This window comes from Pelodiscus sinensis, chromosome 1 (genome assembly GCF_052426305.1).
Source record: "Pelodiscus sinensis isolate ZL-2025 chromosome 1, ASM5242630v1, whole genome shotgun sequence".
NCBI classification, from domain to species: domain Eukaryota; kingdom Metazoa; phylum Chordata; order Testudines; family Trionychidae; genus Pelodiscus; species Pelodiscus sinensis.
This window is the reverse complement of record NC_143052.1, coordinates 227,344,289-227,920,688: the sequence shown is the minus strand read 5'-3', so window position 1 is coordinate 227,920,688 and position 576,400 is coordinate 227,344,289. Positions and strand designations below refer to the sequence as shown.

The 576,400-nt window shown below is 42.8% G+C and overlaps 3 protein-coding genes and 2 long non-coding RNA genes across 6 annotated transcripts; 2 read left to right on the top strand and 3 right to left on the bottom strand.

The window, feature by feature from the left end:
- The first annotated feature begins 10,141 nt into the window (after positions 1-10,141).
- Positions 10,142-15,557, top strand: LOC102456991 (uncharacterized). The gene is made up of 3 exons (XR_331282.5): positions 10,142-10,360; positions 10,625-10,850; positions 15,245-15,557. It is a non-coding gene; the product is annotated as an uncharacterized LOC102456991 (long non-coding RNA).
- A 73,043-nt stretch (positions 15,558-88,600) lies between these two features.
- LOC142823986 (uncharacterized) lies at positions 88,601-109,431 on the bottom strand. Its single transcript, XR_012899047.2, has 3 exons — positions 109,185-109,431; positions 94,175-94,291; positions 88,601-89,193 (listed from the first exon to the last, which is right to left on the bottom strand). It is a non-coding gene; the product is annotated as an uncharacterized LOC142823986 (long non-coding RNA).
- Positions 109,432-130,004: 20,573 nt separating this feature from the next.
- Positions 130,005-418,318, bottom strand: DHRSX (dehydrogenase/reductase X-linked). Of its 2 annotated transcripts, XM_075915713.1 has the most exons (8): positions 418,179-418,318; positions 306,478-306,585; positions 288,159-288,227; positions 267,912-267,992; positions 209,207-209,308; positions 189,646-189,853; positions 163,590-163,797; positions 130,005-130,476 (listed from the first exon to the last, which is right to left on the bottom strand). In XM_075915713.1, exons 2-8 carry the CDS (start codon positions 306,491-306,493, stop codon positions 130,279-130,281), a joined length of 882 nt encoding a protein of 293 aa, XP_075771828.1. In that variant the 5' UTR covers positions 306,494-306,585; positions 418,179-418,318; the 3' UTR covers positions 130,005-130,278. The 2 variants fall into 2 exon arrangements, with proteins under 2 accessions (XP_075771828.1, XP_075771822.2); XM_075915707.2 differs by lacking the exons at positions 267,912-267,992; positions 418,179-418,318 and adding an exon at positions 355,704-355,844.
- On the bottom strand, positions 342,190-355,841 carry ZBED1 (zinc finger BED-type containing 1). Its single transcript, XM_075915686.2, has 2 exons — positions 355,704-355,841; positions 342,190-347,340 (listed from the first exon to the last, which is right to left on the bottom strand). Exon 2 carries the CDS (start codon positions 347,288-347,290, stop codon positions 345,203-345,205), a length of 2,088 nt encoding a protein of 695 aa, XP_075771801.1. The 5' UTR covers positions 347,291-347,340; positions 355,704-355,841; the 3' UTR covers positions 342,190-345,202.
- A 101,788-nt stretch (positions 418,319-520,106) lies between the features above and the next one.
- Positions 520,107-569,740, top strand: CD99 (CD99 molecule (Xg blood group)). The gene is made up of 9 exons (XM_006112257.5): positions 520,107-520,336; positions 545,470-545,508; positions 546,862-546,906; positions 552,984-553,025; positions 556,066-556,122; positions 559,133-559,171; positions 562,129-562,239; positions 565,365-565,421; positions 567,161-569,740. The coding sequence occupies exons 1-9, from the start codon at positions 520,276-520,278 to the stop codon at positions 567,184-567,186; spliced, it is 477 nt and encodes a 158-aa protein (XP_006112319.1). The 5' UTR covers positions 520,107-520,275; the 3' UTR covers positions 567,187-569,740.
- Positions 569,741-576,400: the final 6,660 nt, after the last annotated feature.

Sequence of the window (576,400 nt, the reverse complement as noted above, 5' to 3'; positions counted from 1 at the left end):
AGGCTGAAAATATTAGAAAGTTTCTGTTGAAATGGTCTAACCACTTCCAAGAATGAGGCTAATGAAAATTGGATGGATTTAAATTTTCATTTCCTCCAACTATTTCTTCAAGAACTCTGGTGTCTTCATGCTTTGGCATAAAAACTTGAGATGTGGAATGGGAGGGTGCTCCTGGAGTCAGATGGAGGCCTAGTGCTATCTCCATGAAAGAGCACTGCGATCTGACTGAGTCATAAGCTTCTGAAAATTGCCATTTGAACATGCTCAGTAGCATTTGTTAGAGTGCTGCTGAGAATGCTCAAGTCCCACAAAGCTCCCTGTATGCAACCCCACTGGGCATGTACCTAACGTCTGATGAGTTTGCTACAAGCTAGATCTCAGGACAATAAAAGATACTGCCTCCTCCATTTTTCTCCCCATTTGGCTTATAGTATTAATTTGCAGAGCCTGGATACACAGTATCAGAGGCACGAGCAGACCTTTGAATTGTTCTCCAGAGCCTAAGCTTTCATTTCTCAAAGTCCCTAGCCTATGGTTAGGAAAAAACTCATCCAAATGTTAAGGGAATGTAACCAGTGCAGAACACTTGCCTGAGTTTACACTTTGAAATAGTAAAATCTTAACTCTCAGATAGCACTTTTCCCCAGGAGATCTCACAGCACTTTACAAAGGAGTTTGCTACATTATCTCCATTTTACAGAAAAGGAAAATGAGGCATAAGAAGGGGAAGCGATTACCTCAGATCTCCCACCAAGCTAGGAGTTGAACTCAGTGAATTGTGAATTGTCCCATTAATTTCCATTTCATTGGGTACTAACTCGGATGCTCAGATGTAACAACATCAGTATTGTCCAGTTTCATAACATTTGGTGTTTTTCTTAGAGCCCTGACCGTTTGAATCAAGAGATCGTATGGCATTGCTCACCAAAATGCAGGAAAGGGCAAAGAAAATACATAAAGTAGTAACACATAATGAAACTGTGGGGATGATATGGTAGATTTATTTTTCTTGAAGGAGGAGGCTCAGCTTTCAAATGTTTGAGAAACAATGGCCTAAGGTCTGGGTTCTCAATCTGAGCAGATGGCAGGGGGTTGTCAGAGGGGACTCATGACTATTCTCCCATTCCTGTATTTCTAGCTGGCAGGTGGACTCAGATAAATGGAACAGGTTGTGGAGGAGGATCTTAGTGTAGAAAAGAGAGAACCAGTATAATAAGGTTGAGAACCAAATCCCTGATTTAAGATTGAATCCACTGGGTTGGGTTCTTGGTGTAGTCTAAGAGTTATACTAGCGCATCCTCTCACAGGGTGTGTCTACACAGCAAAGTTATTTCGGAATAATAGCCGCTATCCCGACAACTTTGCGAGTGTCTACACAGCTAAACTGCTATTTTGAAATAATTTCAAAATAACAGCTGGCTTACTTCGAGTTCTGTAAACCTCATTCTACGAGGAATAGTGCCTATTCCAAAATAGCTATTTCGGAATAGGGGCTGTGTAGACAGGGAATAGGGGCTATTTCAAAATAGGGGACCTCCAGCCCTTCCCAGTGTGTATTACTGACCACTCTATCCACACACAAGAAAACTTGATTCCTCCCCCCTCCCCACCCCCGTCCCCTGGAGCTCTTAAAGCTGCAGACTCTGTAAACAGGGTTTATGGCTCGCAGCAGGCCTGACAGCCCTAAGCCACTCTGCAGCTGCCCCTGACAGCATTTAGGCCACAACGAGCCACAGTGACGGTGCCACCCAGCCCTCTCCTGCTCCCCGGGAGCATTCACGCAGCTCACAGGAGCCTGCTGGGGCTTCAAGAGAGTGCACCTTCCTGGTCTGGTGTGGAGATCCTGGACCTTATTGAGATTTGGGGGGACGAGCTACAAAGGTCACATCCACACTCAAGAACAGGTGTGGATGAAGGTAAAAGAGCTCTGCCAGGCTTATGCCAGGGCCAAAGAGGGCAACTCTTGATCCGGGGAAGAGCCCCACACTTGCCCTTATTTTAAGGAGGTCAACTGCATCCCGGGGAAGAGCCCTTCCCCCCTGCTAGTTATAGACTCCAGGCTGGAGACACCTGTCATCATCCTCGCTGGGGGGAGAGATGACGGTGAGGAGGAGGAGGAGGACCAGGACCCAGATGAGACCAGCCTCAGCGCGCAGCTGACCCAAAGCCTCCCTGTGGACGTGTCCCAGGCATTGTCCGAGGCTGGGAAAGGTACATCATGTGAGTGCCATCACTTTCTCTTTATACAGAGGATGGAGGGGAGGGCTGGGTGCGAGGGGGGAGCTAGGCGCTACATGCTTGGCCCCTGCTGGCTGTGGATTGCGCAACAACCTGTGCATGGGGGAACATGTGTTGTGCTGCTCCTAGACACATGGCTCCAGGAAGCTGCGACAGAGGACCCATCGATAGCCCACCTGCAGTTGGGGAAGCCCAGAGCGCCAAATCCCTTGATGATGGTGTTCACATCTGTCAGGCAGATGACTCTGCACAGCAGAATGCTGTTGATAAGCCTGACCACCTGCAGAAGGAGAGAAACAAACCAAAAATCACAGGGATGCCAGGACACCTGCTAGTTCCCCCTGCTCCTTCCTCCTAGTCCTCTTCCCTCCCCCTCACTCACCAGGAGCAACCCCCTGCAGTCACATCCACCCCTGGCAGGGCTTTGTGAGGGCAGGAAAGAACAAACCCTCCTGAGAAGGGGGCTTGCACCACCGCCACCCCCCATTTCCCTAGGGAAGCCCATTCCACCCTTCCACTTGCTTCTGGGAGAATAGCTTGAGAATGCCATACCTGCAAGATCAGGGCTCTGATGGTCGTTCTCCCCACACCAAACTGATTCCCCATGGATCGGTAGCTGTCCAGTGTGGAGAGCTTTCAGAGGGCAATGGTGACACTCTTCTGAAGGGGGATGGCAAGCCTCATGTGCATGTCTCGTTGCCTCGGCAGGGGTGAGCCACTCACACAGCTTGAGGAAGGTGCCCTTCTTCAGTTTGACGTTCTGGAGCCATTGTTGGTCTCCCCAGTGCTCCAGAACGATATGGTCCCACCAGTCTGCACTGGTGTCCAGACACCAGATGAGGAGGGGGACGTCATCCAGATGCTGGAGCTGCTCCCCCACACACCCGAGGAGGGTCTACCACAAGGGCTGGGGCCTGGGAGGCTGCATGCAGAAAGCACTGCATGACTTGCAGCAAAAGCTGCAAGAGCTGAAAACTGCTTGGAGGTAGCTCTGGCTCCATAGAGGAGAGTGCTGTGGTGTCCTGAAGCAGGGCAACCAGAGCAAAAAGAGAAAATGCTTTGCTGGCCCTCAGCAAGGTAGGCAAGCAAGCAAGGAAACCTGACACCAGGCTGTCCAGGGGGGTACCTTTAAGCACAGACCTCAGATAGCCTCAAGCTGCAGCTACACAAAGCAACCACTGACCTGATGCCCTGCCTGAACTGGTTCCAGGTGGCCTTAAATGCGATTTAGCGACCAATCAGCATGAACGCATTATTTTGAAATAGCTAAGCACTATTTCAAAAAGCATTTTGTATGTAGACGCGCTATTTCAAAATAAACTATTCTGGAAAAATTGCTTCCGCAATAGCTTAATCTGAAATAATGCTGCTGTGTAGACATAACCACAGTCAGCTGACAATGGAGCACAGACCTGTAAGAAGACAGTGGATGTTTTGTTTAAGGCCCTAAAATGAATTCTATCTTTGTCTCTGCCATGGACTTTCTATATGATGTTAAGCAAGATTCCTTAATGCATACACAAAAGTGGGTCAAATTAGAAATGGAAGGGCAATCTTTATTATAAAATTTACTAATTTTTGAATGCTTGACTGTGGAACCTTAACATTCTTTATCATAGGTTTTTTGGTTTTTTTTAATAGATTTATATATGAGATTATACTGTATTATTTATAAAGCTGCAGCTTTTCAAGTATGGGAAAGTTTCTGGTTTCGATATTACTGAGTTTACAATCATAACTTTTATGTAGAATTTGATATTATTTTTCATCTGCATTATATGATTTAATTATGCTTGTAGAGTCTGATATACAGTTATTATATGATAGGGAAGTATTTTCAATATTAGAAAGAGCTATTTTGTTCAGATTCGTAGGAAAAGAACAAGGTCATTTTCAATCGCTGCTAACAAATTCCCATTTGTGTTAAGATATGTCACGGGAACTGACAGTTGACATCCCAACTTAACCTTACTGTCTTGTGATGTCCCTGCCCCGTTGTACTAAAGATTCATTGCATGTGTTACTTTTTATAGTTCAAATATCCCTTGATGGAGAAGTGCCATTTATTTAATGCTGCTATTCTAGTGGGGGTTTATACTAGTGATTACCTAGATTTTAGAAAATGCTTTACAGGTCACAAATGTGAATTTCAGAATAAAACAAAGTCTTTATATACTATAAATAAATCAAGAATGCTAGTTAAATTAATTTCATATGCCACACAATAGAACTTAAGTACAGGAAACCCCCGCCTTACGATGGCCTGATTTGCGACCCCTCGCACTTACCGCCATTTTTTTAAGTGCAGAAGGGGCCGAAAACCCCTGACTTACATCCTCAGCCCTGTATTCATGACAGAACATGGCGCCTATCATAAATGCAAGTTTGAGTTACATTGCCCCTGACTTGCAATGCTATCCCAGGAACCGATCGCATCACAATTCGGGGGGCAGCCTATATTCTACATGCCACATGAACTTTATTTTTCTAGGCAGTGCAGGAAAATACTGCCTTATTTTTTATGGTGCCAATGAAGTTATTGCTTACAGATGCCATTGTTTAAATATTGGATTTAGTTCATTGTAGTCCATTGTGGTTTAGAATGGAAAATCATATTGCACTGCACTATCTTGATAAAACTTGTCACTGTAGAAGTCACCTCTCTCAAGGTGTTAACAAGATATCTGACCGAGCTGTGATAAGATGTATACATCCTATAAAGCCTCATATTGGCTACACAGTGCTCCACTAACATAGCTTTTGCTGTGATTGCAGATACATCACCTTTGTTATGACTAGGAGAATGGATGACAAACTTAGTCACCAAAAGTTATTCTGGCTGACACCTTGTGGTGTAAATTACCTAGGCACTTTCACAATGTTCTGCTGTGTAAATAACAGAATATCACACATAACTTTAGGGGTTTTTTTCTTAAAATCATATCACTTCTTGGTGAGGGGAAGGAGAGAAGAAAGGGATAATGCAAGGAACTTTCTGTTCTGTTACTTATCTCTCCGTTCCTGTGTAGTCTGGACATGATCACAAATGAAGTGCTTCCAGGAACACAAAGTCAAAAGTAATTTAGTGCCAATCAACTTTCAGAACAAACTATTGCTCCACCCCTTCACCCATTCACCAGCAGGACAGGCATGTTCTCTTCAAACATGGTGCAACTACCTACTCCCTCAGACTACCTCCCTACCATTCCTTACTTCAGTCTGTAGCTTAATGTCACAATTGAACCCTAAGAGTTCCATAGCCTAGCAAACAGCATGAAGACAGGATGCTGTCTCAAGCTTGGTAGAATAATAGAATCACAGAATACTAGGACTGGAAGGGACCTCGAGAGATCATCGAGTCCAGTCCCCTGGCCTCATGGCAGGACAATCATTGGTAGTTCAATGATAAAAGCTTGCAGTGCATATTAGTAGACCTGAAGGATCTCCCTAACTCTAGGTGCTGGTAGGAGAGGAGAGAGGGATGTTGCAGCACCCCACACTTGAAGTGGTTTCCATTATACACAGGATATACAGTTTGGTTCAATGGCTCTCAGCACCTCCAATGAACTGCTCTAGGCCCCCCATTCCTAACATAGGACTGGCAACTGTCTGCACACTTATGACATTTTAAAACAACTTCTCTAATCGAATTAAACAATCTGGGAAAACCTCCAATACACTTTTTTTATTGCACTGATAGCTGATTCCATAGTCTCTTCTATCAGTGGAGCTACACAGATATTCACCTACTGTGACCTAGCCACATAAAACAAAAGGTTGATACTTGTGTCATTAACGATTCAATGCACTTAATGTTTTGCAGGAGTGTCGGCCTCTGAGTACTAGGATATGTTATGAGAGTACTCTGTATATCTCTTCTATATAAAAAGCTGCAGTCAATGAATATTAAGATTGCAAAGTTGAGCACTAAGTTAGGAAAGCCGAGAATTAATGTTGCTCAGTTGTGCATATGCATTATAATACATTCATCAATTACATGATTACATACAATTTTTCCCCAGGTGATCCCTGTTTCATTCAGTGCACCAGACAGTATCATTATGTATATACCCAAGAAGGCTAAAGTGAGATTGCATGAGCAACTTTAATTTTAACATTCCCTAGCTTTTGAGTACTTGACTTTACAAACGAAAATGCCATTAAAAGAATGATCAGATTGTAATTTTTTAGGTTTAAAAAAATCTGGAAAAAATCAGCACGTGGACCCAAAAGGGGTCCCAAAATGGCTCCCTGGCAGGTTTAACCACAGCACAGACCTCTGCCATTTGAGGCAACTGATAAAGGATGACAACATACTTTGGCCATGCAGGTCAGCCACTGGACAGAGATGAGGCTACTTGCTTACAGCACAAGCATGCTAAAATCAGGCATCCTGAAATCTAGTTCTGTTTCTGAGGGGGAAGCTCATCTTATTGGCTTACAGGCAGTCCCTGTCTCCACCTCCAGTTACATCCCTGACCCCTTCTACCTGAGACTTTCTAGAGACTGTCCTCATCTCAGTCCTAGTCCTCTACCATTCTTTTCCCAGTGCTCACTCTCCTTGTCCTGACCTCCCATGCATCTGCTCCAAGCCCAGCCTCTCACCAGTCTCCATTTAAGCCATCTCTGCTTCCTCCCTATCTAGGCACTCCCTGTGCTTAGTTACAGTGTATTGGCACCAGTTCCAGAGAAGGTCCTGAGAGCAGCAGTTCCAGAGAAGGTCCTGCTCAGACCCTGCAGAGGAAAGCTGGAGAATGCTCTGTGCAGATAGCACCTTCAAAAAATTTAGCTGCAAAACTTTAACAAGTTTCTGCTGAGCATTCACCAGCTAAGTTTTTCCATAGAGCTATAACTTGATCAGATTTGAGCATGTGTTATTTTTTTTATCTCAAGAATAGCAAAAGGCACACCCTTGATGCCAAAGAGGTTTGCCTTCCCCAAACCAAATTTCAAGTCCCTGCTCCAAAAACACAGGAAGAAGAATGTTTCAACCATACAGTTTTAAGAATTATTTTTAGTAAGGACAAACTTGTATTTTTCCCATTCTCATTCTGGGGAACATCTGAACCTTCTTGTTGAAAATTGCTAAAAATTTTCCACCTGAATCAGATACCTCGCACAGAGAATTTCAGCTGAAACAGATAAAGTTTTGCTAAGTGATAAGCGAAACTGAAAGTAGAAGTTTTATAGTGGAAAATGTCAGGTAGGAAAACTTAACTAATTATAATGGTGTAAGTAACCACACCTATTGTTAATAGGTCAGCTGTTAATTATATTCTGGAATCAATACAACTTGTTGAAAATGTCTTCCTCTTTCCAGTTCTTAACAGTGGATTACCAACATGGACAATTAAATTCTGTCTGTCCATGCAGTTTTAAGCTAACTTCAGGTCCTGATTGGTTGATAAAATTATAGGTTTGACATAAATACTTAGATTTCTGTAAGGTATTTGACTTGGTAACATGACATTTTGATTAAAAAGCTAGAATAATATAAAATTAATATGGCACTAAGTTGATTGAAAGCTTGCTAACTGATAGTTCTCAAAATGTAAGGCTACATCTACACTGGCATGAATTTCCGAAAATGCTTTTAACGGAAAAGTTTTCCGTTAAAAGCATTTTTGGAAAAGCGCGTCTAGATTGGCAGGATGCTTTTCTGCAAAAGCACTTTCTAGATACGGTTTTCCACAAAAAAGCCCCGATCGCCATTTTCGCGATCGGGGCTTTTTTGTGGAAAACAGTACTATGCTGTCTACACTGGCCCTTTTAGGCAAAAGTATTTCGGAAAGAGACTTTTGCCCAAATGGGAGCAGCCTAGTTTTTTCCAGAAAAGCACTGATGATTTTACATGAGATGGTCAGTGCTTTTCCGGAAATTCAAGTGGCCAGTGTAGACAGCTGGCAAGTTTTTCCGGAAAAGCTGCTGATTTTCCAGAAAAACTTGCCAGTCTAGACACAGCCTAACTGTTTAGGGGGAAATCATAATTGAGTGAGTCTACTTCTAGTGGGATTCCATGGGGAGCAGTTCTTGGCTCTACACTATTTAACATTTATATCAATGACCTGGAAGAAACCATAAAAATATCACTTATAAAGTTTGCAAATGACACAAACATTTGGCAAATAATGTAGGTTAATATTGAAGAGGGCAGGTCACTAATTCAGAGCAAATTGGGGTGTTTGGTAAACTGGATGCAAGCAAAAAATATACATTTTACCAAGTGCTGTGCAACAGCATGATTATCTTTTTCGATTGAACATTGGATAACCTTTATTGAACTTCCACAGTTGTGCAGTAGGCCTGATTGTGCTTCTCCTAATCACAGAAAAAAGAGCATGCTTGACGGTGTGGCCAATAACCATTTTTAGTATTCTGTCAAATCTATCACTTTAAATACAAGGGTGTTTTCTTTTGTATTTCATTTACATTTGGTTTACAAGATCTTATTCTGATACTATTTGAACTAGAGTTAGGCTCAAAATGAAACATTGACTCAAGTGACCATGTAAAGGAGGAGAAAATAATTATAGACCACAGAAGTTATTGTGGGGAAGGGATCATCTCTTCCTTTGGTTTTGTACTTCAGTGAACATGAAAATGTTCCAATGGTGACCAGGGCCTCTGGGGAGTGCTGTAATATAACTATTAAATACTATCTGTCTTAAACCGTAGGTGTGCCTGGGGTGATTTAGAAGTGACCGGGAGCCAGGGCTGAGACCAGATTGAGGCAAGTGGTTATGCCCTTAAAGTGTCTGATATACCTGAGTGCTCATTAGACATTTCAGGGCCTTTTGCTATTTATACCCTGGTTTTATTCAGTTTTATATATTATTCAGCTAGAGACAACTAAAAGAATACAGTAGAATTCTGGGACCCATTTCTGCCATGAAGGCACAGATGAAATTCAGTAACTCCAGTGGAGATCCTGCATGTGTAAGGAGTCTGGACTTCAGGTTTGGACCTTGGAATAATAGCAGAAAATATATACCTTCCCCTTAATTCTCCTCATTCTTCTTCTGGCACTGATTTCAGCAGCACTCATACAAAAACATAAGCCACAGGTGACTCTTTGTCTGAATATTTGTCATCACAGTTTTTATTTCAGTGCTGCCATCTGGATCCTTTGGCAGTTCCACAGGCAATCATGTTGTTGGCTTTAAGGCTGCCTCTGGGACTCTCAAGTGGCTAAGATGCCTTGTCAGCTCAGATGTCATTTATCTCTTGACTTGACTTTGATCTTCAGGAGTTTGTGCAAAATTATCTGATGAAGGAAAAAATGTTTTTGCAACTTTACATTTTGGTATGTGCTCCAAGGATTTTTAAAGGAAAAATGTCCCTCTATCTACATATTATTGTATTGTACATTTTGTATTGCTTGGCATCTGTTTTTAACATATAAATAAGACAACACACCCATCCCCCAGTCTCTGTGTACAAATTTCCAACTCCTTGTTTGTTTCACAGTACAAAATTTTTTATGTTGTTTTGACATTGTCTAACAGGTGCCAAGACTGGCACTGTCCACAAATACTGAAATGTTACACCACTCCTGTTTGTTTTTAATAGGACGTTCACATGTTTCCAATAAGGAGAAAATTGTCTCATTGCCACTCGCAAGCATCTGTGTTTGTGAGATGTCTAATTCTATCTCTAATTTGTTTTTGCAAAACAAACTGAAATTTTCTACTTTATATCTTCAAAGCCATGTGTGAGAATTCAACATGCTCTTCTCTTCCCTTAAAGTTAATGGAAACCATATTGCTAAACACCAATTTTGTACTTTAAGTGTCTCAAAGGCAAAATTAGAGGTTAGGTTTAGGTTAGAACAAACAAAATGACACAATTATCTGTAAGCCAATGTTCAAATTGTATGTATTAATTCTCTTGTCACTTTAGATCACTAGAATGTGTGTGTATATTTGGAGTATGACTAGGGATTTTTTTCTTTTTCTTTTTTTTTAATGATCACAGATACATAGCAGAGTGTAATGGATTTCCATTGGAGCCCATTTTGGTTTTGTATCACACCGTTTTGGGGGGCTATAGTGCATTGAACCATTCTGCTTACCTGTCCCCCTGGATAATTCTACCTGGAACAAAGAGGTTACTGGAAAAGGAGGTACTGTGCATTTTCCCCTAGTTATACTTGTTCCCTTTCTAACATGAAGTAAATGCAAGTGATAGAAACATGCTGAAATTCAAGCTGGTATAGGCGAATGGCTTCTAACCTAAGTTCACTGAAGCAAATCTTCAGCTAGTGGTGTTAAAACAATTTGTGTACTAGGAGTGCTGAAAGCCCTTGAATGAAATTGTAAACCCAACATATGATGGAAATCAACATATTTCTGTTTTCAGCTGAAAACTATTTTTTTTTTATTTTCAGGTGTTTGGTTTTTCAACAAATGCAAATACTCAAAAATTTTCACAGAGAGATGTTCAGATGCAAAGTCAATTGTTCAATGAAAAATAATTTCAATGGTAAATTTTCAACCAGCCCTAATGCTAACTTGGAAGGAACATAGAAATAAATTGCAAGCCATTGAAAAATGGCAAAAATCTCTATAATGTGGATCAGCTACCTGTACATACAAACACATTCACCCATTCAGGTAAGTGTATTCCTCTGCATGTATGTGTAAACTATATATATGTATATAAAGTATAAAGATGAAGCTATGACAACCTCACTATAATTTTTATGCTTTATTATTTGCATACAAAATATGTATTTTAAATTTGGATTGGGATCAATATTGGGAAATCTTTTTTATCCAAAGCACTTTGTACACTTTCTAATTAAAAATTGAGTTAAAACTTAAATATAAAAAAAGAACAAAAACGAAATCTTTCAGAATGTTTGACTTGATTAATGACAGTACTTAAACATCATACCAAAGTGAACTAATTATTTCTCTGGGCAGGGGGAGGGAAGAGAAAAGAGGGACCCTCGCTTAGAGGAGTAATTTGCAAGTCACCTTGGAGTGTTTGATCTCTTCATGTGAAAAGGTTAGCTCTGTGTTAATTTCAAGCAGAGCCGATCACATAATTAATTTTCCCAGCAGGAAAAAAAGGTTCATAGTACAAGTCTGCATAAAGCTGTTAGTGCCAGACAATGACCTCTCACATCTGAATTTACACTGCTATAATTACAGGGGGTCAGCTTAGACACTGTCTGCAATTGCTACATAAAACTTAAAGAGATAGCACTTCATTTTTCCAAGAGCCATTTAAAACAGGTGTTCCTGATCCTAGATGTTCTTCTTTCCATTCAGGCAGTATTTTCATCTGTCACTGAACATACAGCTTTTGCTAGAGCATACATGCTATGGCTTTATAAAAATTGTACAGAATTGTCCCAGAAGTTGGGGTTCTTCTGAGTGCTGCTCAGGGATAAGGAGATGTTTACTTGGGAATTTCAGATGACATAATATAGCGATCTCTACATAGCTATAATATAGCTATAGATATAATATAGCTATCTCTATAGCCCTTTGTCAGGGTTGCAAAATTTTGAGGATTCAGCTAAAAACTAATTGATGGGATATAATCATTCCTTCCCAAATAGCCTCACACCAATGTTCCCTCTAATTTTTCCCATCCATCTGCAGAATAAAGTTTTTATGTGCACTAAAACATGGTGAATGTGCACCACCAATAGAAACAAAAGATCAAGTTGTGCAGCTCTGCTAATTAGTTGGGTGGCATTTGAATCTCTGCAAGGCAGCTGCACAAGTACACAGTTTACAGGGAACACTTCCTCACACCCTCAAAAAAGACTCCCACTTACCTACTGTTGCCTTCTTTTGGTACACCCAGATGCCTATAGTTCTCACACATATAGCATATTTGGGGAGAGGAAACAGGCCTATTATCCTTTCTTCCTTAATTGCACCCCCTTTTCTCCTTGTGTGGTTTTTATTACTAAGAAATCACTTCCCGAAAATTAATTCTGTCCCCATCCTCCCTTCTCCCCAAAGTCCCCACTTATTTAATACAATAACTGCCTTGCTACAGGCAAAAATTCTGAGTATTAATAGGGCTGCTATCCACAGGCTGTGATTCCCACTAGCCGGTTAGGACTCTGCCATAGGTACTCTACTGCTGTCTGCATAATGGACAGAGAATCAGTTGATCTCTCTCTCTCTCTCTCTCTCACTCTCTTTCAGGCCCTAAGATGTCTAGCCCATTTGTCCAAAGATGCCAAACTGGGACTGTTTGTAGCTATGCCCTTGCTGTGGCAATGTTAGATTGGCCATGTCAAATTTCTAGCTAAAGTGGAAAGCTCTCAGTTTTGAGATGGTTTACATGGTCCATAACAGTAGACTCACCAAATGTCACATTATTTTTGGATGCTGTTTTCTGAACAAGAGTTCTTTTTTTTTTTTTTTTTTTGCATTTTCAAACATGTACAGTTTCTTGCCACTTTAACCAGAAAGGACACTCTCTAAGGGTATGTCTACACTACAAAGTTAGTTCGAACTAACGGACGTTAGTTCGAACTAACTTTAATAGGTGCTACACTAGCGCTCCGCTAGTTCGAATTTGAATCGAACTAGCGGAGCGCTTAGTTCGAACTAGGTAAACCTCATTTTACGAGGACTAACGCCTAGTTCGAACTAGCTAGTTCGAACTAAGGGCTGTGTAGCCCTTTAGTTCGAACTAGTGGGAGGCTAGCCCTCCCCAGGTTTCCCTGGTGGCCACTCTGGCCAACACCAGGAAAACTCTATGCCCCCCCTCCCTGCCCCGGACCCCTTAAAGGGGCACGGGCTGGCTACGGTGCCCGTGCCAGGTGCAAGCCTGCCAGCACCCAGCTAGCAGACCCTGCACCTGGCACGGCACAGAGCCACCCACCCGATGCCCCCCAGCCCACCCCCTCTTGCCGGGACCAGGTTGGCGGCTCCCGGGAGCTTGCCCTGGACCGCAAGAGGCGGGCACCTTCCTGGGCTAGTGCGGACATCGTGGACCTCGTCCACGATCTCTGCACTAGGCACAGGAAAGTGGCCGTCTAGGGCAGGAGAGCTGCCAGCCTGGCCACCCAGGACCAGGTGTGCATGAAAATCAAGGGGGTCCACTGAGACCCCCGACACTGAGCCCTGAGCTTACAATGGCCGTCCTGGGTCAGACCAAAGGTCCATCTAGCCCAGTAGCCTGTCTGCCAACAGCGGCCAACCCTAGGGACCCTGGAGGGGATGGACCGAAGACAATGACCAAGCCATTTGTCTCGTGCCATCCCTCTCCAGCCTTCCACAAACTTTGGGCAGGGACACCACTCCTACCCTCTGGCTAATAGGACTCCATGGACCCAACCTCCATGACTTGATCTCACTTCCCTTTAAACTCTGTTCTAGTTGTAGCCTTCACAGCCTCCTGCAGCAAGGAGTTCCACAGGTTAACTATTTGCTTTGTCAAGAACAACTTTCTCTTACTAGTTTCAAGCCTGCTACCCATTCCTTTCCTTTGGTGTCCTCTAGTCCTTCTTTAGGGGAACTCAGGAAGAACTTTTATGAATGCACCCTCTCCACCCAACCCCTGCTTTTAGAGACCTCTATCCTGTCCCCCCTCCATCTCCTCTTTTCTAAGCTGAACAGTCCCAGTCTCTGTAGCCTCTCTTCATCTGGGACCTGTTCCCAACCCCTGATCATGTTAGTTGCCCTCCCCTCTCCCAGCCTTTCTCTTCCCCTCTCCCACCTCCTTTTCCCAGTCTCCCCCAGTTTTTTTCAATAAAGACAGAGTCAATGTTGGAAGAAACATTATCTTTATTTTGTACATCAATAAGAAGGGGGGCTAGGGAAGGGTAAGTGGAAGGAGGTGAGGGAGGAATGGGGTACGAGCCCCCGATGGGGAGGACTGGGCTGGCTCTGCGGGCTTCTGGGGGTGGAAGCTCTCCTGCAGCCCCCCAATTACTCCCTCTCCCCAGATGGCAGCCTGCGGCAAGTGCAGCCGGGCTGATGGCCGAGTGGTGTGATGTGCCCAGTGTGGGCACTCAGGGCACTCCAAGCCAGAACTTCTTTGCAAGCGGGGCACCCCTTAGAACTGTGTGTCCGGGGTGGGGGTCGGGACCCTTTAAGCGCAGCCCTCGGCTAGCCTGAGACAGTATCTCCATGCTCTAAGTCCTCCTTTTATGCCCTGCCGGCACTGCTTCCGGCCATCCTTAAGCCCTGTTCAGAGTCCACTCAATGTGGACTTACTAGTTCGAACTAGCAAAACGCTAGTTCGAACTAGTTTTTAGTTCTAGATGCGTTAGTTCGAACTAGCTTAGTTCGAATTAACTAATTCGAACTAAGTTAGTTCGAACTAGCGCTGTAGTGAAGACATACCCAAAATGACTTAGCCACCTGCATTCTGCTACAAAGACCTTTTACATCTGCACTTGAAAGGGAATCCTCTGAACTGTCATTCATGTTAAAATTCGACACTTTCCAAAAAGGACTCAACAAACATTTGAACTATCTCACCCATTATCAAGACAGCTTCCCCAATTATCACCTGTAATACCATTAACTCACAAACATCCCACTCTCCCTACCTTTAATATCATCAATTCACAGACACTTACCTTCCTTCCTTCCCCTCCCCCCCTCCCCCCCGCATCCCCCTTCTGTTCTGCAATGTGATTTGTCCTTTTCATATTTGTTCATTTTTTTAATTGTATCCTTTGGTATATATGGTTGTGACTACTTTCTTCCACTATTTGATCTGAGGAAGTGGGTCTGGCCCACGAAAGCTCATCATCTAATAAACCATCTTGTTAGTCTTTAAAGTGCTACATTGTCCTGCATTTTGCTTCATGTACATCTGATACTTCTTTGAAGACTGAATCCTTTTCTCACATCCCCAAACCGGCATAAATGTAATGACTACAAAGTGTAAACAGAAAAATAAGTTCAGATGCTTCTCTTCTGAGGAACAAAGTTGGGAGGCAATTCAAGCTGGAGCTTATTACACTTTGTATTCTTGTTCCTGTGCAGACAGATTTCAATTTGTTCTTCTTTATTTGTTTCAGGTTAATCTAAACTGTCAGGGAAAGACCTGTTTTTCTCTAGGGAACACAACACTTAAATAAAATGGGCAGATTTTAACAAGCATTGAGCACTCAGCATCCCGAAGCTTCAGGATCTCTACCAAGCATTTATAAACCTCAACTACCCACCCAGAGAAATAAAAAAGCAAATTGAAAGAGCCAGACGAATACCTAGAAACCATCTACTTCAAGACAGACCCAAGAAAACCAACAATAGAACACCACTTGTCATCACCTACAACCCCCAACTTAAACCTGTCCAACACATTATCAAGAAACTACAGCCTATACTGGAACAGGATACCATACTCAAAGATGCTCTGGGAGACAGACCCATAGTCTCGTATAGACAACCACCTAACCTCAAGATGATTCTTACCAACCACCACAGGACATACCACACTAATACCAACCCTGGTACCTTCCCTTGCAACAAACCCCGTTGCCAGCTTTGTCCACATATTCATTCTGCTGATACCATTATTGGACCTAACCAAGTGAGTTATAAGATCAAGAATACATATTCCTGCGCATCCAGAAATATAATCTATGCTATCATGTGCCGAAAGTGTCCGTCTGCTATGTACATTGGACAAACATCTCAGACACTTCGCCAAAGGATTAATGCCCACAAAACAGATATCAGACAAGATCACAGAGAAAACAGTTTCTTGCCATTTTAACCAGAAAGGACACTCTCTCAATGACTTAGCCACCTGCATTCTGCTACAAAGACCTTTTACATCTGCACTTGAAAGGGAATCCTCTGAACTGTCATTCATGTTAAAATTCGACACTTTCCAAAAAGGACTCAACAAACATTTGAACTATCTCACCCATTATCAAGACAGCTTCCCCAATTATCACCTGTAATACCATTAACTCACAAACATCCCACTCTCCCTACCTTTAATATCATCAATTCACAGACACTTACCTTCCTTCCTTCCCCTCCCCCCCTCCCCCCCGCATCCCCCTTCTGTTCTGCAATGTGATTTGTCCTTTTCATATTTGTTCATTTTTTTAATTGTATCCTTTGGTATATATGGTTGTGACTACTTTCTTCCACTATTTGATCTGAGGAAGTGGGTCTGGCCCACGAAAGCTCATCATCTAATAAACCATCTTGTTAGTCTTTAAAGTGCTACATTGTCCTGCATTTTGCTTCAGCATCCCCCACTGAGAACAATCGGCACCTTTAGGTGCTGGGCACTGATGAATATCTGGCCGCTTCTTTCAAGTATCTAATGGTACATCTGCAGTGAAGCAAAATCTCCACGTAAGTGTGTCTGAGCCTCAGTCAATGGACTTGAGCTCACACTTAGGCTATGTCTAGACTATGGGTTTTTTCCAGGATACTGGAGGTATCCTGTAAAAATTTCACTGTGTCCAGGGAATGCATCTACTCTTCCACTGCTTTTTTTTTTTTTTTTGCAGAAGAGCAGACATGCTCTTTCAGAATCTCTGTCTTCCTCCTCCCGTGAGGAAGAAGGGCTCTTCCGAAAGAGGGTTTTTCTCCAAATTTGGCCCAGTGTAGACAGGCCAAATTTTGGAAAATCCTCTTCCAAAAAAACTATCGGAAAAAGCTCTATAGTGTAGACATAGCCTTAGGGGCGAAAAATAGCTGGAAAGACATTCTCACTTGGGCTGGAACCTGGCCTCTGAGACTGGGCAAGGTGGGATGACCTTGTAGGTCGGTGTGCAGTCTATGCTGCTATTTTTCACCCCTGAGAGCACAAGTACCCCAAGTCTGAGTCAGTTGATCTGGGCTCTGAGTTTTCTATTGACCTTTGGTCCAGGCCTGTAATTGAACCTAAGCTCTTCTGAAAACCTTGCCCAGGTTTTACATCTACCAGTTGTCCACCAGCAACTGGATATTGAGCGAGTTCCTCCAAGATGCTGAACCAACAGACATAGAAAGAGCTATTCGCCCTTCTCCCTAAGACAGCTTCTGTCTCCATTCTACCAAATGGTGAGTGACCACAGGCCTGATGCAAACCCAGTTCAAAGTAATTGTAAATGCTCCCATTGCCTTCAACAGGCTATATATCAGCCTTCAAGTTTTTTAGTTTTATCTCTTACTCTTTGTTGTTTACAAAAGTGTCCACACATATGAAAAAGTGATGGCTACATTTTTTAGATAGAATTTGATTGGAAAAAAGCAGCTGGCATAATGCTGAGTAACTCCTACTTATTAAGTTCTTTTGTTATATTTATATCAAGTGAGTCTAATGGCAGTCTAGAGTTTAGTAGAAGCTGACAAGAATGAAGAAAGTGCCCTTCGTGCGATTCTCTGTTTTCACACTATAGGATATTCTTTTGCTGGAGAATTCCCGTATCTAAGGGTATGTCAACACAGCATATGAATAACTGACGTTATTCTGAAATAATATAGTCCACGTCTACACTACAAGCAGTTATTTCAACATGTCAAAATAATGTCAAGCTGGAGGACTTCTTACTCTGACTCCTGTAACCCTCATTTCGTGAGGAGTAAGGGAAGTCGGAGGAAGACTGCTATTCTTTCAACTTCCTGCTGTGTAGATAGCGCCAAAGCCAAAATAAGCTATTTTGACTTAAGCTACACAATTGACGTAGCTCAAGTTGCATAGCCTATTTCGGCTTTAGCCCCACTGTGTAGACGTGTGACAGTAACAGCAGACAGTGAATAGGGGCACAAGCTTGCCCCTTTAACACAGTGTTGGGAGAAATTACACAGCCTGAAGAAATTCAATCCATGATCGTGTCAATGGTCATTAACTTTGTCCTTTGTGATAGCATTTTTTTGTTCTGTTGGAGAGCTTTGTTCCATATAGATTAGCAGGCTGTGTCAGTGAGCTGGGAAGATGAGACTTCACTGAGATAGCAGCTGCATAAAAATGATGACAAACAGCAGTGACAAGACAGCATTGGTAGCTTAGGGAAGAATAAAATAAAACCTAGTAAGAAAACAGAGTTCATAGAGCAGTTCTTATCAAAGCTACCAGTGCCACAGAACAACGTCACACGTCTGATTTTATACTCTTGAATACAGACACGGGTATGTTGTGTGCTGCAGGCATTAGGCAGGTTCCCATGCTGAATCAAGAAGGTGGTAGGAGAAGAAATAGTGAAGCCTGAGGCAGATTATCATATGTGACACTATCACTGCTACATCTGCAGTCTGATCTCAGGTTCCCAAATATGTTGCTCTATGCTTGCAATGGTGTGATCCAATATTCTATAGTACTGTAGAAATTGTCATTGGCCTCCAACAACCAAACTTCTACCCTTCCCTAAAGCTCCCCACAACTCAGCTGCTGTGTTAGTGGAATTATTTTTAATTTCTCTTTCTTTTTCTCCAACTAAGATACTTTGAAGTGATCATTTTAGTCACATTTAAAAATAAATGACACCATGGATACACCGGTAATACTTCTCCATCAGAGAAAATAAAATGGGAAATGGCACAGACAAACTGTGGAAGAACTGCAGTAGTTGACTGCAGTGTTGCTGTAATTAATAAATGCCTTGCAAAGCCAGGCACAATGATAGATATTAACCCCGGAAAGAAACAGAACTGTCCTGTGAGTAATAGAGTGCTAATTAGGGATCCGCAGACATGTCTGAGATAGCAGTTAGTGGAAGGAGATGGGGGGAGGAGAGGTTTGGATGTAGAAAAGTGCTCTTGTTTTGTTTACTGTATTTATTCTATGTGACTGCATCTAGACTGGCATGATTTTGCGCAAATACTTTTAACGGAAAAGTTTTTCTGTTAAAAGTATTTGCGAATAGAGCGTCTATACTGGCATGTGCCTTTGCACAAAAGCATCCATGCCAGTGTAGACGCTCTCTTGCACAAGAAAGCTCCGATGGCCATTTTAGCCATCGGGCTTTCTTGCGCAAGAAATCAACTTGGCTGTCTACACTGGCCCTCTTGCACAAGAATACTTGGGCAAGATGGCTTATCCCTGAGCGGGAGCGTCGGAGTATTTGTGCAAGAACCACTGATTTTGTACAGTACAAAGTCAGTGTTCTTGCGCAAATACTCGCGGCCATTGTAGACAGGCGGCAAGATTTTGCGCAAAAACGGCCGCTTCTGTGCAAAATCTTGCCAGTCTAGACGCAGCCTGCGTGGTTTACTGTGAATGTTACTGTCTGAAAAGGAGGGATGATTAATGGGGAGGTTTCTGTGTCTTACAGCAAGTCAGGGGTTACAATATTGATGCCCTATGCACAGTTTGTTCAGCAACCGGGTTTACTCACTTTGAATAACTCTTGTGACTGGTACATATTATGTTTTTGTGCAGCCTGCCCTATACTCAGGGTTAAACTGGGCCCTCACAAGGTCCTATACCCTTTAATTCTTTTCTAGTCCGTGGTCTGTAGGTCCTCAAACTTCCCTCAGTATAGCGTAATCTGAATATCTTCCAATAGTGCATGAACTGATCAGAATGGAGCTGGACGGGAAACAGGTATCCCCATCTCATGAATATTTCTAAGAATTTGACATTATTTCCATTCTGAATGAGGAAGAAAAAAATTAATACATTGAAAATATTTGCAAACAAATAAAATGAACAAAAAAAAACGGGAAATGCATTGAATCTAGCTCTTTCTGGCAAACAGATTTGGTTTTGACAAACTGGCATTTTTCAACGAAGAAACAATTCAAAAAGTCCCAACCAACTTTAGCTGTTACTAACATCAACTATGGTATGACATTTTTTTTTAAATCACTCTGCCACAGTGGTATTGCTGTTTTCCATATTCTGTGTGTCATTGATTTTGCATCTCATATTTGTTCCTTATTGTAAGTTAAAAAAAATATGCTAACTGCTAGACCCACAAACTCAGACTGGACTACAAAATTTAGGCTGGGTTCTTCCCAATTCACACATCAGTAAAGGTCAAATTTTGACAGAGACCAAATTGTACCCTCAATCAGCCCTGACAACAGTCCATTGTCTGCAAATTGTGTCATAGGTCCTGTGAAAATCCTCACACAGCTAAGAAGAAGAGGTCTATGTAGGGATTACTGCAGATATGATGTGAAGACAATGCTTGCATACATATAAAAAGGCATAATATGACCTATGCATATGTCAGATGATGTGTGAGAAGGAAAGAACACACCCAGGATGAAGTTATGGAGCTGCCAAGTAGAGAAAAGCATCTTTTTACTTTCAAACTGAGCAAACTGAATAGAAAAATCAGTCAGCTACACAAAGTTGAAGTCTGTACTGAAATTTTCTACTGGAGATGATCAGTATTTAAAAAAACAACAACAAATGGTCTGGTAGCACTTTATAGACTAACAAAACATGTAGATGGTATCATGGTGGGCTTTCGTGGGCACAGCCCACTTCTTCAGATGACTGGAGTTATGAGTTTGGGATATGAAAACTCGAAATAAATAGGAGAGGGGAAGGGGAGGGGAGAGAGAAAGAAAAAGAGAGGGTGGTGAGAGACAGAGCATCATTAATTATCTGGAGAATGGGTACTTAAACCGTGATCACAAATAGGGTCATGTGGCAGCCCAGCAGGGGGGCTGCATGAACTGGGAATCCAGGGCAACACAGCAGCCTAGCAGGGGGCCAGAGCCATAGATGCCAGGGAGCTAGAGCCGAAGCTGGGGCCGTGCAGCAGCCCAGTAGAGGAGCCAGATCCAGAGCCATGACAGTACGACGGGGGACAAGGCTGTGGCAGCTTGTGGGAGGTCGGGGATGGCAGCTCACCAAGCCTGGACCATCATTAAGCAGCCTGGCATGGTCAGCCTGTTAGCAGGGTGACCAGCCAGAACTGAAAGCAGAGATAGCAGCAGACTAGAAAGCCAGCAGCAAGCCACCTCCCCAGTATGGCAAATTCCCTTATTCAAGACCAGTCAGGTCCTGAGGATGCTGAACCAGGGAGGTCCAACCTGTACTAGGCATCTTGATTTTTCTTTGTCAGCAGTGGAAGGCAGCAATAGTGCAGTTAGAGTGTCAGCAGTAAAATAACTGCCCTATTGCAAGACAATTTAATAAACAGCTTGAAAGGGAGGCTGCAGATCTTAATTTCATTTATAAGTTTGGTACCTGCAACAGAGGTCTAAACAAAGACTTTTTGTGGATGGCCCACTTCCTTCCACATCCTAATGACATAAAAAACCAAGCACCCGGTAGTTAAGAGCACCTAGTATCCACTCCATCTGCTTCATTTAGGATGGACACTCTAATTGACAATTCCCTCCTCCCTTTTTTTTCTTCTTTTTCCGTCTATTCTCTCCCGCCCCATTCCCCCATTCCCTTTCTTTCTCTGCTGTTTATCTGGAAACTGGACCCCTTAGCTCCATTCATCTGAAGAAGTGGGTTGTGCCCACGAAAGCTCATGATATCAACATGTTTTGTTAGTCTCTAAGGTGCTGTAAGACTATTCAGTATTTTTAAAGTTTTTTCAGCAGTAAAACAGTTAACTGCAATATTGAATCTTAGCAAAATCATCATAAATCACCCTTCATTCCCTAGACAAAAATACGTCAAACAATGAGAACAAACAAACGCAATACTTGCACAAATTGACAGTTAATAATTGTCATGCCAATGAGCCACATTCTCATCATGGATGCTGCCATCTGTGTCATGCCTCCCTTTGGTTTTAGGAGGAATGTCTGCAGAGAAAAAATGATTTGCTTGAAGGGTGGCATACTGATTTCCAAAAGAAAGCTTATTTGATGCACATTTCCATCAAAATCCCCGGAAAGGATATCAAATGGGAGAGGGTGTCCAAAGCCGTGTCTATATCAGCAGTAAGCTGATGCCTAGCTGCCTTTCTGAACAAGGAAACAGACCTTTCAATATGGGCTTCAGGTATCTCAGGGGACATAGATCAGCTTTCATGTTGAGTTCCCTGTCCATACCCAGCCCAGGCCAGGAAAGCTAATGATCCAACCAATGGACCAAATTCAGTTATGAATCCTGGTCTTAGGGCACCTGAGGCATACTGCATACATGCTAAGAAGAAGTGTGTTATGAAGAAGGTAGGAAAGTACTTTGCATCCAAAATTTCCTGGCCCTGATTTCCTCCAGCTATCAATCTGTCTAAAATACTACCTAGTTATCCCCAATGAAAGCAACTTAGGGAGTCTCCTGTTTAGAAAAGTTAGCACATCGAATCAGAGAGCAGAAATATCATGTGACTTAGGTGGCCAACCATAAAGCCAGCATGTAAATTCCAAATGTTTTAATAAATACATACAATGATCAAAGTATCCACAATTTAACAGACTAATTTATAAACTGTGATATGTGTGCAGATGATTTGAGAACAGGAAAAAAGTTGATAGATTAAATGCATGTAACTAATATGTCTACCATCTTTAAGTAAAAATATTTGTAACTGCACATGAGGAAGTATGTTTAAATCTTGTTGGAACCAATGTTTATTCTGAATTAGTGATGGCAGTAAAAGCTGTAGAATGGCAAGCAGCTTTTTACTCATTGTGGTTGTAGATATAGTAGATTCAATGTAACATAACACTTTGGATTTTGGGAGAAATAATAGCAGGGCAAAACAACAGATCAGGGTAGGTCATTTAATTGTTCAAGCAAAATGGGTTTCTGCAAGGATGGAGCTATAATTGCCAAACTATATGAAAACTCTGCTTTATATTACCAGTTAACAATGGCTGGGAACTGCAGGAAGGTGGCAGTGTAATTAGGACAGGAAAGAACAAAATGAAATGGAAAATAATGTAAGAAGCAGTAAGAAGGCATTGAGATGAGAGAGAGGAAAGAGAAGAGGGTATAAAGAGTTGAAAGTAGAATCAATGACACAAAAGTGATGCTCCTCAATGACTGGCAGAGGAAAGCTAAAACATGGTGGTGTTACAGTAGGAAGGCAGAAAACTTGGGCTTTATTCCTGATTTTGTCACTCACCGTAGCTTCAATCCAGCAAAGCACATAAGGAAGTGGTGAACTTTAAGCATATGAATAGTCCCAAATCTTTTTTAATGTAATGTGTGCCCAACAAAAATACAAGTATTGAGCAGTCCCTGTGCTACTCTTTATGTAGTGGATATTTTATGACTGGCCCTTGCGAAGGAGTTGAAGATTCCCTGTGTCCATCCTTCCTTGTTGTGTGCTCCTGCAAGGACCAGACACAGTCTCTACTAAACCTAACTGAAAAAAAATAGGCACATTTTTTTTCCTATCAGAAAATGTTGTTTTATCAAAAACAAATCTCTTTCATGGAACATGTCTATTTCAACATTTTTTTAAAAAAACGATTGAAACATTTTCATTTGACTTGTTTCAATTAATTCTATTTACTTTGATATTACAATATAATGTTAATATATTACATGTATACATGCTGTTTAACATATAATATATTTCATATTAGAATGTTTGTATATTTTCAAAACAAAACAATTTTATTCAGAGAAAGTCAACAATTCAAATTGTTTTCAAATGTTGTTTTATGTTCTATGGGGAAAAAATGAAATTTGGACTTTTCATTCTGGTTGAATTTGCTGCCAGATAAATTCAAACATATTGAAATGTCATCCTCAATTTTCTGAACAGGTTTACATTATACCTCTGTTAATCAATTTTCAGACCTGTAAAATATGGATTTCCATATTTTTACCTCACTTTGTAAAGTATATTAGCATCTATCTCATAGTATGGTATCCCTACCTCATTCTTATGGCTGTACATTGACTTACTTTGAACCTGATCTTTCATCCACCAGTCAACAGTGAAATGCCTATTGATTTCAGTGAGAGCAAGACCAAGGTCTAAGGCCTCAGTACTACAACTGATAATGTGTGAGCTGACTTTTGTACCCATGAAATACTCCACTAGCTTCAAGAGTTCTCCATTCACACATATTAGTCCACCTATGTGATAGCAATTGCAGAATCCTGATTGTAAGGCTCTCTGTGAGTTCCTTTGGGCAGGGACTTGTCTTCCTCAATTTGTCTATAAAGTGGAATAAACACTATGATTGTACAGAAATAATAATAATGGATTTTAACTAGTATAATCACATTTAGTTTTCCCCTTGTAATAATTATTGCATAAGTAACACGTGCAGGCAAAATCAAACCTGGGTTCTCCAAAGTTTAGTGCATGACCCTCTACCACATGAACTAAAAATCAGCTGGCTGTTAGCTAAGGCCATAGAGCAGACTCATTCTCTTTAGTAGTCTCAGTGCCACTAGATGGGGCAGTACACTACACCCAGAAGGGTGCAGGTTACACATATTTTCATCTGTTATGTATAGCTGAGTTCAAAGTTCTTAGATATATACCAAGGTAGGTCTGTGAATTAGAGTATGTCTACACTTGCACCCTCTTTCGAGAGAGGGATGCAAATGTAGACATTTGAAATTGCAAATGAAGACGGGATTTAAATATCCCATGCTTCATTTGCATATTCACGTTATGGTGCTATTTTGAAATAACAGACACTGTTAAGACATGGTTGTTTCAAGAGAAAACCCTTCTCTCGAAATCACTGGTAAACCTCATTGTATGAGGAATAAGGGTTATTTAGAGAGAAAGGTTTTCTTTCAAAATAACAGCGTCTTAACTGCGCCTGTTATTTCCAAATAACGCTATTTTGAAATAGTGCCATAACGTGAATGTGCAAATGAACTGCAGGATATTTAAATCACAGTTTCATTTGCAATTTTGAATGTCTTCATTTGTATCCCTCTATAGAAAGAGGGTGCAAGTGTAGACATTCCCTTACATGACTCATCTGATGTAAAATTACCTTTGGAAAGTACATACCATAGTGCTATAACATTTTTTAAGCATTCAAATCCCAATGTACAATTCAATTATAATGCACTTGGTGTTAAAGTATTGGCTTACTTCATTGCTATTGTATAATATTGACCAGAAATTGATTTGAGAGTGCTTAGCAATTGCTGTTATTACATGGTTATTTACTCCTTCTGAGTATAGTACATGGTAATTTATTTTAGAATTGGCTATAAAATGACTGCCTTGTTCCAAAATTCGAAGAATTTACTGGATTCAACTTGACTACACAATCAAACTCTACTAGCATCATTTGAATTCACAATAAAGCTTGTCCTACCATCTCTATAGACCACATAGCAGCAGCCACTTTAAAAGGGACTGAATTATTGAAACAATACCTAAATCACTTTCATGCTTGGTCTGAGCCCACACCCACACATTTTTAGATCTGAGTAAAGGAAGAATCCGGATTTTGGCTATTCAGTCAGGCATGTAGATACTAAAATGCACCAGGGTCCATTTTATTCAGCATAAATTGCAGACCTATACCTTCATCTCTGTACAGCAAAAATGGTATCCAGCAACCATTCCAAAGCCTGAGAAAAGTGGTCTCTTAGGGAAGCTGATCTTTCAGTATAGATGGCTGAGTGTTTTACTTGAAAACTAAAAGATTATCGCAATTATCTGATACAAAAATCTGTTAAATCAGAATGACTTTATTTTAATTCTTGCATAAACACTTAAATACTTCATAGATGTTATTGTAGTCTTAAGAATTACTTGAAATCAGTCTTATATGTAATGTAAGTGATATAAAGGTGAGAAATTGATCTATCACTGCTGGCTTGTGTTTCAGTCTATAAATTTAAAACACAGAAATATGCAGAAAAGTACAGGGTTTCTGTGTATGTGTGTACTGCATGTGATTAATGTTGAGCAATCTTTTTCATGTTGGAAAGGTTGTTTAACAATAGAAGTGCTTGGAATGATCACACACGAAATCATTTAAGGCACAAATCTAACAGCCTTAACTCACTTTCACTAGCACTTGCTCCTGTGAGCACTCCACTGCATTTATACATTTACATGAATAAGTATTACTGCAACCCACACTTACATTGAATATCAGGCCCCAAATAAATGTGCTTTATTGCAGATGTTTTTATTAAGTCCTTTTAATGGACATAGATTTTGAGTGAATTGCACTCCCAACCAGGAAGATAACCCCATAAAGAAAGAGTAAAGAAATAAATAATGAGTGATGCCTATTCAGCTACGTATGTTGGTTCATTTTTCGCTTATCTTTCTCTGACACAATTTTGCTAAGAAGAAACTAAACTATGATTGAAATATTTGGCTTTAAATAGTGTCCACAATGCAAGTGTTAATGTTGGCAGTCTCTATATGCTGTTTAATTGTTATTTTGTATCTAGTTTATAGTCTACAAAAGATTTACCTGGCATTGCTTAGGTTCTTAACTCAAATACGTTGTTTTTATTCACTAACTCATTGCTCTGGAGTGTGGCTGGGGATGAGGGGTTCAGTATGCAGACTGTCCCAAGGAGAGAGGGCAGCCCCAGGGAGAGAGGGCAACCCCAGCCCTTTCTCATAGCAGCAGCTCAGGGGCCAGGTGAGAAGCACTTCTACAAGGCTGCTGCACCAGAAACAGCTGGGGGGAAGAGGTTGTCCCCCGTCTGGGGACAGACACACAGACAAAGAGACACAAATAGACTAACTTTCTAAAAGATATAGATAGCTGTCCCTTTCTCCACCTGCGGTCCTAATGCGATTTTAGCTGTCCTGGTCCTCATGCTAACCCCCAGTGATCATTCTGCAGTATAATTGTCCCTCCTATCAGACCCTTCCCATTTTATGAGAAACAATTGAATTCCAGGCACATCCCATTATCCTTGCACAACCAAACTCTGACCTTGCTTTAAGTTATGATAAGAGGAAGCTGCCTACCAAATTTGATGGTCCTAGCTCTTACATGTATCAGAGGGGTAGCCGTGTTAGTCTGAATCTGCAAAAGCGACGAGGAGTCCTGTGGCACCTTATAGACTAACAGAAGTGTAGGAGCATAAGCTTTCGTGGGCAAAGACCCACTTCGTCAGATGCATGCACTAGCTCTTACAGTTTAGGAGGAGTTCTTGAACAAATGGACTCATAGGCAGATGCACTATGAGTAAAATATATATTTTACTATATATTTCTAAAATGTATAGTAAAATATACCGTAAAGCTAAGTAATTATATACTATATATCTAAGTATCTAACAATTATTACTGTGCATGGGGAAACATTGAAAGAGTTTTCAGACATACTTGTTTTAATTTTTAAATGAATTCAGTTTAGCTGTGTTTACACATCTTTTTTATATAAGGTTAATGATGGGAATCTTGGCCAAAAGAGCAAGCTGGAATTAAATATTACAAAATATGGACAGAAAATGAATAAAAAATTTAATCAAGGGAATTCATATCAGAAACCTGCTTCCATAAGTAAGCCCTCTCAGAGAATGACAGAGGCCTGGGCCACTTCAAGTTTAGAGGCCCCAGCCCAGCCACAGCCCCAGCCTCAGCCCCAGCCCCAGCTCCAGACCCCGACGTATCTAACTTCTCATCCACAGGGTTATACTAAATCCAAAAGAATATATGAAAATGAACACTTGAGACACTTATTTATTAACAATTAAGTCATTATACCAATAGCATGTATATTAAAAATGTAACTTTAATTATGAGTTTACACTGCAAGCAAAACTCTTCATTTTAGGAATGTTTTTCTGGCTTTGTTGTGTGCCAACTCATTTATAATGGAAGAAAAATCTAATCTGCATGCAACATCACTGTTAATATTAAGCACTGCGAGCCCATTCAAATGCTCTTGTGCCATTGTGGAATGATGATAGTTCTTTACTTGTTTAAACATGTTGAATGTGCATTCACCTGAAGCCACTGATTCAGGAAGACTGACAAAAATACGTAATGCAATTGTGATATTAGGAAATACAGTCGACAGGCCGAGATTGAATATTTCTTGAAGCAGTTCTTTTGGCTTACAGTCTGATTTAAAGTTGGTGGAATGTGTACATTTCAGGAAGATGATCTCATCACAGAGATCTCTTGAAATTTTTTTGTACTTTTGTTGAAACTGTACAGCCACTGAATAGAAATCTTCATCATTTAGTTCTATGAACTCCCAAAGGAATCCAAAAAGGGTACAAATGTGGTGCAGTGACTCAAATCAACATGTAAGACCAGATTTGATAGAATCAATACAGGCAGTCCCCGGGTTACGTACAAGATAGGGACTGTAGGTTTGTTCTTAAGTTGAATCTGTATGTAAGTCGGAACTGGCGTCCAGATTCAGCCGCTGCTGAAACCGATCAGTTTCAACAGTGGCTGAATCTGGATGCCAGTTCTGACTTACATACAGATTCAACTTAAGAACCCCAGGTATCCCCAAGTCAGCTGCTGCTGAAACTGATCAGCGGCTGATTCCAGGAAGCCCGGGGCAGGGGCTTCCTGTAGTCAGCCACTGGTCAGTTTCAGCAGCAGCTGACTTGGGGACGCCTGGGGCAGAGCAGCTGGGGTGCTGCTGGGTTGGTCCAGTAGCGCCGCCACTGGACCAACCCAGCAGCACCCCAGCTGCTCTGCCCCAGGCGTCATGATTCAGCCGCTGCTGAAACTGACCAGCAGTGGCTGAATCAGGATGCCTGGGGCAGAGCAGCTGGGGTGCTGCCGGGTTTGTCCAGTAGCGCCCAGAGCGGCGCTATGGGACCAACCGGCAGCGCCCCAGCTGCTGTACCACAGGCGTCCGGAGCAAAGCCGCGGAGCACAGGGGCAGCGGAACAGCCTAGACGTGCCGTGGCTGTCCTGCTGCCCTCGGGCTCCGCGGCTTTGCTCTGCTTTACTCCCCATCCCCCTGGTCTGCAGACCAGGGGGACGGGGAGCAAAGCAGAGCAGAGCAAAGCGATTTTGAAATTACCTCAAAATAAGCTACACAGTTTGCAAAGCACAAATTGTGTAGCTTATTTCGAGGTAAGGGTGCAGTGCAGAGGCATCCTATGTGAATAAAACCAGCATTCCTTCACATGGATCTGTTTCCAGGAGGGAATGCATTTCTTCAGCTGTAGAAACCCAGAAATGATGGGATCAATATATTCTGCCATGGGGATGAGTCTGTAGAATGAAGGCTTTATCCTAGATATTCTTTCACTGTTTAGACATGGGTTTTGTTTCCCCCGTGTGGGAGGATGCAGAAATGATAGTGGGAAACATATGCATGTGTCAAATTAGTGAGCTGCAGAGTATTATCTCTTTAAAGGAGAGATGAACATAATAACTTCTGTGATTGTTTCAGGAGAGGGCTGGACACTGCAAGGGAGACTTCTGGGGATCTTGAGAGCTGGTGTTCATTATGTATGTTCCCTGCAATGCAAAGTTTGGACTGGCATATCCTGAAACAAGGCAACCAAGCTTGTGTGTCAGTGAGTTTAGCTACAGCAAAACTCTCACTTGCCAAAGCTGAGGGGGATTGCATATAAACTTGCATTTCTGGAGACCTGAGCAAATTGTGACAAAGACAAGTGATTTGGGAGGAAATTCAAGACTTGTAGGCTACGTCTACACTGGCCCCTTTTCCGGAAGGGGCATGTAAATTTCACGAGTCGTCGTAGGGAAATCCGCGGGGGATTTAAATATCCCCCGCGGCATTTAAATAAAAATGTCCGCCGCTTTTTTCCGGCTTTTAAAAAAGCCGGAAAAGAGCGTCTAGACTGGCCCCGATCCTCCGGAAAAAGTGCCCTTTTCTGGAGGCTCTTATTCTTACTTCAAAGTAAGAATAAGAGCCTCTGGAAAAGGGCACTTTTTCCGGAGGATCGGGGCCAGTCTAGACGCTCTTTTCCGGCTTTTTTAAAAGCCGGAAAAAAGCGGCGGACATTTTTATTTAAATGCCGCGGGGGATATTTAAATCCCCCGCGGATTTCCCTACGACGACTCGTGAAATTTACATGCCCCTTCCGGAAAAGGGGCCAGTGTAGACGTAGCCATAGGGTATTAGGCTGACCTTGCACAGAGTAGCAAAGCATTGTGGAAGCCAAGGTGAGAGCTGAATGCTTTTATGAAGGCTCTTTGCATCAGGGATGAGAGCCACAGACGTATAGTATCTAAAGCACTTCATAGAGTTGCAGGGAAGGCAGTAACACAACCCCTTACAGGTCTGTGTTGAACCCTAAAATAGCACAGAATCTCACAAGGAACTCAGATGTCAACTAGGAGTTGTAAAGGCTTGCAGACAAAGATGTGTTCCTTAAAGTGCTTCTTAAAGAGCTAGTATTGTTCAAGTCAATGGGAGTGTTTATCACTGGGGCTTTCCTGGTTTCATGATCAGGTACTAAATACTTTATTGAAATATTTGTTTCTGTAAAGGTTATGTAAAAAACAGTGCTAATGTTCTAGGACCTAATTCATTGATTCATCATGACCCCTCAAAAGACTATTTCTCCAGCTAGTCCATTTTCCTTCTCAGTCCTGAACCTTCCTCGATATTTGCAACTGTTCTCTGTACTTTCAAAACGTTTGTTAGCAATGATTGTAAAAAGATACATTTTATCCTTCAGTTGCCTTTGACCCATTTTACATTCTCATTGGCACCAATTATTTGTATTTTAACATAAAAAATGTCAAAGGCATTTATAGTTTCAAAAACAGATTTTACTCCACTCTTTCAAAAATGTTCACCAGGTTACAATCTGCTCCCTCACATCTTTCCAAATTCACCCTTTTCTGACATGCTTTTGCAAGCAACAAAGTTGCTTAAAAACAGCCCAAAGATTTGTCATCCTTAATTATTGTAAGTGCTTAGCTGCTGAATAATTCATTTGCCTTCTATAAGCAATGTGAACGCTGATCCTTCCTACTGCTTCAAAGGATTATTTTGGACTGGAAACAGAACCCCAACAGAAAGTATATGCATGGCTGAAGGCTGATAGGCAGTCAAAAAGCTGCTTGCATTTGAGCAGGAAAGCTGGGATCAGTCAGTCAATGAGCCTAGAAAAATCCCCAGACTTGATAATCATGTTCATTGTATTACTGAATGAACATTGATCAGTTACAAAAACAAAGTATGATGAAGTAACATTTTTTCTTGTATTACTTCATGCAATGTATTTATCAAGTTATCATTTGATCAAAATAAGGAAATATATATTTAAAAAAACAGGAATTGCCATATTACAGACTCAGACCAGTGGTCCACTTAATTCAGTTTCCTGTCTCTAGCTATGTCTAGATTGCAAGTTTCAATTGGAAAAAGAAGCACATTTTGTGGTACGCAAATTGCGTATCTTTTTCCACTTTACTGTTGAAAGAGGCTTTTCCAAACTTTGGTGCATCTACACAGCACCAGATTTTGGAAAAAACTATTCTTTTGACACATCCCTTGTTCCTCGTAGAACGAGGTTTACAGGGATGGCAAAAAGAGCACGTCCGCTTTTAAAAAAAAAAATCGGAAAAGCAGCGGTGTTCCTTGGATGCAGCATTGCTTTTCTGCGATATGTCCAGTATCCCAGAAAAGCAATGCAATTTAGACGTAGCCTCTGACAGTGAGGCTGTCAACCCAGAGGGCTGCTGCAGAGCCTGCAGGTTAGGATAATTTGATGGGAATGTAACCACCACCAGGCGGATTTGAAGCTGGAACCTTTAGAGCTTAGTGTAGGAGCCTCTACCGCCTGAGTTAAAAGCCAGCTGGCTCGCAGCTTAGGCTGTAGAGCTCCATTGTTCTTATCTCTCACTGTAAGTGGTCTAGGTGTGCGAGTTACAGGTTGAAAGGCTTTTCTATGTCTATATCTAGCTCTAAGCAAAGCTCTGGGTGAATTTAGCACATGCAGGGCTCGGTTCCTCATGGGCGGTGGCCCTGTTTGGGAAGTCTTGGCCTTTCCTAGGGATGTGCTACATGGAGGGATTATGGAGGAGCATCAGGGCTGGTGGTGGGTGAAGGGGCAAAATGGGGGAAAGGACCGCGAGGAGGGAAACATGAAAAGGTCTGGTAAGTGGGCAGCAGAGATGACATGTTGGGCAATCACATGACCTCCGACCTTTAAATTGTGCCCCCTTTATCAAGTCACCAATAGCAAAAAGGACTTTGCTCACAAAATGTGGTGTCAGTACAGTATGAAATTTAGATAAGCACATCATTAGAGCTAGATCATCCTTAGGGCTAGTTCAGAGACCTGAAATAAGATCACTGCACAGTCACACCACATGAAAGGGGGTTTATGGAGGGGATTGTACCTTCAGCCTGGATTGCAATGTTTCCAGGGTTTTCACCGCTACTTCCCTACATTCAGCAATTCATGTCCTTTTCCTGCAGCCAACAGCCTCAAATGAGCAGACCTGCTCCTTTTTATATCCGTGTAGCTGGAGCATGCCCAGTAAGGTAGAAGGGGTGTGGCTTTCTCAGTCCTCAGTGTAAGGTTAACCTCTTGCCCAGCGTGCTCTATCACAGAATGACATTCCTTTCTCCCTGCATTCACATAGGGACTAGGACCAATCTGGTCATTGCTGTAGCAGCAATATTTTCAACTAATTGCCTTTTTCATACAAGGTATCCACCACTAAATATATGTAAGTTCAGCACCTGCACATACAATACCAAAGCACCGTTAACACCTATTCACTCTTCTCCTATAATTGCAATCATGTGGGACTGACTCTGTTAGTCTTATTCATTTTGAGTCACATCTCACTATGTGAGAGTCCCTTTGAACGTCCATAATGCATTGCATGTATATTGATACTGAGTCTATAAACAACCTGTTTAAATCAATCACAGTCAGGATCTGGGGTTTGTCGCAAGTATATCCAGTAAACAGGTTAGTAAATTTAGCTTTAGTCCTTTCATGACCGTTAGCAACATAAGAGCAAAAGGAGAACTCGAGCAATCCCAGATGGTACAGTGTGCACAGAGGTAATATGAGTTGCAGTGATCATGGAAGTACTGTAAAATGTCACATGGCCTTTTTCATTAACTACTGGGCAGCTCCATTGGAAGCAATGGTGACTTGACAAATACTTTCTGTCACCACTGTAGGTCAGGTGTCTACTTAGTTTTCGTTCATGAAAGAGAACAGAAACATCATTATAAACTTCACAGAACCATTCATCTCCATTATCTGTCTGTCTGTCCGTCCGTCTGTGAATCCATTTGTTCAAGAACCCCTCCTAAACTGTAGGAGGTAGGGCCACCAAATTTGGTCTGCAGCTTCCTCTTCTCCTGACTTAAAACAAGGTCAAGGTTTGGCTGTACCATGACAATCAGGAGCTCTGGGAAAGGGACAGTTTTCTATAACATGCAAATGGAGGGGCTACTTTTGAAGGGACGTGATATGAGAGTTGCCTCTTGAAGCAGCGAACTCCCAGGAAAGAGCTATCCTTCAGAGTGGTCACGAGGGGGCAGCTGTATCACCAAGGGAGCAGCCAGCAGGCCTGGGGCTCTGCCATCTTGCCTGCCAGCACACTGAATAAGTAGCCCCCTGACCCAAACCTTTTCACCCCTTCCCAGCCCTTAGCTGCAGCTCTGGTGAGGAGGGAAAGAATAGGCCCCTGGGAACTGGTCTGGTAGGGAGAGAACAGGCCCCTGGTGCGTTGCGGGGGATGGCAGGTAGCCTGAGCTGGGAGAGAACAGGCCTGGGGCAGCTGGGAGGAGATCTAGGGATGGGGAGAGATTGTGGGAGGATATAGCTCCCAGCCTCCTGCATATCCCCTCACAATCCCAAGGCCCTACCCTGAAGGCAACATCAGGTAAGTCTGCTACTTCATTAATATGCTGCACTATTGCCACTTCTTCAATCTACCAAAAATATCCTGAACAGTACTTTGTAAAATAACTGTGTGATCAGGACTTTCACCAAATGTTGTTAAATTAGTTATTGGGCATAATTAAACTGATTAAAAGTTGGAAAGAAGCAAAGCATTCCCTGAATGTAAGCCTGCTAATTACCAAGTACACAACAAAGGCTATGGTGGATAAATAAGGGTATGTCTACACTTGCACCCTCTTTCAAGAGAGGGATACAAATGTAGACATTCAAAATTGCAAAAGAAGCCGGGATTTAAATATCCCGTGCTTTATTTACATATTCACTTTATGGCGATATTTTGAAATAGCGCTATTTCAAAAAATAAAATGCTGTCTAGACGCAGTTATTTCAAAAGAAAACCCTTCTTCTGACATAACTGGTAAACCTCATTGTAGAAGGAATAAGGGTTATTTCAGAAGATGGGTTTTCTTTTGAAATAACCACGTCTAGACAGTGTTTCTTTTTTCGAAATAGCACTATTTCAGAATAGCGCCATAACGCTAATATGCAAATGAAATGCAGGATATTTAAATCCTGGTTTCATTTGCAATTTTGAATGTTTATATTTGCATCCCTCTCTCGAAAGAGGGTGCAAGTGTAGACATACCCTAAGAGTTTGGGTATTAACAGACATAACAAAGCAATTTTTATTCTTCCCTAGCTTCCTGGATTTATTGAAAAAAAAATTACAGGATTATTTTTTGTAGGCCTTATTGCATTCTGTATTTCATTCATGCAACTATGAAATTAGTGAATAATTTTAGTGCCACTTCCTTTAAAGTGATGGTATAGGGTGATTTTAAACATGCATATTCTGATCTGAGTTAACAGAACTAATACAGAAATATTAGACACATATAATCGATGCTGCCAGCTGACAAGATGTCTACTTCGCCCTTAGCATGAGTTCTGTTTTCCCAGGGGAAAGCTGGGAATGAACCTCTAATCTATCACATACTTTGTGGTCTGAATTATGAGCATGGCTTATCATTTTTCTACTGCTTACCATGCTCTTCTGAGCGGCCAACTTTGGAGATATAATCTTGACCCTATTGTAATCAGTGGGGGTATGTCTACACTACCCCGCTAGTTCGAACTAGCGGGGTAATGTAGGCATACTGCACTTGCAAATGAAGCCCGGGATTTGAATTTCCCGGGCTTCATTTGCATAAGCAGGGAGCCGCCATTTTTAAAACCCTGCTGGTTCGAACCCTGTGCAGTGCGGCTACACGGGGCACGAACTAGGTAGTTCGAACTAGGCTTCCTAGTTCGAACTACCGTTACTCCTCATTTCACGAAGAGTAACGGTAGTTCGAACTAGGAAGCCTAGTTTGAACTACCTAGTTCATGCCCCGTGTAGCCGCGCTGTACGGGGTTCGAACCAGCGGGGTTTTAAAAATGGCGGCTCCCCGCTTATGCAAATGAAGCCTGGGAAATTCAAATCCCGGGCTTCATTTGCAAGTGCGGTATGCCTACATTACCCTCCTAGTTCGAACTAGGAGGGTAGTGTAGACATACCCTGGGAGTTTTTGCACTGACTTCAACAGAGCAAGGATTTTACCTCAAAGATTTAAAGAATGTTCCTGGAATGGGAGCAGAACTGAGGGACAGCAGGATCTGAACATTTTTGGTTCTAGAATGTAAAAGAAAGGCAAAAAATACTTTCCCCCAAAAATAATTTTGAATTGTGGGTTTTTTTCAGTTTGTTATAGGACTTGTGATCTCTCAGTGTTGCTCTGTGGAGAATTTGGGTGTGGATCATCTGAAAAACAAGCTACTTCAATTAGAAAGCTTTTTTCTTTCCCCATTCACTCTCTGCCACTGAGCTTCTGCTGACAATGAGTTACTACTGTCCTGTAGCAATTCTGAGTCCCTTCTCTAACATAATATCCTGCAACTTGGTTACCATAAGGAAGTGAAATCTTTGATTTTCCTACTTTGCAAAGGTTGTGCTTAGGTAGTCACTTCCGAGAGGGAACACTTCACAGATTCTAAGGCCAGAAAGAACCATAGTGATCCTCTATGCCAGTAATTCTCAAACTGTGGGTCGTTTGCTGTGGCTGATGCTAGATTTACTATAGTCCAGGCCTAAAGTCTAATCCCAAACCCTACTGCCCAGGGCCAAAGCTGTAGCTTGAATCCTACTGCCGAGGGTCAAGGACTTCAGTCCTGGGTGTCAAGGCTCAGGCTACAGCCCCTCTCCCTATCCACCCACACTCCTGAGGCTGACGCCCTTGAACTGCAGTTCTGGTCCCCTCCCCCTAGACAGTGAGGTTAGGGCTTTGGCTTCCCTGCCCAGAGCAGTGGGGCTCTGGCTTCAGCTTTGGACCTCTCACCCTGGGTGATGGGTTTCAGATTTTGGCTTTGTCTCTTCCACCAGGGTAGTGGGAGTCAGGTGGGCTTGAGTGTTGGTTCCCCCTTTCCCCACACCCCGATTCATGTAGTAATTTTTGTCATCAGAAGGTGGTCTCATTGCAATAAAGTCTGAAAATCCCATGTCTAGTCTGAACTCCTATAAAACAAAGTTCATAGAACTTCCTCAAAATATCCTAGAACTCAATTTTCAAATGTCATAGACAGAAAATCTATCCGGGTACGTCTACACTACAGCGCTAGTTCGAACTAACTTAGTTCGAATTAGTTAATTCGAACTAAGCTAGTTCGAACTAACGCATCTAGAACTAAAAACTAGTTCGAACTAGCGTTTTGCTAGTTCGAACTAGTAAGTCCACATTGAGTGGACTCTGAACAGGGCTTAAGGATGGCCGGAAGCAGTGCCGGCAGGGCATAAAAGGAGGACTTAGAGCATGGAGATACTGTCTCAGGCTAGCCGAGGGCTGCGCTTAAAGGGTCCCGACCCCCACCCCGGACACACAGTTCTAAGGGGTGCCCCGCTTGCAAAGAAGTTCTGGCTTGGAGTGCCCTGAGTGCCCACACTGGGCACATCACACCACTCGGCCATCAGCCCGGCTGCACTTGCCGCAGGCTGCCATCTGGGGAGAGGGAGTAATTGGGGGGCTGCAGGAGAGCTTCCACCCCCAGAAGCCCGCAGAGCCAGCCCAGTCCTCCCCATCGGGGGCTCGTACCCCATTCCTCTCTCACCTCCTTCCACTTGCCCTTCCCTAGCCCCCCTTCTTATTGATGTACAAAATAAAGATAACGTTTCTTCCAACATTGACTCTGTCTTTATTGAAAAAAACTGGGGGAGACTGGGAAAAGGAGGTGGGAGAGGGGAAGAGAAAGGCTGGGAGAGGGGAGGGCAACTAACATGATCAGGGGTTGGGAACAGGTCCCAGATGAAGAGAGGCTACAGAGACTGGGACTGTTCAGCTTAGAAAAGAGGAGACGGAGGGGGGACAGGATAGAGGTCTCTAAAAGCAGGGGTTGGGTGGAGAGGGTGCATTCAGAAAAGTTCTTCCTGAGTTCCCATAAAGAAGGACTAGAGGACACCAAAGGAAAGGAATGGGTAGCAGGCTTGAAACTAGTAAGAGAAAGTTGTTGTTCTTGACAAAGCAAATAGTTAACCTGTGGAACTCCTTGCTGCAGGAGGCTGTGAAGGCTACAACTAGAACAGAGTTTAAAGGGAAGTGAGATAAAGTGATGGAGGTTGGGTCCATGGAGTCCTATTAGCCAGAGGGTAGGAGTGATGTCCCTGCCCAAAGTTTGTGGAAGGCTGGAGAGGGATGGCACGAGACAAATGGCTTGGTCATTGTCTTCGGTCCATCCCCTCCAGGGTCCCTAGGGTTGGCCGCTGTTGGCAGACAGGCTACTGGGCTAGATGGACCTTTGGTCTGACCCAGTACGGCCATTGTAAGCTCAGGGCTCAGTGTCGGGGGTCTCAGTGGACCCCCTTGATTTTCATGCACACCTGCTCCTGGGTGGCCAGGCTGGCAGCTCTCCTGCCCTAGACGGCCACTTTCCTGTGCCTAGTGCGGAGATCGTGGACGAGGTCCACGATGTCCGCACTAGCCCAGGAAGGTGCCCGCCTCTTGCGGTCCAGGGCAAACTCCCGGGAGCCGCCAGCCTGGTCCCGGCAAGAGGGGGTGGGCTGGGGGGCATCGGGTGGGTGGCTCTGTGCCGTGCCAGGTGCAGGGTCTGCTAGCTGGGTGCTGGCAGGCTTGCACCTGGCACGGGCACCGTAGCCAGCCCGTGCCCCTTTAAGGGGTCCGGGGCCGGGAGGGGGGCATAGAGTTTCCCTGGTGTTGGCCAGAGTGGCCACCAGGGAAACCTGGGGAGGGCTAGCCTCCCACTAGTTCGAACTAAAGGGCTACACAGCCCTTAGTTCGAACTAGCTAGTTCGAACTAGGCGTTAGTCCTCGTAAAATGAGGTTTACCTAGTTCGAACTAAGCGCTCCGCTAGTTCGATTCAAATTCGAACTAGCGGAGCGCTAGTGTAGCGCATAGGAAAGTTAGTTCGAACTAACGTCCGTTAGTTCGAACTAACTTTCTAGTGTAGACATACCCTCACACCCCTAGGTAAGTTATTTCAATGGTATCTTGTTGCATGATATCACGACCCACCTTTATTGGAATAGAAAGGATCTTCTCATTGTGTTGCATCTCATAGCTTCTTCACGCTCTATCAGTTAGATATTCTTATAGCGGGAGAGTCAGTTGGGTGGTATGTTTAAAATCAACAGTTCTGAAAAACATTTTTTTAAATGAAATATTCTTAAAAATGAAATTTGGTTAAAAAAGTGACAACATATCCAGCCCAGAACACTTCAAAAGAGACAAGATATGGAAACTATAGTTCTAAACTTAAATCAAAGCTTTTGAAGGATAAATTCTATACCATATACCACTTAAAATCTCACCATATGATAGGCACATGTTTCTGAAATCCATAACTTTCACTGGAAAGACTAGTGTGTGGCCATAGATATATTCATCTAGTCACATATTTTCATGTTGGAATGCCTGTTACTCTAATTTATCTTTTTTCCCCCAGCGCCCATGGACAGTACAATAATTTTGACCCTTACCACAAATACAAGACTTTGAAGTATCCATCCACTCAAAATAGCATGATGGATGCAGAAACACTGTTGCTTTTTTCACAAGCTTAGATTAATTACTTTGTTCCTGCTTATTGTTCGTGTGTGAGTTCAGGTAAAAGGCACCTTTAGAGTGTGCCAGATAAGTACATCACTTTTGAAAACTCATCATTAATGCTGAACAAAATTTTGAGTTGCAGTCAACTTTACATAAAGGCCCAGATCATCAATCCTGTCAGAGCTATGCTCAGCGCACTGAGGAGGAAGAAAGGCTCAACAATGGTTTTAAAAACATTACTGGTAAAACTAACTTTTACTGTCATGTGCAGAAGTCATTAGACTGTCAGAATCACCAGCATTATGACATGCCCTTCCAAACTCTCTCCTTCCCCCAAATGTTCCCTATTCCAAGAGAAGTGTTTTAAGGGGAATAATTCCCCTAAAGAAGGGGAGTCCCCAGATGTCCCTTTAAGGATATGTTTAGGGTCCATTAGCACCACAGCACCAAGAAGCAACATCTGGCCCAGGCATTTTTCTTAGTGTTCTCTCTTTCCTCAGATTTTTATATCTTGCTTCTGAGGAATCATTCTGGTGACTGAAACATCCAGGTCTATAAATGATAACACTTTGCATTCACTTGACTCCTTGCCATTGCATGTACCGGTAACTGAATTTTTTATGTGCACAGTAGTTTAGAATTCACCATTTTCTCCGATCATCTGATTCATATTTGAAATGGCTGAAGAGAGGAAGATATGAAATACCATTCAGTCAGGAATTTCCATATTAAACAAGTCTTGACTGCAAGATACTTTCATTACTTTGGCTTTACTAGTGAACTGTTCTATTAAAAATGTAGCATATTTGGTCCAAGTGTCAATATTCTAGGGCAATAGCAAAAACAAATGAAAACCAACAACAAACAAACAAGCCCTTCTAGCAACTGGCTTTGTTTGTTCCCACTGACACATAGTATATGTTCACAAAGGAACTCCAGAAGAAAACTGCAAGGTGACTATGCCCATCTCCAATATACCATATTACAAGGCCTGGAAATCTGTAGCTTAAATCAACAATTGGCCTGGCTTTGGATGAAGAACTGAAGAGCAGGAAAAATAGAAATCATATGGATGTTGACCAGGTGCAAGCAAAAACTTTACTGCCTATGGTACACTAATGAGACCATTCACAAGCTGTTGTATTGTTTCTGCTTCTGGAGCTGTACCAAATGGCCATCCCAGTAAATAGGATCTTTATTTTTAACTCTCTTGCTTTTGGATCCTGACATGGAAAGTCATTTTCCATCGAAATAAGGCAAATTCTCAAAACGCTGAATATGTAGATAAGAGCAAATAAGTGTTTGGAATGCAGTAGAAAGATGCAAACAGATGTTAGGCCATCTAGCTAGGGAGCCCTACTAGTTACACTGGTCAAAACAGAGATGTTGAAATCATAACACATTCTGCTCCTCTCATATGTAACCAGCTGTTCCCTTGCTGTACAAACTTTAGAATGGCAAATAACAGATTTGGCAGGTCTCAGAGAATTGGTTTGAACTCAAAACAGCCACCATGTCGTGTGGTGGTGAAACAACAAATGCTGCATAGGAATAGTATTTCTCATTGAAATAGCTGTTCAGGTAATGGATAAATACATAAAGCAATACTGTAGTACAGGTTACACATCCCTAAACCGGCACTCTCTGGTCTGTCAGGACCACGGATGTTCCTGGATCAGAGAGCCCCAGTGGCCAAGACTCAGGCAACAGGAGGGCGACAGCAGGGCGGGCCTGAGTGGACCTCTCCCCCGTCTCTCCTGCCCACTTGAAAGCCCGGTGGTGTTAGCAGCAGCCAGTAAGGGGCTGGCAGGAGAGCCAGGGCTGTGGATAAGTGGCAGCCCAGCAGGAGAGACAAGGTCATGTGGCAGCCTGGCACTCCTTGGCCAGCACGGACCAGAAAGGGAGGGGATCCCAGTCTAGCGCTTGGGGAGGCCCTACCCAGAGATTAGGAGGAAGAAGGGCCAGCCCAGGGCTGGGAGTTGTCCCATGGCTGGGAGTTTGGGGGTGAAGCCTGATTTAGGACCGGGGGTTGAGGCCACTCAAGCCTCCCGCACTGGTGCACTCTGGGTGAGGGGGGGCAGGAAAGAGGGGGAAGAGGTCCCCTGGCCGGAGGAGCAGCAGGGATGGGGATAGCCAGAGGGTCGGGAGAAGGGGAGGAATACAGGACCCCTGTTAAAATTCTAGTCTTCACAATGTCCTCTGTCAAGGAGTTCCACAGGTTTCCTGTGCATTGCTATGAAGAAATACTTCCTTTTGATTGTTTTAAACCTGCTACCTATTGATTTCATTTGGAGGCACCAATGGCTGTGTTAACGATATCCCAAGATGTCCCAGAGACTGTAGGAACGAGACCAGTGGTGTAGAATGATACTGGAGCCGCCAGTAGTGAGTGAATGATGCAGCGTGAATGGTGCAGCAGCTGAGGCATTACTTCCTGCCTTTCTACCCCCAAAATGGGAGGCCAGCTCATACAAACACACCCCTGAACTCTGGGACAACAAGTGTGAAGGGGATGTGGTAGAGAGAGGGGGTAGTTAAAGGGACATTTGTTCATCAGATTTTCACATCACAAGGTGAGAGACCAAGGAAAGGGACACTGTTTAATGTACTATGGGGTCTACTCATGGTCATATGTTTCTCAATCATGATTGTGGTGATTCCCCAAGTTAATTTTTTTCCTTTCCCCCTTTATTATATTTCATTAAAATGTATTTTCCAGACACGGACACAGTGCTTGCAAGTGGGGAAATATTGTCTCTGAGGTGCCTAACGATGGTACGTAGTTTTCCCAGATTATTGGATGTGGACTCAAATTTGAGTCTACACCCAATAATCTGGGGAAACTACACATATTATTGGGTTGTGTTGTCAAAATAAACCCCTAGTTCCGAGGTGGCCAACACACTAGCCACTAGACACATGTGGCCATTTGGCCATTTAAGTGTGGCTAGTTGGTTTGAAAATGTGGCTATTTGGCTAGTTGAGTGTGACTAGTTCACCACAGCAATAGCCACTACAGTGTCTATTGCTTCAGAACTGGTTGGATACCATGGCCCTAGATCTTGCACCAGACCCTCCTTGCTGGTGGCAGACCAGGTTATATTAATTATATGGTATAGAAAAAATAAAAATATTATTGATAATCCTATGTACAAGGCACAACATAGACAAAATCTAGAAGACACAAACTAATAATGAATAGGGGGGCCTTTGCACTGTGCGGGGCCCTAAGCAATTGCCCTAGTGCTGACTCTGCCCCCCGCTCATGAAGAGGAGGAATGAAAGTTAATTCCTCCCATCAGCTAAATGTATAACTTGAAACATAAGGAGATAAGGAATTAAAAAACCTTAGCAAGCAGGAAGTGTATCTTTTATGCTACTTGGATTCTGAGCAGCAAGGATTACAAAACATAAGAAAAAGATTCTCATGCTTAGCCTCGAAGTACATACAGTGCTTGCCCTATTTCATTTTGAAACAAAATTTGGAACTGATTTGTATGTATGTTCATTTATCTGCTTTATCTTTATAAATAGCTCCCTTGTTTCCTTTTCCCATATAATAAACCTTTAAATAAAGGGCAGTTCATGGAATTGTACATGCCATGTGGTATTTTTCTGCTACCAGAGAACTAAGCATCATCTGGTAAAATGGTGTTGCCCCTTTTTGACCCAAACAGCTATTCAAAGTTTGGAGCTCTGTGCATGTTCCAATTGGGAGTCACAACTGATAGTAACAAGGCATTTCTTTGATGCAATCTTGTTTATTTAAAGGAATGTAAAAAATCCTGTGCCTGAATTGAGAAGGAGCCAAGAACAAAAAGGATCAGTTTCTTAGCTTAACTGCAATGGCAGCATCTACACTAAGGGTATGTCTAAACTACATGGCTCCATCAACTGAACCATGTAGATGAGTTTACTAGACATATGAAAATGAAGCAGCGATTTAAATAATCGCTGCTTCATTTACATCAAAATGGCCACTGCGCTGTGACGATCAGCTGTTTGGTGGCAAAGCAGGGCAGTCGGGACGCGCCGTGGTCAAAAAGGGAAGCCTTTGTCGACCGCTCTGGTAAACCTCATTTCGCAAGGCATAATGGAGCGGTCGACAAAGGCTTCTCATGTCGACCGTAGCACGTCCAGACTGCCCCGCTGTGCCGCCAAACAGCTGATCAGCACAGCACGGCGGTCATTTTGATGTAAATGAAGCGGCGATGATTTAAATCGCCGCTTCATTTTCCTATGTCTAGTAAACTCATCTACATGGCTCCGTCGACGGAGCCATATAGTCTAGACATACCCTAAGTGCTACAGTAATGCAGCTGCAGTGCTGTATGTGCTGTCATGTCCTCAGTATTTATATATTCTTTCAAACTCCCACACCTCTGAGTATACTCAGCCCAAAAGGTCCTGAGTGGATTCACACATACCTTTTGTCTTGGTGGGGCTTATGCTTAGCTTTCCAACCCTCTCCAGACATCCCAGCTGGTCTTTGGATCAAGAAGGCCCTGAGTCAGTTTAAACTTCTTAAAGTCCTTTCCTTTTCTATTGGTAAGTGAATTTGATAATCAGCCCCCACTGGTCATAGCTCCTTCCCCATGGACTTACATAAAATCCCTGGCTCATATTGGTACATTAACTTTAACTTAATTCAGTAAGGTTCGTCCAGAGTATTGCAGGAAATTGACATATCTGTCACAAATACCACAAAGTTTCAGTTGGCAATATCATTTCATACTAGGTAGTTTTACCATTGACTTGAGTGGGTTTTGAATCAGGCTCTTTATCCTAGGAGAACAAAGGCTGCATTTTTGGCGAGCCCCTAATCAGGCACTGACTGCAATCTGGCCCACAGTGTGATGTTCTCCCAAACTGGCTGTTTCTGTTTTAATTTAAACTGTTTTGCATTAGAGACATGTTTAATGTTGTATACTCTAGTTACTCTAGTTGAAATTTTGCTGAGCACCGTATGAGGCTTATTATTTTAATTGTGTTACGCTCCATTCAGAAGTTAAATTGTACACAGTTATCATGAGCTATTTATCTCTCAGATTCAATTCCCCCCACCCTATAGAAGGATGAAAAGTTGTAATGAGGAAAATGCTGCAGTTGTAATGAGGAGAACTATCAGGGTACGTCTACACTACAAAGTTAATTCGAACTAACAGCACTTAGTTCGAATTAATTTTAATAGGGACTACACATACAAACTGCTACTTCTAATTTAAATCGAACTAGCGGAGCACTTAATTCGAACTAGGTAAACCTCATTCTATGAGGACTAACGCCTAGTTCAAATGAAGTAGTTTGAATTAAGGGCTGTGTAGCCACTTAATTTGAACTAGTGGGAGGCTAGCCCTTCCCAGGTTGCCCTGGTGGCCACTCTGGGCCAAACCAGAGAAACTCTTTTGCCCCCCTCCTGGCCCCAGAGTCCTTAAAGGGGCACGGGCTGGCTACAGTGCTTGTGCCAGTTGCAAGCCTGCCAGCACCCAGCCAGCAAACCCTGCACCTGGCACAGCATGAGCCAGTCACCCGCTGCCACCCAGCCCTCCGCCTCTTCCCAGGACCAAGCTGGCAGCTCCCAGGAGCTTGCCCGGGGCCGCAGGAGGCGGGCGCCCGCCTGGTCTAGTGTGGAGATCGTGGACCTCATCGAGAGTTGGGGAGGGGCCTCCAACGTCCACGACCTCTGCACTAGGCACAGGAAAGCGGCCGTCTAGGGAAGGATAGCTGCCAGCCTGGTCACCAAAGGCCACATGCGAACCCAGGAGCAGGTTTGCATGAAAAACAAGTTGGTCCAGTGAAACTCCCAACCCTGAGCCCTGAGCGTAGAATATAACATAAGAATGGCCGTACTGGGTCAGACCAAAGGTCCATCTAGTCCAGTAGCCTGTCTGCCGACAGTGGCCAACACCGTGTACCCCGGAGGGGATGGACCTAAGGCAACGACCAAGCGATTTGTCTCGTGCCATCCATCTCCACCCTTCCACAAACAGAGGCCAGGGACACCATTCCTACGCCCTGGCTAATAGCACTCCATGGACCCAACCTCCATGAATTTATCTAACTTCTCTTTAAACTCTGTTATAGTTCTAGCCTTCACAGCCTCCTGTGCCGAGGAGTTCCACAGGTTGACACATGCTCTGTGTAAAGAACTTTCTTTTATTTGTTTTACACCTGCTACCCATTAATTTCATTTGGTGTCCTCTAGTCCTTATATTATGGGAACTAATGAAGAACTTTTCTTTATGCACCCTCTCCACACCACTCATGATTTTATAGACCTCTATCATATCCCCCCTCAGTTTCCTCTTTCCTAAGCTGAAAAGTCCCAGTCTCTTTAGCCTCTCTTCATATGGGACCTGTTCCAAACCCCTGATCATTATAGTTGCCCTTTTCTGAACACTTTACAAGGCCAGAATATCTTTTTTGAGGTGAGGAGACCCCATCTGTACACAGTACTGAAGATATGGCGTACCGTAGTTTTATACTTCCCATCCTCCTTCTTCCCCTGGCTTCCCCCTTCCAGCTCCCTCCTCCCAGGTTTCCTCCTCCCCTCTTCCACCCTCTCTCTTCCCCTCTCCCACCTCCTTTTCCCAGTATCCCCAGTGGTTAATCCCCCTCCTCCAGTTTTGTTAAATACAGAGAGTTTCTGTTTTTGAACACGTGTCCTTTGTTTTTTACATCAGGAAGGGGGGCTAGGGAGGGGTAAGTGGAAGGAGGTGAGGGAGGAATGGGGTACGAGCCCCCGATGGGGAGGGCTGGGGTGGCTCTGCAGGCTCCTCAGGGAGGAAGCTCTCCTGCAGGGCCTCCTGGATCCTGACGGCCCCCGATTGACGCCCCCCCCCCCCGGATGGCAGCCTGCGGCAAGTGCAGCCAGGCTGATGGCCGAGTGCTGTGATGTGCCGAGTGTGGGCATTCAGGGCACTCCAAGACAGGACTGCTTTGCTGTCCCTCATCGAGTTAGACAAGCAAGTGGGGAACCCTGAGAACTGTCTGTCCGGGGTGGGGGTTGGGTCCCTTTAAGCACAGAGCTCAGCTAGCCTGAGGCAGCAGCTCCACACTCTAAGTCCTAACCTGATGCCCTGCCGGCACTGCTTCTGGCCATCCTTAACCTCGGTTCAGGGTCCACTCAATGTGGACATGCTATGTTGAATTAGCAAAACGCTAATTCGAATTAGTTTTTAAGTCTAGATGCTGTTTATCTTTACCAGTGAGTTTGCCTGAAGTGTCTGGCAAATGGTTCATGTTTACAAAGACCAGTGTATGTCCACTTTCCACTAAAGAAGCGGTGACACAATTAATACATTTGCATTGTTTTTCTTGGGCAGTACATGATAATATAATGCTGAGGTACAAGACTGAGGGCTGAGGAGGATCTGTCTAGTGTTTTTCTCTGCTTATGGTTTATGGGTAGCCCTGGGAGCATTCATGAAATCTGGGCATGGGGCTCTACATGCTGCTGTGCTGAGGGATCACAGCAGCTGGAAGAGTTTGCTGCTTGTCACTAGAAAAGCATTGTGAGAGACAGTCAAAAGCTGGAGAATTCAAGGGACACAGCAGTCCCACACTTCCATGCTGCACCCCAGAGATCCTGTCACACTACCTTGCTGTAGTTAATAAACCTGTTTTATTGTTTTATCTAAACCAGTGTATTTGGATTGAAGTGTTTGGGAAACTCCATTTGAGATAAGAGGGTAAATGCCTATCATTTTCTATTAAAATGACAGCTTTTATATGAGCTTATGTTGTTTTGCTAGACAAAACAAAATGCACATTTCTGGGGGGAAGTCTGGGATTTTGCTGATATTCCTCTACCGTGTTATTCAGGAGTGGCTGGCTATATTACTCATCCAATACACCTGGGAGTGATTTACATTCTGGAGGCCATGTGAGTGTATACCACGAGTGGTCGCTTTCACAGCAAAACAGTGTAAAAAGCACCTCAGTTTGGAGAATTGAGGAGACATGATTGTTTAAAAGTCCAGATTGTACCCTGGGGGATATCACACGTATCCATAGAACAACTTAGTGGGTGAAACAAGACAATCACTATGCTCTTGAGTTGCAACTCACTTCATCAGATGCACAAAGTGAAAGAAAAAAAAACAGTAGGGAAACAGAGCTGGGAGTGTTACACCAGTAAATTCCATCAAGTGTGCATGTAGATAATAAGGTGAGAATACCTAAAGTGGAAGAGCAGCTGCTTTTGTGGAAAACTTTGCCAGCTGTCTACACTGGCCGCTTGAATTTCTGCAGGAACACTGACGATCTCATGTAAGAAATCAGTGCTTCTTGTGGAAATACTATGCTGCTCCTGTTCGGGCAAAAGTCTTTTTGCGCAAAAGCTTTTGCGCAAAAGGACCAGTGTAGACAGCTCAGATTTGTTTTGCGCAAAAAAGCCCCTATTGCGAAAATGGCGATTGGGGCTTTTTTGCACAAAAGCACGTCTAGATTGGCACAAACGCTTTTCCGCAAAAAGTGCTTTTGCGGAAAAGCATCCGTGCCAATCTAGACGCTCTTTTCCGCAAATGCTTTTAACGGAAAACTTTTGCGTTAAAAGCATTTGCGGAAAATCATGCCAGTCTAGACGTAGCCATAGTCTTTTACACCAGTGTATGAGTGTGATATAAATTAACTCACTAGATATGAGTCAACAGTGTGCCCTTGTAGCCAAGAAAGCTAATGGCATATTAGGATGCATTAAGAGGAGCATTGCCAGCAGATCCAGAGATGTCATTATTCCCCTTTATTCGGCTTTGGTGAGGCCACATCTGGAGTATTGTGTCCAGTTCTGGGCCCCCCACTACAAAAAGGATGCGGAAGCATTGGAGAGGGTCCAGCGGAGGGCAACCAAAATGATTAGGGGGCTGGAGCATATGACCTACGAGGAGAGGCTGAGGGACTTGGGTCTGTTTCGTCTGCAGAAGCGAAGAGTGAGGGGGGATTTGATAGCAGCCTTCAACTTCCTGAAGGGAGGTTCCAAAGAGGATGGAGAGAGGCTGTTCTCAGTAGTGACAGATGGCAGAACAAGGAGCAATGGTCTCAAGTTGTGGTGGGAGAGGTCCAGATTGGATATTAGGAAAAACTATTTTACTAGAAGGATAGTGAAGCATTGGAATGGGTTACCTAGGGAAGTAGTGGAGTCTCCATCCCTAGAGGTATTTAAGTCTCAGCTTGACAAAGCCCTGGCCGGGTTGATTTAGATGGGATTGGTCCTGCCTAGAGCGGGGGGCTGGAGTTGACGACCTTCTGGGGTCTCTTCCAGTTCTATGATTCTATGATAAGGGGATGGTTGGATGAAATAACATGATCTTGGTAACTAATTGACCATTCATTATCAGTTGGAAATAGGTCAATGGAGGGATGATAGGAGTTGCTATAGGGAACTTTCTGGGTGTCTGGCTGGTGAGTCTTGCCCACATGCTCAGGGTTTAGCTGATCGCCATATTTGGGGTCGGGAAGGAATTTTCCTCCAGGGTAGATTGGCAGAGGCCCTGGAGGTTTTTCGCCTTCCTCTGTAGCACTGGGAACAGATTACAACTGAAGGACTCTCTGCATGTTGGGTCCTTCAAAGTATTTGAATGCTTCAATATCTTTGATATAGGTCAGAGGATTATTCTAAGAGGGGTGGTTGAGATTCTGTGGCCTGCACTGTGCAGGGGGTCAGACTAGATGATCATAATGGTCCCTTCTGACCTTAAAGTCTATGAGTCTATGAACTCCTAATTTGAAACTAACTGAAAAACTAAAGAATGGTAAACTTTATCTACAAGTTGCTTATCTACAAGTTTCTAAGGTGACAGGAATAGTAAAATTAGATAAAACAATGGTCTTCAGAATTTTGAGATGTCACCTGACAGTCACAATATTAGATCATTACACAATAAAAGCTTAGTTAGCTGACATATTGGTGGAATGGGGAGGGGGGTGATGGTTAGTCAAATATTCTGGTTAACTAAGAGTTCAGAGTCGGGGAGGAGGGTCCAGCCCGCAGAGGTGGATTTAGTGTGGGTGGGAATAGGTGCTCTGGGCTGTGGGTGCAGGTTTCTTGGTTGGGGTTCAGACTGTGGGAGGGGAATCTGCGCTGGATCAAGGGATTGAGTGTGCATGGGGATGAGGAAGCTGTGAGGAGCTAGGTAGGGAGCCTACCAGCCCTATACTAACCAGACTATCAGTCAAACTTTCAATGAAGATCAGAAATGCTGGTTTACAGCGCTTTCCGGATGGTAAAGAGGCAGATAGCACAGATTTCACTGTAGTGACCAGATACAAAATTTGTTTTAAACCAGAACTTCAATGGAAATATTTATGACTATAGCAAACTTGCATGGCAAAGATATTTAATGCAAAACAATAAAGCCAGAGATCTGTGAATTGTAAGGGTCAAGGTAGCTTTGGCAAACTTTCAGTAACAAATCTTTAATATCTGACTATTTATTATTTTATTTTTGCTTTTGCTATGATATCCACACCCGTTGGCTAGTTTCTACGATGATCTTAGTGACAAAATTGGTGACAACCTTTTAAGACTTTTCAAAAGAAGGTTTTAAAGCATGGCAGTCAACACAGCAAAATGAGGATCCCCAGGAGCTTTAAAAAACAGGGTCATTTAGCCTCTTAATGACTGTCATTAAGAAACTAGGACACTCATTCAAAACTAGTATGCTTAGCCACCTTACTCAAGACTTTTGTCAATTAATTAAGTCAATCTGAAAAAGCAAACAGGCAGTCTTAAATAGGATGCACTTTACAATTATTGCAGGCATTGATAATTTAGCAAACCCTTCTTTTCTGGTACAGATTTTCAAAGTGATGCACACACTTGCACTTCCTAATTCATGCATGCACATACCTGCATTCATACACGATTATATGTTTACCTAAGCACATGTCCAGCATCATGCATGTGATAAATTAGGCACTTGTGGCAAAACAGACACTTCTGGGTCAAGCGTCTTGAGAGAACAGGTTGGTTCCCTTGTACAAGTGCTTTTGTTAAGACGGACGGGGTGGATTTGCTGAGTCTGGCTGTACTAAGAAACCTGGTGCACCTGTGGTCTGGCTGAACTATACCTCTAGCCTCATGAGGAGGGGAATTTTTAAGTCAGGAAAGAGGTATTTCTGAATGACCTTTATCAGAGTTTTCTTCTCCAGGTGCTTGTTGTGGAAGAGCCTAGCTGTGAGAGCCAAAGGAAGACTGCATCCAGAAAAGTAAGATTAGATTTTTGGAGATGGAGACTTACATTTCAGCCCAGGAATGACAGCAGTCATAAATCACACCCCAAAATAAAGCATCACTACGGTGCTGCACATAAAGGAGCATAACACTGATTCATGATGCACAGCATGAGATATAACCACACAAAGGTGGCTGTCCTTATCCCAAGCAGCAGGCTCAAGGTGAGTCAGAGAGGCTGGAAGATGACTTAGGTGATCGTTCACACTACATATAACAAGGAGTCAAAGTGAACTGTTTATGGATAAGACATTAGGGACTGAAAGTTGTTTGTCCAGAAAGTTTGGATCTTTGTCACTCTATGTCTCAAATTTGGGGTCTAACAGGTTAAGAGGTCTTGTGGGACAGCATCTGTTAACAACGGGATTAGGAATCAAGAGAAAATGCAGATGGCTGTCTATTTAATATATTAGATTGAAAAGCGCATAGTGGGTTTCATATTCCCTGACACCCCCTGGACCTTGTACAATAATTTGCTATCTCTCACTATTTTCAGTTTTAATGCCATGAATACCGAGCAGAGTGCCATGTACAGTATTTTAAATAAATATTTTACAATCCTGGGAATTTGTTGAGAAAGCCCTGTGTTCTCAAAATATGACTAACTTGTGTCTTTGCTGTGAGAAGATTTGGCATCAAGGACAACATGACTGTGAGTTAGTACTCACAACATTAAGAAAAATCTTCTCTTAAAAGGCAGAGTAGAGAAATGTGTCACCCTTCCAGTCTGGTAATGAAAAGGTCTTTATTGCTCATTTAATTTAAGGGGAACATTATGGAACAACACAGAGTGGCTTGAACCTGCATGTTTTCTAGTGCCACTGTAGCATGACATTTCTAATTAAAAGACACTGGCTCTGATAAGATAATGCAATGCACATTAGTTGGTGCACTTTGCAAAAATGAAGCTTTGTTGCTGGAGTACTTATTAATTTTCTTTTTAGTCTGCTTAATATGTCAGTCTAGGAAGAGAAGATACTAGAAAAGAACCAAAAGACTTTTGTAAATTATCAGGAGTAAACCATGGGAGGGTAATAATGATTTAAAAACAACCAACCATACACACACACAAACCTATGAGCCTACATACAAGATGTGGGTTTTTTACACCAAACGTTAACCTGGATTTTATGTAAGCATCAATTGTCTCAGTTCTAGGCTATGGCTTATCAGTGTCTGCTGCAAATTCTGTACAGCATGGAGCCTGCAATAAAGAGCAGTTAGTGCTGCTTCACCAGCTCCTGGCAACTGTTCATATTCTGACTTTAGAAACATGCAATTTAAGGGACAAAACCTAATCTTTTATTTTTTTGTTGTCCATTGCAAACATAGGTTAGCACAATGTCCAAACTAATTTTAATCACTGAGAATCATATCTGAATGTACTGATATATAAAGAAGTATCTTGTTGGCTTTTGACTGACCTTCTATTTTTTGTTCCCATTTAAATTCACACAGCAGCATTAGCTCAAAGGTTATTCTAATGTTCATCTTTTGTATTTGTCAACTGGAACAATTTGTTCATATCCATTGTATGAAAATCAGACTCAATTTTCCCTGAAGAACTCCTTCTACCATACGACTGAGCAAGACATAATGTTGGCTTCAACTTATGTCCTATTCAAAATATAGATATGGTATAATAATCCATACCTTACTAACCTGACTGAGAACAAAAAGTCATGGAAAACTGAGACATTATTTACATGGTTGTAATTCTGAGTGGACCAGAGAAGATAATACTCTTGGGGCAGAGCCTCAGCTGGTATACATTACTTGATAAAAATTTACACCAGCTGATGAGGAAGAGGAAGACAAGTTTTACAAAAGGGAAAGGATATAATTTACTTTCCCATCAGCTATCTATTAAAGTGCAAAAAAGAGGAAAAAAAGAGCCATGTTTTGGCAACCACCCAAAGTATCTTCAAGAGAGAAAATTCAGCTTCAGTAAAAGATTTACGCTGGCAACATATAATACAGGAATTAATGTGGTAATTTTCTTCAAAATGTCAGAAAATGGATTCTTCTACTTAGTTTGGTAATGATGCATAAAAATGCATCAGTTGTGTCATTTTGTGCTCTTAATGGAGCTAAAAGCAATAAGCAAGGCTAGTGTTTTCCTCCAGGTCTTTTTTGTCCTAAGAGAAGAGCCATAGTGCCTTTGTTCTGCAATACAGAAGGAACTGACTTCGCTATCCAAATAATCTATGAATTCTATATCCTAGAGTTTCTCTTAATTTGTCTATATGTTGATCAAAAAAGTAGATTCAGCATAGCCTATGTATTTTATGTGTCCCAGATTTCACAAGGCAAATTGTGTGCCGTGCCTGTATCTCTCAGATCAGGACTTAGTCTCAGCTGCCAAAGAAAGTTCTGACCCTGGCTATCGTATTTGCCCCCTTCTCTTCTTGCTTCAGTTCCTTCCGTAAACTTGAAATAGTCTCTTGTTTCTTTAGTGCTCTCTCATGAGTGGAACAGATATTCCAGTCAATTTGACACTAGAAAATAAAATCTACTGCAAATTACTTTATTAAAATAGTTTTCTTAAAGAAAAAAAAACCCAGCAGTATGAGGCCCATTGAAAGGCTTAAGCTAAGTGTTGGTTGAGGAATATTAATCAGTGAGAAAAATAAATCTTGGTCAAAAAACAAAAATCAGCCAACCACAAAATCCCACCAAAGAAAAATAAATAAAATAATGTCTGTAAGGATACATCTAAACTGCAAGCTTATTTTGGAAAAAGCTATTCTGGAAGGTACCTTCAGCTACGTTTAGACTACATGGCTCCAACAATGGAGCCATGTAAAATAGTTTAGTTTATTCAGCATAGTCAAAGAAGCAGGGATTTAAATCATCCCCACTTCATTAAAATAAAAATGGCCGCCGTACTATCCCGATGATCGTCTGATCCGGCACAGCGTGGCAGTCTAGACGCAGCACGGCCGACAAAGGCTTCCTTTGTTGACCGTGCCACATCTAGACTGCCGCACTATGCTGGATCAGCTGATCGTTGGCAGTAGTGCGGTGGCCATTTTTATTTTAATGAAGCAGGGATGATTTAAATTGACTATGCCAAATAAACTATTTTACATGGCTTCATCGATGGAGCCATGTAGTCTAGACATAGCTTTTCAGAATAACTTATTTCAAAATACAGTGTCCATACTACAGAGAAGCTTCCAAATTCGTCCAAGGCAGGCTCCCCAAATGTGGACGTGTTATCTCGATTTAGAGCCCCAGAAGGCACTGGGGAGGAATAACTTTAGAATGGCCCTGGTGAAGAGCTATTTCGACATACAGTGGAGCATCCACACACACCCTCTTCCGAAAGAGCATTTTTGGAAGAGGCGTTATTCCTCGTGGAATGAGGATTACCAACGTTGGAAAAAGCCCTCCGTTATTTTGATTTTTTTTTCAAAATAATGCAATTGCTGTGTGAACGCTAGTATTGTTTTTCCGGCATAATGGCCGTTATTCCGAAAAAAATGATGCAGTGTAGTAGCACCCTCAGTAATTTTCTCCTGAATTTTGAACAGCCAATTTTTTTATTTAAATGAAAATATTTCTGGCTTAAAAGTACTTTAAAGTGATTTTATGTTTGCAGTCACAGATGTTAGTCTTGCAGTAGTGCAGATTAAAATACACAGAGATAAACCATTCTTTTAAATTACCATCTACACAGTCTATGCATCATGCATAAATAATGTCATCTTACTCTTTCTGCCGCAGACTAGCCAGGATTTATGTGCTATGATCAAGTCTTTCAAAAATGACTAGTGATTTTAGGTGTCTTAGTTTTGGGGGACTCAAACTGAGACATTGTAAAAGGGACAAATTTTCAGTGTAAGGGAACTCAGGATTTTCTGAAAACCAGGCACCTTTTTACTGTCTGGAAACTGAAGCACCTAAGGCCAAGCCTACACTAGGGCCTTAGACTGAAATTAGTTCCCTGAGGTAAAATCTGTAAGTGATGCATCCACACTACCATGCCCATTATTCTGGAAGAAGGAGCCATAGAATTCAAACTCTGTAGGCCTGCTTTTCACAGGGAATAATGCTATTCCTGAACTTGTACATCTGAAAAAACGTTACTGTGGATGCTCCGGTACCACTAATTTGATCTAATTGGCCTCCAAGAGGCCTCCTGCAGCTCCTGTGCTTGCTAGGGCTCTGAGTCCAAGGTAGTATTTCCACATTAACAGAGCCTTCCTCAGACTACATTCAATTCTTCCCTGTAATGAGGACACAGGACTTTTAATTTGTAAAATCGGGTGGCCAGAAGTTGAATGTAATAAATTCGAAATAATCTCCTCGGGTAGACATGGGCAAAGAGAGCTACTTATAATCACATTGAAAACAAAATTTAGCTAGGATATGTTTGGCTTCCCAAGAATGTCCCCAAAGTATTCTCTTCCTTGGTATATAGTAATCTTTTAACAGCCACCAATGCTTTTTGGTCACTCCTAACAGAATTAAGGGCTACCTGGTAGCAACATCATACACTCTTGTCAGAAACTAATGGGGAAGCATATTGTGATTCATAGTCATTATTTGCCTTTCAAACCCTCTCCCCTGCCCGTTTTGGGGAATAGGGGATGCACCCTTTGCCATCTCTATCCCTGGGGGTGTATACACCCCCAGCAACGTAGCTGCATTGACCCACACCTGAGGGCAGTTCACAGACTCCATCCATTCCCTACATCCTTTCTATTCACATGTGTGGGAAAAGACATAGTGGATCCTATGGATGCTCTTCCCTCCATGCTGATATGGGTAGCTATCTAATATGTTTAATAGGGGCAGATTAGGCTCTCTCATGGGACCTATCCAGGAACTGAAATGTTTGCTTTAGGGAAATTTCAGCATTTCAACATTTCTTCCATTCCAAAACAAGAGAAAAATGAAATTCCCTCTGAAGAGAGAAAGTAAAACCTAAAATTCCAAACAGATTTTAGTTTGATTGAAATGTTCCATGTTGACAAATTGTCAGCGTGTCATTCTGATTTTGACGTGTTTTATTTTATAGTATATACATCAGATACATTTTAAAAAACGGAAAGAAAAAATGTTTTGAAATTGAAAATAAAAATGTTCCATTCCTGAAAGTCAAACAGAAAATTTCAACTTTATCAAAATGTTTTTTAAAAACTTTTCTTTCTACCACAATTTTCTCTGAGAATGACATGGTTCCACAAATTATTTCATTATTGATGCATCAGCATTTTCTAATGGAAAAATGTTCCCTCAGAAAATTTCAACTTTATCAAAATGTTTTTTAAAAACTTTTCTTTCTACCACAATTTTCTCTGAGAATGACATGGTTCCACAACTTATTTCATTATTGATGCATCAGCATTTTCTAATGGAAAAATGTTCCCTCAGAAAGTCTCTAACGGTATGTCTACAATAGCCCCCTAGTTTAAATATCCCAGGCTTCATTTGCATGTTCCCGGGAGGGCACCATTTTTAAATCCCCTTAGTTCGAACTCACTGCCCGCGGCTACACGCGGCAGTCGGAAATTAATCCGAACTAAGTCCTGAGTTCTGATTAACTGTTACTCCTCCTGCAATGAGGTGTAACAGTTAATCCAAACTAAGGACTTAGTTTGGCCTAACTTCTGACTGCCGCAGGCAGTCAGTTCGAACTAAGGGGATTTAAAAATGGCGCCCGCCCAGGAACACGCAAATGAAGCCTGGGATATTTAAATCCCGGGCTTCCTTTGTAAGTTCGAATGCCTACATTAGCCACCCTAGTTTGAACTAGGGGGCTAGTGTAGATATACCCTAACAGATTCTATGCCTTGTTCTCTTATATGGGCAAAAGAGAATGTGGCACAATCTAGCTTGCAACTTGGAGATGGTGCTGGACAGGAGCTCAGTCAACTAGGCAAAATACCCAGTCAATACCACAATGTTCAAATAGTACCCACAATTCAACCGAAACAGCTGAGTTCAACTGCACTTTGTGTAAAATGTTATGTCCAAAGTGGGGACCTTACATTTTGAAAAATTTAAAGGGGCCTGATATGTTTCAAAGTATAACCAGCAGCACTTTTCTGAAAATGGGTTTTAGGTACACCCAAAATTGAGGCCCATACAAACCTCTAGTCACTTCTGAAAATGTAGCTTGTATGTTTTGTAATGAGTCTATTAACTCTATGTACTAAAATCCTGTGGTGGAAAACCTGCAACAAAGCTATTGTACTGTATAGCAATTAATTAACAAGTCAACATATAATTACTACTCCTCCCCTGCTTTTCTGGCCTTGTTTTCAACTACTGTGATGCAATCTAGTAATATACTGATTAAGCAATTAATGTTGGAAGAGAAATACTGAGAGATGTGCTGAGAAACTAAACCACAGAAGAGCCTCCTGGAGTTTTATTTCTGCACTGCTGCTCAGTCATTTTTACTGCAAAAGTTGCATAATCAAAAGATGACTCCGAGGGGTACTAAGGAACACTGTCAGTGCTCTAAACCCAACTTTTTTACTCTCTTTTTAAATGTGCATTATAAAACCTTAGACACTGTGCATGGTTTATGTGGAGATAATTTATATTGTGAGCACTCTGGGCCAGATACCAACCACTGGCTCAGTTCTATATGTGCCACTCTGGTAGTCCATAGGCAATAAAGAGCTACACCAATGAGAAAACTGGGAATTCTACTGAAATGAGGGGAGTCCCTGGCTGGCCACTCATTTCTTGCCACCTATTTTATGACATAGGAAATTTGGTAGGCATGACAAATGAAGCCAAAATGTAATATGCTCCAGCGATCCTCACTGCTAGCAGGATTGTATGAAGAAAGCAGTTTTCAACCCCAAAAGTGACTTTCATCATTGAAACTATTTGGGCAAACAGCCACACATTTTACACTCGATTTCCCAGTTTTGCGTTGGGTATGAATAATTTATCCCAATTCTGCTGTAAGGTTTGTTTGCCTGCCTTTCAAATATCTAAAAAAACTGACAAGAAACATTATAAGGAGGAGGGAGAAAAATTGTTTTCTTTGGCCTCTGAGGATAGAACAAGAAGCAATGGGCTTAAATTGTAGCAAAGGAGGTTTAGAATGGATACCAGGAAAAACTTCCTGCCTGTCAGGGTGGCTAAACACTAGAATAAATTGCCTAGAGGGGGCTGTGGAATCTCCATCACTGGAGATATTTAAGAGCAGGTTGGACAGACACTTGTCAGGGATGATTTAGATGGTGTTTGGTCCTGCCGTGGGGGCAGGAGACTGGACTCGATGACCTCTTGAGGTCCCTTCCAGTTCTAGTGTTCTATGAGTCTATGATTCTATATTCATTTTCGGTGGTAAACTGTCTGGTAATTGTGACCCTCATCCACCACAGCAAAGTACATCCTTAACTTTAAGCATATGAGAAGTGCCATTAACATAAAAAATGGGACTTCGGTAGGAAATCTCATATGCTTAAAGTTAAGGATGTGCTTAAGTGAATTTCTGCTTTTGGAGTAGAGATTACAAAATTCATTTTCTCCATTTTATAGTTTTCCCCAGAAATCTGGTCTTTGTTTCATTCTGTCAAACTAAACATGGTGTATCATAAGAGATGGACTCTTCCTGCAAGCCAAAACAGCAATGAGAAAGCTATGTAAAATGCTCAAAAGGATCTAGGCATTTTGCAGTCCAGGGATTTTGGAAACTCAAATGGAACAATTGAAATAACAGTATAAGGTAGCAAAAAAAAGTGTTTTTATAAATGTCAGATAGAATATGGTTCAAAGTCTTTACTGTATCACATGGCATCAGCTTCCTTGGTGTTATATAAGTCCATAGCACCATGCACAAGGCGATATTTCATTATATGTAAGATGATACCTCACCATTTGCATCAGACTTTTAAATATATATATATATATATATATATATATATATATATATATATATATATATATATATATATATATATATATATATATTATCATTCCCAAACCTTTCCTAAAAATGCTGAAATGTCATTATTAGCTATATGAAGAGGAGCAAGTCAGATATCACAGGCCTAGAAAGCAATGGCATTTTCATATTAATCTGTTCCCAAGGAATAACATTTATTTCATCTACACAAACCCTAAGTAATACATTTAATGTAGGTGAAGTGGAAGGAAATCCTCCTGTGAACCCAACACCACAGCTGCCACCCAGCAACTACTGCAACCCAAAAACTGTGCCTCCAATTCCATTTATGGACTGCTAAAGCCAAAGGAAATCATAATTCCATCTCCGATGCCATCTCCTCCGAACATCACCCTCTATGCTGGTGTACAGGGCAGTGCAGACACCTCTTCATGGGACATCTAACACGTGAGACACATAGAATCCTCTGCAGGCAGCCCACCCCCCTTCATTGTCCTCCCCCCCCCCCCCACACACACATACTACCTTAAAGCCTGAGTCATTTTAAGGATTTAATTAGTAGATGTGGACAAAAACATTTGCAGGAGTTCTTTGGGGTGTTGTTCTGTTCTGTTTTTGCAGGGAGGATAGAGAGTGGAGGAAGAGAAGATAAAACAATTTTTTGTGGAAAATTATTTTGGAAATAAAATCTTTTTTTTGTAAAAATATAGCAGTCGTTTAAAACAATGGAAACACAAACCCCATGATTTTGCAGTGCCTAAAAATAATAAAACAGACATTTTTGCTTTCAGAATTTTGGGGAGTTTTGACCAAAAAAAAAAAGATCCCCAACAGCACCCTAGACCTGATGAAGAGCTCTGCAAAGCTCTGTGATTCTTGCACCTTCCACCAACAAAGTTTGCGCCAATAAAAGATATTTGCTACCTCACCCATCTCATCTAAATAAAACAAAGAAAATACATTTTTATTTCATTTTTGTGGAAACTTTTCATGGGAAGAAAAAAAAAGTTAATTTCCCAACCAACTCTGCTAGAAAAGGCTCTCTAGGTTGGGGTGAATTTCCCATTAGATAAATTAAGTCCTGCAACTTTCTTTCTTTCTTTTTTATTTTTTCTACTTAAAATGAGTTTCTTTTGACAGCAATAGTCCTCAGCTGCAACACTAAATATATAAAGCTTTAATGATGGCAAAATTACTTACAAAGCCACAGGAAATTTCCGATTACCTTGTAGATGTAAGTGTCTCCTGCTGATTAAATGTTCTGTAAACATTCTTAGACAGTTATTCATGCAGACTGATTGTTTTTCTTAGTCCCTCCACCCTGCCCTGGTCCACCTGCTTGGCACAGTAAGACATTTAGGAAACAATTTGAAAACAATAATATAGCTGTTGGGATCTCGGTAGTAATTTTAATGGCAAAGAACAGCTCATTAGGTTGTCTTAGTGGTGTCAGGGGTACTTCCTCCAATATCTAAGCAACATTCTTTTTTGGCGCTGTTTTTTCCTAGAATAATGGCCTTATAACAAGTTCTGAGTGGCTTGCCCTTAAAAGCTGGAGGGTCTAAGGCTAACCAGTCCTGTTTACAAAAGAGCAACACCATGGCTGAATCAGGGAGTCCCAGTATAAAAAGCAGCAGAAAAGTGTAGTGAAGAAGGCTATGAAACAGCCTGAAGAAGGAGATCCAGTAGCAAGCTGTGAAAGGGCAGACTCCTGAACTTCAGGCTGCCCGGGTAATTGTTTTGTGGTTGTTTTCAGGTTTGGATTGCTGCACTGGAAAAGTGAAAAAGAATCACAGCCTAGCCAAAAGGGGAGGGGGGACGGAAACCTTATCAGAAGAACTTGCAAATTGTGTTTGCTATGAATGAAAGGACAGAGCCCTGAAGAGGGAAGGAATTGTTAGCAAGGCTCAGCAGAGGCTCCACTGCCAATGAAAAGGGGTCAATAAATGGCAACCCTACTGCAGTCCCTTCCCCCATTCTGACACAGCTCCATGTTCCAGCGTGAAGGACATTAACTATACTTGTATTGCGAATAACTTTTAGGAACATTTCACTTTTTCTCGTCCTACCTCATCCAATTATCTCACCATCTTGTATAAGTATAAGATGCCTAACAACACGGAAATTAGGCCCCTTGTTATGTGTATCTGTCTCTTGACACAGATCAGGGCAACTGCACTTCTGTTCCTTCTTTGTGTTCCCTTGTGGCCACACACTGTAGGCTGCCTGCTCCTCAGCTATCACCTCTTCTGACCAAGGTTCTTCTAGGCTGCACAGTTCCCTGCCTACCTTGTGACTCTCCTGCAAGTCAGACTGCCTAACCAGTCTGATGTCTGCACTTTGCTTTCTCTCCAGCGGGTTATGAACAGCCTAACTGCCGGTTATAAGTTACCACTCAGCAGTTTATAAGCAAGCCAATGATGGTTAAGGTGAAAGCATTGCTGCAGCAAAGCAATAAGAGATCCTATATACATGGTAGTAAGCTTACCAGTCATCACCCTGACTCCAGCAGCCACTAAGATAGGAGTGAGCCTTTCAAACCCCACCAAGTGGTTTTTCTGTGGTTACAGGTTTGCTACAGCCTTAGCTCTGAACTAGCACACCCATGAATAAGGAAGTCTTTACTTTATGCAGCTTGACCCTTTGGTTCTGAGGCTCTGGGAGCAGGTATTCAGTACAGTAATTCCTTATTTAACACTTAGATACATTTCTGAAAATGTTCATGCTAAGCAAAAATGTGATTTTCCCATTAAAAATAATGGAAAAGGTGGGGGTTGCATTTCAGGTGGTCATGGCAAAGTCAAGTTTTTGTTGAAACAAAATACAGGACTATGTAGCACTTTAAAGACTAACAAGATGGTTTATTAGATGATGAGCTTTCGTGGGCCAGACCAATATATTGTACCAATATATATGGTTGTGACTATTTTCTTCCACTATTTGATCTGAGGAAGTGGGTCTGGCCCACGAAAGCTCATCATCTAATAAACCATCTTGTTAGTCTTTAAAGTGCTACATAGTCCTGTATTTCGTTTCAGCTACCCTAGACTAACACGGCTACATTTCTATCAATTTTTTGCTGGTGTTGGGTCATCAATGTCAGCATTAGATATCAAGCAACACAAGTCGCTGAGGCTTCTTAAAACACAAAGATAAACACGTGAGTGAGCAGAGGAGAGCTGTGACCACATGTATTCATCTGCTCATGCGTATTACCACTGTTTTCACCAACTTATAATACTTCATGAAGTAGTCCACCACTTGATTATTTTCATGTTATTTTGGGGACAGTCATGTTATTCAAAAAATGTTCCCCAAAAAATCGTGCTATTGCGAAAACATGGTAAGCGGGCATGTGTTAAACAAGTAATTACTGTAGACGATAGCTTCCTTCCCCAGGGCATAGTGTCAAATAGCTGGGTTTCTGCATACGTGAAGGTGGGTACTTTGCATTCATCTCCACTAGAGATTCAACAGGCCAATTATTTGACGCTGTTTGTCTAAAAAATTAATTCTTGTCTGGAACATTGCTCAGTATAGGCCTCTGAAGTTCAGAGTACTTCCTCGGGTTGACATCCCATCTACCCCTAAAGAGAGAGACTACTCAGATAATACAATGGACTCCAGACATGTTTAAACTTAAATCACTAAGGCCACTCAAGGATATTGCAGGAAATTGCCTTATCTGTCACAGTTATATTTTCAACAGAACTAACTGTGGCTGTCTTCATTTTTGGGTGACCATCTTGGGAAAACTAGTTAATCATCCCTGTCCAGCCTTACAGAGGCCAAGAAGTTCCTCCCACATGTAACATCACTGATGTAGAGGCATAAATCTCAAGGCAGGTCTCAAATCTGCATCTCTGGTCTGGCACCTCCAATGAGCTTACAATAATCTTCTAAAAATCTCAACTTTTTGTCATTAAAAATAATTGAATTGTTCAGCCAGAGCTTACTTTTGATCACTTACTCTGACTCTGCTACCCTTTCCCCCTTGTCCTCAAGCTAACCTTAGGGTGTTATATAGCTAGACTATTGCATAGATTAGTGCACTTGGCTCTTTTATGATTCATGAAGATGTACTGGTCCATTAACATCAGTAAGGAGAAAATCCACTTTTCTTTAATTTAAATAAATCTCTCATGTCTGTATGACTGCATCAGTCTGACAACTTTAATGTTGATGTACTTTACCTAAGTACATGCAATACCAAAGCCAAGGCATATTTACAAGGACATAATGTACAGTACAAATAAAGAACTCTATAATTCCCCTGATTGCAGACTAGCAAAATAAACCATCATCATCATCTGGGTACACTTGAGATCCCAAGTCTGAAATTCCAAATCTGAAGTTCAGTTGAAAAAAGTAATAGTTAATGTAATATACTTGGATTTCCGTAAGGTATGCCACTTGGTACTGCATAACATTTTGATTCAGAAATCAGAATAATGCAAAATAACCTCAACATAAATTAAATGGTTTAAAAACTGACTAAGTGATAGGTTCCAAAATGTAATTGTAAATGGGGAGTAATCACTGGATTGGTATGCTTCTTCTGGAGTCTCACAGAGCCTGGTTCTTGGCTCTATGCTATTTAACATTTTTATCAATTATTTGGAAGAAAATAAAATCAATATGGATAAACTTTGGAAGCAGCAAAAGATTAGAATACTGATAAATAACAAAGAAGACAGATCGTTGATACAGAGTTACCTGGATTGCTTGTTTAGCTGAGCACAAACAATATACATTTTGAATATACAATTGGAGCTTGTCCACACAGCATGACAAAGCACTCTAGAGAGATGTGATCTGTAAAGCACTTCCACTTGTTATGCTCCAACTGTCCCTGGTGGGACCTTGCTGGGGTTTGTGTTAATATAGTCCATGAAAAGTACATACCTTTAAGGGCTTGCCAGCGTGTTAGAGTGCTTTACAAATAATCTGGTAGTGCTTTTTTTGGTACACAAACCCTAGGAAGAAAGAATGCAGGCCATCATTACAGGATGGGACACCTTGTCCAGGGAATCAATATCTCTGAAAAAGACTTGAGGGTCATGATGGATTATTAGCTTAACATGAGCTCCCAGTGCAACATTGTACCAAAAGAGCAAATACTTGGATGTATAAACAGCAGAATATCAAGTAGGAGTTATATCCTTCACTATTCGGCACTGGTATGATCATTTTAGAATACTGTGTCTAGTTATCCTGCCCAAAATTCAAGGATGTTGCAAATTTGGCCCTGTCTACATTACAGAGTTAAGAACACTAAGATTTGCTAACAAATATAAACCACTGTAAGTACATTCCTTGGGCATCTTCATACACCGCTCCTTGTGCTGACAGAGTGTGTCCACATTTGATGTTCTGGCATCAACAGGGAGAACGACATAAGCAAGTGCAGTGCCCTGCCCATATCATATCACAGAAAGCTCTATGTTCCTTGCTGTGATGGCTGTATTATGTTGGCATTGCAGGAGAGTTAAATTGGGCAGAGTAGCATTGTAGTGTATTCACCTCCACTGTTTGATCATTAAAAATATACTTAATAATGTAAGTGTATATTGTTGTATACACTACACAGTTTTGCTTCATGAAAAAGCAAAAGTGATTCCTTTGGGGGAGTTCAAATACTCATTTGCCAGAGCCCATATTGGAAACAGTTGGTGTGATCTCTGGTAAGCTTATTAGTATGTATGTAGGCTCTTTTATTGCTTTAATATGTTTTTTCCTGTAATGAGTTTACCCTCAGAATAAATATGCTTGCATAGGATGTTCTATGTGGTCTTTATAATTGTTGGTAATTACTGTGTTATCAGTCTCTGAAGAGAAAGCAAACAGACTTGCTTAGGCAGTCCCTCTTTTTTTGGGAATACAGTGAAATCAGGGAACTGGTCAGACTAGAAACACCTTGATCAGGAGGGAGCAAGATGTGAGTCTCCCTCCAAGAACGGTAACAGCTAGAGATCTGGAACCTAACAGTGGATAGCCTGGATGAAACACTGAAGGAAAACACAGGTGCAATTGCAGTATCCTGAAATAGCATTGCAGTGTAGACATAGCCTTAAAGAACATGCACCCACTTTGAAGAATTAGAAATAAGGTCAAAGAATACGTATTGTCTCGAACTTATTCTTAAAAGGGATTTCCGAGGAGTTAAGGTCTAGGAAAATTCCTTGAACAGGAGAATATAAAGGAATGATAACAAAAAGTTTTTTCATCATTTAGACTATTGCTAGTACTTCTGACCTTCCTCTCATCATTGAACTTTCAAGAGAGTAAAGGAATCAGCCCTTGGAGAGCTCCAGCCAAGTAGAAAATATTTAGAGGCCAGAATCTATTTGTGTACAACCCTTTATATAGGCAGATTGGCTTATTCTTAGCACAAGGCTAAAGTTTGTGGGTTATGTAAATGATGATTCACTGTTCTTGAGCTTTGCAGTTCTGTGTGGCTGAATTATAGATTGGTTAGTGCTGTTGCTATGAAATTCCTCGATGGTACCCACAGGTAAATGAAAAGTAGACTTAGATGTACCTGGTGTGAGGAAAGGCAAGTGGGCTGCATAAATAGCCCACCTGGTTAATTGAGAATGCAGTCAAAAATATCCACAAGTAGAAAGATGTCCGGATTTGCCCAGCACTTGGAATAGTGCAGGGTGGATGTTTAATAATTAATACCTACCTTACATGAAAATGACTGCCTTAGGAAAATGCAGTTTTGATGTAACTTATCGGTACCCTTCCCACAAAGAACATGAATAAAAATACCACAAACCCATCAGAGGTCCAATGGTATCTCAAGTGGGAATGCCTACATGAGTAAAAGTTCACTGGTGTGAGCAGCAATGGAACAATCAAGTTATAAAGTAGAGGAGTATAATGGCAGCAATGAGAAGAATATATTTCCATGTCACAGAGCTATGGGCTCTCTTCTTGAACTCCTTTCCAGACTTCCTTCCTAACTTTATTTTTGCTTCTCTTTCTTTTAACTTTTCTGTGCATTTACTGCTTGGGGAAGGTGCACAACCTTGGTGACCTTTTCTCCACAGACGTAAGCACCATTAGTGCAAACTTCCTCAGACCATCAGGTTACTGCCCAAGCTTCAAGTTGGGACAACAACATCTAGGGATCTGAACAAGATTTATTCTCCATTCCATTTAACATAGGGCTCTCTGCTGAGACTGCCAACCATGACCTAATTAGTTCGCATTGTGGTATTGTTGACATTTGTGCACTAAAAACTAGTCTGAAACTTTCAGGTTTGTTTTTAATTGATCACTGAGCATCCATTAGCAAAATGTTCAGTTGCTGTCAGCCAGGGTTAGATTTGAACTAATAACTTAGAAATCAAATAAGCTGTCCTAAGTCAACCAAGTAACATATTGCTTGATATGTGCATGGATCTCTGATGGTAAAAGACATGCAGAATGGCTATTCATATCTTACAGGTGTTTATTTAAAATTAGGTAAATACTAAGCTATCATGAAGATATTTTCATTGGATGCTCGAGAAAAGAACTCAGATGTTTCACAGGAAGGGAACAAGAAAGACCTTCAAAACCAATTAATCAGTGTCATCAACCAAACTGTTTCTGCCCCCATCCCATTAGTTTCATCCTCTGAGATGTAAATTAGGGATGTGTGAGTGGTTTGCGTAAAATAAGGATGAATTGATCCAACCCTTTGTGTATCATTCAAACCAATCAAAAAACCAGCCATATTTTTAAAAGCTCTATAATAGTTTGTGTTACTTTTCCTATGCCCCCATTTTGCATGGGTTTGAGAGGACTTAGAACTTAATTGTTCGCATATTGAAAACTTTTTTGCTTGTGTGATTTCTGGCTCAGTTAGTGACAGATCAGCATCCAAACATTTGGATTTTCACAAGAGATGACAAACATCTGAACCCTGGGTAATTATAGATTTAGTCATCTCTTGTGAAAATTGAAGGGACAGATGTTTAAACTTGATAAAAAAATCAAGATACATCATTTAAAAAAGAGATTTTTCCTGGATGGTTTTGCCACCTTTTGAAGAAATAAGAAGCATCATAATACTCAAAAAATGGCTTAATCCCTGTCCCTGCTGTCCATCTCTGGCTGGAGATCCTTCTTGTGGCATCAGTGTCAATAATGCTATTTTAATACTCTCTTTTCAACTCCATCTTTTTCAAGGATCATGACCCACAGAATGAGATGTTCCAGGCTTGGAAGTTAAAAAACAGATTAAAGGGAGAGAGTGATGTGAAACTGAGCCCATATGGTGTCAGTTCTGTAAATGTGATATAGTTAACCCATGGATTAATATTTATACTGGGTTTTCATACATTTCACTGATTCATCTCCAGAATAAAATAACATGGGTAGCCATTATATACAAAATAATAACTAACAAGCTTATATTTTAAATTATTTTAAGTTATGGTTCTACAGTTATAGAACATCCAGTTCTCATCTGAGATACACTCCAGAGCACCCACTGCCTGTATCATAACTTTATTGGCAAAAGAACTGAAAACATAGCACTTATGTTTTACATCTGCATACCTCTTATATAAACTGAAATTAAGCTTGTAAGAGTTTCACAGCAAGGAGACACATGTTGACAGGTAAAATTACTAGATTTATAACTAAGCCATTGTTTCTCATTTTACGGCTCTAAAACAATGGAATAAGCTTATGTAACTTTAATGCAAGTCACATAGCATATAATAATTAACTACCTTTCAGGAGGAAATGTGAGGTTTGTACCACTGTCACTTAGAATTATAGACAGAAAATATTATCCTATTTTAAGTTGATTGCTATAGGATTTTTTCTTAATTGAAAACTACAAATTAAATTATCTAAAAGTGAACTTACCTTATGTGCAAAGTTAAATGGACAAAGAGTACCAAAATTGTGGTGTTTCCATATGATATATGTGAGTTGATAAACTTTATGTGGACCACAGAACAAATATGTCCTCGATTCTATAAATGTTTACACATCTGCTTAAATTTAACCACAAGTAATCCCACATCTAAATGTTGAATTCTGTTTGTTTATTGTTAGATGAGTAGGCTCAATCTCTAATGTGAACTTCTTCAGATTTACATCGAGGTCACATCTACATGAAAGGGGAAGGTCGATTTAAGATACACAACTCTGGTTACAATAATTATGTAGCTGGAGTCAATAACAATGTATCTTAAATCACTGCCCATACAGCGGGAGGTTGATGGGAGCAAATGCTCCTATTGACTTCCCTTACTCCTCATGAGGAGCAGGAGTTCTGGCACCATGGGGGCACCCTCTCAGTTCAAATTAGCAGGTCTTCCCTAGAATTGCTAAATCAAATCCCGGAAGGTCGACTGCAGCAGCATCGATCTTCTGCATAGTGTAGACATAGATTTATACTGTTGTCTTCATGTAAAGTAATTGGCTCAACACAAATATTTATATAATGTCAGACTGCAGTTATGTAGAGCAAAAATAACTGCTTTCTACTGTTTGACCTGCCCTAGTCATATGTTGATTTATTAGGCTCTCCTGCATTTCTATTATGTACTGAGATCTAACTTACTTGCCCTTACCAAAATTGTTGTAGGTCTGTTCTGATCCCTTTTATAAGGAAAACTTATTTAAAAGATGTTAACTCCACTCCTAATTGACAAAGATCCATGGAATGGAAATAACTACTACAACCGATAGCAATTTTGACAACTTTGTGGGTAACATCAGCAGGAGGACTGAACTGAATTGATCATGGAGACTCACTACTCTCTTGACACTATGCTATTATTACACTTGTGTGAGTACCTGAGTACTGAAATATTCTCACAATACTGAGGGCTAAGAATCCACATATGCTGTGCTGGAAATGGGTTTAGCGCTATGTACACTTGCAGTTGCATAACCCTGTTCACACTGCAGAGGTAGGTACATGATATTAGTGCTACCATTTCAGGAGTGGTATCCTAGGGTTCTGTGCTTCACAGGGAGATATTCACCACTTAGCTGTGTTTGTTAATACTGTCTCCTGTCTTCACTCTTTTGCTGAATGCAGTTCTGGATCATTTTGTCTTTCATTATTACTTCCTGCAATACTGACTTATTAAAAAATAACATTTCCTTTTGGGACTGATACATGGAGTGGGTGCTGTGGAGTGTATCTCAGATGAGCACTAGATGGAGATGAAAAGGAGAAAAGAATTTTCTTCTAGGCCAGGTCTATGCTATGGGATAAATTCGAATGAAGATAAGCAACTCCAGCTACATTAATTACATAGCTGGAGTCCAAGTATCTTAAATCACAATTTGGAGCCATTCACACAGACCCGCTAATTAGAGCCCCAGAAGACTGTGAAAGATCAATGCTGCCACAGTCAATCTTCTGTGTAGTGTAGACATGGCCCTAAAGGCCTCAAGTAACATCAGAGGAGCCATTCTTCAGAGCTGACTGAAGTGGAATGGCTTGGAAAAGTCTCTGCACACCATCTTACAACCTGTGATGATTTAAGAATCTGTAGAACTGGTTATTTTAGAGTCAGATTCTGAACTCACTGATTGTATTTCTGTCAAACTCCATTTTGAATATGGGGGCTCAGAGCTTTCTCTGTGGTTTCTGTGCTTCTATGTTCGACATAAATTCCAAGATGTGGGCTCACAGCAGAGGGTCATTAACTCAAAAAAACCCACAAACAGATGATACAATAGAGAGGCTTCCACCCAAAAGAAATGTTTTGTCAGGGGAGTGGTTGCCTGCCAACAAATTCACCTGGTAGGTGTCCTGGATCATCTGAGGAGGCTGAGAATTACCTGATAGAAAAACTGGACTGGCTGGAGGCTTAAAGCATACAGGATCCATTGGCTGAGTCACCTCACTGCACTCTCAGTGGTTAGGTGGGAGTACTTGATTAGACTTACGACCTAGTCCGCACCTCCATGTGATGAATACCCACAGATGTTAGCTTAGGTCTACTATTTAAGCCTTCCAGGCCCACATTAACTTTCCTTCTAGCTAATCATTAGGATCCTCTTGAGATATTGTCACAGAAAGCATAATTACTTAATTATATTATCTTCTACCTCCAATTCGCTGATATCCAGTAGACTTTACCTTCTGCTTTGGATAGCTATTTCTTTTTACTGTGATCTTTAATGCTGTTCACATGAGCTAGAGCAGCATTATATTACAAGAATAGCTGTGAAAACACAGCTCCCCTTAATACAGTTATTGTACAGATACATATAGGGAAGTGCATGTTTCTCGCTAAAGCCTTGGTACTAAGCAAAGTTTGAGTACTAAGGACAACCATTCTGTATAAAAGTCCTTCCTTAGAGATAGTGATGCTACATTAGAGACACATATGCCTCCTCACACTTGATTACACCTCTGTCACATCAGAACTGCTGGATGTTGGAGGAAAGGATGACACACCAGAATGCCAGGCTGTATTCCAATGGATGCCCAGAATATCTGTTAAGACTGAAGAGAGTGTTGAAACATATTGCATCTGACATAGAAATGCTGCCTAGAGGCATTGCACAGGCAAGCCCATGGCAGTTCAGCAGCAGGAGGCCAGCCCAGTTTGAAAGGTGCAGAGTCTCCACCAGTCCTTCAAAAGGTGGTAGGAGCCCCAACAGGTGGTAGGAACCCCAACAGGAGACTCCTATTGTCTCCACTTTCCTATGGTGTGAGCGGGGAGGACAGGAGGCAAAATATAAAGACTATATATAATATATATATTTATAACCAATATACAGGCATTGGTTCTGAATAAAGCAATGTATGTACTTTCTATTTGTGTGCATGTATCTTTCTTGTATGTAAAGGTAGAGATATAAAGTGTAAACCTGTTTATTAGTCTAGGTCTTCTAGTGAAAGCCATTAGTGGTACCCCCTGAATCCTCACCCTCGGCCAGCCCAGGGAGAAGCTGCGAGGAAGCCTGAATGGCCCTGGCATCCCTGAGGTCTTGTGCAAGAGCGCATCCATACTTCCATGTGCTTTTGCGCAAGAGATGTGATTTTGTGCAAGAGCGTCCATGGTAGTGTGGACGCTCTTTTGCGCAAGAAAGCTTTGATGGCCATTTTAGCCATAGGGATTTTTTTGCACAAGAAACCCCTGTTACCCGTCCACACTGCCTTCTTACGCAAAAAGACCTCTCTTCTGATTCTTTACTGTAAATTCACTTTCGCGATAATTCATGTGCAGTGTAGATGCTCTGCAAGTTTTGGCGCAAGAACAGCCGTTCTTATGCAAAAAGCCTGCAATGTAGACGTAGCCTAGTTGCGAAACCAAATTTTCCATAGAAGGAATATCCATGTTCCAGGCAGCTCTGGTTCAGCTTTGAACTAACTGGTTTTCAAAAGACTACAAAGAGTTGCTTTTTTAAAAAAGGAATTTTGCAGTTTTGCCTACCATCATTCAGCAGTAAACTGGTTAACAGGTTTAAAATTTGAAAGCGTACACTGTTATAAGGCTACGTCTACACTGCAGGCTTCTTGCGCAAGAACTGTTTTATGCAAGAGTTCTTGTGCAAAAATTCTTGCGCAAGAGCGTGTCCACACTGCCATGTGCTTTTGCTCAAGAGAGGTGCTTTTGCACAAGAGCGTCCATGGTAATGTGGATGCTCTTTTGTTCAAGAAAGTTCTGATGGCCGTTTTAGCCATAAGGGTTTCTTGCTCAAGAAACCCCTGTTGTCTGTCCACATTGCCCTCTTGCGCAAGAACTCTTTGTTTTTGTACAAGAACGGCCATTCTTGCGCAAAAAGCTTGCAGTGTAGACATAGTCCTATTGGACTCCCAGTGCAGTTAATGGCAAAACACCCATTGGCTTTCAAGGGAACAGCATCAGGCCCTTGATAATTAGATTGCTAGTTAACATTCCTCCAAGGCAAGTTTGAGAAATTAATTCTTTTTAGTATTCCTGGTTAAATTTGTCAGGATGCAGACTCAACAGAAGTGCTTACATTTTGCATTGTCATGGTGAATTTTGAATGTGGAAGAGCTGAAAACTTTGCTTTGCAAACTTAGAGAGTTCAGAAAACTATGCAGAAATATGGGGAGATCTCAGCTTCCATGGTTTTTTGTTCAGCACAGATTTCTTCTATATTTGGCTGTGAGTTGAAGATGCATATGCAAACTAAACTCTATATACATTATTTTTTAGTATTTTTGTAGCATCATTTCAGTAAAATCAAATTGCAGAGTTGAGATTGGTGCTGAAATGAGATATGAAAATCTAATCTGAGTTACTGCAATGCACACGTTTTCCCCTGCATTCATTAGCTCTGTGGCACAAAAGCCTTCTTGTCCCTAACATTATAAGAGCATCAAAACGAAGACATATTATCAAAAGGCTAGTATAAAGCAGCTGTCTCAAAGTTAAGTTGTTTGTTTAATTTGACATTAAAATCCACTGTTTACCTCTTTATGTTCAATCAGTTTAATGAGAGCAATTTCAAACCCCTTCTTTAAGATCAACCACATAAGCAGTTGGACACATTTCATCCCTGCATTCTTCTAGAGATTTGTGTGCTGACAAAAATCCCTCAGCTTTTTTAGATTATTTTAGCTTTCTTTTTTACTGAAACAATTTAAAATCCATTCTTGCCATTTGACCTCATGATGAAACTCTAAGGCTATGTCTAGACTGCAGGCTTCTTTCGAAAGAGGCTCTTTCGAAAGCATCTTTCGAAAGAGCCTCTTTCGAAAGATCGCGTCTAGACTGCAGGCGGATCTTTCGAAAGAGCAATCCGCTTTTTCGAAAGAGAGCACCCAGCGAGTCTGGATGCTCTCTTTCGAGGAAGCCCTATTTACATTGAAGAACGCCTTCTTTCGAAAGAGGAACTTTCGAAAGAAGGCGTTCTTCCTCGTGAAACGAGGTTTACCGCCATCGAAAGAAAAGCCGCGTTCTTTCGAAATAATTTCGAAAGAACGCGGCTTGAGTCTGGACACAGGGGAAGTTTTTTCGGGAAAAGGCTACTTTTCCCGAAAAAACCCCTGAGTCTGGACACAGCCTCAATGTTGTGGGTTTTTATTGTATTGTATTGTACTGTATTTTTCAGAGTTGACAGGGAGCTCCTACCCATGAACACTTTTAATTGGAGTGTGATCAAAGCATGAGAACAATATTAAATATTCGAGATTACCCTCTTTGTGATTTGAATGAAATATCTGAATGTGTTAGAGTGCCTAGGACAATAGGTCACTGCTGGTTCCTGAGGCCTTTTGGTGATATTGCAATATTATTACTAAATAGTTAATATTCCTAATTCTGCCATGCTTTATTATGGGGTTCAAAAGACCTCAAAAAGATCCCCAAAGAAAATGATCAGAACTGTAGCTGGGTATAAAAAATTATTGCAAAAGTATATACACTTAGTCTAATATCATGTGACTCTTTGTGTACAATTACCATGCTGGTAACATTTATTCCAGTGTGTGTCAGTCAAAAGTAACATTTATTCCAGTGTGTGTCAGTCTAAAGCCCACAAAAACAAAAGCACATGGCAATCCACTTTAAAGTAAATGAACAATCAAGATGTGTACACTCATTAAATGAGGAATTTCATGATTTTATTATAATCCACTTTGTCTACCTCCTCCTACTTTATTGATTGCCCCCTCTTTGTTTTGGCACATCTGTATGTAAGCCCTCATTCTTAAAATGCACCCACATTTGTAAATTTATACTTTTCAGTCATTCCATTGACTTCAATGACACAATTTATAGTCCTAAATTTAAGAATGTGCATAAGTAATTAAAAAGTTAAGAGTCTATGCTTGAAAGGTATTCAGGGACATGGCGCATCTGTCCTTGTATGTTTGTGAAGCATCTAGTCCATTTCAGGGAGCATAATAGTAAGTAAAATGTCAAAATCAAGGGATAGCCAAATTAAATAAAAATACTCCCAGTGGTGTCAATATCAGCAGTTTTTTTAACTAGCCAAATATTTCCAAACTATTAACAGATATTTGAAAGGCTACATATCAAAATGTAGTTGGGGATTAAAGGAAGGTTACCAAGTCTCAGGAGGTTATATCAGTTAATCGGTGACTTGATTATAACTATTAGGCATATGTGTTATAGTATGGGATAGCTATTTTGCAGCCACCCTTTGCTTGCTTTGAATGCTGTAGGGGATTAAATCAATTTGGTGTTCCTAGTCTAACATTCCTGAGTTTTTAGAATGAGAGCAGAAGATGCCTGAACTGTCAATATGATCTCTGTCACTTAAAGCTTTGCAAACCCTGGTTAATTCACAGGAGAAATGACGTTTCCAAAAAAAAAAAAAAAAAGAAAAGAAAAGAAAAAAGGAAAGTAAACAAGTGTTATCTAAGAAGTTGCTACAAGTTCACATTCTACCCATCTAGATTTTTCTAGATCTTAGAAAGAAGACTGCACATATGTTTAAAACATGTTTACTTTGTGATACAGTAAAACTGTCCTTAATTTATTTGCATTAAGAGAGTATGCCTAATTCTCCAGTCAATTCAAAACTCAACAGGTGCTTGTGTCTTCTGAATTAGTTGGGATGCATAGTATAATGCAAGAGATTATCAAGTACAATCTGAGATTTAGAAACTTCATTTTAGGCTATCCCTAGGCATATACAAAATATGCAGCTGCCTAGGGCACCTGAAAATTTGGGGCACCAATTTTCCAGGTGTTTCTACACAGCTTTTTGTGCTTATATGCCTAAGTATGACCCTATTCCCTTCCTGCCTGCCTGGTTACATTCCCCCTACTCCTGCCAGGGAAGGCCCCAAGCCCAGGAAGAAGCCACATGGAGGGAGGGAGAGATGCAGGGAGGGAAGCCCTGAGCCCTAGGCTCCTGGCAGAAGTCACGCAAGAGAGAAGTCCTTATTCCAAGGCCCATGGCAGAAGCCACATGGGGGGGGGGGGGGGGGGTGAGGGAAGCCCTGAATCCCAAGAGTCTGGCAGAAGCCATGCTGGGTGGGGGAGGGAAGCATAGAGCCCCAGGTCCCCAGCAGAAGCTGCTCTGCAGGGAGTGGAGGAAGGAGAGAGGAACGCTGAGCCCCATTAAGAAGACACACAGACGACCTGTGGGGGAGAAGGGAAGGAAGCTCCAGGCACTCTGGGAGAAGCCATATGGGGGAAGGGCAGCATCCGTTGTATAGGGACCCATACAGTATAAGGATGGCCTTACGTAACAGGGGGTACGTCTACACTACAGCGCTAGTTCGAACTAACTTAGTTCGAATTAGTTAATTCGAACTAAGCTAGTTCGAACTAACGCATCTAGAACTAAAAACTAGTTCGAACTAGCGTTTTGCTAGTTCGAACTAGTAAGTCCACATTGAGTGGACTCTGAACAGGGCTTAATGATGGCCGGAAGCAGTGCCGGCAGGGCATAAAAGGAGGACTTAGAGCATGGAGATGCTGTCTCAGGCTAGCCGAGGGCTGCGCTTAAAGGGTCCCGACCCCCACCCCGGACACACAGTTCTAAGGGGTGCCCCGCTTGCAAAGAAGTTCTGGCTTGGAGTGCCCTGAGTGCCCACACTGGGCACATCACACCACTCGGCCATCAGCCCGGCTGCACTTGCCGCAGGCTGCCATCTGGGGAGAGGGGGCAATCGGGGGGCTGCAGGAGAGCTTCCACCCCCAGAAGCCCGCAGAGCCAGCCCAGTCCTCCCCATCGGGGGCTCGTACCCCATTCCTCCCTCATCTCCTTCCACTTACCCTTCCCTAGCCCCCCTTCTTATTGATGTACAAAATAAAGATAACGTTTCTTCCAACATTGACTCTGTCTTTATTGAAAAAAACTCGGGGAGACTGGGAAAAGGAGGTGGGAGAGGGGAAGAGAAAGGCTGGGAGAGGGGAGGGCAACTAACACGATCAGGGGTTGGGAACAGGTCCCAGATGAAGAAAGGCTACAGAGACTGGGACTGTTCAGCTTAGAAAAGAGGAGACGGAGGGGGGACAGGATAGAGGTCTCTAAAAGCAGGGGTTGGGTGGAGAGGGTGCATTCAGAAAAGTTCTTCCTGAGTTCCCATAAAGAAGGACTAGAGGACACCAAAGGAAAGGAATGGGTAGCAGGCTTCAAACTAGTAAGAGAAAGTTGTTCTTGACAAAGCAAATAGTCAACCTGTGGAACTCCTTGCTGCAGGAGGCTGTGAAGGCTAGAACTAGAACAGAGTTTAAAGGGAAGTGAGATACAGTGATGGAGGTTGGGTCCATGGAGTCCTATTAGCCAGAGGGTAGGAGTGGTGTCCCTGCCCAAAGTTTGTGGAAGGCTGGAGAGGGATGGCACGAGACAAATGGCTTGGTCATTGTCTTCGGTCCATCCCCTCCAGGGTCCCTAGGGTTGGCCGCTGTTGGCAGACAGGCTACTGGGCTAGATGGACCTTTGGTCTGACCCAGTACGGCCATTGTAAGCTCAGGGCTCAGTGTCGGGGGTCTCAGTGGACCCCCTTGATTTTCATGCACACCTGCTCCTGGGTGGCCAGGCTGGCAGCTCTCCTGCCCTAGCCGGCCACTTTCCTGTGCCTAGTGCGGAGATCGTGGACGAGGTCCACGATGTCCGCACTAGCCCAGGAAGGTGCCCGCCTCTTGCGGTCCAGGGCAAGCTCCCGGGAGCCGCCAGCCTGGTCCCGGCAAGAGGGGGTGGGCTGGGGGGCATCGGGTGGGTGGCTCTGTGCCGTACCAGGTGCAGGGTCTGCTAGCTGGGTGCTGGCAGGCTTGCACCTGGCACGGGCACCGTAGCCAGCCCGTGCCCCTTTAAGGGGTCCGGGGCCGGGAGGGGGGCATAGAGTTTCCCTGGTGTTGGCCAGAGTGGCCACCAGGGAAACCTGGGGAGGGCTAGCCTCCCACTAGTTCGAACTAAAGGGCTACACAGCCCTTAGTTCGAACTAGCTAGTTCGAACTAGGCGTTAGTCCTCGTAAAATGAGGTTTACCTAGTTCGAACTAAGCGCTCCGCTAGTTCGATTCAAATTCGAACTAGCGGAGCGCTAGTGTAGCACCTATTAAAGTTAGTTCGAACTAACGTCCGTTAGTTCGAACTAACTTTGTAGTGTAGACATACCCTGAGTCAGAAGTAACATATAATATAGACTGACTAAGAGGGGTGATGACTCATGTGGGCTGATGGAGCCTGCACTCCAGGGCTACATCTACACTGGCATGAATTTCCGGAACTGCTTAAAACGGAATACTATTCCGTTTTAAGTTTTTCCGGAAAAGGAGCGTCTACATTGGCAGGCTGCTTTTCCAGAAAAGCCCTTTTCCGGAAAAGCATCCATGGCCAATGTAGACGCGCTTTTCCGGAAAAGAGCCCCGAGCGTCATTTTCACGATCGGGGCTTTTTTCCAGAAAAGACTACTGGGCTGTCTACACTGGCCCTTTTCCGGAACAGTGTTCCAGAATAAGGACTTATGCCCGAGCAGGAGCAGAATAGTTTTTCCGGAATAGCGGCTGATTTTGTACAGTAGAGCATCGTTGCTTTTCCGGAAATTCAAGGGCCAGTATAGACAGCTCGCAGCTTATTCCGGAAAAACAGCTGATTTTCCAGAATAAGTGGCCCAGTGTAGACACAGCCCAGGAATATTTCAAGCCCAGAGACCCAGCTCCACAAAATTTCAGGGCCAGATCTTTCCCCCAGTATCCCCTGCTACTCTGCACTCTTCCCTTGGTGCATCCCCCAACCCCACCTGCCACCCCTGGGAAATTTAAAAAGGCCCCACCACCGCCATTGACAAGAGTGGCTAGAGTGGCTTCCTGCTCATATGTCTCTATGGCCAATGGGAGATGCAGGGCTGATGCGGTGGGCAGCATCATGCAGTGGCCCCCCACACTCCCTGCCCCTACCTAGTAGCCTCTGCCAGAGGGGGGTGCCAAAGGTAAGCTCCACACTTCCCTTCTTCCTTCCCACATCTCTTCCTGCACCCCCACCCTTTACCGCCACCCTCAAATTCCCTCCCAGAGCCTTCACCTTCTTGCACCCCAACTCCCTGTCCCAGCCCAGAGCCTGGACTCAGCATCCAAATTCCCTCCCAGAGTCTGCACCCCAGACTTCCACCCACACCCAAATTCCTTTCCAGAGCTAACACCCCTCCTGCAGTCAAGCTACTTCCCAGAGCTTTAGGCAGGCACAGGAGGACTTGGACCCCTTCTGGGCACCACCCCTTCTGCCACTCCTGCTGACTAACTTGCAGTTTGGACAATGATTCACCGGCAGTGACTGGAATGTAAATAGGATAATCAATTCCAAACATAACGTTTCATCCTGCACTGAAAAGTGTCATTTGGCTGATCATGTATATTCAGAATAATACAGTAATTCAGCAAGTTAAGTCATTCACATCTCTCTGAACTTTCCAATACTGTTACAGTGGCAGAGCCATAAAATGTGAAGCATTGTGAAGCACTACACCAGAACTATGTTAATAATTCCCCCCTTTTTTACATTATTTATGTCCTCTTGTTCTTAGTCCCATCACTCGCCATACTTCCTCTGCTTCTCGTTTCATTTCCCATACCCTTTTCTCTGTGATGTCCCTTCTCATGCAGTGTCTTTTATTGTGTCCCTTTTATTTTATTCATTTCTTGTCTCAGTCCCATCTCTCTGTCCATCTCCTAATCCTCTCAACCTCTCATTCCCTAATCAAGTGTGATTTCTTCAACCCCCCCTCTCCCCCACGCCCCCGCCCCCAGACCTTCTTCTCATTTTCTGACTGATGCTTTGTTCTTCTGCTCTTACCACACAGGCAATGTTGAGCAGAATATCTGTCAGAGTAGCCAAAATCTGTGAGTGGCAAGGAAGCAGTTTGAGGAGCATTCCCACATTGTGATATAAAGGCAGCAATAAGAGAGCAACCAAACCAGCTTGAACTACCCTGATTTTTACCACCCTCCCACATGGATGTATTCTAAGGAAAAGGAGCAGAGACAGAGAAAGGAAGAAGAGGTGATTTCTATGGCAACATGGCCCAAAAGAGCTCCGTCATTGGCTAGTCTGGACTCTGGCTCAACTTTTGCTTCTCTGTGCTGATCTAAGATCTTTCAGATTCTGTAGGCCAAAGGACTGAAAACTTACCTTATTTTGAAAGGCTACCTTTTTTGCAGATGCTGACTGAGAGCACTATGCCCTGAAGGTGAAGGAACAAGATTCTCCCAGGAATCTGGCGTGGCTAAGTAGCCATACACCGAAAGCAGGGGTCAGTTGCAACCAAGGCCTAGGTCTGTAGGTGTGAAGGCCCTGGGCCTTCCCCTTCAGAACTGTTTATATTCTTGGAGTCAGGCATTTAAAGGGACTGGTTCATTACAGACTATGGTGTAGATCAGATTCTGTGAATCCATGACAATAGCAAGGGCATATTTCTTCCAAATGGACTTGGGGCAGGTGGGCATGTATCCCCTACACGAGCCCTTCCACAGTCTGTGTCTATGAAGTCAATTCTCCAGCTCTAGCACACATTGTTTCCTGAAAGTAGACACAGTTATTTTTGCAACCTGTTGCAAAAGGAGACAGCAATATCTATTTTAGCATGCTTCAGTTCCAGAAATGTCTAGGTAGATTCGCATAGGCACAGTGGCAGCTATTATGAGTACCTCAAGGGATGTTCCTGGAGCCATAAGTAGGCAGGTTCAGAGAACTCTGAGAGCAACCTGGTTGTTGGATTTCACCTTCCATTGGACTTAATGCCCTGGAATTCGGGTGACACAAGATTGCTGCCTATGCTAAGAAGCGTTCAACTGGTTACTCTCGCTGGGTTTGAATTCCTGAAAGTTATTGAAAGCCTCTTCTAACTTTTCCAGTCCCTCTCATCTGCCAGCACTGGCCTTACAGAATAAGGAAGTTCTCAAAACTGCTCAAGCATGTATGTTTTGGCAGGAGTATTTAAGTCATGCTTTGGCAGTAGCCAGACAGAGGTGGACATAGAAGCTGTTGACAGGATTGATGTTCTGTGTTTTATGGAGTATTTCCTTTCCTTTTTGTGGGAGAGGGGCTTCTTCCCCAATAAATCCATCCCCTTTACTATTTTGCATTAGGAGGCATGAGTGCATATATGCCGACAAGTTTAATGACTTGTGTGTATTGTATATTGCTACAGGTTGGACTTCCTTGGTCTGGAAGGTCACCTCCGGGACCTGGCCAGTCCCTATTGAGAGAATTCACCACACTAGGGCTATGTCTAGACTGCAAGCCTCTTTCGAAAGAGCCTCTTTCGAAAGAGAGCGTCTAGACTGCACGCGGAACTTTCGAAAGAGCAAGCCGCTTTTTCAAAAGAAAGCACCCAGTGAGTCTGGATGCTCTCTTTCGAAGAAGCCCTATTTACATTCAAGAACACCTTCTTTCGAAAGAAGCACTTTCGAAAGAAGGCGTTCTTCCTCCTGAAATGAGGTTTACCGCCGTCGAAAGAAAAGCCGCGTTCTTTCGATTTAATTTCGAAAGAACGCGGCTGCAGTCTAGACGCAGGTGAAGTTTTTTCGGAAAAAGGCTACTTTTCCCGAAAAACCCCCTGAGTCTGGACACAGCCTAGGGGAGGTCATCTGCCACTAGCTCCCAAGGCTGGCCCAGCAGGCACCCTGCCTCCCTTCTCCACTCCCCACACCTATTGTGGATGGAAGAGCAGATGACCATTTTATTTTGAGGAGTTAGTGAATCTTCCCAGTTCTCATGTCTGCAAACTAGAAAACAGGTTTTGTCTTGCTGTTAGCAAGAAAAAATCCCAGCTAACTCGCTTGTTAGAGAGATAGGCCATGCCCAGTGTGGTTGAGCTCACCGCATAGTTTAGATAAGCTTTGGGGTAAAGAAGCCTGTCTGTGAGAATCTTTTCACAGAGGCAGGTGTTTGTTTTTGTTTTTTTCCTCTGCACATAGTTAGTTGTTGCTTCTAGTATGTTGTGTGCAGGCTATATATAGTTTACTGTTGCCAACGCCCTTTGGACTTCTTGAAGCACCTGGAACTGAACAGAGATGCCTTTCGGACCTGGCCCAGGACCATCCTTTGCTGAATCAGAGTCCCCAGCAAGCCAAAGGGATGTTGTAAGCCTTCTCTTGCCTTTTATTTTTATATCACCTGTAATATCTAATAAACCTTGCATTTAGTTGCATTAAGCAATTTGTGTCTTCTTGGTTATCCTCTGAACCTGAGAGCAGAATCTGGCTGGCCCAGCCTCTGAAGTAAGACAACACCCAACATGGCTGGGCTACTTCCCCAGCTGCTGCTGGCTCCCTGGGCAGCACAGGTTCTAACTTGTGTGACAGGGCTCCAGCCCCACACATCCAGAGGCAGCCACGGGGCTCTGGTCCCAGCCCTGCACTCCAGAGGGCTGCCACAGGGCTCTAGGGCTGCCGTGGGGCTCTAGCCCAGTTCTAACCTGTGCTGCTGGGGGGCTCCTGCATGGCCCCGTGCTGCTGCGGGTTGCTGAACGCTGCCATGGGGCTCTGGCCCCAGTCTCGTGCTGCCCCTAGCGGGGCTGTCAAACTTGTTGCCCCAGCCCTGGCTGGCCTTCCTGCCCTTAGGCTCCGGGGCACTCTGAACCAAGAGCATCCATGGTCCTGCCGGACGATAGATGTTGCCAGACCAGAGAGTACCTGTTTTTGGAGGTACTACCTGTACTATTCTCGGAGGTAGGTGAAACTCATTGCTTACACATTGGAGTTTCTGACACCACTGGCTCATGACCTCTGTGCCACCTCCTATTAAGTGACAAAGCCATCAACCAGATCAATAGCTTGCTTGATTTCTGAAGTCAGGTCCTTCATGCACACTCGGCTAGACTTCCCTAGAGGGTAGAGATTATAACTATAATGACCATTAATGAGTTTCTGCAACAAAGTGCTACAATCTGGATGACCCATATAAATATTGCAAGTGGCAGTTTGAATAATGAATGATGAAGAAATTAAGCCAACCTGTTCTTGGCAGTTTGGCCTTTCAATATCTTAAAATGCTTGCCAACAACCGTTTCATCTAGCAAAGATTTAGCATGTCAGGAGAAAATTAGACAGAGAAGGTCAAGAATACTAGTTGAATATGCAGGGTACTGTTTTTTGAAAACAGTCTCTCTCTTTTTCATACCCTATTTTTTCCCTTTAACACTGCTATGTACATCTTGCATTTAAAGAAAGAAAAGAAAAAAAGATGCTCCCTTAAATTCCTGCACACATTTGAATATCACACTTAACATGTTTGTGGAATAAATTTCACACACTACACTAAGCTAGCATGTTCCTGGGTGTTTGTTGATTCTCAATAGCTAAAGTGTGGCTGTGAAATTTTTGGTTCTATGCTGAAAATTATCCAGTAGCATGAACAGAAAATGGTTTTAGCATCTAATTGTAAGACAAAGCAACAAGACCCAAGTTCTAAGAAAAAAATTATAAAACCATAGTGAGAAGTTTTGTACCTCAAGTTATTCAGCACTGGATACATTTTTTTTCAGAACATAACGCCTGTTGTGTCCTTTTAATAAGGCCAATTCTACGTTCCCATAAAGATATAGATAAGAAACAGCTGTGTTTTTAATGGGTCAGTAGCAGAGCTGATTGACTTTGTTTTTCATGAATATTTTTTTCACTGAAAAATGGGATTCTGGCCACAGTTAAATTTATTCACCAAAAACATTAATTGAAAATACATGCTTTCATGTGACATTTCAAAACAAACAATTTAAAAGAGAAAGTAGGATTTTTTCCCACCAAAATGACATACAAATATTCAAAAGAAAAATTTCAAATTAAATTACTTTTTCCCATTTTTATGGGACTTTCAACAAACTGTGGTAAATATTCTGGTAAGATAGGGTTATCAACAAGTAAGTACACAGGTGATTATATATGTCAGGAATACACAATAATGTATTTTAGTCATGCCATTGTTATGTTCAAGAAACAACACAGGTATTTGGTGCAACATCATTTTATTCAAGTATATGTGCAGGCGTTCAGTGCAGTATTGTTATGCATCAATAATCAATAACACAGAAGTTCTCAAACTACAGCCTGTGCTTCTTTGCAGATTCTAAAAGGAGTCATTTTCAGAACCCATACAGTGAAGAGGATGGAGGATTGGGAGGGGAGTTGATTCCAAAAGGATAGATCAACAAAGGGAATTGGGTGCATAGTTGCCACGTTAGGCAACTAAGTTAAACATGCTTAGCTACTGCCTAATTTTTTAGAGGCCCAAATTCCCTGGTGCCTAATGTTTCCACCTATAAATAAGGCTCCATATCTGTCACTAAGGTCATAGAAGTCACGGATTTGGTGTCTTGCTATGACTTGTGCAGGGGCCAGTGTGGCTGACCCCGGGGCTGCTCAAAGAGCTGGGACAGCCATACCAGCCACTGCTCCTGCTCAGGAAGGCCAGCTAGAGTGACCATGATCTACAGCCCTTGACAGCTGATAGCACAGACCTCAGATTTTCCCCTGCATTGTCTCCCTAAATACCCCTCCTGCCCTCTGAAACAGCTCCCCTCATGTTCCCCAGCACCCACCAAGACTGAATCACAGGTTAGTATAAATCACAGACAGATCATGGGGCATTAATTTTTGTTTATTGCCTATGAACTGTCCATCACTTTCACAAAAAATATCTGTGACTAAATCATAGCCTTAGCTTTGAGCCTTGACCAAAATATCAAGAGGGTGATACTATTCTATAGCTTTCAGAGAGGTAGCTATGTTAGTCTGTTTCAGCAAAAACAACAAGGAGTTCGGTGACATGTTCAAGACTAATAAATTTATTAGAGCATTAGAATGCCTCCATTCTGATGTAATTAGCACTGATGTCACAGTCCCATCTCCGTATCTTTGTTTGTCTTTCTTTCTTTTTCTCTTCAGCATCTAAACAAGTGAGTTGTAGCTCACAAAAGCTTATGCTCTAATACCCTAATAAATGTGATAGAGATGTAGCCGTGTTAGTCTGGTGTAGCTGAAACAAAATACAGGACTATGTAGCACTTTAAAGACTAACAAGATGGTTTATTAGATGATGAGCTTTCGTGGGCCAGACCCACTTCCTCAGATCAAATAATGGAAGAAAATAGTCACAACCATATATACCAAAGGATACAATTTAAAAAAAATGAACACACATGAAAAGGACAAATCACATTACAGAACAGAAGGGGGATGTGGGGGGGCGGGGGAGGAAGGAAGGAAGGTGAATGCCTGTGAGTTAATGATATTAGAGGTGGGGAAGGGGAAATGTCTGTGAGTTAATAGTATTAGAGGTGATAATTGGGGAAGCTATCTTTGTAATGGGTGAGATAATTGGAGTCTTTGTTAATTCCCCTGCGGAGAGTGTCGAATTTTAGCATGAATGCCAGTTCAGAGGATTCCCTTTCAAGTGCAGATTTGAATGTCTTCTGAAGTAGGATGCAGGTTAGCAGGTCATTCAGACAGTGTCCTTTCTGGTTGAAATGACAAGCAACTGTTTTTTCTTTGTGATCCTGTCTAATGTCTGTTTTGTGGGCATTGATTCTTTGGTGATGAAGTGTCTGAGACGTTTGTCCAATGTACATAGCAGACGGACACTTTCGGCACATGATAGCATAGATTATATTTCTGGAGGCGCAGGAATATGTGTTCTTGATCTTATAACTCACTTGGTTAGGCCCAATAATGGTATCAGCAGAGTGAATATGTGGACAAAGCTGGCAGCGGGGTTTGTTGCAAGGGAAAGTACCAGGGTTGGTATTAGTGTGATATGTCCTGTGGTTGTTGGTAAGAATCATCTTGAGGTTAGGTGGTTGTCTATAGGAGACTATGGGTCTGTCTCCCAGAGCTTCTTGGAGTTTAGTGTTCTGTTCCAGTATAGGCTGTAATCTATTGATAACGTGTTGGACAGGTTTAAGTTGGGGGTTGTAGGTGATGACAAGTGGTGTTCTATTGTTGGTTTTCTTGGGTCTGTCTTGTAGTAGATGGTTTCTAGGTATTCGTTTGGCTCTTTCAATTTGCTTTTTTTTATTTCTCCAGGTGGGTAGTTGAGGTTTATAAATGCTTGGTAGAGATCCTGAAGTTTCTGGTTTACTAATAAATGTGTTAGTCTTTAAAGTGCCACTGGCCTCCTAATTTATTCCATTCTATATTTTTTGTAGCCTAGTGGTAAGAGCCCACACCTATGATTTCAGAAACACTGGTGCAAATCCCCACTTTTCCTGAGTTGTAGCAAGGACTTGAGCATAGGTCTTCTATTTCATGGGTGCATGCCCTAGCCACAAAGCAATTGAGTACTTTGGTGCTAGTTTCTCCTATCAAAGTTATTGCACTTTATATAACACACCTAACTATTCCTTGGTGCAAGGACTGGAATTTGGATTAGGATTAGGAGTGGCCTAATAACTAGGCTACAGAGTCAGACTCACTTACTCTCTGGCCCACCAATTCTTCCAATGTATAGGAAGCCTGGGTGCCTAACTTGGGGCTATGAATGCCACTGGATGGCAGAGGATCTAAAGTTAAGCATTGCAATGCTGTGCCTAGGTCCCTATTATGGATTTAGCACCAAAAGGATACTTCACATTTTCATTCTGCAGATGACTTTGAGAGAGAAGAACTCCTGTTTTATGCCAGCTACAGTCCTAAAGCTATTCCTTTTGCCATCAGGGTAAAAGCAATTGACAACAATGAGTTCCAGAAATAAAAATAGAGTGTCCATCAGATGAGAGAGAAATGGAAGGCTCCAGCCATACATGGGGGTTGGGACACAATTATAATGCTGGGTTAAGTTTGCTGGTATCACTTATTCAGAAGCTACACAGGGTGCTTAGGAACTTAACTCTTGCTGGGGATCTGGGGCCGGCTCCTCAGCTGGTATAAATTGGCATTGCACTCTCAGGCTATAAATAAGAAAATGACACCTTTCCAGATGGAGCACTGTGTAATTTACCAAAAGGTCAGTGTTGATTTTCTTTGTTTCTGGCACATGACAAGTATTGTGTTACTGCCTAGGAGCCTAGCACTCCTCCAGCCATTCTTAGGACTGTCCAGTGCAAACTGCGATTTGTTCCTCTTGTCCTGTGCTGCTGTATTTAGAAGCATTGTAATTTTAACTTTTCTACTTTTAAGCATTGGACATGGGGGTGGCAGGGAAGATGGCTTATTACTTATCTTATTAATCACATCCTAGCTATTAGTACTTTAGCACTAGCCTAACACTCTGTTCCTTACCATTGATGTTCATAAATATCTTTGTTGCTTTTCAGATCTGGAGCATGAGTGGTGTTGGAAGTGTCTTCCAGAATATTATGCCCTTGGTTCTTTTATTACACTATTGTTATCATTTCATTTAGTAACATGAACATGCATATGAAAAATTTAAAAAACAACAAATTGTCTAGTAGCACTTTATAGACAAACAAAACATATAGATGGTATCATGAGCTTTCATGGGCACAACCCACTTCTTCAGATGACCAGAGTGTTGGATGTCTAGAATCAAAATAAATAGGGGAGAAGGGAAGGGTGTTGGGGGAGGGAGGTGGAGAAACAAGGTGAGGCAGTGGGTACAAAAATATCAAGGGGAAAGTGGAGCTGAAATGTAACAGGATAAACTAATAGTATATAAGCATCTAAAGACTGGATAGTACTAACTCTTCCTCTCTAATTGCCTTCTAATGGTTCTTACCTAAAAACTGGATAGTCTAAAGAGGCAGATGTTTATAGACTATTTGTTTTTTCTGTTACATTTCAGCTCTGCTTTCCCCTTGATATTTTTATACCCACTGCCTCTTCTTGTCACCCCCCACTCCCATTCTTTTCCTTCTCCCCTCTCCCCCTTCTTCCCTATTTATTTTGGTTCCGGGCATCCAACACTCTGGTCATCTGAAGAAGTGTAATAGAGATGTAGTCATGTTAGTCTGGTCTTGCTGAAACAAAAGACAGGACTGTGCAGCACTTTAAAGACTAACAAGATGGTTTGGCCATGAAAGCTCATCACCTAATAAACCATCTTGTCAGTCTTTGAAGTGATGCATAGTCCTGTCATTTGTTTCATCTGAAGCAGTGGGCTGTGCCCACGAAAGCTCATGATACCATCTACATGTTTTGTTAGTCTTTAAAGTGCTACCAGACTATTGGTTATTTTTTAAGTTTATTCTGTACAGACTAACTCGGCTACCCTCTGAAGCTTATGCATATGAAAGTTTGTCTGCAGGCTGTTTGGGTCCTGGACAGTCTTTTGGTTCTGTGTTTGTACAGCACCTAGCACAATGGGGTCCTGGCCCATGACTAGGACTCTGAGGCATTGCCAAAATGTAAATAAGATGAACACTAGGCATGTGTGACTATGTGCATTTGAGTCTGTGGGTTGGTCCAAGACAACATATGTCTGGTAACCTCTGCAGCAGAGGTTGGAGCTGGCAGTGTTCATTTTGCTGCTGATTGCTGGGGTGTAGAAAAAAAATCATATGAGCAAACAACTTTGTTCAAAGTCGTTTAAACTCAGATTCTCTGTGTCCTGGCAAGGAAGGGGACTGTGCATTTTGTCTGCACAGGAGACAGCCTTAGAGAGCTGCAATTCTGCTTCTCTCCACTTCCTTTAAAAAAAAACAAACAAACATGCCATAAATTCTTTTGTTTTAGTGATGCAAAGGGAATGGCAGGAGGAAAGGCCTTGCTGAGGGTATAGGATGGCTGAAGGCCCACATGTAAATTGAACCTAGCCTCCAAAACCAACACTTCCCACTCCACCCATTTACCAAAAGTGCTCAGAAAAGTATCAGTAAATAGATGGGCTTCCACCAGTCAGGCTCTATCATATCAATGGTAATAATAAAATCCAGTGTCAATGCTCCTCCACTGACAATGTCCTGCTGCCAGGCCCCAGCTAAATGAAACTGCCAGCTGTCAGCTCATCCATGCTTCTGATCTCAACAGCTGTGGTAATAGAAGAGATACCAGCTTTCTAAGCTCTTACCTACAGAGGGATGTGGTTAGTTGTTTCAGAGGGAGGATACTGGCCATAGGTGTAGTCGTACCACTTCAAGACCCCATTGTAATTTGTCTTTTTTACCAGATCAGTTTACTCCTGCTTCATTGGTATAACTACACCAATGGCAAAAAGCTCAGGGTAGCTAAGGTCTAAGATATGCAATACCCAAATGCATAAATATGTTTAGGTTCCTAATTTCCATTCAGAGTAACAGCAGTTAGGAGCCTGAATACATTTGAGGATCTCAGCAAAAGATCTTGCTAGCATGAAACCAATACCTGACATTGCATGTGCAAATGTACCATAGATCAGTGATGCATGAGAAGCAGCAATGTTCTGTACTAGCCAGAGTTTGCTAGGAAGTATGCAGTTTGTAATCAGGAACTGCACACTTGCAATTATTTTGGACCTAGTGGTGACGAAGGGATAGATAAGGAAAAGTAACATTTCCTGTGTTCCACTCTCCTTCAGCTTCATCCCAAGCTAGTCCAGCTGCCTCAGTTTCCCTCTCCCTTCCCTCCCCCCCCCATCAGTAGGGAGGGAAAGAGAAGATCCTGTGATCTTGATCCTACTAAGGCAGAAAACATCCCAGCAATTCAAATGCATTACTCCTAAGGAAATGGAAAGGAGAGCACAAACTTGCTTTTGCTGGGGGTGGAGAAGAGACTTGTGCCTGTTCTCTTTTGCCTTTCTCTAAACAGTGACCCCATCTTTCCAATTTGCTACTTCACCCTATTCTATAGAGCTGCTGCGGGAATCCTTAAAAGACGCCAGAGTGCTTGAATAAGTTTCAGAGCTTTTCCAGGTTTACCTGAGCAAGTGCAAATGTTCGTGGTTTGTAAAATGGGGAGAAGCACAATCAAATTTAAGACATGCCTGGTTTTGGTTCTTGATTTTTTATTGTATACTTTAAACTCAAACCACATTCATTGAATAATTAATTGAGTCACAAATCTTCATGGCAAACTTGGGCCACTTTGCCAAATCCCAGAGCTATTATTCAATTCTCATCCTCCTCGACCTGCCAGACAGTTTTTGCACTGTTGCCTATACTTTTTGTAACCATGTCCTCCTTTGGCTTTTGTATTCCATTCCCTTTTGATTTTCTGTATACCTCTAATCTCTCAAGTGTATCCTGCAGAAGATCCTCCTCACACATACTTCCAGTTTTCTGTAAGGGTTCCACTGGAGCCTCTTCTTGGTCCCCTTCTCTTCTCCCTCTACCAGCATATAACATGGATCTGAACATTGCTAGACTGACAACTCACAGATCTACCTCTATACTCCAGACCAACTGCCTTCTGTTCAAACTAAAATCTCTACCTGCCCGTGTGAAATCTTTTTGTGGACTTGAGCCATCAGCTCAAGCACAACATGGCTAAAACAGAGCTCTTAAGCTTCTCCAACTAACTCTTGTCTTCATCACAACAGATACCATCCTTACAGTCAATTCAGATGAGAGAGATTTTTGACTTAGACATATGTATAAGTTTCCCTCATTCAAAACTATGTCTAAATCTTGTCAGTTCTTTCCTCATGATTTCTCTCAGGGTATGTCTACACTGCCACCCTAGTTCGAACTAGGGTGGCTAATGTAGGCATTCGAAGTTGCAAATGAAGCCCGGGATTTAAATATCCCGGGCTTCATTTGCAACTTCGAATGCCTACATTAGCCATCCTAGTTCGAACTAGGGTGGCAGTGTAGACATACCCTCAGATACAGCTTCTCCTATTCCTCCCCAGAGGTAAAACTCATCCAGAGTCTCATCATCCTACCATCCCAACTACTCTAGCATCCTTTTTCCTAGCTTTGACCCATGCAATCTTGCCCCACTCTTGTCTGTTTAGAATATTGCTGCAGAGATCACTTTCCTAGCTTGTCATTTTGACCCCACCAGACAACTCTTTGAATCTCTCCTACCTCCGCCCCATATAATATTAAACGTAAGTTTCTTTGCTTCACTTTCAAGGCATTTCAGAGCCTCTCTTATTCACTGTCAAGAAGTGGATTCTCTCCTTTAACCGGTTCATGACACTGGCCTCCATTACCCACTGACGAAGTGGGTCTTCGCCCAGGAAAGCTTATGCTCCAATAAATCTGTTAGTCTATAGGACTCCTTGTTGCTTTCACTGGTTTAAAAATTTCCAAAAAGCCTTTGTGCTTTCCCTCATGCTTCACTCCACACGTGGGAGGAGCTGCTTGTAATGTCCACAAAGCTATCTCATTAGCATTCTTCAAATCCTTCATAAAACTCTCCTTTGTTGGGCAGCCTACCAAAAAAAAAAAAAAAAAAAAAAAAAAAAAAAGCAACAAACTTTCCACTTGTGTACTGAGACCATTGCCACTCATGCTAACCAATATTGCCTCATTGTTTTCTTGTACTCCCCCATCTGTCTTTGATTTCCATCTGTTGTTTCTTGTCATATTATGTTTTGACTATAAATGCTCTGGGACAAAGCCTGTCTTTTTGTTTAGTCTTAGTACACATCTACCTATTGTTGTCCTGGCCCATGACAAACTTGTAGGAGCAAAGGTAATACAATCTATAATAAATTATTATTTGGAATTATTAATCAAAATCATTCCAAGCTAAGATTTTACATTGTTGTAATGTGATGCCACTTGATGGCATGTCACATAGAATGGCAACTCCTTTATTAAGTGGCAGGGGAAAACTATTGTCATTAGAGTTTTTAGAATGAGGTAAGACCAATATTGTGGGAATAGCCAAGAACAGTTTGGCAGTTATCATTAATTAATTAAACTTGCATTTATCTTTAACATTACCAAGTACTAACTAATTACCAGTAGATCTTCCTGTGCTTTTAAAAATATCCTTTGATTTTTCTTTGTCTTGCAATGCAGAAACTTGTATCAGGACAAGATCTGTGTAACAATAAACCTTTGCCATGGGCAGAAATCTAGCAGTCACAAGCAATTAGTTCCTTCTGTGAATGGTCCAAGGTTAATTTTAGCCTCCTAAACTGTCTACTGCCAGTTCTGATATGTTTTCTCCTTTAGCTCCAGCTGTCTGGTCCCTGATGGGATTTGGCTACAAGGAAGATGGCATTATCAGCCCATTAACCATCACTAGCAGTGGAATTTTGAGGCTGATGAATATTGATCACCTGTTCCGTGGAGTTATCGGGTGATGCTGAGTGAATCTGACGCTTGGTTGTTTCTGTGGGCAGCTTTTATTTTTTACTAGCTGAGAGCATTTTGCTCTACCTCTGCCCATAGGGGAGGGGAGAGGAGAGGAAAAGAGAGATATAGGGGAATATCTCATTTTGCCATCAAGAAGTATCAGAATGAGAGAAAGAATTTCAAATGGATTCTCCGCCCTCTATGAGGCCAAACTCTAGATACGTATTATGCAGTCTTCTGTCCTCTGTTGCATGGCTTTTTTCATTAGAGAGAAAGAGAGAGACCCAAGCAGTTGAAAAGGATTTGAGAATAGACTGTCAGCAGCCCCCAAAGTTATAAGGTGACAAAACAGCACCATTTGAATCAAACCCAAGAATGGTTTGGACTGCCACAGTTCTCATAATGTATAAGCCCAGTGATGTATCTAGTTCAGAATCTTGTCTATTACAGATACGTGAGAGGAAGGTGTAAATTCCCATATAAAGGCAATTGTGCAAACACAGAGCACATGATTTTCTTTCATGTCCCTGAATATCTTTCTTGGCATTAGAAGGAAAAAAAGTTTGCCAAAAACTACAACAATAAAAGAAACAGGAATAGGAATACTGGGGCCAGGATCAGCTGTGGCCTTATTAGTAATCCAAGTAAAATAACACAATATCTTAAATTAATGTGTCATTTTGGATCAGAGAGCTGTGTGGTTCTACATAGGATGAGCTCATGATATTTATCAGACAAGGTACTAATTGATTCATCTTTACTTAGGATATTAGTTCTTAATCAGTTTTATTGGTCTAACTAACAACTCAGTGCACTCAAGAGGTTTTCTACCTCACAGAAATGAGACATATCCTGGTTTAATTAAATACTAATCTTGTTTGCCCAGAACTGGCATAAATCAAACTACCAAGGGAAATAGAGGAACAAATGGGTCAGAAAAAATACAGGGGGAAATTCTGTTTGAGATTCAAGCTTTTGTTGTTGTTGAACTGCTTGGTTCCCTAATGTAAAAACATTCATTGTAGAGGACTATTGATATGAGCAATGTGATCTTGAGATTCAGAACAAATTAAATTACTGCTTCAAGTGATGTCCCTGTGGATACTCCACTTTACATGTGGGGGCATCCCCCTGCCAGAGGTCAGAGATTTTCGGTAGCAGCACTCAATTGCATTGCGCATGCACAGTGGCATGCAGTGCACATGTGACATCACCCCCTCTGTTCCCTTTCTATCATTCTTGGTAACAGATGGAGTCGGTCTTGCAGTTGATTTTGTTCAACATTTTCATGAATGATCTGGGTGATGGGATGGCTTGCATTCTCAATAAGTTTGCAGATGATACTAAGCCTTGCGGAGAGGTAGATATACTATAGGGTAGAGATAGGGTCCAGAGCAACCTACACAAATGGAAGGATTGGGTCAAAAGAAATCTAATGAGGTTCAACAAGGAAAAGTGTAGAGTCCTTCACTTAGGACTGAAGAATCCCGTGCCCTGCTAGAGGATGGGGACTGACTGGACAGGCAGCACTTATGCAGAAAAGGACCTGGGGATTACAATAGATGAGAAGATAAACAGGAGTCAATGTGCCCTTGTAACCAAGAAGGCTAAATGCATATTGGGTGCATTAGTAGGCTCACTGGCAGCAGATGGAGGGAAGTGATTATTCCCCTCTATTTGCACCTATGAGGCCACATCTTGAGTACTGCATCCAGTTTTGGGCTTCCCACTACAGAAAGGATGTAGACAAATTGGATCTAATCTAGCAGAGGCCAATGATTAAGGAGCTGGGGCATAAAAATTATGAGCAGAGATTTATTTAGTCTTCAGAAGAGAAAAATGAGGGGAAATTTGATAGCAGCCTTCAACTACCTGAAGAGAAGTTCCGAAGAAGATGGAGCCGGGCTATTCTCAGGCTATTCTCAGTGGTGGCAGATGAGGACAAGGAGCAATAGTATCAAGTTTGTGGGGAAGATCTATGTTGGATATTAGGAAAAGCTATTTCATTAGGAGAAGGATGAAGCACTGGAATGGGTTGCTTAGGAAGGTGGTGAAATCTCCATCTTTAGAGGTTTTTAAGGTAAGTCTTGACAAAGCCCTGGCTGGAATGATTTAGCTAGGATTGGTCTTGCTTTGAACAGGGGGTTGGACTAGATGAGCTTCTGAGTTCTCTTCCAACCCTAATCTTCTATGATTTCCCCAAGGAGCTTCATCTCATCTCCCATTTGACAGGGTGCAGCTATTCACATCCAAAACTGGCAAGGTCCTCCATACCATGAAGGACTCTCACACAGCCCTCTGCACCCTGAGCATCTACTCTCTGCCCAACAAGCGATGGCACTTTATCCCATACCAAAGGCCTGTGACACCTCTTTCCATTGTCAAAAATCAATGGCAATTAATTGACAGGTTGAAACAGCACTTCCAGAGATGTATGGTACCACACACCCAATCTGAAGCTTTGGTCAAAGGTCTGAATGACCTCTCCACAGAACTAGCAACACCAACATTCCTTACCCCTATCAGGCCATCGCTTTTGCCTGTTCTACCAAATATGGACCGATATAACTAATGGGCACTAATGATCATACAGTCAGGATACACTGTCTCATTCCTAGGGTGCTCCACTACCCACCTTCTTCACCGTTACTTTGGAGTTGACTTACTGAACTCTCAAGTAGAGATGGAATGGAGGGAGTCACATCGGATGCATGCTGCATGGACACTAGCAGCACTACAAGATGGCTACTGAGACAAAGCATTGTTACCAAAAGTCTCTGATCACTGGCAGAAGGGCACACCGACACCTAAAGTAGAACACCCACATGGAGACAATCTTAAAGAACCATTGTTACTGCACAAGGTGAGTAACGTCTTCAGTTGTCTCTTCTTATTTCAATTTTATCCAGCACCAGTTCCTCCTTAACCTTGAGCAGAATTACATTTTCAGCTCATGGGATTTCTGTCAAGTGACCACTAGATTTAGTATTCGGAAAACAATCTGTTCATCTCTATTTGTTTGTGGTACTATAGATTAGAGCATGGGTGATCATCAAAAAGTTCATAAAAACTTCCTATTTTATTTTTAGTGTGTAATTACTGTTTGTTTTTTCACAGCTGCTTGTCCCAAGGGAAACTATATTCTCCATAATCAGAATGATGGACTCATTTTCTCACTTCAAACAGGAAAACAAATACCCACACGGCTAAATGAGCAGTCAGAATCTAAAGAGAGGAGTAAATTTAATTTTATTGTCTGAGGCTCATAAACTCAGTGTACAGTAGAGTAATGTTGGAAGAAAGCAGCAAGTTAACTGAAAAATGTAAAGTATAGGAGGGAAAGGAATGCCAGGGGAAACAAGGGCTTTTTAAGTTGGAGATCAATTATGTTCTGTTCTTCTTTGATAGTCAAGTTAAATATATTGTATGGACATCTTTGCTGCATAATAGTGCAAACAGAGAATATGTGATGACCTATTAACATGTGTTAACTATTATGATTCAAGATTATATTTATAACCATTTGGGTTACACTGCTTTTAACTCATAAGTGAGCAATGCAAACATGTTTTTCTTTGATTTCTGTCTCCTTACTTTGGCTTAGAGTTTCAGGGTTAAATGGGAAAAAAACTGCAAAAGAGTCAAAATGAAATGCAGGCAAAATGCCAAAGGCAGACAATTATCCAAGACTAATGTTAGTGTGATTTCCATCCAAAATCCTGCTCACTACCTGTTCATCTGCTCAGGAAGGGATTGTCCCTGCACTTGACACGTTCTGTAGCTCTTGATAGGATTTAGAAATCAAACACTGTCTGAAAAATATAAACACTTATACTCGGAGCTTCTGCTAGCACAGAATATCTTTCTTGATTGTTTGCGAAACTCCTACATCATAATAGTAGCTAGGCTAATAAGTAATTGTAACATAATTTACTGTATACGAGCTTATATAAGAAATTGTGTTATATTTTTTCTATTCCCAGTTTATAAGACATCATACATTATACTGTTTGGCAGACAGTTTGAGAGTGAAAACAGGAAAGACCATATTTAAGTACAATGGATGAAAGACAGGTTCTAGACTTATGTGCTAATTTCTGAACTTACCTTAAGGTATTTGTTTTGTTTAAACATGGAATGCACTGTGTATAGTATTATATTCAGATATTTCTATGTTGTACTCCTTCCACAGAGCATGGAAAATAAGCTGGCATTTGTTTATTTCTGAAATAAAAGAAATGTTAGATCAGAGTCTATGCTGTATTTAATTCAGATTCATGTCTATCCCTGTTTACATACTTTAAAAAATGGGATCTTTACACATTGAGCTACAGATTCTTTCATGATAGATTTCATATCCTCCTCTTCTTTTTGTGTTTTCAAAATATTCTCTTTTTGTCCCTGTAGCCAGACACTCCTATAAGGGAAAAGGAGTCTGGACAACTGCAGATGCTGGGCTAACACCAATAACCATCACTGAGGCTTGGATTGTATCCAAGACCGGCAAACCTTATGTTTTATTACAGGAAACTGAGGCAATATCCCTGAACAGTGCTCCAGTGGGATGGATCCCTCCCAGTGCTGGTGTGAATCCGGGAAACCACCATAAACTTTTTGTATATATATACCGCTTGCTGTTGTGCTTGCAACCACTGGTGTTAGTTACAGACTATTGAAATAAGACATGGTACTCCAACTCGCCATGGTCTTCTTCCTCATCCCAACTGCTACTGCTGTACCAAAACATCTTACTTAACTCCTCTACTGGACTGGGAATCGAGTTTGTCCCTCTCAGCCCAAATGACTGGTGAAACAAAGTGACATCTTCCGATGGGGACTGGTATGGTTCAATGACAGCGACTACCGCAATCCTCTAAATAACTCTGGGGGGAGGTCAAGGGGGAGGCAAGGGAAGTGGCAATGAACGGTATGGGATAAGACATGCTGTAACTAAAAATGTAAAGCCTCATGGCTAGATTGTATAGCCCAACACCTAAGTTTACTTTCGTTAACTCCCTTCCTTCACTCTATTGTAAATACTATATTAACCATTTTACTTGTTGTAATTGCTTGCTGCATGCTTCTATGTATTGTTAGGCATTTTGTGTACACTGCTACCTCCTCTGCACAAATCTGGTATATGGCATTGGGAAGCGATCCTAATCAATCCCTTGATCCAAATTATCTGATCAGACCCTGCTGATAGGGCGATTTTAGCTTCCTCCAAGGAGGGCAAAGGGTGCTGGCATCACCGCCATCTTGCGTTCTGGGACATAGTGAGGCGTGTCAAGGGGGTGGAATGTAGCCAGACACAAAACCCCATCTTGTTTTTCCACGAGCCCCATCTTGTTTTTCCCCCCCCCCAGAGAGCAAGAGAAAGGCAGTCAGCCTTTGATGCCCTGGGAACACAGGTTTGCTGCCTGTCCCTGACTCTACCATAAACAGAAACCAGACAGTAAATGGGCTAGCTGATGACCCGGGGCCTCCCGTCGCCCTGATGGCTAGTACCAGTAATTGACACGCCTGCACTGTCCCAGGAGAGGAATCTTCGTCCATCACATACCAGAGGTGCCCATTGTCTGCATTTTCCCAGGTGTAAATTATGCTTTGCACCCTTTGTGGGAAACTTGGCATTCAAAGCCATTTTTCCTTAATGGCCACTTGAGCCCAGGAAGAAGCCTACATGACCCAAGGGGTATAAAAGAGGTTCAGCCGCCCACCCCATTTGAGCTCCAATCATCTATACCTGCTGGCAGGTATTGATTGTCTCCCGAGGTCTGTGGGACGCCCAACCTCGCCCTACTTCTTCCCGAGGGATTGAGAGAAAGACGCTGGCCACGCCAAGTCTGGAACGCAGGGGTGAGAATATATACCTGCTATGTGTCTATTTTGCATGCATTTAAAAAGAGCTCAGAGAACCAAAAGGGTTTCATGGTACCTGTAAGTGACTTATTAGTGTAATTTCTGTCCTGTCCTTTGTAGTGTCTGTGTTATCTGTAACACAGTAGTAGCATTTAACAACTAAGTTTACCCTGTAACAATAAAATAGTAACTGTTTAAGCTTTAACCTGACTCCTTCAGTTGCTGTAACAGAACCAAGCACAATTTAAAAGAACTTCAGCCGGTCATAAGGGACTCACTGCCCTGACCGTCGGCTGACAGTCCCCCTCCCCAAACAAAAGCTTTGTGTTCTGCATGACATGAGATACCTAAATTCTATATTAAACTACTATCTAAAATTTCAAAGAGAATTTTGGATTTTGGTGCAATAGAGCTAATTTTGACCTATTTCTTCTCTTCACTAGGCAGCTAATCATAAGGACTAGGGGAGCCAATTGATCAGAAGTTTGTTTTCAGGCAAACACTCTCTTGAGCTGTTTTGAATGTTGTGTTTGGAGTCTTTGAAGTTGTCTCCAAGATTCTCGCAGAGCCAGGGCTGGCTGCACATACTGACTTTCCCTTGTGTGAATCTTCTTAAGTTTCACATCTATTTAAGGATTTTAAAAGCTTCCAGAAAGCCCAGTAGACACAATTGCTCAGGGCATAGCCATAGAACATGTTCATCAACACTTCACGGCACTTCAAAAAGTAATGATAGCTCAGTGCTACAAAAATAATACCACTGGGTGAAGTAGAAGTACAGTAGTTATAAAGTCGACCTATGCTTCAGACTGACCCCAAGTGTCATTGAAGTCCCTGTTCAACTGAGGATTTAAAAGAAGTATAAAATATAGTGATGAATGTAATGAAAAACAACTATTCTATTTCATGAGAAATGTTTAGGTTTTGAAATCTGTTTTTGTTTTGATAGGTAAATCTGTGTCTCAAGAATGTACCCTAACCACCAGGCTATGGAATCTCTCTTGTCCCAATGAATATTTAATCTTTAATATAAATTCAGCTCCTAAAGGCAGGACTAGATGTATATCCAAGTGGTTAGGGCATACTCCTGAAAAATGGGGTAACCATGTTCAAATCCCTGATCTGGATCATTGACTTGAATTTGGGTTTCCTAGCCAGTGTTGTTGGTTATTCTTGAGCTCATAGGAACACCCAAAGAGCTGGACCTGAGAATTCTTCCTCACAAGTTTTGTTGAAACCAACACATTGTCCAGAAACATTGCCATTTTCATAAAATGACATTTTCTTCAAGTTCCGCCAGAAACATTTCCACCAGCTCTAGTAGGTAGGTGAAGGGCTGGTGAACCCCACAGAGTTACTGGTTTTGCAAAGCTCTCCAAGTATCAGGCAGAACTCACTCAACCTCACGAAGAGGGGTTGCTGCAGTAATGGACAGGAGAGAGCAAGCCAGAGACTACCACTGGAATGGGATGAAATACCATTCCCCCAGCCTATACTATTAGCAATTATGATTTCTTATTTTGGTTATGGTAATACTAGGAGGCCCCAAAGAGAGACAAAGCCCCCATTATACTCGCTGTTGTACATACAGCACATTGAGAAAAGATTTCCCCTGCCCTTTCAAACTGCAAGCCTTGAACTAATAAAGACTTGTATATAATGGAGATTGCCTATCTCCTAGAACTGGAAGGGACCTTGCAAGGTCATCAAGTCCAGTCCCCTGCCTTCACAGCAGGACCAAGTACCACCCCCAACAAACTTTTGCCCCAAATCCCTAAATGGCCTCTGTAAGGATTAAACTCACAATCCTGGGTTTAGCAGGCCAATGCTCAAACCACTGAGCTATCCCTCCCCCCACTCCAATTGCTAATGGCTCATTTGGTCTGACTAAAGCTGCTCCCATCCTCCAGTATAGAAATCAAACAACACCTGTGATTTTTTACTATAATGGTAAATGTTTTTCACTTCCCATGAATACTTGTAATAGCCACCTTTGCAAAGGCCTATGACCTCATCTGGGCTTTCAGTCTCCAATTATATACAATACATAATTGCATCACAATCAGACATCCAAGCCTTCATACCTTTGCTAAACCACTACAAGCCATACAAGGGACATATTAACACTGAATGTAACTGCTGCAGAGTTGCAATTATGCATTTTAGTATGACTAGCTTGCTTCTGATTGAATTAGCTGTAAGCAATTTGCTAAAATTATCCATTATTTGTGCTCAATGTGAAATGTGCTCTATAAGAAATAATAATGCACGTGCCGTATAATTTCTGAAATACTGCAACTTTGAAACATGCAATATATTCATTATACAGATTTGACCGTATCCTTTGCCTGGTACCTTTCATAGGTTAATTGTCTTCCTAGATTTTAGGTTCATCATGGCAGGAATTATGGCTTGTATGAGTTTGTAAATGCCTAGCACAATGGGTCCCAATCTCAGCAGAGGCTTCCAAGCACTACTGCAACATAAATGTGTAAATAAGCATCTTTGATTATAATAATTTGACATCACTTTACAAATCAATAATGGTTTCGGTTTTACAAATTGTAGCTTTTTTAGTGTTGTATGCAACTTCTCCAGTAATTTTAGAACAAACTGCATGGGGAGAACAATATGTCTTCTTAATAAAAGATTAATTATATTTATTGTTGTCACAGAATCTAGATATGACAGGTTCAGTTTCTGGGAACCCCTTGGAACTGTCACTTGATGTGCTGAAATACCACTGAGTCCACCTTCCTGCCCTCATGGCACCCCTCAACTTTGTCTTGCTGCTGTCACATGAGCTTTATAACTGCCCATCTTTAACCTGTGCTCCTCAATTTCATAAACACTCGCAGCTTTTCATAGGCAAGGCTAAATCTAAGCAGATTTACACCACCTGAGGCAACTACACCAAAATAAATGTAAATGCTTCTCAGGTTTGTGTTTTCTCTCCTGTGTAAAGCAGCTATAAATTTGGGATTTGGCAGTTAATGGGGATGTACAGGTGCTTAAGAAGTGTCTCAGAAGATGAATTACTCTCTACCTTTTGTAGAAGTGAGAAAAAAATTGATAGAATAAACTGGCCTGGAGAGACCTAAATTCACAGAAAAGTGCAGGGCAGGACTGTGGTCAGCTCAACCTGTGGAGATGCCAGAGGCAGAGGAAATGGGTCCATTCTGACACAGAATATGCCTCAAGTAGATAAGGATGTCAACCTGTTTTCTCAGAATTACAATAAATAAATAAGTTCTCAGGAAGTTATAAGGCTTCCAAATTATTTGTCTGGCTTTTGTATTTTTAAGCACTCTCCTTACAAATCAGGAAGAATCTAGCAATAGATCAAATATTGAAAGAATATCTGAGAATATCATTGTGATTTCTACCTAGGTCTAATATAGAGCTGGTTGAGAAAAAGCATTTCTTTTCATAGGTGACAGGAACTTTTAGAATGTCACATTTTTCCTGAATGAGAATTGAAAGTCGACATTTACCACTAAATGAAATATATATGTATTTGGGTTTGGAAACAATCAAAACAAAATAGTTGAACAATGTAAAAATGTTTTGTTGAAGTGATAGTCTAAAACTATTTTCAATGATATGCCATTGGAAACTGCAATAAAATTAGTAAGTTCCCATAAAACAGATCAGTGCTGTCAATTCAGCATTTTCCAACATAAAAGTGTTCAATTGAAAAAAAATTCCATCCGTTCTACTGACTGTTAAGATTTAATACCCAAATTATATGGAGTGAGTGAGTTTAAAAATAAACTGGAGGTAGCAGATGGCAGCAAGAGGACTGTCAAGTTCTATTGTCTCCGTGTTTATTCATTAATGCTTTGCTCTCTTGTTCCTTTCTACTTGTCTCCCTTCTGTCAGTCAGAGAACGTGCAAGCTCTGACCCTGAGATGTCTCCGCAATGGCGGGGTTCATTGATAACTCTCACATGTGCCCCAGTATTTCAGTCTTGCCACAAAGCTGAGATTTTTTTTGGTTCTCAAAAAAAACTTTACTTTGAATGTGTGGCTTATTATGGGGACATTTCTATTTTTGGCTGGTCACACAGTATAGTAATCAAGGTGAAGTTCATTCTGCCACTGACTAAGGTGAGATTTGCAAAAGTGCCCAGCACTCTAGAATGCTCACTGCGAGCATTATTCTGCAAAGGCACTTCTGAGTAATAAGCAATTCTGAATGTCTGGCCATTTAATTCAGAGGATTAATTGTGAGCAGCCATGTGCTGAGCTCTCTCTCTCTCTCTCTAGCCTACAGAAAACATTTAGCCTCCTAAAGTACCTGTGTTGGAAAAGTACCTAGAAAAATCTCTGGAACACCACTAGAATCCACAAAGCCTGAATTAGTGCCTAGTCTCCCTGTAGAATACATAGGGAGAAATGGAAAGCTAGAATGGGACCCAGAAAGGCCAGCATGCTAGGTAAGAAGATGCCTAGGCTAGCCTGTAGGAGATGCCAAGGAGAGGAATCCATCCTAGGCCTCCCTCCTTCACACACTTAGAGGCCTATGTCTGGGCAGCAGGGAGGTGCCCATCCCTTTGTTTAATCCATGGTTGGGAACCCCCTCCTTAGGTTTAAGTGTTAATTACAGTGCAATAACAGTTACTATGCCTACTGCTGGGTATCACACTTTAGATATGATCTGTTAGTTCTTGGGTGTTTTTTTTTTCCAGAACCCACCATTATGCTCACTAAGATTCTTGCAGTGCAGGTCTGCAATGGTGAGAAAACAAGATATGACTTGTTAGCCGAGTCATTTCAATTTTAAATTGCAATAGTGGGGCTGACAAAGCTGTCCTTGGGCCTTTTATGCATTTGCCAGCTCAATTGACTATGAATCTGCTTCATTCTAAATTTTAACTGGGGTTCTGAAGAAAATGTAGAAGTAAATGATCATTAAATTATCCCCTGTAAAGGTCTTGTCTTGTTACGAACTTAAAAACAACATTTTCCTGCACGGCACAAAAGAAAATGAAAGGTGACTGACTTTCTTTCCATCCAACTCAGGAATCTTCTTTCTCCCCCTTTGTGCACATTTTAACCTATGCCTTTCTAACAAAAGGTGATATGTGTTATCTCTGCATTGTAATGAGCTTTTGGTTTATTGTGCTGTGATGGCAAGCAAAGCTACTCTCTCATTAGATAGGGCAGCAGCAGAGACACTGTGATTCAGGAAGATGCAATGAGTGCTGAAAAGAGGGGAAAAAAGCCTACTAGTGGTGCGGCTTGCTTTGGACTTGGAACCTTTCTCTTCCCTTGCTCCTTAGTGGTGGATGGGAGTGGGTGGATCTTAAGGAGAGGTATGAGTGGGGACAGTAAGATTTCTGTGGAATACCCCAGAGCATTCTGCTTTACTCCCCGAGTAGAGCCATTGCCCCAAAGCAGCTGCTGTCTAGTTTGGTGAAAGGTGCGCTAGGTGGCAAACAACTCCTTCTATCCCCCTCTGCTTTCAGATGCCAGGTTGTAGTAGGAGTTGCTAAGAGGACTTGTATGATGACGTGAGTAAGGATGGAGTACGGGCTCTCTCAATGTTCCCAGCTCCCACCACTGTGGAGGATGAAGCCTGATAATAATTAGCATCAAAGTGATCTACAATAGTCTGAAGTAATCCAAGTGACCAAGGCTAATGGAAACAGAACTACTGACAATGAAGGCAATAGAACTACCTGTCCAGTGAAGTCTTAAGTGGCAGTAAGGGCTACAGAGTCTGGCCCTTATAAAATAAAACTGAGATAAAGTAAAAAAGGAGGAAAATTGTCATTAATTGAACATCAGTTAAGACAATACCCATCAAGTCACAGAGACATGTAGGTCTTTTATCAGTGTTCCTCCACAATGTCCCCAGACAGAAATTTTTTCTGTCATGAGAAGTTACCCTCATGATAGGTATGCAAATATGTGTACACAGACAAAAGCAAATGAGAAATTGAGAATACAAGAAAATCTCTTCCACAGCACTCACCGTTCTGGGGTGTTTCATTAGAAAGTTCCTTAGTCTCTCATGCTAACAAAGAAGACAAAGCCACTTAAACTAATCAAAATATTTCTGTATCTACAAAATAAAAATCTACCTAAAATTCTACAGGAGCAGACGTTTCCTCTGCCACTTGAAAACTGCTGTAAAGTGCAAGCTTAGAAATTTGTAATGGGCAAAATATGCCGCACGGCACTGCCTCAAACTCTGGCAAATAGTAAATTGAGTATTTAATGAACATGTGTGCAAACAGGTTGTGTGAAGATAGCTGTAAACCATGTATTATTTCATATCTCACGTGGGGATAATAAGACAATGCTCATTTAATGGCTTTGCCATTTACTTGCATTCATAATAATCTACTTTTGCCAGAATGGGAGAGTTCATGATCATTTCTAAACATCGCAGGAAGTGTTCGCAGGATTAGGACTATAGATTATAAACTTCACAATATCTTTGCTTCTGTTTATTGGCTCCTTTTTTATGTTCTTCTTTTCAGGCTTATGAAGAAACGGGAGAACAGTTCATTTCGCAGACCAGAGTAAATGTCAAAGTAATTCCATTTACAACTAACCTTCACAGGGCTAAAAGACAATGAAATTGTCATTTTATATTCTCTTATTGACAACTGTAATAAGATTAGGAACCAAGAGATTCTTCAGAGTATAAAGTGTCATAATCTCACGTAAAAGTAGATTTTTATAGATAACCATTTTGGGTTTTTTAACAAGCACAATGGGTGAAATTTCCTCAGAATGGGTTTTCATGAGACATAAGTTCTACACAGGCCTCACAATGGCTTCTCTGCACCGCAGTGATTTTTGCCTAGTGTTTTTGAACCCCAATACATGGATGTATTTTTGTTCTGCATATTTTATTCATTAACTAAGAGACACACTGAAAGGCTACAGAAATAACATATAATAGATGTTTGCAAGCAGGTTTTCCATTATGACCAGAAGTAAATAGGAATCTTAGAGTCTGTTGTGCTACCCAGACTCACTCCAAGGCATGGTCTACATTTAAAAGTAGATTGACAAAAGTATGTCACTCAGGGATGTGAAAAATTTTGCACCCTGAGCATGGTAGCTAGTTAACCTAATCTCTGATGTCAATCTAGCCACTGCATTTTGGAGGGATGTATTAACTGATGTATTAACATTCATGCACTGAATGAAAAAAACTCTTCCAACAGTATTAGGGCTTATCTAGACAATACTAGAGTGATGAAAGAGGATATGCAAATGCCCACGGAATTTGCATATCTTCTTCTGATCTCACTTTCGAAAGTGGAGCTTTCAAAAGTGAAAGTAATCAAGATTCAGCTTTTTCGGCAAACCTTTCCCCCCTTTGTTGAAAAGCCACGTAAACCTCATTTTTTGAGGAAGAGTAGCTTTTCGACAAAGGGCGGGGTCACCAAAAAGCCTGCATCTTGATTACTTTCCCATGGAATTTGCATATCCTCTTTTGACACTCTAGCATAGTCTAGATAAGCCCGAAGAGTTTTTGCCCTGAGTATTGTATCTTACTCCTCAGGAATTCTCTTACTCTTTAATAATTAAAGGTAACATTCCTGAGGTTTAAGACAGTATCCTCATGGGCCTATTTAGTCCTTTATAAATTCCTCAGCTCTGCCATTCCCATTTGTGGTTTACAATTGATAACTCTGTATTTTTTCTGTAATCTAACAAGACCCGTAGTAAGTACTGTGCCCAGCAGGAAGTTCTTGTAGGATGAAGAACTATATTTCTAAATTTAATAAATGTGTATAGTGTTTCACAGGGGATACTGTTTATTTAAACTACATTGGGTGACTAAGATACAGATCCTAAAGGGCTTGTCTATACTACAAAGAAGACAGAAACTGATACAATTGATTTTCTGGGGTTTGAATTAGTGGGTCTAGTGAATACATGTCAATTCAAACAGAGAGCGCACCTGTTGGAGCCAATAGTTCTGCTCCTCATGAGGAGTAAGCGAAGTTGATGAGAATGTGTCCTCCTATTGACCTTCTGCTGTGTGGCCGGTGCCAAAACATGATTTAAGATACTTTGATTCCAGCCACATATTTAACATAGCTGGAATTGCATATTTTAAGTCAACTTTCCCCTTTAGTGTAGACCTGGCCAAAGTGATCTCAGAGAAATGGTCAGTTGTTTCTTTCTTATAAGAAAATATTAAGGCTCACACAGCATATTTATATACAAATGGGGATTCCTTCTAGTATGGAAAAGTATTTCCTAACTGTAGGCAGCACAGGTAAAATGGATCTAGTTTGCCACTTTCCATGACCCAGAACTGTGTCAGTTCCCTGACTGGCAAGTTCCAGTATTGCACAGTCCACAACTTCAAAAATAAAATAAATTATACATGTCTGATTTCCTACTAAAAGTATACACAAAATCCCAAAATAGTAGATTGCAGCTCTATTGCCATTAGCAAGGTGTCCTGAAAAGAGCAGGAAGTTTACTTGTGCCCTTGCATGTGTTCATTACTTACTTCCCTGCTCCCATTCTCCACATGGTCTCTTGTTATAAAGGTTACTTCCATAATGCCCAGAGGATACTTGGAGATAGCTTCCCCTGCAAAGAACTACCAATCGCATCACTTACGGAGGGTTTGTCTTGTGTTGAATGGACAGAACGTCACAAAGTAAGATGGAAAATTAGTAACTTGTCGCCTATTTAAATAGCGTTTGGAGAGAGCCACAACATGCACCACACACCTTGCACAACCATACAGGTTCTCGAATATTTGGCCAAATGACATAACTATCAAGTGGTTAATAGGTGCTGCACGCATGGATGTCTAAGAAAATAGAACTCAAATGTTAATGATTCTTCATGGAAAACACTGTAATGTATCCTAGTCCAACACACTATAGTAAGCTATAGTTTTTCAAACCACTCCATAAAATCCTACCAACTTTGTGTAACATATGGCAACAAATGAATTCATCCCCCTCTTGTTAAAATCCGTGTCAAGAGACTAAACAAGATGAACTGGGACAATACTAAACTAATTCAGTTTAATGGTTTTGATTATAACAAATGTAGCAAGTGGTACATACATAATCCAATAAAATTAGACTGTAATCTTGTTCTTTCCCCAAATGCTGTGGACTGTTTCAAGGATGCAGACTCACTTGTGCTTCCAAAAGGCCTAAAAAATCAAAATGATTTTCTCTCTCCTTTTTTCTTGGGCCTAAGATGTTTTGTGCTTCCATGCAATATTAATACAATTTTATTTGTAACACCTCTTCTGTACTATTAAATCTTGCTAATGAATTCTAGTGCTGTACAAAACAAAATAGCCATAAAAAAAACCACAATTACAAGCCAACCTCCACAAACTCAAAGAAAGGGACCACATAGCTGCTGTAAAACTGTGCATTTCCTTCAAAATCAATTGGACTTTACTCATTTGAGTGTTCACCCCCTCCCCAAAAAATGTTTAGAACAATAAAAATACAAACCTGAAATGTGAGGGAATGGCTTGATATTTGGAGCTCAACTATACTAAATTTGTAGGTAATTGTTAAAAGAGGAAGGAGAGGGAGAGGGGGGGCTGATATGAATTTTAGAGGCAACAGATTCTACACCCTAACATCTACCAGAAAAAGGTGTGCAAATACTGCCATATATTGTATAAGGTGTATAGGTGGGATCCATCAATGGTGGAACTACAGATCAAGTTATTTCTATCAGAACTTTTTTTTATGTGACAGAAAATAGCTGGATTATTTTGTTTAAGGAAAAAACATTTTTAAATAACTGACTTTTTGTGGCCCCCTCCCCTTATGCTTTCACATACAGGGGGTCCCTACAATAAGCTACCCCAGTATACATCCGTTCTGCACTGAAGTTGTTGCCACTTTTAGGAACTGATGCATAATAAAAGTGGGCAGTGAGAGGACTTAAGTTGGGGTGATGGGGGAACCAAACAATTTGCACAAATGGAAGTCAACTGCAGGGGAAAAAATTCCTGCTTTAAGTTGTTTCACTGTAAGTTCAAGATTCTTGCAATGTATCTTGGACTTATAGCAAGGACAGTCTGTATTTATTTATCTTTTCCAGTTCAGGGGAGAAGAGAAAAAGAAATAAAAGTATGTGAGCAGGAGACAACCCTGAAAACAAAACAAAAATTAGAAAAAAAATCCTTGCCTCCCCAAGAAACCTCAAGTGTCTGTTTCCAATATATCTAATCCAAAATTTAAAAGGTTATACAAATTTTGAAAAAAAAAAAGTATTCATTTTTCTGATTTTCTCCACCAAATGTAATTTACTGCAGGGTGGAGGGAGGGAGAGGAGAACAATTCTAGCTGTATTTTTTCTTACGGCAGATGCTCATCTAGGGTGAAAAGTAATCACTGTAGTTATTTGCATTGCAGCTATGTCTAGAGTCTCAAGTTAGACTGTTGCCCTAGGTACTGTACATACGATTCTAAAGCTATTTAACTTGCAGAGCCAAGAGTAAAAGAAAAAGTTCTTTCTAGATATGACTGGAAGGACATAAGAATGGCAAAGCAGAAGTTTGTAGACAAAGAACTTTGGAAAATAATTCAAGGACAACTTGTTCATGGCCTGATCTAAACATCTTTCCAATTTAAGATCTGTTGAATATTAGGGACCAGTGGTCATTTGTAGTAAATTGTGACAAAAGACTGCCATCAAAGTTCAATATCAAAATTTAAAAGAAAGAGAGGTAATCTTATGATCTGTCATTTTCTAAAAGATCATATCATGCAGAAACAACTTATTGAAATAAGAGATCCTGGAAACAGGTAATTGGTTCTGATTTAACACCCACAGCAAATGGTTGAGTGTCGTCTGTCTGTACATCTTCACACCAGGGCAAAAGTCAAATTAAGCTACGCAAATTGAGCTACGTCAATTCTGTAGCTTAATTTGAAATAGCTTAATTTGGCTTTTGGCGCTGTCTACTCAGCAGGAAGTCAAAGGAAGAACACTCTTCCTTTGATTTCCATTACTCGTCGTAAAATGAGGATTACCATGAGTCAGAGTAAGAAGTCCTCCAGCTCAATATTGTTTCAGAATGAAGGCTTGCAGTGTAGACACACATTTTGTTAATTCGAAATAACGCTGCTGTGTAGATGTACCCTTTGAAAAGAGATTTCTTTCCATTTACTTGCATTAAGCCTGCAGCTTATCTTACAGTTTTATGATAGCTACTTATTTTGATCTTGTCTAGTAAGCATTCCTTAATAGAAAGAATTGTTATGTATTAGTCCAATAGCATCATATGCTCTTCACATATCAGCATTTTTTTTTATAAGTGGCATTATCTGGGTGTTCTCCATTCATGTGTACTAAGTTTTTCACTAAGAGTTAAATACAACAGTAATTTTAAAGGAGGCTTTCTTCATGCCTGTTCTGAGAGTGAAATTCACTGCTATGCAGAAAAACGGTACATGTCTATAAATAACTTTAGTCCCACAAACTTTTTTTTTTTTTGAGGACTTGCATGCAATGTAAATGGTGCACTGGCTTTGTGCTGGCCCTCTCAACAAGGTTTGAATTTACCTTGAGAAAGACTTTTAAAATAACTGATTTTAGCTTCAGGGATATTAGGCAATTCTAAAGCATACAACTACAGTAAATCCTGATACGCTGCATGCCTAGACAGAAGAATCTCTGATCCAGCTCTTCACTCCAAGCAATGGTAATTTGCTGAATAGCCTTATGCACATCAGAGCCTACAACCTTACAAAACACTCTAGTAGCAAATACCACATTATGAACACATTGCTTCTTGAAGACCATACAAAATGATGCATTTTTTCAACTACAAGAAAGAAGTGTTCAGGTGAACAAACTGCACATAATACCCACTATATCACAAAAAAACCCTAAAGAAAAGACACAAATCTGATAGAGTCTGATGACAGGCACTTGTTTTGCAGAAGTTCTGATGAATAAAATCTGGCAGGGTCAGAAACAGATGTGCCAGCTTCTCTTTCTGAATTTGCTCTTTGTATGCAAGTATGCATGTCTGTATAGACAACTCATTGGCATGCCTGCTTCTAGCCTCAAGGAAGTGATACAGGTAGAAATTTCATAATCATCACAAGTGATTTCCTTCTACTGCAAGGGTCTTCAGGGGTTTTTTGAAACCAGAATACTGCCATGAGACCAGCAATTTGCCTTTTCCCCTAGCGATGCACAGTGACAGACTTTTAAACAGAATTAAATCCCCTTACGCAGTTTCCTGTGGGCTGAGGATGGGTAGAACAGTATAGATGAAAGGACACATGACTGGAATTCAGACATAGCTGTACTTGTCTGACATCAGCACAGATAGGTGTTCAGCTTTCTTGACAATGAAAGAGCATAATGTGATCCATGAACTCCCAGTACACTCTGTTTCTAAGGCCAAAAACAGTAGGCTTGATAATGCACTTATAAAAAGGGAAACTGGTTTACAAAAGAAAGTCTGGATACCCCACTATTTCTCAAAGATTGCACTTGCTATTCTTATGAGTTTGGGCCTTTAAGGCAGCTCAACTCTTTCACAAGGCTATTGTTGCTATGTGAGAATGCTCCCATTGTGGGAAACATTTTATCCCATAGCAGTTCTTACACCTGTGCTATGGATTCATAATAGAGACAGAATATAGAAATGTGCCTTTATAAAGCACTTTCAGATAGCAGAGCCTGGTGTCGCACAGCTCCCACAGAATAACACCTAGTGACTCTCTGATGGCCAAGCCAGAAGCAGCTCTCTTTCAAGCACTGACAGGATAAAGGATGGCTCAGATCCTGAAAAACCACGGGTATTCTGTGGAGATCTTTATCCAAAATCATTATGTCTATAGGTAAGAATAACAGTGCAGCTTTTATGTCATGCACCTATTCAAACATTTTTCCCCCACACAGACATGAAGGGGAAAGAAAAAGCTGGGCTGACAAACATATAGAAAAGCCTCTGACATTGTATTATTTATGGAGTACTGAAACTGTTATGTCAAAAGCTTTGTATGTATTAGGCACAGCATGGGGAAAAAATAGGCTGTCAGTCAGACTGGTTTTACACCAGTGTAGCTCCATAGACTTCAGTGGAGTATCTCATCATTTACACAGGTGTAAGCAAGATCAGAATCAAGCCTTCCATCTCTTGCCTCTGAGGAAAAAAAACCTTCTTCAGCTCCTGGACTAGGTTGGGACAAACTCTCTCTGATGCCAGCTAACAAAATTTCAAAGAGATTAGTGAGAAATGCAGCACATGGAAGCCAAAATCAGCCTACCTGACTTACCAGGTGTTCTTGTCATCTCCTCAAAGATTCTCTGTGAAGAAATCTGGATTGTACCCTAGGTGCATACAGAGAAAGATCTGCTGTTGCTCAGAGAATTTATAAATCTTTGTGTGATTAATTTATTTTTCCTTCTTTTAAGAGCTTCAGAATGCATCAGCAGCTTCAGACTGCAAACTTGTTTGCTCTAGCACTGTATTTAAACACAGGACATGTGTTGTATTGCCAGAGGGTGGAGATGTCCCACAGGAATAAAAGCAGGTGGGCAGTTAGGTTCCTGCTGGGATGTCCCACAGGTGTGCAGGATGAAGTAATAAATCAGGACTTAGTAGACACTCAGGTGGATGCTAGCTAGTGCTGAATAAGTAGTTTCCTTAGGAGGATAGGAAAAGGTCTCTCAGAGTAGGTCAAGTCTCACACATGCTATGGCCACATTCTCAAATGGGGTGCCTAAAATTAGGCCCCTAGTATCCATATTGTACATCTGAGAGCTGATTTAAGTCCCTACATATCTATTTAAGTACCTAATTTTAGGTTCCCAAATTAAAAAATGTAAGCCAATAGTTGTTACAGTGTAGTTTGGTTTCATTTGCTGTTTATGCCGAGTAAAATAATGCGGTTTCTTCAGTAAAACCTGTGTGTTCCAAAACCCTCTGGGGCACAGTTGTGGGGAGTAATACTCACTTCATATCTCTGCTTTCAAGTTGATGCTTGAATATCTTCATGGTAACCATCTTTATTTAACACATTTAAACAGAATGAACCCCAAAGGTTAAGAATTATATTTCCAAGACCAGAATAAAGGAAGGAACAATCAGAACCTTTTGCTTCTTCAGTTTGAAAATGACAATAGACAAAATACATCTCTCTCCTGGTTTGGTTTGTGCTTATCATTTACACCACCTTCTTTGCATTTGTTTTTAAATGTTGGCCTGTTTCTGATTTTCCTGCAGCTGTCTTTTCTACAGAATGCCACAACTCATGGTCAGTTTCCTTTCTTCTGTCTGCAATGAGCCTTGTTTCATTTATTTGTTCAGTCTCTTACATTCTCTGTTTGGCACTTGGGTATCCTTTATGAAGCTATCACCTACAACAAGGCTACTGAACATGCAGCCCACAAGCCGCATGCAGCTCACGGCCCATTTGTTTGCAGCTCGTGGTGCGGTTTGGGTTTACACGGGGCTCATCTTGTGACCTGTGGGTGGGATCCTTTGAACATGGCCTCCACTGGGAACACGCTCCACAACAGTGTGGTGAGGTGAGCATTGAAAAATGGAAGCAGACAGACTGGCTGGAACAGACAGATACAAGGTGTTGGCATTTCTAGCCCCCATGGAGGAGGTGCCGGGAATGTTGGGACATTGCGGGAAGTGCTTTCTATTCATGCCCATCAGTGTGAACGAAGCTATTTGCATATATTTGCATATATATTTGCATGTATATGCACCACATTTAAGTTGCATGTGCTGTGAGTATCATTGTGTCCCCCAAGGCTTCAAAAGTTGAGTAGCCCTGAGCTACAGTATTCCTTAGTTTGTTGGTGTCATTCATATTTATTTTCTGTGGCTGTGTTGCTCCATTTTTCTTTTGTGTTCTCCCTCTGTTTCCCATCCACCTGTCAGGCCTGCCAACGGGGGAGGGAGGAAGCAAACAGGGCAATTCCCCTGGGACCCAGTGATTCAAAAGGACCCTGGCTGCTACCTGTGTCACCATTGGAGCATCACCACCATGGTGCACTCTGGATGTTGGTGAGAGCTGGATGCCCTCAGCTCTGTCTCTTCTGTCCCCCCACACCTTGCCTAGGGGCTGTTGGGCCTCCTATATTCTCTTTTATTTCTTCTCTTCCTTATTTTAAGCTGTTTTCCAACCCTCTCCCATTTTTTTCCATATCCCCTATCTCTTTATCTTCTCTTCTTCCTATTGTAAAAAGACTCCATTTCATTTACCTCCAGCGATGGAAACAGCTGCCAAGGATAGCGGAATTGCTGCTACTAAATACACTAAGGGCCAGAGACAAAACCATCACTTAATGATTGTGTTGGGATTAGCTAAATCAATACTACCACAATGTAATGGAAAGGACTGGATCTGAGAATAAATCTTGAACACACCAAAGAACTAGTTCACTAGGGAATGGAGTAAGACATACACAAAATTGCAGTGATAACAGATTATCATCAGTGTTTCATATATGGAGTGGCAGGTTAAAATGAGTAGATCCCATGTTTGTAAAACTAAACTGGCAGTTTATTAAGGTAATTGTTTACAGAGATAATGTAACTGCATTCTAGCTATGTGCACACAGACTGACTTCTTGGTGGCCCTTCCAAACTCTTCCTTCCTGCAACTTGTGCTTTTCACATCAAGTTCCATTTGAGGTGCTTCTATCATATCTGGATGCAGTGCTCCAGGACAAACATAGCACTATAATTATTCTATGATAGGATTATATTGTGGCTTTTTTCCATTATAGTTTACACATTGGGCTAGATTCTTCCCTGATCAGTACAAAGAATGGGGAATGGGTTGGCAGCACTAGAAAAATGTATGGTCTCTCATCACATACTATCAGAAAATAATAAGAGATAAGATGGGAAATTCTCACACTAGAAGCCTATATGATTTGAAATTACTTCATACCATGGTAATATAGTCTTGACCAGGCTCTCGTGTATTCTTGAAGGATATTTTTCTCTGCTAACATACTTACTGTGGCCAGTGGAATAGCCAGCATATGAGGTCTGTATAGAGTGGTCAAACTTAAAATTGTCTTTTCCCATTGTCTTTGTAACTAAATATCTTTATATGCAGGAATACTTGTAATATTCTCTAAGCACTATTCGCAGAAAGCACAGGTCTTACTGCAAAGAATGTGGTTACATGATCTAGTTGCGAAGAAAAAAATGGAATGTTTTTAAGGACAATGACTGCACCATTGCCTGCAGGAAACATTCAAGCATTTAACATCTGGGTATTGCAGCACTTCTACATAGGTGCCATCTGTAATTACAGTTGTCTCGTATGCCTTTGGAGGAAGAGGAGGAGCAAAGGCTGCTAAAAGAGCAGGATTAACATTGTCAGCAACAGCAGAAGACACTAATGCCTAATCAGGCTTTCATATTACTCCCCTTTCACTCTTTGCTTGATGATAATATTTCTGCAGCTTTTGAAGTGTTTGGTGGGTGTTGAGCACTCTCTCCTGTGCTCTATGGCTACGTCTAGACTGGCATGATTTTCCGCAAATGCTTTTAACGGAAAAGTTTTTCCGTTAAAAGCATTTGCGGAAAAGAGCATCTAGATTGGCACGGACGCTTTTCCGCAAAAGCACTTTTTGCAGAAAAGCGTCCGTGCCAATCTAGATGCAGTTTTGCACAAGAAATCCCCGATCGCCATTTTTGCGATCGGGGCTTTTTTGCGCAAAACAATACTGTGTTGTCTACACTGGCCCTCTTGCACAAAAGCATTTGCATAAGAGGGCTTTTGCCCGAATGGGAGCAGCATAGCATTTCCGCAAGAACACTGACAATCTTACATGAGATCGTCAGTGTTCTTGTGGAAATTCAAGCGGCCAGTGTAGACAGCTGGCAAGTTTTTCTGCAAAAGCAGCCGCTTTTCCGGAATAAACTGTGAGCTGTCTACACTGGCCGCTTGCTTTTCCGGAAAAGCAATGACGATCTACTGTAAAATTGTCAGTGTTTTTCTGGGAAAACTATGCTGCTCCCGTTCGAGCAAAAGTCCTTTTCCAGAAAAACAGTTCCGGAAAAGGGCTAGTGTAGACAGCACAGTAGTCTTTTCCGCAAAAAAGCCCCGATCGTGAAAATGATGATTCGGGCTTTTTCCGGAAAAGTGCGTCTACATTGGCACGGACGCTTTTCTGGAAAAAGTGCTTTTCCGGAAAAGCATCCTGCCAATGTAGACGCACTTTTTCCTGAAATACTTATAACGGAAAACTGTTGTGTTTTAAGCATTTCCAGAAAAGGGTCCCAGTGTAGACGTAGCCTGTGTGTTTAGGGAATATTGTTGATGAACTGGGATTCCTCAATCAGACCCTCCAACTATAAACAGAGGAGTGACCTGCTGTTTTTCTATAGAGTATGACAAAATTCACTAAGGTCCAAATTCTGACTTCTCCTATAGGGATTTGTGCAGCAGGGACAGGTGGAACCACAGCACAGGCATGTGCACTGAACTGCTTGTGAATATCTCATCTTGCTCACCACAAGCAATAAAAAAAATCCTAAAGGTTGATTCTCTCTGCTCCAGGACTCTCTGGTTTTTGGACCAATAGATGTTGCTGGACCAGAGAACCCTGGACAAGAGAGCCCTGGACAACAGAGCCCCAGTGGCTGTTAGCTGGCAGTTTGGCAAGGGGCCATGGAGCAGCCATTGGGGACCAGGAGGGCAGTCTGGCAAGCCTTGCAGCACCTGGCCAGGAGCCTGGCTGACAGCTGCTGGAGGCCAAGAGCAGGGTGACAGCCAGGAGAGGAAACAGACTTTTTTTTCCCTCCCCAAACATTTTCTAGAATAGTGATAGAAATGTAGCCATGTTAGTCTGGTGTAGCTGAAGCAAAATACAGGACTATGTAGCACTTTAAAGACTAACAAGATGGTTTATTAGATGATGAGCTTTCGTGGGCCAGACCCACTTCCTCAGATCAAATAATGAAAGAAAATAGTCACAATCATATATATCAAAGGATACAATTTAAAAAAACACATATGAAACGGACAAATCAAATTTCAGAACAGAAGGGGAATGCGGGGGGGAGGGGAAAGGTAAATGTCTGTGAGCTAATGACATTAGAGGTGATAATTGGGGAAGCTATCTTTGTAATGGGTAAGATAACTAGAGTCTTTGTTAAGACCCCCACGCAAAGTGTCTAATTTTAGCATGAATAACAGTTCAGAGGATTCCCTTTCAAGTGCAGTTTTAAAAGCCTTTTGAAGCAGGATGCAGGTAATTAAGTCATTGAGACAATGTCCTTTCTGGTTGAAATGGCAAGAAACTGTTTTATCTTTGTGATCCTGTCTAATATCTGTTTTGTGGGCATTGATCCTTTGGCACAGTGTCTGAGATGTTTGTCCAATGTACATAGGAGACGGACACTTCTGGCACATGATAGCATACATTATATTTCTGGATGCACAGGAATATGTGTTTTTGATCTTATAACTCCCTTGGTTAGGTCCAATAATGGTATCAGCAGAGTGAATATGTGGACAAAGCTGGCAACGGGGTTTGTTGCAAGGGAAGGTACCAGGGTTGGTATTAGTGTGGTATGTCCTGTGGTTGTTGGTAAGAATCATCTTGAGGTTAGGTGGCAGACCCATAGTCTCCCATAGACAACCACCTAACCTCAAGATGATTCTTACATTGTCTCAACAACTTAATTACCTGCATCCTGCTTCAAAAGCCTTTTAAAACTGCACTTGAAAGGGAATCCTCTGAACTGTTATTCATGCTAAAATTTGACACTTTGCGTGGGGGTCTTTGCGGGGGGCGTTTTTGATAGGTATGGAGAGGCTGTGTGAAAGGATGGCATGGGACTATGAGCCTCGCCAATGTTCAGGCTTATCGGTTAACAGTGTTCATGGACACATGTTAACATCCCTAGTGCAAAGTATCACACTTTAAAAAAAAAAGGAGTCCTGTGGCACTTAAAGACTAACAAATTTATTAGGACATAAGCTTTTGTGCTAAGGTACTACAGCACTCCTTTTGCTTTTGCTGACTAACATGACTTCCTTTCTAACACTTCTTTTAGTTTTCCTCCATAATAAGAAGCCTCTGTGTTCACATAAAAGTTTGGTGTACCGATTCTTAAGTACTTTTCTTTTTAGGTCTCTCAGGGTGTGTCTACACTGCACCCGTAGCTCGAAATAAGCTACGCAATTTGAGCCAATTTCAAAATAGCTTATTTCCTAATTTGGTGCTGTCTACACAGTACTTATTTAGAAATAAATCACTATTCTGAAACATCCCTTACTCCTCATGCAATGAGGTTTACAGGGATGTCGGAATAGCGAGCCTGTTATATTTCGAAATAAGAGGCATGCTCAAAAGACGCAGAATAGTTATTTCAGGATAACTCTGGTATCCCAAAATAGTGCTGCAGTGTAGCTGTAGCCTTATAAGCCTACACTTCTGTTTGGGTCTATCAATATCAAGATATTGGGTGATTGAGGTGCTCCCAATTTTACAGGTTTATAAGCTTCATATAAAGAATACAGATTTCAAATGAAGTGTTTGTCCTCAACTGCAGTGCTCCAGAGCCAAAGAGAGGAAGAGCTGAATACTAAGAGTAGAACTGAAATATTGCAACAGGACCTAAACTGTAGATAATCTGACGTTCTAAACTGCAGTTTACTTAGCTCGTGCATAAATCGGGCACTGAACAGGCCAGAAAACAAACTGTATCCTGCAAACAGTTCAGCGGGTACTTTACTTTAGGCCTGTGAATAATCTCAGAGCAGTCAATAGGGCTACTCACATACTTAATGCTAAGCATAGGCTTAAGTGTTTGCAGGATCAGTGTCTTAGTGTTAAACTCTTATGGGTGATTGAGGAAAGAATTACTGTTATTGAACTTTGCAAGTGTCTCTTATTAGTAACATCCAAGAATTCATGTAAAAAGGTATAAATGAATCATCTTTATTATAGGGTAAACCAAACCTAACCAAACCAAACCAAACCAAAAAAAACCCCCACAAAAAACAAAAACTCAGCCACCATAGCACTAAAGCATGCAAGATTGCTGTGCACTTTCCCCCATTCTAGCAAGATGTATAATCACACGCTTACGCACACAAAGAATTGTGTTGTCAGTGCGACTACTCGTGTGTTTAACTGTATGCATGTGCTTAAGTGTTTTCTTCCGGGTCAGGCTCCATTGCTTAGTCTATTGCAGCATCAAGTCTGTAGTGCATTTGGGCCAACATATAAGAGCCTTTTTGAATTTTGCTTGACCTCAAGAAATAGCCAAGGCTTCTCAATTCTCCTTAAAATACACAAGCAACTAATGAATATATCTAATAACTTGCACTCGGGGAAATTGGGAAAACTATCTTGGAAATATAACAGGATGAATGTAGTGTTATTTTAATAGAAAATGAAAGTTAAAAGTCAGGCCAGCTGTAAGCAATTAGCATTGAATGCCACTGCTATGCCATTTATAAAAGTGGTAATTTGCAATCAGAAGAGAAAAATGTATCTGTTCTGCCACTGGAGATTCTTGGCAAAGCAGTGATGTTTTTAAAAGAAAAACAAATCTACCTTTTTCTTAAAAAATAGGATTTTACTTCATAGTGTATTCTAAAGGTTCTCTCACTTCAGTCTGAGCATTAATTGCAATAAATCACATTTAGAAAACAAAAATCTTATTAAAATGGAAGAAGAAATAAGAACAAATTAGAAGAAAATCTATTCATGTATCTGAATTCAGAAAATGAGCTCCATTTACAATATATGAAGTCCAAAGAGCCCTGAATTTTATTTCCATTCATGAAAATGAACAGTTTTCTATTGAGATACAGTAATTATAAGCTAATTGTCATCTTGTAAAGTAAATGGGCGTAGATCTTTCAATTTTCTTGTAATACTGTATATAATCAAGTACACGCAAATAACAATCATCAATTTATAATACTCCACCAACAGAAGGCCTTTCCACCACACTCTATGATCTCTATCCTCAGTAAGCTTTTGTGGTGCTAATATATGTTTACTAGGAGAGCAATGCGATTTTAAAAAATACTTCAGTATCCCTGGTGTTTTCAACTGAAAACATGCAGACAGCAAGATTTATTGATAAAACTGCAGCATGTAATTAAGTAACTAGCTGAGGGATAATGTTAAGAAAAAACATCTTTTTGTATTTGTAGTAGCCTTTTTCAACCACTTCAAGGATGTGTGTCTCTCCCAAATGTATGTGCAGATTGGTTGCATCGGTTCTTATTTCTGCTGCATGTTCTACCTTATTGAATATGATCCTATCCTCTGTCAACATTTCTCTAATTCCAGTGCTTGCACTAAGGTCCTGATTCAGCAAAGAGCTTACCTAGATGGTTAGCTTTCAGAATGTCTTTAAAAGTGTTTCACGGAATAGGAATGGTTTCAACCTTGTCCTTAAAGATGAGCACATGCTTAAATACTTTGCTGAACTGGGGCCTTTAAGAAGAGTCTGCATCTGAATGAAATGACCCAGAATGTCTAATACAGTCACTAGAATTAAGTCATGTTGTTTTAAAGAATTTATTTAGTTTGACGAACCAGATCTGTTTCTTGATTTAGGAGAACACAGCATCTGTACAGTGTTGGAGGCTCAAAATATGCATAAAGTCACAGAGTAAGTTATTTGGCTTGAGAGTTTTTTAAATAAAACCAAAATGATGTTCCCTGTATTTGCAAATGAATTAAGCTGATGAAGTTTCTAAAGTCCCAATACTAAGAATCTGATTTTTTTAGCTCTGATGCAGATTACAATCGCTTTGTGTTGCCATTAGAAATGGTGGTTAGAAGAGTGAAGAAAAAAATTAAAAAGTGTATAAGAGAGTCATTTAAGGCACATCCCCTAATAACTGGAAAGATTTCTCATGTTGCTGACAGCAAGTCTTGTGACCTTCAGAGTTATCAAAAGAGGAGGGAATTCCTCTGAGTTTCACAGAGACTGAAGATTGAACACAGCAAGGATGAGACATGCTTGGTCCAATTAGGGTTTGGATCACTACTTTGGCTTTTCTCTATTTACATTGTATACACCGTTTTCCACCACAATAGACCCTGGATTCCCCATATTGTTTTTTCTCCTATGTTTGAGCTGTAGCATTTACAGCAGGCACAAGAGAAAAATAGATATGTAGTAATGAGACAACTATTTACCTCATCATTATCCTTACCATATCTCTGATAGGTTCTAGCAGCAGAAGAGATGAGGCTATGGGTGCATCTGCACTGCACTGTTTTTCCAGAATAATGGCTGTTATTCCGGAAAAACAATACTAGCGTCCACACAGCAATTGCGTTATTTCAAAGTAAACTTGAAGTAACGGAGGGCCTTTTCCAATGTTGGTAAACCTCATTCCATGAGGAATGACGCCTCTTCCAAAAAAGCTCTTTCAGAAGAGGGTATTTGTGGATGCTCCACAGCTATGTCGAAATAGCTCCTCATAGGGGCCATTCTAAAGTTATTCCTCCCCAGTGCCTCCTGGGGCTCTAAATCAAGATAGCATGTCCACATTAGGGGAGCCTGCCTCAGATTAATTTTGAGGTTTCCCTGTAGTGTGGATGTTCTATTTTGAAATAAGCTTGTAGTGTAGACGTACTCATATATGGGATTAACTGTATTGTGGAAGGACTTTGGTGTAATTAATCCTTCCCTCTTTTGAGGGAAAAATCTGCACCAACTAAGAAAAAAAGGTGAAGGCTTTTATTTTCAGAACAGGAATGAAGGATACAGCATTGCCTTTCACTATAGGCTTCAAGTTAGACCTGGTACATTTTGTTTCGGTACAACAGTTTTCCATAGAAAAATGCCATTTCAGCTAGATTTCATTGTTTCATGGAAATGCATCAATTGTGAACAATTTGAATTTAAATGGAATGTTGTTTTGACTTTCACATTTTGCTTTTATGTTTACTTGTAATCAATATCATACAACTATTATAATGTAAAAAATTAAACATATAGCATATAGTCCAATGTTTTGATGTTGTATTATCAAATCAAAATACTTCCAAAATTCTGTTCCATGGTAAATTTCAAATTTTCAATTTGTCATCCTACTTTCAGCTGTAAGGAAGTTTCAGAATGTTGGAATTTCCCTCAGGATGTCAGCTCTACTTTCAGTGCTCTCTGGAGAATAGAGAGGAGCTGAAATATCAGCAAAGCAGCTTTGTGCTGTGTTACCATAATATGGAAAGGCTTCAATTAAGAAGTTCTGTATTTCCTAGATATGGTGGAAAACATAGGACAGAATTGTGTAAAAATAGTTCTCTTCCAAAAGGGAACAGTGGTACTAAAACAGCAAATTTTAGTATCTGAGGAGAGGACCCAAAAGAGCAAGGAGTGAACTCTAGTGTCACGTTGAATGTTGTCATGCCCTACTGCTGTACAATACAACACCTTGTTTCTTTCAATGTCAGGTGCCTCAGGTCTCAAATCCAGACCTGCAGGATTGCTAAGCCAGACGCTTGCCTGCTGCCTTACCACACTGCCAGGTCAGATGAGGAAACTGCATCAATGCCTCACAACCAGAGGTTGCTGACTCAGTAGAACCAATCCATGCAACAAACCTCGGTACCAACTCTGCCCACATATATACACCACCACCACCATTGCAGGGCCTAACCAGATCAGCCATACCGTCACTGGTTCATTCTCCTGCACATCTACTAATGCAATATATGCCATCGTGTGCCAACAAAGCCCCTCTGCTATATACATTGGCCAAAGTGGACAGTCCCTACGTAAAAGAGTAAATGGACACAAATCAGATATTAGGAATGGCAACATACAAAAACCTGTAGAGGAACACTTTGGTCTCCCTAGACACACAATTGCAGATCTAAAAGTAGCCATCCTGCAGCAAAAAAACGTCAAGACCAGACTTCAAAGAGAAACTGCTGAGCTACAGTTCATCTTCAAGTTTGACACAATCAACTCAGGATTAAACAAAGACTGTGAATGGCTAGTTAACTACAAAAGCAGCTTCTCCTCTCTTGGTATTCCCACCTCCAGATCAGCTACTAGAAGTGGGCCTTATCCTCCCTGATTGGATCCACCTTGTCATCTCTAGCCTGATTCCGGCCTGAATATTTATACATGCCTCTGGAAATTTCCACTACATGCATCTGAGGAAGTGGGTCTTTACCCACGAAAGATTATGCTCTAATACTTCAGTTAGTCTATAAGGTGCCACAGGACTCCTCGCCGCTTTTGCAGATTCAGACTAACACGGCTACCCCTCTGATACTCTACATGTTTTGTTAGTCTATAAAGTGCTACCAGACCATTTATTAGTTTTTGTTTTGTTTTGGTTTTTTTTGTACAGACTAACTCGGCTACCCCCTGAAGCTGCAAAAAGTTCAGTTATTTATAAAATTACATTATGGAAATGCTGCTTGTATTTATATTGTTAAGGTTGGCAGGAGTTTTGCAATTAAGGAGGGATTAAAACATTTTGTTATGAGTGAACCACTTTGTTATGCATGAAGAACACAGCATAACTTTCCTGAAACGACACCACTATTTTTTGTTAAGTATAGAATTATTTTTCTGAGAATTTACAAATGAATTAGTTTCAAAGTTAAAATTAGTTTATAAAGAGGTCTGTTAAGAAATTTACCATTATATGTCAAACATGTTTTATTTTGTCCTGAACAATCTCAGTAATTCAATAATAATTCCAACTCTTCAAATTTTACCCTCATTAAAATTCATTGAAAGCTCGTGCAAATGATATTTTTTTTATAAGGAACAAAAAGATTGTTTTTGCTGTTATAAAGAATGACTGAAAGTCATTCAGTGGGAGCTGACAAATAATCTTTTATAGAGAATTGAACGAAGAAATTGCTTTCTTTCTAAAGGGACAAAAGACAGTTGCCTTTTTCCAAATGGCATCTGCCTCTTATTACCCTTAATAGGAATGAAGGTAAATTGACCTCTTTTAATATGGGTGCTCCTAATAGTATAAAGAACTCTGTGACAAACTCATCCCTTGTGCAATGGAAATGCAAGAGAGTAAAATTAGCATTAAATAAAATTACCTAGTATTGGACTGACAAACCACATTATGCCATAGAACAGATCTGGCAGCCCAATCTGAAGCAGCACAGAAGTCACACAGGTCGTTTCCATGGCATAGCTGAACTCAATCCCAAAGAGAATACACCCATTAAACAGCAGTTCTAGGAAAGATCATGATTCCATGATACATGGAAAAAAACTTAATGTGTCTTGCAAAATAAGTTTACTTAACCTAGAACTAGTATGACAAAGCAATAATAATTGTATATTTATGGCATAGTATTATTACAGGGCACAATTAAGGTCATCTGAGCACCTTAACTGGGCATTTCTATACCTTAATGTGTTTAGATTTTTAAAAAACATGTACATAGGTGTGAATTTTTTACATTTGTAATCACTATTTCTAACTGATGTGCTTAGACCACTGCCTATCATGTTGACCAGCATTGGCTTGTTTTTGACTTGTACTTCCCCTACTGTTTGTTAGGGTACGTCTAGACTACATGCCTCTGTCGCCAGAGGCATGTAGATTAGGCTACCCGACAGAGTAAAATGAAGCGGCGATTTAAATAATCGCCGCTTCATTTAAATTTACATGGCTGCCGCGTTGAGCCGACAAACAGCTGATCAGCTGTTTGTCGGCTCAGCGCGATAGTCTGGACGCTCCCCTGCCGACATCAAAGGGAGTTGTCGACAACCCAGGTATGCCTCATCCCAGGAGGCATACCTGGGTTGTCAACAACTCCCTTTGATGTCAGCAGGGGAGCGTCCAGACTCTCGCGCTGAGCCGACAAACAGCTGATCAGCTGTTTGTCGGCTCAACGCGGCAGCCATGTAAATTTAAATGAAGCGGAGATTATTTAAATCGCCGCTTCATTTTACTCTGTCGGATAGCCTAATCTACATGCCTCTGGCGACAGAGGCATGTAGTCTAGACGTACCCATAGACTGTAAGCTCTTTGGGGCAGGGATTTGCCTTTTGTTCTACATTTGTACAGCACCTGGCACAAAGGTGTCCTAGTCCATGCCTGGGACTCTCAGGTTCTGCAATACTACTTTTCTAATAATGATAGATGGTTTGGGAGATTACATCACAGGTATCTGTTTAACCTTAAACTACTGATCTGTGATCTCAACCTTAACTTCACTTTAATAAAGTTGTACTTGTAAATACTGAATAAAGTACTGCTCAGTCAAACCCCTTGACAAGAGTGAGCTCTTTAAGCTGACCCTGACATTTAGCCAAGACTTCGGGCAAATGAAAAGGCTCCTCTGAGTTCTGGTAGGATTGGCCAGCCCACTTGACTGGCTGATGGAAGTAAAGAAAGCCTGTTTTTAAATTCATTGTCTTCACTGACAGCTATGATCACTTCTGTGCCTGCCTTGAGCTCAATCTTATCCCTGTTCTGCTTCAGTCTTGGTGTGCTGTTTACTTATAAGTTTGACTTAAGTTAAGCATGATCCTTGGCTTGGCTTGACTGCTAATTTCCAAGTCTTCCTCTGACCACTGGTTCTGGTTTCTGGCTCTCAACTTCTGCTTCAACCACTAGACCTGTCTCCTGCTCCAGCCATTAGTTGTGATCACCTATGACACCTCTGAACAAAGCTACCATTTTGGTGTATGTATATGATAGCTACTGAGACTGATTCAATACTGCATCACACTAAATGAAGTCTCACCAAAATAAAACTGAAGTAATACAGTGTAGTATCATATTTACTTTGTTCTAATCTATCCTAAATTTCTTTTTATATAGTTTCTTAGGCCATGTCCAGACTCAGGGTTTTTTTTGGGAAAAGTAGCCTTTTCCCGAAAAAACTTCCCCTGCGTCCAGACTCAAGCCGCATTCTTTCGAAATTATTTCGAAAGAACGCGGCTTTTCTTTCGATGGCGGTAAACCTCATTTCACGAGGAAGAACGCCTTCTTTCGAAAGCTCCTCTTTCGAAAGAAGGCGTTCTTCAATGTAAAGAGGCCGTCTTTGAAAGAGAGCATCCAGACTCGCTGGGTGCTCTCTTTCGAAAAAGCGGATTTCTCTTTCGAAAGATCCGCCTGCAGTCTAGACGCGATCTTTCGAAAGAGGCTCTTTCGAAAGATGCTTTCGAAAGAGCCTCTTTCGAAAGAAGCCTGCAGTCTAGACATAGCCTTAGTGGTGCCCATCATTGTAGAAGTTGAATATATTATTTAGACATGTCATGGTAAAGTCACTGCTTTTTTCAATTATCCAGGAGTAGAAATGGACCCTGATGCAGAGATACATACCTGAATCTGCAGACATTCAGAAACAATAACTCTAAGAGGTGTGAACTGATCCATTTATCCAAATAAGTGCCCTGTGGATTCTGCAATTCTATGGCCATGGAATCTGAGTTTTTTTCATGGTATCATGAAATAGAGAATTTTGCCTTGGGATTTGCCATTTTGCTGTAGAATTCCAACATCTTTCTGCCTCCTTGCCCTGCTGAGACTGACCTGGAGTAGTTTCTTGTTCTCTTTCTCTTCAAGAGAGGGGTTACTAGGATGATCAGAAGAATGGAGAAACTACCTTATGGCCATATCTACAATAGTAAACTATTTTGAAATAACTTAATTCAACTTAATAACTCCCGATTTTATAAAATTGAAATAGCATGTCCCCACTACGGTGAAGCCTCAAAATTAGTCTGAGGCAGACTCTGTTAATATGGATGCGCTACCTTGACTTATAGTTCTAGGAAGCACTGGGGAGTAATTAGTTTGAATTACTCTGGTAAGTAGATATTTCGAAATAGCGGCACCGGAGCATCCACACTACCACTATTTTGTTATTCTCCAAGAAAAGGAGCAGTACATATTTCAAATTAAGCGGCTCATTATTTTTTAATAATGGGATTGGTAGCGTGGACACTCTGCTTATAAAGTCAACCTACGAGGGTTATTTTGAAGTAGGCAGCTGCTTTTGCGGAAAAACTTGCCAGCTGTCTACACTGGCCGCTTGAATTTCCGCAAGAACACTGACGATCTCATGTAAGAAATCAGTGCTTCTTGCGGAAATACTATGCTGCTCCCGTTCGGGCAAAAGTCCTTTTGCGCAAAGCTTTTGAACAAAAGGGCCAGTGTAGACAGCTCAGATTTGTTTTGCGCAAAAAAGCCCCAATCGCAAAAATGGCGATCGGGGATTTCTTGTGCAAAACTGCATCTAGATTGGCACGGATGCTTTTCTGCAAAAAGTGCTTTTGTGGAAAAGCATCCGTGCCAATCTAGACGCTCTTTTCCGCAAATGCTTTTAACGGAAAACTTTTCCGTTAAAAGCTTTTGCAGAAAATCATTCCAGGCTAGACATAGCCCTAGTGTAGACCAGGGCTATGAGAGGATATTTAAGGAGCATGGATTGTTTCGACTACCAAAATGAAGGTTATGGGGAAATACAAATGCTCCCTATAAATATATCAGAATGGTAAACACAAGGAAGGGACTTGACCAATGTTAAGGGCCATTGCTGGCACAAAAATAAATGGATATAAACTAGCCATCATCAAGTTTACAGATAAAATTAGACAAAGGTTTATAACCATCAGAGATGTGACATTCTAGAACAGCTTTCCAAAAGAAGCAATGAAGACAAAAAAGCTAATTGGCTTATGGATTTAGAAAATCAGAAGACTGTTTTATCCCAGGCAATGTTGTGAAAGGGAAAGGGTCTCTGAGTATCAGACCTTGGTTTATTCCTAAGCTCATTATTTTTGGGAAAACAGTCATTGCATCCTGTGTCTAAAATAGTATCCGTGTAATGTCCAGATATGCTGCTACCAATCAAGTCAGAGCAATTTCCAGTGTCACAGCTTTATGAAAATTGGCTCATGAATATAAATATGAATAACTCAAAGATGCTTTGCAAAACAGGTCTTGTAATATATTTTTAAAGTTACTCTCTGCTGAATCTGTATATTATTTTTGCGCATGTATCATCCTTGAAAGAAATGTTAGAATGAAGTGTGATTTTGACTTCTAAATGTGCTAATGAGGGCCACTGGTATGAATTTAGAAACTTAATGGCTCAGTACTCAAACCAATGATATGTGAATGCTTTTATTTTTCCTGTGAGACCAAACTGCGGTTGGTACTAGAAAGATATGTGACCATGCCACCTGGTACTGGAATCTATCTTGAATCTGGTATTTGTCTAACTCTGGTCTGAGATAAGAACAACTGTTTAGAGTAAGAATTTTCATGCAATATTTTCTAAATGGATTAGAATTAATAGGCATGTTTTGTTTATTTTGGCTTAGTAACTTATGTTTATCCATTTGTTTTCACTTGCAATCACCTAAATCCTAATTTTTATACTTGATAAAACACTTTTGTTTATTATCAAGCCCAGTGTAAATAAATGTTATGGTTGGAGGAGCAACCACTGTGCATATATCTTTTTCATTGGTAAATATGGCAAACTTATAATCTTGTTCTGCATAAAATTTTTAGACAGAATAAGGTGGATTTATTTGGGAGTTTGGTTCTCTTTTGGGGTCTACGTTCTTGGGAGTTGTCACTGGCCTTACAGCTGAATCTTTCCAGAGCTGAGCTGGTTCAGTGTCAGTGTTATTCTGCAGGGGGACAGTAACCCCTGTTCTCTGGGTTGGCTGGAGAGACCAGAGCTTCTGGTCCAGCCCTCACTGGAGAAAGAACGGGTTAGAAACCATTTAGAAAAGCTAGACATGCACAAATCCATGGGTCCGGATTTAATGCATTTGAGGGTACTGAGGGAGTTGGAAAATGTCATTGCAGAGCCTTTGGCCATTATTTTTGAAAACTCGTGGAGATCGGGAGAGATCCCAGATGATCAGAAAAAGGCAAATGTAGTGCCCATCTTTAAAAAAAGAAGGGGGACAATCCAGGAAACCACAGACCAGTCAGCCTTACTTCAGTCCCCACAAAAATCATGAAGGGGTATGTCTAGACTACAGGCTTCTTTGGGAAGAAGCTTTTTTCGGAAAATATCTTCCAAAAAAACTTCTTCCAAAAGAGAGCATCCATACTGCAGAAGTGCATCGAAAAAGCTATTTGCTTTTTTAAAAGAGAGTATCCAGACTGAATGGATGCTCTCTTACATGTAAGCTGTGATTGCTATGGACAGAATGGCCATCAGGGCACCTGTGCTTTTTCCTCTTCTTCATAAAGAACTCCCTCTTCCCCATCCACACACACCTTTTTGTGAAAGACCTCTCTTACAAAAAGGCTTCTTATCAATGCTGGAAAAAACCCTCTGTTCTTTTGAATTTCTTGCGGAAGAATGCAATTGAAGTGTGGACGTTCCTCAAGTTTTGTCAGAAAAATGGGCATTTTGCCAACAAAACTCTGTAGTGTAGACATACCCATGGATTCACCAAGGGCAAGTCATGCCTCACGAATCTGATTAGTTTCTATGATGAGGTGACTGGCTCTGTGGACATAGAGGAGTCGGTGAATGTTGATATACCTTGACTTTAGCAAAACTTTTTATACTGTTTCCCACAATATTTTTGCCAGCAAATTAAGAAAGTATGGATTGGATAAATGGACTGTAAGGTGGATAGAAAGCTGTCTTGATTGTTGGGCCCAATGGGTTTTGTGAACAATGGCTCAATGTCAGGTTGACGGTTGGTTTCAAACGGCGTGCCCCAAGGATTGGTTCTAAGCCTGTTTTTGTTCAACATCTTTATTTATGAGCTTCCGGGGGAAGCTGAGTTAGTCTGTTACAGAGAAAAACAGCAAGCAAATGGTCTGATAGCACTTTATAGACTAACAAAACATGTAGATGGTATCATGAGCTTTCGTGGGCACAGCCCACTTCTTCAGATGACCGGAGTTATGATTAGATAAGGAAACTGGAAATAAATAGAAAGGAAAGGGGAGGGGGTAAGAAAAATGTTCTGTCACCCACCCCCCTACCTCTATGCATAAAGTATCAGGAGAAAGGGTGCTAAACCTGAATAGATAAAGATCAAAGTCAGGATGGATAAGGCAGGAAGGATACCACTCAGAAAGTAATAATAGATATGTAGTTGTGTTAGTCTGGTCTAGCTGAAACAAAAAACAGGACTATGTAGCACTTTAAAGACTAACAAGATGGTTTATTAGGTGATGAGCTTTCGTGTGCCAGACCCACTTCCTCAGATCAAATTCCACAATTTGATCTGAGGAAGTGGGTCTGGCCCACAAAAGTTCATCACCTAATAATTCATCTTTTTAGTCTTTAAAGTGCTACATAGTCCTGTTTTTGTTTCATTCAGAAAGTAGTTAGCACCTTCATTGATAAAGGTCCCACCACCCCTATTTTGATTAAGTCCATAATTAATTGAATTGAATTTGCATATGTATTGTAATTCCAAGCTTTCCCTGTGGATTTGGCTTGAAGGAACTGGTCTGTGATAAGACCGCTACCTTCAGATCTGTGAGACCTAACCATAATCTCATAATGTAAAAGGGGAAAGAATTCCACTTTAAGATAACTATTCTGAGGTCTCCTGCTCACCATGGGTCAAACTCCTCTGACTTCAGTGGAGTTATAGCAGGGATTATTATGGTCCATTCTGTTTTGTGAACATTCAGGAAGTACTTCTGTAAGCAATGACATTCGGTGAGAACAATATTGCTATATCAAAATGCCGGCTAGCTAACACCCTGCACTGTATTCTCTGCCTGATCTGTGAATAAACAGAGGAATTTAGTTCCCAATGTGTCAGTCTGGCACATTTCACAAGCACTATGTTCCCTTCCAAAAAAAAAAATTAAAAAAATCAGCCAGTGACATACGGAATGTGCTATAGTGAGTGCATGATAGCTTTCCTGCTGCTACCCACTGCAAATAATAAATGAAAACACCCACAGATAGATCACACCACTCACAGCCAAGAGAGAAAATATGATCCCCTTTGGGACAACTGACATTTTTGCCCTCTGCCAATTTTCTTTTCCCATCCTCCTTTGTCTGTCTGACCTTCCCTTGGGACTCACCTTTCTTCTTTCTGTAGTTCTTTTCCTGAAGTAATTCTGAATTCCCTCTGTGACCTACACTCCCACCCCCTTTTCATCCTATCTATTAAAATAATTAGCAATCAAATAGCGGTGACATTTTAAGTGTAATCCTTTTGTTTTTGCAATAAGTCACCAATACGATTAATGAGGTGAGAAAAGGGTGGCGCACCCCCTCTCCCCCCAAAGAGCCAGGATTTAGGCTGTCTATAGATAACACTCAATTCACAATATCATTTTTCTTAAACAAAAATGAACAACTCCCTTCTCCCCATTTGATCGGGATTCTGCTGAATGGATGTATCAGGCAGTCAACATAAATGTACCAAGCATTTACTAACCTCTTGTTAACAAAAATCACTTACCCGGAGTTTGACTGTTGCACTCTCTTGGGTGAGAGAAAGAGGGAATGTCCTAATGTGCAGTGGTAAGTCCACCCACTTAGGAGGTGGCAAACCCTGGGTCCAGTCCCCCTGCTTTAATTGATCACCAACCATTGTTTATCTAGAATGAAACAGCTTCAGCAGGAAAGGCTGACGGCATTCTACATCAGAGTATTCCATAGCCAAGTATTTAGAGCATCACAGAGTTGAGAAACACCTATTCAAATTCTTTCTCCGCTGCAAGTAGGAGTGAATTGAACCTTGGTCTCAAACACCCCTGGCAAGCAATGGTCCCTCAAATTTTTTCCATCCATTTCCAGAATAAATTTTCTTATGTGCACCAAAGCATATGCACCACCAGAAGAAACAATGCTGCTAGCTGTGGACATTCTGCTAATCAGCTGGATGGCATTTGAATCTCTCCTGGGTGGCTGCCCAAATCTCAGTTTATAGGGGACACTATCAGCAGGTGTTCTAACTATAGGGCTAAAAGTTAAAAGGTGGGCACCAAAGGTGGCATCACTAGCCACCTAACTCCACTGGGTTCATGGCTTACTGTGAGGCTTAGGTGGGCAGTAGGAATCCAGATACCTAGAGGGAGAGACAGGCTTAAATTCAGAAACATAGGCACTAAAGGGTAATTTTACTCCAAAAATTTAGGCACTCAGTGTGTTTAGGCACATATAGGATTCAGCAAAAGTGTAGTGGATTGCAGTGGAGCCTAAAACTTGGACTTCGGTATCTCAGTCTGGGGTTTAGCTGTCTAATCCTCTTAGTATTCTTGTGGCTTTTCTCTTACCCCTCTCTGATTTATCAACAATTTTTCTAAGCCTTCCAGTCCACCCTCTTATCTTAAAACTCCTTCTCTCTATGCTTCTGGATTCTACTGAAACCTGTGACATAGGGTGTGGTACCATGCTGTAGTTCCTCTGATGGATACATTATGATTAGCATGAAAGCCAAAAGAATGAATTATGGCAGTGTCACTCATTATAATGTGTTGACAGGATTTAAGTTTAAGGAAAGAAACTCTACATTTTCAGAATTGATAAAAAGTGGATTGAGCTCTATTTGCAAGATTTGGAGGGCTAGTTTTAAGACATAAACAATCATACAAGGGACAGTCTCTTCTTGTTCCATTTCCCCTTTATTTGGCACTGGTGAGGCCACATCTGGAGTATTGCATCCAAATCTGGGCTGCCCATTACAGAAAGGATGTGGATGCATTGGAAGAAGTCCAGCTGAGGACAATGAAAATGATGAGGGGGCTGGAACACATGACTTACGAGGAGAGGCTGAGGGATTTGGGCCTGTTTAGTCTGCATAAAAGAAGACTGAGGGGGGATTTGTTAGCAGCCTTTAACTACCTGAAGGAAGGGACCAAAGAAGATGGAGAGAGGCTGTTCTCAGTAGTTATGGGTGGCAGAATGAGACGCAATGGTCTCAAGTTGCAGTGGGGAAGGTCTAGGTTGGATATTAGAAATAACTATTTCACCAGAAGGGTGGTGAAGCACTGGAATGGGTTATCTAGGGAGGTGACAGAATCTTTTTAAGTCTCAGCTAGACAAAGCCCTGGCTGGGATGATTTAGTTGTGTTGGTCCTGCTTCGGGAAGGGGGTTGGATTCAATGACCTCCTGAAGCTCTTCCAACCCTAGGATTCTATGATTCTATAAAAAAGAAAAAAAAACACACAATTCTGCACAAGGTTAAAGATTTATTTTTAATCACAGACTGAAACATAATGATTACAAAACTAATGGTTAGATTTAAAATCACCCCATACACATTTCTGTGGGAATATTTCCCTGCGACTCCCTAGCAGACTATGGGTTCAAGTGAAAAGCAGTACTGTTCACATTTGCCTTTGGGACTGAACGGTGAACTCCAGGATGATGGTTCATGCTGCAAGGAATCAGGTAAGGATGCTTGCTGGACACATTTCATTCACCCAACTGGATGTGGCTACTTTTAGGGACTTCTGCTACCTATATCAGAAATCCTAGTCATCTTGCAGCTTTCTGTCCAGAGCCGTCGCTGCAGCTCCTCGTCATATGATGCATCAGTAGATTTTGTCCTTTGCTCATTGTAGAGATAGATGCCACCAACTCCTTCTAGCTCTGGTGAGACAGCTGCATAGATGGATGTGGAGGCTCCTTCTTCTGGAGTCTGCAGCCAGTAGAAAACAAAGCTAAATGAGCCAGGTGTATATACATAAAGAACATGGTTCATCACAAGAAACTATCAATATCAAGCAGCTTCCTTGATCTGTATCCAGTTTTGTGACTTTATTCATGCTCTGATGAGAAAGGCCATGCATCCAGCCAGTCCATTACAGGCAGTCCCCGGGTTACGTACAAGATAGGGACTGTAGGTTTGTTCTTAAGTTGAATCTGTATGTAAGTCGGAACTGGCGTCAGCCGCTGCTGAAACTGATCAGTTTCAACTGTGGCTGAATCTAGATGCCAGTTCTGACTTACATACAGATTCAACTTAAGAAACCCAGGCGTCCCCAAGTCAGCTGCTGCTGAAACTGATCAGCGGCTGATTCCTGGAAGCCTGGGGCAGAGCAACTCTGCCTCAGGCTTCCTGTAGTCAGCGCTGGTCAGTTTCAGCAGCGGCTGACTTGGGGTCGCTTGGGGCAGAGTAGCTGGGGTGCTGCTGGGTTGCTCCAGTAGCGCGGCTCCTCGGCGCTACTGGGGCAACCCAGCAGCACCCCAGCTGCTCTGCCCCAGGCATCCTGATTCAGCCGCTGCTGAAACTGACCAGCAGCAGCTGAATCAGGACGCCTGGGGCAGAGCAGCTGGGGTGCTGCTGGGTTGGTCCGGAGCGGCGCTGCGGGACCAACCCGTCAGCCCTCAGCTGCTCTACCCCAGGGGTAGGCAAGAAAAGCCTGGTCTGCTGGTTGGGGGGGCACTAGCTGTAACTTCCCCCCCCCCCCCAGCAGACCAGGGAGATGGGGGTGGCGGGACCTGGGAGACCCGGAGCAAAGCCGCAGAGCATGCGGGCAGTGGGACAGTCCAGGCGCACTTGGGCTGTCCCGTTGCGGGTGTGCTCCAAGGCTTTGCTCCCCGTCTCCCTGCAGACCAGGGAGATGGAGAGCAAACCCGTGGAGCACGCCCGCAGCGGGACAGCCTGGGTGTGCTTGAGCTGTCCCCCTGCGGGCGTGTTCCGTGGCTTTGCTCCTGTCCCCCTGGTCTGATGGGGGGGTCCAGCAAAGCCGCTGGACCCCCCAGCAGACCAGGGGGACAGGAGCAAAGCCACCCAGGTGGGTCCCGCCACCTGGGCAGCTTTGCTCCCGGGCAAACGAGCAAAGCTGCCCAGGCGGCGGGTTTGCTCGGGTGTCCCTGGTCTGCTGGGGGGGTCCAGCGGTTTTGCTGGACCCCCCCAGAAGACCAGGGTGACTAGGAGAAGCTTTTCTCGCCCCGGAGGACACGGGTGGCGACCTGCCGCCCGTGAGCTCCGGGGCGAGAAAAGCCCCGTTCGTAAGTGCGGATCCGACATAAGTCGGATCCGCGTAAGTCGGGGACTGCCTGTAAAACATTGTACTAACATATTATATAGCAACAAAGTAGGTCTTTGTCCTTGAAAGCTTATGCTGCAATACATCTGTTAGTCTATAAGGTGCCACAGGACTCCTTGTTGCTTTTGCAGATCCAGACTAACATGGTTACCCCTCTGATACCTGATACTATATAGCAATACTTTTAAACCACAAAACTCTCACATGGACATGGAATACTTTGAGATATTCAGAGTCCAAACCCATTTTTTCCAGCACACTTTTTTTACTAAAGTGGCACAAGCAAAAGACCATGACAACCACGGCAAAAGACCATGACAACCATGGCAGCAAATGAAAATTCTGGTATTTAATCCAATCAGGTGAGGTAAGCCACAATATTATATTTTGCAAAGAACATAATTAACAGAGTTATCTGCTGTCAGAAAATAAAATGGTAAAAGTTTTGTAACGTTTAGCATGAAACAAATGTTTAAATCAAATTAACCCCTTTCAATCTGAGGGAATCCAAGACACTTTCCAGAGACAGCATACACATCCACCATTGAAATTATGCAGGTTTTCTTGTTTTTTAAACATGCACTGAAGTACAGGTTTATTTTGAATGGTTTGCATTTATTAATGATATAGAGTATGATCATGGCCTCATATATCATAATTATTTTAATCTTTCACAATTTTGCTTCTGCAAGTAATGAATAGTACAGTGATCCTACACAGTGTAGCCTAAAGCTGATTGAATAGCATTTCTCAAAAACTTTATGACAAATTTGATAGCATTTTAAAAATGTTATTGAATGATTATTTTAGAGATAAGCCAAAATGTTAAGGAGCCAGGTCATTGATTTCTATCAAAATATCTGCACCTAATTTCTCTGGGAGTTTTTTTGTGTGTGATTTTTGTCAATAAATAGAAACTTTAAAAAATATATATATTCATTCCACAGCGTTCCCACTGGAGCACAGACTCTGCAGTAATGTTATCTACTTGCAGTGGCAATACTCATAAAGACTTAATAGCACCCATTATACTGTTTGGTTCATTGGACATAAATTGGGAGCTGAGGCCTCACTTCCCCAATAGAAGTGTCAGAGCCATGCTGACTAACGTAGCAAATGGAGACTCATGTGACAGAGTTTGGTAAGCTTGGCTGCTGGCTGACTGTCATACTGCACAGCTCCCTAATGCGGATCTGGCAGCAGCAGAAAGGCACCTGTGGAAAAGCACTATCTTGGGAAGGAGGTTGGAAAAAGGCCTTAAAAGCTGATACCTGCCACTAGGACTGAAGCTAACCCTTGCAGAAAAAACTGTGTGACTTAAGAGCTGTGCAGGACAGGCTGTGCAACCTCTAAGTATATTCTAGGCAACTTTCCTCATAATGTGAATACAGTGAACAGTACAGTGTAATTGGAACAAAGCTCAGCACCACAAGCATTCACCTACCTGAAGAAGAAATTTTATAGTGTTAGAATCTTAGACTGTTGAGGTGTCTACATATGTCTTACTATGAATACTCTGCTCAATTTTTCCACTTCAAGCCTGATTCAAAATACACCAAAGGCAACAAGAAAACTCCCATTTACACCAATTGACTTTGAATCAGGCCATTTGAGGCCTCACAGTTATTTCCTAGTCCAAAAATTGTCTAGTGAAATATTATGGTAATCCTATAACTCAGGGCCTATTTATAGGGTAATATATTACTCAACAGGAGTAAACAAATCTGGCAAGTAATGGTAAATGCTGGTTTTTCAATTAAAACCACTTGAGACTGGGAAGGCAATGGGAACAGTAACAGAAAATAAGGCCCTGATACAGCCAAGATTAATATGCATTAAGGATGTAAAATTTCGATTATTTGGCTAATGGAATAGTCGATGTAATTTGCATCGACTATTAAATTAGTTGATATGGATGCTTCCACCTTTGAAGTGTAGCAGCAGCCATTGCTATGCTTTAAAGGTGAAAGCGCTGTGGAGAGCACGGTGCCAGCAGGGGACTCAAGCAGTCGCCCTTTGGCCCTGTGCTCCCCATGGTGTTTCAAAGCGGTAGCGCTGCAGGGAGCCCAGGGTCAGTGGGCAACTCCCCCACTGACCCTGGTTTCCACACGGCACTGCTGCTTTGACAATGCTGCACACAGCCTGTGCCAGCTGGGGACTCGCAGCTGGCCCCAGGCTGCACACAACCTTTCAAAACGGCAGCTCTGTGTGGAGCCCGGGGTCTGACCCCAGGCTCCACGCGGCGCTGCCACTTTGAAGCACCCTCTGTTTTCCCCCTCACCTTGCTGCCTGTTTCTGATAGAGGAAGCCAACGCAGGGGGGGAAGCAACTAGTCGTTCACATCCCTAATGTGCATGCTAGACTTTATGTACTAACACTGCTTTAAATTAAGCATGCAGAATAAGAGCTTAACTCTTAGCCAGGACTGCCTTGTAAAAGAGGCTCATGTTTCACTTACATTTTCTAGCCTTGAATAAATAATAAATCATCATCCGTAATAGCAACAAATTAAATTTCTTAATCGCAGAAGGACAGCAATTAATTGTAATCATGAATATTTTATGGATATATTTCATCCATCAGAAGGAAAGCATTGAGTCTTAAGGTACTGTCTGTGTTTTAATTATAAATCAAGTGATATACTAAGCCTATAACTCAAGTGATGGTTCACTGGACATCATGTTACTAAATTCAACAGCTCTCTGGGACACACAAGTGTAAAGGAAAAATGTCAGTGACTCATAATTCCCAGCAGTGATAGCTCATGACTAAAATAATTTGTATTATCTTTTTAAATAACCAAAAACAAAGTGCTGCATGGGAGTTCTACAACGTAGGCCTAATCGTGAGAGGTGCTGGCTTCAGGATCTATATGTGCATCTACCTGGCACTTGGGCAGACTTCCATTAACTTCCACAGGGCTCTGAACTGACTCAGAAGTCTGTCTGCATGAATCTTTAGAAGGTGTTATCTCTAGGACTGCCAGGTGGTTTCAACAAAAATACTGGACATACTTGACATTACATCACAATCTACATTGCATCTTATTTAGAAAATACCGGACATTTATATCTTCTCATTTATATTTTCTCAATTTGTTTCCCAAACAGAAAGCTCAAATACTGGACTGTCCGGTTCAAAACCAGACACCTAGCAACCCTAGTTATCTGTTAGTGGTCAAGCTAAGCCTCCCCACCAGGCCTTGTTCTGCAGGACCTGCTTTACATCTTTTCCAAGGTAGCTACAGTGATCTTTAAGTGGCTCAGAGCTTTCTTCCAGCCCCAAAAGTGATCTTTTCAGAAAATTATGACTGATTGAAAACACTCATTTGAAATTTTGAACAGAAAATATCATGTAATCATATTTACATGTACAGTATTAGTAAATAGCTGGGGACTCATAACAATGACAACTTCTATAATCAATACAAAATGTCAGACCCACAAATAGAAAGGACAAAAACCTGTGATACAGCTTTCAAGACAAGAGATGTCCCACTTGATTTAGAAGGCCTTATTCTACCCTTCTCTCCTATGCATCCCTTTCTTCTGCCTTCCATTTTATCTTGTCTAATCCATTACTCCTCTATTTCTACCCCTTTCTTTGCTCTCCCTGAATAGAGACCAAGAGAGATCTGAAGGTGCTTCACAAACTATACTGTTCTCCATAAAGACTTAGCCAATACCACCACATTAATTTCAGACCACTTGAACTTCTAATCCAGAGTAAAGACTTATAGGTTCATTCAATATTAAAACACTTTACATTTCACTTTTTTAAGAGAGAGACAATTAAGAACATGAGACAGAGCTGAAAAGTGCTGCCCTTTCCATGACAATGCTGTAGTGAAGGATAATTTATTTTGGAACTGGAGCGATTACCTTCAATATATATTAAAAGATGCAACACTGTGCTGGACTAATAAAAGTTGTGAATCCGGTTTAAAAAAACAGAAATTGAAGTGATGAAGGCACAGCAAGAGACACATGTGTTTTAACTTGGCTAACTGACACATAATGCTGGCCGAAAGGGGAGGGTAAAAAGAAGCAGGAGAGGTTTGCCTGTAAATTCTACTACATGAAACTGAAAAAGTTTCTGAAGCCTTCTGTTATCTATTCTGTCAGATTCTTGGTTTGCCACTTAAAACAGAAACAAAGCTGAACCGATAAATGAGCAAAGATTTGCTTAGGAGGAAAACGGCCACAGTTCTGAAACCTACTGAAGTCTGTGGGAGTTAGAGATGCTCAGAACCTCTGAAAAATCAAGCTGTTTTTATTTAAGAGCCTAAATATGGATTCAGGCGACTAACTTGAAATCATCAAATTTAAACATTCTGGCCTTAAAGACGGGTTTCAAGAAGTATTTCAGAACTAAAAAATATCAAAAGTTGCATAGTGAAAGTGAGGACATGAGGACCTAGGTATGTAAGTCCCATTGATTTAAATGCATTATTTAAAGGCTGTATGATGCAATGATGGCAAATACGTTTTCAGCACATAGGAATTCTCAGCGTGTTACCAAAGAAGTGTGTATTTCATTTGACTATACAGAACTTTTATCGGAGACTCTCAATGGTACCATTTTTATCTCTCACCTGTATGAGCTGATGGTCATGCTAGATTTTCTGCACAACAAATTTAGGCATGGAGCAGCCCCTGTCCACGGGGACAGAGGCTGCTGCCACCCCATGCTGCTGCCTCTATATCAGAGGCAACAGCGCAGGGTGGCAGGCAGCCGGTCTGCAAGGGGAATTGGTTTTTAAACTGGCCCCCCTAGCCGACTGTCTGCTCTGCCTGCCATCCTGCACTGCTGCCTCTGCTATAGAGGCAGTGGTGCGGGGTGGCAGGAAACTCCCTGGGAGTGGGGCCAAGAGTGCACTGACTGCCAATTCTGCCCCCCCAGGGACTATTGAATAGTTGTGTAATCGCTAGGTTTCATAAGGTTACACAACTATTCAATTACACAATATCTAACATGTCTACCTCAATCCTCAGGTTTCCTGGTGAATGTGTCTATTTAGACTGTGAGAATGGCTGATTTTCACTCCTTCCCTATTAGTACCATCAGAAAGTTTATTAATTGTTTCATCAAGGCTTGTTTCCTCCTTCCACAACACTATACAAACTGAGCCATCATGGTTGATGGTTTCCAACTATGTTTATTCCAGGTGCTAGTCAATCGGGAACATAAACTCCTCTTTCTGGCAGTTTCTTCCCAACTCCACAGATCTGACTGGCAGTATCCCAGGTTATATAACTCATTGGACAGGAGCATTACAAGTTAAAATTATATTTCTGTTCATCAGTATTCTTCTCATAGAGACACAAGGCAATCCGGAGGGAAGTCCCGGTTAAGATGATTTTCAATGTAACAAAATTAACCATAAAGCCAAAAGGCCCACTGCTAAGAAAAAATGCCTACTGTCAAGTGAAACAACTCCCTATAACATTTTAAGAACAATTTGAAATAATAATATTAAGCAGCATAATCTTTATTGAGATGAAAATTTAGTTTAATAAGAATGAAAAGTGCATTGGTTTAGTGTTTAACGTAATATTCCCTTTTTAAACACAAAACATATCAACCACATGAGGATGGAAAGTCTGTATTTTGCAATATGTGCTTAGAAATTTGCAACCATGTACCAGACAAAAGGGGATATTTGTAACTGTTTTAAGTCAAGAAGGAAGTTATGGCTTGTCAACTATCTATCTATCTACACAAGATTGCAAGTGATTGGTTGTATCAGACAGGACCAGGATCAGATTATCAGCGGCTTCAGACTTTGGGTTAGGTATTGTATATGTATTCTTATTATGTGCTACTCTTAAATAATAAAGGCAAATTTATTAATAAAGACAATTAAGTCTGACTAATCCTATCTTTACTGTTTCATTTTTATCAGCTAAGATGGTATCACTAACAACAAAAAGTTAACACAATTTCTTCCATATTATAGTAGAGCTAAGAGGCACCAGCCACAAGAACTGCATCATCCTAAGTACTGGACAAAGGTAAAGTTAGAGTCAGTCCCAGAAGAGCTTACAATCTAAGAATACAAGCATGGAAAGGGAAACAAAAGCGCAGCCAGCCTGTGATTTGTTCATGTCACAGTTCGAGGACAGGAGCAGAACCTAATTCTCCAGGGCCCTAAGTCACCAAGTCCATTAGACCATGCTTGTCCTTCTTCTCTGATTTTTGTAATATAAAATATGTCATTCATTTATTTATAGTCATTTCTATGGCTCTCATTACCATAGCATGTAAGCACCTAATTATAAGGGGGAAAGTACAGATTGTTTTTAACCCTCTCCTCACTCCTAAATGTAAACTGATCTATCCTTAACTAGGAATACTTAATCATAGTTTAGTATTCACACTAGAGACTTTTTATGTGAAGGAGAAATACTGTTATTCCTATTAATTACGCTTTGCCTTAATTCCACAGAGAGTTTTCAGCTATCATGATTATTATCCGAATCATATAACTGACAACATAAGACAGCTCCTCCCTCTACAAACACAACAAAGCTACTTGGAGAAAGCTCCTCTTTGATTTCAAATGCTAGAACATCTGCTTCATCTAATGACTTACATTCCCTTTCCTTTGTAAGGAACCCAATTTAAATATGAAGCAAAGAGTGAATGGATCAAAATTAAAAGAGGAATCAAAGCAACAAACCCCTCCTGAAAGCTTTTAATCTATAATTTGGCCATGCATTGTCTCATAACAATTTATAGTTAATCCCCACATTAGTGAATTCTTTCAATGAATGTCAGGTTCTGGGCAACTATAATAATACACCACAGAAAATCAATAATTGTTATCGGACACTTAACAAGCTAAGACAGTGGTTTTCACACTTGTTTTCTCATGACCCTGTTGAAGAAAATTGTTGATGCCTGTGACCTAACATAATTTAACTTACGTGTGGGCTCCAGGGTGGGGCTAAGGATGAGAGGTTTGGGCCGTAGGTTTTGTGGGGAAGGTCAGGGCTGGGGCACGAGGGGCTTATCTCAAGTGACTCTTGGTCAGTAGTGCAGCAGGGGTGGTAAGGCAGGCTTCCTGCCTCTCCTGGCACCACAGACCATCTTGCACTATAAAAGCAGCCAACAACAGGTGCCCAGCCATTGGTAGTGCTCAGTGCAGTGCAGTGCGTGGAGCACTCCGCAGTCTTTCTCCCTCCCACTCTGTCCTGTCTTCCCAGGACCTGGGCTGTTGCTGGCCACTTCTGGGACACAGAGCAGTCTGCAGTGCCAGAACTTGCAGGAGGCCTGCGTTAGCACCCTCACTGATCACCCTGCAGCAGCGAGACCCAGTGCCTAACATTCCATGACCTAGTACTGGGTCACTACCCATAGTATAAAAACCACTGAGCTAAGATGCTATAGGAACAAGCAATATCCTAACTTATAAAGATTAGATTTGGAATGTATTTTCTTCTTAATTAAATGCATACCAGTGTGATGTACAATATACAATGATGTAAAACAAAGGAATCACTCTATATCTGACCTACCTTTACATCAATAGGAGAGCATCACACATTGGTGTAGTTAATCCACCTCCCTCTGACAGTGCTAGATACATGGAAATTAGGTCAATATAACTATGTTGCTCAGAGGTGTGGATTTTTCACAGCCCTGAGCAACACAGTCAGTTTACCTTTCTATCGTCTTAGTTTCTCCATCTATAAAATAGGATAAAGATACTTTCTCACCTTCTTTACAGGGTAGTTGTGAGGATTAATTAGTTTATATCTATAGGACGCTCAGAACAAGCATAGTACTCTGTAATGTATTAGTGTCGGAAACAGTTCTGTAAACTGTCACAGGTTGATAAAGCATAAGTCTAAAACATGCAGAGCAGTTTATTAAATACTCCAAAGAGATAAAGAATACCAGGTATTTCAAGAGCATTAACACTTCCGAGTGACAGCCGGTGAACACCTAGTGGTGTCATTACTGAACTGAGTAAGCTGTCAGCTGTAAATACCCACAGAGTAAACAAAGAAGTTGAAGTCACTGGGATAACTCTCTTGGATAATAGTGATAGAAATGTAGCCGTGTTAGTCTGGTGTAGCTGAAACAAAATACAGGACTATGTAGCACTTTAAAGACTAACAAGATCGTCTATATATATAAATATATGGTTGTGACAATTTTTTTCCACTATTTGATCTGAGGAAGTGGATCTGGCCCATGAAAGCTCCTCATCTAATAAACCATCTTGTTAGTCTTTAAAGTGCTATATAGTCCTGTCTCTTGGATAAGAAAGACAAATGAGTCTGGCTAGTGTTTCTCAAGATAAGTAAGCTAGTCCCAAATGGCTGCATTGGTGCTATAAGTACATTTAAGGATTCTGAACTTCCATAGCTGCAATAAAGAGGAAAAACATTGGGAAGAGGAAAAAAATCAGAAAGAAAACCATTTAGGACATCAGTGTGGACTCTGCTGGAGTCTTGCTCTATTCATTCCTCCTGACGTATGGAAATTGGCAAGCAACAATGTTCTGCAGATGGATAATCTGGGAACACATATAGCTTGTACATCTGGTGCCCTAGACCGGTGAGATTTTTATGTCTGACAGCCAGCCAGCATTAATTTTTGGACAGCTATCCCATAGCTCAAGCTAAAAAAGGAGAGAGATTAATCCATTAGTACTAATCTTTTCCCTTACGCTCAGGGCTTAAGTCTCAGCCACTCTTTTTCTCCCTTCCACTGACTCTAACTTGTCTTGAGGCAGGAATTGAGACCCGTAACTGTCTAGGGAATTGTGTTGCTGGAATTAAAATACTCAGGCACAGGTAGCACTGTAAAACCCAACACTTCAACCCCCCACTCGATTTACATTTTGCTTATCTCTACAGCACACCTTGGTTTCATACTGTAGCAGTCCACTGACTATGGCCCCAACGTGAGGGGATAAACCTAAAATAAGAGACATTAAAATAGCAATGTCAAGACATTGAAGTCTGGACATAAAGTATGAATTGTTCACTGATTTCTTCGCTTCCTTGAAGTTTCAGCAATTCTGATGTTCTCCAAAGTACTTACAACTTCTCCCAGCTTGGTATCATCTGCAAACTTTATTAGTGAACTCTCTGTGCCATTACCTAAATTGTTGATAAAGATACTGAACAGAACCGGTCCCAAAACAGACCCCTGCGGAACCCCACTTGTTATGCCTTGTCAGCATGATTGTGAACCTTTGATAACTACACTCTGAGAACAGTTATCCAACCAGATACGCATCCATCTATGTTGTATTTTCCGTTTATTGAGAAGAAGGTCATGTGAGACTGTATCCAATGCTTTACTAGAGAACAACAAGAGTGATGGCAAAGGGCCAAACCCTATGATTTAAGGCAGGAAAATGAAAATAAACTGAAAATAAAAGAAGATGGGGAGAAACATACCTTATTTTGTTTGGCACTAAAACCCTTCAACAGTGCATCAATTTTTCAGAAATATTTTTTAGATGAAAATCTTCTCATAAATCCAACCAAATACTTCAGTAGCTCACACACTCCTGCTCATTTTGTTCTCACTAACCTCCCTTACCTATCTTACCCAGGCTTTGCTCCTCCACATCTTCAGGGCACAAACAACTTTTGTCCTCATCCTATAAGGTGGCATTCAGAATAACCTTGAGCTTCTGAGTTTCCAGAACTATCACTGGCCACAATAACAGCTGTGGGAATTAACCTTTTCATTGTATTAAGTGCCCGAGGAAATATTTGGCTATACTTCTATTTGTAGGGGTCTTTAATGAAAAGGTTAGAGTGCTTGTTTAGAATGGGAAATGATCTTGTGAGTATTGTGTGGTTCAATAAACACACACTGTGTGCTCACTATGTGCTTCATTGGGGGATATATTGAGCTTTGCTCTTTAATAATTCAGTTTGGCTCTCCTGTGCCACACATACTTCCCATTGTGATTGAAGTCAATGAGGCTGTTTTCTCATCATACCATGGTGTAATTTGAATGGCTCTAAACTGAGATGGTCCTGAATTATTAAACCTTTACTTGCTGGGGAAATTTCCAATTGAATTCATCAATCAAAATCATTGTGTTTCAGGAAATGTTTTTAACACATAAAAATAAAGGCAGGGACTTGTACGCAGGTTTGAACTCTGATTCTGAATCAGCTGGCACTGTTCTTCAGATACATCCATTGTCTCCCCTGTGCTTACTGGATCATGCTTAAAATTCTGGTCCTCACCTTGAACTCTCTGCACAATTCTGCATCCATTTATTATTTACTATGTACTGTGCAGCAGAACCCAGGGACTCCAATCAGAGCTTCACTGATTCTCTAGTAAAGATACCATGGAAAAAGTTCACATGCTAAATTTTCTTCTCTTTCTCTGCTCACTTGTTATTATAGCCCCCTCTCCCCCATCATCCTTTTGTTCCACCAGAGATGCCAGACTCACCACTCCCTTCATTTCCCTTCTATCCCACCTTCCATGATGCTACCAGACCCTCACTCGTGCCTCGAACAATGCTCCTATTCCAGCACCTCAAGCACCTACTCTCCCTTCCTCATCATATCCCTCTGGAAAGCCCAGTCTTTCCATAAGGTTGACAAATGTTAACTCACTGCCACATAGTCCATTGCCACCCTGATTGTAAAACAAACACCATACTTAAGTTATCACTCTTTTCTGAGTCCTCCAGGACATTGGACAAATACATTCAGTTCAACCCAAATGGTGCAGTGGGATGGGGCTTGAGGTCTCCTCAGTGATTCAGGAACCACTTGGCTTCAATGCTACCCTTTCCTCTGAACACTGTTCTCACCACTGAAACACCTCTGTCAGCTGGGGCAGGATATGTCAGAGACTCACTTCTTCCAGTCCCTGAAGCAGACATGAGAGGCAATTGACATGTGTGACAATGGGGGTTTGGTAGCAGCATTTTGATGTTGAAGGAGTAAGTTCAACAGATGGAGGAATAGATCTATATCAAGTGAATGCAAGTCAGTGGCTTGAGCCAGCCAGCCCTGCAAAATGTGGGGAGAGGTGTTCACAGCTGGCCTTGAAGGCAGCGAGAATGTGCTAGCTGTCATGCATCCTGGTGGGGTCTCCCTAGAACAATGGTTCTCAAACTTTTTGGGCTCCGAAGCCCTTTACATGTGTACAAATTTATGCAGAGCCCCAGCAGTCCACTGATTGTATGTGTTGTACCTATCGATGTTTCCAGTTTGTCAACCTTGTGGAGCCCCTGGAGATGTCTCACAGAGTCCTGGGGCTCCGCGGAGCACAGTTTAAGAAACACTGCCCTAGAAAATGCATGTGGGCCCTATGAAAAGCACAAGCTAGTAGGAGTGGAGGTGAAAGTGACTAACGTGTTATGCCTTTTGTATTCTTAGACTGCTGTTAGCTACCTTGGCTCAGCCTCCAGGGCTGCTCTAATTTCTCAAACACTCCAGAACATCCCACTCTTTCCTCGGGGTGCTCCTGTGTGGGGGCTATAGAAAAAGGTAGCAGAGGGTCATTCTGTTGGCCTACACAGATGTGGTGAGGCAGTCTGGCTTGTTTTCAGGCCCCAAGGGGCATAAAGGAGCCCATATATAATCTGGAGCCAGGCAGTTTTTTGATCTGCACATTTTCATAACAAAATATTTACTTTTCACTAACCTTAGAGCATCTTTAATGAATGAAAGATACCTGACCTTTTATTTTAAGGCTGTGCTTTGTAAAAGAGAATTACAATTATTTATGAACTTTGCAAAGACTGTAACAGACAGGAAAAAAAGTTAAGTTTTATTTGTGTAATCCCTAACAGTCTCTGGCAGACTGCAAGACAAATAGTTTTAATTATTTCCTCCTTGCTAACTCATTATTTTTGTCATTTCATCAGAAAAGTAACATATTGTCTATTACACAGAAATCAGCACAACTGTGATTAAAGGGGAGCCATATACCCTTAGTACCAGCAAATTATATCAACATCAACCTGTGACAAATACATCTCTTTTGCAGCTCTGTCCTGTGATAACATGGCATTTAAAAAAAACAAAGACTGTTACAGTCATTCTGGGATTTGTGGCAATTTAAAATGTTGATTTCTTTTCAATAGTAATGAAATACACCCAAAGAACCCATTCAGCTATTAATAAATACTATACATCCATTACATGTTACTGTAAAATAAGTTACTTATTTTTCTTAATCTGAACTGCTGGTGCATGAAAATAACTAAAGATAATCATTGATAATGACCGTACTTAAAGAGTAGGAGCTTCATTTTGAGAAAAAATTAGCTCCAATTCATAAATAATTACAGAAGCCATGAGGCATGCCAATCTATACTCACAAGAAATATGCACACTATTTAAGATTTCTACTGTAATATTTTCTTTCACGCTTAGAGGGAGATGCATTTTTTCTTTGCTATGATTGTGTGAATATATAACTCGCAACGTTAGTTTGAAACGTAAATGAACCTGATTTGCAGGTCACCATTCCCAATGTCAGGAGTGCTTAAAAGTAACTCTGTGATATTGCGGATTTGGCACTTTGTTGTACTGTTTATTCTGAGGGATCTTTAATGACCACAAAATGGTCACGACTTCAATTTTTACAGGCCTGTTTAATCACTGAAGCCAATGGGGTTACTTCAGTATGAACCTGGAACAACACAGTTTGAGGGAAGTTTTATGGCCTTTGTTATATAGGAGGTCAAATTAGGTGATCACAGTGGACACTTCTGGCTTCAGAATTAATTATTCTATTAACCTGGACCTATGTCCTTTCCTAAAGTCAGGCGTCTCAAAGGGCATTTGGCATTTAAAATGGGTAAAATCCCTTTTTTGTACAAAAACCAAGAACTACACTTGCCAACGACTTTTTGAGGTGAAACTCAAAAGTTTCACCTCCCACAGAAAATCACGTCCACTAGAAGCTTACTGGTGATGTTTTTACAGTGCAAGTGAAGACAAGTTCCCGCTGTTTACAGAGCTTTTAGCCTCTGCAGGATATCCCGCAGTTCATAGGCGACCACTCTGGGAGCAATTCTGCTGCTCTGATGCAAGGTAAATAGACATCTGCTCCTCCCCCTGTAAAGCTCTAGGAATTCTGAAATTCCCTTTCCTGTTTTCCTGACAGATGTTCACTTGTTATCAGGCCAAGTGACAATGGCTGCTCCATGGAGAAAATGATCCTCTTGCCTGCAGCATAGCTACTGGAGCTTATCAGTGTTTGGACAGTGGGGGCTGTGCAGGGGCCCAGGATGCTCTGTGATCGCCTCCCTAACCTCACAAGAAAAATTTTCAAAATGGAGAGAGGTGCACTGTAGGACAGGGATAGAGGCCATTAGGGTTCCACTTTCATCAGCCATGGAAGCGCTGCAAATGTAAACACTCTGATAGGGTATGTCTACACTACCCCGCTAGTTCGAACTAGGGTGGTAATGTAGGCATACTGCACTTGCAAATGAAGCCCGGGATTTGAATTTCCTGGGCTTCATTTGCATAAGCCGGCCGGCACCATTTTTAAATGCCGGCTTGTTCGAACCCCGTGCCGCGCGGCTACACGCGGCACGGGCTAGATAGTTCGAACTAGCAAGCCATTCCGCACTATATGTACGCCTCTATCTGTACGCCTCATTATTTATCTAGCCCGTGCCGCGTGTAGCCGCGCAGTACGGGGTTCGAACAAGCCAGCATTTAAAAATGGCGCCGGCCGGCTTATGCAAATGAAGCCCGGGAAATTCAAATCCCGGGCTTCATTTGCAAGTGCGGTATGCCTACATTACCACCCTAGTTCGAACTAGCGGGGTAGTGTAGACATACCCCATATATACACACAATAGTGCTTTTCTTTTACTGGTTCACAATCGCTGGTGAAACTGACAGTCCCAAAACTCTGCAAATGTAGACAGAGTCTAGCAAAGCAATGTGCCAGATGTACAAGTCCACTGTTTGGAATAGCTTGAACAACACAAAACTGCTGGAGTATCAATGAATCTGGCCCAACGGCTCCTAAGAGCATCCTAGAACAGAGGGTTAGCATTGATTTATTGGAAGATGCTGTGCTACCCTTTGAATCAGCACTGCCATTCCCTAAGGCATAATAGGCCTAAAAACGAGGTAAACTATTCTTCTAGTTTAAAAAAAAATGCTGGAAATACTCTAAAAGTCCATAAGTGATCTAACACGATAATTACGCTCAGAAATTTTAAAATATAACATTTAAATATAAATGTTGGCATTAAATGTTTCTTGAATTAGAAAATAGCTATAGGAATTCACTGTAACTTTTATGATCTTCTCTGTCAATATGATCACATTAGACTTTGAGTTTTAATAATTAGGCAAACATTATCAAATGAAAAATTATCCCTATTCGTTTGCCAACATATACTTTTGAAACACAGGTCTGGTCTACACATAGAAGTTGTACTTACTTACTATTTCTTAATGATAACACATGAAGCAGGCTTGTGGGTATTAATGTGAGAGAAGACTTTTAATAACACGGCAATGCCTCTTTCTTTTTCTTTTTTTTTTTGTTCTTTATTAATTCATCCATAATATGAAGGGCACGAAGCTATTATACTACCACAGAGCACATGTCTGGGCCCATTGCACTGCCTGCTCCCCAAGCTTCTGACTTAATTTAAAGAAAAAGTTATTTTCATCTTTCTTGCTCTAAGTGTTGTTAGCAGACTTGGCAGACACGTTTTATCATTGAGAAGCCCCACTGAAGAGTGAGTGAGTGAGTGTGTGCGCACACGCGCACACTCTTGGAATCAAGGTGAGATGATTGCTTGTCAAATATATCCCACAGATCAGCCTTTTCTTTTGATTTGAAAGCACATTAACTGGAGGATAATTGCAAGGTTTCTGCTCCATGATTTGCACTGACAATGACAAATAGTATGTGGAAGTTAAAGAATTGTGTAAGCTGCCGGCATTCTCAAGGCTTTGTCTTCAGTGCAGTAACTGAGTTTATACTGGAATAGTCTTTAGTTTTTGTAGGTGACTTAAATTATATCTCTCTCTCTCTCTCTCTATATATATCTATATTATTGGCAAAGCCACATTAAAATAAATCACATTCCTATTTAACATAGAGTAAAAATATCAATGATCTGGTTTTCTGACAGTGTAATATATGGAAAATAATAGAATGTAACAGTATAAATTGACTATGAAAAGTACCTAGACTCTATCGATAATTGAGAGGGACCTCCGGAACATGCAGAGTGCCTTACCCTGCTGCATTTTAGATTCATATCTTATTCAGTGCTAATGGCATTGTGTAACTGTTGTAATAAAATGCCTGCAAAGCTCTGTTAATACACATTCACTATCAACAGAGATACATGCTGCTATTGAGAGTAGTAAAGCAAATAGAGAAGTACATCTATTTGTATTCCACTGGGACATCTCATGGCCACCATATGTGAAAATAAGGGATATTTTTATTCACAAAAGACATTTAGATGGACAAAAAATTCCTGGTACAAATGAGTCTGCAATTCAGTTTTGTTTACAACAGGAACTGTAACTCTTTACCTAATACCTTGGAGAACCAATAAGGAAGATGAGTATCTAAGTGACATGATTCATAAATAGATGTTTCCATCACAAATATAAGAAAAAACCTACATGCTGTCGACAGCAATGAAAAGTACATGAGGGATTAGTGAAAACGTAGGGCAGCTTAAAAGACCTATGTTTCAGTCTAGTGCACCATTTATTTCTTGACAGGTCAAATTTTCAATATAATCCAAAGGATTTATCATTTTTAAATTTAGACATGGATTCACATTGGAGGGTAAACACAGCTCAGTAATTCTGTGGACTGTTAACACATCTTTGCTGTCATAACGAATCAGTAGCTAGTGGTTTACCACAGGCCTATAACTTGGGAGTCCAAGGGCCCACTATAGGCCATAAACTCACCCTGCCCCCTTTAAATTACATCGTGTTCTTTAAAAGCACACTAAAAATTACTGAAGCAGCACACTTATTTTTCTATTTCAAAATGCGTCCTTACCAATCCTCCATATATAAATAAAAACTACAGAAGACTCTGTGTTACAAATATCAGTTCAAATGAAAGCAGAGTCACCAAACTCAAATAAGGACAGAGGTTGTTCATACTTGATCTACTGACAGAAGGAGCATGTCCCCATTAGGGGCACCACTATCGACAGCGTGAGCAATGCAGAGGGGGTATGTAGCCCACAGTGCAGTGTTGTGGGATGGCAGAGCTGAGCACTGCATACCTTGGGATTTCCTCCAAGCTCTCCCACAATCTCCTCAGCCGCCAGGAGCGGCATCATAAGAAGCTCTGTGAGCAGGCTCCCATACTATGCGTGCAAAGTTAGAACCATGCATGGGAAGTAAGAACAGGCCAGGAGCAGGGTGGGGATGGGAAGAGGAAAGGTAGGGATGGGTCCCAGGGCAGAGTAGGAGATGTTCTATCCCTCCCCAGGGATAGGAGTGGCCGGGGAAGTGTTGTGCATGGGGCTGTTATGTGGTTGGTTCTCCCTCCCCCCCTCCCCGCCGTGTCCCTCCTTAGTAATCACCTATGTCTATAAGCTCTGTGCTGAGGAATGTCAAAGCAGCACCGCAGTCTGTTTCCCTCCTCCTGACTCCCTGTACCTGTGGAACTGACTGCCCCTGTGTTCCGAGTGTAGACCACAGAAGGTGCATTCCAAAATTTTGCTTTGCTCCCCAAAGGAAGCAGCTCACTCAGCTGTCAGATACTTCCTGGAGCTTTGAAAGGGGAGGGGCGCATGGGCAGCAGAGATCAAAATACTGAGCAGAGTGATCAGGTCAGGCATTGTGAGATACTGGCAGAAGCCAGTTCTGTGGACAAAATAAACAGCAGTGTCTAAACTGTTGACCATAAAGGAGAAAAGAAAAAATGTATCTTAGGGGTGGAAGTTTCTGTTACCAAAGGTGTTTTTCCTGACGAAAGTTACATTGCAGTGTGCACGCTCTCCTTGCTTTGTTGCCAAAACACAGTTTTTGGTGACAAAACATGGCAGTGTAGACAAGGCCGCTGCCTCACATGCAAAAGCCTGGACATAATGACCTCTTCTGTTCTTTGCTCTGGAGGTTAATAAATGCAGGTTTCTTCGGGCCATTGAGAGAAGTGATTCCAGAGTTAAAAACACGAGGCAAACACTTCTCTTTAGTCCTCAGGCATTCAACTCTTCTGACTGTGAGCCTAAGTTCATCCGCTGACCTCAAGTACCATAGCAGGATAGAGGAAGAGCTACAGTCTTTAAGGGTGTGAGAAATTAAACCACATAAGTCTTGAAAGATCAAGATCAGCACATGACCTACACAGGATAATGCATGGGACAGCAAGACAGCCTATGGGGTATGAGGTACTTCCATCATCCTGCAATCAACCCCTCCATTCAACTTGGCCTCTAAATTATGTGCTAGCTTAAGTGTCTGAGGCAGGGAATCCAACAGCCATGACAGGCCCCCAGGCAAGGTGTCGGAGAATACGGGAGCTCCATGCTCCCAGAAGAGGCCCCCCCAATAGCCCTTACACCTGCCCGGAGAGGCTGTGCAGTGCTCTGGTGGCAATTTAAACGATCTGGGGCTCTGGGTACCACCACTGCTGCAGTAGACTTGCTGGACCCCAGAACAATTGCCCCTTTTCCCCCTCCTGTCACCAGGCCTGGTCTAAGGAACCTCCAAGGACTGCCGTATCTCCAGGAGCACAATACAGTAATCCAAATAGGAAGGGGAAAAGACAAAAGCACCTACTACCACCAATCCTCAGTTTACCTAGCCAAATTCATTCTGTGACGCCCATAGCTTCCTTTATGCCTGTCATGAAGAATTAAAGGTCCTGCTTTGGCTAAAAGCTGCTTACTTCACAGTTCTATTCATCTATCCCAGTACTTTCCACTGTGATTTAAAATAAGCACTGCGGGACCCAACTTTTCTGGTCAATAACCAACTGGAAAAACGATTATTCCAAAAGGCACAAAGAGAAGAGACAGGCCAATAAGTAGGACATTTGACCAAAATTTTCAGAAGGAGGAGCTGACTGGCACTCAGAATGTTTGAAAAGCAAGCTACTCATTTAGGTGCCTAAATCTTTATTTTGGGGCTTTACTATAAGGCCCCAAAAGCAACAAGGGAATGGCTGAGAAAACAAGCTGAGCATAGAGGGAAGGATTCCCAGCATGAGAGAAGAAAACAAAACCTATCTTGATTCATGACTTGTCGATAGATACCTTGTGCTTGTTGATACCCCTGCCTATGCTGCATGTTAGGAAGAGACACTTAAAAAGTCAGCACTTGGTGGCAGCTATTACAAAATGGTTCTTAGAATCATAAGTAACTTGCACAGGGTTCTCTTGGTAAATGCTGACTCTTTATGGCAACCATGGTAGCACAGACACAATCTTCCTTTACCACAGTCTCTAAATTCTGATGCATCAGATGCCTTTCAGTATCGAGAGCATGCGCATAATTAGAAAACCACAGTTACACCATCACATATTAGTACAAAAATATACAGAGTATCAAGATCTTTTGTGGGCAAAACCCACTCTCAGACTTTTTAACATATTAGTACAGTGTATAAGTACTGGAGACTCCTCTCTTTTAAGCCCTCTTGTAAAACAAATGTACAGTTAGTGACACGGAGATGAAAAATCCACAAATCTTGCCATAAGCACATTTTATACTCTATGCCTTTTTAAAAAGATGGAATTCTATGATTTCCATATCTGACTTAATGCAGTGCAGACCTCTCAGAAACAGGGTAGACAGTCAAAGCACTGAGAGATGTCTACAGTTATTGTGTGTAGGCCATTACAGCATATGAAAAAGAGGCTCGGCCTGACTGAAGACCAAATGTATGGGTACAACAGCATTTACAGTGAAAATCTATTCAGAAAAGCGATTAGGTAAAACTGCCACCTTCCATCTTACCAGATCTGCTTCCTCCATTTATTTAAATTAGCATGAGCAGTGACAAAAATATGTTTTTATCCTTTTTATTTTCTGTTAGCCCATAGAGCTGGCAATTGTGGCTCAGCCACACAGATGTCAGGCTTAGCCCATTTACCCAGGATAGAACAGATGAATAAAAGGGTCACATGATGCATTACACAGAGTCATACAAATTAGTTCCCAGCGGAGGGCAAGTCTGAAGAGAGCGCAAGAGCTAGCTAGGAAGGTTTGATAAAAGTTTTTTGTTATCTTGAATGTTACATGAATAAACCAGACTCTCAGAGGGGAGAGTTACTGAGAATACACCCATGATGCAAAGTTTTCTTAATTAGGGAAATTAAGACAGTGGCAAGCCCCACAGCCAGACTAGCTAAATATGGTTACTACAAGATCCAAAAGAAAGGTGATTGTGCGTCAAATTCTGCTTTGTTTTGTGCATCATCAAAGGGACTGTTTACATGGGGAAGTTAACTGCCATATCAAAACAACAATTTCTGGTGTGAATGCTCTGTTTCTAAATAAGTCATTTTTATATCAGAATAGAGCATCCGTGATGGGTGTTATTCTGTCATCGTTACAGTAAAAACCCTATTAAGCTACAGTTATGTTGGTCAATTTCCCTCTGTATCTAAGTCCAAGATTGTTTTCAGTAACACCTGTGCAGAGTGAGAAGGCTGAAGTAGCCATGAAAGACATCATCAGAAGACAATAGGGGCTGCAGGAAAGGACACAGTTTAGCTTCCAGAATCTGTGTTCCTGTTAATGATGTGTGAGAAGATAATATCCCGTTTGTTTCAGAATGCAGGCTGGTTTTACAGATCTGGCATCTTTATAATTGGAAAGTGAATATATATGATATGGATAGTAAATATGGCACTCCACCATCTTTACAGTCACTCTTCAGAGCAAAACTATCTTTTAATAGGTCATCTTGTTTCCAATAAATTAAATTCCAAAAATGAATCTCTCGCTCTCCCTCTGCCTTTAATCATCTGGACATAATATGCTACAGGTAATATTGCAGAATTATTTGGGAAAGCAGTGTTTTCCTAAAAGCTCAGCAAAGATATCGAACAAGGTCACATAAGAATCAGAGTAATACCACTTCCCTGAACACATGCACCAATTCTGGCTAAACCATTAGTAAAATAAAGAAAGAATTATAAGGCAAAGGTTGCAAGCTCCATAGCTTGAAAAAGGAAACCAAAAATGTCACAAACGTTTTGGGCAACTCTTAATTTTTAAAAGCATGTATGAAATCTGACCTTGGAAAGATGGCTATATCTCCCTTTAATCCAGTGACAAAGAACTAGCTCCATCTCAAAGGGTAGGTCTAGACTGTACCCCTCTGCCAGCAGAGGGATGCAGATTAGGCAGGTCGAAATTGCTAGTGAAGTGGGGATTCAAATATCCCATGCTTCAAAATGGCAGTCTAGAAGGGGATCTTTTGCTAAGGAAAGCCTTTTCCAATAGATCCCTTATGCCTTGTAAAATGAGGTATACAGGACCTATCAGAAAAGGCTTTCTTTAGCGAAAGATCAGCCTCTAGACTGCTGCTTTTCTCTGACAAAGCTCCGTGCCGAAAAAAAAAGCGGCGGCCATTTTTATGCTAATGAAGCTCAGGATATTTAAAACCCCGCTTCATTAGCAATTTCGACCTGCCTAATCTGCATCCCTCTGCTGGCAGAGAGGTGCAGTGTAGATATGCCCATAGAGCCACAACCAGCATAATTGCAAATTCCATCCCTGGGAAGCTATGCAAGCACATTGTGGTTTTATTGTATGTTGTTTAGGACTCACTCAATTTTTCTAGTGTTTATGATCTGCATTTCCACTAGCACGGCTGGAACATAGCAATAAAATCTCATTTGGGAGCTTACACTTTCAAACACTGAAACTGAGACTGTCAAATGTAACTATTTGTCCTGTGAAGACTTGCAGACTTGATATATTTTGAAGGAAATATTTAAGCTGTGTAATAATATACATAAAGTGATAAGCTAACACGTGCCAGCATGTGTATTCACTACTTGTACCTATGGCATGCCGGGATTATGTTACTCTTGGAAAACACAGCTAGAGCTATTGGGCCAAATTTTGTACTGAGTTATACCAGTGACACTCCACAAGCATCTGTGTTTTTACTGACAACAGAATATGGCTTATTATTTTTCATTTCTTACAATATGTTTTACTCAGCCACCTGCCTGATCTTTCAATACTTTAGTAACCCTTTTGGTTTTTACAGGTTCACAGTGTAAATGCTTTTTGCTTGGGGCTTGCAATAAATCTTCTCTGTGAGTAATTTCTATTATCTTTACTCCAGGGAGAGCCGGTCATATAACTTCCTATGAATATCTTGGTTCATATAACATGTTAGAACTGTTCCTGATTTTTACAAAATTATTTTTTCTATGTAGGTATTCTTTGACTAGTTTATGCATAATATCTCCTCCTTGTTATACATACAGTCCTCCAGATATGTACAGGCATATATCCATATGCCCACCCATACACACACAGGTGAAGGAAATAGCTATGCAATAAACAGTGGAGGCATGTGATAAATTGCAGAGCCTTGTGATGAATTTATTTATATTTATTTACCTTTGATTGCTTCACCTGCAGCAAATATGGCCCCAACACTGTAAGGCCAGACGTAGACACTCTGAATGAATGGAAAAGGAGATTTCTCTGCTTCTTAGTAGGATCCAGCAATTGCTGAGAGAAAGATTTTGAGTTTTGTTTGTTTATAGAAAAGCTATTTTCCATTACATTTAGAATGTTTTCTGTCATGCTCTGAGCCCTGTACAGTTGGATCCATGGTAGCTAAGACCATGGATTTGCACGCACAGAGATCGGGAGGTGGGGGGAGGGAATGGAGGTGGGAAAGAGTGCCAATAACCCTCCAAAACCTGTTTTCTGACAAATCAGTGGCACATGCAGATGGAACAGGTTTTATCAGCATCAGTTTGGCATGGCTGTATTATTTGTCAGTGGCAACATAATAAGTGAGTGATGCAAGTCGTGCCCAAATGAAGGCTCTGTGTCAGCTAGCAGGTGTCTTTCTCTCACCAACAGAACTTGCTTCAATAAAAACTATTACCTCACCTTCCTTGTGTCAGCAAACCTGTGTATCGCACCACACCTACCTGTAGTTTCTCACTATCTGCACACACCCCATCCAAATTATTCCTCTGCATCTTCCCTGCTTTTGATGATGTTGCCTCAGAACTGCTCTTTCTTTCTGGGCATTGTAATAGGATTTTTAGTGAAAAGCCAATGGTTTTCTCCTCTATCTCATAGCTGTGTTTGCTGATGGGTGGAGTGAAGACTCACTTGTACTCTCTCCTCTCCAGCTTGGTTGTTTCATTTAGAGGGATTATTGGGAGGGGAGCACTCTCCTTCTCCACAGGTGGTGTCCTGGGAGCTGTTCTCATGGGAAAGCCTAGGAGCAGCCACTCTCTGCCCTGCAGCCAATATATCAAAATACAAAACACCTTCTATTACCCCTAGGGGCCAGCACTGTCTGTAGCATCCCTGCCTTTGTTAGGCTAGGAAATTGGGAAACTCCTGTTCTGGGGTATGTAGTACTGCATATGTAGCATCCCATCACTATGATTATTTTAATGTTGCTGGGATTTCATTGTACATGCCAGGGCATGTAGGACCTTGCAGGAGTGGTTTTTTTATAGACTTTTAAAATCAGAATATGAAGTCTGCAATTAAGCCACTGAGGAAGCATTCTAATAATGTCTTCATGAAATGGAACTTGTCTGAAAAAGATGGTAGTTCTTTGCTACAGCATGTTGCACTGCAAAATGTTACACACACACACAACTATGAGAACACGGAATTATAGTACTCTTCTCACAACATGTGTTTTTTTTAAAAGAAATAATGTCATAGACCTCTAAAACCTAAGCTGCCCTTACTCTTTTGTTATGGGGAGCAGGGATCACCTACTGAAAAATGAGCTCAGCAGATACAGACTACCTTTTAAGAGGTTCAATTCTTTTGCACCACTTGCTACCAGAGAGAAAAAACATGAAGACATGTGTTCCTTAGGAAAAAAAAGAATTACTTTTAGTAATAGTCATGGATATTCTGTTTCACAGTGTCTTTTTTGTGACTAGATGTTATCCAGATTCATCTCAAATCCTATTCCTTTATCCATGTATACTATATTTGAGTTGGAATTTACAATTCAGCATTTCCACACAATGCTTCTTCAGACTATCAAAGGAAAGTTTAGGCTAGTCTCTTCTAAATGCGAACCATTCAGAATTTTCAGTAAATACAAGTTCTGAATCCTGTCTCTAAGTTAAAACTATATTTGGTCCATTACAAATGATCTTATTCAATTAGCTGTAGTTCCACTTTCATTATCAACTATGGGAGAAGCTTCACTAGTTAGCCTCACATCACTAAAAATGTATGATCAGGAACAATCCTGTGTATTCCAAGGTATCCTGTGAGGATGCAGCTGAGGAAGAAGCAGCCCCTCTGTTGATTGTCTTTCATAGATTTTGTTCCCTATAAATAAGAATTAGACAATTAAATCCAAAGCAAAGAAGAAGCAGAACATAAGTATTCATGAGCAGCATTGATTTGGGATGTTGTGTCAAGTGTTGTCATGGATAGGGACTGTAGCCGTTAGTCAGAGTGATCTATCCCATTTCTTCCAATATTTGAAATAAACTTAATATTAGGGGCTTGTCTGTTTTCTTTATTTTCCTCATTTGTTTCTTTTTCTAAATAATTGTTAAGAAATTTCACAAATGCACAAGTGTTACTGAAAAACAAAATACAAAGAAGCTTGATTTATCTTTCATGCCAGTAGAATTGATGCACAGGACTCAGTACCACATTTGGTAATCAAAATGAGGCATATTTTTCTTATTTATAGGGAACAAAATCTATGAAAGACAATCAACAGAGACAATCAGCCTCTTCCTGAGCTGTATCCTCACAGGATTCCTTGGAGTATACGGGTGGTCTGAGACAGACAAAGCATGAGTAAAGACAAGCTAGAATTAGTTCTAGAGGCAAAGTATCTGAATCCAAACAAATGTACAACAGAGTTTTGGGAATCTTGTCTACCATTAATCGCCATGAAGTCCCATGCAGTGGAACTGTTTTTGAAAATGGTTATTGTGGAGACTTCTCAGTAATTCCATCCAGTGGTGAAGTTAAGTATTCCTTGCTGTAAGGAGTTTTTATTATTTTATAGACCAGGTAATTTGGATTCAGGAAAGACTTTCAAATACAAAAGGGCAAGAGGCAGTTTTAAAGAGGGAAAATGCATCTCCTTCTCTGCTTGAGTTTCAGCCAGAAGTCTTCACTGAAGTTGGTGTGTTAGATCACAGAACTGACTATAGTTCAGTTGGGGATTTGATGAGTGTCCTGGTAACTAGTCAATTATTGTCCTATTAATGTGTTATCTTTTACTGTTTGGAATCTGTATTCTTTGAAACTGAAGTCCATTATCCATTATGGATTCCTAAGGGATAACAGCTGATTGAACTATAAAGATTGTTCTATCAGCCTTTTTCTACTTGAGAGTCATGAGGGTGAAAATCAATTTACATTTAAAAAAAGGAATAGTTGGTTTCTCTTACAGAGTGACAGGACTAATGACCATGCATTGAAACATCCCACAGGGAAAAAATAAACTATAACAGAGACAGGGTATTTATAGAAGAAATTGTACAGTGGAGACTGGCATCTGTGACATACAATGTAAGAGCTGCAAACAATCATCAGCACTTCTGCAGATCAGTCCCTCAGTCACTACTTGGCAATGGACATTTGCCTAGCATTTTTTATAAGATTACAGGAGCTAGTAATACTCACTTATCCATATTTTTAGTGGTGCCCAGCCCTGGATAGTGATTTTTAATAATATTAGGGAGATTTTTTTTTCAGAGCTTTCTTCAGTAATCGGAAGAAAATGTTTATGCTGTAAGCAGCTTAAGTTGTCACTACTCAAAGAAAATGAAATGTACATGCCGTGGCAGGTTTTCACTTGGCTGCTGAAGAGTTAAAATTAGGCACATAAATCCCTGTTTTAGACAGGTCAGGGACAATAGCTGTAAAGTGCTGAGGTCCTCCTCAGAGGTGATGAGTCGCTTAATCTACAAAAGGGATTTCAATGGGAGCTTAGGGCAGTTGGCACCCTCAGGACCTAACCAGTCCTGAATGAGGGAGTTTGTTGGACCAGGGGAGATCAGCACTGGCCCTTCTGCCTCTCCCCCTGACCTGGACTGTCAGCGTTCCTGGCCCCAACAGGTCTCCCAGCTGCCGACCCTCCTGCCATTGGACTCTTGGCTGCTGGGGGTCTCTAGTCTAGGAACATCCGTGCTGGACCATAGATCTTACCAGACCAGAGATACCTGGTTTACAGAGTTTCAACCTGTATTATGTTTACAACATGCTTTGAGATTCTTTAGGATGAAAGACACACCCCAATATTAATAGTGATATCAAATCTCCCCGGACTCGGTGTGGAGTTGCCATGTAACCCTAAACCCACTCAATAATGAAATTCTGAGGGAGAGAAGAAAAAGCCCACAAAGAAATAAACAATATCCACTAGCAATGAATATAACTTAGGAAACTAGTTCTGCCATCATTACTCACATCCCTTTCACAGGAGGAATTCACCCCTAAGCAGAAGATGAGCTGATCTGGCCCACTTGTAATTTATTATGAAGGCTTAAAGTGTTTGTTGGGGTTGTCATGGCTCTCTGTACAGGAGTGCATGCAGTCCCACCGAAGTGAATTGGATTACATGTGGAACAAGCAGCAACGCAATGTGGGAAAGAGTGGCTGATATAAGCCCCAAATAAGTAAACCTGTTGTCAAAAATTAAGCAATAAAATGGAAACGGTAAAGTACGGTACAGTACAGACAGCTAATGAGGGGGAGAGACAAAATCCATAGAGATGGCTTTTATTATTCTGTCTTCTTCCACTTCCGTTGCTTTTCAGGAAAAGTGCAACAATGCTACCAATTAAGTAAATTCTGACTCAAAAAACAACCCCTCAGTTGCTAGATTCTCATTTCAGACTCTGTGAGCATGGCATTTCACTATCTTTCCTTCATCCATTGTTACAAGACAGTTTTTTAAAATGTGTTATTGTAGCCCTGCTGGTCCCAGGATATCAGTAGGGCAAGGTGGGGGAGGAGGGAGCTGATATCTTTTATTGGACTAAATTTTGTTGACGAGAGAGACAAGCTTTTGAGCTTACATAGAGCTCTTCTTCAGGTCTGGGAAACTAACTCAGTGTCACTGCTAAATACAAGTGGAAGAGAGTAGGGGTTCTTTTTTTTAGACTGACTTCTCATATAAGGAATAAGAGCGGATGAAGAACTATAGGAGACATTATTATTGCAGCTGTAGATATCTGATTCACTTTTGTGATAAATCTAAACTCACCATTTGTATGTTCAGTGACATCTGGTTTAGTTTCTAAATATTGTCAGTATACAGGTTAAAACTCTTGTAACTGGGATTCTCTGGTCCAGCAACATCCATGGTCCGGCATGGATCTTGCATGACCAGAGTCCCAGAGGAGGGCCAGCAGTAATGATCCCTGTGGGCTGGCAGGACACGGCAGGACTGCAGGGCTGCCCAGCAGGGCTAGGAGCCCTGGCATGCAGTGAATGGCATGCAGAAGCCCCAGTGCATGGAGCTGCCCAGGGAGTCCTGGTGTGCGACATGTGGGACTGCTCAAGGAGCCCTAGCGCAGAGCACACGGTTGCCTGGCAGAGCCATGGCAGCGATGGTTGCCCAGTGGGTTGGCAGGGCAGCGAGACCAGTAGGAGGTGGGGAGGTGGGGAGCTGGCTCGGAGGCTAGTGGCCAGGCCAGGGGGGGCCTGTGGCAGGGGTCTAAAAATGACCTCTCCTGGTCCAGCAAAATACCTCACCCGGGACCAGTCAGGACCTGAGGCTGCCGGACCCGGGAGGTCCAACCTGTAGCACTGAAATGAGTCCCTTGACACACCACTAAAGCCATGTGGCACAATATTTTATTTCCTTTTTCAGAAAGAGAACTTCTATGGTTTTTTATGGAGTGCTGAGCTGTACTTACACAATCTAAAGAAAATTAATGCTAGTAAGTCAGGTAAATGCAACTAAACCCAACAACACTAGAGTCTGGCACTTGGAAGAGAAATGGCAGGTGAAACATGAACTGGAGCAAAATGAGATTCTCTTTCTTTTACAATGTTGTGTTGCATTTTCATATCAGTATTCCTATTACAATTTTTGCTCTCAGGACACAAGTGAAAAACATGGTACTTAAAAGAATACTATCAAATAGTTCCAAAACATGGTTTTATTTGTTAATAATTTGATTTTAGAGGAATTCTTTCAGACTCCAGGCCCTTTGTAATATTGAAACTAACACTATTTCCATATCAAAGTTTTAAAATGATTTTATTTTGTGGGACTGAGGATCTATTCCTAGCTCATCTAAAGTGGTTAATTTTAGTTTAGAAAACAAACTTTTCCATTGGAATTAGGCTTAATTCACCCTACCCAATCCTCCTTGCAAAGACCCGAATAAGTCACAAGCAGAAAATTCTCTCTTCCCAGCTCTTTTGTTGACATTAGAAAATTTGTACCCATTTAATTAAACCAATTTAAAATTGATGTAGTTACACAAGTTCAAAGTTCTAATAAAGATATGATTTAAGTAACATTGAAACTGATTTAAGTGCATCTTCATTGGGGATTTGCACCAGTGTAACTAGATCGATTATAAATTGATTTATTCACATAGCTGCAACTTTTCCAATATAGAGCAAGCACAGGCTGTTGGAATAAGTTGTATGATAGGGGAGCTGAAAGTCACTGGACCAAATTGTAAACCCTGTTATATAATGGACCACTTCAAGCCAGGAGGTCCTGCACCCCACCCCCTCCGGCACCTCTAGTTCTAGTACCTATGAGCAGGTCTAGAATACAACATGCAGCATTCAAAACAGGCACATCATTTGGAGACTGGGCCACTTTTCACCACTGTTTTTCACTTGCATTGCTGCTCACCACCTCCCACTCTCCTGTACATAACAAATGGGATGTACACTTGCCTAGTGCCATCCAAGATGATGGACACATCACCCAGGCAAGTACAGAGCTTGCCTCTAGTTTTCAGAATGTGATGGGATTTGAAAGATGCTTTATGGGAGTATTTTGAATATTTTCACCTTTGTATTAGCTAGGGATTCCAGCTTACATTAATCTTTTGTTTCTTTGGGTCACTGATAATTAGTATGTACAAATAATCCATATTACTCCCGGGGGAATTCTGCACCACTGTGCAATGCAGAATTCTGTACTTTCCCTGGGGCTGTAGGGCTACTGACCACCATTTAGAGCTGCTGCACACTTCAGAGCCCAGCTCACACTGAGTTGAGTGTTCAGCCTAACAGGGGGAGCACTATGATTGCTCAGAACTCCAGTATATAGAAGAAGAAAAGCTTGTTGAGAGTCTATGGATCAAGTTTAGAGGTGTAAGCAACAGCAGTGATGTTGTGGTTGGTGTCTGCTACAGGCCACCGAATCAGGTGAATGAGTTAAGGGAATGTGGATTGGATAAATGGACAGTAAGATGGATAGAAAGCTGGCTGGAAGGTCGAGCCCAGTGGGTAGTGATCAACGGCTTGATGTCAGGATGGCAGTTGATTTCTAGTGGAGTGCCACAAGGTTCGGTTCTGGGACTGGTTTTGTTCAACATCTTTATTAATGACCTCGATGAGGGGATGGATTGCGCCCTCAGCAAGTTTGCAGATGACACTAAGCTAGGGGGAGAGGTAGACACACTGGAGGGAAGGAATAGAGTCCAGAGTGATTTAGACAAATTGGAGGATTGGGCCACAAGAAATCTGATGAGGTTCAACAAGGACAAGTGCACAGTCCTGCACTTGGAACGGAAGAATCCCAAGCATAGTTACAGGCTGGGGACCAACTGGCTAAGTAGCGGTTCTGTAGAAAAAGACCTGGGGGTTACAGTGGATGAGAAACTGGACAGGAATCAACAGTGTGCCCTAGTAACCAAGAAGGCTAATGGCATGCTAGGTTGCATTAAGAGGAGCATTGCCAGTCGATCCCGAGATGTGATTATTCCTCTTTACTTGGCTCTGGTGAGGCCACATCTGGAGTATTGTGTCCAGTTCTGGGCCCCCAATTACAGGAAGGATGTGGATGCACTGGAGAGGGTCCAGCGGAGGGCAACCAAAATGATTAGGGGTCTGGAACATATGTCCTATGAGGAGAGGCCGAGGGAGTTGCGTCTATTTAGTCTGCAGAAGAGAAGAGTGAGGAGGGATTTGATGGCAGCCTTCAACTTAGATAGGGCCACGATAAGGTGGGTGCATAATTGGCTGGATAACCGTAGTCAGAGAGTTGTTGTTAACAGTGCTAAATTGTGCTGGAAAGGGATAACAAGTGGAGTTCCGCAAGGGTCTGTTTTGGGACCTCTACTGTTCAATATATTCATCAATGATGTAGATATTGGGATAGAGAGTACGCTTATTAAGTTTGCAGATGATACCAAACTGGGTGGGGTTGCAACTTCTTTGGAGGATAGGGACATAATTCAGAATGACCTTAGCAAGTTAGAGAAATGGTCAGAGGTAAACAGGATGAGGTTTAATAAAGAGAAATGCAAAGTGCTCCATTTAGGAAGGAACAATCAGTTCCATACATACAAGATGGGAAGCGACTGTCTAGGAAGGAGCATGGCGGAAAGGGATCTAGGGGTCATAGTGGACCACTAGTTGAATATGAGTCAACAGTGAGATGCTGTTGCAAAAAAAGCAAATATGATTCTAGGTTGTATCAACAGGTGTGTTGTAAGCAAAACTCGTGAAGTCATTCTGCCGCTCTACTCTGCACTAGTTAGGCCTCAGCTGGAGTACTGTGTCCAGTTCTGGGCTCCACATTTCAAAAAAGATGTGGAGAAATTGGAAAGGGTACAGAGAAGAGCGACAAGAATGATTAAATAACATGACCTACGAAGCCAGGCTTCATGAACTGGGTTTGTTTAGTTTGGAAAAAAGAAGATTAAGGGGGGACATGATAGCGGTTTTCAAATATCTAAAGGGTGTCACAAGGAGGAAGGAGAAAATTTGTTCCTCTTGGTTTCTGAGGACAGGACAAGGAGTAATGGGCTTAAAGTGCAGCAAGGGAGGTTTAGATTGGACATTAGGAAAAAAATTCCTAACTGTCAGGGTGGTCAAATATTGGAATAAATTGCCAAGGGAGGTGGTGGAATCTCCCTCTCTGGAGATATTTAAGAACAGGTTAGATAGACATCTGTCAGGGATGGTGTAGACGGAGCTTGGTCCTGCCTTGAGGGCGGGGGGGCTGGACTCGATGACCTCTCGAGGTCCCTTCCAGTCCTATGATTCTATGAACTTCCTGGAGGGAGGTTCCAAACAGGCTGGCGAAAGGCTGTTCACAGTAATGATTGATGGCAGAAAAAGGAGCAGTGGTCTCAAGTTGCAGTGGGAGAGGTCCAGGTTGGATATTAGGAAAAACTATTTCACTAGGAGGGTGGTGAAGCACTGGAATGGGTTACCTAGGGAAGTAGTGGAGTCTCCATCCCTAGAGGTGTTTAAGTCCCAGCTTGACAAAGCTCTGGCTGGGTTGATTTAATTGGGATTGGTTCTGCCTTGGGCAGGGGGCTGGACTTGATGGCCTTCTAAGGTCTCTTCCAGCTCTATGATTCTATGATACTAGGGGGAGAGCTGCATGTTCTGCCTGCCTGGCATGATCCTCATTCCCTTGGGGACTGGAAGGGGCTTAGGAGACCCAGGTCTGATAAAAGTATGAGGGATGGGCTGGACTGCATCATGTCCCACAGTAAGGGTACATCTACACTACCACCCTAGTTCGAACTAGAGTGGTAATGTAGTCAACCGGAGTTGCAAATGAAGCCCGGGATTTGAATTTCCCGGGCTTCATTTGCATGTTGCCGGGCGCTGCCATTTTTAAATGTCCGCTAGTTCGGACTCCGTGCCCCTAGGCTTCCTATTCTGAACTACCTAGTTCGTACCGCGTGTAGCCGTGGGGCACGGAGTCCAAACTAGCAGACATTTAAAAATGGCGGCGCCCGGCAACATGCAAATGAAGCCCGGGAAATTCAAATCCTGGGCTTCATTTGCAACTCTGGTTGACTACATTACCACCCTAGTTCGAACTGAGAGAGTAAAGAAACTGGGGGGAAGGAATAAAGTCTCAGGGGGTTGCAAGTGTCTGCACCAAGGTGGTGCCCACAATGAGAGTTTGGGGGTGTTTGGTTATTTTGGTTCTGGGGTCCTCACACAACCACCTCCAGCAGCCACCAACTGGAACTGGGTTTTCTTTAACTCTTTTTGGGGTGTGTGTGTGTGTGTGTGTGTGTGTGTGTGCTGTTGACATATTTGTTGACACAAGTATTTTGAAATAAATTATCAAGATAACTGAAACTGGTGTGATTATATTGTGTTATTTTGACAAATAAAATATGCAGAATTTAAAAAATATTGGTGCAGAATTCCTCCAGGAGTATCCATATGTATAGCTACAAAGAGATGGTAATGCTTTCCTCTTGATCTCTGTCTTGTCCTTTCTCTATCGTCTATATAGGTTGTCTGAGGCAGAGACTGACTTTATCTGTTCTGTGAACATTATTAGCACTGAAAATATCCTAATCAATAAAACACATGATAAGCCTGAAAGTCTCTGTAGTCCTGCAAAGATTGCAGCCCTAGCAATGTAAAACCACGACACCAAAATCATTAAAATAATCACATACCTTGAAAAATAGCCAGGCTGTCATCCACTTGACCACTTTAGTTGCCCAGCACACATTTCTGTAAAGCTCTGTGTTCACTACTCCAGGGTCTACTACATTAGCAGTCACATGGCTCCCATCTGCTGTCAGGAGATGCTGTAGTCGATAGGTAAACAATACAAGGGCAAGTTTGCTTTGGGCATAGGCTCCATGGGGTGAATAAGAACATCTGCACAGAAAAGAGAAAGAGAGACAGGAAAATAATCAGAAGAAAAATGGCATAGTACCGATATCACATGCATTGCCAGTTTGCTAAATTATGCAGTAAACAGCAACACAGTTAGCAGGCACAGAAAAACTGATCATTTGAAAGCAGATTGCTTCTTGTAGTTCTGGTAACTATTTCACTAGATTCAATAACTGCTTTATGGAAGGTATCTTAGATAAACATACATGTTAGCAGAATCCGTGCTGCAAAAAATTTAGGTATCATTTTCACAGGAAATGCTGAAATATCAAGCCATAGAAAGCCCCTTCTCTCACTCCTACTATTATATATTATATTATTATTATTATTTAATTATTTATTATTTATGATTTATATAGCTGAAGCACCTATTGAGCCCTGATTACCAGTGCATTATATTGCTCCAGATCACCATCTAGGATTATGACAAGCTGAAACAGGTGGCTAAGCAGGCAAAAGTGTGTGATGGTTAGCATAGTGGTAAGCTAATAAAGTTGCACCAGAGAAGTCGTAAAATCTCTGACATTGGAAGACAGCTGGTTAGAACAAAGGTTTAAAATGGAGCCCATGACAAACATCATATGTCACACAAACATACAAATAATAGAATCTATGTCAAAACATTTATATTGAGAACCCTCACGTGTCCCTTATGTGACTCAGAAGTTGGAAATTCTTGTCTTTAAATTCCTCAAAATCAACCTTCTTAGTTAGTAATTGCTGATTAGTCATGTTTCACTTCATTTTTTTTAAAATCTGTCTGCATGAAGAATGCTACTGTCAGGCAAATTAGTAGGTATGTCATTGAAAATACTCCCCCAGATTGGGGTTTCAGCATCACTTCCATGACAACTCTGCTTCTATAATTACTGCAGACCTATCATTTAATCTCTGAGTGTTAGCATAATGCCGACAAAGATTTTTTTCTGTGTTTTTTTGTTATGCACAAAAGAATATGTGATCACTGAATGGTAACTGTGTCTCAGAATTCTGTTTATTCTTTATTTCCCACGTAATGCCTGGCTTTTAGTATTCAGTACACTTAGCTAGTCAGCTTTGAGATGGAAGAGTAGGGGCCTCTAGGAAACATTCTCATTTCTATAACTCCACTGAAGTTATTTAACTATTGGCAGTGCCTGGATGCATACAATGTGGACATTCAGGAACTTTCATAAGCAACAGTGACTCTAATACCTAAGATCCTTTGTTTTCAGTATTTATCAATTTTTCTCAGAAAAATCATTCAGTACTGGAAAAGTTAGTATTTGGACTTTACTATTTTCGAATAAATTTTGTTTTTTGCAGGACCTGGGAATTTTTTGGAGAGAGATGAGAAGCGAACCAGGTCCCAGTAGAAGAGACCAACTAACCTCAGCAGTGACATGCCCTCATGGGCTATGTCAGGGGTTCCCAAACTTTTTGACAAGGGAACCAGTAAATCCATTTACGAGCTTTTAGAGGACCGGTAACATTCATTTGCATATTCATTAAGCAAATGATGAATATGCAAAGAAGTTGTTTCTGGTCCTCCCAAAGCCCCCAGTGTCAGCTTTAGCAAAGCTTTTGATAGGGTCACCCACAATATTCTTGCCAGCAAGTTAAGGGAATATGGATTGGATAAATGGACTGTAAGATGGATAGAAAGCTGGCTAGACCAAGGTTTTCCCAACTTTTTACTTTAATTGGAACCCGTTTTTTAAAGTACTGTTTTTGCAGCCTCAAAATATAAATGCATATAAAAAAAGAATGAAAAATAAATAAATTTTCACTGTTTCACCCGGCTGCATCCTCCGCTCAGCCCGGGCCAGGGCTTGGGGGACCTGGAGCTGCATGGGCACCCCGGGTAGGGTATCTGGCTAGGAGGGAGGGTGCAAGGAGGGGACTTGGGTAGGAATTGGCCCTCCCTGGTCTGGCACCCTCTGGACTTGACTGGTCCCAGATGAGGGATTTTTTGGACCAGGGGAGGTCATTTCAGGGTTCCTGGTTCCCCCCTCCCCAACTAGGCTTCTTTGCACCTCCCTCCCCTGCAACCCAACTGAGCTGCCCACCCCCGCTAGTTCCCTGCACCTCCCTCAAAACCATCCCCCACAATCCAAGGGAGTGCAGCACCCGTTCCCTGCAGCCCTTCACAGCCCATCTGAGCTGCCCTTCTGTTCCCTATGCCTTCCCTCATTCACCTCAGCCCAGTTATGCCCCGCACTGGTTCCCTGCATGCCTCCCCCACAGCACAGCTGAGCCCCGTTTCCCTGCACCTCCTCCCAAGCCCCACAAAACTGCTGAGCCCAGCTCTGATTTCCTGCTCCTCACTCCCCTTGAGTCTAGCCCCAGCTCCTGGCATCTTCCTCCTCCTGAAGCCAAACTGAGCTCTGCACCTCCTCCCCTCCCCCTGAAACCCAGCCCAGCTCAGCCCAGCACCTTGCACCTCTCCACTCCCGCAGCCCAGCTGAGCTCCATTTCCCTGCATCTCTCCCCAAACCACGCAGACATGAGCCCAGTGCTGATTTCCTACTCCTCCCTCCCCTTGAATCCAGTGTTGGGTTCCCGGCACCTCCCTCCTCCTGTAGCCTAGGTGAGCCCAGCGCCCCGCACCTTCTCTCCCCCTGCAGCCCAGCACGGTGCCTCCCTAGCACGGTGCCCGGGGGCAACTGCTTCCCCCCCCTCCCCCGTTCTCCCTTCTCTAAGCCTATGCTGGGAGCCCAGAACATCTGGCTGCATCCTCCACCCAGCTCGGCCAAGGGTTGGGGGACCCGATGCTGCACGGACACTCCGGGAGCCCGGAACACCCCGGCAGCCATGGTATCTTTTTCCCGCGGACTGGTATTGGGCCACGGCCCATAGTTTGGGAAATGCTGGGCTATGTCTACACTACAAAAACTTCTTGTAGAGAATAAGATGGAGAATATCTTATTCTCTTATATAAATCCATGGTACGCCCACATCTTGAATACTGCATACAGATGTGGTCTCCTCATCTCAGAAAAGATATACTGACATTAGAAAAGGTTCAGGGAAGGACAACTAAAATGATGAGGGGTTTGGAACGGGTCCCATATCAGGAGAGATTAAAGAGACTGGGACTTTTCAGCTTGGAAAAGAGGAGACTAAGGGAGGATATGATAGAGGTATATACAATCATGACTGGTGTAGAGAAAGTAAATAAGGAAAAGTTGTTTACTTGTTCCCATAATATAAGAACTAGGAGCCACCAAATGAAACTAATGGGCAGCAGGTTTAAAACAAATAAAAGGAAGTTCTTCTTCATACACCACATAGTCAATCTGTGGAACTCCTTGCCTGAGGAGGTTGTGAAGGCTAGGACTAAAACAGGGTTTAAAAGTGAACTAGATAAATTCATGGAGGTTAAGTCCATAAATGGCTATTAGCCAGTATGTGTGTTCCTAGCCTCTGTTTGTCAGAGGGTGGAGATGGATGGCGGGAGAGAGGTCACTTGATCATTACGTGTTCGATCCACTCCCTCTGGGACACCTGGCATTGACCACTGTCGGCAGACAGGGTACTGGGCTGGATGGACCTATGGTCTGACCCAGTAAGGCCATTCTTACGTTCTTGTGCAACAGCACATCCACACCTAAAAGCACATCACAAAAGCAATGTGCTTTTGCGCAAGAGAGCGTCCACTCTGCATGGACGCTCTTGCGCAAGAAAGCTCTTGTGCTTTTTTCCGGAGGGGTTTCTTGTGCAAGAAAACCCTCTGGAGCATCCATACTTGCCTTCTTGCGCAATAGCTGTAGCACTAAAAGCAGTTATGCCTCAGAAAAGGTTTACCTATGGCGGAAAAAGCCCTCTGTTCTGCCGTTTAATTGCCCATTTAATTGTGCAAGTGCTCATTTGAGGTGTGGACGCTCCGCAGGTTTTTACGCAAAAACACCCGTTTTTGCACAAAAACCTTGTAGTGTAGACATAGCCATGGAGTGAAATTTTACCCCCTATAGGTGCATCCACACTGTACCCGGAGCTCAAAATAAGATACTCAATTTGCAAAGCTTATTTCGAGTTACACAGCACTTATTTTGAAATAAATCAGTATTCTGAAACTTCCCTTACTCCTCATGGAAAGAAGTTTACTAGGATATTAGAAAAGCAAGCCCATTATATTTTGAAATAACACCGCGCTCAAAAGATGTGGAATACCTATTTTGGGATACCTCCAGTATCCCAAAATAGCACTACAATATAGATGTAGCCTATGAGTATTGGGCCCCCTTGCTAGTCAGAACACTGCCCTGATCCCAGGGTCAGGAGAAGAAGAGGGTTCTCTCTAATGGGACTTTCAGTACTCATGGGATACAGCCTTTTGCTTTCTTCCTGATGCCAGCCTTTCAATGTGGCTCCTGTCTGCTTCCTTTGTACAGTGCAAGAAGGGCAGGGAGCCAGTCCACAGCAGCTAAGACCACCTGACTGCTGCAGGAAGCAAAATGCCTCTTTAACTGTCACATGGTAAATAACACTCCCTGTCCTCTCTCCCACACCTCTAGCTCCTGGGAGTTCCATACAACTCTGCCCCCCACCAGATGCACTTCATTTTTAGTTTTGGTTGATTTTTCACCCTTTAAAAAATTAAACACTGAAATTCCAAGGGGAACCTCCCCCCCCCCCCCCCCCCCCCACAAAAAAAACCAACAGAAAGCAGAAGGCCATACTTATATCGCAGTTGAAGGAAGTCAAGAAGGATAATATCAATTCTCCCGTTCATTATTATTAACTATTTCTATGTTGCCACAAAGTCAAGTAGCAACAAAAACAAAATGACAGCACAAGACTGAGACACAGGATGGGTGACAGGATATTTTTTATTCAATCCACTTCTGCAGGTAAGAGTGAGAAACTTTTGAGGTACACAGAGCTCTTCTTCAAGTCTAGGAAATGTACTCCAACTAATGCAGCCAAATACAAGCTGGAACAGATTGTTTAGCATAAGCAGTCAACACATTTTTCAAGGGACCATTCAAAGTAAAGCAGCCCCTTGAAATAGTTCCTTAAAATATGCATTCACTATTGATGCTGAACAAGCTATTTCATCTTTTATTTAGCTGTGAGCTCATATCAAGTCATAACATCAGCTAACTGTCTGAGCTGTAACATAAGAGATAAAAACAACAAGCAGTTCTGTGGCACTTTAGGGCATGTCTAAACTGCAGGGCAAAACACGATAATTGCATAGCAAAAGTATAAAAATAGCTTAATTCAGCTTTTGGTGCTGTCTACACAGTAGAAAGTTGAAAGAAGAACAGTCTTCCTTCAACTTCCCTTACTCCTCATAAAATGAGGGTTGCAGGAGTGGGAGTAAGAAGTCCTTCAGCTCGGTATTATTCCGAAATAACGCTGCTGTGTAGACATACCTTTGGAGACTAAAAAATTTATAGGATCATGAGCTTTTGTGGGTAAAACCCACTTCATCAGATAAGTTGGAGTGGAACTTATAGAATCCAGGATATATATAACAGCAAAAGCAGTTACCTGTCAATTGTAGGACCAGTGTTAATGAAGCTAATTGAGTCAGACTGGATGTGTGCCATTCATAGTTTTTGTTGTGTAAATTTGCATTTTAAAGATACCAGCTGGGTCTAGGAATGGACTAGAACATTTTAATAATGAATGAAAATCACTTTTAAGTGTTACTGCATTGGAATAAAAGTGACTAAAAGTTAATCCAAGTACAGGCAGTCCCCGGGTTACATGGATCCGACTTGCATCGGATCCCTACTTACAAACGGGGTGAGGCAACCCCGCACTAGCTGCTTTTACCCAGCAGACCAGGGAGACGCGAAGCTAGTGCCACCCCCAGCAGACCAGGGAGACGCAGAGTGGCTTTTCTCAGCAGACACCTCAGCTTGAGAATAAAGGACTGAGGGAAGTGAGGTGTGGGAGAATAAAACTGAGCTCTGTAGAAATTTTTGGCTAGAGTTTCCCCTACAATATGTACCAGTTCCGACTTACATACAAATTCAACTTAAGAACAAACCTACAGTCCCTATCTTGTACGTAACCCGAGGACTGCCTGTAATACAGTTATATTTTAGATTTGCTAAGGTCTGCATGTCTCTGAAATCACAGTCTAATTCAAAATACTCAAAATGTCACCTAATCTTCATAAATATTTTAACATTTTAAATAGCTGCACTGAGGGAAAATTGTACTGTAGACCTGTCCTAAGTAACTTCCTTTTTTTGTTTTTTCCAATGGGTTATGAATACCCGTGCAGGGACATCTTCCAGGAAATATATGTCCTAGTCATTTTAGCTGTAGATTGTGTGCATATCTATGTGACCAGTTATAGTAAGTACATATATGTCCATAGTACATACTACCACTGGGCATCAATTAACCTTGGCTCAAAGAAGATCACTCAATGTCACCCTGAGTATGCAAAGGAATCTAACCTTATCACTTTCCACAAGGGAAAATACAAATGGCTAAGTCAACTTCACAGACAAAGAAAGACTAAGTACACCAGTCAGTTGTTACGTTAACTTCGTGATTTAATTTCATGCAATGGTCTGAGCAATTATTTGTCTCAAATTGCTTTCTTTTCATTTAACCAATTTTTATTATTGTTAACTTCTTGATTTGACTAACTTGATTTACTTTGTAACCTCAATCTAAATTTCATTTTGTTCAGAACTTTAGAGCTGAATAATAAATTAGTTACCAAATAGCTGGATTAGTTTTCTCTGATCAAATGTTAATGAGGTACTAACAACCTGAACTAATGGGACTTTAATTAAACACTAATAAAACATTTGACATAAGTCCTGAAACCCTATTATTACTATTAATTCCATTATTTCTTATTTTATTTTTGCTAATTAAAGAAATTCATCTCCCTCCTCATATGTACTCATGTATCATAATTGTATCCCCTATAATCCAGGTAGTACGATATGTATTTAATTCCTTGAATTTAGTCTCAGTGTTATGCTGATAAGAAGCACACAGGATCTTTTTCAGGGGAAAAGGCAGTATGATGCATTCATTGAGAATACGGTAGAAAAAGAGTTAGCATATGCTTTATAAAGACAAGCTCCCACACACACAAATAAACACACACACAAAATCTTGTCACTTAAACAAGACTGTTGCTCACATTAACTCGCTGGCCAGGCAAGGTAAGTGTGAGGGGGAGGAGCGGAAGTTTGACAAGATGAGAGCCAGAGATTCATGCAAGACTTCCCATCTTCTATAGGATTTTTCTCCCATTCAGGTCTATGCATTTTGCTTAGTAAGTTCTTAATCAATCACCATTTTAACATCTGTTTATTTGGAAGTCATTCTTCTTTGCCATCTGACATCAGTATGTTGGTGCCTCCTTTCCAGTGTTATTTCAAGGTTGTCTTGTTTATGAAAGGGGGCTTGCTTCTTAACACTCCAAGGCCGTCCATACGCCCTCTATTAGTCTGCTTTGTATTGGGCCCAATTTATGGTATCTTGATGCCTCTGAGTCTTTCAGCCCTCCACCCATTCCACCATCTGGACTCTGAAACTGCTGGGCCTACAAATTCTCTCTCCAAACAATCACATTCCAAACTCATTCACTCCCCTCCCCAGGAACTCCCCAATCATTTTACATGGGAAAAGGGATACAATTGTTCATTCAAAAGGTATCAAGCTACTTCCAACTATAAAACTTCTGCTAATATAAACTTTTAATTCATTCAGTACGTTTTCCTTATAACACAATTTATTTTCTAATTACTCCTAAGAGCAACAGTGTGATCATGGGGAATGCAGACTATCCCCTCATGCCTTGGCTGATGAAGCCGTACACCAACCACCTGGTCCCAGCAGGGATCAATTTAATGCCCACTTGAACCGGGCCCGGATCCAGATGGAGTGCACCTTTGGCCACCTCATGGCACATTTCTGGTGCCTGCTGACTTGCCTCAACAAGGGGTAGCACAAGGTCCCTGAGGTGGTCATGGCATGTTGTGTCCTCCATAACATTGTAGAGAGAAAGGGGAAGGCCTTCCTCCCAGGCTGGGGGGCAGACGCTGGCTATGAGGGGTGAGTAGGGTTGTCAGATGGTTGAAACAAAAATACCCCCCCCCAAAAAAATAACCCGGGAAAAAATTCTGTTGAGGGGGAAAAAAGGGGGGAGACCAAAGTAGTTGAGTTGCAGGGATAGGAACAGGGGAGCGGTTGAGCACTAAGACCCAGGGGAAAGCATTGCTTCCCCTAGGTCTTTTGGCTGGCAGCCATTTTGTGCTGGCAGCCTTTGGGGAACCAGGTAAGCATGGGGGTTGAGGTCGGGAGGGGCTGGGGGTGTTGGGAGCCAGGGAGGAGGCCGGGCACTGAGTGTTTGTAGTGTTGCCAGGTGCCCGGCATTTTTGCCTCCTGGCTGGGGAAAAATTCAGAAAATACTGGACATTTTAGGTGTCCGGTATTCTCTGAATTTTTTTACCGGACAGAAGCCGAAAATACCAGACTGTCCAGATGAATACCGCACACCTGGCAACCCTAGCAGCAGAGCCTGCTCTGCAAAGCAGCCGCCTGCTACCCAAAGCAGAGAGGCAGACCCCAGGGCAACACAATGGCAGGGCGGAGGGTGAGGCGACCACGGGTAGGAAGGTGACTTCCCCATAGCCAAGTCTTTGGGTGTCCCAGTGGAAAGAAGTGGGAATTCCACCACACTCCGTTTTGTCTGACAGCGCCTAAGCAACCACAAAGCACCTGTGGGCTTCTGTCCCGGACTACGGATCCACACCCTGCTTGAACAACGCTCAGGGACAGGGCTTCTCCTCCTCCCCAAGGCGTCTCTCCTAGGCCAGAAGCAACCAGCTGAAGGCTCCCAGCCCCCGATCATACCCCACCTCCCAGCTACTCTCCCCACCCCCGCAAGGCTTTTGACGCGACCAGAGGCTCCCAGCGGCGATCGCGGCCCCGACTCCCAACCTAGCTGGGAGGCGGGATCACATCAGAAACCTGGCGGGGGCAGGAGGAGTGGCTGGGATACCTAGCCACTCCTCCTGCCTATGTGAGGCTTCTGTCCGGTGCCCAGCCAGAAAAATCAGAAAATACTGGACACTGAACGTGTCCGGTATTGTCTGATTTTTTTTTAACCAGGCAGAGCGCGCAAATACTGTACTGTCCAGTAGGAGACCAGACATCTGGCAACCCTAGGGGTGAGCGTTCGAGCAGCCGACGACAGCTGCCACCCAGCGGGCCCATCAGGCCACGGTGTGCATCTGGGAGGTCCACAGGGAGAGGTTCTCTCAAGGACCCCAGTAACTCTCCCCAGGGCCTCCCCAACAGGGGCTTCTGGCTTGCAACCTTATCCCTTCCCCATTACAATCCCTCCCTTCACTCTTTTCCTGACCTCTCAGTAAACACACCAGTTTGGTTTTCCAAAAAATGAAATCTGCATTTATGAAACAATGTCCAGGCCAGAGTCCACCAAGATGGGTTGGGAAGACGTTTTCCCAACCCCCTAGGATCTGATACAGCTCCTTGTAATAGGGGCAGGTGTAGGGGCCTGCCCCGGAGTGAGAGCTGTGCTCTGTGGCCTGGATATGTCCATGGTGGAGCTCCTTGACTTTACTCCGGACCTGTTCCAAGGTCCGGGGTGGGTGTCCACGTCGGCCATCCATCCATAAATGTCCGCATTTCTGCTTTTGGACCAGAGATCCTGCAAGGTCTTCTCCTCGTCCCAGTTTGAGGAGGGACAGGATCTCCGGGTGGGTCTTGGGACCCTGAGGCTGCTCCCTTTGATGGCTGGGGAGGTTGTAGAGGGCTCGGGGCTCAACCATGGCTGGCAATGCCGGTGGCAGGAGACCATGTGGTGACGTGCTGCTCTGAAGCCAGCTTCCTGCCACAAGACTTGTCCGGGATGCCTGGAGCTTTAAGAGGGGCCAGGAGACAGGAACTATAGAGTTGTGATTACTTTGTATGGAGTGGCCATCAGGGTACCCATGCTATTTCCTGGAGGCCTCTTTTTTCAGAAAAAAATCCCCTCCTCCCCATCCACACACACCTTGTTCTGAAATAATTCTTTCGGAAAAAAGGCTTCTTCCTCATAGAATGAGGATTACCAGCATTGGAAAACCCCCCCTGCTCTTTCAATTTAGTTTAGAAAGAATGTGATTGCAGTGTGGAGACTCCTCAAGTTTTGTTGGAAAAACAGCCGTTTTTCTGACAAAACTCTGTAGTATAGACATACCCATAGTGTCTCTCTCCTTCTGGCTCAATGAATATTGGATTATTTCATTCAAAACAGGACAACTTCAATAGGAGAGATTGAGAAAGACAAACCACTACCAAGACCTCTTCCTCCAGCTATTATTTTGTGAATTCAACCTTTAATTTCCTTTGGTTTTATTAAAAGTACCCAAAGCAAAATGTTTAATTTAAGATCAAATGAAATGTGCTGTTAGACTCAAACCAATTTTTGGAACTACCAGTGAATCTAAAACCACTTTTTTCCCCTCAATTCTAGTTAGAAGAACACATTAAATGTCCTCTCAATGCTGTTTCTAAGATCCTGAAGATTTTTCTCCTCAGCCCCTCTTGCTTAAGAAAAAGCTTCAGAGAGACATGTGAGTATGCTGAGATCACAATATATAGTTCCATTTAATCTCTTTGGTACTGGCAATTAAGATATTCTGACCCTAACCACTGTATTGTTTTACAGGTCAAAACCCAGATGCCTTCTCCCTCTCCCACCATGCCCCCTCAATTCTCACTGTGTTTGACTGGCTACAGGGCACAGTGCCCTAAGATCAAACTGCAGTTCAGCCAGATATCTGTGTCCTCTATCACAACCTGGGAACTGTTACACAATGTGGATAACGTGCTGGGTTTTCAATAAAAGACCAAATGCCTAACTGTAATGCATGCCTTGTGTTGAATATAGCAAAAGCATGCACAATGTATTAAAATGACTGAAGTTGCTTAATTATTAATGTTTTAACCTTGTAATACATCATTGTTGCTTAGTCAAGAATGTAAAAACTATTATTAAACACTGAGAGTGCTATCAGATTTTTAGATTTTGTTCCCCCAGAGAACAGTATATGGGAGTTTAAAGTATTCTCTAAAGGTTTGTTTTCACTACTATGTTAGATTAGCGAAGCTGCATTGATGCAGCAATGCCAATGTAGCACATGTTGGTGAAGATGCGATTGGAGAGCACTCTCCTGTTGATGTACATCTCAGTGTACACCTTGGTTTAAGTTTGGGGGCGGGGACAGTCTTTCATACTCCTGAGCAGTGTAAACTACATTGACTTGGGCAGCAGTGTAGACAAGCCCTAAGAATGTTAAAAGATTAGAGGGGCAGAGTCTCAGAGGGGTAGCCGTGTTAGTCTGTAACTGAAAAAACTGAAAAACAAGTAATGGTCCTGAAGCACCTTAGGGTATGTCTACACTAGCCCCCTAGTTCAAACTAGGGAGCCTAATGTAGGCATTCGAACTTGCAAATGAAGCCCGGGATTTAAATATCCCGGGTTTTATTTGCATCTTCCCGTCCGGGCGCCATTTTAAAATCCCCCTAGTCCGAACTAACTGCCTGCGGCTACACGCAGCAGTCAGACGTTAACTCAAACTAAGTCCTTAGTTCGAGTTAACTGTTACACCATGTGGAATGAGGTGTAACAGTTAACTCGAACTAAGGACTTAGTTCGAGTTAACATTTGACTGCTGCGTGTAGCCGCGGGCAGTTAGTTTGGACTAGGGTGATTTAAAAATGGCGCTCGGACGGGAAGATGCAAATAAAGCCCAGGATATTTAAATCCTGGGCTTCATTTGCAACTTCGAATGCCTACATTAGCCTCCCTAATTCGAACTTTGCTTTGCAGAACCAAGGTGCATCTTTTCTGGCTATTAATTATAAATATTTCATTATCATTTTATGATAAACCAAAGTCAAGAGTTCAAAAGAGTGCTCATTATATTTATGAAGGTTTCTTGTCTGTGTTATAATTTTTACCCTGTATAATGGCTTCTCAGAGACTGGATAGTCATTTTCCATTACTGTTAATAAAGGGAAACACAGACCAACAAAGAGCAGAAGGGGAGGATATATATTCCTGCTGGAAAAAAATATGATGTGAGCAAACAGGAGACAGTCCAAAGGAGAATAAAAAGGGTTAAAAGGCTCTGAAAACATGACTTATTAGGGAAGGCCTATATTTGACATCTCAATGTAGTGTATATATATTAGTCTTGAGGAAAGAAGACTAAGGAGTAAACCCGATAACAGTCTTCTAATTCTTTGCTATATAGACCAGAGGTCAGTGATCATATGTCCTCCATGTCCACTGGAGGTAGCACAAGAAGTAATGTGTTTAATATGTAGCAAGGAGATTTAGGTTACATATTAGGAACATCTTTCTAACTATAAGGGTAATTAAGTTCTGGCATAGGCTTCCAAGAGAGGTTCAGGAAACCCCATCATTTTGGAGGTTTTTAAAAACAGGCTAGACAAACACCTTGTCACCTCACGGCAGGGACCTGGGCTTAATGACCTCCTGAAGTCCCTTCCAGTTCCTTTCTATGATTCCATGATTTAAAATAATGAACTAGAACTAAATTCAAAGGAACTGACACAAAATTACCTAGATTTCATCACCGAGCTGTGTACTGTACCTGTCCTGCTATTGACTACATCTGCCCCAAACATACAATTACACACAGTTATCCATTTTGTATGCATGGGAAATTGGAGGACCCCGCCTACACATTCTTGTGCAAATGCTGTATGCACACTTTATGGATGAGTTTTTTGAAAATGTGATTCCTAAGTTCAGATAACAACATTTGAAAATATTCATGTTAGCTTGCTTAGAGAAGTCAATGGAGCTACATCAATTTATGCCAGCTGAGAACCTAGCCCTGTGTTGGCAGAATTTCTTGAACTGCCAGAGGCAGAGTCTATTTCTTAAATCGCTCTAGCCAGGCCCTTCCTCTGACCTGCAGTAGAAAGAAAGGAAGGGATTAGCTGATCAAGTCTCAGAGCTTCTCCTGCTCTCTGAAATCAGTCACACCATGATTTGTGTTGCTCGGACACACATGAATTCATAATATATGGGAAATGAAGAGTGAATTTCTCTTTCTCTCTCTTTGTAAGCCTGCAGCCTGGAAATAAATGTTCAGGTGCCACATTATAAACAGTATTAATAACAAAACAAATCAGAATGGGCCTTGTCAGCATAGGCACAAGGCCACCAACAGGATGTGAGGAGAGCGAAGGGGGGCAATTGTCCTGGGACATGGCAATTTAAAGGGCCCAGGCCCATTCAATTGCTGCTGGAACCCCCTGAGGATGTGCACTCTGAAGCCCCAGCAGCACTGAAGGGCTGGCTGGGGGAGGCTAGCCCCCAGCCTCACCCCTTCTCTTTGAGCTCTCACCTGTTCTGGGAGTGGGGCCCAGAACCGGCTCCTTCCAGCAACTGGTTAAGACTCTCATCAGCCCTATGTGGGCATCACTCTCCATGCAGGAAAGTGCACATCATTGTTATGTGTCCGACTGCCCCTTCTAAGGCTGTGTCCAGACTCAGGGGTTTTTTCGGGAAAAGTAGCCTTTTTTCGAAAAAACTTCATCTGCGTCTAGACTGCAGCCGCGTTCTTTCGAAATTAAATCGAAAGAACGCGGCTTTTCTTTTGACGGCGGTAAACCTCATTTCACGAGGAAGAACGCCTTCTTTCGAAAGTGCTTCTTTCGAAAGAAGGCATTCTTGAATGTAAATAGGGCTTCTTCGAAAGAGAGCATCCAGACTCACTGGGTGCTTTCTTTCGAAAAAGCGGCTTGCTCTTTCGAAAGTTCCGCGTGCAGTCTAGACGCTCTCTTTTGAAAGAGGCTTGCAGTCTAGACATAGCCAAAGGTACTAAAGTAAGATACTGAGAGACTTCCTCCTACTGTCCCACAGTCATTGGATGAAGTCTGAAGACTTTGCAATTTGATAGCAAAGGCCAGATCCTTCCAAAAGGCAGTAGAAGTGTTGCTTTTACAAAGGAAGGTATGAATGATTGTCATGACTATTCTTTATCTACTTTTGAATACTGATGAGTAGTTCTAGGAGCAAGTACAGGCTGCCCATATTCACAGGAAACAACCCCACATTCAAGTTACTGGCCCAAGTCAGTATTTACAAAATACTCATTTTCTACAAATACAGAAGCTCAGAAGGAATCACTTGAACTATCTGTTACCATGAAGTAGCTTAGTAAGAAATATGAATAGTGCTCATTCGTTCAAATCAAAATCCCACCACCTTTGTGAGGGGCAGCACAGGAGCAGCCCGGGACATTGAGGGTCAAAATCTAGATCCTGATTTCCCCTTTACCTCAAGCTAAGGAACCTGCAGCAGCCCTACTATGTCTGGTACAGACTGCTTCCCCCGACCAAGGCTCTGCCCTCTTCCTACCCACATGAATGGAAGGGAAAACAAAGCCTCTATTAAAGTTCCTCCACACTTCTACAGGGCTGGTTGTGCACCACAGAGCAAAGGAGCAACTCACCAGGGGCAGATGAGGATTTTATGGGGCCCAGGGAAGCACAATTTCGCGGGGCCCCCCCTTTTGACATGGCGCATGCACGGGGCTTCTTGAAGCGCGGGGCCCGGGGCAGCCGCCCCGCTCACCCTGCCCTATATCCGCCACTGCTCCTTACAGTCACTTCATCATAACTAGGGTATAGGGTTATCACCTGGACAGCATTTGACCAACCTGGTAGGGCTTTTTATGGATTTGCCTGATTCACGAAAAAAAAATTAATCTGACGGTTTTTTGGTTTTTTTACATCAATCTAAAGATTTGCATTAGTTTCACAATATGCTAGGATATTTAATGTTAAAAAATTCTGTGTCCAGCTAAAGATACTGTGGTATTCTCGCTTCCACAGATGAAGCAATAAAATATTAAAACTGTTGAAAATACAGCAGTCGGTCAGCTCACTACCAAACCTTTGGATTGACGAGAAGAATTCCCTAGGCTGAATTGGTCAAAAGTGAACTTTGCATTAGATGCAAACTCAAGTATTCCTGTTTGGAATTCTATTATGTAGCCATTAAAAATAAGAAATTGCTGGAAAAGGCAAGATCATGAGGCAAACACAAATTCAAAAAATAGATCCAATAGATCTGCTTTATGTATAAAGTTCCAAAACATTCATATTCAGGTATCTAGTTAAAATACAGACTCAATGCAGTTTGGGAAAAAGTAATCCTAGTGCAGATGGACACAAAGAAAACAGCCTGGGGGAAAAAACCAAGGTGAAAAAATGATGTTAACAGTCCTACTGATGTGTGTTCTCTCTCCAGATACTGTCAGTGGCTGTTGAGAGGGGGCATTGCAGAGTTGCCTTGTGGATGGGGTTGAGGTTGTCACTGGCATATACTGCAGAGAGAGGTGACAGTTATGTTTGCATTTCAAAGATGGTAATCCTACCAGGATAACAACCTAGGCCAATAATAATAAAAACAATACCTAACCTCTTGCTCACTCCTCTAGTTATTTGTAGTGCCTAATATAGATCCTGAACTTCTAATATATTATTTTTTTGCTTTTTGGGATATGGAAGGCAATGGAGATTGGTGATGGCCAATATGTCGTTGCCAATTCAAATCTAGACTGCTTAATGATGACCAAGAGTTACTCCCTTGGATGGCCCCATATGAAATAAGTTGGTCTCAGTCCAGTGTCTTTAGGAGAGGTATCTATATAACATATGTTTTCATCCTGTGAGCTGCTGAGCATCCTGAGCTCTCTCTGACTTAATCAGCAGAGAGGTCAAGACTTGAATGGCATTAAGACTGAATGTCCCTCCACCCACATACCTGCTTCCTAAAAATCACAGCAACTGTTGGCAGGACCGAGAGGAAACACTTGCACCGTCACTGTAGTGATAAAAAAAAATTGGTCTCTAAGGTTAGCACTAAATTTTTAATTGCCAATTTTATTTTTAATTATCTCTATTTTTTCAAACTTTGTTTTTACATACTCAGGGTAAGAATGCAGCTGAGGACTCCCAGAGATACACAGTCACCAAATCTATTAAGCTCATTTAGTTAACAGAGCAGATGAGATAATGGCCAGAGGAGAAAATGATTTACTAAAAAAAAACAAAGAAATTTCATGAAAGCCTCCCTTTCTCTTAGGAGACTGATCGCTGAAGAAGGGAATACAGCTGAAACAGGTACAGACACAATGCAACTGCATGAGATTTTTGGGCTCAAGTACAATCATCCACTTCCCAGATTAAATGCCTTTATGAAGGCCTTAGTTATATAAAGCTGCATGTCGCCAGAGGCCCCCATCCAGCTGTTAGAAAAGATGTGGAATAAAAAATGTATGGAAAATAGGAAATAGCTTGTGCGGAAGGGTTTTATTTGGCATATGCAAAATAGCAAAGTTCAGCAGACAGTTAAAGGAAAAAATAAAATGCTACCCTTTCCTTCTTATTTGGAATGATATTTGATTTGGCTTGCAGTCTTTTCTATCATATAATTTTGGTTTGACCTTAAATTATTTATGGCACACTAAAATTCTCTTCAAACTACATAAGGCCAATAATCCAACCTCACCAAAGTCTTTAAAATGTCATTTAGGATTCATGTGTGTGTCTGGAGAGTCTGGGCCATGCAGTGCTGTTCAGATAATCTGTAACCAGCATTTCAAAAAAACCTGCTACCATAGGAGGGGGAGGGGGAGAAGAATTGTTGTCACCTTCCACCCATCCAGTAGGTTTTAAATTTCCCAAATACTTTGTCACGCTGAATCACAGTAAGCTGATCCCTGCATGATTTGTGATGAAAACCAATTATTTCCAAAAGCAGTGGCAAGGTGGAAAGTGGAGATAGAACATGCAATTACACATGAGTAATTCAATCATGGCCAGGACCGATGAGGTATGTATGAAGTAGGCAGAGTAACTCATCTAACCCTAAAGATGCTTTGAAATAATAGTTTAAAAATTTCTTGGCCAACTCTTGAAAATCAGCATATAGCACAAGTAAGGTTGCCAAATGATTTCAACAAAAATACTGGACACACTTGACATTACATCACAATCTACATTACATCTTATTTAGAAAATATCAGACAGTTATATTTTCTCGATTTGTTTCCCGAACAGAAAGCTCAAATACTGGACTGTCCGGTTCAAAACCGAACACCTGGCAACCCTAAGCACAAGTACCTGGGCTGTGAAACATGACACTCTACAAGTGCTGGGAAGAAAGGACCTTTCTCTTGGGCCATGTAGTCGCTTCACGGCTGCTCCTGCTGCTGTATATCTTTGCAGCTTCAGTAGCCTCCATTGCTCTCTAGCTCATTTTCATGGAAGACAGTGGCTAATCAGGCAACTTAGTCATGGATCCACCGATCTGGGCCTTACTTCTCCCGCCTTCGTTACCAAACCTCTCCACATTAGAGCACCCAAAGAAATTACATGGAATCTCTCTGACCTACTTTCACCTTGATATTCCCAAATCCTTCCCCATTCGCCCTCAATGTACAAATGCTCCTATTCTATTGTGTTTGAGGATCTCACTATTCTAGAGTCAAGATGGGTGGCCAGAATTATTTGTTCCTTTCCAGGGGAAAAAAAAATTACTATACAGCTGGTCAAAATGGGGCTTTTATTGGGAGAAATTTTTGATTTTCAGTGGTAATTTGAAAACTGACATTTTTTAGCTGAAAATCAAAATATATCAATTCAAAAATCAAAACATTTTGAGCTGGAAATGCTGTTGTAGTGTCTCATGGGAACTGTAGTTCCAGTGCTTCAAGGTCCCATTCTGCTCTGTAGGCTGGACTTCTTGGTTGGAAGCTGTCTCCCATGATGAACCAAAATCAACCCTTTTGGGGAGTTGTGGTGGTGCATTATGGGAGATGTACTCTGGCTGGGAGCCCATCCCACACAGGGGAATAGGGACCTGAAGAAGCCAAACTATAATTCACATGTGGCATCGTGGTAATATTTCCAAATAAAATTCTTAGTTTTCAGCTAAAATATCTCATTTTTCAGGTATATTTTCAATACCAATTTTATTGAAGTTTTGTTGAAAACAAATACCTTTTACAAAAATAATGTATTTAGTCAAAAGACCAACACACTTGGCACAGAGAAGTCTCTAACAGTTTTATTTTTTAATTTTAAAAAAATCATTTTGAATAATGTTTAAGCTTAGATAAGTTTTATTTGAACTATTATAATACATAATAGTCCCAGTTATTCTGAGAGGCATAGCCATGGGGTACATCTACACAGCAGCGTTACTTTGAAATAACAAAATGCACGTCTACACAGCAAGCCATTATCTCAAAATAATGTTGAGATGGCAGACTTCTTACTCTGACTTCTGTAACCCTCATCTCATGAAGAGTAAGAGAAGTCGAAGAAAGAGTGTTCTTCCTTCGACTTTCTGCTGGGTAGACAGCACCAAAAGCTGAATTAAGCTATTTCGACTTCAGCTATGCAGTTGATAATTGGGGATGATGGGACTGTTCCTCATTTTAATTTAAAATTTCATTAGCAGATAGTTTGGATAAAATAAGAAATTACTCCCATCTTCCATCTCTACCTTCACCAAATTTTCACTGGTATTTTTTAACTGCATTAAAATCAAACTATTTAAGGTATGAATAAGTTTGATTAATCTTTGACCCATATATTTCCTTTTCTTTAGGGAAGAGAAGGCCAACTATTTTTAAAACTACTTTCATAAGCTGCCATCAGCAAAGACTCCTTTGCAAGGCCCAAGTAGGACTGGCAACAGAATTTATTGTGCCATGGGCAAAGTGTGTGTGTGTGGGGCCCCATCCAGAAGAGGTGGAGCCTCAAGTGGAAGAGGCAAGGGTAGGTGCTAGCCTCTCCCCCACCTAGCCCTCTGTGCTGCCCAGAATGCACGGTGTGAATCTCTGGCAGCAATTTAAAGGGCTCAGGCCTCTGGCCACAGCTGCAGCCACAGTAGCAGTGGTGGCATTCCATAGCCCTGGGCCCTTTTAAACTGCCAGGCCCTGATGCAGCTGCCTCCCTTGCCCCCACTGTCGATGACCCTGAGCCCAACCTCTCACTCTTCTTCATGTCATCCTTATCTAGTGGAAGGCTGGTGCTCTTCTGTCTCCTCTCTGACACCTCTAGGTCTTGAGGCAGAAGAGTCCCTTCTCCAGCTGCCACTGGGTGTTCTCCCAGTTGGCTCTTGCTTCCCACCTCTAAGACTCTTTGGTCCAGCAACAGCCGTGGTCCATTGCCAGACCAGAGAATCCCAGGTTTGGGAGGTTCAACTTGTACCAGTATAACAAATACTTACCTATTAACTTATCCTAAGTGATATGAAACTGAAGATCATGACATATTGAATATAAAAGTTAATTTTTCCTAGATTTGTATTAAAATCTAGTATTAGGTTTATGAACTTAGTATCATGATCACCATACAGATAATTTGCACCCAAGCATCCTGATATATTGGAATTAAAAAAATAATACATTCCATTATTAGAACTCATTAATTAGAACTTTTAAGTTGGGTGTCTTAAATACACTCCTCAAATGCAGAGCTTTACAACTGGATTCAGTAGAAGCCTTTAACAGATCTTTAACACACATGGTTAAAATGTTAATAGACTAAGTGATACGAAACTGAATGTAGCAGAGAAATGTCTGTATTTTAGGGACAGACAAGGGAACTTATCTTCTATTGCAGCAACACATTTGTATTTTAGATTAGTTTACAGCATTTATGATTTGTGTCTTTACCAGAACACAAATTTTTCAGGACAGTAAGTCATTTTATGCAATGAAAGATAATTATTGCAATGTTTGCAACAGAAGAGACAGCAGAAAATTATTTTGCATCCATGTAAAATTATTCTGAAAAAAAAAAGGCTGAAATGTCCTTACCTAGCTCCATCTAACATTTGAATATTTATGTCTGAGAAAAATCATACACCTATGACATGAAAATTTGGAATTAATTGTGTAAAGGTCAGCTTTAATTAAGTAAACCAATGTACCTGGTATTTGATCTTATCAAGGAAATACACTTAACCTTGTTAACAGAAATAAAAATATAAAATAAAACTGTCCTTCACATATTTAAATAGTAGATGTACACACACACTCAATCATTCTTCCCAAATTAAACTGAAATCACAATAATATGGAACTTTTTATCAGACACATCTCTTATAATTAATATTGCTGCCATTTTTCATTCTGTCAAGCATTAATCTTCCAACTTCCTCTACATATTTTACCCCTACAAACTTCTATGGATACGTATGCAGTTTGTGCAGGGCCTGTAAATCCCATTTTGAGGAGGCCTATTTGTGCTAGCTCTAATGGAGCTAGTGTACTAAAAATACAGGTTAGCTGACAGGTTAGCTGTGAGTGGTGGGCAGGTTAGCTCTAATGGAGCTAGTGCACTAAAAATACAGGTTAGCTGTGAGTGGTGGGCAGGGCTAGACATTCCAAGTATGACCACATCTGAAGCACATTCTTGGGGTAGCTGGATATTTTTAGTGTACTGGTTTGACCAGAGCTAATGAGGGTATGCCTACTCAAGCCGGGAATTACACCTCCAGCTTTGAGTGTACATATACCTTGAATCATTTTGACTGACCCAATCTAATGAGATTTTTAGATTATATGTCTGCATTTTTTGTTTTTGTTTTGAGATTTCAATTTTTCATCCCATTTGGGATTGGGGAAAAATATTCAAATTCTCAAAAACTCTCAGGGGACATGAAAGTTGTTTCACACTAACCTCAAGTCACAACTTTGTTTTCTGCATGCAGAGAATATATTCATTGAGTACACTACTCTTTAAAGAGTTTTTATTAAAAATGTAGAAGATGGAATGTGATTCACCTTATGGGTCCACATGTTGGCTCATGTGAGATCCTTTGAAAATGAACTACATCTGAAAGACCACAAAGACATTTGATGCTCTTCAATATGTTCATCAGCAAAAGCATTGTGAGAACAGTCATTGCTTTTGTGAGTTTCCCTTTGCAAGAAAACACATGAAGAAAGCTATGCCCTGTCAAAGTGTAACATACTGTGTCTTGTCTCAGTGTAACCAGCATGCCCTGGTAGTGGGAAATAAACATCCAGAAGAGAGAAATGGGGATGGTGGGTGTAAGAGGATGAGAAGCAAACAGAAAAAAAGGAGGTGAAAATGAGAAGCAGAAGATGCAGACAAGGAAAACAAAGGCAGGGATAGATATAGAAAGGCAGAACCAAAAAGTCCAAGAAGATAGAGAAATAAATATACAAATGAAGAAAAAAGATTAAAATGTAAAACTAGAAATCAAAGGGCTCATCTAGACTACTCTAGAGTGTCGATCTCACTTTCGAAAGTGAAAGTAGTTTAGACGTGGCTTTTTCGGCAACCCCCCCTTTGTCAAAAAGCTGCTCTTCCTCAAAAAATGAGGTTTATGTGGCTTTTCAACAAAGGTGGGGGTTGGCTGAAAAAGCCACGTCTAAACTACTTTCTTTTTCGAAAGCTCTGCTTTCAAAAGTGAGATTGGAAGAAGATATGCAAATTCCCGCAGAATTTGCATATCCTCTTTGAGCACTCTAGTGTAGTCTAGATGAGCACAAATAGATTAAAAAGAGAGAAAATAATGGAGGAAACAATGTAATACAACAAACAAATCAAAAGACAAAGATGCAAAGTAATGTAAGGGAAAGGACAGGAAAGAACTAGAGAAAGACATGGAGAAATCACAGCATTAAAAGCAAAAACATGAGAATGAGAAACATAACAAGGGTCACAGTATATATTTATTGAACTTTATTCCCAGGAAAGAGGCCATTTTAAAATTATTTCTCTTGACGGTATATGGTGTCCAGCATACTCAATGTGGTTTGCAACTTCAAACCAGAATTTTGGGGAGTTGGGACAACAGAACAGAGGTGTAGGGTACATAAAATAGATGAGTATGGCCCCTGCACAAAGATGGCGTGCAAATTCATGAAATGTTCCAATTTTTAAAAAAAGAAACAGAAGAAAAATCCAACAAGAAGTCTGCAGAGTAGGTCATAGGAGAAATTGGGTGAAGCAAAGAGTTTAACACTAGCCAGCACTTTGCTGTTTGTGCACTGAAGTAGTGATGGCTTTCTGACTTTCCCTGGTGTCTCCACTAGAGGAAGAGGTATCCCCTAGGGCCGTGGTCCCCAACCCGGTGCCCGCGGGCGCCATGGCGCCCGCCGGGCTCTTTACATGCGCCCGCGGAGCAATCTGGGCTGGCAGGTGCCAGCCCCAGGCGCATGGCCGGTCCCGGCCCCGGATGCACCGCGCGTGCCCTGGCCCCGGCGCTGGTCCCGGCCTTGGCCCTGCCCCCGGGGGCACCGCACGTGCCCTTGCCGGCTCCGGCGCTGGCCTTGGCCCCGCCCCCGGGGGTGCCGCGCGTGCCCTGGCCCCGGCGCCGGCCCCGGCCTTAGCCCCGCGGCGCTTACGGGGGGGGGGGGGGGGCGCCGGCCCCAGGCGCGTGGGGCTTGCCGGGGGGTGCCGGCCCCGGTCGCGTGGCTATGGGGGGGGCCCCGCCCCCGGGCATGCGGCGGGGGGGGCTGCCCCTGGGCAGGCAAGTGTCCCCGCCCCCTGGCGCCCAGCGGGCGAACGGCCACGCTCCCTGGCGCCCGACAACCTGAAAAGGTTGGGGACCACTGCTCTAGGGCCTACTGTTACTAATAGGTCACCAGGTTGGGTACTACCAATTTAAAGTCTCAGAAATGTCTTCAAACAGATGAGTGTATGATAAACACTTATCCTTGGTTCTATCAACATCTCTTGCAGACTGTCTGAGAGAGCACACACAATAGATGATCACCCTTTGAGTAAATTGCTAAGTCTCCTGATAATATGAGGTATGGTCAGCCAATCAGAAAACCCAACCCAGTATCTCATGACCAATCACAAACAACCATAGCAGCTCAAAATTGCAAAAAAGGTATAGATTTCGCAGTCATAAACAAGGGGGGATTTTAGCACTGTCTCTGGGAAAATGGGTAGTTTTAAAAAAGCACTATGGGGACTCATTCCACATAGGGATAAGTCTAAGACAGTGGCTCTACGTAGTGTGCTATGGCATTTAAGCAGTTCTGTGGCATGAAATCTCCCCAAGAACCATGAATCTTACTACAACATGTAGGCAGAAAAGGGTGAGGTAAGGGTGAAATGACTACTTCAACCTTGATTCCATTGCTTAGGTAGATTTGGGTTATTATGTTACATTAGAAAAGTACCTATACTCTGTTAACATTGGTAGTTTAAAAGCACTTTTAAAAGAAAAAAAATAGGAGAAAATCATTAACATGTTTTAGGAGTAGGCACAATGAATGATAGCATATTGATCAATATGGGATTTCTTTATTATAGCTATGAAAGTTGCTCTACCCTACTCTAAAAAACGTATCTTGAGGTGTGTGGTATAATCAATTTCTGTGTATTTATGATACTGTCACAGTTTTCCACACTGGCATAGGGTCAGGTTTTTTTTCCTCCTTAATCATACTGGTGATATATATATATATATATATCACTCACACACACACACACACACACACACACACACACACACACGGGTATGTAAATACAATAGGTCAGAACTCAATTCAGGCAGAATTCCCATTGGAATAGAAGTGCACACAACTGGCCAGACTCTGACCTCATTTATATCTGTGCATCACCAATACTGCATACTAAAACTCATTGGCATTTTTGCTGCAAGATTTTTCCTGTACACATTAATCCCCAGCTTTTCTAAATTAAACATTTACATCTCTCTGAAAATAGAGTTAATAACAATGAGCAACTGGTAACATGCATCCAAAATGGAAGAGGCACGGTACAAGCTTTCTGGGTAATAAAGGAGGCTGTGGTCTGGAGACATAGCAGAGCTGCATTAAACAGTGTCATCCAGTGCATGCAGATCGCAGGCAATGAATATGTACGTTAAGTGAAGTGTAAGGATAATTTTCTTTGTTTTTTTACAAGTAAGATGAAATTTCTCTGCAGAGATTATGAAAGACACTTGTGATGAAATAGCTAGCCAAGAATAAAATCAGAAATCAGATAGGAAGTCTTGACATGTTTAATGTGATGTTCATATGTGAAATATTCTCAATAAAAGACAAAAGCCTTCTGGCTTTGTTTCATTCCATAACGAAAACTCAGACCAGGTGCTTCAAAATGTTTGTGAAGGTCCTTGTTAAGAGTCACAGACACTGAGATGTGATTTGGTATGGAAGTTATGTGAAATGCTTAGTTTCAGTATGAAACCAGCTGAAACTCTGTGACCTTGAGTAAAAGTATAAATCTATTTGAATTAGTTAAATCATGCTTGAAAACACAGTTCTCTCACAAACTGAACAACTTATAGGCAATTACTTATGGTACAAACAGCAGTATGTCACGTAGCATAAAGGTTTGTATTTTCTTGCACTAAAAAGAAAACAAAATCACACTTTCTGCTGTTTGGAAAAATGCTCCTGTGGAACATCTTTGTCCAGCTTTTAAAAGGCATTAATATACTTCTGAATCCTGTTAAGCCCTTAGTCAGTCAGCATTTTTGGAAAGTTAAGAAGACATGGGGGGAGGGTGACAAAGCAAGGAGGCGGCCAAAGGGGTGTGGCCAGAATGGTGGGGGTTGGGTGGATGGTTGCAGTCAGTCACCAGTGGGTGGATCAGTGAGGCTGCAGCAGGCAGAACAGGGAAGTTTGGCAGTGTGTGGAGGGGAAGGCAGTGGAAAGAGCAGGAGCAGCTGGGCAAAGGCAGGGTAGCCACAGGCATAGTAGGGGGATGTTGTAGGCTAGCTGTGTAGGCAGGGAGCTGGGTTATGGTAACTGAGTACGAAGAATGCCACCTGCAACATGATGCAGCGTCAGCCAGTTGGCAGGGCTTCTGAGGAGAAGCTCAAACGGAGTGCTTCTGGCTACTGTGCCAGCTGGCGGAGTTGCCAAGGAAGGAGAAGCAGACAGTGTGAGGGTGGGGAAGAAGCTAAAACCCAGTCAGCCAGCCAGGCAGGAGTGGCTGGCTTTGGCAGATGACAATGTTTCAGCAGTCCAGAAGCACTGAAACCCTGTCAGCTAAAAATGGCTCTGGCATGCCACAATAGTGGTGCATTATACTGGAGGAGAATGACAATGGGCTCTGGCCCAGCATCTGCCTGTGGACCCAACTGCAGGACAATCACTTGAGTCCAGAGTCTATTAGTATTTATCAACGCCATTTTACAAAGCCTCAGTTGCCTATATACGCCCGCATGCCTTGATTATGAAATCAGTCTAATATCTTTATACCACATTCATCATAATTATATAAGAATCAAAATTGGCCCACAAGTTTTCAAGGCCAGTGTAAAAGAGACTCAAATTATAAACGTGTTTGTATGTTATTTTTCTCTCCTACCCATAACTGAAAGCATTGCACAAGCCAAAAGCTATCACAGCATGATGAAGTTAATGGTATCCACAATTGTTTGAGTCTGTCTTAGGCTATGGCTAGACTGCGTTGCTTTTCTGGGATACCGTTTTTCTGAATTTTTTTTTTCAAAAAAGCAGCTGCACTCTTTTCCCATCCCAGTAAACCTTGTTCTATGAGGAATAAGGGATGTGTCAAAAGAACACTTTTTTCAAAAATTTGGCACATCTACACAGGGCCAAATTTCGGAAAAGCCTCTTTTAAAAGTAAAATGGGAACAGATATGCAATTTGCATACTGCAAATTGTATTTCTTTTTCTGACTTAACATTGCAATGTAGACCTAGCTCTATGAAAATCACAACTAACACTGAATGACAATTTACACTGAGTCTAATCTCTATGCAGCCTTATGGCAGTCCCATGAAAACAGAAAACAAAATATTTGTACCTGCTTTGTAAATCATTAAGGTGCAATCTGCCAACATAATGGGTGGCTGACGAGACGGTGATGACTCTAGCATTGTGACTGTGTGTTCCTGATTGCTTCAATGTTTCCAAGAGAAGGTTAGTCAATAGGAAATGTCCCAAGTAGTTCAAACCAAAGTGCTCCTCAAATCCATCCTCTGTTTTTCTTTCAGGAACCAGCATCACCCCCGCTAAGGAAGAAAGTATACGAAAGTGAGATGACTTCAGAGACCAATGAGGATTCCTGACACAAAAGCAACACAAGACTCCTACTCATCTTACACACGGCTTTTAGCATGTCAGATGATAGGTGATCGCATGTGAACTCTCTAAAACTGATGCTGACTGACCCCCCTGGAGAAATGACAAACTCCACCTCAATTTACCTAACTAGATAATGGGTGGCATCATCCCTCCCTTCCTCCAGCATTGTGAGTTAACTTTGTAAGGAGTTTTGAAAATGTTGGGATCAATTTAATCTTTGGGGTTGCACCAGCTCTCAACACCGTGGACAGTTGACAGTGACAAGTCCATCTGGAGTGCGAATTCAGAAATTCAAAATGTTGCCTGCCATCCTACAAGTGGGTAGGTCAAGGCTAATCTGAAGATGAACTCTTCCAAGGAACTTTTCCAATGAAACCTGGCTGGAGTTTAAAAAGCTACCTCCCCGAGAGGCAAACCCCATTCCCACAGCTATCTTCTTGTGGGGGGAGTGGGAGCAGAAATAAATCTACCTGGTAAGTTCAATAAAAGAGTATAGTTTTATTAGGACACATTAAGGCAATACATACTGTATATATCTACATATACAATTTTAAACTTGAGTGTCTGAAGTAAGGTTGCCAGATGGTTGAAACAAAAATACCGAACACTGCCCCCCCCCCCCCCCCCCCCAAAAAAAAACACCTGGAAAAAATTCTATTGAAGGGGAAAAAAGGGGGGAGGGAGGAGAGATCAAAGTTGTTGAGAAAAAAAAAAGACCCCAAGACTTATTAAGTTAAAAAAAATTAAAATAAAGCAGCATTAAAACAGCATGTTCCCTTTAAGAGTGAGTGAAACAGGAGTGGTTGAGCACTGCTTCCCCTTGGCGGGCAGCCATTTTGTGCCGGCAGCCTTGCAGAACCAGGTAAGCATGGGGGCTGGGGTTTGGGGGTGTTGGGGGTCAGGGGAGATTCGGGGGGGGGTGGGAGGCCAGGTGCTGAATGTTTGTAGGGTTGCCAGGTGTCCGGCATTTTCGCCTCCTGGCCAGGTAAAAAAATCAGAAAATACCGGACATTTTAGGTATTCTCTGAATTTTTTTTACTGGACAGGAGGCGAAAATACCAGACTGTCCGGGTGAATACCAGACACCTCCTGCAATCCTAGTCTGAAGTTAGGCTCCTAAATCCATAGCTAGGCCCCTATGTAAATATTGTCTAAATTTCAAGCAGCTGCAGCTTTTACTTAATTTCTCTGGGAACTGAGGCTGTTCAACACATCAAAAAAATCAACTCAGATTTTCTATATAGGTTTCTAGCTATGGGTTTAAGAGCATAATTTGAAGCCCCCAGCTTTGAAAATGCTACCTGTATCGGGGTGACCTGACCGGGATATGGATAAAAACAAAGGGAAAAAAAGGAATTCAAAATGTATCAGATAATTTTTTTAAATTAGTACACAACTGGATTTTACTATTGAGAGAATCAGAGATGAATGTAGTTCATGTGATTAACAATTCTGAACGTGCTCTGTCTTTTCTCTGAAACACTAAGTACCATTTGAAGGGAAGGTTAACTGTGCTCTCTGACATGAAAGAATATCAGCTTCTTCTCAATGATACTTCACATTTCCACTGGAAAATGCTTTAACAGTCCATTATTAAGTGTCAAACTGATGATGGCATACAAACCTCCCAATCTCACTTGCTCCTACTGGGCTTTTATATAACTGCTTCCTTTTTGGGGTCCAATTGCCAAACAATGTCATTATGCTATGGCGTGCTAGGAAGGAAAGGAGTACTTTTTTTTGGTAAGTAATCCTGTAGCAATTTTTTCTAATGCATATGCAATTCTTACTCCTTAATGGGCCTATATGCTGAAAAATAGGTGGCTGTGTGAGAAAGTAGAGTGGAATGGGGCATGAGCATTCTGTAAGAGGAGAGATAATGCTTGTAACATTTCTATGTACCAGGCTTTGCCATCCCAAACTGCCTGCTGTAGGCATTCTGGGGGCACAGTGTTGCTACTCCAGTGCACACCCACCCTGTGCTCCTAGCCGGGGAGGCTGGAGTCTCCCTTGCTGGTGGTTTGAGGGCTGGGGAGGCAGGAGCCTTGCACCCTCCTCCTTCCCTGGTGCTCCAGGACCAGGGAGGCTGGGGCACAGGCACCACCCCCTCCTGTCTCTTCCCCTCTACCCCAGGGTGGGGGCAGGGCCTCAGCAGAAGGGGTGAGCTACAGGTGGGGCTGGGGACAGCTCCCAACTTAAACTGCTCCAGCACATCATTAACAATCTACAACCTATCCTGGAAAATGACCTCTTACTCTCACAGGCCTTGAGGGAAAAGGCCAATCCTTGCCTACAGACAGCCCCCTAACCTGAAACAAATTCTTTCCAGTGACCATGCAGCACAGCCCCATCATATTCACCCAGGAACCCATCCCCGCAATGAACTTCATTGCCAACTCTGTCCACATATCTATACAAGTGACAGCATCACAGGATGTAACCACATAAGCCAACACATCAGAGGCTCATATAACTGCACATTCTCTAATGTGATATACGCCATCAAGTGCTAGCAATGCCCCTCTACCATGTGTATTGGCCAAACTGGACATTCTCTATGACAAAGGATTATCAGACACAAATCAGATATTCAAAATGGTAATGCAGAAAAACCTTTTTGGGGAATATTTTAACTTGCCGGACATTCACTAATGGATCTAAAAGCGGCCATTCTCTTTCAGAATTACAGGATCCAACTCAAGAGAGAAACTGTGGAACTGCTTTTCATCTTCATAAGCAAACGGTACATTTAGCACACATTTAGTCAGGGACTGAACAAAGACATTTTGTTGGATGGGCTGTTATATTCAACACCCAAATGACATCAAAAGCTAAGTATTGAGCACTTACAGCCCACTGTATTAGCCTCATTTAGCATGGACACTAAGGGTGTGTCTAGACTACAGGGTTTTGTCGACAAAAGTGGACTTTTGTCAACAAAACTATACCTGCGTCCACACTACCGCTGAGGTCTGTCGACATAATATCGACAGAACTCAGCAGTTTTGTTGATGCTGGTAAACCTCATTTTACGAGGCATAACGCCTTCTGTCGATAGAGTTTCTGTCGACAGAAGGTCTTACTGCATGTAAACTGTCATTTGCGTCTACACTACCATGTCGACAAAGCAGCTTGCTTTGTCGACAGAACTCAATGTAGTCTAGATGCTCTTTGTTGACAGAAGTTTTGTCGACAGTATCTGTCGACAAAACTTCTGTCGACAGAAGCCTGTAGTCTAGATGTACCCTAATTGACAGTTTTTTTCCTTCTCCTCTTCTCCCCTCTTTTTCTGCTTTATATTTGTCCCTCTGTGCCTCTTGCTCCACATTTGTCACATTTGTCATCTGAAGAAGTGAGTTGTTCCCACGAAAGCTCATGATTACTATCTATAATTTTTGTTAGTCTCTAGGGGTATGTCTACACTACCCCCTAGTTCGAAGTGTGGGGGGGGGGTAATGTAGTCATACGGAGGCGTACAGCTAGTTTGGATAGGAAGCCTAATCCGAACTAGCTAGTTCGTGCCGCGTGTAGCCGCGCGGCATGCAGTCCGAACTAGCCGGCATTTAAAAATGGCACCGGCCGGCTTCATGCAAATGAAGCCCGGGAAATTCAAATCCCAGGCTTCATTTGCAACTCCGTATGACTACATTACCCCCCCTAGTTCGAACTAGGGGGGTAGTGTAGACATACCCTAAGGTGCTACAGGACCACTCGTTTTTTAAACTTTTTAAAAAATATTTTCTCTATTCTCCTAAAGACAGTCATCTTTCAAGAGATTCACATCCAGGCCAGAGAAAACCCTTCCTGCAGTTTCAGGAAGTGCAGTTTTAATGTGCATAACTATAGGAAAACAGAGCATAAGCACAGCAAACAACTGAACCTACTTGGTTGTCTGACCGCAGGGTAATCCTCACAAAGCATAGCAAGCTCACTTTTTTAAATTATTAACTACCTAACATTCAGTAGTTACTAAAAGCGGCACACTATTGATTTTCTTTTGCCCAGACACATCATCAGCTTTACTCATGGGCACTGAAGGGGTGAACTAAAAGAACAAAAGCCATTTCTATTTTTCACCCTTCAATAGCTGAGAGACTATTTGATACCAAGAACATGCAGCATTTCCATTTTGTAGCCTCACTGCAAACTACCTGGAGCAAGAGAGGGATATTAGTATTCTTCTGATAGGGAAGCCATATAACAATACCTTTCAGACTTGTTTCATTCTAAATTGCCTTGGGATTAGAAATTCTCCCCAGTGTTTTTAGAGTGGCTTTGAAAGTGGATTTAAAGAAGAAATGGCAGCATATTGACCATTAACATTCAGTCTCTGTTTTAACTGTCTACTGTGTTATTCTTTCTTATTCGGCTGGATTGACTCCAACAATCTTTGTTTAAGCAGGCATTACCAATGGAAATATGACATTAGAAAATGAATTAATAAGTAAGCTGCTAATAGGGCTCTTGCTTTGCGATTGGTTAACTATTATTACTGAAGTAGCCAAGCAAAAGGCTGACAGCATACATACTGAGAACTGCATAAAATGCCATGATGTCATGGGATTCTGCACAATATAATATACTGTACTTCATTAACTGCCCTGACCATTCTTGTACAGATACCTATTGTGATGGATTTAATCATAGGGGCCCCCTAGGGGCTACCAGGCAGTGTGCTGCTCATGCTACTGAGTCCACCTATCTGCCTTCTGGAGTGCCCCACCACCCTGTCCTGCTGAGCCAAAAGCTCTGGTCTCCCTCAGCCAAGGCACGGAGTTGGGGTAACAGCTTCCTTCTTCCCCAGCACAGTCACACAGATGTTGAACCAGCTCAGTTCTAGCAGGTCTCAGCTATAAGGCCTTTGATAACAGACAGGAACACAGCCCCAAAGAGGACCAAATCCCCAAATTAATCCATCTAACCCTGTGTAAAAGTTTCACACAAAAAATGCGTGTAAGTTCACCCTCTATCAACGAAAGACAGATATATACACAGCTGTTGCTTCCACCACCCCTCGCCCGTAACAATAATTTACACTGGGATTGATAATATATTTTATTAAATATGAAAATTAAGATGTAAATGATTGCAAGTGAAAATAGATCAAAGTAAGTTACTAAGCCAAAATAAACAAAACATGCCAATTAAGCCTAATATACTAAAAGTAATTATTTCAAAGTGTGTTCCTCACCCCTTGTCATTGGTTCAGGTTAAATCTTTCAAGACAGAATTGTTTCTTGTCTCTATCCTTGGTCTACAGTCTTTTAGAGTCTCCTTGGTTTCAGGTTTCTTCATGTGTATCCTCTTAAACTTGGGAGGCAATTTCAAAAGCTGAAGATAAAAGCCCCAATACCGACTGGCTCCCAGTCCCAGTCTCTTTACCTGAGCTACTCATCCAATCTCATTGTGCCTGAAACTCTGTCCTCATTTCTTTGCTCAGCCTGCCACCTCAATATCCCAGCTTTTCAGTGCTGTCTACTCCCTACTGCTGCACTGGTTTCTCCATCCCAGTCTCCTCTGCCCCCTATGTCAGCTCCCAGTTTCTGTTGCTACCACACCAGCTTCTGCTCACTCAGGGTACATCTACAGCAAAGCTAAAGTCGAATTAAGCTACACAACTCCTGCTACATCAATTGCGTAGCTTAAGTCAAAATAGCTTAATTCTGCTTTTAGCACTGTCTACACGGCGGGAAGTTGAAGGAAGAACACTCTTCCTCCAACTTCCCTTACTCCTCGTGAAATGAGACATGAATTAGAGTAAGAAGTCGTCAGCTCAACATTATTTTGAAATAAAGGCTTGTAGTGTAGACGCTTGTAGTGTAGTGTAGTGCGTCAGTTATTCTGAAATAACGCTGCTGGGTAGATGTAATGAAAATTTCAGCCCAAATATTTTAAGTTTGCCAACATTATAAGCAACTGGAAACAGGGTCTTATAACTGGAAGTTTCAGGAAACCTTAATAATAGTGCTAGCAGTTCTGCCCACAGTAACTGTATCTACACCAGAGAGAATTAAATGTACCTATACAGTTAAAGTGGTACAACTTTCTAGTGGAGACAAGAGTTAAGATTATTAGGTGAAAAAAAAGAGACAAAGCCCAAATGTAACGAACAATAACTGACACTCATTGTGTTTTTGACAAAAGAAAAAGCTTATTCATACAGTAGGCTCCTTAAGGTCAGATTTGATTTTTGACACATCAGCATTCGGCCATGGATACAATAGTGCGTTGATTTATGTGTGTGGTGGAAATATGTATAACTAAACATAGCTTTCTGTAAAACACACCCACACAAAAAAAGTTACAAATTCACATTTAATTGTAATGCATTATTTTACAATGGATTTTTTTTCATTAAAATAAAATAGAACTTTCTGGTTGGGTCTGGATGCAGAAAAACATTTTATTCCTGAACATGTATTCCCTCCAATGCATTATTATTCAAGACAAGCATCAAATCAGAAAACAGATAAGGCAGCCACAGCATCATACTTCAATAAGAAATGCTGCTAGATGGTGAAATTTCTCACTTTGTGATTTGCATTAAAAATATGTAGAAAAAAAATGAAGGGATTGGTAAAAAAACAAATTATGGACCCATTGCTGCTCCCACTCAAGCCAATTGCAAAAGTCCCACAAGCATCAACAGTTTAAGATTAGGCAATACAGCACATCTACATCTGAGTTTTGTATTTATGTGCTATTGATAAAGCTGGCATCATTAATTTGCAGCTGAGACATGAAACCAAAGGTGGGGAACTCACAGCCTGTGGAGATGGAGATATTTACAGTTTTGTAGACTGATGTCATGGAATGAAAAAAAATATATAAATTAATTAGGAAAAATAAGACTGACTTAAACGAAAGTCAGGATTTCTATGTGTGCAGTGTGTATTCTCTCATTGCCAGAACTATCCCAGAGGAGCAAATTGCTATTTTAACTGACTTGTTATTATAATAAACATAGAGACCATTTAGAACAGTTCTGATATGTTATCAGAAGAAGTATGTACATATCATTTCAGTTGCCAACAATACTGCTCAGTAAACCACTAAACAATTCAGCTGCTGGATGCTGATCACCATTGAACATCTGAGCACTTAATTTAAATGACTATATTAGGACCTGCACTTGTCTGAATATCCAAACACTCATGTGGGAGACTAAATGGCAGTGTCAGATGCCGAGTTTATCTGAGAACTTGCTCTCTGTGAATTATTTTACATTTATACACAATTAAGTACAGGCAGTCCCCGGGTTACGTACAAGATAGGGACTGTAGGTTTGTTCTTAAGTTGAATTTGTACGTAAGTCGAGTACCCCAGGTGTCCCCGATTCAGCCGCTGCTGAAACTGACCAGCGGCTGACTACAGGAAGTCTGAGGCAGAGCTGCTTTGCCCCAGGCTTCCTGGAATCAGCCGCTGATCAGTTTCAGCAGCAGCTGACTTGGGGACACCTGGGATAGAGCAGCTGGGGTGCTGCCAGGTTGGTCCCCGCAGCGCCAAGGTGCGGTGCTGTGGGGACCAACCCGGCAGCACCCCAGCTGTTCTGTCCCAGGCGTCCAGATTCAGCCACTGTTGAAACTGATCAGCAGCGGCTGAATCGGACACGCCTGGGCCAGAGCAGCTGGGGTGCTACTGGGATGGTCTGGTAGCGCCGACCCTTGGCGCTGTGGGACCAACCCGGCAGCCCCCCAGCTGCTCTACCCCAGGCATCAGCGAGAAAATCCTGGTCTCCTGGGGGGGGGGGCTGCTGGCCCCCCCCCAGCAGACTAGGGAGACGCGGGCGGCGGGACCGCCGAGACGCACTGCAGTCCCGCCGCCCACGTCCTCCACGGCTTTGCTCCGCGTCTCCCTAGTCTGCTGCTCCTCCCCCCCCCCCCGAAGACCAGGGAGACGCGGAGCAGCTTTTCTCGCCACAGAGGATGTGGGCGGTGGGACCGCCCAGACGCGCCGCAGTCCCGCCGCCCGCGTCCTCTGTGGCTTTGCTCCACGCCTCCCTGGTCTGCTGGTCCCGCCCCCCTCCCCAAGCAGACCAGGGAGACGCGGAGCAGCTTTTCTCACCGCGGAGGACACGGGCGGCGGGACTGCGGCGCATGTGGGAGGTCTCGCCTCCCGCATCCTCCGCGGCGAGAAAAGCCCCGTTCATAAGTAGGGATCCGACGTAAGTCAGATCCACGTAACCCGGGGACTGCCTGTATTACACACAAATATCCTTATGTCTCCTTCATTATTGCCACTAATGCATAAAAGATCCTCTTTGAGCTAATTCAGAAAGTCACTATCTTCTCCTCCTTCAAAGTTCTCCCTTAAGCCCAACTCTGACATGATGACTGTACAAAGCATTGGCTAATTAATTACAAAGGGAATAGTTGTCTCTGAGGCAAAGTGGGTAGTAATAAGGGCATAGGAGATGAGGGGCACTAGACAAATATTTAGACGATCTGGCTTACATTCCTGGTTCAACCATAGATTTCACTCTGCTCATCTGAAGAAGTGGGTTTTGCCTATGAATGCTTATGATACTATGTATTTATAAGTCTCTACGGTGCCACAGGACATAAGAACATAAGAACGGCCATACTGGGTCAGACCAAAGGTCCTTCTAGCCCAGTATCCTGTCTGCCGACAGTGGCCAGCACCAGGTGCCCCAGAGAGGGTGGACTGAAGACAATGATCAAGCGATTTGTCTCCTGTCATCCCTCTCCAGCCTCTGACAGACAGAGGCCAAGGACACCATTTTATCCCCTGGCTAATAGCCTTTTATGGACCTAACCTCCATGAAATTATCTAGCTTCTCTTTAAACTCTGTTATAGTCCTAGCCTTCACAGCCTCCTCTGGCAAGGAGTTCCACAGGTTGACTACACGCTGTGTGAAGAAGAACTTTCTTTTATTAGTTTTAAACCTGCTACCCATTGAGGACAATGAGGACTACTCATTGTTTTTAAAGTTACAGACTAGCACAGCTACTAGAGACTCATAGACTTCTTGGGGCAAAATCTCTTCTCCACTGAAATCTTCTCCATTGAAAATACCTCAATATGATTTAAATGGAGTTAGGATTTCACCTTAAGTTTGTATTCTCATTTGTAAAATAGGGATAACAATACTTCTTTTCTGCCAGCCTGACTATCTTGTGTATTAAGCTCCTAGGGTATGTCTACACTACCCCGCTAGTTCGAACTAGCGGGGTAATGTATGCATACCGAACGTGCAAATGAAGCCCGGGATTTGAATTTCCCGGGCTTTATTTGCATAAGCGGGGAGCCGCCATTTTTAAATCCCCGCTGGTTCGAACCCCGTGTAGCGCGGCTACACGGGGCTCGAACTAGGTAGTTCAGACTAGGTTCCTATTCCGAACTACCGGTACACCTCTACTTCAAAGTAGGAATAAGATCCTCCGGAAAAGGGTGCTTTTTCCGGAGCATCGGGGCCAGTGTAGATGCTCTTTTCCGGCTTTTCTAAAAGCCGGAAAAAAGCGGCGGACATTTTTATTTAAATGCCGCGGGGGATATTTAAATCCCCCGCGGATTTCCCTATTACGATCTCAAAAATTACCATGCCCCTTCCGGAAAAGGGGCCAATGTAGACGTAGCCATACAGGGAGCAGCTCTGTACAAATCACCGGCCTGGTGGCCCCAGCCAGGGAACCCCTGGAAAACCACAGCAGCAGCGGGACTGGGTCGCAGGAGCTGGGAAGACAGTGGCTGGGTAGCCTGGGGCAGAGGACCCTGAGAAACCCTGGAGGTAGCGGGGCAAGCAGCAGCTGAATGGGGCTGGCGACGGCTGGGTGGCCCTAGCTGGTGTACCCCCTGGGAAGCCACAGCAGCAGCGGGCAGCAGCAGGGCAGGGAGCCTCGATCAGGCCAGCATTAGCAGAGCAGCGGCAGGGCAGGGATTCCCAGCCTGGAGATCACCAGGGAGAGGAGCTTGTAGTGGGACAGCCAGTAGGGGAGCACTTATCTCCCCTGGTCCGGCTAATGGTCCAGGACAGCTCAGGTCCTGAGGGTGCGAGACCAGGGAGGTCCAACCTGTACATAAAGTTACTCCTATGAATAACCGTTTGCAAGATCAGGGTCTCAGTGTATATGCATACATATGTGGTACATTACACACAAGTGCACACACATAACTCAGACACACATCTGTGTCTATAATTTTGATCGTACTATACAGCCTTATTCGACAAACAAGTAGGTACACCACTTCTGAAACGTTGCCAAGCCCTGATCTAGCAATTTGTATTCTAATCATCTTTGATGGTATGTGTGGATGTTCTGTTTTCACTAGGAATGTTGTGACATCCTTGTTACGTTTACTGGCCAATGCAATCAATCACCACAGTGAAAGAATAAAATAAAGAAACAGGTGTATTTAAAATATATTGAAAGTATTTTCAGCATACAAGGAAAACAACTGTCTATTTGGTATGGAAAAAAAATCTCTTATTTGGGAAATAATACCTTCTCTTTACTAGAGATTTAATACCACATCACTGCCAGCTTCTAAGCCTTTTTAATATTTTCCTCTTCTACAAGCTGTTACTATTAATTAAACATTTATATTGTGGTAGTGCCCATAATGTACTACACACTTTTCAAACATACACGAGAAGAGCTTACATCCTGATAAGACTGTAGTGTTGATACCTGAGACTGAATTGTACGACTACTGATAAATTTCACTTTTTTTCACCTTTTCTTAGTTAACATTGTAGTAGATTTTTTAAAAAATTCACCCTTCCCTGTTAATGACTTTGTAGACAGGTTTTTTGAGCTATATGATGTTTTTCTATGTTAAAGGCTGAATGGGGAAAAAACATTAGCTCGTGTCATTTGGTTTTTTTATCATTGTTTCAGTAAAATCCAAATGACTTAAAAACTTAAATTGTAGCAATGGAATATTTGCATTTTTTAACATATACCTTCCTTTTGATTGGCTTTAAAAATCAACTGCTAAGCAGGAGCGGCATGGAACAGCAAAGAGGAGCCCAGGAACAAAGGTTTTAGAAGAGCATAGCAATGAAAAGGCTGATATTTATTTGTCAAATGAAATCACGTATTATTTCAACTGGCTTTTTCCCCTTAAATTAAATCCTAAAATTAGGTGATGATAATACTCAGGTTCTCATTTAAACCAATGATAGAAAGGCGAAGAGATTGCCTCACTACCCTTACTTCATCCCATTTTGCTTACGAATGGCTATACTTTTGGCACAAGATTTCCCAAAGTGCCTAAGGGTATGTCTACACTACCCCGCTAGTTAGAACTAGTTAGAACTCCTCATTCCACGAGGAATGTGAATCCCACGAGGAGTAATGGTAGTTCGGACTAGGAAGCCTAGTCCGAACTACCTAGTTCGTGCCACGTGTAGCCGCGTGGCACGGGGTTCGAATGAGCAGGGATTTAAAAATGGCGGCGCCCAGTTTATGCAAATGAAGCCCAGGAAATTCAAATCCCGGGCTTCATTTGCAAGTGCGGTATGCCTACATTACCCTCCTAGTTTGAACTAGGAGGGTAGTGTAGACATACCCTTAGAGAGTTAGTTGGTCAAATCTGACTGAATGTCATTGGGATCTGAGTATCTAATTCCCTTAAGCATCTTTGTAACTCCCAGCTTTGGGGGATTAGATCAAGATTAGATCCATTCAACGGGATGAGTTCTAAATGGCAGGTAACATTTCTAAAGCATCTAAGTGACTTGGCTAGATCCACAAAGGAGAGATAGGTTTATCATTACAACACAACTGTAGATGCTCTGTAGCCTAATGGAATCCACAGCTCCAGATTACATGCCCAGGCCCCCTACACAATGCATGGGGAGAGTCAGGTGCCTAAGAATGGGATTCACATCAGTGACAAAGGTAGGAGTGGAAACGTAGGTGGCTCCCCCAATTTCTGGTGGACAGGCAATGACCAATGGTCTGGCAAACGACAGATGATGTATATTATATTTTGTTGCATATCTGGTTAAGGCTGGCCCTACCCAGCCAGCCAAGGGCATATCAAGCCACACCAATGTCAATGGGAAGCAGCAACCAAAGCTGGGTGGCACAACAGCAGAAACCCTTCTCTGCTGATATAATGGGAGTGGCCAAGCCAAATGTGAGTAGTATCGTGGGGCATGGGATCTTGCTTCCGGTCCTGAGCTCCCTCTCATGTGGAAGATCCTACATAGGTGCTACCTGAGGGAGCAGCAGGACCTTCTGCACCACATCTCAATGCCATTCAAATTTGGCCCAGCTGCCTGGAAGAGGCCCCAACAATACACCCACCAGCTTTGGTTACTGCTTCCCAATTGGAAGCGATGCATCCTAACGTGCCCCCATGACCACAGGTGTCGGGTGTGCATGAAAGGGAGGAGGGAAGGTTGGCTATAATCAGATTGGCTATGAGGGCCAATGGGAAAAGGATATCCGTTTGGGTAGCTTAACAGTGGATCCCCTCCTGTGCGCGAGTGATGGAGAGATGCTTGGGCCAATGAGTGGTGTTGTGACCTAGTGCTAGGTCCACGCTGTTCTTCTTTGACAGGGCACTGACTTCATCCCACAACTCACAACTCTGGTTGCTTCCTCCCTGTAAGAGATGTTGGCCACAGCCTGACTGTGTCTTCTCCCAAGCAATCAGCCACCAGGGAAGCAGTAACCAGAGCTGCTGGAAAGGGTAGAATTGGAGTCTATCCTGATGAGGAAGTAAAGCTGAGTGGCGGAGTTTAGGGCAGCTGCATTAACAGATTGTACCTCTCAATATCCTGGCTCAACTTTGCCATTTTTTTCACATTTGGGTGAGCTTGGGTGCCAGTGGGGTTTCACCAGGGCCCACCAGTAGCTATGTCCCTGGTTCACAGAAACCAGCATATTGAACAGGGATCTGCCTAAACTATACAATGGGACATGCTAAGGAAAGAGGTATGGCCTAAGTCCTGCCTCTCAGCGGCCATAGGGAGGTAACTCCCTCCCTGGAATTAGGCAGCTAAGCCAGTCAGCCTTTTCTTGCTGGAAAAAAGACACAGTGAGAGAGAGAAGTGGAACTGATTTCCCAGTTACCCAAAATTTCTGTAGTAAAAGGACTCACCCAAGAAGTGACAGATTGAGGTTCAATTCCCCCCTTTGCCTGATATGAAGCAGGGACTTGAACCAAGGTCTTCTCCTTCCCAGATAAGTATCCTATCCAGTAGCTTCTGCAGTGGGTCACTCTGAAGCTATTATATTTTGTATAAAATATGTAAATAATCAGAGACTTCACTCTGGCCCATCTCTTAGGGGAATGTTTTTCCTATTCAGCGATATGGTCATTCTAACATCTCTCTGGTGCACTAACTTTGTATTTAAATAGCTAATTTATTAAGTGTTTGTGTAGCTAGACAGACACACACACACACAGAGTACAGTATAAATTGTAATGCATAACCATACATGTACCTCACATAATAAATAAAACTATATCTACATTTTAAATGTTAAATATTTAACATAAAGCATGTATTTCAAGACCTTCTGAGAACAGAATTAATAAAACAAGTAATACTCTGAAATAACTTACTTTGCATTGTATCAGGAGTGGGGAACTTCAGGCCCGGAGGCCGGATGCAGCCTCTGGCTTTCCTGTATCCGGCCCCTGAGGCTCAGCATTGGGGAGCCACCCACCCGCAGGACTGGAGCACACAAAATCTGGGTATGTCTACACTACCCCGCTAGTTCGAACTAGCGGGGTAATGTATGCATACCGAACTTGCTAATGAAGCCCGGGATTTGAATTTCCCGGGCTTCATTAGCATAAAGCCGGCGCCGCCATTTTTAAAAGCCGGCTAGTGCGAACCCCGTGCCGCGCGGCTACACGCGGCACGGGCTAGATAGTTCGAACTAGGTAGCCATTCCGAACTATCTGTACGCCTCGTGGAACAGGACGCCTCGTGGAAATTCAAATCCCGGGCTTCATTAGCAAGTTCGGTATGCATACATTACCCCGCTAGTTCGAACTAGCGGGGTAGTGTAGACATACCCTCTACTAGCCTGGGCTCCCCCAGGCTTTGGTGTGTGAGGGGAATTTGGGGAGTGTCTTTCTTCTTATTCAGGGGCTTCTCACTTTGCTTCTCACTTGTGTGTGGCCCCCAATTGATTTTTCTGTGGGTCAGCGTCCCCTGACCCCAAAAAAGTTCCCCTCCCCTGCATTATATAGAAATAATATTTAATGCAAAATAAATTACTTCAGAGTATTACTCATTCCCAATTTTACAGTCCTTAAACATATAATAAATAGACTGTTCTAAGTGCTCTGCATGCAAAATTCCTATTAAAGTAATTTAAGGCCTGATACAAAGCCCCCTGAGCCTACCCTATGCTTCTCCTCCAAAGCTCAGTTAGAGTCTTCCCATTACTTCCAATGGGCATTGTATTGAAAACGTAAATGTACCAGATTCCATATATGCACAAGGATTTTTCCAATGGAAACTAACGCAAAACTAAAAACATCTGATAATACAGAGACCTCTACAATTTCACAAACGGGTTATTTTTGATATGCACACTAACAAAATTTCCTTGGAAGAAATTAATTTTCCCCAAAATGCCTTAATATCAATGTAAAATGTGTTCAGACAATCAAATATTTTAACAAAGCACATGTTAACTCACACCTTTGTAATCCAGTCAGAACCAGTCCAAAGCAGAATTACAGCAGGCATTACCCTTGTTCTAGTAATAGTATTTTTGTGACTGAACATAGGAAGGGGAAGAACAACATCAGTGTCTCTGTGTGGAAGTCAGAGAATAGGAACAGACTAGTCCCTTATTGCCTTAAAAACTAAAAACGTATCATATTTTATAAAAAACAGTATAAATTATACTGAATGGATTTCCAGTGAAGATAGTGGAATGCAAAAGAAAAAAGGAAAATAAATATCAATTAGCATCAGCGGCTCTATAGGCATAATTATGCACTCAGCACTAATCCAAAGTCAAAGGGTACCTTTCTCTTGGTGTCAAAGGGCTTTGGATCAGACGTTCGCTGTGCTGGAACCTATTGACTTCCCCTTTTATTTCCCCAGCCAAATATTTAATATGTTACTGTAAAGCTAGTGACAAAACAGTAACTCCAGATTATTTACAGGAACTAAATCAGATGCTGAATAGAAAAAGAAACATGTCTCCAGAAGCGGAAGCCTGAGAGAGTCACCATATGATTGTCAGAGGCTAATCTCATTATTATAAGGGAGCCTTTACAGTGGTTCTGGAGATGATTATTCCTGTGATTCTGTTATAGCCTTAGAAAAAGGCTATGTTAAGCCATCCATTTCATTACAGATTCTGAAAGGATTTTCTTAACCAGCTAATTTATCTGGACAATTGGAAGCTCTTAGTTACTGAGCATGAATTAAGTCACATTCCTTTCTTGGGAATGTCATGAAAATGTGAAGTAGTTCAGGCCACTTTATGTAAAGCCTCTTGACAGTTTACATTTTGGACTTAGAGACTTTAATGCGGTATCCTGTTTTTTTATTAAGTCCATTAAAGAGTAACATTTTTAAGATGATGACTTTGCTTTAATAATCAGGCTCCTTGTTTCCTATGCAATGATAGAGCAAAAATGTAACAACTTTTGAAAATCAGGTGTGTGTTATCATCTTTCCAAAACCACTCTTTTAGGGTCTGATCCTGCAAACACTTTATATTATTAGAGAAGTGGTCTTAGGGAAACAGGATGAAGTTTAATAAGGACAAATGCAAAGTGCTCCTCTTAGGAAGGAACAATCAGTTGCACACCTAGGCTATGTCTAGACTGCAAGCCTCTTTCGAAAGATACTTTCGAAAGAGCCTCTTTCGAAAGAGAGCGTCTAGACTGCATGTTGAACTTTCGAAAAAGCGGCTTGCTTTTTCGAAAGAAAGCATCCAGTGAGTCTGGATGCTCTCTTTCGAAGAAGCCCTATTTACATTGAAGAACGCCTTCTTTCGAAAGAGGAACTTTCGAAAGAAGGCGTTCTTCCTCGTGAAATGAGGTTTACCGCCATCGAAAGAAAAGCCGCGTTCTTTCGATTTAATTTCGAAAGAACGCAGCTTGAGTCTGGACGCAGGGGAAGTTTTTTCGGAAAAAGGCTACTTTTCCCGAAAAAACCCCTGAGTCTGGACACAGCCATACAGAATGGGAAGTGATTGTCTAGGAAGGAGTACTGCAGAAAGAGTTCTAGGGGTCACAGTGAACCACAAGCTAAATATGAGTCAACAGTGTGACACTTGCAAAGCAAAACAAAACAAAACAAACAAAACTATGATTCTGGGATGCATTAACAGGAGTGCTGTGAGCAAGACACGAGAAGTCATTCTTCCACTCTCCTCTGCACCAATTAGGTTTCAGTTGGAGTACTGTGTATAGTTCTGGGCACCACATTTCAAGAAAGATGTGGAGAATTTGGAGAAAGTCCAAAGAAGAGCAACAAAAATGATTAAAGGCCTGGAAAACATGAGCTCTGAGGAAAGACTGAACGAACTGGGGTTGTTTAGTTTAGAAAAGAAAAAAACTGAGGGGGTATATGTAGCAGTTTTCAAGTATCTAAAATAATGTTATAAGGAGGAGGGAGAAAAATTGTTCTCCTTGGCCTCTGATGATAGGACAAGAAGCAATGGGCTTAAATAGCAGCAAGGGAGGTTTAGGTTGGAGATGAGGAAAAAGTTCCTAACTGTCGGGGTAGTTAAACACGGGGGCTTTTTCTACACTGCGAGTTTTTGTGGCAGAAAATATGCTAATGAGGGATATGCGATACCATTAGCATATTTTCTGCCGTTTCTTTTTGTGCAAGGGGTTTTTGCACAAAGAGAAGCAGTGTTGCTGCTTCCATTTTGTGCAAGATCCTTATGCCTCTCCCTACCATCAGTGTTCCTTCCTAAACATTGTTTCAGATATCCATGGAGTTTCGTCAGTGGATTATACTCTGGACTATGACTGGAGACCTGGGTTCTAGTCCCAACTGAACCACTGTTAGTTGGGGGACATTAGTCTCCTCCTTATACCTCAGTTTCCCCCTACAAAAAGGAAATAATGATACTCTCTCCTTGGTAGAGCGCTTTGAGATCTAATGATGAAAAATGCTATTGAGGAGCCGCATATGATCTGCTATATATTTTAGAGAGTTTGACCAAGAACTCCTCCTAAGGAGCTAGGACCACCAATTCCATATACAGCTTCCTTTTATCATTACTTAAAGCAGTGTAATGATTTGGTTGTGCTAGGAAAACAGAATTTGTCAGGAATGGAATTGCTTCTCATACAACTAAATAGAAAAGAGACAGAATCTCCAAATCAAATACACTCCTCAAAATTTACAGAATTGAGTGAATACTGAAAGGGACTGAACCAACATGAGCTAGAAAAATAGGATGCTTATGTAAAAGGAGTGCTTCTCAATAAACCTTACAGAAAAAAGATAAAAATGGAGGAATTTGGAGTAGTGCTCTGTTTTGGGATAGCTAATCAATGCTTAAGGTTTGAAAACTAAAAGACAATGTTATTGGAAATCAAACGGCCTATAGTCCTTTTTTGTTAAAAAATAGCAAATGATAAGAGTTTATAGGAATAAAGAAAAATACACTTGATGGAATTCCCATTTAAAAAAACCCACTAAAACTAACAATAAAAATAAGACTGTATTTTTGAAAATGCAATCATTTCAACAAAGCATGTATATTTTCCTATTACTCTCCTTTTTACCTCCCCCAAAATTAATCGAGTTAAGGACCCGAGCAACACCAGATAAATCTGCTAGTTATTAATATGTCTCAGAACAGTTGAATAATTGCAGATTTTATGGCTCAAATGTTCAAACTTAGTTGCATTATTTAGGCATCTGAGTAAAAGCAGCCTGAAATTCAGAATTTCTGAACAACCATAAATCCCTCTGAAGTCAATGAGAGCAGAATGTCCTGGACACTGCTGAAAGGCAGGGAATTTTTGTTCAGATGCCTAAAAAATTACTTAGATGCTTAACTTTAGTCAGCTACATTTTTAAAATTGGGCCTATAATGCTTTTATCCACTCTGACAAGAAAGAATGTATAGTTACAGTATGTAAATGTATGCAGTATGAACAGTATGCAGTCATTTTTACTGCATAGGCTGCAGCTAGGACAGAAGCTAGTTTTTCCAATCAAGACGTCTGAATAGATGATCTAATGGTTCCTTCTAGCCTCGAATTCTATGAATCTATGAAATTTACAATGTTTTTCTCTTAAAAGGTCCCCAAGATCTATTATACCTTAAGAATCCAATCCATTGCAGACAACATTTTGTTCTTGAAGATGATTGGCTGTCTTTATCGACACTTGCAGAATAGAAGAGCTCAGGAGTTAAGATATGGCAGATATTTACATTAATGTCACAGAATAAAACGGCTGAATCTTCATTTCAGTATTCTGAGATCTATAGTTTGCACTATCAAGAGCTGCTATCTATATCATATTTGTGCAGGTAGCAAATAATCTGATGTAATGTAGGTGAAATTATTAGTTTGTTTTGCCCTCAGCAATCCAGGACAGTTGTGTGGGTAAAGGAAACTGTATGGATCCTTTTGGATTTCTTGATTTTATCCTTTGTGTCTTGCTTGAGGTTCATGAAAATAGTTGGGGGGAAAGAAAAAAAACCAGTGTGTGAGTGCTGACGGGTTTAGGCAATAGCCTGTAGTGACTGCAGGGGTTTGGTTTGTTTCTAATTAAATGAATATATGAATAATTCCCGTTATAGCAGAATGGTTAGTATAAAGGGTGTTTTTAAAACAGAAAAAACATATATCTGTCGGCTGGAACCTATGGTCATAAAGCACATTCGATAGTTAGAAGTACCAATCTTAATGTGCACCAAAAAAAAAAAAAAATCAAGAGGCAGTCCCTAAAAATCTCGTGATTAAAAAAATTAAAAAGAAGAAGTCATTTTTCCCCCCTGCCTTTGGATATTTGAACTTTTAAGGTCATATTCTTCATGGTTTTTCTCCACAGCCATAAAGTCTAGAAGAAACTTTTTTAACATGAATGCTGGAATTGTCTTGTAATTCAACGGCTCTGGGAGCTGGGACTTTAATTAAAAAAAAAAACCCTCATGAGCATGATGGAATAGAAATAAAATTAAAAGAGCTGGCAAGCCAGGATGTCTCTTAAAAAGTTACTGAAGTGCTGCAAAGGTTATTGCTATCTTGCTGCTTGGTTCAAATAAAGCATCTGAAATGTGAAGCATTGTAAAGAACCTAATACTGTATGTCAAAATCTTACAGTAAGCATGCAAGAAGATGAAAGAACTCACCATTATTCACCAGAACATGGAGTGGACAATTCCTTGCTTTAAACTGTTGCACAAATTGCCGTATGGACTTCATTGAAGCCAAATCACAGTGTAAAAACTCCACTGGAAAGAAAGAAAGAAACAAACAAAAACACCCAGTGAGGTCAGTTTGCTGTGAAATAAGAGAAAATATAAACTTATACATCACAATCTCATCCACTATACTTCAGCGTGACTTACAAAGAAAGGGACTTTTAAAAAAATTGGACTGTACCCTTTTAAAAATGATTTATAGTGTATTAGGAAGGCCAAAAATATTCCCTTTTACTCAGACTCCTGAATTCTAAGGTCAGAAGTGAGCATCATGATCAACTAGTCTGATCTCCCACACAGAGCAGGCCACAATACTCACCTACCCACTCCTGTAATAGACCCCTAACTCTGGAGGTAAGTCAACACAACTGAAATTTAGAGAAAACTGAATTTTTGTTTTAAGTTTTACAGCACTTTATTATTTTTGTACTTTTTACACCCAACAATTTCATCGCCCGTCCTGCTACAATTAAGTTGTTTAAACAAAGGTGTTGCAATAGTAGAAAAAATGTTGTGTGTCTGAAAACTGTAGGTAATGGGTGTACTTTTACTTTTTTTTTTTTTGAAAAAGGGATATTTTATTTAAAAAAAAAGGTTGAGAAACACTGATTTACACCAAGCAAGCTATGCCCCAAGCTGCAGAGGAAGGCCAAGGATTCCCTCCTCTCAACCAGGATGTGAAGTTATTGGATTTTTGATGTGAACACGTAGATCATTGCTGCAACGACTGTTGTGTGTTTTCCCCAAATTTTGTACAAAGTGGACCAAATGAAGTATCTATTGAAAGCTTATGCTTTGCTGTTTATGCTTATACTACTCATATGCCTGCATGATTTTTGTATGTAAAGTTATGAGTATTGGCGATGTACTGGTATTTCAAATGTTTGCTTCTGGGAGATATAGGCAGGCGTCACCCACCTATTGTGAAAGGGTATTTAGTCAAGTGAACGGCAGTGAGGAGTAACAGTTATTTCGAGAGAAGGGTTTTCTCTCAAAATAATGCTGCTACACGGGGCATTTTATTTCTCAATAATGCAATTTCAAAATGGTGCCCAGACGCAATTATGCTAATTAAGCACGGGATATTTAAATCCCATCCTTCATTAGCAATTTCAGTACACTACATTTGCATCACTATCTCAAGATAGGGAGCAAATGTAGATGTACCCACAGAGAATAGAAACCAGTTCTCCTTTCTCCTATGGATTATTCTTTTAGCCTGAGTAGTAGATTAAACAACTGCATATTAATGATCTACATGATACTACAGGTTGGACATCCTTGGTCTGGCACCCTCAGGACCTGAGGGATTTTTCCAGACCAGGGGAGGTCATTTCTGGCCTTTCCACTGCCACCTCCACCGGACTTCCTGGCTCCTGGCCCCCTCTCCTTTGCAGAGCACCAGGATTCTCTGATCCTGGAACATCCATGATCTTTCTGGATCACGGATGTTGCAGGAGCAAGGATTTCTGATTTATAGAGGTGCAGCCTGTACCAGATTATAACAATTGTAAGTATGGTCAAATTTACTACCTCCATGCATTCTTTAAACTACCCTTTAATGAACCCCAACATTTAGCAACAGAATCATAGAACACTAGAACTGGAAGGGACTTCAAGAGGCCATTGAGTCTAGTCCCCTGTCCTCACGGAAGGACCCAGTACTGTCCAGACGATCCCAGATACATGTCTGTCTAACCTGCTCTTAAATATCTCCAGAGATGGAGATTCCACAACCTCCCTAAGCAATTTATTCCAGTGTTTAACCACCCTGACAGGAAGTTTTTCCTCATGTCCAATCTAAACTGCCCTTGTGCAGTTTAAGCCCATTGCTTCTTGTCAACGGGCAAGAAACAAGACAAATGATTACTGTGGGGAAATGTGCTCTAAAGGAGTTGTACTTTCTAAAGTACACTAATGTGCTGCACATTTATTGGTCCATGTAGAACAGGGGTGGGCATTAATTTATAATAGAGCATTTGGTATGTGGTCAAGGGCCGCACATTTCCATGAGGAAGGTGCAGGATCTGGGATAGAGGTTGGGAGCAGAAGGAAGCTCAGTATAGGGAATTGTAGTGTAGGAGGGAATGTGGGGTCTGGAAGGGAGTTTGGATAAAGGAGGGGGTTGTGATCTGGGGCAGGAGATTCAGGTGAAGGAGGGGTTGGAGGGTCTAGGAGGGGTTATGGGTGCAGGAGTGGGGGTACAGAGGATTTGGGTTACATGGGGGCAGGGGTATAGGAGGGGAAATAGAGGGTTGGGGGACAGGAGGTAGACTCTGCCGGGAAAGGCAGGCTCCCTGCCTGCTCAGTCCCTTCAGGCCACTCAGAGTGGCCAGATGCAGGGGTCATGTGTCCCTCTGATGGGATGGGGTGTGCAGGACTTTGCCTAATGCCTGCCCTGAAAAGAAGCAGCTGCTAATGGCCAATTTCTGGCCAATGGGAGGTGTGAGATTATGCTGGGGCAGCACATGAAGCCTCCCTTCCCAGCTCATAGACCCAGCTCAGAGACTCACAAGCCTCTACCACCGACTGCTCTGAGCAGTGTGTCCTCCGAGGCTTCTGCTGAGCCATGGGTCAAATCTGGCCCACAGGCCAGATTTCTGCCCCGTCATCTGTCTTGTGCAAGTCACTGCATTCAGCTCATTGTTTAATCAAGCTCTAACTTTCCAATAGCTTTACCATCTGAGCAATATAATGAGAAACTACAGCCCATAGAGTTTTCCATGGTCTGGGCAAGAAAGCAAACTTTAGCTATGATGAAATATAAGAAAAGTCAATATTACTCCAAATGAAAGCTGATGCCATTATTAGACAGAATCAGTAGGCAAAAAAATATTTAACCTTCTCAGTTTACCAGTCATTAGGCCTCAAATCATTATGTTGTTATTACTATTGTTAAAAAGTGTAATTTAGCTTATGGTCTAAGTTTATTAGCATATAGGCCACTGAAACTAATCAGTCCTTTGCTTCGCCATGTGGTTTTCAAATTCTCAAACAAAAACAGAGCAAGAACATAGGATTTGGAATCTAAGAGGAGGAATACAAGCAGCTAATGCTACTGACTTATCATCATCCTTTCTAACACTATTTCATTCAGCAGCTGCTTCTACTATTCTTCTTCCACACTCACAGACATTCACTTCTAGAATGACATATGTGCCTGTATTTCTTTCCTCTGTGAGGGCATATCTGTAACTCTGATCTAAGTAATAAAGGAAAGAAATTACACCTTTGTCAGCTGCTAGCTAAAATACACACAGAGAATGAAAAAAAGATATTAGATTATTATTTTTCTGTAATCTAGGGACTCCTGAGTATCAGAAAGTTATTAGCTAATTACCTATACATGAGGCATAATGGAACAAAAAGATGACCAGAATTAATTTTGTGTTTATTTATATCCAAACATATACATCTGATAATATCAATGTTGAAGCTTTGCAAGTGATAAGGTTTTTTAAAAACACATTTATTCTAATGTAGCATTTTACTTAAGCAGCAGAAATGTCACTAATGTATTCCACTGGCTGTACCTCAGCATCATCTCCAGTAGAAGAAATAAATAGTTGACAGAATACATCAAAGAACTACAATGTCTACTTTAAAGCTGCTGCACGTAAAAATCAAACAAAATGACTTAACAGCAACAAACCGCACATTGTACACAGCTGGAGACATAACAGTCATCACAAACCTTGCACAGTCTCACCTGTTTCTGAGCCACATCCATCTTCAAACTTCTATCCAGTACACGTGGCTGCAATATGGGAGGTGAAGAGCTTTGAATTTCCCTCACTCAATATATACAGTCCTAAGGAAACTCTTTGCTCTCCCCCTTTTACAGATCATTAACTAATATAGTGATCCTTGTACAGTCCGACACTCTGAAATGTTTTCTGCCCCGTGGGGGGGGGGGGGGCCAGGAGGAAGAAAAACACAAACTCTCTCAATGGCAAAGTACACCTTTCAGTTGTCATGAGTACAAAGTGTATGTGTAGAAATTGAACTTTCTGACACAATATACGTGGTTAAGGACTTACAGGAGAGCCAACAGGACTTCAGGGCCCCTAATCAATGTAGGGGGGATGGCTTCATGCTCCCAAAAGGGGCAGGGCCTTGGGCAAAAGAGGCAGGGGCAGAGTAGCCAGGCCCTAGTACCACCTGGATGGCACAGAGCCCCAGAGCATGTGACATGGGGTTCTGGTGGCAATTCTAAAGGGCCTGGGGCTCCAGCTCCCACCTCTGCCCCAGTAGCTCATTAGAATCACTGGGCTCTGAGATATTTTATCCCTTTACCTCCCCCTCACCTTCTTGGCAGGCCTGAAGATCAGTAATACTAGCATCCTCCAGCCTATTAACTGCAATGTGACTTTTGTGAGGGGCCCTTTAGGACTATTTAGAAATTCTTGGCTGATAACTATTTCAACATGCTTTTCCCCCCTAGAAATGGTTGAACATTGTCTGTTGAAAAGAAACAATTAAAAAGCATTTTAGAGTGCCACTGCTTAATTGTGTAGCTATTGTACGAAGAGGGAAGGGGGAAAAAACCTTTCAGGATTTACATTTTGGGAGTTACTTTCTTTAATGCACACAAAAAAAGGCTTAGACCGAAAGGAAATTTTCTTTGACTTAGCAACTTTCACCTCCCATGTCTTAACCTGCCTGGTGAGCGTATTAAGGTAAAACTTGGGAGTGGAGAAAAACCAAATGGCATAGTCCATTGACCCTTGTGTGTCAAATTCAACCAACTCTACTGCAATGCTTGGTCCTCAAATAAGAAAAATTGAGAATCAGAGCTCTGCTTTCAAGTTCCATCACTAGCAACTGCTCCACTTACCGCCAAACTAGTGCATCATTATAACAGAATCTCCAGACTGATTCACAGTTCAGTCACCTTTCCAGAGCACGCACCGCAGAGTGGTGGTGCAGAAGGGAAGTTCAGATAAAGGTTGAAAACTATTCATGCGCGATTACCTCAATCTATTTGTATGACAAATTCTGTTCTTTGAAACAAGCTCTCTTTTTTCAAAATGTGTACATTACAGGTTCAGTTATGCATGTGTTTTATAAAAATGTAATATACTGCCTTGCTGTATGCTATTTGCATATGCTTTCAACACAACAGGGGCAAGGCTTGAAAAACTGAGCAGTCACCAGACTTAACACCTACCAGCCAGACACAGATACAAAAGAGGAGAGGAGAAGACAATACTCCAGGGGCAAGCCCCTGGTGAGAAAGCTGGTTAAGAAACCCTGCCTCAGTAGCCTAGAACAGACATGGGTTCTTCTCTAGAGAGGGAATTTTTCCCTGGTTAGTCATAACAGCTTATGACTATTAGATTTATGTACATCTGATGCTCACTGTTAATGTTCCTGGAAAGCAGCCCCCTCCATCCTCGCATTCCAGAGCCTTCTGTACTGATTTCCTTATTACTTGGGTCCCTGACTGCAGTGAAAGGTGGGGGAGGTCTCTGCCATTCTGCCGGACTCCTGCTTACTGAGAGGCCTTTTTCCTGTAGCGCTGGCCCTTAATCAGACTGTTTTATAGGGTCTTCCTCTCTCCTGGCTTCCTTTAGGATCTGCCTATGACCTTTCTGTAACTTAGGCAATACTGACATGTCGGTTTTGCAGCTGTCCAAAAGGTTTGGAATAGCACAAGATGTAACCGTGTCTGTCACTCTACAGATGTGGTTTGGTAAGGGTAGTCGCAGGAGCAGGGGCACCAGAGCTGCCTGTTAGAAGATTCAGGAAGGTAGCCCCGCAGCAGTACATTCTCTTCACAACCCATGAGGGTTAGACACTTCATGCCAGAACTTTGGTCCAACGTAAGTCCCATTTGCATCACAGATGGTACAAAGTGAACTTGGAGGTGCTCTAAAGACAACATTGAGGAGTCCTTTGTCAAAAAAGAATCCCTTGTGGAGAGAAACTGCCCACATTGATTACATGGACTCTCTTTTGCCTATAGCTGGGGAAGCTTTCCTGCTTGAGACAGGTCAGTAGGTTTTTAAAGCACTAAATATGGGCACTTTTCATTCTTATAATTAAGGGAAGTTGCAAAGTGTTTATTTTTCTCCTTCTCCACAGATGGAACTGTCTAATGTGCAGAGGGCCAGAACAAGACCTTGTCTAGACAACACTTACATTCCTTTTATGTCCACAGTACAGGGCTTAATGTGGGGGCATAACTGGTGCACTGTCTGTGCCTCCCTCCTCCTCCCCTGACAAAGGAATAACATTCAGGCTATGCCTAGACTGCAGGCTTCTTTCGGAAGAAGCTTTTCCGGAAGAGATCTTCCGAAAAAACTTCTTCTGAAAGAGAGCGTCTACACACAAAAGTACATCAAAAAAGCGATCTGCTTTTTCGAAAGATAGCATCCACACTGACTGGACACTGTCTCACACTTAAGCTAAGATTACCATGCACAAAGTGGCCACCAAGGCACTTGTGCTTTTTCCTCTTCTCTGTCCACACACGCCTTTTCCCGAAAGAGCTCTTTTGGAAAAAGGCTTCTTCCTTGTAGAAAGAGGATTACCAACACCAGAAAAACCTTTCTGTTCTTTTGATTTACTTTCGGAAGAACGCAATTGCTGTGTAGCTGTAACTCAGGTTTTGTCGGAAAAATGGCCATGTTTCCGACAAAACTCTGTAGCATAGACCTACCCTCGCTTATATGCAGCGCTTTTTTCCCAAGCATGCACAGATATTTTCCCAAGCATTGCACAGATATCAAATACAATACAAAAGAAATAATGAGCCCTGCTGATTCTTGTTAGTTTGTTCTCACGGTGACATAAAATTTAAACCAAATACAATAACCTAAAAGAAGAAGTGGTTATTGTAAATGGAAGATGAATAAAGTATGAGAAATTCTCTTTTGTTTCTTCCCATCAGACATTTAAAGTGATTATAGGTTTCTCCAGCAATGTGCTAAAAGTTTAAAAAACCTGTGGGAAAAATAATGCTTATCTTTACCCCTTGAGAGGTTCAATGGAAAATCAGCATCCTGCTGAGATATATATTATTAAAGATGGTTAAAATCAGCAGGACAGAAGAATGACAAAATAAAAATGTACTTCACAGGACTGACCCAAAACCAGACTGATCAAGTAACAGTGAAGCATAGGCAGACACAGGGCTAAATCCTAGAATGGTGAAAACAGGTGATGTTCCGTGAGTCAATGAGCTGAGCCCCACTATATCAGGTGAGGCTCTCTAGCTGATACCACAGTCTTTCAAATTTCCCAAATTTGCAGTCGCAAATTTGCAGCGCATTCTGGGTGCAAAGCCCAAAAGCTAAGACAATTTAGAATTATAGATCTACTCTGGAGCTGTGGGTGTAATTTGAAGCAAGGGTAGACATACCTGCAATAGTTCTGATTGGCTACATCTCCTGGAAAAAGCTTGGAGAAACACAATTGTTTATCTTCTCAACACCACAGGATAAAAGTGATCTCCTGTGCATATAGGTATTATTGAAATACATCTTTGTATCACCAGCAAAAGCCTCAGAGTTCTGTTATCTCTGAGCTACTAGAAGTAGATTGGTTATAGTTGTACTTTAATACTTGAAAGATCAAAAATTCTCTTGTGGAGGTCAAATAATTTCAGACGAACAATTAAAAATCAATATTTCTTCACTCTAGGAAAGGATATCTTCAGGCACGTACAGAATATTCAGTATGTCTGAGCCCCCATTTGACACTGACAATATAAACAAAGAGACTATTTTCCCTTTAAATTACCTTTAGAAAGTAGAGAGACATGTCAACACAAAACACTGCCGTACTTGAACAAATGAGGATTAGGAAAATCTTTCCTATATAAGAAAAAATATGCTAGGTGATTACTTCATCAACAATATATATTTTTTCCTGGCTGGAAATGCAGGTAATTGCCTTATACCCATAACACATTAGAAACAAGAGTACATGATTTGGGGTAGGAATGGGAGGGGAAGGGGCTCTATTACTTAACAAGAGATTTCAGATAATGTATTACAAAACTCATAAGGTTAAAAAAACCCAGAAGATGTAAAACCAAAAAGAGGTCTTGTCTTTCTGGACATGTGTTCTGATTCTTATGTAACATAGGGTATGTCTACACTACCCCGCTAGTTCGAACTAGCAGGGTAATGTATGCATACCGCACTTGCTAATGAAGCCCGGGATTTGAATTTCCCGGGCTTCATTAGCATAAGCGGGGAGCCGCCATTTTTAAATCCCCGCTGCTTCGAACCCCGTGCAGCGCGGCTACACGGGGCTCGAACTAGGTAGTTCGGACTAGGGTGCCTATTCCGAACTACCGGTACACCTCGTTTCACGAGGAGTCACGGTAGTTCGGAATAGGCACCTAGTCCGAACTACCTAGTTCGAGCCCCGTGTAGCCGCGCTGCACGGGGTTCGAAGCAGCGGGGATTTAAAAATGGCGGCTCCCCGCTTATGCTAATGAAGCCCGGGAAATTCAAATCCCGGGCTTCATTAGCAAGTGCGGTATGCATACATTACCCCGCTAGTTCGAACTAGCGGGGTAGTGTAGACATACCCTGAATCTCTGCGTCTCTCCCACACACACCAACCTTTCTCTCACTTGTATTTCAGGTTAAAGCACACAAGGTGCTATCTGCTCTCTCTCCCTCTTCCTTAATAGGTTATTACTGGATACTGTACATGCAAAGACAATAAAGCAGCCTTGCGACCATAAAATATTTTAACCTAGTTTAAGCTTCCACCCCACAATTAAGCCACACATACATACATGTTGGCTATATTCTGAATGCCTTTTATTCCTCTCTAGTAAGCAGAAGCACTAGGGGACTGATATGCAAACATCAAACCTAATTACTGTAGCCTAGAAATTCCAGAATTTAGTTTTTTGGGGGGAGGTGGGAGCGAGGAGAGGGAGGCCTTCAATTTCCTTCTCCTTCTCCCTGGACAAAGAGAGCATTTATTTCTCCGAGACAGAATAGATGAATTTTTTTAGCCAGTCCAAACAGAAGGAAAATTATCTGTCACTCTCCCCTCCTTCCTCATTACTGTATCTTTATGTATTTAACCTCATAACACAAGCCTAGGAGCTAGGGAAGTACAGGCAGTCCCCGGGTTACGTACAAGATAGGGACTGTAGGTTTGTTCTTAAGTTGAATCTGCATGTAAGTCGGAACTGGCATCCAGATTCAGCCGCTGCTGAAACTGATCAGTTTCAACAGCAGCTGAATCTGGACACCAGTTCTGACTTACATACAGACTCAACTTAAGAACCCCAGGCGTCCCCAAGTCAGTTGCTGCTGAAACTGATCAGCAGCTGATTCCAGGAAGCCCGGGGCAGAGCAACTCTGCCTCGGGCTTCCTGTAGTCAGCCGCTGGTCAGTTTCAGCAGCGGCTGACTTGGGGACGCCTGGGGCAGAGCTGCTCAGGTGCTGCTGGGTTGGTCCAGTAGCGTGGCCGCTCCTCGGCGCTACTGGACCAACCCAGCAACACCCCAGCTGCTCTGCCCCAGGCGTCCTGATTCAGCCGCTGCTGAAACTGATCAGCAGTGGCTGAATCAGGACTCCTGGGGCAGAGCAGCTGGGGTGCTGCCAGGTTGGTCAAGTAGAGCCAAGGAGCGGTGCTGCAGGACCAACCGGCAGTGCCCCACCTGCTCTACCACAGGCCCCGGGCTTTGCACTAGCTGCGTCCCCCCCCAGCAGACCAGGGAGACGCGGAGCAAAGCCGCGGAGGACCCGGGCCGGACCGCGGCACTTCCAGATCAGCGCCGCGGTCCGGCCCGGGTCCTCCGCGGCTTTGCTCAGCGTCTCCCTGGTCTGCAGACCAGGGAGACGCTGAGCAAAGGTGCGGAGGACCCGGGGCCGGACCCGCGGCCGCTTCCAGATCAGCTGGAAGCGCCGCGGGTCCGGCCGGGTGCTCTGCGGCTTTGCTCAGCGTCTCCCTGGTCTGCAGACCAGGGAGACGCCGAGCAAAGCGGCAGAGGACCCGGGTCCAGACCCGCGGCCACTTCCAGATCAGCTGGAAGCGCCGCGGGTCCGGCCCCAGGTCCTCCGCCTCTTTGCTCAACGTCTCCCTGGTCTGTAGACCAGGGAGACGCTGAGCAAAGCCGCGGAGGACCCGGCTGGACCCGCGGTGCTTCCAGCTGATCTGGAAGCGGCCGCGGGTCCGGCCCCGGGTCCTCCGCCGCTTTGCTCCCCGTCTCCCTGGTCTGCTGGCTCCCCCAGCAGACCAGGGAGACGGGGAGCAGCTTTTCTCGCCCCGGAGGAGGCGGGCGGCGGGACCAGACGTCCCGCCGCTCCAGTCCTCCGGGACAAGAAAAATCCCCGTTCGTTACTGCGGATCTGACATAAGTCGGATCCGCATAACTCGGGGACTGCCTGTACTATCATCCATGGGCAACTAAAACACAGAGACAGTGTGCAACTTGCCCAATATCACACAGGAAGCCTTTGCTGGAGCACAAGAGAACTGTACCAGCCTCCCAAGCCCCAGGCTAGTGCGCAAATCGTGGGGCCATCCTTTCTCTCTTTCATTAGGTTATGTCATGTTTACTGCATCCACGGCCTATACATGTGGCCATTCCACAGATCTGTTCATGGACATCACAATCAGCCAACAGTGGGAAAGACTGCTGCTTATTTATGAAGCTACCGCAGCTAGCTACCAGTGAGTGGACAAAGATATTTAAATGAATCATCCCTCTAGACTTCTTTGTTCAAATTTTGGATTAAACACAGTGACAGAATTTGCCATCTGGAGCAGTAAGAAGAATACAATCCCTCCCAAATGCAGGTCATTTTGACCAGCCACTGCCCTAAGAGTTAAGGCAAAAATATAATAATTTTTTCTCTGGAAATACTGTTGTATTAATTTAGATGAAATAAATAAATGGACTAATGGGCTACGTCTAGACTGGCATGATTTTCCACAAATGCTTTTAACGGAAAAGTTTTCCGTTAAAAGCATTTGTGGAAAAAAGCGTCTAGATTGGCACGGATGCTTTTCCACGAAAGCACTTATTGCGGAAAAGCGTCCGTGTCAATCTAGATGCGCTATTCCGCAAAAAAGCCACAATCGCCATTTTCGCGGTCGGGGCTTTTTTGCGCAAAACAAATCTGAGCTGTCTACACTGGCCCTTTTGCACAAAAGCTTTGCGCAAAAGGACTTTTGCCCAAACAGGAGCAGCATAGTATTTCCACAAGAAGCACTGATTTCAGACAGTAGGAAGTCAGTGTTCTTGTGGAAATTCAAGCAGCTGCTTTTCTGGAAAAACTTGCCAGTCTAGACACAGCCATGGTGTTAACATAACCCAGTCACTGTCCAACATTAAACCATGTTAACTAAGATTTGGGGCTTCAGCTTTCTTGGTATCATGGCAAATACATTACTAAAATCCTTTTAACTCTATTCAAGATACAGAAAAAGAAGGAAAACCAAGTAAAGCATTTAAAATATCAAGTAGTTAAGTATGGGTTTCATTTTAATAACATCCTTTGTTCTCTTTCTGTTTAGCTGGAGAGAATTCTAGAAGCAAAAGTCCCTTGGTTTAATAGTCTCTTAGCTGGTAATAAAACTGTCCTTTTGGATAAAAGAGAAGTAATGAGGTTGCGTGAGCTAGAACTGTGGTTCAACTCCAATCCCATTTCATCTCAGGTGTTGCTTGGGATGGCTCTAGAGCTGATAGGGATGGCAATGTCATCTGAATTCCCCTCTCTGACCCAGTGTAGTCAAGACATCTCTTAGGCTCAGGATGATTAGGAAACAAGGGAGGCTGCAAATCACAATGGTGAAGTTTGCTCCAGGAGCTTCTTTCTATTTTTCCTTTCTCTTTAAGTCTCTTGAAGGACCCACAAAGGGAGAGATGAATGGAACAGCCTGTACCCTCATTATTTTGTCCACCAAGTTGGCCTAATATCTAGCACTCCAGTTTTGGTTCATTAGTTTCTGATGCCTCATTTGTTTTCTCTTCACCAAGTATCATTTCACACAGCTCTTGAATCACAGCAGTATGGCCTTTTTTTTTCAGACTAAATTAGCCTCTCTGATTCTTTTGTTCATACCATTCATTACTGAAAGCAACTTGATTCACTCTTCATCAACATTTGTTATTATAGAACACTTGTGAACATCTTATGAACTTTCATATATTTTTTACAATTGAGTTTAAATTGGTAGCCTCAATTCTGACAACACTACAGGTATCTCTACACTGAATACTTCTTTCAGTGACATGTAGAGAACATATGCACCTTGCAGGGGTTAGGTGAGTAAAGACACAAGTCCATATCCTCCACGGTGCTATACTCTCCCCTAAGCCAGGCATCCCTGACTACATGCTATTTTAAGCATTGTAGCGTGCCACTACTGAAGTCTCTCTCTGCCACAGGAAGAGACTCCAACAGCCGGGAAAGGCTCTGGTGGGGAGGCAGCAGCGACAACTTTAGCAGCTCCCTGTTGCCAGAGCCTTTCCCTGACACAGGAAATGTCTCCAGTAGCAGCAACGTAGTGAGGAAAGGCTCTGCCATCTTCCCACTGCTGGAGCCTTTCCCCATGACAGGAAAAGATTTGGCAGCAGGGAAAGACTCTGGCAGGGGGACTCCCCACTGTCTCTTCCTTGCCAGAGCCTTCCTTCAGCACGGTGAAAGGCTCTGGGAGCAGGAGCCGCTGAACTCATTCCCCACTGCCTCCTAAAGTGCCAGAGCATTTGGTCATGTGTAACTAAACACTGCAGTGTGGACATGGCCTGTTTTTCACAGCAGCATGCATGTATTCACATGTATATGACACACTGCTGAACTAGCAGTGACTATCCACTGACCAAATTTCATGGTGGTCCAAGGGCTCTGTATTTCGCTGATTAAGCTGCTGCCAATTGGCAAGTTTCACATTCCATAAGAAGTGTAAGATGTACTATACATGATGATTGCTTTTTTTAAACTAAGAGATGGGGGAAAGCCGATTGGTGTGGAGATGCATGTAAATCAGATGGAGACTTCTCTTAGAGGTGAATCCATTGATAGAGATTCTCTAAGCTGTAGTCAGAGAGGAGAGGAGAGGACAAACCCTGGGCCAGAGCAGACAAACATATAAAGGAATCAAATGCATCAGGGAAGGGCAGACAAATAAGCAGTGGCAAATTTTTAAAGTGCTTCTACACAAATGCTAGGCGTCTGACTAATAAGATGGGTGAACTAGAGTACCTCGTATTAAAGGAGGTGATTGACATAATAGGCATCACTAAAACCTTGTGGAATGAGGAAAATCTGTGGGACACAATCATACCAGGATATAAAATATATCAAAAGGATAGAGCAGGCCAGGTGGGTGGCGGAGTGGCATTGTATGTGAAAGATAATGTAGAATCAAATTAAATAAAAAATTAAACGAATCAACATGTTCAATAGAATCGCTATGGATAGTAATTCCATGCTCCAATAATAAGAAATTAGCAGTAGAGATATATTACCGACCACCTGACCAGGACAGCGATACTGACATTGAAATGCTGAGGGAGATTAGAGAGGCTACCAAAATAAAGAACTCTATAATAATGGGGGATTTTAATTATCCCCACATTGACTGGGTACATGTCACCTCAGGAAGAGAAGCAGAGATAAAATTTCTCAATGGCTTAAATGACTGCTTCTTGGAGCAGCTGGTACAGGAACCCACAAGGGGAGAGGCAATTCTCGATTTAGTCCTGAGTGGAGCGCAGGATCAGATCCAGGAGATAACCGTTACAGGACGGCTTGGGAATAGTGACCATAATATAACAACATTTAACATTCCTGTGGTGGGAAAAACACCTCAGCAATCCAGCACTCTGGCATTTAATTTCAAAAAGGGGACTTACACAAAAATGAGGAGGTTAGTTAAACGGAAATTAAAAGGCACAATGACTAGAGCCAAATCCCTGTAAGCTGCATGGAAACTTTTTAAAGACACCATAAGAGAGGCCCAACTTAAATGTATACCCCAAATTAAAAAACATAGCAAGAGACCTAAAAAAGAGTCACTGTGGCTTAACCACCATGTAAAAGAAGCAGTGAGGGACAAAAAGGCATCTTTTAAGAAGTGGAAGTCCAATCCTAGTGAGATAAATAGAAAGGAACATAAACACTGTCAAAGCAAGTGTAAAAATGTAATAAGAAAAGCAAAAAAAGATTTTGAGGAACAGCTAGCCAAAAACTCAAAAAGAAATAACAAAATGTTTTTTAAGTACATTAGAAGCAGGAAGCCTGCTAAAAAACCTGTGGGTTCCCTAGATGATCGAGATATAAAAGGAGCAATCAAGGACAATAAAGCCATTGTGGATAAACTAAATGATTTCTTTGCTTCAGTCTTCACAGCTGAGGACGTTAGGGAGATTCCCAAATCTGCACCATCCTTTGTGGCTGATGAATCTGAGGAACTGTCCCGGATTGAAGTGTCATTAGAGGAGGTTTTGGAACAAATAGAAAAACTTAATGTTAACAGATCTCCGGGACCAGATGGTATTCATCTAAAGGTTCTAAAAGAACTCAAATGGGAAATTGCTGAACTATTATGTGTGGTTTGTAACCTATTCTTTAAATCGGCTTCCGTACCTAATGACTGCAAGGTAGCCAATGTGACACCAATATTTAAAAAGGGCTCTACAGGAGATCCTGGCAATTACAGAACAGTAAATCTAACTTCAGTACCGGGCAAATCAGTCAAAACAATAGTAAAGAATAAAATTGTGAGGAATGTAGAAGAACATAATTTGTTGGGCAAAAGTCAGCATGGTTTCTGTAAAGGGAAATCATGTCTTACTAATCTATTTGGCTGTGACTAGACTGCATCCCTTTTCCGTAAAAGGGATGCAAATTAGACATATCGCAATTGCAAATGAAGCGGGGATTTAAATCCCCCCCACTACACTAGCATAAAAATGGCTGCCGCTTTTTTCCGGCTCGGAGCTTTGCCGGAAAAAAGCGCCAGCTTAGATGCGGAACTTTCGGAAAATAAATCCTTTCCCAAAAGATCCCTTATCCCTCATTTTAAGAGGGTTTGGAAATCATAGATAAGACTGTCAGTCAGACTTAGTCTAAAACGTATAGACAATAGGAAAGAAATCCTTGCACATTAATATGTACAGCACCATGATGTAGCTTTTAATATTCCAAAGGGATATTTTAAGATGATGGATAAGGGATCTTTCGGAAAAGGCTTTATTTTCCGAAAGATCCGCGTATAGAATAGTGCTTTTTTCTGGCAAAGCTCCGAGCCGGAAAAAAGCAGCAGCCATTTTTATGCTAATGAAGTGGGGGGGGATTAAAATCCCCACTTCAGTTGCAATTGCGATATGTCTAATTTGCATCCCTTTTATGGAAAAGGGATGCAGTCTAGACACAGCCTTAGAGTTCTTTGAAGGGGTTAACAAACATGCAGACAAGGGGGATCCAGTAGATACAGTATACTTAGATTTTCAGAAAGCCTTTGACAAGGTCCCCCAACAAAGGCTCTTGTGTAAATTACATTGCCATGGGATAAGAGGGAAGGCCCTTTCTTGGACTGAGAACTGGTTAAAAGACAGGAAACAAAGGGTAGGAATAAATGGTAAATTTTCAGAATGGAGAGGTGTAACTAGTGGTGTCCCCCAAGGGTCAGTCCTAGAACCAATCCTTTTCAACTTATTCATAAATGATCTGGAGAAAGGGGTAAGCAGTAAGGGTATCTCTACACTACCACCCTAGTTCAAACTAGGGTGGTAATGTAGGCAACCGGAGATGCAAATGAAGCCCGGGATTTGAATTTCCCGGGCTTCATTTGCATATTGCCGGGCGCCGCCATTTTTAAATGTCCACTAGTGTGGACTCCGTGCCCCGCGGCTACATGCAGCACGGACTAGGTAGTTTGGATTAGGCTTCCTATTCCGAAATACCGTTACTCCTCGTGGAGTAAAGTTTGTGGATGATACCAAACTGTTTAGGATAGTCAAGACAGAAGCAGACTATGAGGGACTCCAAAAAGATCTCATCAAACTGAGTGATTGGGTAACAAAATGGCAAATGAAATTTAACGTGGATAAGTGTAAAGTAATGCACATCGGGAAAAATAACCCCAACTATATGTACAATATGATGGGGGCTAATTTGGCTATGACAAATCAGGAAAGAGATCTTGGAGTTATCGTGGATAGTTCTCTGAAAACTTCCACACAGTGTGCAGCGGCGGTCAAAAAGTCAAATAGGATGCTAGGAATTATTAAGAAAGGGATGGAAAATAAGACACAGAATATTTTACTTAAAAAGGGGAATAAGAACAACCCAGGAAACTACAGACCGGTCAGTTTAACGTCTGTCCCAGGGAAGATAATGGAGCAGGTAATTAAGGAAATCATATGCAAACACTTGGAAGGTAATAAAGTGATAGGGAATAGCCAGCATGGGTTTGTGAAGAACAAGTCATGCCAAACTAATTTGATAGCTTTCTTTGATAGGATAACGAGCCTTGTGGATAAGGGAGAAGCGGTGGATGTCATATACCTAGACTTTAGTAAGGCATTTGATACGGTCTCGCATGATATTCTTATTGATAAACTAGGCAAATATAACTTAGGGCCACGATAAGGTGGGTGCATAATTGGCTGGATAACCGTAGTCAGAGAGTTGTTGTTAACAGTGCTAAATCCTGCTGGAAAGGGATAACAAGTGGAGTTCCGCAAAGGTCCGTTTTGGGACCCGTACTGTTCAATATCTTCATCAATAATGTAGATATTGGGATAGAGAGTACGCTTATTAAGTTCGCAGATGATACCAAACTGGGTGGGGTTGCAACTTTGGAGGATAGGGACATAATTCAAAATGACCTTAGCAAGTTAGAGAAATGGTCAGAGGTAAACAGGATGAGGTTTAATAAAGAGAAATGTAAAGTGCTCCAATTAGGAAGGAACAATCTGTTCCATACATACAAGATGGGAAGCGTCTGTCTAGGAAGGAGCATGGCAGAAAGGGATCTAGGGGTCATAGTGGACCACAAGTTGAATATGAGTCAACAGTGTGATGCTGTTGCAAAAAAAGCAAATATGATTCTAGGTTGTATCAACAGGTGTGTTGTAAGCAAAACTCATGAAGTCATCCTGCCGCTCTACTCTGCACTAGTTAGGCCTCAGCTGGAGTACTGTGTCCAGTTCTGGGCGCCACATTTCAAGAAAGATGTGGAGAAATTGGAAAGGATACAGAGAAGAGCGACAAGAATGATTAAAGGTCTAGAGAACATGACCTATGAAGCCAGGCTTCATGAACTGGGCTTGTTTAGTTTGGAAAAAAGAAGATTAAGGGGGGACATGATAGCGGTTTTCAAATATCTAAAAGGGTATCACAAGGAGGAAGGAGAAAATTTGTTCCTCTTGGTTTCTGAGGACAGGACAAGGAGTAATGGGATTAAAGTACAGCAAGGGAGGTTTAGATTGGATATTAGGAAAAAAATTCCTAACTGTCAGGGTGGTTAAATATTGGAATAAATTGCCAAGGGAGGTGGTGGAATCTCCCTCTCTGGAGATATTTAAGAACAGGTTAGACAGACATCTGTCAGGGATGGTGTAGACGGAGCTTGGTCCTGCCTTGAGGGCGGGGGGCTGGACTCGGTGACCTCTCGAGGTCCCTTCCAGTCCTATGATTCTATGATTCTATGACTGCCCCTGTTTAAACTATGATACACCCACATCTTGAATACTGTGTACAGATGTGATCTCCTCACCTCAAAAAAGATATTTTGGCCTTGGAAAGGGTTCAGAAAAGGGCAACTAAAATGATTAGGGGTTTGGAATGGGTCCCATATGAAGAGAGGTTAAAGCGACTGGGACTTTTCAGTTTAGAAAAGAGGAAGCTGAGGGGGGATATGATTGAGGTATATAAAATCATGAGTGGTGTGGAGAGGGCAGATAAAGAAAAGTTATTTATTAGTTTCCATAATAGAAAAACTAGAGGTCACCAAATGAAATTAATGGGTAGCAGGTTTAAAACTAATAAAAGAAAGTTCTTCTTCACACAGCGTGTAGTCAACCTGTGGAACTCCTTGCCAGATGAGGCTATGAAGGCTAGGACTATAAGGCTGTGTCTAGACTACATGCCTCTGTCGGCAGAGGCATGTAGATTAGGGTTGTAGGCAAAGGCAAATGAAGCCGCGATTTAAATGATCGCGGCTTCATTTACATTTACATGGCTGCCGCGCTGAGACGACAAACAGCTGATCAGCTGTTTGTCGGCTCGCCGCTAGTCTGGACGTTCCCCCTGTTGACATCAAAGCCCTTTGTTGGCAGCCCCGTTATTCCTCGTGGAATGAGGTTTACCGGGGCTGCCGACAAAGGGCTTTGATGTCGACAGGGGGAACGTCCAGACTAGCGGCGAGCCGACAAACAGCTGATCAGCTGTTTGTCGGCTCAGCGCGGCAGCCATATAAATGTAAATGAAGCCGCGATCATTTAAATCGCGGCTTCATTTACCTTTGCTGAACAAACAAATCTACATGCCTCTGCCGACAGAGGCATGTAGTGTAGACGTACCCTAACAGAGTTTAAAGAGAAGCTAAATAATTTTCATGGAGGTTAGGTCCATAAAAGGCTATTAGCCAGGGGATAGAAATGGTGTCCCTGGCCTCTGTTTGTCAGAAGCTGGAGAAGGATGGCAGGAGACAAATCACTTGATCATTGTCTTCGGTCCACCCTCTCTGGGGCACCTGGTTCTGGCCACTGTTGGCAGACAGACTACCGGGCTAATGGACCTTTGGTTTGACCCAGTATGGCCATTCTTATGTTCTTCTTATGTTCTTATGTTTATTGCTTAGGAATAATAATTAAAAAAGAACATTTTAAATTTCTTCTGAAAGTACATGGCATTTTTCACAAAAGAAATTTAAACTTTTCCAACAGACTAAGAAAAATTATCATTTAAAATGTTTTGACAAAAAAAATGTGCTTGAAAACTTTCAATCCACTTTAGGCTTTGCAATTGGAACTGGGGGGACTTCAGTCTGGGCTCTAGCTGGGGGTGCAGACTCCAGGGATGGGCCATGGATGAGTAGTTCTGGGTGCAAGAGGGTGTTCTGGGCTAAGACCAAGGGCAGGAGAGGGCTCAGGGTGGAGCGGTGGGGCAAAGAAAGAGGTCAGGAGTGCAGGCTCTGGGTGTCCCTTATCTCGAGCAGCTCCCAGAAGCAGTGGCATGTCCCTCTTCCAACTCCTAGTTGGGTGCACAGCTCTGTGGCTCTGTGTGCTGCCCCATATGCAGGCATCACCCCTGCAGCTTCCTATTGGGAGCTGCAGAGCTGGTATTTGGGGCAGGGGCAGCATGTGGTGCCTCTGCCCCTATCTATAGCAGCTGGAGAAGGGACAAGCCCCCAACCCTGTTCCCAAGTGGGAGCTCAAGGACCTTATTAGGGGGCCTGATGGGCCAAACTCAGCCCTTAGTTTGCCCATCCCAATTTATAGCATTATTCACTTCAGCACTTAATTCAGAAAAACTTTTATGTGAATGTTTTTCGGGACATTTAAGTTGCTGCAGAGCTCTGTGCCAGCAGAACTGCAGGATGGAGGGTTTGGTGTGCTGCACTATTCTACAGGGCCCTGTTAAATTACAAAACCAAGCCGTTTGTTCTTACTTACTGTGGACGCTTCATTATCCTAGATTTAGGACTCTGTAGTAATGTGAGTTGACTGAGAGGGCCTAGGAAGGCTCCTTACTCCTTGTAGGTTCTACTGCATTACCAGTCCTTGTGTGGGATGTGGTGGGGAGAATAGCTGCTCATGGGCTACTATTTCCTCTTCCACACAGCTGAGCAGGGATACACAGTTGGTCTGATGTGGAGATGAAAGTAAACTATGCCCAGAAAGGGCCTGTGCAGCATGCTACCCCCATGGTGCACACTGGAGAAACAGAGATTGAATTGTGGCCCCCTGACAATTCAATGCCTGCTTTGCATATGGGCAGTGCATTTGCCTGCTTGCCTTACTTGTGCTGGATTGGAAAGTGATAATCCATTGCCTTCTCATTTTCTCAGATACTATTTCTGGCATTACAGTTAATCTCACTGGATTATAATAATTCTCAGGATCAACATTAGCACATTTTTAAAAGAAAGGTAGTAGACACTGGAGAGCTTCAAGTTTAACGGTGAATTACATATTTCTGTTAAGTAACTCAGCAGCTCCATCACTTGGACCTTCCAAAATGCCTGAGTGACTGCCATCTACTCTGTGTGAATTACTGTAATCTAATTTCTCTCGTTATTTAGTTTGCTGATCATTCAATTTCCAATGATAGCAGACATTTACTACTTGCCATAAGGTGTCCTGGGATAGGGATTTCATCATCTAGTGGTGGAAATACTAGCAAAAATAATACATTTATTTTCTCTGTAATTTCAATCTTCTTTGATTGCTCTTATGCACTGCTGGGTAATAGCATGCAAAAGATTCTAGCTAATATTCAAATGGAATTTGTTTGTGATTCCCGATATACAAGTGACAACTGGATCCAAGTATCCATTGAATCCAAGTATTGGTTTCACAGCCAATAGATCTCTGCCACTGGATTCCCTCCTCCATCGTACACCTGGTTCACCATCCTGTACCTAGGACTGCATTCTAAATGAAAGGATGTGGTGACATGCTCTTCTGCTTTCAACCTCCAATGTCTTTGAGGAGAGAGGAAGGGTTAAGTCCCAGCTTAGGCTAAATACCAACTAATCACCTTCCACACCCTCATGCAGAAAGAAGAGAACAAGAAAAAGAAAAAGAAAAAAAGAAAGAAGTCTTTAGGCAGGGTTTGTGGCTTAACCCATTTCCTCACTTTAATTTTCTACCACAAGACCAAGAAATATTCCTCCACTGCCTGCTGAAAGAACCCCTTTAGTACTCTGGCGACAGTGATACTGTACTACATCCCACTGTTGATGGTTACAGTGTTTCTTGGTCCCACTGCAGAAGAACTTGGGTGCAGACTACACTTTCTCACAGATCTTCAACTAGAGGATTGTTATATTCTTACCTGACATCATCATCAAAACTTTGTAAAAAATCCAGAAAAGGTGGAACCAAAGCTTCAGATCCTGAAGGAATAGATGTCACAGGGACACACTATTTCTAGCGCATGGCTCCTGGTAAGGGAAGAGCCTTGTCCTAGGTGGGTGTTTCATAGATGTATAGATTTTTAACACACTAATAGTCCATTACAGTCATCTAAACTGACCTGCTGCATAACACAGCACAGAACATTAACCAATAATTCCTGTATTTCTCCTAGGATTTCTGGTTCAGTTCCATCTTTTAGAGACACATCTGCTCCTTGGGAAGTTTTTAGGTTTCCTCATGTACAGGGACTGGGGGAGGGTGGCAGGGAAGCTGGGTTACTCTCCTTCTCTCTCCAGTGGTTAGGATCTTGCGAAAGAAGCCAGTGAATATCTTGTGCAATAGAGAAGGTGCACAGTAGTTCATGACACTAGTAGAGAAAATTGTCTGCACTCCTTATGCTCTTCCTGTCCAATGAGACAGCACTATCGGATCCACAATCAGCCTACGATCTACTCTTGTCCCCTGAGAATGAACACATTGATTTTATTCGTGTGATCTTCAGGTTGCCTGATAGCACCATCATCAACATCAAACATTTTACTATTAGATTTGGCCATCCCTTTGATGGATATTCTCTCTCTCACCTTTGAATAAAGCCTCTCAAGTTAAGAGGCACTTAAGACCAATTCATCCTTCACCTTGCAATATACTATGTTTCAATCTATTAAACTGCAGGTGAAGGATGAAATCCTGCCAAATCTTCCATTGACTTCAATGAGCCAGGATATTAAACTTAATGTTTAAATACGTAACAGGACAGGTTCTTTGATTTCAATGGTTCTGCTATGTTGTCTTTAATATGAAGAGCTTACAACTGTAAATTGGAGGTTTACACAACTGGTTAAATATTGGTGTAACAACATGTTTCCTAAGTTTCAGCACTTTGCACTGAGAAAATTGTCATTTTTTCACTTTGAACAGCCACAGTATTGTGCATCATAAAATATGTTCATCCTATATAGTTTTAAGACTGACTTCCAACAGTACCCATCCATTTCAAAGTAACCATTCTAGTGTGAGAGATAAACTGGAATGACTGCAAGCTTAGTAATCGCCACTCCCTAGTAAGGTGTTCTGAGTGTAATGAAGCAGATGGTAACTAATCACAGATACGTCCCCCATTTTGGAAACAACCACATTCCTCTACCCTCACAGTAAACCTCCTGGCCTCTGTTTCTGGCAAAGAAACAAAAAAAAGTGAGGCCAAATGATGGAAAAAGGTTTTAGACATTTGGACAATGTGGAATATTATGCTGTTTGTGGGCATCATTTCATTTTATTGGTAGTAAAGAACTCATTTGGGTTTGGCAGTGCTTGCCAGGAACTGTACAACTCTCATCATAAAATAAAACTTTAAAATATTTGGCTTATTCGTTCCAAATGATTACATTCTTCAGCTCTGAATTAACTTTTTCTTCGCATTTTTCTTTAACCCTCCACATACACTTTCTATAAGGATCACCTGCTTTTGGAAAATGCACATTACTCTGTCACACTCCTCTATCTTTATACTATTCCAATGTAAGCATGCTAGCAGATGGTTTTTTGAAAAGGGGAGCATTCAAATAAGAATGTCATCAAAGAAGGAAAAAGAACTTGTTTTAAAAGTGAAAGTGAGTCCTCGAATAAAGAAAGAACAAATCTTTACTTTAAATAAAGAATAAGGAAAATAAGGTAAGCAGTAAACCAACATCCTTCCTGGAGTAGCTTGAAGGTATATGGTAAACATACTGTGAGTTACAGTATGGTCTCTTGGGGGAATATCTTTACCTGAGCACTAGAATCAGCCAAACCTGAAAGTGAGCTGATGCACTGAAAAGCCATACTGGAGTAACCTTTTTTGCTGTTGATGTCCTCTCCTATGTCTGTTGCTAGCATTTCTGGAAGCACATTTCATAGTCCTTTGGGCTTCCATAAGATCAGTTGCTCTATTATTCTATCCCAGTGAATTATGGAAGATTTTGACTCTACTTTTGGGTACCTGAGTGGAATGGTGGGAAGGAATTGGAGGACTATCAACATTTGCATGAGTGAGCCTGCATTGCCATTACAAAGCGGGCGGGTTACAAGTTTTAGCCAATAGCTCTACTGGGCCATCTGGCCCAGATTTAAAGCATTATTAAACTCAGGACACAGGGTTTTGTATGTGGATGGGTAGGGAGGTTACATGTAACAGCCAAGTGAGAGCCTGAGGTGACACCTGATAATATTCCTTGGCTTAATAAAACCTAAGCTTTTGTTATGCACTTTTCATTATAAATTGGATCGCTGTGGGATAGATTTTGCTTTTGGATGGAAGAATGGATCTTTCTTACTCTTTTGTTAGGAAAATTGTGGACCTATGAGAACACAAATACTAACAACTTGTTACCTATTTGAATTTCTGATTTCCTTTGAAGAGCATTTAGGGAAGCAAAGAAGTTAAATACAAAATGTGGTCCCTACTTCCCACTTAATACGAAGTTACGTGCGTAACAATAAGAGGCCAGCCACGTTTACCGTACTTTCTAAAGTAACAATTGCCAACATTAGCCAGTAAGTGGTTTATAAGTTTTCAAGAGAACTCTAGGCTATATGTGAAAGAAACTGAAGCTGATGAAAATGGAAGAAAGATGTACGGCAAACAATTCAGAACGCTTCTTCCTAGTGCCAGGAGGTGCAAACTGAAAAAAAATTACTGCTCACTTCTAAATTTCTACAACAAACAAGCAAATCTGTGGAATTAGAGAAAATTCCATTGCATGCATAAAACTACAAATTCAATTACAAAAAGGAAAGAAAAAGTACAATATTATCATGGAGGATAACACAAAACTTTCCACTGAAATAAAGACATATGAAGGTCTCCAATTATGCAAAAAAAAAAACCTTATTTTTATCAACTGATGGACTCAGACCCTGAAGATTTTTCATGACCAATAAATTATTAATGTTATCAATTTGCATAACTTTGCATGCACAAGCATCTTAAAAGCTGCAAAGCTTTGCAAAATCATAATCACATCATAGAAGCTCATTATCTTTAAGACAGGCGTGTGAGAGGCTGGGAGTCATGGTGAAATAAAACTTTAGCCTAGAATTAAAACACAAGGAAGCTTGGTGGAACTCAACAACAACAACAACAACAGACAAAATGTTCTAAACCATATAGACAAACACTTATTTATACTGTTCTACATACTACACACTAAAATGGAAATACAATATTTTTATTCTAATTTATTTATTTTACAATGATATGGTAAACATGAGAAAGTAAGCAATTTATAGTATACTGAGATACTATTTTGTATGCAAGTGTATTTTAACTGAGGCGAAACTTGTGGGGGTAAGACAAATCAAACTTTTCAAAGGGTACAGTAGTCTGGAAAGGTAGAAAGGCACAGTTCTAAACCATTCTCACCTATCCCAGAGCCTTGGGAAGGAAAGTATGTAATATAAAGCACTGCAACAGACCAGATTAGCAAAGTCATGAGACCATTAACAATCCTCACTTCAGTATCCATGCGAGTCAGAAGAAAGAGATGCTCATGACATTTTTCATAGGGTAAAAATATGACACGATTTCAAAAGTAGCAGAAGAAAAATGCTTTTCTAAATATTACTGTGCTGTTATGGTTTAATGGAAAGGCTATCAAGCAAAAAAATCTCTTATTATTTGAAAGGTGAAGTGATTAAAATGACAACAAATATTACATCTATGAGTTATGTGTACACAGCTCTGCATTTCTCAGCATCAATACAGCATATTAACACACACAAGAAGGGATGAGCTTGCAAAGACAAAAACGTAGCCTATAATAATAAACAATGGTGAGACTATCACATTCAAAACAGTGCACAGGATTAAATGATTATGCACTGACTTTGCATCTATATAAACTTTAAATATTTACAAACAAATTGAAGAAAGGGGCAGTTAATACTAATGACTATAATCAGAAGTTAGGAATTACACAAGTGATAAGGGAATCCAGCAGGCACATGAAGAAATCTATGGCCAGCAGTATCAAGGAAAATAAGGAGATTTTATAATATATTAGGAATAAAAAGACTACAGACAATGATATTAGGAATAAAAAGACTCCAGACAACAGTATTCATTACTAGATGGAAATGGTAGAATTATTAATAATAATGCAGAAAAGGCAGATGTGTTCAATAAATATTTCTGTTCTGCATTTAGGGGGAAAACAGATGATAGTCTTATCTGTGGTGATGGTAACATAATTTCCATTCCACAGGTAATTCTGGAGGATGTTAAACAGAAGCTATTAAAGCTAAACATTTTTAAATCAGTGGGTCCTAATAGCTTGCACACAAAAAATTTTCAAAATGTTGGCTGAAAACATTTTGGCCTGTTAACATGGGTTTTTAATAAGTCTTGGAGTACAAGGAAAATTCCAGAAGACTGGAAGAAAGCCACTATTTAAAAAAGGTAAATGGGTGAAAGGGTGAATCCTAAGTAAATATAGGATAATCAGTCTGGCATTGATCCCCAGAAAGATGTGGCACCTCATATGGAAATTGATTAATAAAGAATGAAGGAAGGGTAAGGTAATTAATGCAAATCAACAAGATGTATGGAAAATAGATCCTGTCATATCTTTTTTAATAGATGACATGACTGTTGATAAAGGTTACAGTGTCAATATAATATAATATGACTTGGTACCAAACAACATTTTGATTAAAAAAAATTAGAATGATATAAAATTTACATGTCGCACATTAGATGGATTAAAAACTGGCTAATTGATGGGTTGCCAACATAGGGAATCAACACTGAGTGGGTGCATTTTCAGTGGGATTCCTCAGGAATTGGTTGTTGACCCTAAGCCATTTGACATCTTTATTAATGACCAGGAAGAAAACACAATATCATCACGGACAAAGTTTTCAGATGACACAAAAATTAGGGGATGAGTAAATACATAATTGGTCACTGATGTGAAATAATTTAAATCACTTAGTGAACTGGGCATAAGCAAACAATATGTGTTTTCAGAACATAAGAACCACCATACTGGGTCACACCAAAGGTCCATCTATCCCAGTGGTTCCCAAACTTTTTGCCACGGGGACCAGTAAATCCATTCACGAACTTTGGAGGACCAGTAATATTCATTTGCATATTCATTAATCAAATGATGAATATTCAAATAAGTTGTTTCTGGTCCTCCCAAATCTCCCAGAGCCAGCTTTAGCAAAGCTTTTGATATGGTCACCCACAATATTCTTGCCAGCAAGTTAAGGAATATGGATTGGATAAATGGGCTGTAAGACAGACAGAAAGCTGGTTAGACCAGGGTTTCTCCAAACTTTTTACTTTAGTTGGAACCCTTTTTTTTCAGTTCTGCTTTTTGCAGCCCAAAAATATAAACACATGAAAAACAAACTGAGAAAATACCAGACATATAACATGTCTGGTATTTTCTCAGGAGGTAAGTTGTATTATTACTAGATGTATCAGTTTGTAGTTTCGAACTGCCTAGCTGGTAAATGTGCTCAGGCTGCATGAGTGTGTCTACCAGCCAGATTGTTCGCAACTACTCGAGGGGTTTGTGTGTGTGTGGGGGGGGGGGTGGCTCATGCTTTGTGGATGGGGGGGAAAGAGGAACGGGGTTGGGTCAGTTCCACTCCCTGCAGGCCGATTCATTCCTCCCCACTGCTCTCCTTGCTGCGCCTCTGGCCAGCCCCATTTCCCCCAACCCCCTCCCTGGCAGCCAGTTCTCCCCCGCTTCTCTTCCCAGTCTCCCTTGGCCAGCACCGCTGCCTGCGTCCAGCCCTCCTTCCAGCGGCCACTTCTCTCACCCCGCCCACATCCTCCCCGGCCAGCTCCCTGCCCGCAATCTCGCACCCCGTGGCAGCCCTGCTTCCACCAGCCCCCCAATCTCCTCAGCCTGCCCTGATTCCCCTGTCCAGTTCTGCTTCCGGTGGCCAACTCTCCCCTCCTTCTCACCCCAGAATCCCATAGCACCTGCACCTTTCCTTAGCCCTGCACCCTCCTGGTGCCTCCTTTTCCCCTCTTTTTCCCTAATACCCACCCCCTCACCAGTCTCTGCCCCATTCCCCTCCTGCCCCTCTGTGCCCTCACACACAATTTGTTCCATCCTGACTTTCCTCATGCCCACCCCTTCTTTCAAGCCTTCTCCCAGCACCTCCCCCTCCAATCCCCAGTGCCCTTCCCTTCGCCTCTCCTCTCCCAGCATCACCCTGTCCCCCCTCCCCCTAACACCTCCCCTCCTGCCCTTTCCCTCATGGGCTGCACTTGGCCCCCTGCCATTTGTCTCTCTCTCCCACACCCCTGTCCCTTGGTGCCTTCCTCCTCTCCTTTCCTCGCCGCCGCCGCCACCGCCACACGAGCTGGTTCCCACCTTCTCCTTCCACGCTGCGGGGCCGGGGTCCGTGCTCAGGCCCCGGAGGCCGAACCCGGAGCCAGCCAGGCCCCGCCACATGCCTCCCGTGGGTTTCGAAACCCCGGGCCGTCACATCACGCGCACGGGCGGCAGGCAGCAAGGAGGAGCTGCGCACGGCAGAGACGTCCGGGGCTGAGGGGGTGGGGCGGGAGGACGCGCGGGGGGGGGGGGGGGCGCTCCAGGCAGAGCCGGGGAGAGACCCAGTTCCACATAGCACTGGAGCAGGGCCCGGCTCATCACTCGCCGGCACTTCCGGGTGCAGGGGCGCGGGGCCCGATTCGACCAAATGGGTCGAATTGGCCTACGGGCCAGCAGCCACCAGGCACACTGAGGCCCGGCATTTTTTTTCCGCGGCCCGCTATCGGGCCGCGGACCATAGTTTGGGAAACACTGATCTAGCCCAATATCCTGTCTGCCTGCAGTGTCCAAATGCCAGATGCCCCGGAGGGAGTGAACAGAACAGGCAATCATCAAGTGATCCCTCTCCTGTCATCCATTTCCAGCCTCCGACAAACAGATGCTAGTGATATCATTTCTACTCATCCTGGCTAATAGTCATTGAGGGATCTAACCTCCTTGAATCTATCTAGCTCTTTTCTGAACTCTGTTGAAGTCCTGGTCTCCACAACATCCTCTGGCAAGGAGAATGCTAACTATAAATGCTAACTGTAAATATACAGTACTCATCTATGAACAAAGAATGTAGGCTATAATTAAAGAGAGAGGACTCTACCCTAGGAAGATTTGGGATTTATAGTGGATAATCAACAGACATGAGCTCCCAGTGTGACACTGTGGCCAAAAGAACTTACGTGAATCCTGGGATGTATAAACAGGTGAATCTCACATAGAAGTAGAGAGGTTATTTTACCTCTGTTTTTGGCACCAGCATGATGGCTACTCAAATGCTACGTGTGGTTTGAGAGCCCACAGTTCAAGAAGGTTGTTGATATATTGGAGAGGGTTCAGAAAAAAGCCACATAAATGATTAAAGAGTTAGAAAACATGCTTTAGTGATAGACTCAAACACCTCAGTGTATTTAACCTAACAAAGAAAAGGTTAACAGGTGACTTCTTTGCAGTCTATAATTAACTACATGGGAACAAATACTTAACTATATCTTTGGTGTTGCAGAAAAAAAGATATATGATGATCCAATAGCTGGAAGATGAAACTAGTCAAATTCAGACTGGAAATAAGGCATACATTTTTAATGGCTAAAGTTATTGACCACTGGAATAATTCGCCGTGAGTTGTAATGGAGTCTCCATCAGCAATTTTAAATCAAAATTGGATGTTTTGCTAAAATATATACTCTAAGAATTGAGGGAAGTTCTATAGTGTATGTGTTAATCAGGAGGTCGTGATCACAATCTATGGAACTGGATCTATTGGAATCTATGAATTTATGAATCGGTCAGCCCCTCATGGAACACAAGTAGAACACAAGTGAGTCTCCTTACAGCTTTACTTCCTTACATACATAATCTCACTTATCTGAGCTCTGCTGACTTTCAAACTGAAAACTTTATGCCAGAAAGATTAAAAATGTAAGAAAAAATACAAACAAATGAAAATAGTCCTTTAGAATGGACGTAGGTTGTGCAACTGTAGCTGTATCTGTAGCTACATGTTACACCTATAATAAACATTTTACTGGAAACAATCTGCAACAAATAACTAAAATACTCTTATAGAAGTCAATCACACTCCTATGTCAGTAGCAGAAAACAGAAGTATAAATACATACTCTGATGTAGTGATATATTGCTTCTTCTCTATTTAAACTGGCTAGGGATAAGGAGCATCTACTACTCTGTTTGTACAGTACCTTGTACAATGGGGCCCCAGTCTTAGTTGGTCTCTTGGCAGTAACATGACTGTTAATAATAAAATGTTACTCTAAATATGTACATGGAAAGCAGTGCAAAGAAACTGGAAATTCTAGCAACATAAATCAGTGTAACAGGACTATGTATAAACACTAGCTATGTACAGAGCTATTTTAAAGTTCCCAAGAAGACTTTTTCTGGAGCTCATGTCAGTGAAGCAGGGGAAAGATCATCTCCAGGATTAACATTCTGTAGTTCCTTATTAGCAAACCATACCTTTGCTGAATTTATTGCACTAGGTGGGACTGGAGTCTACTTGAGATAAAAAAATTAACATCAAAACACTGTCTGAACCAAACCGGAAAATTTACCATTAAATTTCTTTAAAGTCTCATCAGATCAACATGGGAAACAAAAATATCAACACTGACAGCCTTGAAAAAGCTCAACGTCAGAGCTGCCCTTTTCCACATGTATGAGGCATAGAGGGTAATCATCTCCATAAATCACGAAGACAGTCTAGCACATTGACCCTCACTCTTCCTGGGTGTTTGCTGAAAGGCAGGAATGTGAGATGTAGGGAGGAGAACATCTGCAGACAGATGTCACTGAACATCTCATACACAGAAAGAATGATTGAAATATGACAAGAATAAAACAAGCAATAGAGTTATACTAAAGTACCCAACAGCAGCAGGATTCATAGAAACTAAGCAGCGGGAGGAGTAGATGGCAGCTAAAATACATGGTTCCAAGCAAGTTTTCTGAAAAATGCCTCAGATGCCATGAAACACATTTAGAATTCATAATGGACATTTGTTTTGTTTCTATCTGCCTACCACAATGGAGTCCTGATCCTTGGCTGAGGCTGCTAGGCCCTACTGGAATACAAATAAAATACATTAAAACTCCGATGGTCTGGCATCTGATGGTCCAGCACTCCTAATGGTCCGGCACCATCAGGAACCCGGAAGTGCTCTGGGCAGCCGGACCATTGGAGCTGCTCTGCCCCCAGCTTCTCCGACTCAGCCACTGCTAATACTGATCAGCGGCTGAATCGGGGAAGCTGGGACAGAGCAGCTGGAGTGCTGCCAGGTAGGTCCTGTAACGCTGCCCCTCGGGGCTGTGGGACCAACTCGGCAGCACCCCAGCTGTCCCCGATCAGCCGCTGCTGAAACTGACCAGCGGCTGACTCCAGGAAGCCCGAGGCAGAGCTGCTCTGCCCCGGCTTCCTAGAATCAGCCACTGATCAGTTTCAGCAGCAGCTGACTTGGGTACATCTGGGACAGAGCAGCTGGGGTGCTGCCGAGTTGGTCCCCTCAGCGCCGAGGTGCAGCGCTGCGGGGACCAACCCGGCAGCGCCCCAGCTGCTCTACCCCAGGCGTCCTGATTCAGCTGCTGTTGAAACTGACCAGCGGCTGACTCCAGGAAGCCCGGGCAGAGCTGCTCTGCCTCGGGCTTCCTGGAGTCAGCCGCTGATCAGTATCAGCAGCGGCTGACTTGGGGACACCTGGGGCAGAGAAGCTGGGGTGCTGCCAGGTTGGTCCAGTAGCGCCGAGGAGCGGCGCTGCGGGACCAACCCGGCAGCACCCCAGCTACTCTGCCCCAGACGTCCCCAAGAGCAGCTGGGCTGCTGCTGGGTTGGTCTCACCGCACCAAGGGTCGGTGCTACCGGACCAACCCGGCAGCACCCCAGCTGCTCTGCTGCAGGTGTCCCCGATTCAGCAGCTGCTGAAATTGACCAGCAGCGGCTGAATCAGGGACCCCTGGGGCAGAGCTGCACTATCAGAAGGGGGGGCTTTGAGGCTTCTGGGGTGACATCCCACCCACCCCACCCCAGACCCTTCATAGCCCCCCCTTCCGATAGTCCAGCAAATCTGATAATCCGGCACCCCCTGGGTCCTAAAGGTGCCGGATTATCGGAAGTTTACTGTATTGCAACTACTACTCAGACTTTGGGATACCTTGCACCACAAAGCTAATCTCTCTGTAAATATTTATGAAGATAGAGTTTAATATTTACATACCTAAAAACTCACAACACTTAGTCTATAAAAGCAAGAACCCTTTATTTTTCACCTGTATTTTAACCGATGAAACCAAAATGTACCACAGAATACGATGTGTTTATAAATGGCCATTACAGTCACACAACATGAGTGCCAACCTCAGGGCAAATTGTTACAGTCATTGTTACACAAACCCCAAAATGGTGGTGTTCTATAATTACTCTATGCAAACAATGCCTGCAGCCTCCTTGCCAGAAGCGCTGAGACATGGAGGGGATGTCTCCTGGGCTCTGCAGCAGCAGCAGATCACTACTCCCCAAGTAGCCACTCTCCGAGTGCCTTTAGTGCATGCTCCATTGGGCAACCTGAATGGAATTCCTAGCGGCAGCAGGACCAGTTGCATTGATCAGACAAAGCGAAACACCTTCAGACCAGATGCAATTAGTGCTATCTAGATGATTAGAACATGCAGCATCTGAACGTACCTGTTCTAATGAGAATAGGCTGTTCTGAGAGTACTGTGTCCTCCTCAGGCTCCACGGTTCCCCAGAACTTGTCCTCCTACCCACTTCTTCTTTGTACTGTGAGCTGAATCCTGCAAAGTGCATAATGCCCGTGGCACTTGCTGATAACACACACAGCCCTGCCAAGAGAAAGCACGCAGCCCAAAGGAGGACGAGTGGTTGGAGGGCTCCTTTGGGAGGGAAGCAACTTTAATTTCCAGAAGGGGTTCAGTCGCAGCCCGGCTGTGGGAAGATGTTGAGAGGCTGTGACAGCTGGAGGCTTCTCCCAGACACAGTTAGCAAGACTAGACCCCAGCCAGCATCAGCCACGTTTGAGTCTGTCTTGGAGACCTGCTGGTGCCCTAGTATAGGAGAGATTGCTGATTCTCTGCCCCACTGCAGCCTCTCCCCCATGGGCTTTCCCTTGATGGTGCTGCAGGTGCCCACATGCTTTATCCTCTAGGATCTCGTAGTTGCAGTTTATGTGACACACTTAACAGAAGAGTCCAGCAAATGCCTATGATCAGGCACTACTAAAAGCTAATTATCAGTGGGCCCAATTGGGGCTCTGGGGGAACCGATTTCGAGATCTAACCAATCCAGTCATTTAAGTTAGGAGATCAGTAGTATCCATGCCAAATTTGGTGTTTCTAGCTCTTACTGTTTTGGAGATCTTCCGGAATTATCATTGGCCCCATTTGGAGCTCTGGGGGAACTAGGAAAACTAATTTCGAGATATAACCAATCCAGTCATTTAAGTTAGGAGATCAGTAGTATCCATACAAAATTTGGTGTTTCTAGCTCTTACCGTTTCGGAGATCTTTTGGGACAAACAAACAAACTTACAGAAATATTTATAAGATTAGTGTTTGTATAAAAATATAATAAGCCTTATACAATGTAATGTGCCTCGATGTGCCCTACCAGCCATCCTTTCTAACTAGCAAAAAGAAATGGCCTAGAACCATTGCTAAAAATGCATCAGTTTGTGTCTCGGAGGGTATGTCTCATTAGTTCGGACTAAGGGCTTTAGTCCAAACTAACGCGTCCCGGCGCGCACTTCCTGGTTCGAATCAGCTGTGATTCGAACTAGCGCGCTGGCGAGATCATGTTAATGGAGCGCGGGATATTTAAATCCCCGCTTCATTAACTACTTCGATTGTCTCCATTTGCATCCCTAGTTCGAACTAGGGATGCAGTGTAGACATACCCTTAGAGATATCAAAGCAAAATAGACCAAAAGGGTCTTTGTAACTCACTATGCCCATAGAATTATTCTTTTTATATAATACTTAAGAATTTACTGTAGAATGTTTTGTAATATTTATTTTTTACTCTTTTCTGTACTGTTTCACAAAAGAAATGATGCAATTCTCGTTTACGTAAGTAAGAAATGGGTGCATAAAAAATAAACCTAAAGGCCAGTGCTGCACCCAAGGGGCCAAGGAAGGGGCCAAAACCTACAAAATGCACCCATTCTACCTAATGACAAAGAAAGGGCAAATTAAAATCCCTAAAGCTAGAGGAACCACTCTCCTGCCTCTCCCAAAAAACAAAATCCAACCAAAACCAAAATGTAACACTCAAAAACATTAAAATGCTAATGCAAAATAACAATGAAAACAATCTTAAAATAATCATTTGTTGCAAAGTAACTAATTACAACATAATGTGGCAGAACTCAAACTTGGACAGGTTCGACCTCCCTCATCTGGCACCCTTGGGATCAGGGGAGATCCCTCCCAACATGGCCCATGCTGTCCTGCTACCCCAGACGAGGGATCTAACCTACCCCCACTGTTGCCTGCCCAGCCGAGGCTGCCGCTGGGGTCACTCCACAGCCGGGATAGAGTTCCACGGCTGGGGCCAGAGCGCTACCGGGGCCAGAGCTCTGCAGCTGCCACTGCTGTCCCCAAGCTCTGGGGCTGCCGTGGCTGTCCCCAAGCTCCGCGGCAAGGGCCAGAGTTCCAAAACTGCTGCTGATGGGCCCCCGCTACTGCCTGGCCACAAGGGCCAGGGCTCCATGCTGTGCTTCCTGCCCCTCCATGCCCTACCTCCTGGCTCCCAGCTGAGTCTCCGCACCTCCTCCTTGCCTTCCTGCCCCTCAGCCCAACCTCCCTGTACCTGGGCTCTGTGGTCCAGAGACATCTGTGGTCCTGATGGACTATGGATGTTGCTGAACCAGAGAGTTCCGATTAAGGGAGGTACAACCTGTATTTAATATATATATATATATATATATCTATGAAAATAGGGTCTCTTGCCATAAGGCTTTGGGTTAGTTTTGTCAAGCAGCAGCCTCAGAGCATCAGAACAGCAACCAATAGAACCTGGCTCCATCCTTGCATCCAACCTAACTAGCCATTAGGTTGGTCTGAGTCTCTGACTGGTAACTATAACATCATTAGGAAAAACTTACTAATTGTCAGGATTGTTAAACATTGGAATAAGTTGCCTAGGGAGGTTGTGGAATCTACATCTCTGGAGATATTTAAGAGCAGGTTAGACAGATACTTGTCAGGGATGATCTAGACAGTGCTTGGTCCTGACATGAGGGCAGGGGATTGGACTTGGTCTCTTGAAGTGCCTTCCAGCTCTAGTGTTCTATGATTAGCAAAACTGTGTGTGTGTGTGTGTACACATATGCAAATTTCCAGGGCTCGCAAGGGGCAGTGAGCTTTGCTCGCCAGCCACACACTACTGCGCGCTGCGCATACGCTGACCGCGCTGCACGGCCATGCTGGGCTAAAATCTACTTGCCCCGGATGAGTAGATTACGTTAATTGTCAAACCCTGCTAATTTCTGTATTATGTCCTCAAAAAATGTGACATATTGCCTTATCTGCTAACAGGGATCCCATGTGCTTCCTATAAGCATAACATTTTTTGTGGACAAATGAGAAAGGGGGATGACATATGCTGAGGTTATTAATGATAATTAAATACTGTAATTATTTGGACATTAATACATTAAACAGATGTGCACACCCCTGCTCATAGGAGTACCGGGTGAAGGAGGAGAATTTGATTCCTCACTCCCCCCATTATCTGTCAAGAGCATCTTTTCACCCTCAGTCATAGTAAATCCAAAAGACAGTAGCAGGTTTAGCAAGTCCAAAACAAAAAGATTGAAGCAGAGTGTCTCCTTTTTAACCCCTTTCAAACAAAAAATAGAGGTAAATTACTTCAATGTAGCCTTATAATAGGTGTGTACAGATCTAAGGTCATAGCGGGATGGAAAAACAAAAGGTGGTTTAGAAGTCCCAACAGCTTACTTTGCAGGTTACTATTTAGGTTTGTACACTCCGGCTACGTCTACACTGGCCCCAAATTCCGGAAAAGGGATGCAAAGCAGGTAAGTCAGAATAGGGAAATCCGCGGGGGATTTAAATATCCCCCGCAGATTTAAATAAACATGTCCGCCGCTTTTTTTCCGGCTTGGGGAAAAGCGTCTAGACTGGCACGATCCTCCAGAATAAAGCCCTTTTCCGGAGGATCTCTTATTCCTACTTTCAGGTAGGTACTTTCAGCGTCTGTGGCCAATGTAGACGCGCTTTTCTGGAAAAGAGCCCTGATAGCCATTTTCGCGATCGGGGCTTTTTTCTGGAAAAGACTACTGGGCTGTCTACGCTGGCCCTTTTCCGGAACAGTGTTCCAGAATAAGGACTTATGCCCAAGCGGGAGCAGAATAGTTTTTCCGGAATAGTGGCTGATTTTGTACAGTAGAGCATCGTTGCTTTTCCGGAAATTCAAGGGCCAGTGTAGACAGCTCGCAGCTTATTCCGGAAAAGCGGCTGATTTTCCGGAATAAGTAGCCCACTGTAGACACAGCCCAGGAGTAAAACCAGCACCCTGAATTATGAAGTAAAAAAAAACTTAAATAAAGTAAAAAGTCAGTTAAATATTTTAAAAATAAAAGTAAAAGGCTAAAACAGAAAAATAGGTTTTTATAAAACAAGCAACATTTTTTTAAAAAAATCAGGTGTTGCAAAAATGGTATTAAAAAACAACCCTAAACAAGGAAGTCTCTCACTGAAAAGGTTTTTTTCCCCAGCCACTGATGCACTTTTTAACTCTTTTCTGCACCTTCTCCAATATTTTGACATCTTATGTGTAAAACGTTTGTTCTCATGAGTCTGATTTCCCAAGTGTTCTTATAACAAAAACACACGATCAAAATTTAAGGCTTGTAATGCAATGTTAATTCAGCCATCGTGCGTTTGACATTGTGTATACATCTTTGTTCTTGCTTTCCCAATCTTAATGTTAAAATAAATCAAAAGCAAATGTTAACGTATCTAATTTTGTTTTTGTTTCTGCAGAACGAAAAGGAACAGTAAAAAGACAATTAATGGGACTTCTTGATTAAAGCACGCTTTCTCTGTGTATCCTAAACCACTCCACTAAATAACTTACTCTATAAGAAACTGTTCTAATGCAAATTTCAAAATATTTATTTGTATGTGCATATTTTCCAAAACAAAGCCAGTTTTCCTTAGCACTTTTTTTTTTGCTTCTTCAATGATTACTATTCAACTGTCCATACGTGAAGTTTCTGTCTAGACCCTTCACGAGCCCCATGAACCCGAACATTTCAATTTAAAACAACTTGAAAGAGTAAATTCTCTCCCTTCCTCCCAACTGTGTAACTCATAAATAGCTGCAACACTATTTGCGTGAACTTTTCAGATTAATTTATCTTGGGCTGAGATGAAGCATACAAATTTCAGCCAAAAAGCCCAAGCAATTTGCTTGAGAGAGATATAAGCAACTGAAAAGTGGAAGTGGAGAGGTGGGTTAAAATGGGAGAGAGAAATCTGCCTTAGCCACAATGAAAGCAGCTTGGGAAAGCTGCAATATATCTCTATTACTGGAAAGACTGGATGTAGCAAACTAGATATAAAATTGGCCTAATATACCCAGATCTGCTCTTGTGATTGGTATTGCAATAGAAATAATTTATTGATGCTTTTCCCCCCCACTGGTATAGGTGCCTGTGTTTGCATGCATATAAAGTGTCCATCCAAATTCCTTTTGCTGAGCTGTGCTCAAGTAGGCTCTGCATTGCTGGGCTTTGTGGTACACGGGGAATGCACAAATTGTTCATGGGCTTTGTAAAACCTGCTCCACATTTTGCACAGCAAAAATATAATGGTTCTGCTGCAACTTGATCCTTTGCTTCTGCAGAGGTGGCAGGGGCAATTATTTGTCTCTATGGCTATGTCTAGACTACATCTCTCTTTTAAAAGAGGGATGTAAATAGGACATATCGAAATTGCAAATGAAGCCAGGATTTAAATTTCCCGTGCTTCATTTGCATAATCGCGTCACAGCGTTATTTTGAAAAATGCTATTTCAAAAGTGACCCTGTAAAGTATTCCAAAGCTGGTCAGATTTTGTCTCTCTTTAAAGGAATTATAAAAGCTTATAAAATGAAGCAAGAACTTAGTTGTGCACTATACTTTCTAGTTTCTAAAACAGTAACCATTATTAGATAGAAGCAAAAATGAAATATTGTTAAATCAGCCACAACTACGAAACTATGTCAGAATTAGCAGTTTAGTAGCATTTTCCTGGCAATCATTATTGAAATTAATTCATAAGACTTGTCACAATATGCTGATAACTGTAATACTTTAAGCTGTTAAGAATTCAAAACATGACAATCAAAACAGCGGCTTCCTTATACGTAACTAAAACATCTATTTGGTTGTTCCATGCAAAATTAAGTTGTACAAACAACCAGCAACTGGGAAGACAGCCAAGCAATAAAACTGACTGATTGCCAAAGTATATACAAATCATATCCACAGCTTTCAAACATTTTATCAAAAGTAAAAAATTGTCTTTTCAAGGTTACCAAAGAACCTGGTCAGACGGGAATCCACTGTTAAACAGATTTATATCCTGTGTGTTAGGTGCAGCTAATGCAATAAGTAGTTTGCTCAAAATAGCATACACATCTATATATGTTGTCTGCTGTTTAAGATAATTAACAGAAATTAAGCAAAATTTTCTCATTCTTAAGAGGTGTCAAATACACAGACCTTTGTTAAGGAAAGTATATCAATTGTATAGCCTAAATTATTTTCTGAATAAAGTGCATGCTTAGACTCTCCGATTTCATTTTACAGTGTTACTGTTTGTTATTGCTACTGCCCTCTGATTACACATCAGTTCAGAACCACAGGTGTTTTTCTCGAGACAGATTAAAATCTAGTTGTGTATTTTTGTTGCTAAACTATTTGCATTTCCCTATTATTCCACATACACAATACAAATAACACTGAAATATGTTATGACTATTTGTTTATCAAAATTAAAAAGATCTTTTGTGTAAAAATACAGAGAAGTATTTGTACATTCATTGATAAACTTTACTCTGAACACTCAGTATTTTCATATTTTAAATGAATACCAGAAGACTCTGACGGAACAAACAGCATAATTTAACACTATTTGTGCATTTGTGAAAAGAATATCTTGAAAAAGAAAATATTTTAATTTAAAAAAATGAACTATTACGTAAGAGGAACCATTACTGAAATAGTTGAAGAGCACTTCTATAGACATTTGAAAAGGTACTGAGTATAATACTCTGGTTGTGATATTGCCAGGTTTATGCCAGGGAAGGTGTCTCTCTAATCCTTGACTTAATGCCACAGTGTTGGTGGTCCAAAATCACATTTGGGTTATTTTTAACTACAGTATGACATTACAAACCCATATCACATTTGTTGTCTGGTATTGCATTATAGTCTTGCCTGGTATTGTTCCTTTTCAGGATTTTCCTTCCCAATGAAGATCAAGTGTTTCAGATTTATTAGCCTGCATTTGGCATTTCTGTAAAACATTTTGCTATTTTGTGTCCTTATTTATAATTTCTATGTCTCTATTTTTTCTCTGATCTCACTGCTGTTCAAAACACTTCCTAACTGAAGCCCTACTTCAGTGAACGACTTAATTTTGGGCTTAACTTTAAGCATATGCTTACGTGTGTTAAGGTTACTTCCCTAGAGAGAGATATTAGGCCCCAGTTCTACAGACTGGTCAACACCTATGTACCCAGTTGAAGTCAAAAGGGCTTAATGAGTCCAAAAGTCTGTCATCGACTCACATGGAGCAAGGCTTAGGCTCTCAGCATTGGTCACTATGAAGATGTTAAACCAGATGAACTTTATCACAAATTCCCCCAGCTTGACTGTTATTGTATTTCTTAATTTTTACACAAAGGATCATTTTAATTTTCATAAAAAAATTGTGGCCTTTGAGTCAGTTTCATTCTATGTGACAGCGTTCAGATTTAAACTAATTTGACATGTTTTGGAGCATCAGCTTTTATGAGAGACACAGAAGTCAACAGAATCTGTTTCCCAACTCACTTAGCCTCCTTTGAAAATCCCAGACATAGGGTGTGTCTAGACTACAGAGTTTTGTCGACAAAAGTGGACTTTTGTCGACAAAACTATACCTGCGTCTACACTACCACTGAGTTCTGTCGACATAACGTCGACAGAACTCAGCAGTTTTGTCGACGCTGGTAAACCTCATTTTATGAGGCATAACGCCTTCTGTCGACAGAGTTCTGTCGACAGAAGGTGTTATTGCATGTAGGGTTGTGTCTAGACTACAGGGTTTTGTCGACAAAGCAGCTTGCTTTGTCAAAAGAACTGAATGTAGTCTAGACGCTCTTTGTCAACAGAAGCTTTGTCGACAGTATCTGTCGACAAAACTTCTGTCGACAAAAGCCTGTAGTCTAGACGTACCCATAGAAGTGCCATTGCCTTCTCAGAAAAAAAACAACATGCTAACAATGCCGGAAAGTTAGAAACATCTTTCACAAAAAAGCTGCTCATGCAACAAAAAGATGCCTTTGCTTAAGATGCAGTAACAAGACCTAGTAGTTGTACACTTAATCTTCAAAGGCCTTTACAAATATTAACTAACTTAAGTTAATTTAGATAAACTCTTACAGGGCTACCTTAAATCTAAGCAGCTGATTCACCAACAGGCCACAACAATCAACCTACCTGCATGTTTGTAAGTACAGTACTGAACGTCACTGTTCTGAAATAGATCGATCCACTTTTGCTAAATATACATATTAAAAAAGAACAGTGAATGACACCTACATAAATCAAATGAACGGTGACTCTCCCACCGTTGCTGAATTGCTGGAGTTGCAACAGTCCTTTTTGGTTTGAAGCACAATAATTTATAATTCAGTTTCTCATATGGTACTAACTAGAGAAACAGCAATAGCACCAACAAGTTTCTAGGCTCTAGGCTATGACAGTACATTTGAGCAATCACCACAGGAGATTGAGTGTTTTCCATATATGAGCCATCTATGTGAAGAAAAGCTACCACATGTTTAAACACGACACTTCAGTTGCAGTCTATTCAGTTCACTTTACATAACAGACTTGCACAGTTCATTAAGATGAATGGACATATTTTAATGAGGCTGAATATGAAAATTAGAATTCAGCTGTCCGCGTTAGGCAGAACCCCTCACCTTCAGAAATAGCATGAGGTTTCAATGCCCCAGGGGAGTTTGGGAAAGAATTTTGCCTCAGTGTTTGGGAAGAGCACACCTGCTACAACACCCCTTCATGGTGCATAAATGATCATCCCCTCCCTATTGGGACAGTCTTACTCCACACTCTGATAGATGATGGGATTGATTCAGTTACCTCACCACCCCTTTTGGTGGGCTACTGGCCAGTAAACAAAAATATAAGAATTAATACAAGATTTCAATGCAGATTTTCAGCTGGCATATATTGTCATTTCTTCACTGACTTCCATGGAATTCTGCTCCTTCACATATTACTTTCTCCTAGTGCTGGTACAATATGATGTGGCTGCCATTACAAAGTCAGCATTGGATTTATCATACCTTGTGGCCTCTCAGGGACCCCAATGTTTCTCCATGCTTGGAACACGAAATACATCCTCTCCCCGACTTACAAACTGGTTACGGACCAAGCAATTTGTCCATTACTCGGTTTGTTTGTAAGTCAGACCCCACAGAGTTACACGCAACCGCGTTGTTCATAAGCGCAGATCGCATTTGTAATTTGGGGTCTGCCATTTACGACAGATTTAGGGACCAGCTGTAACTGCAATATCCCTGATACTACTTTGTGGTCACTCTTGTCCAATAATGACTTTTCCATGGTGACCACTGATCACTTTCATTCCTTCAACTGAAATGATTTTGACACACAGTGACAAATTTTAATTGCGCCTACATCGAGATGCGAGTATACTTGTAAATACCTATATAGAAATGGAGGCAATCATTTCCCAATCGAAAAAACACACCCCAGTTTTTAGATGATTCCACATTCAGGTACGATGGAGGTAATGGGACAGAACTAGAAAGTGGAACATTTTTTTCTGTATTCTCCCCTTCTCATAATGTAATGGGCCTGATTCTCTATTGCCTTTCAACATCTGAAGTGATTTACATTTATAAAAAGCTACCACAATGTGGATGTAAAAATACTGTTATTTTGATCCACTATCATTTTATACCTTCTTTGGAGAAGTGTAAGATCCAAGGGTCAAATCATATCCTGTGGTTAAACAGCTATGGGAGGACACTCTGGTGTTGAAGTTCATTAGTTGAGCAGTTCTGATCTCATCTAATAAAGGACATTGGTCCATGGTGTCCCACCAGTTCTGAAGCAGTGGCCACTATTGTAGCTACTGCTATAGCAAACTAACCACACACATCTAGCCAAATAGCCACATTGTTAAAGCTAGTAGCTAGAATGTTGGGACACCATGATTCTACATACATTACACACATGTTCATTTATCACATGCTCTTCATAGCCAGCTACAGAATAAGTGGCAAATATTGCTAGATATTACAAAGGCCCCTCATTCTCTGTGTCCAAATGACTAAATTGGGCTGCTCACAATTAAATCCTGTCTAGTACAAAAGTAATGGGTAATGAGAGGGTGATAAAAGGTTGGGGGAAGTTGTATGCCAGTGTGGCTACATGCAGAATCAGGCCAGCATTTCAAATGGAAAACTCAGGTTTTTTTCTTTACAAGACTTTGTGACATCGTCACTTGGTTGCCACAACGCTGCCAGCAGTCATTCATATTCTCTCGATGGTTATGACACACAATGATTAATGACAGGGGGAAGGGAAGAAATCATGTACAAAATGAATTCAGATGGGAGAAAATGCTAATAGAAAATGGTTCTGAATGACATTATGAAGTCTACCAACATTACTGAAGAGATTAAATTAGCATTTTTCCGCAGCACTAGGACTCTGTCACAGAATACTGCTCACTGCACAAGCAATTCTCTATATTTTATTCAAATTAGCTCAGGGCTTTTCTTTGCTTTGTAGCTTTACTCTAGTAGAGAATGGTGATATAGCAGCCAGGAATTGTCCAGGTAATATCACTCCCAAGAGGTCTGAACTCCAACAGGCAATCAAAATGGACACTGAATAACTAATCTGGTGTCTGCCATGTGCATTGTCTGGCTCCATACTGCATGGGGTGACATATTTTTTTCTTCTTTATCCTGTCCAACAACATGGAGACTCTTGAGCTGCAGACTCCTGTGGCTTTTTGGGTTTGGCAGCATTTCATCATGCTCTGCAGCAGATGGGATTCCCATAGGCAATTAAAGGGAACCTTTCAAAAACATGCTGATTGAATTCCATGACTAATTTCAGGGCCACAAATTCATGAGCAGTCAGCATAGCAAACTTCACACAAAGCACTTTTGGAGCTTTGCAGATAACAATGGACTCTGCTGGTATTAAAGCTGCAAGTAGTTATGAATAACTGCTTTCATCACTGTCATACAATTATTCTACCCTGTCAGAGCAGACACATATGATACTGCAGAAGCCTTATGTGTATCTATATAGAACATCTCTCTCCACATCCTTAAGCCTAGGTCTTCAAGCAACTCTTCCTGCCTTCTTCACACTGTCAATTATCTCTGTGCTTTCCCTTCCTAAAGTGTTGCCCATTGATTTGGCTTGTTTTTTTTCTCTACTCTTAGATTATAAATTCTTCAGGGAGGAAATGTAAACTATATAAATTGCTGTGTAACTTACAAAGATTATACCTAATTTTTGTTAAAACGTGTGTTACTGTTGATTCTTCTAGAAAAAAATCAGAATCCTCCCCCCCCCAAAACCTTTTGATCAATAGCAGAATATCCCTGCACTCCCAATCTCTTAATGACAGAAGTTACCTCACCCTTCAAAAGAAATGCCACAGGATGGATGGTCTCTCTAACTGATGCAGGTCCAGGTCCCCTATAGCCTGTGCCACTGTGCCATAAGGAGATGAGGCTGCTCCTGAGGTTTTAAGGATCTGAGAGAGACCCACTGACTTAAAATTGGCTGAAATAGCAGTGCCTGCTGCTGCCCTGGGCGGCAGTGAGAGCCTGAGACATAAAAGGGGAACTGAGGATCTGTTTGGTTGTGTCTGAAAAATAAAGCTGCCTAAAAGAAGCTGTGGGTGTGGCACTGAGTCCATAACAAGACGGGGGTCTTGCCTTGTGACACAGGAATGGAAAACGTGGACCCTGTGGTCTGCTTGAGGTGAGAAAGAAGGATTGCTGAGGCCAATGAAAAAGAAAGTTGAAGCTCAAACCTTGATGGACTGACACCACCAAGGCTGCACAGGTCATTATTAGCTTTTCTACAGATCAGTGGGTAGCTCTTAACAATACTAAAGAAAACCAAAACAAATCTATACTCATGCAGATGTCCTGACTCATTGGTGGTCCTGACTTGTTGAAGTTCATGAAGCAGCTCATGTGAGAAAGAGTCCCTATCCATCAAGTGTTAACAAAAAACACAAACAGGCACAAGACTGTGAGCATTAGTTATAGCCAGTGGAGTATGTAGTGCTTGGGCTTGTTTCCACTGAAGTCAATAACAAACATGACTTCAGTGGTATTAAGAAAAACAGGCTCATAGTATTTAGAAATTATATGAAGAAGAAATATCAGGAGCTTGAGCAAATATTCCAATAGCAAGACTATTGCCAATCCTGGGGATGACGTGGAGGAAGGCATAGTCTTCGATGTAGAAAAAATAACAAGTAGCAGCCAAAAGCCTTGTGTGGACCGTACAGAACAGGCAGTTAAGGCTGAATTGACCATCAGTCAAAGAAAGGGGCCAGAGCAGATTCAGTTTTAAGTACAGGGAGATGTAACTGGAAAACAGAGACTGTGATAATAAACTTGGCAGCTGTGATTTGGACTGGCTGTAATTAAGACAAAAAACACAAGACTAAAGCTATGTCTAGACTACATCCCTCTTTCGAAAGAGTGATGTAAATAAGACATCAAAAATCTAAATGAATCCAGGATTTGAATGTCCTGTGCTTCATTTGCATAATCACATCATGGCTTTTTTTTTTTTCAAAAAATGTTATTTTGGAAGTGAAACCGCAGTCTAGACTCAGTTCTTTTGAAAATAAAAGCCTTTTTCGAAAGATCCTGTAAACATTTTTTGAGGAGGACAGGATCTTTTGAAAAAGGCTTTTCTTATCAAAAGAATCATGTCTAGACCGCGGTTTCACTTCTGAAAAAGCATTTTTCAAAAAAACGCTGTAATGCGAATATGCAAATGAAGCACGAGAAATTCAAATCCCAGCTTCATTTGCAATTTCGATATGTCTAATTTACATCCCTCTTTCAAAAGAGGGATGTAGTTTAGATGTACCCTTAGGGACCAGGTTAAAGAGTCTGAGATATCTGTATGTGATGGAAAGCCTGAGCAATGACATTGCCAGCACAAACTGCATATTTAACCCAAGGAGACCAGCATGGATCCCCAAAATCAAATATTTTGCACAATCCTTCCACTAACATCACTGGATGTTGGTTCATGCCCCTGCTTGTATTGAGCAGAAGTAGGGCAGAAAAAAACAACCAGATACAAACGGACACAAGAATAAAATACTAGAACAGAAACACAGAAGCCTCAGGAATGAAGAAGCATCCCCTGAATGAAATGGGACAGAGCATGAAGAAACATCATTAGCCAAAAATGAATATTTGTTCTCTGCAGCTCATCTGTTGCCAGCAACAGCTAATTTTCAGCAGCCAGGTTTGCAATAGACTGTGTAGGGACAGACAAGACATTTTGCCAGCATATCTCAAACACAGGATGAACCTAAATGTCAGGAATTCTATCAATTGGAAGCATGACAAAGAACTAACAAGAGCTTCACAGACAGGAAAAAAAATGAGGTCAAAGGAGTTGAACATCACCACAAGGTACTTCCCTATGTCAGAATTGTAACAGTGGATGAACAGCTACTATGGGGAGACAAGAGCAAAAGAGAGGATCTATTAACACCTCACAGTGAGAAAAAAATGCAGAATGCTATCAAATCAAAACTTGTTTCCAAAAGGGAAAGTGCTACAAGTGAGTGATCAGTCTGAAGTGCATGGTTTCATCAAAAGAAAGTCAACACTGATAACCAGATTGCAATTCTTTTAGCAGGACAGAGCAAACCTACATCTGAGATAGGGAGAGAGATGCTTTTCTGTCTTACAGTGAAGCAGCATGCCATCTGTGTTGCCTTTTTGGAGATTTCAAATACCAACATCTCTAGGAACTGAAAGTTCAAAATTAGGGCTGACCAATTTTCCCCTACCAAAAAAAAAAATGCAGATTTGCATTGACTAAAAAAAATTATTGAATTCGTGTTGAATTGACCAAACTGTCTGAAAAAACCCTCCTAAAGGCAAAGTGTTTTATTTTAACATTTTTAAATACTATGACTTTTTAAGTTGAATATTCATTTTAAAGGGTAAAAAACCCTCTAATTAAATGCAACAGTTTGACTTTTTGATTTGCTGAAGAATTTGAAAAATGTTAACTTCAGTTCGATCTGAAACTATTTTTATCTTCGGTTCACCTACTGAACCGAAAAATTGGTTATTTGCACAGCTCTAGTCAGAATAGGAAGTGACAACATGAACTGACGGTCATGGAAAAGCAGCTGGAGAAAGTCACACAAGTAAAATGTTATTTGACTGTGCCACTCAACTAGATAATGCAGGAGCTATAAACAACAGATATAGAGAAGTCACTGTAAAAAAAGACATAAGGATAATGCAAGCAGCTTTAAAATAAACAGCTGTGGAGCTGCGTTTGGTTGCATACTGTGCATTTGCAATCACAACTGTAAATTGTTTCTGCAGAACAATTCACCAGTAGGTCTGCAAAGAATAATCATTGTTTCAGAGAAAATATGATGGAAAGGGATGAAAAATATGCAGCACTTCACTCCATTTTAGCAAACCCTTAGGAAAATAAGAAGAGAGTTGCACAGATCCTGGGCACAATTAGGCCATTCGGATAGCCCCTTTGCGAACTTGATGAGGTCTGGGCGGGGGGGGGGGGGGGGAGAGGAGTACAGGTTGCACCTCTGAAATCCGGCATTCTCTTCTCCAGCAACACCAGTGGTCCAGCAGGACCTCGGATGCTCCTGAACCAGAGAGTCTGGAGCCTAATGGCAGGAGGGCAAACAGCCCAGCCAGGGCTGGGGGCAGTGGGGTTGGAGGAGCCCCACAGAAGTGCTGGGGTGGCAGTGCAGGGCTGGGGAACCTTGGTTGCCCGCAACAGTGCGGATTTGGGGGCCTGCGGCAGCATGGAGCTAGGGACTAGAGAAGCCTGACAGCACATGGCAGCACCAAGCCAGGGAAACCTGGTCATCTGCAAACAGCACAGGGTTGGGGGGCTGGAGAGCCCTAGTTGACCATGGCAGCAGGAGCTCAGGAAACCCGCCTGTATGCAACAGTGTGAGGCCAGTGCTGGGGCCAGAGAACCCTGACCACCCATGGGAACCTGGAGTCAGGGGCCCATCAGCAGCCCAATGGACAGCCCAGCAGGCAAGGGAGTAGAGGGGGCCAGAAGAGGCGGCCAGCTGGCTCGGGACATGTACCCTGGTTCGGCAAATCCTCTCATTCAGGACTGGTCAGGTCCCGACAGTGCCGGACCAGGCGGTCTAACCTGTATTTTGTTCGCGATAAAGAGCTGTTTTCATCACTGGCTCTAGTATCTTTTGTTACTATGATCTACCGGGTGCTGACTCTTTTTCATCCTAAAGAGACAAGATAGATGCAGTTATCTCTTTTATTGGACCACCTTGGATTGATGAGAGAAAGAAACTTTCAAGTTACACGGGGTATGTCTACACTGCACTTAAAAATTCATGACTTGCCTATGCCAGCAGACTCAGACATGCAGGGTTCAGGGTAAGGGGCTGTTTAATTGCGATGTAGAAGTCTGAGCTTCGTCTGCAGCCTGAACTCTAGGGATGTAAAATCCTGTTTAAATAGTTAACCAGTTTAACTGGGTAACTGATTAAATGGGGGCGGGTGAGGGCTGCTCCCAGGGTAACAATTAATTCGTTACCTGTTGACATCCCTATTGGGATCCTTCACCCTTGCAGGATCCTAAGAACGGTTATTTGGGCAGAGGAGTTGGGGGGGGGGGTGTTTCATAATTTACATTGCTGAGCCAGGAATCATATGTAAAGAAATGTACGGTCTACATCCAATCACTATTCTCTCAAATGAGAACACACAGGAACAAATGATAAAGAGATAAAACACTGTATTTCCTGTGGATGAACACTTTTCACAAAGAGATCACTCAGTCCTCATCCTCAAAGCAAACCTGAACAATGCTTTCAAAAGGTGAGGCTGGGAGATTAAATTTTTAACTTTGCTAGACACTAAAAATCATGCTCTTAATAAAGACCCTGGCATTTATACCTTATTACAACAACTGGTAACTTGCTTACCCCAATTTTTGTGGTATGACTGCAGGGGTGTTAAAGGGCCACTTCACCTTGAATGGTCCCTTACAATGTGTTAACTACAAGTTGGATCTCCATGATCTGGCACCCTTGAGAACTGACTGATCCCAGATGAGGGATTTTGCCAGGTCAGGTGAGGTCATTTCTGGCACCCTGGCTGCTGGCCCTACCAGGCTTCCCAGCTCCCCCAACACAGCCCCACTCCACAGCCCTGCTGAGCAGTGGGTTGGTGTGTACACATGCATGCACACATCATGCCAGGCTCCTGGGCTCCCCATCCCTTGCAGCGCACCTCTCATTCTGGAACATCCGTGGTCCTGCTGAACCACAGATGTTACCAGACCAGAGAGTCCTGGTTTACAGAGGTGCAACCTATACTGATACTGTATTATCTGTTCAGCTTTGTATTTAACTGTGGACCTCTCAATGCCTTTCCCAGACTTGAAGAGCAGCTCTGTGTAGCTCAGAAGCTTGTCTTTCTGACAACAGAAATTGATTCAATAAAAGATGCTATATCTGACTCACCTCATCTCTCTAATCCTGGGACTGCCACTGCCATGACAGTTATGTAAGATGTTAGAGGGCTCCAAGTGGCAGGGCTCTAGCTTCAGTTCCTTCTTATGGGTGGAAAGTTGTTTCTCAGAAGAGTAACCTTTATTCTCCTTTAGAAACTTAGAGCCCTAGTCTACCCACTGGCACTATCATTAAGGGGCACTTTGCTCTATATAAAGTCACTCAATTTAGCCTAAAAACATTGAAAAAATATTTTTAAAACAGAACTGAATCCTGTCTGAATTAATATTTCTGCTTTGATGTTCACACAGGACTCCCATCATCACCAATGTTTTAGACAGAACAAGGGGAGGACAGACTGGGGTATTCAAAGAAGGGCTGCATCCTTAATCTAGTTCCGTATTGAGAATATTTAATGATATTTATTAACTGAATGAATTAACTGAATTGTGCATGTGGAATAGTATAGTTAAAATTAAATGCTTCACACATTATTCAAGGTTGAAGTTTCAATAATATAAAACTGCATATATTGATTAGATCAGGAGAAGGAAAGAAAAGAGCTGGAGTCTTTTGGATGGCAAGAGAGCTCGGACAAATAATCTGCAAGCCATCTATGTCATACAGCCCAAGTAATCCAGGAGCATTCACACAGCTGCAGCCTTAGGGATCTGCTGTACAGCCAGCTGCCACTGTTACTTGGCATCTGAATCCTGAGGCTGGCATTTCTAACAGCAACAAAAAAGGAAGAATGGTGCAATGTGATGATCTGAATAACATCTCAACAACCCATCATTTTTATTTAAAACAAATTGTTACAGAACAAACAACAACAACAAAAAACACAAAAAAACAAAGATTCAGAGAGCACAGACATCTGAGTGCACGTAAGCATTAAACATCCATTTGTTGTGTCTTACCATATATAAAATGTTTCCACTGCCAGATGGCTAGCTAAAACTATCAATCAGCAATGTGTGTGAAATATGGGCTGGTAAAATACTGAACACCAAAAGCAAAAGAGGCATCCTCAAAAGAAGATCTAGAGGCAATACTGGTAGACGAGCAGCTGGGATGGTGTGGGATGAAAATGACCATGACTAAAATTGAGGTCAGAGGGTCAGTAGAGACGCCACATACAAATTGGACATCGTTTAATAGAATGAAATTAAACCAGACTAACCAGTTGTACCTTGGCAGCTGGGTCATGGAAGATGTTGAGATACTCTAGATTGGAGTGTGCTGTAAGAGAGTCGAACGACCTCCCCGAAGTAGCATATGACAAGCATATGCCACTGAGACTAAGAGCTCAACTGCGTAGAACAATGGTGTGTCCTGCAATGTGTGTGGTGCAGAAGCATGGAAAATAAAGAGAAGACAGAATAAACGCCTACAGGTGTTTGAGAGGAGAAGTCTCAGGAGTTATACAGATTTCAAAATGAAAATATTCAGATGGAAGTCAAAGTCCATGATATGAATGACAAAATCCATTTTGCTAAATTGGATACATTCAGAGGATAACTGCAGGGAATCTGGTGAAGATAATATGGAGGAAATGGAGGTAGGAAAGTAAAAGAAGCAGTAGATGGATTACATTGAAGAGGATGGTAGGCAGGGGGACCTTAGTGCCACCTCAGATAGATGAAGGAGCTAGATGCTTGATAGACCTAACCCCAGCTGACGGGATAAGAAGAAAGAGAAATATCGTATATCAATAAGGAGATAAAAGAGGTGAACATTAGAAGCACAAAAGCAGTGCCATTTGACCATATTCTGAATTGCAATTTCTCTAATCTCCACTTTGCCTCCAAGGATTATCCCTCCTAAAGACAACAGTAATTTGTGTAGAAGGGAAAGGGAAGGCATAATTTAAATTGCTGAGCCAGGAGGCATATGTAAACAATGTGTGAATTATGCCTCCTACACAAAGTCCTGCCCCAGAGTTTACTTGTGAATCTAGCCTCAAAAAATCTAGACGTTTCATTTTGGAAATGTCAAAACAAGCCATGTAAACATTTCCAAACTGTGGATTTTTCCCCCTTTTAAATTAAAACAATTAATTTTGAGTGATATGAATTAACAAAATGCTTAAACCAACCTAAAACTGCATTTTGGGGGAAAAATTATCAGCTGAAAAATTTCACCCAGCTCTTAACTGAACGGAGGTATCCGGAGTCTATCCAATGCTCTCTCCACTAGACCACACCGCCCCATGATACACACATTGTCATGTGTTTCTTGTTCAGCAATATAAGTTAGAATCATAGAATCATAGAACTGGAAGAGACCTCAGAAGGTCATCAAGTCCAGAAGTTTGTGGCTTCTGCTTTGGATACATTGGAATATGTATGAATATTACTACCTATTTCCACACAGAGCTAGTGACAAGTTCCTTTTCTTTGGCTAAGATGCTTCATCAGCGCCTTCATTCACCCAGAAGGCTCTATCACCACATGACATGCTCTAAGTCATGAAAGAGAGACATTTCAGATATGAATGACACAAACTCGCAAAAGATATACTAACCATAATTTTACAGAAGCTTCCCTTGGCTACATTCTAATTTTTCACCCTAAGTCATTCCAGAATGCTAGAGAAGATTAAGATTGTTAAAAACACTCATCCAAACAGACATTGCTTGGAGAGAATGTTATAGAAAGCAGTGCATTGTTTCTCTGCACATGTTTCTTATACCAGTTTCTATATTTATTTTAGTGGAAACTAATTGGGGCCAGACTTTTGCCCTGCCTAGTCACAGTGAACAGTCCCTAGGGGATAGACTCTGGACAGAGGTCTGAAGTGGGGTTCCGCAGGGAGCTGTTCTGGATGCGGTATTGTTTAATATCTTTAGTAATGACTTGGAGGTACATATAGAGAGCATACTGATCAAATCTACAGATGACACAAGGCTAGGGAGGTTGCCAACACTTTGGAGGATAGAGTTAAGATTCAGAGCCATCTTCATAAAGTGGAGAACTGGGTTATAGAAAAAGAAATTCACCAAAGACAAATGTAAGGTGCTACACTTAGGGAAGAAAAAACAAATGCACAAATTCAAAACAGGAATAACTGGCTTGGCAGCAGCATTGCTAGAAAGAATCTGGGAATTGTGGAGGATCACAACCTCAACATGAGTCAGCAATGTGATGTTATTGCAAAAAAAGTAAATGCAATTTTAGGTTACATTAACAGAGGCAGAGCATGCAAGTCATGAGAGGTGACAGAACCACTCTACAAGGGTCTGGTTAGGTCTCAGCTCATGTACTGTGTCCAATTTTGATCACCAATTATAGAAAGAATGTGGAGAGACGAGAAAGGCTCTAGAGGTGACCAGCAAAGATGATGACAGGATGGAATGCAAGCCATATGAGCAAAGACTGAAGAAGCTGAGTCTCGTTGTTCAGAAATGAGGAGATTAAGGAGGGGACATAATAGCAGTCTTTAAATACTTGAATATTGACCTAAAAAGATGGAGAAAAGTTGTTCACTCTTTCCACGGAAAGCAGGACAAGAAGTAATGGGTTTAACCTGTAGCATAACAAATATAGCTTAAATCTCAGAAAAAAAGCTTCCTAACTGTAGTAACAATAGGACAATGGAACAGACTGCTGAGGGAGGCTGTGGAAACTCCTTCACTAGGGCTGTGTCCAGACTCAGGGGTTTTTTCGAAAAAAGTAGCCTTTTTTCGAAAAAACCTCACCTGCGTCCAGACTCAAGCCGCGTTCTTTCGAAATTAAATTGAAAGAACACGGCTTTTCTTTCAATGGCGGTAAACCTCATTTCACGAGGAAGAACGCCTTCTTTCGAAAGTTCCTCTTTCGAAAGAAGGCGTTCTTCAATGTAAATAGGGCTTCTTCGAAAGAGAGCATCCAGACTCACTGGATGCTTTCTTTCGAAAAAGCAAGCCGCTTTTTCGAAAGTTCAACGTGCAGTCTAGACGCTCTCTTTCGAAAGAGGCTCTTTCGAAAGTATCTTTCGAAAGAGCCTCTTTTGAAAGAGGCTTGCAGTCTAGACATAGCCTAGAGGTTTTCAAAAGGAGACTGAATGGCCATCTGGCTTGGATAGTTTATCCACAACAAATCCTGCATCTTGAAAGGTGTTTAGACTAGACGACCTTTGCTGTTCCTTCAAGCCCCACGATTCTAGGTGGGTGAGTTCTTACCCATATGAGTGGTCACACAGACTTTTGGTTGGTCCAGTTATTTCAGCTGCTCAGTAGTGCTATTCATGATGGGTAAAGGTGGCAGAATTTGGCCCTTAGACTGAAAGAGGATATAGTGGCATTTCTGCAAACCTCTGGAGTAGACATGATGCATCTATTAAAACAGGGCCTTGTATCAGTACAACTAGCCCTGGTTTCTAACTGGAACTTGTGCAGCAAACCTACAGTAAGATTTGCATGGGTATGTTTATATCCCTACAAATATCCCCAGTATAGACCAAGATTCTGTGGTGAGGGTTATAAATGCTGCAACATAAGCTGAGCCCCAATTTCTGCTCCCAGTCTCACGTACACATTGTCATATGCAACTCAAGAAATGACAAGATTGGCAGTTCCAGAACTGACAGCCGTGTCTAAATTCCATTCAACGTAAATGATGTTGAGAAAGGGGTAAACAGTGAGGTGGCAAAATTTGCAGATGATATTGAACTGCTCAAGATAGTTAAGACCAGAGCAGACTTTGTTTGGTTACAGATTTTAAAGCATAATATCAGAAAGTGTTCATCATTCCTCATATAGTGTTAATGAGCACATTTCTCAATAATATTAATGATCAGTATATTGTACATTTTCAGTTGATACCTGCCAAGGCTTTATAGATAAATAATGTGACAATATAGTGAGTAGTTATATATAATAGTATACGTATGGTGTATTATTATATGTAGTGCATTTGTCGATTCTGATAGGGGTTGCTGTTATTTGACAGTGAACCTTTTACTAGGAGGCTCTGAGAAGCTCTAAGGGCCACAGACCTTCACAGATAAATCAAACAGTCCCTACTCATTCAAATGATGGCTTATTTAGTGCTGAAAGGACCTCAAGCTGGAGTACATTTAGCTACTGCATGAAAGCTTATGTGCAAGCCCTTCAGACACTGCATGAAAGTGGTGGTAGTGGGATGAAAGGAAGGGGACTCCCACCCACATCTGTTCTTTGTCCTATCATCAAGCTAGAGTGCCATGTACCCTGGCAGGGATCGTCATTCAGCTTGTTCAGGTGCTTGACATGCAAACCAGCTGAAGCTGCCTTGTAGGCATCAGAATCAAGACTTGCAAATGGGGTCACATAGGTGTGAGGCAACCAAGTGGCCCAGGAGGATGAGACGTGTCTGAAGCAATATTTGTGGACTCCTTCTGAGCTGACTGACCACATTGTTCATTGTTTGGAAAATGTTCATGGGGAGGGGAGCGGTAATCTCTTGCTCTGAGTTAAGAATTGTTCCAATTAAAACTATGGCTTGTGTTGGAGCTCAAGTGGACCTCTCTAAATTTATGCAGATTCCTACTGACAGTAGGAGAGTAAGAGTGAGGTCGATGTCATTATTTCTCAAGTCGACCTCCCTAAAAGAAACCAAGCATTTAGATACAGAAAGGCTATTAAGCCATGGCAACGGCAGTGAGCTACCAGTAACTAAGAGCAACTATGTGAATGTTCTAGAAAGTGTTACTAGTCCAAAGGGAAGCACCCTCCGCAGGCTATGGTTTGCATTAATCCCAATCTTCAGGAACCTCTTGTGAGAGAAAAGGATGTCTATGTAGAAATAAACACTCTTCATTTAAAGTCCTGTGAAATATTCCTTTCTGTTTAGAGGCCAGATTCTCAATCCCAGAGTAATCATTCTGAATCTTAGCTTTTGCATAAAGACATTGGGGGGATGTCTGTTTTCTTTTCTGGTGTTTGTACCCTTTCTGATGGTAGAAGAACTGGGCTGGCAGTCTAGGTCTGTTATGTCCTCTTGCAAGCTCAAGAGGACCACGCGTGAGTCTTATACTGAGTCTAATGACTCAGCCCTGGTCTACACTAGGAAGTTATTTTGAAATAACCCCTTTTATTTCTAAATAATAAGTGGAGCATCCACACCACCAAGCCCGTTATTTTGAAATAATGAGCTAGTTATTTCAAAATCTGTATTCCTACTTTCTTTGGAGAATAAAGCTTATTTTGAAATTGTTTTCAAAATAGCGGTAGTGTTGATGCTCCACTGCTGCTATTTCGAAATAACTACTCCCCAGAGTCATTCAAAAGTAATTACTCCCCAGTGTTTCCTGTGGCTCTAAGGCAGTGTGTCCACAACAACGGAGCCTGCCTCGGACTAAATTTGAAGCTTCACTGTAGTGTGGACACGCTATTTCAATTATGTTATTTTGGGAGTTATTTTGAATGTAGTTATTCCAAAATAATTTCCTAGTGTAGACATCCCCTCAGAGAATTTTTCCTTTCAAAGAGTAAGTCTTCCACAGTCACTTGTAACCTTTGTGGGGAACCCTGAGAAGTGCAGCCAGCACTCCTGTTGCATCACAATGGCAGATACAACATCTAGATCAATGGTATCAGCTGCTTCTCCTACTGCCTGAAGAGATGGTCTGGCAACCAGCCTACCTTCCTCAATGAGAACCTGAAATTATTCAGTCTTCCTATGTGAGCTTACCTCTAAATTCCAAAAGCTTTGAATAGCTGACAAAATCTAACTTTGGCAGTAACGCTTGATAACTGGCTATTTGGAAGTGCAATTTGACTGGCAAAAATATCTTTCTTCCCAGTGTGATGGACTCCCCCCTCCTCCAATGCTTTATGAAATGGACATGAATATACATAACTCAAAGGTGGTTTGAGTGAGTTATTTCATGTAACACATCAATCTTCATGTCATGATCTGCTGGTTCTGTTTATCTTATTTTGTTGTATGTATCATTTGTGTGTGTAAAATTAGACACATGGAGTGGGGAATAAATACTTTGTGAGTTTCAAACATGTGAATGAGAGACATGGAGGGTGTTACCCCCAACTGTTAAACTACAGTAAAACTCCAATTGTCCGGCATCCAGTGGTCCGGCACTCCCGATAGTCTGGCACCAACTGGAACCTGGAAGTGCTCCAGCCAGTCGGACAATTGGAGCTGCTCTGCGCCACTTCCCCAAGTCCACTGCTGCCGCTGCTGAAACTGACCAGTGACAGACTTGGGAAATAGGCGCAGAGCAGCTGGGGTGCTGCTGGGTTGGTCCTGCAGCTCTGCTCAGGTGAGGGGCGGTGCTGCGGAACCAACCTGGCAGCACCCCAGCTGCTCTGCCCCACCGCTTCCCCAAGTCGCTGCTGCCACTTGCAGCCCCAGCTGGCCTGTCGCCGGCGACTGTGCGGGGCTTTCCCCGCCTCCCTGCAAAATGGCGGAGGGTTCACACCACACCACGCCATTCCCCGCTGACCCTTCCCCCAGATCCCTCACAGCCCACCTTCCGGAGTACCTCCTGATACTCTGGCATATCCGATAATCCGGCACCCTCTCAGTCCCAAAGGTGCCGGATTATCGGAAGTTTACTGTATCTCTTTTGTCCTTCAGTCTGAGCAGTGGTTGGTAGGGAGGGGCCTCAATTCTTTAACAAAAAGAATAGGAAAGAAGAAGCCTGGGTCTTTTGGCTGGCTGCACCTGAAGGAAGAAGCCTGAGACCACAGGGAGGGAAGACAGCCCTGGTTTAGTGAAGTGATAGAAATGTAGCCGTGTTAGTCTGGGGTAGCTGAAGCAAAATGCAGGACAATGTAGCACTTTAAAGACTAACAAGATGGTTTATTAGATGATGAGCTTTCGTGGGCCAGACCCACTTCCTCAGATCAAAAATCAAAAATCAAAATTTTGATCTGAGGAAGTGGGTCTGGCCCACGAAAGCTCATCATCTAATAAACCATCTTGTTAGTCTTTAAAGTGCTACATTGTCCTGCATTTTGCTTCAGCTGGTTTAGTGAGGCAGCTGGAAAAGAGGTTTTAGGGTGAGTTTGATTAAGTTTGTACTGAGGTTTCAGTGTAGAATTAGCCAAGAGTTTTTGTTTCTTTTGATTTGTAACCTATTTTGCTCTGCCTACTTTCTCTTATTACTACTTAAATCCCACTGCTTCAACTTAATAAAACCATTTTTATTTTCTATCAAACCCAGTGTAAGCGATTGTTACCTGAGGGGGGCAACCAGTGTGCACATTCTCCCTTTCATTGCTAAAGGGGGATTACCTAATTCTTTGGGGTTTGACCCCATCTGGGGAGCGATATCCCAGGAGGCTGGGCTCTAAACTGCACTCTCCTTGGACCTGAAGTGGTTCAGTGTCTGTACTGATTCTCGGTGGGGGCAGGGACCTCTGCTCGGGGCCTCGGCTGGGGGAGACCAGCGGAGCTGTCCCAGCAGGACCGGGCGGTGAGGAGCCCCAGAGAGCAGGAAGGCGAGTGACAGTGGTTGTGTCAGCACCCCGGGAAGCACCCTCGAGGGGTCGTCTGTGACCGTACCCCGTCACACCCAGAAAACAAAAACTTCATCTAAGAGTAGGAATTAGGGGAATTAGAGTAGGAATTAGAGGGAGACGTCTATCTAGACTTTAAAGTATGCTTTCCCTGAGTAGAGGAGTCCTTATCTCTATTCTTACTCTTTCCTGTTTCAGAAGCCACAGTGCTAGTAGGTGTGCTTTGCTATGCCTCTGATTGCTGTGCAGTTGGAGCCTTCCTAGCCTGGGTCAGAATGAGTTTTCATCACCCGTTCCATAAGTCATTTTCTGAGCCTCAACTCCCATGGATGGTGACTTTCACTGGGAAAGGAGCAACAGATACTGCTTTTGCCAGAGATGGGTGTTTTTCCTAGGTAGCACATTAATGGTTGTTACTGATCAGGAAGGCTTGTGAGCAGGAGAGTTCTCGACTGTCAATATTTTAGGCAGTCCTTGATCTCCACACTAGAAAGAGTGTGAGGTGCTCCCAAAGGATAATATGACTCCCCAGTTCCTAACTGACCATACTGAAATGATCTAATATGAAAAAAAAACCTCACTATTTACAAATAAGGTTAGAGGAAGAGAACTGAAGATACTGTAGTGTTCCATCTCAGTCCACGTGGCAGTAAAAAAAGATCTGGAGAGGTGGTCCCTCTATTTTTGACTCTCCATTCTTCTCTATGTGCAGCAACTAAGGGATAAAGATCAAGACAATGCACAGACTCTCAAATGCAGGGTCACGCTCTGGCCACCCTGCAGAACTCTGCACTTCAAAGGCTCCATGAATGTTTGTAGGGCAACGTTGGAAAAGTATAGCCGTAACCACTTTCTATTGTGTCTGGGAGGACCCAGAGGACAACTATAGGGAAGCATCATTACTTTTTGCTGTGTAGCTGCATTTGCAAATATTATGCAAGTGGGGCAAAAACCATTTATAAAAGCATAGCTTCTTAGGAGGAAGAGTTCAGTAAGAACCATGGAAGCTTTTCCTGTACTAAAGGATCCAGTAATCAATCCAGAGCTTGGAAACTACATCACCTGCCTCCTCTATAAGCTCCCAAACCACACCTACTGAGCAGTGTTTGTGTAAACACTACTTAGCAAACCTTGTGGATACTTTTGAGCCCGATGCCTGTGTGTTCTGCCCTGGGAAGATATGATATTGCTCTTCAACTTGCATTAATATTGCAAAAACAAGGTCATCAATGTTAGTATGAGAGCCTGCTACTCGACATCAAGATTGTATCAACTCTGAAATGAGTCAATATTCTTTATTCTCCTGCCAGCTCTTAATTTAAAAAGGTAGATAGAAAAGGCGAGGGAAACTGGATTTGAAGTGGTCAAGATTCCCAAAGATAAGCTTTTCATAGAATCATAGAATATTAGAACTGGAAGGGACTTCGAGATCGTCATTGTGTCTAGTCCCCTGGCCTCATGGCAGGACCAAGCACATGTTTTATTGACATGTTGCTGAAGAAATAAAACATGCTTATGAATTTCGTGAACATATTTTGTCAAATAACTGGAGAAAAATCCACAGCCGTAATTAATCTTAGCGTGTGTTCTTTGGTTTATTAAATGAAATGTAGCTTTCAGACACTGTTACAAGAGTAAACCTAAATGTTACAAAAAAGCAAAAAATGCCTTGCATAGGATCGGCATAAGAAAGGGAAAGTCGTTCCTTTCACTTTTAGTGTTTTAACATTTAGATCAGTGGTTTTTAGCCTGTGGTCCATGGACCTTAGAGGCTCCTCAGATTGTCTAAGATTTCCAAAGGGATCTGCATTTCCATTTGAAATTTTTAAGGGTCTGCAAATGAAACAAGGATGAAAATCACTGATTAAGATAGACCAACCTCTCTCAAGCCTACAAGTTGCTCCCAATGTCTCATTCCCCCTTCTCCCCCCCTTGATACTTCCAACAAAATTCATTGCACATGAACATGTCCTTTGGAACCAGCAATTTAAATCAGCTACCTGTGCCTGTAAAAGATGAAGGATGGGTAGACTCTACTTTGCAGATGTCAGCTTGATATATTGTAATCCATGGTGTTAAAACTAGGAGTAATAAAACAAAATTAAAGATGGTAAATTAAAAATTACTGGCAAATAATGATCTTCTTAGGGTTGGATAAGACAAAAGACAAGTGTTAAAGATCTATTGTCTGTGACATTTAAAATCAGTCTGGACAAATCTTGAGAAAATGTATAGTGGACCACAATTCTGAACGGCAGTGTAAATAACCTAAATTATCAAATTTTGTTCATTCTCTAATATGCATATGAACATTTTCAGTCGTGGGTGCATAGAGTTAGATTGTTGCATGTACAGATTGACTCCTAAATAGAAGAGGAGCACAGTTGGTTTCAATGAATTTGTGTGTGCACAGCATTTCTGAAAGTCAGTCCTCTGATATTTAGAAATATACCAATGGCTGTACATCCAGGGATGAAAATTTTCAACTAATGATACTGAAAGGCTTGAGTTGGCAGCATTCAAATTAATTCAAATTTTGCGATTGACTTCAATATCAAGATTAAGGGCCAAGGCCAAGATTTGTAGAAGAAGGAGCCCGTGATTAAAAGCAAAAGTTGATCTGAGGCAGGCACCTTAGGGTTGTGTTGGTTTGTTTATGTGTGTGCTCAATATTCTGTATGCACATAACTAGAAAGTCAGCCCAGGTTTTTAAAGTTTCACTGAATGTCTGGGCCCTTGGGGGAGCCACAGCTGCCTTTCAATCGGCACCTGAGTCTAAGAAAAACTAATGGTGATGTTCATTAGGAACAGTAATTTCCTCTCTCTGCTGCTCCTTCTGAATACCTTGATGCTTCCTTCATACCTAAGGAAGCAGATCACTGCCAAAATTACGAATTATCTGTAAAACAGGCTGAAGAGACAGGCAGGGAAAGCTACCACCACCTTACAAAATGTTCATCCTAGTCAATGCTAGAGAATATTGTCAGGCACACCTGGAGGACAAAAAAAAAAAAAAAAAAAAAAAAGCCAGATAAGTGAGAAAAGCATAGCAGCATAGCAGATAAAACTCAGTGTAGACAAATGCAGAGTATTTCACAATAGAAGGAACAAGTCCATGCCTGCAGTTTGTCTGGCTGCGGCAGAAACTCAGTAGGCCAGATTCGTGGCTGGGGTAAGTCCAATAAAATCATTGGAATTACACCAACAGATATCCTATGGAGAAGAGGTCAGGTGCTTTGGGATGGATGGTTATTTGTAAGCTAACACGGTCACCATTTGCAGAGAGCTGTCCCCCTGTTTCTTGAGCCATTCTCCCTTGTTTTTGGCAATGTTACACAGTATTTTGATATGTAAATAAGATGGTGGAATCATCTGGAACAATTTAGAAACACAAATAATAGGGGTAAGAAGAAGGTGAGAAGTGAGCATTAGAAAGGAGGGGCAGATAATTGGCATGATGACAGACATGAGCAGATAATTAAAGACTGTGGAACAGAAAGCAGAGATAATGGAGAAGATGTTAGGCAGGAATGGAATCTGAACTGGAGAAATAATCCAAAAAGATTGGCCAAATAAGAAAGGAGAACATGCCAGAGAGAGAATTTCATAGGATAAAATCCAATACACTTTAAAGGATATCGTTATATTAAGTTAGTCTGACAAAAATCCATGAACATGACAAGACTTAAGATGGCTCAAGATATAGATAGGAAAAAAATGGAGGCGAGGAAAAGCAAAGGGAAAAAACTAAGCAACATAGTAAATCATTTCCTTCTATTTCAGGCAAAGTTTGTTTCTTTCAGCAATTTGAAGCTGTGATTTTAATTGGGGGTTGCTAGTTTCCAATTAAAACCTAATTGACATTATCTCTGCCTCTTGGCCAACAAGAGCATGACACTCCTTGGCAGGACAAACACATCCTTTGGGCATGATATTTCTCCATAATTTTCTTTTTTTGACAGCTAGAAAATTAACAGATAGACTAGATGCCAAAGCAAAGACTACATGGAAACTGACTCTTCAGCTCTATCCTTTACAACCATAAAAATCCAATGTAAATGATCAAAGAGTCTGGCTTATATATTTATGCCTCCTTTTGAGAATCCAGCTGAACAGAAGCTAACTAAAAACTAAGAAATTGGAACTGACATGCAGAGTGGCAAACTACAGGATTCTCATATCAAAAGAATGTCCAATTTTCTGACCATGAAGTTATGATCAATTTTGCACTGGAAATGAATGAGTGAAATAAAACTACAGGCTGTTCCCAGCAATATTTACTTTATATTAGTATTAAATAGAGACAGAGTCTGAGCAGGTCTGTCTCTTATAAATGTGTTGATGAGTAACCTGCCATCATTTAAAAAATATACAATGCTGCAGTGAGATATGTGGTGGAAAGAAGAGACTGCTCATTCACAGGTAAATAAGAGAAGAATGGACATAATATGATTATGTAAGGGATGCAAAACAACATGGAATTCAGAAAATGCACAGTATATGAAATGGGAGGGCAAAGAGTGGAATTAATGTAGAATAAAATCTAAAATGCTCCCCTGAGGGATTGGTACAGGGCATCAGCCTTGTGCTAGTTCTCTGCAAGAGGTAAAAGTTCAGCCAGCTCATATAAGCATAATTTTAAAAATGTGCACAGTACCTGCTATCTCAAATTGGCCTGCCACCCTCCCCCATGATTCACATGCACACTCCTTGCTTTCTGCTCCTGCAATCACTCCTGGAACAAAACACAATGGACCTCCTCAAATTTCAGAAACTGTGCATGCTAAATTACCTCTTGTGACGGGTGGCCCCGCCCCGCACTCAAGCCCAGGGAAACCACCTGGTGCCGGGGGCGGAGAGGGCCCCACCCACACCGCCCTACTGGACATGCTCCAAGGGGAGCACAGGTATAAAAGGCTGCTGGCCTGCTCAGAAGGGGCAGTCTTCGGCCCGAGCTGGAGCTGGCGCCCACCGGCCAGAGAGGGAGCCGCCACGAGTGCTGAATATGCCGGAGCCGCCGACCGACCCCCCGGGACCCGGGCACCGGACCGGACCCTGCCAACCCCGACGTGGCCGGGGAAATACTAGTACAGCCACCCGACCAACGCTGACAGGGCAGGGGGTAGGAAGCGACCCAGGGCAGGGAGCTGGAAAAGCCCCTGAGGGCTCGGGGCGTTGCGGGGAGGAGCCCCCCTGAGCCAGTGGTGGGAGCCTCCCGCCACTACTAGGGCCCTGGGTCCGGGCCCGGTGGAGAGGGAGGGCCCGGCCCCCCCTACCGCTGTTACCCGAGACCCTGGCGAGTGGGGGCTGGGATAAAAAACTTTGGGACTAGGCCGTGAGGCCGTATTTCCCCAAAAAGGGGGCATCACGCTTCGGGCCGAGGCCCAAACTGGTTGGATGATGCCCCAGAGGAAGGTGGAAACCCCCGTCGAGGGGGGGGTCCCCCGACACCTCTACATATTGGTTATTCACTGTTAAACAGCTATTTGCTCTAACCTCCTCCCTTGGCTCTCCCTCACTGTCTTGCCACCTGCTCTCTCCCCTCAATCCCCATGATCTTTCCTTCCTTCTTTCTCCTTCTCACTGTGTACCAGGCCTCCTCGCTAGTTTCTCTTTTCCCTCTTACCCTCTTCAGTGTCCCCTAGTTTCTCTTTAAGCAGATCATCCCCTCCCCACCTTCCTCATTCCCATATCCTGCTTAAATTTAAAAATACAATCTAAAAATTGGCCAAAGAATGTAGAATTCACAATGTATTTATCACCCCTAATTCTGAGCACTCTGTTTGCATTCTGTGCACCTTTCCTCCCATCTTCAGCCCATTTTGTCTCTTTACATTGTGAACATTTGGGGGCAAGGACCATGGGCCACTCCCTTTGAAATCTGATTCCTTGTCTTCTTTTTTTAAGAGCTCTGGGTGCTACGGGCCCCCAATTCTGACTTTGTGCACTACCAATACAAATTACAAAATACATAAATAACCTAAAATCCATCTACTAATCAAGCAAATAAATGTATAGTATTACAATAAAAAAACTGTCACTTCTTAATGGTGGAAATATATAAACTCTGGAAGCATAACTGATATCCCAAATATACAGGATTCCTTTGACATTATCAAATCATGGGATATCATGCTACAATAATACTTTTAAAGTCACAGTCAACCTGTAATCAAGCTGATCTAAACAATGAATTAGAAGATCTTTCAGGCATAACATCTGCCACTGATCCCCTTCTCAGTTTTAATGGGTTTTCATTATTTTCCTATTTTAAACATTGTTTCCTTCTGCTGCTCCTTGTGAAAGACTGACAGAAGGAACTGATGCAATTCTACAAGCTGTTCAGTGTAGCCAGATGCCAGCCCCTGCTTGGTCCCAAAAAAGTCAATTGAGTTACACCAGGAGAGAATCTCACTAGGGCTATGTCTAGACTGCAGGCTTCTTTCGAAAGAGGCTCTTTCGAAAGCATCTTTCGAAAGAGCCTCTTTCGAAAGATCGCGTCTAGACTGCAGGCGGATCTTTCGAAAGAGCAATCCGCTTTTTCAAAAGAGAGCACCCAGCGAGTCTGGATGCTCTCTTTCGAGGAAGCCCTATTTACATTGAAGAACGCCTTCTTTCGAAAGAGGAACTTTCGAAAGAAGGCGTTCTTCCTCGTGAAACGAGGTTTACCGCCATCGAAAGAAAAGCCGCGTTCTTTCGAAATAATTTCGAAAGAACGCGGCTTGAGTCTGGACGCAGGGGAAGTTTTTTCGGGAAAAGGCTACTTTTCCCGAAAAAACCCCTGAGTCTGGACACAGCCTAAGAGGTGAGTTTTGAACTATTGAAAGGGTGGCTATTTGTCTATAATCCAACAAAGTCAACATTTCTAGAGAACAGCTGTCCTCTAGGTTTGAGTTCCTCCCTATGAAGTGTTCAAATAAGCTGATGTATATCAGTTTTTCGTACGACAGGTTACACCTCCCTAAACCGGGACTATCTGGTCCGGCAACATTGGAGAGCTCCGGTGGTTGGGAGTCAGGAAGCAGGAGGGATGGCTATGGTTGCCAGATGTCCGGTATTCACCCGGACAGTCTGGTATTTTTTACCTCCTGTCTGCTTAAAAAAAAAAAAAAAATCAGAGGATACTGGACACCTGAGATGTCTGGTATTCTCTGAATTTTTCCCCAGTCAGGAGGCGAAAATGCCGGGCACCTGGCAACCCTACAAACACTCAGCGCCCGGCCTACCCCCCCCCCCCGCCCCGAACCCCCACTTGGTCCCCAGCCCCCCGACTCCAGCCCCCATGCTTACCTGATTCCCCAAGGTTGCTGGCAGAAAATGGCTGCCAGACAAAAGACCTAGGGGAAGCAATGTCTTATTTAATTTTTTTTTTCTTTTTGCTCAACAACTTTAGTCTCCCCCCCCCTTTTTTCCCCTTCAACTGAATTTTTCCCCAGTGTTTTTTTTTTTTAGGGGTGGGGACTGGGGGGTGTTCGGTATTTTGTTTCAACCATCTGGCAACCCTAGGGCTGACTGCTGGAAGCCCGTCGGAGCCCAGTGGGGCTAGCAGCAGCACGGCAGGGGGACTGGCAGGGAAGCCAGGGCTGGGGTTGAGCAGCAGCCCAGCACGGGGGCCATATGAACTGGGAAGCCAGGGCAACATGCCAGCCTGGCAGGCGGTCAGAGCTGCGCATGCTGGGGAGCTGGAACCGAAGCTGAGGCTGTGTGACAGCCTGGTAGGGGAGCCAGATCCAGGGTCGTGATAGTGCAGCAGGGGGATTGGGCTGTGGCAGCCTGATGGGAGGGAGACAGGGACAGCAGGCCCAGCACAGGAGCCCACTGAGCCGGGACTATCAGCAGGCAGCCTGGCTGGGGCCATTAGCAGGGTGACCAGCCAGAGCTGAAAGCAGAGCCAGCTGCAGACTAAAAAACTGGAAGCAGGGGACTTCCTCAGGTCTGGCAAATTCCCCATTTGGGACCAGTCAGATCCCAAGGCTGCCAGACCAGAGAGGTCCAACCTGTATTAAGCTGGTTGCATGCTGGACCGCTGTGCCAATAATGCCTAAAGAGCTTCTGAATTTGCCTGGAGAGGCAATAAATGAATGAAGCCAATCTGCAGAATCAAAACAACTTGCATTTTCACTGGCTAGCTGAACAAGGAAATGGTGAAGCTGGCTACAGACAAAGTCAAATGGACAAATTCTAGTTCTAAGCTCCTGCTCACTTCCTACATTATTTTCCTCTCGGACTTCTCTCACCAGATTGAGCCTGAACTCTTCACAGCATGTGCCTTTTATTGTGTACAAAAGGAAATTAATTCCCCAAAGCTGGCTCAGCCCTACTACCTTGCAAGTAACTGGGCTCAGGACAGGCAGTTATACTTCTAACCAAAGGAAGGGAGTTAAGTCACTCCCTGTTAACTTCAAGACATAGTCTACATCAGGGATGGGCAATAAGCAGCTCACACGCTGGATGTGGTTCCCGATGGGCCACCAGACACGTTATTTACCTGCATGTCTGCACGTACGGCTGCTGGCAGCTCCCATTGGTTGCAGTTCACTATTCCAAGGCACTGGGAGCTGTGGGAAGTGGTGTGGGCTGGGCCATTACTTCCTGTAGCTCCCATTGGCCAGGAACAGTGAACTGCAGCCAACGGGAGCTGCCAGCGGCCGTGTAGATAAATAACGCGTCTGGTGGCCCATCAGGTGCTAACCTTGATAAACCACATCTTGTCCATGGGATGCTTATTGCCCACCCCGGTCTATGTGCAACATTATAATTTAAAATTTGAAAGTGATGTTTTGTTTCAAAATATTATCTCCATTTAAGAGACTATATTTTGAATAGAGGCTTTGGAGGCTAGAGTGTCTCACAACTGCAAACATGCGGAATGCATAAAATTGGCACTTACAGACCAGATTCTCACAAATTCAATGGAACTGTGAAGGATGTGGCTGTTATGCATTCAGAGAAGAGGTGTCTCCTGTACACAGGCCACTGATTCAGTACTCTTCCCTAGGCTACAATGATCTCTGATCCACTTACATCAACTCCCCTCTACACTTGTGCAGGGAGAAAGGCCAGAAAATCTTTTCCCCCACCCTAACATTCCCCACTACCTTGGGGAACAGGGAAAACCCCTATACAGTTCTGCAACACAGAGAAGGTGCAGCCCGCCATGAATAGATGTCCTAAATCCTGTATCTATTCCTCTCTAATCTGGGCTATTAGCACCTAAAGGTAAATACTTTTCTGCTCCTTATGTGAGTAAATGACCATTCCAAAACATGAAGCTTAGAGATTTAGTCAAAACAGTCACATTTTCAAACTTGGTAGCATACAAGCACCCCAGTGGAAACCCAGCTTTTATCATTTTATATAATGTCACTGCCTGTGAGATAATTAGCCAGTGTAGGTCTGTGGATGTTAATGCTTAAATTGTTCTCTTTGATAAAGAAAGTCTGATGGGGCATCATAGCCTATAATAGGGTACACAGAGAAAAAGATGTTCAACAGTAACAGTGGGAGAAGCTTTTCTGCCATCTCTCACCTTCCATGTTCCCATTTTATTTGGTTTTAATACACATGGGTTCACAGCACCTGAGAATGGCTTTGAAACTTTGGGTTCAGATACAAAATCTCAAAGGGAACCTCTATCAATCACAGGGTTTTACCTAGTTTTCTTTCAAAACTATGCAAAGCCATGTATTTTCCATGATTTCGATGCAATAGCTATAAAATATGGCCAGATTTGAGGGAAACTGGGCTCAAACTCACGTGAAAGTAGAGCTGTCCAGAGGATAACAATTCCATTTCTCAGTAACTATTTAAAAAGAGCTTTCAAACATGTTTGAGAAAATGGAATTGTGTTGTTATACCCATATCTGGAGCTAAACTTGAGTTTTTCCATTTGGGGAGTTTCTTTGGGGGACAAAAGGGGTCTAGGCCACTCTGGTCAGAGAAAGAGAGAGAGAGACTCTGTAGCTACTGTGATATACGCCCCCGGGTAAAGCCTGAACTGAATTCCTGTGCCCCCTTAGCTCCCCAGCCTGGAATGCCTTTTCCACTGCTTTGCTTATAATCAGCAACCACTCCTGGCTCTAGGCTCACAGCCACCAGCACTCCCAGCTGAGTACATGAATGCTGTGCCAATTATGAATTACATATCAGGCAGCACTGCATATCTCCAGTCCCAACCTTGCCCCCCACAAACATGTGTCTTGTCCTGATCAGTATCTCACTGAACTGTCCAAGATCATAAATAATCCGTCATTCCAACAATGGATACTGCCCAGCTCTGTTCACCTGAGTAGAAATTTCCCAAACACTTCAAACATACTTTTACATAAAACAATAAAATAAAACAAATTATGAACTAGAGAAACTGATTTTAAATGGTCAGGCATAATAGTCAGAATTGGGTAAAAAAAGAAATAAAAGCACAAATACAAACAAGCTAATTCCTAAACTTTATCTGGCTAAATAGACATAAAAGCAAAATGTTTGTTTCACCAGGAGGTGCAATACATTGCACAGTTTCGGTCTTTTTCCACTGTGGAACCACTCCCTCCTTCGTTCAGTTCTGTGCGAGTAGTAGTTCTCATAAGCAGAGAGAAGGAAAGAAGAGAGAGGCATCTTGTGGAGGCCACGATACCTCCCTCTACACCAAGACGTAGATACAACAGTCCCCTGTGCGTGTAAAATTCTCACTGTATCTGGAAGGAAACATAAATGTCTTTTTTACACTCTCACATTGCTGAAGAATGGCTATTTAAGTGATGGCTCACTTGACACCTGTTTGGGGTTACAAGTGTGTCCTTGTATCTGAAAAACTATCTGGCATTACCCAGATCTACAACATATTTCAACAACATTCATATAGCAAAAGCTTATTATTTTACATACAGTGATTTACACACATTTCAACATATAATAATGTATTTAGCAGCTTATGAGTTTTCACACAAGGTGCATTTTGCAGCAAACACATCAAAGCTAGGTTTGACAGGGACAGGTGACCAAAGCCCAGGGGTAAGTGAAGAACATGGAGACTTGGGAGACTGGTCAGAAATGGGAGGTAGTGTGGGCTACAATAGAAGAGAGAAAGGTGGGACAAGGCAGAACTGGGAGGCAAGATCCAATCAGTATCTTAGATGCCTATATACAAATGCAAGAAGTATGGGTAATAAGCAGGAAGAACTGGAAGTGCTAATAAATAAATACAACTATGACATAGTTGGCAGCACAGAGACTTGGTGGGATAATACATGATTGGAATATTGGTATAGAAGGGTACAGATTACTCAGGAAGGACAGGTGGGGAAAAAAGGGAGGAGGTGTTGCCTTATATATTAAAAAGTACACACACAGACTGAGGTGGAGATGGACATAGGAGACGGACGTGTTGAGAGTCTCTCGGTTAGGCTAAAAGGGGTAAAAAACCAAGGGTGATGACATGCTAGAGGTCTACTACAGGCCACCTACCCAGACGGAAGAGGTGGATGAGGCTTTTTTAAACGACTAACAAAATCATCCAAAACACAGGATTTAGTGGTGATGGGGAATTCAATTATGCAGATATATGTTGGGAAACTAACACAGCGGGGCACAGACTATGCAATAAGTTCTTGGACTGCATTAAAGACAACTTTTTATTTCAGAAGGTTGAAAAAGCTACTGGGGGGGGGGGGGAAGTTGTTCTAGATTTGATTTTAACAAATAGGGAGGAACTGGCTGAGAATTTGAAAGTAGAAGGAAGCTTGGCTGAAAGTGATCATGAAATCATAGAGTTTGTAATTCTAAGGTATGGTAGAAGGGAGAATATCAAATTAGAGATGATGGATTTCAGGAAGGCAGATTTTGGTAAGCTCAGAGAGCTGGTAGGTAAGGTCCCATGGGAGGCAAGACTGAAGGGAAAAACAACTGAACAGAGTTGGCAGTTTTTCAAAGGGACGTTATTAAGGGCCCAAAAGCAAGCTATTCCGCTGTGCAGGAAAGATAGAAAATATGGCAAAAGACCGCCTTTGCTTAACCAGGAGATCTTGCATGATCTAAAAATGAAAAAGGAGTCATATAAAAAATGGAATGTAGGACAAATTACAAAGGATGAATATAGGCAAACAACACAGGAATGCAGGGGCAAGATTAGAAAGGCAAAGGCACAAAACGAGCTCAAACTATCTACAGATATAAAGGGAAACAAGAAGACATTCTATAAATATATTAGAAGCAAGAGGAAGACCCAGGACAGTGTAGGCCCATTGCTCAGTGAGGAGGGAGAAACAGTAACAGGAAACTTGGAAATGGTAGAGATGCTTAATGACTTCTTTGTTTCAGTCTTCACCAAAAAGTCTGATGAAGGAATGCCTAACATAGTGAATGCTACTGGGAAGGGGGTATGTTTAGAAGATAAAATTTAAAAAAGAACAAATTAAAAATCACTTAGAAAAGTTAGATGTCTGCAAGTCACCACGGCCTAATGAAATGCATCCAGGTTTTCTCTACTCAAGAAGCTGGTAGAGGAGATATCTGAGCCTTTAGCTATCATCTTTGGAAAATCATGGAAGACAGGAGAGATTCCAGAAGACTGGAAAAGGGCAAATATAGTACCAATCTATAAAAAGGGAAATAAGAACAACCCAGTAAACTACAGATCAGTCAGTTTAACTTCTGTGGCAGGAAAGATAATGGAGCAAGTAACTAAGGAAATCATCTGCAAACACTTGGAGAATGATAGGGAAGGTGATAGGGAACAGCCAGCATGAATTTGTAAAGAACAAATCATGTCAAACCAATCTGATAGCTTTCTTTGGATAAACGAGTTTTGTGGATAAGGGAGAAGCAGTGGCTGTGGTATACCTAGACTTTAGTAAGGCATTTAATACGGTCTCGCATGGTATTCTTATCAATAAACTAGGCAAATACAATTTAGATGGGCCTACTATAAGGTGGGTGCATAACTGTCTCGATAACCATTCTCAGAGTAGTTGTTAACAGTTCACAATCCTGCTGGAAAGGTATAACAAGTGGGGTTCCACAGGAGTCTGTTTTGGGACCGGTTTTGTACAATATCTTCATCAACCAACTATTTAAATATCGGCATAGAAAGTACACTTATTAAGTTTGCAGATGATACCAAGCTGGTAGGGGTTGCAACTGCTTTGGAGGACAGGATCATAATTCAAAATGATCTGGACAAATTGAAGAAATGGTCTGAGGTAAACAGGATGAAGTTTAATAAGGACAAATGCAAAGTGCTCCACTTAGGAAGGAACAATCAGTTTCATGCATATAGAATGGGAAGCGACTGACTAGGAAGGAGTACGGCAGAAAGAGATCTAGGGGTTATAGTGGACCACATGCTCAATAAGAGTCAACAGTGTGACGCTGTTGCAAAAAATGCAAACATGATTCTAGGATGCATTAACAGGTGTGTTGTGAGCAAGACACGAGAAGTCATTCTTCCGCTCTACTCTGTGCTGATTAGGCCTCAGTTGGAGAATTGTGTCCAGTTCTGGGCACCTCATTTCAAGAAAGATGTGGAGAAATTGGAGAAGGTCCAGAGAAGAGCAGCAAGAATGATTAAAGGTCTAGAGAACATGACCTATGAAGAAGACTGAAAGAATTGAGCTTGTTTAATTTGGAAAAGAGAAGATTGAGAGAGGATATGATAGCGGTTTTCAGGTATCTAAAAGGGTGTCACAAGGAGGAGGGAGAAAAATTGTTTTTCCTGGCCTCTGAGGATAGAACAAGAAGCAATGAGCTTCTTGGGACGTTTAGGTTGGACATTAGGAAACAGTTCCTAACTGTCAGGGTGGTCAAACACTGGAATAGATTGCCCAGGGAGGTTGTGGAATCTTCATCTCTGGAGATATTTAAGAGTAGGTTAGATAAATGTCTATCAGGGGATCTAGATAGTACTGGGTCCTGCCATGAGGGCAGGGGACAGGACTCGATAACCTCTTGAGGTCCCTTTCCAGTCCTGATATTCTATGAAAGCCATATAAAAGTTGTCAACATAGGGTACCAAGTATTACATGGAGTACAGGGTGTCCACAGCCTTGGTCTGAATTTCAAGAACATGATAAAACCTGAAGCCAAATGTTGCATGGTGAACATTTCACACAACTGCAGTCCAAAGCCATGCTCTATCTGTGAGTTAACAAGCTAAATCTTTTTACAGAAGAATTGTCCAATGAGAGGAAAAAAAAGGCACGATTTTCTTCTCTTCCTACCCTCACAGAAATGCAGCAGGTTTTCAGATGGGCTATGAAATTATAAGAGAGAAAAGAGGCATAGCACTATTTAAATGAGATCTGTGTTCTAGGAACTTAAGAAATTAAGTATGTGTAAGGCTATGAAATTATAAGAGAGAAAAGAGGCATGGCACTATTTAAATGAGATCTGTGTTCTAGGAACTTAAGAAATTAAGTATGTGTAACCACCACCAAGCGGAACTGACGGGACCTCTGGAGTTTAGTGCATGAGCCTCTACAGCTTGAGCTATAAATCCAGCTGGCTCTTAGCTAAGGCTGTAGAGCAAACTAATTCTCTCTCTCTCTCTCTCCCTGTAAGGCTATGTCTAGACTGCAAGTCTCTTTCAAAAGAGACTTTTTCAAAAGATACTTTCGAAAAAGAGTATCTAGACCTCAACTAGTACTTTTGAAAAAGCAAGCCACTTTTTCGAAAGAGCACCCAGACAGTCTGGATGCTCTCTTTCGGAAAAGCACAGTTTGCATTACACTTTCGAAAAAAATGCGTTCTTCCTCATAAAACGAGGTTTTCCCACAGTCAAAAAAACTGTCCCTTTCTTTCGATTTACTTTCAAAAAACACAGCAGCAGTCTAGACGCAAGGGAAGTTTTTTTTAAAAAGGCCACTTTTTTCAAAAAACCCTGTAGTCTAGACACACCCTGTGTGTTCTTAGTGCCACTACATGACAGTGAATCACACCCAGTAGATGCGTGGGTTACATATGCAAAAAAGCAAGAACATGGGCATGCGAGCAACAGAAGAGGAAACATACACAATCGGAAAATCTGGCCCACAGCCATCTAGGTATCACTCTTATACCAGGCCTATAGATTTTTGTATTAGGGAGATAAAACACTGACAAGGATTGTTTTTCAACTAGGTCACACTAAATGTTTGAAAGATGATTTGATTCATTTTGTCACCTTGAGTCATATCCATTCTGAAGAGCTACTCTTGTCAAGCAGCATGAAATCAATAGTAATCTTGGTTAGAGTACATAGCACTTTATTTAACATTCTGTCTGCCACTGAGACATATATAAAGACTATGAAACCAAAGTAAATCAAGCACTGGTGTTGGTTAACATCAATTCCCCCTTTCCCCGAAACATCACATACTGAAACAGCAAAAGTGCAAATCCAGATATTAGAATTAGGAATCCCATGCAACTCATGTTACATCTCAAGGTTTCTTCTCTTTCATTAAAGTAAATCTCATTAGCAAGATGTTCTTTTCTCAGTGCAATTTTATAGTCGGGGGCTCACAAAACACTGCAAAGTGAAGGCTCAGTCATTACGGATTTCCTGAAACTCCTTAGATAGTTTGAGAGGGATTTAGAAGTGCAAATGAATACCCGACTTTCTATTAGGAATGTAGAACTACAGCAAAGGTTCTGTACTTCATATAACCCTCACCTTTTTCTACTTTTTTGCTTTAAATTTGTCCAACTCTGCTTTCAAGAGCTGTATTATAGACAGAACTTACTATTTATATTGCAGTCTTGCCTAAGACCCCAGTCATGATCCAGGACCTCATAATGCTGTACAAACACAGGATAAAAAGACTGTCCTTGCCCCAAACATCTTACAGTCTAAGAACCTGTATATATAGCCAGGGCTTAAAAAACTCCGTATTCATTGAGACTGAGCGAGAAAGGTGCTATAGCCCAATGGTTAGAGCACTCATGTGGTATGTGGACAAGATTCAAGTCTCTGCTCCAAATGACTTGATGTGATGCAGAACAGTTTCGACAAGAGAAATTGAGAGAGGCTCCAACATACCCACAAGCCTTGTGGTTAAGGGCATTCTCCCAGTGGAACACTGGTTCAACACCCTGCTTTTTTTCCCTTTGTCTTTCAGGACCCTTCAAAGATCACTTACTGAACTGCAGGGCTTGGAGTATCTCACACTGTTATATTGTGAGAGCTTCTGGTGTCTGCAAAAAGAGTGAAATCTAGCCCCGTTTCTATCAGCAGGATGGTTGCCTACCTGACATCAGGCCTCCGGAGATGGAAAAAAGGACCAATATGTGTGAAGGGTGAAACAGAAGAATTCTGAAGTCTTGCAGAGGTGATTTCATTTTTAAATTGCTTTCCCCCTGTCTATCTCTAATAGAACAGTGTGATCGATGAAATTCTAACCTCTGAGGTTTGGGTCCAGTGGAACATTACTAGCCTCTAACAGTGTGTTGCACACACTGTCTCTTCCTTCCGTGCTATAGAGTCTCTAGTTCTCTCTCACAGCCCTGTTATGAGGCTATGGCACCAAGGCTTCCCCTTGGAGGCACTGATTTCTTTAACAGAACAATAGGGGCTCCCCTTAGTACCCCTGGTTGGTGTCCTTTCAGCAGCCATCCCTGGGTTCAGTCTTTAACCAGGCCAACAGGGTCCACTGTTGTACCCCCTGCAAGGAGCGCGCGACACTTCAAAGTGCTGTACACTCGCGTAGGGCAGAGGCAGGGCAGAGGAAGCTTCACGCAGCTCCCCTACCCCCAAGCCCTGATTGGCCTGGGAGTGGGGAGCTTGCAAAGCCTCTTCCCACCCTTCCAGGGACATGGGTGCCTAGTGGGAAGGGGGGGGCAAAGGGACTTCCAGTTTAGGCCCCCTTCTGGTTTAGGCCCTGACCCTTCTGGGGTGGCCTGGGGCCACTTCAAAAATGCTTGAAGTGGCCCCAGGCCAAAAATATTGCCCAGGCAGTCTGGATGCTCTCTTTCGAAAAAGCACAGTTTGCATTACATAGCACCTTTTTTTTCGAAAGAGCACTTTAGAGAAAAGGCGTTATTCCTCATAAAACCAGGTTTTCCGCAGTCAAAAAAAACTGTTGCATTCTTTCGATTTACTTTTGAAAGAACATGGCAGTAGTCTAGATGCAGGGGAAGTTTTTTCAAAAAAAGGCTATTTTTTCGGGAATAAAAACCCCGGTAGTCTAGACACACCCAATGATGTAGAAGAAGAAACTCATTTCTAAATATTTGAAAGAACTTTGTTTCTCTGCCCACAGCTATCACTGTGTTTGATTATCTGGGTTTGTTTTGTTGTTTCCTAGTATCAGGAAAAAACACATAAAAGAAAATCAGGTTTCCTTATAGCACAGCCCGCTAATGAATTCCATTTCATATTTCCAAGGGAAATGGGAATTACAGAAATGGATAGATATAGCTGGTGTCTGCATTATGAATACATTTTACATTTCAAAGATTCTGCCTGTATCTTTTTCTCTATATCTACAGCTCATTTTTTCTCTATAAACCCTCAGTGTAATTCTATTAGTGTTTGAACCGCTGTTCTATTAACATCACATCTCAATTTATAAGATGTTAAGGCTCATAGAAAAAACTGAAAATTCTCAGTTATTTTAAATAGCCTCAAATACTCACTAAAAATCCCTGTGTTTAAAATTAAAAGGCAAACAAACTCATAGAAATAGACATACTTGCTGACTGTGAACATATTTTCATGTTAGCTACTATGTAGAAAGTAGGGAAGGGCAAGAAAATTGATTTGTTTGTCATTCAACCCATCCAACACTGCTATTATCAGAGGTTCTTTCAACTTTACCAGATTCTAAACCCTCATACACTTTTACATACAGCTCCTACAAAGACTTACATACAAGCTTAACCTGTTAGAGATTTTGCTGAGCAGAACATTTCATGGAAGCTAATTAGACAAGTCTGTTAAAGTATTTCCTTGTTTTGTTAATATTAGTAGTCATATTGTTGAAACGTTCTAATGGTTTGAGAATGCAAATGTGTTAATTCATATTTACATACAATTACTAGCACTGAATTATATGGAAGTCTATGTTTACACTTGGAGATAAGGATGGGATTCCCATGGCTCCTAGTGTAGACATAGCCAAAATACACATAGTTGAATGATCGGTGGGCATTTAGAAGTCTTTGGCACAAATTCTGCACTTAGTGATGCCAGCAAAAATGCAGATCAACTCTTCTAACCCAGTTACTCTGGGTTTATATCTGTGTGGATAAAATGGACTTGACCTGTTGAGTACAAAGATACACATGCATTAAACTAATATATAAACATGACCGAAATGTTATTTATGCTCCATTTGTATTCCTGGATGGGGATGGAATTGAAAATTATCAAAAGCTTATGCATAAACATGAATTCTTTTACTAAGTATACTACAAAAGGAAGGCCGTCACAAACACGGTGTGGGACCTGGAGTTATAACAATTAGGCTCAAGAGGAAATATTTCATAGACTTTAAGGTCAGAAGGGACCATTATGATCATCTAGTCTGATCCCCTGCACAATGCAGGCCACAATCTCACCCACCCCCTCCTAGAATAATCCTATTTAAAAGTTAGGGGAGAAATAGGAGTAAAACCACCTTAATCACAAACAGCTTAAAAAGGAGAGGTTTCTGATTAACCTTACCCAACGTTTACTGTGACTACTAATGCAAATTCAAACATTATCATAACACATGGCATACTAAATCCACAGATTTAACTTCTGTTCCACAGATGAACTTCTGTTTGAAATGCAGATTATAAATGAAATGAGTAGCAAGAAAACCACAGCAGAGGTAGAGAAGAGGCACTCTATCACAGACAAACTGCAGTAGTCTGCTAAGTAAGAACCATGCACCAGATTATGTCATCAACAATCAGAGCCACAGCTGGGGCTGGGTGAACAAGCACCACATCAGTGGAAGTTCTGTATCTTCAAGGGCACAATTTTTTTCCCTCTCTCCTTAAGATATTGTGGTCCGCATGTATATGGCCAGCCTCTTCTCTCTGACTTGCGCTCTTAAGCTGCTAGGAGAGCACAGTCTCTGTGGGTGTGCATGATGAGTAGGAGAGACAGGAAAAAGCTCCTAGCTCCCTCCTTATAAAATGCAATTGCCAGAGCCAACTTTTCCCCATATGAATAGATTAGTCTCATGATAAAATTCTGTTTAGGAAAGGAATTTCCACAACTAAGAATTTATTTGATAAATTCCAGTCACATCCCTTACCCATCCCAACTTTGTCCACTATTTCAGAAGGGAGTCCCTTAAAATCTTCTGCTAATATGAGAGAAACATTTCCTAATTCAAATTTGACATCTAGGAAAGCAAAAAAAAGGCATTCATGCATGTTATTGTCTGAAATAACCTACCAGCCTCTGGAGCAGAGACACAGTCTGCCATGCTGTGTTTGTATAGTGCCTATCTTAATGGGCTCTGGTCCATCACAGGTGATCCTAGGCCAGTGGTCCCCAAACTTTTCAGGTTGTCGGGCGCCGGGGGCGTGGCCGTTCGCCCGCTGGGCGCCAGGGGGCGGGGACACTTGCCCGCCCGGGGGCAGACCCCCAGCCACATGCCCAGGGGCGGGGCTCCCCCCATAGCCAAGCGCCCGCGGCCGGCGCCCCCCGGGAAGCGCCGCGGGGCCAAGGCCGGGGCCGGGGCCGGGGCCGGGGCCGGGGCCCCGGGGCCGGGGCCGGGGCTGGGGCTGGGGCACGCGCGGCACCCCCGGGGGCGGGGCTGGGGCCGGTGCCAGGGCCACGGCCAGGGCACGCGCGGCGCACCCAGGGGCGGGGGTCAGGGTCGGCACCGGCATGCGCGGCGCACCCGGGGCTGGGACCGGCCATGCGCCCGGGGCTGGCACCTGCCAGCCCAGATTGCTCCGCGGGCGCATGTAAAGAACCCGGCGGGCGCCATGGCGCCCGCGGGCACCGGGTTGGGGACCACGGTCCTAGGCAATATGAGACTACAAATAATGAATAATAGTAATATCCCCTCATCACAACTTTTACATCATTCTGGCTTCCCAGGAGTCTTCCAGCAAAACTGAAGAAGATTGGACTTGACATTTTTAATATTTCTAACTTGAAAATAATACCATTCTTCATCATGAAGAGAGAGGGGAAAAAAGAACAACCCCAAGAAAACATTTTCAATATATATTTTAAGTTGAAATCCAAACCCAATTGAAGTCAAAGGGCGTTTTACCACTGACTTCACTAGGACCCGGATTTCTCTCTTTCCAGTCATCTTCTCCCCTCGGGATGTTTTCCCCCTCTCCCACCCTTTCCCCAAGAACAGTGTTCTTCTTTTCTTCCCTTGTGAAACAGAGTGACGCATGCATAAAAATCCAAACTCTGTCCTATTTTCTAAATTTAATTTAAGAATTGTCTAGCCTTTACAGATACCGACCCATCAGGATCTATATTTACTGATGTCTCTTAGTCACTAGAGCTGTAACTAAGCCAGTCTTGATATAGCTCATCTTTAGTACTGCCTCATCTTACTGAATGTATGGGTTCTACCAAATACAGGCTGAAAGAAGTTATCATTCAAAAAACGTGTTTCCTTAGTTCAGAGGGTTAGATGAGCCCAAGGTCCTGGGAATGATTTCTTAACTGGGGTAAGAGTAAAAGAGATCTGGATTATTCAACTGAGTGTACATTTACCAACATAACTTACTCAAAATTTGGCCTTTCTCACAAAAGAAACTCCCAATAAAAGTTTTAAAAAGTATAGCAATTACCCTATTGCTTTTAGGATTCTGTTAATTTATTATGCATCCTGAAGCTATGGTGGGTGCCAATTTTTTAAAATCAAAAAAGATAAATCTTAATGAACTATTTGTTGTTCTTTCAATCACCACAACAGTAAATATTAAAGAGTCCCCCAAAGCAGAAGCAACTTTTAACAGAAGCCTTGAAGGTCCTAAATAGGGTGGAGTTCAAGCATTCCAGTATCTGTGCAGCATATTTTGCCAAGGAATTATATACATCAAAGTAGTGATGGTGAGTCACCACAAATTACTTTGGAAGAACTACACCCTGTGATTTCTAAGAGATAAAATGGCCTAGAAAATAAATCACAAACTAGAATTGGCAGGGAACAGTGTTTGCTATATGACTTTTCTTAGAAATAAAGTCACTTTCCTTTTCTCACTGATCACTCATAGAACAGATTGAAAAGTACATGACTAAAGTAATCCTCACAGCTCCATGATGAAGTAGTTGGACTTTTCTTCCAGCTGTAATAAAGCTGTGTCTACACAAAACCAGTCTTCTCTTTCTTAAACAGACAATCGGTCAGACTACATCACAGTCTCCTTTGTGCATGGGAGAACTTAATTCAACCAGTTCATAAAGGTTTGAAAACTCAGACATCTTTTTAAGAGGTTAAAAATTATAATTAGTCAACACAATAACGTTCTACCAGCCAATGAATTAGATTGTGTATTGGAATGTAGAAAAATTGTTTTACTAGTGAGGTTTCAAGGATTCTGACTCATACAGATCATGTACTTTGCATAAAATTGATTTATTATAGGTCAAAAGGCAGTATTAAAGCAACCCAGGATACAAGTAACAAATTCTCTTTTCTTTGACATATCAAGGCATTTTAAAGGCACACTGTTGTTCTCCCAGTGTAGAACTTGCTATTTTTCACTGTATATCCTGGCATTTTTCTTGTTTATCTTGAAAGTTTGTTTTTAAAAGAGAATTCTGTTACCAATTTTGATAAGCTCTAGACGTGTGTCAAATGAGCAGAGCTGGGCAGGAATCCATATATCTTATATTCCTGCACTGTTAGCACTCTTCCCAAACATATCTTTTGCTGGGATTTCCCACACAACAAAAGAAAACACTTTGTCGGTCAGTCTGTCTGTCTCTCACACTCTCTCTCAAACACACACAATTGCTGCAGTCTACAAAGGGCCCCTGCATGCATAAACACACACACACAGACGCACACACAGAGCGAATTACTGCAATCTACACAAGGCCCTTGCAGAACCTACAAGCAGTTCTGTTGTAACATCCAAGCATTACATAGTCAAGCCATTTTCAAAGTGCATCTTTACATAAAATCAGAAACAATGATTAAGGAACTCATTTCCCAAGATGCAACATTTCAAAGACACATGATCACACATACTCATTTGCTTGCACATAAATGCCACAGAAAAGGATTAATCTAAATCAGTAAGAAAAATGCCATGAGGTATAAACAGCAGTTGTTTTACAAATGCATACAGTATGGTACCTTTTTCATTCACAGTTTCTTCTTTTATTTTCCTCGCTGCTTCCCGGCCTTCATTTTCATCATTTCCAGCTGTCATCATCAAGAAAATGCAAAATTAATAATGCAATCAGTTTAAAAACTGTTGAGTACCCTATCATCCCACAAATATAAGTTAACCACAATGTAAAACGCCAAAACTAGAAAGCAAACAACAAGCTTGAAGTGAAAGAGAATTATTTATTGAAATTACACTAACAGAGGTTTCAAAAAGCACCAGGCAAATACATTGCTATTCACACATGACTGGACTATTTTGTCTCTTCTAGTTATTGCATGAGGCCTGGACAGCCACATGCTGGAGCAGCTGCAGCTAAACTAAATCTGGTGACTCAAGTGAAGCATGTTTCAGAAATAGAGTCTCAAGCAGTCATAAAGCAATCAACCTGGACTCCATAGCATTTCTTTTTCCACAAAGAAAAAAGAATTTATGGGATTTCACTGGGTATTTTGATGGGTACTCACTAAAATATCCAGTCTATCTAACTCAATGTATGGGCACAGTTCTTACTGGCACAAATAGAAAAGTGTAGACCACCAAGATAGAGAAGAAGCTCTGTGTTCATGTCACTGAACTACAGTAGACAATCACAGTTAACAGCTGGATAGTATTCATTGTTTGGCAGTTGCTTGTAACAATGTTGTCTTTGGAACAAAAAAGAATACTATGCTTTATAACAGAGTTTTAATTTTGAAAAAGGAATTTGCAATTCTGGCTATTCATCAACAGATAGAGATTTTCTATAGCACCCACCACCGCAATATCTAAGTTCTTACTAAGTTAGATGCCCATGGAGAGTTCCCTAATGAACATACTAAAGGCTTCTGCCCCCTTCAGTTATATAAGGACAGCCTGCATTTTAATAAACCTGGATGGCAAGGAAGGCTTTATTTTTCTTCTGCATTTTTAGTTATTGTTTAGTAGGAATTTGTTTTGTTTAGTCATCTTCCATTTGTGAGTTCCTTTCTCCTGCTTATGTAGCTTTCATAGAGAAGTTTATTGTGGCATGCCCTTTGGATTAGTCTGACTACCTCTGGGAACTTGTTTCATCCTGTCCTCCCTTGAGAGAGAGCATTTCATTTCTGGGCCCTCATTACACTTCATTCTGGATTTTATAAGCCACGTGGTCCAAGAATAAATGGAGAGATAGGACCAGCACACGGGTGATGTCACTCAGGCCACTGAGATGGTAGTCTTATATATTCTGCAGAAGCTAAAGCCTCAGTATTGCTTCCATGTTTAGTCCTAGGTACAGGGATTACAGTTTTTTGTCTGGAGGTGACAAAAGGATGCAATGGAAGGAGAAGATTCACTTTTTATATGAAAGCAGTTGAAACAGGCAAACTTTGCCATTTAAAAAATGTTAATGGGAAGACAGCTTACCTGTAAACACCAACAAATACACTAGTCTATAATGCTATGTACAGTATCTACTGATAGACCAGCTTTTCAGTTCCTTTTGTATACCTTAGATGATCTACTCCTCCTAACCATTTTGAAACAAACCAAAGAAATACACATTTGCAGTGTTTGGGGTTTTTTCTTCAAAATCCAGCTGGGATTTTATGACATATAAACATTCAGCTTGATCCTAATTTCTGGAAATAGATGCAGTGTCAAAGAACAAACCCTACAGTGAAACTGCCATATCCGTGGAACTTTGCACAGAGCAACTATGGGCAAGGAATCAACTCTCCTCACTCTTTCAGCTTAAGTGATTTCCTACAGTGGGGTTTCAAAAATCAATGTTTCACAGTGCTGGATGCAGCTATGCTAGAAACTGACTTCCGTGGCAAACCCTGTGAGGATCCCATCTGATCCTCTTTTCATTCAGAATTTTATTGCACAATGAATGTACATATTAAAGCCTCCAGTGTCTTGATTTAACTCTCAGTATGTTATTTTAATTTATTTTTCAAAGAATGTGTGTTGCACAATACATTTTAATTCACATTATTTTCATTGCCATATTAATGGTTATTCGTTAAAGTGCAGGACCCTCCAAATGAACTCAGTTTATTCTTATTTGCATATATTAATACCCTGGGACAGAGGAATCATTTTACTAAATAGCTGCTTCAACTCTGTTTTCATATTAGCCTCAGAGGTATTTTGAAAATATGAGTCTAGGAGCTAGGAACATCATAAAATTAAAAATCACCTTTACCAAAGCTGTGTGCTAGAAGCTTTTTAAATGAGTTTTGCTTTAGGGACGAATACACAGACTGGATAAGTGACCAAATCTCTACAAAAAGTACAAAGTAAGGTATTGCAAAGAGATACAATAAGATTGTGAAAATAATCTACATCTCCTGATTATTATTTTTTTAAAGAAACGAGTGATTTCTCGATTAGAGGCAAAGCAACATTTATAATCAAAGTTGATAAACACATTCCATTTTAATCCCCTGTTTTAGTTGCTTATACTGTGACAAACCAACCATTTGGTCGAAAATTTTCCATGCTTGATCTCTGCCTTAGGATGAACTTTGTTTTGAAAATCTGAGCAAACACAACTCAATGAAGACTGAGAGTAGTGAAAATGGGTAATTCTGCCACTAGTAAACACACAATGTAGTTCCTTTTTAACTTGGCTGAGGGATTAGTCGTGGTGCCTCTGTATTTTGTTCACCCCAGTAAAATCTGTTCACTTTTGGCTGGATTATATAAACCAGAGAAAAATAAATATTTCCACATGCTGAGCATGTATTTTTTTAGTGTTCTGAATATCCCAGCTATAATGGGCACATTCCCAGCCCACAGTGACCTATTGTCACCAAACAAAGGGCTAGGCAGGAAGAGGCAGTCCTTTGAAAGAAATACTGTTTGGAAGATGCATTGAGATGGAAGCCAGACAATGAATTCTTGTCTTGCTTTTTCCATCGACTACTTTCAATAGTCCACTCACTTATAACCCTCATTATTGAGCAATGTCTCATACTTTTACCTTAACAGACAGTATTTAGGAGTCCTAACTTTCAGACTCCTGCTTTAAACTCTGTACCACACAGTCCCTTTCCAGAGCCGGGAACACAACCCAGTTCCTTGTCTTGTAATGCTGTCTAGCAAATGAGTCTGTAACCCACTAGTAAAGCAGGCTGTGCACATAAAGGAGAACAGCTCTGACTGAGAGCTAATTTTAAAAGGTACAATGTGGTAATACATTGTGATTATTTTTAAAAGTCACCAATCAATATTTAAGAATTATACATATAAATCATCTGTTTTATGTAGGACTCAGACAAAAATACAAAATATGTTGAATCCTCTCACTGCAGACTCTTCAAAGAGGTTACACTCTCAAATCTGAGCGGACTCGTCAGGGATGTTGATACTCAAATAAAGGAAAGATAAAAACATGCAAGCACCATTTGAAATATCTTTACTGAAATGTCTTATAAAATGTAATAAGGATGAAACAAAAAAGGTTTTCTGAATTTTAAAGGGTTCCACATAAATCACAACAAGAAACTATAGACAATAACAGAGTACTTACATTATTTAAATAGAATGTTTAAAACACCCTGTACAATTTTAGAGAAACATGTATGTCTGTAATAGAATATTATTGATTTTAAAAGTCTAGCTAAAAGTTAATCTGCATTAAAATTCTATATGATTGTATATGTATGAGGGCAAGATGCAATATCAATGTTTATTGTTAGTGTCTATTGTCATTAAAACACCATGTTTATTATTAATTATTATTATCATCAGTATTATTATGGTAGAGTCTAAATGGAAATGTATGACTGGAACCCCATAATAGTAGAAACTATACAGTCTCCTGTTAAACAACTGGCACTGCTCTGAAGAGCTTACAGTCTAAATAACTATGACAAAGAATGGGAACCACAGGCACAGAGAGGCAAAGTGACTTATCCAAGATCAGTGACAGAGCTAAAAATCAAGCTGCCACAAAAAGGATAAAAACCAACAAATGCAAAAGATAAAACTATTCTGAACAAAAGCTAAAAAAAAGACTTAGCAGTCTGTGCTTTGTATTAATGAATAAATAAGCTAGAGGCTGATTCAAATGGACTAAATGTTGAACCTCCCAAGTCTGGCACTCTCTGATCTGGCATGATTTTCTTTAGTTGGATGTCCACTTATCATGGGTGTGGCCAAATTTCCCTTAGTCCCATAAAGTTTGCTTACAGCCACCAGTCCTGGCTCCCAGCGCCTGTGCTGTTATTTAGCTCTAATTTACCCCTAGATGTGTTTTAAGAGCCCAGTAAGCCATAGAAGAGTTGGTATGCTGTTAGACAATATTGACGTCCTGTGGGTCAGCGAATTCTCTCCGTCAGGTCCCAAGGGTGCCAGACTAGAGAGGTTCAACCAACATAATTTTTCCAAAGCAATATTTGTCAGTCGCTACAACTATTGAGCCTTTGAGGTAGAAAACTGAGAATTTAAAGCACCCAGCAACAAGGAATTTTTTCAGTAAGTGCCTGATCCTACTTCCATTGCTAGTAATGGTAAAATGCACATGGAACTTCAAAGGGAGCAGCATCTGGCCCTAAATCTATAATGACTATATTTCAGGAGAAATGTGGAAAAACTGGAGATGGTCCAGAGAAGAGCAAGAAAAACAATGAAATGTCTAGAAAACATGACCTATAATGAAAGGCTGAAAGAACTGGGTTGAAGAAGGCTAAGAAGGGATATGACAACAGCTTTTAAGTACCCAAAAGGGTGTTACAAGGAGGAGGGAGAAAAAATGTTCTTCTTAAACTCTGATGACACAGCCCAAAAGCAATGGGCTTAAATTGCACCAAGGGAAGTTTAGGTTAGACATTAGGAAAAACTTCCTAACTATCAATGTGGTTAAACACTGGAATAAATTGCCTAGGGATTTTGTGGAATATTCATCACTGGAGATATTGAAGAGCAGATTAGACAAGCATTTGTCAGAAAAGATCTAGACAGTGCTTGTTCCTGCCATGAGTGCAGGAGACTGGACTTGATGACCTCTCTAGGTTCTTTCCAGTTCTACTCTTCTATTCTATGACTACAGAATGAATCAACATCTACTGTATCTAACTATAAATGGTTACAGAAGGAAGAGAAAGCAGCCATTTAGCAGACATCATACAGATAGCTAGAGTGAAAACGCATGGAAAGATGCTGTTCAAGATTTTGTTTCACTAATCAATCCAAAGCCCTCTGAAGTCAACACAAAGTCTCCCGCTGATTTCAATCAGCTTTGGATCAGGCCTTAAAAAGATGCTGCCTGATGACAAAATTGAGGAAGCAAAGTATATTTATTTTACTAAAAGTCAGGTTATTGAAATCTGAATAGGAGAGAATGATGTAGGTCACAATGTCTGGCACTTAAATTCAAATAGATGCTATTGTATCACCACCATGCTAAAAGACATGTAGTATTCTGAAGTACAGCGGGACATTTAAGACCTGTGAGAGTTTATGGTTTGAGGACTAAATCCAGACATGATACGAGCAGCCACAATATAGTGTTTTAACATGTTTGTAAATGACCTCTTCAGACTTTGTGACTCTCAGTACAGTATCATTCCTGGATCTTTTTCCCATTGATTCTGTGGAATCATGCTCACTGTCACCACTTCTGAATTTAGCCATGGGAATTTGAGGATTAGCTCTCTTCACTTGAGAGGAACTGTCTATCCTGCTTTAAAAAAAAAAGGTAGCAGAGTTTGGCATGTTCATGTCCATAGAAAGACCTTTGAGAAAAGTTGTTCAGAGGAAACAACTGTCTTGGGAACAGAGTAGTGAACTACTTAAATACTTTCCCCACTTTCTCTGTTAAAGGCATAATATTTGGAGGGAATAAAAACATACCGCAGTTATGGAATTATTTATAAAGCTGTTCTGTCCCTTTTCTAACTAATTTCTTCTACTTTGTCCCATGAAAATATTGAAATAAATTAGAGTGAGACTGATTTAGCAATGATACTTCCTGCAATCAAGTCCCAAAGATAAAACTGGTCATGCAAATTTGACTGAATAAATGCATAAAATAAAGCATGACTGAAGTGGGATGAAAAATTCTATTTCTCAGAGAAACACTGAAGCTAATAGTGTATAAAGCAAATAATAAAGCTAGAAAACAAACTCAGTTAAAAATATTCCCCTATTCATTTTTATATATATAAACATATATAAACTGCATTGACAAACCATTTGGTTACATCACCCCATTGGACTTGGGATCAGATTCTGTCATCTTACATTGAGAAGTACCTCACTCCAACCAAAAGAATAAAAGATGATACCTACAGAAGTCTGTGGTGATGGATGATAAGCTCCACAGACAGTTCTTGGAGAACACAGCCATGCAGCTTATTGATCGGACCAGGGCACAGACTCAATATTTTACAGCTGCAGTGCAACAAGCAAACAGAACAACAGAGACAAAGTATGGGGTGGGGGGATGTTTTCGAATTCAATGGGTGCCTCAGAGAAAAGTCATAACTGGAAACAGATCCCCCAGTGGAACATGTGTGCTTACTGTAAAGAAAAATTCCAATAGCACTATGGAGTACACAAGGGATCTGAAAATCTGCAGAGGAAGGGTATTATAGTACCAAAGACACCATCAGTCAAACCATGCATCCACAGATGACCCAATGCCACTGAAGCAGACATCGAAAAGATGCCACTGTCTATTGCCCATGAATGATGACATCTTGTCAGAACTTTCAAGCTCCTGACAATCTGTGATATAAGGAATGGATCTGGTCACAGAAACTTGGACAACACTTTGCAACCATAGATGGCTACACATGCCAATATGAATAAGCTCAGCACCACAGATATTCCAGAGAAGACTCACCCAGAATCACTGCTAGGTGGGTAGTGGTGTTAGCTAACACTCTGAGCAGGGAATGTATATCTAGCAACAGCAAGTATGGCGGAGAACATCAGGAGAACATCGGGACACTGAATCCATAAACATACTGCACTGTCTTCCAGTTTTGACACTGAAACTGATGAAAATAGTCTGTGGAAAAGGATACACAACTACAGGCAGTAAAGTCAGCAATTCTAGCAAAGACAGAACACCAAAGACAAGTACTAGTAGGAGTCGACCTATACTTTCAAATTAAAGATGAGCTGAGAGTGCAGGATGCAATCATATTTTATGGACAAAGAGCTGTTGTCGTCTCCTCATTACATAAGGACTTCGTGAGAAAAATACAGCCTTATACATGGATGTTGACAGTGGTCTTAAATGTGCTCCCAAGAATGTGTTTTCTGGGTAGAAAAAAATACACAGCTCCACTTCTTGATAGATGGGTGTGATGCCTGATGGCCATGTGATAAATGCCAACTGGAAGAGACTCTTGTCACATAAGTGACTGACCTGACCACTGAAAAAAGGTGGGAGCAGATTTATTTACCTTCAGTAAAAAGCAGTAATTGATTACAGTGAACTGGTATTTAAATTTTAGAGATGTGAATTCCCTGCCTGATACAAGAAGCAAACCAAACTGAAGGACCACTTTACAAAACAAGGCATTCTGAACACTATTCAACAGCAACCTCCAATTTGCCTAAAAAAAAATTAAAGAAATTCACATGTGAATGAGAATTTGACTACCCTGCCTCCTCCCCAGTAGTTGACTCAATTGTACAAACAGCCGGAAGTGGGTCATACCCATCTACATGTTTTATTAGTCTTTAAGGTGCTGCTAGACTATTCATTGTTTAAGTTTTTCCAGCTATAAGACTGTTACACAAAGCTGTTTTTTTCTGGTTGAGACCCCTTGTTAACATTTTTGGCACATAAAAACACCCTATCAGAGAGGTCCCAAATCAAGCACTGATGGGACAAATGCTATCAATGAGGGGAGATCTGTTACAACTAGAAGTATGGAGATACCAGTAAGAAGAGATATGTAACAATCACAGAATGTCAAGTATCAGAGGAGTAGCCGTGTTAGTCTGAATCTTCAAAAGTGGTGAGGAGTCCTGTGGCACCTTATAGACTAACTGAAGTGTTGAAGCAGAAGCTTTCGTGGGCAAAGACCCACTTCGTCAGATGCACGTAGTGGAAATTTCCAGAGGCAGGTATAAATATGCAGGCCAGAATCAGGCTGGAGATGACGAGGTGGATCCAATCAGGGAGGATGAGTCCCACTTCCAGATCAGCTAGTAGGCCTCATCCTCCCTGATTGGATCCACCTCGTCATCTCCAGCCTGATTCTGGCCTGCATATTTATACCTGCCTCTGGAAATTTCCACTACATGCATCTGACGAAGTGGGTCTTTGCCCACGAAAGCTTATGCTCCAACACTTCAGTTAGTCTATAAGGTGCCACAGGACTCCTCGCCGCAATCACAGAATGCAGGCATGAGGGTATAACAGGTCAGCAAAGCCCCTACCAGCCCTAAAGACAGGAATCCCTGTGAGAATCCAGCTGTTAAGACATACACCAAAAAGTCTGTTAAGAGATCCTGAGGGAATGCAGTGGCATCAAGTCACTTAAGGTACATAGGGACAAATGATCCAAAGGAACAGGAGACTCTTACAAGCCAGTACACACACACCTAGAGAGAGCGTAGTGAGTTAGCTAGATCATCAAAGAATAGACAACTATTCAGAGACCAGCCCCACAAAGTGGTTGCTTACTGAGGAGACCAAACTATCTCCGGGTATGTCTATACTACAGCACTAATTCGAACTAACTTAATTCGAATTAGTTAATTCGAACTAAGCTAATTCGAATTAGTGCATCTAGACCTAAATACAAGTTCGAATTAGCATTTTGCTAATTCGAACTAGCATGTCCACATTGAAAGGACCCTGAACCGAGGTTAAGGATGGCCGGAAGCAGTGCCGGCAGGGCATCAGATTAGGACTTAGAGCGTGGAGCTGCTGTCTCAGGCTAGCCGAGGGCTGTGCCTAAAGGGACCCGACCCCCACCCCGAACAGACAGTTCTCAGGGGTTCCCCGCTTGCAAAGCAGTCCTGGCTTGGAGTGCCCTGAGTGCCCACACTCGGCACATCACAGCACTCGGCCATCAGCCCAGCTGCACTTGCCGCAGCCTGCCATCCGGGGGGGGGGGGGTCAATCAAGGGGCTTCAGGAGAGCTTCCACCCTGAGGAGCCCGCAGAGCCAGCCCAGTCCTCCCCATTGGGGGCTCGTACCCCATTCCTCCCTCACCTCCTTCCACTTACCCCTTCCTAGCCCCCCTTACTGATGTACAAAATAAAGGACACGTGTGTTCAAAAATAGAAACTCTCTTTATTGAACAAAACTCGGGAGACTGGGAAAAGGAGGTGGGAGAGGGGAAGAGAGAGGGTGGGAGAGGGGAGGGCAACTAAAATGATCAGTGGTTTGGAACAAGTCCCATATGAAGAGAGGTTAAAGAGACGGGGACTTTTCAGCTTAGAAAAGAGGAGACTGAGGGGGGATAGGATAGAGGTCTATAAAAGCATGAGTGGTGTGGAGAGGGTGCATAAAGAAAAGTTCTTCATTAGTTCCCATAATAGAAGGACTAGAGGACACCAAATGAAATGAATGGGTAGCAGGCTTCAAACTAATAACAGAAAGTTCTTCTTCACAAAGCAAATAGTCAACCTGTGGAACTCCTTGCTGCAGGAGGCTGTGAAGGCTAGAACTAGAACAGAGTTTAAAGAGAAGTTAGATAAGGTCATGGAGGTTGGGTCCATGGAGTGGTATTAGCCAGGGGGTAGGAGTGGTGTCCCTGGCCTCTGTTTGTGGAAGGCTGGAGATGGATGGCACGAGACAAATGGCTTGGTCATTGTTTCGGTCCATCCCCTCCAGGGTCCCTAGTGTTGGCCACTGTCGGCAGACAGGCTACTGGGCTAGATGGACCTTTGGTCTGACCCAGTACGGCCATTCTAAGCTCAGGGCTCAGGGTCGGGGGTCTCACTGGACCACCCTGAATTTCATGCAAACCTGCTCCTGGGTGCCAGGCTGGCAGGTCTCCTGCCCTAGACGGCCACTTTCCTGTGCCTAGTGCGGACGTCGTGGATAAGGTCCATGATGTCCGCACTAGACCAGGTGGGCGTCCGCCTCTTACGGACCCGGGCAGGCTCCTGGGAGCTGCCAGCCTGGTCCTGGGAAGAGGCGGAGGGCTGGGTGGCAGCGGGTAGCTGGTTCATGCCGTGCCAGGTGCAGGGTCTGCTGGCTGGGTGCTGGCAGGCTTGCACCTGGCACGGGCACCGTAGCCAGCCTGTGCCCCTTTAAGGGCTCTGGGGCCGAGAGGGGGGCAGACGAGTTTCCCTGGTGGTGCCCAGAGTGGCCACCAGGGAAAGCTGGGGAGGGCTAGCCTCCCACTAGTTCGAATTAAGTGGCTACACGGCCCTTAATTCGAACTGCTTAATTCAAACTAGGTGTTAGTCCTCGTAGAATGAGGTTTACCTAGTTCGAATTAAGCGCTCCGCTAGTTCGAATTAAGTTCGAACTAGTGGTTTGCCTGTGTAGCGCCTATCAAAGTTAATTCGAACTAACGTCTGTTAGTTCGAATTAACTTTGTAGTGTAGACATACCCTCCAAGATTTATGTAAATTACCTGAGTTTGTGGTAGAGATGAAACACCAACTTGGCTTTATGTTAGCGATTTGTTGCCAAAGGAAAATAGATTGGGCTCTGGGCATCAACAGTGCGTTTTAAATATCTATATTAAAATGTTTGTAAATTAAGGATGACATGTCATGATTAGTGGTACTGAAGTCAGAGCAACCATGCCTCTGAATGGACTGTTCGTGACAGGACACCAGTGGACACAGAAAATGTCAGCAAGTTAGGCTGAAAGCAACTCAGCTTCATGAACAGAGCCATGCACAAGGTTTAATAAAGTTCCCCTTCTTCAACCTAACCCACATTCAGCATCACTCTTTGCAAATGAACAGGGCTCTACCAAATTCACAGCCATTAACAACCTGTCACAGACTGAAATCTGGTTTCCCCCATGGGTTTTGTGTGCTATTATCCTATACTGCATTTCTCAAATTGGGGGTCCTGACCCAAAAGGGAACTGCAGGAGGTTATTCTGGAGAGGAGGGAAGGTTGCAGTATTGCCACTCTTCAGAACTGCCTTCAGAGCTGGGTGTCCGAAGAGCACCCTGCTACCGCACAAAAATAAGGGTGTCAATAGCATATCATGCTACTCTTACTTCTGCGCTGCTATCTTCATAGGGCCCAGGTCAGCAGGCAACAATGCAGAAGTAATGTCGAAATATCATTCCATGTCATCCTTATTTTTGCACTGCTGCCGGCAGCAGCTCTGCCTTCACAGATGGACTCCAAGCCAGCAGCTGTAGCTCTACAGTTGCTCAGCTCTGAAGGCAGAGCCGCCACCAGCAGCAGTGCAGAAGTAAGGGTACCAATATTGCAACAGCCCCCCTACAGTAGCCTCGCAACCCTCCCTCCCCTGCAACTCCTTATTAGGAGCTTGGTCCTGCCTTGAGGGCAGGGGGCTGGACTCGATGACCTCTCGAGGTCTCTTCCAGTCCTATGATTCTATGACCCCTACAATTATAACACCGTTAAATTTCAAATTTAAATAGCTGAAATAACTAAATTTACAATTGTAAAAATTGTATGGCCATAAAATGGACCAAACATTTGGTAGATCCCTACAAATGACCAGTTCCTACGAGTTGCAATCTCATGTCTGCATGTATGCTTTTTGAATTTTGTTTTAAATGTATTTGGAATCTCTCTACAAGGATACTTATTTACTGACAGGATTGACATGAAAGATGGAGGCATTTTCTAGCTAGATGTACACTTTGTAAACGTAGAGAATTAATTATTCTCCTGGCTATAGAAAAAGTAACTATAATTAAAAAAAAAAAAATTTAACAGCTCCAACAATAGGAGAAACTATTTCAGGGTGAAAAAGGAAATTTATAGTATTTCAAATATGATGTTATAGCCGTCATGCATGCAATAAAAAAGGAATGTTGTTACCAAAGTTAGCAGGATAGAATATTTTCTGACTACTGTCTTAAAAAATGCAGCAGTGAAATGGAGCCCGGAAATTTTCTAAAAAGTGTATCAGTACACTTAAAATGACTAGAACAGGGCAGTGCAGAAAATACATTCCAGCTCGACTTGTAATACACACAACTGATGATTTTAGACTCAGTACACATTTTGCTCTGTATGACTAGGGACAAAAAAAATAGAGCTATCCTTAGCCAAACAAAGGAATAGGGGCTTTGTTCAAGTTTTATTTTTTAACTGCCTTTAAACAGAGACTAAGCTTGAAAATTCCAGCAAACATGTGAAAGATTTGGAAGACTGTGTGTGTATATAAATAGGTGGCTATAGTTGAACCTGTTGTAGCCTTGGCTGTACTGCAACTGCTAAAGTAAAACATTACTGTGGGGTAATTACTAGACAATACACTGTACATTTTTAGCACTCATAAGAGGATTAGAAAACAACCCCTCGATATGAAATCCTGCTGAACAGTAACTCTCCAGTGTATACCATCCTAACAAAATATGCCTTGTTTAGGAAGAGAAATGTTTTCCTGTGCATATCAGAGCTCAAATATCTCTCAGTAACAATCTAGGGTAAAAGGAGACTAAGTGATGTATATAAATTTTCTGTTATTGAAATTAAATCAAACTACTTTTGAAAATGAATATTTGCACCCTCTGGATAACATTAATTATCCTTTTAAATTTACCTTCGTACTTGTAACCTACTGTATTAGATTGGGCTGATTTAGAGCATAAGGAGTCTAGTTTAAAAATTGGAAACCAGGCAAAACAGAAAGAGATGACAAAGATAATTGCTTTCTTGGTTGTAGCTGGGCTTGATAGGGTTTCAGGGGAGCTGACAGGATTGTAAGGCCCCTATACAATTTGAGGGAGCAGCTCCATGCTTACCGGAGGGGCAGTGTCAGGAGCCAGCTATCAACACCACCAAGACTGTAGTGCACTCTCCCCGCCCCCCCACCAGCAGTACTCAGAGCCACCTGAAGCACTCCACACTATGCTCTTGCAGTACTCCAGCCACCACAACAATAGCAGCAGCCAGAGCCCCAGGCCCTTTTCAATTGTCAGGGCCAGGAACAATTCTTTCTTTACCTCCCCACTTGTCAGCGGGCCTGTATGGTTTCAAATAAGTGCTGGGTTTCTCAGTGGAATGTTATTAATCTGTAACAAAGTTTGAGACTCAAACAGGGTAAGTGTATGTACAGTGCGACTGCTTCCTTTGAAGTGTACAAGATAAGCCTGATTTTCCACTACATTGCATCCTGCATTTTCAGCCGTGTACAGAATACTGCCAAATTGGAATTTTTGTGCTTTATACTCACTTTTCACAGATGGTGCAAAGCTGTGGTGAATAAGAGCTTTTATGTTAGATGTTACCACACAAATCAAAATTTTCCTTTTGCAGCACCAGCAAAACTAGATATTTGAAATTCCAAACTTGAACAGCAAGCCCATATTATGACTACAGGCCTGCAAATCCACAGATATCTGCTTTATATCCATGCCATGGCTCATTATTGTGGATACAGATGCAGATGTGGATACACATTTTCTACCCATGCAGGGCTCTAAGGGTATGTCATGATACCAGCTTCAGAGAAGCACGTGCCACCTATCGGCTAAGTCCAAGCCTGGGTTCAAACTTGCAGCACATTCATCAATTCACTGAACCCAAGCATGGAAAACTTTAGACAAAAAAATTTGCATTAAAAAATTGTAAGCAACAGAAAAAGGGGTTTTAGAATGGAAGTTAGAATTTACCTTTCTGACGGTAGGCACGAGTTACTGAATAACTTCCACAATTAGGGTATGTCTAGAATACATGCCTCTTCCGACAGAGGCATGTAAATTAGACATACCCACATAGTCAATGAAGCGGGGATTTAAATATCCCCCACTTCCTTAGAATAAAAATGGCCACCACATTGTGCTGGCTCAGCTGTTTGTCGGCACACACCAGCAGTCAAGATGGGGATCGGTCAGCAAGGAAAGCCTTTGCCGACCGATCCCTTATGCCTCGTGCAATAACGTTTACAGGATTGGTCGGCAAAGGCTTTCCCTGCCGACCAATCCCCGTCTTGACTGCTGGTGTGTGCCAACGAACAGCTGAGCTGGCACAACGCAGCAGCCATTTTTATTCTAATGAAGTGGGGGATATTTAAATCCCCGCTTCATTGACTATGTGGGTATGTCTAATTTACATGCCTCTGTCGGAAGAGGCATGTATTCTAGACATACCCTAATTGTGGAAGTTATTCAGTAACTCGTGCCTACCGTCAGAAAGGTAAATTCTAACTTCCATTCTAAAACCCCTTTTTCTGTTGCTTACAATTTTTTAATGCAAATTTTTTTGTCTAAAGTTTTCCATGCTTGGGTTCAGTGAATTGATGAATGTGCTGCAAGTTTGAACCCAGGCTTGGACTTAGCCGATAGGTGGCACGTGCTTCTCTGAAGCTGGTATCATGATCTAGAATTTTAGCTTTCATTAAATAAATAGTTAAATTTACAGATGTAATGGTTATGAAGTAAACTTTAAAAAATGGGACTCGGGTAGCTGATGAAGAGATGCTTACAGAAAATCTGAAACAATAACTCTGAGTAGTGTCAACTGCCCAATTCCTCCCAGTAAGGTGCTCTCTCAGAGTCCTATGGATAATTTAAGTGTTATAACTTGTGACTGTCATTCCTCATGTAATATGAGAAAGGGAGGATCACAGCTACATGATTTACTGAATGTGATGCTCTGGCTACATCTACACTACCTCAGCAAGTAGACTTAAGATACTCAAATCCAGCTACATCAGGGGTGGGAACCTCAGGCCCGGGGGCCAGATGCAGCCCTCGGCTTACTTGGATCTGGTCCCCAAGGCGTGGGGGGGCCCCAGCAACTTGGAAGCCTATGCTGGCACTCCAGTTCCCCCACTGCCACCTCCCCGTGGGCTGGAGCACACAATATCTACTAGGCTGGGCCCCCCTAGGCTCTGATGTGTGAAGGTAATTTGGGGAGTGTCTTTCTCCTTCTCACTCAGGCCCACAGTGAGGAGGTTTTTTTTCTGCTTCTCATTTGTGAGTGGCCCCCAACTGATTTTTCTGTGGGACAGTGGCCCCTGACTCAAAATAGATTCCACACCCCTGAGCTACATGAATAATGTAACTAGAGTCAATGTAGCTTAGGTTGACAATCTGTAGTGTATCTCATGAACCAAGCATAGCGCAGACACTCTCCCGTCACCTTATCTTACTCTTCTCTTTCAGGGTGGAGAATCAGGGTTGACTGCAGAGTAATCTGCAGTCAGTTTGGCTGGACTTCACTAACCTGCTAAATCAATCTCTGGTGCATCAATCACTGGAGCATGGATCTGGCTGTAGTATAGACAAAGCCTCATTTAAGAACTACAGAGGTGATGTTTTAGAGTTATTGCTACTTATGCCTGTGGTTTGAAAAAATTTGGTTCAGTTTTATTATGAACTGTAAGTGTGAAAGCATATATGAGTCAGGTGGAAGGATGGGCTGGGGAAGAACACCCAACTGTTCCTCATATATGCTAAATGGATTATTTTTCACATAGGTAACAGCTCAAAATAGAATCACTATGCTAGGCTTGTTTTATTAACTCTACAAGATTTAAAGCGGCCACCTTAAAGTTCTGTTTAAAATCTGAATTTTTAACACACGCACAGCAAAATATACCTTTATTCACTCTAAAGCCGGAACACTAGGGAGAGGGGTGCATGGTGGGTTATAAAGAAGATAGGTGGCTGCTTGAGCTAGCCTCATCCATGTAGGACCCTGGGCACATATTCGAACAGCTGTCACGTGATGAAAGCTAGTTCAAGTATATCAATGCATTCTTCAACCATACCTCCCAATTGCAGAGCAGGCATACCCAGTGTAGTTCTGTCTCCTAGTGTCTGGACCACATGGTGGTTTATGAGCCCATGTAGCCTTTGCACTAACAAAATTGGGTCTTTTAGCTTATGCAGCGGAGGCTCATGCTTTTAGAGCCAGAAATGTAGCTCCTGATGCAGATAACCCTCAGAAGGATGTCATATTACATTATATCGAGTCAGTGGCTACTACTGAGGAGGGACACAAGGGAGACACCAGTCATGTGGCCACCTCCTTGTCCCACCCCTAGCTGAGGGGAGGGACCCACTGCTGCCCTGCCCCTGAACAACTCCTTCTATTCTGTTGAGGTTGTTATATTGTTCCCATCACCATGTTATGTCTGCACACGATGGACCTCACTTGTTACAGTCAATATCAGTCACACACATTTCTGGGAGGGGGGTTCGATTGGTCCTCTAATTCTCTCCCTGGCCATGCACCAGGGATAGAGGCATTGCCCGTTCTTCTCCTGCCTCTGTGCAGAAATCTCACTGCATTACCAAGCAGGGCAAGGCTCACCTGGTGAGTCTGTTGATAGAGCCTCTCTCTTCTACAGGGCTTGCTGGATGCAGAATCCATCCAGGCTGTGATGCTTGGATTGGGCTTGGATCTGGGTTGGGCTCAGCTATTGCACTTCATTGAAATAATTCTCATAATGTCTCCTTTAAATGATGTAAAATTATTTTGAACACAAAACCAAAAAGTGTATTTGTAATTTTCCTAAAGAAAGGGGAAAAATGTCACAGGAACTGTCTTTTTTGAGTCAAGTTTTGGCAGTTCACCTTAAAAATACAAAAAGATACTTGGAGTGCAATAGCAATAATAGTCCCAGGATTACTTAGTATACAGTAGCACCTGGTTGGGTTTTGAGGTGATTTTGATATGACTTTTAAAACATGTACGACTAGGTTCTTCTCTGAATCGTACCTGTGATAAACCAGAGTAATTGTTTTAATGTCAATGAAGTTATTCTGCGTTCCCACCAGCACAACTAAGAACATATTAGTCCACCACTGTTAGTAGCTTTTCACTTTTAATAAAGTCATATTTTCCCATTTGAATAAAGTTACATTTCCAGATTGCTGAAGTATTATTAAACACAAATAGAGTAATCTTGGGGTCACTCTAAATTATGTTCCTATAAATTAAATGCCAGGGGATTAGCAATAGGAAAAGATTAGGTAATAGATAATAGTGTTTTAAAAGTTATATATTTTTTAAATGTTATATATTTTTTAAAACAGTTAAGGTAAGCCCTAGAATTGGAGTGAAAGTTTTCTCAAAATCTTCACTAATTGTTTGTGTGGATAATTCAATGTTTGCATTGTTTAGAACAATTTTTCTGCCTTCTTTTGAGTTTCATTATATGGGACAAAAATATGACTCCCCCCCCCCCAACACCAAAAAATACCTTTAAATTTTTTATAATCTTTCCTCTTACTGTAGAACTGACACCTTAAAATGTGTTACAGTCTCCCACACCCTAAGGAGAGGCCATACCTGCTCATAACACTAGTACTTTAACTAAAAATCACTAAACATAACATTTTAAAGTGTGCCCATTGTACAATTTATTTCATGTTACAGTAAAATCTGTGTTATCCGGCACACCCGGGGATTAGGACGTGCTGGTAACCTAAAAAGGCTGGTTATCGGGGGGGGGGGGGGAGAGCCGTATAGGGCCTATGGGCTGGGAGGGGGGGCATGGGAGCCGTGCAGGGGCCAGGATCTGGTCTGCTAAAGGGGGGGGAACGGGATGTGACCTGGTGGGGGGGGCGGGGTGGAAGCTGGGGGGCGGGAGGTGGAGATGGTGGGGGTGGCCTGTCAGGGAGGGTGAGGGGTGGCCTGCCGGGGGTGCCAGGAGCTGCAGGGGGAGCCAAGATGTTTGCTGCTTGCTTCCGGCTGCCGTTCATGCCACCCCCAGGTATGCTCATCTGAGGAGCGGCCCCCGCACTTAAAGGGCCAGTTTCCTTTTTTGTTGTTGTTATTGTTTTGCTTTTCCTGGCACCAGAAATTTGCCAGTTTCTACAGTTTTCTGGATGCTTAAGTTCCAGATAGTGAGGGTTTTACTGTACTGTGCTCAAGTGTGTGCTTTTATATAGGTATTCACACTGCTTTTAGCACAAAAATGTTCTAGTTCTTAAAAATGCTTGCAACATCAACTATGGTCTAGATATTCCTATGGTCTAAGCATTGGAGCTCCTACTAAAGAGATTTTGAAAGCTCTTTGGAACAGGTATCATCTACCACTTTGTGTTTGTACAGTGCCTAGTATCATGAGGCCCCACTCTCGGTTGGCCCAAGGCATTACCATAATACACATGTTAAATAACAAAGCTTAGCAGGATTTGGCTCTGTAACAATATAATGATGGACGGATATTTCTTGGGGCATAATATACATGCGTATTGACAAAATAATAACAGTACCTATTATGACGTGCATGCCAAGTCTTGCCAAATGCTTCACAGTTTGATAACCAATTCCTTTAGTACCTCCAGTCACTATAGCAACATTTCCATTTTGTGTAGGGAAAACTACATGGAAAGAAAAAAAATAACTCAAGTTAATTCAATACAGATAAAGATATAATGTACATATTATAAAGACGTACATATATTTAATGGACCACTCAACTCTAGCCAATAAACAATGCAACAACAAATCGGGTAGACAATAAAAAGAATATAACACTTACTGTTATTAACCACAGTATAATTTTCTAGCATCAATAATTCACAAAAGATTGAAGTTGATGACATGCAAATGATAGATGTCCAATTAGAAAAATGTAGTCATGTCCATTTGTATGCATTTGTTGTTGCCCTGTAACAATCTGTCCTTTAAGAATTTCAGCTTAGCAATTTCTATTGTCTAAAGACAGTGTGGCAGCTGTTACAAGTCAATTTACAGGCTGTTTATTTAGTGAAACATGCATACAGGAAAATTACAAGAATTTTTCAGTTAGCAGTATGATAACTGGCAGATCCTTTGGGAAGGGGCTGTGTTTGCTTCCCCAGTAATAGGAAGCAAAATCACATATAACAAAAGAAAAGAAAAAAAAATGTAAAAACAAAATTGCTAATGTCCACTTTCCAACATCAATGCACCATAGTCTGACGAATAGAAACAAATATTAAGCCCCTGAGAAAATGTGAGGTTTTATCTTTTTTATTCCACATTTTATTCACACAGAAGAACTGTGTAATCCTTATTTATGTAAGTATGTGAGAATGGCCACACTGGGTCAGACCTTCGTCCATTGTTCACAGCATCCTGTCTCCAATAGAGCTTCGGGGGGAGGGAGGGGAGTGTACACAAGACAATTATGTAGTGATCTACCTCTGTTTTCTACTCTTGGCTTCTGGCAGTTAGGCTTAGGGTCACTCCCAGCATTAATTTCAGACAGTACTTGGCATTAATTAAAGGGACTTTTTATGTGGATAAGGATTACATCAACATGGTTTAAGGATTGCACAATCAAGTCTTACATGAAAAAAGTTCAAAACAACAACAACAGAAAAGGAATTTTGGACAAACAAGAAGAACGGTTGAACAACCCATCACTTCAATTTGTTTTGTGAGCAAAAATAAATCACAAGTCTAAAATAAAATTAAGAGGGTGATCCAGGATATATGATGTCTTTCAGTATATAAAAAAAATGTAGCATTTGTAAACGTTAATCTTTTTTTTTTTTGTTTCTTTTGAGACTAAAATGCTGGATGCTCTGGAAGAGAAATGCTGTTGAATATTTTAGTCTGCAGCAGTACAATGTCCCTAGAGAGTGAAGTAGACACCACACCTCTATTGCCTGTCTTTTCCATTCTCTGTTCTGCCTGTCATTTCTCAATTGCTCAATGCTCACACCTGTGATGACTGCATCCTCTAGCACATTTTCAAACAAATACTTTTGTGCTTTTCCCCAGGCAGCCCCACACAATTGGAACCCCTCCCTCCAATACACACCCACAAAGATACTTTGTTATCCATATTCTAATTCCTCTCCAAAACTCTCCTTTGCTGTCATGTCTACCAAAACCTCAACAATGGATGGTGTGTAAGTATGCCAAGACCACCACATACCATGCTGAGCATTAGAGTCTCACTGTTTAATTGTTTTCCCCTATCTGCCTGTATCCATTTGCTGTCTCCTTTCTTAGTCTTAGCTTGTAAGGCCCTTGCAGAAGGACTTTTTGTTCTGTTTGTACAGAGCCTAGCTTAAGAGCATTCAGTTTCATGACTAGAGCTCCAAGGCCTTAATATATAATATAAAATGTAATATAAAATATAATATAATATAATATAATATAATATAATATAATATAATATAATATAATATAATATATCTCACTTGCTCAAAAAGCAGCAGGTCTTGATCCAGCCAAAGTTTATCTAAATGTATATTATCTATTAAAGGAATCTCTTAGAATCTAGTGACAATCCCATATTTTAAGTAGTCTTTAAACACATCACTTGTGGGGTTCATGTAAGTTCTCTCTTGTACACATCCTGGGTAAACCCTGACTTCACTGAAGTGTATTGCAATGCCCTCGTTAACTTCAGTGGAACCAGGAGTTTCACCCTTATTATCTTAAATTCACAATTTTCCTTGCAACTGAAAGGACATATATTTATATTATCCTCTTTGGGGAGACCTTGCCCTGATTCTTTTTTTTTTTAATAATGATTGGGGTTGTTGTTGTTTTTTTAAGAGAGCCATGAATATACCTGCCCCAGTAAATATATTCTCCAACAAAATAAAACTTCAAAATTATGCCACCGCCTACATTAACCTGGGGGCATGTGGGGAAGGGGAAGAGGAGCAGTTACTCACATGAGTAGACTCACTATCGACCAGAGTAACCGTCCACTCATGTAAATGTAAATGAGACACCCATAATCAGATCCTAAGAGTTAAGGTTAAAATTACAGATCTGAGTAGTCTACTAAATTTTCTATTCCAAAGGCCTTTTCCACTGTTTATTAATTTTTCTAAGCTTTCTACCTTTTTCCAAGCTTGCTCTCTCTAGGAGGGCACTTGGAAAAAAATGTTAAGCAAAAACGACTGCAGTTTTTTAAAATGAAAACAGTGAATAAAAAAAGAGAACGAATTTACAATTTCTAGAATAAATTAACAAACTGCAATTTTTCTATGAACAGTTCTTTTGCCTAAACAAGTCAAAGTAGAAATTTGTAATTTGGCAAAAAATAGCCAGATGCATTCCTTTTGGCCATCCAGCAAAAATTCAGTTTAACTTAGCATTTGGATTCTATTGATGATGGAATAGGACGGTCCATTTGTGTACAGTGATATAATTATATGCATAAACATCCCTAATTAATGGAAACATTTGACTAAGTTAGATAAATAAGAATTCATTAAGTAGAAATATACATTGAAAATAATCCCACAGTAGAAATAAATCTATCCCAAGACAACTTCTATGAAGAGTGATAAGAGCAAGCTACACACATGTAGACTGTTTTTTTCTCCTCATTTTCTTTTTATTCTAGAACAGTCTGTTCAGTATATTCAGGCTTATCCCATTTTCATTCATTCTCTGTTCTGATATTTGCAGTTTCAGCTGCTGTGATTCTCCCTCCTCACCTCCCCCCCCCCCAAAAAAAATCTTTAGATGTGACTGCTTTCCCTCAGCTCTAAATACATTTTTATTGCACCTCTTCTGACCTAACTATGCCTCCTGCTTCCTTCCCCTTCTCACCACATCCTCTTTCAACCTGCCACTTTTTTTTTACATCTTGTATACGCATCCCCATCACTTGTTTCAATGACCTACATCCTTAATTTTGTTCACTGCATTGGCTGTGCTACACTTTAGTAGAAATAGAAGTACTACAGATGCTTGAGGAGATGTCTACAGTGCAGTTAAGCACTGTGGCTGGCCCATACCAGTTGACTCCAACTCACAGGTCTCAGACTATGGGACTTTTAATTGTGACATAGGCAATCAGGTTTGGGCTGTAGCCTGAACTCAAAACATCCTCACTGCAATTAAACAGACCCTTAATCTGAGACCTGAGAGTCTGAGTCACCTGGCACAGGCCAGCCAGGAGCTTTTAATTAGAGTAGAAATACTCTGAGCTGCATAACTCCAACTGGCTTCCCTTTCATGGATGTCTAGCAGAAATAGGTATCTTCCTGCAGCCTGGACTTAGATAGTTACCTCAAAGAGAGAGGAGGAGTACAGCACATACTCCTGTCATTGGTATCTCCAATTGGCTAGCTTAGGCAGGCCTACCATGCTGGCTTTTCTGGACTGCATTATTACCTATTGCTCCACTTCCATCACAAACCTTAGATGGAAGAGCATAGGTCCTGACTAACTACGTCTAGGTAAAATGTACAATGCCTTAGCCCAATTCAGATTTAGAATGAGAAAATCTCAATCTCAACAGCCCACCTTTCTTTTCATTGAAAACCTGGTCTTAGTTTCCATAGTAGATCTGGGCTTAACCTGGGCTCCTTATGGTGTTGCTCCTTCTCAATTTGTTTTGCTATAAAGGAGAGATTCTCCTTGATAGTGTTCACATCTCACTTTCAGCATTTCAAAGCTCTCTCAGATCCTGAAGAGATGAGCCAACTTCTGCTCTCATTTGCAGAGGTGTGAGTCCCAAGTAATTCCATTGACTTCAATTAAGTCACTAATAGAATAATAGAATCATAGAGCTGGAGGAGACCTCAGGAGGTCATCAAGTCCAGCCCTCTGCCCAAGGCAGGACCAATCCCAACTAAATCAACCCACCCAGGGCTTTGTCAAGCCGAGACTTAAAAACCTCTAAGGATGGAGATTCCACCACCTCCCTAGGTAACCCATTCCAGTGCTTCACCATCCTCCTAGTGAAATAGTTTTTCCTAATATCAAACCTAGACCTCACACTGATGTTAACGAGCTCAAAATCTGGCCAAATATCTGTTGCTAATTACCCTTCAGGTTCAAGGATATTCATTATCCCACACCCATTTGGAACTATTTAATAGCTTTAGCCTCTACCCATGGAAGATCTCTCTCAGGCTCATAATTTTTGCTATGAAATATGTAAGGCGAGATCCACATTTTTGCATCATAGGTTATTTTTTTCAATTCTCTTCAAATGTCCTGCTGAAAATATAATACAGAAGTAAACAAGACATTTAGTTGCTTTATAATCCCAACTAATCATTGGCAAATTTTTACTTTTCTGTGTGGAAATAAAAATAGTTAAATAAAAATAATTGCATTAAATTAACTATTTACACTGCAGAGAGTTATTATTTGAATTTAATTATAAAGGAAATAACCCCTAAAATACCAGTCTCAAGAGTGAGGTCCCAGCAATCACATTGACTTTTGACAACTTTTTGAAGCAAAATACTACAAGCTTATCACGGAGCACAAACTGTATCCAATACATCATTTAATTAAGCTTTTGCCCCTAATCCAAATTCTTTCTGAACTGACTTATATTGGAATATTGCAAACCCTACAGATGCTAAACTATAATTCCTTTACTGTTCACTGTTCCACTAAACAATGTTAAAGCCATTAAAGGTTAATAATTTAAATGATTAACCCTAACCTTAAGGTTTTTATTTTTATTTATTTTTTTGATAACTGAATACTGTACATACACATAATGTGTCTGCAGGTAACTGGCAGAGCCACGGAAGAAAGGCCAATATTTAAGCTCGATGACAGGAATCAAGGTCAGAGCTGTTTCCATATAGCAACATTCGGATTGAAAGGAACATGAATAGATGAGTACTGTTGCCAGACACAGTATAATACAATGTGACACAGCACAATCAATGTTTTTCAAATTGCTAAAGGAAAGAAGACATTGAGCTCAGTATTTTATACTCTAGTATTTTTCATCCTAAACATCCAGATACTTTTCCTTAATTTTTATTGATGGGATAAGTTAACAATGCAAAGCTTAAAAGCATTTTCATTAACCTGTAATGGTGTATTACAAAAGAATTTATTTGCACTGCTATTCTTGATTGTAATCACTTGGCTACTGAATAATTCTGTCCAAATGACAATTCTCAGAAAGGAAACTAAGGTAGGCATCTGTTTAGATATGTATAATAAGGTTCCTTGTAGAATGATAGTAAATAGAACCAAGACAAAAAATTATTATTATTTCAATGTTTAGAAAAAACACACTTGCTTGCCAATGGCAATTACAAATCGCTCTATGGCAAATGTGGAGGCTCAAGTCTCAAGTTCCTACGCAATTTAAACTTTCATTAAAAGAAAAATGTAATTTTCCATCCTAAGTCTGCAGACAGTTCTTATACCTCTTTAACCTATCACCATTTTGTCAAGCAGCAACAAAGTAAAGTCCAGAAGATTTGGGGTGGCTTTGCTCCCACTCTTTAGAAACCTGTGGACAACAGTGAGTTGTGAGGGGAGAATGGTGAGCAGCAGAGTTTGGCACTGGAGATTTTTATGGCAGGAGAGACAAACAAATTAAGACTGAGTGTTAGGTAGAGTAGCAAAAAATTTCTCTCTTTCTCTCCCTGGTAGCAAGAGGCTGGGGCAAACAGTGATAGAGATGTGTCCCCCATCCCAAACCCATAACAAGCACAGGTGCTTCTAAAAGAGCAATAACAGCCAGAAAATGCTCAACATGGATGAACTCCCCTCCCCTTCCCATTTCAAATAGTTACAGGGAGTTAGACTTCATATTTATCACTACTACACAAAGGGTGATGCAATAGATGGATTTAGGGATAGGGCCAGTGTAAAAATCTCAGCACCTTGTGCCAGTATAAGTCTTGGGCTTTTCAAAGCCTTGGACGGGGCCCCGAGGGTACCTCCCCGTGTGTGGATGGGAGGGGGATAATCTGGTTCAGAAACTAACTGGAAAAGCATTGCGCTCATAAACAGAGGCCAATCTTCCAACTGCTGAGCACTTCCAATTCCTCTACTGATCCTACTGGGCAAAAAAGAAATGGCACCCATAAAAATGTAGACCTTAATGTGGTAAAACTAGCTAGTCTAAACTAGTGGCTTATGACATCTTCAAATTTGCCAATAAAAATAAATAAATGTGGTATTTCTATAGTATTTCTGTGTGCCCTTCTGATATCTATCCCAGCATGAGTATTAAGAGACAGGTGTTTGTATAGAGCCTAACTGACATGGTGAGGTGCTGGTCCATGAATACAGCTCCATGGCTCTACAGTCATGGCTTGCAGAGTCTCAAGCTACTCATAGGATTAAAATTTTAAAATGTCTCAGTTCCACAGCTTTGGGCAAGTCACTTACCCTGCATTAACAAAGAAATACTTCTCCCTTTCCTCATAAGAACGCGGGGAGAATTTGCAGGGCACTCTGTACAGCATGATATGTGTGATAAGTATTTAGTGTTTATTTTAATTTCATATTAAGATTTTACAAGAGGCCTCCAGATAAAAATCAGATTTAAGATCTTGCCATGTAAAGAGAGCACCATATTAGAAATGATGTGACAAAATTTGTTACAATGGTAATGAGTGATTTAGCTGAGTGAATGAAACATCAGAATATTCTTTGCAAAAGGAATGTATTGATACCATAAATGACAGGTTTTTAGATAAACTTCTCTTGATACTTACCAACATCGATTCTATGATTAGAAGCCAAAGCGGGGGGAGGAACCCTCTCAATTCCATTTATTGCTTAGAAATGTGCTGCCATAGAGACATTCATTTGCATAGGCGACTTACCAACAATTCCCCCACTGACACTTGGGCGGTCACCATCTACTATATATTTGAGAGAGTTTGTCTGTATGTTTGTTCAAGAACTCCCCCAAAACAGTAAGAACTAAGACCACCAAACAGCATCCTCTTATGATAATTTAAAAGCAACCATAAGGGTTTGGTTGTGCCAGGAAAATGGGATGTGTCTAGAAGGGATTGCTTCCCATAAAACCATTCAGAAGAGAGACAGAATCACTAGGCAGATGATGGGGGCTGACTGTGGGTGTGCTACCCCTCCTCCTATTTGGGACTGCCCCAGCCCCTGTACTCTTTGCAAGGGGGGCTGAAACTCCCTACCCCTTCCAGATTCCTACTGGGACATTGCTGACTGTTCACTTTCAGCAGGGAGTGAGGGAAAAGTGCACAGTTTGCTGCATTCTTCACTCTAGCTGGGGAGTGCAGGGGCAGATGAAACTGGGCCTACCCAGCCTAATAGACATGCACCTCTTTCTTGGCTGTGCCTGCTGGAGCTGCAGGCGAAACTGGAGAGGTACTTCTCACCTGGCCCAAGATGCTGCTGCTGTAGTGTGAGGGCTGCAGTAGTCTTTTTCCTGAGCCAGCCCTTGATCCCTAACTCCACCCTACAGCAATGATTTAAATTAAGCATGTACATTTTCATCGTATTTTTCCAAAACCAAAAATTAATTGACTTTAGGACTCAAGCAATGCCAGGTAAATCTTCTAGTAACTAATGTCAGGTACATCTTCTACTAACTATTTATAAACTTGATTTTTGGCGGGACATTCTCACCAGTAGATAGGAAGGAAGTTAGACTATTGTGAAAGTTACCAGAAGAAGGATCTTTTACTGTTTACTTGCATATATATTCTGTTGCTGTGTTTTCCCAACACTATGATCTCCTTGTTTATATGCAGTCTCAGAGGGCAAGTGTGCTTAGTTTTCCTAGATTTCTGAAGGAAGCTTCACTCCAGCTGAGGGTATGTCTACACTACCCCCCTAGTTCGAACTAGCGGGGTAATGTATGCATACCGAACTTGCTAATGAAGCCCGGGATTTGAATTTCCCGGGCTTCATTAGCATAAAGCCGGCGCCGCCATTTTTAAAAGCCGGCTAGTGCGAACCCCGTGCCACGCGGCTACACGCGGCACGGACTAGATAGTTCGGATTAGGCTTCTAATCCGAACTATCTGTATGCCTCGTGGAACCCTAACCCTAGGAAGCCTAATCCGAACTATCTAGTCCATGCCGCGTGTAGCCGCGCGGCACGGGGTTCGCACTAGCCGGCTTTTAAAAATGGCGGCGCCGGCTTTATGCTAATGAAGCCCGGGAAATTCAAATCCCGGGCTTCATTAGCAAGTTCGGTATGCATACATTACCCCCCTAGTTCGAACTAGCGGGGTAGTGTAGACATACCCTGAGATATTTTTAAGAGAGATCATAGCTGTATTAAACCCTGCTCTTTTCACTGCTGTTAACCATCAGACAGAAGTCTTACATAGAAAGATTAGGAGCCCATTTTCTAACAATTTAAATAGGGCCTCCGCATCCCTCTTCATGCTGAGTGGCAAGGCACCGTTTTTCCTGTACTTCTGTAGATTTCCTATGGGCAGGCTGCCTCTCCTTCCCTCATTCTCACTACTATAGAACCACAATGGACTCACTGCAGTCAAGGCCAACAGTAATGGGTCCCAAAAGACACAAAGCCTCTGCCTGCCTGACCACCAAGAGAGGAGACTGAAGGGGCAGTTAAAGAGACTGTCTAAATAATAGAAATTTACATGCACTTTCAGTTTCAGTCTTCCATGACAACAGGATTCAATACTTGATGAAACAATGGTCTGATCCAACGTGGTAAATCCTATCTTTTGAAAATGTAAATCCACATTGACTGATTCAGACTAACCCACTAAAGAAGAGAATTCGGCCCAACAAACATGGAGAGGCCTTGAGAAAAAGGGAGCAACCTAGCAGTTAAGATGTAGTTGTACATGCCTCAAGCCTTCACACCATCTTACTACAACCAATGCTTGTCTGGTGCTAGGAGGTTCTAGCCTCTATGTTTAGAGCTGCCAAAAAGAGAAGCAGAATATACTATTAGATAAATCAGACAAAGAAGAAAAAAATGCTAACAACTCCACAGGATAACAGGTGATCCCAGGCTCATTATTATATAAAACTCTCATGGGTGCCGATATGAGCTTTGCCTGCATGAGTGCTGTAGGAGTAGGCCCTCAGAAATAGTTCCAGAAATAACAGGATATGGGACAAATTAATTTACTTTAATCCTGTGAATGAAGTGAGTGAAGCACTCAACTAGTTTGTGCTAAGGGAGGCTGGCATACGACTCTCTCGGGGTACATCTACACAACAGCATTATTTTGAAATAAATGACGTTATTCTGAAATAACATAATGTATGTCTATACTACAAGCCTTTATTTCAAAATAATGTCGAGCTGGAGGACTTCTTACTCCAGCTCCTGGTAACCCCCATTTCACGGGAGTAAGGGAAGTCAAAGGGAGAGTGTTCTTCATTTGACTTCCTGCTGTGTAAACAGCACCAAAAGCCGCATTAAGCTATTTTGACTTAAGCTACACAGCTGATGTAGCTGAAGTTTCCAAGCTTAATTTGTCTTTAGCCCAGCTGCGTAGATGTGCCCTCAAATAAGGACTGAGGTTTAAGGGATGCTAGCCTGCACTATGCATTCTGCTCATGAGAGATGGCAAATTTTGCTGAACGGTGCAATCGTTTTGTCCCTTGGACAAATGCCAACTAACTCCTCCACACCCGTCAGAGAATGAAGGAATGTGTACCCATGGTTCCAGATGTGACAGGCTTGCAGAGCACAAACTCCACTGCACCATCTTGCTCCTGGGAAGTACCTGAAGATCAATTCTCAGTCTAAAGGGATTCCTGGAGGTATCTGTAGACATAGCTTGGCACAGGAAAAGCACTTGACAAAAAACTAACACCCAGCCTAATGAAATAAGGACAAGAAGTAGGAGGTGTTGCTAGAAGTGTGAAGAAAGCCTGGTAATTACTTACCTCGCATTACAAATCAACACCTTATATGCTAAAGATTTTCAGAAATTTGCTGAAGAGGTGAAGAAAGAAATTTGATACTAACACCAAGAAGTAACCATTCTCTTTGTATGCTTTTATTGAAACAATGCATTTACCAGTCATTTCGCATGCAAGAAAAGAAAATACAATCCGAGGTACATAGAAAGAGATACAGGCTTTATTTGCCTTTTGTGCATTTCCTTGATTACTTTCCATCCTTCCTTTTATGTACCTAGTATATGTACACTCTGTGGGCCTAGTTCTTTTGCCCCTTGCCTTGATGTAAATCGGAAGTAACTTTATTGATATTAGTACTGTTACAACTGCTGTATCTTTGAAGCAGAAAATACCATCTAGTTTTCTCTTGATCATACCGCACTAATGCTCTCTCCCATAACCGGAGCCTTCTGACAAAGTATTGTACAAATTAAGCAAAATTACTTTATGTAAAACTTCTCTCTGCTCTGCAAGTCATGTTCTTTTGTAATTATGTTTTCCCCATTGTAAAAAATAGGAGTTGAGGAGTGGGCTTGGTTCCAGGTGATATAACATGGGATAATGAGATTATCTCTGCATAACAACATGTGCTTAGAAGCCCAGCAATTGCCACGTTTCACGACTCAAACATATCAGACAAAATGTATGATCAATATCAGGAAATACCATCTTGCTCTGAGATCCATGATAATAAAGGGTAGGTCTACACTGCAGCTGGAAGAGTGTCTCCCAGCCTGGGTAGACAGGCATACATTAATTTTGCTTGAGCTAGCACCTTGCAAAGAGCAATGTGAATGTTGGGGCAATGGCACAGCTAGCTATCAGAGTACAGACCCATGGGGTCAGGTGCGGTCTTGTACTCAGGTGGTTGAACTGCACCTCTCCCCAACGCTGCAGTGTCCATATTTCTGTTTTTAGAACACTCGCTCAAACAGAGCTAACATGATGGTGTACTTGAGCTACGAGGCATCCTCCCACATGCAGTGCAGCCATACCGTGATGATACAGTAGGCTGCACTAAGCTAAAATACAATGCTTTCCTAGGTCTTTTTCTCAGAGATCTCATAGTGCTTTGCAAACATTAAGACTTTCAGTATTTTGGAAGTAAAGCCTATCAATGCCATTTTTCAGATATGGAAATTGAGGCAGAGAATGACTTAACTGCTTTCATGACATAAATCCATGATAAATCAGGAATACAGCCATCTGACTATCTTTGCTTTAGCATTACTACTACAGTGATTTAAAACTGAACTGGACGAAACACTATAAATTATACTTTAGTAAATAACCCTACATGAAAGAGCTAATAGAAGCTATACAGGTTTTCTCTGTCTAATTTTCATGACTCCTATTACCACATTTGTAGACTGTTTAAAATATTGTATTACAAACTCTAGATATTCCACAAAGAATTGCCTTTTCAACTGTTTTACTGCCTGTAAGTTTTAACACCTTTCCTTTTTCTGCTTATTTGTTATTAAAATTAAAAAAAGGTTCCAATGATGACTCAATCGTTTCTCACCTCTGAGTGTGGCTGGAGAGATGCACATCACCAACTAGTGCATATGAGAAGTAAGTGTCAAACAAAATGTATACATAAACAGCAGAATGTCAGTAGAGGATGTGTAATTTTAGTGGATGTGTGTCTTTAAAGTTCTGGGTAAAAGCATTTCAATGAGGCTGAGAGGGAGAGAGAGTAATTTGAAGATCTTGCATATGATGAATAATGCCACAAGGTAGATGGGAAGATTTAAGAAAACACCATGCATTCCCATTCAGTCAAACTAACTTTAGTTCCAGAAATTGGTGTGACAGATAAAATTGAATACAAGCTGACTCTAGCTCCCAATAAAGTAACGGAAAGACTCTCATAGGTTTCAACTATACCAGTGCATTTTAATCTTTAGCCTCCCTCCTTTACTTAACAGTATTTCTACAAATTACATACACAATGATTCAAAAGCTTCAGAGGGGTAGCCAAGTTAGTCTATAACAGGAAAGACTTAAAAAACAACAAACAGTCTAGTAGCACCTTAAAGATAAACAAAACATGTAGATGGTATCATGAGCTTTCGTAGAAAAACCCATTTCTTCAGATGACCGGAGTGTTGGAAGTCCAGATCCAAGAATAAATAAGGGGATGAGGGGGAGGAGAAGGAAAAAAAATGGAGATGAGGGGAAAAAAGAGACAGTGAGTAGATAAGCTTCAAAGGGATAGCCAAGTTAGTCTGTAACAGGAAAGACTTAAAAAAACAACAAATAGTCTAGTAGCACCTTAAAGACTAAATAATTACAAGAAGTTGATAAGAACCATTAGTTTGCACTGGGAAAGGAAGATTACACTGGTCTACAATTTTTTAGAAGTAGTCTGCTTCAGAGATAAGATGTGCTATTTATTATGTATTTTGATGTGCTGAATTCAAATATGACAATTAAAACAACTGATTGGCTACTGTTTCCAAGATATTTAAGTTTTTACATTTTACGTCTATGTATATTGTGTAGATAGTAGAGTTTTAATCATAAATTGTAAACCTAGGTCTTTTCATGTGTTTATGGTTGCTTTACATGATAATATTTCATCTGTCCTGTTTATGTAACACTTTAAAAATCAGCAAAAGGGTTATATAAATAAAATTTATTATGAAACAAAAGGCAAAAAACTATTATGTACATAGTTTAGTCCTATTCAGTGTCTACTCGGCGCTTCTTGGCTTGTCTCTTGTATTCATTAAATGGAGCATCTCTTGTCACTGTCCAGCAATAGTCTGCAAGCATTGATGGGCTCCATTTCCCTGATAGCGTTTCTCCATTGTTGCAATGTCCTGGTGAAATCGCTCGCCGTGCTCGTCGCTCACTGGTCCGCAGTTTGGTGGAAAAAAATCTAGAGGAGAGTGCAAAAAATGTATCTTTAGTGACATGTTGCAACCAAGGCTTTTGTATGCCTTGAGGAGGTTTTCCACCAACAACCTGTAGTTGTCTGCCTTGTTGTTTCCGAGAAAATGTATTGCCACTAACTGGAAGGCTTTCTATGCCGTCTTTTCCTTGCCACACAGTGCATGGTCAAATGCGTCATCTCGAAGAAGTTCACGAATCTGAGGACCAACAAAGACACCTTCTTTTATCTTAGCTTCACTTAACCTTGGAAATTTTCCATGGAGGTACTTGAAAGCTGCTTGTGTTTTGTCCATGGCCTTGACAAAGTTCTTCATCAGACCCAGCTTGATGTGCAAGGAAGGTAACAAAATCTTCCTTGATTCAACAAGTGGTGGATGCTGAACACTTTTCCTCCCAGGCTCCAATGACTGTCAGAGTGGCCAATCTATCTTGATGTACTGGGAATCTCTTGCATGACTATCCCATTCACAGATAAAACAGCAGTACTTTGTGTATCCAGTCTGCAGACCAAGCAAGAGAGCAACAACCTTCAAATCGCCACAAAGCTGCCACTGATGTTGGTCATAGTTTATGCACCTCAAAAGTTGTTTCATGTTGTCATAGGTTTCCTTCATATGGACTGCATGATCAACTGGAATTGATGGCAAAACATTGCCATTATGCAGCAAAACAGCTTTAAGACTCGTCTTTGATGAATCAATGAACAGTCTCCACTCATCTGGATCGTGAACGATGTTGAGGGCTGCCATCACACCATCGATGTTGTTGCAGGCTACCAGATCACCTTCCATGAAGAAGAATGGGACAAGATCCTTTTGACAGTCACGGAACATGGAAACCCTAACATCACCTGCCAGGAAAGTTCACTGCTGTAGTCTGGAGCCCAACAGCTCTGCCTTACTCTTGGGTAGTTCCAAATCCCTGACAAGGTCATTCAGTTCACCTTGTGTTATGAGGTGTGGTTCAGAGGAGGAGGATGGGAGAAAATGTGGGTCCTGGGACATTGATGGTTCAGGATCAGAAGTTTCATCCTCTTCCTCTTCCTCGTCTGACTCAAGTGAGAATGATTCTTGTGCATCAGGAACCGGCAGTCCTTCTCCATGGGGTACTGGGCGTATAGCTGATGGAATGTTTGGATAATGCACAGTCCACTTTTTCTTCTTTGACACACCTTTCCCAACTGGAGGCACCATGCAGAAGTAACAATTGCTGGTATGATCTGTTGGCTCTCTCCAAATCATTGGCACTGCAAAAGGCATAGATTTCCGTTTCCTGTTCAATCACTGGCGAAGATTTGTTGCACAAGTGTTGCAGCATGTATGTGGGGCCCACCTCTTGTCCTGATCTCCAATTTTGCAGCCAAAATAAAGGTGATAGCCTTTCTTAACCATAGTGGTTATACTGCGCTTTTGTGATGCAAAAGTCACTTCACCACAAACATAGCAGAAGTTTTCTGCACTGTTCACACAAGTACGAGGCATCTCTGCTCACTTTGGCTAAACAGAAATGTGTCCCTTTGCAAAATCAAACACTGACAAATAAGAGAGCACGAGACTGTATGATTTCTAGAGCTGATATAGGGCAATTTGTTCAGCAGAGTGATGTAAGCTTCGTTATGATTGCATCATCATGACTTCTAGGAATAACATGATGCAGTTCATATCATATATGACGCAATACCAGTTTCAGATTACATCATTCATTGTTTTGCCTAAAAAGCAAGTACTGTCCAAACCCAGTCATAGATTTATTCATCGATCCAGTCAAAGATGTATTTTAGTCATTTCTAGTTTAAATTGAGATCCCTTCCCTTTATAACTCACTTATCCTCCGCCATTCGCAAGTCCAGGGTCGTATATACTGACCCAATAGCATATCTTGAAAACTAGAGCCAATCAACAATTTTAAGCATCATTTTCGTTCTCAGTGACCTAGAATTAGTAAAGTTTTACTACATTTATTTCAGAAGCATTTTGGCTGTAGAGTAGTGTTATCAACACCAGATTCTACACACACATCCAGAACCATTAGCACATTCATTGGTTGGTTGGTTGATAATGTGCGAGTCATCCAATATCAGGATTCATACCCTTTGCATGAGAATTAAATTGTGAATGAAGTTAAGTTCCAATCGTTCTGTGTATTTGGCTTGTGGAATTGGTCTGAAACAAAACAGCATCTTAGAGATGAGTGTCCAGGAAGATTAAAGTGTTTTCCAACAGGTTTTTGTGTGTTGCCTTTCCGGATATCTGATTTGTGTCCATTAATTCTTTCCTGTAGAGATTATCCAGTTTGGCCAGTATACATGGCAGTGGGGCATTGTTGGGATTTAATGGCATAGATCACATTAGTGGATGTGCATTTAAATGAGCCTTTGATTTGGTGGCTGATGTCATTGGATCCAGTGATGAAATCGCTGGTATAGATGTGTGTGCAGAGTTTGCACCAGGGCTGATTGCAGGGGTGGGTTCCTGGATGATTATGATGGAGATGTAGTGCATGGTTACTGGAAAGAATTTGTATGAGGTTAGGGGGTTGTCTGTAAGTAAGAATTGGCCTTTCCCCCAAGGCCTGAGAGTGAGGAGTCATTTTCTAGGGTAGATTGTAGATTGTTGATAATGTGTTGGAGGGGTTTAAGTTGGGGACGGTAGGTGATAAGTGGAATTCTGTTGTGTTCTCTTCTCTGTCTGTCTTGAAGTAATTATGTTCTTCCTACTCTGACAATTCAGTGTAAGTTTTGCCATTTAATTTGACTGAGAACCTGCTTGGATCCAAAGATAAGTGAAAACTAGTTTTTTCTGCAGCTTCCTCAGTTCAGCAAATCCTTTACTGTAATACAGATTTAACTGAATACTTTAAAAATGCCAGAGTCGGAGTTCCTTAATATAAGGAATTGTGCTTGTAGCTGTTTCAAATTCAGAAACCTAAAGGGGTCTGATTCTTATCCTCCTTTGTTTTCACCTATCAGTGGTCTCCACGTAATTTGAATGATAGATCTATATTTGTGGTTATTACTCTAGGGTAACTACACCATGGCTATCAAGGTCATTTAAGTCAATTCTGCAAGGAACTCCAGTACCAAGTACTTAATACTGATTGGTGTAACCCATGACATTGAGAACAAATAACACTGAGATCCTATAACTTCCCTTCTTAAAGTTGTTACACAAAACCTTCCTAGTAGTAAAAGAAGCAATAACCTGCAAAGCCCGTTTCATTAGGAAACTCTGGCTAAAATCCTGTTCCAAATCTGAAAGAACAGTGGGCAAGATTGTTTTAGACCACTGCAAACTGCATCCTCTCTCTTCCCAGGGATGGGGAATTTGCACTTTCATGCTCCATCTGATCGAAGAGCATACTCCACAGGTCACCCTCAAACCTGCTTCTTCTAAAGAGCAAATATTCTGTTATCACTCAAACAGCCTGGTTTGCTTTTGGCAGGTTAAGAGTGAAAGTAAGTTCATTTTTACAAAGTTACAATTTAGGAAACCAACCTTAAGTGGTTGAAAGTTGAAGTACTTCACTTTGCAAGATTGGGGCAATCACTTCTAAACTGAAGTGCATGCTGAAATATACAAAGCTCCAATAATTAGAGTCAGTCTAAGTGGTGCAAAATGACTGAGTATTCTTGGGAAGAGTTAGATAACTGGAAATTTAGTAGAGGAAACAATCAGTATCCAGATGTGAGGGGGAGATATCTGACATCAAATACCCCAGAAGGGTTTTTTTGTGTCATTAAAAGCATCAAAAGACTATTTAATAGTCCAAACTTACACAATGTTCTATACTGTGACAAGACAGATACCAGAAGAGAGATGAAACTGGAATCCTATCACTCCCCCCACCCTGCTTTGGTCCCCTTCCCCATACTCTTTCCATCTAAATAGATAGTGAATCTTATTGCCCTATCCTTCAGATTTGTTTCTGGCTCGCAGATTTAGTTCTCAGGGAAGCATGTGTGAGGTAAAATGTACAAATTGTGCTTTATAACAGTCTCCTGTATTTAACATCTCATTTTATTTAGTAATCAAGTGTCTCTTAGCCAGCAATTGGCAACTTAGGCTAGTGAATGGGCCGCATGGGTGGCTCTCCATCTCAGTAGGCCACAAGATTGTTGTAAGCTAGACAGCTTCCTGGGCTAGGGTGGTTTTCCTAGCTGTGCTTGCATACCTAGAATTTGTGGGGTGTGCCACCTGAACCATAGTGGTGCTTTGACTGGATGCAGAGGGAGCTCATGGCTCTGACAATGTTGTGAGCAATCGACACAGACCCTTCTTCACGAGCCCTTGCTTTATGTGTGTGTCACTTTAGTAATATTGGGACAAAAAATGACAGAAACCAGCAGAATCTGAAAACCCTGTGCATGAGCAATGGTCAACAAAAATGCCCTGCAGGCCACATAGAACCCTGCCGCAGATTGCCTTCCACTACTGTTAGCCTATACACTCGTCCATTGGGTCTCTCTCTCTTATTTGGCTACTCAAACCTTGGATTCAGGTGCACATAAGCAAACAAGCAGTGTGCAAGAAGTCAAGGGATTGTCATGTTAGTTAGACATTGGACTGGGATTTACGAAAACTGTGGCAGAGCCAGAAATTCAATACAGAACTTTTATGGGACCTTCAGAATTTATCAAATCTCTGTATCCAACTCCACCATCTTCAGAACAGAAGTACTATTTTAATCCCTCGGGAGGGGAGAGGAAGGAGGCTGTGAGGATAAATTTGTTAACATTGGTGAGGTGCTCAGTTACCACAATGGACTCCAGATAATCAGACAAGTCGGGGTGAAAGAAAAAAGAACAAAATAATCATAATATAGCTTAGCTAATCATAACTGCATAGAAAAAAAGGGTTAAGAATCCCTCTAACAGTCAATATATTTTAGAAAATAAAATACATTTGTTCATTTCTGTTCACATACAATTTCTACAAGATTTAATTCCCAATCACTTATGGTCTCATCTCTTCACCAAAATGAAAGTTTTATCAGGCTAATCTGAGATTTAGCTTGGGAAAGCTTTCTTTTTCTTTTGTGTATGATAAAATACCAATAAAATGAGTAGAATGAGTGCTTGTTCCTATGTAACAGTGCCTGTTCAAAACTCCTCCCAGAGTCGTCTGTGACTGGAGGCTTTGAATTAACAACACAGCAAGGTTGCCTGGCAGCCCCCCGGGGTTGCTGAGGCTATTTAAAGGGCTCATGGCTCTGGCCCATCAGGGTAGCACCACAGCTGAGAGCCATGAGCCATTTAAATAGGATCCTGCCACCTGAGCCACCTCCTGGAAATTTGGTGGCATGGGCAGTGGGATATAAACAGAAAGTGGCTAGATGCAGTCCCCAGGCCGCATCTTGCCCAGCTCTGGTCTAATGTTTGGTAAATTGTTTAGCTTATACAAACAACTGCTGTGCATACCCTGTAATGCTTTTCATCAGAATTGTAAAAGATTTGTAATGTTTAGAATTACTATGCGGATTTAGAGCTCCTCAGCTGTATCTTGACAAATGGAATCCAAGACCATTCCATATGTCAAAACACAAATGCAAGGGGTGAAACCCTAGCCTCAAAAACCTATTGGAGTTTTGCTTACCAAGAGGCTATGATTTTTCTCAAGGGCCATGTCAACCTTACAGATAAAACTGAAGACGATCGTCTGGGTTCGAATTAGTGGGTCTAGTGAAGACACGCTAATTTGAGCTGAGAAGGTGCTCCCATCGATGCCAGTAGTCCTGCTTCTATGAAGAGTAAGGGAAGTCGAAGGGAGTGTGCTTCCTTCGACTTTCCACAGTGTGGATGGTGACAAAATTCGAGTTAAGATACAGGCAGTCCCCGGGTTACGTACAAGATAGGGACTGTAGGTTTGTTCTTAAGTTGAATCTGTATGTAAGTCGGAACTGATCAGTTTCAACAGCGGCTGAATCTGGACGCCAGTTCTGACTTACATACAGATTCAACTTAAGAACCCCAGGCATCCCCAAGTCATCCGCTGCTGAAACTGATCAGCGGCTGATTCCAGGAAGCCCGGGGCAGGGGCTTCCTGTAGTCAGCCGCTGGTCAGTTTCAGCAGCGGAGGACTTGGGGACGCCTGGGGCAGAGCAGCTGGGGTGCTGCTGGGTTGGTCCAGTAGCGCCGCCGCCGCTCCTCGGCGCTACTGGACCAACCCAGCAGCACCCCAGCTGCTCTGCCCCAGGCATCCTGATTCAGTCGCTGCTGAAACTGACCAGCAGTGGCTGAATCAGGATGCCTGGGGCAGAGCAGCTGGGGTGCTGCCGGGTTGGTCCAGTAGCGCCCAGAGCGGCGCTACGGGACCAACCGGCAGCGCCCCAGCTGCTGTACCACAGGCATCCGGAGCAAAGCCGCAGAGCACGGGGGCAGCGGGACAGCCCAGACGCGCCGTGGCTGTCCTGCTGCCCTCGGGCTCCTTGGCTTTGCTCTGCTTTGCTCTCCCTCTCCCTGGTCTGCAGACCATGGGGACGGGGAGCAAAGCGGCGGAACACGCGGGCAGCGGACAGCCCAGACACGTCTGGGCTGTCCCGCTGCCCCTGTGCTCTGCGGCTTTGCTCCGGACGCCTGTGGTACAGCAGCTGGGGCGATGTCCGCTGCCCGTGTGCTCCGCTGCTTTGCTTCCTCTGCCTGGTCTGCTGGAGACCAGGGAGACGGCCCCGTTCGTAACTGCAGATCCAACATAAGTCGGATCCGCGTAACTCGGGGACTGCCTGTACTTTGACTTCAGCTATACAATTAACGTAGCTGAAGTTGTGTATCTTAATTCAATCTACTGTACTGGTTGAGTATCTTAATTCGAACTAGTGAACTTAATCCCCTAGAACAGGAGCAGATGTCTCTGATTAAACCCATACCAAGTAACTGAAATAGTGCGCTGTGCACATGAAAGTTCATGTTACAGCGACATTTTTTGTTAACTCCAAGGTGCTGCAAAACTATTTGTTATTTTTTAAGTTTCTTCTGTTGTAGGTAATTAAATTTGAAACTATCATTCCTACAGCACAATTTTTACAATACTCTTCTCCATTTAAGGAATGATTTCGAGACTTTTTTGTAGTATGATCTTTGTTTGACCAGAATCAGTCCTTGAAGATCAATTTTTAAAATACAGGCTAATGACCAAGCTCCTATGCAGTCTAGATATCCAAGAACACTGCTCTGAAAGAAGCATGTACAAACCTGATGCACTGCATTCTTGCCTACAATATTTATATTAAAATATACACAACTTCTGTTTGATGCTAAATAATTAGCCTGTTGGAATGAAGCTTTTTGGTAGACAACATAAAGGAATTTAGTTTTATCAAGAAAACAAGTATGATAAAAGCTTGAAGAAAGAAGGTGGAGAGCTTGCACTGGCTTGTACATTGCAGTATCTCACTGCTATTTCCCATATTTCTTTCTTCAGGGCATTTTCCATGGCTACATTTCAAATGTATGCCTTATATCATACATTGAGTTTTCTGATGATTTGAAAGAATGCCTTAGAATCCAGATTTTTTAATTCATTTACAATTCAAACTTTACTTTAATCATTTGCAAAGTGATGCTCAAACAATATTTAATGCAATATTTTATTTGATATCCAGTTGAGAGACATGAACATTTATTACCCTTTAAGGTATTATTTCTCAGCAAGAAAGGCATTTGTAGAGCTCTGGTATAGTAGCACAAAACATGTATTTTCAGGTTGGGAGGAAACTACGCTATAGCAGTAGTTATTAAAATCAATGAAGTAGTACATTTTTGGACCTTCCTCCCTACCTCGCCCTGAATCTGTTCAGGGACAAGTTTTGAAACTTATACAGTGCTTAGAATTTTGAAGAATCTAGAGTACTGCCAATTAGTCAGACTCACATTTTAAATACATAGTGAAAAAAAATCTAAATCATGGGAAGGGAATGAAAGGAGGGAAAGTGTACAGAAGAAAATAAGGAGAGGGCCTGGGCAGGGGTGATATGATGTGAGGAAAGGAGAAGGAAGTTGCAAGAAGATATGGGAGGAATGAAGAGGCATCTTGAGCAGTTTAGTACCATCTGTAAATTTTGCCACCTCACCGTTTACCCTTTTCTTCAGATCATTAATGAATATGTTGAATAGGATTTCTCCCAGTACGGACCCTTAGGGACACCACTAGTGACCTCACTCCATTCTGGAGGAAACTTATCTTCTGCATTTATTAACCTTGTCCCTATTAATTTTAACTAGAGATACGAAGGGGTAACCATGAACCGTTACCCGGGAGCAGACGTCCACCCATGGCCTGCTGCGGGCAGAAGGCTGCTCCAGCTCCATAGAGCTGCTGGCTCCCAGCCTGTGCAGCCTGGGAATCAGCAAGTTTCTGTGGGGTGGTAGCATGGCAGCAGCGGTGGGGGAGGGGCTGCGGCTCCCTCCCTCTGCCCTGCTGCTGCTTCCGTCCTGCGTGAGCTTGCCAACTCAGAGCCCATGAGCTCAAGCAGGCTGGTAGCTGGCAGCCCTCCCTCTCCTGCTGCTGCTTTCATGCCCTCCCCCAACAAAGCTGCCAACTCCCAGCCTGCATGGGCTAGGAGCCAGCAGCCTCGCGGGGCTGGCACGGCCCCTGCCTGTACTGCGGGGTCTACTGTAGCTTGGCATCAGCTAGCTGGAAGCGCTCCTGTTCCCTCCCCATTTAATCAGTTAACCGGTTAAACTTAACATTTAGCGATTAACGAATTAAATCGGATTTTACATCCCTAATTTTAACACTGAATTCATGGAGCTGCTAATTTAATAAATACAATATATGATTGTTACTATTTATCTATCAAAGATTAAGTAAAAGTAAATATGTCAGAGCAGTCAGACTGCTTTTCTTCGTGTAAGGAGCTGACACCAAAACTCCCCATAAGCTAGATGGAAAGAGGGCCCCGAAAACCCAGCTGGTGATCACTCAAAAACAGGGGTGGGCTATAATTTTTGATGGTGGGGCCACTACAAGATGTTGGAAAGTGGTTGAGGGCCACACTCTTCCATGATAGTAATGTGATGGAGGTTGGGTGCAGAAGGGAGCTTGCGGTAAGAGACTGGGGTGCGGGAGGGAGACTGGAGTCTGGGAGGGAGTTGGGATAAAGCAGGCAGTTGTGACCTAGGGCAGGGGACTGGAGTGCAGGGGTTTGGGATGTGACCTAGGGTAGGAGGGGATTGATCTGGGGCAGGAGATTGAAGTGCCAGATCTGAGAGTGGGTATAGATGTAAGAGAGGGACAGAGGGTTTGGGTATGTTGAGTGAGGGGGCAGAGAGTTGAGGGAGGAAAGGGCTGGGGTGCCAGAAGCAGGCTGTGGCCAAGAGACTTACTTGCTAGCTGCCAAATTAGCCAGCCTGCCTGCAGAGCTTAAAATGTTTCCCAGCCAGCCTGCTTGCCTGGCCATGTGCTTCAGGAATAACTGAGCCGAGGGGGAGGTTTTCTTAGCTGCCTATTATTCCAACAAGCAGCTGGGAGCTGGGAGCAGGGAGCGGGGCAGCTTCTAAAACTTCCCCCCTCCCCTCCAGTTTTAAAACAGAAATGGAGCCCTGCAGCCGTGTTTCTGCATGGCGTAAGGGGCTGCGGAGCAAGTTGGCAAGCCTGCCTGGGGCACCCCACTGCCTCCACGGGCTGTATCCAGTGGCTTGGCAGGCCACATCTGGCCAATAGGCCGTAGTTTGCCCAGGCCTGCTCAAAAACATCTCAGATCTCAGGTAACTATATCTAGAATATAATAAACATATAGTGTATGTGTGTATATAAAATCTAATAAATGAAATTTTAAATAAGAGTGCGCTTGCTTAAATCAATCATTTATCAGATGGAAGTGCTATGTTTGCACTGATTTATTCATGATATCATCTGAGGAGAAACAGTTAAATTACCACTGCTTTGGGTTCTCAAAAAAAAAAAGGGTAACATTTGCATATGCTACTTGAAAAAGTTTGCACTCAAATTGTACATATGTTCCACTTTTATTTAGGCAAGGTATAGTAATACTTATCTATATTCTCACACCAAAATGACTACATATTATTTTAACAACTGCAATTGGTTTATAACAGAGAAAACATCCTGATTGGTTAATTAAATCACAGTGTTTTAATATTATATGCTGCAAATAGCCACAGGAGACACATTAAAGTGTCACTTGCATGCTCGGGACCCCCAGTCTTAATGTCACTGAATTATATTTTGATAGAAAGAGAGAGAACATGAAACAATAAATTCATACTACTTGTGGTTCTTTTGAGTAATGCTGATTGGTAATTGGTTCCTGAACCACTCAAGTCTGAGTATGCTCTGCTAATTAGTATGGCTGTCAGGACAGAGTTGAGGGCACTTCAAGATTAGACTGACAGCAAGGATGGAGAGGAAAATCTGATCAGGTTTGTGCAAATCATGGGAACAGAGGTGATTCAGCCAATGCTGAGCAAAGGGAACACTTGGGTGTAGAAGAGAAGATCTAACTGGAAAACATTGCACAAGGACAGCAGCAGCAGCTACAGGAGGAGGAGCCGCGAGGAGGACAGGAGCAGCTTCACATTAGTTTGCCACATTCACTACACTGTACTGTACTGTCTGGCACGGTTGGCTGTGCGTCATCATGCTCCACTGGTACAAGACAAGATAGAACTGAGGCTAAGGCTAGCAATAAAAATAAAGGGTGTAATCCTGAGCTCTGAAATGAATTGATTACAGGCAGTCCCCGGGTTAAGAACAAACCTACAGTCCCTATCTTGTACGTAAGTTGAATCTGTATGTAAGTCGGAACTGGCGTCCAGATTCAGCCACTGCTGAAACTGACCAGCGGCTGACTACAGGAGGTGTACCAGTAATTCGGAATAGGAATCCTAGTTCGAACTACCTAGTTTGAGCCCCGTGTAGCCGCGCTGCACGGGGTTCGAACCAGCGGGGTTTTAAAAATGGCGGCTCCCCACTTATGCAAATGAAGCCCGGGAAATTCAAATCCCGGGCTTCATTTGCAAGTGCAGTATGCCTACATTACCCTCCTAGTTCGAACTAGGAGGGTAGTGTAGACATACCCATACAGATTCAACTTAAGAACCCCAGGGCTGTGTCTACATTGGCCCCTATTCCGTAATAGGGATGCAAATGTAGCACTTTGGAATAGGCAAATCCGTGGGGGATTTAAATATCCCCCGCGGCATTTGCATTAACATGGCTGCCGCTTTTTTCCGGCTTATAGATAAGCCGGAGAAAAGCACCAGTCTGGACGCGATCCTCCAGAAAATAAGCTCCGTGCTCCACGGCTTTGCTCCTCGTCTCCCTGGTCTGGGGAGACGTGGAGCAAAGCCACGGAGCACGCGGGCAGCGGACAGCCCAGACGCGCCGCGGCTGTCCCGCTGCTGGCGTCTCAGAGGCTTTGCTTCCCATCTCCCTGATCCGCTGGTCTCCAGCAGACCAGGGAGATGGGCAGCAAACTCCGTTCGTAACTGCGGATCCGACATAAGTCGGATCCGCGTAACTCGGGGACTGCCTGTATTTAGTTTCACAAGTTCCAATTAAAAACTAGAGTTCCTAACCACTGGCTAAGGCATTCACTACACCTTCCATTTGCATAGATAGCCTTCTGAATAAGCACTTCTGCATTTCCAAAGACAGCAGACAAACCAGGAGAAATAAGGGTTTGAATGTACATTAGGAGCATAGCCAAAGAGTCTACAGAAGAAATGAATCAGTTCCTCTCAAAGGCAGCACACCGGACTGTGGCTGCTCATATACCTTAGAGGCTCTGGGCCCAGGAAGAATTTCATCTCTCACCACTAAACCCTATAATGCAAATCCTTACAAAGCCTAATTTTGCACAAGAAACCAAGAAAACATATGTAAAACTATACAAATAAGAATGTACTCAAGGGTTAGTGAACTTGAATTTTTTTTTTAAGAGTCTTGTTTAAAATGTCAGCAAAGTTTCTGTCTTAATTCCAATGGGGCTAAGTATAGGGGGAGAGATGTTTGGGGGAGGGATTGGGGTTTTTGTTGTTGTTTGTTAAAAAAAGAACTTTCAATTTTTCACCTCTACTGAAGGTTGGATAACTGATCTGACTCACCAAAGGAATTCCTCTTGTATTCTTATGACAGTTCAGATATATTACTTTTTTCTCTCTCAGCATACACCTAAAAACTTATTACAAGAATTGTCAACAGTACATTCATTAGTTGCGCCTGGTAATAAATATCAGTACTACTTCATGCACATTTAGTCAACAAATGTAAAAATCTTTATAAAAGCATATATAGCATATTTGAATTTCTGCCATGTAGACCATGAAAAACTGAGTTATTTTCCTCAGTAGCTACAGGATTTCCATATTGTTTAGTAAGAGTTATGCACATCTCTTTTAGATTGGTCTTTTTAGATACAGTGATTTGGGCTCGAGACTACTATCAGTAGTAAAAACAAGTAATCCTGTGGCACCTTAGAGACAGAGAGAGAGCGATAGAGAGAGTGAGTGTGTTCCGTCTTCAAAAGCTCCCTGGAAGGTTTGCTTCCATAAACCAAAGAGCTAATTACAAATGTACTGTATTTATCTGTTACATTTTTCACCCATAGCATTTTGTTATTTCAAAACAAACTATACTTCTGTTCCACAGAAACTAAATTACAACCCATAACCATCAGCATTAATAAAATGAGGAATATATATAATCATTCATTTGGCACCTTTTGAAATTTCAGAGTGAGATTGAGAAAAATTGGTAATTTAATATTTTCATATAATTCCAGAGTGCCAGTCACAAGAAAAAGAGTAGCAAGAGACAAGATGTAGGCAAATGCATTTTAAACCACCTGATGCAGTACATGACTGACACGAAATACAGTGAAAATAGCCATGGCTCTCACATTTTTCTACCACAAAAGTTTCCAGCGTCATTTCACTGTTTTGATACCATACAACACAGTCAAGCAAATGCATAACATGAAAGTCACTGCCATGACACATGATATGCTGAAAAATACTGCAGCTCATAAATAACAATTTGGTCCATAAATACATATTGTATTGCTAGGTCATAATTACAATATTTAGAAACATCTCAGTTACCCAGGAATGAAAACGTAATCACAGACTATTTTATGGACAGTGTGTGTAACATTCACTATCCAGCACTGAGATAGTGGTCTTCCAGCATAAGCATATATGTATTCTGGACAGAAACATTCCATAGGGTGACAATGTATTTGCAGAAGGGGAAAAATAAGAGAATACAGTTTGCATTTTGCAGTAAGAATATGGCAAAAGAAGGGATAAAGAAGACAGTATTTCAGTAATGAAAGAATCAAAATGTGTTTTAGACGTACTAAAACTCCCTGCAAGCCCAATTTACACAAGTGCGCAAAAATAAACCAGCACTTGTTAATATTCTGTCAGCATACAGCATGATACTTACAAATTGACTGAAATTATTTTTATAAGGAACTCTTCAGAACTCGGAAAAAGAGGTCATGGGATTCCATCCCAAGATAACCTTAAAACCAATCACTACTTAATCAGAAATTTTGATTTAATTCCTCATTTATAACACTTTATATTGTGAAAACTGGAAAAAAATCAAATTTTACTATCAATATTTTTGCTGATTTTTACATTTCACTCAGCTTGCCTCAAAAAATATAGCAAGACAAAATTAAAAAATATTCTGTCCTATTTTCCAACACTTAGGAAATATGTACACATATAAATTCAAACAAAAAAGCCTATAACAACATTTTTAGAATAAAAACAGGACAAATGTGATTTTTTATAATAAAGTGTACCAATCAATGAAATAAAGTGGCAACATGAATTTTTGATTAGACAGTAAATGTTTTCACCAATTACATAATATGAAATTATGTATTTAGATAAAAAGCTGTTTAATTAAATCCATTTTGCAGTCCAGGTAATAATGTTACACATAATAACTAAGATGACATTGTTTGAGTGTGCTACATTTACTGAGGAAATTAAGGAGCTGTAACGTAGCTAGTCATTTTTTTTAATTTACCACAACAGTTACAGATTTCTTTATTTGCTCTCCACTTCAAGAATGCAAATACATTTAGCAGGTTTTACTTTGTGTTTAATGAAAAGTACCTATTCCTGATTCCAAGAGTCACTAAAAGTTAAAAAAGAGACACCTTGGTTTTGAAAATCCTTTGTGTTTTAAAGTCCCTGGTACAACTACAAGCAAAAAACTTTGCAATATCATGTCTCAAAAGAGTAAGTGTCGTGCCACTTAGTGTCTACACTTCAAGTGCCACAGAAAGCTGACTGTGCTCTTGGGGAGCCAGGGAGTGATATTCATGGAAAACCATTCCCCTTCTCCCCCCAGGCCTCTGCTAGAATCAAAGCAATGAAAAGGCCAGGGAAGACACACCTAAACTAATTAAGGAAACACCCTAACCTCATCTGCACTGAAGACAGAACAGAGGGACATCTCATTAGCATACAGAATGGAGATGAGCTCTTCTAAGGCAGGCACCGCAGTGAACTATGGGATACAAAAAGCAGAGAAGCACTGCCTGATGGGAAATCTCTGCTCCAGATGCTAATGAACCCAGGCCTGTTCACACCCAAATTAGTCATTATCAGACCAATTCTAATAACCATCCTACTGACAACCAAAATACTGAAACTGCCCAGTTGCATTGTGAGTTCCTTCAAGGAACATCACCCATAACCAGAAGTGATCAGTCTCTATTGTCTCACCTCTGTTTCTCTTTGAACCATTGTCCTATCCCTATAAAAACTCCTATCCTTGCCCAAGAAAAACTTCTGATACCTGGATTTAAATGGCATCAGTTCCATTGAGACTTCATCTCCTGTCTGATCGTGCTGGGGGCTCTGCTCTGCTTGTCTCCTGCCCTCTGGACCCCCAGCTCCCATCACCATCTGGGAACCCCGATCAGTGCACGTTCCATGGAGTGGTGAGGTCTCTCTCTCTCTCCCCTCACCTCTCTCTAAGCATAGCCTCCTGACTCTTCCCTAGCCAGAAATAAATAACTTTCATTGTTAAGCTGGTTGCTTCTCTCTCTTTTGCTCACTGAAGGGGTGTTGTTTTAGCTTCCCCATTTGCTCTGCAACACTTTTTGTACCCAAGCTAAAGATCCCTGTAGTGCCCAAAATCCTGTGGAGTTGCTCATCGTGTGGTTTACCTGTGAATGACTGTGGTGTGAAAGTGGGGATAGGGAAGTGCTGAACCTGAGGGCATATGAGCATGGCAGCTTAAAATGCTGTTTAATCCAGTCCACTGAGTCCAAAGGCTCATGAGGGTGCAGTGTGGCATTACTGTTAAACCCAGCCTGCTGAGTCCAGGGACATATGAAGGGTCAGCTTGTGAGTGCTGATTACCCAGTCTTCTCAGGCTGCTCTGTTAGTGAGAGTGAGTGTCTGTGTGTGTTGTTAAGGTGGGAAGAACCCCATCCTAAGGAACCTAGTTCCTGCAGGAGAGCTCCAGAGGGAGGGGGAATTGGCAGCAGGGAGAAATCAGCTCCATATGAGAGCATAAGTAAGCACAAGCAGCACACTAGTAGAATTGTTAACCTCCCCCCAGACCCATAAGAGTAACCCTAATAAACAGGGCTCGACAATCTATGTAATCTACTCGCCCGTGGCGAGTAGATTACATCCCGGAAGAGCTGGGTTCGGGCCATCTGCGCATGTGCAGAATGCCGGACAGTGCGGCTGGCAAGCAGGGCTCGCTGCGGCTCGGCAAGCCCTGCTAATAAATGAGCATACCCCAGAGTATTTGGCAAATCTGGTAACATGACTGTCATGTGAAGTACAAAATACCAAATCAATTGTGCAATCACCAAAGTCCTGGATGAGAGACTTCAGCAAGAGGTCAGGCTAACGAGTACTTAAAAGTTATTTTAACAAAAGACTGTCTGAAGAGAAAATTCAGGTTAACATAGTAAAGTTTATGAAATTTTTCACTTGTCTTGTTTCCTACTATCAGTATTGAGTCTGATTCTCCACAAGCTCACACCTTGTTTAGCAATTTGGGCCCAGGACAATGAAGCACTATAGCATGTGTTTATTAATAACGTGGGTGAGATTCTGTGGTGTTTCTTTAAGATGCAAAGCACAGAATTCAGAGCCCTATTGGAGCAGGCATGAAGGAAGATGTACTATTGTGGCTTTAGTCAACACTGCACTCTGCCGCTCCTGTACTCACACCATGGCTGGAGAGGCCCACCATGTAATAAAGCACTGGCAAAGGGAACATTTTGGTAGGAAAGAGTGGCTACCACTGTGCTCACTGAGATGCTGCTTTCTCTTCTTCCCCTTCTCTTCACTATTGGAGTGAGAAGAAAGAGCACAACTTACATCACGTACTTCTCTGCCCCCTCCACGCACCAACTAGGAGTGAGGAATGCACACAAGCTTGCTCCCTAATCGTGAGGGGACGAGGAACAAGAGCAAGCAGCATCCCAATATGTGTGGCTGTAGCTACCCTAACCTGCCCTTCCAAAGTGGCATCCTTGTGCACTTGTTTATAAGGTGAGGTATTACACTCCACTGGGGGTAAGACTGTTGAAGTGCATAACATGTGGGTGTTTGTAGACTCTACATTCTTTGGTGAACTTCTATGTAGTTCACCAAAGAGCACTAATTAAAGTGCACTAGCAGGACCAATCAATGCGCAACACACTAGTGCGCATGAGAAACACCACCACATAGGTTGCTATCTTTAATGTACAAAAAACCCTGGAACATGCAGGATGATCATGAGCCCATGAAACTGGCAGCTGGTACGGTTTCTGATCACCCTTGCACCTCAAAAGCTACATTAAAAGGGGGGGGGGAACCTGGACAGGTGGAAACCTTACTATGGACAGCATGGGGGTTTCAATTACAACAGTGCCACAGTGGTCTACAGCTCTAATTGGAATGTCGATATTATTGCATTTTGCAGCTATGCCCAGACATACCCTCAAGTCCTGCCCCAACAGCAGGGCTTTTGAGAGGATCCTCACAAAAGCCTTTGGTTTCCAGCTGTATTTGTGTCAAGGTAAACCTGCTCAGGCCAGATATGAGGCTTTTAAGGCCCCTTTATACCATATTTTACCTGGCTTAAAGGGATCACAGGAGAGATAAGAATCTCACCCTTTCACTTGAAGCACATGCATATTTCCCCTTGACATGAATGTACTTGAGCACCATTCCCAGACTAAGAATATTTCTTTGCACTCATGCAAAGTGGGTGTAAAATTCTTACTTAATCAGAACAGTGCTGTTTTTGCATCTACTTTGCATAGGTGTCGGTAACTACACAAGATGAAAAGCAGTGCAGATTACAGCTATTAACCTCAATGGAAATAAAAAAGAATTGGAAGGGAGATGGGAAATAAAATACCCAAGGATCTTTGCTAGTCTTCTCAAAGACACAGAAAATAGGCTTGATTATCACATTGAAATGCTACAGAAAGTAGTGTCCTCGTTTCTGAAGACTGACCTTTACATATGACAGTGAGCTAAGATATTACATTCTGAATTGAAACACAGGAACGAGAAGTAGGAATGCAGTGCTCAAAATCATCACTGACATTTTAGACTCTGAATGAACCCTTGCTTGAAAAAAAGTCCTCTTAGTCTCCTATTTTTGTCAACTTATATTGCACCCGCAGTCATTTTTAAAATATGTATTTAAGACTTCAAGATCAATGGAAATACATCAATATTTTTTAATTACAGTGGAAATTTTGTCCCTTGTGTTTAGTAATCCAATCACATGAGCACTGAGAGCCTGACAGTGAGAACTGAAATCAAAAGTAAAGTTGATTTAATTGATTTTTGTTGTCCAAGCTAAAGGAAATGATTACTTATGCCAACTGAAAACAATATAATAAAAATATAAATACTGGAAAAAAATTAAAAATCTAGTTTAAATAATTTAAGGAGTTATTTGTATTCCAGGTAAAGATATGTATTTTCAATACAAAGTATTTAAGATAATAATTTAAAATGTTCACTATTATTTATATTAGAGGAAGAATAATTTTACCTATTTCCATCATACGAAGCAAATTTTAATCTTAGCACAAAAGCAGTAGTCCAGAGTAGGGATGTAAGCAACTAGTTGACTAGTCGACTACCTGATAAGCCTAGGCTTATTGGGTAACCAAGTCACTACTTGACTAGGACCCAGTGCTGGAGGAAGCCAGCTTAAAAACCAGGTCCTCCCAGCACCGTCTCTGCAGAGGGCAGGGGAGGCAGAGGTGTAGCAGGGGGAATGGCAGGAGCCGGCACTAAGCAGTCCTGGCTCCCACCAGGTCCCAGATGCTGTGGCTCTTCTTTTTAAATGTAGTAAGAGCCTGGCGGCTTTTACTACATTTTAAAAGTAGAGCCGCAATGAACCTCCTTTATCAAATTCCATCAACTACTCAATTAGCTTCCTAACTGCTATTTAACATAACTTGTCCAGAAGAAGTATGACAACACAACAAACTGTATCTTAGGTGATCTTTCAAAAACAAACAAAAACCCCACCCCCAAAACCCATGAAAGAGAGCCAGATGCACTGAGTCTTCTCAATCTAACCAAACCCCACCTCCCTCCCAAAAAAACACAAACCACCTCCACCATGCTTGATCTATATGTCTAGCCTTGCAGTTACTTGAAATGCCAGATCCCAATATCTTCAGAAAAGAATGATCCTCTGAAAACATTAACATATAAACAGTAGTAGGGAGGTAGTAAAATGTGTGGAGCTTACATAAGATATCTTTTTCTTTCTAATAAACATTTACTTAACATGTACAGGTACAGCTTAACAAGTGTTTTACTTATTTAAAAAGTGTCTCGCAATATAATGTATTTTAAATCATTTTAAAGAGTCCAACTCGACCTAAAATTTAAGTCTGTAAAGTAAGTACTTTACAAAACAAATTTTTCCACCTTTGTTCTGTTTGTACAGTACCTCAGACAACAGAATCCAGGACCATAAGAGGAGTTCCCTAGGTGTTACAATAATACACATAAATAATAAATTAAATAAATAAATAAATAAATAACAGATGTAAACTTTTATCTGCAAAGCTCATAGCTCTAGTCCAGTGGTCCCCAACCTTTTGAGGATGTCGGGCGCCAGGGGGCGTGGCCGTTCGCCCGCCGGGTGCCAGGGGGCGGGGACACTTGCACGCCCAGGGGCGGCCCCCCCCCATAGCTGCATGCCCGGGGCCGGGGCCCCCCTATAGCCCCGGGGCCGGGGCCCCCTCCAAGGGCTGTGCTCCCGGGGCCGGCGCTCCCCCCCCCGCAAGCGCCACGCGCCCAGGGCCAGCACTCCCCCCCGCAAGCTCCGCGCGCCCGGGGCCGGCGCTCCCCCCCCCACCATGCGCCATGTGCCCGGGGCCAGGCCAGCCCCGAGCACCTGGCGGGCGCATGCAAATGCCCCCGCGGGCGCCATGGCGCCCGCGGGCACCGTGTTGGGGACCACGGCTCTAGTCATTGTATTAATGAACACAAGACGGTTGAAGGAGACATAACAAGTCAAAGGCTATGTCTGCACTACAGCCTACATCAGCATAACATATGTCTCACAAGAGTGTGAATAAACCACCCCCAAACAACACATGTTTCTCCAGCATGTACTATGGCACATCTAGATTACAAGCCTTTTTCAAAAGAGCTCTTTCGAAAAAGCCTCTTTTGAAAGAGATTGTCTAGACATCCACAAAACTTTCAAAAAAGCGGATTGCTTTTTTGAAAGAGCACCCAGGCAATCTGGATGTTCTCTTCCGAAAAAGCCCTGTTTGCGTTCAAGAACGCCTTTTCTTGAAAGAGCTCTTTTGAAAAAAGGCTTTCTTCCTCATAAAATGAGGTTTACCGCTGTTGAAAAAACTGCCTCATTCTTTCGATTTAATTTCGAAAGAACGCAACAGCAGTCTAGACGCAGGTGACGTTTTTTCGAAAAAAGGCTCTTTTTTTTCCGAAAAAACTGTGTAGTCTAGTCATAGCCTAATGTTAGCAGGAAACCTTCTCTCACCGACATAGGTTCTAGAGTTCGTGGAGCTTTTTAATTATGCCGATAGGAAAGCTCTGTCCCACTGTGATAGGATGCTGTCTCTGGACACACTGCATCTGGGCAGCTACACAGGTACAGTTGTAGTCATGCCCTAAGGTGCGGTGGAGGGGGATAAACCAAGAGAATAAAGTAATTCAGAATACTATTTGCTTCAGTTTTTATAACTTAAGATATTAAACACAGAGGTAATGATTTTATGTGGGGGGGTAATATATGGGGCCTGATTCTGATCTCAGTGACATCACTGTAAGTTAGAAATAACTGGGCTGAAATCAATAGAGCTTATTCTCCATTGCTTTGCACTTTAATATTAAAAATGTCTCCATTGCTTTGCACTGTAATATTAAAAATGTAATATTAAAAACGTACCATGTGTTTAAATGTATTATTCAAATTTGGTAACATTTTACAATCACTTTTATCCACGTACAACTAACTACTTCCATCAGACTTCATTTTCAATGGAGAAACGTATAAGAAAACCTCATACTATCGCCTCTTCAGCTGAATAAATGAAAGCACCAGTGAAAGCCATAATATAAACGAGGTTCCACAGCAGAACTATATTTATCACTGGATAAAACTGAACTTTCAGCAGGTTTAACTAATACAATGGTAAAAACAGTGTGCATCACAGTAGCCTTGTCTACATTAAAGTGCTCATCATCTGAACTGATGAGAAATATTTTTTAAGTTTACCTTTGCCAAAGAAACAAGGTACAAGGCAGTAATATTCATGTCCAATAGAATTATCAGTGAAAGTGATATGGTATCATATGGCCTATGAATGGAGTACTTTGTTCTATGGTACTTTATGCATTACTGCAGTATCTGAACATCCTGCTGCAATCTTTAACGTGTTTAGCCTCTCACTACCTCTGAGGAATAGGGAAATACTATTCTCTTCATGTTATAGACTGGAACTGAGGCGCAGAGACTTAAGACCCAGATACTTAAAGGTATTTAGACTGCTAACTATCACGGATATCAATGGAAGTTAGGAGCCTAAATATCTTTGTGGATACAGGTCTAAGTGACTTGCCTGAAGTCATACATCAAGTCTGTTGCAGAGCAAGAAACTGAATCCCTAACCACAAAACTATACTTTTTCTATTTATGTGTTCTCTCTCTCTCTCTTCCTCCCTCCCTCCCTCGAGAGAGATGATGTTATCAGCATCAACAGCTTCTCTCAGCAAAGCAAAAGTGCGGGGGGGGGGGGGGAGAGGGGAGGAGAGGGGGATAGGCAAGCATAGTGAGCAAAGGACATGGCCCCCTAGTATATCCTAAAGATAAGTTAAATATTGTGTAACAACTACTAAATTTAGACTCCTTTTATTAATGTGAACTTTTGTTTTTAATGTACAACATAATAAAGCTAAATAGAAAAATTACAGTGGATGCCCTTAGATCCACTGGCTTGAAAGAATATTTAAATAGTAAGTTTTCTGGGGCAGGGAATATCTCTTACTTTGTTATTGGAGGAGCCCCAATTTTAGTTGAGCCCTCTAAAGCTATTATACAAAATGATAAAACCAATTACAGAAGCGTACCACACTTTCAAAATGACGAATTCCATTGCAGTGGGTCAGACTAGATGATCATAATGGTCCCTTCTGACCTTAAAGTCTATGAATCTATCTTATGTATAGTATTTTTTCTAATCTATGAGTGGGACTTTTAAAAATAACCTATTGTGCTAAAAATGTAAACCTTTTCAACTTGCATGTTCTACATAGTTCCCTTTTATCCTTCTAAGTCTTAGTACATGTTCAAATATAGGTTGTTCCCAAAAGCATTTAAATTATCTGTTTCCTTCTTAATACTACCACAAAGTCTTAATGTTGGGATATTTAGATGTATAATATCAAAATGATTTGTCTTCTATTATAATAAATACAATGTTAAGGACATTTAAAATATTCACATTTTCCAAACAAGAAGCAAAATCCAAAGTTGCATCCCTGCTCGCCACCTCAACGTTTCTTTGTGCGTCAAAAATTATATAAAACCCAAGACTGCAGGTTCACAAAGATTTTAAAAGACATACATTCAAAGTCATGGGCTACAGCACAATTAAGTAACATGTTCTCATCCCACCATTGCAATAATGAACCATGTTTACTCATGCTGTAGCAGCATGCAGGACAGTGTTGCAACTTGGCTCATCCACATAGCAGTTTCTGTACTGTGGCACAGGTCATTGTACTGTTGCTTGAAAACTGAATGTAATTCTTTTCAAAAGACACTGTCTAGAGATTCTCAGAGAGAGGCATTATTGATTTCAACATATTTTAATCCAGATATATTTGTATGGTATACATAAGTAAGTTAAAGGATCAGAATAAAAGGGTCATGGATACTTTGATAAACCTGAAATACCATTTCTCCTTTTTGCTGAAGAGTTCAATGTCAAAGTGCTGAAGAGATGAACACACATCAGACAAATAAATTAGTAGCTAATTTATTTCTCTGGTTATTTAACAATATTCCAAGCTTAGCACATTAAATAAAAACTCACAGACAATGGGTAGAACTAACAATGGTTTTGTCTTAGAACGAGACATGTCAATTGAACCAATTATAATTTTATTTTGGATACCAAAAATTAAAAAACTAGAAGGAGCAGAATAGTGCACTGCACTGGTATTGGTCAAACCGATTTGGGGAGGAAACAAGATGCACTGCATGATAATTTTAGCCTTCAGATGGCCCACATAGGAATGGAGATTACCAAAACAGTACGCTAATACAGTAGCGTAAGAAGATATTCAAGCCTCTGGCATTAACACAGTGCTTAATTTGTAATGAAAGAGGTGCCAGATATCAAATAAATAGGGGGAGCTGGGGCTCAAACCATTTTTTTTTTACATTCATACTTTTTGTGGTAAGCCCTGAGGTGCTGGGGATATGAACTGTCAACCCTAGCAGTGCTGGGACTCAACCTTGACACAAATTAATAACTGGGTTAACAATGTCAGTTCCTTTCGGGGACAAATTCGGCAGGTAACAAACTGGTTAAAATTACTCTGAAAATTGATGTGGTAGGGTAAGCTACATAATCTTGGCATTCAGTGTGCAAAACAACTTACACACTGAAAAAGGTTTAAAAAGAAAATCAACTAAGAGGCTTACTTTAGCATCCTCCCTCCAGTTAGTAGGGATTTGACAGGTTAACCAGTTAACCAATGGGGCTAGCCTGCTACACTTCCAAGCTACACATTTTGCACATTCTCTGGGTCCAATCTCCTATAGCCTTGCACCTTGCATAGTCATATACACCCGTGCAAAGTAGATATACAGTGACACCATATAAGAATGGTGCATTTTACACACACTTTACCAAAGTATAAATAATTATATAAAATGCAGGACAGTGAAGAATTGTGCCATTGAATGCTAAATCTTTACAAGTCACATCACCATTTACATTTATTTTTCATTAACTAAAACCTGCCAATAATTTACACCATTTTATTTGTTTCATAATTCTAATATCCTTCCCCATCTACTGCCAAATGATCATACTGTGCATTAATTGGTGAGAACTGTACAAACAAAATATAAACACACACAGCTTGGTAGTAGTACAAGTGAAACAGAATAAATATCACTGAAAATCTCATTTTTGTGTTATTTTTGACGAGCCCCTTAAAACCAGAACATCTATGATTATCAATTCCAAATATAGCCATACCATAATAATACACTGGACAGTCAGTCTCTGGTTGATCTCTCTCCATACCAGTGTTGCATAAGACAATCACGCACACATATACACCGTGTTAAGTTTTTATACTGCTGTCCATCACCTCAGTCTCTGAGGGCTATATGTACACATGCATTTTATAGGCTAGTCAGTGAGACTAGTACAACAGAGTGAATGTCTCTGATCTCTGCAACAACTGAATGATTTCCAAGAGCTCATGATACACAGAATTTTAGGGGGCATACCACTTATACCTTTAAGCTACACTGCAGAGTAATAAAAATTGTATTCTATTTATTTGGTAAAAGTGATAGTCCCAGAACATTACCAATTGGGAAATAAACAAATGAAAAAACAACAAAAACAACCTTTGCCTAAAATATGGTTGTTCCAAAAGTCCCCTTGTGCATAACAAAAATATGCTGAATGCCTCCTCACTCTCAGCCAAAAAAGAAGAGTAGAGACTTATTTAAGACATGTAGCTCTTCCTAAGAGATGCAATATATTTCATTATTTTATGTTGCTAAATTACTCAAAAAAACTTAAAATGTTTAGGCATAGAGACATAAGGGGAGCTACTACAGTACACATAACGATTAATCAGAACAAGTAATGAGGTGGGCCAGACCAAAGCCCTCTACAAACTGACTCTAAAGGGACACAGGATAAAAGGAAATTTATAAGTGCTGACATGACAGGAAACATTATCAAAGTCTAACAACTTGTGTGAGGATTTTTTTCCCTGATTAAATACATTTACACAAAATTAAAGCTTACTTTTTTGAAAGGCTTTCTACAAATGATCTTTCTAACTCCCTGGACAAAGTCCCAATTCAAATTAGAACAAAGTTGAATGAAAACTAATAAAAACACATTGCACCTATGGTCCTTGCAGTTTTCTAATCTCTCTACTTCTTCCATCCGTCAGGGACCCAATTTTCCGCTTTGCGTGGTCACACAAAGTGAATGTAAAATGCCACAGTTCTGATGTGGTTGTGATTTCCACCTACCTAATACAAATGTAAGAGGTGACATCAGAGCTCACCTACATTAAAAAGTTTTACCACTGTAATAGTGTGATTAAGTGACAAAATATCCCTCAGTGAGGATGCAGGCATACTGGCAAAATAAGGTATATCAGTATAATTACAAATCACACAACCTAATTGATGTAGTTATAATAGTAGAACTCAGAGGAGACTAGACCAAAAGTTATGAGGTAGTGAAAAAAAATCAAGCGCAAAGATATTTATTGTTTGCTCTTTTCCCAATATTTTTGTGAGAGTCTCTGACGATCTGACTTATGGATTTTAAAATCATTTTAGAAATTTAAAACTCTGAAATCCTAACCCATATGTTGCCTTCAAAAGTGGACCTGTACATCTTTAAAACGTCTTTATTTAGGGTCCAGATTGAGAGGGAAAAAAACATTACAGAAAACACTTAAGCACATTCAACTCCCATTTGAAGTAAACAGGAAGGAATTATACATATGCATAAGTGCTTTCCTGGAATTGGGGTCTGAGTCAGGAGTCATGGTCTTTAAAGATTTTTTCCTTGTTCATATCAGTGCTGTATAACCACAAGTCTATCATGTTTTAAAATAGTGGGCAACACATTTACAATGGATGCTTAAACCAAGTTTGTTACATTTGTTCAATATTTACAGTATTCATATAATCAAAACAGAATTATTTTTGGTAACAAGACAAATATCTTTTCTTTGTTATTTAATATACCATAGTACTCCTGTTAAATGAACCCACTGTCTCGGATATTAAAGAAATTGCTGCTTACATTTCCTGTGTCATTTAAATTAAAAATCTGTTCCTGTTCCAAGCCCCACTCGCCTTCATCCTCATCTTCAGGTTCTGCTTCAGATACATTGCGAGTGTTTTCATACAAAAAGATCTGCTCATCAACATGAGCTGGGGCTAACCGGTTTCTCTTAGCACTTACAACATTAGCAGAAGAACCAAAAAGGCGTTCTGGGAAGACTCTTGTGGCCAGAATACACCAATATTTCTGAAGTACCTTTGGTAAAACAGGAAATAATGCTAGTCTGTCAGACCACCACTTAAGTGGGTCTTCATTTAAACCAAGAACCTTTTGCGACTTAAAGTTGCTCAACTCTTCTACAATCTGAGCATGCCACTCCTCTTGGTCTTCCACTCCTCCTGTCTGGCAAAAGATTTCTGCAAGCATGTTATTGATTGCGCTGGTAGGGGGAGGGGTAGAAGAGATTATTATTTTTTTTACAGGTGGCTCTTCTGATACCGTGAAGAACTTTTCTTCAGGTCTGAATGTGTTTTCTTTTACTTTTTCCAAAAGGCCTTTTGCTTCCTCCACCACTCTGTTTTCTACCTGTTGACGTTCAAATGCTGAAAGGAAAGGTAGTTTTTTGTACCTGGGGTCCAGAAAAGTTGCAACATTGAGAAACATGTCTATCTCAGGTGTATGCTGGTATGTTGTTGACAATTCTTTGGCTATCACTTCCTTGGCCATGCTAATTTCTTTCAAATCGTTCTCTTTGATGTTCAACGTGGTATTTAGAAGCATGTGGAGGAGGGGTTTCACCATACTTATTGTTGGATATTTTGAAGCAGACATCATCTCAGCAACTTGTTTAAAGGGCTGAAGTAGGTCCACCAAGCCTTCAATTGTATTCCATTCGCTGGCTTCCAACATGAGATGGTGGTTATTACTGTCCTCCACAAGAACAGCTGCAATTACAAACTGCTGCTCTTTAAGACGCTGCAACATGGCAAGTGTGCTTCCCCACCAGGAAACACGATCACTTACAAGCATGCAGTGAAGAATATTTTGCTGCTTCTGCTTTTCACTTAACATGTACATTGCTACTGAGGACTGCTGAAAATACTCCACCAGTTTTCGGCACCTGGAAAGGAGACTGCACAGTTTTGGAAGCTGAAAAGCTTGTTGTATTCCTGCATTAAAAGTCTGTCCCAAACAAGGCATTTGTACTGGAATATCTAGGAGAGAGCAAGCTTTCACAATGTCTTTGCCATAATCTGTTGTAGCACCGAAGACTTTTGTATTGATCCCCCATTCAATAAAAATTTCATAAAGGACACGTGTAATTGTTTCTGCAGTATTTTCCTCTGGCACTTCGAACGTTTTTAAACACCGGGAGTTAACAGCCAGACAGTTAGAAGGGCTACTGTTGAGAAAATGAACTGCAAGTGTTACATATGATCTATTCTGATTTTCACTTCTCCACATGTCAGTGGAAATGCCACACCATAGAATTTCTGTAAGTTCTTTTAACACAATTTCTCTAATAGCATTGTATTTTTCAGGAATTGCTTTTGTGCAGAAATATTTCCTGCTAGGAAGTTCATATCTAGGATCAGCTGTTCTCAAAAGTGCCTTGAATGTGGGTTCATCAACAATAGAGGAAGGATACATGCCCTCACAAATTAGGCTAATCACAGCAGAAGTCAGTTCTTGATGCTTTTTGTTTTCATAATTGTGGCTGGTCTTCATAATTAAAGTGTCTTGAACAACCTGCTGTGATGATTCTGGCTTCAGTTTTGAAAATGCAGTAGCAAACGCTTCCCTCATTTGCTCAGTGTTACTTTTCACAAATTCGCAGAACTCATCAGGGTGATTTTTCTCAAGGTGGTATGAAAGGTTGGATGTGTTTCCTGAATAGGCAATTTGGGCCATGCAAATGCGGCAATAGATTTTCTTCCACTGTAATATGCATCCTTCTGCATTGGTATCAAATCCAAAGTACTTCCATACTTTACTCTTTGCTCTTGGATGAGCCACTAACTTTAGATCTGATGGCGAGCCGTCTAAGCTTTTATTCTCCATTGCTTCTTGGCCACGTCTCACCTTTTGATCCTTCACTCATTAATGAGTACCTGACAAAGGCAGTAAGATAAAGATACAATGAGAAAGCACACGTCTGATCACACTTAACTATGTGAAATCAGTGCTTCTGTGAATACACCAAGAAACCTATCTTACTAATTAATTTGAAAATTTAAAGATGAGCTTTACAGAAAGTTTGACCTATATGAAGACCCATTAGAACGTAAAAAGTAAAAGTGTTTTAATATGATTTTCAAGCAATGTTGTGAGGGAGCTACAACATCCAAGAAAAACTAAGTTTCTTGAGAGACATGAAAATACTTTCTAGAGAAAGTGTAACAGTCACTGTAGCTTAAGTACATTATTGCCACATACATTAGATCTTTGTTTTAGTAGTTCCCTATCCTGAAATTATACTTGAAGTTGAGTCAACATCCCTTTGCACAAGAGTTACTGAACTCTGCTGTTAACATTTATTTCAGCAGAAAGCTGACAAAATAAATAAAATCTTTGTTCATTGTGTAAGATTTTTTTGGTTGGTTGTTTTGAAACAAATGTTGTTAAATTGGTCTGACTTCATTAGGGATTAATTTTCAAGTTGTACATTACAATGATGGAACTGAACCTGCTCTGCTAATATTGAAGGACATTTTCCAACTGGGATCAGTAGAAGTAGGGTCAGAGCCTTCCTGCAGAGCAACAATATATATTTGAGGTCTTTTTCTGTCCATCTCTATTGTGGAATTAAGGTTTGCAGCTCTTGGCTCCTGGAATATCAGCACCATGTAATTCCAGGAAGAGAGGGAGGGAGTGAAACTTTTATCAATGCAATTAAATGCTGAAATATGTCAGTTTGAACTTTCTTTTTAATTCAAAAAAATAAACCTAAGAGAGTCTTCTACAAAGTGTGCTCTGGAAAATTATACCTACATATTTTTCTGGGGCAAATCATTTTTGCCAGAAAAGTATAATAAAGCCACTCCAGTCTTCCTGCAAGCAACTACCTGCCAGACCTCATTTCTCTGTACCTGTGCACCGTGACATATGGCTGAGATTGCATGTATAGACGTTGCTTTATCTACCTCTACCATGGCTGCAATCTAGCCAGACCATTACCAACAGACCCTCTAAACAACAACCCCATTCTTGAAATGCTTCGTGAGTAACAAGGAGCACTAAGAAGAGGGGAGAGGAGCCATCAAGGAACGCTGGTGCAGCCAAATACAAAAATTTGAGCGAACCTGAGTTGAGAACATGTTCAGGATGCATTCTATTAAGAGTAGGACAATAAGTTGGGGAAAGGGCACATGCCCCAATAAGTTGGGGAAAGGGCACATGCCTCAATCATTCCCTATCTGTGGCATCACCATGCCAGGAAACAGAAAAAGAAAGCTCTGGGTGAATAAGACAGGCTAGGAAGCTTTTCATAGCATTGTTTCATACCCGGGGGGAATGCCTGTCTGTGTTTATCTTTTCAGTGCAGTTGTTCCTATGGCCTTTTTCTATAAAATAAGATACTTCTGTTCCTGTTAACTATTCTAATTATGTAGCAATATTTTTTGGGGGGGGAGAGGGAGGGTGATATAGAATATTAAGACAAAGTATTGAAGGCTAAAGATGAACGGAAGTTGCAGATTTTTTTGTTCGGTTGATTTCTTTAAGTATTTCCATCTGAAAACTCTGCATCAAGAGGTAAAACTGTTCTGTTTTTAAAAAGGTGATCTGAATACTGGTAAGTCCTTTGTATGTCCTTTGCTATGACTAATTGTAGTGACTGAGTCATCAATATGTATTACTGACCCAACATGCTTATGCTGTATCATTCTAAAAATCCATATTAACAACTCCATGTTACGCATTCTCATAATATCACCATATAACTTTGAAAGCAAGGTATATAAAGTAGAATGTTATATATGATGGACTTTAATAGTTTCATATTATGCACTGTCATGATGTACCACAGTACTTGCTATTATTATTGCTTTCAGGTGCATCTATTTTAAGCCATTACAGTTTTTCTGGGACACATACAGACAACTAATTTAATTATAACCCAGAGCCATAGCGTCCAACATGTTAGCCACTGGCCACATGTGGCTATTTGGCAGGTTGAGTATGGCTAGCTCATTATAGCTTCAGAACTGGTTGATACTATGGTCCCAGAGTTTTCCTTACTGTAACATGGAGGTTTCTGGAAGAAAAGAGGAAAGTAGGGAACTACTGAAAAACAAAGGGAACATTTACAAAAAAAAAAAAAAAAGATTTGGTTAGGTAAAGAAACTGTTTCTGTGCTCATTTTATTTAAATTAGGATACACTTGAACCTCTTTAATCTGGGAACCCAGGGAAAAGCCTCCAACCAGAGCACATCACTGCGCTGCCATTTTCCCTGCTGGAGGAAGTGAGAGTGGCAGCAATTAGAGCTGCTTCCACCTGCTAGGGTCCATACCACGGGAGTTCCTGAATTAGGGACACATGGAGTACACAGGGCACAGAGTAGTTAACAATGCTGTTTTGTTCAGAGTTACAAACATTTCAAACTTATGAACAATCTCCATTCCCAAGGTACACCAAACTCTGAGGCTCTACTGTATTATCCAGCTACAAGCTAAGGACAAAGATAGTTCTGCTGCTTGGGTGGCTGAAAGTTAATAGTTAAAACCTTGGCAATAATGCAACTGTATATAAAATGTTTTACTTTTTCTTTTTAAAAATGATAGGAAATTACATACAAAAACTACATTATGAAGATACTTCAGGTATGTCTAGACTATATGCCTCTGCCGACAGAGGCATGTAAAATAGGCTACCCAATATAGTCAATGAAGCAGGGATTTAAATATTCCCGGCTTCATTAAAATAAAAATGGCCGCCGTGCTGTGCCGGCTCAGCTGATCGTCGGCACAGCAGGCGAGTCAAGACGCGGATCGGTCAAGAGGGGAAGCGAAGCCTTTGTCGACCGCTCCTGTAAACCTTGTTTCATGAGGCATGCGGGAGTGGTCGACAATGGCTTCCCCTGTCGACCAATCTGCGTCTTGACTCGCACGCTGTGCTGATGATCAGCTGAGTGGGCACAGCACGGTGGCCATTTTTATTTTAATAAGCCAGAGATATTTAAATCCCCGCTTCATTAACTATGTCAGGTAGCCTATTTTACATGACTTTGTCAGAAGAAGCATGTAGTCTAGACCTACCCTTAGGCTGCAAAGAGAAGAACCTGAAAGATAGCAAATACCAGCTTTAGCATCAACCATACTACCAGAATTCTATTTTGTTGTCCATGTACTGTATATTGTAAATCAGACTCATATAAGGTCCCCTCTCTTTACCTGGACTCCAGTCTTATTCAGCGCACAGAAAATAATATATTTGGCATTTCCTAACTTTTTTGTGCCAAATTTTGCAGTCTACATTGTTCCCTTTTAAAGGAAGTGTTTTTCTGGATATAATTTAATAACATCTATCATGTACAATATACATAGTGGCTTTCATCTTGATAGATCCCAGAGATTATCCCTCTCATATATGTGAATCACTTCACCCACAATAGGCCATCTCTGGAGTGAAATAACTTTAACTTGGAAACCTAATTCTTTAAGCCAAGAAGTAAATCACCTTTAATCTATCATACTTTCTCCATATGAAATAAAAGACATTAATACTTGGTTCAAAACTGAGGAGAGATTCAAGCTCTCCATTATTATCAGTTATGAAGATTTGGAAAATCTATTCAAGTGAAAGCCAGAAGAAAATAATTTCATTTAGATTAATTATAGAGAGAAATCTGGGCAAATGTAACATGTGTATAAGGTTAAAAGTTATTATTAAAAACAAGAATGAGTAATATTACTCCTCGGTTCAAAGTAATTTTCTACATCTCTCAAATACCAAATATAAACATTAATAAGTCTTTTCCAAACGCATAAAACATGTGGCACTATACCTGAAGTCAAATTTGGATCAAATAATTTATGCAATACATCAAATGAAGCACTACCAAAAAACCCCAAAAAAACTTGACATCCCTTCACTGTGATCACAGAAATCCCTACTCTGTGAAACAATTAGTATCAGTGACAGCATGATTTTAAAAAGATTAAAAACAAGGAGATGGCTTTCAATGGGCACAAACCACATTTCCAGTATTAAAGTGTTGGCGTCACAATTAGCTAGCTTATCTTTTGTAAATTCGCTGCTTAGATTTTTTTGTTTTTAAAACATAATTTTCAGGAAAGATCATACCTTACACTAAGGCTAAGTCTACACTGCCACTTTACTGTCCTGCAACTTTCTAGCTCAGGGATGTGAAAAAACATCCCTCCCAAGTGCAGCAATTTAAGCTGCTATAAAACACCAATGTAAACGGGCACCCAGTGCTGTTAACTACTTCCCTTGTGAAGGTTGTTTACACAGCACACTGGCAGAGCTCTCTTCCAGTGCTTGTGCTGGAACTATACTTTCACTTTAAAGTGCTACTGCAACTGCGCTTTAATTTCAGAAGTGTGGAAAAAAGTCAAATACCAGTACGAGTATATATTTTAATTAAAGTTGAGCACTAGAAAAAGAATATGCATGCAGTAGTTTGTATTTGAATAATTCTTTGTACACACAGCACTAACAGATATGTATTTTCCCATACCGATCTCTAATTATACTATATTTATACAATTAGTATTGAGAAATGTTTAAATAAAAATGTATATAATTCCTCTTCCTAACACTGCACTTAATTGTGCAGTCTACGTTAAATTCACAAACGCATTCAATTTATCCTCCCTTGTTAATATTTCTTCCTTCTGTGTTCCAGTTTCAATATCTGAAGCAAACTTCCTCATATTCCTATCCTGGAATGCTGTGAAATTTGCACCTTCATGATACATATTTATACTTGTATTCTCTTTTTACAAATCAAAACAACTAATTCAAGATATTTTGCCCCAAGATCTGCCTCATTTGTACAGTCCAAAATGTCCTTTCTATGCACATCAACCTAAACAGTGCCTTTGAAATTAAACAAATATTAACAGGATATAGGATAGGAGTCAGTTTTTAGAAAGACAAGTTAAGTTGTGAAGCATTAGTACCATATAAACTTGAATAAGTAAGGAAAAGAGGACTAATTTAGTTTAGTTTACTTTAGAATGCAACCCCTGAACTCCTTTCTGTGAAATATTAATAGCACACTTTTTAAAAAAATGAATGCAAATTGTGAAGATATGAGGGCTGCAGCTATGCTCGTACACTTCAGAGCCTTACTTCAACAGACGGCAGACCAAATACTGGATGCTAGCAGATGGCTTTCTCTAACTCAGCTTCTGCTATAGAGCTGTACCTATGGGCTATGTCTACACTGGCATGATTTTCCGAAAATGCTTTTAACGGAAAAGTTTTACGTTAAAAGCATTTTTGGAAAAGCACGTCTAGATTGGCAGGATGCTTTTCCGCAAAAAGTGTTTTTGCGGAAAAGCGTCCATGGCCAATCTAGACGCGGTTTTCCGCAAAAAAGCCCCGATCGCCTTTTTCACGATCAGGGCTTTCTTGCGGAAAACAGTACTATGCTGTCTACACTGGCCCTTTTACGCAAAAGTCTTTCGGAAAAAGACTTTTGCCCGAACGGGAGCAGCATAGTTTTTCCGGAAAAGCACTGATGATTTTACATGAGATCGTCAGTGCTTTTCCAGAAATTCATGCAGCCAGTATAGACAGCTGGCAAGTTTTTCTGCAAAAGCAGATGGTTTTGCGGAAAAACTTTCCAGTCTAGACACAGCCATGCTGATTTTTGGCGATGTGGTTTGTCAGTGTAGCTGCGATCAAATAAGTTAAAAGTCCTTTTCCAAGAGCATTGGGTGTGAAACTACAACTCTTCCACTCTCTCCTTCCCCCCAAAGTTTTCTGTGATGTCTCTCATGATAAGGCAACTGATATTTGATTTATGTATCTTTTTATTACCAAAAATTGTATTTTGAGAATTGAGGATTACAAGGGATAGAAAAAGCTTTCAACTTCTGTATTTCAAAATATTTTTAGTTTACTAACTTCTTCACACAATTATTGATGTATTCCAATAAAAGCAGATCACTTATTTTTGGCTCTGGACATCCAACACTCCAGTCATCTGAAGAAGTGGGCTGTGCCCACGAAAGCTCATGATTTCATGTTTTGTTAGTCTTTAAAATGCTACCAGACTATTTGTTGTTTTTTAAGTTTATCCTGTACAGACTAACTCGATTACCCCTCTGAAGATTAACTATGTCAGTTATAAAATGTACTTAATTATTTTTATATTTTAAAGTGTTGTTTTTATCATATTGTAATCATACTGAAATGTTATCTAGACTAGCCTACTGTCTATAACAAAATATTCTTGTTGACAAATTGTTTTTAAATCAGTGTTTCAAACAAATTCTTTATATTTTCTGATTTATTAATGCTATTAAAGATTAAAATATTATAAATGTTTGGTTCAAACTTTGTCATATTTCTGTTCAGTTTTAAATTATATTAAAAGCATTATTACACACATGAGGCATAATACACAGCTTTAATCTGCCAAGAAAAACTAATGCAAGAAGAATGCTCAGCTGACATAAAACTGTAGGCACAGATCTGTTTTGTTTTTTTTCTTTTTGGCATGCTACATGTTTTTGAGAATGAGAAAGCAAAGCCCAAATTTGCATTAGTATTATTAATATTGAAAAAAAACATTACCCAATGAATCCATAGGTGGAAATCTGTTATGTCCTGTCTTTGCATTAATTTTACAAAAATTAATAGTTATCACAAATTTATTTTCTCTTCTCCACAGTACCTCAACTATATAATCTGTTGATTTGGACCTCATATTTTAAATAATCTCATTGAACTGCATTCATACATCTACATTTTTATTATTCTTGTTAAAACCACCAACACCTCCATAAGAGCCACATTTGAAGCTAGTCAGAGAAAGAAAGTAAACTGAAGCAAACTAGAGCAAAATTTTACAGAGTCTCATGATTCTGTTGCTATTTATATAGTTTTCAGGCCTTCACAAGCTGCAGGGAGCTCTTAGAAGCACCAACAAATTCAGGTGTTTTTAAAAAAATCAATTTGTTTTTAAATTTAAGATACCTATTGCGTTGATATCTGGCCTGAGGGGATTCCCAGATAAATCATTTCTGGAAACCCTAAGCTTCCTTCATAGACACCTAATGTGGGGAAACAGATCATCATTAAGTTTTCAGTTGACCATAAAAATAATTTACAAATGTAACACAAAATTGTCAGAAAAAGAGCTAAGCTAAATCTCTACAGAGCAAACTGAATGCCAACGAATTGTCACCTTATATGCTGGCAATTAATGACAATATATATTCTGAATTCAGAATATGAACACCAACACTCCCACCAATGCCTGGGGAAAAAGAGAAGACTAACTGTCTATGAGAGTCTAATTCAGTGAAGAAATTCACCACTGTCAAATGCTGGAGGCGTAACTTAAGTGGCCAGAAGAGTGCAGGAATAAAGCCACGTGAGCAAGTTTAATGGAGATGGAGGAATTTACTGGAGTGGTAGAATTCAAAAGTAGGGAAGGAGAAACAAGAGGGCTCTAGTCTAGTATCTTGGTGTGGGATGGAGCCTGAGGAAGGGAGCCAGGCAAAGCAGCAGCTTTTAGGTCAGAATGTAGGTACAGCAGCAGAAGTTACTTGGTATTGGTGAAAGGTATTATCATGGTGATAAACCTAGAAGGAATCGCCATTGGAGCACATCACAAACACTAATCAGTTCTCAAAACCTATGGGGGGCCGTGACCTGAGGCACACCCGGATCAAAACCCAGGCCTGATCAAGTCTGGCAGAGCGTCTGGGGCATAGAAGGGAACCGAACCCAGAGCTCAGTCTGCCCAGTAACTTAACCACGATGCTACTTTTCATGGTAGGACCAGCAGCGGGGAGAGAGAGAGATGCAAGAACCTGGCTGGGGGCTACCGCAGCGGCCGGTGCAAGTCCAGTAACGGAGAAAGCGGCGACTGTCTGGGTCTAGCGAAGGAAGCGGGGCCGGCACAGCAGCGAGGGGGCGTGCGCAGGTGTCTCCCCCGGCTGCTGAGCTCGGCCGCAGCCGCCTGGGGAAGGGGGACGAGCAAGCCCAGGAACCGCCTGCAAAGTCACAAGGGGACGGGCCCAGCGGCAGCAGCCCGGGGCAAGGCTGGGGCGCGGCGCGGGGGGAGCAGCGGCCAGGCCCAGGCCCGGCGGTGCAGCAGCCCCGGCAGGGAGCTGTGGCCCGGGGCGCTCACAAGGTCAGGCCACGCGCCTCTTCCCCCTCCCCCAGCCCGCGCGGGGAGGAAGCGGGGCAGGGCGGCCGGGGAGAGCGGGCTGAGTGCCCGCAGCGCTCCCCCTTGCAGCGCCGGGCACGGGCCAGCTGCGCGCTCTCACCTGGCGCGGGGGCCCCGCCGGGGCGCAGGCGGCGCAGCAGCTGGTGCAGGCTGACGGCGAGGCCGGTGCAGTAGAGCCGCAGCGCGGGCAGCGCCCGAGACAATAGCGACATGGCTGCCTCCGGCCCCTGGGCGCGGGGAGTGGAGGGGACGGGGCCCCGGCGCGCCGCCCTGCGCTCGCGTGTCTGTGTCCGCTCCCGGGCCGGGCGGGCGCGGCGCTGCAGAGCCCACACCCAGCGGAAGGGAAAGCGCCGCCGCTGTCACTGGCTGCACCGCCCGGACGCGCCGCCGCTCGCTTCTGGGCATGTGCGCGCCGGGGCGGGGGCAGGGGAAGCGGCCCCGCAGCCCGGTGCCTCCAGAGGCGCCTTGGGCGCCGAGCGGGTGGGTGGCGGAGAAGCGCGGGTCAGACGGGGTCACCCGAGTCGGGGAGAGGTGCTGGCAGGGAGGCAGGAGCCAGCTGGCAGGGAAAGGGCTGTTTGTGTATTTGCTGAGGAGTCAGGCTGGAGAAGCGAGCAGCTGGAAAGTGACGGGATCCTGGGGGTGCCTCCCGAAAGGGAGCTTCGGTCCAGTGGGACCCCACAGCCGTATGAAGGCGGCCAGGCCGGCTGCTCTTGTGTTATACAATGTGCGACAGATAGCTTTGACATCGAGGGCAATGAACCGTGCAAACAAAATTGCTAAGGGTTGTGGTGAAGGATCCATCACAGGCAACTTTTACATTAAGATCGGATTTTTTTTTAAAAAAGCATGTCCTAGGAGTTATACGAGGAAAAGTTTTATGACCAGTGTTACACAGGGAGTCAGACCAGGTGACCACAAGGGCCCCTTCTGTAATTTGACCTGGAGAAACTGAACAATGCTGCCCCCATCACCTTCTTAACCACTCACCTCCCCACTCTACCTCTTCTTTTTTGCCTCTGTTTGTGACCATGTGTTCCATCATGATCTATTATAATGTTGGAGTTTATTATCTTACACATCAGTCTCCTGCAGACAAGATTGTCAAGGACTTCCAAGATCATCTAGTCCATGCACACGGATTTTAGCAGCTGCACTTTAAAGAGATTAGAGATTTCCAGGGACCAGAGTATGGGAGCCCAGAGACAGGGAGGTTATAGTAATAAAGGCAGAAAATTAAGAGGATCTGGACAAGAAGTCTAACTGTGTGGACAGAAAGAGTCACATTGTAGAAGTATCTTGGAGAAAGAAGAGGCAAGAACTGAACACAGTCTGGATTTGTAGGATAAAGGACAGGGAAGCTTCAAAGATGATTCCCACATTATAGATTTCAGTTACAGAGACAACAGCAGTGTTAGCAGTGACAGAGTAAAGAGAGTAGAGAACATTTGGGAGGAAAGAGCAGAGGTTAAATTTTTGCTCTGTTAAATTTAACATCTGTTCTACTCCCAGTCTCACCTAATGGAATTTCTGTAAATCATGTAAGCCTCAGGGCAACATCAGTGACTCACCAGCAGTAGTTGTCAGTATCTGAAATGGAGCTTCCTTTTAGTCAATTCAGTGATGCCATTTTTATATATAGTTTCTGTTACTGTGGAATCTACTGTAAATATCTACCTGGTAGAATAGATGGTCATAGCCTATTCTAAGCTGAACTAACGTGTCAAATCTGCTGTGTCATTATAAAGAGTTAACCAAGTTATTCCACTAGTCTCCAGCTCTGAGACACAAGTTGGTGACTTTTGCCCAATAAAACAAGCTTTGATCGTTTCAGGCAAAATTTGTGGCATCTTGAACACCAGACACCCTTGAGTTATCTTTTTTTATTGCAGCAGCCTGAGTAGAAGTAAAATATACAGAGTAGGAGTAAAATATACAGATTTTAAATTTATTTTGCCTTCTAATTTGAATACCATTTAACTTTAAATCACTATTCACAAGTTTCTACCAAAGCAGACAACTAAATTTCATTTCAGCCATGTGACCAGAATATCTCAATATTTTATAGAAGTAAGCAGCAAGTTATCCTCAGCTTTTGATTTTAAATCTTCAGTTAATTTTTACATGATTGTCACTTGAGACAGAATGGCAAAGCCTGCATTCTTATATGTCATAAGTTGAAGGAAGCAGCTAATCAGAAGTCTTAAATTATTAATAAATAATAATACTTAGCACAGATCTCAAGTGGCTATATAAATATAAATGTCATCTCCAGTTTGCATATCAAGAAATACAATGAGTTAAGATGATGATAATTTCAATAGAGGTAGTCTTTTACCAGTATATTTAACTAAGAATAAATTTTTCTCTCTTTTCTTGTTTTTTTTCTTTCAAGAATGAGATCTTCTGGTCATCATGGCTATTTCTCTGAAAACATCTGTTTCATGAGCATCCGTCAAAAAATAACACAATGTAAGGAATCATTAAGAAAGGGATAGATAATAAGACAGAAAAAATGTCATTATATAAATCAATGTTAAATCCTTGCATCTTAAATACTGCATTCAGTTCTGGTCTAGCCATCTCAAAAAGATATCTTGAAACTGGAAAGAAGTACAGAGAAAGTCAACAAAAATGATTAGAGATATGGAGCAGCCTCTATCTCAATGGAGATTTAAAAGGCTGAGATGGTTCGATTTTAAAAAAGGAGACAACTAAGGGCTTAGCTATACTTCTAGGGCTGCACAAGAGCAGATACAGTGCTTAGTAAAGATGCTACCTGCTCCTTTTGGTGTGGGTACCTCATCTCCCAAAGGTGTAACTGTGACAATAGGGGAAGCCCTTCCATCAATACAGGCAGTCCCAGGGTTACGTACAAGATAGGGACTGTAGGTTTGTTCTTAAGTTGAATCTGTATGTAAGTCAGAATTGGCGTCCAGATTCAGCCGCTGCTGAAACTGACCGCCAGTTCTGACTTACATACAGAATCAACTTAAGAACCCCAGGCGTCCCCAAGTCAGCTGCTGCTGAAACTGATAAGCAGCTGATTCCAGGAAGCCCAGGGCAGAGCAACTCTGCCTGGGGCTTCCTGTAGTCAGCGCTGGTCAGTTTCAGCAGAAGCTGACTTGGGGACGCCTGGGGCAGAGCAGCTGGGGTGCTGCTGGGTTGCTCCAGTAGCGCCGCTCCTCGGTGCTACTGGACCAACCCAGCAGCACCCCATCTGCACTGCCCCAGGCGTCCTGATTCAGCCGCTGCTGAAACTGACCAGCAGTGGCTGAATCAGGACCTGGGGCAGAGCAGCTGGGGTGCTGCCGGGTTGGTCCAGTAGTGCCCAGAGCGGCGCTGCAGGACCAATCGGCAGCGCCCCAGCTGCTCTGCCCCAGGGTCCAAAACAAAAGCCTGGTCTGCTGGGGGGGGGCACACTAGCTGCGCCCCCCCCCCCCCAGCAGACCAGGGACACGGGGAGCAGAGCCGCAGCGGCAGCGGGGTGCCGCGCCTCTGAGGCTTTGCTCTGGCAAAGTCTCAGAGGCGCAGGACCCGCCGCGGCTGCCGCTTCAGTCCCGGTGCCTGTGGTCTGCTGGGGACCGTCCAGGGGCACCGGAGCAGGGGCACCGGAGCAGCTTACGAACGGGGCTTTCTCGCCCTGGAGCTCGCAGGTAGCAATCCGCCACCTCGACCTCCAGGGCGAGAAAGCCCCGTTCGTAAGTGCGGATCCGACGTAAGTCGGGGACTGCCTGTATAGCACTGTCTACACCAGGAGTAAGGTCAGTATAACTGCATTACTAAGGTGCAATACAGTTATATCAACATACATTTGTAGACTGGACCAGGGCTAAGGAGGAATATGTTAGAAGTCTATAAAATCATGAAGGGTGTTGAGAAAGTGAATAAGGAAATATTATTTACCCCTATACATAATACAAAAAACAAGTCATCCAATGAAATTAATAGGCATCACATTTGAAACAAACATAAGGAAGTACTTCACATAAAATAGTCAACGTATAGAACTCTTTGCCACAGGATGTTGTAAAGGCCAAAAGGATAATTGGGTTAAAACGAATTAGATATGTTCATGGAGATTAAGGACATCAGACTTCCAGAAGCTGAGACTGGACAATGGGGGAGGGACCACTCAATATGTAGTGGATTACAGATCACTATGGTTTATAGCTGGAAAATTAGATAAAATGATAATTTAAAACAGAAAAAATAAACACCTGAAAAATCATGATATCAAGGGGATTAACAACTTAAGCTGAGCAAAATAATTGTTGGTGGCTGAACAAAAAAGTCTGCAAAAAAAAAAATTCAAGTTGACCTAAAACAGAATTTTTATTATTTTTCTGCTAATATGAAAAAGTGAATACAGTTTTTTAAATTATTAAATGTATTTATTTATTCATTTTCTTTCATTTATTTTCAGGTGTTTATTGTCCTTTTTCTTTCTTTACATCAGTCTAACTAAATTTCTAAATTAAATGTCATTTTGAAATGAAAGGTAACAGTATTTTATTTTGAAAATGTTAAAACACATGGATTTTTTGTACAAAGTCCTATGATGTTAATATATTAATGTTCTAAATGTGCAGGTTAATGAGCCTTTGATGGTACAGATGGTGTGGTTAGGTCCTGTAATGGTGTCACTTGTATAGGTATGTGGACAGACTGACAATAGGGTTTGTTGCAGGGATGGATTCCTGGGTTAGTGTTTCATAGAATCATAGAACTGGACGGGACCTTGCGAGGTCATCGAGTCCAGTCCCCTGCCCTCATGACAGCACTAAGCACTGTCTAGATCATCCCTGATAGATGTCTATCCAACCTGCTCTTAAATATCTCCAGGGATGGAGATTCCACAACACCACTAGGCAATTTATTCCAGTGTTTAACCACCCTGACAGTTAAGAAGTTTTTCCTAGTGTCCAACCTAAAAAATATAAGACCATTACTTCTTGTCCTATCCTCAGAGTCCAAGGAGAACAATTTTTCTCCCTTCTTCTTGTAGATACTTGAAAGCTGCTATCATGTCCCCCCTCAGTCTTCTCTTTTCCAAACTAAACAAGCCCAGTTCTTTCAGTCTTCCCTCATAGGTACACTGACCATATGTCCCGATTTTTCTGGGGCTGTCCCGAATTTAAATACTCTGTCCCGGTGCCTCATCAAGTAGTGAAAAGTCCTGGAAAGCCTCGCCGGACATTTCACTACTTGATGGGGACACTGACATGGTGCAGTAGCCTCCTCCCCCACACCTCCAGCAGGGCGTGTAGGGCAGCTGGGCCAGCTTCTCCGTCTCTCCCTACCTTCCCTCCCTCCATAGGACTGCTTCTGCTGCGCAAGGTCCTGGTCCGGCAGCACCACCTTCTCCTCCAGGCTGCCCAGGAGTCACATGCACTTGGGCTCAGCAGGTGCTGGGACTGGAGCAGGACCCCCTGTGGTGCTATTTTTAGAACTGAGGTCTGGGTCCCCGCAGGCAGCCCCAGCTCCAGCCACAGTCAAGCAGCAGCCACACCAGAATGCGCCTCATGCACCTGCTACTTGACTTCATCTGAAGCCAGGCAGTCTGTGCGGACAGGACCACGTCACTAAAAATAGAATCATAGAATCCTAGGGCTGGAAGAGACCTCAGGAGATCATGGAGTCCAGCCCCCTGCCCAAAGCAGGACCAATCCCAAATAAATCATCCTAGCCAGGGCTTTGTCAGGCTGAGACTTAAAAACCTCTAGGGATGGAGATTTTACCACCTCCATAGGTAACCTGTTCCAGTGCCTCACCACCCTTCTAGTGAAATAGGTTTTTTTCTACTATCCAACCTAGACCTCCCGCACTGTAGCTTGAGATCATTGCTCCTTGTTCTGCCATCTGTCACTACTGAGAGCAGCCTCTCTCCATCCTCTTTGGAACCTCCCTTCAGGAAGTTGAAGGCTGCTATCAAATCCCCCCTCACTCTTCTCTTCTGCAAACTAAATAAGCCCAAATCCCTCAGCCTCTCCTTGTAGGTCATGTGCTCCAGCCCCCTAATCATTGGATCCTCTCCAATGCGTCCACATCCTTTCTGTAATGGAGGGCACAGAACTGGATGCAATACTCCACATGTGGCTTCACCAGCACCAAATGAAGGGGAATGATCACTTCTCTAGATCTGCTGGCAATGCTCCTCCTAATGTACCCTAATATGTCATTAACCTTCTTGGCTACAAAGGCACACTATTGATTCATATCCAGCTTCACATCCACTGTAATCCCCAGGTCCTTTTCCGCTCAACTGCTACTTAGCCATTCGGTCCCCAGCCTGTAACAATGCTTGGGACTCTTCCATCCCAAGTGCAGGACTCTACACTTGTTCTTGTTGAACCTCATCAGATTTCTTTTGGTCCAATACTCTAATCTGGCTAAGTCACTCTGGACCCTATCCCTGCCCTCCAGCATATCTACCTCTCTCCCTAGCTTAGTGTCATCTGCAAACATGCTGAGGGTGCAATCCATCCCCTCATCCAGATCATTAATAAAGATGATGAACAACACCAGCCCTAGAACCGATTCTTGGGCCAGAAACTGACTGCCAACCTGACATTAAGCCATTGATCACTATCTGTTGGGCCCGACAATCTCGCCAGCTTTCTATTCATCTTACAGTCCATTTATCCGATCCATACTTCCTTAACTTGCTGTCAAGAATATTGTGGGAGACGTTATCAAAAGCTTTGCAAAAGTCAAGGTATATCACATCCACTGACTTTCCCATATCCACAAAGCCAGTTACCTCATCTTAGAAGTTAATCAGATTGGTCTGGCATGACTTTCCCTTGGTGTATCCATGTTGACTATTCCTGATCACATTCCCCTCTTCGAAATGCTTCAAAATGGATTCTTTGAGGATCTCCTCCATGATTTTTCCGGGGACTGAGGTAAAGCTGACTGGTCTGTAGTTCCTTGGATTATCCTTCTTCCTTTTTTTTAAAGATGGGCACTACATTTGCCTTTTTCCAGTCATCTGGGATCTCTCCCGATCTCCACGAGTTTTCAAAGATAATGGCCAAAGTCTCTGCAATGACATTTGCCAACTCCCTCAGTACCCTCAGATGCATTAAATCCAGACCCAAGGATTTGTGTATGTCTAGCTTTTCTAAATAGTTCTTAACTTGTTCTTTCTCCACGGAGGGTTGCCCACCTCCTTCCCATACTGCATTACCTAGTGAGTAGTCTTGGAGCTGACCTTGTCTGTGAAGACAGAGGCAGAAAAAGTATTGAGTACTTCAGCTTTTCCCACATCATCTGTCATTAGTTTACCTTCCTGAACCAGTAAGTGCCTCTCACCCTCTCTGAACACCTTCTTATTGCTAACATGCCTGTAGAAAGCCTTTCTTGTTACACTAGCTGCAATTCCTATTGTGCTTTCACCTTCCTGATTACTCCCCTGCATTCTCAAGCAATATATTTATACTCCTCCCATGTCATCTGTCCAAGTTTCCTCTTCTTGTAAGCTTCCTTTTTGTGTTTAAGATCACCAAGGATTTCCCCAGTAAGCCAATCTTGTCGCCTACCATATTTGCTTTTCTTATTGGACATCGAGATGGTTTCTTCCTGTGCCTTTAATAGCACCACAGGTCGCCTCCACTTCAGTCCCAGCAAGCAGTCCTGCCCCAGGAGCAGATGGGGCTGCGGCTATGGGGGCTTCTGGGGCCAGACCGCAGTCTCCAGCCCCACAAACTGCTTTCTGGAAGGCAGAAGGTGAGGGATAAGGCAGGGAGAGATCTAAGGGGGAGGTTAGGAGAGGAAGGGGCTTGTGCTGAGGGGTTTGAGGGGCAAGGCAGGAGAAGAAAGGGGAATGCTCCAAGAGGCAGAGTGGAGGAGAGACCAATACCAGGGAGGGGGCCAAGAGGAGATAATAAAGGAAAAGGGCAGGGGAGGGAAGGTGTCAGTAGGGGTAGGAGAGGGGAGGTGACAGGCTGATGCTTGGAGAGAGAAGGGGAGGGACAATGGGGGCAAGAGAAAGGAAGAGGAGAGGGGAGGAGTGGATGCCTGGAGAAGAGGGGTTGAAAGGAGGGGTGGGCATGTGGAAGGCAGGAGATGGAGCAAGTCACATGTGAGGGTGCAGAGGAGTGTCTGGAGAACTGGGGTAAAGTGTGGGGAGGGGATGGGCACCAGGGAGAAAGAGGGCAGGGTCAGTCAGGGAAGGCACCAGGAGGATGCCGGGAGTAAGGGAAGGTGCAGGTGCCAGGGGATTGTGGGGGTGAAGCAGAAGGCCAGACATGGGGAGGGGAGAGATAGACACCAGAGGAGAGAGGCAGGGCAGGTGGGTAGAGTGAAGTGTTAGGAGAGGGGATGGAGAGGAGTAGCTACAGATGATCAGAGGGGTCTAGAGGAGGAGTGGACACAGGGGAAGAGAAGGGCTGGTGCAGGGGCAGGATGCAGATCCCCAAAGGACTGAGGGGAGTGAGAAGGGCAGAAGCCAGGACAGCAGAGGAGGGTGGGAGGCAGCAGGCACCAGGGGAGCAGATGGGGTGAGGGGAGGAGACATTGCAACAGAGGGAAAAGGGAGAGGTTTATAAAGTATGTATTAATAACTTGGGTGCCACAGTGGCACATCCAAACAAGCACACATGAACTCAATAGTGGTGCACAAGATAAAATTCACTTTGCTCATGGAAGGAAAATCTTAGAAGGAACACTTCTCCCCCCAAGTTAATGCAATGCAAGTTGGGTTAATGCAATTGCAGGATAGTTGTATGGGGGGTTCTGTGGAGGTCAAACTCATTCCTACTGGTAGGGGGAGGGTGGGAGGCATTCTTGAGGGGTCACATGAAACCCTTTACTTCTAGTCTTGTGTCCATCTTTACCTCAGGAGTACTGCCTCGAGGGGTAAGACTTCTTGTGGCAGGGGGCGTGGCTAATGGGGGTCAGGGAATGTGGCTAATGGGTCCCTAGTTTTGGTTCAGAAAATATGGTCATCATACTCATAGGTCATGTTTTCTAGATCTTTAATCATTTTTGTTGCTCTTCTCTGAACCTTCTCCAATTTCTCCACATTTTTCTTGAAATGTGGTGCCCAGAACTGGACACATTACTCCAATTGGGGTCTAATCAGCACAGAATAGAGCAGAAGAATGACTTCTCGTGTCTTGCTCATAACAGTCCTGTTAATGCATCCCAGAATCATGTTTACTTCTTTTGCAAGTGTCACACTGTTGACTCATATTCAGTTTGTGGTTCACCATGACCTCTAAATCCTTTTCAGCAGTACTCCTTCCTAGACAATCAGTTCCCATTCTGTTTGTGTGAAACTGATTGTTCTTTCCTAACTGGAGTACTTTGCATTTGTCTTTATTAAACTTCATCCTGCTTACCTCAGACCACTTCTCTAGTTTGTCCAAATTATTTTGAATTTTGAACCTATCCTCCAAAGCACTTGTAACTCCTCCCAGTTTGGTATCATCTGCAAACTTAATAATCGTACTCTCTATGCCATCATCTAAATAGTTAATGAAGATATTGAACAGAACCAGTCCCAAAACAGAGCCCTGCGAAACCCCACTTGTTATGACCGTCTAGCATGATTGTGAACCATTAATAACTACTCTGAGAATGGTTATCCAACCAGTTATGCACCAACCTTATAGTAGCCCCATCTAGGTTGTTTTTCCTTATTTCATTGATAAGAAGGTCATATGAGACCGTGTCAAATGCTTTACTAAAGTCTAGGTATACCATGTCCGCCACTTCTCCCTTATCCACAAGGCTTGATATCCTACCAAAGAAAGCTATCAGATTGGTTTTTGTTCTGGGGTTTGGAGTTGATGGTATTTGTTTCAGTTTGGGAGCTGTCTGAAAGTGAGGACTGGCCTGCCTCCCAAGGTCTGTGAAAGTAAGGGATAGACAAGAAAAACTTCAAAAGGAGGCTGCAAAGAGGAAGCTGAGCTGGAATTCATATGCAAATTTGACACTGTGGGAGCCTGAAGAGAAACATGCAATGGCTCTCACATTACAATAGGCAATTTCCCCTTCAGGTACTCTCACCTTCTCATCACTGTTGGAGGTGAGCCACAGCCACCCTGATTTAATTGGAACTGATGTTACACTCCCAGCCCTTTATGCCCACCTTGCTTTCCATTCAAGCATCTGAGGAAGTGAGTTGTAGCTACCTAAAACTTATGCCCTAATAAATGTGTTAGTCTTTAAGTTGTCACTGTACTCCTTGTTGTTATAAGGCAAATGAAATTCGGTGTTGCTTAATTCAAAGTCATGTAAATTGGAGGGAAAAATTTAAACTACTCATATGCTTTACAGAGTTCTATATTAACTATAAAAATTCAGTGTCACTATAGACCAGAGGTGGCCAACCCGTCACAAACAAAGAGCCAAAATACAGCACAAAGGGCCAAGGGAAAAAAGTTGTTGAGCACAAAAAATAACCCCAGCTGCCATTTGGTCGATCAAAAAACAAACAAACAAACCACTGCAGCTGCCCTTTGAAGGCAGCCATTTTGAAGTCTGCAAGCACCACTACGACAGCGGCTCTGTCTCTTTCAGACAGAAACACGCTGCCCCTTTAAGAGCTGCGGGTGCAGGTGTGGGAGCCGCAATTTTTTCTTTGAAGAGCCACATGCGGCTTGTGAACTGCAGGTTGGCCACCCTTGCTATAGATAGCTCTGTGAAGATTCCTGCCAATTATGTGCAGCCGTAGTCATAAAAAGTTAACATATGGAATGTGATGGTAAAAAATACAAATACTATTACAATGCCTTTATATAAATCAGTGGCATATTACCCTCATGAGTAATAATGTCATCCCTTATCCCAGGACAGGTTTAGAGAAAAGTCAAGAGCTAATCAATAACTGTTAGGGTACGTCTACACTGTACGTTTATTTCAGAATAAGCACGTCTACACGGTAAATGCCCATCGAAATAGCACTGAGCTATTTCAAAATAGTGCGTCCACACTCATTGGATGCTGTATCACTTTTATGGCCACTTAGAAGCACTTCAGGCAGGGCATCAGGCAGCAGTCACTTCCCATAGCTTCTGCCTGAGGCTCATGCTTAAAGGGACCCCCCCATGCAGTCATGCCTCAGGCTCCTCTAGTTTGCCTACCTTCTTGAGCTTTTTCACTGTGTGCTCTGGTTGCCCTTGTGGACACCACAACATTCCTGCCATGGAGCCAGAACTGCCTCCGAGTTGTCGACGGCTCTTACATCACATGCTGTACCTCATGCTGAGTTTCTGCAGGCTTCCCTCATGGCTCTGAGGAGGAGAACCCCCAGCTCATGCAGCTCAACCCCACCCACCCTGCCCTGTGCACTGTGCACCGCTGCTTCTGGCAACTGGACACTAGTTTGACTGGTGGGAATGGCTCATCATGGAGTGGTGGGATGACTAGTAGTGGCTCCAGAATTTCTGCATGTGGAAGGCCACCTTCATGGAGCTGTGTGAGTGGTTCGCCCCTGTCCTCATGCGAAGGGACATCCACATGCAACCTGCCATCCCCCTCCAGAAGTGGGTCACTATCTGGAAGCTTGCCACAGCACTCAACTACCGCTCTGGGAGGAACCAGTCCGGCATGGGGAGATCGACCATTGGGGCTGTGATCATGCAGGTATGACTCTCATGCTATTGTCCCTGGGGGGCAGTGAACTGCTGGAATGGGGTACCCTAGAGAAGGGGGGTGCTGATGGTGGGGGTGGAAGCTCCCTCCCCGGGAGGTTTTTCAATCCTACCCTCACAAAGCCATGCCAGGGGATGGGGTGAGTCGGGGTTTCTCCTGGTGTGTGCAGGGGTTGATTCTCTTTGTCATCAACCTGGGCAACACGGATCCCATTGTCACCAGCTTCCCCAACTGTGGGGGAGAGGGGCTATTGATGGCATTCATATCCCCATTTGGGACCCTGACCACCAGGCATCCAAATACATCAACCGCAAGGGGTACTTTTCAATGGTCCTGCAGGTCCTCATGGACCACTACGGCCAGTTCATGGGCATCAATGTTGGGTGGTCAGGGAAGACACACATCTGCAGGTTCAGGAACTCCAGCCTATTCCAGAAGCTGCACGCCAGTACTTTTTCCCCCAAACGCACCATCAGGGTCGAGGATGTGGACAATCCAATGTGCATTGTAGGGGACACAGCCTGCCTTTTGCTCACTTGGCTGATGAAGTTCTACACCGGACACTTGGACCAAAGCTAGTCCCACTTCAATGGCAGGCTCAGCAGGGCCCGCATTGTAGCGAAGGGCACCTTTGGTTTTCTGAAAGGGAACTTCCGTTGCCTCCTCACCTGGCTGGACCTCGGTGACCAGACATCTCCCAAGTGGTGGCTGCGTGCTGTATCCTCCACTACCTTTGTGAACATAAGGGCGAGACATTCCTGCCAGGGTGGGGGGCAGAGGATGAGCGGCTTGCAAGGACCTTTGAGCGGTTGTGCACGGCTGCCATCCGGCAGGCCAATCGGGGCTGTACACATCTGGGAGGCCTTGAGGGAGAGTTTCACCAGGGCCATCTGTGAGACTCTCCTCTAAGCCTCCCTACAAGGGGCCTCTGCAGTGTGCCCTTCCCTGCACCCTCCCCTGCAGACAATAAACCACACTCTTTGTTTTGAAAGAATGAATTGGCTTTATTTAATTGGGATAAATGGAACTGGGTAGGGAATGCAGAAATAACCTGGCCGGGGGGAAGGGGGAGGAGGAGTAGAGTCTCAGGGATGAGGTTATAACTGGCACCTGCCTTGAATGGTCTCACCGCCTCTTGTGCGGGGCCCTTAGTGACCATGGGAGGGAACTAGGGGATTGTGGGACTAAGGGGAGAAGGCGGGGGAGCAGGAGCAGCAGCAGGAGTAGCCACCAAGCAGTTGAGTGCAGCAGTGAAAGCCCCGCATATGGTCCAGTCCTGCTGCTGCACCTCCTTCCAGGTGTTTCGGTGCAGCTCCAGGCCTGCTTCTAGTCTGCGGTCATGCCAGTCCAAGGAGTGCTGCAAGGCATGCAGGCAGGTGATGTGCTCCCACTGCAGTTCTTCCAGGGCTCGCCTTCACCTGCAGATCATGCAGGGTTGGAAAGCTCGTGTGGGAGATATGGTTCGCCCCCCACATGCAGCTGGTCCAGCTGTGGAGAACAAAGAGAAAGGCAGTCATCCCAGGAAACACTGTGCATGAAGCCCAGCACTTATCTTTGAGCCGACACTGAAAGGTTTTGGGTCAGACGAAGGTGATGTGCTTCCAGCATAGCCACCAGAGGCCCGGACAGCAGGCCCTTTTCTGCAGGGACACACATGTCCCAGGGAGGAGCCTCACTACCCTCATACCCCAAGGACAAGCAGGCTTGGGAATGTGCCAGGCATGCCAGGAGCCTGTGGGCCGGGGGTGGCCCTGGGGCAGCTTGGTTTCCTTCTGTGCCATGCACACACCGGGTCCAGCGGTGGTGGTGTCTCACACAGAGGGAGGACTTGTATTCCTGGCCACTGTGTGGGAGAGAGGGGGAGTGTGTGAGCAGCAGACGTCACTTGCAAGAAGGGTGCTCCTGGGATCCCCTCCAGTTCCTTCCCCTCCCAGTGGGCTCCCTGGTAGGAGGTCGGTGTCACTGCGCTGCCTCTGGGAGCAGATGCTGCTCTGAGAGTGCAAGCCTTCCTGAGTCCCGTGTGTGTGTGTGTGTGTCCATGTCTCCAGCCTCCTTATAGTGGTGGCTTGTGGTGGGAGGGTGTGGAGGGTGCCCCACCCTGGTGTCAGGAGTAAGGCAGGCCTCTTCAGACACCCTGTGAGCAGGAGCACAAGGGTTCTCTGTTGCAGCCTCCTGAGACTGGCGCTCCACGTGCACCCACATGCACAGGCTGCTGCACAATCCCCAGTAGCTCCTTGCCACCTCCACCCATGTGCGTCTAGGGAAAGTAATGGCACTCACCTGATGGGCCTTCCCCAGCTTCGAATGAAGCCTGGGAGACATCCTAGGAGGGGGTACCGACTTCAGGGCAAGCATGACCTGGATGGTGGGCATTGAGATGGTGCTGGTCTTGTTCGGCTCTTCCTCCTCCTTCTCCTCTTTCTCCACACCAGCTCTGTCCCCTGGGAGGACAACAATGGGCATCTCCAGCCGGAAGTCCACAATGAGCAGGGGGAAGGGACCGACACCCCCTCTTAGGATGTTACTGGTCATAGTAAGGGCAGGTCTGTGGTGCCGCCCCGGAGTGGAAGCTGCGCTCTCTGGCCTTGGCATAGGCCTGCCTGAGCTCCTTGATCTTCATGCACACCTTCTCCTAGGTGCACATGTGGCCCTTGTGGCCCAGGCTGTCAGCCATCCAGGCACAGACATCCGTATTCCTGTGCCTGGTATGGAGATCCTGGAGGTTTGCCTCCTCTCCCCAGACCTCAGTGAGGTCCAAGATCTCCGCACCAGATGAGGAAGGCGCCTTCCTCTTTCGCTACTGGGCAGGGTCCTGGTAGCTTGCTGCCTGCTTGACTGCAGCTGTGGAGGGCTCAGATGGAGCACAGGGTGGTGTTCATGGCAGGAGGGACAGCTGTGATGGTTGCTGTCATGTGGCGCAGGGCTGTCAGGACCTGCATTTTGCCACAAGCCCTTTCCCCTATGGCTGCAGCTTTAAGGGCTACATGGGGAGAACTATAGAGTTCTGATGAGTATGGACAGAGTGGCCAGCAGGGCACCTGTGGGAAGCCCTGGAGGCCACTTATTTTGAAATAACCACAGCTGTCCTGTCTACACATGCCCTATTCCGAAATAACTATTTTGGAATAGACATTATTCCTCGTAAAATGAGGGTTACAGAATTCGAAACAAGATGCCTGTTATATTGCATTTTTTTTCAAAATAATGGGCTTGCTGTGTAAATGCTCACTTAGTTATTTTGAAATAACACTGCTGTGTAGATGTACCCTTAGAGAACAAGATAATATCTAATGTGGTTTGACACCGCAAAAAATCCCCAGATTCCTTCAGACTTCATTTTGTGTTCCTAGCTTCCCTATCAAATAATGAGCAGTCACTTCATCAACTGAAAGCTGTCAGTTACTTACCATTGGATGTTGTAAGTCACATGAACAGAGCTGAGACTAAAATGGTATATGGCCATGAATCATTTCTGGGTTTAGCATATCCAGTAGTCTGTAAGTTACTACATAAGGTATGCCCAAGAAGCAGGTTAGCTCAGGAACATAGGCAGTAAAGTTGGATGAAGTAATCATGGCTCTGAGGTAAAAACAGTAGCAAGCATGTGCAGAATGAGGGAATTCTTGAAATGAGTGTGTGCAATACAAGGGTAGGGAGAGGTCCAAAAGCTCCATATTGGACTAGTTTGGGACTGCTTTGTCTGATAGTAATGAGCATGTGCAGTAAGCTGGAATGGAGTAATGTTTGAGAGAGAGCATGCTCAGTAGAGCTTTAATAGTATAAACTGTAGACAGCATGCCGTTTTCAGTTAGCAGGCAGTGAGAAGAACTGATGGTGACAGAGGGAATTCCAAGAGGACAGAAGAAGCATCCAGCTGCGGAAGAGGTCTGACCAACCTGATAGCTGAAGAAACAACAGTAACAGCAGCAGCAGACCTGAAGAAGCAGCACCAGTGATGAAAGGGAGTGATAGAGAGAGAAATAGGGGGAGTCCTGTCACTCAAGTAAAATCAATGGACAGACTAAGTAAGCCTATCCATTATTATTTAATTGTAATATTAATATAGAATAGTGCAGTATAGTATTAGTATGTATATGTGCATTATGTGCATGTGTGTTAATATTAATTGTAATTTATTTATGTGAATCTTGGAGTAAAATTTAAGAGCTGTTAGCAATCTCATTTAGACTGGCTATCTGTGATAAAGCGTACCTGCTTAAAATTGTTTAAACTCCACTCCTCCCAGTGCACCAGGCTCATGGCCCAGGGCAACCCCTCTACCCATAGACTCTGCCCCACCTCCTCTCCACTCCAAGCCCTACCCTTGCTCCCCCCTTTGGCCAACGCCCCCTCCCCTGAGCAACACAAGCCAGAGGATTACCAGGGGGAATGCAGAAGGGCCACCACCACCCCCCAGCACTCACTGCAGCAGCCATCTGCTTAGCTCCACCTCCCATCACACTCTGCTCCACTTCTCCATGGCGGCGGGAAGTGAAGTGCCCTGGCCCTGGGTGCTCTGCTTCCTGCTACCACAGTGAAACGTGGTATACCTACACTTTAGTCAGGCATTTGATATGGTCTCGCATGATATTCTTATCAATAACTAGGCAAATACAACTTAGATGGGGCTACTATAAGGTGTGTGCATAACTGGCTGGATAACCGTACTCAGAGAGTAGTTATTAATGGTTCTCAATCTTGCTGGAAAGATTTAACAAGGGGGGTATCCGCAGGGGTCTGTTTTGGGTCCAGCTCTCTTCAATATCTTCATCAACGATTTAGGGTATGTCTACACTACAAAGTTAATTTGAACTAACGGATGTTAGTTTGAATTAACTTTGATAGGCGCTACACAAGCGCTCCGCTAGTTCGAACTTAATTCGAACTAGCGGAGCGCTTAGTTCGAACTAGGTAAACCTCATTCTACGAGGACTAAGCCTAGTTCGAACTTACTGTCCGCTGCCCGCGTGCTCCGTGGCTTTGATCTGCTTTGCTCCCCGTCCCCCTGGTCTGCAGACCAGGGGGACGGGGAGCAAAGCAGCGGAACACGCGGGCAGTGGACAGCCCAGACGCGTCTGGGCTGTCCGCTGCCCGCGTGCTCCGCGGCTTTGCTCTGCTTTGCTCCCCGTCTCCCTGGTCTGCAGACCAGGGGAACGGGGAGCAAAGCCGCGGAGCATGCGGGCAGCTGCTCTGCCCCAGGCATCCCCAAGTCAGCCGCTGCTGAAACTGACCAGTGGCTGACTACAGGAAGCCCCTGCCCCGGGCTTCCTGGAATCAGCCGCTGATCAGTTTCAGCAGCAGCTGACTTGGGGGATGCCTGGGGTTCTTAAGTTGAATCTGTATGTAAGTCAGAACTGGCATCCAGATTCAGCCGCTGTTGAAACTGATCAGTTTCAGTAGCGGCTGAATCTGGACGCCAGTTCCGACTTACATACAGATTCAACTTAAGAACAAACCTACAGTCCCTATCTTGTACGTAACCCGGGGACTGCCTGTATTGTGTCCAGTTCTGGGTACCACATTTCAAGAAAGATGTGGAGAAATTGGAGAGGGTCCAGAAAAGAGTAACAAGAATGATTAAAGGTCTAGAGAACATGACCTATGAAGGAAGGCTGAAAGAATTGGGTTTGTTTAGTTTGGAAAAGAGAAGATTGAGGGGGGACATGATAGTGATTTTCAGATATCTAAAAGGGTGTCATGAGGAAGAGGGAGAAAACTTGTTCATCTTGGCCTCTGAGGATAGAACAAGAAGCAATGGGCTTAAACTGCAGCATGGGAGGTTTAGTTTGGACTCTAGGAAAAAGTTCCTAACTGTCAGGGTGGGTAAGCACTGGAATAAATTGCCCAGGGAGGTTGTGGAATCTCCATCTGTGGATATATTTAAGAGTAGGTTAGATAAATGTCTATCAGGGATGCTCTAGACAGTACTTGGTCCTGCCATGAGGGCAGGGGACTGGACTCGATGACCTCTCGAGGTCACTTCCAGTCCTAATGTTCTATGATTCTATGATTCATTTGCACTTTCCAATTGCTTTATTTGCATCCCTCTGCCGTCAGAGGGATGCAGTCTGGAGGTAGCCTTACAGAGGAAAATCATGTCTATTTGGATATTAAATTGAAGAAAGTCAGAGGCAGTGAGATCTGAACTCGGAACTTAATTAAACTTTTTTTTGCTTGTGGAAGTAACAATACAGTAAGGACATGTCTACATTACAGAGAAGATCGAACCTCCAGAGATTGATATAGCATATGATTCAGTGTGTCTAATATAGACCCCTAACTTGAATGCTAAGGGCAGTCCCCACTGGCATCCGATAGTCCTTGATCTGTGAAGTAAGGGAAGCCGATGGGAGCATGTGTTCCTGTTGGCTTCCCACAGACTGGATGGGGATTTAAGGTATGTCGACTCCAGCTACACAGTTAACATAGTTGGAGTTACATATCTTAGCTTGACCTTCCCCTCTAGTGTAGACCAGGCCTAATAGACAAGGTGGTGATGAAAGAGACAAGATTTTGGCTTACACAGAGCTCTTCTTGTTCTGGGAAAGGTACTCAAGAGTGTCATGCCTAAATAAAAGGTGAAATGGATTTGTTAGCATAAATAGTTAACACAGTCTGAGGGACCCTTCCAGGGGATGTGAACTGTTAACACCTCTGTTGGACTAGGACAAAAATAAGGGGGGGGGATGAGAGCATTACAGATTGTTGTAATAAGACAATTCCAGCATCTTTACTAAGACCTCAATTTTCAGAATCTAGCAACATCATGAATTTAAGCTCCCAGAGTCATTTTTTGAAAGTGTTGCACAAGTTTCCTTTGAGGATGAGGTCTGAGAAGTCAGCGAGGGAGTGATCATTCTGTGGGATATGTTCACCTGAAGGTATTATGGTGTTCTTGTCTTTTATAATTTTTTGTGATGGTTCTTTTGAGAGCATAATGATTGCATGGTTTCATCCACATCGTTATTGTAGCATTCAGCACACTAGATGATGGACACCACCTGTTGTGATAGGCATGTGTCAGAATCGTGGATATTGAAATACATGCTGAACTGGGAGTGTTGATCATTGTAGTAGTGGCAATACATTCTCAGGTTTTGCAACTGTTGTTCTGGCAGGATCTGATGCTGCTTTGATCGGGTTGTTCTGGTCTGTGGTCTATTTCTGAAGATGAGCTTGGAGAGATTAGGGTTTGTTTGAAGGCCAAGAAGAGGGGATTCAGAAAAGATTTATTTCAGGATGGGGTTCCCTATGGATTGTAATTGCTTAATGATACTCTATATAGATTCCAATCTAGACTTGTTGGTGACAACTGGAAAGCTTGTCTCTTTCACTAACAGAAACTGGTGCAATAAAAGACATTACCAATACAAAAAAATAGCACCTTATTGCTCTGATATTCTGAATCCAACACAGCCACAACAATATTGCAAGATACAGTAATAGAGATACAAGAAAAAGAGATATGTGTTTTTAGAGAGGAGCACTGACAGTATGACACACACCCTATTGAACCCTTTCATCACGAGCCTCAAATACAGGAAACGAATGAGCAGCATAAAGAAATTTAACAGGTTTTTCCACTTTAGTCTCCATATACTGTAGTCAAAATTTTACCTTCACTGTGTACATTTGTTTTGGACCTTGTTCTTTTTTTCGTTAAAATTAGTTATGTTGTACAATGGTGACTTATGTTACGTCTACACAGAAACATTATTTCGAAATAACTAGTGTTATTTCAAAATAATGTAGTCTGCGTCTACACAGCAGGCACTTATTTTGAAATAATGTTGAGTTACAGGAGGACTTCTTACTCCAACTCCTGTACCCTCATTGTATGAGGAGTAAGGGAAGTTGGAGGACCAGTGCTCTATTTCAAAATAAGTGCTGTGTAGATGCTCCCAATTTCAATTCCAAAATAAGCTATGCAATTGACGTAGCTCAATTTGGGTAGCTTATTTCCAGTTAAGCCCTGCTGTGTAGATGTACCCTTACTATTTTGGTTCTAGATAAATCTGCTTTAAAGCGTACTCAGACAATGGAGAAAGCATCTTCTGTTTTGGATTTGTGCGATAGTGTTCTGCAGTCTCCAGTTGTAAAGGGGCTTATCTGGAAACAACACCTTTTTTTCCAAAATAGCAAACAGTGAATCATTACAGGATTGCTCATTTGCAACTCTCTAGGCAAAATGACCTACTTTTAAAAAAATGTAATTTTACTTAGAGTTATTGATTAATGTGGACTAAGGCCTGTTTCAATATGAAAAAATATTTGTTATAAAACAGACAGGACTTTTAATATTGAAAAATCTTTATTCACATGTAGTGCCTGTGCTTAGTTTTTATACTATTTTAATATGACATGTCAATGCTTAAAAATACTCAGCAATGCTAAGAAATATGTTTATTGTGTAATTAACCTTACTGTCTCCTATTCAGCTGCTTGAGTGTTGACATCAAATTAAATGTGACTTTGATATTGATGTACACAGCTCTGAAACCAAGGAATTGGTACAGTAGCTTTAATTTACATTTTCTGCCTAGACCACTTGAGCCTGGGCCTGGCTATGTCAGTTGCTATTTACTTCCTATTAGGTGTTGAGTGCCCTCCATTCGCACTACAGCCAGTAGGAATTGAGGATATTATGAGCAGATCAGTTTTACACACTCCCATTACATATTGTACAAACTACTATTTTGAGATTTAAAACAAATGAGCTTTCACTCTTACCACGTCTCTAGGCAGTGGGATGCAATCATGACATTGGATCAGAGTTAAACTTTTGTCTTTTAATAAACAGAAAGCAGTATTCCAGGTTGAATACTTAATAACCAATTTCATCACTGCGCCTTTGAAAAAAATAAAGACAAATATCACACACTTTAACTTGGGTTCAAAAGTCTTTTAAGATCTTAGAGAATCTTGTTCTAATAATAGTCCTGGTTTACTGCCACTTTTCTCCAGTGTTTGCAGCCATTCTTTTTGCATCTATCCAGTGAACTGAATATTCTCCAGTTATTTGTATTGCAAATATTTGAAAGGTCAAACTACGTTTTCTGAACATTTCTTGGTTCCTCACAATCAGGTGCCAGAGGGAAGACATTCATGGTCTGAGTCTTGCTGAAGCTTATTTGCTGTTGTTTTTAAGGCTCTTTAACAGTGTGATCACATTATGTTTTTTCTTTATACTGACAGAAGTAACATGACGAATGATAAAACCAGTGTTCAGAGAGACCTACTTCTCCCTGAGGCCAGGAAACAAGCTACAGATTCTCAGATTTCTTTCCTTTCCACTGTCGTTTCATGTGGTTTTGGCTGGCTGGCCTCCTCTCTCTCAGTTGGCTAAGGGTTTTACACTAAATTGTTTTAATCCAGACATTCTTATTCTATTCATTCATCCTTCAGTTTTATGTTTTTGCTCAGTTGTTTTGCATTTTGTTTATTAATGGAAAGATATAGAAGGCCCCAAATCCAAATCACTAGCTATGTAATCCAAAACATAATCATTCATTAAAGTGATGGGACCTCAAGTTAAGACTTAATTCAAAATTCAATGATAGATAATCTTCTTAGAGAACTGGCAGCCAGATACAATCAGGAGAATGGGGAATCAATTGCTTGTATTCTGATGGAGAGAAACAGGGCTCAGGGCAGTTTGAAGGAAAGGAAGATGAGAATGGCAGAAATGGAGAAAAAGCTGACTGTCCTGGGTCAAAGAGAAGTGACAACAAAGAGACAGTCACAAACATTAAAAAGGCTTCCAAAAATGTTGAAACTTACTAGAAATGAGCCACCAAATTTTATAAGGCCTGTCCATCACTACATCAACATAATTTGCACCAGTTACTATGAGATACTGTAGTAAAGCAGTGAACTGGTGGCTGGGATAAATCTGGAACCAAAGATGAAGGCACTAAAATACATATAATAGACCATGATTGTACTAGAAAGATGCTACAAGAAGGGACAGAGTAAAGCACTACTGAAAAATTATCTGGTCCTGATTTTCACTTCCTCCATCCATGTGTTTTGGGCAGGAATGGAGAAGAGACAAAAGGAAAGTTTAAGCTAGCTATCTTTGGTCAGCCAAGGACCTACCTACCTTTTTTTTTTTTTTTTTTAATAACAGTCTCAGAGCTGCTCTAACTTATGGTCTACCTACGGCTTCCAGAAGGAAAAGTAGCAATAGTGCTGTGCTCTGGCTTTGCCCCCATCATACCTTATGCCAGGGAAGGAAGCAGCATATTTGTAGTGCCCTTATACTGGCTTGTCAGCAGCTAGGGAGATCCCCGGCAGAGGAAGTATTTTGAAGAGGCCAATTCAGCCCCCTTTAATCCTCTTTGCACTATTAGGGTATGTTTAGACTGCACCCCTCTGCTGGCAGAGGGATGTAGATTAGGCTGAGCAAAATTGCTAATGAAGCGGGGATTTAAATATCTTGCACTTCATTAGCATAACAATGGCCGTCACTTTTTTCCGGCACGGAGCTTTGTTGGAGAAAAGTGGCAGTCTAGAGGCTGATCTATCGCTAAAGAAAGCCTTTTCCGATAGATCCCTTACGCCTCGTAAAACGAGGTATACAGGTTCTATCGGAAAAGGCTTTCTTTAGAAATTTCTTTAGGCTTTCTTTCTCTATTTTTAAGCTAATGAAACGTGGTATATTTAAATCCCCGCTTCATTAGCAATTTCACCCAGCCTAATCTGCATCCCTCTGTCGGCAGAGGGGTGCAGTCCAGACATACCGTCAGTGCTGAGCAGCAGGAGGCTTTAATACAACTTAGTATCAGTTCCCCCAAGTTTCTGATCTTAATTAACAATATCCAAGTCACCCATTCGGCAGTCTTCTCCTGCCCAAGCCTCTCCATCTCCAGCATTTGTCACAAGCCAGTTTTATGCCATCTGCACCTCTTCCTTGTTTCTCAATATTTATACTGTGCTTGATTCTGGTCTTGTTTCCTTGTGCTTATTCAATACTTCTCTTTACCTATCATTATGGCTTCATCTCTCATATGTAGCAGCTTTGAGCGAGTGTTTGCACCCTTCCCTGATTTGTTCTGCCTTTGCTCCAAAGCACTCCAGAATGCTTGTCACATTCAAACTTCGGAGCAATTTGACAGCATTCCAAGTAGCTAGGATAGTCTGGGCATGGGTCTGATGGACAGAGGTCAAAAGCTCCATATTAATACTAACTCTAATTTGCAGGTGGAGAAAGAGTAAAGGTGCAAAATAAGGATGGATGAGAAAATGTTTCCTTCATCCTAGACTCATACAGAAATGTGGGGTCACCATTCCTAATCACTGTAGTTTCACTACACCACTGATTAAAATTAATGTATAGTGTTCAGTTAAGGAGGCCTGCTGGTCAATTCAAGCATTGTGCTCTGGTCCTTTGTTATCTTCAAATTGTATTATGAGCCAGAAGAAGCAGCTGGTTTAGTGCTGCTTCAGATCTTAGGTACTGTTCTGAAGCTCCAGCATCCACCAACAACATTTAGATCTCAAAAATATAAATGTGGCAGAATCCTTTGACATCTATTACTAAATCTATAATCCAAATATATACTGCAATACCATATCCGTGTAACTTAATTTTACACTATATATTTTAGAAATGTGCATCTGTCTTCCATCTGTCTGTGATTCACTTTGTTCAAGAACTCCTCCTAAACTGTAAGAGGTAGGACCATCCAATTTGGCATGCAGCTTTCTCTTATCATAACTTAAAGCAAAGTCAGGCTTTGGTTGTGCCAGGATAATGTGATGTGTGTGGAATTCGATTGTTTCTCATAAAATGGAAGGGAGTGTCTGGTAAGAGGGAGTTATACTGCAGAATGACCACAGGGGGGCAGCAAGGATCCAGACTTGAGTGCAGGAGCAGCTATAACCCCACTGGGCCAGCAGGAGTGGAGAAAGGGACAGCTATCTACTATGTATTTCAGAGAGTCTGTGTGTCTCTGTCCCCCAGTTGAGGGATATGCGCTCCTCCCCTAGCTGTGCCAGCTGCAGTGGCCATGGACAGGCACTTCTCACCTAGCCGAAGCTGGTATGGTGAGAGAAGGCGGGGGTAGCCCTTTCTCCCCAGGGCAGTCTACATACTGAACCCCTCATCCCCAGCCCCACCCCAGAGCAACTTGTGCTGCCCCATTGCATGACTTTTAGATCGGCTTTTTATTTCCTTCAATCCAGTGTAGATTAGTTAATATATTTGGAGGGTGCTAATTAACTCTCTGGTAAATGCCATGGTTATCAGCATTTACATCACACTCCTGTCAGTACAAGATCTGCGCTGGGGAAGCTAGTGATCCAACTAGTGGACCAAATCCTGGGCACATGTCACCTAAGGCATGTTTGTGCATATGCTAAAATGAAGTGTTGCAGGTAGTTTGCATTGTATATCTGACACAAGAATATGTATGCTAATTAGCTTATATTTAAAGCCTACTGTATAATGTTTGTTACCATGGAAAACAAACAAAGTTGGGATAGATATAGCTAAATAGTGGCTGGCATAAATAATGTTTCATATATTTTGTATTCCAAAATTTGCCTTAATTCTAGGAAAATTTAATACAGGCTAGGAATACGCTGAAAGGTTTAGTATTAAGTAAATCAGACATTCTTAAACTGTGATCCATGGACTTCTGGTTTCCTTTTTAGTCCCTTCAAAGAGCTCACTAGGCACATAGTATCACAGGTTGGACCTTCCTGGTCTGGTACCCTCAGGACCTGACCAGTCTCAAATGATAGAATTTGCTGGACCAGGGGAGGTCCCCTGCTGCCGGCTTTCTAGTCTGTCACTGGCTCTGCTTTCAGTTCTGGCTGGTCACCCTGCTAATGGCCCCAGCCGGGCTGCCTGCCGATGGTCCCAATTTGGTGAGCTGCTGGGCAGCCCTGGTCCAGTTCCTCTGCCAGGCTGCCGTCCCCCACTCCCTCTTCACTCCCCCGCCCACTAGACCCCCCACTAGACTCCCCCCCACCCCTCTTCCCCAGTACACTGTCATGGCCCTGGATCCGGATCCCCTACTGGGCTGTCACACAGCCCCAGCTTTAACTCCAGCTCTCCAGTGTGCATGGCTCCAGCCCCCTGCCAGCTTGCTGCGTAGCCTTGGCTTCCCAGTTCATGCAGCTCCCTTACCAGGCTGCCACATGTCCCTGTCTCCCCTGCTGAGCTGCTACTAACCCCAGGCCTGGCTCCCCTGCTGGACCCCGGCTCATGCAGCCCCTGTTCCCATTCCGAGCTGCTACTAGCCCCACCAAGCTCCCAAGGGATCCCAGCAGCCAGCTCTCCTGCTGCCTGACTCCTGGCCTCCAGGGCTCTCTGGCCCAGGAACACTCGTGGTTCTGCCGGATCACAGATGTTGCTGGACCAGACAATCCTGGTTTAGGGAGGTGTAACCTATATCTTGCCTCCTTGTTTTCATCTACTAAATCACCTTACAAGAAAGATACACTATAATAAGTATATTCCTAATATTATTTTTCTTGGAAAGAATCTGTTAGCTCTCACTTGGTAGCATGTGTATACTCTTTCCTGCTATCCAGGTAATAGAGGGTGAGGCCAGTCCTGTGATGATTGATAACAGCATGAACAGTATTCCAGATGGAGCCTAACAAGTGCTTTATTTAATATTGCAAAATGGCTTGGATAATATCTGCCATCTGATTAGTAGGAAAAGGCTCTGAACCCATGTTATTTTCTATCCACCCCTTGGGACTACATAGCCTCGTCACACATTACATCATTAGATCACTATCACTAAACATATTTTTCAGTATTTTTTCTACACACTTTTGAATTTCAGATTTATTTATTTTGCCACTTGAGGGGAAGAGAGGTTTTATAATTAATTCCTGATACATTTTAAATGTAAGGGTTGTTGTCAGCCCAGACCTTTCCCCTTTAATTATCTTCCGCTGTTACTTGGAATTTTCAGAGCAGTAGGAGTTTTGTAATAACTTGTTTTGATTTATGGTTATAAAGATTTATTCCTGCTGGGGGAAGGAAACTTGCTGATTATTTTGGTCTTATTTCTGTTGAGTCACTCCACCAGCTGATAATATGCATCTCGATCAATTTTTCTTAAAAAAAAAAAACAACTTAAAAAAAATTAAACATAACATTTGATAAGTACAATGTAGCACACTCCAGGAACTTCATTGTCAGTGAAAAGGCATAGATCTCCTGTGTGTTGAGGCACTCAGTTGAGCTTTTCCTGCAGCACACCCAAAGTACAAGCAGTCCCCGGGTTACATGGATCCGACTTACATCGGATCCATACTTACAAACGGGGTGAGGCAACCCCGTAGTAGCTGCTTCCCCCCAGCAGACTAGGGAGACGTGAAGCTAGCGCCCCCCCAGCAGACCAGGGAGACGCGGAGCGGCTTTTCTCAGCAGACACCTCAGCTTGAGAATAAAGGACTGAGGGAAGTGAGGTGTGGGAGAATAAAACTGAGCTCTGGAGAAATGTTTGGCTAGAGTTTCCCCTACAATATGTACCAGTTCCGACTTACATACAAATTCAACTTAAGAACAAACCTACAGTCCCTATCTTGTACGTAACCCGGGGACTGCCTGTACGACTACTCCTGTGTATTGAGAGGCAAATGCATAGTCTTGTATTCTTGATCACAAAATATCGCTTCTTTATTTTGTATTCTATCCCCTGCTATTGCAACCTACTATCTTGTTTGCCTTTTTATTGCTGCTGTGCACTCAGTTGATGGTTTCAATGACTTTCCCTTAATAGCCTTCAACTCCTTTTCCTGATCAGTGTACTGTATGATAGTACCACTTAGTACATATCTCCTCGCTTAGTCTGGTGTGCTCCCAGACTATTTTCCATTTGTATACACACTGATGTGTGTTTTCCATAGCAACTCCAGTCTAGCCAAATCTTTTTTTTATTTCTTTTGTTGCTTTGTTCCTTATTGAGAGTGAAAGTCACTCCTTAGACTGAGGGTCAGTACTAAAGGTCTAAGTGGGACTATTGTGTATACAGGCCTTTTACACATAGTCTTTATATAAGCTGGTTATACATCAGTAGAACACTATTGTCTGCAATGGAGTTGTATTCCTGATTTACAAATGAGGGGAGAATCCTCATTTCAAATGATCTCAACTGAAGGGTATGCATGTGTTCATTTTAAACAAAATGTTGTCTGGAATGTAGATATGCATAAAGAAGCATGCTGAGGCTCACCACCCTAGCAACAGCCTAGAAAAGGCCAAGGGGAGGGTGGGTGAACTCAACATGTGGAGTGGAGAAGTACAAGCATGTGACAAACAAAGCCATATATGGAAAGGTTGAATCTGATTGGTTTAGAAGTTTGTGTTATGTAACCTGTAACTGCCATGTACTATAAAACAGCAAGGGGAGGGGCTCCTTGCTCGAGGGGCTCTGGTTGATTTTCGTACCAGGGGCTCTCCCTTTGTGCACATTGAATAAAGTCTTGTTGAATTGAATTGAATTGAATTGAATTGAATTGAATTGAAGACCCTTGATTCTGCCCAGCACCTGACTCTCTGGGAACCACAAAATCCCAACACAACTAAGTCTGTATAAAAGTCATCAAGCAAAAAAAACCCGGTTACTTACCTCGTAACTGTTGTTCTTAGAGATGTGTTGTTCATGTTCATTCTAGTTAGGTACGCAGAGCATGCACACCTAACTGGAATGGACATGAGCAAGCACTCAGAGAAGAACCATTTCTATCTATAGCTGATATTTGTTAAGTGGTTTATGTGTAATGAGTTAGTCATCTGAGGCCTGTGACTAAAAGCACATTAGCTAAAATGCTTTCCCCTGTCATGCATATTGCATTTTTTGTCGAAAAAGAAACCACAAATAGCATAAGGATTGCATGAAATATCGCATACATTGCATATGATATACATAGCCTCCCTCAATAAGATTAGCTGTCTTCACTTATGCATACATTAACCCTCTTCAAGACTTTCGCACTACACTGCCAAATATCTTCTCTGTGGAGAATCACTGAAGAGATTGACTAGCTTGGTTTAATAGAATTCCCTTTTCTGTGATTCAGTACAGTTTTTAACATCACCAACCAAACATGAGAGTTTTAAAGTCCACATAAATCATTTTTATAAAGTGTTTCCTTATTTTGATCCTCTAAGCATGTGTTTATCTTTCCTCTATGCCTTGTTTCTTTCACAGAAGTGAGGCCCCTATGGGTATGTCTAGACTACATGCCTCTGCCGACTGAGGCATGTAAATTAGACATACCGACATAGTCAATGAAGCAGGGATTTAAATATCTCCCGCTTCATTAGAATAAAAATGGCTGCCGTGTTGTGCCGGCTCAGCTGTTTGTTGCCACGAAGCAGCAGTCAAGACAGGGATCGGTTGGCAAGGAAAGCCTTTGCCGACCAATCCCTTATGCCTCGTGCATTCCTTGCCGACCTCTCCCTTTCTTGACTGCTGCCTTGTGCCGACAAACAACTGAGCTGGCACAACACAGCAGCCATTTTTATTCTAATGAAGCAGGCGATATTTAAATCCCCGCTTCATTGACTATGTCGGTATGTCTAATTTACATGCCTCGGTCGGGAGAGGCATGTAGTCTAGACATACCCTATGTGTGACACATCCCATAGGAAGATCTGAATTCTAACCAATGGTTTTTCATACAGGGAGTCTGATTTTCCTTCAGGGAAACAGACTCTAAAGAAACATAACTGTCCGAATAAAGAACAGTTTGAATTACCAGCACAGTTCAGGCAATAGCATTTGTTAGTCAAGACAGCAGAGGGAGTCCTCACATTGTTATTTTATGGTATTTTTAGAAGTAGTAAAATTCTGAGCTGTAATGAACTGGCAATATTCCTTTGTTTTCATTTAGTTAAAGTGGTAACTCATTAAAGAGTTCCAAGTACCCATGGTATAAAAGGGTAAGCATCAAAAGGGCATCCACATATACCAACAGCAGGTGACAAAATTCCCATGCACTGCTTTGAAAAGCTCTATATAATAATGAGAAGTGCAAACCAATCGTGCTTCTGGGTTTTTTTCTTTGAGATCCTCCATTTTACCACCTCCTTCTTCTAAATGGATTTCTTCAGCTCTTGACTGTAAAAGGGCTATGTTACAGTCTTCTTCCCTCTGGTCAAAAAGAGCTAGACATAGATCACTGTAGAACCCACCAGTACCAATCTGAATAATAATGCAGCTAGACACCAATGTGAGATGCTCCCCTCTCTCACTCTGTGTGTGTGTGTGTGTGTGTGTGTGGCCATAGAAAGGGCATGTCTACACAGCAGAGTTATTTCGAAATAACTCACATTATTTCAAAATAACACAGTGTGTGTCTCCACAGCAAGCCTGTTATTTCGAAATTATTTTGAAATAACGGGCTTCTTACTCTGACTTCTGTATCCCTCATTTCATGAAGAGTAAGGGAAGTTGAAGGGAGAGTGTTCTTCCTTTGACTTCCTGCAGTGTAGACAGCGCCAAAAGCTGAGTTAAGGTACTTTGACTTCAGCTACGCAATTGACGTAGCTGAAGTTGCATAGCTTAATTCGACTTTGTCCTGTAGTGTAGACATACCCCAAGGGACCAAGACTATAACCATAGTCAGATTCCTTATGGAGTATGTTGAACTGACATAGGAAATAAGGGGCTGAAGATTAAGCTTCAACCTTGCCCAGCATGCTGCCACTCAGTACAACAGTGCCATTTGTAACAAGTAGATAAAGACGGTGAAACTGAACCTTTCCAGTTATTTATTTAGGGTTTTCACCAAAGCTCATTGATACCATAAAAAAAATCCCATGGACTTCAGTGAGCTTCAGATATCTGCAGAGATGTGATTTGAGTAATGATGTTGCTGGTGGGGTTTAGATGGAGATAATTGACCTCCTGTTAGACTCTACTGTGATGAGTGAGGAGATGGAAAACAGGAGAAATGTGATCATATTCCACAGAGGAAACAATATGATTTTCAGAGGAGAAGGGCTGGTCCTGTTTCTCTACATTGGGATTTTGGTTTTGGTAGAGTTGGGAGTTGGGTCTCCTTTCTCCTAAATGGTTATTTTTCCCTATTGTCCCCATGTCTGACTACATCCTCAAGTCAGGTATTATTCTAATAATGGAAAGAACAAAACAAAGGTATTTATGTAGGAATGCTCTTGGAGTCTCTTCTCTCTGAGCTGGGGTTGTTTTGACTGTGGCAGTAAAATACAGCATGAATGTATGTCCCAGATCCATGTCACAATGTATCTATTTAACCATTGCTCTATAGTTAAACTGTGGCTCTATACTGAAAAGCAACTTTGAAAAAATGGCATCATATGGCTCCCTATTGCCACAGGCACCATTACATCCTCAATGACATTGGTACAACTCCATTAGGTACCAATGGGGATAAACAGGTGTAACTGAGGGAATGATTTGGCCTGTGGAATCTTAACTATCAGTGTTGATACAGGAGCTAGGGGGGAAACAATGATCTTCAGAGACCAGATTGAGTTGCTGGGCTGGTAGATAGACCAAAATATCTTTTTATTGATACACTGAGCAGGTTCGTCAGAGGTCATGTCTGTCTCCTTGTGGTGGGGCATTCAGCCCACACCAGCCTTGGAGGAGTTAATCTAGGCAAAAGAGAGACCAATTAGCCATAGGCTGCTCCTGGAGCAGAGATAGGATGCAGGGGGGTGTAACTGGGGATGAAGCTCACCTGGACAGAAACATGCAGGACTTCTGTAAAGCCAAGGAGCTGGCAATAGTGCAGTCATACATCCTGATACCAGTACGGAGAAGAGTAGGTGCCTGTTACAGGTAATGCAGCAAGCAGTGTAGGAAGGAGCTGTAAGGGCTGAGAGAATAAAGACATGTGCTGGATCAAGGTTCTTCAGATTGGAAACTAGCGTTGAACCTGGGTTCCCCTAGAAGCTACTGCATGTGGGGGCAGCCTATTTGGGGACTGCCAGGGACAGTTCGGAAAATATTCTGTAAGTAGAAGAGATCTTAGAGTGAACTGACTAGAGGGACTAACCCACAAAGATGCACTGCAACTCTGGGACAATGAGAAGGGCCATAGAGCTAGTGAATGGGGTAACAAGCTGAGGACCTGCAGGAAGGGGTGCCATGTCATGAGGCAAGCTAATTCCCAGATGGAATGTTACAGAGGCATCAGAGCAGTAGACCAGGCCCAGTTACTCTCCCTAAAACCATTTAGCTGCGACTAGAGAATGCAAATATTTCTAGACACAGAGAGAATACTAAGAACAGAAGCATGTTTTTGAACAGGAAAATATTTCAGGTAACATTCAAACTTTTCCACAAAATAATTTAAACTAATATTGATATAAAAATAAGCCTATCTTATGTAGTCTTCTGACAAGATCACATTTTGTTAATTTTACATTTCTCACAACTACTTTCTCCTTTTGATATCCTATGCTTCCCTAAATATTTTTCTTAAAATAAATATATTCAAATTTTCTTAAATTACATACTTCAAGAAGCACATGAACATGTACATTACATGGTAGGTCCTATAACTAAAGCCACTTTAGAAATATGGCACTGGCAAATAATCACTTTTCATTCATGATTGGCTTTAAAACTCATCCCACAAAACATTGAAGTATCTGATAATTTATTTTAAGGCACATTTGACTCGTGCAGGAGCTATCAGTGAGCAAGTGTAAATAGTAAGTTAAGCAAAAATCTGCACAGTGTGAAATTTAAGCTGGAGAACAACATGCACACCTGGTAAATTGCTGTGTACAGGCTTGCACATGATACCTGTCATTGCTGTAAATGGATTCAGCAATGAAAGTGCCCTTAATCCATTGCTTAGAGTCATTACAATTGCAATAATCAGAAAATAGAATTTCTGTGCTGCAGGAAATGCCAACATTTCAAACTTTGTTATCAGATTCTGAATCAGAAGAAAAAGTTGAGAGTAGAAATTCTGGGGGGAAAAATTCAATTTGGAAACACTGAAATGTGTCAATAATGTAGAACTATTTTGTTTCAATACTATCAAAGTGGTGTAATACAAAATATAATATATAACGATAACAACTGAGGTGATGTGCTCGAGTCACACGGGGCCGTATGCCTCCCCACCCCATATTTCTGTAAGCACTGAGCTGCCCTGGCAGTGCTTGCTCTGCTCCGCTTGCCTTGTGAGAGAAGATTATGTCCTCATGCTGCACCTCTGACTGCAGCATGTTTCTGATTCTCTCAATCCCTCTCTCTCATAGGCAAACCCAGGTGGGAGGTAGGAGGAGTAGTCCAGTGGGCCTGGCCCCCACCTAGCCAGAGGGGCTCCCACTCATATTGGGGGGCCACTCCCACCTGCTCCTATTTAACAGTTAACCGATTAAATGTAACAATTAAACAGTTAACAGATTAAATGGGATTTTACCTCCCTAGAGCGAGCTGCCGCTGCTGCCTTCCAGCTAGGCTCTTGCAGGCATTTGCCATGCTGTACAGAGGCAGTTACCCTAGGTGGCCACCCTCCCCTGGCAGACGTGACTTTGTCCCACCACCTATGTTCCCTGCCACATGCACCCACAGCTCCCATTGAAGCTTTGGAGTCCTAGTACTGCAGCCTGCTGTATTCTTTTTGAGAAATAATGAGCAGAACTGAGAGAGTATTCCAGGAAAAGGTGTTCCATTCATATATATAATGTCATTGTAGTATTTTCAGTATTATCTACATTATTGCTATCTAGAGTGAAATATATCATAAATACAGTATTTTCAAGTATCTACCTAGTGGAAAATCCAATGCTGCTCTGAGCAATGTCAGCAGGAGGTAGCCCAAAATAATCAGCTATAGGAATGATTATATGAGAAACTCTTAATTATAGCACAGTGATGGACTATTCATACAGTAATGAGATAGAGTTCATCTACTGAAATTAAACTAATAAAAAAGGCATTGATTATAATCATATCTTGAGATATGGGTCTGTGACAGCTGGCTAATGTCAAAAGACTTTTCACATGTTAGTTTTTACAACAAACTGACATGGTAAAAAATTCCTGCTCACATTTCCTCCATGTTCATGTCCCCACTCTGAGGATGGTGAAAACAAGTTCCTTGTGATCTTGTGTGACTATTGTCATCTTGACCTACACACCAATTGATTGAAACAGGGCCTGTAGAGCTAAAACTTGAGTCTCTAAACTTGAGTTTCTTGAGCTAAAGAGCTGGGCTTTCAAGCCTGGAGCTTTAACAGATTCATAGTTTTCTGTAGATATGGTAGAGGGAGACACGTAACACATGCTGATCAGTGTAATACACTTGCAAAAAATATCTTGCTCTTCACACCTTTACATTGCCCACTGAGGGTTAACTACTAGGCAGATGTACAGATATATAACTTTTCATATGTAAATCTGCTCATGTGAACTTCTCCGAGCAAATATCATCCCAAGAGTCTATTACATATGAAGATGGAAACATATCTGGATTTTGTGTGCATGGGAGGATGGAGATATTTTATTTAATTTGAGAGATTTTATTTCATTTCTGACTTAGAAAGTCTTAAAATGGGGCCCTGCTCCTGTTGAAATCAATGGGAGCTTTGTCATTGATTTCAATGATAGTTGAAGCGAAGCTTAGCAAAATTGGGCATGATAAAGACAAAATGCAATTGTTTAGAAAAACACTTGCTGTCATTTCACCCAGGCTGTGTCCAGACTCAAGGGGTTTTTCGAAAAAAGTAGCCTTTTTTCGAAAAAACTTCACCTGCATCTAGACTACAGCCGCGTTCTTTAGAAATTAAATCGAAAGAACGCAGCTTTCGACGGCAGAAAACCTCATTTCACAAGGAAGAACGCCTTTTTTCGAAAGTGCTCTTTTGAAAAAAGACGTTCTTGAATGCAAACAGGGCTTTTTCGAAAGAGAGCATCTAGACTGCCTGGGTGCTTTCTTTCGAAAAAGCGGATTGCTTTTTCGAAAGTACTGCTTGCAGTCTAGACGCTCTTTTTCGAAAGAGGCTTTTTCGAAAGTATCTTTCGTAAAAGCCTCTTTCGAAAGAGGCTTGCAGTCTAGATGTAGCCCCAGTGTAACTAATAAGTATTTATTTAAAATGACAGTGATGCAGGAAGCTGCAGCTTATGACACAGGGAGTATCATGTTTCCACAGTTTATTATTTGGGAGGGAGACTTAGTGGGAGTTTTGTTTGGCTGGGATTTTATTTGTTTTTACATCCTTATACTACTTAAGTTTCTAATATAAAAGGAACTGTGAAAATATCCTGCTGTTTCCTGCCTGCAGTTTGCTCTCTGTCTCTGGCTGCGGCTCTGAAATTCGTGATATACATGTCAGGTTGTGTATCCTGTTTGAATTATCATTAAAATCGTAGCCTCAAGGGAACACACAAGCTACCCAGTTCATGGGGGGGGGGGGGGATTTTGAAGTGTTTTCAGGTATTATTTTAATTCTGCTTCGTAATTTCCTGAAGCTATGTATTTTGATTGCTTATTTTTCTATCTGCAATCATCTAAGGCAGTAGTAAAAATCACTGCTGTTTCCTTATTAAACTCCCTTGAGTGTAGCAAAAATCAGTTGCCTAGCAAGCAGAAGTCCTGTAATCTTTAACAAAAGGTCATACTAAAGTGTACTGGAAACTTTGGGGATACCTATATAAAGTGATGATTTATGACTTGGGTGATTGCTTATTGTACAAAGGCTCTTTATTTGCCCTTAGTGCTGGTTTCATTGTCCTGCTCCCATATGGATAATGCTGTTTTTCCTCAGACAAGCAGCCTGACATTTCAGAAAGATAACAGGTACCTCTCTGCTTGAATAAACTCTGAAATGTGTCTGGAAAAGCATTTGGCGTCAGCTTTTAGAAATGTCAGATTTCTGGATTAAGCAGTATAGGTACTAAATTCCTTTCACTCTTAGACCACCTTATGTTAAAGAATCCAACCAAAAAAAGGCTGCTGTGCTCATTTTGGAAAGGCAACTGCAGCATTTGATAGTATGCTGCATGGAAATTCATAACATGTTAAGCATATCACAGATCTGCTTGCGTACTGCTGTTTGCTACCTAGCCTAACCAATGCTCCAAGCTAGTAGTTCATTGTGCAACACAGTTGCCATGTCACAGCCGACAGCAGAGTTCACTCACCTTTCACTCTGGTAAAAGTATTTATAGGATGTGACAAGCTAATCCTGCCAAAACGCTACACTAACTTCACACTAAAATCTTAGTACAATGGAGGTGAGATTGTGCCTGGCCATTTCTCAGAGGTGCAGATGGAGAAGAATGCAAGAAGTTTCTCTTCCCTACAAAGTCCTATAGACATATTTCTTGTGCTTCACAAGTGCAAAGAATACTCTCCTAGAGCACGACTATGCTATGGAAAAGATCGACCCTCCGAAGATCAATCTTCTAGCATTCAATTTAACAGGTCTAGTGTAGATAAACACACCCCTAAATCAAATGCTAAGTGCAGACCCGTCAGGCATCTTATACTGCTCAGTGTGTGACAGTAGATGCTGTGGCATCTCGGCTGAAGGTAAGCTGAATCCAGCTATGCATTTTGCATAGCTGGATGGCATACTGTAAGTCAACCTGCCTGGTCTAGTGTAGGACCAGGTCTTAGTGGTTATAAAGTGGTATTTCTACATGGGCAAGGAGGAGGTGGAGCTCTGCCTACTTTCCCCATCATTCATAACAGGCAGTACAGCGCCAGGCAGAGAAAGCACAGCATCTTTATTTTATACAGTAGAGATATTCCCTTTGGAGTCTTTGGGAGTCCATAAGAATGGCTAAACTGTCAGACCAAAGGTCCATCTAGCCCAGAATCTTGTCTTCCAACAGTGGCCAATGCCAGGTGCCCCAGAGGGAATGAACAGAACAGGGAATCATCAAGCGTTCTCTCTCCTGTCACCTATTTCCAGCCTTTGACAAACAGAAGCTGGGGATGCCATTCCTATCCACACTGGCTAATAGCCATTGATGGACCTAGCCTCCATGAATTTATCATTGCTGAACCCTGTTAAAGTCCTGATCTTCACAACTTCTGGCAAGGAGTTCCACAGGTTGGCTGTGCATTGTGTGAAGAAATACTTCCTTTTGTTGGTTTTAAGCCTGGGTCTAGGATGCATTGTTCCATTCACCCCATCCTAAGTTCTATTCAGGCTAAACTGCTTTGTCTCTTACTCAACACACTCAATGAGAGTTTTAGCTGATAAGACTGCAGCACTGATCAGGTGTGGCCCCTCCACTGAACCAAATTTGTATGAATGGAGGTATGACCTAGCCCACGGGGTTGGTGTCCCACTCACTCACCTTTGGCTTATTCGGACTCTCATCATCATGATTGCTTGGCCAAACCTGAGTGGCTCTTGGATGCAAGAGGTTACAGTGCTTGGAGCAGCAGCCAGCCCCACGGGACAGGAGCTCCAGGAACTGTCACGTGGGCCTTTGAAATATTTTTGTGTCTCAGCCCATGGGTTGAGAAATCCTGCTCCTGCTCGGAACACCTTCCACCAAACCTCCAAAATCTGCATATCCCCACTTCAGCAATGGTGGAATGACACATGAGCTCCACATTGATCTGGGAATGTGGGCTTTCCCCGTGGAGTGGGATTTTGCCCAAACTATAACTTGGGCCCTGCTCATGCAATGAGTTCCAACTTGGGCAAACCTCTAGACTGGAAATCAATGGGGCTCCATGCAAGGTCAATGTGCAGAGCTCACTGCACGATCAAGGGCTAGGTGATACACCCAGAATGCTGAGCGTCCACTCTGCCTTTCCGATGGTAGTAGACTAACCCTTTCTTTGCAATTGCCTTTGTCACAAAAAAGTTTTCTCTTAGAAAAAGCAATGAATTGAATGCATTGAAAGCAAAAGAACTCATCTGTTTACAGACTTTGAATAGGCGATCCCAGTTTCATGTTACAGAGTATTAGAAAAAAAAGGGGTTTAAACTAATATAATCACAACAGAAAACTAGAACTTTCTGGTGCAAATTAGCATTTTGCTTTTTTTTTTCCTAATGTAAATTGTTCTGTATCACATTTGGGTTGTATGTGATAGTGTGGGATACTAAGCAACACCACACATACAGGTCAGCTGCCACTCTGTGATTATGCCAATGCCTGTTCTTTGATACACACACTGAACTTTTGGCTGTTTGAAGATTATTTTGCTAGTTAAGATTAAAAACATGTATGCATGCTATTTCAAATATTTACATAGCTAAACCTCCTACTGAAATGCAAGCTGTTACTTAGTTCAAACCAGTTTTGCCACTGCTGAGCATTGCTGGCTGCACTTAAGCATCAGGAGGTAATGAATGCTATTTCTTTCACAGCTGCAAAAAAACATGGTATCAGATCTAGTTTGATTTCCATTATCATGGTGTTCTTTCTCTCGGGCTGTCTGCCTTCCTTTTTCTCCACACCAAATGCAATTCTGTTTGGTTTTGGTTTGAAATAAAACTGAACGTCTGTCCTGAAATAGCAGATGAATCTCTCTAATACCTGATAACTTTCTAAGGAGTAAATGTCAGTATCCATAGCTTAATGAGCTTATCTGAGAGAGTGTAGTTAGCTGAGGCATGTTCACACAAAGAAGTTGATTGCTTGTGGTGGAATTTTCTGTGTTTTACTGAACAGCCAAATATCAAGTGACATTCACACCTCTCTATAGAGTCTAAGTAAATGGAGTATTCTGTGAATCCAGATGTTGGGAAAACGTGCAAAGATCCATTGGCTCCTAAACAGCCCAACCCTGACCAATAAGCCAGACAGGGCCCAAACTCAATTGATGCAAATTCCTTCTTGTAGAAGCTCTTCCATGAACCCCCTGTTTTAAGGATGCCAGAGGGTATTGGGCAGGCCTGCCGTACTTAAATCAATTATACAACAAATGAATACAAATTAAAAAGGTTTTAAAAATTCAACTTCTGGATGAAACCTTTCTGATTCGGTGAAAACCATTAAAATGTCAAGAAATCTATGTAAACAGCTCCTGAGGTACCAAACACACACCTTTGAAAATGTGTGTAAAATACATCAGTAGTGCCAACCCCAAACATTCAAAAATAATGAATCAGTTCGCAAAATATCATAGATTGACTTAAAATAATTAGATTTTTAAAATATCAGTTTTTGATCTTTTGTCATTTCTTTTAAGAAAAACAGCAAATATAAGGTAAAAACATGAGAGTTAGAAGTGGTGTTCACTACTGCTTTCCCTTTTGCTGTCATCTCTCTTCACATACTCATATGCTGCCTGTTTAATCTCTTTGGCTATCTAAGGGTATGTCTACACTAGCCCCCTAGTTCGAACTAGGGAGGCTAATGTAGGCATTAGAAGTTGCAAATCAAGCCCGGGATTTAAATATCCTGCGCTTGATTTGCATCTTCCTGGCCGGTTGCCATTTTTGAAATTTACAAGTCCGGACTAACTGCCGGCATCTACACGTGGCAGGGACCCGGTATTTCAAATTAAAGCTGTAAATCAAACTACCTGTTTCTCCTCCTGCAAGGAGGTTTAACAGGTAGTTCGATTTAGGGGCTTTAATTCGAAATACCGGGTCCCTGCCATGTGTAGACACGGGCAGTTAGTCTGGATTTGTAAATTTAAAAAATGGCGACCAGCCGGGAAGATGCAAATCAAGCATGGGATATTTAAATCCTGGGCTTGATTTGCAACTTCGAATGCCTACATTAGCCTCCTTAGTTCGAACTAGGGGGCTAGTGTAGACATACCCTAAGTGTGCTTTTTGGTGGAGTACATTTTTGGGGCCCTGATCAAGTAATTTGATCCATTTGATCCAAATGTATTTTGATCGTTTATACTATTCAGAAAAGAGTCTCTTTGAAATTCTTACTGTGGAGTCAAGGCCTCAGCATTGGATCCTCCCAAGATTCATAGAATCTAAGGCCAAAAAGGACCGTTATGATCATCCATCCTGTATAAACGCACAGAGCTTCCCCAAAATAATTCCAAGAGCATGTCTTAGAAAAGCATTTAATCTTGATTTCAAAATGGTCAGTGATGGAGAATCCACTACTACCCAGGATAAATTGTTCCCATGATTAATCATTCTCACCATTAAAATTTATGTCTTATTCCACTCTGAATTTGTCTGTCTTCAACTTCCAGCCATTGGATGGATACATGCCTTCCTTTGGTAGATTGAAAAGCCCATTATTAAAACATTGTTCCCATAGAGATTCTAATAGTCTGTATGTAATAAAGTAATCATTTAATTTTCTCTTTGGTAAACTAAATAGTTTGAGTTCCTTGAGTCTATCCCAATAAGACAGGTTTCCTAATTCCTTAATCATTCTCATGGCTCTTTTCTGAACCCGCGCCAATTTCTCAACATCCTTCTTGAATTGTGACTATCCGAACTGTAGTACCAGCAGTAGTTGCACTATTGCCAAATAGAGAGGTAAAATAATCTCTCTGTTCCTACTTGGGATTCCCCTATTTATTCATACCTGGATCACTTTAGCTCTTTTGGCTACAGCATGTCATTCAGCTATGTCTACATGGCAGGAATTTGTTGGCAGAGGCAATACAAATGAAGCACTCCTTAGCATTTCTCACACTCTCATTTGCATAATCTCTTCTAATCTTTTTTGTGGACGAGGTTTTGCACAAAAAAAATCAGTGTAGATGGGGCCATTTTGCGCAAAAAAACACCTTTTGCGCAAAATTCCATATACCTCCTTTTGTGAGGCATAAGGGATCTGGCACAAAAGGATTTTTTTGTGTAAATTGGCCCCGTCTACACTGCTTTTTTTTTTGTTTGTTTTTTTTTGCACAAAAACCTCTTCTACAAAAAGGGTTGGAAGGGACTATGCAAATGAGAGCACGAGAAATGCTAATTAGTGCTTCATTTGCATTGCCTCTGCAGACAAATTCCTGTTGTTTAGACGTAGCCTGTTCATGCTCTATTGATTATCCACCACAATCTCCAAAGCTTTTCCAGTGTGACTGATTCTCAGGATAGAGTCTTCCATTCTGTAAGAATGCCCTGTGTTCTTTGTTTCTAGATATATAAATTTACCTTTATCCATATTGAAATGTGTATTCTATACTTGTGCACAGTTTGCTAAGCAATTCTGATCACACTTCATTATTTGCTATTCTTCAATGTGTGTGTCATTTGCAAACCTTATCAGTGAAGATTTTTATTTTTATTTCCAAGTGATTAATAAATATTTTAAACAACATAGGCCAAAAACTGATTCCTGTGGCACTCCACTGGAAACAGCCCCACTTGATGATGATTTCCCCATTTACAATTACATTTTTAGACCTATTAGCCAGTCAGTTTTAATCCACTTAATTTGTACTATGTTAATTTTATACCATTCTAGTTTTCTAATTTTTGTAATCAAAGTATTGTGCAGTACCAAATCAAACACATTATAGAAGTCTAAGTATATTACATCAACACTATTATCTTTATCAAACAAACTTGTAATCTCACCAAAATAAGATATTAAGTTAGTTTGACAGGATCTATTTTTCATAAACCTGTGTTTATTTTGCATTCATTATATTACCATTCTTTATTAATTAAGTCCTCTATTGGCTACTTCATTATCTTGCCCAGGACTGATGTCAGGCTGACAGGCTTATAATTATCCAGGTCAATCCATTTATTAAAATTTGTCACAACATTCGCTCCAGACTTATTGAATATCCAGCACACTTATCAGCCAGCTCTTTTAAAACTTTTGGGTGCAAGTTATTTGGAGTTGCTTTTTTGGAGTCTAACTATGGTAGCTTCTTTTTAACATCCTTCAGAGAGATTAGTGGAATGAAAAGAGTGTTATCACCCTATGATGAGATTATACAATCTGTCCCCTCTCCCCCAAATATTGAAGTGAAATATTTAATGAGACTTGCAGAGAAGGATCCCTCTGTCTGCACAGAACTCTGCTCATTTCAGTGGAGCTCCACAAAAGCACATGGTTCCCCCAGCACAATTTTCTTCACAGGATTGGGGTTATTATTAACTCTTATTATGAAAATCACAAAACATTGTTATGCATTTAAAGTGACAATAGAATCAGGTAAAGGATCTTTAAGCTATTTTGAAATGGCAGCTAAAATGTCAAGTACCAGTGTTACAAAGAATTAAACAATAACATTGCAATATCAACACTTTTGTTTCCCCTATTAGTTTTGCCTCTGTTGCAAAACTGATATTAATTAAAGTCTCTCTACATATGTACATAACTCCTCATTTTACTTAACTCTTTTTTCAAGAATGTCCTTTCAAAAATATAGGCTTTGGTAAAAATGTTTTCCTCTCTCCCTTCCTCTCCCTCCCTCACTCTCCCCCTCCCCCCAAAAAATTAAATAAAATAGAAGTAGTTCTAACACTACTGAGACCTTAATTGTTGGGATCGGAAATTACACACATTGTCTTATTAATCACATCAGATACTTTAAAAAGCGTAACTGCCATGTGATAGTGGGATCAGAAATGAAAGACTGGAGTAGGGGAGACTACTAAAATGCTATTTGATAATTTAGTATTTAGAATTCATGATAATTTCCTAAAGTATATTCTTTATTACTTGATCAATCCAGTTTTAAACATCTCAGGTTCAGATGAAGTTTTCAGTACTTTCCTACAAGACAGTTTCACAGTTTAATGGGTCTCACAGGATATGATCTTGCAAGCTTTACTCCATGGGAGCATTGGAAATAAAGCTCACCATTAGGAAATGCTTCCTTATATTCAGTTAAAGCTTTCCTGGGCCATTAGAAATTAGGACCAAAAAAAGGCCCTTTAAAGGACAAACAGTTATCTCTTGCATCTCCATTTACTGTACAATGCTTCAGTTTTTATTTTGAAAATAGAGATGGAGAGGGAGCAATATATCATACAACCCAGTCCCCACAGCTTTCAGTGCTCCCTTCCCTGACTACCCCTAACCTCACTACTCACCTGTTTAACTCCCCTCTGGGGACAGGTGTCCTGGTTTTTCAGGTTATAAATTGGATGCACTGTCCTAAAAGCACCCTGAATAATTCCTTTCTTCCATGCTCCTTATTTAAACTCCTCATAGTAGGTTGTTTGGGAAGCACATTACCCCTTGGATGTTAATTAGCCAAAATATAGACATTCATGTTTGAATGTACTCAGTTTTGTTTACTGTTTTTCTAGGTTCTTAAGATGTTAAATAAAGCAGGGACTAACACTGATCTCTGTTTGAAGTCCTTCTGCAAATCGTTAGCCCATGTGACAATGCTCAGATCCAGGCCAATTGGAATTGTGCTTTCAAGTTAAGATTTTCAGAGATGATATCAAATGCTTTACGATCAAGTCCAGCTATGTTACATCTACAGTACTTTGTAATTCTATCCCAATAAAGTGACCAAGTTTATGTGACTTGATGCTGTTTTATGAAATCATGTTTTTAGCATTTATACAAAAACATATTATAAATTATTTGGATAGATAGATAGATAGATAGATAGATAGATAGATAGATAGATAGATAGATAGATAGATAGATAGATAGATAGATAGATAGATAGATAATCACATCTTTCTCTTTGGGTATCATAAAATCATAGGGTGGGAAGAGACCTCAGGAGGTCAACGAGTCCAGCTCCCTACCCAAAGCAGGACCAACCCCAAATCAAATTTCAGCAGACTGAATATGTGGACAAAGCTGGCAATGGGGTTTGTTGCAAGGGAAGGTTCCAGGGTTGGTATTAGTGTGGTATGTCCTGTGGTTGTTGGTAAGAATCATCTTGAGGTTAGGTGGTTGTCTATAGGAGACTATGGGTCTGTCTCCCAGAGCCTCTCGGAGTTTAGTATATTCATTTCCCTTGCAACAAACCCCGTTGCCAGCTTTGTCCACATATTCACTCTGCTGATACCATTATTGGACCTAACCAATTGAGTTATAAGATCAAGAACATATATTCCTGCTCATCCAGAAATATAATTTATGCTATCGTGCCAAAAAAGTGTCCGTCTGCTATGTACATTGGACAAACGTCTCAGACCAAAGAATCAATGCCCACAAAACAGATATTAGACAGGATCACAAAGAAAAAACAGTTTCTTGCCATTTCAACCAGAAAGGGCATTGTCTCAACGACTTGATTACCTGCATCCTGCTTCAAAGACCTTTTAACACCAGACTTGAAAGAGAATCCTCTGAACTGTCATTCATACTTAAATTCGACACTTTTCACCTAGGTCTAAACAAAGACATTAATTATCTTACCCATTACAGAGACAGCTTCCCCAATTATCACCTCTAATATCATTAGTTCACAGACATTTACCTCCCCCCCCATCTCCCTTCTGTTCTGAAATTTGATTTGTCCTTTTCATATGTGTTCATTTTTTTTTATTGTATCCTTTGGTATATATGGTTGTGCCAATTTTCTTCCACTATTTGATCTGAGGAAGTGGGCCTGGCCCACGAAAGCTCATCACCTAAAAAACCATCTTGTTAGTCTTTAAAGTGCTACATAGTCCTGTTTTTTGCATTAATTAGATAACTAAGAGATTCAAGAACATAACAATTTGTCCATAGATATTTTGTGATCAGGGCAATGGGCTAAATTAAACAAGTAAATTATTTGCTATAAATTCTATGCATTAGGATTCAAGTATCATCTGTCTCTATTTGGCAGCCAGCTTTGCCACACCTGCTCATTGCCCATGCATGCTACCACAATGTTAACCGGACTGCAACTACAGATCCTTCTCCTAACCATCATGACTCTGCTATGGTCCTGGGTGTTCTGGCTTCTATGCTCTACCACCTCCCTCTGCCCCCACAGTCACCTCTCCATTGTTGTTAGATAAGCATATGATAACTCCTGCCCTGTGCATGGCTTTTAGGGAGGCAAGAGGCTCAACCGAGGGGGATCAAGTGCAGAAGCTGAAAGGGGACAGAATGAAAGAAGTGACCCCAAATGCCCTAAATTCCCAAAAGGCTTGCAGGTTCCCACTGTCCCCAACAACCCAACCACTCTTGCTCTGCCTCCCTGCTACAACAACATACCCTAGCTGTGTCTCATTCTTTTGCCATCCAATAATATTCCAGGCTTCCTCCATCTAACAATCCCTCTCCCAGAATCTTCATCCCTTCAGTGATTCCCAGAGTTCCAGGTTGTTGCTGACTCTCTGAGTTTCTCCTTGATCCTCAAACTAACCTCTACCTCTCTCCAGCAGACCCTGGTTCTCTTCAAGTCCTCTTGCTTCTATATGACTCCCTGCATCCTGCCCCACTTTTTTCTCCTTTCTCACCCAAGACATTTTCCACTCAGAGTACATAAAGGGATTCGCATTATGCCACATTTGTTTTGCAGTTTCTGTCCTCTAGGGAAGGGCATCTCTACAAGTCTGTTATGTCATGTGATATGGTCTCTTGCTCTTCACACCTGAATGAACCAACATCCTTTGGATCCAAACATTCAAGTGTATAGGAGATACTGAGGGCATAAAGGAAATTTTGACCAATGGATGCACATGCATGCAGATATTTTGGAGAAAAATAGAAGAAAGACGTCACATGTTTGTATCCAGATGGCTCTTTATTGTTTGCATGCTTATGCAGGCTCATACACTTAAGGTAAAATTGAAGTGTAGCATCTTAGGCTCACTTTACTTGCCCACTTATCTAACACTTTCAGATAAGTACAATACCACCCAACTTTATGCATTTACTATAGCTATAATTGGTCAAACTATGCCCCTTTCTGGAGTTTCACCCTCACAAAGGTGGATCTAGTGATTCACACTATATGATGATGTGGTTCACACTACATCTGAATAAATCAATAGGTTGGCAGGGAGACTGCTAACAGCCACCAGAGTTGAAAATTGTTCCACAATAGGGAGATCTGCAGTATAATAACAACAGCAAAACTGAATTACTTGAAAATTTAAAATGTCACCTATGCATCAAGGAAACATGCCTTCATATTCTATAAGATGAAAGCTGAGTTCTTGGTATAGTATTTACTCAGTCTATAACTTGTTGATTATAAAATCTTATTTAATAATAGGTGTGTTCTATTTTTATTGTACTTGTATCAAATCTCTGTGTAATATTGTTGAGATCAGTGGAGCTGCTTGAGTTGTAATGTCCATGGCAAAGAGAGGGAGCTTATATGATGTTCTCAAGGAGGACCCTCCACTTCAGAATTAACTACTTCACACCATCTGAAATAATCCATCTTTACTAACTTTAGGGCAATGGCTCTCAACCTCTTCCAGAAGTCTAATTTCATACCCACAACTTTCACCTCATTTAAAAGTTACTTGCTTACAAAATCAGACATTAAAATACAAGTGTCACAGAAGTACATTATTGCTGAAAAATTGCTCACTTTCTCAAAATTTGAAATATAAATATTAAACTTACATTGCAGCATATATAGAGCAGTATAAATAAGTCATTGACTATATGACTGGAAGATAGCTGATGTGACGCCAATATTTAAAAGAGGATCTAGAGGTGATCCTGGCAATTACATACCGGTAAGTCTAATGTCAGTACTGGGAAAATTATTCGAAACTATAGTAAAGAATAAAATTGTCAGATATATAGATGAACATAATTTGTTGAAGGCAAGTCAACGTGGTTTCTGTAAAGGGAAACCATGCCTTACTAATCTACTAGAGTTCTTTGAGTGGGTCAACAAACATGTGGACAAGGGGGATAGAGTGGATATAGTATACTTAAATTTCCAGAAAGCCTTTGACAAGATCCCTTACCAAAGGCTCTTAAATAAAGTAATGAGATAAGAGGAAAGTCCTTTCATGGATTGAGAACTGATTAAAAGACAAAAAATGAAGGGTAGGAGTAAACGGTAGGTTTTCCGAGTGGAGAGAGGTAACTAGTTCCCCCAAGGGATCTGTCCTGGGATCAGTCCTAGTCAACTTATTTATAAATGATCTAGAGAAAGTGGTAAACAGTGAGATGGCAAAATTTGCAGATGATACCAAGCTTCTCAAGATAGTTAAGACCAAGGCATACTGTGAAGAACTTCAAAAAAATCTCACCAAACTAAGTGATTGGACAACAAAATGGCAAATGAAATTTAATATTGATAAATGTAAAGTAATGCACATTTGAAAAACCAATCCCAACTATATGTACGATATGATGGGGACTAATTTAGCTACAGCTACTCAAGAGAGAGATCTTTCTGCAGCAGCAGAAAAAAAAAGCAAATAGAACATTAGGAATCATTTAAAAAGGGATAGAGAATAAGACAGAGAATACCTTATTGCCTCTATATAAAACCATGGTACACCCACATCTTGAATATTGTGTACAGATGTGGTTGGCTCGTCTAAAAAAAGATCTGTTGACATTAGAAAAGGTTCAGAAAAGGGCAACAAAAAATGATTAGGGATTTGGAACGGGTCTCATATGAAGAGAGATTAAAAAGACTTGGACTTTTCAGTTTAGAAAAGAGGAGACTAAAGGGGGATATGACTGCGGTCTATAAAATCATGACTGATGTGGAAAAAGTGAATAAGGGGTCACCAAATGAAATTAATAGGCAACAGGTTTAAAACAAACAAAAGGAAGTCTTTCTTCACTCAGCACACAGTCAACCTGTTGAACTCCTTGCCAGAGCATGCGGTGAAGGTTAGAACTTTAAAAGGGTTCAAAAAAGAGCTAGATAAATTCATGGAGGTTAGGTCCATCAATGGCTATTAGTCCCTAGTCTGTGTATGTCTGGAAATGGATGACAGGAGAGGGACCACATGAGGATTACCTGTTGTTCCCTCCCCCATGGGGCATCTGGTATTGGCCACTTTGGTCTAACACAGTATGGCCATTTTTATGTTCTTATATGAAATTTTAGTTTGTACTAACTTCACTAATGTTTTTATGTAGCCTGTTTTAAAAAAGGCAAATATCTAGATGTGTTGATTTACCTCCTGGAAGACCTCTGCATATCCTGGTTAAGAGCCACTGCTTTAGGGCACCCTGCAAATACCATCAATTGTAGGCTAGCATTTAGGAATATATTTAATTATAAGGATCTATGTTCTGCAGGAGCTAAAGAGAAGGACAGTTTGGATTTTCTGTGTAGGCTGTTGTTTTCCTTTTTTTGTTTTTGCACAAAAGAGATGGTTGCAATTCCCTGCTGAGTTTTATTTTTGATATGTTAGTGCCTGAACTAGGCATTACTGGTAATGTTTGTATGTGAAAATAAAAATAAATTAATACATTGGGTGAATTCCTGCCCCTATTGAAATGTTGCCATTAACTTCAATAGCAACAGGATTTTCACCTGTTTAGTCTGTGACACTCAGTTGAATGGAATATGATACAAAACTGCTTGGGCCTTTTAATTTTTCTTCTTCTTCTCTATTTTGTGATTTGCGCAGATGAAATTATCTGGCATTGGTTACTTCAACATTGTAAACAAATCTAAGGCTATTTACAACAGTAGAAATAGTCTTCTGATCCCTTTGCTCTACCACATCAGCTAAACGAGAATCTCTGTCAGAATTATACATCTTATGAAACACTGTCTAGTGGGTTTAATCCCATTCAGTAGAACAGCAGTGATACACAAGCACGATAAAATATATAACATCTAGACTTGATTATATTTTATACTTTTATTAGTATTATTATTTGTATGAGCAGAGTACTTAGGGGTTCTAGTAATGGATCAGCACCTCGTTCCATTATATTTTTGTACAGAAAAATACATAAGCTCTTTCCTCCCTCCAAAAAAACAATAATAAAAAGCAAGAGATGTCATGACTATAAAACACAGTGGGCCAAATTGATCCAAAAGGCATCTCCAATTCAATTAGCTGAGGGATGTATTTGTATCCTTATTTTGTATTCAACTCAGCCAACTTTGCAGGAATCCTTCACTAATGCATACTATTCTGAGAGCTGTGTTTTCATCATCTGTGATATTCGTGCATAAACAAAGATGTTCTGGCTAGATAATAAGGCACAATCATAAGCTAAAGTTGTAAATGCTGATGTAAATTTCAGTAGCAAAATTGGTAGGGAAAACAATCATTTTCAAGCCTACTAGAGGTATAATAAAAAATGGAGTTTGTACAAATAGCTATAAAAGTAATCACTTGGTTGTGTCCTTTTAACAAACAGGGTAATTTTGAAGACCTAGTAAACACATTTCCAAATATGATTTTGTTGGCTGGGCATGATGGAATAAAATGAAAACACTTAAAGACATTTTTCCCATTTACAAAAATAATTACATATACAGAACTGACAAGGCTAGTTGTGTGCTCCTTTCTAATAGAGGATGCATAGTGATGACAAGCCTGGATGTAATTTTAATATTTATTGCTTAAGGAGTCCAGCTATAGTTCCATTAGTTTCTGAGTCAATGAATTTTGGGGGCCAAATCCTGATTACATTATTCTTGCAAAATTCACTGGAACTGTTGCATAAGTAAGGCAAGAAGAACTGTTCTTATCAATTCAGGTCCATTCATTATTTAACAGAGAATGCAATATTTTCATTAAGTTAGACATCTACAGAAAATAGGCTGTTTCTAAATGTAGATAGATTTTTAAACTTTTAGTAACTCTTGACGTCCTCTAAATCTAGTATCTACATTCTTCTGTCCCAATAAGCGAACTAGTATATAAAACCATCCTGATTCTGTGATGAGGGACCAATGAGATCCGGATGGGTGAAACAAAGGATTCCTTACTGCTTTCATTTAAATAATCCTCCCTCTCCCCCCGAATAGACCATTTACATTGATTCTAGCCCTTCTCATAACACATATGCTCTCTTCCAAGTTTCTTAACAAAAAGAGTTAGTGTACAGTAGCCACATCATTGCATTTAGGCCATGTTTTTCACATCTAGTACACAATGACCGGAGATCCGTTCTGTAATATGGCCATCCAAATATGAAAAGCAAATCATTAGCTTAGCACTTCTGACATGGGAGGATTTTAAATTGATGTTGCTTTTTATATCATGTCACTAATAAGGACCCATGTGTTTGTCTTTGCCAACATGCCATGGTTGATCATTGCCTTTGCTGGGCAGTTCCTTAATTTATTAGGCAGCTCTAACTTCTGAATCCAACAAGAATGTTTCTAGACTTCATTAGCACTCCATCCATTTCTAAATCTAAATGTGTTTGTTCATGCAATTTTAAACATTCACAGTCCCCATCTGTTGTTCCCATATTTAAGAAAAGAGCTTAAAGGTCAAGAATATCTTCAAACATTTCTGGCTTTCACCTCTCAATAAAATATAATCTGCAGTTTGACTTTTGTTTATTTTTAATTGCGTTGAAAGGTATTCTCTTACTTAATTGAAAGAAATGTCTTGCACTTTACGTTAAAGAAAGAATGTGATATTATTTAAGAGCAATGCCATGTACATTGGTCACAGCAAAGAGACTATCCTCTCTGCCCAGCAATATACTTTCCTCTTTAGCAATTGCTTTTATTCTTCTTTTAAAATGACACGGTTTTCAGTGTCAGTATATTCTTCTAAGTGTTGTAAGTCTTTTTATTAGCTGTGCTTTTACTTTGACATGAGACAAAGAATAGCACTAAATGTCATACACTTTCAAAAATATTTTATTTTCTTGAATTGCTATAATATTTCAGCATTGTTGTTATTGCCTCCTTACATGTGGAGAGATAGGGAGCTGTGACAAGATAACTTTGAGGTGCCATATCCAATCTGCAAGACAAAATTATTTAGGGGAGAGAGAGAGAGCGTTCAGTGGTTTGAGCATTGGCCTGCTAAATCCAGGATTGTGAGTTCAATCCTCAAAGGAGACCATTTAGGGATATAGAGCAAAAATTAGTCAGGGATGGTACTTAGTCCTACTATGAAAGCAGAGGACTGGACTTGATGACCTTCAAGGTCCCTGCCAGTTGTAGGAGATAGACAATCTCCATTAATTTAATTTTTTTATAAGTGTTTATAAAATGACATCAAATGGGAAGACATCATGGTTTAGCAGTATGCAGTGCCGGCTTTAGGAAGCGCGGGGCCCAATTCGAACTGTTCTGGTGGGGCCCCACCCACCCACCCAGTATTTTTTATTGAACAAAAAAACAAAACAAAACCACACACAACAAACCACAACCACACACAAATATCACATTAGAAGTAGATCTGATCAAAATGTATATCAATATAGTTGAACATTTTCAAAAAATATTGCCATCCTTTATTATGCAAAATTTTACACAAAATTAAATCAGTTGCCTTAAGTGTAGGTCAAATATTTTCAATTGCAAACTATCCAATTTTTTCAATAAAGTTTAAAGTTTGATTTTTAAAAAGTTACCAGAGAGCATTGCAGTTTTCTGTCACACTGATTTACTTTTTAAATAGCAAAAATGGCGTCTTTGTTAAGAAAGTGTCAGTTCTGTGATCAAATTCCAGTCCTTAGTGATTTCAGCACCAATGATTTCACTAGGTAATATGGTACCTCACCACCACTGCCTCCTTTGCACTGCCTTTCAACACACTGCCTGCATGCTGAGTCCAAGGTTAGTCTACTCAAGATTTTATCAATGATTTTTGCTCAAGCGATCACTGAGACAAGACAAGGACTCTCAATTGATTCTAGTCAGCTCTGCCTTTAAACACTGGATGTAAAGTGTCAGATATAATTGAGAACTCCCAAATAGACTCTACACCACCAGAAATAAAACCTGTTTCCATCTTCTGTGACTTTCAGTTAGATGTGACTCTGTAGCCTCTGCTTAGTGTTCAAGTTATGGTAGACCCTAAGCCTGGTCATATTAAGTTCAAGTCTTTAACCTTTTAATCATACAATATGGATAACAACATTTCATTCTCCCAGCTCCAAGTCTTAAGTGAATTTCAACCCAAAAGAGCCAAAATTGATCACCTTGACACAGCAAGTGTGTCTACCGATCTCTGTGGCAAAGTAGGTATGTCTATATAAATACGGCCTGCCCATGAAGCCTTTTCCTACAGTTGATTAACAGATGGCAGTAGATAGCTCATTCAGACCACTGGCTGATAATCATTAGTCACCCTGACCAGTCATTAACCAAAGTCATGGACTCACCCTACTCTCCATTGTTTCTATGATTCTCTGATGACCTGTGACAAAAAAGGAGGGTGGAAAGGGAAACTGAAGGGAGAGACCTCTCTAAATTCACCAATCAAAGAGCAGTATTGCCAACCCAAAAATCACAAGCAACGCCTACACAAAGTTATGAGAATGGTCTACAAATCATAAGATTTTTTTTAAATAAAACATGTTGGATTTTTATTGGCCTTTTGTTTCTTGAGTATTTAGAGTTCATGTTTTAAAGCTGTCCTCCTTAGCTGTAAGGCCCAGAAGTATAGAGAACTTTTTTTTAAATGAAAGTTGAGATTCCTACATAATCAATTTACTCCAGGCCTTTAGAAAAACAATCCTGAAAATAATCAGCATAACAGCATTGCGCAAGAGGGTTTTTCTTGCACGAGCAGGGGCAGTGTAGACAGCTCCTTCTTGCGCAAGAGCCTCTTCTGCAAAAAATGGCGGCTCATTAGATATGCAAATGAAGCTTGGCGATATTCCATGCTTAGCCTCATTTGCATAGCGCCAGTGTAGACATAGCCCAAATGTTTTGAGACTCATGGTAAAACAATGGAGGAATTCTTGTGATCCCATGCTTTGCCCACAGTATAAATAAATTTAAAAAAACAATATCTTCTCCACTAAACATCCTAATTAGATACTGCAAATGGTGAACTGAATTCAACAGCTATATGAACAGGTATCAACCTAATTTTTCATATTTGAGATGGGTTACTAGGAATCATACATGACAATATGAAATCTTTCCACTCTCAAGTCAGCATATTCACAAAGCACCTATAATTTTGATCCATGCAGTTATTGGATAGTGAAAGAGAAAGGAGGGGAATTAGTGTAGATAAATGTTAAATTAAAAAAAAAGCCTGAAGGAATTAGGACTGGGCTCCTACATCTCACGTTCAGAACTGACTAGGACACTTATGACCAGATTTTCAAAGGTGTGTAAAGATCAGATAGATCTTTGAAGATCCGAGTTGGCAACTATCTCTTTAGGAGCTTAATTACCTTTAAAAATCTGAGCTTAGATTTCCAAGTCCAATTTTCAAAAATGACTTTAGTCACTCAAGTGCTTTTGAAAATTTTAACTTGGGGCCTAAAGAGACAAAAATAGACAAAAGGCAGGAGATATGGTATTCCTTTTAAAAAGTGTGACATCTATTTTTAACTACATTTTATATTATTTTTCTCTCAGGAGCAACTGACCCTTCCAGCCCCCTCACTACGCCACTGCCCCCCCTCCTGCAGATCTATCATCTTATGCATGTGCAAGATCTGTGACAACCGTCCCATGAATCTGCAGTTAGTGTCTGCCGGCTTCTGGGTGGTGTCTCAATGCTGCCCCATTCACCTCCAAAGAGGGGGCTTCCAAAAGCAAGCAGGCCCTTGCTGCTGACCCCCAAGGCATCCACAGGTCCAGTCTCCTTTCAATGGGCCCACTTCCCAGGGCCCATTGAGCTTGGATCTGGCTTCCATCCCCTCCCCAACCTTTGCAACTGCCCAGAGTGCTCACCTTCCGCCTTTTCCAGTCCCACCTCATTCACCCCCCAGGGACAGTCTCTGCCTCACTTGTCCTAGGGACTATTCTACCAAAACGTAATACAAAGTTTCCATGTAAAAGGACTCAATACAGAGCTAAAAACTTCTATGAGAGAATGATTAATACAGAGACGTGTCTACATCTACTGCAGGGAGACACCTCTGCCTGCCTCCACCCCTCTCCCCCAGAGTCTGCAGCCCCACTGCAAAGTGGGGGAGGGGAAGAAAAGAGGCTGAGGCTCATCCAATGGGACTGAAGCAGTCATGAGCAAGCCATGCCCGGGAGCCATTCTCCCGTCCATTGCTGGTGCTGTGTTGCTTCAGGCACGCTGAGATGCAGTCACCTCTAGGGTGGGCTGGACAGCTGTTTAACACCTACACAAGGTTTCAGGCAGGGGGCAGTGCGGGCTGCCTTCCTGCAGAGCCCCCATCAGAACTACTGTGCCCTCCTGGCTTAGGAAAAGAATAAACAGGAGGATTGGAAATTAACCCGCCCAGTCTCACGTACCCTAGGCAGGGAATGAGCCATCTACATTAGGCCCCAGCTGGAATATCATGTCCAGTTCCGGTCGCCACATTTCAGGAAACGTGGAGAAACTGGAGAAAGTCCAGAGAAGATCAACACAAATGATGAAAGGTCTAGAGAACATGAGATATGAGGCAAGGCTGAAGAAATTGGCCTTGTTTACTTTGGAAAAGAGAAGACCAAAAAGGGACATGAGAGCAGCTTTCAAGTATCTAAAAGAGTATCATATGGAGGAGGAAGAAAAATTGTTCTCCTTGGCCTCTGAGGTTAGGATGAGAAGTAATGAGCTTAAATTGCAGCAAGGGAGGTTTAGGTTGGACATTAGGAAAAAATTCCTGCCTGTCAGGGTGATTAAACACCGGAATAAATTGCCTAGGGAGATTGCAGAATCTCCATCACTGCAGATATTTAAGACCAGGTTAGATAGACACCTGTCAGGGATGAGCTAGGGCAACTCAACTTTGGAAGCCCCAGGGGCCACAGTGATACTTGCAGAACATGCTGAGAGCCTCAACTTAAGTGTGGTTGCATATGCAAGCAAATATATACAAATAGCTTCTCTCACATTGACAGGCATGAATACAAAGATTAAGGCAAGACTATACAACACGCAGGCCCCATTTAAGTCAGTTCTGGTGATATTAATAAAATGAAATATTTACCCGATTTCTACCCATGTGACAGCACTTTTCATGAGCAACGACAGTCCAAGAATTTAACTACTAAAACATATATCAACAGAAGATCGTTACCCTGACTACTTTTTTGTTTTGGCTCCCACTCGCCGACCACGTGTTGATCCCCGCATAAACCCAAACTGCACCGTGGGGCGCAAACAAAATGTCCGTGGGAAGCATACCAAGTTAATAATAAATATTTTTAAGCCTTTACCTTTTTCTCTCTGCTGCCATGTCTCCTCTCCTTGCTCCATCATCTCTCCTGGTGCCTGCTGCCCCCCACCTCTGTCTACACACCTGCCCTGACTCTCCCCTCTGGTCCTGGTCCCTCCCCTGCAGGTGTCTGCCCTTCCGTTTCACCCCAGAATCCCCATCGCACCTGCACCTTTCCTTAGCCCTACACCCTCCTGGTGCCTCTCTCTTCCCTTACTGTCCCTGCCCCCTTTGCCCTCTTTTTCCCTGATGCCCACCCTGTGATGGCGGGTTGGGGGTCCCCCGTCTCCTGCACCCCGAAATGGCACAAACAGACTTCACCAGCCGGTGGAATAGAGGAAGTTTATTGCCTCTCCAGGGTACAGCACAGCACAGACGTAATCTGGTCACAGAGCTGGGCTAGGATGCCTCAGGCCCCCTTAAGATGGGGGAGACTGGGCCCCTAAACTCCAGCCCCTTTCCCTAGGCTGTCTCCTCCATGCTCCCAGCCCGCAACTCACTAACACTCTTCCAGCCCTGCCCCCCAGCCAGGGTAGAATTCCACCTTCCTTTGTTCCTCTCCATGGGGGGTGTCTGGCCATACTCGTTTGCATAGTGACTCATCCTGTTTTGCTGGGTCATGGTACCCACGGCAGCCAGTGGGGGTTACCCCAGAGCCAGCAGCATAGAAACCAGCCAGGTACCCCCACTACGTCACACACCCACTCACCACTCTCTGCCCCATTCCCCTCCTACGCCTCTGTGCCCCCACACATGACTTGCTCCATCCCCACCTTTCTCATGCCCACCCCTTCTTTCAAGCCTTCTCCCAGCGCCTCCCCCTCTTCCTCTAGTCCCCAATGCCTTTCCCCTCTCCTCTCCTCTCCCAGCATCACCCTGTCCCCACTCCCACTGACACCTCCCCTCCTGCCCTTTCCCTCATTGTCTGCACTTGGCCCCCTGCCATTTGTCCTGTCTCTTGGTGCCTTCCCCTTTCTTCCTCCTCCCCCTCCGCACAAGCCCCTTCCCCTCCCCTCGTCCCCCTCCACACAAGCCCCTTCCCTACATTATGCCTTCCACTTTGAGGGGCCGGAGTCAGCACTCAGGTCCCGGAGTCCAAACCCGGAGCCAGCCATGCTTTGCAATGTGTCTTTGAGGAGTTTTAAAATCCCGGGCCGTGACGTCACGTCATGCCCGGGCATCCTCCCCGCCCACCTGCAACGCTGTGCATGGCAGCAGCAGCCAGTGAGGGGAAGCCGCGCTGAGAGCCGCGCTCGGCAGGGATGGTCCAGGGCCTAGGGGGACTCTCTGGGGGCGGGGTGGAAGGACACGCAGTTATTCTAAAATAACACTGATCTGTCCAAAAGTGGTCAAATTTCTTCACCAATGCAAGCTCATTTGATTCAATGATCTTTTACCAATGTGACTGAGAGCAGAATTTGTCATGGAATATGTGTATAACTTTAGGTGTTTGAAGTAATCTTTTCAGAACTTTTTACCCACTTTTATTCTACATCTGACCTCATTGGTAACACTGGTATGATGTGGGAAGAATCCTCTGTGAAGCAAAATGGCAACAGTTGCTTTGCAATTTCTATACACTATAGAAATTTCTATAATTTTTTTTAGGATAAATATTGACATTCAATTACTTCTTTTGTCCAAATTTCTGTACATGTGTATATTTACAGGGTCACAATAAGTTAACTATCTAATAACTTTTCCCCTAACTTTCTAGGGCAGGGGTGGGCAATAATTTTTGACCGGGGGCCACTTCAGAAATTTTTGAAGAGGCCTCAGGCTGCCCTGGAAGGGGCAGGGCCTCAGGAAGAAGGGGCAGGGCCAGGACACTTCCATGCTTCCCCACCCACAGACTCTAATTGGTCTGGGGGTGAGGGAGCGTGCAAAATCCTTGCCCCCCCTCCCCCCGAGAGAACCAACTGTTCTGAACAGCTGGCGGTTCCCTCTAGATACCCGTGCCCCTGGTGGTAGGAGGAGACTTTGCATGCTCCCCCTGTTGCCCCCAGGTCAATCAGAGCCTGGGGAGGGGAGCACATGAAATCTCTCGCTCCCTGCCCCCACCCTGCAAAGGAGTGCCATGCTTAGAGTCAACCGCCAACTGAGCAGCTGAGCCCCTTGCAGGGCAGGTGGAGACTTCACATGCTCCCTCTCACCTCAAAGTCCTGATTGGCCTGGGGGTGGGGCAAGCACACAGTCTCCTCCCACCCTGCCCCCATTCTGCAAGGAGCATGCAGTGCGTAGAAGCGTTGCATCCTGTGCAGGGCAGGAGCAGACTTCACATGTTTCCCCTCCCCCCCAGGCCAATCAGGGGTTGGGGGAGTGCATGAAGTCTCCTCCCTCCCCGCCAGGAGCACGTGGCATTTCTAAGCACTACACACTCCTTGCAGGCAGGGCGGGTGGAGACTTTGCACACTTCCCAGGATTGGTTAGATGAAAACAAAGACAGTTCCAAACTTGTAAGTGACAAGCAGAAAGCGTTCATTGAATGACAAAATGATCTCAGTTTCCATCTCAAAGAAATATAGGTTTAAGTTCCTACAGAACAAAGTTCAGTTTGAACTGAGGAGAATGCAGAATGAGTGATGGGAGAGAAAGGCTGCAAAAGCTCAGCATTACATGGATACAAACAATGCCAAGATATTCTTTAATTCTCTCTTAGCTGTCTATGAGCCATCTAACTCTGGCACAGTTCTTCTGAAATTGGCAGATGACATAACCCTCATAAAAGACAAGGAGGGAATCATACAGAGATGGACTGAACACTTCAATAGTGTACTCAATAGACCATCAACTGTTGATCAGTGTGTCCTTGATTGCCAGGAAATCCATCAAAAAGAATGTCAGTCTCTCTCCATCAGTTGAAGAGGTCATGAAAGCCATCGAACAACTGAACTCCTGCAAACCTTCCAGAAAGGATTGTATTCCAGCAGAACTGTACAAAGTAGCAGGCCCAAAGGTGTTCCACAATATCTTGAGTAACATTGGAGAGGAAGAAGAAAGGCTATTGTACTTGCCCCAGTGCTGTTCAGTTTGTCCTTTGACTGTCTCCTCAGCTATGCCACAAGGGACTTGAATCAAGACATATACATCCACCACTAACTCGATGGCTCACTTTTTTGAGATTTGAAGACACCACACTAAGTCCTCAGGTCGAGGCACTTTTTTGCAGATGTCTGTGCCTTGATGGCTCATAGACAGGCTCCCAAAACAGATCTTGTATGGGGATCTGAGGCAGGGCAAAAGAAAAAAGAGTCATCCATTCTGTAGGCTGGTATCAATCTCAAATATGAGCAAATGGCTCAGAATAGGACTTACTGGCAGTCTTTGACAAGATCAGCATGTAACAGGTTTGAGCAGGATCGAAGAAATTGTCTCCAGACGGCACATGAAAAGTGTCATAAGTGCCTGAAAGGTGCATCATCAAAAATCATAGATATGAACTTCCCATGTCCTCGGTGAAGCTGGTTCTCTATCAGGGTTCAGAGTGCAGAGTCGTATGTGTAGCCATAGATGAGAACTGGAACAATAATAACAGCAGCAGCAGCAGCAGCAGCACCAGATTACCAACCAACACTTTTTCTGTACCAAATGGAATCTACACTCATTTTTAAAAAAATAAAATATGCTTACAAAGTATGTACTCTCTGCATCAATGCACTTCATTTAAAATATGATTGTATATCATCTTTCTTCTAGTCTCCATGAAATAGCTGTAAAACTATTACTTTTTAAGTGCAGGTGTGTATATGTGAACTAAAGCAGACATGAATTTCAAGCCTAAATGAACAGCGGCATTCATATAAAGAATCTCAGGTAGCTGCAGACATTTGGATTTCTATCTTAATCCCTTAGTTATCTAAAAAATACTTTTCATAAATGGAAGTGACACTTCATGTCCTTTGAGACCAACATTAGGTGCACTTTTCAGAATTTGAATTCTCTGGAGTCACTCTACTTCCCTCTTGATGTTATATTCTTCTCTGATTTTTCTTTCCATTTCTTCATCTCTTTTATGCAAACACAAATTCAGGTAATCTCTACCCCCCATCCTCTGTGTCTCACTAACCCAAACACCAATTATGATTCAAATTAATTATATTTTATCACTCTATTATCATATGCCCCTTTTTGTATCTAAGCTTGTTCACAATGACATGCTGCAACATGAATTTCCATGATTCCCTGATACCTCAACAAAGTTCCTAAATCAGATATGTAATTCTCAACGGCAGACAGCGTATGCAGGACTAAATCCAAATCTTTTCACTTAGGACCAGATTTTTAAATGTATTTAGCTGCCTACTAGAATTTTCAAAAGCGCCTAATGCCTAACATGCCTAACAGCAATTGAATGAGTTTTAGATGCTTAGAAACTTTTGATAATCCTACTAGATATATAATTATTTTTTAAAATCTGAGCTCTAGTATTTACAAGGCATCAGACTGTAACTATATGCTGCACATTAAAATAGAATGCCAAACCAAGAAAGCTATTTTTACTTTAAAGGATTTCTACCTGAACAAAAAAAAACCTGTTTACCACAAATAATGCACTGCAGATTTGTATGGAAAATTCCCCAATATTTGTGTCACTTTACCAGCACACTTTAGGAAAAATCAGTTTGTTCAATTTGTCTTCAAATTATATTATGTCCAAAGGTGTCAAAGCTCAGAATAGCATAATGTAGGAGAGAAAAACAAACAAAAAGTCATAAAAGAAACGAAAAATGTTAACTATTCTTTTGCTTGCTGAGAAACGGCAGTACAAGTTTTCAACAGACTTTTTATCCAATGTACTCTCTCTCGAACAATATTGAACTATCTGGTGTGTATAGAACACACTAAAAAAGTAAGCAGTGGGGTATAACTGATGTGGGACTTCAGGAAGAAGCAGTCTTGAAGGCCTACACTTTTCTGCATTTTAGAACACTATGTAGCCAGGTGGGATTTTTACTCATATTATTAGGACAGCATCATTATTAGTGTTGAAGAATAAGAAAAGGATGCATGTACATTGTTCTTCAGATATATCTGAGCAAGTGAAATGCTCATGAATAAGAATATTTAGCATTTAAAAGGCCCTTCTGAATTCTTAAATTGCACTGCAAGCATTGCCTAATTAATCCTCCCAATCCCCCATGAGCCAGGTTATAAATATAGAGAGCCAGATCCCCAAATAAAACTAAATGTTTGTTGGAATGCCTGTGTTTATAGATTATAAAGCCATGAGGGGTCCTTATGGCTTATCTTGTCTGGCCTGCATAGCACAGACCATAGAATTTCACTAAGTGGTTCCTGTTTCCAAAGTAAATTGGGAACTGGAACTGTGCAAAGATGGATTTAAGTTCACCTTTTCTGTCTTCCAACACTGCTGTTCCAATTTGCACAGGACTGCAATGGCTACGGGGAGACAAAAACACAGCAGAGTACTGGTATGATATAGAGGCACCCTGGCCATACATTGTTTTCTTCTATTCCTGGCCCCTTTTTCCTGCTATGCCAGATCAGAGAAGGGAAAGACACTAAAGCCCATAGGCTAATTCAATGTTTCCATCCCAATCTCTTTTACACTTGGATGATCCTTAATGTGTTTGTTAAAACAGCTACAGAATCAATTTATGTAGGCACACCATAGAGAATCTGACCCACGTTAACCCCATTTTACAGGAAAGGAAGCAGAGAGATGGCAAAACTGAAAAGCTAAGTGCCTACTTAGTCCCCTACCTTTTCAAGCAAAATTCCACAAATTTGAACTATTTTTTTTCCTGGATAAGGAGTAAAGAATATTGTACAGGGTCTTAAACCATTTGTCCAAACATATGCAGCAAACATAGTCAACATTAAGTTGAGAACTCGGGCATTCCTAGCACCATGCCACTCATGCTACCCTGTGGCACATAAAATTCAGTAACATCTATAATTTTACTGTAAAATGTATGATAATTTTTAAATTATTTTATACATACTTGTGATGTAACAAAATATCTTCTTTTAAAATGGTTTCTATAGCATATTAAACTTCTGTTTATATAATGACATACTTCTAATATATTTCACTACAACTTTTGTAATACTGTAACATTCCCTTTGATTTCAATGGGAACATAATCGGAATTTTAGTCAACCATCAGAAGAGGAGTTCTTTAGTACTTATCATGAAGTTATAAGAGCTGTATTATGGGCTTCATAAATATGGAGTTATTCCCTCCCCACATCTCAGATATTTAGGTAGCCGTTAGATGCTTAGATACTTTTGAGGGTCTGTGCCTTACTTCTTATCCATCTCATTTCAATATACTTAATATCTCAGTAACATTAATGTTTAGATGTCAGTTTGAGGGGAAATAAGAAAACACAGGGAGAGGTTGATTTGGTAATGACTGTTGAATTAAGTGAATAGAAAAAGGACGCCCATCATGTCTTTTGCTAGCAAAATAAATATATAAATAAATAAAATAGAAATCAAACTTTCTCCAGATTTTCAGCACGAAAAAAGAAATTAAAAACTCTGGTTTTCCACTATAAACTGATTTTTTTTTCATTTGTTGACAGTTCTCTTGGTTGCAGTTATTCCTTCCTATTACAAATTCATATTTGAAGTAAACTTCTGGTTCCACTGAAGTCAAGGATAAAACTCCCAGTGACTTCAATGAGGCCTCAATTTTATCGTGTCAGACTGTAGTAATAGCATGAGTGACTTTAATGTTTTTAGAAGGTTGCTTATAATCTATCATTTGTTAATACATTACAACAGACAACAAGCATAGTTCCTAAATGCAGCTAGTGATTAAATAGTGTGCAACTATAAATCTAGACAATGATACTTTTTAGAGCCTCTACAAATATGAGGCTGATTAACACTGATTATGACCAGACCTATGAAACATGGCAAATGAATAAACAATTGTATCTGAACTTAATAGTTATTATCTATGCACACATATTCCTGTTTTAAAAGTTTAGCGGCATCTGTGTTAACCTGCCCCACTCTGTCCTGCCCTGCATGTGACATTGATTTTCTATAAAATAATTAACATTAAATGACAGAGTCATTACAATTGGACTGAATTATTTCCCCCCTGTTTGTGGTTTAGGCAGAATGTGTGCCTTTCTGTCATTTTGGAGGGGGGTTATGTAATATGGCTTGGCATGTTAAAGTGTGAAAGAGCACTTTCCTACTTGGGTAGGAAATAGTTTATTTAGCAGTAAAACTGCAAAATGTCAGTTAAGAGGGTCTGGGCCAGGGGTGCAAGCGAAAAACACACTCATTATCATTTAAAACTGCATTCATGGTCTTTTTGCTGTTCAGTTGTTGCGCAACAGACATTTCATTGTGTGCGTGAGTGAAGTAAACAAATGCAGTCCTACTGTAGTTGCAGGGCAAGTGAACACTGATGTCACTGCTGCTATAATCACATTAGTAGGATCTGTTAACGGTAATGTTCAGACTGATCCACTACCCACATCAGGAGACCTTCGAGATGCAATATGAATTGGAGCATAACTCAAAATGAGAAACGAGTCTACTTTAAAATAGGGTCTTTGCAACAGATTGCCTTTCCCATAAGAAGTCTGCTGTAAGAACAATATTGCCATCATAGCCATAAAACATCAAATCATCTTAAATTGGACAGTCGTATTTCACTATACTTGTGCATCTTTAAGAACAAATTCAGTTCTCTCTCTCTCTCTCTCTCTCTCTCTCACACACACACACACACACACACACGCACGATATCCCAGACAGAGGGAATAATACGTATTGAAGTTAGGAATCTACTCCCATTCTTCAATGCTATTCGAACAAGGACAGAAACATCAGAAAGTGAACGTTTAGTACCATTTTCATTTCTAAAGGGCTTCTCGCGTTTAAAGATAACGTCTCTATGTCTTTAAATATGCCCCAGTATTATAGCACGCTGTAGCAAAACAAAATACAGCAATAATAGCAATAGCATCCAATAGATGAAAATCATTCAGGTGTGGAAAATAACAGCGCAGGATGTGTTTCATGTATGTTCACCGTGCACCTGAAGTACACGCTCACCGATTCTGCAATTACTGTACACACTTTCTCGATATATTCTGAGACAGCTGGGTTTGCACCGTTTTTACCCCTTAGCCACTGAACCTCTTTCATGGGATAACATTTGGCGGAAACAAAGCAAGTGCTTTTGCCATTCAGAACTTAACACATTGTTCCCCTTTTGTAAATCTATTACAAAAGGGGGGAAAGACGGAACAATAAAGAAAAACCGACGGAAAAAAACCCTTGTGTTTTCGTCATGAAAAGTGTACTTTTTCCCGTTGAATAACATATATGTTCTCCATAATTTCCGATTACTTTCGTGATTTTCTCCTTGCAATTGATGAAGCGTTTGCTTTTCTATCGCATGGGCTCACCTTTATGGTCTGTTTAGCACTGCAGCTACCTCCTGCATACCAATGTGTGGCTGCAAAAGGCACCACCACATCAGTCTTACTTTCCTTCCAGCCCTTTCCCTACTACCATCAACCAGACGCATTTTTTAAAAGTAGTTCTCACAGCAATGATAAAGACACCTATCCTATTAGAGTTAGGTGCTATTGCATGTAGGTGCCCCACGATCAAACAGAAAGGGTGGACCTAGCCAAAGCAGGCTGACCAAAAAGCCCCCTCGAATAAATATATTATCTGAATAAAAATGACAGAAAACATTGGCCGCACGGGTGGGAAAAGCCAAAGGGACGGGTTCTGTTTGGTACAGTGTCCACTCATGGAACAGCTGTGGAAGGCAGTCCAGGCAATCTGACACTGCAGTACTTGCTGAGATCAGAAGTGCAGCTGGAAGGTGTTTGTTGTACAATCATTGCTTAATTAAGCACAAGAAGTTCTCTCTTCTCTCCTTGTCTCCCCCTCCCCTTCCACACCCCCCCCCCCTCTCCCCACGCGTTTGCAAACAAGCTCTGTGGAGACTCACCGGGTCACCCTGATCTCTGAAGGTCAATTTCAGGTGATACCTTGACTGTGGTCCCCCCGGGCTCTTTCGGCTGGCTTCGATATTGGCTTGGCTTGTGTATCGTGTCACGGTTCTGCTAAGCCGCTGCCCAGCATCCCAGCTCAGATTCCGTGATCGCAATCCACATCCCGGCAGATGTACCACAGGATCACATAGAGAATCAGGAGGATGGCAAAGATGAACAAAGCTACCAGAATAGCCTTGGTCACAGGAGAAATGAGGGACTGCATGTCACCCAGCAGGAGCCACAGCCGGAGGAGAGGAGAGGAGAGGAGTTCGGAATTGCAGCGATCCCGATGGTCTCTGGCAGAAATCCCCCCTCACCCAGCCCCCCCTGCCCGGCAAGCAGGACCCCTCCGCTAAAACCTGTGGTGCATCTGCATTGGTTCGTGCCAAGTTGACAGCGCTTTAGCCACGGGCTGCTTCTTCTTGGTGCGAGTGTGTGGGAGCGCGGCACGGGGAGACACTCACTCCACGGGGCACGGCGCGGCGCTCACATGCCCCCGCTGCAGCTCTCCGGCGCGGGGCTGGGAAGAAGAGGGGCCAGAGCGGGCGACTGGAGCGCGGCTGCTAATCCTGCCATGGGCGCCGCCGGGGCTCCAGCGGCGCTTGCCTCTTCCTTCAAGCCCGCGCGGGGGAGGAGACGGCGGGAGCGGCAGCGCCGGAGAGTTCAAACTTCGGCTCGGAGACAGCCCGGCGGGGGCAGGGGTGGCAAGCCCGGCTCCTGGGAAGGTCTCTGATGCCAGCCATCAAAGGGCATGGGGGCGGGGGAGGGGGGACAGGGAGAGGCGATGGGGGTGACAAGATCCCCGCCTGGCGGGAGCAGGGTGCTGTCCCCTGGCTCTGTGCGTGTGGCAGCCGGAGATCTCGGGGTGTGTGTGTGTGTCTGCGGCGCCGGGGCTGCTGCAGACTGGGAGCCCGGCTGATTAGTATTCCGCCCAGCAGAGCCTTCCCGCCCCTCGCCGCATCGCCCCTCTCTCCCTCCCCTGCGCGCCTTCACGCCCCGTCCTCCCCCCGCCTAGGCTGCCCCCCCCCTCCTCGCAGCCCCCCGTGTGCACCCGGGGAAACCTCTGGCGCTGCGGAGACTCTAACGAGACGGTGGCGCGCAATGGGATTCCCCCCACCCCGGCGCCACCCTCCCTCTAATTGACGTCCCCGCCGTCCTTATGCTTTCATTGGCGACCTGCTGCTGTGACTAGGCGCGGCGAGGCTGGCGGCGGGGCGCCCTGCTGCTTGCCACACGGCAGGGCAGCGAAGGAGAAGGGGAAGCTGCTCAGTCCCTCGCATGCCGCCTCCTAGCGCTGCTTGGCGCAGCTCAGCCCTGTAGCCCCGAGGGTGGGGGTGGGGGCACAGCTCCAGCGAGGCAGCCCCAGCGGTAACGGGGCGAGCAGCTGCAGATCGAGAGAGGCGGCCTACCCCCCCTACCCCCCTTCCCCCCAGCCTCTGGGCTGCGCTGCTGAGCCCGCGCCAAATGCCCCCGCGTGTGTGTGACGCTCCGAGTGGGGTGCGAAGCGAGGGAGGAGGCCGCTGCGCGTGTGGCTCGGGCTCCCTGGGGCTGGGGAGCGGGACGGGGTGACTCACGAGGGGCCCTCCAGCTAAAGCCTCCAGCAACACCCCAAGGAGGAGAGCATCATGCCCCCGCCTCAGCCATTCAGCTGAGCAGCAAAGGGGGAAGGGCAGCCCGCCACTCTGCTTGCGGCTTTGGCTGCCGTCTGAGAACCTACAGCCCGGGCAGGGCAGGACAGAGCCTCCCCGGAAAGAGCTAGCTGTTGTCCAGTTCTGTCCACCGCTGGTGTTAGAAAAGTCCTGCCAAAGGGGAGGCGATCACAGAAGTGCAGCACAAGTGATCAAGAGGGAGCAAGGAAAGCTTCAAAGCCAAATGGATGTCCTTCGGAAAAGGGAAACATTGGGAAGAAGTCAGAATACAAATGTTTGATGGGTACAAACATCAAGTCCCAGGAGGAATGAGTTAATCTGATGCCGGGGGCTACAGAGAAGAGCAATGGGAATCTCTGAAATGGGATTTCATGACGTCTTGTAGTTTCCATGCTCACCATGACTCATGATTTTATCAGATAATCTAGGAGTAGAGGCTATTTCAAAACAACGTACATTCTAGAGATTTAGGACTTACTGCTATTAATACTAACAAGACATCTTTAAAACTCATGTTGGCCTTATAATAGTACATTTAGTGCAAGATGTAGCTACAAGAAGGTAAATGTTAAGACTATATAGAATCATAGAACACTAGAATTGGAAAGGGACATTCAGAGCTCATGGGCTACGTCTACGCTGGCCCCTTCTTTTTGGGAAAAGCCGGAAAAAAGCGTCTAGACTGGCCCGATCCTCCGGAATAAAGCCCTATTCCGGAGGATCTCTTATTCCTACTTCAAAACCGGAAAAAAAGCGGCGGCCATGTTTATTTAAATCCCGCGGGGGATATTTAAATCCCCCGTGGATTTCCCTATTCCCACTTTCAAAATTAGCATGCCCCTTCCGAAGAAGGGGCCAGTGTAGACATAGCCATGGAGTCCAGTCCCCTGCCCTCACAGGAAAATGTCCCTGATAGTGAAATGTCTAAGGGCTGTGGAACAGTTTCCCCAGGGAAGCAGTTGATACTCCCATTAGTTGGAATTTAAAAATTCCCCTTGTTTTATCAAGGAAGGATGGTTTTGTAATTGAGGCATTTGACTGTTACTCAGGCCATCTGGGGATACCCACAATTCCTACCTTGCTTTCTGCCATGTACTTCCAGTATGATCCTGGGCAAATCATTTAATTAGTCCATGCTTCAGTTCTCTATCTGTACCATGTGGATGACAATAATACTTCCTTTCTCCCACTCTCAGTGTTTTGTATTCAGAGTATAAACTTTTCAGGGTCAAGATTGTATGTTCATACAGTTCCTTGCAAAATGAATTGCTTTGCACCTCCAGGTGCAACTGTGACAGAAATAATAAATGTGTCCATGAAATCTTTCATAGCTTCAATGCTCACCATGACTCATGATTTTATCAGATAAGTCTGGTAGTAGAGGCTATTTCAAAACCAAGTACATTCTAGAGATTTAGGCCATATTGCTATTAATACCAACAACACAAATTTAAAACTCATTTTGGCCTTATAATAATGCATTTAGTGGAAAATGTAACTTCCAGAAGAAAATTAGTTATTCGATAAAATGACAGTTTTTCACAGTCTGGCATTCAGCGCTCATTCTGTGTCCTTAGAGAAGCCTTTTTTAGCATGACAGCATTTCAGCAAGTAATACCAAATCTAGCAGCATTAGACATAGTAGTAACAAGAAAGATTGTTTATTACCACTGAACCTGTCAGAATGGGAAACAGTGGTGCATAAGGGACACCAGCACCCTGTTTACCCTTCCACGAGGTGTAACAATTAACTCGAACTAAGGACTTAGTTCGAGTTAACATGTGAGTGCCGCGTCGTGTGTAGCTGCGGGCAGTTAGTTCGGACTAGGGGGATTTAAAAATGGCGCCCGGTCGGGAAGATGCAAATAAAGCCCGGGATACTTAAATCATTTGCAACTTCGAATGCCTACATTAGCCTCCCTAGTTCGAACTAGGGGGCTAGTGTAGACATACCCTCACAGTCCTGCTCCTGCCCTCGCCCACTGCACTCACCTCTCACTGCTCACTGGGCAGCCTGATGTCAGCACATCCTCAGAATTGTGATATGTGATGAAAGGTGTGGCCAATGTCCCCAGTTATTGTTTTAAAGTAACATTCAAAAAGCCTGATTCCTCTGATGCTTACAGCTTCTGCATGTATATATGGTAACTCTAATGACAAGTGTAAATTAAAGAAAGATCAGGTCCAGGGAATCAAACAAGAAATTGATCAGGGAATCAAACAAGAAATTTGCTTTGGCTACAGGCTCTTCAGTATCCACCTTAGGGTGCATCTACACAGCAGGGCTTAAGTTGAAATCAGCTACGCAAATTGAGCTATGTCAATTAAAATAGCTTATTTTGAAATTGGGAGCGTCTACACAGCACTTATTTTGAAATGGAGCACTCTTCCTCTGACTTCCCTTACTCCTCCTGCAATGAGGCTTACAGGATTCGGAGTAAGAAGTCCTCTAGCTTGACAGTATTTTGACACTATTTTGAAATAACTGCCTGCTGTGTAGACACAGACTAAGTTATTTCAAAATAACACTAGTTATTTCAAAATGATGTTGCGGTGTAAACGTACCTTTAGTTATTAACTATTTTCATTGGTTTCAATGGGATTCTCTAGGACAGAAATATAACAGACCTTCTGTTAAAATGATTTTGAAACTAACAGAATTTCACATTGCGTGTTATCACTTGTATGTTATAACCAATGTATAAGCTGCTCAATGAACATACATGTCATAGAATCATAGAATAATAGGACTGGAAGGGACCTCGAGAGGTCATCGAGTCCAGCCCCCCGCCCTCAAGGCAGGACCAAGCTCCGTCTACACCATCCCTGACAGATGTCTATCTAACCTGTTCTTAAATATCTTCAGAGAGGGAGATTCCACCACCTCCCTTGGCAATTTATTCCAATATTTGACCACCCTGACAGTTAGGAATTTTTTCCTAATGTCCAATCTAAACCTCCCCTGCTGCACTTTAAGCCCATTACTCCTTGTCCTGTCCTCAGAAACCAAGAGGAACAAATTTTCTCCTTCAGATGTTCCTATATTTCTTTTGATTAGAACAGTAAAACTTAGGGATGAGGCATACCTGGGAGGTCGACAAATGCCTTTGATGTCGATTGCGGAGCGTCCAGACTGCCGCGCTGAGCTGACAAACAGCTGATCGGCTCAGCGCAGCAGCCATTTAAATTTAAATGAAGCAGCGATTATTCAAATCGCCGCTTCATTTTCCTATGCCGGGTAGTCTAATCTACATGCCTCTGGCGACAGAGGCATGTAGTCTAGATGTATCCTTAGAGAAAAACCCTGGCCTCGTTGAAGTCAATGGGAGTTTTACCACTGATTTCAGCAGATTTTACTCTATAACACACAGTAATGCACAGCGGGAAAAGTGAAGTAATTTCTTTATAAATAACTGACTGTGAAAAGGAAACAATGGGGAAGAAGATGGCTTGGATTGGACCCTTTGACCACCACCCCATTGGCTAAAATCAGTCCCAAACCAACAGTGACTAAAAGATGTATAGCATGTATTCCTTTGGTATATATGGTCATGCCAATTCTTTTCCAGAATATGATCTGAGGAAGTGGATCTGGCCCACGAAAGCTCATCACCTATTAAACCATCTTGCTAGTCTTTAAAGTACTACATAGTTTTTCCATTTGTTTTTGCAAGATCAGACTAACACAGCTACCTCTCTATTACTACGGGAAAGGAAGTTATCAATGGTGTTATCAAAATAAAAGAATCCATAATGGACCGATATTTTATTTATTAATGAACTAAAGGAGAAAGTAAACTTGAAATCGCAAAAAATTATGCATGACACAAAACAAGGAGTTCAATGGCAATTAAAAAATAGACAGCTCCTAATTACAGAGATTATTCGAGGAGTGAAGTTTAAAGAAGTGTAAGATAATACACTTAGGAAAGATTTATCTGAAAAGGGCCTGGAAAACATAAATTAAATTTAGCAATGATTGGCTAAGGAAAAAAGAAGGGTGATGTTGTGCCAAGTTTATTTTAATGCTTTGGACTTCATACTTTTTGGCACAGTGGATCAGAGGAGAGAGAAAAATTGCTTGAGTAAGGCTAGAGGTACAAGTCCATCTGAATGACTTGTTACACACCTTCATTACCATTAGACTTCAAAAAGAATGTATTGTTAGCCTCTTCTTTCTCCTATTTGGTTCAATGTTCAGAAAGTGAAGACTTCTAAGTGAAAGCAAGGGATCCCCACAGGAACATCCCTACTGATACAGAAAATAAGCATCTATGTAGGGCACCACGAAATTTGGGGCACCAAATTGCCCCAAATTTTGTGGCACCCTAAGCAGTTGCATGCTGGGTATTAGTGTGAGCTCCAGCAGTGAGCCCCATTCCCTGGCCAAACCCCTGCAGGCTGCACCTAGCCACTGCTCACCAGCTGTTTCTCCTTCCTGCAGAAGGAGAAACTACAACCTCCACTTGTTGCTTACGCCACTTGCCACTGCCAATGCCTCCTGCCTATCCCCCATTCTCCCTGTCAGGTCAGCCTCCCTGCCCTGCCCCTTTCCACCCACCTTGAAATTCTAGGCCTGCCCCCAACAGCTTCTGATCCCCTGGCCACAACTCTTGTTCACAGTCCCCCATTCACCCCACCTCCCATGGAATGGCCACCCTCTCTTCCCCAGCAGAGTGACTGCCCAGGTGCTCGGGGAGTGTAGGGCACCAGATTTAGTAGGGATAGTCCTGCCCTCAGAGTTCATACAGCAGGGAGCGTTCCACTTCCTTCTTGTCAGGGATTTTTGTTTCTTTCTCCCTCAGATTTTAGAAATAAAAATCAGAAATAGAATTAAAAATGAAATCTAAAATGTTATTGCAAAACCGTGGGAAATTACCTTTTTGGTGACATAAAATAACACCAGAAGTTTTAAGTTTGACCTTTTATAAATATATACTATTTAAAATATTCAAACTGTAAGGATTTAGTTATTATTCCTCTTCCTTGCTAGGGGCTGCAGCAGCTTTAGCAATACATCTTCAAGAAGAAACTATATTTGGATACAAGACACATGTAATACTCTCTCAAAGGATGCATCTATACAGCAGGGCTTAACTCAAAATAAGCTATGCAAACTGAGTTACGTCAATTGCATAGCTTATTTTGAAATTGGGAGTGTCTACACAGCTCTTACTTCGAAATAAAGAACTCTTCCTCTGATTTCCCTTAATCCTTATACAGTGAGGATTACAGGAGTTTGGAGTGAGAAGTTCTCCAGCTTGACAGTATTTCAACATTATTTTGAAGTAACTGCCTACTATGTAGATGCGGGCTAATTTATTTCGAAATAGTGCTAGTTATTTTGAAATAATGTTGCTGTGTAACTATACCCAAAGAGAGAGTAAAAGAAATTGGAGCAAATATTTTATTCTTTCCAACATGTCAGCCCAAAACCCGGAAAACAAAAACAATACACCACTATAAACAATAGATCTTGTGTTCTGGTATGCAGATGTTTTTTTATTTATTTTCTCTGTTTCATGGTGTGTTTTTCTTGTGTGTCATGAGACATTGTGTTTACTTTCCAAACTCTTCCAGTCAGGAATCTGCTCGCTGCTGGTTTGATGCAAGCTAGGAAAATATGGCTAAAAAGGTTAGTGTACATACGGCAGTTATGGCTGACCTAGAAATATGCTTCCTCAGCTCTCGTCTACTCATGCCCCTTCTCTACCTACGCTACATTGATGACATCTTCATCATCTGGACCCATGGGAAAGAAACTCTGGAAGAATTCCACCAGGATTTCACGATTTCCAACCCACCATCAACCTCACCCTGGACCAGTCTACATGGGAGGTCCACTTCCTGGACACCATGGTGCAAATAATTGATGGTCACATAAACACCACACTATACCAAAAACCCTACCGACTGCTATGCCTATCTTCATGCCTCCAGCTTCCATCCTGGACATACCACATGATCCATTGTCTACAGCCAAGCACTGAGGGGCAACCGCATTTGCTCCAATCCCTCAGACAGAGACCAACACCTACAAGATCTTCACCAAGCATTCTTGAAACCATGATACCCACACGAGGAAGTAAGGAAACTGATCAACAGAGCCAGACATGTACTCAGAAGCCTCCTGCTGTGGGACAAGCCCAGGAAAGAAACCAACAGAACACCACTGTCCATCACCTACAGTCCTCAGTTAAAACCTCTCCAACACATCATTAGTGATCTACAACCCATCCTGGACAATGATCCCTCTCCTTCACAGGCCTGGGAGGCAGGCCAGTCCTCACCCACAGACAACCCGCCAACCTGAAGCATATTCTCACCAGCAACTATACACCGCACCATAGTAACTCTAACTCAGGAACCAATCCATGCAACAAACCTCAGTGCCAACTCTGCCCACATATCTACACCAGCGACACCAACACAGGACCTAACCAGATCAGCCACACCATCACTGGTTCATTCACCTGCATATCTACCAATGTAATATACGCCATTATTTGGCAACAATGCCCCTCTGCTATATAAATCGGCCAAACTGGACAGTCCCTACGTAAAAGAATAAATGGACACAAATCAGATATTAGGAATGGCAATATACAAAAACCTGTAGGAGAACATTTCAGTCTCCCTGGACACACAATAGCAGATCTAAAGTAGCATCCTGCAGCAAAAAAACTTCAAGACCAGACTTCAAAGAGAAACTGCTGAGCTACAGTTAATCTGCAAGTTTGACACCATCAGCTCAGGATTAAACAGAGGGTTTGTCTACACTGCCACCCTAGTTCAAACTAGGGTGGCTAATGTAGGCATTCGAACTTGCAAATGAAGCCCGGGATTTAACTATCCTGGGCTTCATTTGCATGTTCCCGGGCGCCACCATTTTTAAATGCCCCGTAGTTCGAACTACCTGCCCGCAGCTACACGCGGCACGGACTAGGTAGTTTGAATTAAAGCTCCTAATTCGAACTACCCTTATTCCTCCTGTGAGGAATAGCTAGAGTGCTAACTTGAGATTTACAAAACCTATGTTTAGTTTGGTGCTCTGTCATAGACTTCCTGTGTGACCTTGGGCAAGGCATTTAGCCTCTCACTGTTGCAGCTCCCCATCTTTCAAATGGGGATAATCATATTTCCCTATCTTCCAGGGGTGTTGTGAAAATATATACATCCAATGTTAGTAACATGGACCATATAAGTACCTGGGTCAGATATTACAATTAGTAAAGAGAAATGAGCCTGAAAAAGAAAATTTGAATCAAAAACTGAGTACATAGTATAGTTATTCTTGAGGTAGACACCATAGGTCAGATTTAATTTGAAATCAGCTCTTGCTCCTATTTGCCTCAGTAGTCTAAATAGTGGGTGGAAGATGCAGTAGCAGACCCTGGATATTGACTCCTGACATGTGACAGGAGTAGAACTGACTCATGTTCCTATGAGCCAGGAAATAGAGCTCAGTCTTTTACCAATACTCTCACCTGTCACACAGTGGCGCCCCGTCAATACAGACGAACTAGGTGGTTGCCTAAGGTGCCAAGATAAATGGCCATTGAGAGCTTTGGAGGCAGGGGCACTGATCACGCACCAATCGCACGTTTCACCAAGGGTGCCAGTTGCCGGCAGCTCATCTAGGGCCGCTCCTGCTGACACACCCTTATTATAACAGTAGGTAAGGAAGAGACATTGCTAGGGATGAGCCTTTGGGGAAATTGAAAGTTGCTCTATGAAGGATGGTAGACACACAGACAGTTCCTAAGGTAGGGAAAGGGAATTCCCCTTGAAGGGCCACGGCCCCCACCAATGGAAGGAATTGTCATCTCCTCGTGTTAACAAGGACAAATCCAACTCTGTATATAAATCAAAGTCCCACTTGTAATAAGGGCAGCTGGTTTCAACTCACAACCAAAGTTGCCAGTTCTCATGTCTCACAACTGCTGCATAATGTTTCTCTTAACACAAAGCTTAAATAATGTTTACTTTGGGTGCAAAGGAATGCAGACTAAAAACAAGGCTAAAAATGGAACAAGTTTGTTTAAGTGTCTACAAAATGTGTTGTTGCAAAAACTGGAACAAGCCAGAATCTGTTCATATAAATAACAATAATTCCAAACATCATAGACCATTGCTCATGCAATGATCAGATTTTCTTACCCAAGAGAAATTAAATCCTGATGAGTGGCTAAACTCCACTGAAAATGGTCTATTATGGAAGTGTTACATTTGCATAAGGCAAAGATAAAACTAATAGGCTTTCCTCACACTTGAAGTGATTAAATTAAGTTAGTCATTCCCCTTAAATAAGGTATAGAGTCCTCTAGGAACCAACACAGATTTTTTTTTCTGCCATACGTATCTGTAAAATTTGCAAATATGTATGTATGTATACATACAAAAGCGACGAGGAGTCCTGTGGCACCTTATAGACTAACTGAAGTGTAGGAGCATAAGCTTTCGTGGGCAAAGACCCACTTCGTCAGATGCAAAGACCCCTCTGATACTTGTATACATACACACACACTAGAAGAATTACCTGCCATTGCCCGGGTCCAGGGCTGTCCCAGGGCGATGGGAGTAGCAGGAGGTGTCTCGGGGGAGAGGCGGGTGCAGGCCTCCCATTGGCTGCTGGCTTTTCCCTAAGGCTGGCCTGGGGTGGGGTGGGGGAGCCACACAGGATGCCTGTCAGCTTCTCCCTGGGGTCAGGTTAGGGCAAGGGGGTGACCTGGAGAAGGGGTGTGTGCAGGCCTCCCATTGGCTTTTCCCTGTGCCTGGATTGGAGGTGAGGGGAGACCATGCAGGCTACCTGCTGGGTTCTCCCTAGAGCCAGCCTGGAGCGAGAGGTGGCCTCGGAGGAGGGGCAGGCTTCCCGCTGACTTTTCCCCAGGGTGGGCCCGAGGCAGGGGGGAGAGGGAACTGGTTGGTGGCTGCTCCCTGAGGCATGCCATGGTGGTGGGGGTCATGTTGCCAGCCAATGACTGTTCCCTGGGGCTGGGGCTCTAGCTGTGGTCATTTGTGAGTCTAACTGTCCCACCTATCACACTCCTCCCTTTCCTTTTGAGGCAAAACAATCACATTCCACACACATCTCATTGTCCTGGTACAACCAAACCCTGACCTTGCTTTAAGTTATAATAAGAGGAAGCTGCAGACCAAATTTGTAGTCCTAGCTCTTACCATTTGGAAGGGGTTCTTGAACAGACAGATTCACAAATGAATGGACAGATAGATGCAAAAACTCTCTAATATATATATAATTTGCCTCCTTACTAGACTACAGCTACTTAGCTGACACAAATACTGCAAACTACCTATTTATTGTACAACGAGTGATCAGTCCAACCACCAATACACTTCAAGATAAAAAATATACAGTAATATAAAACAATACTTTCATTCTAAACTCTTCCAGACAGGGACCATCTTTTTATTCTGTGTTAATACAGCACTGATATAGTGGAATCCTGATTCATGACTAGAGTTCATAAGCACCAGTGCAATACAAATAATAAGTCAAATAATACTTGGATTCAATGGGTTTTCATGTAAGTCATATAAGAAGCTAAAATTTAAAAGTAGGACATGTTCAGAGTTCATTTCCTCATTTTCATTTTTGAAACATCTTATTTAAAATTGCCTTTATGAGTAACTTGTTTATGACCATATTAGTATTACCCCTTTTTAACCTGATTCTTCACTATTAAGGTCTGTGGGACTTTGGCCATTAACTTCAAAAGGAGCAAAATCGTGCCCTTATTGAGATTCTCTTACCTTTGTTTGCTGCTCATTAATTTTTTGTGTGCACTAGCTCTCTGTTTCTATGCGTATTTTTCTAATGCAAAGTGCTCCACTTAGGAAGGAACAATCAGTTTCACACATACAGAATGGGAAGCAACTGTCTAGGAAGGAGTACGGCAGAAAGGGATCTAGGGGTTATAGATATATATACCACAAGCTGAATATGAGTCAGCAGTGTGATGCTGTTGCAAAAAAAGCAAACATGATTCTGGGATGCATTAACAGGTGTGTTGTGAGCAAGACACGAGAAGTCATTCTTCCACTCTACTCTCCGCTGGTCAGGCCTCAGTTGGGCTACGTCTAGACTACATCCCTTTTTCGTAAAAGGTATGTAAATTAGACGTATCGCAATTGCTAATGAAGCGGGGATTTAAGTCTCCCGCGCTTCATTAGCATAAAAATGGCTGCCGCTTTTTTTCCGCACGGAACTTTGTCGGAAAAAAGCACCAGTCTAGACGCTGATCTTGCGGAAAATAAAGCCTTTTCCGAAAGATCCCTTATCCGTCTAGGAAATAAGGGATAAGAGATCTTTCAGAAAAGGCTTTATTTTCCACAAGATCAGCGTCTAGACTGGTGCTTTTTTCCGACAAATCTCCGTGCGGAAAAAAAGAGGCAGCCATTTTTATGCTAATGAAGCGCGGGAGATTTAAATCCCCGCTTCATTAGCAATTGCGATACGTCTAATTTACATCCCTTTTACGAAAAAGGGATGTAGTCTAGATGTAGCCTGGGAGTATTGTGTCCAGTTCTGGGCACTGCATTTCAAGAAAGATATGGAGAAATTGGAGAGGGTCCAGAGAAGAGCAACAAGAATGATTAAAGGTCTAGCGAACATGACCTATGAAGGAGGGCTGAAAGAACTAGGTTTGTTTAGAACTAGGTTTAGAAAAGAGAAGATTGATGGGGGACGTGATAGCAGTTTTCAGGTATCTAAAAGGGTGTCATAAGGAGGAGGGAGAAAACTTGTTCATCTTGGCCTCTGAGGATAGAACAAGAAGCAATGGGAGGTTTAGGTTGGACATTAGGAAAAAGTTCCTAGCTGTCAGGGTAGTCAAACACTGGAATAAATTGCCCAGGGCGGTTGTGGAATCTCCATCTGTGGAGATATTTAAGAGTAGGTTAGATAAATGTCTATCAGGGATGATCTAGACAGTACTGGGTCCTGTCATGAGGGCAGGGGACTGGACTTGATGACCTCTTGAGGTCCCTTCCAGTCCTAGTATTCTATGATTCTATGGCTACGTCTAGACTACATGCCTCTGATGACAGAGGCATGTAGATGAGGCTACCAGGCATAGGAAAATGAAGCGGCGATTTAAATAATCGCCGCTTCATTTAAATTTACATGGCTGCCGCGCTGAGCCGATCAGTTGTTTGTCGGCTCAACACGGTAGTCTGGACGTGCGGGTGTCGACCTCAAAGGCATTTGTCGACCACCCAGGTAAACCTCATTCCAGGAGGCATACCTGGGTGGTCGACAAATGCCTTTGATGTCGACACTCGCGCATCCAGACTACCACGCTGAGCTGACAAACAGCTGATCGGCTCAGCGCGGCAGCCATGTAAATTTAAATGAAGCGACGATTATTTAAATCGCCGCTTCATTTTCCTATGCCTGGTAGCCTCATCTACATGCCTCTGTCGCCAGAGGTATGTAGTCTAGACGTAGCCTAAGATATGATTCTGTCTGTCTAGATACATACATCACCCCTATTGCTGGAGCATCTTAATACCCCTTTAGTGTCTGGCTCAGTCTCAATAGTGTGTTAAGCTCAGGACTGTTCTTTGGGAGGTGTGGGGCCTGGGACAACCTCCCTCCATTCACACTGACCCAGGCCCCACCTCTTCCTGCCCCTGCTCTGTCCCCACCCCATCCTCACTCCACCCCTTTCCCCAAACTTCCTCCCCACAAGCCACACAATCCGGGAGAATTACAGGGGTGGAGGGAACTGATGCCAGCAGCAGATGTCAGTGTTCCCTATGGTCACTGTGGTGTCAGGAAGTAGAATAACACCGCCCCAGCCTGCTCTAAACCCCTGTCTCCCAGCCACATTGCTCAGGGGAGCAGAGCAGGCTAGTCGCTCTGCTTCCAGCTGCTGCTGTGAAGAAGAGCAACCCAGCTGGGAGACAGCAGAGTGAAGCAGGCTGGGGCTGGGATGCTCAACATTCTGCAGCTGCTGGTGAGTGTTGCAGGAACCCAACCCAGATTGCCCTGGGTCCCCAGGGGTCCCCCAAAGCATGGGGACTGGGGCAACTGTCCTGTACCATCCTATGGACAAGACAGCTCTGATTCTAATGAAAACTTAGCTACAAGGACAGGTTAAAACTTACAATTGCAATTGGATGTAATAAGTTAGATAAAAGTGAACCATATCATAAGGAGAAAACTCTTGGCAGAGAAAAATGTGAATACCAAGGACTAGTATTGCCAAACAATGCCTTCTGCACTGACTTTACTCCCTTTCCTCTTGTCTGATGGCTCCACCTAATGGATTTAAAAAGAATACATCTGCCCTTAAGGCTTTTCAACATCAGCCAGTATGTACCTCTCTTATGTATTTCTTTTCAGTTTGGCTGTACATGTGTTATGAGGATGGTGTGGGCAGAATTGAATCCCTTGGCTTTTTGAATATTGAGCAACCACTATAGAAGTTTTCTTTACTTTAACTCAGCTTCCTCGTATTTTACTACAGCCCCAAAGAATGAGAATATAGTATTATTTCACTAAGGGCTACTCATGTTAGCTGCTCCATGAACACTCTAGTGAACTAAATGAGAAATAATTTAACTGGTTTTACATTTGCATCCTCTTAACCACACTCAGCTTGTTTAAACTTCAAGTCCCTAGTCATCTTACAAGCAGCTCCGCATGGGCAGACTATAGGGCTCTTCACAGGCACAGGAATTTGCCAATATAGATCAGTTCACAGGATCAGGGACCACATTTTGCATAGGCTATTATCTGCGGAAGTTAAATCTCATGCAGCATCTCTGGATACACAACTTATTCATATAAGCAATGGGACTATACGGGGTCAACTTGTTTAATACTCTAGGGCTGTGTCTACATTGGCACCCTTTTCCGGAAAAGGGATGCTAATGAGACACTTCGGAATTGCAAATGCCGCGGGGGATTTAAATATCCCCTGCGGTATTTGCATGAACATGGCTGCTGCTTTTTTCCGGCTCGGGGTTTTGCCGGAGAAAAGCGCCAGTCTAGACGGGATCTTGCGGAAAATAAGCCCTTTTCCGGAAGATCACTTTTTCCTACTTGAAAGCAGGGGTATATCTACACAGTAGGGCTAAAGTCGAATTAAACTACACAAGTCCAGCTACATCAATTGTGTAGCTGTTGAAATACAGTAGCTTACATCAGTTTTTGGTGCTGTCTACACAGCCGGAAATTGAAAGAACACTCCTCCTTTGACTTCTCTTACTCCTAGTGAAATGAGGGTTATCAGAGTAAGAAGTCCTCCAGCTCAATATTATTTTGAAATAAAGGCTTGAAGTATAGATGCTCACTATGTTATTTTAGAATAATGTCAGTTATTCCAAAATAATGTTGCTGTGTAATTGTACCCTAGATTCTCTCTCTCTTTCTCTCTCATGTGCAAACACACCAATGGACAGTGGTAATAAAGACAGATATAATCTATTATCAATAATAGGGACTATTTCCTAGACAGCTATGCACCTCTGATGATACCGGGCCAAACTCTCAGTCTGATTCTAATCTTGGTCTCTGGTTTCACTTGCAATGATTAGTGTGCAAAATTTATGAGAATATCTACATATCTAATTGTCCCCACAAATCAAGTAATTAGATGTCTAAGGGATGTATATGGCAGGTGTAAAATAAGGTCAATATTTAAAAAATTGCTCCATAATCTTAACCAATGGGAACTTGTAAGCGAAATAACCATGGTAAAGACAAAACCATAAGTATATACATATTGTGTATTGCTTGACTCTTTGGCAGCTCAGTCATGACATATAGCATCCGTAAGTAAATAAGTGATAGAAGTAAATAAGTAAGTAAATAAGTAAGTGATGCTTACAGGCTTAAAGAGATTGCAATTGCTCCTTTAAAAATAGAAGTTGGACCTCCCTGGTCTGGCACCCTTGGGACCTGACTGGTTCCAAAGGAGGGACTTTGCCAGACCAGCAGAGGTTGGCCACTCTGCTGACAGATTCCAGGCTCTCCTGGGCTCTCTCAGCAAATCACCAGGCTCCTCTTCCCCTGGGCTCCCCTCAGTCTCCCAGCTCCTCGGCCAGCCCCGGGGCTCTGGGGCTCCACTGCTCCCACGGCAGCCAGACTCTGCAGACCTGGGGCTACTGGGGTTCAGATGTCCCAGGCTGCTGGGGCTTTGCTGCTCTGGGGCCACTGTAGTTCTGGTGCTCCGGGCCATTGGGGCTCTGTTGCTTTGGGCCACCAGGGCTACACTTTCCCGGGCCACAGCTAGCCAGCCCCATGGCTGGCCCTGGAGCTCCAGAAACCCCAGAGTAGCTGAGTCCCAGAGGCCCTGGGATAGCTGAACCTGGGATTGAAGCGCAATCTATATTGTCTACCCCATGGTTTTATAGGATGTGGTATACCCTGCTCTGTTAAACAAAGAAAGTGTCTATAAATATATATAGTAAATGGCAGTATTTAATCCAATACTATTTAATCCATTCCAAAACACACTTTCTATATAATATTCTATGTTTATTTTTCAGTTGGCTCTTGATTCACCTTCTCCCCTCTAAAACATTGGTTTAATAAAGACTGAGGATTAATTCAGCTACACCCACATCTTTTTGGACAAAGAAATACTAATTTCTGGATTAATCTTTCTCTTTGAAGAACAGGGAATCTAAATTTAGACTGACATATGCATTTAGAAGATTAATATTATTCAGCATGATGACTACAGCTGCCTTCTTTAGAATGCAAAACAAAAAAGGGAAAAAAATTAAGGATTATTCTCTCTCTTGGGGAAAATAAATGAAAAGGACCCTGGGGAAAGAAAAGGGAATAAATTTTTGCAAGGCTCACTTCAGAGTTTTCTCCAAGCCATTCTGTTGGGGAGAGGGTTTAACCCTTGTTGAACAAACAGTCTCCTCATTCCAAAACCCATAGATTCTCCATGACTCTTAGAGTCCTAGGTTTGTCTGTATAAATTTCATGTGGTTCTGCAATTGTTCTAGGGATTTCTGCCCAGTGGAACTTCCTGTAAATGTGAGCTTTTAATAAGAGGAGTTCTATGGAAAAGTCAGCAAAGCAGAGGTTGCAGTAAGAATCTGATACAATGCTCACTGGAGGCAGTGGGAATCTTTCCATCAACTTCACTGGGCACTGAACCCAAATATCAACTTTTAACTTATTTATTGTCTGTTGCTGAGGAAATGAATGTACCTTTTGCTCTGCCCTACCCCTATCCAAAGAGGCAGCATCTTCTCATCACACTAAAATAGGATTAGATTTGTTTGGTAATACAGAGAGCACTAGGCTGTGTCTGCTGCTATGAAGCTATGCTATCACAAAATAGATACCTTTGAAAAGAAGGAGAATAATCTTCATTCTGATACTTCTTACTAAATTCCCTAGGAATTAATGTATTTTGTTTCCTGGAAATGACCTATTATCCTTAGAGAACTACTCCTAAAAGTAATAAAGGCAGTAATTTTAGAATGTTTTTGAGTGTGCTGCAACCAACTTCCAATTCTCCCTGCTCTACCACCTGTGGTGCTTCTTCAGCTGTCCCTTTTCCACATTTTATGAATTTTACTGTGTATTATGCCTTGCTTTTCACCCATTTTACTTGCTGGCCTTTTTACTTCTTATGCTTTACTTAGTTTAGTTGTGCTGCAGCACTTGGCTGGTCTATGTCCATTTTGCGTGGTTAGCATATCCTTTTGGAGGCTGCATTAAAGCTGAGGCATGCAACTTTTGAATTTGGGTCAAATGATAAGTGTGAACCATTAGAACATAAAATATGTAATTATAAGATTCCGTTTATTGTACATCTTCGAACAAAGAACAGGAGATTCGTGATGTACTGATCTATTGTGGGTGTTTGTTTACTATTACAGCTCTAACAACCAGCTAAGTTGTAATGTTGACCTCATGAAGTTCAAATGAATTCAAGAGCAAAACAGAGAAGACCAAATAAATTGCAGAGTAGTTGTGTTCCTTCATCTTCACACCAGCTGTTCATCAGTTTCTGGCATGATGTCTGTTTTAACTGTACTTCTGCCATTGAGTGTCTGGTCCAGTGGCAGTTTTGACTGCAGGATTAGTTGCTAATATAGTAACCATTCACGCTGATTAAGCAGTGTATGGGGTTGTGGGGAAGCTCTGCACATATTTGTTGACATTTGAAGGCAATTTTGATTCAGCTCCATTCCTAATCTTTGAGTTCATGTGTTGCACATTTTTGAGAGCTCAAGCTCTATCAGCTAAGTGCTTCTACTACAGCACATTTTAATTTGAGTAATCAAATGCAAATTTTGAACTGTAGATTCAACTGCACAACTCACAATTCATGCTGTGCTGATAGTTATATAAATTATCCAGGTATAGAGCAGAAACAATACCACATGGTCTACATGAATTATGAATATTTGCACTGATCTTTTTCATTTGCAGATTGTTCTCAGATTTATTCATGGAAGTGAATGATGAATTTTGAATAATTAGAAATTTAAGAATTTTAACACTATTAAAGCAGAATTCATTGCATAACTTATTTGTTGTGTATTATTTGCTCTTCTCTTGCAAGTAGTCATTTTCACGTTTGTTTATTTTGGATTAATATTGTACTAGAAGATCTCTTTATCTGATATGCTGTATTAAAGATAACAACTTCCAGTGATGTAAAGCCAGATGGTCTCCTGTGAAGATGTCCATTGAGGATTCTTTAATCGGGCAGATGTACAGATGTGTTGATGAGTGTTGTGCCATCCCTCCTTCCTTGCTCTCCGTGAAGTCACTGATTGGGCTCCATAGGGATTTGGTAGTTAGTAGCAGGGTCAGAAGGGATGGAGCAGCTGGCTACCTGGTCTCTCTGGCACCATCTCTTGCAGGCCAAACAGATTTCCACAGAGCTATATTAATTTAGTCTGGATCACCTCTCTAACAGCCACTATGTAGCTGTAAAATAACCCAACAGAAGCCATTTTGCTAAGGAACAGAAGAAGCAGCGGAACTGTACACGGGGCAGCCACTCACATGTTTGTCTCTTTACTCCATGGATCAGGTAGTGCTGCTCACTGTGGATCACTAAGACTCAGAGCACTGAGAAATTCTTTGGAAATTCCAGAGGCCCTAAAGCCCATCCAGTTCTATGCAGGATACTCTACAAGGGGAAACTGAGTTTTCTCTAATTCTCATGATTACTCCCAGAGGCGTGACCTATTCCTTGACATGGACTTAAGCGATTCCTGAAATTGGTGTCCCTTCTTTAGCAGCTGCAACATATTTTAAAATACCATGCAGGGATCTGATTTTGCTACCAGTAAACTCAACGATAAACTCAATTATTCATAAATGATCTGGAGAAAGGGGTAAGCAGTGAGGTGGTAAAGTTTGCAGATGATACTAAACTGTTTAAGATAGTCATGACAGAAGCAGACTGTGAAGAACTTCATAAAGATCTCACCAAACTGAGTGATTGGGCAACAAAATGGCAAATGAAATTTAATGTGGATAAGTGTAAAGTAATGCATGTTGGAAAAAATAACCCCAACTCTACATACAGTATGATGGAGGATAATTTGGCTATGACAAATCAGGAAAGAGATCTTGGAGTTATCGTGGATAGTTCTCTGAAAACGTCCACACAGTGTGCAGCGGCAGCCAAAAAGACAAATAGGATGTTAGAAATTAGTAAGAAAGGGATAGAAAATAAGACACAGAATATCTTAGGGTATGTCTACACTGCCACCCTAGTTCGAACTAGGGTGGCTAATGTAGGCATTCGAAGTTGAAAATGAAGCCCGGGATTTAAATATCCCAGGCTTCATTTGCATCTTGCCGGGCGCCGCCATTTTTAAATCCCCCTTAGTGCGGACTCCATGCCCACGGCTACACGCGGCATGGAGTAGGTAGTTCGAATTAGGCTCTCTAATTCGAACTACCTGTACACCTCGTTCCCATAATAGAAGAACTAGAGGACACCAAATGAAATTAATGGGTAGCAGGTTTAAAACTAATAAAAGAAAGTTCTTCTTTACACAGTGCATAGTCAACCTGTGAAATTCCTTGCCAGAGGAGGCTGTGAAGGCTAGGACTATAAGGGTATGTCTACACTACAAAATTAGTTCAAACTAATGGACGTTAGTTCGAACTAACTTTCATAGGACTTAGAGCATGGAGATGCTGTCTCAGGCTAGCCGAGGGCTGCGCTTAAAGGGTCCCGACCCCCACCCCGGACACACAGTTCTAAGGGGTGCCCCGCTTGCAAAGAAGTTCTGGCTTGGAGTGCCCTGAGTGCCCACACTGGGCACATCACACCACTCGGCCATCAGCCCGGCTGCACTTGCCGCAGGCTGCCATCTGGGGAGAGGGAGTAATTGGGGGGCTGCAGGAGAGCTTCCACCCCCAGAAGCCCGCAGAGCCAGCCCAGTCCTCCCCATCGGGGGCTCGTACCCCATTCCTCCCTCACCTCCTTCCACTTACCCTTCCTTAGCCCCCCTTCTTATTGATGTACAAAATAAAGATAATGTTTCTTCCAACATTGACTCTGTCTTTATTGAAAAAAAAACTGGGGGAGACTGGGAAAAGGAGGTGGGAGAGGGGAAGAGAAAGGCTGGGAGAGGGGAGGGCAACTAACATGTTCAGGGGTTGAGAACAGGTCCCAGATGAAGAAAGGCTACAGAGACTGGGACTGTTCAGCTTAGAAAAGAGGAGACGGAGGGGGGACAGGATAGAGGTCTCTAAAAGCAGGGGTTGGGTGGAGAGGGTGCATTCAGAAAAGTTCTTCCTGAGTTCCCATAAAGAAGGACTAGAGGACACCAAAGGAAAGGAATGGGTAGCAGACTTCAAACTAGTAACAGAAAGTTGTTCTTCACAAAGCAAAGAGTCAACCTGTGGAACTCCTTGCCTCAGGAGGCTGTGAAGGCTAGAACTAGAACAGAGTTTAAAGGGAAGTGAGATCAAGTCATGGAGGTTGGGTCCATGGAGTAGTCTTAGCCAGGGGGTAGGAGTGGTGTCCCTGCCCAAGGTTTGTGGAAGGCTGGAGAGGGATGGCACGAGACAAATGGCTTGGTCACTGTCTTCGGTCCATCCCCTCCAGAGTCCCTAGGGTTGGCCGCTGTCGGCAAACAGGCTACTGGGCTAGATGGACCTTTGGTCTGACCCAGGACGGCCATTGTAAGCTCAGGGCTCAGGGTCGGGGGTCTCAGTGGACCCCCTTGATTTTCATGCACACCTGCTCCTGGGTGGCCAGGCTGGCAGCTCTCCTGCCCTAGATGGCCACTTTCCTGTGCCTAGTGCGGAGATCATGGACGAGGTCCTCGATGTCCGCACTAGCCCAGGCGGGTGCCCGCCTCTTGCAGTCCCGGGCAAGCTCCCGGGAGCCGCCAGCCTGGTCCCGGGAAGAGGGGGAGGGTTGGGGGGCATCGGGTGGGTGGCTCGATCCGTGCCAAGTGCAGGGTCTGCTGGCTGGGTGCTGGCAGGCTTGCACCTGGCACTGGCACCGTAGCCAGCCCGTGCCCCTTTAAGGGGTCCAGGGCGGGGAGGGGGGCAGAAGAGTTTCCCTGGTGTTGGCCAGAGTGGCCACCAGGGAAAGCTGCGGAGGGCTAGCCTCCCACTAGTTCGAATTAAGGGTCTACACAACCCTTAATTCGAACTAGTAAGTTCGAACTAGGCTTAATCCTTGTGGAATGAGGTTTACCTAGTTCAAACTAAGCGCTCCACTGGTTCGAATTAAATTCAAACTAACGGAGCGCTAGTGTAGCGCCTATGAAAGTTAGTTCCATTAGTTCAAACTAACTTTGTAGTGTAGACATACCCTCAGAAAAAATTCAAGTGAGATTAGATGATTTACTCTGAATTAAAGACAATAATTGCCTAACATTAAGCTGTTACAATGTCCTAAATACATGAGCAGTTTTGATGTTTATTTTTTAAACTAAAAGGAACAAATCCTGTCTATTGTGTTAGGGATTAAATACCAATTGTTGGATAATGCTAATAAAATATTAATATGGCCATTTGCCCCCCTCTTGGCTCTGACTTGGAATATCATGGGTACATATTCCACATCAGGACATATGTTTTTACCTAATGCTACTGTGCAGCACTAGGGTGTTGCTGATCTATTAGAACAAGCCTGGGCAAAATATGGGCCGCGGGCCAGATATGGCCTGCCATTCCACTGGATCCAGCCTGCAGAGGCTCTGGGGAGCCCCCGGTAGGGCTCCCCTGCTTGCTCTGCAGCCCCGCATCTGGGATTGAGGTCCGAGATCTGGCAAAAACACAGCTGCAGGGCGCTTTCTCTTTATGAGTCTGGAGGGGAGGGGAGAAGATTCAGATGCTGCTCCAGTCCCCAGCACAATCCTATTGGCCAGTTTCTAGTCAGAAACTGGCCAATGGGAGTTGCCTGTTTGAATAACAGGTAGCCATGAAGCAAATTCCCCATCCCCTTCTGCTCAGTTACTCAAGCACATGGCCGAGTAGGAAGAAACATTTAAAGCTCTGCAACCCTTCAGCTCTGCAGGTAGGCAGGTAGGCTGGCTTGGCTGCTAGCTGGTAAGTCTCCTGGCCAGAGCCTGCCTCTGGCACCCCAGCCCCTATACTTCTGCCCCTGCTACTCCACATGCACCAATATCCCCTCCCAGATCTGGCACCCTAATCTTCTGCCTGAGATCACAAGCACCTCCTAACTTAGGTCACATCCCAAAACCCTGCACTAGGTCACAACCGCCTCTTGCAACCAAGCTTACTCCCAGACTCCATTCTCCCTCCTGCATCCCAATCGCTTACCCCAAGCTCCCTATGCACCCAACCTCTATCCCAGACTCCTCATCCTCTCCATTAATATCTTGGAAGAGTGCGGCCTTCGATCTCTGTTGAAAATTTTGGAGTGCTCCCCCATCAAAAATTATTGCCCACCCGTTAGAGCATTTCTGAAGAAAATGTAAATAGTGCAGCACAGAATCATAACTCACAGGTCTTGAACTCAGACCCATAATAGCAGCCATACTACAAGTGCTTACTTGGCCCCCACAAAGCCCAGCCCCACTGTGAGATTCCATTCTGAGTGGGAGAGTGCCTGAATGGCCAACTGGTTGCTGGCTCTCCTGAAGCCAACAGCAGGAACAGAAAGTTTTCTGAACAGCTGGGTTGTACCCTGCTTTTGACTGTGTGCCTTGTGCTTCCTGTTCCTACTGGATGTCCTGGCATTCTGACTTGTTTCCTGCCTCTGTCCTGCTGGCATCCTGCTCCAGCTGACTCCTATCTAGTGACTATGGACTCTGACTCTGACTATGAGGTCTGGCCGTGATTGGCAGTTTCTGATAGTGGCAGGATCCTTTTTAACTCTTTCAGTTAAAAAAAACCTGAGGATGAGATTTTCACAAGCACTCCACATCAATCTGACTCATTTTGAATGTAGCCAGTGGGAGTTTTGTCACTGAATTCAATAGAAGCCGATTTAGGCCAATGCTGAGTATTTTTTAAAACCCACTCCAGCTACATATAGACCACTGGTATCCCGGAAAACCCCCGCCGCATCCAGGGAACGTGTTTGCTCTTCCACTTTTTTTGTGGAAGAGCAAACATGCTCTTTCAGGGAGCCCTGTATACCTCACTCTACTGAAAAAGGACACTTTTCTGCCATTTGGCCCCATCTAGACTGAGCCAAATGGCAGAAAAGCCTCCTTGGAAAAGCGATCAGAAAAAGCGACACAAATTGTCTAGACCTGACCAAAGCAGCCCTTGGTGAATCATTTTGCAGTGTAAAGTGGCTGCTGCATGTGTTTATGTGCAATCACAGCTATACTGGTATGTTGTTCATTAATCTGGAATATCTTGACTATGAATTGTGCTATTAGGCCCAATGTGGAATAAAGCCAAGGCATTATTGATGTATCTGGTGATGTTTGTGAAAACACAGAAAAGTTAGTATTTTTAGGGTTGCATTCTACTGTCACAACCATTCAGCTACCAACAGGCTGGGCATTCCAATTTGAATGTAAAAGCACCATGCATTCAATTAGGCTAAAATATTGAAAATCATTAGCAACTTTAAGATCTCCAAATTAGATTTAGCCTAAGGGTGAAACTTACATTTTCACATAGCAGGAATAACAGTTGTCATGATATGTGCTTGCTAAGTTACAAGACTGTGAATTAAAGTAACTTCCGTTGACAAGAAAAAATTAACAAATTTGACATATTATATAAGACCATAAATGGGTTAGAAGAGCAATTACAATTACAAAGTGACAATTAAAGCAAAGATACCAGTAATTGCTAAAGTTAATTAGCAAAGGCCTCAATGACCACATATCAGTTTTACACACAGGGTGAAATTCACCCTTGTAATAGAGGCCAAGTGTGAGGCCTAACCACCACTTGAGACCGATCAGATGAAGTATTAAGAAATGAACAGGCTTGGTGCTAGCCTCAGGAACAGAGGCAAATTCACATTCTCAGAGAGCAGACAGCTGTTTTTTCAGGGATAGATATAAATGTGAAGTTCTTCCATGCTGATCTTAGATTATCACAAGTAACAGCATGGTTTTGTAGCAAGCATGTGTGAACTGATAAGGTGCTATGATGATCTAGAGCTGCATACGTGTCGATACCATGACTTTTACTGAAATTTTAATTCTTACAAGATAGACAAGAGACAAAATATATGTGGTTCATCTTATACCAAGCGTTTAATATTGATCTCAGCCTGGTGCAATGAAAGCTCCCTAAAAGTGGGGAGGTCACCTGTTCTTGAACTGTGGCCCCATCTCTGGTACCATCCCCTCTCCTTAAGCCCCCACACTGACAAAGAAGAATTTGCCTTTTCTCCCCAAAGCTCTGCTTTCATGCTGCCCCTTCCCCCTGAGGCTTGATCTTTACACTGTCTTCCACCCCTCCACCCCCCGCCCCAAGATCCTGCTTGCTCCTCTCTGCCCTCCTCCTTCCTGTTGCTTCCCTTGTGGTCAGTAAAAAGTGATGGGATCATGGCCCCGCCACCTCTATCTGTTCCGGTGCTCTTGATCTCAGCTATGTCTCTATCCAAGGATTACATGATAACACTCTCTCTATACATATGCATATGTATGCTTGTCTGCACAGCCACACACTAACAGGCATTGCCGCTTCCTCCTCTCCCCTCCCCCTCCCCCCACTTTAGTATCAACTTCCTGGATTAATAGTCCTCCACACACCTTCACAGGTTCAGAAACCATCCCAGACAGACCAAGAAATCTGTCATCCACAGCCAGGCACTCAGACACCGCAGACTATGCTCCAATGAATTTCTTGGATAGTTCAAAAGCTTGTCTCTCTCACCAACTGAAGTTAGTCCAGTAAAAGATATTTTCTTGCCTACCTTTTATCTTTGAAAATTCAAAAGTAAACACTAGAGCATTGTGGTTAGAGATTATTTGGTTTATTAGGGATTTTAGTTAGGAGCAGAGGAAGCTCCCTAAAAATATGGATGCCATTGGTGACTGTACTGTGGCTCCATCCCCATGCTACCCTTTACCCCTTAGCCCCCCCCACACCTCCCCTTTCCCAGGGGCTGTCCCTATGACACCTCTTCCCTCCTGAGACACTCCCCTGACTCACTCTCCTCTGCCCCTTCTTCCTGTCACTCACCCTTATGGCTATGCCTTCTCACTTTTAAATGTGATGCAGCCATGGCCACAATGTGCTTATTTGAAGTAAGTGACCACTGTTTGTTTTTAAAACTCTTCTGAAACCAAGTTACTACTACATTGTAGTGAATATTTATTGATGGCAATACCAACAACTCAGAAACTGTTCTAATTCTTACAGTTTTTCATCACACTCCTGTACTTCAAATCTGAATTATTATAGCTAAGCAACTTTAAAGATCTTGAAGTGAATTCTCCAGTAGAGTTCTGTGTGAATTTAAATGCTCGAATCTTTCACCAGCAGAAGTGGTTCTAATAAGATATCACCTCACCCACCTTATCCTGAGCAGCACAGCTACTACAACACTGCATAGACTGTTATAACTTAAAAAAACCTAAGAAATAGTCTTTTCAGCACCTTAGAGACTAACAAAAAATGTAGATGGTCTTATGATCTTTCATGGGCACAGCCCACTTCTTCAGTTGAATGGTGTTTAAGGGGTTCAGTTTTCAAATAAATAGCACAGAGATGGGATGGGGGCAGAGGGGAAGAGGAGAAAAAAGGGGGAAATAAATTGTTAGAGTCCAAGCTAAATGAAGCTGATAAGAATACTTAATGCCCACTTTAAGTACCCTATATTGTACACACACACACACACACACACACACACACACATTACACATTTGGACAATATACATTGGCCAAACTGGACAGTCTCTACAAGAAAGAAATTAATGGACACAAATCAGATATCCGAAAAGTCAACACACAGAAACATGTTGGGGAACATTTTAACTTGCACGGGCAATCATTAATGGATGTCTAAATCACCGTATTTTTTCAAACCAATTTCAAAAGCCAGCTCGACAGGGAAGCCACAGAACTTAATTTCATTTACAAGTTTTATTCCTACAACTGGCACTGTAACAGGATGGAACTTAAAACAAAATGATGAGTTGAGACATCCTCCTGCCCACAACCCACTTGATTAATTCTTCCAGACCCCATGTAAGTTTAAGACTGAACTGCAGTTTGTTTCACTATTGACAGCAGAAGCTGAGTCCTTTGGTGTGGTTTTTTCTTCTTTTTTTCCCCTCTTCCCCTCCCCCCCAAGGAGTGTGTGCTGTGGCTGGCAGGTGGAAGCTTTGAGCTTCTAATCAGAGTTTGAAATCTTGAAGCCTCTGCTCATTGGTTGAGCCTTAATCAGGGGGAGGGGCTATCAGGCAGTCCAGGGCTTTATAAAGGAGTAAGTCAGCTCCCTGGTCGCTAACAGGGAGTTTGGAGAGGGAGTTTGGAAGGGGAGTAGGAAGGGGGTGAGAGACACTCGCCATTCTTTAAAATCTTTTCACTACACTCCTCCCCTTCAAGGAGGCATTTAATAACATCTGAGGAATCTCTCAGAAGGAAGACAGGTATGGATGCTCATAGGTCTGCTGTTGTTACCTGCACAGCATGTGTCATGTTTGTTTTCCTCCCGGAAGAAAGAAGGGATTTCATCTGCACTAAGTGCAAGCTGGTCACCATTTTGGAAGAAAAAAATTAGAGGACTTGAGGCCCAACTATCAACCCTACATTTCATCAGAGAGGATGAAGACTTCCTTGATAAAAGGCAGCATTTAATCCTGCAGGCACAGCAGGCTGAAGAGCCAGTGAGGGCAGTGCAGGACAAGGAAGAGAACTGGCAACATATAACCTCTAGAAGAAGGTCAACTCAGGTATCCCCCATTCCTGTAGAGGTAAGTAACCGCTTTCAGGCTCTCTCCACAGGCACTGTGGTGGAGAATGCTTTGGCAGGGACCTCTCAGGGAAGAAATCAGAAGGGAACACCATCTACTGGAAGGCATGGGATGTGTAGTCCTATGGATGGGGGTTCCACAACCACCACCCCCAAAAGAAGATGGGTGGTAGTGGTTGGGGACTCCCTCCTAAGAGAGACTGAGTCATCCATCTGCCGTCCAGACTTGCAATCTCAAGAAGTGTGCTGCTTACCAGGAGCCTGCATTCAGGATGTGACCGAGAGTCTCCCAAAAGCAATTAAACCTTTGGATCGCTATCCCTTCCTGCTTCTCCATGTAGGAACTAATGATATGGCCAAGAATGACCTTGAGCAGGTCACAGCAGATTATGTAGTGCTGGGAAGAAGGATCAAGGAATTTGAAGCTCAAGTGGTGTTCTTGTCCATCCTCCCTGTTGAAGGAAAAGGTCCGGGTAGGGATCGTTGAATTGAGGAAGTAAATGCGTGGTTGTGCAGGTGGTGTCGGAGAAAGGGCTTTAGTTTCTTCAATCATGGGACTCTGTTCTGGGCACCGGGATTGTTAGGAAGAGATGGGATCCACCTAACCAAGAGAGGAAAGAACATCTTCGCTGGCAGGCTTGCAAATCTAGTGAGGAGGGCTTTAAACTAGGTTTGTTGGGGGACAGTGACCAAAGCTCTGAGGTAAGTGAGGAAGTCAGATACCAGAAAGAAACACAAGGAGGAACGAGCAACAAGGGAGGACCCCAATTCGGATGGAGAAAGTAGGACAATCAACTGGTTATCTAAGGTGTTTGTACACCAATGCGAGAAGCCTGGGAAACAAACAGGAAGAATTAGAAACCTTGGCCCAGTCAAAGAACTATGATTTGACTGGAATAACTTGGTGGGATGACTCACATGACTAGAGCACTGTCATGGAAGAGTATAAACTGTTCAGGAAGAACAGGCAGGGGAGAAAAGGAGGAGGAGTTGCATTGTATGTAAGAGGGCAGTATGATTGCTCGGAGCTCCAGTATTTAGAGGGAGAAAAGACTGTTGAGAGTTTATGGGTTAAGTTTAGAGGCAGAAGCAACAGGGATAATGTTGTGGTTGGTGTCTGCTATAGACCACCAGATCAGATGGATGAGGTAGATGAGGCTTTCCTCAGACCACTGAGAGAAGCTTCCAGATCGCAGGCCCTGCTTTTCATGGGAGACTTCAATCACCCTGACATCTGTTGCGAGACCAACACAGCAGTACACAGATAATCCAGGAAGTTTTTGGAGAATGTTGGGGATAACTTCTTGGTACAAGTGCTGAAGGAACTGACCAGGGTCCATGCGCAGTTTGAACTGCTGCTCACTAACAGGGAGGAACTAGTAGGAGAAGTAGAGGTGGTGACAATCTGGGAAGCAGTGATCATGAGATGGTAGATTTCAAGATCCTGAAAAGGAAGAAAGGAGAGTAGCAAAATACACACCCTGGACTACAGAAAAGTAGACTTTGACTCCCTCAGACAACTGATGGGCAGGATTCCCTGTTTCCCCTTACATGAAGGGGAAAGGAGTCCAGGAGAGCTGGCAGCTGTCCAAAAGGGCATGCCCTCTCCCTTGAGACAGGGGAATCAGAGATTCTGAAGGTAACACCGTGAGTGACCTGGGCATCAGCCTGAGCATTACAAGTTTCCCTTGTGCATCACCCACTGTGCACCCACCTACCCCCCCCTTCCCCGGGTGTTACACAACCTCACTGCACTCACCTGCTGCTTCATCTCCGGCGTCAGCTGACACCTGGGAGGCCTCTGGGGTCTGTGTGACTGGCTCCAGGGTGAGGGTCGCCGTCTCCTCACTGTCCTCCTCTGGCACCATGTCCCCGTCTCCAGACTGCTCTGGGTCCTGCTCTGGCGCGTCCACCACAGGGTCCGCCAAGCCTGACTGCATGAGACGCCGCGGTGTGCGTGCTTCACCACCACCCAGGATCTGGTCCAGCTTAGTATAATAGGGGCAGGAGTGGGGAGCTGCCCCAGAACGGGAGCTATCCTCCCTGGCCTTCACATACCCTTGGTGCAGCTCCTTAACTTTGGAGCGCACCTGGTCCTGGGTGCGGGGGTAGTGTCCTTTCTGGACCAGGGCCTCTGCCATGTGGCCATAAAGTCCGCATTTCGCCGCCTGCTTTTTAGGGCTTGGAAGGCCTCCTCCTCTCCCCAGAGCTCGAGAAGGGTCTTGAGCTCTGGCCCAGACTATGACGGTGCCCGGCGTTTAGAGCCTCTGGTTGGGTCCCCAGAAGGCTCGCTAGAAGGGCCAGGAGGGTCTTGGGGCTGGGACATGCTGCACTTCACCAGCCGTGTGCTCTGGCTGCTTTGCTGCCACAAGTGGCTGTGAGGGTGCCTGTCCCTTTAACAAATGGCTGCAGACAGGAACCAGAGACATGAAAGGCATGCCCCAGATTGTCCACCAGGGCTTCTTCCTGGAGGCCATTATTTTCGAAAAATAAGTGAGGATCTCCATCGAAAAAGGTGTTCTTCCTCCTGGAATGAGGTTTACTGCTGTCGAAAGAAAAGCCGCATTCTTTCGATTTAATTTCGAAAGAACGCGGCTGCAGTCTAGACACAGGTGAAGTTTTTTCGAAAAACCCCCTGAGTCTGGACACAGCCCTAGTGACAGATGATGTGGAAAAAGATGAAGTACTCAAAGCTTTCTTTGCCTCTGTCTTCACAGACAAGGTCAGCTCCTAGACAAATGCACTAGGCAACAAAGTATGGGAAGGAGGTAGACAGCCCTTGGTGGGGAAAGAACAAGTTAGGAACTATTTAGAAAAGCTAAACATACACAAATCCATGGGTCCGGATTTAATGCATCCGAGGGTATTGAGGAAGTTGTCAAATGTCATTGTGACCCTTATCTTTGAAAACTCGTGGAGATCGGAAGAGATCCCGGGTGATTGGAAAAAGGCAAATGTAGTGCCCATCTTTAAAAAAGAGAAGAAGGACGAAGCAGGGAACTACAAACCAGTCCACCTTACCTCAGTCCCCAGAAAAATCATGGAGGGGATCCTCAAGGAATCCATTGTGAAGCACTTGGAAGAGGAGAAAGTGATTAGGAATAGTCAACATGGATTCACAAAGGGCAAGTTATGCCTGACCATTCTGATTAGCTTCTATGAGGAGTCTCTGTGGATATGGGAAAGTCAGTGGATATGATATACCTTGACTTTAGCAAAGCTTTTGATACAGTTTCCCACAGTATTCTTGCTAGTAAGTTAAGGGAATATGGATTGGATAAATGGACTGTAAGATGGATAGAAAGCTGGCTAGAATGTCGGGCCCAATGAGTAGTGATCAACGGCTTGATGTCAGGTTGGCGGTCGGTTTCCAGAAGAGTGCCCCAAGGATTGGTTCTAGGACCAGTTTTGTTCAACATCTTTATTAATGACCTGGATGTGGGGATGGATTACACCCTCAGTAAGTTCGCAGATGACACAAAGCTAGGGGGAGAGGCAGATACACTGGAGGACAGGTATAGGGTCCAAAGTGACCTGGGCAGATTAGAGGATTGGGTCACAAGAAATCTGATGAGATTCAAGAAGGACAAGAATAGAGTCCTGCACTTGGGATGGAAGAATCCCAAGTATTGTTACAGGCTGGGGACTGACTGGCTAAGTAGCAGTTCTGCAGAAAAGGACTTGGGGATTACAGTGGATGAGAAGCTGGACATGAGTCAACAGTTTTCCCTTGTAGTCAAGAGGGCTAATGGCATATTAGGGTACATTAGGAGGAGCATTGCCAGCAGATCCAGAGAAGTGATTATTCCCCTTTATTCGGCTCTGGTGAGGCCACATCTGGAGTACTGTGTCCAGTTCTGGGGCCCCCCACTATAGAAAGAATGTGGATGCATTGGAGAGGGTCCAGCATAGGGTGACCAAAATGATAAGGGAGCTGGAACGCATGACCTATGAGAAGAGACTGAGGATATTGGGTTTCTTTAGTCTGCAGAAGAGAAGTGTGAAGGGGGATTTGATAGCAGCCTTCAACTTCCTGAAGGGTGGTTCTAAAGAGGATGGAGAGAGGCTGTTCTCAGTAGTGAGGGATGGCAGAACAAGGAACAATGATCTCAAGTTACAATGGGAGAGGTCTAGACTGGATATTAGGAAAAACTATTTCACTAGGAGGGTGGTGAAGCACTGTCATGGGTTACCTAGGGAGGTGGTGGAATTTCCATCCTAGAGGTTTTTAAGTCTTGGCTTGACAAAGTCCTGGCTGGGTTGATTTAGTTGGGATTGGTCCTGCGTTGGGCAGGGGGCTGGACTTGATGACCTCCTAAAGTCTTTTCCTGCTCTATGATTCTATATCAAGTTGCCTGGAAAAGAAAATTTAACAGAGCCCCAAAATTCTGGCTCCTGCTCTGGCTGTTGATGGTGTTCCATCAATATAAAGCAACCATTCATCTGGAAAATTCACCTGAAGTTTCCCCCTTAGTCAAAGAGTGTAGACCCTGTGTAGCATCTAGGTCAGTCCAAATATTTGGGATGACTTCTGGAGAAACAAATTCTGTAATCTGGCTGACGGAATTGGAATCGTGAACAGCCTTCTATGAAGAAATACAGTTGAGAAGATGCACAACCTAGGGCTGATTAATGCCTGCTGTGTCACCTCAGTGCAGAGAGGTTGCCAGCCAATGGCAGCATGAAGGCAAGTGGAACTTTGTTGCCAATAAGGAGTCATTGTCATCAGTACTGTCCAGAAAAGCTATCCCTTATGAAAGACTGTTCTTGTGGGTAAAGCACTCAAGTAGGACATGGGGAATCTGGGTTCACTTCCCAGCTCTGCCACAGACTCTCTCCATGACTTTAGATGAGTCACACAATCTCAGTGTGTTTCAGTTCCCATCTATAAAATGATTATGATGTTTTATAGGATTGTTGGGAGGATAAATCCATAAATGTGCTGCTTAAATAATACTGTGCTGTGACCTATATGAGTACCTGGGAAGATATGAAAGCTGGCTCCTACCTCCAAGATTCTAGAGAGGTCCTGCCTCTCCAGGAATGCAGGGTATGTCTACACTACAGAGTTAGTTCGAACTAACGGAGGTTAGTTCCAACTAACTTTGATAGGCGCTACACTAGCGCTCCGCTAGTTCGAACTTAATTCGAACTAGCAGAGCGCTTAGTTCGAACTAGGTAAACCTCATTTTACGAGGATTAAGCCTAGTTCGAACTAGCTAGTTCGAATTAAGGGCTGTGTAGCCCCTTAATTCGAACTAGTGGGAGGCTAGCCCTCCCCAGGTTTCCCTGGTGGCCACTCTGGCCAACACCAGGGAAACTCTATACCCCCCTCCCGGCCCGGACCCCTTAAAGGGGCACGGGCTGGCTACGGTGCCCGTGCCAGGTGCAAGCCTGCCAGCACCCAGCCAGCAGACCCTGCACCTGGCACAGATTGAGCCAGCCACCCGATGCCCCCCAGCCCTCCCCCTCTTCCCGGGACCAGGCTGGCGGCTCCCGGGAGCTTGCCCGGGACCGCAAGAGGCGGGCACCCGCCTGGGCTAGTGCGGACATCGTGGACCTTGTCCATGATCTCCGCACTAGGCACAGGAAAGTGGCCGTCTAGGGCAGGAGAGCTGCCAGCCTGGCCACCCAGGAGCAGGTGTGCATGAAAATCAAGGGGGTCCACTGAGACCCCCGACCCTGAACCCTGAGTTTACAATGGCCGTCCTGGGTCAGACCAAAGGTCCATCTAGCCCAGTAGCCTGTCTGCCGACAGTGACCAACCCTAGGGATCCTGGAGGGGATGGACCGAAGACAGTGACCAAGCCATTTGTCTCGTGCCATCCCTCTTCAGCCTTCCACAAACCTTGGGCAGGGACACCACTCTTACCCCCTGGCTAATACCACTCCATGGACCCAGCCTCCATGACTTGATCTCACTTCCCTTTAAACTCTGTTGTAGTTCTAACCTTCACAGCCTCCTGCAGCAAGGAGTTCCACAGGTTGACTCTTTGCTTTGTGAAGAACAACTTTCTGTTACTAGTTTGAAGCCTGCTACCCATTCCTTTCCTTTGGTGTCCTCTAGTCCTTCTTTATGGGAACTAATGAAGAACTTTTCTGTATACACCCTCTCCACCCAACTCCTGCTTTTAGAGACCTCTATCCTGTCCCCCCTCCGTCTCCTCTTTTCTAAGCTGAGAAGTCCCAGTCTCTTTAGCCTCTCTTCATATGGGACCTGTTCCCAACCCCTGATCATTGTAGTTGCCCTCCCCTCTCCCACCCTCTCTCTTCCCCTCTCCCACCTCCTTTTCCCAGTCTCCCCCAGTCTTGTTCAATAAAGACAGATTCCATTTTTGACCACAATTGTCCTTTATTTTGTACATCAAGAAAAGGGGCTAGGGAAGGGTAAGTGGAAGGAGGTGAGGGAGGAATGGGGCACGAGCCCCTGATGGGGAGGACTGGGCTGGCTCTGCAGGCTCCTGGGGGTGGAAGCTCTCCTGCAGCCCCCCAATTGCCCCCTCTCCCCAGATGGTAGCCTGCGGCAAGTGCAGCCGGGCTGATGGCCGAGTGGTGTGATATGCCCAGTGTGGGCACTCCGGGCACTCCAACCCAGGACTGGTTTTCAAGCGGGGCACCCCTGAGAACTGTCTGTCCGGGGTGGGGGTCGGGACCCTTTAAGCACAGCCCTCGGCTAGCCCGAGACAGCATCTCCACGCTCTAAGTCCTCCTCTGATGCCCTGCCGGCACTGCTTCCAGCCATCCTTAAGCCCTGTTCAGGGTCCACTTAATGTGGACATGCTAGTTCGAATTAGCAAAACGCTAATTCGAACTAGTTTTTATTTCTAGACGCGTTAGTTCGAATTAGCTTAGTTCGAATTAACTAATTCGAACTAAGTTAGTTCGAACTAACTCTGTAGTGTAGACGTACCCGCAGAGACTTAATCAGTGCCAAAGCCTCCCTCTTGAGGGGCTACAGGAAGCTCTGAGGTGAACTTCATGGTGCTTTTGTTCTGTCCTTATCTCCTTCAAGGGTTTTTCCTCTGAAAGAGGCAATCTGGAGTAAAGTAATTTGACGTTCCCCAAAGAATGAATCTGAGAGCCCCTGTTCTAATCTCTATACTGAGAAATTTCAGGTTAGGTTTTAGAATCAGGGCGCAGGTTCAGCTAATGATCTAGTTGATCCTCAGAGGATGACCATTTACATTCCTTTTGTTGTTATCATTTATATACAACTGCTGCCTTTTGAGTAACATCTTGCCACCAGCGTAAATGTGCAATATTTGTTACTGAGTTGACCAGCACTGCTGCTGATTCTAATCTCTCTAGCAGGGTAAAGACAGACAAGTACTCCTATTTAATCCTGTTTAGTTTCCTTTCACTGTTTTTATGCCTCCCATAAAGCAATAATCATCAAAACCCATGTGATAATCCTGTATTTATGGTAATTTGGCCAATCCTGAAAAGATCCTCCCCTGGGAAGTTGTTGTCAGATATTGGAGAATCCTCTCCCTTATGTTTCTTTTCTTGAAATATTCAGCCTCAAAGTGTCATCACAATCAACATCTTTCCAGCAGAAAAGGACAGAATGGGATTCTCTTCAGAGCTCACTAATACCAGTCTTCATTATAGCTGTAGAAGCAGAGCTGAACAAGAGAATGTTTCTATGTTTGTATGCATAGATAGGCAAAATGTGAATGCTAAGCAGGTGTGAGACTCACTAAGCTTATTTATAGTATCCGAAGCTATGAGTAAGAAACTAAATTGATCCCTCCTAGCAATTTCCTATTCTGTCTGTATACTATAGCACCACTATTCAACAAGAAAAAAAATCTGTTTCTAGGGAGTATTTGCCTAAACTCCTTCCTACCAATCCCAACACACACCCTTCTGGGGATTGAAAAGAACCAGCTTCTATCTAAGATAAATCTATGTGTTGCCCCTAAATGGTAAGGGTCCTCATTTTAGTTTAGTCCTTAGGATATCAGGTACATTTTTCAAGTCCTGCTTGGGACGGGAGAAGAAAGGGGCAGAAGTGAGTAAATGCACTGACGAGAGAGAAGGTGAAACCCAGCATATCCTAAGTCAATGGAAGTTTTGCCATTGACATTAGTAGGGCCAGAATATTCCCCTCTCTGTGACTTTTAGAAGTGGGGAAATCATGTGTAGAGCCCCTCAGATTTGTGGATATCTGCTTTGTATCCACAGGTATCTGCATCCGCAGATGTGGATGCGGATACCTGGGACTCATTTTTGAAGATATGCAAAATTTAGTATTTTGAGCCCTGCAAATTTGCAGCTGGAAAGAAACTTTTGGAACAGTGGATAGAGCCACATGTGGAACAGGCTGTGACTGCTGGACATCACTGCTGGGTGGCAGAGGTGTGTGGGATTTGTGGGGGAGCAGCTGCAGTTGGGCAGGAAACTGCATTGGTGCAAAAGAGTCCCAATGAGCCTCACTTGGAAACCTGCAAATGCTTATTTGCTTGAACAAAGGAAGGCACTCCATGCACTAGTCCTGCAGAACCCGGAGTCTCTATTGGACTGCCCCAGGGACCTGAGCTGCTCTTGCTCAGTTTGAATAGCAACTGTTTATGCCTCTATTCCCAGGATAGCTATCAATCAGAGCTATGTATAGCCTCCCCTCAATGTGTTATAAACACTCCAGGACCTGGGGGGAAAGGAGAGTCACAGGGCTCTGGGCTGAGGAGCAGGGGCTTGGGTATAGGTGTACTATAATTTCTACTGGGGGGCAAGGGCCAGCAGGGCTCAAGCCAGCTCCATAAGGCACGTCTGGGGAGGGAGCACTGCCTCCACTCAATTCACCTCAGCAGACCTCCCAGCCTGTCTTGGTTGTGGAGGGGGAGAAGGTGCAACCAAAAATTATAACTCAAAGGTGGGGTGGGGCTCAGCTCAAAAAGTTTCAGAACAGCTCAAGGTGCAAAAAGAGGTAGCTCAGGGTATAGAGAGAGGGGTAGCAAGGGGCGGTGTGTGGCCAGGGGTAGCTCAAGGGGCAAGGAGTGGGCAGCTAAAGGCTGTGTGCCAAGAGGGTTCCCCTGTGGGCCCTGTTCCCTGAGGATTCTGCCAGCCATGGAGCTGGGGCCCCCACCCCTGTGTTCTTACAGGCTGGTGAGAAAAGGGGGCTGTGAATGAGGTTAGCTTCAACCCCCTGCACCAGCAGGTAAGGAGGGAACCATGGCTCCCTGCATGATGTCACCAGCTAGAGAAGCAGCTGCCCCACACTGCCCAGCTCTAGCTTCCCACCTCCAAACTGGCCAGGAGGCGGAGAGAGGAGGGATCTGTGCCCTCTGCACTTGCATTGAAGTTTGAGGTACAATATCCCCAGTGCCCCCCAGCTCTGCCCGGGGACTCGAGGGGCTTCTGCTGCATGGGGAGCACAGGGGATCCGGGATTCAGCCCTGCCACTCCCAGCTTCAGTGGGGGGCAAGACCTGGGCTTCAGCCCTGTGGGGTCTCCAGGGCTTGGACATTCAGCCCTACAGCTCCCAGACTCAGCATGTTGCTGGAGGGATACCTGGGATCGGGGCCTCAGCCAAGTGAAGGGGGCACTGGCACAGATGAGGGCTTCAGGCCTGGCGGGGGAGCCATGCCAGGGATTGAAGCTTCAGCCCCAAGGTGGGCAGTGGGGTTCAGGCTCAAAAGGCTTGCAGAGCCCCATTGAGGACTCCTGTATTAGGTGACACCCATCTACCCCCACGTATACATACACACGGAGGGTATGTCTAGACTACATCCCTTTGGCGACAGACATAGTCTCGACATACCCATAAGGCTGCTCTGCCTTTTCTCACCTCAACACAGGCCTGAGGCCAACTCGTGCTCTCCCTGGCCAACTACCACCTGTGCACATTTACCAGCTAGCCACAAACAAGCAATGGCTGGGGCTGCACTGACAGCTGATTGACCAGTGGGGGAATGGAAAATGCAGGATTATTTACCGTTTTGGTTTTTTAAAGGGCTGGATGCAAGAGGGATTGCATATGGGACTGTCCCGTTACAAATGGGATGGATGGTCACCCTGTATGTGAATGGTTATTGGAAGCCAGCAAGGTTAGTGCCTACAAGGCCTACCTGCTGAAGTACCTGAGATGCTTGCCTTTGAGACATGGTGCTATTGGCACCCTACGTTTAGGATACAGAGTAACCCTGGTAATTACAGTAGCTGTCAGAGCAGGATGCATTGGGCCAATGGGGCAGAAGAGAGACCTGAAAGCTTGCTTCTCAGTGTGGAGACTAGTTCTCACTGCAGTAGATCTAAAAAAGAGTTCTATAAATATGGTAGGAAGCCTGTAATTTGTTTTTCATACATTATCTCTTTTGCCATAGCAGAGCTGGCTGAGTCACTGAATGCATTATTAGAACAATGCAGTATTTTCACAAAGTATTACCACCCTGTCATAAACTTTACCCAGGCAAGTGAGACACTATATGATTTTTGACACTGAGTCAAGGAATAAGAGATCCTCCGGAAAAGGGCTTATTTTCTGGAGAATCACGTCTAGACTGGCGCTTTTCTCCGGCTTATCCCCAAGCAGGAAAAAAGCGGCAGCCATGTAAATGCAAATGCCGCGGGAGATATTTAAATCCCCCGCGGATTTGCAATTGTGATGTGTCTCATTAGCATCCCTTTTCCGGAAAGGGATGCCAGTGTAGACACAGCCTAACTGAAAGGCAGAATGACACCATCGCATTGTCATCCTCAGCTCAGGTGACAAATTTCAGCTTTCCCAAGAGGTGCTCCACCCCTGCTCGGGCCCAAGTCCCACCCTCTCTCTGCCCCTTGATGCCTCTAGTCTGCTCCTTCCCCGAGCGTGCCTCACCCTCTCTCCCTTCTTCCTGTCCCCGCTCCTCTTCCACCCCCCTGCCGGTGTCTCCCATGCAGTGCTGAACAGCTGATCAGTGGTGGACAGGAAGCACTCTGGGGCAAAGGAAAGAGTTGATCAGGGGCGCCTGCCAAAGAGCAGATTGGCACGCGGCTGCTAGTGGGTGCTGAGCACCCACTTTTTTGTCCCTGTGGGTGCTCCAACTTTTAAGTGCTTGACTTTGCAACCTTTCATTTTATGTTGACGGTATATATGTATGTATATTACACAAAGACTAAATACGTTCCTCTTAAAACTCAATTAAAATAAGCTTTAAAACTTTCAGCCTTGTAGATTATATAACATGGCAATCTCATAGACTTTAAGGTCAGAAGGGACCATCCTAATCCCATCATCTAGTCTCACCTGCACACTTCAGGACACCTGATCTTGTAGTAGATTCCCTAATCTCCGGCTAAATTACTGAACTCCTCAAATCATCATTCAAAGGCTTCAGTCTACAGAAACCCTACCATTTACACTAGCTTAAATCTGCAAGAAGAGGCACTGACTTGGGGACATCCCCAGGAGTGCTGGACTCCTCCTCTGCCCTTAGCCCCAAACCCACTCCACCCCTTCTCCCAAGCCTCTAGTCCACTTCTTTTCACACCCCATCCTGAGCGGCTGATTATGGTGGGTGGGAGGTGCTGAGGGGTAGGAGAGTAGCAGATCTGCAGGGCTGCTGGTGGATGCTGAGCACCCACTATGATTTGCCCATGGATGCTCTGGGGCTGGAGTACCCACAGAGCCAATATCTTTGGGTACATCTTACTTCAAGCTTCTTTTGAAAGAGAGTATCCACACCTCAAAACTGGATCGAAAAAGCCAGCTGCTTTTTTGAAAGAGAGCGTCCAGACTGCATAGACTCTCTCTCAAAAGAAAGCCCTGATTGCTATTCACAGAATGGCTACCAGGGCACTGGTACTTTTTTCAATTGTCTTTTCTTTCAAAAAATGTCCCTGTCCCCACACATGCCTTTTTTCAAAAGAGCTCTTTCAAAAAAGGTGTTCTGCCTCATAATTTGTGGTTTACCAATGTCGGAAAAAATCCTGTGTTCTTTCCATTTAATTTCAAAAGAACGCAATTGCAGTGTGGATGCAGGTGAAGTTTTTTCTAAAAAAGGGCTGTTTTTTCAAAACAACAATGTAGTCTAGACATACCCTGTGTCTGCCAGTGACCACTGCCCCATGCTGCAAAAGAAGGAGAAGCTCCAGATTTTCTAACAATCTGGGTATTGCGTCTAGACTGCGGCGCTCTTTCGGGATATTGGAAGTATCCCGAAATAGCAACTCCGCGTCTTTATATGCTCCCGCTATTTCCTGAAATAGCGGGCACACTGTTCTGGCATCCCTATAACTGAGGGTTAAGGGATTTGTCGGAATAGTGTCTTATTTTGAAATTCGGCGCTGTTTACAAAGTGTCAAATTTCAAAATAAGCTCTTTCGACCTAGACTCAGAATAAGCTGTGCAATTTAGCTAGTGCAAATTGTGTAGCTTATTCTGACAGAAAGGTGCTGACTAGATGTACCTTCTGATTCAGGAAGAAAAATTCCTTCCCAACCTCAAATATGTGGATCAGTTAGACCCTGAGCATGCCCACCAGCCAGACACTTGGGAAAGAATTCTCTGTAGGAAGTCAGAGCCTTCTCCATCTGATGTCCCATCATCAGCTATTGGAGATATTTGCTGCTAGCAGTTGCAAACCGGCAACAAGACATTGAAAGCATTCTCACCATACCATACCCTCCAGAACTTTCTCAAGCTCAGTCTTGAAGGAGTTAGGTTTTTTCTCCCACTGCTCCCTTAGGAAAACTGTCCACTGATCTAAAAGTTAATGTTTTCCCTATCAGGGCTATGCTTCCAGTTATAATCAGCACAGAGCTTTTTCTTGTCTGTCAATAGTCACAACTGCACTTTTGGATCATTTCCAAAACGGAATTAAGATCGGCTGCACACTGATTAACTGGCTGCCAGCCCCTATCTGTGGGCATTCTCATGACTAATGACAGAATGTCCTTTTCTGTCCTGAATCTAGGACCATTAGGAGAAGTTTGCTTATTTACAGTGTTAGGAGAAAAGTAGCACCTGTCAGGAAGAATAAAAGAAAAATACCTTTCAGCCACATAGTTTGATTACTAATGAGATTATACTTCAATGTAATTAGAGTCATTTTATTATCCATTTTAATGTGTTGGCAGGGCATTTGGCAGTTTGTAACCTTGTAATGGTATAGTTATTTGAAAGTCATTCAAAACATTCTTATAGTGCTAAGAACCATCTTACCTGAGCAATCTGAATGCAACAGATTGTGATGTCACACAAAGAACATTATTATGTCATTTCACTTATAAATAATGCCCTTCTTAATTTGTGATATTGCAGAAATTATGTATCCCTTAATACTAGGCTTCCACTGCAATTTTAGCAGCGAGGAAGCTGACAGCAGGATCCCCAGCCGCCAGCTGCCAGCCATCAGCAGCTGGGGCTCCCACTCTCAGTCCCATGCATTAATGACTGTAATAGTGACTGTAATAAGGATTTTTGATAACCAGCAAAATGTCTGGTTTTCAAAAGAATTAGCAGATATAACAGAATACTTGAGTATTTATGTTGTCCAACCCAATTATTCTTAAACAAATATGTCTTAGCTGACTTTTCCAAATTATCACCTATAATAAATATCCATTATTTTTTTCCATATCTTATCCACAACTCAGTCTCAATTATTAGACTATCATCTCATGATTCAAATAAGGGCCTCATTTATTCTGAGAATTCAAGTCAGCTTCTAAATTCAGTTCTTTATGCAAAATGCAGGACTATGTAGCACTTTAAAGACTAACAAGATGGTTTATTAGATGATGAGCTTTCGTGGGCCAGACCCACAAGTGGGTCTGGCCCACGAAAGCTCATCATCTAATAAACCATCTTGTTAGTCTTTAAAGTACTACATAGTCCTGCGTTTTGCTTCAGCTACACCAGACTAACACGGCTACATTTCTATTACAGTTCTTTATGGGTATGTCTACACTACAGCATTATTTCAAAATATCTTATTTCAAAATAGTTAATTCGAAATAAGTTATTTCAAAATAACATGTTTACATACAAAATGCATTTCAAAATAGCGTTTTGCTATTTTGAAATAGTACGTCCACACTGATGGAACACTGAATCGCATTTAAGGGCAGCTGAAACCGATTCCAGCAGGGCATCAGGTCAGGAGTTACTTTGTGTGGCTGCTGTCTGAGGCTTGTGCTTAAAGGGACCCCCCTGGACAGCCGGTTCTCAACTTTCCCTGCTTGCTTACCTACCTCACTGAGGGACAGCAAAGCATTTTTGTCTCTCCCTGCTTTGGTTGCCCTGACTCGGGACATCACAGCACTCGGCACCATGGAGCCAGAGCTGCCCCTGGGCACTCTGGTGCTCATTTTGGACGTGTTGCTGCAAACCTGGCTGCACTTTCTTCAGGCTGCCTCGCAGCATCTGCTGCAGCCCAACCCCCACTCCATCCTCTGGACCCGTGGTCCCCAACACGGTGCCCGTGGGGGCATTTGTCTGCGCCCGCCAAGTGCTCAGGGCTGGCCTGGCCCCGGGCACGTGGCGCATGCGTGGTGCCGGAGCTGGCCCCGGGGCACACAGTGAGCGCCGGCCCCGGGGGCGCCGCGGATTGACCCCCCGCGGCGCATGGGGGAGGGGGGGAGAGAGCGCCAGCGCCGGCCCCAGGTGCGCGGCGCTTGGGGGAGGAGGGGGGAGAGAGAGCGCCAGCACTGGCCCCGGGCGCACGGTGCTTGGGGAAGGGGGGGGAGAGAGCGCCAGCGCCGGCCCGGGCACGCGGTGCTTGGGGGAGAGGGGGAAGAGAGCGCCAGCGCCGGCCCTGGGAATGCGGCTATGGGGGGAGCCCCGCTCGGGGGGGTCCCGCCCCCCCGGGCGCCCGGCGGGCGAACGGCCCTGCCCCCTGGCGCCCGGCAACCCCAAATGGTTGGGGACCACTGCTCTGGACCCTCCTGGAGGACGGGGAGGAGGAGCTGCAGCTCCCAGATGCCAGCGTGCCCTGCCGCATCTGGCATCTGGACACCAGCAGCGACTGGTGGGACCACATTGTCCTGGAGCAGTGGGGGACCAATAATGGACCCAGAACTTCAGGATGAAGAAGGACACCTTCCTCGAGCTCTGTGAGTGTCTCGCCCCTGCTCTGCAGTGACGGGTCATGCACATGAGGCCCGCCATTCCCCTCCACAAGCATGTGGCCATCGCTCTATGGAAGCTCTCCACACCGGATAGCTACCAATCGGTGGCAAACCTGTTCAGCATGGAGAGATCCACCGTCGGAGCAGTGCTTATGCAGGTACAGCAGTCTCCAGCCACTGTGCCTGCAAGGGGGAGGGCAGCAAGGAGGTAATGGTCTGTCCCAGGGAAAAGGGGGAGAGGTGGTGCAAGTCCCTTCCATGGGAGGGTTTGGTCTGTCTTACCCACACTATGGGCTGCCTGTGGTGGCCAAGATGGCAGTGGGGGTTGCTCCTGAGAGTGGGGACATGGGGCAGTGGTGGGGAAGGAGCACTCTTAGCCACCCTGGCACTCCAGAGACTCTTGGTGGTTTTGTGTGTCCCTCTGCAGGTAGTCAAGTCCATCAACAGAGTGCTGCTCCACAGAGTCATCCACCTCATCAATGTGGACGCAGTGATCGAGGGGTTTGGTGCCCTGGGCTTCCTCAACTACAGGGGGAGAAATAGACGGGACGCACATCCTCATCTGTACCCCAGACCACCAGGCCTCCCTCTACATCAACCGGAAGGGATACTTCTTGGTCATCCTGCAGGCTGTGACTGACCACCAGGGCCAGCTTGTGGACATCAACGTGGGCTAGTCCAGCAGAGCACACGATGCATGGGTTTACCGCAACTCCTCCATGTGCCAAAGGCTGCACTCCAGGACTTTCTTCCCTGACTGTCATATCAGGGTCGGGGACGTGGATGTGCCTGTGTACCTGGTGGGGAATGCGGCCTATCCCCTACAACCCTGGATGATGAAGCCCTACATGGGACACCTCAACCCCTCCTGACAGGCCTTTAATGCCAAGCTCGGCAGGGCCCGCATGTGGTGGAGGGGACGTTTGGCCGGTTGAAGGCCCATTTTAGATGCCTCCTCACTCACCTGGACCTCTTCGAGCAGAATATTCCACATGTGGTGGCAGCGTGTTGTATGCTGCATAATTTGTGCGAGAGGAAGGGAGAGGCTTTCCTGCCAGGCTGATGGCAGAGGCCAACCAGTTGGCTGGCCTGTCACACAGCCCTGCATGGCTGACAGCCGGGAGGCCCATCAGGGGGGCTGTCTGTATCCGGGAAGCCCAGCAGGAGAACTTCCACCCAGAGGAGGACTAAAGTCTCCCTGGTGTGCCCCACTGGGGGCTTGTGACTCATTTCACCCTCATGTCTTTCACTGACCTCTCCCTAACCCCCCTTCCCATTAAATAAAGACACAAGTTGACAAAAACAAACTCTGTTTATTGAACAAAACTGGGGGGGGGGGAATGAGGGCAGGAGAGGGGAGGCAAGAGGATGGAAGAGGGGAGGGGTAAACCTGGGAGGTGGGAGCTGGAAGGGGGAGGTCAGGGGAGGAAGGGGGAGGAGAAGCTTGCTGGACCACCTGTCTCCCAGCACTGCAGGTGTGGGGGGCTTGGCATACCCGGGGGGAGCGGGTATGGGAGGAGGAGTGGTAGCTGGGGCAGCAGCTGGGGCTAGAGTGGCAGGAGGCAGCAATCTCTGCACTAGGGTCTGCAGGTGGTTGGAGATGGCACGGCCGTGGGCAAGCAGCTCCCTCCAGCTCTCCCGCCGCAGCTGCAGGTCTTCGTGCAGCCAGTGGTCGAGGGTGTGGTGCTGGTCTTGAAGGATCCCCAGGTGCTGCCGCTGGTACTCCTCCTGGTTCTGGGTGAGCCTGCTGGCCCAGGTGCGGGGGGCTGTCCAGGGCAGGGGTGGTGCACCCTGCACTTGCAGCTGCTGCAGCTGTGGAGAAACAAGAGAAGTGGCCAGTTCTCCCTGGGGACACAGTGGGTGAAGCCAAGCCCCCCTCTGTACAGAGAGGATGGCAGGTCTCCACACCATCGGAGCTGATGTGCTTGCACACAGGCCAGCTGTGTCTAGACTGGCAAGTTTTTCTGCAAAATCATCTGATTTTGCAGAAAAACTTGCCAGCTGTCTACACTGGCCGCTTGAATTTCCGCAAGAACACTGACGATCTCATGTAAGATCGTCAGTGTTCTTGCGGAAATACTGTGCTGCTCCCATTCGGGCAAAAGCCCTCTTGTGCAAATCATTTGTGCAAGAGGGCCAGTGTAAACAGCACAGTACTGTTTTCTGCAAAAAAGCCCTGATCGTGAAAATGGCGATCGGGGCTTTTTTGTGGAAAACCGCGTCTAGATTGGCTACGGATGCTTTTCCGCAAAAAGTGCTTTTGCGGAAAAGCACCCTGCCAATCTAGATGTGCTTTTCCGAAAATGCTTTTAACGGAAAACTTTTCCGTTAAAAGCATTTTCAGAAAATCATGCCAGTGTAGACGTAGCTGCCATGTTTGTCATGTCCTGCTGTCCCCGGGAGTGTGAGCTGGCCCGGGACTGTCCCTATGCCCCTATGCTTTATTTAGTGTGGGGGTGGGTGGGGAGCTGCCAGCCTGCTCCTGGGGAGCGGTGGAGGGCTGGGTGGGTTACTGGCTTATGCTGGGCCTGGTGCACGGACTGCTGGCTCTGTTCTGGCAGGTTTGCAGCTGGCACAGGCACTGTGGCCCAAGTCTACCCCTTTAAGGGCTCTGGAGCTGCAGGGGGAGCAGAAGAGTTTTCCTGGTTTGGCCCAGAGTGGCCACCAGGGCACCCTCGGAAGGGCTGGAGGCCCCCTATTTCGAAATAAGTGTCTACACAGTGCTTATTTCGATTTAGCTATTTTGAATTTGGCATTATTCCTCATGGAATGAGGTTTACCAAATTCGAAATAAGCGCTCTGCTATTTCAAATTAATTTCAAAATAGCGGTTTGGCTGTGTAAATGCTAGGAAAGATATTTCGACATAACCGCTGTTATTTCAAAATAATTTTGCTGTGTAGACATATCCTATGAGTTTCAGAGATGTTTCTATAGACAAACAATCAGCCAAGATCAAAACTTTTTTCTAAATGTTCAGTTTTCAGAAGGAAATTGCCAGTAGAATAGCTGAGATTTTGAAAGGCCCGTAATATTTACCTAGCCCTGCTAACAGTAATTGCTCACTAACTGGAGCTGAATGAAACATGAGAATCAATTTTTTATTTCATGAAACAGCTTTTGGCCTTAAAAGTAATCTTTTTAGATAGACAGTAACTACCTCTGATTGATTGACCATATATGCTCTTTCAGTGTAAAAGCAAGGTTTGTAGGATCAGCACATATGCAGGTAGAAGTTAAGTACAGAAAAGTTTCCCAGATATCAACATCCAGATGTGGTAGTGTATTAGGAACATCCTTGGTTCATATTGTGGCATCTATTGGCTGTTCACATTACTATATCAGTACAAAAAAGTTGAGATTTTAAAGTTAATTTATTGATTGAGCTATATACATACCATTGATTTTAATATGAGTTTGTTGTTGAGTTTTTCAAAGACAGTCACACAAGTAAACTATTGACAAAACTTGGGTAAGAAGCAACACACATTGCATACTTCCCTGGCTCTTTTTCTATACAGTTTTCCACTGTGATAAACATGTTTCTGCTGGAAAATATACCTCTGCAAATGCTCCACTTCTGTTTTTGTCAGCATGAAAAACATGTTTCCTCTTTCTGGCCCCTTAACACAAACTCAGCTAGTGTTTATGTTAATGTTGGTTTAATTGATGACTTCCTGGATATTTTTAAGCAATTGCCTTGGCAGGAAACGTATGTGAACAACTTTAATGTCAGAGCCAGAACAAAACTTGTCCTATCACAGAGCTGTATATCAGGTGTAAAAAAACTCATAAACCTCTATCAGCATAGCTATGCAGACAAAATTTTCTTTCCCCCAGATATAGTTGCAGCTATGTGGGAAGACAGGTGCATCTATCAGTTTAATTAATGTTGTTTTTTCCTGAGCTAGCAGAAAAACTCTTCCTCTCTGTGTACACTATGTCTACAGGGGTCTGTGCTCGCATGGTTCTGTTTGTGCTAGGGAGGGGGGAATTAACTAATGTTACATATATACAATACACTTCTCTTTCAGCATACATATCTTGATTAATATTATAGGAGATAATCTGTCAGTCATGACACTGAAGTTAAAGGGGTGTATTTATTTATTTAGAAAAATTAAGTGAGAAACTGTCACCCAGGAACCATTTCATGAGTGAATAAAGCTGTTGCTAAAGCTGTAAGGAAAGGGCATGAGTATAAATTACCAGTCTGCAATTTGAATCATGTGACTATTGCTGCTCAAGAAAGAGTATACTGATAATGATGCTGTCTAGGGCCTTGTCTTCCCTGTGATAAAAAGGTGTCTTTTTAAATCCAGTTAGCTATCTCAAAATCCTAGTGAAGACAAAGCAATTTGTTGTTTTCCCCATGAGTTCACAGGTCAAGTTACAACCTCTCTCAGAGGGAGATACGGTAAAATGCTCTGACTTCATTAGGTTTTTTCCTTGGGATTGCTAACTTACATTAAAAGCACTCCTTTTTTTGTTCTGAAAGAAAGGAATAGAAGGTCTGGTAAGTGCCTGCTGAGATTTCACTATAAACACAGTCATTCTACTGAAACATCTGCTGTATTCAGATAACCATGGGGGCTAATCTTTGTCCTATATGGATCTACAAATTCAAAGGTATATGTTCTGTACATTGAAAATTGAGGATTTCCAGCTGCACTATTGTGGTATGTATGTGGTCTGTCCATAATTGTGCACTATTGTGGAACAGTAAAAAAATATGGACTGTATAATGCTCCTCTTGGCAATATACATTTGTCCCTGCCTTTCAGCAAGGTGTTTGTATAAATTCCAAATGCATGCTTTTCTGCTCTTTCTGTAGTATCCAAGGAGTTGGAATTAGTATTAATATAATGTCACATTCTGTCAGATCTCTCTACAGTGGCTTTTTGAGAATTTGATGACAGGTAGAAAGACTTCTGTTAAGGACTGGTTCTCCAACACTTTCTGGGGAAGACTGTATCTCATCTATCAGATGCACAATGATTCTGGTAAATATAAAATTATTATACTGTTGTCACAGCCTCTGATTTGGAGGGGTTTGCCTCATAATAAAATTTTGCCATATGACATTTTGCTTGTGGTTTAAATATTTCAGCATAGCATTTTCGCTTTGGTCACTTAAACTATTTGTTGGAGATCCTTCTATTCAGGATATAGTTTTCTCCTTTAGCCAGTGGAGCTGGAATGACTCATAGTGCAAAACAAAAAATAGCAAGATTATTTACAATTATTTTTAGAGCTTTCCCTAACCAGATATGAAAAACAGCTACATACACTATAGTCATTATTGGTGACCCAGAATCCCCATCAACAAACACACAGGCTAGCCACTAAAAGGAGAAATTCAAGTAGCAGGTTGTTAATTACAGGGCCAGACACTAGAGGGGAAAATACTTAGATTAAAACATTTAAAGTGAGGGCTGTAAATTTTAGGGGTGCTACCCAGGGCTTCGCCAATCCAGGAGAAAAGACTCACGCTACTAAGTTTGCTCCTCTGCTTCCTTGATTGGCAAGGGGAGAATGAAGCATAATTCACCATTAATACCCCTTCCACCAGGTGTAATCATTTAAACTCACTTTGCACTGGTGTAAAGTACTACTAGATCAGAATAGCAGTACTTTACTCATACTTTGCATTGATGCACATCACAACCCGACGCGCAGGGCAATGATGATTCAGGCCACACATGTCCAACAGGGACCAAGAGAGTTGCCTAATCACTGTCCTTTCTGCAGAAATCTGCTTCAGCCCACAAGTTGGAAAGATTCAGTGTTCCAAGCTGACCTCCTGTCTATCTATCCACAGCTACAACAGCTGCTTAAAAAGCAAACAACCCTTTTTATTGTCACGGTGACCTTCAATGAAAACATAAACCAGTTCCTGGGGCTGGTTGTTCTCCTTTAAAAAAAAATCAGCACAACAGATTCACCCTACCCTTCTCAGCCATGTTCTTGCCAGCAATCAACATCATCATGGAATCTGGGAGGATGAAGGGTACAAGGGGAAGCCATAGACTCACTCACTGTGTCCTCCTTTCATTCAGAACTCTGCAGGCTTCAGCAGCACCACAGGATAAACTACCAGTGTCCAGAGCCAGTGTCATGCCCTAGTGTGATAGAGTTACGGAAAAGGAGATGTAGGGAGGGATTTCTTCTGCAGAAACATGAGGACACTGAAGACGTTTATTTATTTGTTTATTTAGCATTTGCATATTTGCCAAGCAATAGTGTTCTCAGTGGTCGAGTGGGGCTCTTGGAGTCTTCCACTGAATTTAGTTAGTGGGCACTCTTGATCAATGTATATCATTGATATGTGCTACAGCTGTAACTGGATTTGGCTCAAAGTGGTGCTGATGGCTATACAGAGGCCTTGCTCAGTTTGGAATTACTCAAGAAGGGCCCATTGATGATGTAGCAGTTTGAAACCAGGCAGGCAGGCTAACAATACGGTGATGAGGAGCTGATTGGTGATTGGTGTTTCACACCCATCTGCCCATCACAGAGATGCCACTGTCACATCCTGGGGTGGCAGTCTTGAACACAGTGATTGTCATGAGGAGAAACATGTAGTTGGTGGGCTAAAAGAGAAGAGATGAGGAAGGCATATTGCCCATTGACAGGGAGTAGAGAAGCAGCTGTTCCCAGCCTCTGTTCTAGCTTCTCCTTCTTGAAATTAGTCCTCCCCAAGTGGGAAGATGAGGGGTATAATCTGGGACATAGTTTGCAAACTCTGATGTCCCAGAGATGAAGAATATATGCAATGAATGAAGAATGCCTAATTGTGTATCCAACTGAGGAGAGATGTTAACACCAAGATTTCATCAGAAGTCGGATCACCTCTCTCAATCCCCACAACAGCAGTACAATTATTTTCTTCCACCATCCTACCCTCTGTTGCTTACTGTCTTAGCAACCTCAGAAATACCTTGGGTGAGCTTTTAAGAAAAGCTTGCCAGGACAAATAGTCAAAAGATTAAATATCACTAGCAAAAAATCAGATGCCTCAACAAGTAATGCCAATTATCAGGCATTGATGGCTCCATGTGACCTCCATCTTTGGAGTAAGCTTGTCTGCACAATGCATCTCCTCCCTGTCATTTACAGATAGGCTGGGAGACCAGTGAAAGGTTATTTAGCTTTACAATGTTGTTTTCTGCAAGTACTAAATATGTGTGTATGTGGGAGGGAGGTGATTTTGTCCTATATGGCCGAAGATGATGATGAATGTATTATGTCTTTTGAATGCAATTGTGGTTAAAAAAACCAATGTGCAACTGACCATCCTTTCTGCAATGAATTCATATGTGACTTGATACTGAGGAAGGAATTACAATCTGTACCTGCTGAATCCACTGCTGTTCATGACTCAGGCTCTGTGCTTCAAAGTCCGCATGGTGGTTAATCTCAAATTGAGTAGCCACATCTTTGACTGCTGCTTGCCAGCATGGTCTATCTGTTGCTGATGACTCCCAACTCTCAGGCTGTGTCTAGACTACATGCCTCTGTCAACAGAGGCATGTAGATTAGACACATAGGCAAAGGCAAATGAAGCCGCGATTTAAATGATCGCGGCTTCATTTACATTTACATGGCTGCTGCGCTGAGCCGACAAACAGCTGATCAGCTGTTTGTCGGCTCGCGCGCTAGTCTGGACATTCCCCCTGTCGACATCAAAGCCCTTTGTCGGCAGCCCCATTATTCCTCGTGGAATGAGGTTTACCGGGGCTGCCGACAAAGGGCTTTGATGTCGACAGGGGGAACGTCCAGACTAGCGCGCGAGCTGACAAACAGCTGATCAGCTGTTTGTCGGCTCAGCGCGGCAGACATGTAAATGTAAATGAAGCCGTGATCATTTAAATCGCAGCTTCATTTGCCTTTGCCAAAAAAACAAATCTACATGCCTCTGCCGACAGAGGCATGTAGTCTAGACGTACCCTCAGTGTTGCACTCTTATACTTCAGTGTGTCCTTGAAGTATTTCTCCTGCCCTCCTTGTTAATGACTTTCAGTATGCCATATAGCAAATGCATTGGCATTTTGCTACCATCTGTAGTAGAAAGAGAGCCTGACACACATGGTCCAGTGCCGGAAGCCCAGTGTGAAGCCTAAAGCCTGAACTAAAGTAGAGGGCAAACTCTGCTGATATAAAGCAAAGTTAGCAAAAGTCAGGATGTGAGCACAAGACAGGCCATGCTATGAAATATGCTTACTTGGAAGCTTACAAAATGTAGAAAGAACAGGGCTGGAATTGCAAAAATATACACATTCCTAGGAAGTACTAAGCACAGCACACTCACACAAACACATTCTAGAAGTGTGGTACTAGAACACCCCACACCAAGTATAGTACAAACACATTCCTGACAGATTATCAATATACTAACCCCTCCTAGAGATAAGGTCAGTCTGACAATGTGATAAATAGAGATGTTTTATGCAAACCACCTATATGAGATTATGGATGGTAACAAACCATGTCAGAGGGAGGCAACCAAGGGCAGCAGGTGTAAGAGGCGGGAGAAGGCAATGCCTTCCCAAACTACCAGCCTTGCCCTGCCCACACTCTGCCCCAGCCCCTTCCTTCATTCAGCACCTCTCTCACCGTCTCCTGGGGCCATCTGGGCTTTAGCCATTCAGGCTACATCTAGACAGCGGCGCTATTTCGGGATACTTCAAGTATCCCGAAATAGCTATTCTGCATCTATAAACACGCTGTTATTTCAAGATATATTTCAAAATAATGGGTGCGCTATTCTGGTAACCCTGTAACAATTGTTCCGTGAGGGTTAAAGAACTTGTTTGAATAGTCATTTATTTAGAAATACACTCGAAATTTGCATCGCGCAAATTGCGTAGCTTATTCCAAAATACATGTGCAGTGTAGACGTAGCCTCACTGAGCTGTACCTGTCGTCATGGGCTTACATGTATTGAGTATACTTTTAGCAAGTATAGGGCACTAATATTGTGCTTTGTCAATTACAAAACTAACTGAATTCCTTTGCTACTGAAATGGGTCTTGTGCTCTCATTGGGCAGTTTGATCGAGGTCTGCTGTGCCAACTGTCTGCGTTGAGCTGGGACAACACACAGAGTGAACACACACACACACACACAGCCAACATCTGATGACATTATGCTTCCTCAACACAGGACCAGATCAGCATAATTGTGATGGGATAAGGATGGCTTCCATCCCAGGGGAGTGGCTGTGGTCCATTTGATGTGGATTATGGCATGCAGATGTCATAAGCGGAATTTATCTAGAAGTTTGATGCGATGCCTGTACCATATCCAGGTCTCACATTCACACAATAAATTGGACAACACAACCACTTTATAGACATTTAGCTTTGTTTGAAGCTTAATACCATGTTGCTGGCACAGACTGCTAGGTAGCTGCCAAATGACGAGCTGGCTTTGTTGATACAACCTGTCAACACGTTGTCTATAGTAGCAACATTCGACAATGTGTTGCCAATACAGCAGAAATCCGTAATGGCTTTCAGCTGTGTGTTGCTGACAATGCTTTTGGTTTCAGGTAGGTTTCCTTGGTGCAGCAAGTTGATGCATGACGTCTGTCATTTTTAGATTGATTCTTACCCTGTACCTTTTTTGCAGACCCTACAAATCTGTCCATAATCAATTGTATCTGTTCTTGAGTATATGCCTCTGGAGCATAGCCATCAGCATATTGCAGCTATGAACAATTGCCTCAAGGACATAGAAGATTACTGTCTGCTCAAATTGAATTACTTTTCAGAGCATTGAATATTGGCATTCAGGTCTTTGGTAGAGTCATCAAGAGTTGCTGCATAGAATTGGATCAATTTTGCAGCTCTACTTAGTACCAATAGTAATAGGAAAGGGGTCATTAGGCTACTTCTGCTGAGAATCCTAGCACCTGTTCTTGTTCTGCAATTTGGGGTTTGAATACCCTGTGACAATTCCTTCAAATTAAAAAAAAAATGCCATCAAGCTAAACCACAGGGTAAATGAAATGGCTAGAGATAAAAATACACCTTTTGTCAAATCTTAGGCTACGTCTAGACTACATGGCTCCGTCGATGGAGCCATGTAAAATAGTTTATTCGGCATCATCAAAGAAGCAGGGATTTAAACGAGGTTTACCGGAGCAGTCTACAAAGGCTTCCCTTGTCAACTGCACCACGTCTAGACTGCCGTGCTCTGCCGGATCAGCTGATCATTGGCATAGCGTGGCGGTCAATTTTATTTTAATGAAGCGGGGATTATTTAAATCCCTGCTTCTTTGATGATGCCGAATAAACTATTTTACATGGCTCTGTTGACGGAGCCATGTAGTCTAGACGTAGCCTTACTGAGGAAAACAGAAAGGTACAGAAAGAAGGAGTTCTGAAAGGGACTAGGACCCTGTGTAAACCTATGAGGCGCTTTCAGTCAAAGCCTATTGATGGCTGGAGATAGTGCACAGGAAAAGTCATTCAAGAGATCATTTGTGATGGCCCTAAGATCTTTAGAATATTGTCAGCTTGCTCAGTAGGAACAAGCATATCTGCTGAATAGCTCGAAGGACAAAAAGCCCCTTGTCTAATTGGCCTCAATGGCCTCTCCAGAAAGGGTTGATACACACAGAATTTATCACTGGCTCTTCCAAAAAGGTATCTACCTCTTGTTTTAAGTCTAGTGTGAAGTTCATGGAGACAAAGGAGAGATTGACTCTAAAAGTTAATTAGAAGGGACTCTATGCTGTTTGAGATCTTTTTGCATCATAGGTCATCCACAGCTTGCTGAACATGAGAGGAGGAGTCAGAATACCTCATGGAGGACCTGGATTAGGGAGTACAGATATCCTCTGAACATGAACATTAGTTTTTGCGGGTCAGGGGAAGGAAACAGATGCTAACAATGATACATAAACAGGAAGTTGGTCTGAATCATAAGGAACTAAGAGGGCAGATGATGGGACAATGGAAAGACATGAAGATGACTGATTCAAAGATTCCAGGCTTTTAGAGGGTGTCAGCATAGCATAATTAAAAACCATTATAGTCTGTGCTTACATCTTCTTCCATCTGAGGATCTCAAAGCTATCAATTTAGCTCCCTAAATTAGCCTCAGCTCTTTATGTGACACTCTCCTAGATGCCATTAGGGCATCTGGAGGCATTTTTGCTAACAGTCTCTAGATTTGAACACAGGGAGCAAGGAATGGGTAGGTTAACTCTGAAGAATACCATGGAGGTTGCCGTAACAGTCTTTAATTATGAAATTAACTCCCTCTTCTATTCCAGCCAGTTTGCTGATCTTCAGGGCTAAAGTATACACTTTATTTACATATTCAAGCATCTGACTGAGGAGTATTCAGTGTTCCCAGCCCTCACTCTTTTATTTTGAATATTAAAAATAAAGCTCCTGATTATGGGAGGACTTCAGTTTACTTTTATTAAATGGACTTTTCCAGGCCTCATGTTTGCAGAGAAAGCATGAACCCCTGAAGGCTCAAGAACATAAACAGTAATAAAAAGAAACATAACTCTATTGCTGTTGTGCCATGATTCTGTATTCTATATTTGTAAATATATAAGAGTTCCTATAATGTGTGTTGCAACTGTGTACATCAGGGTTCCCAATCATACAATAATAAAATAGTGGGCCTGATTCTGGGACAAACAACCTGTCAACCCTAAAGGTAATAACTGGAAATTCATAAGTAACCTTAAGTAATCTAAGATCAGGCAACAGATTTGGCATCCCAGATGGGACACTGTGAGGTGCACAGGAACAACATTTCACCAAGGATTAGGAAACTCTAGTATAAATCCAAGATGAAATTCAACCGATTTCAGTCAGAATCTGATGTCAATCAGAAATACTGTACATCTCACCAGGAACTTTCTCTCTCCTCAGCTGTTTTCTTTCTGTTTCTTTAGTACAATCAAGAGAGGAATATGTCCTCCAGGGGAAAATAGTAGGTAGAGATATAAAAGGAACATTTGAGGTCTTGACCATCATACTAATTTGGCATATCTTGTGAGTAAGTACTTCCAGGGATATTGTAATTGGGATATTGTAAATGTAATTATGGAAGGATCCCTCATTGCATTCTGAGGGCATCATTCTTGGGTGTTATTGACTAGTCACTGAGGTTAGAATCTTGCAAGAAGGAAATTCCTTTAGACACGTGTTAAGGGGGCTTTGTAAATTGAATTGTGATAATAGTACAGTACCAAATAAAGATAAAAGAGCAGTTACATCCGGATCTGATGATCCACACTCCAAGGTGGTGGGGGAAGTTGATCAATTTATGTATTAACTGCCACCAAAAGGCTGTAGTAACGAGGAGTACCGGTAGTTCGGACTAGAAAGCCTAGTCCGAACTACCTAGTTTGTGCCGCATGTAGCCGCGGGCACAGAGTCCGAACTAGCGGACATTTAAAAATGGCGGCGCCCGGCGATATGCAAATGAAGCCCGGGAAATTCAAATCCCGGGCTTCATTTGCAACTCTGGTTGCCTACATTAACCACCCTAGTTCGAACGAGGGTGGCTAGTGTAGACATACCCTCAGAGCTTATATGGTTTAAGATACCTTATTTCAGTCCCCTCAATTCTCCCAGGCAGTGACCAGATCTGTTTCCCTGCAGCTTCCCCCTTGCTGCTTGGTAGGTCACAACTAAGTAATTTCTTAATCACTAAGGAAAAAAATATTTACCAGAAGATACCAAAGATTCAGCCATCCTAATCATTGAGACTATAATCCAAATTTCATACTCTGTCAGATACTGTACTTTTAATTTATGATTTCTAAGTCAACAGAAAGCAAAAGGTCACTGAATCTTTGACTAGCAGCTATCAGATCACAGTAAACTAACTAACTAAATAAATTACACTCATAGGAGAAATGCATCTGAGCATTTTGGAGAAAAGAGGAAGTGGGCAAAGCAAATTGCTTTTTCCAGAACAATATTAAAACTAATCCCCTTAAAAAGTTGAAATCTATCCCTTTGGATTTGTTGGGCTACATCTAGTGTTAGTGTAGAAGTAAAGCAAACTCTTGCTTCCTGCAACCTGCTCCCCCTCACAAACTTGTGAGAGGCAGTAGGAAAGGAAATGAGGATAATACCATCAGGTAAAATTCAAATATTAGTATTGTTACTTACATATTGGAACTGGTCAATTGCAGCCACAAACTTTTCAGTCTAAATTAGTTGCTATGCATCATGATTCCAAAAATAGGTGTTGAATTAGTTGTGATTTCACAGAAACCAGCAACGAATAATCTTTTTGTTTCACACAGGAAATATCATAGGAAAATGCAGCTACCTTTGCTACCCACAATCTATTATTGTTACACATTTTAATTTGCCCCCCAACACCCATGCAAATAATTCAACTTATTTCTTGCAACTTCCCCTTTTACGTAGCCTAAACAAATGAAGTAAAATATTAAACAAAGTGAAGAATAAAAGAATAAAAGTATAATACAAAGCAGAGAAGATATTCTGGCTTGTCATGTGAAACCATGTGACCAGCATCCTATACATTAAAAAGACAACATCAAAGAAACTACTACTACTTAAAGGATACTAACAATTCATATCGAGACAGAAATATTTTTTTATGATGTGTCATTATCCACTGATTTAATAGCTTCCTAGATTGTCCAATCAGTACTTGAACAGATCTTTTGGTACATGATGACACCTTTAAAATGGTGCCCAGAGAATGAGGATCTTTCAGCAGATAAGGCTCCATCATAGGGCCTTTTAACAGTTAAAGCTTGGTAACATTAAATGTGTTTTATTCTATGAATCTATGCTCTAATGTATAGGTCTGAGGATAGCTTATGCTACACTGGATAGCTTATGCTGACCTTCTCAACTGTCTGGCTTTAATTTGAATCTGAAACAGATTCAGGTGATCTAAGAGTTGCCCACTCACCTGTGTAGATTAATCTAGAGTTTAAAGATGAAAGGAAACATATTCATCTCTTAATTAATTTATTAGACTTGTTTTACAGATGAAGTAAACCAACAAGTAAATCTGGAATGGTTAATGCTTTCAACCCTTAGGTTTCCAGGACCTGCTCTGAACAACAATGTTTGGTCCATTGAGGGTTTGGTTTGTGGATATGCTGAAATAACTTGTTTGTGTGTTCTGTGTTTTGTGTCATGTGACCACAGTATGTTTTGTGGAGGTTTTTTTGTTGCAACAACAATTTATTTTTGTGCACACAAAACATTTGCATAACAATGATATAAATATTAATAATAAATTTTGTGGTACCCCTCCAGTTATACTCAGTGTATAATTAAGGTTTAACCCTTTTGAGTGCATCCTTATAAAATCAGTCGTGGTTCAATCTTTATAAAAGTCTATCATAAATATCAGCGTGTTTGCCAATTACAAATGTTATTGTAACTATCATTTTACAAATATATAATTTGATTTGGAATTCGTCAAGCAATGTGACCAGTTATTTATCAGAACCTAAGTAAAAATTAATTGGACAAACTGGCATAATATTAATGTAGACAGCATAATAATATAGCATATAATATATATAACATACATATTTATATGCACATATTAAAATATGTTATATAATATAAAACATTCTAACATTATAATAGTACAGTGATTCTCTAAGTGTGGGGCCTGCAGTTGGGAGCCTGTACTATTTTTCTAGCCCCGCACTCCTTCCTTCCCCACAAGGTTGGAATGCCAGTGCTAGTTTCTGGCTGTGAGGGGAGGAAGCCCCAAACCTTGCGGGCCAGGTCTGGATCACAGGGGCAGGAAGTGTCTCCACCTGCCTGGGGGAATGGCAGGGCAGGAAACCACTCACCTGGAGGCTTTTCCCACTGTTCCCATTGGCTGCAATCCTGGCCAATGGGAGCAGGAGGGGGAAGTGCCTGAGAGCAGTGAGGTGTGCAAAGGCAGATAAGTGACTTCCCACCTCCTCCCTGCCCAGACTTTCACCCTCAGCTGATTCCTGTACCTTCCTTCCCACTCACAGCCCCCAACCTCAGCCTGCTCCAACACCCAACCTCCCAGCCAGACTTGCTACTTCCAGCCCATTCCTTGGCACCCTCATCCATGATTTCCTCCTGCTGGCTCAGTCCACTCAGGGATAACCCCTGAGATGCCGAAGTAGGGGTCTTTGGCATGGAGGTAGGGTGGGGCCATTTGTCACCCTTTGCAGAGCAACACAGACACTGAACCACTTCAGCAACGGGCGGCTCAGCTACAAGGGCTCAGAAGCTTGGAAACCAACCCCCCAAAAGGATCAAAACCTCAGATAAATCTATCTTAATCTGTGTAAAAGTTTTACACAGAGAAATCTCATAAGGTCTGCCTTCTTTTTCAATCAGTGAAAGGGAGATATGTACAGTGGTTGCTCCTGCCCCCAAATAACAATTATTTACACTGGGCTTGATAATAAGCAGAAGTCTTTTATTAAGTACAAAAAGCAGTATTTAAGTGGTTGCAAGTGAGAACAGTCAGATCACAGTAAGTTAATCAGTTAAAATAAACAAAACATGCTAGCTAATGCTATTCTATAAGGCTATGTCTACACTAGCTTGTTAATTCGAGCTAGGTAGGCAAATCAGGCAACCGGAGTTGCAAATGAAGCCCGGGATTTAAATAACTGTTACTCCCCATTCCACAAGGAGTGACATTTAATCCGAACTAAGGACTTAGTTCAGATTAACTTTAAACTGCCGCGTGTAGCCACGGGCAGTTCATTCGAACTAAAGGGGATTTAAAAATGGCCGCTGGACAAGAGCATGCAAATAAAGCCCAGGATATTTAAATCCCGGGCTTCATTTGCAACTCTGGTTGCCTGATTTGCCTACCTAGCTCGAATTAACAAGCTAGTGTAGACATACCCTTACAGAATAGCATTAGCGAGCTAGTGTAGACATACCATAGGAAACTTGTTTAATGCAAATTCTTATCCTGAACTGTTATTCTAAACATCTCTTTCACAAGCTAAGCAGCCTCATATGTTGGACCCAATCCATTCCCCTGTTCATTCTTAGATGTTTCCAGCAAGCATCTTATATAGTAAGAGGCGGGTCTCCTGGCATCTGCCAACTGCTCCCACTGTTTGTTTTTCTTCCTCTTATATCCCTTTTTGCCCTTTGTGTTCAGTTCAAAATTTTCACACCTTGAGGGGAAAGGTACCAGATATAAAATGGATTTTAGCATCAGGTGGCCTGACCACAGTGTCTTCTAGAACCAACCACAATTTGGGCTTAGAGGATTGTCAGGACTGTTCCCTACTCTGGCACCCTGAGTGCAGAAGTTGGGAAACTGCAAGAGACCTCAACAATACCTTGCCTTTATAGGCTCTTCTTACTCCCCAGAGTCAAGATTTACTGGCCCTGGGAGATAGGCTGTCACCATCAAGTGAATTAAAATCCTGAAAACCAGGAAGAAACACTTGAACTTCTTCCCAAGGAGTATCCCAAACTCACTTTCAAGAGAACTTGAAAAAAGAAGAAAACACAGGAAACAAACTGCAATCTCTGGGTATATCTACACCACAAAGTTTTTCTGGAAAAACTATACTTATGTCCACACTACTATTGTGCTCTTTCAACAGAAAGTTGAAAGAATGGAAGGGTTTTTCCAATACTGATAAACCTCTTTCTATGAGGAAGAATCCTTTTCTGAAAAAACTTTTCTGGAAAAAAGCATGTGTGGATGCAGAAGAGGGAGTTCTTTTGAAGGAAGAGGCCTCCAGAAAATAATACAGGTGCCCTGGGGGCCACTCTGTCCATACTAATCACAACTTAAATGTAAGATAGTGTCTAATCAATGTGGACGCTATCTTTCGAAAAAGCACATCGCTTTTTCATTGCGCTTTTGCTGTCTGGACGCTGTCTTTCTAAATAAGATTTTCCGTAAAATCTCTTCTGAAAAATCTTCTTCCGAAAGGAGCTTGCAGTTGTTGGGATTTTGTGGTTCCCAGAGAGTCAGGTGCTGGGCAGAATCAAGGGTCTTCCATACTTCAATTCAATTCAACAAGACTTTATTCAATGTGTACAAAGGGAGAGCCACTGGTACTAAAATCAGCCAGAGCCCCTCGAGCAAGGAGCCCCTCCCCTTGCTGTTTTATAGCATATGGCAGTTACATAACAGGTTACATAACAAGGTATATAACAAACTTCTAAACCAATCAGATTCAACCTTTCCATATATAGCTTTGTTTGTCACATGCTTGTACTTCTCCACTCCACATGTTGAGTTCACCCCCCTTCCCTTGGCCTTTTCTAGACTGTTCCTAGGGTGGTGAGCCACAGCATGCTTCTTTATGCATACCTACTTTCCAAACCACATTTTGTTTAAAATGAACACATGCATACCCTTCACAGTCTACACATAGACTCTGATAGCTGACCTCTCAGTCTAGGCAGGCACATACACAGACCTGTTACTTTTCAGGACATAAGAATCAAATTACCACCTTAAAAAAGGTGATTTTATTAACAAAACAAAAAGATATATATGATAAAGCATACTTGGTTGCTAGGTGTTACAGAGCAACTGAGAAAATAACAGATTAAAACACTAAGAAACAGAGTCTCTTTGGGTTGCAGCTTAGATTTGGCGAATGCAGAAGGAAGGCACAGGGATCTCACACACCGAAGCGTAACCAAACAACCAAAATGAAGAAAATAACCTGGTCACAACTAAATATATATTTTCCCCTATTTACTCATGATCCCTTCACAGTCCAGTTCATTTCTATGCCCAGCACTCCTTGAGGCATGGTAGTCCTATTTGGATTTAAATCATCCTGTCTCTCTCAACTCCTGGTTTAAAAAACACACAAAGAGAAATGGCAAGCAGGTAATCTTTACCATTCATATTTCAGCACCATATTTCATGGGTTCTTCTGGATCCCTGCTAGCACCCCTTAGCTTTGTGATTTTAAACCTTTAGTCACAGATGGCTGGCCAGCATTCCACCTATCCATTACAAGGACAAACAAAGCTATTCATGGGTAACTAATCACCAAGCCATTAAGTTTCCAGAGCATCAGTGGTTGCCCTCATTATCCCATTTATAACTATAAATAGGTCCACACTGCATATTTCTAACTTTGCATACAAGTTGGCTTGCCAAAAACCTTCACAAAAAATCCCGAACACGGTGGGGGAAAAAATGACAAAAAAACAAAAACCAAAACACTCTGGAGGAGACCGAACATGTTGAGAGAGAAAAAAAAGGACACTGCGCCTTTAAATTCTCGCACGTTCTGCACGTGCCAAGGGAAAAATGGCCCCGCTGGCTTTCTGTACAAGAGAAACAGGTATTCTCTGTGGGTTTTTAACAGCCAGAAGATGCAATTTCTGGACTGTATGGGCAAAAACCGGACACCTGGCAACCTTACGTACAAGAATGATACATGCACAAAAATGATACAGACAACTGTAACATGAAAGTTGATAGGTTACATGAAGTATTTTGTCTAAAGCATCTTTGAATTATGCATATATTCATAAGCCAATTTTCATAAAGCATGGGTGTGGGCTGTGACAGTAATATATGTCACTCAGAGAGGTGGCTTATTTACACTCCTGAGCAACAGAACTAAAACCAACGTGGGCTCTGGTGTGTACATAGTTTAAATGCTGGAAGAGCACAGGTACACAACTGCAGTTGCACTGCTGCAGCAATGCTTATAAGTGTAGACAAGACACTGCTGATTTAAACTTAAGTGAAGTAAGTCCACTTCAGTTCTGAATGAGACAACCGCACAATGGCTTAATATACTTAAAATTTGCACATTCTCGAGTATCCCTGTCTGTGCAGGCCCTTAGTTGGTCAGCTATGGAAATTCATGTCAGGAGAGCATAACTTCACTAAAGCATTGGTGATCCCTTCACTGCATGTTCTGTAGGACAAAAATCAATAGCAAAACATGTTTTCATCACCTGAATATTGTAAGTCAACTTTCTTGTATAATTCAGCTTTAGTAGCTAGAACACTGGATAATGAGGAAAGGCCAGGTGTATTTTTATATTTTAATTTATCTTCACAGTTGCTATTGTGTTCTAGTGCCAACTACTGACAATTTGCTGAACATTTCTGTATCCACACTCACTTTAAAACAGCTCTCTTCAGATTTCCTTTCTGTACAGATTATGATGGAAACAAACAAAAAGAATTTAGCATTCAACACTTGTGATTGCATAATTTATACTGACACTGATCCAGATGGGTTTATTTATTTATTCATAATAAGACTATACTTAACCCTGAGAAGCCTTTAGATGTTAAATAGCTTTTATGGAGCATACCTGCAGGATATCAGAAGACAGGAAATCTCATTCAAATGCAATAAACATGTCTGCTCTCCTCTCTTTCATGAAAAGGTTTTGCAATCTGCTCACTGTATTACCTGATATCAGGTAGCCTGCAAAAAAAGGAAAACAAATCCTACTCAACAGAATTAGTGCTCCAATTGGTGGAACTCATAACATTTGGTGCATACTAAAATGATAAAGAAAATGTTGATGAGACAAAACACTAACTGGCCTCTTAAGTGCAAGTGAGCTCAGCTCGCCTGTTCCATTTCAGGAGTGCCCTAGTTTTGGTTTAATGAGGAGGGTGGGGTAGCTCTTGGGTCTTAAAAATGAGAGTTGGCCCAGAGGCAAGAAAGACTGTCCAGATCTGGGGATAGAGGACATATAAGGGTATCTTAGGAATTACTGAGTGTGCTCAGAAGAACAAAAGTGAGTTGAGAGAGGGGATGTCCTGGAAGGACGGAGTGGTACCTCATTTAGCAGTGGAGCCAGATCAGATTGGTGTAAGCAGAATACAATCAGGAGCATCACCTACAAAAGTCCCCAAGCCAGAGTCAGCTGAAGGTTGTGAGAAACTGAGGGAAATATCTGCTGGATCTGAGTCAGAGGCCTGCAGAATGATGGAGGGATAAGTAGGGGTTGGCACTTGACAAAATTACCATACTTCGGCTATGTCTACCCCTGCCACTTTTTATTGGAAAAAGGTACACAAATAGCGCTCTGCAATTTGCGTACCATTTTCTGATAGTTTTGTTGGAAGAGACTTTTCCAAAATTTGGCTCATCTACACTTGGCCAAATTTCAGAAAAACCTCCTCTTTTGGAAGAGCCCTTCTTCCTTGTGGCATGAGGAAGACAGGGCTTCTTTAAGAGTGCGTCTGCTCTTCTGCAAAAAATGTCAGAAGAGCAGACATGTTCCCTGAATGCAGCGGAGTTTTTGTATCCCAGAAAAGCTCTGTAGTCTAGATATAGCCTTTGTGACAGGCATTTGGGTGAGGGTTACATCATTCAGTCATTCAAATTTTTTAAAAATTACCACAGACTTCAAAAAAATTTACCATGATCACTTGTGTCCATGTGCAGACAGCTCACTGACCCCTAGGCATCCCAGCTAGAGGGTTGGGGATGAAGTGTGGTGTGAGATACCCAACTGCCAGCTCCAATTCTCCAGTAAGAAATTCTGGTGCTGTACTTGGTGTGTGGATAGGCTGTTGGGAACAGCGTCGGCTTTAGCAAGTGCGGGGCCCAATTCGTGGGGGCAGGGTCACGCATGCACTGCACACCTGGGGAAGCACCGCACATGCACCACGCGTCCAAAGCGGGGGCCACGCATGCGCCGCGCGCCTGAGAGCAGGGCCCTCTTAGACGCGGAGCCTCCCTCTTAGGCACGGGGCCCAATTCGGGGAAATTGAGGGAATCGGCCTAAAGCCGGCCCTGGTTGGGAATTGAAAGTGTGAAGGTACTATCTGGACTATGCTGGGACATTCTGGATTATGGGGATGGGACTTCTATAATTAACCCTACAAAGCCTGTGTGAAGTTCTGGGGGACATTAGAAAAGAGAAATCAAGATAGGCACCACTTATAGGGCCACCCTGAGGGTGTGCCTAGGTGACAGCTGGCCTGTTGACAACCTGTGTAGTATGAAGTAAGATTTTTCTCAATTCCCTTATACAAATGTAACTTACCACGTTTTCTTTTAAAAATCAAACTAAACAGGCATTTCCTCCCCCAAAAAAGCTGGGTGTCACAGGCCTATCAGTTAAGGATTGTGCTACTAGAACCCCCAGGACCAGGCATGAACACAGCTAATAAGGTGAGGAAGGGAGAGCTGATAATTCAGAAGCCAGTAGAACATGATCAGAATCAAGGAATTTTCATGCTCTTCCAACAAGCAACAGTTTTACTGTTCACTAGCCTTAACTGCTGCAGATGTCTTCTATCCCCTTAAACAGGGGATTCAGGTCATACAATCAAATGAGCACAACTCTTATTTTGAAATCTGTAAAGGATATTTTTTCAAAAAAATCAACCGGCCCAAGTGCTTCAGTCTTTTATGCAAAGCTGTTGTCAATACAGGTTGAACCTCTGTAGTCTGGCACCCTCAGGACCTGACTGGTGCCGAACCAGAGAATTTGCTGGACCATGGGAGGTCAATATTGTCTAGCAGCATTACCAATACTTCCACTGCTTACTGGGCTCTTAGAAGGCAAATTAGAGCTAAATAGCAGCACAGAACATTGAGAGCCAGGACTGGTGGCTGTAAACAAATTTTATGGGACAGTGGGAAATCTGGCCTCCCCCATGATAAGTGGACACCCAGCTAACTAAAATCATGCTGGATCACAGATGTTTCTGGACCAGAAAGTGCCAGACTAGAGAGGCTCAATCTGTAGTAGTTTTGTTTGTTTAAAGCAGTGTTAGCACAAGACCACATGTGAAATGTAGTTATCTTTTCATGTTCAATGTGACCGTTACTACACGATGCATGCCACAAAACAAATGGAAATGCTGCATAACTCAGTCTTGCCTGAGTGCAGAAGACTGGACTACATGATCTATAAAAGGGACCTCCCTTTTAGTCTTATGTGTCTATGTTTCTAAGGCTGAGCTAATGTATTGGGATCTTCATTCACTTCATGAATTTCCAAATTTAGGCTGGGATAGGGAAAGCACACATTACCTTATTGTTACTTTCTCTGCAATGCTTAGCCACAAACCATACACAGAATAAACCCAAATCAGTTGTCACAATAGGCACACATGTACAAGTCTGCTAAATATTAAATGCTGTATTTGTAATGTTGCCTAATACCATATATGTATTTCAGCATCTTGAATTTCATCAACTTCATCTTACTCTTTTTTATATGTACAGTTTTACATACTGCTAGCAGTATGAATGGAGTAGTCTTTTGAAAAAACTATGATCAATAAAAAAACTACAATTTGACAAGCCCGTTCTCAGTACAAACATAGATATGTGAATTCTTACAACTCTAAATTAATTACCTTGCTTGATCTACTGTGCAATAGCTGTGCAATAGCTAGAACTTTCACATCTTGGAAAAACAAGAGAGTTGCAAAGATATTAGAGTTTAGTTTTAGTGATCATAACAGCAAATTTCAGTGCTTCCTTCCTCTTGTAGGAAAAAAGCATCAGTAATATCTCTAGTATAAATGATCAGTAATCCAAAGACTGGAAAGTATGTGGCAACATTAACTAAAGGAACTCTCTATGAGTATGTCTACACTGTAGCGTTAATTTGAGTTAACTTAATTAGAAATAGTTAATTCAAATTAAGCTAATTCGAATTAACACATCTACACAAAAAATGCATTTCAAAATAGCATTTTGCTATTTCGAAATAGCGCATCCACACTGAGTAAACTCTGAATTGGAGTTAAGGCTGGCTAGAACCAGTTCCGGCAGAGCACCAGGTCAGGACCTCCTGTGTGGGGCTGCTGCTTGAGGCTATCTGAGGTCCGTGCTTAAAGGGACCCTACCCCCCATCCCGGACAGCCAGTTCTCAGATGTCTCTGCTTGCTTGTCTACCTCAATGAGGGACAGCAACGCATTTGTGTCTCAGAGTGCTCTGGTTGCCCTCACTCGGGACACCACAGCACTCTGCAACATGGAGACAGAGCTGCCCCTGGGCACTCTGGTGCATCTTGTGGACACGCTGCCACCAGCCTGGATGCACTTTCTGCAGGCTGCCATCCAGGAGGTCCATCGGGGGGCTGTCAGTATCCAGGAGGCCCTGCGGGAGAGCGTCCGCCCCGAGGGGCACTAACAGTCTCCGTGGTCTGCCCCACTGGGGGCTTGTGCCTCATTCCTCCTTCACGTCCTTCCACTTACCCCTCCCTAGACCCCCTTCCTGATGTCAAATAAAATACACGTATTTTCAAAACTAAAAACTCTGTTTATTTAATGCAGCTGGGGGCGGGATGAACCTCTGGGGAGACTGGGGAAAGGAGGTGGGAGAGGGCAGGAGAGAGGATGGGAGAGGGGAGAGGGAAAACTGGGAGGAGGGAGCTGGAAGGGGGAAGCAAGGGAAAGAAGGGGGAGGGGAAGCTCAGGGCTCAGGGGTGGGGGTCTCACTGGGCCACATGTCTCCCAGCATGGCGGGTGCAAGGACCTCGGCATCACAGGGGAATGGGGAGAAGGGTGTGGAGGTTGAGGTGGGAGAGGCGGGAGGGGGAGAAGGAGTGGGAGGAGAAGCGGGAGCTGGGAGGCAGCAGGCGCGGGAGTGGCATGAGGCAGCATGCTCTGCACCAGGGTCTGCAGATGGGCACAGATGGCATGACCTTGGGCAAGCAGCTCCTGCTGGAACTCCCGTTCTACGCCTGCTGCTCCATGATGCGGGTCTGGGCTTGCAGGGCCCCCAGGTGCTACTCGTGGTACCCCTGCAGTGTTGTGGTGGTCCTGTGGAGCCCTCGGGTGTGGGAGCATGTCCCGGGCAGGGTGGTGCACTCTGCACGTACAGGTGGTGCGGCTGTGGAGAAAGAAGAGAAACAGTCAGTTCTCCCTGGGGACACAGTGGGTGAAGCCCAGCCACCCTCTGTGAGGTGTGGATGACTGTGCCCTGCACCGTCAGAGCCGTTGTGCTTGCCCAAAGGCCATGTTTGGAATGTCCAGCTGTTCCCGGGAGTGGGAGGTGCCCTGAGAACGCACCCATAGCCCTCTGCTGTGTATAGTACAGCTGAGGTGGTGGTGGGGAGATGTCCCCTGTCTCTGTGTAGAGGGGGTGTGTGAAGGGAGGGCCTCCTGCTGGGTCCCGCCCCGGGGTCAGGAGTGTGTCAGGTCTCTTCACACACACGTGTGCCTATCAGGCCACAGCCTCTGGGTGTCACACAGCTGGAGCCACCTGCCCAAGGGTGGCATGGCATGTGCTCGCATGTGCACAGATTGCTGTGTGATAGGCAAGGGCCGTGAGTGCGGTCCCTGGTCTCTCTCCCTGCCCTGCCCCGCCCCCACCCCCGGGTAGGGGTCAGTGATGGCATTTACCTGGTGTGGCCTCCCTGGATGACCCTGCTGACTCTGGTGCTGGGACAGCTTGGGGGTCCTGCTGGCGTGGCACCCTCGGTGATGTACCCTCTGCTGCGCCCAGGTCAGGACCCTCTAGTCCTGGCTCGCTGCCCCCCATGGTGGTGCGGGCTGTCCCACACCCCAGGAAGTGGTCAAGGGTGGGGAAGTAGGGGCAGGTGTCAGCCCCTGCTGCAGCACCGCCCCGGTGGCCCTGGCGTACGCCTGCCGCAGCTCCTTCACTTTGAGGCGCACCTGCTCCTGCGTGTGCCTGTGGCTCTTTCTGGCCATGGTGGCTGCTATGTGGCCGTAGATGGCCACATTCCTCTGCCTAGTGTAGAGATCATGGACATTGAGGGCCTCCCCACAAACCTCAAGGAGGTTCACAATCTCCACACTAGTCCACGAGGGTGCGCGCCATCTACGGCCCCTGGCTGGCCCCTGGGTGCTGGGGGTGTGGGTAGAGGACGGCTGGCTGCCACTGGCTGCCATTGTGTGGCCACTGGGTGAGGGGCGGTGGCTGCTGGCAGGCCTGGCTCTGGCACATGCCAAGTGGCCAGACTCTACCCCTTTAAGGGCTCTGGGGCTGGGGGAGAGGAGAGGAGTTTTCCTGCTTGTGCCCAGAGTGGCCACCAGGGGAAACTGGGAAGGGCTGGAGATCAGCTAATTCGAATTAAGTGTCTAGACAGCACTTAATTCGAAATAGCTATTTCGAATTTGGCATTACTCCTCATAGAATGAGGTTTACCAAATTCGAATTAAGTGCTCTGCTATTTCGTATTAAATTCGAAATAGCGGTTTGCAAGTATAGACGCTATTAAAGTGAATTTGAAAAAACGGCTGTTATTTCAAATTAACTTTGTAGTGTAGACATACCCAAAGTTCAGGGCACTAGAATTAAGTAGCCACTAAATTATCATATAGGTGCAGGGCATTCCATGTGGCATTAACAAAAGCTTTCCTTTCGTCTTCATGCCTCTCTTCTGTCTTGGAGAGAAGAGTTACTTCATAGGTAAGGAGCCAAGGACAGCGTCACCACCATAGGGGCTGTGTTTCCTGAGGGAGTGATACTTAGAAGGCAGGCAGAGTAGCAGCATGGCAGAGAGATCTCCCAGGATCCATGGATGAGACTTAGCATTCTATAGAGCCTCAGGCTTCTTCTGGTTCCATGGAAATAACTCCTTCCCTGGATCCACAAATCCTACCACTCCTCCCTATAGAGAATGCTGAACTAGTTCCTCGTGAACAAGATTTTCTGAATATATTGTCTCTTCTTTGGAGTTAGCTGATAGGAGTAGGTTTATCACCAAGATGTTAATTAGTTTTCACAACCAGTCTGCTTTTCTTCATTGGAAATATCTTCACTTTCCTTCTCACCCCAAAAGTTGGGAAATATCAGAGGCAATTAAACATCTTGCAGTTTCTTAACTGCTTCTGAAATGGCTTTGGTAATAGGCTTACTTATGTACAATAGCAAATGCTCAACATCAGAGTCGTTCAATTACATTTCCAGTATCCTGCCAGTTTTGTTTTCTTGAGCAGACATTTGTGCTTGCTTGCTTGCTTCAGAATGTGTTTCCTGCCAACTGAGCTGCTGAAATGAAATACAGATCAGTCTGCATTGTAACTGCAAAAAAACCAAGCTGCACCTTTAAGATTTCCATATTTGTGCAGGAAGGAAAACCCGATTGGTCACCACTCACATCTGAGTCATTTCAAACTAATTGAAGCCAAATGAGTATAATGTTTCTTGGCAAGAAGTAGAGCTTGTTTCTCTTTTCACAATGACGAATCTCAGTGGAGGCTTTCCTAATTTAAATTGTAGTAACTTAGAGGAGAGACAAGCTGTTCAAGTCCTTCGGCTAGTGCCCGATTAAGGCATAGGCATTTAGAGTATATCTTTGCAGCCTGCAGCAGTGAGACTCCTAGCTCAGTGTTTGCACTAGTACTCTGGAAATAGATATGTAGACTACACTTTGGCCTGGTTGCACAGGCTCTGAAGACCAGGAAAGAGGGGTTTGCTCTCAGAGGGGAAGAGCAACCCCTAATATCATGTCAGAGGAAGTGGACCACTATGCTGAAGTGAGATCATTGACTTTATTTGACCCTGCTTTAGATACTGTGGTGATGACTGGACTGGGAGGGGAAAGCAATCTCTTTCCTTATAACTGGTAGTCAATTCACAGGACTGCACATACAAAAATAACAGAGAAAGCTAGAGAGTAGTACACTAAGGGCAGGAAAAATTCTCTAGTAAACAAAATTATTCTGTTTCTTTCTTGTGCTATTAGCAATGGGCTGATAGGCAGCCAACCGAGGATGGTTGCTGGGTGTGACAAGCCTATGCAGAGCAGGTGCACATGTGTGTTTGTGTGTGCATGTGCCACCAAGCTGACATACAGAGCAGTTCTCTATACACCATCACAGGTAGGTGGCCATAACTGGGTGACTCAGTTACATAAATCTGACATACCCAGTGTGGTTGGTAGAGGCTTTGGCCTTGCTTCAAAGAAGCTCTGCAGGGAGGAAGTATATTCAGTTCACCACAACAGAACTCCCTGGACTATGACCATTTATTTGAATATTCCTCTCCCCTGTACCAGAGGTTACAGGGTAAATTCTAAATCACTTTTTGAGTCCTTCATTAATAATCAAAGCTAAGAAAAAGATTAATAAACTCTGATTCACCCCTCTGTTACTTCTTTTTTTGTGTGAGTCAAACTCCACTGAGAGGTATCTGTGGAGTTGTACTAACCTAGAACTGGAGCGATCCAGTTGCATATGAGCCCCGAGTGTCTACAAAATGCTAGAAAATAAAAACTCAGAAACACTAATAAATATAGGAGTATGTCTGTGCATCTGTTTGTCTGTTTGTACAAGAACTCCTCCTAAATGGTAAGAACACCAATACTGATGACATGTGCACTTGTTCAGATGTGTGCTGCCACGGCACCCACCAGTTACTAACAAAATATACATCATTTAAATTGTCATGGAAGAAAAAAAAGCTAAAACAAGGGATAACTAACAAGGTGCAGGACCCTGCATCCACCCACCTTGAAAACCACCCAAGTTGGCACCCAGTCGCATTTCCATCCAGCCTTGCTCCCATCGTTCCTGTATCCATGGGCTCCCCAACTCCTGCACCCCCAGCCTGGTCACCCTTTACCACTAACCCTGCATTGTGCTCCCTTTGCCCCAATTTCTGCACAGTGCCCCCTTCTTCCCAGCCCTGCGCTTTTCTCCCAGCCCAATCCAATCAAAAAAGTGTAGTAAATTGTAAAGCATAAAAAAATGAATGCATTGTCCCTCCCCTTGACTCTAAAGCTCACTCTGCAGTTGCAAGTTAATGACATTAAGAAAATGAAATTAGGGATATGACTGGAAAATTTCATCCAGGTCTTTTTCTTCAGTTCACAGTACTACATAGAACATAATCTAAAATTGATTATATTTCTTATAGTATCTGCATGCTTTAGACCCCTGTGAATCATAGAGAAGTATCTTTAATATATCATCAACTCCATATTGATTTAGCATCAATACAAAATAATCAATATTCATTAAGAAATTTTTAGTTGATTATACACTCAGGGTATGTCTACACTACAACGTAAATTCGAACTAACTTAGTTCAAATTAGTTAATTCGAACTAAGCTAATTCGAACTAATGGATCCAGACTAAAAAACTAGTTCGAATTAGCGTTTTGCTAATTCGAACTAGCATGTCCACATTAAGTGGACCCTGAACCGGGGTTAAGGATGGCCGGAAGCAGTGCCGTCAGGGCATCAGAGGAGAACTTAGAGCGTGGAGATGCTGTCTCAGGCTAGCCGAGGGCTGTGCTTAAAGGGTCCCGACCCCCACCCCGGACAGACAGTTCTCAGGGGTGCCCCGCTTGCAAAGCAGTCCTGGCTTGGAGTGCCCGGACTACCCACACTGGGCACATCACAACACTCGGCCATCAGACCGGCTGCACTTGCCGCAGGCTGCCATCTGGGGAGAGGGGGCAATTGGGGGGCTGCAGGAGAGCTTCCACCCCCAGAAGCCTGCAGAGCCAGCCCAGTCCTCCCCATCGGGGGCTCGTGCCCCATTCCTCCCTCACCTCCTTCCACTTACCCTTCCCTAGCCCCTCTTCTTGATGTACAAAATAAAGATAACGTGTCTTCCAAAATGGAATCTGTCTTTATTGAACAAAACTGGGGGAGACTGGGAAAAGGAGGTGGGAGAGGGGAAGAGAGAGGCTGGGAGAGGGGAGGGCAACTAAAATGATCAGGGGTTGGGAACAGGTCCTATATGAAGAGAGGCTAAAGAGACTGGGACTTTTCAGCTTAGAAAAGAGGAGACGGAGGGGGGACAGGATAGAGGTCTCTAAAAGCATGAGTGGGGTGGAGAGGGTGCATACAGAAAAGTTCTTCATTAGTTCCCATAAAGAAGGACTAGAGGACACCAAAGGAAAGGAATGGGTAGCAGGCTTCAAACTAGTAACAGAAAGTTGTTCTTCACAAAGCAAAGAGTCAACCTGTGGAACTCCTTGCTGCAGGAGGCTGTGAAGGCTACAACTAGAACAGAGTTTAAAGGGAAGTGAGATCAAGTCATGGAGGCTGGGTCCATGGAGTGGTATTAGCCAGGGGGTAGGAGTGGTGTCCCTGCCCAAGGTTTGTGGAAGGCTGGAGAGGGATGGCACGAGACAAATGGCTTGGTCACTGTCTTCGGTCCATCCTCTCCAGGGTTCCTAGGGTCAGCCGCTGTCGGCAGACAGGCTACTGGGCTAGATGGACCTTTGGTCTGACCCAGGACGACCATTGTAAGCTCAGGGCTCAGGGTCAGGGGTCTCACTGGACCCCCTTGATTCTCTTGCACACCTGCTCCTGGGTGGCCAGGCTGGCAGCTCTCCTGCCCTAGACAGCCACTTTCCTGTGCCTAGTGCGGAGATCATGGACGAGGTCCACGATGTCTGCACTAGTCCAGGCGGGTGCCCGCCTCTTGCGGTCCCGGGCAAGCTCCCGGGAGCCGCCAGCCTGGTCCCGGGAAGAGGGGGAGGGCTGGGGGGCATCGGGTGGGTGGCTCGAGCTGTGCCAGGTGCAGGGTCTGCTGGCTGGGTGCTGGCAGGCTTGCACCTGGTACGGGCACCGTAGCCAGTCCGTGCCCCTTTAAGGGATCCGGGGCCGGGAGGGGGGCAGAAGAGTTTCCCTGGTGTTTGCCAGAGTGGCCACCAGGGAAACCTGGGGAGGGCCAGCCTCCCACTAGTTTGAATTAAGGGGCTACACAGCCCTTAATTCGAACTAGCTAGTTCGAACTAGGCTTAATCCTCGAAAAATGAGGTTTTCCTAGTTCGAACTAAGCTCTCTGTTAGTTCGAATTAAATTCGAACTAACGGAGCGCTAGTGTAGCGCCTATGAAAGTTAGTTCAAACTAACGTCCGTTAGTTCAAACTAACTTTGTAGTGTAGACATACCCTCCGGGTACATCCACATTTGCTTCCTAGTTCGAACTAGGGATGCAAATATAGGCAACCGAAATTGCTAATGCAGAGGGTATTTAAATATCCTGTGCTTCATTAACATAATCTCGCCCACACGCTATTCCGCTCACCAGCTAATTTGAACGAGGAAGTGCGCTCCGGGATGCATTGGTCTGAACTAACGTTACTCCTCATTTTTTGAGATCAGCTGAGGGACTCAAGATGGACTTCCCTCAGTATACAGAGCTACTGGTAGAGTGTTCTCTGTACGGCCTTCTCTGCTTTGCAGCACCTTCCCTACCCCTGAACAACGGAATTACCCCAATATAGGCCTAAGGCCACTTTACATCAGAATAAGAGCATCTGCACAGGGGTTTAATATGCTTTGATTTAGCCACATTTACTTAACACGTAGTTAATTAGAGTTAAACATTCCCGAGGCCAGGTCTTAATTAATATATTAATAGGTGTGTCTGTCGGGGGTGTGATTAAATGAGGTCCCTAGTGTCATAGCTATGCTGAAAAAAGCCCCATTGTAGATGCAACTCTGCCAAAACCAGAAGGCTTCTGCTGGTGTAGCTAACGTCACCTAGGGGAATGGTGTTGATAATGGCAGAACTCATGTCAGCGACTCAGCGTACTCTGCATTTACACTAGGGTGCTCTGCTTGGCTGATTAGGATTTTGTAATGTAGGCAGGGCCTGAATGTCCCCATATAGACAAGCCCTTAGTAATTTGGTTTAACTTTCCACAGACAAACACAGAGAAATCAAAACCCAATATTTCTGGTGTGGAAATAAAAACAAGTGTTTAAAACTTGAGACATTCATCAAACTGTATAACAAATAGGCAATATAAATTATTTTGTTTCAAAAGAGATTATCTTTCTGTATCAACAATATCAGCATAACTTCAAAGAGCTGTTTTCATTATGCAGCTCAAAAGCTTTTATTTTATATATAGACAATTAAGTCCCTCGTGGTGGGGGAACTCACAGAAGGTATGTCCCGAAGCTTTAAGCTTTCTTGATTTTTTTTTTGATTAATCATTTCCTTCTGCTTTTCATTCTCCAGCAAGACAGAATTTTTAAGAGTGAACATAGCAACATTTTTTTGGGGGTGGAGTTAAGTGAAAGCAGAATAACACTCTCTCCAGGGACTATGGGCCAGCAGCCAAAGGATGACAGGTTTGGCAGGTAGTGAATGTGAATTCACTTGAACTTCCCAGTGCAGCTCAACTGCTAGAACTTTGAACTCATTTTGTTTATTTTAAATCATTAAATACTTTTTAAAATGCTAGCAAATGGAGTTACAGCCAATCTTGTGTTACTATGTGAGGGTGTGTCTACATTAGCTCCCTAGTTCGAACTAGGGTGGCTAACGTAGGCATTCGAACTTGCAAATGAAGCCCGGGATTTAAATATCCTGGGCTTCATTTGCATGTTCCCAGGCGGGCGCCATTTTTAAATCCCCTTAGTTCGAACTGACTGCCCACGGCTACACGCGGCAGTCAGAAGTTAATTCGAACTAAGTCCTTAGTTTGGATTAACTATTACAGCTCATTGCCGGAGAAGTAAGGATTTAGTTCGGATTAATTTCCGACTGCAGCATGTAGCCGCGGGCAGTCAGTTCGAACTAAGGGGATTTAAAAATGGCGCCCGCCCAGGAACATGCAAATGAAGCCCAGGATATTTAAACCCCGGGCTTCATTTGCAAGTTCGAAAGCCTACATTAGCCACCCTAGTTCGAACTAAGGGCTAGTGTAGACATAACCTCACTGACTAAGCTATATGTGTATGTATGTAACTTACATTTATATTTAACATTCCAAACAAATATCACAACACTTTACATCTACAAATATCACAACATTATGTAATAGTTACATAATTACATGATGACTCAGTTGGAAAATGTCAGGAATTGGAGAGAAGATAATCTGCTAATTACACCATGAACTAAAGTGGTAATAAAACTTGCCCTTGATCTAACAGGAACAGAGATGATGCTGGATAAGGAGACAATGGATTTAAAACATTAAATGATTAATTAAAAACATTAAATTTTCTATACCAAAACACAGTCTGAGTGCCTCCCAACAGCTTGATTTATTCTCATGTAAATTATAAATTAAAAATGTAATTGAGAATGACAAATATCTGACAAGATCAGGATATAGTGAGACTTAATAGTGAAGGTATAGTAAATCTTTACATCTTTAAGTGATTCATTACAGCCTGAAAATATGGCAGTAGTGCTTGTATATTGAGTCAGTGTTTCCTTCTAATCCTATTGTATCGAGTTTAAAAATTCACCGTATAAAGATTTTGCTGGAACAGAGCTTGCTAATTTTAATGCCTGTTTATTTGATGTTTTACACTCCTAACAGCTCACTCTTCACCACTCCTGAAAACAGAAAAAAAAATTATATACAGAAACTTAAGATTCCTTACTGCAAAACAGAGAGACAAACAAAAAAAATCTTAAGAGGTCCATTTTCCTCCCCAGGCATGAGGGACACATGTAAATTGTTAACATTGTTAAATTAAAAAAGTGGAAGTCAAATCCTAGTGAGGTAAATAGAATGGAGCATAAACTGCCAAATTAAATGTAAAAATGTAATAAAGAAAAGCCAAAAAGGAGTTTGAAGAACAGCTAGCCAAAAACTCAAAACATAACAACAAAATGTTTTTTAAGTACATCAGAAGCAGGAAGCTTGCTAAACAACCAGTGGGGCTCCTGAACGATCAAGATACAAAAGGGGCACTTAAAGACGATAAAATCATTGCAGAGAAACTAAATGAATTCTTTGCTTCAGTCTTCACGGCTGAGGATGTTAGGGAGATTCCAAAACCTGACCCATCCTTTGTAGGTGACAAATCTGAGGAATTGTCACACATTGAAGTGTCATTAGAGGAGGTTTTGGAATTAATTGATAAACTTAAGAGTAACAAGTCACAGTACCAGATGACATTCTCTCAAGAGTTCTGAAAGAACTCAAATGTGATATTGCGGAACTATTAACTATGGTTTGTAACCTATCCTTTAAATCAGCTTCTGTACCCAATGACCAGAAGATAACTAATGCAACACAAATATTTAAAAAGGGCTCTAGAGGTGACACCAGCAATTACAGACTGGTAAATCTAACATCAGTACCAGGCAAATTAGTTGAAACAATAGTAAAGAATAAAATTGTCAGACACAAAGAAGAACATAATTTGTTGGGCAAAAGTCAGCATGGTTTCTGTAAAGGGAAATCATGTCTTACTAATATATTAGGCTGCGTCTAGACTGGCATGATTTTGCGGAAATACTTTTAATGGAAACGTTTTTCCGTTAAAAGTATTTCCGCAAAAGAGCGTCTAGATTGGCACAGATGCTTTTGCGCAAAAAGTGCTTTTGCGCAAAAGCATCTATGCTCAGTATAGGTGCGCTTTTGCGCAAGAAAGCTCCAATGGTCATTCTTGTGCAAAAGGGCTTATCCCTGAGCGGGAGTGTCAAAGTATTTACGCAAGAAGCACTGAATTCTTACATTAGAACATTAGAACATTCAAGCGACCAGTGTAGACAGCTGGCAAGTTTTTGCGCAAAAGCGGCTGCTTTTGTGCAAAATCTTGCCAGTCTAGACGCAGCCTTAGAGTTCTTTGAAGGGGTCAACAAACATGTGGACAAGGGGGATCCAGTGGACATAGTGTACTTAGATTTCCAGAAAGCCTTTGACAAGGTCCCTCACCAAAGGCTCTTACGTAAATTAAGTTGTCAAGGGAATGTCCTTTCATGGATTGAGAACTGATTAAAAGACAGGAAACAAAGGGTAGGAATAAATGGTAAGTTTTCCAAGTGGAGAGAGGTAACTAGTGTGGTCCCTCAAGGGTCTGTCATGGGACGAATACTATTCAACTTATTCATAAATGATCTGGAGAAAGTGGTAAACAGTGAGGTGGCAAAGTTTGCAGACAATACTAAACTGCTCAAGATAGTTAAGACCAAAGCAGACTGTGAAGAACTTCAAAAAGATCTCACCAAACTAAGTGACTGGGCAACAAAATGGCAAATGAAATTTAATGTGGATAAATGTAAAGTAATGCACACTGGAAAAAATAACCCCAACTATACATACAATATGTTGGGAGCTTATTTAGCCACAATTAATCAGGAAAGAGATCTTGGAGTCATTGTGGATAGTTCTCTGAAGACGTCCATGCAATGTGCAGCATCAGCCAAAAAAGCAAACAGGATGCTAGGAATCATTTAAAAAGGGATAGAGAATAAGACAGAGAATATCTTACTGCCCTTATATAAATCCATGGTATGCCCACATCTTGACTACTGAGTACAGATGTGGTCTCCTCATCTTAAAAAAGATATACTGGCATTAGAAAAGGTTCAGAGAAGGGCAACTAAATTGTTTAGGGGTTTGAAACGGGTCCCATATGAGGAGAGATTAAAGAAACTAGGACCTTTCAGGTTGGAAAAGAGGAGACTAAGGGGGGATATGATAGAGGTATATAAAATCATGAGTGGCGTGAAGAAAGTGAATAAGAAAAAGTTATTTACTTGTTCCCATAATATACGAAGTAAGGGCCACCAAATGAAATTAATGGGCAACAGGTTTAAAACAAATAAAAGGAAGTACTTCTTCACACAGCGCATAGTCAACCTGTGGAACTCCTTGCCTGAGGAGGTTGTAACTAATTCGAACTAAGTTAGTTCGAATTAGCGCTGTAGTGTAGACATACCCCCAGAGGTGCCAAGAAGTGTGTGTGTGAATTTCCCAGGTTACGGGGTAGGGGCTGTAGCCAATTCTGTGTTTGATGGATGGAAAGGAACCCCTAGATATTGAACCCAGGACCTGATTGCTGCTGGCTTCCCCTGGCAGTAGGGTTACATGTATCTACCGTAGTTTAAAGTATATAACCCGCACCAGTGTATAACCCGCACTCGTGTATAACCCGCAGTTTTTCTTTTTTGTGTAAAAAAACCCTTAGATTACCTGTGGACGTGTATAACCCGCGGGTCCTGCATTCTATCCATCTGTTGTTAAGTAGCCATCCTGCTGCCAACGGGGGGAACGGAGAGCGCAGCACAGGCAAGTTGGCCTGCCTGCGGGAGGAGAGCTGCACTCGTGCCCAGGCCACGCACAGCCAAAGCCAGGCGCCACCCACCCTCCTCTGGGTGGGGGAATGGAGAGCACAGTGCAGGCGCGCTGGAAGCTCGTCAGGCCTTCCCTACAATGGAACGGAGCTGACCTAGTCCTAATGGGACAGAGCTGCTTGTGAGTAAATATAAACGTTTATACCCCGCGGACATGTATACCCCACAGAGCGGGGGAGGGGAGTTGTAAAAACCTGTATAACCCAGGGGTTATATACGCTAATTTATGGTAAGTATTTTAGTACATTAAAATATAACAGTATTTCAAGAAGTTCTCTCATTGTGGTCTCCATTAAACCCTTTTTACATTTAATGAAACCAGCACAGAAGGAAGAAACTCAGTGACATGCCCATGGCATTTTCAAAGCCAGGAATATAACCATGGAATCAAGATTCCTATTCTAATCGCTAACTTTCTCTACTTCATCAGTGTGGGAACCTCTCTTTTGAATATTTAACCATCCTAGGAAACATATTTTGTATATTCTGTGTTCTATTTATCATCCACTACATAATTAATTATTTTAATGAAATCAGTGTCTCTTTCTGTGACTTGTCTAACTTTATTTAGAATATTGCCTGTACTCAAAGCATGTCACATTGGCTAAATGCCATCTTCCCCGTACTTCTGCTAAAGCCCATCTGACTTAGGGGCAAGAGTCATTTCCGTTGTCCATTTCTGTAGTGTCCTATCACCTGGACTTATAGAAACAGGATGCATCTGGAGGGAACAAGCAGAGATGACAAATATACATTTGTGTCCCAAATGGCAGAAATTGTCAGATGGTAATTTATAATGCATACAAGGAGAATAGAAACTGAACAAAAACAAACAAACAATAAAACCAAATCTTGGTTCTTCCTAAAAAGAGTGCTGTATGATTTATTAATCTACAGGACTATGAAATAGAATTGTTGCCAGAACATAGTACAAACAGAGCTCTATGAATAGGTAAACAGCTCTATGAATAGGTACTCAGAACCAACTTTAGCTCTCACAGGTTAATAAAATGATTCAACATAGTGTGTTCCATTTTTTGTAAAGTTTAACTACGTTGTTCAAACATATCTGATTCTGCTACTGGTCTCCCCGCAAAAAGCTTGAAATTGAGACATGATAGCAGGCATTGATCTTCAGAATTTAGCATAGTTTCATACTTAATAGGAAGGTGCGTGTCCTGTAGGGTTGCCAGGTGTCCGGTTTTGACCCGAACAGTCCAATATTTGAGATTTCTGTTTGGGAAACAAATTGAGAAAATATAAATGAGAAATATAAATGTCCAGTATTTTCTAAATAAGATGTAATGTAGATTGTGATGTAATGTCAAGTGTGTCCGGTATTTTTGTTGAAACCATCTGGCAACCCTAGTGTCCTGCCATCTTTTAAATGATTTTATTGAGGTTGTTTCTCTTTTTAAGTAACTGAATAGGTAGTAAAGAAAACAGGAAGTGTGGATTAAAATTATTGTTTCTACTAAAATGATTGTTCCCGGTCAGCTAAATACCCATGAGGATCTGGACCTCATTGACTTCAACAGGCTTTGGATCAAGCCCTAAATAATTCTAATATAGTTTTTATTCATTGTAATACCTCGCTTCTTGTCATAATTCTGTCACTTCCAGTCCTGAATCTTTTTCTGCTTTATTAATTTTGCCATAGTAAAAACTTAATACACCATTTTAAAGATTCCAATGAACCGATTTTATATCCAATTTTCTGTAATTTTTTGTAAACAGATTTCCTACTTTTTCCATTTTTTTTCTAATTCACTCAATCACATGTAGATAGTCAGTGTTGGCCTGTGATTTTGCAGAGGCCTAAGTACAGGCTTAACCTTTTTCAGACTACTTATGGGCATGTCTACACTAGCCCCCTAGTTCGAACTAGGGGGCTAGTGTAGACACACCCTATGTGTATAAAGCTAAACAAGTACAGTACATAGGTTTCTGAAGGACAGGGCCCTACATACACTTCTTTCTTAAAATCACATCTTAATTCAAAAAATCAATAGTGGCTTAAACGAGTGTAAAAATAAAAAGATACTTAGGCAAATTAGTGCAGATTCACCAAGTATGATATGGTCTTCTGTGGCTGGGTGGCCTAGTGGCTAGATTACTGGTTTATCAGTCTGTAAGGTGAAAGAGGGTAGTAGGGGAACCTGGACCCTCCCTCTCTATGGGGTCCCAGCCCAGGGTCTTGTGTAAATTGACCCCAAGCTGGCTTGTGGCTGGAGGTAGGTCACAGACCATCAAAAGGGGGTCCCATCAGTGGATCAGTGGCTTATCACTCTGGCGTGACTTGTCATGGGACAGTAGGTAATTCTCAACCAGCTGGATGACGTCCTTCATGGTTTCAGGACAATGCTGCAATACCCATTTTTCATTAACCCAGGGAGCAGGAATTGGACAAACTGTTCTGGCAGGATCACTCTGTGACCTGTGTTTCCATCTTTGCTTTTGACTTGAGCCACTTTCAGCATGAATCCCACAGCTTCTGGGTCTTGAGTACCATTTCGGGAGGGTAGGGAGGGCAGCAGCCGTGCACTCTGGGACACAGCTAGCTTTTCATCCCATTCCCCGGATGCTAAAGGAATGAGGGGAAAGTGTTTGCATTCCACTCATGCCTCTCACACCTGCCTGGTGAAGGAAGAGGGATGCAAGCACTTTCCCCTCACTCTTTTAGTGTCCGGGAAATGGGATGAAAATCAAGCCATGTCCCAGAGTGTGTGGCTGCTGCCCCCCTCCTACTCTCCCAAAATGGTGCCCTTGTTCTGGGTGACCAGCCAAGGTTGGGCTCCTGTCAGGTACTGCTCCCTCCAGAAGCATTGGTAGAACCTCTCCTTTGAAGCGTCTAGGGCATCCAGAATCACGGCCTTAATTTGGGCATCAGCAGCAAGGTCTACTGCATGATACGCAGCTTGTACTGCCTTAGTTAAATACAGGTCCAGAACCACAGCTTTGAGATATCAGGCTGCCATAGCCCTCTACTTAAATGTTTCAGGAAAACCTTGAGGTCATCATCAGGCCCCATCTTGGCAAGCCTGATGGGAGCAGGTTAGTTGACTCTACCAGAGCTCTGGTTGTAATATTGTGGTCACCTGCGAGACCTGCTGCTACTGGGCCACAAATTCACAGTTAACTGCTACTGCTGCTCCTACTGCATGGTCATCTGCTGCAGCAGATGCTGGTGGGTATTTTGCTCGCTCATCCATTTTATCAGCTTCTCCATTTCCATTCAAGGTTTTGTCTTGGGTTTGTTTGTTGATTGTTTGTTTTCAGTTCTTTTTACTACTCTCGATCAGGACTAGGGCATCTACCACTTGTGTGAGGATGTTGTGGACGGGCAGCCTTGTGGTTAGATCACTAGTCTTTCAGTCTGTAAGACAAGAGGGGGATCTGGCCTCTCCCCCTCCACTGGGACCCAGCCTAAGGTGCTGTGTGGATCAACCCCTAAACAGTAGAGTACAGGGGTCTCCCTCCTAGCAGGGAGTCAAGACCCATTTCCCTGGGCAACTTCCTACAAGTCTCTTCAGTTTGGGGCATGGCCCTGTTAGTCCATTTGCTCCAAATACTGTCTTTTTTGCAGCCTCCCCTGGGCAGAGAAGCACTTACTTGCCTCAAACATCTGTGCTGGCAGGCAGATTGCTGATCTGCATCCTTGCAGGCGGACAGAGTGCTCTGGGCCAGTCAGCCCCCAACTGAGCCAGACTCCCTTCTTTTCTCCCACCTCCAGGCCTGGCATTGGTGGCAGGAATAGCAGAGTGGGGTTAGCTGAACCTAAAGATTTTCTGTAACCCCTGCTGTCCTGGATGGCAGTTTCATTGCTCTTTCACAGCAAGCCTTAAACCTTGCAGGGTATTAACTAAGAATGTATCAAGCCGCCCCTCTGTCTACATGAAGAATGAGTGCAGAAAGGCTATTCCGATTAGGGCTCCATCCCATCAGGAGCTACGAATGCTGTAACCCCGATCCAGCAAAGCAGGGATGTGCATGCTGAACTTAAGCACAGAATTAGTCCCCGGGATTTCAAAGGGGCTGCAAACATACTTAAGCATATGGGTGTCTGATTTCTGGAATCAGGGCCCAGAATACTCCGCAACTAGCAGGACCAAGCCCTAATAATGTTGCTACTGAGCCCAGGGCCATCCCTAGGGAGTTGCAGGGCTTGGGACAACCCCCAGTCCATCCCAGGCCCTGTCCCACCCTGCCCTTTCCTCCCCACCCTACTCCTTCCCCCCAAACCCTGCCCTGCTCCACCTCTTCCCACCCCTGCTCTGAGGCCTGGCATGGGGTGGCAGCAGGGGTAGGGCCCTCCTGCACTCAGCACAGCGGCAGGAGTCACAGGAAGCAGAGCAACATAGTGGCATGCTCTACTTCACCATCTCCCAGATGGGTCATCCCGCTTTGCTCCTCTGAGCCCATGTCACTTGGCGGAGTGGAATGGGCTGGGGCCAGGTCACTGCACTTCCAACCACTACACTTCCTGGGCCTCCTACCACCATAGTGAGTGTGTGTGTGTGGGGGGGGGGGGGAGGTGGAGGTCGGGGGGGGGGGGGAGATTGTACCCTCCTCCTGGCCCAGGTCCCCATGGAAATCCCTCAGGTCATCTTGCGCCCTGCAGATGAGGTTGGAGTGAGCCTCAATACGGGGGATGGCCCTGTCCATAGGATGGTTGGGGAAGCCACTGAAGGATCCCAAAAAGCATGGAGCCTGCCCCAAACCAACCTATGAATGGGACAGCTCTGGCTAAGCCAGACAAAACCAATGTGCAAAAAAGGAAGAGGGGAAGAGAAGGAAGGAGAGGGAAGAAGGGCAAAGAAAGGAAGGAAAGGACAGACATGTGATAAGGGAAAAGGAAAGGGACAAACAGAGAGTGATATAGAGAAACGAACTGCAAGACAAAAAGGATATTGGGGAAGATTTCAGAATTATCATGCTTACAGTACTAAGGACTATGAGTGAAAATGTAGCCTCGCTGAAGTCAATAAGATTTCATTCTATGTGGTAATCAAAACATCTTGTAGCTATTGTTACTTCAGAGCAATAAATCATCTCCCCCACACCCTCATTGTCTAATTTGAATAATACTGTAGTCAAAACAACAAATATAAAAGGGCAGAGAAATAGGTGTGGGTATGAGGCAAGCCCTAGAACTCTATCAGATTTTCCCTTGTATCATTGCTGCTTGGATGACACTTGTACCCCACCCTTTTCATTCCTGGGGAAAATTGTTCATATTGTCCACAGGCAGTTAGAAACAGAGCCTAAATAATGATGGTCGGTTTCATTATACACATTCTGTGAGCACTTCTTTGCCTTAATCACCTTTTTCCACCCCACTCATATGAACTTGGAAACAGGAAACGTATGTCATCCTGATATGTAATGTATGTTTCCTGCATATAGTTTTGTTTTTTCTTATCACAGAAGTTATTTTTCTGCCTGCTACAAGCTAGGAGTGGTTTAATAGTGATAGTAACTTTTAATACGTTGGAACTGGGTTTCTGTTTTTGGTTTTTGGTTTCTGAGTGGGGGAAGAGAGACGAATTAAAACATCAGATTACGATACTAAAAGAATATAATGTTTTGATCTTTTGCTGTGCAATATACAGCAGATTTCTCTCACTCAATCCTAATATATGTAACAAGTCACTGATCTAACTGCACTAATTACAAATTAATGCATTTTCCATATGAACCTAATTTTTCATCTGTGAGGGCATAGGCTATACAAACAAAGAAGCCATCCTTTACAGTGAATTGGAGGAAAACTATTTTTCTTTCCTGGAATTAACAGATTGAAAAACATGACAGGAAGTTTAGTTCCTGTTCCTTTCTTTAGTTGACTTTCCATCTGTAGGGGTGTGGTCACAAAAGACCCGTTGGAGGTTGTTTCCCAGTTTGCTGATTATGCCACTGACTCCTTCATTCTTGCTCTTTGGGGCTCCCCACCACCCTGTCCTGTTGGGCCAGGTTCTCTGGTCTCCCCTAGACAAGACACAGAGTTGGAGTAACCACCCCCCATATATCAATGCAGACACTGAACTACTTCAGCTCTGGGAGATTGCAGTTCTAGGGCACAGTACCTAGGCAATCAACCCTCGAAAGAGATCAAAACCTGTGTTTATCTGGAGAAAAGTTTTACTCAAAGAAAGCTCATAAGGATGTTCACTCTCTTTATCGAGAAAAGATAGAAATACACACTGGTTGTCCCCCCAGGTAACAATTATTTACATGGCGCTTGATAGTAAACAAAAGTGTTTTTATTAAGTACAAACAGTGGGATTTAAGTGGTTGCAAGTGAAAACAGATAAGATCAAAGAAAGTTATTAAGTTAAAATGAAAAGAAAACACATAGCTAGTTTTATCACTAAAAAACTTTTTGCAAGATTCCTACCCCGATGAGCTGTTCTTATTCTAGGCATAATCTTCAGGCCAGCGACAACCTCTTTTATCTTAAACTAGGTCCCCAGCCCTGTGTATCCTTCCAAGATTTTCCAGACCAACTGAAGACAAAGGGCTGATGACTTCCACTTGCTTTTGACATTGCTCAGTATAAGTTACTATGAGGTAACTTAAAATAGTATTTGCTTGACTTCTTCTGCATTGAATTATGCTATCAAGATCAACAGCCCCTTAACTCTGTTAATCCATTCTCTCAAGTACATCTCAGTTATTGTAGATAACAAAATTCCACTACCTCATCTGCAAGCTTCTTCTTGAACACTAGAGCAGACTTAGTCAATTAAGTGAGTCCCTTATGTGGTGATCAGACTTGTATGCACATCTGACTCACTACCATAACTAATACTCAAATCAGAGGTCTCAGCATATGTTTAGACTAGAGAATTGTACTGCTGTTAATTTAACCAGTGAAACTGCATTGTAATCAGCAGTGATGCAGAGTGCTGTCACTAAGCATCCTCTCTTGTGCTTGGTTCTGCCCCATGTCCGCACAGAGCATTCTAAACTAGTGTTGCAGTTGCCTGCTCTTTGAGTTCCTATTTGTCCAAACTTTTAAAAAAAGTATTTTCATGAAAAAAAAATTCATTGCAATTTTGAAACTCAGATAAATTTCCCCAGCTCTATTTCACAGTTGCTGACACAGTTCTTTGGATCTGCAGCTTTGGGGAAATATGGGAAATGATTCTAGGTGGATAAGTGATTGTGGAAGAAGTCATATTCCCCTATTCCCCTAAAAGTGCATTTAAACAACACATTCTCAAAGTGAAGGTGTGACAGAACTGCTCGGGCTCTCTCTTTGCCGAGAGAGAATTTTCTGCTCTAAATCCTGTTAATTAATGAGCCAGCATCTCATGAGACCCTGACTAGCTGTGATGGTTGTTGTAGCAATACATATAAAAAGCTGGAGAACAGGAGTTAATGTCAGTCATTCCACAGTTCAGAAATGGAGCTCTATTGCCTCCATGTCCCCACTAACATGCCTGTGTAGACTGGCTCTTTGGAATACAGGCAGTCCCCGGGTTACATGGATCTGACTTACATCGGATCCCTACTTACAAATGGGGTGAGGCAACCCCGCACTAGCTGCTTCCCCCCAGCAGACCAGGGAGACGCGAAGCTAGTGCCCTCCTCCCCCCCCCCCCAGCAGACCAGGGAGACGCGGAGCAGCTTTTCTCAGCAAACACCTCAGCTTGAGAATAAAGGACTGAGGGAAGTGAGGTGTGGGAGAATAAAACTGAGCTCTGGAGAAATGTTTGGCTAGAGTTTCCCCTACAATATGTACCAGTTCCGACTTACATACAAATTCAACTTAAGAACAAACCTACAGTCCCTATCTTGTACGTAACCCGGGGACTGCCTGTACATCTTTACAGGTATCATATGTAGATTAGTGAAATACTGGTCCCAGAAATCATTGTGTGCTATACATACAGGTTGTATACAAAGTTATACATGTGTACTGAACATATGGTCTTAAAATGAGTTTGGGAGTCAGTGCATCCACCAGCCTGACAAAGCCTGGACACAGAAATGTGGATTTACCTGTCTGCTGGGCTTGATTACAGGCAGAGGACAATTAAAGTACATTTACAAATAAGTTAAACAGCCATCAAGCTAGTAAGTGACAGGGATGTAATAGTGTAGTCAATTAACCGAATAACCGATAAGCAAAAGCTTATAGGTTAATGCTATAGACTACATGCCAGTAATTTTTTTAGCAAGCTGTTCAGCAGCCTGGCTCAGTCCTGGCTCCCTGCCAGATCTGGAACCTACCCTCACTGCGGCTCTACAATTAAAGTGTATTAGGAGCCAGACGGGCAGGAAACCCGGCTCGTGCCGGGTCCGGGAGCTCAGCCCTCCTCCTGGACAGCAGCACGGGATGACGGGCAGCCAGTCTGTGAGGAAAGCTGGTTTTTAAACTGGCTCCCCTTGTGGACCAGCTTCTGCCTGGCACCCTGCCCTGTTGTGTGACAGGGGGCTCCTCGGGAGTGGGGCCGGAGTGCACAGGCTGCCGGCCCCATCCCCAGAGACTATAGAATAGTTGAGTAACCGATAAGAATTGATGAGGTTAATTGACCTGCATGAGGACAGGAGCGCATGCCCATTTTTTTGCCTGTGGATTTGTTTCAGTTGGCCAGCTGGCGGGCCAGGGGAGTGCACAGCAGGCTCTCTGCTGTTCCTGCTGTAGCGAAAAGTGAAGGGCAGACTTTACAGGAGATGCATTTTAGAGCATAAAACCTAATCTCTTAGAATAAAAAGAAGGTCTATCTAAAGACAATGGGTGTGTGTGTTATGTACAAAGCCACAGTTATGCTTTTAAGCAGCCACTATGCAGCAGGTACACCACAGAGTTCTTAGGAGAGCATCTGGACTTGGTTAGTGGCAGGCAGGCATAGTAAGGGACAAGTTGGGGCATGAGCCTGCAGGAGGGAGGGGATCTGGGCCTAGTGGTAGAGCAGGGCTTACACAGTTCCCGTATGTTTGGCCCTCCCCATTTGCCAGGAGAATGCAACCTTCCCTTCCCGCAGGAGCGAGTGGGCGAGAGGGGGTCTGGGCATGGAAGCAGGGCAGGGCATGGGCTCAAGCCATGTTTCGTTGGGGATGAGCAAATGGAGGGTTACTGCAGAGGCTTCAGTTTATAACTTCCCCTGTTTCATCCAGGTTGCCATGCACAATATCAGTCTTCTCTGAATCGCACAGAGTGGTAGGGAGCAGATGCTGACTGAATGTGGCCAGAAACCTGGACCTTACACTGCAATGCTTTGTGCTGCAATGATGTCAGACCATTTACTGCTGGCTTGGCATGGAAAGGTGTCCTACTGTGGAGGACGGAATAAGGCAGGCCTCCTCAGAAACCTTGTGAGAAGGATCAGAGTTCCTATCTGAGAGCTTTATGGAGCTTTATATCACACCCAGCTGCCTTAATCCACTTTTAGCAAGATAAAAAATGTGAACTCATCAGAAGTGCCCTTTCTGGAATCAGTGCCCGACTGTGAGACATACTGGGAGGAGGGGATTATCTTCAAGGTGATAACAAGTTTTTGGCTCTTGGTGACATCAATTGCCCTGTTCACCTGGTGACCATTCTCCTTATCCATGCTGTCCTCCACATACCTGCCAGAGGCTGCCTGAGGAGTGTCTTGAGAGGAATCTGCAGAAGCTGCTCGTGTCCCCCCAAGGATTGCACACAGCTGCTCACGGGTAGTTGGTGAAGATAGGGGTGTCGGAGGCAAGTCCCCAACTCCACCCCAGCTCTATTTGCCCCTTCTGCTGGGGCCCTGCTCCCTTATAGGATCCAAGTTGCCTCTCACTCCTCCTCCCACCCCTCATGGGGAGGCACATGTGTCTCCCAATACTGCAGGAAGGGGAGCAGGCAGACAGAGGGTGTGTGGCTCCAGCTTCCCTGGCCCCCAAGTATGGGAAGAGTGGGTAGCACGTGGCCCCAGCCTTTCCGGCCAGGAGCACAGTGAGGGCAGGTGCTGAGGGCAGCAACACTCCATCCCCAGTATGCCTACAGCCGGCGTTCTGGTGGTAGAGTGTGGGCAGCGCCAGGATGGTCATTTGGAAAGGCAATGCCTTCTCCTGCCTATTATGCTGGATGCCCAGGAAGCTGCTCATAAAAGCAGAATGTTTGCAGTGATGCTTCAAACCACCTGTTTGTCTCCTTTGCCTCAGCTCCTTTATTTTCATGTGGAACGGCTGAGCATCCCTGGTGTATCCTTTCTCCTCCATGCCCTTTGTGGTTTTGGCATAGATATCAGCATTTCTTTTGCTGGTTCCTAGTTCTGTGAGAACAGACTCCTCTTCCCACACAGTAATGATGTCTAGGATCTCCTCCATGCTCCATGCTGGTGCTTGTCCCTGACTGTGAGAATGCCTGGAACTCATGATTCAGTGTGTTACTCGGGTGTGCTGTCTGCTCACCATGCAGGCCAAACAGGAAATTAAATTCAATTTTTTTCCAGGGGTTTTCCTGTTCACCTGGAGAGCAGTAGAGTTGAAAATCCTGGCCAGAATAGTCACCATGGTTCATCTTCCAGAAGCCAAGAACATCGACTTTCCAAATGCTGTGTCTGCACTACCATAAAGTCGACAATGCAAAGTCAAATGTAGCGTTACTCCTTGCGAAAGCAGGAGTATAGAAATCAGCTTTAACAGTTCTTACAGTCAATGGAATGGGCTTGGTGGTGTGGACTCATTGTTTAGGGGTAGGGAACCTTTTTTGGATTGGGAGCTGCTGACCTGCAGAAAAAATCAGTTGGGGGCCGCATGTAAATAAGAAGCAAACAAAAAACAAAAACAAAAAACTCATTGACATGGCTCCCAACATATAAGGAGACAGACACTCCCCACATTCCCCTCACATACCAGAGCCTTGGAAGGCCCAGGCTAGTAGATTTTGTGTGCTCCTGCCCTGCAAGGGTGGGGGACAGGGGTCTGGAGCACCAGCGCGAGCTCCCCAATGCTGGAGTGGGAGCTGCAATCCTCAGGGGCCAGATCCAGGCAAGTGGGGGCTGCATTCAGCCCCGGAGCCTTAGTTCCCCACCCCTGGTTTAGAAAATCAACCTAATGCAGCTAAATTTGACCTAAACTGCAAGGGTAGACCAGGCTTAAGTAAGAGACTGGTTGAGATGAATACTGTAATCGGTTAACATTTAGAAACTAGAAACCATGTTTTATTTTACTTTGCTTGCACCTTTTTTTCTCTTTCTCAATATCATTTAAATTTCTGTTTTTTAATGTAGTGGTTCCCAACCTTTTTAATACCAGGGACCGACAAACCCATTCACAAATTTTTGGTGGTCCATTAACATTTGCATGTATTTGCAAATATTAAAATAAAATGTTTCTGGTCCACCATTGTGAAAGGAAGGTATTGAGGCCTACCCAGAATATGTCAAATGAGCACCAGTTTAATTGTAAGTGTAAAGGTAAGGCAGCATTGTTAGATACAGGAGATAAAAATAAAAACAAAATTTGATCGGATGACAACAATAACCCCGCTTTTAGGGAAGTAAGTAAGGGTATGTCTACACTACCACCCTAGTTCGAACTAGGGTGGTAATGTAGGCAACCGGAGTTGCAAATGAAGCCCGGGATTTGAATTTCCCGGGCTTCATTTGCATAAAGCCGGGCACCGCCATTTTTAAATGTCCGCTAGTGCAGACTCCGTGCCGTGCGGCTACACGCGGCACGGACTAGGTAGTTCGGACTAGGCTTCCTAGTCTGAACTACCGTTACTCCTCGTGAAACGGAAGTTGCAAATGAAGTTGCAAATGAAACGGAAGTTGCAAACGAGGCGTAACGGTAGTTCGGACTAGGAATCCTAGTCCGAACTACCTAGTCCGTGCCGCGTGTAGCCGCGCGGCACGGAGTCCGCACTAGCGGACATTTAAAAATGGCGGCGCCCGGCTTTATGCAAATGAAGCCCAGGAAATTCAAATCCCGGGCTTCATTTGCAACTCCGGTTGCCTACATTACCACCCTAGTTCGAACTAGGGTGGTAGTGTAGACATACCCTAACTCAGACAGCAGTATGCAACAAAGTGCTGATTACCCCAAAATGGAGCAGACGAAAGTTTTTGTAAGGGCAGAATGAGACAACAAAAATCTAACGTCAGCAATTGTCAGGCGAATGGAGGAGTACCAAAATACCGAAACAGGGTATATAAGGTGGGCTGAAACAGACCAAGAGCGGACGGGTTGCGAATCCAAAAAGCTAGGTCTGATCAACCAAGGCTCCCTCCCCGGTGCTGAATCTCGCTGCGGCACATAAGCTCCGAAAGGTGAACGAACACCGGTCGTAAGTTGCAATGAAAAATCCAAAGAAAGGAAAAACATAAAGAAAAGAATATCTCCTGAATCTAAGCAATGCTTCTATCTTTCTTAACGTGAGTACTGTATTATATATTTGTTAACTCCATAAATTGTTTAAAGGTAAATCAGGAGGGTAGGAAAAGTTATTATATTTTGTTGTTTTTTAACTGTACTGTTTTTCTAATTTTTCTTTGTATATTATATTGTCTTAAAAGAATCAAAAACAGTGAATTGATTTAAATGGAAAATTAATTATAAAGTAAATAGAAAAAATAAAAAATCTTTGTTTGACCCTAAAAAGAAGTATTCCTTTGTCTGTGGTTTCAAATCCTTTAAAGAACAAAACCTGGTTACCGAAAACCATAAGCCCCAGTCCCCAGCATCCCCCAGTACCAGCCTGTGATGGGCCAGCCAGGGCCCGCACTGAAACCAGCAGGGAACCGGCTTCGGCCCTGGCAGGAAGATGGGGAGGCGCGGCCAGGCAGGCGTGCGGCCGGAATGCTGCCCGCAACGAGCCCCGTACAGAGAGGGACGCCTCCGCACCGGGAGACAGTGCCTGCCAGCGGTCCAGGGCAGATCACCATGCCCCGGCCCCAGAACGCCAGGACGTAACCCCGCCCCCTGCAACCTGACACTCCATATGTTGGGATGTTAGGGAAGGGGAAAGGAAGGGCGGCGCGGCCTCCGGCGGGCGGTTCAAAAGACACTGAGGAGGCAGAAGCAGAGGAAGGACCATAGGGAAGCGATTCCTCCCCCCACACTGGAGGTGGGAGGACCGGACACTGGAGAGCCGGGAAGGGGAGTCCAGGACCCACGCCAGAGTGGAAAGACCCAGCATTCCGGGACTGGAAGACCTTGGGCCGGGGAAGGCTAGGAAGCAGCCTGGGACAGAGTGCTTTTGGTGCCCGTGGGCTGATGTGTTATGGGGTGGGACCCCGTCAGCCCGGTAAGGGTAGCACCCGAACCCCCTTAGGGTCCCGGGCTGGGACCCAGTGGAGAGGGAGGGCCTGGATCCCCCCAGCTCCCACCCCATCATTCCGCGTAGTGACCACATAAGCAACTTGAGAAACCCGAGAGGGACAGTCGCCCCAGTGGGACGTGATTGCAGACAGCTGACCCTGGGGGGGGGGGCGGTTAAGGTTTAAGTGTAGACAGCCCAGTAGTCTTTTCCGGAAAAAAGCCCTGATCGCGAAAATAGCGATCAGGGCTCTTTTCCGGAAAAGCGCGTCTATATTGGCCACAGACGCTTTTCCGGAGAAAGGGCTTTTCCGGAAAAGCAGCCTGCCAATGTAGACGCTCCTTTTCCGGAAAAACTGAAAACGGAATAGTATTCCGTTTTAAGCATTTCCGGAAATTCATGCCAGTGTAGACACAGCCAATGTGTCAGAGATGCCATCTGATGCACAATGACAGCGCACTTCCCAATGCAGGTATCATAACAGCTGCTTGTGGACTCAAGGATGAGCTGTTTAACAGACTGAGGATGCGGAAAGCTGCTAAATATTGCCAGCACCAGTAGTGCTCGTCTATCTGTCATTCCTTTGCAAAGGCAGGGCTGTGTGCATGTGGTAGATCTCTGAATGCAGAAAACTATAATCTTTTTCATTGTTGCTTATGATTCATGTTACCTGCAGGTGACCGGTTTGGTATTAGGTAGCATCTATGCATGTCTTATGAAGCAATAATCTGATTTCACATGACTTTGGAGTAGAGTTTATGAGACAGTGAAGCCAAGGACCCAGCAGAATTTAATATGACAAAGTTTGGAAGGTTAATACTATTCTGCCTAATGACATCTTGACAGAGATGAATGGTGTGAACCAACTTTATTTAACACACAACTTGCAGACCAGCATATATAACCATGCCTAGGGTGACTGGAGCAAGGCAAAACAGCTGGGAGGCATGCTGGAGTGCAGCCCAGGCTAGCTTGTTGCATGATCTACTGGAGGCTTCTGTGGTGCGATTCAAAGTGACTTTAGAAGCTGATAATAAAATGCAGTGATTGCACAGGAGAAGTGGAAGCCAGTGGGAGATTTAAGATGTCTATAGCCCACACTTCTGTAGCTCAGGTGGGGAACTTCCAGGTTACTTGACCCTTGGACATTGATTGCTTTTTAATTGTAATAAAAAACACCACGAAGGAATAGCTGAATGGGAAAATTTTCAAGAACACCTAAGTGCCAGTGAAAGTCAACGGCCTTCAGCATTTATCAAAGGAAGGTGCCAATCTTCAAATTGTAGGTAAAGGTTTCCTTTTAAGCAACAAGTTGTTAGTGATTGGCTGTGTCTAGACTGGCAAGTTTTTCCGGAAAATCAGCCGCTTTTCCGGAAAAACTTGCCAGTTGTCTACACTGGCCGCTTGAATTTCCGGAAAAGCACTGACGATCTCATGTAAAATTGTCAGTGTTTTTCCGGAAATACTATGCTGCTCCCGTTCGGGCAAAAGTCTTTTTCCGAAAGACTTTTGCACAAAAGGGTCAGTATAAACAGCACAGTACTGTTTTCCGCAAAAAAGCCCCAATCGCGAAAATGGCAATCGGGGCTTTTTTGCAGAAAACCGCGTCTAGATTGGCCACGGACGCTTTTCTGCAAAAAGTGCTTTTGTGGAAAAGCATCCTGCCAATCTAGACGCGCTTTTCCGAAAATGCTTTTAACAGAAAACTTTTCCATTAAAAGCATTTTTGGAAAATCAAGCCAGTGTAGACGTAGCCTTTAAGTAGGAAGAAAGGAAGGAAGAAGAAAAACAGAATTTAACAGCAGAGTTGGAGAGAAGAGACACATGCACAATAAGGTAAATTTGCAACTTGTTGCATGTTAAAATTCTATGATATAGCTACTAGAAGATTTTCCTGGCATTGCTCCAGTCCTTAACTCATTTAATTTTTGTTTTTCTTCATTTCAGTCATTGATCTGAGATGGGACTGCAGCTTATGAGTTCATTATGCAGGCTGCAGAAGCACCTCTCCATAGCCATTGAAGCTCTAGGAGGCACAGCTGGGGGAGAAGCGCATATCACCCAGGTGGGACAGGTCTAGGTTCGCATGCCCCCCATGCTCCCCAGCCAGAGTGAGAAATGGAGCAAACTGTGCACTTTCCTCTTACTCTCTGACAAGGAGGAACAGCCAGCAATGTTCCCAAAGGAGTCAAGGGAGAGAGCTGCAGCCTCCCCCCACACTTCCTAACGGTGCCTGGGGGTGGGAGGCGTGGGGAAAAGGCAGTCCTGGACAGGGAGCAGGAAGGGGGAAGCGTGCCCCCAAGCAGACTCTCTTTTCTGTATGGTTTTATGCCTCCCTGAATACATGGGAGGGAGGTTTCAGCCCTGCCCCCTGCACAACCAAACTCTGACCTTACTTTAAGTTATAAGAGGAAGCTGCATGCCAAATTTGGGGGCCCTAGCTCTAACCATTTAGGAGTTCATTTTATGTGGCCCTGCACATATAAGGAGAAGGAGGAGCTTCAGCCCTTCCCATCCCTCCCCCCCCCCCCCCCGCGCCCCCGCCAACCAAACCATTACCTTGCTTTAAGTTATGATAAGAAGAAGCTGTATAGAGAGTTTGGTGGTCCTAACTCTTACCATTTAGGAGAAGTTCTAGAACAAGTGGACAGACAGACTCATATGCTCACAAACAAACCTTCTGAAATATATAGTACATATTATTTATTTCTAATTCTGGTGGTTGTTACAGATTTGCAAAAAGGAGAACATACCCTGTTACTGAAGAAAGAGCTAGAGACAAAAGTAACTCCAAATTCTATCTTGCTCTTACATTAGTCACTCTCAGATATGTAACTGCATTCAAATAGAAATTATTTACCACATTACACTAATACTTTGTAGCAGAGTAGGATGTATGGACTGTAGATTTCAAAATCCTTACAGTGAATTAATGGAAATTAAATCAAAGTAGCTCACAAAAATAGAGAACACTAAAGCGAGCATGGTGGGCACCTGTGGGTATGTCTAGACTACATTTAAAAAAAAAAACAACTCTCTTTTTTCAAAAAAACTTCAACCGCGTCACACTGCAATCGCATTATTTCAAAATTAAATTGAAATAATGCAGGGTTTTTTCAACATTGGTAAACCTCAAATTACGAGGAAGAACACCTTTTGCAAAAGAGCTCTTTCGAAAAAAGGCGTATGTGGACGCACAACAGGGACATTTTTTGAAAGAAGAGGCAATCAAAAAAAGCACAGGTGTCCTGTGTTTTGTCGTGTTCTGTGTTAAAACTGAAGGCAAAGTGAGCACCATCAGGGTGGGTCTACACTGCACCCTTACCTCAAAATAAGCTATGCAATTTGAGCTATGCAAACTCCATAGCTTATTTCGAGGTAATTTTGAAATAGCTTATTTTGAAATTTGGCACTGTCTACACAGCACCAAATTTCAAAATAAACCACTATTCCAAAATGCCCCTTAATCCGTCACGGAACAAGGTTTTACAGAGATATCGGAATAGTGAGCCCATTATATTTTGAAATAATGGGCTTGCTCAAAAGACGTGAAATAGCTATTTCGGGATACTTCCAGTATCCCAAAATAGCTCTGCAGTATAGACATAGCCTCATGGTGCTCTTATCTTAGCCAAAGAAAGACCAATTCTCAGATGATATAAAGCATTATATCTCCATTGCTGTCAATGGCACTATGGCAATTTACACCCACTGAGTATCAAGCCTAGGATATTTTGTTTTGAGAGAGACGTATCTCAGAGCAGCTCTAATTACTTACAGCATGGAAACTACAGTTTAATAAAGTAGAAAGCCATGTCAACAGAATTTCCTATAAGAACAAAGCCTTCTTCTTTCTTATAAAGTGATATAGTAGGGAGATATATTTCTTGTAAGAAAAGTGTTGGCAAGCTATTTCAGTTAATTAACACTGTGATTCACCCTGAACTATGGGAACTAAATCCTTAATACAATTCCTATGGTATAGAGCATACCTAGAAATGTTCTAGGTATTTTTATGATAGATCACTTACCGCAATATACCGGGATTTTAAAATGACAACACAAAGGAAAAAATGTTACAGTTTTTAATAGGGACTTCAGGGATCATTTATGAAGTTGTGTAAAAAAACCCTCAGTCTGAAGAAGGAATTTGAAGACCTTGGTGGTATAGAGGATCAGAGAGTACATTTCTGGTGTAAGGGGCAGCATGGAAAAAAATATAGAGGCTTTAGGTGGAAAAGGTAACAAAAAGGACAACCGCTAAGGCCATGTCTACAGTAGGATGAAAGATATTGTAAAGAGATGTTAGTTTGTGTGTTAAAAAACCAGTGCAGAAAATAAAATAACTAACATCACTTTAAAACAGAAATATATCTTTTCTTCTCTAGCATAGACATAGCCTCAGGAACAAATATAGCAACAGTAGGAGCACTTGTGAACAAGAGGTGTCTTTGGCCACAGATGTTATTTTCTATTGTGTACATACAATAATGGTCTTGCTGTTGTTACCCCTGGGGGAGTGGAACACTTGGTAGCAAAAGAGGGAAACTTTCTGTAGGCTTGATAGTCTGAATTCAAATAGATAGGTTACCCTTCTTCTATAACTCATGTACATATATTTTTCTAAGAACAGAATAATAGAACTTTAACTACATAGTTACAAAGCCTTGGCTTTTGTAGAGAGAGAAAATCTGCTTACTTTGCTAACTACACTTGAGCTGTAATGTCTTACTATGTTGGAAGTCGAGGTAGAAACCACCAGAAGAAATTACACCAAAGAAGACATTAGCAAGTTTGGTACAATTGGTCCAAAATTTGGCCTACAGTTCCATTCTGTGTGCACCCCCAGAACTGGCAATCATTTTTTCACAGTACAGTACAGTTGTCTGGCAAGATAATACGACTGTCACAATCTTTTTGTGACCAAAGTGAGGGAGGAGGATTGTTTACAATTAAGTTATGTTGCAATGTGTGGTTTTATGTCCTGTCTTCAAGCAGTGTTCCCTATAATCTGAGAGCTTGGATGGCTGCTCAGGAGAGATTCAAATGCCACCCAGCTGATGAGCAGAGCCCCCACAGCCAGCAGCAAGTGTTTCTACTGGTGGTGCACCTCCACACATGTCTCAGTGCATGTAACAACATTTATTCTGCATGCAGATGGATAAAAAGAGAGGGAACATTGCAGTCAAGGACAAGCTGTTGATCTGACCTTAAAAATCCTGGGTGTGTGTACTGTCTAGAGTGTCATAGATACTCCAGGGCTTTAATATTTGAATCCACTGCTGGGAAGTCCTGCTGAAGTCAATAGGATTTTGCACATGAACAGGTGTCTCTGCTAACAGATTTAAATGCAGAATCTGTCTATCCTCTTTTTCCCATTCCTAAATGAATAAATATATTTAAATAAATAAAGAGACAATTACTGTGTTCCACTTCATCTTTTTAAAGACTAAGAAGATGTTGCCTGGGTCCTGCAGGGCAGGGGGCTGGGAATGTAGAGAGTGGTGCAGGAGTCAGGGCTCGGCCTTGGGCAGGGGTCAGCAATAATTTTTGACCAGCGGCGACCCAGAAATTTTTTAAGTGGCCCTGGGCCACCCCAGAAGGGGTGAGGCCTCAGGGAGAAGGGCAGGACCAGGACACTTCTGTGCTTTCCTGCCCACAGACCGTGACTGGTCTGTGGGTGGGAGAGTGCGTGAAGTCTTTGCTGGCAGTTCCCTCTAGGGCTAGGCACCCATGTCCCTGGCAGTGGGAGGAAACTTTGCACACTCCCTCCTGTCTCCAGGCCAATCAGGGCCTGGGGGCAGGGGGAGCATGCAACGTCTGCATGCCCTGCAAGGGAGCACCATGCTTAGAGCCACCCTCTAGCAGAGAAGCAACTGGTGGTTGACTCTAAGTGCCAAGCCCCTTGCAGGGCGGGAGAAGACTTTGCAAGCTCCCGCCCATCCCCAGGCCAATCAGGGAAGCGCATGAACTGTTCTCCCCCCCTGCCCCCCCTCTGCAAGGAGTGCACGGCAGAGGCAAGGTGGGAGGCGACTTTGCATGCTTCCCCTAACCCCCAGGGCCTGATTGGCTGCGAGCAGAGGGAGCGCGAAGTATCTCACTCAGGGTTGACTCTAAGCGCCACATGCTCCTCTGTCCCTAGGGCCTGATTGGCTGGGGATGGGGGAGTGGCAGGATCTCTGCAGGTCAGATCAACATGCTTGGCAGGCTGGATCCAGTCCGTGGAGCCCTTTTTGATCACCCCTGCTCTTGGTGGTGTGGCTGTCCCCAGTGGCAACTCTGTATATAGTTCTCCCCTATGCTTGCTGCCCCCAGAGGCCACTTTCAGTAGTGTGTACCTCCTTTTCCATAAGGTTGCCAGGTGTCCGGTTTTGAACCGGACAGTCCAGTATTTGAGCTTTCTGTTTGGGAAAGAAATTGAGAAAATATAATTGAGAAAATACAAGTGTCCGGTATTTTCTAAATAAGATGTAATGTAGATTGTGATGCAATGTCAAGTGTGTCCAGTATTTTTGTTGAAAACATCTGGCAACCCTACCTTTCCATGATCTAGAAAACAGTTTCATTCTGGGCACTTCCCATTTTCTTGGCACAACCAAGACCTGACCATGCTTTAAGTTAGGATAAGAGGAAGCTGCATATAAAATGTTGCTTTTCTAGCTATTAATCTTTAGGAGAAGTTCTTGAATAGACTCCCAGATAGACAGACAGACATTTAAAAAACATATAGATAGTTTCATACTTGTAACCTACTCACATGTGGGAGTCCCTACAGCCTGGTTGCACAGAGGAATAAATATCATTTGAAGCCTGAATCTGTGCCAGAAGTAGTTTCATCTGGGGCTTGAGCTGAAACAAAGAATTCAAGTTTCATCTCGCATTCATGCTTTCATAGTGATAGGTCTTCTAGTGTCTCCAGTATTTTAATTTATTTTCCAATGAATTTTAATAGTTGAATAAAGTACAAAAGCAGTGTGTCTATTCTGCAGATGTGAGAGATACTTTGCCTCCAACCTCTTTTTTTCACTATGCACCTTGAGGTAGATACCTCTAATTCATGAAATTTATACATTGTTATATTGCTTAAATATGGGTGAGGTTGGCGCGCGCGCATGCGCACACACACACATGCACACGCACACACACACACCACACACACACACACACAAAAGTTTGTGCTTTAAAGTAATATTCATCAAGAGTTACATATTGCTAGACACTGCTGGAGGAAATGTGTCACTAATGGAACATTCAAGTAATTTAGGAAAAACAGTTTCTGGATAATATTTTACAGACCTCATTAGGTCAAATGCAAGGCGGTTCTCACCATTCTTGAATTAATCAAAGGAGTCTGATCCTTAGAGCCCTGCAAATATGCGGATATTTGTTTTCTATCCATGGGCAACCACATCTGCAACATGTGGCTCCAGATATCCCCAGCTCATTTTTTCAGGCTTGGATGTGGATGCAGACTCAAATTTTGCACCTAGCCCCTGCAATGTCAATGCAGATATCCATGGCTCATTTTTGCATATGTGAATGGGGATACAAATTTTGTATCTGCACAGAACTCTACTGGTAGTCTCACCATGTGAGTATACAGTTCCTATTAACATTAATAGGAACAGAGTGCATGCAGGCTGAAGGAAGAATAATCTTTATGGTCTCTCCCTTTCATTGAGTTAAATAATGATTTTTTGACAGTGCCTGGCCCTAGAGCCTGTATCACTTGTTGGAGGCAGGGAAAGCTGGACCCTCTCTCCCCCTCCCCCATCACTTAGGGACGGCATGAGTGAACAGACAGGTAACATCCCAACTGCATAGAAAAAAAATAAATATTTGTCTTTCCACTGTCTCTCTGTGTAAGGATCCAACTTTGAGGAGCACCCACAGAACCTTACTGATTTTGGGAAGACTTAAATCCACAAGGTATGCAAAAACTAGAAGGCACAAGGTTAAGTAGAGTGGAGACAATAAAAGAGCTGTACACATGTACTTCATTCAGAAGAGGTAAAAACGGGAGGAAACTGGGGAGAATGAGCCTTCATCTCAGCATCAAATGGCTAAAAGTAATAGCTGCTTTCTTCCCTTTCTGGAACAGCTCTCGTCAACTCCTGCTCACCTTCTATCTTGCAGTCTGTGAGTAAGTGGCTAGGTCTCATGGGCAGCGAGGTGGCCTAGTGGTTAAGTCCCGGTGCTAGCTAGGGGCCCGGGGTGTAGGACTTCTGGCCGCTTATCAAAGTCTGCTCCTTCAGTTTGGGGCATGGCCCCAAGAGTCCAGTTTCCACCTCCTCAGTTGGGTTTTCCCTCTGCTTCTCCCCCTTTGCACCCGGGAGTGAGGGGTATTGGAGGCTTGCATCCTCCTGTGGCTGACTCAGCAGACAGCTCTGGCTCAGGTCCTGCAGACAGCAGAACCAACTCCTGCCTCTTCACTGGTCAGCCCCTAACCAAGCCAGGTTTCCTCCTTGTATTCTCCCTCCAGGCCTGGCATTGGCTGCAGGTAAAAAGGGGTGGGGCAAATTGGGGAAAAAGGCCTTGCTTAGCTCCTGCAATGCCAGGCCCTCCTCTCACGCCCCCACAGGGTACAATATACATGTATTAGCCATTTATTCTAAGCCTGTTTGAATTACATGAAAAGTCAATGTTTCACCTCTATTCTTTTTATTCGGAAGATTCCAGACATGTTACAGCTGGTAATTCTAATTTGCATGGTCCCACCTACAATAGCAAGTGTAGTATTTATCATTCACTCACTATACCATAAAAGATATTGCAGAAGAGCTCAGTCAAGGGTGCCAACAATGAAAACATATTTGAAAAAGTTTTTTTGTTTTAATATTTAGAAAGGAGATAAAAAAATAACTTGATAACCATAGGATGAAAAAAAAATGGTCTAGAGAAGGTAGATCGGGGTGCCTATTTTACCTGTCTTTAAAACAAGAATAAAACAACATTTAATGAAACTAAAGAGTGGAAAATTCAAAACCAATAAAATATGTTTCCGTGTAATGCATAATGAATGTGACACATTGTTACTGAATATCATAATGGCCAGTAAATTAGTAAGATGTAGAAAAGAATTAGACATTTATATGCATACCACAAATATCCAGTTGTAATTAACGTTAATATATATACATTTTGTAAAAGATATGAAACCTCATGCTTCATAGTTTAAACTTAGTACAATCCAAGATTATAAGAAGACCAAGTGTGAAGGCTGATTAGTCCACATCTGCCTAATGTGAGGTTACTTTCACCTTTTCTGAAGATTGCACTGTCTGATATTGTCGTCTTTTGGAAATAGAATACTGCACTACATGGACTATGGATCTGATGTAGTATGACAACGCCTATAATTTTCCTACAGTAAATAGATTTGTTTTCCCCCATCAATTAGACAATCAAGAAATCTGTCCTGAATCAACAGTACAAATCGTCGAATGCTTAAAATGCTATCTTACCACAAAACATGATTAATTGGGGATATGTAATAAATACTTCTGAGGGTGTAGTGCACTGAAGTTCTTGTTAAACAATTATTTTGTCAGTTGACCACCTTGTTTGAATGTCCAAATATCCCGTTCTGGCAAAAGATTTACTTTGATAAACATCATGAACAATTTAGTATGCATGCACTGTAAGTATTTTTGCTTAAGCACTCCATAGCACTATTTTGGACCATTGTCTGACGGTGCATATTTGTAATTAATTCATTCCTATTTCTTAGGCCTTGATGTCTAGAGAAAAGAAAGCTTTTAAACATTCTTTTAAATTAACTTAGTAGAAGTGTTAATGGTTGAAAGAGCCATCTTCTGCTATTTAGGTGTCTTTCCCTTGATAAGAACTGATAACTAACAGTATTTCTTCTCCAAAACTCACCTTTCTGGGCTTGTTGTTGTTGTTAAGGAAGGATTAATATGTTTTAATCATTTTATATAAAACCATATATGAGCATCATTTTTGTGTACTGTATTCAACTTATTTCAAGAGCAGTTTAATAAACTGCAGCCAAACTCATTTAGCAGATAAGCTCCTCTCTCTGCTTTCACCAGTGAAATAAGGTTGGGTCTGATTAGTACTTGGCTAATGGACAGAAAAGCAGGATAGAAGGGGGGAATCAGACAGTTTGTGACATGGATGGTTTTGATTCATGATTACAAGGTACTCTTTCCACTGAATCAACATTTAATTATATCCTAGCATTTTGGGAGTGGTCAGTATGCTGTGGGAGATTCCATTATTCTGCTAAGACTTAAAACTAAAATCCTGACTACTTGAATTAACATTGCAAGAGTCTGTGGCTTGGTCAAAATTTAATTTGGTGAATTACAAAGAAAATTGAAGTTGACAGAATATAATTTCATCTGGAGAAGGTATTCACTCCCTCTCCCAAACTATTGTACAGTATTGCTGTGTATCATTAAGCTCCCCCCAAACGTTGCTGTACTTCAGTAAAGGCGAAGATACTTTCCAATGAAAGGCACTCTTTGAATCTTTATATTTTGATATATCTTATTTATTTAGCTTGATATGATTATTTGGTATATATTTGCATATCTGGGGAAGCAGACAGAATTAAAGGACATTATTCTTTGTGGAAACCTCTACATTGTAACTTTGATGAAGAAATATGAAGTTTTGTTTAGCTGTGTTTGAATAAAAAATCTTATATTTTGTAAACAGTCTTCCCACAGCTGAAGAATTCATGTGAAAATCAAATATGTCACTTACTGTGACATGTTGCACAAAAGGAATTTTAATAAAAATTTGTGTCCTCTTAATTTGGTCATAAAAGATCCAAACTTGCATTTCTTGTGCACCCCAAATTCTCTTCAATTTCCAGGGAAATTTAAAGAGATTCAAAAGATCTACTCTCTTTTCAATAGGCATGCAAACAAAGAGAAAGATGTTTCCCATACCATGCTTACCCTGAATCAGGCTACCTCCTGCCACTTAACTTACTGGAGGCAAGACACGTATATCTCTAACAGAGTCATCTAATTCCAAGATTTAGTGAGATAGTCTCTTTTACTGGCCCAATAAACTATATTGCCTCATTCACATTATCTCTGTCTCTCCTGAGACCCACATGGCTACAGCTACAACTGCCTACCATTCCAGGAGGAGGTCAGTTTCTTTGCAGGCCCAAAAAAGAATCTGCCGCTGTAGCTTTTGCCAGACTGCAAGGGGAAAATAACAGATGTTGGCACCTACAGCGCTGAGTCAAAGCTTGCACCAATGTCTGGCACAGATCTGTCCTCCCACTAGCTACGAACGCTGCTCTCTTGCCCTCCCTGCACCCGTCAGCAGCCAACCTAATGCGCCCGGCTGCCTTGCCAAGCCGTTTTCCGCAGCTCGGGGACAGCAGCTGTCTCTCCGCGGCTGCAGGGCGAGTCCTGCTGCACCGCACCCCACCCCACCCGCTCGTCTCTCGTGACTTAAGGCGTGGCAGCGCTGGCAGGCGCGCACTGTGTCTTCTGCGGGCCAGCCAGGCTGGAGTGGGGAGGGGGGACTTAGAAGGGGGGCGTGGCTGCTCCCTCCTCTTATTGGCTGCGGGGGGCCGGCTCTCTCTCCGGATTGGCTCTGGCGGGGCGGTTTCCTGGCGGGGGGGGGGGGGGAGCCCGTTTCTGGTTGCGGGGCTGGCTGCCGCTGGGCTCGCTGTGAGAGCGCGCGCGGGGAGGGCTGTGCGGCGGCTGCTGCCTGTGGCTAGTGGAGCTCGTGGCTTGGAAACAAAAAGTTGCAGGGGAGCGCGTGTGGGCGGGGAAGCTGCGGGGAAAGTGGGGCACCTTTCTGGGGAGCGGCAGCGGCGGATCATGCAGCGGGGCAGACTCACCCTCCTGCTCTCTCTGGCTTTTCTCCTGCTCCACGTGAGAGGTAAGAAGGTGGCGCTGGCACTGGGGGAAGAAGGCGGCTTCTCTGCAAATGTCCCTTTGTGTGTGTGTGCGCGTGTGGGGAGGGGAGGGAGGGGAGCTCTCTCTCTCCCTGCCAGGAGATCTACGGCGGGAGGGCGGATGGGGGGATTGCACCCCCCTACCCATCCTTCCCTCTCCCTCGCCGCCTGGGCTTGAGTGCTGGAAGGAGTAGCCCGCTCCCAGCGGCGACGGAACAAAGGCGAGTCTCCTGGGCGGAGGGGAGGGCCAGGGGGCAGATCGGCAGGGCTGTGTGGTTCTCGGGGCGGCGTTGTAACGCAGACGGGGCGAGGCGCAGGCAGGTCACCCCTATCTGGGCTTCCCGAGCACCGCCGCCGGGCAAGAACGAACAAAGAGCGGGAGGCGGGGGCGCCAAGTGGCGCTGTGGGGTTTCGTTGGGGCTCCCTGGGGGTGTCCAGGGCTGGCCCGCCACCTCCCACCGCCTCCCTGGATGGGACTAGCCTGAGGCTCTGCCTCTGCTCCCCCAGCGACAGCCACTCGTAGGAGGCAACCGGATGGGGGAAAAAACTTGATTTTTTTTTGTGCAGTCAGGAAGGACTTGACTCATCTATTTGGCGGCTCCTTTTTTGTTGTTTGTTTTTTTGCGGTTGCATTCAGTCCCCCGGGAAACTGGATTTGCAGCGATTGCGGGGAAGTAGCCTTAACTATAGCACTGAGCGTGAGGCAGAGGGGGAGGATTTGCCACAGGCCTGGGACCTGGAAATAAGCGAGGAATATTATATTGGACCCATTGGGCTGCTCGTTGTCCGGTTTCGGAGAACTGAACGGATCTGGGAGTTGCCTCTCTCTGAGCTCCTAGCTGCGGGCGGGGAGAGGAGGGAGAGAATGCTACGTACATTTAAAGCTGGGAAATCCTCAGCTGCCTTCCTGCCCCACCCAAAGCAGCGCGGTGGATCTGGCTGACTTCTTTCAGAAGAGGTGGCATGCCTGAAATGCACGTCGTTCTCCCACCAGATCTGCACAGTGATCGCCAGTTGAATCTTAGATACCTGAGGTCGCTTACATAGCTGATGATGTTGCCCTTAAAAAAAAATCACACAGCTGCTAAGTTTAATGATCTTACTTGCATAGCATGAACATGTTTTTAAAAATCTCTCCGTTTATATAGTGTCTCTACCTGCCATATTCTGTTTTGGTGCGTTTTCATTAGTGTGCACGTGGGAGGGAGGACTTTTCTTGAATGCCACTGGGAATTTTGGCACAGTCAGAGCGTTAGAGCAACTTCCATTTTAGGAAAGAAAGAGGAGTTACTTTAAGTCAGAGCAACAGCTATCCACTAGAAAGTTAGCTGTGAGTTATCGGTATAGTTGCTCCCCCCCCCCCCCCCCCGCACTCCCCCGGCCACTCCCTTGGGAAGCTCCGAGGTAAACAAACAAAAACTTCACTGAAAATTTTCCTTTGATTTTAACATTCCCGTGAGCAAATTTCCTTTAACTTTGACACTTTTGTCCAATTTTCTTGCACAGAATATTTATTTAAAAGCAATAGGGCAAATTGCTAGGACTGAAATGCAGTATTTGGAGAAATGAAGCTACTGTGGCTAAAACTACTTTATCCAGTAAAAATGTATGTATGCTTTTAATAGTTAAGGTCTGAGATGATACTGGGATATGTGATACAAACTTCCACTTAGTTTTCACAATTTGTCATTTAATTACTTCTTGAAAAGATACTTTTTTGCCACTTTCCTAAGAAACCTACAAAAGCGACGAGAGGTCCTGTGGCACCTTATAGACTAACTGAAGTGTAGGAGCATAAGCTTTCGTGGGCAAAGACCCACTTCTTCAGTCTATAAGGTGCCACAGGACTCCTCGTCGCTTTTGCAGATTCAGACTAACATGGCTACCCCTCTGATACTAAGAAACCTAGTTGATGCTGCAGTCTTTTTTTTTTCTTTTTTCCCAAATGTTTAGCAGAACTGCTAGTTTAAAATCACTTGTTGCTTTCAAGCACCAAAGGGCATGCAATAGAGGGAGAAGAGGATGTTAAGTGCTTGACAGATCTGTACAAAAAGGTAAATTGTTTTGACACATTGAGTACCCTTAACTAAGCTTGTTGTGCTTGGGGTTACAAATATCAGCCTAAATCAGGTAGGCTTTGCAAAACTAGGATAAAATAATATATCCTAAATTTTGAAATGGTGTTTAAAATGCCACTGTCTGTAGGGCGTCCTGTTTGGATTTTACAGAATTGCTATAGACAAACTAGTGATTCTGATCCTGCAAAAGCTTAAGCTGTTATGTAGCTGTACTCTCAGTTAACTTCAGTGGAACTACTCTGTTTTTATAAATAAGCATGAGTGGGTAGGGTAGCACTGTGTCTTTTTGTTTATTTTTTTTTAAATATCATAAAATGTTTGTCATTCCAAAATAAAATTGCTTCAGTGTTAATGATGTTATAAACACAGGCCAAATTTGTTTAAACTAGCATTTAGACATGAAGGTGAGATTTTCAAAATGTGTAATTTCATAGCAGAAAAAATTCAGTGTAGTAGCTGAAATTTTACTAAAATGTTATTAGAGAAGTAGATAAATACAAAACATTCACCTTACCATTTTAAAATAAAATAGAAGGAACGTAAAAAAATGAAAATTTATAAATAAAAATTGTGATTTTAATTGCCCAGATCTCAATTGTATAATTTTCTAGTTGGTTTAAATTTAGACTTTGAACAAAATGGTCAAAGAGCAATTAAATTATGTATTGCAATGTTAATACATTGTGGATCAAATTCCTTCCTGTATCATTCTGAAAATATAATTCCATGTTAAACAAGCAGTTAATGATAGCATTTCCTTTGAAATACTATTCCCCATTTTCTGGTGGGTGGGCATCATTTTATAGAGCCATGCATTCTGTACTAGGATGCTGAAAAGGTGCAGAGAGCTATTACTTACCTCTCACTGAAAAGAGTTCACTTCTGTGTTTAAGACTTTGAAGGATTTTACTTTTGTACAGATTACACAGATAATTTATATAAAAGTTGTGCATGCTAAAGCAAAATGACATCCGTGCAGAAGTTCTCTGAAATCATCACCATGTAACTTGGCAACAGTTGAACAAAGCTCAGTGCTGCTCTACACATCCAGAATCACTTTCTGTATATTCATGTTTGCTTTTACTACTTGGGCACGTCATATGGGGTGTAGCTAAACTTACAGGCTACGTCTACACTGGCCCCTCTTCCGTAAGGGGCATGTAAATTTCAAGAGTCGTCGTAGGGAAATCCGCGGGGGATTTAAATATCCCCCGCGGCATTTAAATAAAAATGGCCGCCGCTTTTTTCCGGCTTTTAAAAAAGCCGGAAAAGAGCGTCTAGACTGGCCCCGATCCTCCGGAAAAAGTGCCCTTTTCCGGAGGCTCTTATTCTTACTTCAAAGTAAGAATAAGAGCCTCCGGAAAAGGGCACTTTTTTCTGGAGGATCGGGGCCAGTCTAGACGCTCTTTTCCGGCTTTTTTAAAAGCCGGAAAAAAGCGGCGGACATTTTTATTTAAATGCCGCGGGGGATATTTAAATCCCCCGCGGATTTCCCTATTACGATCGCTGAAATTAACATGCCCCTTCCGGAAAAGGGGCCAATGTAGACGTAGCCACACTGTTTTTATTTTTCTGACTTCTGTTACTATGATTGGTAAGGCATTATTTGACTGGAAGATGCAGTTTAATGTGAAACTACTGTAATTGATGTAATTTATTCTTTTACTATTGTAAGAAGATGAGAGTGAGCTCAGAAATGTACTAGCCAGAGGCCAATATGACAAGAGCGTGTCATTGGTATGAAGGAAGGGAGGGGAAATGCAATTCACCAGAGAGTTCCGGGGAAGCAAGGTTCATCCTCAACTGGTAGAAAGGGGAGGATATGTGGGTTGGGCTTATACCTGGCTACATTTCTCTTTTCTTTCGAATGTGGAAGAGAGGAGCAACAATTTATCTTCCATGAATCTGACTAATGTTTGATAAATTTGACATCCTAGAGCTACTTGCTAGGAAACTAAAGGAGTAAGTGGTGGCTGCACCATTAAAGTGCTCTTCAGTCTGACAGCACAACAGTTAATATTTGGAAGTTTCTTTGCAATAAGAAGAACACTGTCAATGAAAGCAGAAATTATGTAGAAGCTGGAAACTTAGCTTATGCTGCCTTCATGCACATGTTTGCTAGGGAGAATTTCCTACTTGCCATGGAAGTAAATTTTTCAAGGTTGGGTATTAAATTATCGCAGCGTACAGGAATTAAATAAAGAGCTTTAGTTAAACAGATCAAGGAAGGAGAACATGCAAAACAAATGCCATTGAAAGGTGGCACCAAATATAGAGGGAAGCACAGAGGTTGCTGGGATGTGAAACAATGCATCACAGGGTATTTGACAGGACCCAGAATGCCCCATTACTGCCTCCTCTGCCTTCCCACAAGCCTCAGCAGTGGAAGAGGTGCTTTGTGAGTGGCCCAGATGCACTGCTCCAAATGCAAGCTGCAAGTCCCACAAGTGTATTTACACTGCTGTGCTGGCAGCTGACAGTGTGAACACACAACAGTGGTTTCACTTTTGCACTCTGAGTTTCAAAGTTTCAAAGCTGTATTAACTCAGTGTTCAGTTATAAACTTTTGAAAGAACAATCATAACCTTTCAGAGTTAAGAACATTTCAGTTATTAGCAACCTCCATTCCTGAAATGTTTGTTACTCTGATGTTCTACTGTATAGACTTCAGCTATGTGCAGGATGGAGGATGAGAATATGTCATCCACAAGACCTGTTCATAAGGCATCTTTTAATCCCTGGTCTTACCTTTTACCTCACGTAATAGAATTTGATTAAGTAAAAATAAGTTTGGGTTGTTGTTTTTTGTTTTTGCCCCAGGATATCAATTGTCTTCTTTGTTGTCTGCTAACTTGGTCTTTGAGTCTAAATAAAAGTTGACATTTTCATTACACAAAAGCTGTTTGTAAACTCCAGAGTTTATGTTGTCTGCATTTGATCTGTTGGCATTTTAGTTATAATATTCTCTTCTCACATTGGTTTTTTTCATTTTAATTTAAATTAGACCAGACATTCATTTCAATGTTTTCTTTGTTTGATTTTTGCTCAGAACTAGTGAATTATTTCACAATAGATATTGAACTGTGGGGATACAAAGTTATTTAATAAAAATTTCTGTGAATAAAGTTAGGTTTGCAGTTGTAAAAAAGAATATATCTAATAGATTTGATGGTAATGATACAATTGTTAGAGGAGTTCAGTTTTAAAGACTTCTCTCCAAACAATTACTCTTTCAATCTGAGATGCCTAGTGCACTACTAGCTACTCCTCATTTGAAGTAACTACATTTGTTGGCAGAGGAGAAGATGTGCTTAATGTATTTTTCCCAAAGGCTTCTACTGTGTGTGTGTGTGTGTGTGTGTGTGTGTGTGTGTGTGTGTACACACAAAATTGTGGACACAAAGTGCACTTTGCAGATGCAAAATGAGCATATACACTTTACACGGTATAAAATCAGAGCCCACATGCAACTAATTCATCCTCCAATGAATACCACAGGGGCACATTCCAACACTTTCTAACTTAAGACTATTTAAAGAGCATGTGTAGGTATTTGCATCTGCAAAAAGTAGTCACCTTGGAAGTTCGCTCCTTCCAGAGAAGTACTACCTAGCTTTTAGTATCCCTTAGTTATAAAGTTAGGTCACAACCACAACACAGTCAGGTTAAGTTATATCTAAGGATAAGCCAGCTTACTACTTTACAACATAACCAAAAACTTTAATCTCTACAACACATCGAATATTCAGTTTTCCTTTAAAAAGCTGAATGTTATCATTCATTGTTCCTTCTCAAAGAAAAAATTAGCTTAAATTTGAAAAGTGGTTCAGATTCAGGTACTGATTGATGTACAGGAAATGATATAATGGAAAGATTTTTTTCATTAACTTTTTCTCAATAAAAAATGTATTAGCACAAACCAAGTCTTATAATTTATAATACCCAAGAAGTTACTACACGTTGTCAAGACTTGTGATGAACACTGAACAGGACCTGCTACAATTAGGCTTCCTTAACCAGTTATACACTTACGAGGAAGTTCTCCTTCTTCCCTCCCATCACCACCTAAGGACAAACTGTCTGTCAATTCATTGTTTGTTCTGCCCCTTCAAAAACTAAGTCATCAGTAGCCTCCTTTATTATGCTGCTCATTGAGGATTTCTGGGTTTAAAGGCAATAAGACTATCATCAGTTACAGCAATATTCTTCTCCCTTTCTGTTTATGAAAAATTATACAAATGTCTGGAACTACAGAGCTTCCAGGATCATTACACATTCCTCAGGAAGGTATTATATTCCTCAGGTGGAGATCACAAGCAGACAACATCATTCCCATGAAATTTTCATGGCAACAGAGAATATGTCTCAAACCAGAATAGGGGAGTTAAGGGGCATGTTTCAGAGTTCTCACAAGAACCACATTGTGTGCCTGGCTCTGTGTATTTCAGGATTCAGCAGTTTCCTCACACAACTGAATGTGAAAGACTGAATGTTACAGCTATTCAAAAGAAATCTACAAGTTGACAAATTATGGCAATTACAAAGGAAATGAACAGATAAACAGTTCAGAAATTAGTTGAAAATTCAGGTTCATTCTAGGAATGTAAGCTACTAGTCGACTACCCGATAAGCAAATGCAGAGAGAGGCAGCAAAGGCGGGCGGGGGCGAGTGGAAGCCAGTGCTGGGGGTAAGGGTGGCTTAAAAGCCAGTTCCCCCCAGAACTGTCTCCTCAGGGAGCGGGGAGGCAGAGGGCAGTGGGGAAAAGGTGCAAGTGGGGATTTAAAGTCTTGCTTGTATGGTCCGCACTGCTGCTCTTCTCCCTTTGAAATATACAAGAGTCACTGGCAGCTTGCTGCCTATGGCTCTTATGCATTTCAAAGGAAGAGTGCAGAGGGGAACTTGTGCTAGCAGGAACTGATTTGATCCCTGTTGGCACCAGTTCCTGCTGCCTCTCTCCCTTTCAAAAGTACAAGAGCCACCCGTGGGTATAGCGAGTGCCCCCCTTATCGACTAATTTCGTAGTCAATGGAAATTACATTGAGTACTCGATTAGCTGATTAATCTAAATTTAACATCCCTAGTTCATTAAAAGAAGAATATTTGTCCCAAGCAGTCACCATAGAACAGAATGAGAATGTTAAATCTTGCTGCAGATAGGAAAGTAAAATTCATACTGAATAGTTCTGTAGTGATGAAAAATAAGGATAAACTAACTGCTGGCATAGCCTATCATTTCATTAAAGAGAATACTTTGAACTTTTATATATAGAAGTATACTTCAATGCAGCATTTTAGTAGTTACTGCTGAAAGGTTTGTAGTGTAGACAGTACCTAGTCTAGCTAGTATAGTTAAAAAGAAAGCGAAGAAGTGGTAGTATAGATTCTGGCACATGCTAGTAACACAAGTACGTATTATAGGCTGAGCCTTTCTAGTCTGGCACCCTCAGGACCTGACCAGTGTTGAACGATATTGTTTAGCAGCATTACCGACACATCCGCTGCTTATTGCAGCGGTTCCCAACTGCCAGGCCACTGCCAGGCCATGGCCCTATAGCTGCTGGGCTGTGGCGGCTTTAGGGGCCAGAGCTGGGGTACACCACTCTTGCCTTGGCTGTTGAGAGAGGCTGTCCCCCCTGCTTCTCAGCCAACCAGCGCAGGGGAAGGGTGGGGTCTCTACTACCTGCCCTTACTAAAGCCACCTCCACGCTACCAGGTTTTGATGACAAAAATTGCCTTTTGGTGACAAAACAGCGTACACCTTGCAATGTGACTTTTTTGGGGGAAAAATGCCCAGTTTTGGCAACAAAAAGCTTTCACCCCTACAAGAGGCTTTTTTCTTTTCCCCTCCCTTTATTGCAGTGTCTCTCAACATGGTCCGCGAAACCACTTGAAGAAACCTGTTAACTGGCTGCTCTGGTTTGTTTATTATTCATAGCTCCCGTTGGCTCTGGTTTGCCATTTGCAGCCAAGGGGAGCAACAGAAAGTGGTGTTTATTTTGTTTACAGAACTTGCTTCTGCCAGTATCCCACAATCTGATCACTCTGCTCAGTGTTTTGATCTCTTGTGTGCTGCAGGCATGCACCCCTATCCTTGCAAAGCTCCATGGAAATATCTGACAGCTGAGCCTGCTGCTCCATTTGGGGAACAAAGAGAAAATTCTGGAATGCTCCTGTTCTGCCCTGCACTAAAAACATAGGGGCAGGCAGTCTGCTGCTGCTGCATGGTGAGGGGGGCAGGCTACTGTGCTGTTTTTACATTCCTAATCATGGTGAGCTCATAGAGCTACTCATGGTGCGACTCCCAGCTGCTGAGTAGGCTGTGGGAGAACTCAGAGGGAATCCCAAGATGTACAGGGATCAGTTCTTCTTTCCCACAACACTATATCGTGGAATACAACATCAACAGTGAGCAATGCACAGTGGGGTGTTCCCAGTGTGGGCATGATTTATCAACAGAAAGAGCAAGTGTGAACACCCTCGAGTGATTTTTATTTTGTCGATTTTTGGATGTTGACGTAAGCTTTGTCAACAAAACTTGGCAGTGCAGATGTAGCCTAAATGTAAGAACTTATGTAGAATAGAGTGTGTGGTAGTCTCATTTCTGAGGTAATAACTTTCCCAGAAACAAACACAGCAAACATTTTAGCCTTATGCTAGTTGATTGATTATTCTGAAAATAGTCACCTCAGTCCTTACTGACACTAACTTTGTGGAAGTAAACTATGAAATAGAATTAGTTTTTGGATGTGGGTTGTGATTGGAAGGCTAGACACTGGATCTTGGGCCTTCATCTAACCAGCCGTGTTGAATGGCTTCACAGGGGCTTCCAGATTGATTGTTGCTACACAGCAGGACTGGTTTTGGTTTCTGGTAAACAGCTGTCAATAGCCTTATTAAATATTGAGCTCCTTGTGCCAGATTTTATAACCTCTGTTTATCTTACTCTTGTGTACAGGCAGTCCCCGGGTTACGTACAAGATAGGGACTGTAGGTTTGTTCTTAAGTTGAATCTGTATGTAAGTCGGAACTGGCGTCCAGATTCAGCCGCTTCCTGTAGTCAGCCACTGGTAAGTTTCAGCAGCGGCTGACTTGGGGATGCCTGGGGCAGAGCAGCTGGGGTGCTGCTGTGTTGGTCCAGTAGCGCCGCCGCTCCTCGGCGCTACTGGACCAACCCAGCAGCACCCCCGCTGCTCTGCCCCAGGCATTCTGATTCAGCCGCTGCTGAAACTAACCAGGAGTGGCTGAATCAGGACACCTGGGGCTGAGCAGCTGGGGAGCTGCCGGGTTGGGGCAGTAGCGCCCAGAGCGGCTAACCGGCAGCGCCCCCGCTGCTGTACCACAGGCGTCTGGACCAAAGCCGCGGAGCACGGGGGAAGCGGGACAGCCCAGACGCGTCTGGGCTGTCTGCTGCCCGTGTGTTCAGCCGCTTTGCTCTGCTTTGCTCCCCGTGCCCCTGGTCTGCAGACCAGAAGGACGGGGAGCAAAGCGGCGGAACACGCGGGCAGCAGACAGCCCAGACGTGCGTCTGGGCTGTCCACTGCCCGCGTGCTCCGCCACTTTGCTTCCTCTCCCTGGTCTGCTGGAGACCAGGGAGAGGGCCCCGTTTGTAACTGCGGATCCGACATAAGTCGGATCCACGTAACTCGGGGACTGCCTGTTCTGTCAGGTGTTCATTTGCTGATTCAAAGTATTCAACTTTTCTTCCTAAACTAAATGCTCCTGTAAAACTATCCATATTATCCATACCAGAACTTGTTTCGCTTGTGAAGAATGTCCTCTGTGAATAGGTTTCTCTTGTTACAAAATGCACCACTATTCTTAATGCTATCCAGTCATGAATAGATATTACTGCAGGTCAGCCTAATTTGTGATGCATCCTCTGAGTCTCAGCAGGACCACAAAGACATGTCGAAAACATAACATTCAAACTAAGGTATGTGTGGGAGAAAGGTGGCTTCCTGAACGGACAGTCACTTGTGTCAAGGGATCTTGTGTACATTTTCACTTCCATACAGCAGAGGATATGGTCTGTTCTGAACTTCAGCTTCAGGAGCTGAAAAGTGATAATGGACAATTGGTTATTTGATCCTTGTTTAGGTTCCCCATCACTTAAAAATGTCGTTGCTACTTTGGAAGGGGGTCTAGAAACAATTTTTTTTGGCAAAAGAGATACTTTTGTATTTGAACAAATAATCTTGGTTAGTCAAATACATCTTAAGCAATAGGAAAAGATTGTAGGTTTCTCTCTTTTTTTTTTTTTTTTTTTTTTTTTTTAACTGGTCTGTGGGGAAACGTCACTGTTATAGTCTCCAATGCTTTCTGACTGTACACATTCAAATCCAACAGGATTGAATGTGCAGCAAGTAGATGCTGTTTTGTATGTAGAAAATCTTTGCTTCATAGTCTGTATCCACCTGTTGTCTTTTGTCTTGTACTTCAAATGCAAGTTCTTTAAGCTAGGGTTAGTCTTGTTCTTTTTTTGTACAGTACCTAGCACAATAGGGTGGTCATGGTTAATGATTGGAGCTCTTAGGTGCTCCCACAATGCAAATAATTAATAGAAAAATACCAAAGATTATATATGAGCAAAGTTTTGGTAGGTGAAATCTTGTAAGAGAGTTGCAGACTGAAAATTACAGTCCAGAATCTGAAGATTTCATGGTGTGCTGCTGCAGAGCTAATTATAATAAGCTGTTGGTTGGCAATGTCTGTAAACATCCTCTCATAGTTTTTGCTCCATCAGGATTGCTGTCCACCACTTTGCCCAGAATGCGATGACTAATTCAGTTGCAAGTTCTGTTCCTCCCATGGTGAGTCATCACCACAAACCAGTTTTTCTGCTTAAAACTTAAAAAAAAAAAAAAAAAAACAACCCCACCCCACAAAAAACACCCATTTGTGACAGCTACTGGGGGGGGGGGGGGGAGGAGGGAGACTGTCAGAATGTGGACTATGCAGTAGATTTTTTTTTTTTAGGGTATGTCTACACTCTAGTGCTGTTTCCTGCGTCTTTTGAATGCATCCGCTGTTGTGAAATATAGCAAATGTGCTATTTCAGCATGTCTGTAAACCTCGTTGCACGAGGGATAAGGGATGTCTCGAAATAGTGTGTTATTTCAAAAAAGAATCAAAATAAGATACGTAAACTGCGTATCTTACTTCGAGGTAAGGGTGCAGTATAGACACACCCTATATAATTGGATCGGTGTTGGCAGGAGGCAAATAACTGATTTGGAAACATAAGCCAATGAGCTCAGAACAGCAGTTTCTAGGTTTAAACTTCAAATAAAATAAAATTTTGCAAATTATTTTATTGTGTTTTTGATAATTGCATATGTGCTGATCTACCTAACATAACACTGGCCCATCCTGGCTGAGTAACAATTATTCTCACTCTTTTTTATTTTAGTTCCACTGAAAGACGGAAAAAATAAAATTGTTGGTGGGGTATAGAAATATAGCCAATAAGTTAATTTTATTGTCCATTTATCATTGCATTACTTTGGTGTTATGGTCAATTCATATGCTATTGCATAATCGATGTACACTGAGTAGATTTAGATTATAGAAGTGTAAAATGACAAGTATTTGGGAGTGATGAGTGTGTGTAATGTACAGGTCTCGACAAATAATACAGTCTACGCGCCCACGGCGAATAGATTGCAACCCAGAAGAGCCGGGTTCAGGCGATTTGCACATGCGCAGATCGCCGGACAGTGCAGCTGGCGAGCAGGGCTCGCTGCAGTTCGGCGAGCCCTGGTAATGTGTATATATACAAATGAAAGTTGGCTGGAATGCAAGGCCCACAGGTTGAGGCCTGTACAATTTTAGCTTAGCCATGCTAGGACATAGGTTTAAGAATACTCAATATGAGTGGGTGATGTAGGAATAACCACAAAACAGTAATGTCACAAGATCACTGTAAAAAATGTGCTAATAAGTGAAACGATACCAGACAATAACAACAACCATTCCTAGATTGCAATAAACTGCAGGGTATTGTCCAGTATTACAAGATACTTGTTAGTAACATTGTGAAATATCCTGTCATGATCCTGGGGTACATGTTACACATATATGCTAATGAACATAAGTGAAAGTAAGAAACAACCTATGAAAAATTGGGGCACTCCAATCAATGTTCCCTCTAATGTTTTCGATCTACATGTGGATTTTTTCTATCTATGTGTGAAATAAATTAAGTGCATGGAGGCACATATGAATGTGCATTGCCAGTAGAAACAAAAGTTTAACTGTGGGCAATCTGCTAGCTGGGTGGCATTTGAATCTCTCCTGAACAGCCATGCAAATGTGCAGCTTACAGTGAACATGGACTCCAATATTCATGGGGTATGGAAATACAGATAAGGAAAACTCTTGTGCATCTGCAGGAGGTCTTAGGGCCAGATCAAAAATATAAAAGAGGTTCCCTGTGTAGATGTAAGTGACTAGTCAACTACCTGATAAGTAGTCGAGTAGGAACTCAACTAGTCACTTCCCCTCCTCCCCCCTGCTGCCTCTGTCATAGGGTATGTCTACACTACAAAGTTAATTCGAACTAACAGACGTTAGTTCGAATTAACTTTGATAGGCGCTACACTAGTGCTCCGCTAGTTCAAACTTAATTCGAACTAGCGGAGCGCTTAATTCGAACTAGGTAAACCTCATTTTACAAGGACTAACGCCTAGTTCGAATTAGCTAGTTCGAATTAAGGGCTGTGTAGCCACTTAATTCGAACTAGTGGGAGGCTAGCCCTCCCCAGCTTTCCCTGGTGGCCTAGTTCGAACTACCTAGTTCGTGCCCCATGTAGCCGCACTGCACCGGGTTCGAACGAGCGGGTTTTTAAAAATGGTGGCGCCCTGCTTATGCAAATGAAGCCCGGGAAATTCAAATCCCGGGCTTCATTTGCAAGTGCGGTATGCCTACATTACCCCGCTAGTTCGAACTAGCGGGGTAGTGTAGACATACCCTAAGATGCCACAGGACTCCTCATTAATTAGCTGATTAATCAAAATTTAACATCCCTAGTTCCCTGCTTGGGTAAAAGTGGAAAAGCCCCACAGGAAACTCCAGCAGGTACCATCCTCTCTCAATGATAGTCTGTGGAGAGGTCCATTGGACCATATGACATCTTTGAGGATGTGAATATGACTACAGTCTTAGCCATTGCAGAGGGGTTTTGTAGGTTTTATGTGTGTGCTAGAAGTTTTACTTGCCATTGCTTGGGTCCTTAACTCAATTACTTTGTTTTTCTTCATTTAAATTATTGCTCTGGAGTTGGGTGGGGGATGAGGGGTTCAGTATGCAGGCTGCCCCAAGAGAGAGGTCTGTCCTATACCTCTGTAGCTCCAGCAGGCACAGCTGCGGGAGAGGAGTATGTCCCCTGGCTGGGGCAGGTTCATCAGCCCCCAGCGCTCTTCAGCCAGAGTGAGGAATGCAGCAAACTGTGCATGTTTCTGTCACTCCCTGACAAAGGGAAAGAGCCAGAAATATGCTAACATGAAACCGGAGCAGGGGGCTGACTTTCCTAAATGGCTGCTGGGGGCTGGGAGGCTCGAGGCTGGGGCAGTCCTGTATGGAGTGGGGGAAAGAGCACCTCCAGCCAGCTCCTTTCACCTACCTTGTGCTTCTGTCTCTTTTCTGTTTGGTTTTATGAGAAGCAGTCCCATTCCAGGCATATCTCACTTTCCTGGTACAACCAAACCCTTACCTTGCTTTGATGCATTCTTGATCCCTTTCCAACACTAGTTGCTTCAGATGAAATTGCATAAAATGCTATCCATGGACAATTATGAAATAGCATTTTATTTCTCCGTTTGCACTGGGAAAGAAGCTTGCAATCTTTTTCAGTAGCTGGATCTCATCCCAGCCATAGAAACCTCTTCCCTCAGGATTGGATTACTGCAGTGCTTTCCATCGGTTAGATTTTTCAAAAGAATTTTTCTTTCACTGCTGGGGCAAGATTTTCATTTGGGAAAAAAAGCTTGGCATCTGGAAATGCTGAGCTCTTGAAAATCTGGCCCTAAGCAGGACTGCACCTGAAGATCTCTCAGTCCATTCGAGATGAAGATTCATGATTCATTAAGTTGTATTGCAGATTACATGCCCTGCAAGGGGACAACATACTCACCAGGTTCCTGGGCAAGGGGTGAGGGCAGGACTTCAGCGGAAGGGTCTAGGCTGGAGCTATTCTTCTCTGGACGCCACTGCTACTGCAGCCTTTGGTCCTTTTTAGTCACCTGGCCCAGGGGACAACTGCTCATCTTGCTGCCCATCGGTGGGCCTGATGTCCAGCAGTCAAAAAGAGGCTTCAGGCTTATTTGTGAGTGATGTTTACAGCACTTTTTTTAATCTTGGCTGTCTGGCTTTTCTCCCTCTTGGGAAATCAGCTTAGGTATTCAAACAAAGTTCAAGTGTTGGTAGAGGCAGGGTGCTACCAACAAATAGTCCTCTTCTCTCCATTTGGTATCTCTCCTCCAAATAACCCTTTTACTCCATCAAAACATATGTTTTATTTAACTGTTCCCCATGTGATGCTTTTTATGCTTCATGTAAAGCATTCTAAAATTTTTGCCTGGCTGGTTTGGGTCCCATTTTCTGGCTGTTTTGATTTTCTGTGTACCCATTGTGGATAAACTTAATCTGCAGACGCTGAACTGAAGAGATTCTCTTTGCAAGATGGATAGGCTTCAGACCTTTATGATCCACTTTTGTGCTGAATTCCTAAGATAGCATGGATGGTGTGGCGGGTTTATGGGTGCGAGCACCGCTCCCCTACTCCCCCCCGGGAGTTAGAGGGGGCTCTGCGAGCCCACCGCCTTGGTCTGTCCGGTAAGTCCCTCCGTAAGGCCGTTCTGCGGTGGGAGTGATGGGTGCGATCACCCCTCTGCCCTAGTCAGCACAGGGGGTTCAGCGGACCCGCCACCGCGCCGCTCCTAGCGGAGCTACGGGTCTGGCCCGACTGCGAGCTTTGGGGTCCTGGCCCCTTTCTTGCCCCACGAAGGGGCGGTTGTGCGTCCGTAGGGCGGGGCCGTGACCTCTGTCCTCACGCTGCCCTCGTCGTGCGGAGGGGGGGGGTTTAGGTCACTTGGGGGTGCTTCGGGGGGTGTGCGAGTGGGGAGTGGGGGACCCGGGCCCGCCCTCTCCTCCGGGTCCCAGCCCGAGGCCCTAAGTGGAGTTCGGTGCCTATAAGCCGCCCACCATGGCAGACGGGGCCGCCGCCCAAAACTCCTCTGCCCACGGGCGCCAGAAAGGCTGCCCACGTCTGCCCACGGGCTCCTTCCACTCCCCGCCTTCCGGCTCCTGTGGCAGGGTGTGCGTTGGGTCACTCACCCCGCCGGAGATATCGGGTCCGTTCCACTGCGGTCCACCAACTGCTGGCACTGTCCTTCCTCGTCGCCCGGGGGGCAGGGGGCTTGGTACCCCTGGAAGCCAGGGTGGCTGCTTCCTTGCGCCCCCCTTCCTGGGCATCTGGCTGCCCTTTTTGAAGTCCCTGGGGAGTGACGTCAGGGGGGTTGGCCCCGCCCCCCCCGCGCCTCCCCTTTCGCGTCCTACCTGGCGTGCGCCCATGGCTCCGCCCCCCCGGGGCGAGCCGCGGCACGCCGGTTGGCCGCTGCTCCGCGGCTCGCGCCCGCCCCCGCTTACCCCGGCAGGCGCTCGCCCGCGCTGCCCGGCGTCCCTGCTCCGGCCATGCCGCGCCGGCCCCGCCGCTGCTGTCCGCGGAGCCGCTCCCCGCGTCGGGGAGGGGGAGTTCCTTCCCCGCTGCTAGTGCGGACCCGGCCGGGTCCGTCACAGATGGATCTTGCATTCCTACTTAAGGTGATATCAATTCCAGCTGAATCATTCTGTCAGTATATCTTGTGTGCATGCCCACTCTTACGAAGTGCTTTTAAAAATGTAGCTCATGGAAAAATGTTCCACATAATTATTTTATGTGGAATAACTGCCTTGGTTGTACAAGAGCCAAGACCCAAATCCAGTGCATTCATATGGTTATCTTCAAAGAACAAGTAGAGTTAAGAATTTTTTTCTTTCATTCCTGCTTTCCACCCCTTCAGATTTCCTAATTTTGTCTGTTTCAGAGGTCTTCTGTTCTAAGACACTATGGCTACATCTAGACTGCCGAGTTAAATCAGAAAAAGATACATAGTTTTCAGTATGCAAATTGTGTATCTTTTTCCGCTTTACTGTACAAAGAGGCTTTTCCAAAATTGGGCACATCTACATGGCACCAAATTTTGGAAAAAAGTCCTCTTTCGACACATCCCTTCTTCCTCGTAAAACGAGGTTTACAGGGATGGCGAAAGAGCGCATCTGCTTTTTAAAAAATAGTCCGAAAAGAAGATGTGTTCCTTGGATGCAGCATTGCTTGGTATCACGGAAAAGCGGTGCAGTCTAGATTTAGCTTATGTCTGTTCTAGGACCCATGGGTGTGATTTCCAGCTTGCGTAGACATATCATACTAGCTGTCATCAATCTAACATTCTAAAAATAATAGCATAACATGAGCAGCAGGGAGTTATGACACAGGCTAGCTGCCTCAAATTCGGTCTCCTAGGGTCCAAAGCAGCCAGGGACATCTGGGAAGTAAAGAGGTGGCTGATGGGAGGTTTTTCATGTTTCCAAAATACATAGCGCTAGGTTGTGCATTCCCACAGTGCTTAGTGACTGAAAGTGATGCAAGGCACTGTGGGATGCATACAAACAATGCTTTACTCCGTGGATGAGTGAACTAGAGATTTGGCCATGAATTGTTCGACAGCAGGTACTGGAAAAACTGGTTTGGCGAGTTTCCAGTTTTGGTGACCTTTGCATGAAGACAGCACTTTCATTGCCAAACCTGTGTTTTCCCATATTTATATTTATGTTCAGGACAATTCAGCTGACACATCACTGTTAATGGAAGTCTGTTAGGTTCTTTTCTTTCAGTTCCTCCCCCTCCCAGGCAAAACCTAATCATTGTGATGAATCAGCCAAACATAAAACCAGTACTGTTTTGAGAATAGCCTAAAGAACTAATGATTTCTGTTCTCTTTGGTTGTGCTGGAGTAGCACAGTGGTCAATGAAGGCCAGTGAATTTCCATTCTTCTGTACTTCAGACTGGCATTTCCTAAGTTGCATAAGCCATAGAATTAGTATCAAATATTAACATTTGTTTAAAACCCTGTTATCTTAGTTAATTTTTTAATTCAGTTTTGTTACAGTAAGGTTACGTCTACACTGGCTTGATTTTCTGAAAATGCTTTTAACGGAAAACTTTTCCATTAAAGGCATTTTCGGAAAAGCGCGTCTAGATTGGCAGGATGCTTTTCTGCAATGTTCACGATTCTCCCACTAGTGCCAGTGGGCCAAAGTAGAACCCCATGTCGCCCCACTAAATACCATCCTGGATTACATTTTAGACCTTAAAGTATCAGGACTGTCAATCTCTTCTTTAAGAGTCCATCTTTCCTCAATAGCAGCATTCCATATCTTGGTGGATGGCCTCTCCATATTTGCCCATCCTATCACTAAAAGATTCGTTAAGGGACTCCACGACGTATACCCGCCCTATAAGGCCCCCCCCCCCCCCTTATGGGACCTGAACCTTGTTCTTGACCACCTCACCAGACCTCCATTCAAGCCACTGGCTATGGTACCACTCCCCTTTCTTTTTATGAAAGTCTGCTTCCTGTTAGCTGTCACATCGGTCAGGCAAATGAGTGAACTCGGGGCATTAATGGCAGAACCCTCATACACAGTTTTCACAAAGGACAGGGTCTTACTTAGACCTCACCCGACATTCCTGCCAAAGGTCTGTACAGAATTCCTTGTCAACGAACCGATCGTACTACCTACCTTTTTCTCAAAACCGCATGCTTCGCAGAAGGACGCCAGCCTGCGTACTCTGGACATTCGGATGGCTCTGGTCTTCTTCCTGGAAAGAACAAAACCATTTTGTAAATCAGAATGGCTTTTTATATCCATTGCTGAGCGTTCCAAAGGAACACCTGTATCATCACAACGAATCTCAAAATGGATCTCGTCAAGTGTCACAGCCTGGGCAATAAACCACTACAGTGCCTACCATGAGCGCATTCCACTCGAGCCGTGGCTGCTTCTACAGCGTTTTTGAACAATGTCCCCTTAAGAGACATTTACCGAGCAGCAACGTGGTCTTCAGACCATACCTTTGCCAGACATTACGCTATCCTACCACAACTTAAAGATGACTCAGCAGTTGCTACAGCGGTGTTCTCTACCACCACTAAACACTGACTCTGGCTCTCTCCAGCCATGTGCTGAATACTGCTTTGTAGTCACCTAGGGTATGTCTACACTACAAAGTTAATTCGAACTAACGACTGTTAGTTCGAATTAACTTTGATAGGCGCTACACTAGTGCTCCGCTAGTTCGAACTTAATTCGAACTAGCGGAGCGCTTAATTCGAACTAGGTAAACCTCATTTTACGAGGACTAACGAGGACTAGTTTGAATTAGCTAGTTCGAATTTAGGGCTGTGTTGTAGCCACTTAATTCGAACTAGTGGGAGGCTAGCCCTCCCCAGCTTGCCCTGGTGGCCACTCTGGGCACGACCAGGGAAACTCGTCTGCCCCCCTCCCGGCCCCGGAACCCTTAAAGGGGCACGGGCTGGCTACGGTGCCCGTACCAGGTGCAAGCCTGCCAGCACCCAGCCAGCAGACCCTGCACCTAGCATGGCTCGAGCCAGCCACCCGCTGCCCCCCAGCCCTCCGCCTCTTCCCGGGACCAGGCTCGCGGCTCCCGGGAGCCTGTCCGGGTCCGCAAGAGGCGGGCGCCCGCCTGGTCTAGTGCGGAGATTGTGGACCTCATCCACGACCTCCGCACTAGGCACAGGAAAGCGGCCGTCTAGGGCAGGATAGCTGCCAGCCTGGCCACCCAGGAGCAGGTGTGCATGAAAATCAAGGTGGTCCACTGAGACCCCCGACCCTGAGCCCTGAGCTTAGAATGGCCGTACTGGGTCAGACCAAAGGTCCATCTAGCCCAGTAGCCAGTCTGTCAAAAGCGGCCAACACTAGGGACTCTGGAGGGGATGGACCAAAGACAATGACCAAGCCATTTGTCTCATGCCATCCATCTCCAGCCTTCCACAAACAGAGGCCAGGGACACCATTTCTACCCCATGGCTAATAGCACTCCATGGACCCAACCTCCATGACTTTATCTCACTTCTCTTTAAACTCTGTTCTAGTTCTAGCCTTCACAGCCTCTTGCAGCAAGGAGTTCCACAGGTTGACTCTTTGCTTTGTGAAGAAGAACTTTCTGTTACTAGTTTGAAGCCTGCTACCCATTCATTTCATTTGGTGTCCTCTAGTCCTTCTATTATGGGAACTAATGAAGAACTTTTCTTTATGCACCCTCTCCACACCACTTGTGCCTTTATAGACCTCTATCATATCCCCCCCTCCGTCCCCTCTTTTCTAAGCTGAGAAGTCCCAGTCTCTTTAGCCTCTCTTCATATGGGACCTGTTCCAAACCCGATATTGTAGTTGCCCTCTCCTCTCCCACCCCCTCTCTTCCCCTCTCCAACCTTCTTTTCCCAGTCTCCCCGAGTTTTGTTCAATAAAAAGAGTTTCTATTTTTGAACACAAGTGTCCTTTATTTTGTACATCAGGAAGGGGGGCTAGGGAGTAGTAAGTGGAAGGAGGTGAGGGAGGAATGGGGTACGAGCCCCCGATGGGGAGGACTGGGGTGGCTCTGCGGGCTTCTCGGGGTGGAAGCTTTCCTGAAGCCCCTCGATTGACCCCCCCCACCCCCCGGATGGCAGCCTGCGGCAAGTGCAGCCGGGCTGATGGCCGAGTGCTGTGATGTGCCGAGTGTGGGCACTCCAAGCCAGGACTGCTTTGCAAGCCGGGCACCCCTGAGAACTGTCTGTCCGGGGTGGGGGTCGGGTCCCTTTAAGCACAGCCCTCGGCTAGCCTGAGACAGCAGCTCCACACTGTAAGTCCTAATCTGATGCCCTGCCGGCACTGCTTCCAGCCAGCCTTAACCTCAGTTCAGGGTCCACTCAGTGTGGACATGCTAGTTCGAATTAGCAAAACGCTATTTCGAACTAATTTTTTAGTCTAGACGCACTAGTTCGAATTAGCTTAGTTTGAATTAACTAATTCGAACTAAGTTAGTTCGAATTAGCGCTGTAGTGTAGACGTACCCCTAGAGTGGAGCACCCACGGGGACACTACTCGAAGAAGAAAAGTGAGTTACTCACCTCGTGCAGTAATGAGTGTTCTTTGAGATGTGTGTCCCCATGGGTGCTCCACGACCCTCTCTTCCTCCCCTCTGCTCGGAGTCTAAATTACTCGGGCGGAGATGAGGAATTGAAAGGGAAGGGGTTGAGCTGTGCGCTGCAGAAGGCGGGAAGGGCTTGAGACGCCTCCTGGGCATGCGGCTCAACAGGGGGAAACTGCTTTGCAAGGCTCTGGTCTGTGGCTGTTCGCCTAGAATGGAGCACCCACGGGGACACACATCTCGAAGAACACTCGTTACTGCACAAGGTGAGTAACTCCCTTTTCTTGCGCAAAAACTTGCAAAGCGTCTACACTGCACGCGCGTTCTTGTGCAAGTAAATTTACAGTAGAGCATCAGAATGTCTCCCAGGACTCATCCGAGGCCAGCGACGGATCCTCTGGTGAGTGCTGCGCTTCTCACTTGCAAGGGCGGGGCAGCTGGGTACCCGGGGGGAGGTGAAGGGAGCATCACTCAGGCAGTTCAAGCTGCATGCCATGCAGCAGTACACAGTACATGCAACCTCATGCAGCCTGACTGTGTGGCACGTGTCAGGGAGCTCCAGGGCATGCCTGGGACCCAGCTGCTCACACACGTTTTGCCCAGGAGGGAGGGGGGATGCCACTTGCAAGCAGTCAAGCCCCCAAGGGGGCATGCCAGACCCCACACCTCCCAAAGGGAGCCGCACACAGACAGCATGCAGCCATGCCTGCCCGTGCGACACAGCAGCTGTTCCTGGGAAAAGTGCAGCAAGCCAGCTCTGTGAGCAAATCAGTTGACCTTGCCTGCCACACTTGCTCCCATGCAATATGCAGATGTGCACACAAACATGACTACAGCATCGATAGTGTGTGCTCACAGACAGTGACAAGAGTAGAAGCCATGTGCTCTACTTGGAGGAGGGAGCGTGTACAGTGCTACGCAGACAGACACTGCATGTCAAGTGGCTAGGACACAGACAAAGGGGTCTTAATTTACAGTGATGTCTCCTAAGGGTTACAATCCATGGAGGATCACTTCACTTCCAGGATTTTGAGCTAGTCCTTTATGCGAACATACACACAGGGGACCAATTGGGCCCAAGCCACAGTTGTGTGGTGTCATGTGGGGCTCAGAGCGCAGGGCACAGGGACTCTGTGGGCAGGGCTGAGGGCCTCGTCGTTTTCTGTGTTCTCTGCAGCAGGACCACCTGGGCACGAGGGACACTCCAGCCCTGCAGCAGCAGCACCAACCACCCAGGCGCCAGTCTGGCGGGTCAGGAAGCGTGACCAGGTCCTCCACTGTCACGTCCAGGCTGTGGAGAGTTTGGAGGCGGCGGTCACCAGCAAGCTTCAGGATAACCAGGAGACGCGGCAGCAGGCGTGGAGGCAGTTCCTCCAGATGTGCGACACTATCTCCACCCTCATGTTGCACATCGGCCATGCCGTGCACTATGGCATGGCCTTGTCACATCCCCCTGCCCTCCCTGCCATGCCCATGCCTCCACCAGCCGCACCTCCTGCTGCCCCTTCTGATGCCATTGCCATGTCCACTCCTGCTGCACCCTGTCCTGCCCACCGCCCCGTGCTGCCTGCCCCAGCCCGGCCTGGAGGACGCTAAGGCCTCTGTACCTGCAGAGGCATTAGCAGGAGCCGCCCCTCCCAGCAATAGCTCCCGCTTCCAGTTGAGAGCCCCTTCCACCTCCCCCTCCCAGTTGAGAGCTGCCTCCCACTGCCCACCCTTCATCCCTATGTAAATAAATACAGTTTATTGTTTCTTTAACAAAAACAGTTGTGTTTATTGGAAGGTGAGGGAACGAGGGGAGGGAAGGGTTGGGAATGGGAGGGAGATGTGGATGCCACACAGAAGCGACCCTTGTGTGGGGCATGGGAGAACATCTCATTCAGGGCCTCCCGGATGCGCACCCCAACGTGGTGCACCTGCCAGATGGCGGCTATGCAGGGCTGCTCAAATACCAGGCCCTCACATTCCATCCACCCTGGGAGGAAGGCCTCTCTCTTCCACTCCATTATGTTGTGCAGCGCGCAACATGCTGTGACAACCTCTGTGATGTTCTGTTCGCCTATTTCGGGACAGATGAGCAGACAACGGAATCTCACCTTCAGCCGTCCGAAGGCGCACTCCACCTGGTTATGGGCTCAGTTGAGGTGTTGGTTGAATGTTTTTCCGGCTGGGGTCCATGCGTCTGGTGTACAGCTGCATCAGCCACGGCATAAGGGGGTAGGCTGTATCCCCCACAATGCACAGTGGCATGCGTACATCCCCAACTATCAATTCCCGCTGGGGGAAGAAAGTGTCTGCCTTTATCCTGTGAAACAGCCTGGCATGTCGGAGGATACGGGCATCATGTATCCTGCCCACCCATCCCACATAGATGTCTGTGAAGCAGCCACAGTGGTCCACGAGGGCCTGGAGCACCATGGAGAAGTACCCTTCCCATTGATGAAATGGGCCACTCGATGCTCTGGTGTCTGGATGGGGATGTGGGTCCCATTAATGGCTCCACCGCAGTTGGGGAACCCCAGGGCAGTGAAGCCAGCCATAGTTTTGCCCACGTCCCGCAGGCAGATGACCCTCTTGAGCAGGATGTTCTTGATGGTGCGGACAACCTGCAGAAGGGCACACAGAAACACAGGAAATGCACCGAATGAGTCAGGGTGGGTGCATGAGCCCTTGTGGGGTGCCCACTCCCCTGTGATGCCCTCTATCCCCAAACACGCCAGGGCCCCATTGCCCCCCCTCTGCCCCACATACCAGCAGGCATATGTGAGAGTGGGATGGCACATGCCCCTTTGTGATGGGGCTTCTCCCGTGTCCTCCAGGCTGGAGTCTGCCCTTCCCCTGGGCAGGGACTGCAGTTCCCCCCCCCCCTCCCCCGAGGGCCTTACCTGCATCAAGATGGCACCCACTATGGACTTGCCCACTCCGAACTGGTGTGCCCTGAGTGGTAGCTGTCTGGGGTGGCCAGCTTACACAGAGTGATGGCGACGCTCTTGTTGACGGGGATGGCGGGCCGCAACAGTGTTGTGTCTGAGGCGCGCTGGGGCGAGTTAGCCATACAGCTCCAGGAACGTCTGCTTCTGCATCCTGAAGTTGTGGAGCCACTGCTGGTCTTCCCATTGCTCCGGGACCAGCTGGTCCCACCAGTTGGAACTGGTGTCGAGTCTCCAGTATCTCCTCTCCACGGTGGGGTAGGGATGCTACAACAAAGCCGCTGCATCCAGGGAGAAGGAGTCCGGAGTGAGCTCGACATCGAGCTCGTGCAGGAGTAGCAGGCACAGGGCCATCCCTGGCTCCATGGCACAGCAAGCAGAAGGCAGAAGTCCCCAAAAGCACCAGGGCACAAGCTGTGGTGTCCAATGAGGCAGAGAGCAACCACAATAGGCACTGCTACAGCTTTCAGTCCCTATCAGAGGTCCCAAATACGCAGTAGCAGAGAAACAGCTGTCCAGGGAGATCCCTTTAAGCACGTCTCAACGGGGCTCCATCCCCCACCCCTAGAAGGTTCTGGTGCCCTTTTGCCCTGTCTGATGTGGTTCCAGGAGGAGGTCTTTGCGCAAGAGTGTCCTGCCAGTGTGGACGCTCACTTGTGCAAAAGCGCTTTACTTTTGAGATGCGCTTTGAGCAGTGTGGACGCGCTCTTCCGCAAGAACTTTCTGCAAGAACTCTTGTGCAAAACAGTTCTTGTGCAGGAAGCCTGCAGTGTAGACATAGCCCTTGCGTGGCTGCAGTGGATTTTTGTAGCTCTTCCTATTTTTCCTCAATGTTGTGCTTATTGCAAGGAACATATGGGTAATCAAGTATCTGGGATTAGAAAGCTGTGGGTGGTTCTCGCAGCTTTTGTGTCTGTCTTGGGGAAGATTTCTGTCAGCATTTAGTCTGTGTGATCAGTTTTGCTACTCACTGAAATTTGCCACCACAGCATTCATGATAAGAAATCAGTTTTTACCACAGAAATGTGAGTCAGTATGATGTAAGTGGCCTAAAGCTGCTGAACAGCAGTAGTAGATGTAGCCTTTGTAAGGATGTGGCAGGGAAATGTTTTGTTCCTCTGACCCCAAAAAGATACATACTCCTGCTGAAAGAGGTGTCTGGGTTATTAATATTTGTATTTAAACTTCTGTTTGCCGCTTCAGTTATTAAAGAGGAACCATGCACTGCAAATTTACCATCTATGGGCCAGGTATTCTGTGTATGGTAGGAAGAAAGAGAACACATTACAGTGGAACTGAACCAAAGACCATTATTTCAAGTTATGAAAAAAATGATCCTGTAAGGCTACATCTTCCTGCGCAAGTAAATTTACAGTAAAGCTTCGGAACAGAGAGCTTCTTGCATAAGAGTTATTCCTCTCCCCACAAGGAATAAGCCCTCTTGCACAAGCAGGTAGTATGAACGGGCAATGGGTTTCTTGTGCAAGAAACCCCTCTCTCTAAAATGGCCAGAGTTTTCTTGCACAAGAGAGCACCCACACTGCCATGGAAACTCTTGCACAAAAGCACATCTCTTGCACAAAGGCACATGGCAGTGTGGACGCGCTCTTGCGCAAGAATTTTTGCACGAGAACTCTTACGCAAAACAGTTCTTGCACAAGAAGCCTGCAGTGTAGATGTAGCCTAAGTTCATTACATGATTATACAGGAGAGTGTTATGGGGGAAAGCTGCTTCCTGCCCATAGCACTGAGAAACTCCTATTCTAGTTGCATGTTGGACAACTAGGATTAAAATGGTGCATTTCAGAGTGAAAAAAGTTTCTACTCATTCTGCTGCTAATTTCTGACTTTTTTGATAGGTCAAGGTGACTTTGATTTATCAGATGCATTCGATACAGGTAAGTAATATGTTTTTACAAACTTCTTTGTTAGATTTTTCTTTATATAATGTTTAGCATTAATGTGAAAACATAACTTAAACACTTCTGACATCCATTCTGAATGCATGTTAGCCTTTCCCCTGTGCATAGCTGTCAACTTCTCTGGCACAATTTCAGGTTTAAGGTCCTAGTCAATATTAGAGATGTCAACCTGTAGTCAACAGCACAATTAATTGATAAACCTGAGCTTTTTGGTTAATCCTGTCACTGCACACACTTACTCCCCGCCAGTTGCCTCTGTATCCGAGGCAGCAAGTGAGGGGGGAGAGGTGGGAACAAATTCATTTGGAGAGCTGGCTTTTAAGTGGACTCTCAGTGCATGCTGGCTCCACGAAGCCCTCTTCTCCTTCCTTGGCACCTCCCACAGAGGCAGCAGTGCGTGGGGAGAGGGGAGGAAGCCGATGCTTGGGGGAAGAACCTTAAAAGCTGATTGTCCACGAACACCAGCTCCTGTGGAGCTGCCTCCCCTTCACACCTGCAGGCCCCTCCCCCGCACTGCTGCCTCTGGTAGAGAGGCAGCAGCACGAGGGGTGGGAGGACAGGCGGGAGCTGGTACATGCATGAAGTGGCTTTGAAGTCGGCTGCTTACACATATCAGCTCCCACAGAGACACCTGCTAAAATGTACATTTTTTACACAAATACCTGAAGTTAACATCCCTGGGAAATAGACTGCTCCATGTGGTCCAGGTTCTGGCACATTCTCAGTCATGTTTGGTGGCAGTCTTTTGGTGTTTAAGGGAAAATCATACAACCGTAGAAGACTTGAAAAATTATTGGTTTAACACAGGGGTCAGCAACCTTTTTCACACCAACAAACTTCAGAACAAACCAAATTCAGATCAAATGGTCAACAAAGAACCAGTATAAGAATGCTCATTTGCATGACTGAAAATATACAACTTAATATTATTGATATTTGATATGGTGATTAATAATAGCATAAATATTATACTCACAGACTTTATTTAATGGGACTTCTGCTGCTGCATCTCTTCACACTGGTTAAATTCAGGTTCATGCATGCATTCAAGCTACATGAATAATTACAACTTTTAAAAATTTTGAATTTTCATTTTAATTTAAAAAGTTGCATGTAGTTTGGGAATGATGAAAGAGCTATATTTGGTTCCATGCTCAGCCATATTTGGCTCGAGGGCTATAGGTTGCAGACCCCTGATCTAATACTTTCACTTTCACTTATATTTCAAAAACGAAATCTGTTTAAACTAGTTCTTTAAAGTATCTTTGTGCAATGTATTCATCACAAATGTTTCAATTTTTATTAACTTCAATCTCTTTAATATAACAGAACCTACAAACAGACCAGATTCAGTTACTAAAAATGCAGATTCAGGTGAGTACTGATAAAGTGTATCTTACCGTAAATGCTTTACTGTGGGGGTTGTTTTTTTAAATGTGCAGTTATTGACAAAAACTCGTGGTTACACATTGCTGCAATTTATCTGAGAAATTATCCCTAAATATCTGTTTTCCAAAAAAAAAAAAAAAAAAAAGTGCACATCTCAGGTCTCTTGGTGGAGGATCAAATAATGGAACCAAGCAATCTTTAATAAATAATAATTACAATAATAATTAATAATAATGACATTTGTAGGCAAAACTCAGATATTATATGGCAGATGTTTTAGAGATGTCATACCTATCTCTTTGTCTCTGGAATCTGCTGAACCACCACATTGAAATTGTATTTTACTGTATCTAAGGCTCTGTCTACACTATCAGGTTTTTTCAGAAGAGGTATGGAAGAAACCTTGTTGCTTAACACAACGCAGAGTGAATGCTTGTTTTCTTCCACAGAGGAAATGCAAATGAAGTGCTTTAGCATTTCTCATGCTCTCCTTTGCATATTCTCTTCCAATCCTTTTTGTGCAAAAAAACTCTTTTGTGCAAGAACTCTTGTTCCTCCAAAAATGAGGAATGAGGAGCACCCGGGTAAGATTTGGAATAAGAGCATAAGGACAGACACCCTGACCTTCTTTTGCCCACTAGCTGCACATTGCAGATAGAAGGGAAAGCAGGCTACAAAGAGCTGTTATTTCTCCCCTTCACACACATTGGTAAAGGGGGCAGAACACAGGCTTCACACTCAACATATTTGTTGGCACAGCTGTGCTGGGGACATGTGCTGCTACAGATACAGAGTAGTTACACAGTCTCCCTCTTTTGCTTCTTTAGGGACAGTGGAACAACATGCTTGCCTTCCTCAAACCTAGATGATGATTTAGTCATGATCTAGTCCATAATTAAGAAACCAATAATTAGGGCCTTTTGCATGTGCATTTAGGTTAGTTAAGACTTTTGAAAAATCATCATTAAAAATAAATATGCATATCAAAATGGGATGAGCAGGGTAGTCACAGCCCTAAGATTTGCTCATAGCCCATGAATTAGGTTATAACTACACCTAATAAATACCTTTAATATCATTAGCTCACAGACATTTACCTCCCCCTCTTTTCCCCCTCTCCATCCCCCTTCTGTTCTGAAATTTGATTTGTCCTTTTCATATGTGTTCATTTTTTTAATTGTATCCTTTGGTATATATGGTTGTGACAATTTTCTTCCACTATTTGATCTGAGGAAGTGGGTCTGGCCCACGAAAGCTCATCACCTATTAAACCATGTTGTTAATCTTTAAAGTTCTACACAGTCCTGTTTTTTGTTTCAGCTGCACCAGACTAACACGGCTACATTTCTACCACTAGCTCTTGAGTAGCAATTTCCTCATTAGACCTCAATAGTGCTTTGCAAAGGACAACTATGTCATTATCCCATTCTTCAGAGGTGAAAAAGACAACCAGACAGTGAGTGTGGAAAAATCAGGGTGGAAGTGAGGCATAATAGACCCCAAATTTGGGGACTATACCTATAAAATCATGACATCTGATCACCTTGGATTGGAAAGCTGAGAGTTTGCTCCTTTGTAAAGCACTTTGAGATCTACTCTTGAAAATCTGGGTATTATTCTGAGTTGTTAGTATTTAAAGATTTCTGTATAGTATAGTGGAATACCTTCCTACCTATGAGATATATAAGACGACATATTTTACCATGCTTGAAAAGAACCTTGTGCTATGTCCTTCCTGCTCTTTTCTCTGCTGTGGACACCTTGAGTTTCAGGAGCTAGCTCTTCCCCCAAACCCTTGCTGGCAGCTTCAAGACGGGGCGGAATTAGGAGACCACCCATTGCTTATGCAGGTAGCAAGGGGAGAACAGAGGGAGACTGAGCTCTTGATTGGTCACTCTTGCCTTAGGAAAAGCAGGGTAATAAGACGGATGTCCAATCAGAAGGCAGTTTTCCCTCACCCTTTTGTCATGTGCTTCCAGAGTCACTTAGAGTATGTCTACACTATAGGACAAAGCTGAGTTAAGATATGCAACTTCAGGTACGTTAATTCCGTAGCTGGAGTCAACATACCTTAACTTGGCTTTTGGTGCTATCTATCCTGCAGGAAGTCGAAGGGAGAACACTCTCCCTTCGACTTACTTTACTCTTTCTGAAAGCAGGTCTACCGGCTTCGACCGGAACTCCCCTCTTGGTTTGAATTAGCTGTCTTAATTAGACTCACTAATTCGAACCCTGGAAGATCAACAACAGCAGCTTTAATCTTCTTCTGGATTATAGACGTATCCTAAGACTTTAAGGCTATGTCTAAACTACAACCCTCTGTCAGCAGAGGGATGTAAATTAGACATTTCGAAAGTGCAAATGAAGCGAGGATTTAAATATCCCATGCTTCATGTGCATAATCACGTCATTGCGCTGTTTCAAAAAAGAGCCATTTTGAAAGTGAAACTGCTGTTTAGAAGTAGTTCTTTCAACAATGGGATGCTTGTTTGAAAGATCCTGTTTTGAAAAAGCGCTCCGTTGTCGAAAGAACCGCATCTAAACTGAGGTTTCACTTTCGAAATGATGCTTGTTCGAAACAGCGCAATGATGTGATTATGCAAATGAAGCACGGGATATTTAAATCCCTGCTTCATTTGCACTTTCGAAATGTCTAATGTATACCCCTCTGTTGGCAAAGGGATATAGTTTAGATGTAGCCTAACTGTTTCTCTTGCACAGTTGCTGAATTTATATGCAACAGGTTTAAAACAAACAATGAAATATTTTATCACATATCACCCAGTCAGCTTACAAGAAATCATTCTTAGGGGATGTTATGAAGGCCAAAGCTATAACTTTGAAAATCTATAACTTCAAAAAGTAACCAAGTAAATCAGAGACTAATGTGGGCATTAAGTGTTATAGGAAATCCCCACCATTCGCAGTTGATGCGGGAATGCATCCACCATAAATGGTGAAACTTGCAAATGCTGGGAGCCGTGGGGAACTAACTCACTGTTGGGGGCTGTGGGGAACTCACTGTGGCTCCTGGCTTCCGCCACTCTCTCCCTACCCCCAGGCTGGGATAGGAGAACCCCATGAATACACGGAACCGTGAATAGTGATTCCACAAATTGCAAAGGTCTCCTATATATTTCCAGTTATTAAACAACAATGTGAGGATATTAAAATATTAATTTAGAGGCAGTTGGAGTGCTGAATCCCTTGGTAAAGAAAATCAACCTCTAATGGGACTTAGCAAATCATTTATTGCTCTGCTCTTATCTGTATCTTCCTCAATTTACTTGATAGATTAATTGATTAAATTCAGAACTATATGAAGCAAGGACCTCATGAAAATTTGGGCAACTTCTTATTACTCTTATGATGTGCAGATTAAATTCTCATCTTTAACTGATCCTTAATGCTCTATGCCTTTCGTGTATCACTATTATACTGGCTCAACAGAACTATCATGGTCTTGATTGAAAAAACAGAAGTTTGGCACATGACATTTAAAACTAGTTATGTCCCAAAATATTACTCTTTAAGCTCTAGAGGCGATTATCTTGGTGGAGAAAATACCCTTGAGAGTATTGATATTGGTTAGTGCCATCCTTCCCTAAAGACATTGTACAGTACAGACAGATGTATCTTTATAATACTATTCAACACTAGCCAAATTAAAGTTACATTTAGATAACCTGTATTTCAGATAAAATTAGACTGCTGGAGCATGTGTCTGACCATTTTCTCATTGGGAGTTTGCTCTTTCATTTTAGTCCCAAAGCCACCTTTGTCATGCACAAAATTTATATCGTACCACTTTTATTGTTAAAAATGACTTACATCAGAGATGAAAAATCGTGAAACGAGGTTATAGAGTTCTTGACCCTAAAGGAAAGATTCACACTGTATCTTAATTTTTTTTACATTAATTAGTCTTAACCATCACTTTTGGTTCTTTGGAACACATTTAGCCTATGTGGATTTAGAGATGCACTAGAGCTGGAATCTTCAATTTTTTTTAAGAGCCATAGAAAGGAAATTTGTGGAGCTTTTATGTTTAGAGTTTTGTACAAACAAAATATTACGTGTTATAGTGCAGTTTTCATGAACAAAGCCAATCTTGAGGTAACAAAAAATCTTTGTCAGCAAAAGTTCAACTAACTGACATTCCATTGCCTATGTCACATTGTTAGTGGGAAAAATATGCCTAGTGTCAAACTTAGGAACCTCAGAGAAATCACATGCTTAATACAAGTAGGACTAATAGTAACTCATCAACAATTTTTTACTGAGAACTATGAAATGTTATCCTGTATATTTGTATACTTAAGCCTTCATAATGATAGAGTTCTGCAGTGGCCTCTTCTTGGGCCCTGGAGACTGCTTGGGCAGAGCTCATTGTAGTCAAAGGGATAACTTAATGGCTTTTTAAAATAGGGGTGATGATGGCATTACATTGAGGTGAGTTAGAGCTTGTAGGACTGGTGGAAGAAGTGAATATCAGCAGGGATTTGATTAGATAGGTTAGTGCCATGTAATAGCTTTTATTACTGAGAATCTCTGAGTTTCTGCTGTAGAGTTAGAGGCATCATTTGAGTGCCTCAGTGGCGTTGGGTTTTTATTTTTCTAAATGGCTTTTGATTAGGTGGCTTTGGGGATGTTTTACCACCTTACTTGCACTAGATGGCACTAATTGACTAATATAGCTTTCCTAAAAGTGGTTTTAATTTGAAAATATTCCCTTTCTAATCACTCCCCAGAAAGAAGGGAAAATAGGATGCACTTACTTTCAGGGAATGTGAGTGTGTTGTCATAAAAGGAGAAAAAATAAACCACCATATTTATTCATTTACTCTTTTCTTTTACTGTTTCGTGAAACAAAAGAGTCTTCGTTTTTATAGAATTGCCAATTGGAACAGATGAATTAGTGACCTTTATTAGTTAATTGCATGTTTATAGAATCAACTGTGTGTGTATATTAGGGATGTAAAGTCCTGGTCGGTCAGTTAACTAGTTAACATTTAACTGGTTAACCGACTAAGCAGGATCTCACTGCTCCAGCCCTCTAGCTCTGCGCTGGGGCTTCTTGCAGGGGGCTGCTCCCAGGGAACTGGTTAACCATTATACAGTAAACATCACCCGTTCACCTCTCTAGCGTATATTGTGTGTGAAGTACACTTTTACATGTGCATTTATAGTTATGTGTGTATAAATAAAACAAAATGAGATCTTGGAGTTTTGCCAATTTTAAGTGTTCTTAAGTTGAATGAACTCAAAATTAACTGATTTTCTTCTTCACATGGATTTTTTCTTTGAGACTCAGATCTACAAAACTGTCAAGTCTCAAATTCAGTTCCATAATCTAAAGTTGATGAATTCTTGATGCTAGCTAACTAGTTCTAAAAATTTCATGCTAGTGTTAGGATCTGCTCCCTATTCTATTCATTGTGGCTACGTCTACACAACTTCCTTCTTCCACAAGAGCCTATGCAAATGAAGTGTGGATTAACATAGTGCCATGCTTCATTTGCATAATTTATTCCAAGCTGTTTTTGTCTACACAGGAAGAATGGTTCTTGCACAAAAGGGAGTTTTTGCGCAAAAAGGCATTGTGTAGATGGAGCCCCAATGAATAGAATAGGGAGCAGGTCCGGACACCCAAATACACAAAAACAGCCCCAAATAAATTATGCAAATAAAGTGCAGAAATATGCTAATCTGTGCTTCATTTGCATAGGCTCTTGTGGAAGAGGGAAGCTGTGTACACGTAGCCTAGGAGTTTTGCTCCTGACTTCAATTGGAGTAGCAGCAGGCCCTAAACTGCAGAGACAAAAATTGAAATGAAATTTGATAGTTTGAAATGGAGAGGATTTTAAGAGATTCTAATTCAGTCTCGAACATAGTGGATGATACCACCTACTATATTAGTAAACATAAGTTATGGGAAGGGGCAGATGACACACAGAAACACGAAAAAAGTAGGAATAGCTTTCTTACAAGCCTAGCTTGTTTTCTGCACTTTACTCACTTGCAATTTTAACCCTTTTTCCCCCTAAAAATATTTTTAATAGATGACCGAAAACCTCAGCCTGGAAGCAAGGATAATACTGGTGGTAAGCATTTACTTCTGACTGTGAAAATAATGAACTTGATGAACTTGGGTGAAGGTACAGTTGAGCACTAAGAGAAAATGCCTGTTGCTTTAATTTTGCATATAAATCACTCGCAGGCTTACCCGGTCTTGCTTGAGTCCTTCAGGGCAGGTAAAGGACCTTTGGAGAGGTGGGGGAGATGCAGGAAGCTGGGGGCCAGGAGCCTGTTTCTCCGCCTTTTCCCAGTCTATCCCCTCAGCCCCCCCAAGGCTATTCTCTCCTCCGCTCTCCAGCCTATCCCTCCACCCCCCCAGCCTGCCCAGGGCCTGTTCTTCCTCCCTTCTCCTCCAGTGTTGTGGCCAAGGGCTGGGATGGGGGGACTGCAACCCCTCCTTTTGCATGTTATGGAAAACTGTTCCTTTCCCAGGGACTTCTGATTGTCCCGGCACAACCAAACTCTGACCTTGCTTTAAGTTAGAAGAGGAAGCTGCAGACCAAATGTGGTGATCCTAGCTCTTACCATTTAGGAGGAGTTCCTGAACAGACAGAATTGCAAACAAGATTTACCTAATTCAAACTACCTACTCCATGCCGCGTATAGCCGCGGGCACGGAGTTCGGACTAAGGGGGATTTTAAAATGGCGGTGCCCGGGAAGATGCAAATGAAGCCCGGTATATTTAAATCCCGGGCTTCATTTGCAACTTCGAATGCCTACATTAGCCTCCGTAGTTTGAACTAGGGGGGTAGTGTAGACATACCCTGAGGCTACGTCTAGACTGGTCCCTTCTCCGGAAAAGTTATGCAAAGCAGGTAAGTCAGAATAGGGAAATCCACGGGGAATTTAAATATCCCCCGTGGGATTTAAATAAACATGTCTGCCGCTTTTTTTCCAGCTTGGGGAAAAGCCGGAAAACGTCTAGACTGGCGCGATCCTCCGGAATAAAGCCCTTTTCCGTAGGATATTTAAATCCCCCGCGGATTTCCCTATTCTGACTTACCTGCTTTGCATGCCTCTTCCGGAGAAGGGGCCAGTCTAGACGTAGCCTAAGTGTGATAGTAATAGAACAGGAAAGTCAGTTTCCTTCTTTCATTTTTAAAAAGGAGAATGGGTAGGTATGGATCAATATCTGCATTTGAGTGCCTAAAACAAGGCACCTAAATAAGTGATCTGATTTATCCCACCTTGACAAGTGTTCTTAGTGTTGTTCTGATCAAACTTGCTAATTGATTGAAAGGTTATGTGTACAGTTTGAAGCTACTCTGTGTTAACCTATACCATGTGGAATCTGCTCTATTGAAATTACATATACAGGCAGTCCCTGGATTACGTACAAGATAGGGACTGTAGGTTTGTTCTTAAGCTGAATTTGTATGTAAGTCGGAACTGGTACATATTTTGCGGAGGGACGGGGAGCTGGAGTTAGGTGGAAAAGACCCTGATTTTCATACAACTTCCTTATTCTAAGAAAAACACATACTGTTTTTATATGAAGTTTTTTTTGGTTGATATTTTAATTAAAAATTGATCATAAGTTTCAGTGTTTCATGCTATATCCAAATCTTTCTTTTGGGGTACCTGAAAGATCCCAGTTATTCATTTAATAGTCAGAATCTTTGGTTTTTATAACTAAAAAAAGTTTATTCAGTGCATATTACTGTTCCAAATAGAATTTGCTACAGATGGTTCAGTGAAATGGGTATTAAGTGTAATCAATAGTCATTGGAGAGCACAGTGAAATATTGATACAATCAAAGCTGTTGTTGTATTCTGCTGAGCAGAAAATGGAAATCCCTTCCTGTGAAGTGTGTGTGTGAATTTATCCACAGGATTCATTTTAAGAAAAATTCTGTGTTGGGAACAGGAGTTTAGCCACAGGTGGGTCCTCATTGTCCACTCACCCACTTTGCAACCAGACCCATCCCCTTGGGGCTTACCCTGCTCCGCTCCAGCCAGGGTGTGGGGTTGGGGCTTATCCCCTCTTCCCTTCTACCCTGCTCCTCCCCATTCTTGCCCACCCACACCACTGGGTAATTTTTCAGCTTCACCTCTGCCATGCTGGAAGGGACTTGTTAATTTCACGTGATGCTTGCAGCTCTAGTGCTGAAGAGGGAAAGAGCTGTTGCTCCCAAGGTGGGGACTGTAACACAATGGGTCTCACTGCCTGCTGCTCCTGCTGTTCCCTAGGAAATTAATTTTTCCGCTCTGGGGTGCCCCCTTTTGGCTGGTGTCTTGTTCCCCCCCCCAGCAGACCTGCATCCTCCGCGGCGAGAAAAGCCGCTCTGCGTCTCCCTGGTCTGCTGGGGGAGGGGGGCGCTAGCTCCACGTCTCCCTGGTCTGCTGGGGGGAAGCGTCCCCCGCGCCGCCAGAGGCAGCGACAGTGGGGGACGCACCCCGCACTAGCTGTCCCCCCTCCCCCCCGTTTGTAACTAGGGATCTGACGTAAGTTGGATTGATGTAACCCGTGGACTGCCTGTAAACTTCTAACGTTTTTTGGATTTTTAAATTCTAATAGTATAGCTGAATTTTTAACATACCTTTGTTGGTGAGACACACCTCAGTGGAGTAGTTATGGCATTGCACTAAGATTGTTCTTGAGAATCTGTCTTAAAACTTTGCTTTTGTCATATGTGAAGTAAAACATCGTTTTCAGCATGTATTGGACTATGGTTACACTGCCTTTTTTTCTGGAAGAAGGTATGCAAATCATGCATGCATTTGCATATCTTTTTCCGACTCTTTGCAGAAGAGGTTTTGCCGCTATTTGACCCCATCTATATGGGGCCAAATAGCGCCAAAACCTCTTCTGCCAAAAAAGAATTGGAAAAAGATATGCAAATGCATGCATGATTTGCATACCTTCTTCCAGAAAAAAGGCAGTGTAGCCATAGCCTTGGATAAATGTATGAGACATGTTCCAATAGTTATTTTTCACAAAACTTGCCTTTCCTATCAGCTTACAGAAACTAGAAAGGGTTTAAGAGATAAAGGAAGAGTCAATCAGGAATGAACACTTAAAAAGGAAAGATAACCATTTATTTATTTTTTTATTTTTATTACAGGTAGCTTTAAGGATGAAGATTTAATTGATGGTGAAAACACTCCACCAAAAAAAAGGGGTAAGAAAATGTCCAGCACTTCATAGTGAAACCCACTGCTACCTAGTTTTTGCCTAAACTTTGTGTCACAGGCTGGTTAAAATGAGTTAGGAAAGCTAGATTTTGTCCTGGTCTCTTTGAAGCATGGAAATTGATATCTTCTAATTTAACTATTAATATACTTCATTCAGAAAAAAAATGACGATCCAGTGGAGTGGAATTGATTCAGGAACCCTAACAAATGGTTTAAGACTAGGCATGATATGGAAGTGGTGCTGATTTCAGCATTCACAGTGGGTAAAATTTCCACATGTACCTCACCCCCATGTTTAGTGTCTTAGGAGCTTACCTCCTATTGACTTTCAATGCGATTTAGGTTACTTTCTGAAAATAATATTTAGGTGCTTTTTGAAAAAAAAAAATTCCCTAGCCTTTCTATTGAGAAGCTCTAGTCTAGTGCCTTGCTTTGGGCCAGGCAAAGGAATAATTCTGGTGCCAGGAATGTGCATCTTGCTCTTCCCATTTGGGAAAAACCTACTGGAATTTAGCCAGTTATAAGCCTTTGAAAAATCTGGTTACACATTGTCACAGGGCTGACTCACCACCCTGGCACCTCCAGGCGGCAGTCCTGAGAATTAGCTCGCCTGCCTTGCTGGGTGCCTCCCTCTAGGTGGTGTCTTCCAGTGCTCCTCTTGGCCACGGCGTCCCCTTCAAGGCACTGCCCTCCGGCAGTGCCCACTCTGGTCTCTCTGCGTCCCCTTCCGAGAAGGTGTTATTTCCTCCGCATGTACTCCAGGGTCCTCCCTGTATCCCCTTTGCTTCAGTGACCCACTGCCAGTCCTCATCTAACTCCTGCCTCATGGGCCAACTGCAGTCTGTAATGGCTACTCATCACTGGCAAAGAGGGATGTGGACCTGGTGCCTCACCAGGAAGCCTCCTGCTTCCCCAGCAGTCAGGTCCCTGCTACTCTCTGTCCCGCACCACAGTCAGTTCTCCCACTGTTCCAGGAGTCCTTCATTATATAGCCCACAGCTGGGCCCTAATTAGCGAGACCTGCCTCAGCTGGGGCTTTACTCTCAGCCCTTGCTCAGGGCTGAGGCTTGCCCTTAAAGGGCCAGTGCAGGGCAAGTGCCCTGCCACACACATGCTCAGTAGAGACTTCAGTTTGCAGTTAAATGTTCTTATGAGTCCTGTCCACACTGTAAATGTGCCAGCCAATGCTGTCAGCCAGTGAGCAGAACTTTCCCTGTAATTACTGTTCCCAACTTCTGCATGCTGCTGTGGTGCCAGGTATCAGAACTGAGAACTTGGAGACTCTCTCCTATCCTTTCCATGCTGACATCATCAGCAAGGATGAGGAAGTCATCTGACTTGAACAAAGGGCACAACAGCTAGACTGGGAGTGGGAAAGAATAGATTGGGACAATAAGGTATGGAGACTAGAAACTTGGTGGGAGGAGAAGTCAGGTGTGAGGAAGAAACAGGACTGAAAGACAGGTTGGAGGGGATGGGGCATAAGGGCCAGTGCCCACTAGAGCACACACCTCCAGCACCTGAGATTCTTGAGTATCCGCATTCCCTGCTGTCAGAAGATAAATGCCTAAGAAATTATACACACAACCACATTAAGAGACATATTGAGGTTGCAGAGTCAGTCATTCAGAACTTAAGAAATACCAGAACTAAGGTTGCCTGTGCACCATGCTAGACTTCAGTTGCACGGTCACATAGGAGCCCTACCTCATTCAGTGCATCAGAAAAATGGTGCACTGGGAATGAATCATAGCTGCTAATGTATAAGGCTGTTACTTCTAGCACCTCGCCTCAATTGTTACAGAAGTTGAAAAGTGCATAAGGAATGAGTCAGGGGACTGCAAGATCAGAAAGGAAAATCTCTGATGGTTACATATACACACAGTTGGGGCATGTCTACACAGCAGGATTTAACTCAAAATAAGCTACCAAATTGAGCTATATCAGTTGTGTAGCTTATTTCGAAGTAGCTTATTTCAAGTTTTTGATGCTGTCTACACAGCAGTTATTTCAAAATAGAGCACTCTTCCTCTGACTTCCCTTACTCATATAAGGAGGGTTACAGGAATAGGAGTAAGAAGCCCTCCAACTTGACAGTATTTTGACATTATTTTGAAATAATGCTAATTATTTCAAAATAATGTTGCTGTGTAGACATAGCCTTGAATGCTGCAAAGGAGAACTGGATTCTGTTGCTGTCTTTGCCAGAGTTAAACCCAACTCTTTACAGATGGCCATTTTCCCAGTATGAGACTCTGGGGCCTAATTTGCAGAGATTTTGAGTACTTACAGCTGCAACTGAAGTCAGTGGGAACCCTGAAGTTTTGAACCCAGTGCTAAATATTCTGTCACTCAAAATTAGTAACCTTAATCTGTAAGGCTCAGTTTATCATTTGTAAAATAAAGATACTAATGCGACCTTACCACATGGAGCTGTTGTGAAACTAAATTAATGGATGTGAAGCATTCAGATAATTTGGTGATATTCAGCATAGATTTCGTCATGGGGTTTTCTGATAATTTTGTTTCCAACACAGAGTTTGAATGGTGTGCAGTAAATAAGATATGGAGACCCCACATTGAACTGTGAGGATAAGATGAAAATTTAATAACTATTTATTTTCTGGGAACCATACATCACATGCTTGTGATGCAGGATCCTGTAGAAAAAATATACTGTGATGATGTAATTAAAGAGTTTATTGCAATAATACACCCAACAGGACTGAATTAAGTTTAAATGGGAAACTCTAGGTCTAGCATTTCCTGCTTTTGAGTGCTTGACTTTACAGCCTTAAATAGACTTTTAACATATTTTATGTAATTTCTTTATTATTTAAACCTGAAGTTTGTTTCAAAGTCTGTTAACTTTGTTGATGTAGCATCTGGAGAAGGCTGATCATTTTGCATGCATTGACATACAATGTGGATACTCATTGTAATAAGTTTGTTCTCTAAAAATGTTTCTTTTAACACTGAAATTATTTGTTCTTACAGGAGGTGATCCAAAGCCCACAAGTGCAGGAGACACGGAAGGTAAATGCATGGATTGTCATATATCTATTGCATCTGTAAGTCATCTTAAACATCTTTAAAAAGTTATCTGACATTAGGCATTCCGTTTATTTTTGGCAGGTTTAGTATTTTATAAAATCTAGCATTTTTATTTGCAGACAGTTCTGTTCCTGCCATCTTTTTCAAATGTGTCACATCTGATCAGTCAAAACCTGTGAGGGTATGTCTACACTGCAGCACTAATTCGAACTAACTTAATTCGAATTAGTTAATTCGAACTAAGCTAATTCAAACTAGTGCATCTAGACCTAAAAACTACAGGCAGTCCCCGGGTTACGTACAAGATAGGGACTGTAGGTTTGTTCTTAAGTTGAATTTGTATGTAAGTCGGAACTGGTACATATTGTAGGGGAAACTCTAGCCAAACATTTCTCCAGAGCTCAGTTTTATTCTCCCACACCTCACTTCCCTCAGTCCTTTATTCTCAAGCTGAGGTGTCTGCTGAGAAAAGCCGCTCCGCGTCTCCCTGGTCTGCTGGGGGGCGCGCTAGCTTCGCGTCTCCGTGGTCTGCTGGGGGAAAGCAGCTAGTGCGGGGCTGCCTCATCCCGTTTGTAAGTAGGGATCCGATGTAAGTCGGATCCATGTAACCCGGGGACTGCCTGTAGTTCAAATTAGCATTTTGCTAATTCGAACTAGCATGTCCACATTGAATGGACCCTGAACCGAAGTTAAGGCTGGCTGGAAGCAGTGCCGGCAGGGCATCAGGTTAGGACTTAGAGTGTGGAGATGCTGTCTCAGGCTAGCCAAGAGCTGTGCTTAAAGGGACCCGACCCCCACCCCGGACAGACAGTTCTCAGGGTTCCCCGCTTGCTTGTCTACCTCGATGAGGGACAGCAAAGCAGTCCTGACTTGGAGTGCCCCGAGTGCCCACACTCAGCACATCACAGCACTCGGCCATTAGCCCGTCTGCACTTGCCGCAGGCTGCTATCCGGGGGGGATCAATCGGGGGGCTGCAGAAGAGCTTCCACCCCGAGGAGCCCGTAGAGCCACCCCAGTCCTCCCCATCGGGGGCTCATACCCCATTCCTCCCTCACCTCCTTCCACTTACCCCTCCCTAGTCCCCCTTCCTGATGTAAAAAATAAAGGACACGTGTGTTCAAAAATAGAAACTCTCTTTATTTAACAAAACTGGGAGGGAGGGATTAACCTCTGGGGAGACTGGGAAAAGGAGGTGGGAGAGGGGAAGAGAGAGGATGGGAGAGGGGAGGGGGAAACCTGGGAGGAAGGAGCTGGAAGGGGGAAGCCAGGGGAAGAAGGAGGAGAGGAAGTATAAAACTGTGGTATGCCATATCTTCAGTACTGTGTACGGATGTGGTCTCCTCACCTCAAAAGAGATGTTTTGGCCTTGGAAAGGGTTCAGAAAAGGGCAACTAAAATGATTAGGGGTTTGGAACAGGTCCCATATGAAGAGAGGCTAAAAAGACTGGGACTTTTCAGCTTAGAAAAGAGGAGACTGAGGGGGAATATGATAGAGGTCTATAAAATCATGAGTGGTGTGGAGAGGGTGCATAAAGAAAAGTTCTTCATTAGTTTCCATAATAGAAGGACTAGAGGACACCAAATGAAATGAATGGGTATCAGGCTTCAAACTAATAAAAGAAAGTTCTTCTTCACAAAGCAAATAGTCAACCTGTGGAACTCCTTGCCACAGGAGGCTGTGAAGGCTAGAACTATAACAGAGTTTAAAGAGAAGTTAGATACATTCATGGAGGTTGGGTCCATGGAGTGGTATTAGCCAGGGAGTAGGAACGGTGTCCCTGGCCTCTGTTTGTGGAAGTCTGGAGATGGATGGCACGAGACAAATGGCTTGGTCATTGTTCTTCGGTCCATACCCTCCAGGGTACCTAGTGTTGGTCGCTGTCGGAAGATAGGCTACTGGGCTTGATGGACCTTTGGTCTGACCCAGTACAGCCATTCTTATGTTCTTATGTTCTAAGCTCAGGGCTCAGAGTCGGGGGTCTCACTGGACCACCTTGATTTTCATGCAAACCTGCTCCTGGGTTTGCATGTGACTTTTGGTGGCCAGGCTGGTAGCTATCCTGCCCTAGACAGCCACTTTCCTGTGCCTAGTGTGGAGGTTGTGGATGAGGTCCACGATCTCCGGACTAGACCAGGCAGATGCCCGCCTCTTGCGGCCCCGGGCAGGCTCCTTGGAGCCGTCAGCCTGGTCCCGGGAAGAGGTGGAGGGCTGGGTGGCAGCGGGTGACTGGCTCGTGACGTGCCAGGTGCAGGGTCTGCTGACTGGGTGCTGGCAGGCTTGCACCTGGCACAGGCACCGTGGCCAGCCCATGCCCCTTTAAGGGCTCTGGGGCTGGGAGGGGGGCAGATGAGTTTCCCTGGTTGTGCCCAGAGTGGCCACCAGGGCAAGCTGGGAAGGGCTAGCCTCCCACTAGTTCAAATTAAGTGCCTACACAGCTCTTAATTCGAATTAGGCGTTAGTCCTCGTAGAATGAGTTTTACCTAGTTTGAATTAAGCGCTCCTCTAGGTCGAATTAAGTTCGAACTAGCGGTTTGCCTGTGTAGCGCCTATGAAAGTTAATTCGAACTAACGTCTGTTAGTTCGAATTAACTTTGTAGTGTAGACATACCCTGTTCATAGAAGCGGAAATATGAACCTTGCACACAGCATTTCAGAAGGTTTAGAGCCAGACTTCATAGTGCCCACTCTTTTTTTGCATGAATGTACTTCATACCATGCCAATCTACCATAATGGAATGCACTCATGTTGCTTAATAGTATGTGCTACTGCAAAATCAACTATTCTATGCTTGGCTCTTCAAAATCCATGAAAAGAAAGCAGAATCAATATGTATTTCAAATATTCATGTTCTTTGGAGGTACGAAGTTTGTATTATCTTACGAGAGAGAATCCAAGTCTTTCCTCATTCATATTTAGAAAAAATGTCTTGCTTATAGCTTCTCAAGGACTGATACCTGGAGTGATAAGTGCTGTGCTTGTAACCGTTGTTGGAGCAGTATCTAGCTTCATTGCTTACCAAAAGAAGAAACTCTGTTTCAAAGCAAGCGGTAAGATTTTAACTAGTTTTTCTCATTTCTTATCTATTGTAGCTCTTAGATTACATGTAATTTAATTATGTATAAAATATCAAGATATTAAAGACTACTTCCCCCTTCCCTGCTTCTTCTATCAGATAGAGGCAGTGAAGGGGAGATACTTCAAAGCGGAAGTGCTGAATGGAGCCCCGAGTCAGCTGGGACTCCCCAGCTGATCCTGGGGTCTGCGTGGCATTTCAATGCGGAAATGCTGCACTGAGCCCCAGGTTCCACGGAAAAGCTGCACAGAGCCTGGGATCAGCTGGGGAATCCCTAGCTGATCTCGGTTCCGAGCGGCATTTCAAAGCAGCAGCACCGCATGGAGCCCGGGGTCAGCGGGGTACTCTGACTCTCCCTCTGATCCAAGGCTCCATGAAGGCGCTTCCGCTTTGAAATGCACAAGAGCTCCCACTGCAGACCCTTGTACGTTTCAAAGCTGGCATGCCGCATGCAGCCTAGGGCCAGCGGGAAGTACTGCTGACTCCAGGCTCCACAAGGGTGCTTCCGCTGGAACTCTTGTGCATTTCTAAAGAGTAATGCAGAAGTGCCTATTGACTAGTCAAGTAGTCGTTGGAAATTCCATCGACTACTTGACTAATAAATTAATCGATATTTAACACCCTTAATATCAACCAATCTTAATGGCCCAATGCACCAGAACTCTTAATGAAAGAATAATGTATTTATGTAAGGTTCAAAAGTAAGCTGTTTGAGAGATATTTTGGCAAAAAAAAGTGAAGAGAAGGGCTTCTTTCTTTTAAGGGCTATAGGAGGGTAAAATTTGTTTTTGAAATCCCATAGTTCAGAAAAAGGTGGATTGATGACTCAAATGTTTCTAAGAATTTCCTATTTGCTAAAGAGCAAGCATGAGAGAGTTTAAGCAAAACTTTTTGTGGGGAAAAATATGTAAAAAAACTAGAGGAACTTGGGAGCAGGGGGTAGAATGTTTACAGTAGAAACTGCCTTGCAGTTTTAACAATAGAATCATTTTCATGGTTCTCTAATGTCACTAAGGGGTCTAGGCTAACCCAAATTTTGGGAATTTTGAAGACTAATCACACAGCTGTTTCCCACACATTAGGTTTCTAATAACAGCATAGGAGAGTTCATTACTTTGGAGATGTTTTCCCATTATTGGTTTCTATCCCTCTCTCCCCTCACTCTGTCTTCCGTAAACCAAGAATATGAAGACCAGGACGCTATGGCTACGCTGCCATTTTTTTGCAGAAGAGGATATGCAAATCATGCTCGCTTTCGCATATCTTTTTCCGATTCTTTTTACGGAAGAGGTTTTTCCAATAAAAAGCCCCGTGTAGAAGGGGCCATTTGTTGGGAAAAAAAACCCTCTTTCGAAAGGCCCCTTATTCCTCAAAAAGCGAGATTTACAGGGTCTTGCAAACAAGGGTTTTTTTTTTTTTCAGACAAATGGCCCCGTCTACATGAGGCTTTTTTATCAGAAAAACCTCTTCTGCAAAAAGAATTGGAAGAAGATATGCAATTACGAGTGCAATTTGCATATCCTCTTCTGCAAAAAAAGGCAGTATAGCTGTAGCCTATGTGAAAAGTCACACAGCATATAACTTTCCTCCAAATAACTTGCAAGGGCAAAAACATGGTTTCTGGGTGCAGCTTGATGCTTCATTTGGTCTTGGTTGTTTGTTGGTTTTTTTCTTTTAGTTGCCTAGAATATTGTAGGAGTTCTGAATTCTGCACCCTGAGTTTTCAGTGACCACCTGCTGGAAAAGCCTCTCCAGAGCAGGATCACTTTGTCACCTAGTCAAAAGGCTATACCCATCCAGCAGTGGTTTTGCAGGCGTTATCATTTAAGTCCGTGGTCACCAACAGGTCGATCGCGATCGACTGGTCAATCGCGAGGCCTCGACCAGTCGATTGCGAGGCATCCTGTCCACCCCGCCCCCATTTCCCTCCCACCCCCGAGAAGCCTCACTACCTACCTCAAGTGAAAATGGAGGTAGTGTTGGTTTCCCGGGAATGGACAGAAGTCCCGCAGCTTAGTCTGCGCTAGCTGCTCTGCCGGGTGTACTGTGGGAGGGAGCATCAGCTCCCTGCATCGCACAGAAGGGGTGAGTCAGCCCCAGGGGAGGCGCGCGCGGGGTTGGCTTCCCTGCGCCGGGGGGAGGGGGTCTGCCCCAGAGCAGGCGTGCGTGGGGCTTCCCTGCGCTGGGGGTAGGGGGTCAGCCCCAGGGCAGGCACGCGCTGGTTTCCCTCTGGGGGCGGGGGGAGAATCCTGGGAGGAGGGAGATACAGGGAATCTACAGAACTCTGTCCCTATTCCCGTCCCCACTCCCTGAACTCTGTCCTCACTGGCACCCTGTCCCCAGCTGCAGAACCCTGTCCTGTGCCCTCCCAGCACCTTGTTCCCTCTTCCCTGCCCCCAGCCGCAGAACTTTGTCCCCACAAAATGTATAATTATAAATGCTTCATTTTAGATTTAAATAGCATGAATAAAAAACAGACCATTTATTTCATAACTATAAACACGTGATTTTAATTTTATATATCACATAATTTAAAAATAAACTGTTTATCAGAGTGTGTAAGTAAGGGCTGGGGATAGCAAGTGATGGACAAGAGGAGAATAGAGAGGGCGGGGCTTCAAGAAAGGGGCGGGGCGGTAGATCTTCACCTGTTCTGAGATTTAAAAAGTGATCTTGGGTGTAAAAAGGTTGGAGACCACTGATTTAAGTTGCTTTACTACAGAGCATCCCCAGCCTCCCTCATGTTTGCTCTTGTATCTGACATTACTGGTCTTAGGGCAGGAGTTCTCAAACTTCATGGCACTTTGACTCCATTCCGATAGCAAAAATTACTGCATAACCACAGGAGAAGGGACTGAAGCCAGAGCCCATTTGAGCCCCACTAACCTGGGCAGGGAGGCCAGACCCTGGGGTTTCAAACCCAGGCGGTCAGGCTTGGGCCCCAGTCCCAGCAACTCTAACACCAGCCCTGGCAACCCTTTTAAAAAGGAGTCACAACCCACTTTGGGGTCCAAAACCATAGTGATTGTCAAACTGTCTTAGGGAAATGCAGGTAATACAAATGCCTGATGTCTTACAGTGTTTGTATTTGTGTCCTAGGAAATGAAGAGACTGTTAATATGGAAAGTCAACAAGGAGCACATGCAGAGCCACCTGGTAAGAAAAGGATCTGGAGGGAAGAGCTGAATTTTTGACAGGAATCTTTGAGGTCTTGCATCACAGAAATTAGCATCCTAGAGAGGCTTATTACTTACACTATAAATTCTTGTAACCAACTTTTTATAACTGCAAGAGATACTAATACTGGACTGAAATAAACTGAGTTTCATTTATATTAGATGATAAAAATGAAGAAAATGCAAATTAATAGCATTTTTCTTTTCTTTCTTTTTTTGATTTATGGTGGTTGGATGAAACACCTGAAATATTAACATGTGTAAGGCAGTAGTGGACATATAAATGGGTATCATAATCAGAAATGTGAAGCTAAAGAATACAAAACTGCTACTTTAAATCATTTAGCTGAGAAACAATATGGAATGATACTGGTGTGTTCAGTGGAATGTGTTAGGGGTCTGACTGGAGCCAGAGCTGTGCTGTCCAGCACTAGTCCAATAAAGCTTTGCAAGAGTTGTCATTAATAAAAGGTTAATGGTATTTGAACAAAGATACCGTTGCATACAAGCAAGCTGAAGGCAGGGGAAATTGAACTAACAAGCATTTTTTGTGCATTACAAAAAATCTTTTTTATATAAAAGACAAGCATAAAACAACATACTTTATTTTTGTCTGATCATGACTGCTAGGAGAGGGGTTTTTTAAATGCATAGTGCAATGCAAATATGGCTATTTAAAATGATTGGCTAGGAAAATTGATGAGATATTGCTAGAGTAGGAAACTTGGCTCCAGAAAGCCCTAGCTAAATTTGGATTGGGGAATTACATAAACTTGAGAGAAGAGCAGATTTAAAATATCTCTTCTTATTAATTAAATTGCAGTTTAACACTGTATCATGTCTGAGTTTTCTATAACTGCACATTGCATAGATAAGGCTAAACTTCCCATGAACCATCAACACTGTTGTAGACACAATTCGTGACTTCAAAAGTATCCCTATTTTTTTCCACAGTGAATTGCAGGGGCAGTTCGTAGAACAGGGATGGGCAATAATTAAAGGGGGGCCACTTCACAAATTTCGGAAGAGGCCCTGGGCCGCCCCTGAAGAGATGGGTCCTTGGGCCAAAGGAGTGGGGCCAGGAGACTTCTCTTGCTCCCCCACTCACAGACCCTAATTAGCCTGGGCATGGAGGAGTGCATGAAGTCTTTGTCCCCTGACCCCTGCCACTTAGAGAGAATTGCCAACTGTTTTAAAGCAATCAGGGACTGGGAAAGCATGTGAAGTTTTTTACAACAGCTGGTAGTTCCCTCTGGTGCTGCGCACCCCTGGCGGGGAGGAGACTTCACGTACTTCCCCGTCCCCAGGTCTGGATTGGATTAGAGGCAGGGAGCAGCAGGATGGCCGTGGGCTGGATCAACTTGCTTGGCAAGCCAGATGAGGCCCGTGGAGGCTGTCTTGCCCACCCCTGTTGTAGAAGCTGTATTTCTGAATACCTGACTGCAGATATAAATTTAGGTAGTCATATATGTCACTAAGATTTATCTCATCAGGTTACTCGTGGATGTAAAAACATGAAGCCATCCCTTTTTTTGCAAGCAAAATTCTGGTACAAATTGGGCTTCAGCTCATCCCCCAATATCAAATGCCCATTTATTTACTGAGATTAGAGTGTTCACATTTTTAAAAGAATCACTGTTCTACATGCTGAATTCTCATATATTGATAGAGAATTTACTAAGCTTGATTTTTTTGTTTGTTTGTGTGTATATTTTCCAGTTCAGCAAACACTTCTGCAGAAATAATACAGGGAAAACTCAAGGTGAAGAAAAGATCAGCAACTGGATAGAAAACCTGAATATCTGCCTGAAAAAAAAATCAACAGTGTAAACAGCGGGACTTGAGTTTCAAAATTGCATGGGGGGAGGGGATGTAGTTCTGTTGAAATAGTCTTGGAAAGGGAGGGAGGGATGTTTTCAAATACCTGAGCATTTTTTGAGGTTAGTCCTGAGTGAAGCATAGTGTCGCCCACTGACAATTGGCCTTAAACTTGTGCCTTTTAATTCTCAATTCTGCTGTTATGGCAAAAGCCATCGCTGGTGTGTATCTGAACTGACTATTATTATGACTAGCCCCTTTTTCTTACCCTTTTCAAAAATAAATCAGTAAATCTGCTGAAGTACCAGTACCTTGAAACCGCTCTAACACTGCAGCATTGTGTCACCACCCACATAGGGGACCCTTTACTCTCACTCTGGGTTTATAGATGGGTTAGCAGGGCACATGCTAGTGCTCTTAAAAATAATAGTGTAAGTGGTGATTTGAAGTTGCAGCTCAGGCTACCATTTGGGCCCTGAAGTCTAAAAGAGGTGCAGAGGTTCCAAAACCAGAGCTCTTGCCCAAGTTAGGATGTGTATACAGCTATTTTTAGTATGATAGTAGTGTAAATCACACACCTTCTGGGTGTTGTGCGCTGTCCCATGTAATGGCATGTAGACGACTTATACAGAGGAAGAATGAGTCTGCTCTACAGCCTTAGCTGAGAGCTAGTTAGCTTTTAGCTCCAGCTGTAAAGGCTTATGTCCTAAGCTCCAGAGGTCCCAAATTCAGTTCCACCTGTCAGCGCTACAGAAGCTCAAGTCTCAGCAGCCTAAATCTGTTGACATGGGTCGGGAGGCTTGCTACTTGTGTGCTGTGAATGCATACCCTAAATTAGGAAATCATACCAATGAAGACATCTTCCTTATAGTTCACTTGAAAGTGAAGTTTCAAAACAAATCTACTAAATGTTACATTTTGTGGGTACCTGAATGCAAACAGGTGTAAAGGTTCAAAAAGCAGCCATGGCATCTGAAATATTTGACCAAATTAGTGTGTATGTGTATCTTTCTGTGTGAATGTATTTGACAGTAGAGTTGTCTGTGAAACTGTCTGAGTCTGCTACCAGAAGGAGGTACTTTTATCTCTTTTCCCTAAGGAAAAAAGTGTTTCCTTTTGTTTGTTTGCTTTTCTTTATTATGTCTGTCTGGTACAGATCCAGAAAGCCCCAGTGTGCTTCAGTGCACCCCCAAGTGTCTCAAAGTTGCTTTTCTTACTGATCAACTAATATAGAGTTGATCAAGAAAGGAAAAAAGCCTGACATGAAATCAGAACTCTACTTGGCTGATTTTCATTTGGCTGGGTTTGCCTTTCTAGTGTTCGTGAATATTTGGGCACCTTCCAGGAATAAATTTGTATGACATTTAGGACTAATAGACATTTCCATGACTACTCACCCAAAAGCTTTAGCAGAAGATCATTATTTTTGTGGTTTTGGTATTAAGAGGCTTGTTATCCAAGTTAGAAAGCAGAAATAATACAACTAAGTTATGTGGTAACTACAACATGGATAATCAAGAGCACGCTAAACAGTTCCTAAAATTTACTCTACACATGATTTGCCAAATACCTGTGAATAACAAATAATTTGAGGACCTCTACTGGTTTCATGAAGGATACACAACAAAAAAGGGCTCAAGCAGCTAATAGCACATAGGGGCTGCTGCCCTTCTGTGAAGCCCCAGTAAAATCAGGGGTGTCCCATAGAAGCACAGCAGTCTGCTGACATGTTGTCAACTGAAGGACAGGGTTTAGATTTGTAATTGCTACTGGTTACAATGAATAGTTTGACCAGCTGTGTCTAGGAGAGGTTGTTGTAATATAACTTCAACTTTTGTGCATTTTTACAAAACACTGTGACACAACTTTCCTTTAGTGCATAAGTGAGAATCCATTCACACAGTAAACAAATGAATCTTTTTATATAAGGTTATAATCTGGACTAGTACAAATTTTTTTCCTGCCAAGATCTGCAAATCTCTGTGCATATAAATATTAATGCGTCTAATGAAAACTCATTTTAAAGAGAACTTGTACATGCTTATTTTAGGAAGTTAATGCAAAATAATTTTAAATGAGCGTTAGTGCTGTGGGGTTTTTTTAATTATGAAAATAATTGCCAAACCACTTTTGCCCCATTACTTTTATTTTGTTCCTAGATGAAAATGTTAAAACATGGCAAGTGCATTATTGATGGAAAAGTTGTTGCATCATAGGTGAGATGCTTTGACTGTAAATGTTTATGAAATGTCTTGTTTACCTTCACCAACAAATGTACTACATATGTGGCTCTGTCAAGTGTGAAGCACACTGAAACATGCCGATAGCTGTTTTGAGGGTTCTTTAAATAAGCTTTCAAGTAATTAAGATTTTGGGTCCTTCATTAGATTTCTCAAACCTTTTAAGAATGTCATTGAAACCTCAGACTATTAACATTGTGCCTTTTTTAATAAACCTGCGTAAAGCTACTTTGTTAAAGTATCTTAAAATTGACTCTCATTTATTTCCTTGAGTCAGAAACAATGGTAACTCTACTGTGTTTTTCGATGTTCTAGAAAAAAATGAAGTTGGAAGGGAGAAGGGAATGGTTTCCAAACTTATGTTAGCTTAGTTTTTGTCATGAGTTTGGGTTAATGTTGAAAACATTTAACCCTATTACAATACATTTGTGTAATGTTAAGTAAACTGGGGTGGGGGCTGCTAGTCTGTTTTTACTGTCTAGTGTGCAGTAGACTGGAAAAAATATTAGCATTTGTTTGTGATAAGTCATCACCAGACTATTATAGTTCAAACAGGAAAGCCCATCTAGTAAAAGAAACACTTTAGGATAACAATAATAACGTATCAGGGTTTTCATTCTGATATTATTCCTAGTGCTTTTGTCCCATTAGTATCCATAAGAGTTCAACAGTATGATAATTTGAAGGGCACAGAAACATTCAGAAAATAGTATCTTTGACCCACGACTATTTATTGATTTTTAGCTTATGTCCACTATATGCTGATTATGCCTAGTTTAAATGTTTCTGAACATCAACTTTTAATGTAGAACTTTCAGATATAACATGGGTCAATGCAACCAGTTAGGGTATGTCTACACTACAGATTTTTATCAGAAAAGCGGATATTTTTCTGACAAAACTTGAGGAACGTCCACGTTGCAATTGCATTCTTCCGCAAGAAAACTGAAAAAAGAGGGGGTTTTCCGGCATTGGTAATCCTCATTCTATGAGGAAGAAGCCTTTTTGTGAAAGAGCTCTTTTGCAAAAAGGCGTGTGTGGATGGGAAAGAGGGAGTTCTTTCAAAAGAAGAGGAAAGAAGAAAAAGCACAGGTGCCCTGGTGGCCATTCCGCCAAAGCAATCACAGCTTACATGTGAGAGAGAGTTCAATCAGTCCCGACGCTCTCTTCTGAAAAAGCAGATCACTTTTTTGATGCACTTTTGCAGAGTGGATACTCCCTTTCAGAAGAGTTTTTTCAGAAGATCTCTTCTGAAAAAAGCTTCCAAAAGAAGCCTGTAGTCTAGATGTAGCCTTAGAACTGAATTACATTTTGTCTTTTAAAATCAGTTTTCATCTTTGCTGTCAAATCCCTTAGGCAGCTGTCTCAGTGCTAACTATATTTTGTATTGCATGGGACACCCATTGCTCAATGAAGAAGAAAAAAATAACAGAAAATGTGGAAATAGCAGAGAGGGTTAGCAACTTTTTTTTGTATTGGTTTTCACCAAGAAGAGTGTTTTGGAGGATAGTGTCATAATTCAAAATGATGTGAACAAAGTGGAGAAATGATCTGAGGTATAAATAGGATGAAGTTCAACAAGTAGTAATAAATGGTCAGTTTTCAGAATGGAGAGAGAGGAAAATAGTGGTGTCTCCTCTGGGTATGTACTGAGACCAATCCTATTCAATATATTTATAAATGATCTGGAAAAAGGGGTAAACATTGACGTGGGAAAATTTTCAGATGACACAAAACAACTCAAAATAGTTATGTCCCTATACAAAAACTGGGTGATTGAAGAACGAAATGGCAAATGAAATTTAGTGTTGATAGATGCAAAATAATGCACATTGGAAAATATAATCCCACCTATACACAGAAAATACGAGGTCTAAATTATCTGCTAACACTCAAGAAAGAGATCTTGGAGTCAGTGTGGGTAATTTTCGGCAAATATTTACTCAATGTGCTGCAGTGGTCCAAAAAATGAACAGAATGTTGGGAATCATTAAGAATGATCCGTCTACATATTTTAGAAATGTGCTAGGACTACTACATTTTGTATGCAGCTTTCTTTTCTAACTGAATGCAAAGTCAGGATTTGGTGGTGCCAGGAAACTGGGATGTGTCTGGAATAGAACTGTTTACCATATCATGGAAAGGGAAGGGGTTGGAGGGAAGCTATACTGCAGAGTGACCAGTGGGGGCAACTGCACCACCAAGACAGTGCCCACTTGCGGATGGGGCTCACCATCTTGCCAGTCAGCAGACCAGATAAGTGGTGACCTGCTCCAAATCCCTCCCCCGTCCCTTGGTTGCTGTGGGGACGGGGGAGAGAAAAGGCCCCTTCTGGATGGAAGTGGGGGAGGGACAAGATACCCCACTGGATGTGAGTGGGGAGAAGGCCCTTGCTAGATGTGGGGAGGAGAAAGCTCTGCCCCCCTGGAGAAGCCACAGCCACCGCCACCCCCAAGCATCTCCAGGCCACCCAGTGCACCTGCCCACCAACCAGCCTATGCAGCTCTTTCCTTCCTTCCCCGGGCCCAACCCAGGGAGCGCCACTGAGGGTAACCTGTGTGATCTGCCCCCACTCCCAGACTAGGACAGGGGAGCACTGGCAGGGCTGGCCTACACTCCCCCATCCTATCCCTCCAAGGACAAGCCAGTGGGTATGCAGTCTCACACCACCTCTGGCTGGCCCTGGGAGAAGTGAGAAGTCCCCCACTCAGGACAAGCTGGGCCATTCCAGCCCTTTGCCTTGAGCTCCTCTGCCCTGAGCCCATCCTCACCTCCCAGCACTCACTCTCACACCATCCCATACTACAACCCCTTGTCCTGAGCCCCTCCTCAATCCCCCATCCTGACTCCTGCATCCCCCTGATGCTCCCAGCCTCCTGCCCGGAAGGACCTGGACAATGCCAGGTAAGTCTTCTCGTAGATAATAACAGAAAAAAACCCCATATTACCTCTGTGTAAATCCATGGTAGGTCCACATCTTGCATACTGCATGCATATGTGGTTGCCCCATTTCAAAAAAAAGATATATTGGAATTGGAAAAGGTTCAGAAAAAGGCAACAAAATTATGAAGAGTTTGGAATTACTTCTATCTGAGGAGAAATTAATAAAATGGGGGCTTTTCGATTTGCAAAAGAGACAGCTAATGGGGGATACGAATGAGGTCTATAAAACTGTGACAGGTGTGGAGAACATAAATATTATTTACTCAGAAGAATTAGGGGGTCACCAAATCAAGATATAGGAAGCAAGTTTTAAAAAAGGGAAGTATTTCTTCACACAACACAGTTATGGAACTCCTTGCCAGAGGATGTTGTGAAGGCCAAGTCTTTTAAGAGAGTTCAAAAAAGAGCAATAGACCCATCAATTGCTACCAGCCAGGATGGACTAGGACGGTGCCCGTAGCCTTTCTTTGCCAGAAGCTGGGAATGGGCAATGGGGAATGAATCACTTGATTACTGTTCTGTTCACCGGGCATTGGCCACTGTTGGAAGACAGGATACTGGGCTAGATGGGCCTCTGTTCTGACTGAGTATGGCCACTGTTATGTTCTCATGTACTTATTAATCATCTTCTTAAAGAAGGATTAATTATTACTTCTATGCATTATAGACAATGTAGAAAGAAAAACTATTATAGGGGATTTTAGTTTGGGAGACATGCCGGAGGTCTCATATAGCGAGTATGAAAATATCATTAGACTGTTACTTGTTTATTTTGTTTCTCTAAACGTAGATATCACCTACCACAAAAGGTAATGCACTCATGATGATGCATCTCTTGCACCTCTTTATGTTGGATAAAGATTAGTGACTGAAATGGAAATTGGTAAGTTGCCTAACAATCAATTATCATGACCTAATTAAATTCAATATGGCAAACAGAGCACAGTCCAATCTGTAATTCACCATCTGCTCTTGGGCTAAGATTTGAAAAAGAAAAATAGTTAAAAGTTGTTATTTGTTATAAATACCTGGGTTTTTGTGGTGCTTTATACTTTCAAAGCATTATACAGCTGTAAACTGATTAATTCCCCGGAGAGGTAGGCACACACTATTATCGTCAATTTACAGAGGGGTAACTGAAGACAAAGGCCAAGATCCTCAAAGGAATTTAAAAATTCCCATTAATTTAAATGGGACTGAGGTGCCTAAAAACTTCTGAGGGCCTTAGGCATTTGCCCACAGATACCCAGCGCATTAGGTGGTTCCCAACTGCTGGTCCGTGGACCGGAGCCAGGCCACAAACTCCTGGCTGCTAGGCAGTGGTGACTCTGGGAACCGGACCTGCGGCACACCACCCAGCACCTCCCCTCCTGCTGCTGCAGCTGTTGGGAGAGGCATGTCCTGCTCCACCTCTCAGTCAACCAGTGCTGGGAAGGGGCAGAGTCTTTTAGATGCAGAAGAGCAGTTTACTGCTCGGCAGAAGGGCCATACGGAGCCCAGCACAGCAGCTTTAGAGCATCTGTGACCCAGGCAGCAGCATTCAGCTGGGAGGCAATGCAGGGCTAGGTGAGGGGGGCAGGCCAAGCACTGAGTGCTCTGGGAGTTCCAGGGGCGGGGCTAGTGCTGGGGGCTGTATGGGCTGGGGGCTCTAAGCGGTGGGGAGCTCTAAGAGGCAGTGGGTTGACATGGGGGGCAATGGGGCATCTAGAGTGGAGAGCTGGCACTGAGAGGATCTGGGGGCAGGGCTAGTAGTGGATGGGCTTTGAGGGCAGGGCTGGCACTGGGAGGCTCTGGAGATGAGAGTAATATTGGGGGCTGGCACTGGGGTGGAGCCAGGTACAGAGGGGTTCTGGAAACAGGAAATTGGCACTGGGGATCTGGTGGGGAGCTCTAAGAGACAGGGGGCTGGCACTGAGGCATTTGGGATGGGAAGCTGGCACTAGGGGGCTCAGAGGGCAGAAGGCTGGTATGTGGAGGGTTGGGTGCAGAGACTCTGGGGTCAGTGGCTGGCACTGGGGGATCTGGTGACGGGTTCAAAGGGCAGGAGGCTGGCACTGAAACATATGGGATGGGTGGCTGGCACTGGAGGGCTCTGAGGGCAAGAGGCTGGCATAGGGGGGTTGGGTGCAGGGACTCTCAGAGGCAGGAAATTGGAGAGGGTCCAGAGACGAGCAAGGAGAATGATTAAAGGTCTAGAGAACATGACCTACGAAGGAAGGCTGAAAGAATTGGGCTTGTTTAGTTTAGAAAAGAGAAGATTGAGGGGGGACATGATAGCAGTTTTCAGGTATCTAAAAGGGTGTCATAAGGAGGAGGGAGAAAATTTGTTCATCTTGGCCTTTGAGGATAGAACAAGGAGCAATGGGCTTAAACTGCAGCAAGGGAGGTTTAGGATGGACATTAGGAAAAAGTTAATGTCAGGGTGGTTAAACACTGGAATATATTGCCTAGGGAGGTTGTGGAATCCCCCATCTCTGGAGATATTTAAGAGTAGGTTAGATAAATGTCTATCAGGGATGGACTAGACAGTACTGGGTCCTGCCGTGAGGGCAGGGGACTGGACTCGACCTCTCGAGGTCCCTTCCAGTCCTAGTATTCCATGATTCTAGGGCGGTGTTATAGGGGTTAGGACTGGCACTGGGGGGCCACATGGCGACTGCCAGAGCTGAAGCCGACTGTTCACAGTGGCTCTGGGACCCGGGGCTTTTGGCAGACCAGTAATATTCTATTTGCATATTCATTATTTGCAAAAGAACAAATATAGAAATATGCAAATCAAATGTTACCAGTCTGCCAAAGGTTTGTGAATGGGTTTGCCAGTCTGGAGTATAAAAAAGTTGGGAACCACTGCCTTAGTAGCAGAGGTGGGATTAGTACTCAGGGAAGCCTGACGACTTCCAATACTACTCCTTGCATTAGCCTGCATTTTGTAAAATACTTTGCCATAGCAGATGCTAGAGCTTTGTTAGTGTTTATTGTTCGGCAAAGATGTGGATCGAAAATAATTTTCTCATACAAGAAATTTTGCCCCTGCATGCAGAGAGGGAAGATATGGCACATACAGAAAAGACATCATCAGGATAATAGCTATTGTAAAGCTATTAATCCTCAGTGAGTTGCCCAGCCCTTGCCTAAGATTATGTATTATTCAAATGCACTAAATTCTCTGTTCCCTTCAGGGTGTCAACAGTTTCGTCAATGAAATCAGGCATAGCGCACATACACCTGTGCATACATTAGTTTGAAGAGGGGCATTCAAAGGTCTTGTGATGATTCCCTGCTGAGTCATATAACCTTCTCCTTTTGTTGAAATAAGAAATGATTTCTTGAGACACATAAATGTAAATGCCAATAACTTTCTCAGATTCCATTTTGGGATTGACAGAATTAATATATTTAGTTGCCTTAGCCTAAGTAGTGGTGACATCAATTTTCAGTCTTCACCATAGTGTAACCCTTCTGCCAGGTAGCGCTGGCAGCAGCCAGAGCCGGGTTCAATGTCTAGAGGCTCCTTTTCATTCATCCCACACAGAACTGGCTTGAGCCCCCACCCAGTAACCTGGGAGATTCACACACAGTCATAGGCGCCTCTGAGAGACAATGCTTTCCCACTCGCACGCATAGAGTCTGAGCGTAGAAAAGAAACTTTTAATAAAATAGTTAGGGTATGTCTACACTACAAAGTTAGTTTGAACTAACAGATGTTAGTTCGAACTAACTTTCATAGGCGCTACACTAGCGCTCCGTTAGTTCGAATTTAATTCGAACTAACGGAGAGCTTAGTTCGAACTAGGTAATCCTCATTCCACGAGGATTAAGCCTAGTTCGAATGTACTAGTTCGAATTAAGGGCTGTGTAGACTCTTAATTCGAACTAGTGGGAGGCTAGCCCTCCCCAGGTTTCCCTGGTGGCCACTCTGGCCAACACCAGGGAAACTCTTCTGCCCCCCTCCCGGCCC

Bases quoted from the DNA above. Each gene is read 5' to 3' on its own strand.
- DHRSX (XM_075915707.2), bottom strand. From the start codon at position 355,815: ATGTCGCTATTGTCTCGGGCGCTGCCCGCGCTGCGGCTCTACTGCACC. The intron at 306,586-355,703 runs GTGAGAGCGCGC...CTTTCCATGTAG, and splicing joins CGGCGGGGCCCCCGCGCCAG to TTTTCCCTACACAAAATGGA. The intron at 209,309-288,158 runs GTACCATACTGT...CTTTCTTTCCAG, and splicing joins AGAAACTGTGAATGAAAAAG to TGGAGTTTTTACACTGTGAT.
- ZBED1 (XM_075915686.2), bottom strand. From the start codon at position 347,290: ATGGAGAATAAAAGCTTAGACGGCTCGCCATCAGATCTAAAGTTAGTG.
- CD99 (XM_006112257.5), top strand. From the start codon at position 520,276: ATGCAGCGGGGCAGACTCACCCTCCTGCTCTCTCTGGCTTTTCTCCTG. The intron at 553,026-556,065 runs GTAAGCATTTAC...TTTTTATTACAG, and splicing joins AAGCAAGGATAATACTGGTG to GTAGCTTTAAGGATGAAGAT. The intron at 556,123-559,132 runs GTAAGAAAATGT...TTGTTCTTACAG, and splicing joins CACTCCACCAAAAAAAAGGG to GAGGTGATCCAAAGCCCACA.